The 537,656-nt window shown below is 38.8% G+C and overlaps 2 protein-coding genes across 5 annotated transcripts; one reads left to right on the top strand and one right to left on the bottom strand.

Annotated features, from left to right (window-relative positions):
* Positions 1-45,241: 45,241 nt before the first annotated feature.
* On the bottom strand, positions 45,242-47,351 carry LOC124171228. Its single transcript, XM_046550371.1, has 2 exons — positions 45,437-47,351; positions 45,242-45,321 (listed from the first exon to the last, which is right to left on the bottom strand). The coding sequence occupies exons 1-2, from the start codon at positions 47,349-47,351 to the stop codon at positions 45,242-45,244; spliced, it is 1,995 nt and encodes a 664-aa protein (XP_046406327.1).
* Positions 47,352-81,939: 34,588 nt separating this feature from the next.
* LOC124171922 (cAMP-dependent protein kinase catalytic subunit 1) lies at positions 81,940-431,567 on the top strand. 4 transcript variants are annotated; one of them, XM_046551347.1, is made up of 12 exons: positions 81,940-82,219; positions 258,637-258,897; positions 388,141-388,202; positions 390,799-390,927; positions 392,659-392,757; positions 398,510-398,592; positions 398,731-398,857; positions 400,789-400,884; positions 402,783-402,905; positions 406,500-406,664; positions 426,414-426,559; positions 429,321-431,567. In XM_046551347.1, the coding sequence occupies exons 1-11, from the start codon at positions 82,183-82,185 to the stop codon at positions 426,537-426,539; spliced, it is 1,308 nt and encodes a 435-aa protein (XP_046407303.1). In that variant the 5' UTR covers positions 81,940-82,182; the 3' UTR covers positions 426,540-426,559; positions 429,321-431,567. The 4 variants fall into 4 exon arrangements, with proteins under 4 accessions (XP_046407303.1, XP_046407302.1, XP_046407304.1 ...); XM_046551346.1 differs by lacking the exons at positions 426,414-426,559; positions 429,321-431,567 and adding an exon at positions 413,097-417,741; XM_046551349.1 differs by lacking the exons at positions 81,940-82,219; positions 258,637-258,897 and adding an exon at positions 380,963-381,418.
* Positions 431,568-537,656: the final 106,089 nt, after the last annotated feature.

Below are 537,656 nucleotides of genomic sequence, written 5' to 3'. Positions count from 1 at the left end.
TTCCAGTGAAGTAAATGTGTTGGAATTGAATTTTATGTAAATGAATCAGAAGATTAGGCTTTAGATGATTTTTTTCGGAAGTGGTTACTTGATGATAGACTCATTTCAGTGTGCTCTGGCTCCCTGCTCGTCCTATTTGCAACTGTATTCCTCCTTTCCAGTTGCAATGGAGTAGTAACCTTGGTAACCCTGAATCCTAAGTCTCTGTAAAAGAATTATATTCTCCAGAAATTCTTAATTGCTTACAGCCTGGAGGTTGCAATTTATGTTGGCATACATGTTTATTTCATTTGAAATGATCGTATCGTAATATTTATCATTGGTTACAACAATGTTTTCTTAGCACATTTATTTTGCATGATATCATTTTGAAATGGCACTTGTAATCATCCGAGTCCGTTATAAATTTATGGACACATCATTAAGAATAGGGAGACCAGACATTCGGATTAATGCGGACATGTCCTCCTTTTTAGATGTTTGTCAGCTTTTTTTGGTGTTTCTTTCTGATAATTTTTAAATGAAGGTAGTCAATAACTGTAACCGAATAACTGAACTACTGTATCCAGGTGAGTGTGCCAAAAGCAATATGCGAATGTGTGAGGTGGTTTTCATAGGATATGTGGAAACAAGGATTAAGAGTGTTATTTGAGATACGATGCTTTCTACAACCATGAATGATAATGTTATTAAATGTGAGGCGTAAGCAGCCTATTGTTTTAAATTTCTTTAAAGTAATTACGCAATCATTTTATGTTCCTATGATTCAGCATTGCACATTTTGCTGGTTGATTTTAGGAGTGCAAATGCTCTGGTTGAGAGGCAAAGATATGCTGGATTGGCAAAATTTTTCTTCTGTACCCGTCTCATGTGAAGACAGTAAGAACAAATTGGAGTTTCAATCATTTGTGGGAATAAATGTGAGTTTTTGATGAAGCTGATTCCAATTGCCTCTGATTTTCATTTTTGAATCATCCCAGTTTCTAAAAGGCGAAAAACACTCTGTGCTTGTAACCAAGTACTGCGGGTGGTTTTTTTATTTGAAAACTGGTAGTTATATTTAATCAAATGTGGCAGTATCGATATGACCAAATAGGCTTTGATGCAAACAAAAATGTGGCATAATATTCAGTTGATGCCAGTGGAGTGACTAGGGCATGGCTTTAAAGGGTGTCTGGATCAGATTGAACTGCACACCACTCCTAGGGGTAGAAAAAGGAATTAATTATAAAGGAACCTGTTAAAACCTGTTTATATGGTACATTAACCCATAAGAGTTAATGTCTAAATGTGTGAATGAAAATGCACTGTGTGAAACTTGTGCGAATACATGAATATAAAATAGAACCCGTTCTAATTTGGTTCAAGTATTCGTACATTTTCCATTCCAGTCCAAAAACATGATTCACACAAACAGACATGAACTTGTACGGGTTAATGTACCATGTAAACAGGCCTTTAGAATTCGTTCATTATGTAAATGAACTATTAATGTGAATAAAATAAGTCAAATTAATTTAAAATAATTAATGTGTTTCAAGTAAATAGGATTGCTGTGGGAGCTTTGGGGATGGTTCTGCACCCCCCCCCCCATTGGTTATGTGGTTATGCTGCTGGTCACTGCCTTGTTGGTGTAAATGTGTTTTGGAAGTTTTTTTTTGTTGTTACCAGTAAGCGTATTTTCCAATAGCAAAGTTACGTCCATTTTTTTTTCATCGTTGAAGCATTAAGAGAAGTCAGAATTTATTTTTGTGCAGCTTAGTTTGAGTGGAAGTAATGAATAAAAAGCAAAGAGCTACTTTGTTTGGTACTTGTGACTCTAAAATTAAAAAAAAAAATGGTAGAAGTAGAGGGCTGTTCCTGTGACATTGCAGTCATAAGACTGGTGCAATAACCTACTGAACCATATCAGATTCCTGAGTTGCCCATCATTTATAATATTTATAAGTGCTTATTGAATTGTTAATTAACTTTTCTTAAATACTCTGTCTCAGAATTAGCCCAAAATTTTATTTTTTTATGTGGACTTGTTACCTTCAAAGCTAAAAATAATTTTTTTAATAGATCATAAATGCATATTAAAAAATATTTTTACTCACCTCAATAGTTTTTACATAAGGTCTGACATTCTTTTAGAATTTCTCTTCAATTAACAAAAAATGTCATATACAATAATAACGTTGATACTTATATTTTAAGGGAGACTTTAACAACATATATCGCACTGTATACATATTTACTCAGAAAATTTTATGCTCAATACCAGAAATTTTCGTTATGCACTTGCATTAAGTAAAATAATTTGAATAGGGTAAAAATAACCGAATATTTTTTTGTGCTTGAGTCGAATCCTAATGTTCATACATTGGGTACATAGGGATATGAAACAAGGCTTTTTGGCTGCATCGACATTAGTTTGATACCTAACGAAAGAAAATTAGCGAGCTATCATGAGGTTAAAACAAACCTTAAGTTTTTTTAAGTATACTGGGACTAGCCACGGTGATAACTTTTACAATGCAAAAATTGTGGGAAAAATCCACAGAGAAAAAATCATTCGCCTTGGCCAGGATTCGAACCGAATCCCCCGATATCCAGTCAAGTGCGTTAGCCAGTTAAGCTACCTAGGCATCTCTGTAGGTATTTGTGGACACAACCAACCTGGGTTCGAATCCTGATCAGGGCGAATGATTTTTTTCTCTGTGGATTTTTCGAACCTAAAGTTATCTATCTCAATTTTTTTTTAAATTTGAAACACCATATATGTAGTGGTTACTTTGCTGAAGTTTTATGTCTGCATCACCAGTAGTTTCCTTTCCCCACATTCAGTTGGATGCTCTTCTCTGATAAAACTTAAATGGGGTAAAAACTACACTAAAAATTCATCATCACAAAAATCCTCCCTGTTTAACATATTGGAAATATATAGTGAAAATTTAATGATTACATTACCAATATTTAGCATTTTACTTAGATTACTAGAAAATTCAAATGGGATTAAAACTCCTATTGCATTTCCTAATCTCAAAAATCCTTCCTGAATTTCCTCTTGTTCTTGCTGAACGCCTATTGTGAAACTAAAATGATAGAACCACTCCTTTTTTTAATGAGTGCGTAAATTAAAAGTACACAATAATGGAGTGATAACAAACCTAAATTTGTTAATCTCAAAATTTCTTCCTCTATATGCCTGCTGTTCATACTGGGAAACATTTCGGCAAATTTTATGGTATTATTTTTCTTTTAACGTAAATTTCAAGGAAACTGAAATTTGTTGAAAACCTCCCTAGATATTGTTTATCGCTTAAGTACTTCCAAAAATTAATCGTTCATCATAATGTCATGGACGGCAACCGGGACGTACTGGGTGCGAGACCCAGTCAGTCCGCATTTTTACTCTGTGCTCTTTGGCTTTTTTCCAGCGACCACAGCACCGTTGTCCTCTTCCTTTTTCTGCTAAATGTTCCTATACCTCTTTTTCTATCCAGTGATTATATTTGTTGTCTTCTTTTATATTTATTTTTTCATCTGTATGAAAGAGGATGCATGTTTGTCTGTCCGCTATTATTACATAGGTGCATCTCAAGCTCCAAAAGCCCGTAGTGACGCCTCTAGTCGTGTCCGACGCGTTCTTTGCGTCGTTTTCTCATTACCGCTTGTTACGTCATAAAACTTATGCGGTTGGACATCCTGCCAATTAGGCACTCCTCTTGACACTACGACAGGGAAAACATAACTCAAAGGATTCTACACTTAACTATTAATCCTGTAGGTGCAAACCTTTTCGCTGGATTATGCGTTCACACGACGTTTTTGCTTTATGCACGAACGGACACACATAATAACCAATGTTGTGGAACGGGGTATAAGCTGATCCAATACATCGTATGCGGAAATCGTTTTTTTCATTGTTTGCTGTTACATATGCATACCATCAGTAAGCTGAGGACACTCAAAATGAAAAATAAAAATGCTGCACCTAAAATGAAAAAAAAATGGGCAGCCAAAATAGTAGGGTGGGCCGGAAAAAGTCAAATTCGTCCGATCAAAAACACGTAAATATGTCTTAAAAGTTGTGAATCATCTGTACTTTAAACGACGTAAAATATAAGTTATATCTTCTTTCCGGTGTTCTTTTCTGGAAGAAGAGAAATTTGGGATTTGATTAAGTTATACAATGATTCATTTTTAGTATCTTTAATTTTGCATTCTTCCAGAAGGCCTATAATATCCATATGAATATTTATATTATTTGTGGTGTTATATTCAGACTGCGCAAACACCATAAACTTTTATATTTTTTGAGAAAGTTGAAATATTCAGAATTTTAAAAATATGCATTATTATGTCATGCCAAAAACATGTATCTTAAAAGTTTCTTCATAGGTCCAGTATCAATAATAAAAAATATTAGACTTATGGTTCAACGATTTCAGACTGCGCGATGGGGCTAAAAATAGCGATTTTCTTGATAAATTTCGAAATTTTTTCAACCATTCGATTAGATTTTAAAATGTCAAGAAAGCTTTGGTAACAAAATAAACTATATTTTAGGTGTAATATAATTGTTTACGAGACCGTATGGTTCTTAAAAATCAATCAAGTGTTTCAAATGAGCGAACAAAAGTGCTTTTGCTATAACACGTGTCAGGCACGGTAAATCGGACCGTCCAGCAGCAGCTTTAGCTTCAGGGATATGAACGAATGAACCTTCAACCTTAAATTTTTGTAGGAATAGAAGATATAAAAACTTGTTTATTACGCAGTGGCGAAACCAAGGTTAGTCACAGTAAACTACCATGTGGAAATAGCCAAGTATTTATTTATTCTATTCCTATGATAAAGGATTTCCACAAAGTTACGCCTGCTACTATTAATTATACTCAAAATTTTGAAATTTTTGCAAAAATAAAGTGAAATGAGAAAGCGAAAAAATTGTAAATTGATTGTTAACAATGCTTTTAATGGTGATACCGTTTTTCAAGACCTTATGCGTTGAGAAAAGTGGAGATGGTGAAAAGCACCGACGAGAACCTCAAGAGGACCACAAATCGCGTGTTCAATAACCTGGTTTTAATAAATAGCCCATGTAATTCCTTTATCAGGAAAAGTTGAGATTGAAAATTCCATCATAGATAATATGTCGGAAAAAACGTCAGTTTGCTTTAACTTTTTTGCTTAGGTTGTGATGGTGGCCTAACAAATACAGGCAAGCACAATGTTGTAGTTGGAATCCTGCAAGAGAGAGTTAGAAAGCCACTTCAGCGGGTAATATGCCTTTTACGCAAAATTGGCATCTTTTTGAATTTGTTTATGGTAAAACAACAGGTCCTACAGGATATAGTGGACTCATTGGGAAAGCTCTATCAGCCTATCATAAACTGCCTCCCGTTAAGTTTGAACCAATCGAGACCTTTCTTGAAGTACCATTTCCTGATTTAACAAACGAGCTAGGTACTAAAAAATAGTAGTTTGATTTTTGTTGTGAGGTTTCACCTGGTAAGAGCCCTTCAGGATTTGGAGACAGGAATTCTGACACGCTAAATCATGCTAGGTAATTACTACTGCTAACCTTATTTTACGAATCGATTTTACGATTCAAAAATGTTATTAAAAATTCTTGCAAAATAATGGGTATTTAGCCCACCCAGATAATACCCTAGTTGAGGAAACAGACATCAGGAACAATTTCTACAACTATCGCACCATAAAATAAAATTATACTTTTTTAATTTTCACGAGAATTGCTATTTTTACCCAAATTGCGCAGTATAATTTTTTTTACCACAGGTCTAATATTTATTATTATTTTTACTAGATCTTAAAAGAAGCTTTTAAGATAAACATGTTTTTAGTCTGACATAATTTAAAAAAATGTGAAAATTTCAATTTTTTTGCAAAAATATAAAACTTTATGGCGTTTGCGCAGTCTAAATGTATTATCCGATAGACCGTATATCTTATGTCGTTTATAGTACAGATGATGCACACATTTTGAGACACTTTTTTTGATCGGCCGAATTTGACTTTTTTCGGTCCACCCTACTAAATAGACACTAAAAATTTCAAAATAGGCACTTAAAATAGGCGCTAAAATATTTTTTGCATTTCAGACGATTCCGTCGGTCCTGGAATTGCAAAAGGCCAAGCCTGCAATGAGGTTTTCCAGGGATCAGACAAAGAGAGCTTGGCATACGTCTACGCTTTTGGTGGTGAAATACCCACACAGGTGGGACTCGGATCCATAATCCAAAGATTAGCTGGCGAAGAATTTAACCCCGCCGCCATCGAGGCCGGCTTGATATATAATGCGGTTTATTGCCACAAAGAAGCATCTAAAATTTAAATCTTGGGCTGAAATACACGACTACTTTTCGGTAAAAGTGATGGCGAGGGAACGAGGGGCGGTGTGGGGGGGTGTTGGGGGGGGGTGTGTGGGGGGGTGATTGGGGGCCCTCGGCAGGGGCTGACCCTTTTTACGGCGGAATTCGGGGTTTCTCCCCGGGAAAATTTCAGGAAATTGCATTCCCGGAAATGGATTTTGAAGCTATTCTGGCTCTTGAAAACTAGACAAAAGTTAACAAAAATAGTAATTTCGTACGAAAAAATAATGTTAAAAATGAGGATTTCAAAACTTTAATAATGTGTCATGGTTCTATTATCTATTTGGTGAATTCGTTCCTTGAAACCGCACTTAAATCTAAAATAACTCTAAAATACCGTTTTCGAATAACCCTCTCAAGAGAGTATCATGATCTCTTTTATCTTCTGACCTTTATTTATTTCTTTTACATCATCTTTTTACACTGAGTATGCTGTAAATAAAGCCACGAATGGAAACGTGGAGTTTTATAATAAAAAAACTTTGGTTCAAGTAATCCGAGTCTTATTTTATTGAACCTTTCATATATGCTTCACGGTAGACGCGAGCGTCGAGATCCTTGGTCCTGGAGCAACCCAAGTCTCTGATAAAATATCTGCAATTTTCTGGGCATCTCCCTAACCAGTGTTCCTTTGCACAACTTCTAGTGAAATCCAAAAACAAGGGAAGTCCTTCAAGTGTCACCTCCAGATCTCGTTCGAATGTTGCTAGGTGATAGGAAATGGGTACGCATGAGATGTAGTTTTTGTTTCAGCAGCCAACGCTCGATACTTTTCCAGATATTAGCGACGGAAAGAACAACGAAACCCCCTAAATGTATGCAACCCGCAGTTGACCCTTGTACTCCGTTGATAGGGTGAAGATCACAGGCGGCGTGTTGCTGTGTTGTGGGTAGCATACACCAAGGCGATTTACTGATACTTTCCGTCTCTTAATATATCGAAAAGCTTCGGCGGCTGAAATAAAAGTACATCTCATGGGTATCCATTTCCTGTCACCTAGCAAAATTTGAACGAGATCTGGTGGTGACACTTGAAGGACTTCCCTTGTACGTATGTATTTTATTACCATGCACTAGTGACTGAAAGTCGTGTTGCACCGGTAAATGCGAATGCAGGGTACAAGAATGGGGTGAGGCCCATGAAGAAATTGAAGAGCCTGACCCTTACACCACAACCTCATTAAATTGTTCATTTAGAAGTAAAATAAATTTGCATTTTAAAGTTCTTTTGCGCCCGTCTGAGAGGAAAATGGGCAACAATTCGACGAATTAAAAAAATTTAAAATAACTTTTGTTGACGCAAAAATAGAAAATCTGGGACGGTAAGCGATTCTTGCAATTCAAGGCCTTCACATCGGCAATATAAGCATAAAAAGGCGCTAAGTGATAAAATTGGCATGTAAATTCAGTTACAACTTGATTTTTTCGGTATAAATAGCCCCTAACGGATTTCTAGCTTCGTAAAAATTATTTCCCTAATGAGAAGCATTCATAAGTTTTGGTAATATATGGCCGTAATTACAGTTCTTATGGACTCTTCTTTAGTATTAGAGCCATATTGTTTCCTCATTAATTGTCTTCAAGCTAAACCAATGTGTAACCATGTAGGGTTTCCAAAATCACTTGGTATATCAAAAAGGCCACTCTACACTTTACAGATTTTCTCTGTAGCCGTTGCAAGGAAGTGTTCTCTTGCCTCCAGCGATGATGTAATTGATGGTAATTAACCAAAATTGCGTATGATAAACGTAGGATCTGCGTCGACTTCGAGATTCAACTCTGCGGCTTTGAATTTGAGAATGCAGTTTGGTTCGTCATCATCCAGAAATTCTGCTGCCTATAAAAAACCTACTCATACATCATGATGGCTTAGTTTTTTTAAAGACAGAGTTGAAACGTACTATAAAAGTTGAGTGGAATCGGTTACAATAGGGTACTTTTTAGTTCGAACTGATGTATCGAAGGCGCACATTATTTCTATCACATACCTCACTTATTACAATAATTTTAACTGCAGAGTATAATTCAGCATATAGCCATGCTCCCCATAGTATAAATACTGGCTGTTAAGGCAGAGCAACTTAGGGCAGAATCTCTTTAAACTCAGTAATACTGAGTGGTGAATTAAAAAACAAGTATTTGGCAATTGTAACCATCGCATGTCCGCACCACGTAAGTTTACCATAGTTGTTTTTCTTCTTAATATAATAATTCTTTGGGTCATATTTTTGTGCAAGTTTAATGAAATTATTTCAACGCTGAAATATTAAAAAAAAACTAATACAACAGGCTAGCTTCGCACTACAGAGAATTTCGGTGACGTTGGAAAAATCTTGCTTTTTTAGGCTCTCAATTAGGCGATATCAGCAGAAAAAGGCATAAACAGGTAAATAGGCATTTTTAGGTAGTAAAAAATTGCCTCAATTTCGTTGTAAATAATCCTAAATGAACTTATAACTTCATAAAATGGGTTTCCAGAGTAAAAGAAAAAATAGGCATTTTAGGCAATGTCCTCAGCTTAACCATCAAACTGTGGCGAAAATTTCTGCTAAGGTCTTCACCTCAAACCAAATACACGAAGACTGTTTTGCGAAAAATCTCCGATCAGTGCGCTACTTAATATTTTCGCATTTTTCCAAAAATGTTTCATGTAGGGGAATCCAGGGCGGAACGGGGTGGCGGGGCGGAGCAAGGTTAGCGATTTTTAAGTGCGAAAAAAGCGGCAATAAGTGTAACTGGTCCAGATTGGTGTTGCTTAACTTATAAGCAACTCCAATCTGGACTAGAAATAGTTATTGCCGCTTGCACAGCACCTTTTTTCGCTCTTAAAAAATCGCTTACCTCGTTCCGCCCTGGGCTCCCTTATTTCTCCACAAAATTGTTGTATAGCCATGATTTATGTCTTACTTTAAAGAATTTACCTTAGAGATTTAATGTTTAAAAAATAGATTATTTAAAGATTATTTGCTCTTTCCTATTATTTTCATTTTTTTATATATAAAAAAAATTGCTAATTAACTTTTCTCGAATACTCAGTCTCGGAGTTGGACCAAATATTTATTTCATAATCTAAAAATCGGTTAATTACTGGGATCGGTTAGTGAATATATAGCTGCGTTTTCACTCACTGACTGACTGATTGATACAAATTCACAGCCCAAACGGTGATAGTTGTGGATAGATATTTGACTTAATGGACGTAAAAGTAAAAAAAAAGTTCGGGAGGAAAAATCTGAAAACTTTGAAAAGTCGATTAGTTTTCGAAATATATCGACTTGAATTAACGTGGGAGCCTTATGGGACTAAAACTTTTTTGATTTTATTCGGTATTTATAAAATGTATCAGGAACATGATATTCCCTGGTCGGAAACAAGACTTTTTGGTATGGCTTTCATTGCGACGAATAGATATGAAGTATTTTTTAGTATTTTTGAACGTTTCCAATGCTTTTCTTATGAGAATATTTTAGGAATTTTTTCGACCAACTTGCAATAATCGTACGACAAATTCCTTGAAATATAAGGTAGAGGATTTTTTGGTTGATTTTTTGGCTGTCTTGGAATTTTCATGTCGAAACAATTCCGAGGAATAAACGATTTCGATTTTACATTGTCGAGGAGGGCGAGTTTTCAGACTCGGAATTCGGCTTTGAGACATGTGCCATATGGAAATTTGGAGTATACTGGGACTAGCCACGGTGATCAATTTACGGGAGTCATTCGGAATGCACAAATTGTACGAAAAATCCACGAGGGAAAAAATCATTCGCCTTGACCGAGATTCGAACCCGGAGTGAGGTCTATACCGGAGAAGGTGGTATGGACTGCTGAGCATATGGTGCGAGATGCGGTCCAAGTCGTGCGTACAGCGCCACTGCACACCCCACTGCACACCCGACTGCACACCCGACTGCACACCGGACTGCACACCCCACTGCACTGCCACTGCGCGCCACGAACTTTGAACATGTGAAGGTGTTCGCTCTTGACTATTTAAGTATACCGGGAGTATATAAAAAAGTATACTTACAACAGTAGTGACTCAAATTTTCACAGCCAAGAGTAACTCCTCAGAAGCTTAAATGGTTAAGCATCCGATCGGAAATCGGGAGTTCCGGGTTCGTGTCATGGTCAAGGCGAATGAATTTTTTCTCTGTGGATTTTTTGCACTAAAAATCGGTATTAAACACTAGAAGGACGGCAGGGGTCATTTGACCCATTTTCAAAATTCAAATTTATTTTTCTCTTATTAAAATATTTTTTTAAATTTTGAAACTTTTTGACTTTGTTCATTTTGGTCTATATTTTGATAAATTAGTGAAAATTCAACAATAATGTTTTGTTTTAAACTTTTATGACGTGTTATACCTAGAAGGACGGCTAGGGGTCATTTGACCCACAACTGGTTTTCGCGCTATTTTCTTGCCCGTGGGCTCTTTAGTGCCATGTGTATCATATTATCAGCAAGAGGCTAGTGTGGTAGATGATTTGCTTCATTTTGAATCTGGAACTACCCGGTTCAATGCCAGTTTCGTCCCAAGGGCTCCTATCTGTATTCGAAAACCTAGGCATAGCGACTTGCTGTGCACAATCTTTCGATATTTTTTGGGCAGCAAAGGGAAATAAAACCTTTTCAATCCCTGATTTGCGTAAATTCATGTAATAATGATGTTTTAATTTTCTTTTATTTATTGTTCAAAGATTATTGTATTACCCACACCGGAAAATCGTCACGTATCCCAAGAATTGTTTTCCGTCGTCCAAGATTCAGAGCTCTTAGAGACATTATTTTCAATATCGACTCATCAGGTTTACGAATAACTTTCATTTTTCTGGCCTGACGGCACTGTCACTTGGCCTAGCCCCTTTGCCGTGTGTCCAGCATTAGTGCCGCCTGACCCCGTCGGGGTTGACTGCACACTGCGTCCTGGGGGAAAATCCTGTCTCTTTTTGAGAGAGCGGAGGAATTGGGTGGGCTGTAAAATTCTGCTGTAAATCCTACCCTTGGAATCCGCACGTAGATCGGAGAAAAAGCATTACTGCAAGTTCCTGGAAGATACAAATCAGGATACGGTTGGCGGTTGAGTCCCTGCCTTTCGAACGGCAATTAGCGTTACTTCTGAAAATTTTGTCCTTTTGTATGAATTTCTAATGCTCTCCAGCTCTCTACACCTACAATGCAACTAGAGAAGATTCTACCACAATGCGCTTTCGTTTGTAGATTTTTTGCATGCATATCAGTAGCGAGTTGAGGAAGAAAGTAAGAAGTCGAGAAATATATCAAGAGAAGAGAATCGTCGCCATTCAAATAGCTGTAGGGAATATTGAAGATAAGTCTGGAAGTGAATCGTAAACATCAGTTCAAAGACATTCTGACCAATCCATCAACATGTGCGTGTGATGGAAGCGACGAAGTCCAAGGTAGTGAATTCGATGGCGACTTTGGCGTGATAGCAAATGCACAGCTCTATCCAACAAAGTGCAGCTGTCCTTTTATGAGGCAAATTCCAAATAAACCAGACAAATTTGGAATCGAGTGCTAGATTTTGACAGATGTGAAATGAAAATACAGCCTAAATGAATTTCCATTTTGTGGCAAAGATGATGATTGGCCATCAAATCAAGCGTTGGGGAAATAAACAGTTACTAAAGTGATCGTAACATACAAGAATTCAGGAATAAATGTAACTTGTAACAATTATTTTCTATCCATCCAGCTGGCAGGAAGTCATAAAAAAATGGAAAACTTCTCTAGCATGGACGATCTGAAAAAACAGGCGTGACGCACAAATATCCATGACCCCTAAAATAGCCATGTAATCCATTCAACGCAAGTGTTCAAAAATACCTTAGGCCATACTCTTACGTAGAATCAGGCAAACTAGAACAATAATGTACTTTCACTCAGCAGCATGATCTCAGACGACACTATTTCCGAAACGAATAAAAGAATACCAGAGACCATCCTATTTCATAAGAAAAACAAAGCGGGAGTAGATATGATGGATAGCTTGCATCAATTTATTTACACGTTTCTAAATCCAACAGCCATATCTCCACGGGCACAAAAAAGAAAAAGGTGCCAAATATCACCGAATTGCACCAATTTCCTTTCCATTTTCCAAATTCCTTTTCATGTGCATATGGCTGGTGTCCTAACACCCCCTGCCACACGCTTTTAAGCGGATCGCGCGTTAGTGTGTAGATTTAGATGTAGATGAATAAATCGTCAATTGAACGCATTCAGCGCAAAAAAATTATTTGTGGAAACAGCGCTGAAAAAATACTGTCTGTCTGAGATTTACAACAAAGTAATAAGTTTTAAAACATTTTATGCAAATTTTGTAAACCCACTGCCCCTATTGTTTAAACATGTAACACAACTTTTTTATTGAGTGTGTGTATTTTCATTATTAGATTTGCAATCGACTACTACATACGGTTTATGTTTTATTTACATATGATTTCTTTAAAATAATTTTTATTAACTTTTGACGATGGAAATAATATTTAATAATGTTAAATAGTGTTTTTAATGAACTGATTCAACAATTAATACGATTAAACTGAATATTGGTTGAAAATTAGGCGTTTTATTCCAAAATACATATTAGGGGTCAAATTACCCCTAGCCGTCCTTCTAGGTAGCGCGAAACTCCCGTCCTCCTAGTGTTAAAGTATTATCCCAAAAATAAAATTTGGTGATAACTTATAATGGGATTTTTAAAACATATTTAAACATTAACATTTCTCTCTCACGTGGATTTCCTACTTCCCGTAGTAAATACATATACGGTAAGCTTATAATCCTCGTCTAAGGATGTGATAAATACTCTAAATCTTGGTAATATGACCTAAAGTCCCAATGACAAAGTATAAACGTCCCCAGTTATTGGTATAGCTATTTAATTACTAAATGCTTTGGACGAGCCAGCAAGAGTTTAACTGAACATTTGAATTAGACAGCCATCTTAGTATGAGTTAATTTTCTCATGCCATAATGGTTAAGTAGGGCACAAGTTAATTGGCATGAAAAGAGGATATTTAAACTGTTTATTTAAACATCATGAAAGGGTAATCGTTTTTTTCTATAGTCGATCCTCGTCGTTTTGGTTTGTGGTCATGCGTTTTTCCGACATGATAAATTTGAATCTTACGGCTATAATATGGCAGCTTTCATTTAAGACACTTTATCATCCAATGGATTTAAATACTAAATGTAAGACTCCTTTTTTGAGGCACGCCAGCCACCTCAGGAAATACTAGTTACATGAAACATTTCAATATTTCCAGAGGATTGATTCGAACACGAAGCGTTTCTTTGTTTCAACTGAATTATCAAATGCTTGCTGTGACGACGAAACGCGTCGTGTTCGAATCAATCCTCTGGAAATATTGAAATGTTTCATTAAAATAATACTAAGAATTTCCACCACATCGTGCCACGTATAACACATGTTACACACGTTGAGGAAAGTTTTGAATATCATTTGTTCTGAATCCCATTCCATTCAATCGGTGTACGACTTGTGAAATGTGCCTATTGCGCCTACAGTCAAAATTTGTTATATGGGGGCCGTTTTTTTTAACCTCCGATAGCTCAGCAAAAACACCACACAAGCGACAGGCGGGTACTGCGCGGATAGGGCAACTGCGCGTCCTCCGCACTACACGCTCAAGTCATTTCTGACCGTAAGTTGTTAGTTTAACGCTAGTGGCAATCTCATTAACTACCTTACCTCAATTGTTTCTCCCGCCAAGTGTTCACTACGGAGTGATAGCCAGAAAACCCGCAGAATGGTTTCAGCATTGACTTTTCTTGATTTTCATGCTGTAACGGTTCAAACCGCGAGAGCCGCCCGCTCGCCTCCCGTTCGATATCTCCCCGTACATGTGATTGTTAACTCTCCACTCCCCCAAAATAGAAAATTGCCCCTACGGAGACTTACCGTATCCGGGCTTAAAATCAAGTTCCCCAATTGTTCGTGCCTGCACGCACACTCACTTACAACAGTATTTAAGGAAATCGTGGCAATAGCAAAACAAATAACTTCAATGACGTCCCTTTTACAATTGATTTTTAATAACTGAACTACCATAGGTTCCAAAATATACACTGACACTAAAGTATTCCCCAAACACATACAATAAATCCCCGTTCCAAAATCCATCGGCGTCACCTCCAACATGAAATATGCACCTTCGGCTTCTCCTTCAAAATTACAATAGCACTTTCTCAATGATTATAAAAAAATGATGTTTCCAACAACAAAATATACCCACGCTCTTTGGCGAATGAGCAATGTAAAAAATAGTGACATCAAACTTACACAAAAAAAACTTTCCGTGCAAAGCAAGTATAAATTGGGCGTTAGTCTAGTCACGTGGCCACCCGTCTTGAAGTTGGGCTCAATGATCCGCCAAGTGACACTAACATTCAGATATTATGCTCAAACTTCACCACGTGCCGCACTTAAGTCTTGCAGGGCCGTGACTAAGACTAGCTAACAGTAAATTCACTAGGGCCTTATTGTGGGGAGTACACTTGGGACTTTCAAAGGGGGGAACAATCTGGACACAAAAGGATCTATTCGGGCTTTGGTAATTTCCAAGCTTACTTCCTTTATCCGATGTTCTCGCCACCCCTGAAGAGCTGTCCTCGTATCTGCCTCCTCCACGTGCCGTAGCTTGGCTGCTGCTGCTTGTCACTGAACACCACTATTTGACTTATCTCGTGTCAGACCGTAGGAGAGAGAGAGCACTAGACTTCTCGTCTCTCCCTTTTATAAACTCTGCACTACCCACAATCACCTCTGGTGCACCACGACGCCCTCTTTTTCCCCGGCCGAAAGGCGGGTTTTCAAACGCATTCCGGGAGAGAACCACTGCGTCGCCTCTCCCGGAAATTCACTCTCACACAAATTCACACGACTTCCCGTACATTAAAAAAATATTCTACAATGAAAAAAACAAAATAAACCCTTTACATAAATTCAGGACAGAACTCCGTGAAAAAAATGCTAAAATTGTGAGTGTGCGCGCAGACGTAACCCCCCCAGCCGCGATGTTTTAAAATGATGCGTCGGGCCGGCTCCGGTCCTTACCGCTACAATGCCGATGAAAGAGAATTTGAACGTTAATGCTGCTGCTCAGCTGAAACATTACGTCCATTCCCATTCAAAACAAAAGAAGACACCTACTGAATTCTGGAAGTGTTCTGATCCATGAAAACTCCCGTCTTCTCAGCGCTGATGCAGCCCAACTGCTCCTTGAGCAATAGGGTAGTCTCTTTCACCGAAGAAAACGAAAGGCATTGATTGCGATTCGTTACCCACCATTAGTGTATTCGTAATACACAAATTATTTGGTTTTAGAAGTCCCAGTTCAGACGAATGGCAATGGTCAATTTGAGCCGCATTTAAAAAAAGGCTAGATTGGCGCCCATGCGATGCCACTCAACATGACGTCACAGGGACCTAGTTTCTATACGAGTAGATATGAGTTTTACATCGTCTGAGATTACCAATGTATGCATGAGGCACAGAGCTCAGGGAAACATGTCTTAAAAATCACCTATTAAAACTGCTTATGGTCGGAAAGTTTCCTGCGTTTGATAAGGTATTAATAATCCTTATTTAAGCCAATACCTGCTAGCAGGGTACTCTGCTACCTGATAGCAGCCTGCATCGCAGTGGCGTACATATTCTCGCCCAAAGGTCACCTCACTCGGCGGCAGCGGGGACCAGAATGACGTCACACGGGCTTTTCCCATCATTCATACTTAGCCGTCGTGTTTTCGCGCGCTTGAATATTTTCGCTTTTCGTTTAATCGCGAAAAATAGATGTTGTCATTAAAAATATAAAAGCGTGAATTGCGTACTCCAGGAGTAATAATCTTTCGATTTAGGCAATAAAAATATAATAGGAAACCAGACTATTTTAATGGCACATTTTCTATCACCCGCTGTGAAATAATATATGTACCTAAGTTTGTCCACAGGCACGACTATTTCCTCAATCGTGGAGGCGATAATTTCGAAAGGACACCGCAAGTGTGCTCAATATTTACCTATGAAATAATTTTTAATCAATAATTTCGTCTTCTGTTCATGGCCCATCGGACCTTGAAAAAAAAACGGACCTCGCATATTTCGCTTTTGCGCCGTAAGTATTTCTAATGGTTAAACCGGAACGCCGAGTGGCAGAGACATGTAAATAATCAAATATTTAAAACAACGCATTTATGGGTCACTACTGACTTTTATTTAGAGTGGTGAGGTTGATATGACTAGATTATAAAATAAAAGCTTGGGCCAGCGAACGAAACGAAAATGTAATAAAAAAGGCTAAAAGTAACAAAGGTTTTGCCTTTTCAAACATTTTTTACAGTCCTACGTAGCAAAATTTTGCCCGATTTCGTCATCACATTTGGATTCAGCGCTCTCTGAACCACCAAGGGCGGAAAAAACAATACTATCTAATAATTTACGATGGAAAACCAATATTTAATGGACTACCATGTATATTCATGGCTATTGCCAGCGATATACGTGGTATAATTACCTTGAGTAGTCGTAAACCGTTTAAGCTTATACCCTCGACATTCTGCAAACCTCTATCGTCACCATTTGCTCCTGTATGCTTCTTTCAGTATTCTGTGCCGGCTTTTGGATTTGTCGGCAAGATAATGTGTACCTACGGAGTGTAAATTTATTGTTCCATTTTCCGTATTCAACAAATGTTTTTCAATCGTTAACTAATTTAAGGTGCCACGGTAAAAAATCACCGGTATGTAAATTTGTAGCAGCATCTGCTGTTCTAAAGTTCATTTGGTCTATTCAATCTCTGCTTCATGCTATTCCTTACACGTTTTCTTTGGGGTCCATTTTGGTGCAACATCCAGCAATAGTCATCTTCATGAACGGAACCTATTTTTATGAAAACACTGAGCCTCCTCGAACACGTATGTAACGAACCGCTGCGATATCATAACGTTGGACAAATCCAACTTCAAGGTAGATTTTGACACGATGATTTTTTTCATCTTATTTTACCAAAATTAGCTCTAATGTAACGATTGAAGCCGTGTAAAATTGAAGCATTATATCACAAGTATGAAGCCGTTACTCACATTAAAATCTGCGTTCCATAAAGCCGCGTTTGATTAGTCTTGCTTCTTAAAATTAGTGATGTGGGCAGTTGACATAGACAAAAACATCGTCTATCTATCCATGGGAAGAAATGTCACACAGAAAGCGTAAGGTTTGTGGTTTGACACAGTATTTGCAGTCTATTTCCTTCTAAGACCTCAAGCTACAAAGTAGGTGGTGGGTGAATTTTCTTCTTCAAGCTCGGCGCTGTTCATTGCTTCAGAAAATACAGCATAACACATGCATATATAGGTGTCGTCATCTTTGAAGTAGCATACCACATTTCTTAGGGTTACTGGAATATTAAATCTAGCCATAAAGGATATTAGCGTTCGGCAACGACTGGTATGAAGTCATTTCACTCAGACTTGCATCAATGGGCGCGCTATCCCGGTTTTATAATGGATTATGAATATTAATGGTGAACACCATCAGACGAATACACTGTTTTAAAAACTAGAATTTTGCTGTTGGGATCTATTTGTTTCGTGAAAAATTAATTTTTCCCCGGAATTTCAGTTAATGAATGAGCAATTATGTTGATCGTTCAAGAGAAGGAAGGAGTCATGAAATTTATCATTTTTGGAATTTCCAATTTTTTTCAATATTTATGCGCAAATTTTAATCCACCGCAGTCGAGTCTCATTTCACATTTTCACGTAATGTTGTGAGGTTTCAGTCCGAACGTTGAACATCGATGTCCGACTGTGGTCTCAAATAGAAGAGAGAGAAATGCGAGAGTTGTTAGCTTGAGCGGTGACCATTGGTTCCAATTCCAACGTGATCGGCCGCCGTATGGCTCCCTCGAGATGCAGGCAGTGGAAGAGAGAGGCCACTATGGAGATTGAGGGGCCACTTAATGTGATGCGATTCCGCTGCTTAGGCACGCAAAAGAATGGCATAATGGAATGACCTTTTAAAAATAAAAAAGTGCTGGGGAAGAAGTTATTGCGCCAGCTTGAATTTCCATTCCTACGTTATTGTTTAGCTCTGCCATCAAGAAATTATATCTTAGTTGTTTCAAAGGAGCGGCTTCATCCTTACCGGCAGTTGCTTGGATAAGGTGTACAATTACTACTTTGATGCAGGGGCGGTCTGGGGTGATTGGGGGCCCTCGGTTGGCGCTCATGATGCCCCACCCTCAGCGGAGGATTCACCCGCCTCCCCCTCCGGAAAATTTTAGGATTTTGCAAGCCCGGTAATGGATTTTGACGCTATTCTGGCTCTAAAAATAAGATAAAATTTTGCAAGAAAAAATATAATGAAAATTAGGAACTTCATAGCTTATAAAATTTAATTATGCTTTATGGTTCTATATCTATTTAGTAAATTTGCTCCTTCAAAACGCCCTGAAATAAATGAACCTCTAAAATAACCTTTTCGAATAACGCTTTTAAAGAACAAAACTTAAAATGTAAAATATTACGAAGCACATTTTGGGGCCAGATAAAGACTTTTGGTAGTTATGCGTTAACTATGCCTAATTAATTTTTGTATGGTATATAGATGTAGTCGCAAGTACGTCGCTCTTATCCATACTCGTTGGCTTTTGTTTTAAAGTGTAGATAAAAACCTCTGCAAAAATTGATTTACTAATTTTGTAGAAAAATTTAAGACTGAATTAGCAAACATATATCTAGCTATTTTTTAAAAAGATAATGTTTAACGATTTGTTTCGTCCATTTAATTCATTTGGCCAATTAAAACTGTCGGGTGGAGAAGAAAACAACAGGCAACATATTAGGATACATTTTTAATATGTTAAGTTGTTTTGATTTTGATATTTATTTTAGAAAAGCTGACGCTAAAAAAGTATTTTAGTCAGTAACTGTCAAATATTAATGGACCCGATCAATAATTCAATAATTTTTTGTTCTTTCCTTCTAAGTCATTATGTGTTCAGGGACTCGTAAAAAATACAGACAATATAAATAGTTACAACTGTATTAATACAACCAACTTTTACACACTTAAAGAAATGAATAAAAAATAGCAATTATGGTCAACTCTACACTATTGACATTCTTTAAATATTGCTGATATTTGACTCCAAGCCGAACTTGAAGTCAACAGTCTACCCGAAAACTCCCTTCGAGTGGCAGATGAGCTGCGGTTTGAAATATCAACACGGAGAATATGCATGCGTCAAAGAAACGGAAGCAACGCGCCCGCAGAAAATCCAGAAAAATAGTTCAGGAGATCAATTTCCAAACTTTGTTGGATCATTTTATTTCAGAGATATATTAAAGATCGAGGTTTCCGTGGATAGACAGTAGAGGTTTCCGTGGAGTCCCTCCTCTTGAAGACCTCATTCCCTGCAAACCATAAAGATTCGCGACTCGTTAAAAACTGCTACGGGCGTACAGAAACCGTTACACAGATGTTTAACGAATTTGGTTGGGATATAGAGGGATCTCTATGGGTTGGGAGCCGCTAGAGACTCGGAGGCTGCGCGCTAGGCTCAGATAGCTTGAGTAATTGAGTATGGATATCTTCAAGAGCGACACGGGGAATATATTAAAACCCCACTAAATTTCCAGGTACGAAAAAAACGATAAAATAATGGAGATACTTAGGCGAACGGATAGCTGCGGGAATTCGTCATCTTCCACGCACGACAAAAGACTTATAAATGCTAGGCGTAATTTCGTTAGAACATTTCCTCTACATATGAATACGGCGGGTGTCCTGACATCCCACGCCACACGCCTATTGAGACGTCAGCTTGCGGGGTAGTATGCAGATATAGATGACCACCATAAAACTTATACTAACAAAACGACCGACTACATGTGCACGGTAGTGTTTTTATTTATCAAGGAATTTGCCAAAAACTGCCGTTTAAAATCCCAAATAAGCAGGGGGAGTTCCCCAGACCCCTGGTCCCCCGCCCTTTGGTATCAGGCGTATCACTGTAGGTTGTGAAGTAGTAGATCGCTTCTTTCTTTTGCTTGCGTTTGGCGCAATACGTATATTGAAAATAGATTCTAAGTGCACAAAAAATTAAAATACACGTACAAAACGAACTAATAAACGCAATTATGGAGAGAAGAAAGAACCGCACGGAAAGTTCACTCGAAGCGCGTCAGAAGACGGTATTTTTTAAACTATTAAAATGAAAATACGAATATTTCAATGTACCTGAATATATAGATTTTATTATTGTCAATCAAAGGTTTAAGAATAGTGTTAAAATGGCAAAAACCTACCCAGGAGCAGATGCTGACTCTGACCACAATCTTCTAGTTACTGATATAAGAACACGATTGAAGCTTGTTAAGAAAGGGAGGTTGATAAGGAAATGGGATGTAATAAAGCTGAAAAATGAGAAGAATGAAGCATATAATAAAAATGTTGAGAAAAAATTGGAAGATGTAAGACAAAGTAATGAGGTATCAGAGGAATGGAATAACATTAGGGATGTAATATGGGAAGTCTTAGAAGAGGAAGTTGGTGTTGTACAAAAGGAAAGAAATAGGAAGGAATGGATCACTCAGAGCATGATAGATAAAATGGAGGAAAGGAGAAAGTGGAAAAATGTTCACACTGAAGAAGGAAAAGGGCAATATAGGAAACTTAACAATGAACTACGAAGATTAACTGATAAGGCAAGAGAGGAGTGGATGGAGAGAGAATGCGAAAAGATGGAAGTCCTAGAAGAACAAGGGAGATTGGAAGAAATGTATAAAACAGCTAAAAAGTTCACAAAAAGAGAGCCAAAGAAAATAAGTAAACAAGGAATGTTAAATAAATACGGAAAGATAACAACAGGTGTTGAGGAAAACAAAAACATATGGAAAGAATATGTGAAAGAACTATATGATAGTAAAGATGATCATTCTGAGATGGAGCTGGAAGAGGAATGGGAATGTGAAGAGGTGAATAGAGGACCAAACATACTGAGAAGAGAAGTGGAAAAGGCAATCAAGGATCTCAAGGAAAGGAAAGCAATGGGATGCGATAGAATACCATCAGAAGCATTAAAGAACCTAGGTAACAGTGCAATGAGTCGACTAACAAATTTAATCAATAGGATATATGATACCGGGAGCTGGCCTGATGATCTACTTAAAACTATTCTAATACCAATACCAAAGAAATGTAATGCCAAAGAATGTAAAGACTATAGGACAATTAGTCTTATATGCCCTGTTACCAAAGTAATTACAAGGATTATATTAAAAAGAATCGAAGGAAGAATTAAAGAAAATATGGGAGAAGATCAATTTGGATTTAGAAAGGGTAAAGGGACTCGTGATGCAATAGGATGCTTGAGGATGATAGGAGAAAGAATGATGGAAGTGAATAGAGATTTGTACATTTGCTTTATTGATTGGGAAAAGGCATTTGATAAGGTTAATTGGAATGTGTTATTGAAAATTTTGAAAGACATTGGCATTGATTGGAAAGATAGGAGATTAATAAAGGAGATGTATTGTAGGCAGGTAGTAGTTATAAAAATTGGAGATGATGAAACAGAAGAAATTGGCATAGGAAGAGGAGTGAGGCAAGGGTGCTGCCTTTCTCCAGAGCTCTTCAATGTTTATGCAGAAAAAATGATGGAGAAAGCTTTAGAAAAAGCTAGAGGAGTTGTAATAGGAGGAGAAAGAATAAAAACAATTAAATATGCAGATGATCAGGCAGTGCTGGCAGAAAGTGAAGAAGATTTACAACAAGTGATGGATGATATAATGGATGTGGGGAGGGAATTTGGAATGAACTTAAACATAAATAAAACCAAGGTGATGAGAATCAGCAGAAAAGAAGGTTGTGTTTGTATATCCTTAGAAGGAAATATCATACAGCAAGTACAGACTTTCCAATATTTGGGAAGTCTGGTAAGATGGAATGGAAGTTGTACTGAGGAAATAAGAAGAAGGATATCAATAGGTAAAGGAGCGTATGGAAAGGTAAAAGCATTGTTAACAGCAAAAAGAATTCCAATAGAGATGAGGAAGAGGTTTATGAAATGTTTTGTGTGGAGTGTAGTGTTGTACGGATGTGAATCATGGACTGTTAAAAAGAAGGAGGAGAGATATTTAGAAAGTTTTGAAATGTGGGTATGGAGACGAATGTTGAAAGTGAAGTGGACTGACAGAGTGAAGAATGAGGAAGTTCTAAGAAGAATAGGCGAGGAAAGAAAATTAATACATATGATTCATAAGAGGAAGGCAAGTTGGTTAGGGCATATATTAAGAAGGAATTGTTTGGAACGGAGAATAATAGAAGGGAAGATAGAAGGAAAGAGAGGAAGAGGAAGAAGGAGGATGGGAATGTTGGATGATATAAGAAGAGGAAGAAAATACAAAGACCTAAAGGAGGATGCTCAGGATAGAGAAAGATGGAGAGAAGTCCAGTGGAAACCTGTCTAAGGACAGTAATCACTGATGATGATGATGTATTTAAACTCTCATTGTGTAGTAAATCGATACAGGAACCACTGTTCTTGTTCAGCTAAGCACTGAAGTTTTTTGAGATATTATTAACTTAAAAGAGTTTTTTCTTCTCATTTCTTTTCTGCGCACCGCTTCTGTAAACACGTTTCATATTAACACTTCAAATAGGATGAAAATATCTCACTAAGTAAACCAGCATTCACTGAACTACTGCAACTACAAAGGTGTACAAAGGATTCCGCGATCTAGAGATCGATCGATGAAAAATAGAGAATATTCGTGCTGTGCGCGCGCAACTTTCCTCCCTCCAAAAATGCTTCCTTCCCTACTTCCAGTCCTGGGAGAACTATTTGGCACTGATTCCCACGGTACTCTTTGTCAAGAAAACATACAAGAGAAATGTGAGACTATACTCAGACATTGTAATCTGATATTTTTTCTCGATGAATGAATTGGGGTATCGACTACCCAGAAACACCTACGGGGATATCGGGTTTCGCTACGGAGCTGGAAGCTTTGGGAAGAGCGGAATAGGGAAAATTGGAATGTCACATGATCCGAAGTGATCCCCAAAATATACTGATATATGCACGGTCGCACTTGAGGTACATGGGACAGGAGAGGGAGAAGAGTCGCGATCAGCGCTCCAGCGCATGCCGGCCGATTCATTAGATACGCGAGCATTGTGTGTGTGTGTGTGGGGCCCCTAGAGTCCTCTTGACGGCAGATCTCCACACAACTCCCTCATAGCGTTGTGAGGGTTATGCAGTATGACATTATTGGCGATCCAGAGGACCCTGGGCCCCCCCTGAGCTCGGGGCCCTCGGCGATCGCCGACCAGCCGACCTGGCCAGATCGCCCCTGCTTTGATGATATTACGCTGAAACGAAACAATTGCCGTTGAGTGTGAATTCACTCGTGAACGCAGCTACATTTCTGGTTGACATTCCCTCCAATTTTGACACTGCGAGACACGCACATAAAGGCGGATCGGAAAAATCAATTTTTTTCAAATCCATCTGGCCCAATGAAAAAAAAGTTGCGGGACCGATCAAAAATAAGGCCTGAAAAATTTGAGACCTCTAGGTGAATCCCTGACCCTCGCTCAAGTGCAATTTAGGGTGAGGGTCAAAATTCGAAAAATATAATATATAATGGTCATTCCCTATTGATTTTGCCGAGTTGCTGCCCTTTTAGAGCACACATTTCGTGCGCCTTGACATATCTGCCATCGTTTAGCCACAAAATGCCTAATTTGAGTCCGCGAAGAAAATATTCCAACGCCCACGCAGCGTCGCAGATACAAGAGCGGCAGACCGGTCCCGTCCCCTCCCTGCTCGCTTCTTCCCCTTCCACGCCTCGAATACAGCAAAATTCATCCCGCGTGTGCTGCTAGGAGGACGTTCATCTTTGATAATATAAAACGGAAGATGGTAGATGGTTTAAAGGATGCGTAGTAGGACAACTTGTCCCTTATTTGGCGCCTCGTCGGCGATAAACAAATCGATGTTACCAACTTTTAGAGGAGTGATGAAATATTTTTAGATGCGAGAACGCAGGAAAGGAGGAATACGGGGCTAAGTATTTGTCGTTATATAATAAACCTATCCCTGGAATTCTCAATGCTTGGTATATTCCATGACATGAGGCCATTACATGACATTTGATACTGAAGTTGACTCTTAGCCTCTTAGATTTGGATGAAAATTGGGAGAAATGTTTGCTCTTCGAAGTAAAAGTACCATTTGATGCGTTTTGCGAAAGTCGAAAAAAATACTAAAAATAATAAAATCCTACCTAGACCCATTCACATTGACATTTCAAAAGTATAATGTAGTGGGAACTCATCGACGAGTGGTGAGGTTTCTGAAGTGAGGCCACTCTCATCTTCAGAGTGATGTAATCACCATTGCGAGATTGGTTGTAGCGGTCCAAGAATCGATGTTTGCTAACATTACTATCTAGTGAGAAATTTTTCACCTCTTCATAGATGTTGCCACTATTTATTTGTGAGTAACATAGTTGTCAGCAATGGTTAAATTCTGCTATCTGCTTCTTTCTCCTATAACCCGCAGTCTTAAATAAGAACTCTGTTTTAATCCATTAGAGCGTATTTCAATATTTTCCTGATGCGCCCCCATGGGCGGTCTGGCTGGTCTGCGATTGCCGAGGGCCCCCACAACGCTCGCGTCCATCGTGAAGCATATAAGAAAAGTGAGATAAACAAAGACTCAGATCACTTGAATCAAAGTTCTTTTGCCATTATAAGATTATACGTCTTCATTACTTGCTTTATTTACAGCATATTCAATGTAAGAAGATCACACAAAAAATAAATAAAGGTTTCAGAAGAATAAAGAGAACCATATGATTTTTTGAAAGGATTATTCGAAAAGGTAATATTTGAGTTTTTTTATATTTCTGTGCAGTTTCAAGGAAAAAATTCACTGAAAAGATAATAGAACCATAATGCATTATTAAGTTTTATAAGCCGTGAAATTATCGCTCTTCACAGTATTTTTTCTTACGATGTTGCTATTTTTATTAACTTGCATCTAGTTTTAAGGGCTAGAATAGCGTAAAAATCCATTTCCATGCATCCAATATCCCATAATTTTCCGGGAGAAGGACCCCGAATACTCCAGTGAGGAGGGCCTCATCATGAATGCCGGCCGAGGGCCCCTGTCAATTAACCCTGTGCGCTCCTTTTTGTATATAAAGTGATGCAAATCTCACACGCAAGCTCTTCATTTATTTACACTGGCATTTGGTAATATTTTCAGAGTTCATTCTAGGAAGAGGATCAGGCAGCGGAGGAGTGCTGTAACATGATGATCGGGAGAAGAATGAATGGAAATGCGTTACGGGGGTTAGACAGGATAGACTTGTTGACAAGAAATAAACTGAAGTATACATCTTTGGACTTAAGTATGCCTACTTTTGAAAGAGCTCAGATGGTTTGATTTTTTATTGGTTTTTATCATTGTGCTTCTCTGTTTTATTACTGTGCTGAAATCATTAAATTAATATTTTTTACAAAGTTTTGAAATTCTAAGTCAAAATTATTTTAGTCATAGGAGCATAATATGAGCAAAATGGGCTCTATAAAAACAATTGCAAATCTTGAACGCGTTAGGTATCGATCTCTGCATAACTTGGACAGGTACGAAGCACCTGCTAGTTTGCAAATGTTGGAAATGTTGAGAAAATGATCATTCTAAGAGAGCAGGATTTTTTATTCTGGCAAGTCTTTGTGGAGGAATATGGGAGTTTCACGCCTCCAATATTTGTCTAAACACCCGTTCCTGCTTTCTGCCGATCCTTGACGGACGAATTTCATAGCGGATGGAAAAATAAACCGTTCGTAGTGGAAGTGCTGATCGTTATAATGATGTTTTCATTCCCCTTTCGCTTACCTCTGGGAGGCATATTTGCGGGCCATGTGCTGTATTTTTTTTAGCCATTGTTGACCCTTAAGGCTGTCAACTCACGATAGAGAGAGATGAGACTGGCCGTGATAGGCTGAGAAGTATGTGCAGGAAAATAGGTCGCTGGGAGTTCCTTTTGGCCAAATTTTTATAACACAGCCAGAGCGCCAAGGAGAGTTTTCTAAGCGCAGACGGAGGGGATGTTGCCGATTCTTAGAGAGTACTTAGGAGCTGAGCGATGCTAAAATATCATTGTTGCAATTTCCAATGCGTGCCACTTGTTCGTCGCCAGCCATGTGCTGATATAAAAGCTCTGTGCGAGCCGTGTCTAGGCCAATTATTAGGGCCGGGAATCTATTTGATGAAATGGTCATAGGCAAGGCGAAACCTGTTCTATGCGCCACCGATTGAGTTGCAGAGAGTGGCCGAGAGAAATATAGTATTCCTTAGGGGATCAGGTCCTGCCATTAATTTTATCCCATTGGTAGAATTAACTTCGGTATCGCGACTGTGAATCAGCAGATAGGCCTGAGCGATATTGAAAATTCAATATCGGAGAGCGATATTTTTTTTAATATCAATAATTGGCGGTTAAAATCGGGGCGATAACTGTCGTCATATTGAGACCGATAAAAATACTGTGGCAAGTTATCGTAATATATAGACAAAAAATCGTCCACGTGATAAAATATCACGATATACCTTACGAATTAAACGTCGCGTCGTGATATGGCTTATTCATATTATTTTTATCGGTAGGCGACTTTTTCTGACTGTCTCAATATATTTCATTGAGACATATATCGTGATATTTATGTCGGACGCAATATTTTGATGTTTGTTATCGGCTGATATTTGATGATTTTTACCGGGCAACCATGTAATATCGCCAATATGGAGAACTCATTCCCTTGCCCATCTTAATGCGGTCGAATGAACTCAAAGTGACTCCTTGGCCTCCCTAAAGGTTCCCTCTTCTTCCTTTTTTCATGTCTTGCGTGTGCCATGTTGTCGTTACACACATACTCGGATTGGCTGCTAATGACCTTAGTTGTCGACGCACCCGTAATCCCAAACCTCGGATGAGCTACTAATGTTTACCATGCCTTTGCCTTTGCGTCGGAGATTTTTACGGCGGTGCATCGTTCTCTGATAGGCTCCACAAATAGTTCACTTTTAATACGGACTTCTGGCCGTAAATACTGGAATTAATTTAGCAAAACCTTACCATTTGGGTGATATTGACTTCTGGGATTCTATGGCCGATTCATATCTATTTCTTACTGAGAAATTGCGATCTAAAGTTTGGAGAATGTATTTTTATATGAACTAATAAATTATGAATCAAAGGGTATCTATTTGATACGATTATATTGTGTTTATACAATAATATGGTGTTATACTATTCTGTATACTTAGATGCGAATATACTTGATGATATTATGAATATGTGAGTTCATTTTTATTGAGTCGAGGCTAAAAAATGACAACATCTCCTATATAACTCGAAATATTTCATTTCGCATCTATAATATTTATGATAGATAAACGTTTGCTCTTCTTTCTGCGTATACCATGGCTCCTATGCGTCCTTTACTATCTATCCTGTACAAGCTGTTGATGATCTGAGATCACAATGTACGTTTATTGCCTATTCCTATGGTCATCGGTGTTTTATGACATTTTTTTGCCCAGCGTAGGGTATGCTACAGTTCCCCTTCAGTTAACCCCTTCAAAAACTTTAGAGGTGCTTTGCTGGGATAAGTGTGATTTGTGCAATGACTACAAACCTGATCGGGTGGAGCGATTGAACTTATTTGGGCGGCAGAGACAAACAGGCACAGTGGTAAGGATATCTGGAAGGAGAAAGGAGGCATTTATGACGAGGAAACAGTAGGAAAATAGTATGAAGAGAAAGCAGTGAAGCGTGTGAAGTGGAGCGTTGCGCGATCGGGACGTGGTTGCCGTGAAGAGTGTCGTGTCTTGGGAGATGTGGGCACGAAGGAGGAGGTGAGGGTGAGTGGGAAAGTGCGGGGCGTGGTGGGCCATTTCTGGAGGAGGACAGAGTGTAGGGATGCGAGCACGCTGGAAGCCGTGATCGAGGGAAGAACTTTACGGACATTCTGCGTTGCATGCGGGTTGCCCACACCATACATTTGTTGATCATTCTCACGGATCGCAAAACCATAAAATTCTTTAGATGAACTTGAAATCCGAAAATATAATGGTAAAAGCTGTACTGATAATCTGATATTGCCGAAAGGGGCTTAATTGTAATGATTAATTCTCCATAGGTGTTTTCCTTCAAAGTCAGCCTGAATTTTGATAAATTTTTGGAATTTAAGGGCTCGGGCGGCATTGGTTGATATCAGGATCTGAATTAGGATTTTTGTCAGCGGGGCATCAAGATCAGTTTGCCACGCCCCCCCTCCTCCTACCCCTTTCCCACCACTAAAATGTAATACCTCCTTAAGATATTTTTTGAGATGTGGTAGTTGAAGTTATGTAAGCTATTAAGAAGTTTTATTTATGAAAAACACTTCTTAATAACACTTATGTATATTAATACACTCATATTCAAACATACATCATATTTACATTGAAAAGCACTTATTTTCATACACTGCATTACACTATAAAAATGACTAATATAAATAATTTGTATTGTAACTGAATTGCAGCTACGCAAAAATTTGTTATGTGTTGCACCTGAAAACTGAATTCTCCGAGCTTTCATAAGTGCAAATGTGCTGGTGATGTCGTCAAAGTTGATGACGGATACTCATTTGAGTTCAGTTGATATCATACTTAGGTCAGAGAGTCTCTCCTGTCCCATTGTACTTCTCAAGTAGTTTTGATGATTTTGAGTTTGCTAAAACTTTTTTATCCAGATGACACTGTAACTGGCAGCGTGAGGAACATTCTCAGTACAGTAGTATTGGGTAGCCCTCCTCTAGTCTAATTTTATGAAAAAGACTTAACATTTCTTTTGATTTTTCTTCCTTTATATTTTTGTCACCTGATAAAGCGTGGTTCTTGAAACTTCCAATTTCAAATTTAAATTCTTAAATTTTAAGATTAGCAGTATTTGTTTTCCAATTCCTCTGCTTTCATTTTCTAATCTTTTGCTTGTATTTATTTTATTCGAAATCCATTCAAAAATCCAAACTTGCTGTTTTTGTTGTCCAAGGCCTTAAACCTGTCACAGGGTTCCGTAATAACGTGGGCTACTTACTGGCACACATTCTCATCACTTTTCTGAGCTTCATCGCCACACAGATCGTTAGGCATTTTTTCTTTTTTTCTGAGAACTCAGACGGTAAATCATTCATACTTGCTAGGAATTCACCGTCAGTAATGACCTCAGATAGAGCAAACTCTCTGCAAGACATCAAGAACGTTAAAAGACCTTGAAGGATTCGGGTAGCCAAATCTACTCTTAGATCTTTTCTTCGCAAAAACTCAATTACATGATTGATCTTTTTTTAAAAAGCATGCCAAAGCACGCCAAAAGGATGAATTCAAGTGCCCGAATGTTTTTCAAAAGGGAGCTGGTCTCACTCACAGTTTGAAGTGTTGAGAGACCGTGGTTTTTAAGATCCTCCATAGCCTGCACAACTTTACCGTAGTGTTTATACGCAGCTTCGATCTCATCTAATCTTGCTTTCAGGTTTCAATGTCAGTGGCGCATATTTTCCGAGAACTTCCCAGCGTGAAGCCGCAAAGAAAGAATGCATACCATTCAAAGTTCCGAAAAAGTTCGCTGCGTCAATAATAATACTGGCCGCATTAGCCCCCTTTGTCATGGGATTTGCCTCGACAAATCTCTAAGTCAAGTCCATCTTTGTCTAATTTTTTTTAGGATTTCTTGGCTAAGATCTTCACTTATTTTATCACCAGTAAAGAAAAAATCAATAAAACTTTCTCCCACCTCTGTTGAGTTTGTCCTGACGTAACTAACTAATCGAGTCATTTGCTCACTGTGGCTGATATCCAGAGTAGAGTCAGATATTAAGGAAATATATTTCGCAACCAAATTTGTTGAATTATATTTTGATTCATTTATTGGCATAAATTCAGGGAACTCATCTAGTATTTTATGTGAGAAATGCGAGATTTCCCGTTTCTGATGCCGCTAAATATGTTGCTGTAGAGGGACATTATAGTGCAATATAAGTTCTTCGGCATTCAAGAACTCTCCACCGAATGGGTTGCTGAAATTACAGTCTTCTGTAGTTCCTCGGAATGAACTCCCTTGTATTGCTAGGAATGGAATAGCGTCGATAATGCAGCGGAATACCGCCTTCCAGTCAGACTCTTCTTGATGGACCTGTTCTCAATTGCTCAATTAAATTTGTAGCCTCGCACGCTATCTCAGAGCCTCTAACGGCTACCGGTCTCATTCATGTAATAAGTACGCAACGCGCTCTTTTTAACCCGAGTAATGTCCTGCCGCTCATTTGCTGAGATTTGAGTTCTAGTCCCTGAAGATGATGCGTAGAGTGTAGTCTTGGATAGGATGTGAAAGGGAGTGAAGGGGATGTGGTGCACGGGGGTGGGTGGAGAGGAACGATTGTGCGTTGAAGATGATTGGAGTGGGGAGGGCAGTGATGGTGGAGGTGTCAGCAAAATGGTTGGAGGGCGTGTTGGGAGAGTGAGTGGGGCCTTGAAGAGGACGGAGGAGGAGGAGCCGGGAATGCTGGGTAAGCGCGGAGGAGAGGAGGGATTTTGGGCGGCCCTCTGGGGGGACGTGAGGGGGAGAAATGTTGCCGGGATGAGGGCAACTTATGAGGAGAAAAATGAGAGAATCCTCCGAAGGATAACATTAAAGCACCTACATTAGAAATACATGTGGGTAGCATACGCAGTATACTATCCTCAGTCTTTAACTGGGAGAACGCAGAATGTTAGACTACAGAATAGAGTGCGCATGTGGATCCTGGGGGTAATCATAAATGCGACATAAAATTGATTTCACTTTTTAATTACTTCAGTAAAGATTAAATAATGACGATGAAATTTAATCATATTAATCAGGATATAATTCGTAGTGCGCCCGGTCTAGTTTTAAAGATGTGTCACTTAATTTCATAGTCTACTCGATATGCTCCCTGAAGAGTTCAGTCCTCCATCACCAAGAACTTGAACCCAAAATTGGTTCTTCAATTTAAGGATAAATTAGAGGACACCATTGTATAATGCAAGTATTAAGATGAGATGAAATACCCTTTGTCATGAATTGATAGATAGATATATGTAAATCGACTTAGACAGCTGCGTGTAGTAACATTTGTAAAACATTGAAAGAAATTTGTATGACTCACCCTTATCTCTGCGTATTAAAAGTTCCATTCCTATCTCTTTCCCTGATTTTGTCTACTCACGTCTGAAAATACCGAATTTGAAAATATCTGTCCTGTCTTACAAAACTATCATACAACTTAAACCTTTTCACTTTTGTATTCTTCATTGGATTCATTGGAGGATCTATCCCCATTGTAGACTTACATCATTGTCCCTTTTAATTATTTCTTTAGGTCTCTATCATGCCGCAGCTGTTCGCGAGGGTTGCCTTCTCTCACTTACTATATTCGAATTATCTTCTGCCTTCCTCTACATATCTTTTGTCGGCAATCGCCTCAATGTCGAGTTTCAACCAGGATTAAAGTCAGCATTTTTCCGGAGAGAAATCGTGGAACAGCATGTTAAATGATAAAAAAGAATCGTTCTGCCGACTAATTTTATTTAAAAGCTCACAGCACGTGTTTCCATTGCCTTGCAGTCATCATCAGGAACTAAAAGAAATTAGTGCGCAGTATGATACCTTATCATTTGACTAGGAGGTTGATATGATAGGATAGGTCACCCATGACCTCCTACTGTGCATTGGTGGGAATGTTTTACGCCTACAATATTAGGCCGATAATTTTCGCTGTGCTGCCGACGATTTTCACGAATCTTTGATAGCATAATGCACCGTGAGGGTTTGTGTTGGAGTGGCCCAGCCATGTAGCCAGAATATTGCTTCGGAGGGCTGACATGGCGTCTCTATGATGTAAATCGTTTCCCTTAAAATTTCAGCGCTTATTCTTTACTTTAACAGTTTGGATTCTTATTTATTCTCACTAGTTTAGCTATTTCCATGCCTTTTTTGAAGCTGTTAATTTTCACCGACCCCGAAAGAAGTTCATGGCATGCATATAATCCGTTTGACAAGTATAATAAAATTTTCCATGCTCTGATCATAGCTATTACGTTTCAAAACATTTAGCGCTGAAAATAGATTTGCAGTGCTATAAATATGTATCCCTGCAGGGGGCTCCTGAAACATAGCCAGGGAGGCTGAGCTAAGTGTGCATTAAAACTGGAGACATCTAAGTCCATAACTCAGTGCCTACCCTCTTGTGAATGGTAACTTGCGTAACTTCCTGGCCATGAATAGAAGTAACGGCCTGAATAGAAGTGAGGGAATATGGAAAGCCAGAGAAGGATTTTTCTGTTTCTTTTTTTTTTTTAACTTTTTTGTATTTGCCGGGTGGTTGTATAGGTGGCGCCTAAAATATGTCCTCAGTTATAGAAATTTACTGGTAACTTTAACAGGAATTTTTCTATTTTTGTTATTGGAATATCTCCAGCTTCAGTGAAGCAATTCTGTGTTATGCTGTTGAGAGAGCACCTTCATTCTTCTATGCAACTGATGAATCTGACAGTTCGACATACTATAGGTGCACAAACTGTATTGATGTTAATTATTTGTCTTGTGATCAGTGTTTTTCGATAGAAACAGTAAGCCATATAAAATATCTTGGTATTTACATCGATGAAAACAGCAACTGGAATTCTTCTGTGCAACTGAACACATTGAGAAGGTGGCTCGGACTCAGTGACCCCAAAGCGCTTTTTTCCCCAATATAGGGCACCTATATTCCAATCAATACCTGTAATACTTTGTAATTGTCTAAAATTATGGTTAGAATAAATTTATTATTATTATGAAGATGATGGAGCCATTAAGGCCAATGTTTAGCAATTTTAGATTTCGTTAAAAAATCAAATATGTCCAGTTCCGTGTTCCCAAGAGCGGTGGAACGAAAATTTGGTGCCATTAAATAGCGCCCTAACGAATGTAATGCTACTGGCAATAGCCACAGGCCGCAACTAATTGTAATTCATACCAACACCATTGTGCGACGAAATATTCCAGAGAATTAATACGAATTAATCAAAATAACTGCGGTCAGTGTTTTATATTAATGGAAATCTATAAACAAAAATAAAAATAATTTCAGTATTTCGCAAGGAGAGAACAAGCAGTGTAACTTGCATTCCAAAATATTCTTTGTCACACAAGGCTTGAACTCAAATTTTAGCTTTAGCGCACCACGTAAAAATTTAAATTTCCTATCAGTAAATAATTATTTAATGTGAAAAGTGATCAATTATTTTGCCAAGAAATGCGTTATCATGATTGGGGGACACGGGTATACATGGTGCATTGCTTTGTTCAGAGCCGACTGAGCCGTTTAATGGAAACTTCTCGGTAATGATCATGATATTCAAATTTATGCCTATTGTAATAGAGACCGCATTCGGGCTCTAGGTGCTGACATTAGCTGACGATAACGGAAGTAGCAAAGGTGGTAAAATTTCCCAGAGTGGTGCAATGAATGCGGAGAAATATAACCCAAGTTCTTTTCGAAAGCTAAAGAATCTCCTGTTATGGTGAAGCCCTCACCGTCCACACCACCGTTAACTCTTCCCCCTGACTTTACCAGAGTGTCTTTAGTTAGAAATGGCTGGTCGTGAGAGCTAAGACGACAGTTGATAATCGTGTCGAGACGTTGAAACGCATTGTTTGAGGAGTAAAATTTTTCGATGTGGAATTTTCCGACTGTATTTCATTCACGGTAGTACAGTTCTATCCGTAAATACCTATTTTTTCGGGATTCATTGTTGATAAGGGTCTATTTAGCATGTATTGTCATACTTAGAATTGAAAGTGATTCATGAATAGAGATACTTTTTGGTGGCTGAAGCCACTATTTTTATATCATTATGCCTACTTTCACTCTTGATTCATCTTTCATTTGATGGCCATGTTTCCAGAAATTTTACCCAAATATATTAAGCGGTGTTCAAAACCATCCATCTCCTTCTTAGCTTAAAATTTTCATTGTGCGGACGATGGGCAGTGACCGAGTCTCCTTGACCTCTGTTTTAGGGATTTAGCCGTGGCTTCGTGCTAATGGCACCTGCTGCTTTTCGGTAGAGGTCAGCCGGTGATGGCGGGAGGTGGTAACCACGTGATGAATACGATGCATACGCTGATTTCTTCTGCGTATGTAAAAAATATTTTATAACCTTCCCTAATCTGATGAGTTGATTATCACAGAAATATGCGATTATTTATGGGTAAATATAATACATGAATCGACAGATACCTGTAACAAATGCATGCCGTAGAAAATATTTGCACTTGTTACGCTATTTATTTTAAAATCGTGATATTGCGTACAACAGTTTGAGAGAAATTATTCGAATATTAATATTTTGTTATTGTTATAAGAGCCAGCAATCATGGAAAATTGTAATAAGTATTATAATTGCTATTAGCGATGTAGTTTTGTGGTTTTTAATAATTTTTAATCTTTTGTCCAATGAGGCCTTTCATATTTTTTTAAAATTTCCCTTCAGATGCGTCCTTTGGATTGCACTTGATCACCCTCCCCTCAGCCCTGACCCAGCCATATCCCTCGGCTTGGCTCTAACCAGGAAGCCCTTGCAGTGTTTTGCGAACGATCAACTGGTTGAACAGATTTCGTGCAATTGGTTGGGTACCCGCCCGACGTCATTCTTCGAAAACGGCATGAAAGAACTATCTGTTCGATGATCAAAATACATTACCAAGGAGGGAAAATTTCTTGAAAAATAAATACAAGGTGTGTTTCCTTCATAAGTGTAAAACAAATTACTTTTCTGCAAAAGGCTAGGTTATATTTGCATACCCCTCCTAGAAAGTTGAAAGTATAGGAAGAAGTAAACTAAAATAATCGACCTCGCCCAAGTTATTTCCTTTGTGGAGGATGAGAAGAATTGCAAAACATATTACAATAACACGTTAGCGGCAGAAGGATGAGCTAAGTTAAAAGAAGATAAAACGGGAGGAAACGAAAGTAATTACAAAAGGAAAACAAGTTTTTTTTTAAGAATTGGGATGGAATAGAGCAAATGGAGTAATTTAAGTGCTTAGAAATGGGTAGTCAAAAATTGGATCAGCGCAATGGAATAGAGAAATAATAGCTACTGAATGTTGAGAAAATCACTCTATGAATAGTGGATTACATTTTTGAGAACTCATCACCATGATCTTGTTTGAAATGGTAAATCAAAACCAAAGGACATGCTATACGTTACCTTTTAAGATAAAAATTAAGATGACCGCTGCTAATGTAGTGAAAGTGTATAATACGGAACCAGGATACATTATTCTATTTTCTGCTGGTACATTCATCACCTTGGACGACAAAGTGGAATTAAGCAAACACCTCATTGCAAGGATCGACGGCAAAGAGTCCATGCCGAATTCATGAGCAGAGAGAAAGAGCAAGAGGTGTCAAGTCATCTCACGGGCGTCAACGAAAGAAGCCAGTCACGGGCCACCGGCCATGCTGAAAACAGTTATCGGATTGGTGCGAAGAGCGGAGCAAAGAATGTTTCTTCATCGAGTGGGAAACGGTCACTTGAAGTTATCTCGGTGCTAATGAATGGAATCAGTGCGCTCAGCAACTCGAATAGAATACACACACACACACTCGCAAAGTCACGAGCCATCCCCCACACACCTTGGTATTTTGAACGAAATCTACCATGAGGGTAAATATAATGTTTTTCAAATCTCCGAAAATTTGTAACATCTCATTACCCGTTTCAACTTGTGAGAGAAATCAAGTACTCCCACATGTGAAATCAGAAATTTATATTTTTCCATGCTCAACTTCGAGCATTGATTATAATTCGACTTCATTCGCCAGCGAATAGGAATAGTTGTATAGCGAGATCCGAAAAATTTGTTTCACGAAAGTCGTTTTTAAATCGCAACGTCATTTGATATTTACAAAGTGAACATAATGATCGATTAATAATAGATGCTTCATGATTGATTTACATTCGAGCTTGACTTGAAAAAGAATGTTTTCTGTTTGACTTGATACCCTACGACTATTACGCAACATTTTAGTCAGTTTGATTCGAAATAAAACAGTACAGAGTCTTTCAAAGCTTTCTGGCTTCGCGAATCACAAGAAAATCATCATGAAAACGATCGTGCAATCAGGTATCAAAAAGAGGCATAAAGTGGCAAGTAGATAAATGAGCCAGAAAAAATAAAAAGTATTTGAGTTCATAATTGCTTTGCATATCAGCTAGGATAATATCAAAAATAGTTCTAGCACGGACGCTTACGCCTAGCATGGACAAGATCAGTTGCAATGGGCACCGCAGCTATGAATGTGGCGCCTAATTGTCTCGGATACTTTTTGGTAAGGAGCCCGAAAAATAATTTCATCTTTTTCTCTCGCAGCCCTCCTTCCCCGACGGCGTGGCTGGCTCAAGTCGCCTCTGCTGTTTCTCTTGACCCGCCACCATCTGCCCAAGGAGCCAAGGGAGGCCATGATTCCGAGGAAATAGCCAAGGAAAGCATAAAAATAATCCTCCGCTTGTGTTGTCACCCAACAAAATGAGGTGCAAAGTTTTAGGCAATGACCATTCCTAAAGACCAAAATTTGCGATCAGGTCTCCTGTACTTTTTCCGTTAGCTTCGATAATATTGCAAAAAACCGATTTAAAGTGACCATCTGGCTCGGTCGTCTCAGATATAACTACGAAGAGTTCACTTTTCCAATGGCCGCAGCCGAATCCGTAATTGAGCCAATTATAAAGCAAAGACACCAACCAAAGACACCTTGCAAGGATTAAAAACGGTGAGTGCATAGGTAAAAACTTTAGAAAAACAGACGGCAATAATGAGCACGTTAATAATATTTCTTGTTTTATGAAAGCTATTAATTAACAGATAGGTACATAATCACAGATACGCTAATATTGTATATTCCACTAATTGTTATTAGTATGACACAGGTTTCGACACTGTAAATTGAGAATGACATAGAGTGTGCCAAAGGAGTCGGAGAGGCTATCAATAGCATGGACATTTCTCAAAGGAGAATGACATCTACACTATTTCATCCTCCTTTGAGAAAAACAATTTTCAAGAGCAAGCAATAAACTTAAAGAATACGGGAATAAAATAGGAGGGGAGGTGATTAGACCGAAGCAGGTGCGGATGCATGTAATATCTGGGTCGGAGGTCGGTCCATACGGTCGCAGACGTATCCGTTGTCGTATTTTTCTGAAATCGGACTTTCCGTAACGCACATGCGTTCTATGCCCATTGATAGCCCCTATGACTCCAGCTACTGATTCATTCATTACGATTTGAACACCGTACGGCCGTCCAAGAAATACCACTGAATCCACCACCCTTTTCAGAACTATTTTGCAGGGGGCAAAAATTTAGTAAAGCGTCAGCAGATCTGCTTAGAGACCTGTAATGCGCGTGCATGGCTGCAAAAAGAAGAAGAGTATCGCGTAAGTTGCGTGAAAATGTGTAGCATGCGTTTAAAATCAAAATTTTAAAACGCCAATTAATATAATTCAATATTCCCATAGCATCGACGCCGGGATAGCTAATGGTTTTTCGTTGACCAAAATGCATAATTGAAAAGCGGGCGCCAATCGGAAAATTTTAACCGGCAGAAATCTCAAATGCACTTCTAAAACTTTAATTTCGGGTGTTCTTAGGAAAAGCGTAGCACAAATATGCTGTTCGAAGAGAAAGTCAATGGTAACTGACTTCCAACAGCCTTTGCGGCGCCATCAGCGCCAGAAAACCACATGCTTAAGAGGATTTATTTCAGAAAAGCTGGCTTGATAAATATTAAAGGGCTAACATTCTCATAAGGCACAACCAAGAAAACTGTCTTTGCTTTTTTCGTAGAGTTGAGCACTATTTTAAAGAGCGGTTCGACAAGAAAGACTATTGCGCACCACCTATTTCTGACTCTTAATTAGACAGCTAGCGTTCCGCAGTTTTTTCTTACTCGTTAGTCATTTATTTTCGAAGGATGGATTCATCGGGATCTGCAAAATAAAAAAAACCGTCCACATCCGACTCAGTAGATTTGATTTTTCGAAATAATTACTACTCGGTCAACTGATTCTTCGTTATTTCTAACAATGTTCTCTAGCTGTGGAAAACGTTCCACGTCTAGAGAACATTGTTTTTTTGTTATCCGCACGAAAACTAGGTAGAATTTGCCCATTTAATTGTAGCGAATTAACGCAGCTGTTTTTGTTCTTAAGTGTTCCCGAAAATAGGACTGGCAAATATAATTTGAAAATCATAATTTAAAAAATGTTTTCAATTTTATATAATGAACACTAGACCAAGAATCATTTTCAAGGCGAGATGCTGGACGGCCCTGGCCACGACCACCGAGAGACAGGGCCTGAGCGCTCCATCGTGACGTCACGAGTCGTAGGCGGACGGAGGGAGTAGCGAAGGCTACCATTGATAGCGCCGATTGGTGGGGAATGCGTAAGAAAACCAAACGATATGTGAACAGACATTTCTCCGGCTACAATTTTCCTTGTATAATATCATATGTACTCACATTTAAATGATGTTAGCAATAAATACCTACCTCGGGAAACATAATTGTTTCGAATTGACCAACGCCTTCGCCGAAAAATCTTCTTTGAAGAGAAATAGCTTGCTTCCAAATGCATTCGAAACCTCGAGAATATCATTAAAAGTCTAATATTCAGTAAAACATTTTTTACGCATCAGTGGTACATATAACATAGAAGTCATAGGATTTTTACATCCTTCACGGGGCTTCTATTTGTTCAGTATCGCTGTATTAAACGATGATAAAATAAAAAAGTTATGTTCTTACATATGCGCAAGATTAGGATAAAACTAGATTGTGCTTCTGTTAAATTACATAGGGATTGTTTTGATTAGACCTATCACCAAACTATAATTTCATGGCAATTTATGCACTTAATGGGGCGAATTGTAACCTCTTAAGAAACGGTGAACTAGGATTTGCTGCTTTAAAGTACCTGGGGAAATTGTTTTGAATGGAAAAATACCATATCCTACCCGATAACACAGAAATGTAGCATATAATGCATTCAGTTGGGAAAATAATAATTTTTCTTATTGATCCAGTTATTGCGAATGCATTTAAACATATGGACAGAGTCAAGGCTTTAGAGTAATGGTCAAGAACGATGAGAAGGATTTGGATAAACTATACTCAGCCTTGGTGGATTGGTGAAGAGAGATAATGCCTTCCTGTTCATGGATTTGTTTTCACTTCTTACACAAACCACATCCAGACCAACTTTTTCGAAACCAATGATGACTTTCTTCAGAATATCTTTTAGAACACAGGCTGACAGAGTACTCAATGGCAAAATATGGACAACATCTTCATATGAATATAGTAAGTTCTCTATCGCGAACACATGAGCACTAGAAGCTAAACTGCTGGAGTTATATGCAGGTCCTACTATGCATCTGCCCTTGTAGTCAAGATAGGGTTTCAAATGAACTTCATCCATCATAAGGGTGATATAACGCTCGTGGCTCTGTAATGAGGTACTCGGTGCTTCACGTAAGATAGAAACCCATGCTCATTTTGCTCATTAATTGGACCAACTTTAAAAGAAGAGCAGAGCCGTTTGATAGTAACTGGATGTAGGAAAACCAAATTACCAGCGTTGCGAGCAAATTTATGAACTTCAGGAGATATTAGCAAATTATTGCAGCAAATACAAATATTTCACATATGTACCTTAATTACCTTCTTTTCATGAACCTACTTCCCTTTTTTCTGGAACAAGAGACATTTGTGATTTGATAAAGTTATTCAAAGATTAATTTGCAGTCTTTAATTTTGCATTCTTCCAGTAGAGCTACAAAATCACTATAAATATTTATATTATTTGTGGAGTTTTTAAATTCTGTCCAACACATCATAGGTACTTTTCATACATGAAAGAGGCTTGAAAAAGTGGTGTGAATTTGCCTATTGCTTTTAATTCCCTTTTTCAGTGGTACACTTTGATATTATTATGAATGTATACTATTAATGAGTAAGTAATAAGAGGTGGTGCACACTTCCAAATGCTTTAATATTATAGCACACGGCTTCACGACCACATCCCAAAATGCTGAATGCTTATTCATCTTCACCAGAGAATTTACGTTTCCGAAAGAGTCTAGCTTTTTCTAAGCCTTATATGCTTCCTGAGTTTTCAAACTCTCAGCTAAAGCAGCTTTCACAGTAGCACTTTCAAGACGCTGTTCCCTCATTGATGGCGCATCCCTGGTCTGCTCTGAAGTGGTAAGGTACCCAGGGCAATCACGGAAGATCCTTGGCATGGCACCATCCCTCAGTTTTGGGCTGTTCAATGGTACAGCCAGCATTTTTCCTGACTTCTCATCGAAGTAGGAGCTTTAATGAAGCACATCTTCAACCAGAAAATGCCGGATACACACCTTAAAAATAAAGATAATTTTATTGGTAGACGGAAAATCAACTGTATTTCAAGTGAAGAATACCTTCGTCTGATAAGGGTGTAGTAAACAAGACTTGCTTAATAATTCGCTGTGCACACAATAGTAGTTAGATTAACAATATTTGATCTAAAATGCCAACTTAGACATGGGCCATATTAATCTCGTTTGTAGGTAGCCCATTTATTTATCCCGAGCGTTTCACATGTTTCCATAATTTATTAACTACTGAAGAATCATTCATTTAATACCCTCGAAGACTTTAAGATTTCGCTCTCTACACAATCGTTCTCAGATTAACACGATTAGTTAGTACATATTACCTATGTAAGAACTACTTAATGCAAAAAATCTTCTTTTCTAAAACAGTAATACTACCCTATGCATGCGTAAACATACAAATTATGTAAAATGCCATCGTAGGCATGGGTCATATTTATTACACAAGTAGGTATCCCATTTATACATCCCGAGTGTTTCACATGTTTCCACAATTTACTAATAACAAAAACTATTCATAACACCTTCAACAATCAAGGTCTTCTAAATAACAACACCTTAGAACACGAGGATATGCGCCGTTTCTATTTAGCGGTGATATGCGAGAATTTCAAAGACATTTAAGTACTATGAAATAATTAAAAACATTAATTATTCAAGCAATAACGCAAATAATATTGAAATCGACCTGCAAATACACTCGAGAGTAGAATTGTTTCAAGAAACCAATAACAATTCGTCTACCGGTCAATGCTTATATCAAATATCTTTTTAATTCACTTTTAATGACGATCAAAATTTACATTATACTAACATTTCCCTGAATAATCACGCCGTACAAATAGAAAAAAAAGATAGTAACTCACCTTGGAATATTTCGTCGGCTGGAAGTCTTTCCTTGGAATGGTAAGTATCCATTTCCTCTTCGTCTCTTCGTCCTTAGGAAATTTGAAAACGTACACTTTCGTTTCCTCCGTGTATTTTCCTCTGCACAGAGGCAGACAACACTAGTACACCATTTCTTGAACACTTATATTCAATACTGTTGCCCACAAAACCACCGCAAAAGCTTTAAAACCCCAAATAACTTAGCGTTCAACAACCCAATCACCATTTTCACCGCAATGGCTTATAAATATAAACAACTGCAAGCATTGTCGGAAGGCGTGGTTGATAACCTACGGCTCGTGACGTCAGACAATTAGAAGGCATCAGCGCTCAGGCCTTGTCTCTCGGTGGTCGTGCCCTGGCCCGGTGGACGACTTCTTGAAACAGGTATCCCGGGAAAGTACCAAATCCGAGATTACTCAGCATTATTCTAACTCTTCAGTGGTAATGCTCGATTGTTATTAACGCTTCTGATTCTTAAATCATCTCCACGAAGGCTAAAATTGAAGATGACTCGCTTTCTTCATCTGCAAAAGAAGTTTGGTAGTGGGAAAAGACTGCAAAGAAGGATACATAGAGAAATAGTGGCACTTTTACTGGTGCCCTGGAAAGAGAGGGCATCGACTGTTAACGCCTTCCGCCCTTCCTATCGCCTTCCTTGCGCTGAACTCCACGGCTTAAGCGTTCCTTTCACTTAATAACCCAATCACCTGAGTATTTTCACGAGATGCAAGTGGTAATAGCAATACACACCCATTTCCAATGGAATAAAATTCTCAGAAATTATCCCTCACATCAGCTCTAAATGCAAATAATGATTCAGCTTACAACACTACTTCTGGTTGTGCATATTCACCTCATCATCGACTTAATTAAGTCCTTTAACTATGCTCGTTCATATGTCTTTGGAACATTTTGTTCAGGAGATTTTATCGCCGCAGAATTTTCTCAACAAATATAACAACTTGCATTGAAAGGATTTGCGCCAAGAACCAAGCTTAAAGGTGACTTATTATTGTTTGACAGAATTGGTAACTCTCTCCGCCTATTTGCGCCTAAAAGTAGTTAAAACGCGAATATGCCAGTTCTCATCATATTGTCAGTGCATCTCGTATATCAGCGTCTCATAAGGGCCTCCTCACCTCTCAACAGTGCCTGAGAAAATGTATAATTCGAGAATTCTTTTCCATTTTCCATTACTTTCCAATACTACTGCTATGCCAAGTCCATACTTAACGCGCTACATTTAATGGCAGATGCATCACGCAAGATCTGCATCCTTTACAAGATTGCTGAGAGCGTAGAAATGTTATATTCCTGAATTAAGGAAAGGCTAGATAATATCCGCACACATCGTTTTAAACAAAGCACACGTAAATAAGAGTGTGAGCTGGCAGGTGCGTGGATACATGGCCGGCAGGGGTAAGGAAAATTTCTGAACGCAGGTTTTAGGTAGCCACAGTGGTTAGTGTTACAACTCAAAAGTTTTCACATATAACATAAGCATATCACCATAAAAAGAGATAAAAGTTAAACTAGATGAGCTACACTGACTTTATGCATTAGAACGAGTACACATACCTATTCGCTGGCGGCAAGAATGCAGATTTTTCGGAGGCACCCGATACCCGGAGGTTGCCCGATAAAAGACGAAAATCGGCGGCCCTCGACTATCAAATATTGGCATCGACGATTCCTCAGCTACGAATTCTCTTGCCTCAGCCTACTGCATGTGTTTTTGTTGCCACCAACCACGCATTAAAATGCGTTTATTAATGTCGCCACTCACTTCGCTAACAGGCAAAGCGATCCTAATTTTACAAAAAAATAAGCTTTGATTTGGGATGTTTACCGGTATTAAAATTTTTGATGATGAAAACTTTCATATTGATAGCTATGTAATGCTTCTCCTGACGATTGAAAATGCAATGTAGGGAGAAAAATACTGACAGTGAAAGGATCGATTTGCACTCGTCGCCGCGTTGAGGACATTTTTGGAAACTGATCAAAATGAGAGCGAAAATCTATCATCAACGGACGGACTGGTGCTTCCTCTACGTAATCCTCGAGGCCTCAGCTTTACCCATCTCATAACAGCCAATGGAATTTCATCGATCAAACTCGACCGGCACAATTCTAGCATAGCAAAGATCGAATATGTCCTCCAAAATATTTCGTTTCGCTTTCCCATCGCCCACCTCCCTAGTGACTTCTACAATGACGTCTCCGAATTTGCTCTAACACTCTGTGATTCAACCCGAACGTTGTTTGGAGGGTGGACATCACACCTGAATAATTAGGAACTACAATAGCGTTAATATCACTTGTTCCGGCTAGAATAGGTGTTGAAATAAAGTGAAATCTGTTATTCAGCTGAACTTCTTTAATGGTGGGTACAGAGTGCAGGCCAACTTCACAAGGCACGGTTCGGCGTAAGAGTGAGCGAGAACGCCGGGCGAGACGAACTCCTGGTCGGCCCAGCGCATGCGCACTAGACCTCTCCCTCCCCCTCCATCGCCACCTGGAGGGAATTCAAAAAGCCTAAACATACCGCCCGCCTCGGCAATGTCGAAATAATTACCTTAACATTTATAGCCGCCCGCCGTGACAAAAATATCGGGGTAGCCAACTTACAAAATGAAAGAAAACATACAAAAATGAATATGGCTTACCACCGAAACAAGTAATTTAACAGTAAATATTTAGTTTGGCAATATACATATCTTATTGACAGGGCGCAGAATAAAACCCTTTGAAGTTTTTAGTTTTGCGACTCTAAATAAACCATTTCCAGGACATACTTCCGCTACTCTCGCCATTTGCCACTTAGTTGGGGGTAACAAAGAATCCTTTACGACAACTAATGCCCCAACAGTCAAGTTAGGCGAAGTTTGTCGCCATTTGGGAAGATTTTGAAGTTGATGGAGATATTCCCTTGACCATCTAGTCCAAAAGTTATCCCTCATTTGAATTAAGAGTTTATATTTCTTAGTCAAGTCTCTTCCGTTGGTGAATGTTGGTTGTTCTGGCAAGGCAACCAGAGGTTCCCCAATCAGAAAATGCCCGGGAGTTAACGGCGTTAAATCATCTACCGAATTGCTCAAAGGCGAGAGTGGCCGAGAATTAAGGCATGATTCAATTTGGCAGAGTAGCGTAGTCATCTCCTCAAATGTAAGGATTTGGTCGCCAATTACGCGACGTAAATGAAATTTAGTAGATTTTATCGCTGCCTCCCATAAGCCTCCGAAGTGCGGCGCGTACGGTGGGATAAAGGTCCACTGCGTCCCCGTGTTGCTCATCTGACAGCCGACTTCTTTATAGAAGGATGAGGATTGCTGGAACATTGTCTTCAATTCTTGCGCAGCTCCTCGGAAGGTTGAGGCGTTGTCGCTGTAGAGAAAATAACAAGCACCTCTTCGCGAAACAAATCTGCGAAAAGCAAGGAGAAAAGTGTTAGTGGTAAGATCAGATACACATTCAAGGTGAACGGCCTTCGTTACCATACAGATAAAAAGGCAAATATATCCTTTATATGCTTTGTGACCCCGACCCTTAGTAGCCCTCAGGAGGAATGGACCAGCATAGTCCAGTCCAGTAGATAAGAATGGTCTTTGGGGTTTAACCCTTTCTTCTGGAAGATCACCCATGCGTTGCACCAGGGTCTCTCCACGAAACCGGGCGCAGGTCACACAGGTCCTGATTTCTCGCTTCACCACCACGCGGCTGCGGATGATCCAGTACCGTTGCGCTAGATACGCTGCTGTAGCTTGCAGTCCGCCATGAAGGGTGACTGCGTGTGCGTGGCGCACGAGCAGCACGGTGAAATGGTGATCCTTTGGAATGATGATGGGATGTTTCTCGTCATAGTCCAGCACTGCATTTCTTAGGCGACCACCGACGCGAAGAAGTCCATCCGCATCGTAAAACGGTCGAAGAGGTAGCAGGGGTGAGGACCTTTTCAGGGATTTCCCAGACGTCAAGGCTGCAAGTTCGTCTCGGAATGCTGTGGACTGCATGCTCCTGATTACCGCAGTCAGAGCTTGGGCACGCTCCTCGGGGGAGACAAACCCCGAGCGTTTTTGGCTTTTATCCCTGAAATTGTGTAACCATCTTAGGCATAGAGACATGACGTTTAGCAGGCGCAGGTATGATGAAAATCTTTGTAATACATCACCTGAGTTATGAAGGGAAGTTGCAGAGTGGTTTACGGCCATCCGCATCTCCGAATCCTCAGCACCTGATGATTCGGGTTTCCCACAGCTCCACCCCTCTTCCCGGCCGGCAAGCCATGGTGGTCCACTCCACCAGAGAGAGGAGTCCATCAGTTCGTCAGGGCTGATCCCACGGGTTGCGGCATCAGCTGGGTTGAGCTTGGTGTTGACGTAGCTCCACTGGGCCCCCGGAAGCGACGTCTGGATCTCCGCGACGCGATGAGTCACGAAGGTCTTCCACCTTGAGGGGTGGCCACGGATCCAGGCCAAAGAAACTGCTGAATCTGTCCAGCAGAATACTGGCACAGACACGAACTGAAGGCCCTCCACTATTTTCACCAGGAAGCTAGTTAAAAGTACAGCTGCACACAATTCAAGGCGAGGCACACTAGCAAGCTTTAACGGGGCGATTTTCGTTTTAGCGGCCAACAGGCTAACATAGCCATCCTCCCCCTCCCCAGCAACACGCAAATACACTGCTGCTGCGTATGCCCTCTCAGAGGCATCGCAGTAACCATGGAGAGAAATGAAAGACACATTCGCCTCTTTAGTACCTACCCATCTAGGGATACTGATTTGCTCTAACTTGGATAGTGAAGACCTAAAACTCTGCCAACGTTCAGTAAGTTCCAAAGATAGAACTTCATCCCATCCTACCTTGGACAGCCACAAGTCTTGCAATATAATTTTGGCCACACTTAGTACAGGCGCCATCCAACCTAATGGATCAAATAATCGGGCTATCTCCGAAAGCACAGTTCTCTTAGTCACTACTGCCTCTCGGCCGATCGGATGAGCAACCCTCGCACTAAATGTATCTAAAACTGGTGACCATCTTACTCCCAAGGTAGCAACCACTTCTGAGTCAGAAAATACTTTCGTCGGATTTTCATCATCCGAACAAAGACTGGGTTTGTTAGATGCCCACTTACTTAATGGAAATCCGCCCCTCGCTTGCAAGTCAATTAACTGTCTCTTAACGTCCATAGCATCAATTACATTAGCTGCACCACAAAGAATGTCATCCGAGTAAGAATGCCGTGCCACTGCTTTAGCTCCCAAAGGGAATGAATGACCTTCGTCAAGTACTAATTGCCGGAGTACTCTGATAGCTAGGAAGGGGGCTGGAGCCGTACCGTATGTAACCGTAGTCAGCTTATAATCTGAGATTATTTCGGAAGGATCCTTACGCCAAATAACACGTTGAAAGTCTGAGTCGTCCTCATGCAATCGAATTTGGCGGAACATTTTCACTATGTCCGAAGTAAAAGCCACTCGAAAAAAACGCCAACGCGTTAGAATCAACCACAAATCCGGTTGCTGACGAGGTCCACTCAACAATAAATCATTTAAAGAATTACCAGAGGTACTCTTAAAAGATGCATGAAATACAATTCGAACCTTACGCGTTTCGTCATTTTCTTTCGAAACAGCATGGTGTGGCAAGTAATATAATTGATCGCTCGCACTAGTAAGTTCCATGTGACCTAGATTTAAGTATTCCGTCATAAATGCGGCATACTTCTCCCTCAAAACAGGTTGACTTCTGAGTCGATTCTCGTTTTTCAAAAATAATTTCATAGCTGACTCCCGAGAAGGATACAATTTCAGCGAAGTGTTTGGCCTGAATGGCAAACGTACTACATATCTCCCATCAGAGTCCCTGTGGTGAGTCGTTTTAAAATTATTTTCACAATAAGAATCCTCTTCTGACGGCGGTGTTACCGTGGAAACTTCCTCAAGGGACCAAAATTTCTGAATCTCATCCATCACCCTTTCATATGCTTGCACATGCATAGCGGTAGCACAGTCATTTTGAAATTGCATATCCTTCGCACGCGAAACAGGTCCCATTAACACCCATCCAAAAGGAGTTAAACGAGCAGTAGGACTTCCTACAGGCCCTTCGCGAACTGCACTTAAAAGTATTTCCCCGCAGACATCGGCGCCCAAGATGAGGTCAACTGATGAAGGAATGGCATGAGTTGGATCCGCAAAGGTCAACCCCTCCAGATGAGACCATGGGTGCAATTTTGCATAGTGGGAGGGCGTAAGAACGGTTAGCCTTTTAAGCACCAAGGCTTGAAGATCTAGTTTAAAGTTTCTGTCGAAGGAGGATGTAACTGTCACGTTTACCATGCTCAAAGCAGTACCCACTTCATGACCTTGTATGCCCATGATCGGAACGCTGACCTTAGATCCCCGAAGTCCCAGAGCTTGCGCCAACCATTCCGTAACAAAAGACGTATCAGACCCAGTGTCTATGAGTCCTCTCACTGTGATACATTTTCCCGTAAGTGATTCAACCTGGGCATAAAAAGTCGCTAAGAGAACCACTCAACTTGAAGAGCTTGCGCGACATAACACTGCGCCGGGGGAAGTCGAAAGGGAAATCGTGGGCGACTTTAATGGTATGGCATCAGCCGATTGAGGATTGAGGATATGGCATCCGCGAGTCTCGGAAATGCTTCATGCAGTAGCGTATGGTGCTTGCTGCCACACGCTAGACACCGACCTGATGATCGACACCGACTCGCTTCGTGATTACGAGAAAGGCAATTTAGGCAAAGAGAACGCTTGATGACTTCTTCTCTTCGTTCCTCAGGTTTAAGAGCCTTAAAACCTAAGCAATAGCTCAAAAAATGACTCCTTGAACAGAGGGGACAAGCGGCATTATTTCTTCTCGAAGACTTTGACGACACTGCATTCAACATTTTACTCGACTGACTCGGTGATTTCACTGAGTAATTTCGACCCCTTTTTGACTCTGAATTTGAAGCCGAATTGGAAGAAGCTACTTCTCTTGAAGCGTCCAAGGCACGAATTCGGTTTTCAAGGAAATCAGACAAACTCACAAAGGACGGCACCGCACTCATTTCTGAGTGAGATAATTCCCACTGGAACCGTGTAGAAGAATCGAGTTTACTGACTAAAAGGAATACGAACCATTCGTCCCATGCTTGAACTGGCTTTTGAAGGTTTTCAAATACCCTAATAGTTTGGCGAAATTGATCTAGGACTCGCTTCAGTTCAAAAGAAGTCGCCCTTTGCATATTTGGAAGTTCAAACAAACTCTTCATATGGAAATTTGAAAGAACTCTAGCGCTACCATACCGCTTCTCTAAGTCATTCCACGCCCCTTGGTAATTCGCCCCAGAGATAGGCAAATTCCGTATTACTTCAGCGGCAGGCCCACGTAGGTGGGTTTTAAGATATAAAAGTTTGTGCACATTTGATAAGTCTGGCGCCTTGTCCACTAGCTTTTGGAATTGCTCTTTAAAACTTTCCCATTCTAACAGGTCGCCAGAAAAAACAGGTAATTCTATTTTCGGAAGATTAGAATTAACTGAGGCGCTACATGATACTTCATTTTTACATGAATTCGATCGTTTTAATTGAGACACGTAATCAGATATGTTAGACAAAGCGTCGATATAAAGCTCCTCCACCCGCGAGAAGTGATCATTTTTCACGTACTCTGTCTTAGTGGCTTCGGCTTACTCCAAAACTACGAAGTGGCCCGAAAGAAATGCATTCCAATACGAATCAAGCAAGTCCTTACGTTTCTCGAGTAAGTTAGCGGTTAGTCTGTCCTTGCCCAATTTCATTGTATTTGACCAAAAACGAGAAATAAGTTCACTTTTACTCATTTGAGTTTGCACGAGGCTTTCTAGATCCTTCGACATATTTCAAAGGGAATGCTTGAACACGAAATAAGACGATCGAAGGAATTAAAGTCAAGTCAATCTCACCAAAAACCAGATGAAGTTGAAGCAGGCCGTGTAGAGCAGAAACTTCTTCAAAGTCCTAGGGAAGCACACACCCTGGCAGATGGAGTCTTAGAAAAACCATCACTATTGAAGAAAAATTGTCGAACCACGTGGCTTCTAGAAATTTCCACCTAAAATAAAAGTCCATTAAGTGCCAAAAAAGGAGACAAATTTCACAATACTGAACGTATTAAACGCTGGAATCGTAGTAAAACCGGAATAGATCCGGCCCGAAGGACCAAATTTTATGTTGAAATAAAGTGAAATCTGTTATTCAGCTGAACTTCTTTAATGGTGGGTACAGAGTGCAGGCCAACTTCACAAGGCACGGTTCGGCGTAAGAGTGAGCGAGAACGCCGGGCGAGACGAACTCCTGGTCGGCCCAGCGCATGCGCACTAGACCTCTCCCTCCCCCTCCATCGCCACCTGGAGGGAATTAAAAAGCCTAAACATAAACTAAATTAAAAAGCCCAAACTAAAATGAGAGCGAAAATCTATCATCAACGGACGGACTGGTGCTTCCTCTACGTAATCCTCGAGGCCTCAGCTTTACCCATCTCATAACAGCCAATGGAATTTCATCGATCAAACTCGACCGGCACAATTCTAGCATAGCAAAGATCGAATATGTCTTCCAAAATATTTCGTTTCGCTTTCCCATCGCCCACCTCCCTAGTGACTTCTACAATGACGTCTCCGAATTTGCTCTAACACTCTGTGATTCAACCCGAACGTTGTTTGGAGGGTGGACATCACACCTGAATAATTAGGAACTACAATAGCGTTAATATCACTTGTTCCGGCTAGGATAGGAATTCTTTTTCTCTGTATCACCTCGCACTTAAACTATTTCACCAAAGTCCGCTCAACCCCCTAAGCTAGCACGATCTCCTCAGTGAAATGCCGTGATCATCCTCTTCGTAATACTAGCGGAAAGATACTATTGAAATTCAACTTGAAGTGAAGACTAAGCTATGGCTTTACAGTTATTGAGACAGTGGTTTAGAGTTTACGGAGGTTTCGGGAAAAGAATAACTTTCCCATCACCTATTTTATACCAATTGCATATCTAAATCATGCAATTGCAAAAATAATTTATGGATGAAAATATCCTATCTCTCTTGATCCAACTTATCAATCGTCCTCTTTTCCTCTTTTCTTTATATAACCACTCTCTTTCCATAGACATGGATTTTGTGAATCCCTCACCCTTTATAAGTTATATCAGCAGGTGTGATTCGGTGGAAATCCTTTATCGTAGGAGTCGAAGGAATTAAAATCATCATCATGTGGAAAAAGCAAAGCTTTAATTCCTTCAACTCCTACCCTCACCCTTTTATGTTGCTTCAAGACTTAGCTCCACCAGTTATTTTTAAATCTCTTCCAAAAGTGTTCTTTCCTTGCAAACCATCATGTGTACTTCGTCGTTCACTTTTTTCTCATCCACTACGTTTTCCTCATCCGCTACGTATTCCTCATCTCTCAATTAACCCTAATATTGGTCGCCTGTAGCCTATTCTCATCTTAATCATCAGTTATTTTACTCCAAACTACACAGCAAGCCCTTTCAGGACAGTATTCTGCAAAAAACTGTCGTCTGTAAAGTTCTGCAAAGTCATGCATCCTGTCGATAAGGATTCCACAAATACTTGTGTCATTTGCACTTCATCTTTAAATAACTTTGCTTGCGTTACATCTTCCTGTGGTAGTTCTTAAGGTTCCTTTCCCAATTCATGAGCATAACTTCAATATAATCATAGTGGCCGGTTAATTCCCTTGTAGCTTGTACATACTACTGAAGATTTTATTTGATTCGGACCATGATTTAATTTCATCGTCATCCTTATAAAACTTCGGCACCACTTGCAAGTATCAATTGAATTAGTAAGCATAACCTTAACATTTTCTCTAGGATTTTTAAAATAAGCCATTTCAATTTTAGAGGGTTGATTTTATTTTATGGAATTATTGACGCGTGATCGCGTAATTTATTAAACTAATGGAGGAGGACAAACTGAAGATGAGAGAGGTTGAGTGAACACAATGTTGAGAATGGTCGTTTTACGGCATTAGATTAGTTATTCCCAGTTTATTCAAATTCTTTTTCCCAACTTACTCAAATATCTCGGGGGTGTACACCAAGTAAAATGTATTAAGTCGCATTTAAATTCCCGTAAAAACAACCGTAAAAATATTTCCTCGCTAAATTGCGTACCATTCAGCCCGAGATCTCTTCGCGCTTGCATCCTGTTCTTACATTTTCAGACGCTGGTGACGTGATTATAAGGGCATTGATAGCTAGATATCATTGGCGTTTCTAAGGTTGCCTGGAGGTCACGGAGGATGTCCACTCACTGTCATATTCGCAGAAGTAATGGCAGTGAACCACTTGGGATCGCTGTTAAGGTGATGCGTGCCTGCTGCTCCACCGGTCATGTTGGAAATGATTTCCAAGAGCATAATGAAAAAGGCCCGCATGGAATGTAATGCTATTCTTATGGGAGTGAAAATTTTAACACAAATGGAGAGAAAAAAACCCAAAAGTTTTTTCTCGCGACAATATTTCCTTAGTGCCCCTACACAATGTGTGTAGTACACATGGAACAAGGATATATAGACTGGAAATGTTGTGGCTATACGTTTAGAAGTTTAGGCTGCGAGGGAGTAAATGAGCCAAGACACGTTGATATATATCAGAGGGAATAGTTGAAATAAAAGGAGAAAAACCTGCACTACTTCCATCGCATCAAATCTTCATGATTCTCTCGCAGCTCACGAACCATTACTTCAATATCATATCATTAGTCTATGAAAGTTCTATCATAGGCAAATTATGATGATATAATGCTATCGCCCCTGAATGTCATGCAGTTGTGTCTCATATAACTTCCTTTCTCCTAATATATCCCTACGGCTAGATATCACTCCGCCTTCAAAATATCAAGAGCGAACTAGATCTCATTCGTCTATTTCACTGCCTCCTACACACGTCTAGCGTTCCTCCCTCAAGAATCCATTTACGACCCATAAAACCACGTGCTGCAAGTTCACAATTTCATCATCGCTTCGGTCCGCACGCATTGCTGCTAACTCGTCAAGATAGAAAAAAAGCATAATAGCACAAAAATTTTGTGAAAACACAGTCGTCAACCGCACCTCGTGGACAGACCCCCATCTTCCAGAGCTAATATAAAAATTCCATTATTCTCGAAAGCACCTGCTCCTCGTCTCATCCTGCCGTTTTCCCAATTATTGAAATGCATTTATTCGAAAATAGAGGAATACATCATTCTTTAGGAAATTGTGTGATCGTGTCGATTTCTTCAGGAAAGGAAACGACACAATGTATCATTTTAAGGCCTGGCGTCATGTTACGCTGTATAAAAACGCTGAATGCAGGAGAAATTAGAAAGTATACCCAAGCGTTCGTAATTGTTCGAACTCGCCCCACTCTGCGCCCTCTTCACACTTTTGCCGCTTTTCAAACTCCCCCAGCAATAACGTCCCCCAGCTGACAGCTTCCCACCTCAGCGCCCAGATTATCTGAGTCATCCGAACACAAAATAGCTCATTGTGGTGACAAGATTTTGGAAAATCAAGTTTTCTGACTTTTTCTTTAAAAAATAGGCATTTCATTTATCATTATCCATTACCATTTTTCTTAGATTTTCGCAGGACATCTTTATAAAATCTTGAAAATGTTTCTGGATTCTCTGTCCATTTTTGAAAAATAGCGAAAGTTTCACACACCTATACTGCACGTGTAGAACGAGTTTGCCTTTCGAAACCTGCAGCACCGCTGTGTGAAACTTTTGCTCTTTTATTGAGAAATATTGGCATATTCCAGAAACATTTTAAGAGTTTTCTTTGGTTGGGTGAGATTTTTTCTTCTAGGTCTCACATTTGCAGCATGCTTCATAACGCTAGTGACGATGGCAGCTGTAGAGAAATGATAGGTGTACGCGTTCGAAATGTGGTGTAGCAGAAGCATGGGGAAGATGAAATAAACTTGTGAATAATGTGAATATCTAAAGTAGATTAGTCTTTTAAAAACCTTGCGAAGAAGATGGGTGGCCCTGAATTGCCCAAATCACAAGACACGATGGTAAAATGAAAGCAATGGTTGAAAGTATGAATGAATGAAAGTTTATTAATTCCCTAGTTTTCCCCGTAAGAACAAATACAAACACTGTGCAAACGACAAAATTAAAATAAACCTGGCACAATCCCGTTTGCAACAAAAAGCAAAAATAAAAAAATAAACCCAAGCAAAAATTGCCCCAAGTAAACAACGAGAACATACAGAATCGAACAAGAGGAAGAGAAAAATCTGAATAAAAAACCTCAGATTACTTGTGATTGCACACCATAAAAATAGATATAATTTACTGACGTAAGTTCTCTCTGAGAGGCAATGATTAAGTAGCTTTTATTTGAAAATGGATAGTGAAAAGGAATATTTTATGAATCACGGCAGGGAATTCCAGAGATGACAATTAGATATGAGAAAAGAAGTGAGATAAGTGCTTGTCCGTAGGAGGTCGTAGGAGGGAAGGGTTAGTTCTAGTGGTTCTGGAATCAGAGGCTATTTTTGTTTTAATCATGGAAAAAAGATATGCTGGGAATTTAGCCTTAAAGAGGATGAAGAGGATTGACCCATGTAATATTTCCTAAGAGAAAAGGTTCTGATAGATCGTGGAGATGGTGGGAGATGTGATCATCTTCACGACGGTCAAAGACAAATCTGGGGCAGGAATGTAAGAGCACCGAAGTATTAATGCCAATACAATTTGTCAATGGAAATTCATTATAGACGTATGCGTAGCAATCAAATGGAGGGGGGGGGGGAACAAGCGTTGAAATAAAAATTTTAAGAGTAGTAATATGAAGAAGGGATTTGTGCCTGATATAAGGTTTTATTGACCTTTTTAAAGGTTTCATGCCTGTGATGATTCCACGGGAGATTATGAGTAAGAGTTATACCAAGGTTTCTAACACTGTTACTAAATTCAATATCGGCGTCCCCGACTTTAAGGTGGGAGGAAAGGGAAGAGTTAACTCATCCAACTGTTCTTGATGCATGTACTACAAATAACTGCCTGTGATTTGGAGGAATTAAAAATAAAAATGTCTCCTGGGACCATGCATGGATAGCTGTAACGTCTTCATTGACAAAGGAGATCGCGGATACCATTTCATAAGAATAGGTATGACAATAAATAAATCTGGAGATTATCGACATGCAGCATGTATTTGCGTTACCTAAGGCTCTTCGCAATGTCAAGGATGTCAATACTGAACAATAGAGGGCCCAATACTGGCCCTTGTGGCACCTCGCACGGTACAACAAGACAAGTCGATCAATTGTTGTTTGCTTCTGGTACTGCACGAGGTCGATTTTCAAGATATGAGTGGAGCCAATTTAAAACAAAAGAGGAGATGTTGAGGTTTCTCAACTTGTGCCGAAGGAGTGCATGCTTTGCTGAAATCAATGAGGACCATAATAGTCACCATCCTACGATAAATTGCACTACGGATATCATAGTTAATTTAAAGTAATGCGGATTGAGTACTGAAACTTTTGCGAAAAACAGATGGAAAGAGGCTAAATAACGCCTTGGCAGAAAGGCAATCAGTTATTTGATGATGAGAAATGTTCTCTAAGGTTTGAGATAAGGCAAATGGAATCGAGATTGACTGGAGATCAGCCGGGGTGGAGGGCTTTCGGACTTTGTTGGTGAGTCTCCCGAGTGCGTCTTTCCAATTCCTGGGAAAATCTAAGTTGGATAAAGAATAGTTGATTACTTCAAGCAGTATCGGTGAAAAATTCCGGGAAATTTACGAATGAAGAAATTTGAAATCCCATCATCCCCTTAAATGGTCGTTTACTTAGAATGTGGAAAGTTTTTCTGAGTACTAGGGCGCTGAATTTACTGTCCAAGGAATTGCATTACCCAAGGTCGAATTTGTGTGAATTGAATATTTTAATTTCATTGAACATTGATATAAACCTGTCATGCGTAGTTTTGTTGGTTCCATCGAATCAATTTCATTGATTGACTCTGGAAAATGGTATTTATTATTTTTTAAAGCCCTCGACGGCGCAAAAATGAAGGTTTACGAAGCGCTTTTCGAGGGATGAGGAAATTCTTTAAATGATCGTCGAATTCACTGAACAAACTCTAGGGAATGTCAAGAACCATGTAAAAATATCCATCAAGATGCGCGACTGATTGATTTATTATAACATGAATGTTTATTATACCTATTGCATAAAAGCAAGGCAATTTTTATGACAGGAAAATCTTGATACGCGCAGTAAATTTGTGTTTAAAATCTAAAAAAATTTTTGAATGTTTTTCTTTTCAAAGGTTAAAAGATTTAAATATTTAATCGATCAGTACGTAGGTTATCTGCTCATACTTTTGCGTATGGTCAATCGAAGGAAAAGAAACTTGGCTAGTTTCCGAAACATTTTGAAAGCAACGTTGATACACCTCCCACGCACACTACATGATAAGTTCCTCAGTGCTGATCTTCCATTCCATGAGAGTCGTGAACGAGTCATCTTCGTTGAGCCGATTTCAGAATCAGAAGTATCTTCGGTGCTTTCCCCGTATATCTGCTTCAAGGTGTTTTCTCCGGTCGTCCACCGGGTGAGGACCGTCCATTTTGGCATTCATCTCGCCTTGAAAACGATCCTCGAGTTGAAGACCGAAAAGTCGGCCTAAATGAACGCCCTAACCCGGAGGGCGACCCGAGAAAATTTCTTAAAACTGAGTAATCTGTTTCCGAGATTCAGTCAGTGGTACAGGCATCAGGTGGTGAGGAAGTGTTGGTGGAAAGTTCAGATGCACATTGGGGCCATCACAGAGAAATGAAGTTATTTCGGAAGAGGGGACATTGGAGAACTGAAATACGTGGTGATTTTTTTTCCACTGGCAAGGAAGTAAAAGATAAGAGCAATTCGTTAGAGAACGAGTAATTTTTTTTGGCAGTGGTGGGCGGGAGAGATGATAAGCGCGCGCGGTCAAGGAATGCGTCTGAGATAAAGTTAGTCCATAAATACCTGAGAGCGAGACAAAAGAATTACGAAAGGGCAACGATCAGAGCAGATGTAATAGATAACGCCTCCTTCCAGCTGATGGAGCATCTAGAGAAAAATTAAATGGTCAGGGCCTTAAACTGATTCATATGGTCTACGAGGAAAGCATTGATTTCTTTTTACTTATTTCCTGGAGTACAATGAAGATTAATTACAAAATAGATCGAAAAAATAAGATATTTTGTAGAAATAAGACCAGAACGAAGAAATTAATATTCAATTGTGATTATACATCATACAGGAAATACAGGTAACTGGGCAAAGGGTAGAAATTTTGGTCAGATGACTGAAATTGGATTTCTGAAGATTTTTCGCTCAAACTTATATGAGCTTGAAATCTACGCGGGAAAATATTTTCAACTTTTGTTTGAGCCTTTGGGGCAAAGAATCTTTATTGATGTTGGCCAAATGATCACATAGGTGAAAAAAGATCAGCTACAGCAATCTTATTAATTATGCACCAGAATGACTGTATTTCAGACCAAGGTTTTTAAGTAAGTTCGCACTGAAATGAGTCTGTATACTGCGAGTGTCCTCGTCGGGAAATTCTATTAGCTATTTTAGCTGTAACTATTTATCTGGGGAAACTGTCTCGAATATGTACGACTGAAGCCGAAAAATTTAACTTCAATATGTTTGTAAACCTCTTGAATCGCCTGAAAATTCCGTTTGAGTAACTTTAAAATGTCAAAAAGTATAATTCTGGTCTCTGTAGATGAAATCTGCAATAAATAATGCGTGAAAAGACGAATGAATTGAGGGTGTCATCTTTGTAGGTATTTTATTATTTTATTTCGTAATACAAACTTATAAAAGAATGTTATGAGATGGCAATTCTCTTCCAAAAAATGAAAGGAATAAAGGTCACACCCTTAAATAAAAACTGAATGCCACGGTCATTTTTTCCGTCCTTCAGAGCGATAGCTCCAGCTATAGGTTTTCAGGGACCAAGAGAGTGATCGCTCGACCCATCATTTTCTGAATCACTCGGCCATTCCCACCGTCCCATCGATTATTCTGTCACTTTCCACATTTACAACTGTCTATCAATTAAAAGCGAAGCATTACGTTACAACCCTGTGTGCGCCCGTGCGTTTTGATCGGCTGAAAGACGGCATTAGCGATGATTTCAGCGACGGGATAAGGGAGGCGCCGAGGGATGGGAAAAGGGATGGGATTTCCATCCCTCGAGTCATCGCGGAAAATGATTGCGTGAAACGGTCGATCCCTCGGAAGGGACGGAAGCAATGATGGTGTGATTCAGGCTTGAAATACAGAGAGTGAACGGAATATAGCGAATGAAAAAAGGAACTAGGCCGTCGCTGGAGAGAATACTTGAATGAAACCAAACGAACAACTGTCGCAACGCATCCAACCTTGTTAAACCTCAGATTTCGACAAGAAACGTGTGTTGCATACCTACCAGGGGTTTAGGAGAGTTTAAAATCCGAATGAGAATGCTGTTTTATTTTAAGAGAGTCTCATCTCAATACTCATGCCAAAGGAGTAATTCAAATATATGAAAAGTAGAGTGTTTTACTCTTTTGTCCCATGGATGTCTCTGTCCATAATCATGTAGGTCCCCATCAAAAGTACTTTCCATGCAAATGCAGGGTCACCGTCTTGGATGTTTTTAAGTAGAATATATGTTGTAGATCTGCAAGAGTATTGTGGGAATTTGCCACCCCTAACTTTCTAAGACAGTGTTTCATGAAGCGTCAGCCGTTGGAAGAAATACCAATAATGATTAATTTGTCGAGCGTGGGGAAAATAGCCATTTCTCGAATGCCTATCATTTGGACCATACTAAGGTTAGAACATTGAAAAGGTTTTAATTATGAAATAATTTCCTAATATATGCATCTTAAAGTAAAAATAGTTACTAGTAAATTGAATATGGAGCCGTTAATTAGTGTTACAATCGTTTAAAAATAATCGAATAGTGTCCACCTTAAAAACTTTTTACAGCCATGAAAAGCCATGATAAAATGCCAGCATGAAATTAAGTACTCGCGGGTAGAATAATATTTTCAAAATCTTCCAGTATCGTTGCTCTTCTATGAATTATGCCATTTCAATATGAAAAATGACAGTCTGCTGGAATTTTATTCAAGGCAAATTATGTGAATTTCATCGCCGTGAGAAAGATTTCACATCCGCCCTTTACACGTTTTCAAGATTCCTCCCGTGGAGTATTTTATCGAAGTCTCTCTCACCATTCTCACCTTTTACACTCCATGGATCGCCCAGTGTCATATCACTCCAAAACCCTTGTTCCTCCCGTTTCTTTGGCGCACGAAAAGTCTTTTCCGCTCTCTGAATTTCCTTTCAGATGATATGTCATGCCTCATTTGTTTCTTTCCCAGAACACTCCTGACTTATTTTCCATGCTTCATCAGTCCAACCGGATCGATTCATATCGCATTCGGCGATGATTTCCCTTCTACTACGAGGTACTGTTTAAGCCACCACCACTAAGGGTGTCTTGCACGGGATGATTCCACGCTAGGCATGCAGCACTTATCCCACCGTTATTCAGAAACGCACTCGTTGGCCGGACACAGGCCAAGCAAGCACTCGGGACAACGACACGCGCTCTGAACACAGACTAGGAGAGTGCCAAGGACACGAACATGCTATCCTGCAAATAGAACTACTGATTATTGACAGAAAATGAAAAGCTATCGTAGTAAATGACGCATGCATGAGATAAAACATGCCAAAAATTCATGCAGATATTATTTACAAATATAATGAGTTATTCACTATACATGCAGAGCCTATTTTATCTTTTCCGTGTCAAGCTATCCTAGAGTTATCCTGTCAAATCGCAGCTACTATGGCCCGTCATTGTTCGCGGGAAAAACGACATCTGAAATCTATCGGTTCTACAGCATAATTTCTGTAATCTTATCCATTTGATAGTGGCTATCATAATAATGAGGCTCTCTCATAAAATCACACCAGGCAAAAAATATTCTACTTGAAATTTCCGCAAAGCATTTAATCTAGATTTTTCCCTTCGATCGGTAACTGTAATCCGCAAGTTAGCCAATGAATGCAATAGAAGAATAGTGTAATAGGTATTGTCAAAATATAAAATAGTGCATCTTCCATGCAGCATCTCACTCCTAAATATATCATCAACTTCGGCGTAACGTAGGCCGTACCATTGGGAACCTAGGAGCGTGGTGTTGTCCACCGCGGGCGGAGAAGTGACCAGGCGTACCTGCAAGGACTGTCTTGCAAGTACACGTTAAGTGCGACAATTCCACAGGTTCATTCAACCGTTCTTTATCCCTCATTGCTTTTCTACGTATGGTATTACATCTTGAACCCAGTTCCTTAATAAGAAATTCTATAAGGTACAAGGGTGGATACATTTTGATTGAAAACGAAGTCAAAGTGAAGAGATGGAAGAATACATGAAATGTTATACAGCGGAGACAAACTCATGTAAATGATTATCGAAGATTTAAGTGAAATTTTAAGTAAGAAGATTTAAAGAAATGGATCATATGGGAGCCAGCATCTTAAGATCGCAATTTGATGCGGCAGTAAGGAGCCTTTGAAGGAATAAGGCTCCAGGAATAGATGATATTCCAATAAAGCTCATTCATGAGGCAAGGGAGAAGACTATAACTCAACTCTACAAAACCATCAGCGAAATATTCTCGATAGGAGATATATACACCAAGTGACTTTGAGAAGAACATCATTTCTATTCCCGAAAGAATTGGTATTGAATGAAAATTAAAATTAAATTTTTTTTTTCCGCATAAAATATTTATTAGATCACTACCATAGTTTCAACGCACTGCGTCATCTTCAGGCGAGGAGTACATTGATTGATCATCTTAAATACCTTCACGTATACACCGGAAGGAGTGGGGGGGGGACACTGTAGAGGTAGGGGGAGGTTGGGAGGGTGGAAGGGGAGGGGTTGGGTCTTCCCCTGGTTGTAAAAGCCAAGGGGATGTTTGAGGATGGGGAGGAAGGTAGGGTATCGAAGACTGATGGAGATAAAATGGTTCGATCGAATAGGTAATGAGGAGTGCTAAGAGGAGTGGGTGAAAAGAGAAGTCCTCTAAAACCCCAAAGAGGAAGACGGGATAAATGTCGGTCACATGATGAGACATGATGGCCTTACGTAGACAATTGTCGAAGCACAGCTGGACGGGTCAAAAAGACAAGGCACAGCCCCGAATGAGCTACATGGGACAGCTTATTGAAGATGTGAAAGGGGAGAAATACGTCACAACTTGCTGGCTTGGAGAGAGGGGTGGAGAGTTGCTTCAAACCAAACTTACGATGGCTAACTAATTATGCTTATCTCCTCCCCATGCTCCTTAATTTCCTAAAACACTGCGCAATTTATGCAATCCAATACTTGCATTCGTGAATATTTCCACAGCCTTCCTCGGCTACTCCTTCGCGCCGCTTTTCCTTCGAAAGCTCTTCGGCTCCCCTTTGCCTTTCGTTGCCTCATTTTCACTCACTTCCAAGGAGTTGTACGATTCTTACGACGATGCTGAATCGAGAAATAGCCAGGCGATGAATAAAAATCTGGAAGGTATATCTATTTAGCATACCATGATTGGTTAACATTCATGCAAAGACCATCTTTTATTATCCCCTCAAGGGTGGAATAATACAACTTATGCGTATTATTTCTCATAATTTTCATTCCATTGGAAATTAATTGTTTGATTACAATTCCTACTCTTCGTCGCGAGCACTTTGGAATTTTAAGCCATCGACCATCCTATGTTAATAATATTAAAATCATATTATATAATAATTATGAACAAGTAATACTGTCATTAAAACCCTTTGAAAATGACCTTGATTATGTAAAATGTGATAAAAAGTTTAAAAACATTCATGAAAAAGGCTTATGAGTTGGCCAAAACAACCCGCAAAAGCTGTCATTTTATGAAGATGAACAAATTTTTCCGAAGGGAACAGGGAAAATATGATCAAAACATTCAAAGAAATCTTGTCTGAAGAAGACCTTTGAAGTACCAGTTGAATAAGACGCAATTAGTCAAAATCTTGTTGAGCATTCTTCAGGTGGATGCAAGCAAAAATGCTTTCAAAATTCTATTTTCTTCGGGGCGAATCGGTTGAAAAACATGCAATCGGTCAAAATCCAGCAGAAAAAGAAAAATAAATGATAATGTGTTGAATTATGCGTGATGATTACTGCAACTTGTCCCAAAAGAGGTATATGTTTTGGAAAAAGCTATGGTAAGCCAAAATATTTGTAAATTTATGAAAGTACGTTATTTTTAGCAATTTTGTGGAATATTTGCGGTGAAAACCCTCAAATTCCCCTTTTTAACAAAAATTCATAAGAATTTTCCGTATTTTACCTATCGCATATAATTCCCCACTCTGAATGGCCATTTGCTATTTTGCGTTTTGCATAGTGGTTATCTTCTACACATTCGATTTGGCTTCTTTATTAGGATTAATAATTTCTAAAATGCATGTACCATTGTTACTATATATTTTTTAAAACTTTATTGCGAGGGAAACTCCTCATTAATCAACCTTTGTTTACCGTTGATTTGAGCGCCAAACCTTATCAACTCTGTGTGTGTTACAGTGTTAATGAAGGCGTAGATGCTCAAAAATGCCCATTTTTTTAGTTTTAAGTTGTATTATCCATTAATACGGCGTAGAAGCTTTTTGGAATTAATCACGGTGATTTAGCTTTAGGGTGGTGCTTTAGGCATTTATAGTGGTAGCTATAAGTAAAAGAAAAAAGTACACAGTAATCGATCTATAGAGTTTCTTGCAGAGACTTATTATGCGTCTGGACCTAGATAGTTATTATAATCCTTGATTTTTTTCTTGCAAAATTAAAAATAAAATACTGCATTATTTTTTGAGAATTTCCACGTAAATGAAGACTTTTCCGACAGCTTTTCTATTGGCTAAATGTTTCCACAATTCCTCATAGATTTTCCTGCAGTATTTAGAAATTGCTTTCTTAATGCCAGAAGCGGAGTGACTTTTGCATCATTGGTCCAATGAAAATCACTTTCTCAGAATGTGATCAATTTTGATTCTGCTGTTTTGCTTACCACCTGGCTTTTGTCCTGTCATTCAACCCAAGGAGCGGGACTTGCTTTATTCATCCAACGGCTGCATGTCTATCTTCTCCGAAATTATTAAATTTGCAGCAAAAAGTTATGGTATCATTGTCTGTCCTGCAAAAATCGGCTCCGGAAAAATTGGAACTAATTCATTGTAACACTAAGTATTATGCTATTTATCTATATTTCATGGCACTTTGGAGGAAAATGATCGCCGAATTTTAAGGATATGCTACACAATTGCGTTTGCATACGGATAGAAAGTAGGCTGTAAGGGAGGTGAAAAGCCTATCTACGGCATGTTGTCCAATCCGACGAAGTGTGTGCTATACTCAAGCGGTATACTCAGCGCTATCTATTAATTTTCACATTTTTGGTGGAATAACACCTTGTGCAGATTTGATTTCAATCCGCATCACCGCACTGTCAACTTCAAATTGAGTACAAATTACCAACCACACATCTTCATCTTTCTGCCTAGGAGTTCACGTTCTCAATAATGGCTGCTCGAGATAAAAACAACGATATTGGGTTAAATCCTTCCCTAGATGCCCCTGGGTTTTTCCTTGACACCGCAAATTCCCGACGAGCAGTTTTTTCCTGATGCAAACCGACTCATTTGGCATCGCAATTATATTCCCTGCCTCTTGAGTGCTGCGTCCGTTTTCTTCCCACGCCCCGAGAAGCATTCATCCTCTCCAGTTTTCACAATTATGTCTTCCATCCTGTGCTATAAATCCTCAATACACAATGCTGCGCTGTGGCCGTGCCGTGTTCTTTGCATCAATTTGATTTTAAACCGACCAATTCTTGCAGAATATTCGGCCATCGACTGAGCAACGAATGGTAATCAATGAGCCCAACGAGCTTCGAAATTTGCTGGCCGACTTAGTTTTTTGCTTCTAGGCCTCGTCATTCCCCACCCCAGGGGCTCAGAGACACGTCCTACCCCTGGAAGAGCCAGTCCAGAATCTCTTGGCTCTATGTTGCTGTCATCATACCCTCTAACTGTGGAGACAATTCTCAGATAATTCTCTCTCCGATATCGTGCCTGAAATTTAGTATTTACGATTGCTCCTTATATTCATTCACCGTTAACTTCTGTCGGACAGCGTCTCGAAGTACAAAAGGTCACTAAAAATCTAGACTAAAATGCAACCGTGTCTGTATAGAGGATTCTTATAACCGTAGTGTAATTTGGATTGCTTTTGTCTTCTTAAATCTACAATATCACTCACAATCCGCGCATTTGACTTAACATACAGTATCATGATGCTGAGAACAACTTTTACTTTAATAAAAATCGAACTCTATATTAGAATTTAAAAATATCTATCCCCATTCTTCATATTCTGATATATTTTTTTTAAAGTAAGTAAGGTAAGGTATTCACCGTACTATTTCCGCTAATGAAGATTGAGCGGTGCAAATCTCGCGGACGAGGGAGAACCCATCATATCTGCGGGACAAATGAAAAATTCAATAGTGGATGGATGAGCTTGATAATTTCATATAAATTCATTCATCTGCAACATTCCATCTTTCCTCTAATTTCGTCTCGGATTCTGTTGGTATGCGGATGTGTTCCCTTCTACTGTCTGCATTGTGTCCTTGACTCTCGGGAGCAGAGTGCTCGTCAGATTTCCGAAAGGCTCCATCTATTTTGTGTGTGTGGCTTTCACAATGTCTACCTGCTTAAAGTGAGGCGCAGTCATAAAAATTTCCCGCAAAATGGTGAAGTGTGACACTTGCGACAAAGTATTACATCTCACCTGCTCCTCTCGCAATGAGAAGGATCTGGAAATGTAGCAAGAAACACTCCAAACGTGGACTTGTAGAGAGAGCGTGGCAGGGATCCGCTCCGAGCGTGACAAGGACACGGTAATCAAACCCTCGGGCGTTCTTAGTGTTCCAGAAAAATATGGGGAACCTCATAGTTCCGGACCAGCGTTGAAGGAACTATTGGACTGCGTTAAGGAGATGCAGGACGACCAGCGTGAGTTAAAATACCCGATTAAAAGTGAATTAAGTGAACTGCGCACTGCAGTATTGTCACGAATCCCACAAGATAGCGAGTGCAAAGAAAATCACCTCTATGAATGATAATTTCACCAATGTTCTTAGTAGGTTTGATGAAATCGCTTTCGGAAACAAAAATAAAATTAAGATATTTTATGTTTTTAAACTGCAATTGAACTTTGTATATCGGGTGTCACTTAGGAATGTAGTGGACATTCAAGGCATTCCACACGCGTAGAGTGACAAAAGTCTGTCAAATGGGGTTTGACTGAGTGTCAAACTTGAAAGAACTGATATTGATTTCACGCATAACAATTCAGCCGGCAACAGACCTCATGCTATCAAGTCCGCTTGGCTAAGTTCAGTCTTGTGCGTGACATATTTAAAGCCCGTAAAACGAGAAAGAATTTCTCTTTGAAGGACATAAACTTGAATGAGTCTGATAGATTTCCCATTTACGTCATTGAGTCACTATGTGCTTTAAATGGGAAAATATATGCGGAAGCGAGAGAATAAAGATAAAAGAAATTCTGAAGTATTTGGGTGTTTGAAGCGGGAAGGGAATGAATAAGGTGGGAGTGAAAGACTCCAGTTCGAAACGAAGGGGACCATTCAATGGCTTTGAGGATTACGCATCAAGAGACTAGTGATCTGACTGTTAGACAGACATCAAAGGTGAGCATAGATGAGAGCAAACCGTACTGCCTTCTCATGTTCCACCATTAACCTCTGCTCAGCCCTTGTCTGCGCACATTGGTGAGTTCAGTAACTTCATCACCCATAGTAATTCTCATGTGATAGCTGTAGTTGAAAGTCAGTTCCGTCTGAGTTTGCTTACTTAAGTAATTATGTATTGCTAAGTAATGACAGACCTGGCAGAAAAGGGGGTGGAGATTGTATGCATATTAAGAAATACTTTAACTATAAAATACTTTCATGTTACCGTGAACAACTAAAGCTGAAGTTCATCCGTGCTGAGATATCTTGTACAAGTGGCAAAACATTGCTAGCAGTTGTTAATATCGGCTATTTGAGCGATTGTTTTGAGTCGACTTTAGCTGATCCCCATATTCTACATTCACCGTGTGTAGTGACTTTAATTCTGATTTGTAACAGGAAAAAAAAGCATGACAGTCTCTGTATTGGTAACATGTGCTATCGGTAATTCAGTGGCACAGCGAGGGGTTGGAGGTTAAAACCCCCCCAGAGCTCAGAGAAATTTTTAAGTTTAATCCATTTTACTTAATTGGATTGATATTTCTAAAAGAATAGTGTAAGGATTAATAAAATGTCCCTCAGAAAGCCGTAAAACTCACCATTTTGACCGTTTATCTTAAAATTCCGCAATTTATTAATCTCGCACCTACTGCTTATCCTGGTGGGTATTCCATACCCCCACACACCCCGGTATCAGCTGCACCTCTACCCCCCAGCCCTAATTCCTAGCTGCGCCCCCGATCGGTATAATTTATATCTCTCCCTGCTCATCATCTAGACGAATCCAGCTCTCTGCTAGATCTGTTTATTATCGACGACATATAAAGACAAGAAGAATGGCTAACATCATGTTCCGTTTCTGTCTGACCATGATCTCGTATTTGTGAAACTTAACCTCAAAATTCCAAACTGTGAGCAAAACAGTATTTGCTGTCGTGAGATTTTCGCAAATTCGATCATGAAAGATTTCCGGGAGAGTTTGAAAATCTGCAATGAGCAGCCTCTATGTTCACAATTTCTGTTGACACCATAGTGTATATATTTTTATTTCAAACATTGACCACTCATAATTGATGCTCCCTTTAGGAAGGTTAAGCCGAAGAGAAACCCAATCCCACTATGTATGACTGTTGGAAGAGAACAAATAATTCACAAGAGAGATGAAAAACGTCGAAAATTTGTTAATGTAGATCCCAGCACCTATTTAGGAATATGAAAGGTTAAAGAACGAAATTCAGAAGTTTATGAAAAAACCTAAGGAAAATTACTACAGTAACAGTTTTTCTGACAAATGGGAAACTAAAATCATGGAACTAGGCTCTGCAATTAGATCTTGTTAAGTTGATGTTCGTAAACTTAAGATCTTAAATCCCCGATTAATGAAATAAATACATTATTAGATCATATACTTGCATAAATAATAGCGTAATGCAAGAATCACAAGCATGTTATGAAGTAGAAAATGGAAAAAAATCATTAAATGAAAGTAACTTTAGCAATAATAAATTCCATTTTTCATGTTTTACTCTGAAGTAAATGTAACATTGTTTCCGTAGTTTAAATTAAATGCCGTTAGATTTGATGGAATAAATGGAATGATATTAGCTATAATTATGCCAGTAATATTTCCTGTGATAATAGATATTAATAACTTAAATTCATTTGGTTCTCTGGTCACATGAAAATCAGCAATAATTAAACCCTTGAAGAAAACCTGGAATCCAACTGAGGCTTCTTGTGGTTACCCCTATTTTATCCTGTCGAGATTAGTATGCAACTCAATAACTTACTTCATACCAACAAACAACCGACTAGATGCATTTCAGTCTGGATTCCGGAGGGATCATAGTACCCCAGCTGCTCTAATTAGAGTTGCGGAAGATATACGATACTCAATAGACAATTAGATAGTTGCCATCCTAATCCCTTTTGCATTTACGAAGGAATTTGAACCCGTAAATCATAAACTTTTACTGCGTAAAAAGGAAAAAAATGGAGTTGTCTCTCCCAGTAATTTGATGTTTTAGGTCATATTTGCTCAACAGAGCCTAAGTACTAAAGATGAAGAGGATCAACTGTCCAGTTATTCTCCCATTACATGTGGCTTGTCTCAGGGTTCTATCTTTGGGTCACTACTTTCCTCGATTTTATTCGCGATTTTCCTCTTTCCATCAGTCACACGACATATCAATTCTATGCTGATGATTTTCAAATTTACCTGCCCTGCTATCCTTATGAAATCCACAGGACTCTTGGAAATATTAATGAATATGTAAATGGCACATGAATATGGGCAAATGGAAATCGGTTGAAAGGAAAATGGAAATCTCATCAAATCAAAATGTATTCTAATTGGCACGGCACAACTGGTGAATAAATTAAACTATCATATGCTGCCTGAAGTATCCTCTGTAAAAGATCATGCAAATTCAGTTATAAACAGGGCAGTTCATTTAGATAAAAGATTGACCTGGAAAGAACTTATTCCCTTTGTCTCAAACATAGTTTATTAGATATTGTCACATACTACATAGATTACTAGATATTAACCCATTATTCCCCAGACTGCATACAGGGCTTTAACCTTTGGTTATTTTGTATTTTACAGTTTATTTTGGCCTAATTAAGATTAATTTTCAGAAAAAAATATTATATTCATCATAACATATGATTTGCATAATGTTGCGTTTACGCAACGCTGGGAAAACTCCGGTAAATAAAAACAAAAATAACTTTTCAAAACTTAGGTTGCGTATTTTATTTTTCATCGTCTTTTCTGATGTAATGTTCAATAATATTCAGCGTGGAATTAAACGTAGCACTTTTCACAACATAACTTATCTTTGATTTGCACGCTCGACATCTTTGCCGGGAATTATAAGTATGCTTGCGGATGAAATGCCCAATTCTCCCTTGACGGGCATCTCATGGTAAGTCATTTTTCCTAAGGTGTCCCGCCAGCGGGCACCAATTTGTATGCCAAATGTCATCAGCAATTGTATTGGAAACGATTTCTTGCCTTAGTAAAATTTTACGATCTCAGACCGAAATTCTAGCAAAGGAATCGCTTTGCCCGTGACTATGGCGTAAAATCACGACGGAATCACCTCTGCACTATCAACCCCTTTTTGGAATAGAGGTTTTTTGCCCTTAATCTGGATATGGTAACATGCAACATAATTATCAAGTAAATCTACCCCTCCCATTCCCTGAAATCGTTGATGATATTTCGATTTTCTTCGGGAATCTTCGTGAACACCTTTTCGTCCTTACTATGGGTTCCATATTCCCGTAATTTGAAGAAACAGCGATGACAGAGTTATCATGTCATCGCACTAAGAGAATATGTTTTGACCTGTCAAACTAATAGTAGAAATTCCCGTTTGGTTCTTTTTGTCAGATCACTCGAAGACATGAGTGCGCAGTTTTCCGTTCTATTTTCTCTTACTGTTCCCGTTGCAAAATAACAATTATAACTTAAAAGTTGCTGATAGATTGTAACTGGTGAAGAAATAATCAAAATACTCCGCATGAAATTTTGGAGACTTACAAAAAATTCAACAAATTTAGAACAACCCTTTCTCCTAGTGAACTTAGAAATCATATAAATATCACTTTCAAGTTCCGCCTCTCCATATGGCAAAAATTGATAAAAATAGCCTGTAGATGAGGCCAGACACCACAATGTATAACCTACTCTAAATTGTTCCCCACGAATGAACATTTTAGCTGTGTGCCACCTGAAATATGGAACCATTTGTTGGAAAAATTCCTAACTGAATGGAATTTTCGTTTAGTCTATTGAGAAAAGGTCCGACTTTCAAAAATGTATCACTTTATGTAGTTGAGAATTATCGGATAGCTGTCGATATTTATTTAGGTAATTCATCAAACCGAATTCGCGTTATACATTGCCTCACAATTGCGACAGACATCTCCTCTTAGCTTGTCCAGTACAACTTAGTGCGCGGTAATATATGATACCCCGACAACATTACGATTCCAATAATTTTTTAAAATCTGCCTTACTCTGAGTAAATGTATGGTTATTTATCTCCTCAGCGTCGTTATTTGAGTAGCTCAAAATTAATTCAAGTAAATTTGGACTGAGAAATAAGTGACAGATGTAATTGGTGAATGGCCTCCATACTGAGTAATAAGTGTTTCTATTACTTTTTTCACGCAGAAATTCGGGACTACTACGGAGGTAGATTCTATTTTTTCACGTTTAGATGAACCTGTTTGTTCTCTGCATCTTTTGCCTGGACGTGCGCGTTTACTGGACGATTTTTCTTTAGATACTACTTTCGAGTAAACTGTGATTTGCCTTGAATTGCCTCCTGCAATCATCCATATTTGAAATACTGAGAAGATGTAATCCCCATTGTAGTTCCAAGTTTAGAAAATATTATACATCATCTCTCCTGTTAATTTATATTCTTCAGTTACCCTCTTGACGTGTCTTCTAAAGTATACGTCTGAGGAGTAGAAATAACGGGTAAAATTTTCTTCGCATTTAAATCTGAATGAAACCCCTGGATGAATTATTTTGCAAAACGCCGAGCAAATACTGCTCCGGTATTATTGATATAATTACTGGATGAGAGATAAAGATGCATTTCAGATGAATATCTAACTGATACGAATCCAACTGAAGCTAGATTATTAGCCTTACATCACCTGAGCGATAGAAGAAAAAAATAGGTAACTCAGGATTGCACGGAGAAAATTCCAATGAACTGGGGAAGTGACTAGAGGAACACTCCACCTTCCATCACAATCCTGCTATAACTAATATGTTTCTCACCCTCTCATTCTATCACCTCTGAAACTGAATGCATCTGAAGCTGAATTTAACGTGCACTAAGTAATCCTTTCACTCAACGACATGGGATTGACATTGCCCTGTATCGGTTCCACGTGTGCGCGCAACAGTTTGACTCCATGAAGTACCTGAGTGTTCAATGTAAAATTCGTACCGATGGCCATTTTGGAATTCAAGATGCTGGATCACCCTTTACTTTGTAAACTCACAACCTATGAGTGCCAAAAATGCAGCTTAACTGCCTCCAAAAGACTACGTTGTCGATTAAAAGCCATACTGACGAGTTTCGTTATGCTTTGAGAAAGCCCTCTAGTCTACCAGAGAATTCCCATCGTTGCGTAAAAGCAACATTATTTACAACACAATGTTTTACCAGTAATGACGTAAGTTCGTGACAAAAATAAACATGATGAACAAAGAAACTTAGAACCAAGAGAAAACATTACCTCTAATAAGATTACTCAATAAATCTTTGTAAAAAAACATTTACAATTTGTAGTACTTCAACGCTTCGAAATAGGCAAATTTCGAAGTATAATAAAAATTATTATTTTAATGAAAATTTTTACAAAAACAACTGAATAAGAACGAAAGGTATTTCAGAAATTCAGAAAACCTGAGAAAAAATTATCCTGACGCAAAGGTTTTTTCTAATAATTACGATTCAATAATGTTGCGTTTACGTAACGCTGGGGATTAATGGGTTAAGAAATTACGCATCTTATTCCATTTATGAAGCGTAAAAAACTCATTAATTAATTATTGATTCCTCATATCGAATATTACTCACTTTGCTGTTGCTACTAAGGAATTACTCAAAAAAATTACAAACCTTGTAAAATACATTATAAGATACATTTTACGAGTATTTATGATCAGGTAAGGCCATTTTTCGTCAAGTTAAAGTGGATGAAACTAAATCATTAAAATTTTCCACTGATTCCTTTTCAAATTCAGGATATTGACCTCGAAAAACACCGAATGCATATGATAATATAACTATTAACCTGAGTGATTCTATCAGAGTCATAAGATCAAGAAGACGTTTTAAAATCTGCATTGTTGCATTAATTTATATCACTCATCAACAATAAACACGGCCTTAAGAATGCATAATGATATTCGAGAAAAATATTAAAGTAAAAACCATTGAAATATTCAAACGAAAAATATTTTTTCTCATGCTCCTTGAATAATTAACAAAACTGTATAAAGTACCTTCTTCAGTTACTGAATGTTTATATTTATTGTAATAGATTGAATTTGTTTCTTCATGAGCTACTTTAATATGATATTTTGAATCAAGTACTCTATTGTGCACATTGTCAGTAATTGAGTTTTTTTAATAAGAATATTAATTTGTTGAAATATTGTATTTATTAAATATGTTGAGTTATTTTGTTCCATTATTATCACATGTCAATGTGTTATTAATTTAATTTAAATTTTGTTGCACATATTATGTTACAAAGGAACCATAGGGGAATAAAGCTATTCTATTCTATAAATTGTTGCCATTTTTCCTGGTATTTCATCGATTTAGAATGTGAGATGTGCCAATTGCATAGAAATTACATGCCAGTCTTTATAGTTAAATATTTTGATTGCGTATGCAGTAAAACGGTAATTTGAAAAATATAAGGCATGAAAATGTTACAGATGTTATTAATTCTTACAATTGCATCATTTATCTACACGAGATTTTGTTTACCTGTTCCGTTATTATTACGCAATAGTGGAGCCAATTTTCGTCGAGTCTTTGCTGAATGGGAGGATGTTATTTATTTGATGGTGGCGTCTCTCTCTCTCTCTCTTTGCCGTTGGCTTCCGCTGCCTTGCTCTTGTGCTCACCCCTCACTCCCACCGCACCTCCTACCCAAGTCCAATATTTCCCTGGCCTCCCCACCACCCTCTTCGTTTGTGTTTCGCGAGCGCGCTTACCGTCTCGTCCACACGCACACAGAGTCACGTGCATCCTCCATTATAAGCTATTGAGAGTGTTATGGCGTAGAATAAGAATGCGAATATGATTAGGCATCGTTTTAACGTTTAAAATAAGAGGAACATGAGGAAGGATGCAATATGAAATACTTGTAATGACATAATAACGAGTAATATATATTGGTAAAGGATTCTATGGTATGAATCTTATGAAATAATGTAATTGTAAAGTAGCCTCTTTGTGGCTCTGAACTTGAAAAAAATTGTCAACTTCCATGTTAAAAATGCTGGAAGGGCCGGTTGCGCTTTTGCAGCATTAGCAGGCGCTGTATTAATGAAAAGTACTCGAAGCGGAGGTTACCTTTTTTTCAAGTGCAGTTATGCATTGCTCCCACAGCAACTTACCTCAAACTGCAATAGTATGGCTCATCATATTTTTTCGATTTTTTCCGATGCTTCCAATACTTATTCTGAAAATATAGAATATTATGTTTCGGCTAACCATTCATATCGAAAATTGATCACTTTAGTTTCCTGTTGTTACTAAGTTATTGCACAAAAAATTAAAGACCTCGTACATAAAATTTCGCAGTCAAATACATTTTCAATGCGAGTATTAATGAGTTGATACTTGACCGTATTACGTCAAGTTAAACTGGATGAAATTAAAACACATTAAAATGGTCAACTAATCCATTTTCATATCCAGAATCTTATCCTTGAATTCCTGACATTCGAAAATATTATGTCGAAATTTCAGTTAATTTGATCGATTCTTATGTTGTTGGCTGGGGATCTTATGAAACCCTTGTTGACGAATGTATTCGTGGTTCAATGCAGTAGGTTTTGCGGTTCTCGGGTGACTCCACTTTACGGCGGTCGATTTCAGGACATCGCCGGAGTCGAACTGAGGGTTTTAGGCTAAAAAGCTAAAAAATGTAATGGCATAGAATTAAATAGCAAATATGATAAGGCAGAGTGTTAAGTTAGACCGTATTGAAATAAGAGTACTTACGAGGGAAGAAATTTTCTCTAAAAATCACCGATGAAATCAACAATTGTGAACATTAATATGATTTGGACTTGGTATGGGGATTGAGAAAAAAATGAGTTTTGGTTTCTAGAGACGGAAAAAGTGAAAGAAAATTTAATGCGTTAGATTTCGCGTTGACCGAAATAAAATAGAGCATTCATGACGGCCTCATGGAAAACTTGTAATGATAAAATAACGAGTTATACATTGGAAAAGGATGACTAGGATTTGGCATTTGAATTGAGCAAAATGGATCAGGTGATAATTGAATGATGTGGCTTTGATATCCAGATTTGATTGAAGCATGGACTTGGGTTCGATCACATTCTGCATTCAACCTATTACTGCTTGTTAAAAACGTTTTCTGAGCCTAGTCGGGCTGTATTCTAATTTATGATAGCCGTTATTCGTGAATAAGTTTCCCATGCATTACACGATCGTTACATCCAGGCAGCCAATGAATGTGAGGCAGCAAATATACATTTCGCAGCCACCTGCTCATGAAAACAATCAATGGCAGTACGAATGTCTCCATCTCCCCTTTGTTGCGCCTGCACTTTTCTAACCGTTCCGATTACATTTCGCGTCGTGATGAATACCAGTCTTTTTCTTTCCCCCTTTACGGAACAAGATAGCCACCCGATTGAGGTGGGGGTCTGCATTCCCTGGGATTCATATCCCTGCTTGACCCGCTTGATCGTGAGTGTCGTTGGAATTGCGATAAATGTGGTCTACACTTCCCTTCCTAAACATTGCATTTCCTCAGCACCATCGATCGGGAGTCATGATGTGGTCTCCCTCCTCACTCAACTTGACCACCCTCCTTAGGCCACGAGCTGCTGCTCCCGCTCATACCGCTCCTTATTAAAAAGCTCTTTCACGCAATCCCTCATATCTCGTCAAAGGAGCAGGATAATGTCAAACCTGGTGTTTTAAAGAACGCTAAACTCTATGGTGGAAAAATGATAACCATTACGGAGTCCAGTATTTATTGTCATTACCTCTGGAGTCTATCCTGCAGCCTATCCTGCAGCAGTAGCTTTTTGCCTCTGTGATGACATGAATATGGCTTTGTTTGCATGAATTATGGCAAGATCAAATTCTTGCGTGGACTATGGGAAAATTGATTTGATCTCTCCAAGTAGAATATTCACTATCATCGATGAAAACGGTACCATTAATTCGATTGTCTATTCGAATGGGCTCATCGCCCTTCATTGGTATCTTGGAATTATATAATATAGAGGGTAGTTTAGCTACAGTATAGTCACTATTTTTGTATGTTTTCATATTTTTTGGAGGCAGCATAACTCATTCATTTCACCCCATCAGTGTACCATATTTCGAGATCTCTAACTTAAAATCGCGTGGTTATGATTTTATCTTTTTGAATTATTTTAAAGTTGTCATAATAATGCGTACGAAATATCGATACTATAGGCTTAATTATTCACTAATTTTCCAAAGTTTTAGTTCTAACGATAATAGACGCGTGGGAAACTTCAAATGCACTGTACCTTATCGGCTGTTTTGGTTTCCACTTAAAGGAATTCCTTCAGTGAAAAGTAATCAGCTAGAAGTAAATTTTTTTACATATTCTTGCTTACCTACCCAATTCTCTCTCATCTAGTGAAATTTTGTCCGCACAAAAAGTGGCGTTTTCATTGCTGAAAAAAGCGTCCAGCCATTGTTCCTTACTAAAGGAACTTTTAAATGGTAAAGATTTATGACAGACAGTTTATAACAGATCTCATGTGGATAACTCGTAAAAAAACGCTCCCTAAGAGCACAAGAAATGTTATTCAGGCAAAGGGACTCAAAGGAGGAAAAATTTAAGTGGAGAAAGTTACCTTCCTACGGTGTTTTATCACAAAAAGTGAGCAACCTTTTCCCTAAAAACCTTTACAAGATTGCTTTTTATAACAACAATAACCTGAAAAGATTATTTAATAACACTAAGGAAAGGAGTGACCCATTGGACAATAGTGGCATTTATTTATTGGAATGCAATGAATGCACTGCAGCGTACATCGGACAAACGGGCCGCACTTTCCGAAAGAGAGCGGAGGAACACAAGAGGAGTTTTCGGACTTGTAACCTCTCCCAATCCCACTTTGCTAAGCACTTGTGGGAGGAGAACCACAACAGTGATTTCATGCCAAAAATTCTACACAGGGAGGAAAAAGGCAGAAGAATGAACAAGCTAGAAGAGTTGGAGATTAGAAGACTCATCAAGAAACGTCCCCTTCTTAATGATATCCTTTTTGGGAACCTTTCCCCCCTACTAATAGCCTCCCTGAATCTCACGGAAAAACCAACAACCCATAATCCTTCCCCTTCCCCCACTCCTACGGACACCCCCGTCATTACCTTAGTCACCAACAACCTTCCGTTACTCCCGACCAACGGTCTTCCACACCCCGCCCCTCTCCAACTCTCACCACCCTCCCACAACGCATAAGGATGTTTATTTCTTTGTAGCCTTTGTACCTGATGATGACGCCGCTGCGTCGAAACTAGTAGTACCACAAAAATAAATTGGTGGATTTATACATAGTTTGTTCGCTTTTATTTATTAAGAAATACGTCGCTATGAAAAGGCTAGCGGGTAGGAGAGAGAAATGGAGGGCTGCGTCAAACAAATCTCAGGATTGTTAATAAATGATGGATGATGATTAAGGCTGCAGCCGGGGTATGAGCTCGAGACCTCTCGATTAGTTGTCTACCACTCTACCCACTGGACCACCTCGCTGGAGTATCTGTGAAGGAAATAAATCAAGAGGTTTAGATAGAAATCAAAAGCAGTAAATACATCTTACGTTTCGGGCACCGTGACGAATTGTAGAAAACAGAAGAACGGTAGTAAATGCGATATCTTTCACCAAGAGGAATGGTAATCCGCAATCAATTAAGGGCCATTAAGGCAATCATTCATAATCGATGAAGCAATTAAAACATAAACTGAGGTTATATGTCTGTGGAACAACTCTGCACTCGAGAGAATAGGCCATTGCGCTTCGATGCAAAAAACAGAGTCAAGTGCGCGAGAATAACGTTTCCGACGATTAATTCTTAGAAAAATTTTGAGGACTCTGTTTCGGGATATCAATAGCGATATTCCATCGAATTATCTGTTTTATATAACAAAATACGGAAATAGCAGGTTTTACAATTTCACTCATTATGACTAAGAGGCAAAGGAGGAAGGATGAAAGCTGGTTGTTTTCGGAATCACGTATTGAATGCATGGCAAAAAAAGAGAAGAATGAGTTGGGCAGGGTAGCTCCACTCTACTCATTCAAACGTAATTTAATTTCTCAGAATAGCCTTGTTATACAATCAATTAGAAGATACTGCTGTAGTGGTGTATACTAAAACGGTTTCAGGTTGGTGTCTGGGCATGAAATAGCGAATGCCTTTCGGAAATGAAACTAACTGCACTGGTAATATTACTGTGTCGTCAATTTGTGCAAGGCATTCGATGCAGTTTTTTGCATGGTATATAAAAATGTAGATTGAAAGAGAGTAGGCCTTACAGTGAATTAAAGAAGGTAGTGCTGGAAGGAAAGGGAGGCTCCCAGCTCACTTCTTGAATACTCCATGAAAACCTACCTTAATCGGTAGAATACTAATAATAATAATATAAAAATGTTCTTTTGAATTTTGGATTGGAATGAAGAGATTCATTAAAATCTTTTTCGCTCACTCAGATTACAGTTTTTTACCAGGTTTATTTTTAGCACGTCAGTTGGGCGCAGTAGTCAGATGCAATAAGATATTAGTTCTTCTTTGAAGGAGTGACTTATTAATTAGGCCCCAATTGGCTTGAATATTAGTGCGTATCAAAATCAGAATTCATTCTTTGAGAGCAGAAAGTGAGATTTCATGTCTCGAATGAGGAGAGGCCATTTATACAATATGGAGAACTCAAAGTGTGACTGATACGGCGCTTTAAATCTTGTGTGATGTTCTGAACGGAAGAATGTATCATAGGGAGTGTGTAAGGTAGAGAATTGAGTTGATGACCGAGTTGTTTACTAATGGAAGGAAATCACTGTCGCAAACCTTGTGCAAGGATGCTAAGAAAAGGCTGGTGAATTGTCTGATATGGAGATAGCATTGTACGGTGCCAAATTGCACGATAAGTTATCTACTCATCCGTAAGTTATTCATCTCTGTTATTTTTCTCAGAAGACACACTCTGTGAAACACTTTTGATTATCCGTATTTTCCAGATGATCGATGGTTGTTTCCGTCAAAAACTCACTTGGCTCCAGTCAAATAACTAATTGCAATTTGTATGACTATTCACAATCCGTCTTTGAATAGACAGGGAATAAAAATCTTGCCTTGTAAGTTCCTACTATTGTTAACTATTAAGGAACTATTATCAACAGCCTCGTTTATTCTCCAGTGTCATTACTTGTGTAGTGACGGTAAGAGATGCACCCACACCTCGCACCTTCAGATCGAATGAAGTTTGCAATTACTAAAAATGAAAATGAAAAATACCAGCGTAACCAACGAGTGTCTTTCTTTTAACTGCTACTGAAATGCTGAAAAACTGGATATTTGATTGTTTGAATTTATCTGATTGTTTCTCCAGGTACGTTAAATATCGAACGCCAATTTCCAACGGTGAAACTGATCAGTCGTGATATAAATAGCATAATTTTTTGATCTGGGTAAGGTAGTGGAATCTTCTTTGTTGTAGCATTATGAGAGGGAAAATGGATGGAGGTATCATTGTTGAAGAAATTTGTTGTAGAAACGGGGAGTAAACTACGTCCGTGTAGTTTATAAAATGCTCTTTCCTAAAAAGGGGGAGGGCATACCAATGAATGTAGGATGTGGCAAATAGACATTGCAAGTGGCAGGCAGGAGTAGTGTTAGCGGAACAAGACGCGCAAGTGCCTTGACGATCAAACAAGCGTTTCGTTGTCTAATATTGCCTTGAATTATATCTTAATTGTATTGTACAATGAGTTGGGCATCGGTTGAGAATTTATTCAAATTGCGAAAAATATCACAAAGTTCATTATTACTGCTATGTTAATATTCCTGCGTGTAAACTCGTCGACCATTAAACTTAGGTTTCAGATATTTTGAAGTTTCCCTCTTTATAATATTTATATTTTAAAATATTTCATATTGATTGCGAATAGTGAGTCGAATTTCGTTAGTGAATTGTGTTTACCAACTTGAAGGTTTCATTTATCCCGTGTAAATGGTGTCTCTGCAGCCCTGGATGGTCGAGCGTGGTGACACTTTGTGGAACCTTATGCTCGTGGTCGTAGCAAGTAAAAGAAGTGCAAGTATTCCACAATGTCCACAGAGCCTGACGCTGGAATTCATTTTTTTGCTTTTGAATGCGGAGGGATGTGTCGCTGTCATGCGCGTGAGGCAGTTGCTACTCATTTTTGGACGATTCTTGACATTTCCAACCCACATCTCATAGCGAAACTAAATGGTTTATCCAAGTGGATGCCACAAATGAAAGGTTGGTAAATGGTGGGGGAGGAGTTACGCTTCATATCGACCCTTTTCTTACCTTTCGTCTGCTTTGATCGCGTCTAGCTATGGACTTTACTTTCTTCATTTTACCTAGATTTTCCGAAGTATCTTATTTCCGTTCACGGAAAATTTTAATAAAATATTTCATAGGAAAAATGCACAGTCCCTGTATGCTCGCGGCGGTGGAGCGAGTTTATAAGAATGAATTCCTCCCATTCGTTCAGTTCACGTGAGTAATTATGATTTTAGCGCATACATTTGTTTTGATGTTGGGTTGTTTACGATAAAATGCTGTTAAAATTATTGGCATGCGATTATCATCCCTTTACAGCTCAGGCCACATTCTTATCTGGATACCTCGCTATTCGTTCGGGATGTTGAGCTACAGGAACACATCTGGAAAGTCATCGTAGCGACTGGCGTGGGCATTTTTTGCGCGCCCTATGCAGCAATGTGTGGTTTTTGCTTCGGGAACACCAGGTAGAACTAGCATTTGCGATGAGCTCTAAAATTTTCCATCTATAGTCACGCATTGAAGATGCTTCCGAATGGAGGTTAGCTAGAGAGTGGGGCCTTAGTATCGAACTTTTCCCATTCGTGAAACTCTATTTCTTTAAACCTTGGGACTTTAAATGTTTATTTTAGCATGCTATTTGAAACTGGATTTTTGGGAGCATAATTTTTCATTCATTATACTTCCTGTAACAAATTATGGTTATCAATATATCTGCATTAATGCCATTTGAGTTCGTCCGAAACTGGTATTCCACAATCGCGATCTTCTACGTTTCATAACTAGCTCGTTGCGTTTCGTAGCTGGATCACCTTGATTAATAGTTTACTGCGCCATGATCTTCGGTTATTTGAGGTCACTTTTGGTTTTTAGAATTTTCTTCTATTATGAGGTATTAGCAGTCAGTAATGGTCTTAAAATGGTATAGGATTAAAGGGAGTTCGGGAATTGTGGCAGTGTAGCGGGAGGATCATGGCCAAAGAGTTCATTGGTTCATTGATTTCAATCCCTTTAATTTAAATAAGAATTATATCGGCGTACTTAATTTATATTTGAAAGTCCAAAATTAAGGGAACATTATCCATTTTTTATCGATGAATTTCTTCTCTATGTATTTTGGTGTTCTTTAAGTCTTCATTAAGAACATCAGAATGTTATTAATATGCCATTAGGTCCACTGATCTATCATCAGTGTCTTTATCCTATCCTCAAATTGTTCAAATCACATCATTTTATTTTCAATTACAAAAATAATATTAAAACCAGCTTCTTTCCATAAAATTTTAGTAATTGTTGAAGGCTGATGTTACCAACTAGCGTAAACGCTGGGTGAATTTATTGATTCAAATAATACAGATATGCTATATTCTCTTGAGATATTTGAAAATAACTCTCCAGGGGCGTTAGACCAGCCATTTATGCTGCGCTTTACCACTCTGATTCTAAGAAGCTCAAGGATTGTCTTTTTTGTTCATTAAAATTTTACCTTTAAAATTGGCGCTAATTTAATGATGGCTTAACAAAAATTGCTCATAATAATGCTATATCTCTTCCACGAAAGGCTAGCACAACCTTATTTCGCATGGAGCGAATACACTTTAATGAACCATTGTTTTTCTTTTTTTTCTTATTGGTTCAACGTGAATGATAGATTCCACAAAGTTACGTCAGATACCTTCGTCAGTACCTTATTTGACGTCAGTATCTTATTGGACGAAACTAAGTCAAAAGCATAAAATTCGAAATAATGCAAAGGAAATGTCTGGATTCGTGGAATTTGTGATATCACGTAAGCAAAATTTTAATTGGATTAATCTCATAAATTCGTTACTGAATACGGCCCATTTACCTGAGTCGTGCTCCAGAGCAGTTAATTTGTTTATTAATATTTTCGCAAGTATTTCTATAATACATAGTTATTCCGTTCAGTCTTTTATAATCGTGACTAGTCTGTTCAATAGAATATTGAAGGTGATTTATATCAAAGGGGCTCCCTTCTTTGGAAAGAAGAAGAAGTAGCTGGTGCTTGCGGCGGGAATGCTAATGCGTGTGTATAGCGTGGCAGTTAGGCTGAGCTCTAAAACGCTTCCTTCCTTAATCTCACGTGTTGAAGATTCTTCTAATCACTTTTTGATAAAGATGCAGTAGAGCGTCACCCAGAAGTCCCCTTTTTATTAGTACAGTGGTTCCGTGCGTTAATAACTGCTCTTTGGATTATGCAACCATTAATTCCCTTCGCCAGTCCCTCAAAAGACTCTGCTACTCTCTTTATTAAACTCTATTCATTTAAAATATCACCAATAATGATTTTTTGAAAAATTTCATTTTGTATGCCGGGTTGGACTCCCAGGTGAAGCCTTCGGGGACCCCCCACTAAAGTACACGGTGAGCGAGACGGCTCAGGGCAAGAAACTTGTCCCCCCTACCCTGACTATGAAAGTGATCCCTACCTTCACCTGTTCAAACTACCGGACGAGTTAAATCAGTGAGTGAGTAAGAGCGAAGTATATTTTTCGCCATCACTATGTAAGGGGGGGCTTGATTGACTTCGTGTTGGTCTACATTCCAGCTGACCTATTTGGGTGTCCGTGGGCATGCGATTGTCTTTCCACGGAGACGTGAGTTCCTCTCGCATCCTCGCCGTGCGTCCTCCTCTTCATTCCGCGAGGTTGGACTAATCATTGGGATGCACTCCCCTCCCCTCCGCCCTCTTATCTCGAGCCCCCTCCACCCCCGCCCCTCCCTCCCCGCCCTGCCCTCTCCTCCTCTGCCTCTCCGGCCTGCTCAGTCCGCCTCAGCGCTCTCGCCGCGACGTGACGCGTATGGATTTCTGCTCGCCTGCCGTGTCCTCGACCTCGTGTTCCTCGACGCGCCCGTGCTAATCGCCCGCGGGGATCCCTTCCTTCAGGAGTAGCAGCCGCGCACGCTGGATCCCCTTCCCACCACTCGTGCCCATCATCCAGGCGTCCAACAGCCAGGCGCTTTCGCTCCCATGAGCCTGGCCATCGGAGAGTGTGTCTAAAGTGAACTTTTCGAACATGTTCTCGTGGCGGAAGAAGAAGAACAGGGACGCCGGTGAGTACTGTCGCCCTGTGTGTTTTCTCTGCCTGGTGAGGAGAGCGATAAGGGCTATTCCTTTAGAGAGCCCGCCGATATGTTTGTGACCCGCTTTCCGACCGTCAAATGCCTCACGGGGCGGTCGCGCGCCAAGTCGATCCCATTCGCTCGAGGGAGGGTTTCTCGGCGGCCGCGGCGGCCGACCACTGTGCCCGCGGCGGACCGGAGGCTGTGTGGGGGCACGGGCGGCCGCCGGGGTGCCGCTGCCGCGCCATTTGGTCGCGGGGCGTGTCGCCGTTCCCGCCCCGGCCCGAGACACTCGTTTGGCCGCGGCGTCGCTTTCAGACTCCATAGGCAGTCCTTTCCCCCTTCGCGTCGCGTCTGAGTGCCCTACAAGATTCGGCGACGCTGGCGAGGCCTGAGACGCTGGGGTTGTTGTGGCATCACAAGCCTCTCTCTTTCCCCTCTCTAGTGGAAGTTGCGTGGATGAGGCGGAGGTGCAGTGCTCCCCCCTATGTGGGGCGGTGTTGTCTGCCGAGGGGAGGGGGGAGCGCCATTCATCGATTTGGGGGGAGGGGAGGGAGATAAGAGGCAAGGAGAGAAGTGTGCCGTGAGGGAGAATCGATAGAGGCGGGGGTGGGGGGCAGCGGTGGCGCCTTTGTCGCGTCATGTACTTTGCGCGGGTGACGGCGAGGCCGCATACTACATACACTTATATCACTTCCACTCCGCCGGTGTCATTTATACCTCGCTATTTTAAACTGAAGATAGGTATAAAATCCTCCCTATTTGCTCCAAGGAAATTACTTCCCCTTTAATCACCACCATTTTGCAGGGGCTCTGTATGCCGCTGCGTCGGATTCCCAACATGTTTCTTACATTAAGTGAAACCGAATGGATACATTGTTGGTCATTATTAGTTTATCTCAAATGTCCGCTTCCATCCTTGTGAAATCTGTCAATGAAAGCTGACGACGTTGCTGTTGGTGACTAACGAGACGTCCCACATCACGGTTACCTGTGTAAAATACTCGAGTACATAGGATATGACTTCTATTCTTACTCGCTGCGGACTTTTCTCATGCATTTCGCGGCTAGAGGATAGCTAATGCTGCATAGCTAACGTTTTTGGATGGAGCGGAGTTCATTAATGTCAGTTATATTCTTGGAAAAATTTGAAAAAGGAAGATAAAATATCTAGCTCCTAATGTATTCAATGTAAGCAAGGCTTTGAGAAAATTATGATAAGTGATAATTGTTGAATATTATGGGTACTCTTATTTTGGCAACTGGCTAGGCCATGGGCACTAATCATAAAGGGATACTCATTTTTAAATACCCTACCTTCTGGGTTAATTTCAGGGTTATATCACTAATACTACTATCTCTGGCCATGACATGTGGCATTCATTCTAGCTGCAGTAAAAAAATCGATTTTTAAGTAATTTCACATCCATCATTGCCAGCGTTCACTTGTAGTAATCATTTAAAATGATGTGAGTGATATAGATTTTTCCCATTCATCTCCCTCCTTCTGCATCCTTCAGGCTTACCATGAAAACCCACCAATCCATCACATTATTCGTTCTAATCCAAGATAATCATCTTTTTGGTGAGTTCGTTGGTTATCCAAACACATGACGTTCACTTGGTGTTGGCGTGGAGATAGAATGATGGCCGAGAGCACATGGAATATTTTCACCTCCACCGGGGGTCGAACCACGGACCTTCTGCTTTCCATAGATATAAACAGTGCAAAATTTTTACAACATTTAATTCCTGAAGAGTACCAACCTATTAAATGCATGAGAAATATCAGGCGTACTTTTAGCAAGATTGCCATAATAAAGGAGCAATGACGATGGGCAAGATGCAATGGCTTATTAACTTGATACTGGCACTAGGTGCTGAAATCATTGTACTTTTTTGAGTCTTTTAACTTAAGTAGTGGAACACAAATTTACCCTTTTTATTTGTGACATGGACGAGAACGTCTTCCGCAAAATAAAGCTTAATACGATGTCATGCGTAGTTTTAGCTTTTATTCGTCTGCTGGTCGGGTACTGGCCGCCTGGCAAACGAGGTGGTTTGGGAGCGGAGGGAATTGCTAAGACCGCAGCCGGTGAAGTGACAAAGCGTTTCATTCCGATGAAGGCTCCTTGGTCATTGGTCGTGGATGAGCCTTGACAGTGCAACGCCTTGTACGCCTCGAAGGCAGGCCGGCGGGAGAAACACGCCAAGATGGAATGGAAAAGCTCTCAGAGAACTCAAGTATTGCCGAGTTCCTTGCGATGTGGAACTGATTTGATTCACGTGAAATAAGACAGATTTGAACATTCCACTGTGATTTATTTTTTGCCACATTTCCTTTACATCGAATATTATTTTAGGAAACCATAAGTAACAACTCAGTTATACGTATACCAGGCATGCTCATTGATAAAAGAGAAATAAATTTTTGATTGATCGATGAAAAGAGAAATAAAGGTATGTACTCAACTATCTATCAGTGTAACATATACTGAATTATGATTCGACAGCTGAGTTCAATTATGATACCTAGAATCTATGATGTGAATGAAACTAATAACATGACGTTTATATCCTCCCGAGATTCGAACCTAGCTCTTCAGAGCCCAGCTACGAGGATTGCATCGTGACAATCTTGAGGAATTCTAGGCTTAGTGTTCGTTTAAGAGATAACAGATTTCCACTTGAACAGAGTGTAGTTTACTCACAAAATTTAATCTTCTTACGGCTAAATCTTATTCAAGTGGGGGATGATATCTTTCTCCTCGATCAGTACGGGCTCAACTTGCATCACGCCCGTCTCGATAGTATATCAGTTAATATTTGGAGGATCTGTGATAATGCTCGGCATGACGGTACTCCAACCGTGTTCATTATGCCTTGATGGCAAATGCCTTATGCGGCATTATGTCTGGCATTGACAGAATGGCTCCGTCGGAACGTATTTCTCTCACATGCATTGAAATTACTTTTCTATTTGTAATAGTAACCAGATTGTCTTTATTATCCTTGAAAATTATGTCGAGTATGTTTGATAATCCTACAGTTTTTATGCATTTATTTTGCTTTGTCGAACATTTCAGGTCATAATTCGCAAGGCTTAAATCGCTATGTTTTCCCAAGCAGGGTTATAAATATTTCAGAGGTGAGAAACTTAACGATTTTTTGTGCCCATAAGTAGAAGACAGGACAAAAATGCGATAGCACTCTCGAATTGGAGGCTACAACGTCTCATTTTGAGATTTGTTGGTGGGTTCATGTGAAGCAAAGGGTTGGTCACCAAAGCTGCGGATGCTCGTTTGCCGTTATTCATGACCACCACTCTTCGTTATATTTCGATCAATTATGCTTTGCCCATTATAGCCACGCGCAGCTTAGAAAATCGTCACTTGAACGATCCTCTGCTCCAGAGGGTGATGATGTGCAAGTCGCGAGCGCTCCGCTATCTTATGTATCTAGCTCATGATGCGATACGATGAATCATTTTATGCTTTCCCGTTTCGTTATCTCTCGCTGCTGGCCTATTGTTCGCTCCGCGGTCCCATTCCATGGAAAAAGTCCTCAGTATCTGCGACATTATGAAAGAGGGAATTGCCGAGAAGCTCCCATGCATTTTCCTCTATTCTTGCAATGCCGAACATACATACTTTTCTGGAAAGTTCAAAATTCGGCAATCAAAACATTGCTCCATTTTTCAGAAGAAATGTTCTGCGTCACCTACATTCTCCGAATCAGAAAGTAAACGTGGGTATGAGAGAGTTAAAAATATAGAATTAATTGCAAAAAGATATCTCTATCTATTTTCCCTACCTATCGACGCATGGCACCGACGCGACTTGTCGACGACCAAGTCTGCTCTCGCTGCATCGGGGTAGAATGTTCAACTATTTGAAGGGCCATTCTACTCTCACGACGATGGAAGACGAAACGTTGGTGGCCAGCATCGATAGCGCCCGGTGGGAGACCTGAGGCATCAATGCGTTCGAAACGCTGCAATCAATGCGCCGGGAATCAATCCTTCACGTAGAATTGATTATCCCGCCAACTCTTATAAAGGGGACGAGTCCCTCCCGTTCGAGAAATCTTTTTGGTGACGTATTTGACGTATTGCACATTTAAAACCGATTTTATCATCCTGGAATTCACTGACTATATGAAATACATTCTGGACAACATTTTCCTCTAATTCAAATTTGAAAACTTTGCCTTGCTACTTACTCAAATGTAAATTCTTACGTACGAGATTCAGTCAAATGTTGGCAAAAATCTACTCTCTTTACCCCGATAATTTCAAGAGAAAAACGTATTTTGAAATGAGTAATGAGGTTCCTCAATAGACTAGTCTACAGAGAGAATGTAGCGTTTTCTTGAAAATGTCGACTCCGGTCACAGCTTATTTAAAAAAAATTAATATGAATGGGTAGCAACACGATAATTTTACTTAAAGGCATTCGAAACCGAACTCTTATAAGTTAGTGTGTAATGCAAAATAACTTGAGCGCAATTTTAAATGTTTTTTCTTGAATGAAGAGCGTTATTAGCGGCAAAAATCAATATTTTATGTTATTGCAAATGAAGTTCAGAATCTTCATTGCGTAAGGATTCAATATTTAGGAGCATTTAATGTGTCGTTCGAACGAACGCATCATTTGACGCTCTCCAAAACATTTACTCGCGATGGACAGATGGGAAATGGCTGCCTTTTTCTGAGGCTCACCTCTTTTAATCACCTCGAAGAGATAATTATGGGCGATATGCATCCACATGTAAATTATTCAATGAGGGAGATGTCGCATGGCTGCCTCCACGCCGTCTCATACCTTGGCACGGTCGCAGTCGTCCACAGGCTCCATTGTATGTACTATCGATTCGCTCCACTCATATGTCTTTCTTAAGCTGTCGTCGGATGCCTACAGTCTGGCGGTGTCTCCTCGCGTTACATCTCTCTCAGCGGCACGAGAAAAAAACGTACTGAAAACCGCAAAATAAGGTGAATTCGAGCGATAGCGGCTGTATATACGTGTGGTATTTTATACATCGCGCACTATTTACGTTTTCCGGGAAAACATACGGAAAAATACTATTCTGTCGGTCAAAAGACGTCTAGTTGCTCTTCCTCAATTTCATCGCCGTTGTGTTAACGTTCGTTTTTGTTGTCGGAGAAGTGTCAACCTCCAGCCATCTGTCCGCCATGTATTTCTCTGGATAAATCGTTGGTTTCGACGTCAAGTTGACCCGGAAATTGCCGCGGGATCTCTCGTTGGCGTTAATTGATCGTCGACGCATCCTCGCATACATCTCGGGAGAAGAAGGTAGTCGAGGCAGTCTTTGCCGAGATGGGTTGAGCTGGGTCGGGGCGAAACCTTTTCCAAGCCATCGTGCTTCCGTCGGCTCAAGTTCCGCCGTTCCCCGTCGGAGGTCAGCAGGTGGGGTGCGGCCAATGGTTGTAGATGGCTGCAGTCAGCCCCGCAGGGTCTCCGCGTCTTTGCGGAGCGGCAAAGTGATTGGATTTTCGACGGTACATCACGGTTACGGACGCCATTACACGTCACGCCGGGATAAATTACGGCCGAAGCGACGTGACGCCATCTCATTTAGAAATTTCCGGCCACCCCCGATCAACTCCGCGGGGCCGGTCTATACGCGTGCATTGTGTCCATCCCTTGAGGATGCGCCGTGAAAATGAATGGGATGGGTGTCATTCGCAAGTTTGGGTCACGGAAATTGGTGCTCCCCGTATTCATTTATTTATACGATAGCCAATAAAACGAGAGTAGACCGAACTTTAAATTTTTTAATCTTCGGCTCGTGTCGAGGGTACACATTTCATTCCATGTCTCTGCGTTTCTTTATTTGATATTTTAGCGATGAGTTTAAAAAAAATCAATTTATCAGGTTTACATCAATATGAGGCAATCCTCAGTCTAGAAAATTGGTCAATTAGTGGAAAAATCGACATCATCGTACTAGCCCGCAGGCTAATCTCTCAATCGTATGCCAGGACATTAGCCGTTTACGAAAACAGAAGAAAAAGTGAATGAGATTTGCATACTGAGTCCCTCCTAGCATTTATTAAGTGCTTCATTGCTCGAGGAAAAACTGAAGTCTGATACCCGTCCGTTTGGCAAATTGTCTCTCTTAATTTATCGTTTCTGTCGGATCTTGAAATATTACAGTGAGATTCTAAGACGATATTCTCTTTATTGCACTTCCTTCTTAGTTCATGCGATACAAAGAATTTTGAAAGACATTCTCCATAAGTGTATTACCTTGTTTACAGAGTTAAAGCCGATCATCCTTTCATTGCCACATTGATTTTAAGCAAAAGAATATTTGCTCAAATTACGACATGAGAGTTTTCTTCAGTGACTGTTGGCTGTAAACTTAAGATATGTCTATTAAGTGAAAGGAATAACCTTATATAGCTAATAAACAAGCATATCGGTTAGAGTATCAATGCATTATTGAAATCTATGTCATATGAATTCAAGTTGATCAATTGTAGCCAAGATTAGGTTTATACATGGTCTTATTTACGGTTCAATGCATAATGTCGTTGTACTGCTCCCTCATTCTTAATTTGTCTCCTCATTGCTGTCTGGTGAATGTGGTTCAGCTCCGGACCCTCCCAAATTGCTCCTAGCGCACTACGTAATTAAGCTGCTCTGGCGTTTCTTTAAATTAACTTAATGGAATTTAGGAGGATTCTGAGGAATAAGGTGGACATTGAGTTTGGAACTAGCAAATTCGCTGGCAGCCTTAACTCGTGCGCAATGCGCAACTATCTGCGAGGTTAAATTTCATCTCTGAAATGGTCATTATTATTAAAATCAAACTGAGGAATGGCACATTCTGATTTTAAGGACCTAGATTTTAATTGAAATTGAAAATAAAAAATACCTCCTCTCCGAGTTCATTAAGTTGTGTAAAATATTGAAGAGGTAATGAAGTCAATTTAGTGTAGCGGGTATATTTTTGGTAAAGCAGAGGTAGTCCATCGTTTGATGATTTTTATCGCGTATATTTTCGAAGAATTCTATATTATTTTCTACGTGAAGAGATAGATGAAATGATGCGGCACTTGAAAAAGAGTATTGGAGATTAAAAAAATAATTATAAATTTTAATGGATCATTGATTATCCACTGAAAAGGAAAACAAATAAAATGCATTGGTATAAGTCTGCTGCTAATTCAGTTATATCCGTTGTTTACAATAACGCAGAACGCTTAAAACCATATGATTACTACACTTTGAGCGATATTCGTGGAACTGTAGAGCGGCTTTATTCTTAACCATTATTGTATTGATGGCAATAGACAACCAATGAATTTCTAATCAATGAGTTGAGCTGAATTATTTCGCAAATTGATCAATTCGTGACATATAGAGGGAAAATGAAAATCCCTGTATTATCTTCTAATATTGATTCTCGGGTATGTACTTTTGGTTATAACTTCGGCGGCAGCGGGCGAATGGAACGGCATTCAGGCGGTTGGAGATCGTTCAATGGTTGGATGATGTCAAAGTTAATTTCAAAGTTATTATTTATCACGAGCAAAAATATCGGCGGAGGATAAATGTTATAAATTTAAATGATTTAAGTCTTTGCCTCAATCATTTATTTCTATTGTTTGTCTTCAGAGGAGAGCATGAAATCTGCAAATGAGTCTGAACTGATGTGACAGTTGGAAAGGGTGTTGGGGATTTTTATGAAATATTTATCAAATTTAATCCACTTATAAGGAAAATAACAAAAATGCTATCTTTCAAATTTCTCTCTATTAATGCAGTTATATCCCCGTTCTATCCTACACGCGAACGACACCTTAAAGATTTGCATGATATTTGTCACTCTCACTTATCATTTCCTTCGTCAAGGCATTGGTTTTCTTTTTTAACATTATAACCGGAGTAAATAAATGAATTAAATAATGTGTGAAACTGGCGAAATTTCTTCACATGAAAAATCATTGGATCACAGATTAACTTAGAACAGGTTTCCTCATTGCAATCTTAAGCGGATGACTTAAATATTTTGGATGTGCTATAAACTGCTAATTGTATTAAGCCGGAATGCATTTCGCTATCACTTTAGCTGGTAAAACATCGCGAAAATTGCAACGTCACCTTTAATCAGGTGTAACAGCGTAACCACTTGCGTCTTTTCTTATCAGTGGCAAATCATTAGCGCGCAATTTCTGGTCGCATAAACCCATGCCGTCAATTTATCTCACTGAGGTGATTTTATTTCCCGTCAATTCATCCGCCCTCCGCCTACGCTTGTCATTCGTCGCATGTTTTGCCTTTCTCGCGCCCAATTGCGTACTCGGGAGTGCGCTGGGGTCACATTTTCGTGTGTTTTTTGTTTTTCTTTAAGCGCCTTGTCTCCAGTCAATCTTGATACTAATTCTTTGTAGTCTATTCACCGCGCTGAAACTGTCGAGAGAGGCATTGAAATGGCAGTTTCTTCGGTGCAGAGCAAAGGGGTAATGTGCTAGAGATGATTGAGAATGGTGGGCTTCTGGGGAATGAGGTCGGCCGATAATCAATAGCGTCCTCGCTGGTGCCTTGTGCACGGCCTTATGTAACGCCTGATTTTTACTGGTTATTTCAAGTGCTCCACAATGTATCCCTTACCGGCCCGCTGAGATGAGTTGTAATCTGAATCAAGCTTCGCTAGCCGGGGCAGGGGCCTGACCGGGATTGATAACATGACCCTCGGAAGAAACTGATTTGAGGGTTTACGGGCTTTCGAATCTTTTCTGTCTTTTTCCTTAGAAATCCCAAAGCTACTGTAAGTTTATGCTTTAATCTACTGTCTTAATGCAGGTATTTGCAAAGATTGCGGGTTAACAGCAATCCATGTAGAAAAAAATCAACTCTAATAGTGATGTGTAGAAAGAGTCACGATTTCCACGCACACTGAATGTTGAAGTTCCATCATGAGAAGCAAATGGTTACATTACCCGTGAATGGATGACCGTATGTATTGAATTTCCTTTTTATTAGCTAGGTTTCTGGGTTGTATAATTTCTTGAAAATATTTTCATTTCTCTTGGATGTTGAAGTGAAATGAAATAGGTAGCTGGTACATTTTACCTTGATATCGCTGGATGGCGAATATTAAAGCGGTTGTGAGATAAATTTTTGTAGAAATTTGTGAATCAGATGATGATTGCAGGTGCAAGTTTGAGTTCTTGTCAATATGAGTTAGATATTTTCTTTGAGAAGACATTGAAAATTTATTACGCTAGTGTTATGCTATTATGAAAAAATTTAGAAACGAAGAAAAGTTTTCTTGGGCTTCGCACCGGGTCAGGTCCTCCATATCTCCTTCCAACGTTTCGATGAACTTGCCCATCGTCATCAGGGATTCAGGAATCCAATGATTTGGATAACGATGGGCGAGTTGTTCATCGAAACGTTGCAAGGAGATATGGAGGACCTGATCCGGTGCTTAACCCGAGAAAACTTTACTTCAATTGTTCGCCGGAAAATAACAAAAAATTATATCAATTTATAAATGCGATTAAGCCTGGGAGAGGTGATTTTAACTCTGTAATATTCCACCCAATAGCTATTCCTTCCCTACCCGTTTCAACGCTAATGCAACATACGGTTGTTTCTAAATTCCACAAATTTTAGCTGCCTAATGTTAAAGTCGCGATTTAGTATATTTCCTGAGAACATTTCCGGGAAGTTATTAAGTAATAGCGGGTTCCGTATTGCGAGATTAATTTTTTTGTCATGGAAGTAAAAAGTAGGTGAAGCCTTGAATGGGTGGGTAATACTATTTCTCCGCTGTTGGCGGATGAATTCCGGGTAAGGCCTGACCTCTGGTAAAAATTGAGTGATGTAGCGCATGCCTCTTGCTGGGCTGCAAGTGGGCACAAATCCGATTCGATGGAACGTCGGAATCATTTTGAATCCCTATCTGGCGGATGAGTGGAAAAAAATGATTCGAGTGGCGGTGAAATAGATTTAACGGTTATTTTTTACAGTAGCAATCCGTAATGACATTGAGCCTCAGGCTTATTCGTCCGCTAAAATCCTTTCCATCAAAGTTGAGAGCCAAAGGCGAAAGAAAATTTCCCCGACGTGGAAATTACATCACAGACTTTGTATCAAAGGCACAGTGAGAGTAGAGGCAGAGGAAATTGGGTCAATAATTGTATTAGGAGTGCATCGGAGGTGCATTTAGTGACATGACCTCTTGATATGATAAAAAAATCGAGGGATTTCAAAGGAAGAGTAATCAACGAAATAATCACTTTTCCTTATCACATCTTCCTCTCTGTGTAAATTTACAAACTTTATGAATATTTTAAATGAAAATAAATCTGTTGCATAAGCAAAATTAGGCACCGGGATAAGAGTTTACCTTCTGTGGTCGCTTATTCACATTAAAAATTAATTGACGACCTCGTTTTCTAGGTATGATCAGCCACTGCCTCTCTTTACGCATACAATTTTACTGCTTTCTAGTAGAGTAAATACTAAAACCCAAAGCATGGTTTCGTGACCAGCGATTTCGCCAGTTACGGAATTATACACCTCGGGAGCCGCCGGTCGTTGCCCTTAGAAACAATGTGTTAGTGCCCGAGCATTAAACTTTAGATATTCTGAAAGACGCTTCAAGATTATCGAGAAAGTTTTTTTTCTGAGATTTGGTACATTATTTTTTGACCTGCAAAATCTCACGAAATAACTAAAATATTTTGATCCCATGGGTTCTTATTAATTTGCACCAGCAGGTGAGGAGTATTTGCAGACGCCAATGCCCTTGATAATGACTAAGCTGAGGAAATTTAGGTTGGTGAATTATCAGATATATTGTTATTTAAGTACTAGGACAAGTTGCCATTGGAACGTTCGCGTAGTAAAATGAAAAGGAAAATATCAGCATCGGTTTCTATAGGTTCATTTTATATGAATACATGCACGTAGTACTTAACTGATACAAAGTTCTTTGCGCAGTAATATTTCCATGTTAATGGGGGTGGGTAATGATATAATTTGCTCGCGCACATGAGATCAACAAATGCATGGAATTTTTGACATTTTAAAATATATTTATTTATGTTTATACTTATTAAAACAGTTTATTAGTGAGCTGCTTCTTTGACTGATTGATTTTTACCGAGGCCCATATTCTCTCAGGTTAAGAATTCCTCTTCTACACTGGTGGAATTAAGAGAATCTATGTATTCCGTTTTGTGTGTTGAAATTACTCATACAAGAAGACTGCAGACATGCTTTCTGCTGATAGGTTTATACATTAGTAATAACTTTTGATTTTCCCGTCGCTTATTTATCTGAGATCATTTGAGTGCGCCATAAAATGGTGTAGCATGCACTAATAATTTAGTCCTTAAAAATAAAGTAGGAAACCTAAATGAGCACCAGAAATTTAAAATTAGGCACTTAAAATAGGCGCTTACAAATTTTGCATTATTGGACATTCTGTCAGATCGTACAGGTTTTACAGAGACGGCACAAAAAGAACTTCATGAACATACATATATGTCTCAGGTGATAATATATATAGTGGGAATAGAATCCATAATTACAAGATTAGCAGGCAAAGGATTAACCCAGGCCCCAGTATTGTGGTTGGCTGAAAATACTCTGCTTCTAATTTCCACGAAATACAATTTCCCCATGAAATATCTTCAGCTTCACAAATATTTACCATGATTTCTCTGCTCGATATCTCAAATTCTTGAGCAATAGAATTCCGATATTACTAGATGAATGAAAAAGTTCATCGTATTGGTATGGTATGGTATTTGGAGGAGGCGACCGACAGCTGAGGTCTTTCGCGCCATGAGGGAAGGGTATGTAAGGAAGGGTGGAGAGAAATCCGGCGTCGGCATTAACCTGCTCTTAACGAAAGACGCCAAGGGGACCACGGCTTAACGTCCCATCCGACGGATGGAGTGTTACGCTTGAAATATCCTCCACACAACACTCAAGCAGGGATCGGGCAATCTCTGAAAATACTCTGCAACTGCCGGGATTTGAACAAAAGTTCATCTTCCGAAGTTCCGTTTTTCTCCGGCTTAGTTATCTTATAGAAAGAATTGGTTCGTAGCAAAATGGATGAGGAAAATTGACTATAATAACATGAAATTAAGTAGGTAAAATATGTTGGACTAATTTGTCGCAAGAACATATGATGACTGTCACATGCCTCACGTATTTACGTAATTTTATGCGCGGAGCATATTATTGTTACACATACCCGTATAGCTTGAATATTGTTGGGTGACACAGTAAGATTGCATTTCAAGACCTAAAAAACAACATGGGACCCATTATTTTACATTAATATCTTTTAAAAAAATGCTGAAATCTCCGCTCAGCTTTCATGATTCATCATCAGTCACTATGTACGTATTCATCATATTTTTATTTTTGAACGCATGCATGTTACAAGACAAGGGTTTAAATAACTCTCCAGGTAATGTGTTCCATTCAGTAGTTGTCCTGTTTAGGAATGAGAACTTTTTGACCTTCTTTATTTGCGATCTCCGTTTTACTATGTGAAGGGATGAATTATGGCCATTAAGCTGCCCTTCGGATTCCTCATTGCCCAATGTAAAACTTTGAAAGCTTTGCATGTTACGTGCTCGACGTGTTCCCCATCGCTCGTGAAGTAAACTCCAAAGGTATTTGCATGAGTTTCTGTTTATTCATTTTTGTCCCCGAAAGGGAGCACTGCTTGCGTGTGTGTGTGTGCTTCTTACGTGAAAAGGTAAGATGCCTGCTTTTGCTATTTCCATTTTATTAGTTCTTATCCGCTCAGGAAGATAATCAGTGTGTGGATAGATCTATGATTATAGCTGATGTATCGACCTCCGACAGCGTCGCTAATGCGTTTGCTTAACCCTAAAAGTCGTGTTTCAGAGGCATTGCCTGTTCCATGTTGGTTTTTGAACAACCCTGTTCCACCAATCCCCTTCGCATCCCTCCACTCTTTTTTCCATTCATTCACGTACTATCGACTTGCTTGTAGTTCCTTGCTGCCGCCTTGTCCCCTATTTCAAATATTAAAAAATATATGAGCCATTTCTATCACCGGATCGAGGCTGACTATTTATGGCTGCATGGAATAAGCGCCACAAGTACGATACCATGGCAGAGTCTCCCATTTTAATTATGTCCGTTGAAATGTTCTGTGGCCTCACTGTCATGTTTTTTTCGAAAATTTTCTTTTTTTCGGGTAGGGAGAGCGGAAGTTGCTCACTCCCATTTCAATCTTTTCACTGAATGTTTAAGTTTGTTATTCTTCGGAGGTAGAATGTTATTACCGTTAGATATAAACTAATTAACGTTATCATAGTTGTCCTCGGTCCAAGAGCGTAATTGTATTTGAATTAATAATTGAAATAGCGATGAGCACGTTTCACGCCATCATAATATTTTTTCATCCCTCTAAATTTGCTTTTAACCCCATTCATAGTCATTGGAATAATATTCGCTTAAAGCAATGAGGAAAAGATTCTATTTCAATTCTAATGGGATAACAATACATATTTCGTATTGCCAAACATTGGACATATTGATGAATTGATATTTCAAAATCCATATTGATCCATTATCTCTATGCATTCAAGGTTTAAAACACAGTTTAAACCCTCTACCACATACATGAATACGTCGTAATTCATATAACGAACGTATAATTCAAAATCTATTATTTATCCCTCTCCGATTTCTGAGGTCTATATGCTGCTAGTTTCCTTGTCTTCAAATGTTTCCGCGTCGAATCGCGAGGAAAACAAATACGGACCACAGCACGGCATTGCGAGAGAGATGATATGGAACAAAAAACTGAGCCAATAGCTTATACAGTGGATCATAGATTCGTTCAATATGGCATCCATTTGAATCATTTTGCCGTTCATTGAACGCCTTAATGAGCGATGTCGGACTTATACAAGTACATATGAATCGTGAAATCCTCGAATAGTCTCCATGGGTTGGAATTTTTCCTCATATATCTCTATGAGATAATATTATACTGATATACTGATATCTCTCTTATCTTTCCACGTATTTCTCCTACCAAAAGCATTATCTCTTTAAATGATCGTCAATTTCGTCCGCACTCCCTTCGCAACTGACCCAGTCCGGGAACCCGTCAGTCCCAACAATGGCTGAAACCTTTTTGCATCTCGCCTGCTCTACGCCCGGATCGCCTTCCTCTTCTCGCTGCCCTCCTCCTCCCACGCCCGTCCTCACGCCAGCCGAACGCATACACTTGCAGTGGCTTAGGCAGGAATTTCGTTCGCGGGGGTGGACCAACGCCAGGGGGGACGGGGGAAATATAAAAAAAATCAGCATTCTAAGTAGAGGGTTTTAAACTAATTTTAACACTTCTCATAATTGAAAAAAACTTTATTTTTCAAAGTAATCTTTTGCAAATTCATGATTTTTCAATTTTTGTTTTCTTTTATGATGAAGCAAAGCATTTGTACTTTTAAATTTCGGGGCAGGGGGATCCGGACCCCCTTACTCACGGAAAAACACTTTCAGTTTCGAGGGATCTGAAAAGGAATACATCTAGGGTATTATCCCCTGGCAGGGGCGGATTTACGACATGGGACGAAATTCTGTACACGTTACTGTTACGTTCTTACCGGCAGTTGTCGGTGGGCATTCAGCGGACCTATTCTATTTGATCCATACTGTCCATTCAAAATTTTGTTTTGTCTAGAAAGCATTTAATTTGTTTTGATTTATTGCCTTCATATTACCTGAGTCCGAATCTGGAGTTTGCTCACAAAATTTCGTGTCGTGAAAAAGGCAAAAAATCTTTGACTTATTTCTTTGTTAAATCCATAAAATTTTAAAATCATTTTTTATTGTTAGAAAATTTAATGAAATTAGAATCACTCACGAAATTTATCCCATAAGTTTTTCTTTTGTCGAACCTTTGGGCACCAGTGCCATTTAAAAATTGTCACTTTTTCTCGGTGCTCACGAAAACTAGTTTCTCAAGGATTACGTAAAAAAGCCTAGGATGAATATGTTTCATTCTGATAATAAGAAGAAAATGATTGTAATTTTCGGATTCATTGATGATTTTACTATCAGAAGCAAAAAACAGCTATTGCAGGCGTGTTTACTGAACTCGAGGGAAAGTGGGTTTTTGCGATGACGGACATAGAATTTTGCCAATTTTCTGCTGGAGTTCAAATGGTTGGTCGAGAAAAATACAAAGAACTAAATTTGAAGGCACTGTGTTTGTAGGAAGATAATTTCATTCTTATAATGAGAAAATATATCCTTACTGTTAATTGATACATGGTTCTAAACAAAAAATACAAAAAATTAGGTTTTTGCAATGTGTCACTAAATTATGTGTATGAATCTCAGATGCATCGCCTCAAAACGTGTAAAGAGAGGAAGGAATCAAAACTATCTTGCCAAGACCCTTTTTGAGCTCATATCGACTGGATTAATATTGCAGTATTCACCCATGTTCCAACTATATCAATTCTGGCTGCAGATCCGCTTAGTACCTCTTTAAACTCAAATATACGAAGTGATTAAACATTTTTAAGCATGGAGCCATCTAAACTACACGTAAAATACCCAAGTTAAAAATTGCTTCGCTATAAACAGAATTTTGGCGACACTGAGAAGAAAATTTCCTCTTATGTCCTCAAATAGGCGACATCAGCACATAAAGGCATTTGTAGTTAAAAAAGGCATTTTTGTTTTTGTAAAAATTTCCCTAATTTTGCGACACATAATCGAAAATGATCTTGATGCATCATAAAAATATATCCCGAATAAAATAAAAAATGAGCAATTTAGGTAATGTCCTCAGCATTGTGATGACATTTTGTGACGTTTCAAGTTTCTTTTGAGAGAGTATTTATTTCAGGTGCAGTATATTGAAGTTTTACTTTCGTAACATCACATGAATATTAATATTTTCGACGTATGCCAATTTACACACCCACTTCGCGGATGGAGTAGTTGCAGACTCAATGACTATATAATCGCGGAAAATAGCAAGCATTTACTTCAAAGTAGAAAAATTCTACTCCATCTCGCTTAGATATCAGGATTTTATTTCATTAGTCTTAATGATGACACCGCCAGCGATTACAGGTTGGAACAAAACATTAAATTCATGTATTCGTTAATCTGCTTATTCCTTTCACCAAAAATTGCTCAGCTATATTTTGAAAATGAAAATTAAGTGTGCAATCCCTCATCTCCTTCGCATCGCATTTAGGCGCAGAGAGGTCTGGCGTCTCGAATTATTGGCTTTCCATGGGGAGGGCTTGAGCTCGACCCTCGGCTGCGGAGGAAATATTTGTGCAGGGGAGTTCCGTTTCCGGTGCACTTGACGCCCATCGTCCGGGAGGCACATTTGGCTCTCAAGGACGCCTTCGATTGTTTCTCTCCACTCGCTCCCCAATCAACTCTTCCCCCGGCCGATTTATTCCCGCGGTGTGCGTCATTTAGTCCCTCTGCACGTCGTACTTGTTTAAGCTGGCTACTTTACGTAATTAGGATGCGGCATGAGTGAAACAACCCCGTGTGCCGGTATTGATATATTTTTAATATCTAGTAGATATCATCTAATAGAGCATGTGTCAGAAATAGGGTTAATATCATTTTATTTTCCACTGTTATTGAATGATTATAACTCTTAATTATAGCTTTGAAGGAGCATTATTTTTATTAACATAAGATCTTAATAAAAATTTATCGTATTATATTAGGAGTATCTATTATTGAAATTTGAGGTCATATTTGTGTATTGATTTATTTTTTTAATTTATTAAAATGTTATATGATATTCGTTGTTAAAAGCTGTATCAGTTCTCCGCAGGTAAAAATTTAAAGTAATTATAGTAGTTATAATCATGATAATGTTTAATAGTTTTCGTACAAATGTCAGGAAATGCTTAATCCTAAAATATTTGGTAAAGAAAACCGCATAAAGGAGGTAGTTTCTTTTCCACTGTTGATCTTCCACTGTAATTATATACTTATTACAGGCATTTCTAGCTAGTTTTCCGAAAAAAATAAAATATTTGTCGAAACGACCAATTCTTCATTTTTTAAAATGGATTTCAGTAATTTGGTGCTCGAAATCTTTCATCATTAAAGATTTCATTATTATTAAACTCTATTAATTATGTACGGTTGCGGTCATTAGAGCCATGAAACCGCTCGTGATCAGTTTTTAGTTGCTGACTAATATGCATACAGCGGGATAAATTTCATTCCATCAAACCTATCAGTGGCGTTTATGTGTAGATTATATATTTAGGAGGGGGACAAGAGCAGTTTAAAGCTAGGCTAACTCTTTCTAAATAAAGAAATACAATGATGTTGTATATTTAAATATACGAATTACAATATATGGCGGAGTATCAATAAATGTCGCCACCATTTCCAAGCCCATGGTTCAATAAAGCAATGCTGAATAAAGTGCACACTATTTCTTTACTTTCCTTATTTTGGTGAGGCACCCATCGTATACGACTCTAAATCATTTAATCAAGACATTGTACTCATTTAATTGAGGAAAGATCGAACTCATATCCACACACGCACAAGCTGCAAAAGAAATGCTTTCAGTTACGTTCGTAACTATTAATGGCCCATGTTACGTAAGTCTTAGGTCTTTCAAACGTGTAACAAACAAATAAGTAGTTGATCTCGTGGAGGTAGGGACGATACGTCGTTAATCTGTGCTTCCGTGACGAGGAAGGTGAGGAATGTTATGAGTAAAGAAACTTGGCAGTTTAGAGGAAAGCGAAGTTAGGCTTTCCTGCCAAAAAATATCGAGTTAGTGAACAGGTTCAAGAATAAAAAGAATCGAGTCCTCCGTTCGGCTCAAATCCTGTCTAATTCCTTTCATGGAATTTTCGCGAACCTAGCTCGAACGCGGCGGAAAAAGGCGGTTTTTCAGGGAAATGATTACCTTGGAAGATAATCGGTTAGACTGGGCTTGTGAGTGGCGAATGCAGGGAATTTATTCTCCACCATTTGCGGACGCAACTAAGTTTTTGCTCTACTCTTTCCTGTTATTGCTTTCTTGCTAATTGATGTATCGTGGCTTCAATAGCTCCGCGTTTCTATTTCGATGGCCTCTCTGAAAATATGGGTGTAGTTTTTCTGTGGCACATTGAATCGTGCCTCAGTTCCATCATCACAGGGAATTCAGTAGTATGACTGGCCATCTGATTGAGAGAACGCTTTGCTCCCTCTGGGATAGGGCGCAAAGCTCGAAATGCTCTTCACGCCAGCAGACTTGACTTTCTCCTGCTATCTTCCCGCCATTCTGTTGATGTATTCCGGTAGTTTGATCGAGCTGATACCTACTCATTCTCTTCTTATTTTTTCAATTGTTTTCTGGAACTGTCTTTTAAAGTAATGAGTCACTTGCCATTATCCTTCCTCGGATATTTTTACAGCTCACAGTAATTTAAGACGCCATTAAGATAACTCTCGTTCGTTTTATCGCATCATGTAGTGTGTTAATTAGAAACCAGGTTGTTTGAAACATCTACATACCACTCCGCAAACCGCCTCAATATGCGTGAGGTGTGAGATGTTCGGACCCTAGCCGTTTACAATTGAAACTCTAACGAAATTACGCATAGCATTTATTTGTCTTTTATAAAAGTTGAGGGAAAAAATGAATTCCTATACCAATCCGTTTGACAAAATATCTCTCTTAATTGATCGCTTTGTCAGAAGTGGAAATATTGTGGGGTTTTAATAATATTTTCTTTGTGTCGCTCTTAAATTATTTTTTCACTAGCAAGAGTATAATAAATCGCCCGAAAACGTAAATGCACGTAGGAGCAAAAATAAAAAATCGTTGGTAAGGTCCATCAAGGACGTCTTGAATATAGGACAATTCAGTGGATGGAGAAAATTCAAAAAGGGCTCCACTGTTTTTTGGTGGTTCTCTGAGAATAACGTGATATTTTTCATCACGATTTTTTAAACATTTGGTTGTTTTAAATAGGGAGTGTAAGCGTTGGAGCCTCGTGAAAGCTTTTACTTTAAGAGAGTCATTGCTTGATGATAGGACTTTATTTATTCCTGAATCCACCAGTCATTTCTTCCTCGAGTATTAACCTCACGTGCCGAATGTTTTACACCCTTCCACATCGCATTTCACCCCTCAACACGTGAGAGGAAGTTTCGGTAGCGCTATTTGTGTTCCCTCCAGCCACCGCATGGGAAGGAGCCCCCCTGTCCCGGGATTGTCGCAGATGCCGTAATATTATTGCTTTCAGTTCAAGATAGATGCTACCTGATGGATAAGGAGAACTGTCTTCCATATCAAGCATCCCTATTAAAATATTTTGGGTATGATGTGGTATTTGGAGAGGAGGACCGTCAGAGAAGGTCACTTTCGCAATAGGGAATGTGAGCGACGGAAGGGTGGAGCGAAATCCGGTGTTGGCATGAGCGTGCTCGTAACGAAAGGCGCCTAGAGGACCTCGGCTTTACGTCCCATCCGACGGATAGTGTTTCGTTTTAAGTTTCCTCCATTCAACATTTAAGCAGGGATCGGGAAAACTCTGAATAATATCTACCACCACCGGGATATTAACCCAGGACCTCTGGGTGAGAAGCCAGAACTATTATCACTACACCAGTCTGATCCCCGCAATAAATTTAGAGGAAAATAAAAGTGCACCAATATTTTCAAGCACAACATGTTCATGAACACCATAAAATGCGTCACAAGAGCAAAGAATGAGTCACATATTATAAAAAATCGTCATAATACAAAAATATATGAAGGTATATTTTTAAATGTAAAATAACAGTTAAAGGATTCAGGGTGATATAAATATCCAAAATATCTTTTTTCAGATAGATACTCACTTGTGATGGAGTTTTGATAAACTTGGGAAGAAGTTAAAATGCATATGATCACAGGGTGGTTGTTAGAGCTATGCTTCCTTTGGGCAAGCGAACTCACCCACTTTTTATGACTCAGCCTTTGCTTTAGGTCACATTTTAAGCCTTTCTTGACTGAGTGGCATGGAATAGTTGTCGAATGGGATATGAAAAGTCCCTGGAAGCCAATTTGATGCTGTTGAGCGTATCTTTTAGAATAGCGAATGCGCTCTGTTATAAAAACAAGGGCCGCTAAGGATCTGTGAATCAAAGAACAAACAGGAATATGACTAAGAAAATTAGAGTGGAATTTAAAAATTGAAATTTGAGGATTAAGACTAAAGGAGTGCTAATGAGATAAAATATGAAGTTGAAAAGACGGAAACGCCATTCTGTTCGTAGAAAACTGCATCATATCTGAAATATTTACATAATGCATTATATCTCAAAAATAGAATCATTTAAATATCTTGAGAGCCTCGGAACTGATTTTTGACCCATGTAACGTTAAGAAGGAGATACTGAGTGCATAAACAGAAATGTTTCCGACTACAGATCTGCTGAAATAATAAAGCTTGCCTCCGATGAATGGCCCAGCTACTTGTGAAGGAGGGTAGGCACTTCATACACGTCATCAAAGAGAGGGGGTTAACATCAATTCCAAGCCAGTTCTTTGATAAGGATTCATCTTTCCGCAAATAATTAGAATTAGAGTGGCATATGACAGGAAAAGAAGCTCGTTGGTGGTATAGTTCATCATCTGAGGAATTAAATTGCGATGTCATAAAACAAATGTCAGTCCATCTTGGTCTACTTCTTTCTTGCATAAATTCTCCAAACTATAAGTATACACTGGAAATTAAGAACTATTGCTTGTGATATCGTACAAACTTAACCGGATGAGCGTGAACCTGGCGAAAAGTATAATTACCTAGCGGAATAATGCATGTAAACCTGGAACATAGGCCCCCTACCTTTAGTGGCTCTTAAGATTGTAAATTAATTCTTCATGCAATTGAAAGCACTAATTTATGAGGATTATTTATAAGGAAGCAGAAGTAGTAAAAACTGGTAGGTAACGTAGTATCACCATGGAAATCTCCTAAAATAAGTGGCAGTGACTGCTACTACGATCGAGAATTTGTCTTAACGAAACTTCCCTCGGGATGACGGGCAATGACAAATAAAGAAATTAACTAGTCGTAGCCTATTTTATAATTTTAAAAGTCTCAGTAGTCATGTGACTGGGATTATCAATAGCATATTTCAGCTTTTGATAGAGCTAAAAACTTCGGCAGGGAGAAACTAAGTCACTGCAACATCTACCACACGGAATGACACCATGTAGAAATCCAAAATGTTTTCCTTTGAAAATCAAGCTGCTCAAGAATATAAGACGTCTATTATGGGAGAATAAGTGTACGTAAGTAGTGTAAATAAGTAATATGTTGGAAAAGATTGGAAGATATGAAAAGAATACAAGTATTATATAGGATTAATAATTATTAGCCGGCGATATTTGATATGGAAGATAGTGCTCCTTATTATCAGTTTACATATATACTAAACGTAAAATAAATACAGATTTACCGTCTGCGTCATATCCTGCCTACTCTCCATGGAATAGCTTAAGGGGATAAAACATCAACCTTGGTATATGTTTATGTTTGATGCATAATTGAACAATTACGTACAAAATTTTATAATTATGGCTACAAACTATTGTATTAAAAACTTCTTCACTTCAAGAACATAAATAAGGTAATAAATTGACTGGCAACGACAGACAATCGTATGGAATAAATTTTTGACCTCCTTTCATGAGGGTCTAGGTTCGAATTCCGATTTTTGCGGTCATTTTTCTGTTATTTATTCATCGCTGCTTTGGAGATAACCTGATGTTCAGTATTCTTTCCGTCGTTCAGGCGCTAATCAAATGGTCTATATTCAAGATCACACAAATTTCGTGGCTAGATTTCTATGTAGTCTTAGCAATTCTTACCCTTCCAGCAGATTCATGTTTCCTAAACATTGCACATATGTATTATCACTGACCGTTCATCCGCCCAAAATTTATAACAGCCACGAACTTTTGATGAGCTAGTGAACCTCAAATCTCACAAAACTTTAGAGCGATTTGAAGCACGGGCCATAAACACGACTTTTCCTAAAGAATGTTGTGCGTAATTGTTCTAATTTACATTGACATTGCAGAGGTGGTGGTAGTATTTTATCTTTGAAGATGCCTTAAATTATTTTTATTGCCAAAATCAATGTCATTGTGAAAATTTATTATTGATGTAATATAATACGCTCGCTTGTTTACCTCTTCATTCTAAAATATCACAATTCCTTCTATCGATTGAATGGATTTGAACGCGTTGCGGTGTCGCAATGCTGTCTTCAGACGCAGGTAGACCTTTCTGTCGAGTTCCGTATGGTCTTTTCGTGGTAGCAGAGGTTTCGGGAGGGCGTTCGGGGAGGGCGGGGTAAAGGTCACGTCGTGCAGTGGGAATTCGCCATTCGCGGGAGGAGAGGAGGGGATCGAGTTGGGGACGAATGAGATGTCAATCGACAGGGACGAGTATGGCTGGCAGTGACCCTCCAGTCTTTAAGAATAATACACGATTCAATATTCATGTCGCGGAAGGAGGAATAATGTTGGTGACGACTTTCATAGTCTCCTTTTGTAGGTAGCTCAATGAATTCCATTGCGAGGATAGTTGTCAAATAATGTAAATAATTTTCGTCAATTATTACGTATAAAACTGCCATGATAAGTTACAATTTGAGGGAGAACATTGAGAATGTAAAAGCTAATATTTGGAGCTCAAAAGATGAAAATCACGCCGTGCATAAACGCTAACTCTTCTTTATGTGCACTCAATACACCGTATCTGGGCTCAAGTGCATAAGACGTATTTTCTGTCTTTTTAAAGTAATATCTCAAAAGGGCAGAGACTCAATGAACAATATTTTTAGCTGGAGCTGATTTAAGTTTTTGAAATGGTAAATCATTGCTTCCTAAAACCGGCCACTTGGCAGCAGGAAATACTGTCGAAGTAATAGGCGACCGAAAAAGGCGTTAATTGAAATTTCAGTTCGTATTCGATTCTGGTATTTCGGTCAACTAAGAAAAACAGCAATAGGCAGCAAACTTGCTACGTTACTGAAAAACGAGCTCAATTTAATCCAGGAATCGGGCTCATCGTTGTTTAAATTTTTGCTCATCAACTTTTATGACTCTTAGTACTTCTATAGTATCTTAGTATATTCATTTCCACCGGCTGTGAAATGATAAAGAATGAGGACGTAGTGTGGAACTATTCACTGGAAAAAATGGAGAGGATAACATTAAGCATGGAAATAAACTCGTGTATTTGACGAAGGGAAAATGAGGCTGTTAAAATGAAAAGAGTGCAGGAAAGGAAATAATATGCGATTTTTTCTTTTGCGCGGGACAGATAATTCCATTGTTTGTTTATTAGAGGTATAAAAATGAAGTATATGCCGCTATTATCTTCGTATGGAACCGTATTTAAATGAGCTATAATTCACCACTGTCGAAAATTAACGTGCCTCATAGCTTAAAGTTTATTGACCAAAATATATTTATTTTTCATGTCACGATTACTTGGATATATTCGCGTTCCGAAGAAAGTTTTTCCTCGTTATAATGGAGGCGAATTTTCATGGCGATGGACGTCGAGGTTTATAGGTTTTCGTTGTCTCCTTATTGCTATTGCACCTTGAATCACATCCTCCTTGCTGTCAATCTATTAGATGGTTTGTTGAAGGATCTTTCCAACCCAAATTTTCTGAATTTAGTGGAAGATTATTGTTATTAGAAGCCCATTTTAAGATGTAGAGAATAGGGACAAAGAGAGAATAGAGAATAGGGAGTGTATGCACTTTTTCCCTTTCAGGTAGTCTCTGGCAACTAAAAATGTACCACGATTTTAGCAGTTTAATTTTTGTATTCTATTCAGACGTGTAACATCTTTGTTTCGGTGAAGTAACTTAAACCTGACATCTAAAGACAGAATTGGAGAGCATCAGACCACTTCTAATAGGAAATGATAGCTTTCTCGGTATCTTTTATGCCCATCTATTGGTAAGCATTTGTTATCAATGGCTAGCTCATGAAAGTTGGAGCAGCAGTAGCTAAAGCGGAGAGACTTCAATTTTTCTCTCAGTCTTGATGACATATCCAATTTTGATCGACGGAGATGCACGTAAAAAGGTAAAACAAAATTTTTATCCCGCCTTTTACACAATGTCGTATTAGCTCGAAGTTAACGAAAAACAGCATGATAGGATGGCAACCCGGAATTTCCTATTTGGTCGGTTTGTAATTTAAAACTTGTTATTCATTAGATTGTAAGTGCCATTTTACCTTTTTTTATTTAATGTTCTTCAACTGTTTGTCATCCAGAGCATTATACTAGGGACTTTACTATTACTATCCTTTGCTATCTAGTGAGGGCTCTACGATCAAGCAGATTGCAAATCTGCGTATAAAACTTTTTGACTGCTGATAGGCTTGGCGTGCACATCCTAGTTAAAATACAAACTAAAAAATGGCACGTTTACCATGAGGTTTTACAAGTCTTCAATAATTGATGTATGTGTATGAAATTGCATGCTACTTTCATCATAAATGCCAAATACCAGCGCTAAAATTGCTATTGAAGTGAAAAAATCTATTCTTATATTCATCAATGCATTGCAGTAAATGGCATGATTTTCATTAGGTCTGGAAATTAAATAAAATTGTTACCTTCAATATTCAGTTTCTTCGTTTAAGTTATGTGAGAATATAGAAGGATATAGAAGAAGTTTTTGCGATTGCTGAGCAGTTGTCGTGATTCGCTCACGTGATTCGCCTGACAGTGTCAGATTACGTGCTCACATGTTTGTACTTTCATAAGATGAGTCGTGACCTAGTCGTGGGAGTCTTTCAATCTTCATTCTTTGACCGGAGTTCCTTCACAAATTTGAGTGTAAACTCAGGGAGCAGGCAATTCCTCTCCAAGATCGGGTGTCTTTCTTCCTTGTGGCCATCTTGGAAAAAGTTGTCGACGACAACGTTTTCGGTTTATTCTATGAATGTGAAAGAGGCACACTGGGTCATGAGGTGCTTTTGTTTTCTTGTCACCGATGCATTCGGTAAAAGTAATTTAAAATCTCTTTGTTGTATGTAAATGAATGGATTGTGTTCCCCCGTTATTAAAAAAATATGTGGGACAATGTCCCGGGTATAATTTAATAAAGATATTTGAGGTGATACGCCACAAATTTCTAAAAAGTCGTTGTAAAAAACTAATGGTTGAAAAACTGGATGAAAAGTGATGGGATTATCCGAGAGCGACAATATCCTCAGTTATGTACAGAAAACACCCAAAAATGCCAAAATTTCAAAACTTTTAAGTGCAATGCGGCACGATTTCCCGGTATTCGATTGCAAAAATAATTTTCACGATTTATTTTCTCACCAAATGGAACAAATATGGGGGCGTTCGAAAAGAAATTCGAAAACTTTAAAAAATGAGGACCACCCTAATGACATGGTATAATGACGTGGATTTGCTTCCAATGTTAAATGTCTACATGTACATGCTACCCCGCCTCAATAAGCATGCGGCGGGGAGTGCTAGGTCAGCAGCCGTTCAACAGAAATAAGGAAATGCACGGACGAAGTTCCGTACAGAATTTACTTAAGTGCTTTATGGTTCGCGGGAAAAACGTATTCCCATATCTATCCGTTCGCCAGAATATCTCTCCTAATTTATTATTTCTATCGGACCTGGAGATGAAGTGAGGTTCTCTAATGATTTTCTCGTGTCGCTCTGAAAATATTCAGTTCTTAATTACTTACGCAACCTAAGCCTAGGGCGTAGCCTCTGAGTCTGTATTGGCCCCTAACCTTATTCGTCTAAAATCTGCGTAGCGCTTTCTGTGCGCCCGTAATAGCTTTTGACTAATCGCGCAGCTTTCCTTTGTATTGTAATAAGTTCACGGATAAAGCCTTTCTGAGCCGGATCCCATATGCTCGCTGCATATTCAAAGTGTGAACCGACGAATGCGAAATAGCACCTTTCTTTTACTTTTTCACACGAAAATCTTCCCAATAAGCGCTTTACAAATCTTAGCTTATTTAGGGCTCCGCCACAAACATATCATATATGAGTTTCTCACGATAGGCTCAAAATTAGTGTGAGTTTTGTCTAAAATACAATAGCCATTATGAAGCGAGTCGACACTTAAGTTCTATTTAATTTTGAAAGGTATTTTGAAGGAAACAAATTATTTGGAAATCAGTGTTTCTGTTCTTATTCATGGGATAGCACTGATTTGGAAGCTTTTCACGGCACGTGTGCGTAAGGGGATATTTTCCGAGGTGTTATTTTAGAGGCTCATTTATTTTGAAGTATTTCCTTTTTTCTCAAACCGTAAATTATCTTCACAATTTATTATGCTCTAAGCACACTGATATACTGTTATTTAGCTGTACAATTTACTAAATTTATAATATTTTTTCGCAAAATTTTGAATCATAAGAAAAAAGAAGAAATCACTTCTTATTAAAGGTCTTTTAATCGCTTTCTTGCTAAAGAATTACTTTTCTATTAGATTATCGGCCCATCGACATAGATTTTGATGTAATAGGACAATTTGAGGGTCTTACCCTCGTCTAAGTATTGGTTACCTTGTCATCAGTTAATGCCAGTTCTCATGAAAACAATGGTTCCCTACAAGGGTTTCAAACTTCATCGTACTCATTTTCGCAGGTAAACTTCGATTTCACATCTTAGTAGACCATTCGATAAAAAAATTGCCTCACAGTAAATTCTTGTTGGGAGTTTCAGGTACTACAATTCAAATAGAAAGCTTACCGTGTATGATGCTTTTTACCCGATTTGACGATCACATTGCTTCATTGTTTATGCAGTTTCCATGTGGATATCATCCTGGTTTCAGCATCAAGGCTGTTGGTTAGACATACCGGATTTGTATTTGAATATATATTTTTGGGGAATATTAGATGTAGGTGGCGAGCAGAATCACACTTGCTGATTACGTAAGATTTAAGGTGGCCCGTTGAAAGCGAAGGGTTTACATACCATGGAAGAAAATTTTCAGTCTTTATTGCTCTCGGTACACATCCTGAGTTGTTTATCATTTATGCTGAGGTGTATTTTTGCGATAAGAATAAGTTGATTCCTTATGTTACAGAAATCTTGCGTATATATCAACGGCTAAAACGTCGTAACATTCCACAACAGCTTCAACACTCATTAAATTACCATGCATTGTAATCTTTATATAATGGATCTTATTCAACCTCTAGTGAACTAAACATGATTTACCTACTCATTTTGATATTTTGTCAATTTAACATTTTAGAATGTTTTATCTGGCTACATTTCTCATGATACTTCTGTGCTTTGAATAACCTCCGTAGAATTACAGTTTGAATAAATTATGTTTTAGCTTACAGCGCTTTGTAGGATGTCAATATGCATCTACTTGAAAATTCAGTAAAGGTTGCTGGGCTATAAAAGGTTAAACGCTGAGTACAAGCAATTATTTTATGGCTGTACAAAGCGGAAATCGTGTTTGCATTGTCATTTGTTTGGTAATAATGTCTTGGTTTGAACATTTGGCAATGCGAATGTGATAATTTAACCTTGAAAAAGATGAAACGTCGCATAAATAAAATAAATTTAGCCCGTAAGGATCCGTTTTTTGAGCAATGATAGGCAAAATATTTCAATTTTACATATTTTTTTAGCATTGGTACGTTATGATTAAAATCCCCACGTGAATCTGCTGAGATATTGGGCAGATTAGTCAGCGGAAGTGATGAGAACTATGAACCGGATAGAGCATTCGTTATTACACTTTTTATTTTATCCTTTTATTACAAGTGAAAAACAATCCAGAAGTGCCATAATCAAAAGTGTAATGCAAGTTAAAATCAGAATTTGCCAGTTCAATGTTAGCTATATTCAATGCAAATATGTTTCAAAATCGTAAGAAGTCGTTTTCGGCCGTAGTAAGTAACCGCTATTCTTTTTTTTTAATCATATTTTTGAAGTATTGATGAAATTTTCGAATGATCGCTCTCGATTATGATACTGAGTGTAAATGGCTCGTAGGCTAATTATATTAGTAAAATTCGGTTCCTCATTACTTGCTGAGCTATTTCAGACTGCTTTGATTCAGATGCTGAATTCAAGTTTGGACCAGATTCATCTGATGCTTTTATTGAATTTATTACGTAATGCATTTCTTAATTGATATGTTATATCACTCAGGTACCCCATAAAAGCCATTTTTCCTCCATTTCCTCCTAAGGGTGGTAGTCATCAAAACTTTTTAACAAGCTAGAGATTTATAAATAAATTTCCAGATGAAATGCATGCAATGAGATCTTACTTCCATAATTTTAGATCTCATTAACCCAGCTAAGTGGAATTTATTTTGCTCTTGGAAGTTCCAATGAAATTTGTCATAATTGATCTTTTCGCAATGCATGGCTTCGATGTACTTTACTTTTTAGGATATTACACATAAAACAAACTATAAATGAAAAATTATCCTCCATGAAAAATAGAACCATATTAGAAGAGAGATTGTGGATAAGAGAAACACTATACATAAGCTCTTTTTTTGCATGCGCTGAGCTACATGTCTGCTGCATGATGGGTTTGAAACCCTCCATCGAAATCATGAATAGAATAGTCGCATATAGCCTTGCATCATTTTGGGTTCATCTGTATTAATATTGACTGCAGTGTCCATCGTGTCATCCATTTCAGTTCTGTAACTTGAAATGGGAATAGTATTTTTTCCAAAATGCATGTGTTAAAAATAATCACAATGTGCTGTTATCTTTTAATTTGAAGTGGTAATAATAATGATAATAATAATAATCTGTAATCATCCCATAATACGACTCTAAGAGTGCATTTTTATGGCGTATGCAATGTTTTGACCCAGAAACCGGGGAAAGCTGTTGCCTAGCAACCGGAAACGTATATAATGAAGTTCTTTGTGCGCGTCTTTCGCTCGCAATCTCTCCTTGACGTCGGTGGTGGTCATTGTGCGTACGATCACGCCGCACTCCGAAATTTCCCTTGATACTGACGAGAGACTGAAGAGAAGATTGATTTAGGTAAGACATATCTTGTGAGCGGTTAGGTCACTACCGTTACTCCATCGCTGTTTACAAGAACTGAAAATAGGTTTTTGCAAGAGAAACTGTGGGATTTCTATGGTATGGATGACTCGTCGTGGAGGTAAGAATTTGCAATAATGCGTGAAAATTACTCACGTAGCAATGCCAAATTAGATAACTTTTGGATCGAGTCCTAGTCACAGGAAATTTACAACTTTCGGCCACCGTTCAAGCTCAGCGCTACCGTTGTGTTTGTCGAGTAATTACACATACTTTCCATCCCTTTCTCTTGCTATAAAATGGCGCTTATGCGTTTGTGTTGGTGAAATTATTTGTGAATGTCTGTACTAGTTACATTTCATTTAGCATGAATATTGTCTTTAAGACATCACAAGCATTTTTTAATGCACTATCATCTTGAAATTTTCAGAATAAAAAGAGGCATGAAAGAGAAATTCCAACATTTGCCTGTATTTCAATTTTGAAAATTTAGCATCAGTGTTTTTTTCTGACGAAAAATTGTCAGTTTAATGCACGGATTTGTGTCGACATAGATTTACCTTTGCACACAAAAATGTTATGATAGTATATGAATTTTTTAGCCGGTCATCGGAAATAAATATACTGCAGTTCCACATGAACTAAGGCTTTTGGACGTCCTCACGCAGCACACCTGCTGATGCTGTTGCGGAAATCGAGTCTTGCATTAAAAATTATGTTCGCAGAATTTCAGTGCTTTTATTTCTTTCTCTGTGGTGCCGTAATTTCTCAGAGTGATGCCTGCGACTGTTGCGATGAAAATGCGACCGGCCGAGCGCCGTTGACGTCACCTCTTAAGACTAATAAATAGAATGATTTTGCAATATTTTTTTGCTTCGGGGCAATCTCATCAGAGCCTTTGTCTTGGAATACTAGTTTAATATCAATTTTCTTTACGATTTTCCTCAATTTTTTAGCTTTTAAAATATTGGCATCTGGTAGAGGACATTAATTAAAATGGCCGTTTTTGCGCGGCATTTTAGTGCACCTGTAAGGTGCGTGATGATGTGCAGCATTAATTTCCATATTTATCTTCAACGCCGCGGAAACGGCGCATTTAAATCATCTATTGCGGGGTAATCTAACAACAGCAACTTAAGACAAACGCAACCACCCATTGCCCTGATAGGGGTGACTTATTCCGGCGGGGCTCGAATCGGCGGCCTTTCAGTTTGGCAGGCAAGGACTTTGCCCCGCCGCCACCAAATTTGAGATTATGACTCCGAATTTTTAAAAGTATTTATTCAGGCCGAAAAAATTTCCACGCTTTCGAATTTTATTGGAGCATTGGACTGCAGGAATAACTGCGTTAACCAGTGTGTACACAAAAGACCTCTGGGAGAATTTTCTGGCAGGATCTGCATCGCAGCGGCCATCATTCTAATCGGCTCGCTTTCTTTTCATCGTCCGATGGCCAGTTGCTTATCTACGGCCACATTGGCGCGGCGTTTCCTCGTCAGGTTGCTATAATTTGGCCCGCCTGAGATAAAAATTTGATGAAAATGGCGTCACACCGAATTTGTACATATTTCATGGAAATCTTGGCGTGGTCCTCCGATTGAAATTGCAATGAGAAATCTCGCCACGGCTACCTACACATCCCTTGAGGCTTTCACGCCATCCCTATGCCATCCATTCATCCCCTCATATTTTCACGAGATTTTTCCCGGCACAAACAGATAAGGTTACTCTCGGACGTCCGTGGTCCTATCCAAAAGAGGGGAAATGTTTTCAATTTTACGGCATTTTGGGGAAGTTACTTTACTAACGCGTGAGTATCAATGGCTCATAAATTTCTCAGTTCTTTTGAAAATCAACGAATTCCATATATTAAAATTATCGAACTAAGCAATGTTCAATTTTTTTTACTGTTATTTTAATGAAAAAGTTCATCAATGAACTAAAAGGGAGAGAATCTACTTTGCTGTACACAGTTATCTTAAATAGGACGATGATGATGAAGTGCTATCCTTATGCGGATATGCTAGCGAATCCTTAGGGAGAATTATTTGTGTATTAGTATACAGAGTATTTCCCACTCTGTTTAAGATATCAACACTTTTACCGTATGCATGCTGGCATATTACATACTATGACTAAGCTGGAGGGGGTTTTTCTTTTAGATTCGTAGCAAAAGAAGGCGAGTGATAGAGCATGGCTTATTTATAAGGGAAATCAAATTGTATGGTATCTGAGTATTTTACTTTCACACCGTATTTTTATTGATAAGATTTTTGAGGTAGGAAGATTTCAGTCAGTTCCTGGAATGTAGTTCAGGATTTGATGTTTTCCACGGAGATTCGATGAACATGCGTAGTGTATGGTAATCGTATGACGCAATTAGGTATTCTAAGTTTGCAGGATGCCTTTCAACACTGGGCTGCTTATCGATACTTCCGTCTTACCGGTTATTGAACGGACTCCCAACTATCGCGAGAATTTAAAATAAACATTCACAGTATTATCAGCTACAAGTATAAGTATCAGCGTTAGTAGCTGCCGATGTCTTTACTTTTGAAACTGCTGTATTTATGAATCACTTAATTGAAATTATCAAGTTGGTGCATTCATTCAGCCACTACACAATGTAGACAGCCCTAGGGCTAGTAAAAAAGGCAATAAAGAGGTGTATTCCCTGGAAGAAAAACAATTCCTTTCCCTTGGCTATATTTATAATGCTAGAAACTGCCGGTGCAATCTGTCAGAAGCAGTTGGACTTCCGTCCGCGCTCTTTCAGTATTTTTCCTTTTCCCCTCTTCTTTCCCTCTTTGACAGTGGCTGGCTCCTCATACACATCTGCGTCTCTCCTCTAATGCGGCTGGCAAAGGAGCTTTTAGATATACGTACCGTCAGCTCAAGATATTTCACTATCCCGGTGACCTTGAAAGAGCTTTTTGGAATCTAACGTCGCCTTTTCAGCTGCTTTAAGCGCGCAATTAATTCCATACCTCCTGGAGGCATGACGTTTTTTCCTAGTCCTTCCCGAAGGAAATCGTTGGAGAAAGATGATATGCTTTGGAGGCAGAGAGGTTTTGTAAGAAGAGAGGTTTTGTAAGAAGAGATTCCCTACCTCTGTTTGTGACTTAGCATAGGTCTCATTGCCGTCTTCAAATCGTATTGTTATTCCCTCCAACCATTTTGATTAACGCTTCTCTGTCTTACACACCAGAAGGTGCAGTTGCATGCAGCAGGGGGCTGATGTTTTCCCTGCATTGACATCTGGTTTTTCTAAAACCATGTAATCGAGTTATTGATGCTTCACTATAAAACTAGTAAAAAACGTTTTGCTCATATCTTATTGCGTTTATTCCGAAGATCGTGGTTCAAGAAATTTAATATTTCAGGATTTTATTGTGACGAATTTTATATTTCTTGCAATCGAAAACTCTATAAATAAAAACTAATTGTAAGCAAGAATGTAAAATGATTATCGGAGTGAATTTTAGGCCCTTCAAATTATGTTTTACGAATTAATTAATTAATGAAAACCTTATTTCTATTACAAAATTTAATCTAATAATGTAATTAGTGAAAAAATGTCACCACAGTCTCTCCTTATGGAGTTATATAGTCCCGTGATAGATAGGAATTGATGCGATTTTGGCGTTTTGTTTTAATTTAGTTAATTGTTTAAATATAAAATTACTGCTATGACCGGGGGTGTTATTTTAAAGCAATTACAGTGATCACGTTTTAGTGTGAGTTGTTTGCGTAGCCGTGGAGTCAGTCACTCTCATGATCTTTTTTTTTTTAATTAGATAAGCAAATTCCTGTAATTTGTATGAGCCATCATTTATGCTTTGAATTTCTACTTCATTGATTTAAATGTATATATCCTCGTAATAATCCGTTCTTCCCGGCAAATAAATTTTTGATTCAGACAACTTAACTAATTTAAGTTTTTGGTTTCTCCCTGTCCAACTGTTTTATAATTTACTCAATAAGTTACCGAAAATCCCCATCCAAATCTTAGCTGAACGATATCTCTTGCTTGAATTGGTTGAACGGATAGAGATTCGCTGGATATCGTCTGCGTGAAGTGTAAATAGTCGGCATTTTGGCAAGTTTTACAGCCTCTCGGATCAACCTTGGGAAGTAACTATCTTCTTCGGCGATCACTCTCGACATGACAAAGTCAATCGCATGTCCGGGTGCGGTCCAGCTTATTGCTCAGCAGTTATCGAGAGACGGAAAGTTTTCTTGCTGGTGGCCCTCCGGTGTTCTTCTAGCCGTTGTTTGAAACAGCGAAGTGTTTGGCATGTGTACGAATGGCTGCAACTGCACTTAATTTTCTGCATGCCATAGTGTGTGAGTGTTTTGGATGTCGGTCTTATTCTTCTCACAGATGATCACTTGCTTTGGTCAAACTCCCATATCTCGTGACCGCGTCATACTTTCAGTCTATTCTCGCTATTTTCTCCGATATGCCGGCTGCGTCAGGTATGACGGCATTAGTTTTGAGGCTTGCTTCCTCTTAAGGGGTGGGTTCTGCGGAGGTCCTTTTTAGGGCCTTTTTCCTCTTGGTATCTCCTTTCCGGGCAGCTTTTAAATCAGGTTTCGACTATATCCATTACGCTGGAGGGATTTCTGCAAATGCTGTTTTTTCCCACATTTAGGAATTCGGTATCAGAAGTCTTGTGCTCGGTAGAGAAGGCCGACGTCCGTTCCTTAGAATGTGAAGACTGATAGTGAATGACAACATAATTTACATAAACGCTCGAACATATCGAGCTAGCCTTTGTTCTTCTAGCAGGAAAGCGATTTTGATGCTTATCAAAGCTGCCGTCGAGTCCTCACGTGAACTTCGAGCAATTGAATTTCAGCCCTATCAGATTGACCTGATATCAATAGCTAGAACATTTACAGTGAATTTTATCTGCAAATTAGAATCTACTGTGTTTCATTGCAATGGGCAGTAAAAGTATCATCGCAAATTGTTAGAATTCGTTAAAAACTCTGCCATATGATGATTCTGGCATGGTTGATTTTGATTGATGCTGAGACGTAGGAATGTCGATTTCCGTTTCTATTATTTATAACGTGGCACATGGAAAGTGAATGAGGTAAACTATTAGAGGCTATTTAGCGAACCGCCGTTTGGGTGTACCGTATAGCATTGCGGCTTATGAAATGATATTTTGCATGCGTTTTGATGTTTGGCTGGAGGGTCAAGTCATCGCTGGCCAATGTTTAGGTCGCGATCCCCGCCTGGGTCATTGTTCATCACTCATGGCATTAGTGCTCGCAGCTAGTAGCCAAGAGTCTTAAAAAAAGGGATAAATGCCTAATTGATATTCACTTGCATAATTTTGAATGATTGGGCGTAAGAAAATTGGTTTTCACCAAATTTACTAATTCGCCATGCCATTAAGAAGTAACTAAATCACTTTATTGTAATGACCTATTATAATATCAATTTATCAATGCATTAAAATAATACAGTAGATTTTGTTACAATCCAGTTCCAGTACTATTTTCTTTGAGATCCGAGTGCGAAGTAATAGCATTATTTCCATGGAATCTAATTATTCTCTTCGTTACTATTTTTTAAAATTTGAAACCAAAGTCCACATCTTGTGAGCTTTCCATTTTAATCCAGTCAATGCGGGATGTCCCCTTTAGACTTAATATTAACGCTGCCGCTACTAGTCAACAGAATCCGCGCGACTAGTCCATGAATCTCAAATCAGTGATCCCCACGCGTCGTTCTGTTGATATTCCGTGATTATCAGCCCTAGCCACTCTTTGTTTCACTCCACATAGCGGCAGTGTAGTGATCTAGTGGTACGTAAGCAGTTGAGATTATATTGAGAAGTTCGTCGACACGCGAAAAAAAAATTCCGGCAAGTTTTCGACTTGTCTGCTTCTCGAGTTAAGGGCAGTGATATTCCTATTGTAATCAAATATCATCATAAGGCGTCTCGCGCGGGGTAACGCGCCGTATTCACAATGCGATTGGCTCTTTTCTTTCGTCAAGTGGTGTGCATACGGTGGGGCACAATGTCAATGGAGTGATGGTGGCCTCCTCGTCCGCTTAATCCTAATAGAAATGGGCCACGCAGACCCAGCTAGCTGTGCGGCGTGATGCCGAATCCCAAGATTCACGAGAAACAGTTTCTATTCCAACCATGCGTAATTATTGTTTTACACGAAACAGGGCGTTTCTAATTAAATTCATACAGGAAGTGCGGAGTCATCATCGTGGATGTTTCTACAAAGAAGCATGTTCGAGACTTATTGAAGTAATTTGAAAATCATCCTCTTTTAACTAATTTATAATTTCATATCAATATTTATAAGCACCAAAATGGCCGTTCTGGTGAATGTGGAAAACGATAATTTTCAAATGTTAATAACTTGGACAATAGTGACGTTAGAATGTTAGAAAAATATTTGAAAGTAAGGTATTTTTATTTGCACAATATAGTATGAATAATGTTTTAGTTAAACTGCACGTGTTTTACAACGTTTGCAATTACTCAAATATTTGGTCAATTTTGACAATTGTTTTTACAGCCGTAAAAAGTAGTATAAGAACAGAATTCAGTGTGAGGTGTTGCATGTTAGTGGAAATGCATTTTTTAATACCACCAAGATTGTTTTAATTAATGGAATGTGACTTTGAAGCAATAAAAATAGCATTTTTGCACGAAAAGAGACATAAGTTAAAAAATATATCTTTAAAATTTTCCAAAATTGCTAAAAGGTTAGCAGCAGTGAGGATTACGACCATGAAAATAATTTAGAGAGAAGTTTTATCTTTTGAAAGAATGAAGCGCTATTTTCCTACAAAAAAATTGGACTCGGACTTCGCGGTTGATACTTCATCGCAGGCGGCGGACGCACCCAAAGATGCTACGGCATGTGAAAGTCATCATTGGCAAGATCCTTTCCTTCGACCACCAGCGACTAGCTCTGATTTACCTCTCTTCTTAAACATTAACTGCAGAAATTTTGCTCTTCTCTTTCGGTAAAGACCTGTATTTTCCTACTATTCTCCTAGGCGTAGTGGCTTTTCATCAGCACGGTGAAATGTAATATCCTGGTAGATTATATCGAATTCTAATACTCTCGTGTTCTAACAGCCGAATCTGCTCAAAAAACAATCGTGAATAAGCCGCAATACACTTCGTTCTAGGTTGCACACTTTAATAATGTCTCAATATTGCTTTTATTTACGCTATATTTATCTCTGGCCGCCGGCGACATAGGTCGGAGTAAATATCTGCCGCCAGCTCTCTGAAACTGCTGGAACATTAGCGGGAGTTAGCGGACCAATATGCTGACCATGTTGTGAAATATCAGGATAAATTCTGGTCAAATAATAATCATTATGTTCCTTCAAAAATGTGCTGGTGCAGTTTAGCGCAACCACACGATGGAGAACCCGATAACTCTGCATAATAGTATTAAGATGTATATTCAGATGCTCGTTGTTTCCTCGTTTCTGGATTTCATTTTATATAATATTTTTTATCGTGAAGTTCACGTGATGTTGAATAAACAGCTCTTCTTTTTTAAGTTGCAGGTCCGCGCAAGGAGTTCTCTGTTCTTCCAACACGTCCACACGGTAAATTCTCGCCAAGGCATTTAACTTTCTGCGGCTAAGCAGTTGCACAAATCGTCTTTCATCCACGCTTTTCCTTGGTGTCCAACATACTCTGTGCCGCCAAAGCACCCCACGTGGCTCACACTTGCCGTCCGCTTTTCCTGCTTATTCCCTTTGTATCTAAGTCTTCCTAAGGTATGATCAATGAAATCACATTTGAATGTTTTCCTGCACTTTGATTTGATGCGTGCATTGGGAGGATTGCGTTTCTCCTGCAACTGTGTGTGCCTGCCAGAGGCAATGCGGTTTCAGTGAATTGGATGAATGAATGCTCGCCTTACTTTCCGCGGAAAAAGTAAAAATCCGCCGAAAATTCATGTACTTTGCTTTAGAAGAAGAAAAGATCCCCCCGAAAACAAAATGATTTCTTCTTCTTAGCTTAATCAAATCCGGTAAAATGATTGTCATGGACTGATGGTAGATGATCATCTTTTTATAATTATCTTCAGCCGCCCTGTATATTTACTGAATATATGAAACTAAATTATTTTTGTTCCTTTATCTTAAAATTCTGTTGTATCCCAGACTTGGTAAAAATGGCAAAAAATAATATCTGTTAAACTTAACTCAGTCCATCATAAATTTCATCGAAGGTAGTCGCAGATTTTTAAAAATTTTTACTGTCGCTGAAATAAATTTCTTCATATTGAAAAGGTAATTGTAGAAAGTTAGCCTCTCTTATGTTGAATAAGAATTCGCTCGATCCAGAAATATTTTTGAATGAAATCAGTGATCGACAAAAATTTACTTATAATAATCACTCTACCACTAACTGTGAAAATTTTCAGTAGTATTTATATTACCGCGGTCGGCCCTAGTTCAAAGTTATGCAATGATCTCACTCTTCGATTGTAGATGCCATCTATCTTTCTTTGAAGGCCTACAATTAAATCTTCTCTTATAATCTGAGTGTAGTCTTCCTTTTCTTACTCAGAGTTCTCTGTCGCGTGCATTAGTAAGTGCCCCACGTGGCAGGAAAAACAGCTCCACGCAGTAAAACTAATCACAAAACGAAGAAAAAACTTTCTATGATTCCTTGGTAGTTTCCATTTTCATCTCATTCTATTGTGGATCTTGATAGTGACCTTAATCAAATGCAAGCCGTCTGTGTAAAAAATAATCTATATATCGGGAAGTTTCTCAGCTTGTTCATCCGAAATCTAACCATCAAATCACCAAAGCAAGTTTTGAGGAATTTTGGCTGCTGTAGAATCCTCATATACATCGATCTATTTTTGGATGGCCAATGAAATATTTTCTTTGGGTGGCCAATCATGACGCATTAATTTTTACGATGGGATTACTTTATGGTCATTATAAGGAATTTTTGGTGGTGTTTCTTGTTAAGTAATGATGAAAGTGGTATTATTCTTTAATTTAGGACCATAATGGGCTTTTATTTCATACCTTCAACGGGTATCGCCATGCATGATTACAGCAAATAAGACTTACCTCAAGTAAGAAGGATGGAAGTGTTTTTTTTCTCTTTGAATTCCGGTGTAAAACGGTACATACCCTAGTTCGACTATCAGCGTAGAAGGCAAGCATAATACTCACGTATCACGTCACTAATGTAAAAACATAGACACAAAAAAAAGAAACACTCACAGGAAAAATAAAACTTGGAGCTTTCGAGGTTGTCACCTCTTCCTCAGCTAAAGGGAAAATGATATATATATATCTGTCGTGTGAATGAATAAAGAAATATATATTTCCATTCTCGGTTAGGAACAGGGAAATAAGAAGTGTATGTCTTAAAGCCAATTAAAATAGGAATTAAAGTCTCCGAAACAGGTTTTTCTGTTTGCTAGGCAACTAGCATCGGAGAGGAGAATGTTTCGCAACCTGTCCGAAGAGGGATTGACGTGACTCTAGTTCTTCTACTCCTCAACGGTTGTTGCCGAGGCAACCGAAAAACCGATTACGCAGGCTGCAATTCGAATATTGATTAGCTTCAGGACAAATACTTCTAATTTTAATTTCAGCCAATTATCAGGTCCATTCAAAGTTATTTGGATACTGGGAGAGTGAAATATTTCACTCTCAAGTAAAAATTCGTGTTTATTTTATGGTAAAATAAGAAGACTGGAAATTTCGATCCCCCAATGAGCTGCTTTCCCTATTTCGATGTTAGGTTTCTTTTCATACTCTATTGGCAGGCGTAGCATATTACTTTTTTGTGTCATTTTTAAGCTTTTGAACTTTTTTAACTACTTCGTATTGGTATTATATTTTCCGTCTGACTTCATAATGATGTAGACGTTGAGTAAAATTATCATGAACTTCCGTGATCGTATTAATTTATGAACGTTAGTTTGAAGGCATGTATGAAGTAAGTAAGAAGTGAGGTATCGTCTGGCTCTATAATGCGGTCCTAAGGGTACTTAATTGCTAAACCCATGCATTAAATGTGATTAAATAGTTTTGGAAAACAAGTTACCTATTTTCATGAATTCAATTAGTTTAAGTGTGGACCAAAAATAGTTCCATCGTGGTCGTATTATATCTGCATGCCTGCTTACAATCCCGCGTAAAAACTTCAAGGCCGTTTAAATCCTTGAGTATAAATGCTAGTGGCATAAATATTGTGGCTCTCATTTCGCTGGAAAATTTCTCAAGGTTTGTTCCCAATGGTGCGATGGCCATTTGGATCGATACGAAATTTGTCGCTTCTGTCCCGAAGTGCGAGGAACGAAACAGACGGGTTCGAAAGTATCGTGAATGCATCTGACGCACGTGACCTTCATGTCAGCGTCGCCGTGAAATAGAGTCGCAAACAATTGCCTTAATGATTCTCAACCAGCTGGAACTATCCTTCGGGAATTGAGCCTCGCCGACGAGTCGTCCGTCCCACACTGGACGCTCGCCTGCATCGTGTTTTGTTTTTTTTACTTTGCATGCGCGCTAAGGCCTCTCTTGTTATAGCTTGCCAATTTCTGATCAAGTCCATTTGTCCTTTCTTGGAAGGGTTTTATTTTGATGATGGCAATCCTCATGAAACACTCATAAACGATTATGTAATTACAGCATACATTTATGATCTATTATTTTATTCCTCCAATTCAGGAGCTCTAACATGTGCCTTTTGGTGCATTTATAGCGGCCATATTGCCACTGATATGTTGTCAAAGTTGCAGAGACTTTTTTAAAGCCATATTTTTTGCAAGTAAAGTTTAATAAAATTAATTTAAATTGAAATGTACAATAATGTTACTTGTGTAAATAATCGTAGTTCGCTGTCAAATGAAGGCTAATCGTCAAAAAACGTCAATTTTCTCCAACTTTCTGGTGTAATCGACGTAAAATGACGCAGCTTTATGCAATTTTTTAAATTTAAATCACAAATCACAGTTTTTTTGCCCACTCTCTCTGTCTTTCAGTGGTCATGCTGTAAAATCTCATTCAATAAATCATGGAAGAAAAATCGTTCCCTAGTTGCGCAAGTAAAGTTTCGGTGAAACTTTTACAATTAAGAGACTGGCACTTTTTTGCTGCCAAAATTTCTTTAGATTTCCAAACACCTACTTATCAAGAATGATAATCGTGCATAGTTGGAAGATAAGTTCAGTTTCTTCTGCTATCGTGTTTTTCGTGCGTAAACAACTGTTTTAATCTCATTGGATACCACTAACTATTCATTACCTAGTTTGGCGCTTTAGAGGGCTTTATTTTTCTGACGAGGTGCTACCAGGAATTTAAAATGAACTATTAATGTATAAAAATATTAAAAATGAAAAAATATGTACATTGTATTGACTAAAATACTATTATTGTACAAAAATATTCAATTATTTTGAGACTTTGTGAGCGAATCTGCTGCAGGGCGGATAATTTTTCACGAAAACTTTTTACACTTGGTAAAACCTAATGGACAGTTTCACAAAAAATGGTAATAATGTATTTTCTAAGTAAACTTTTTATTTACAAAAGTAGAGCTTCGCTACCTATTAAGTTATAAGATGCACTGTACATGATGATGCCGTGATTGATGAGACGGGTCGCATCGTTGATTTTTGCGCAGAATGCATGGTTACTTTCTTTGTTTCTCCTTCTTAGTTCTTTGTTTACGGTGCGGTGGTTTCTCTATTCAACGATTTTAATGGTCATGTTTCGGAAGAGCATGATTCGGAGGGGCATTCGAAAGAGAGGGATCATTGGAATATAAATAAGGGTAGCGTAACTATTCGATTGCGATAAAAATTATGGATTGCATGCTGAATTTAAATGGAATAATGTTGAGGATAGGATCAATGCAATGGCTTTTGCATCAGCGATCCTTTATGAATAGCGGAACTATGAAGCCAAGAAAGACAGTACAGGCGGCGGATGCTGCTCTCCTCTCGTGAGCGTAGCATACGGACGGATACAGTCTATCTGTCTGCAGTGCATACGCCGGGTGAGCAGGATGCTTCGTCATACTATCTGCACGCGAGTCTCCTCCCATCGTGGACTCGACAGGATATGGCTTCGTGCGGTTGAGCTTCGCGAAAACTCCAACGAAGATGCTAATTTGAACTGCGACCTCTTCACTTTAATATTTACTTCCCGGCGTCATTTCTTCATAGAAAAAGCCCTTTGATATACTGAACTGAAGTACACGTCTTTCATAATTTCCTTCCCTCAGCATTTCAATTGAAACTGCTTTACCATTACAAGAAATGGAAATTTTTTTCTTTAATACATCCGTCCTCATTCATGATTCGGTTTGGAAAAAAATCAGTAAAATATCCATGTGAACAAATCTCTCTGGGTGCAGCCGGAGTGGTTATCGAAAAGCAGTTAGTTATATTGGGTCCTTGATGTATGCTGTGATTAAATTATAATTGAATTTAAATACTTGATGCATTGCATTTTTATTTAGTTTTATATTTATTTACGAATGTCTTTTATAAGGTGAATTTGTCATGGACTCATTCAAGTATTGAAGTAAACAGAATAAACTAAAAAGGAAAATTATTTCTGTCGTCAAAACGGAAGAGATATCAGCACGATGGCAGTCAGGAATGCCAAAATATTATTCTCGCAACATATTCATAAAATAAATCACGTAACATTCCTCAGCTATTAAATGCCAAGGGAAGTAAACTCAACGGTACTAAATTAGTAGTTTAGTAGAAAATTGTAATTTTATCAGAAGTGTATCCCCATTTGGGCAAAATAGATGCATCAATGTACTGTCTTAGTATTATTAGGAACGTATACTGTGATTTTTCGTTAAATCATCAAGAGAATTGCTACACCAAAACATCCCAGAGTTTTCTTCCGTAGATTAGCAGGAAATGAGCTGCAACATTTTCGGCTTGAAGAAGATTGTTTGCTTTGGAGGCATCTGTTTGCGCTTGCCGTCTCTTCCATGCGCTTCTATGCTCTGCTCATGCCTCAGAAAACTTACTAAGCAAATGTTTATTAATTGTTTTGCAGACAGTAACCGTTTAGCGTCTTTTCCGCACCTAAATGCGCAGGCATTTGTTCTTTTCCCTGAGAGTTTTTTGTCCTTGTCGCTTTTTTATTTTTATACTAAAATATTATTAATATCAGCTTTCGGAATATGTATTTTGGTTGCGAGGCAAACTTCCTGCCCATATTCTTCTCTAAACGCACTTTAAGTTGCGTACTTTGAGATCGATACTTTTGACGCTAGTTCTCGATTTCCAAATGTTTTGCACGTAAGATCTAGAGACTGGATTAGATCTAGAGACTGGATTAGATCTAGAGAATCTGATTAATGGAATAGTAAGCAGTTGAAATATACAATATCTATGGGACTTGATTAGCTTTTATCTGTACACCTGTACTTATATGTTTGAGGAAGAAAATAAAGCGTCTTAATACCAATTCAAATGAGGATCGATCGATTGATTATCATCGTAGTTCATCCGTCATTATTGTGATGTATATAAATATTTTTTCAGTGATATCTGGTCTACCATATATATATGATGACTTATTGGTAATTGGCTAGCATTTGAAGCTAGTTATTGCACATTTTCGTTAAAATTGTGTTTGAGCGCTTGATTTGATTTCTCGTTCTTATTACAATTTTCCACTGTTAGTATAATTAGGATTCCCATAATAATAGAGGGAATATATTTAAATAAAGCAACTGTTATAAAATTTTCACAATATTCATCCTTTTGAGAAATTTTTCTTACAAATAGTGCTTAATATTGTGCTTTAACGGCGCAGCGTGTACTCAAATAATTCCATTATTAGCCTGTGAAGGATGTAGCATCTATTTATGACAACTACCCGAGGGGCACTTCGGTCGAATGAGATGAAATTTTAAGCACAGGAATATGGAGATTGAGATCGCTCCAAACCTGCACGAGAGTGAAGAATGTGGCTGTGGAAATGTGAAGAATGAACACCTGTGCGATCTGGGAATTGATGAAATGAAGTGAAGAGGGAGACTTTTGGAGTGGAAGTAGGTTACACACATAGGATCTTTAAATGGCCATGATGGGGAGGATATAATACTCAGAAAGAGATCTAGAATGCGAGTGAAAGGCTTCCTGAAGTATAATGAAAGGTTTAGCATGGTTAAAATCGAGATCAATCATGAAGAGAGGTGAAAAGTGAAGATTTTTGGAGCATACGTTTCGAAAATGTTCACTAGAATCATCTTCAATAGAACGGAGCGGAAGGCGGAGGAGTTTCTGGGTGAAGACCACTTTGGATTTCAGAAAAGCAAGGGCAGAAGTGAAGCAATATCAACTGCCTATCGGTTGCTCGTGTGGAAGAGAATGAGAAAGAACAAAACCACAGTCAACGTGTGTGTATCTGGAATCCCGGGAAAGCCATAATATTTTTTTCACGGCGAATTTCACCCGTTGGTCTGTGCTTGCATTCGTGCAAGGGCGTACCCAGAATCAAAACTGGGGGGGGGGGAAGCCATGGTTGTTCAAGTTGTAGGTGAATGAAATCCACATTTCCCACATAAAACTTCCAAGGTGAATGTTTTACAAACTATTGGTTTGCGGCAGGAAAGAAGAGTCTGTGACCAAAGTTAAGACTGGGAAATATAAACTTGGAGGTGAAGGGGTTCTTCTACCTGGGCCGCTGATTGACTTGCGAATGACGAATCGAGAAATAAAGAGCTCAATCAGTGGAATAGCTCAAGTGAAGAGGAGTCATCTTTACTGCCGAGAATGTAAGCATTAAGGAAGGTAAGGAAGCAATTCATTAGTACTTACATAAGGAAGTGTACAACAACGGCAGATGAGAAGCCAAGATTAAGCATTCGAAATATTCTGTTGTAGAGGAATAACGAAGATCAAATAGATTGGTCTTGTGAGTATTGAGGAATTTTTAAGAGTGGGTGGAGAGAGAAGTCTTTTGAAAGTCCTAGGAAGAAGACAGGGCAACTTAATTGGAGACATCATGAAACACAATGAAAAAAACCGTCGGAGGACATGTGAGAGAAAAATACAGCAAAGTAAGGCCTAGATTATATTGAGCAGCCGACGAAGGATGTAAAAGAGATGAGTAATGCTCGTGCTACACTTCAAACATTTCACCAGCCGTTTTAATATTTTCGAGATGTCTGGCATCCTCAAATGTTTGTAATTTTCTGGTGAATTTTCCTCCCTCGAAATCGTTTCCATATGCTTACTAATAACAATATTTTCTGGGTATTTCGCACCTCTAAATTTTACATTATTTGCTCTTTCAAACACTTTTCCTAGTGCTTAACCAGCTGATTACTTATTTTCCCGTTGTTACTTGAATTAGTCGAATATTTTCTATTACACGCGATACCAATGCAAATGTTGTCCCTTAGCATTTCTCTTTCCGTTGTCCCTTAATAGGGTGGTTTCCCATTATTTTTTTATTGCCTAAATCGAAATATTATTACTCCTGGAGTACGTATTTCACGCATTTAGATTTTTAAATGACGATATCTATTTTTCGCGATTAAATGAAAAAGGAAAATTTTCAAGTGCTCGAAAACGCGACGGCTAAGTATGAATGCTGGGAAAACACCCACCGTGTGACGTCATTCTGGTTCCCGCTATCGGCGTGTGAGGTGACCTTGGGGCGAGGCTTTGAGCGCTAATACGACGCACGCTGCTAGCAGGTAGCAGAGTACCTTGCTAGCAGGTAGGGCTTGGCTAAAATATGGATTATTAGTACCCTATCAAATGAAGAAAACTTTCCGACCTTAGGCAGTTTTAATAGGTGATTATTAATAGATGCTCCCTGAGCTCGGTGCCTCATGCATATATTGGTAGTCTCAGACGATGTAAAACTCCTATCTACTCGTATAGAAACTAGTTCCCTGTGACGTCACGTGGAGTGGCATCGCATGGGCGCCAATCTGGTCTTTTTCAAATGAGGATAAAAATTGACCATTGCCATTCGTCTAAACCGGTATTTCTAAAACCAAACAATTTGTATACTATGAATACACTAATGGTGGGTAACGAATCGCAATCAATGCCTTTCGTTTTCTTTGATGAAGGAAACTACCCTATTCTCTTAGCATTGGAACATGGATAGTTATGTACTATCTGAATCGCGGATCAATCCGAAGCGAAAATTTAGTTTCCAAGTTTTTAAGATTTTTCCCTAAAACATACATATTTATACAGTATTCAACCCTTAAATTTTATTTTCATCACCGGATATATGATATTTTATTTTCATAGCTTCAACTTATGATAGCATGCACGGTCTTACTTGCCGCAAAATATTATGAAATGACTTTTTTCCGTATTCTCAGGCGGGCTGTGAAAACTAAACATTACTATCGAGAATGAATTTCAAAGTTTTTAACATTTTTCCTTTCCTTCTTCAGTATTTGTACAGAGCTCTGTATCAAAAATGGCATTTCATGTTCTTGTCCAAATTTATAATCTCATCTAAGTCCACGCGGCATTTTTTTTTACAACACACTTGGTATGAATTTTGGGAGCGCGGGTGACTAATGGTGTAGTACGTTGGGCTGCTGATCGAAGGGTCCAGGATTAGGGATCGAATCCTAGATTAAGCCTTCGGACACCCCGAAACCAAAATCCTCCAAATAAGAGGTGGTATAGGGGAAGGACCTGGTGCCTCTAACCTGAAATAGCGAAATAAATATTTTTTAAATAAATAAATATATATAGGTGTATTTTCCGTCTCTTTACTTTGTTCTAAGGTAGGTAGACTTTTAATCCAATTATTCAAATCTCATGCTGCCAACAAGCGTTGCCTACATGTAGAAATATATAATAAATAAATAAGTAAATACGGCTGTGGATTAATCTTGAGTGAGCTCTACCCTCACGCATTCTAAACAGCATTAATAGCCGAGTGAGTATGACTTCTTCCCATCGCTCGGTTCTCGGTGGATACGAGCCATGGTGGGTGGGAATAGAAGTGGTTAAAAGAAGCTGAGAAACATTTGGAGTGAGCACGTCGTGGCTGCATCTTGGGTAGAGGCCGGACTCCCGGCCGGCTCCCCGAGGAGGCCGTGGCTCGGTCCGGGCCACCAAGGCCATCACAATCGATCGGCCTCTCAACGCGAGCAGCGTCAATTTAGGACGGACGGAATTCAGATGAAGCCCTTCTCGCGCCGCCAAATGCCCGCTTCTCCCGTAGCCGAAAGAAACGTTCTCGCAATGTTTACAATCGTCGGTTTGTTTATCAGCGGTGGAAGGAGAAATGTCACCACGGGCTGGCCGAAGGAAGGAACTTTTCATGTTGTGCTGTCGAGGAACACCTTACACACGAGTGGTGACGATATGGTTTCTTCATCTGGCTCATTAGTTTCGAAAATCTAGCCCACAACTATAACACTGGAGAGATCGCGGAAGGTGCCAATTGTCTCGCTCACGATCATTTTGCTAGCAATTTGTTATAAATTATCTTATGATAGTAGACTTATGATAATCGTGACAGAGAACGCTGACCTCGATGAGAATGTGGAAAAATAAAACGTGGTTCGCTTAAGCTTGGGCTAGTCAGAATCACGTTTGACGGCGAGGTAGTAAGTCCTCTGCTCGAATATGAGCGCCTCTATCATACATTTTATCAATTTATTTCCCGCAGAGAACGGTATAAGACTTATGGGTTCGTCAATACCGGATATTCCTAAAGCAGTTTTCGTGAAAATGACAACATCCCTCTCAATTTTTAACAATATCGCGTTATCGAACTTCATTGAAATTCAAACATTGCTGCGCAATCTGTCCCCAGTATTATGTCATTATGATGATATGAAAATTACGTTAGTTATTCCAGGTTGGGAAAGTAGCGCATAGAGGAAAGTCCACTGAATACCCAATAGTATTTACCTCGACCTTTGTCACTGTCCTCAGAGTTCATCAAATAAACACTGTGACATGTTTCTTGGGCACCTAAATTCGTTAATTATTTTCAAAGTGAAATCAGGTCACGTCAGTTGTCATAAGGGTACTAAACTAAAATTAACGGTAAGAAAATTAATTAACACGAATTAATGAAAATATTCTTTTGCATACGAAAGGCGTATACGAATGCAAATTCTTAAATATAAAGTTGCTTTTTGACCTCCAGTTACAAGCACAAATCTTTAATAGTGAGTGAGATTAGTAATAAAATTACTTCAACGTGAGCGTATTATAAATTGCGTGACCGTGTCTAGCTCTAATTAAAAGAATTAATTTTCATTTCGAATTGAGAGACAAGATCCTTCTGAAACAGTAGCCAGACTGTATATCGGTCCCTTACGATTATTTTCCCATGAAATACTGATCAGCCTTGTGGAGCATTGTGGTGTGCAGTGCAGTTAAGAGTATTCGATTCGTTACATTACACGTGCATGCTTTTTTCCTTTAGATGAGCCACGCGTTTGCTTCAACCTCCACTCTTATCCCATCAATCAACAATATTCTTGGCACTCCCATCACTCTTTAGCGTCGAAAATACCAAAATTTGTCTGTCTTTACTATGTAACCGACCAGCTAGCAATTTTTGAGCAATTAGAATTTTAAGAATATTTTGTATCCACTCAGAATCCGGTCAGTCCTGAAAATCATCCACTAAATATCATATTCTAGGTTCATTATATGCAAAATTATTGTATTAAACAGAAAATCTTGTGTGAAGCTATGTCAGAATATTTTTAAGAATGCTGTTGGAATACATAAATTTATGAGTAAATAAAGTTATGCATAAAGCGTAAAAATTCGGTATTTAATTGTTCGACAACAGTGCCCTAAAAAATATGCCGTTTTCCAGGAGAGCTATTTGATCTTCATCACAAGTAAACCAGGAGATTCATGGAGTTGAATATGATGCTCATGAAATGCTATGGAAAAACTAATCTGGTCTTCCAATGAGGAAAGAACGCTGTTATTGCCGACGATTCGGGAAGTAACGTAGACGGCGGTAATAATGTAATTCCTGATACACTTGAAATTAATAATAGCTTTTACTTTAGGAATTCATGTAAAATAAGTACATGGGTAAAACTGAGTGAGTCAAGTCAATTCTTATATGTCATTTAAAAATTAAGTAAACGGAACATTTTTCGCCGAAAGAGTTTCTGCTCTGAAATGAATATATGTTGCTTATTGATACACTCAAATTAAGTGGCGGATTTATCACCTTGGTCGACTGAAAGGATTGAAGGAAATGTATAACGATAAATAATTTTCTGTTTAAAAAGCCTATCAGGTGTAGATTTTTAGATGAAAGTTGCTGACACAAGGAGACATATCTTGATGGAAGTCTCAACGCAAGTCCCAGTTGACAAGCGGTATTCATAGTATGCAAAAGAGTGTGTAGAATGGGACAGAAAATTAAGGCGGTGGGGGGCATGCTTGCCTTCTCGTATTTAAAGAGGAAAAACATGAATAGTGATATCCCGAACACGATCATGCTGAGAAAATGCTTACTGTATCTGTTCAATGGGCTTATACAAGATACAGTTTCGGGTGTAATTCGGTGGAAATATTTGATATTTGACATGATGGAAGAATTTGTCTATTTCCACTCACCATTATTTCTACCGACCCAGGTTTCGCCACATAATGCCATTTTCAAGGCATATCTTTCCAAATTGAATTGAAAGGCAGTTGCACTCCCGCACAGTTATTCAATAATTTAATTTTAATACGAAGATAATATTTCTGTCTCCCAATTGAAAGGGTTATTTCACTGAATCATCAATAAAAAGCACTGAAAGGCCACATAATTATTTTACAGCTTGGCTTGATGATGCAACACTGTGGCCAAACTGGGATCGTGCAGTGAAATACTATATAATTGGCATTGCAGTGTTTTTTATTTACATATACATGTTATTCAAATAAAAATTTATTGTATATATTGTAAATAAACTTGTTTTTTGGTTGTTTTCTGCGGATATTTGCATCGCCTCCCCTGACGTTTCCCCTGCGTCCTCAGAGGGTTCCTCTGATTGATGCGGTTATATGATTGTTGTGGCTACTGGTGATACTTCTATTGGAGTTGAGACGTGGAAAACACCCAAAGAAAAGTTTATTCATAGTTTGGGGAGCGTGAGTGCGTAGAGCGCTTGGCTGCTGATCGAGGAGTCCCGGGTGCGAATCCTGGATGAAGCCGTAGGACACCGCCGAATACAATCCTCTTACAATTAGTGCGACGAGTCCCAGGGAATGGAACTGGCCCCCACAACCCTAATGTGTCAACTTCACACGCTGTGGCTAAGTCCGAGGTGAGCTCTACCCTCACCTATCCAAACCAACCTTCGGCTTGAATCACTGAGTGATAATTAATGGTCCACGAAATATTCAATTAGTTCTGCGATTATTGTTATTCAATTTTCGAAGAAAATCAACTTCCAAAAACATTTTTTTTCCTTTCCTTCCAACTTTCAATGCAATTTCGACTATTTCCGAGAATTTTTATGCCAATTATTCTTGATTTTCGTGCTTGAAACGCAGACTCCAGGGAGGAGATGATATATTCCCGTTTGGATTCTCTCAACGCGTCTCCGCGACGCCCTCGGTCACTTCATGCAGCGCTTCGACTCGTGTCGCCTCGGCGGCGGCGGAGGGGGTTGCGGGAAGTGCCGTAGCCGTCTGCTTGTGCCCCCGCCCCGCCCCAACACGCCCTCGACCCCGCATTTCGGGGCGCAGCTGTTTTCTCTCAATTGTCCGATGCTCCAGCGGGTTGATGCCCTGCCACACATTCCCTAACGCCCCACAATATATGCGCAGCCTCGGTTTATCATTGTCTCTGTCTCGCGATACCCTTCCTGGACCAAATCGTTAGGCCGAGACTGCTTAAAATGAGAATCACGCGGGCTGCATGCTGATGATCGGGCGGCCATTTCAACCATTAGATGCTGGAGGAAACGCAAATCGGAGGATAGCTGACGACCACGCACTGGGCCATTCAACAGCGGACACGAAAATGTGTCATCTAAAAAAATCTCTTTAGCGTTTACGGCTTCAGTAAGTGGAATCACGAAGTAGCAAATCAAATTTCACTTTCTACAGGCAACATGTCATTTGTTCAGGAATTATTATGTAATTATCGAGGTATAAAATCATTATTTTCTGCCTTGATGATAATAGTATTCTTGAAACCACGGTAAATAATAAGTTTTATTGAATATATATGATTTGTGTGAAGTTTGCAAAGTGAATATTCATTCCCTATAAAAAAACGTAAAATGAAGCAACAGGAAACATTAGAAATGCATTCTCAATTCTTAAAAATGTAATTAAAAATTCGCGTTTTAAACAACACACTAATGATTTATTATTCACCGTGGATTAAAAAATACTATGCTTTTATCAAATACATGCGTTGTGTATGTACGTAGGTTAAAAATTCTTTTAATATATTTAATTGTTGGGATGACTGCAGTGAAGCCTTTATCCGTGAACAATTTCAAATGCAAAAGAAAGCTGCGAGATTCGTTAAAAACTGCTCTGGGCGTACACAACGCGTTACACAGATGTTAAACGAATTAGGCTGGGAGCCGCTAGAGGCTCGGAGCCTGTGCGCTAGACCTAGATTGCTTGAAAAATTGAGAATAAATATCCTTCAGAGCGACATAGAGAATATCATATTAGAACCCCTCTTATTTCCAGTTCAAACAGAAACGATAAAATAAGAGTGTTATTTTGCCGAACGGATAGATATGGGAATTCGTTTCTACCCTGAACAACAAAAGAATTTAATAATGGCTAGGGGGAAATTTGAGCAGTTCCTTTTTTTGTGCTAACGGCTAGTGTCCTAACACCCCCGCCCCACGACTTTTATTGAGGCTGCTTGCGGGGAAGTATGCAAATGTAAAATTTTCTCCATACACGACAAGAGGACGTATCCCTATCGGATGGTCGTTTTTTCTTTTCTCGAAGTCCTCGTATGATACATGCGCCATAATCTTGACACTTAAGCGGTATGCAGAGTAGAACGTATCATATAGAAATATTTTCCGTCTGAAAAAAAAAACGGTGAGTCAGAATTTTCAAATCTGATGTAGAAAAGCGTGGACAAAGCTCTTACTCCCTGGGTAAAGGTATACTGTATACACCCTGAAAATGTTCAGGTGCTTTCGTTAAATCTTCTCGGGCTCTGCTCCAGACTATTGTCTTCGTTTCCGCCAGGTTATCTGACACGGTGAGATAAATGGGAAGCAATATGTTTTATTTGTTCTATTTTTTTATCACCAAGAATAGCACTAAAGCCTTTACAATGGATTACACAAAAGAAAATAAATAACAAATCTACATAGGAGGATATCTGTTTGTCTGACCGCTATGTGTTTCCATACGGCTTTATGGATTGCTACCAAAGTTAGTATATAGTTGCATCTCATTGTACCAAACCCCGTAGTTGTACTTTCGATTGCGTCCAATGCGTCCTTCGCATTGTTTTTTCATTACAGTTTTTACGTCACATCGCACAACTCCTGAGGTTGGTATCCTGCTAGGTAGGCACACCTCTTGACCTATATGATCATGAAATCCAAGTTCCAGGTTTCCTAATTCTCTATGTACAGTTCTGCCCGAGCAACCTGGTGGCGCGATAGTTATGTATAAATCATTTAAACAAGTATAAAAATAATCTCGCAAATAACAATGACGTTTTATATATAGTATGATACAAAAAATGCTATGTAACAAAAGAGGTGTGTCAGAATGAAAGGCTTTGCAGATGGTTAATGAAATGGGCGCGGGAGGCAGAGAGAAGAGAAGTATTGTGGAGGGAATTGAAAAGGGGAGATAAATGGTAAACAAAAGGGATCTTTGCGAATTCGAATTTGGGCTGCTGTAAAGTTTCTGTATTGCGGGTTGTGCAGGCTCTGGAATCTAGAGTGAAAAGAATGAGAGGAGATCAAAGACTTATTCATTATGTAGTGATGAAGTCTGATGTGGGACGTCAATCGGAGGTGGGTGGGGGTGTTATAATCCAAGTGAGATTGGTATTTTTTTATGTAACGAGAGTCTGAGGTGAGGTATTCGTTGTCGTACTGGAACATCGGTGGAAATGAAGCCGATAACCTAGTTGAAGATTTCCTATTTCGGGAAAACCTTAAATGCTCAAGGTGATACCGTAAGTTTAAAACCAGTAGTAGCTCTATTTGAATGAAAATTATGTATTTCAAAATTAAGGCATTTATTGATTTATATTTTCGAATTCAGCTTAGGGCAATATGGGTAATTTTAAGACTGTGGAGGTGCTTACGTTTACCAATGTCGTCTGCTTTTGTCGTAAAAATACATATTTTATAATGAAAATTTAGACCAAACTAATAATAAAAATTTGGATAGTTTCGGGCACCCTGTAGCTCTTGAAAGTGCGCAGTATATAATTAGAATGCACAGTGTCTTTTAATTATAGTTTTATTTTCTTCTCTCTAAGGAAAGCGACAACAACAGCAATAATAAACAAACAGTTAACTAATAACAGCTGTTACTAATAGTTACAACTGTAGCAACTTTCAGCAGGGATGAGATGGCCTTAAGGTACCGAAAAAATCAAGAATTCACTATTTAAAATGCCTAATGGAAACTGCTGTAACTCGCATTTATTTGGAAAAATGACGGCGAAATCCATAGCAACCGGCTGCCGTGATGACAGAGTTTACCAATCCATCGCTTTGTTTGGAAAATTATCTCAAATGGTTCACTGCAACAGTTAACTTCAAACAGATTTGAGTAGATAACTAATGTTGCGAGTCGGAAACATGTATGTTCGAATATTTAGATTGTCCCCTACGAGGAATTTTATAGTAATTATTCATAGTTGTGTGGAATCGAATTACTCGTGTTTTTAGGTGAATAGATTTCGAAGCATTCACACAGCCAATTCCCTTCGCAATCTTATTTCCTAATATCCCAGTTACTATCTACCATGACTTTGGGGCGGCATCCTTTAGCCTCAAATTCCAAAGTCTAATCGATAAAATATCTTTTGTGGCGTTAATATTAAGTTAATTTTATCAAACATTTGGGATCTCTGTAGCTTACTCTGCCCAGCATTTCCCGTAAGCCATGGTGGGAATTCGATAACTGTTAAAATTTGCGCAACCCCAAGATAACAGCTCCTTCATTTTTTTGGTCAGTATGATGGAATGATACTTAAAAGTTGACCTTTTTCCGGATGAAATCAGCCCACAGTGTTGCTCATTGCTGCGTCCGTGGTTAAAAGTATTGTTGAAATAAAGTGAAATCTGTTATTCAGCTGAGCTTCTTTAATGGTGGTTACAGAGTGCAGGCCAACTTCACAAGGCACGGTTCGGCGTAAGAGTGAGTGAGAGAGTGAATGCCGTGCGAGACGAAACTCCTGGTCGGCCCAGCGCATGCGCACTAGACCTCTCCCTCCCCCTCCACCTGGAGGGAATTCAAAAAGCCTAAACAGTATATATGATGGCACTATTGCTGTTACATGGCTCTGAGTAAATTTTATGCGATTAAATTTACTCGTGATTGCACTCGTAAGTTAGTTTTGGATCCGTGAGGGCCTAGCTCTACGCGGACTTAGCCTCAAGTATGTGGCATTCACGATTTGAGGGCAGCGAGGTCACTTGATTTCCCTAGAAATTCTCGATTTACGAGGATTTTAGAGTGTGATGCATGAAGAATTATTCAGCGATGCGAACTCGGAACCTTTGGTTCAGCAGCCAAGCATTCTATCTGCTAGCTATGATGCTCCGCAAATCAGTCTAATACAAACCCTAACTAATTTAGAGTGTTTAGCTCTTTCTTCATAGCGTTAAGATAATTTTTAGAATGAAATACGAAGTCAATAGCCTTCATATATAGTTTAAAATAATTTTCGCATGCATATTTTCCTTGTGATCTCCTGGGAATGATAATGTTTTTTTTGGGGTAATTTTTCGGGTGTGAAACGTGAGTTTGAGAAGAAACGTAAATTTCCGCTTACCTCCCAGGCCTTGTGATGGTAAACATTTTGATCGGCTCAAATTCTTCGCAATTATTTTATTTCTTCCCGGAAAAAGGGGGAACCTTTATTATATCTTTCGGGGTAACTTCCGCGTTCGTTCTTTTTTAAGGCCGTCATAAATTTATCTATTTGCGCCAACGAATTTCTTCGAAAAATGAACCAGCTCAGAAGTTAACCCTGTGTTTATCCACAGGGACAGGCCACTTTATGTAAGCTTTATTTTTCGTCTTTTTCTGATTTGGCCCTCAAAAAGTAGTAGATCAACAAATTTTTTGTGTTATCGTTCGCTACCTACCTCATCGAAAGGAAGCTTCTTACAACTGAAAAATTGATCTCGTGTCATAAAATCTACTGAGGCCTATACCTATTTCCTTATACCTATGCACCCGGTGCGCTGTAGGGCGAAATTTTTTTTCGCGTGGGTTGGGGATTTTTTCAGAGTCGAACCGAGGTCCTCAGGGTCAAAAAACGCCCGTATTATGAAGTATACTATAATTCCCTACGACCGTGTAAAATGTCATGCACCTGACTTCCTAATTAAGGAAGTTAGACATGGTTCCTTGTACCTATACACACGGAGCGCTGTAGAACGAATTTTTTTTTCGCTTGATTTGGGCATTTTTAAAAAATCAAATCAAGGTCCTCAGACTAAAAATCTGCCCGTATTATCAAGTATACTATAATTTACTATCACTTTGGAATATTTTATGAATCTAACTTCATAAATAAGGGAATAAAACATGGTTCCTTGTACCTATTCACCCGGAGCGCTAAAGTAAGAAAATGTTTGTCGCGTGGGTTGGAAATTTTTTCAGAGTCGAACCGAGGTCTTTAGGGTAAAATGCTGCCCGCATTATCAAGTATACTATAATTTCCTATCTTTTTGGAAGATTTCATGAATTTAACTTGATAAATAAGGGAATAAAACATGGTTCCTTGTACCTATGCACTCGGAACGCTGAAGTAAGAAAAATTTTGTCGCGTGGGTTGGGAATTTTTCCAGAGTCGAACCGAGGTCTTCAGGGTCAAAAGCCGCCCGTATTATCAAGTATACTATAATTTCCTATGACCATGGAAAATATCATGCACCTGACTTCCTAATTAAGGAAGTGAGACATGGTTCCTTGTACCTATACACACGGAGCGCTGTAGAGCGTATTTTATTTCGCTTGGATTGTAAATTTTTCCAGAGTCAAATCGAGGTCGTCAGACTAAAAAACCGGCCGTATTATTAAGTAAACTATAATTTTCTATAATCTTGGATGATTTCATGAATCTAACTTCATAAATAAAGGAATAAAACATTGTTCCTTGTACCTATGCACCCGGAGCGCTGAAGTAAGACATTTTTGTCGCGTGGGTTGACAATTTTTCCAGAGTCGAACCGAGGTCTTCAGTGTCAAAAACTGACCGTGTTCGCAAGTATATTATAATTTTCTATAACCATAGAAAATTTCATGTACCAGACTTCCTAAATAAGGAAGTAAGACATGGTGCCTTACAACCCATGCATCCAGAGCGCTGCAGTGCGAAATTTATTTTTCCCGTGAGTTGACAATTTTTCCAGAGTCGAACCGTGGACCATAGACTCAAAATACAGACGTATCATAAATTTTCATTTTATTAACTATCTATAACAAAACTTTCACTTCCCTGCATTGATTACGTTGTGAGAAAACCGTGTTTCCTTTTACCTATGTCTCCCGTTTAAATGCACGTAAAATTTGAATTCCCGCCGCGCTAGAGACTCAAGATGGCGGATTACATTGGTCAAGTGCGTGACACGACCTGGCTTTTACCGACCTTGCACTGGCAGTACTGCCAGTGCTGCCAAACCGTTCCGAAATCAACTGGCAGTACGGTGCAGTAACACATGACGTCAGTCGTTTGATGACGATCCCTACCGTGGACTCTACTGCGGCTACTGCAAGCCGAGAGCTGCAGTAGCGGCAGTAAGCAGACGATTGGCGGCAAATTTTTAACTTGGCGGTGTGTTTTCGTGTAGTCATTGCGCGCGCGAGAAGATGCAAGTTATAATAAATGCCTGAGTTATCTCTTCTAATGCCACTAAAGAATAAGTGGAAAGGGTAATAAAATGTTTTTATGCATGTATAATATCTACTTCGAGTGACTGAAAAGGTCGAATATCTGCTTTTAAAAAGTAGGGTTCGTGAAGTGTTTAGCAACCAATAAAGATGATTTTGTGGGGGCTGATGGTAAATCAGGCTGCTTTGCCGTCTTCTCTTTGAATAATTGGTCCAGTCAAAGTTAAAATGTATTCCATAGTTTCTGGATACATTCTATTTACAGTGGAAGGTTAGTGGTAGTTTTCTGGGGCCAAGAAATGGTCAGGTATACTGGACGGAAGGGCGAACCTTTTTCGAACCCTTTCTCGGGGTCTCAGAGATAATCCGGGTGCTCAGAAGACGGGCGTCACAGTATGAGATTACCGCTGCCGATATGACCTGTCGTAGTACATTTTTTACTTTACTAATGTCAATACTTGGAGGTAAAGAAATACACCCATCATACTCATTGTCGTTGGGAGATTAAATGCGTCTTTTGATCGAGGTTCTACGATGAGAAATAAGGATTTTACGAAAAGGCATTAAATTTACGCCCATTGCCTCCGCTGATTTGGCAACGCCGAAATTTTGTCAGTGGAGGGGGGAACGCGAAAAGCTCCTTTTTCTCCCCCCACTCCAACTTTAAGCTTGTCCACGTGTATGAGTGTATCCCGAATTCTTGTGACTAAGTTTCGCAAAGGTGTTTGGCAGGGTGTGAGCTTTCGCTGTCCCTCACTACTTCATTTATTCTTCTATATCTACATAGCTCCATGCGAGCCAAGGGTGCCTGGCAGGGGGTGACAAATCACCAAGATCACCACAAGCGCATGGAAAAATAAAAGCATGTAATCGCCATCTACATAATACCCTTAGAGCCACCTCTAGGGTGTTTGGCAGGGGGTGACAAATCACCAACATGCAGCATGCAACAGGACCGCCACATGCACACCGCACGGTCATAGAAATATTACGCATACTAGCAAAATATGAGTGCTTATTCATTAAAAAAACTTGCTTTGAAAAAGAAAAAGCTTTTATATCGCTCGTAACTTTGAGAATATATAGCTACATCCCTACAGACCACCTAACTCAGATATAACGTCAATGTTGGATTTTCAAAATCAAATAAACAGCGTAGCATCCAAGTATCCTGAAAGAAACTTGATTGTGGGTGGAGATTTCAACGTACCTTCTATAGATTGGGAGACTTATAGCTTCATTCCTGGTGGGAGGGATAAAGTGATCTGCGAGGCTTTATTACACACTTACACATCTAATTCATTGTTTCAAATAGCATCCGCACCAAACAGAGGAGAAAATATTCTTGATTTATTAGCGACAAATATACCACATCAGGTAATAAACGTTGGCAATGTCGAAGGAATAAGTGACCATAGGGTAGTAACTGCAAAGTTTTCTCTAAATACCGCTGTAAACTTTAAAAAAGAGCGTAAAGTTTTCATTTTTAAAAGAGCTAATTTTGATGGGTTTAAGAGTCATATGAAAAATGCTTTCCCCGAGTTTCAAGAATCAGTATTAAAGTTAAATGTAGAGAATACTTGGAAAGCTTTTCTTTCGCTCGTAACTTCGGGAATAAATAGCTACATCCCTAGTAAAATAGTAAAAGAAGGCAGCGAACCGAGATGGTACGACGCGGAAGTGAGAAAGTCATTGAGGCGACAGAGAGCGTGTCATGCTAAAATGAAAAAAGTCAGCACGGATTTATCCGCTAATGAACGCGAGCTAATAATTAAAAAATATAGGATGACTAAAGCCGCCACGAAGGAAGCGTTCAGGAATGCGTTCACGAATTTTAAAAGAAAAACACTAGTAGAGCAGTTACAGGATAACCCAAAAGCATTTTGGTCATATGTTAGGGAAGTTCAAGGTAAACGATCTACCGTATGTTCGCTGAGAAACGACAATGGAGATGTGTTGACAAGCAGTTACGATAAAGCCAATTTATTAAATTCCTACTTTAAGAGCGTGTTCACGGAGCCTTCCGAAAACTCACCCGAGACCGATGACAATCCCTGTATACATAAGATGCCAGCTATTGATATTAGTACGCTCGGAATAGAAAATATATTGAAATCGCTTAGTCCAAATAAATCACCTGGTCCAGACGAAATCCCTTCTCGCGTATATAAAGAACTAGCCTCAGAAATTGCCCATTACTTGCAGTTAATATTCAGTAAATCCATCAAGCAACACGAAGTACCTAATGACTGGAAAATCGCTAATGTAACGCCAATATTTAAAAGTGGAGACAAGGAACAGCCATCTAATTACAGACCGATATCTTTAACGTCCATCTCTTGCAAAGTCCTTGAACACATCGTAGTCAGCTCGGTAATGAAACACCTAGACGCGCAAAACTTATTAATGGGAACTCAACATGGATTCAGGAAAAGCAGATCGTGCGAAACTCAGTTAGCGCTTTTCGCCCACGATATTTTAGTCTCCGGGGAAGACAACATTCCAGTAGACGCGATTTTTCTTGATTTCAAAAAGGCATTTGATAAAGTACCCCACGGAAAGTTAATAATAAAACTGAAATCTTATGGTCTAGACGAAGATGTCATTTCCTGGATTAGAGAATTTTTGAGCGACCGCGTCCAAAGAGTAGTATTAGACGGTGCAGTCTCCAATGAGGTTAGAGTGACTTCTGGCGTTCCTCAGGGTAGTGTCATTGGCCCACTCCTATTCCTTCTTTATATAAACGACATTGGCGAAGTAGTGCAGAGTAAGTTACGATTATTTGCAGACGACGCTGTAGTTTACAGAGAAATCCGTTCCAGCAAAGATATAGATGAACTAACGAATGACCTTGCTGCTATCCAAGCTTGGTGCGATGCTTGGCAGTTAGAATTAAATTTGGAAAAATGCGTCGTTATGAATTTCTGGAAGAAGAATAACTCCCTACAGCGTAACTATATCATTCGGGGCACCCAGTTAAAGGCAGTTGAATCCGTGAAATATCTAGGGGTTAGACTCAATAATGATCTGTCGTGGGATAAACATATTCGAGAAATAACCGGTCAAGCTAATCGTAAAATGGGTTTTGTTAAAAGAATATTAGGAAAGTGCGACGACAAAGTGAGAGAAATTAGCTACTTTTCCCTCGTTAGACCACATTAGGAATACGCTGCCAGTGTTTGGGACCCTCATGAAAAAGGCTTAATAACAGAGTTAGAACGCGTGCAAAGAAGAGCTGCCAGGTATGTGAAAGGTCGTTACGATAGTCTTGGTAGTGTAACTGACCTCTTACATAAACTCGGATGGGAATCTCTGTCGGACCGTAGATTGAAAAATAGACTAAACCTTTTAGATAAATTCAAGAGCAGTGTCTTTTCTGACGAAGTTAACCATATCTTGCGGACGCCAACGTACTACGGAAGATCAGATCATATAAATAAAATAAGAGAGATAGATTGCAGAACAGACAGATTCCGAATGTCATTTTTTCCACGATCAATAAGAGATTATAACGGCAGCAATAGAGCGCGTAAATAGATTGCATGACTTGTAGTGTAGCCTACTAACCTATGTAAAACTTACTGCATGTTTCTGAATTTCTATTCTATATTCTATTTCTTACAGCATATAGTAGTATAGTTTGTTATTATACGGGACGTTTCTTGGACGGTGTGGTGTGCATGTGGGAGTCCAAATGCATGCTGCATGCTGGTGATTGATCACCCCCTGCCAAACACCCTAGAGGTGGCTCGCAGGGTAATTTGTAGATGTAGATGTAAAGCAAGAAAAGAAGATAGCGAACCGAGATGGTATGACGCGGAAAGGAGAAAATCATTGAGGCGACTGAGAGTATGCCATACTAAAATGAAAAGAGTCATCACGGATTTATCCGCTAATGATCGCGAGTTAATAACTAAAAAATGAAGGTTATCTAAAGCCGGCACGAAGGAATGCGTTCACGAATATTAAAAGAAAAACACTAGTAGAGCAGTTACGGGATAACCCAAAAGCATTCTGGTCTTTTGTTAGGGAAGTTTAAGGAAAACGATCTACCGTGTGTTCGCGAGATACGATAATGGAGTTGTGTTGAAAAACAGTTCCAATAAAGCCAATTTATTAAATTCCTACTTCAAGAGCGTGTTCAGAGCCTTCTGAGAACTCACCCGAGACTGTGTACGATCTCTGCATACGAAAGATTTCGCTTATTGACATTTTTGCTCACGGAATAGAACATATATTGAAATTGCTCAGTCCAAATAAATCACCTGGTCCAGATGAAATCCCTTCTCGCCTTTATAAAGAACTGGCCTCCGAAGTTGCCCCCTTCTTGCAGTAAATATTCAGTAAATCCATCAAGCAACACGATGTAACCCCCTGCCAAACACCCTAGAGGTGGCAAATTTATCAATGATCGCTTCGATTCTCTACATTTATGAAATATTGACAGGATGACTTACATTTTCCATCAAAAGTAAGGATTAAATTCAGTTTCGTTCCTTATCATTGTTAACAAATGTCAGCCAGTTTGCATTGAAATAATTATTTTGCGCATTTGTTAGTGTTGCATGTGTAATTTATTGTTTGCGCTAACATGAACTTTAATCTTAACATAGAATATATGGATTAGAACATTTTCTATAAATAATCGCATAAAGAACATTTTTATAAATAAATTTCACATTTATCGTTATAAATTTTATTTCATTTTTTCTACTTTTTCTTTCTTTTTTTATTGTAAGTGGAATTTTTTTCATTTCGTAATTTTTTCTTCTCTTTTTTATTTCAAATACAAATTAAAACTAGAAGAGAGATGAAGGCGTAAAACAGAATCATTGAATGTAACTCGACGAAGCAGTGTGTAGTTGGATCTGTAGGAGCATAGCGCTATCAGTTTCCCCGGTCGTAATATTATTGAATGCTAATATTAAATTGACTGACAGAGGGAAGTTTAAGGGTGGAAAGGTCGCTACAATGCGGATTCATTTTGAAATGTTTAATTAGCATACGGAGGGATTTATTTTGACAGATTTCTAGTTTATTCGGATTAATCTATTGTGGGCAAAGACCTCACAACCGTAAAGAAGATTATTTTATTTGATACCATTTGATTAAATCAGAGCATAATTTTACTTGGGGTATGCGGGAAAGTGAAGAATCGAGGAGAAAAGTGAAGAAATTGCTTGTCTTACTGATAATGCTTAAGAGGTGCAGTATTTCATTTGATTATTGAAAGTTAACTTATTGTCTGAACAGACACCGAGAAATTTGAGAGAGGTTACTCCTGATATTCGCGGTTATTTTAAGGATTGCCGTCGCCTTTTTATATTGGCGTCCCTTGTGGTGCAAATCGTTGGCATGAAAGCGTCTATGTGTACATTTAGCAACATTGATTTGTATTCTGCACTTGCGTGTCCAAGCGTGAATGAGTTTTAAGTGAGTGCTGAGTTTCTTTAGGTTTATGTCTCCACTCCATGGCGTCGCTGCGATTTCAGAGTCGTCGGTTAATACACGTAATGTTGTATTTGGTGCAGATGGCATGTCGTTCACGAAGTGTGTAAACAGTAGCGGACTTCGAATTGATCCTTGCGGAACGCCTGCTTTCATCGGCTGCAAAGACGATTGTGTTTTGGCTACGACGACTCAGAATTGCCACCTGTGCCTTTAGTTCCACTGTTATCACCATTATTTCATTCCAGTCCCTGTATTGGGAAACCAACACCAGCTTTTTATTTTAAATAACTGGTTTTCACATATCCTAGACGCGGTTGATGCGTGATGCGTCATTTTTTACTAACATTATTAAAAAGTGCAGCGTTCCCAGTATGTTACCCGAGATAGGATGGGAATCTTTACAGGAGCGTAGATCGAAGTATAGGCTTAACTTACTTAGGAAATTCGAAGAAGATGTTTTCTAAAACGACGTGAATCATATCATTCGTTTACCATCGTACTATAGTAGACGTAAAATAAAAGAAATAGACTGCAAAACAGAGATATTTAAAATGTCATTCTTCCCTCGTAACTATTAAGGATATCTCCTTTGATCAAAGGTTGTCTCCATTGATAGGATTAATGGCGTCGCTCGCTAGAGTCACTCATAGCGTGTTTTTCTTCATAGTTCTAACCTTGCATGTATTTGCTCTAGGAAATACTAACCATTAGCAAGTTTTTTTAATGAATAAGCACTCATATTTTGCTAGTATGCGTAATATTTCTATGACCGTGCGGTGTGCATGTGGCGGTCCTGTTGCATGCTGCATGTTGGTGATTTGTCACCCCCTGCCAAACACCCTAGAGGTGGCTCTAAGGGTATTATGTAGATGGCGATTACATGCTTTTATTTTTCCATGCGCTTGTGGTGATCTTGGTGATTTGTCACCCCCTGCCAGGCACCCTTGGCTCGCATGGAGCTATGTAGATATAGAAGAATAAATGAAGTAGTGAGGGACAGCGAAAGCTCACACCCTGCCAAACACCTTTGCGAAACTTAGTCACAAGAATTCGGGATACACTCATACACGTGGACAAGCTTAAAGTTGGAGTGGGGGGAGAAAAAGGAGCTTTTCGCGTTCCCCCCTCCACTGACAAAATTTCGGCGTTGCCAAATCAGCGGAGGCAATGGGCGTAAATTTAATGCCTTTTCGTAAAATCCTTATTTCTCATCGTAGAACCTCGATCAAAAGACGCATTTAATCTCCCAACGACAATGAGTATGATGGGTGTATTTCTTTACCTCCAAGTATTGACATTAGTAAAGTAAAAAATGTACTACGACAGGTCATATCGGCAGCGGTAATCTCATACTGTGACGCCCGTCTTCTGAGCACCCGGATTATCTCTGAGACCCCGAGAAAGGGTTCGAAAAAGGTTCGCCCTTCCGTCCAGTATACCTGACCATTTCTTGGCCCCAGAAAACTACCACTAACCCAGTGGAATAGTAGAAATATAACGATGTTGTCTTACTTTTGACGAAGATAATTCATGTCTTTAATTACTCCTAGTAATCTTTAAAGCCTAATGGAATATGATTTTTGTGAAAAAGTGTTAAAACGACGGTAAATCGTGACTCTATTTGGCATCGTACTTGCTGACAATTCCTAAAAAATTGCCCGACAATGAAGGTGCAGTACTCTCGAGAAAAGCCTCTTGCCGTGGGCAGGAGCAGCGCAGCGGCAGTAAACAGACGGAAGCCGATGTTCACCTGATTTTGGAACACAGCAATCGCTTTGTGAAACATATAGTGCGCAAGTAAATGAAATATAATGGACATAATTCAGAATATATTCACATAAAATGAGAAAAATAACTCTAATTTCCACTCATAAATATATATTGGATGTGAAAATGGCCAGTGTTGTGCGTTGTGTGTCTGTATACCTATATCACAGTCTAAACATAGTTATGTTTAGACAGTTCCGATATGAAATATTTAATTTGCTAATTTCGTGTGATTTACCGATAGTGTCTTGAATAATGTCTCGTTAACTCCAGTTGTAGATAAGAAGTAATCCCTGAAAGCTTCAACGTAAGAAACTATAATTAAAATTACGTTTTCCACGCAAGTATGTGTATCATGTGTTGAATAAATGTATGCATAAAATTTCTTGATTTCTATAATCAATGCAATGCATTGATACATAAACTTTCTCGTTCTATGCCATACCGTTTAATGTGTAAGCATAATCTAGGTAGTGGCACACGCAGTTTTATCTGCACGTTGGAAATTCGTCTCCCTTGACATTCTTCTACCTTACAATCGTACTCATGTTATCGTCTGCTTGAGTTTCAGCATACTCGCTTATTTTGCGTCAGTGCATGAAGTACAAAATATAATTTTTAATGAAGCGTATATGGCGTTTAACTTTTCTTCAATCATGAATACTGAGGGACAGCTGATTAAATCCTGCATCGGTGCCTTGTAAATTGTTCTTGGTAATGTTTATGCACTGAAAACCTGACAATGGATGGCATTCTTCAACCTGAGATTGAAGTACTTTTTATTTTAAAGGTCTTAAGTGACTCTCCTCTATTGCAATGGACATTTAAAAATATTTATTTAGGCTGCAATATATCAATTTCGAAGTTTCATGCTTATAACTTATATATTAAATTTACTTTGAAAGTGGCATTTGCACGTTTCCTTCTTTCCCGCCAAATTATCAACGGCAGCTACTGTTGACCGTTCCGAAATCACTGCCTTGCTTACAGTGGCAGTACTGTTTTCCGTTCCGTTTTGCAGCAGCCGTAGCAGTACTGCCAGTGAATTACGGAACGCGACCTTTAAAGTGCCTATTTTTTTCTGGGTCATTGTCTAATCGACACATTTTTGACAAACCTCTCTGCTGGTTTACATAGTGGGCAGCTCAATTTTCAAGGTTCTCATTTCATCCTCCAGTCTTATATTAGAAAGATTCAAATGGAGAATACTTATACTATGGGCTGCTATAGGCATTATTGGCTGCCTTTTAATTCCCTTCTAATTAAACTGAATATTTCACCAGCGAAAAAATGTTTGTTGGAGTGATCGTAAGGGATGTTAAATATTCGGAGTTGGAAATGTCTATATTTTTGATGAGCATTTTCCTGAGTTATGGAGTAACTCATCAAGGGGCCATGGCATTGCATTCACCAATGGGTTGACATTCTTGCTGCAAAAATTAAAGGATGGCATATTAAACGTGCGAAATACACTAAAATCATATGTTCATCATTATGCCTACAATTTTTTGTGAGAATTCATTTCGATCGTGGAGATGGAGTATATTTTATTTATTAAAAAGAAATTTCCGGCATGGTCATAAACCCCTAACACGTGTCTGCAGCATGAGAAGATTAAGCGAGGTTCGTGATTAACTCCTTGAAATCTCATTGCCAGCAACGGCGGAAAATATTTTCCTTCTTCGTGTTATTTTCTTCACTTGTTACTGAAATTTACACCTAAATGCACATTTAATTAGCATTGGAATGGATCATAAGCAGTTACTCGCACGTAATGAATAGTCTCGGATTGGATCGCTGGCGGAGGTGCACGTGATGAGAAGTGTTCCAGAGTGAGCCATATCAGAGTAATTAATGTAAGAAAGAATATGATTTTGTGGGCCGGTAGTGCGGGAGGGTCTGTTGGGTGGCCGGGAGAAGAATTGGATGGAGCCAGACAAATATTCATTGAGGCCATCGATCCATTCAAATTATATTCCGACTATTTTTAGTGGAACGAACAATTAATTACTGGTCGCTCTACAAAGGTGAGGTTATCCACTCTGACTTGACAAGAAATATTTGAAATTATAACCTTTAAGATTCCTGGTAAATATGTCATAACTTCAAAACAAGTTCTGACGACAAGGAATAAATTTATGAGATCGTGCTCTAATTGCATCGTAGATTTTGTTTCACCGTCAAATCGAAACATATTTATAACGGATTCAATTGTAGCATTCAGCTCTATGTAACGTCATGGACAGTATTGGCATTAATCAACATTTCGGATGATCAGCGAGTTTCAAATTTGTTTATGGTTGCACTCTGTGGGGTTTAGTCCAACTATAAATTAAGTGGAAAGTTTATTTGCAGTGCAATTGCTGTTGATTTCCAGCATTACGATCTATTTCTCTTTTTCTTTAATTATTTCCATTATTAGGGTTAAATTTATTCTAGAGCTCAGACATTTTTACCGTGTTCAGTTATAAACTATAAACTGGTTATGGTTGGCAACTCAGCAATGAAAAAGGGAAATGCGCCCGTCTCAAGTGGACAGAAGTTACGTTTGACGACATATGAGGCTGTCGGGTAGTTCATAATTGCTCATTTCAATCATTTTCAGTTAAAAATTATGATATTTTCTTTTAACAAGATTCTTCAATGTCTATTTTTTGACCCTTCGAGTTTCTCATGAGGACTAATTGTTTCAATGAAAATGTATTGCGGTAGAATTGCAGTCTTTATCGTATACAATCGATATTTTCGCCAACTTACGGGTCAACGTATCTCATATGCAGAGGATATAGAGTCTATTTTAATCAATTATGGAATAATTTCAGAGTTTTCTGAAAGAGTATCATTCATTATTCTTGACTGAGAGTGAATGGGAGAATACATTCTTGCTAAAAGTATACCCTTTAGAGTAAATTCATTTCAAATAAACAATGAATTTTATGAAGCACGTTTAGTAGGTTCTTTAGAAGGGCTTATCCCGGTTGGAGATGTCCGGAGAGGTAAAATTTGTATCACGGGAGGGTAAAAAATTATGTTTATTGATTTTAAGCAATACTACGGTGATGATTGATTAAATGGAAGCATATTTAATCTTGTAGGACTTCATCTCAAAGTTTAAACCGAAAATTCAGTTGCGTGTCACTAGAATTGTTGGAGATTTTAGAAGTGCCGCGAATCAGGAACGCTGTCGAATGAAACTAATGTAACATTGTGTGGATGGCGGAAGATTTCACTGTGCACGAATCTCAAACGTTCATGCTGATATCCACTTCCGATTACGTAGGATTTCTCGAAATGAGTTGCGCTTGCAAAGATTGCTGAGTCGCATTTCCATCCGTTGGGGTCAGTTGGGAGGTCATGGGGATTCAGGAAGCTGACGTTGGGAATACATGGACATGAAGGTGTATCGCGGAACTCGAGAATGTATTTTGAAGCTTGGTTGGCTGAGCACCCAACCTTGAGTCCACTCACGCGCGGAACTCCGCTTGGAACAACCCTGACGGCTGTGAAGCGTTTCACCGCGAACGGGACTCGTGTGGGTCCCGCATCATCATTTGGTACGGATTGGAGTCGAAGCAAGGACCCCTATTGTTAACTCTTACCTATTCATAAGTCAGCAAATGCATTGGAAGAATCCTGAATTAATATCCAAGTAAGAAGGTTGCTTAACATTTGTAATTGAATACGAATGCTTTAAATACCTCAGCTGTATTTTTTCGCCATTTCACGCTTTTTGTCACTTTCAATCGTGAAACTACGTGCCTTATATACCAAAGTGAGGTAGTGAAAGAAATATTAATCCTGTTATTAAAGCGTGTAAGCATAAATATATAGTATATGTTAAGTAAGATAAAATTTTGTTCTAAATTAATATTCATTCGTGTACGTTAATAGGGTAGTTTCCTTCATCAAAGAAAGCGAAAGGCATTTATTGGGATTCGTTACCCACCATTGGTGTATTTCTAATATACGAATTATTTGGTTTTAGAAATCCCAGTTTAGACGAATGGCAATGGTCAATTTTTACCGCACTTGAAAACGGCCAGATTGGCGCCCATGCAATACCACTCCACGTGACGTCACAGGGACCTAGTTTCTATACGAGTAGATAGGAGTTTTACATCGTCTGAGATTACCAATGCATGCATGAGGCACAGAGCTCAGGGAAACATCTCTTACTAATCATATATTAAAACTGCATATGGTCGGAAAGTTTCCTTCGTTTGATAAGGTATTAATAATCCTTATTTAAGCCAAGCGCTACCTGCTAACAGGGTACTCTGCTACCTGCTAGCAGCCTGCATCGTATCAGCGCTCAAAGCCTCGCCCCAAGGTCACCTTACTTTGAGGCAGCGGGAACCAGAATGACGTCACAGGGGCTTTTCCCAGCATTCATACTTAGCCGTCTCGTTTTCGCGCGATTGAAATTTTTCACTTTTCATTTAACCGCAAAAAATAGATATCGTCATTTAAAAATCTTAGAGTGTGGAATTCGTACTCCAGGAGTAATAATCTATCGATGAAGGCAATAAAAAATGATAGGAAACCACCCTAATGTAAATATTTTCATGTGAATGTAAAATATGGCGAATTTAAATTCGTCTCAGTACATTTTCAAAAGTAGTACTCGGTATATTACCATACTTAAACCACGGTTGTCAGGATTTTTTTTACTAGGGCTTACATAGCACTTGGTAGGGTTGAGTCATAGTCCTGGCTAAGCAGAACGCTTTGTTCTAAAGAATAGTCGTGAATACCAGGGTCATAATGTTACTCACTTGCCCTCACCATTTTTCAATTCCAACGATTTAATGCTTTATCATTCTATTCTTTTGTCTCGTCTTTGGCTGAAAATAATAGGCATTCACGGAAATACATGTAATTTTAATATACAACAAACATCAGAAGGCTATAATATTACGAAGTCTGCTCTAGGAAGTGACGATCGGGAAATTCATATGCCTGTTCATGGCGTTAGAATGCATCTCGTTTAACGCCATAAACCTGTCTTTGGTAGAGCTTTCGTTCCAATTTTTCAAATGAAACATCTGAGTCAGCCTCTAAAGCCCTGAAGCGGAGGACATATGGCAACTGGTGAGGACGATGATGGTAGCATCAGCGAGGACTACTCCAAGGCGCTGTGCACACCGTTTATTAACGAGTCCGACTTTCAAAGTTGAAAAGCACACAGACGAGACCCCAAAGATGGTTTTGCTATTGCTTCTCGAGCGTCAGGAGCTGGTTGTCGCTAGAAGGTCGTGTGCAGTCGTTGTTGATGTGATGCCGATGTCTTGAAAGCCTTCAATGAATAAGTGTGATTTTTAGAGGCTCATCAAATTTCTTTGGTTAAACGAAGCGGGAAAACCATGCGTCTATTTGCGTTGTACATAGCTCTCTGGCGCCAGTCTTCATTAAATGTATATCGATTGATCGGATGGAAGGATCATGAATAAAAATCGAAAATACAATAGTTCCTTGTTTAAATGCTTTAATTGTTTCAGCTGTATTTATTATATTATATTAATATACTACGCTTATTTCCAGATTACTACGTAAGGCACGCTCCTTATTGCTCAGAGCACCAGTGAAATGTAGTGAGTGCACTGCTTTGGTGAAATCCTCCGGATTTTATTATTCTCATGTCTGCTTCATCGCGACATAACATCTCGCTAGACTTCCTTTGAACATGGAAACGCTCTACTACAGTCCCATAAATATAGTTTGTTTATGATAAAATTTCACTAATAAAGGTTAAAAAAATAAATTTAATAACTGATTTGTTAACCTGTTTAGACGATAGAGCGCGGAACACTGTTACCACAAATAAATATGGAATTTTTTTGCAATGATCAGCGTATTCTCCTCTCGTTCGTATGGTTTTGGGCGAGTAGCATATGTTAAGTAAGATAAAATTTTGTTCTAAATGAATATTCGTATACGTTAATTGTAAATATTTTCATGTGAATTGTAATTTTATTTCAATTCTAATTTCATTGGTAAATCACAAGGATACAGTAGTTTCTGTTGTACTGATTGTCATCTACGTATCTCCTGCTGAGGAGTCCTCGGCATTTCGTATGTAATTGAGACACCCATGTTACATGTCTCTAAGATTGAAGTATATGAGCGTCTGGAAACACCTATAGCCCATTCACCATTGTAATTTTTGTTCCGCAACATGCAGTAAAATGACGCACTGTAAGACAAATGCAGTAGAACAGGATTGATATTATTTCCTATGTTCTCATGCGATCAGGCTGTGGTTATCTCTTCGTATATTTTTGCGAGAAAAATAATGGTTGAAGCGTAATAGAGTACCATATAGTTTGATGAATTCGCCCCGTACAATAATTCATATATTAGATCAAGTTACTGTTCGTAATGTATATGGAATAAAATACGACCTCTCCATCCTCGATTTAAAATAATAATAAAATATATTGCTTACAATACATTTTTATGCCAATTCCTGCTTAGAATTTTAAACATCTCTTTCGAATACGGCGGTTTCAAACATGTTAATAAGCTGAATTGGTCACGATAATTTTTTAATCGATGAGAATGCCTTCCGCAATGAATGGAATTCATTTTTCATTATTATTATTAGAGTATTCTACCGATTAAGGTAGGAGTATTTCCTCTTTTTAGGGAGAGGGAAGTAGAAGCTTCTATATGACGAAATTCCCATTTTTTGTGCATACATTTACGAGAAACACGAGTTTTGTCTTCTTCTCTTAAAATATTTAACGCAGAATACTCTCGCGGTGAAACTAGGAAATTAGTCCACTTAATCATGATTGATTTTCTCTTTCGCCAGGACTATGTATTTCTCATTAATCTAGGCGACAAGTTTGGCGATGTAACAGCATAATTGGACTCCTTCAAAGTTTGCAGTCCAAACATAATTTCTCATAGGTTCAAGCAATTTGTCCTCAGTGCTAATGAAAAGGCAACCAATTTTAGTACGTCTACTATTTATTTTTATAATGCTTTATCATCATTTCTGTGTTGTGCATGGCACTTTTTACCAATAATATTTCAAGAAAAAAAAACATCCTCATGCAAAAGGAAGGATACCTAAGTGGGAATGGGTGGAAAACCCTAAAATATACAGATTGAAATCAGCAATTTAATAAAAAGAATGTTAATATAATTGATATAATGATTGTCTTTTTCAGCTTCGAAGTTTTCAAAAAGCTTTTCGTGTTGAGTGATGGTTTCGTATCTAGGAGTTGAGAGCGTGATAAAGGAAATTTTTTGGGTCTCTTGGCAAGGGAAAAAAAATCGTGAAACGAAATCGCTCGTGAAGAAGTCGCGAGTTCACCACTGAGTTAGAAACGTCATCTTTGGCGCAACGTTTCCATTAATGTGTGTGCGGTCACTTTCAAAAGTTTTAGGGCAAAGTTTGTGACGCCACTTCTGCTTCTAGTTTCCCCTATTCATTTTTTTGTCTTTGGACACACATCGCGAATATTTAGTATGTGCTTAAATACATACGCTCTCAAATGGAGTAGTTATTTTATAATTGCAAATTTATCATTCAGCTTCGGTCTATGGTGGATTTAATGATTATTTCGTGTGCATTTACTGCATACTTACTCGTCCCGGTTTTCGCTCTTGGTTTCTATGTTTTGTATTTTAAGCTTAAAATTGAAAGGGGCTGCTGTGGCCTACTGTAGAACTTATGCTACGGGAATTTCGAAGTCTTGGGATCGGGTCCCTGACGTGGAATCTTTATAATTTTCCTCATCTAGTTCTCTTGTTTGGTTTCTTATCAGAATCATAATCTTTATAATATAATACGATATGATTTAATATATTATACACATCATTGAAAGAGACTCACAAGAGAGTCGTCAATAAAACTTCGTCTCTCCCCAAGGCGAGCACACAAAAAATTAGTTTGATAGAAAAAATATAAAAATAATAAAAAGATGGAGCTTACGGAAATGAATGGCTGTCATAGTTTGCTGTAATTTTCTAGGGAAAGTTGCTGCCCATCTTTCTCTAGAGAGGAGAGGAACAGGATTCCTGTGAACGATGAAAAAATAAAACGAAAATAAAAACGGCAAAGCAAAGGCTATCTTCTTCGTGCATCACTGCTAACACATCTCGAGCTGTTCCCGCTAATTGGAGAAAAATTAAGTGCTACTAAATGGATTCGGTTAAATGGAAACAAATATATCTGTTTGGATATTTGACCGTGTTGGTAGTTGAGGCTTTGTCCGCCCGGAAGTGAGCGCCAATCTGACGATTCCGAGAGCGGCAGTTGTAACATGCTGAAGTGCTTTGGTCAGCCTTCTTTGGAAACAATTTTAAAAACGGAAACGCTGAATATTTACAAATGCTTTTTCACAACGATGCCTGATGGCATTTAATATTCTCCATATTTTCCTCTTCGAGTAGGGAAATGGTTATTAAATTAAATATAGGAACTACCTATTCATGATTTCCATTCATTTCAGAATTTAATTACTTCTTAATCATATTCTTAACTTGTAACACTAATTAAGCCCAGTATTATTAAAGTAATAGCCCTGTATTATTTAAGTAAACATTTTCTCCGCAGAAATGCTAAATTTCATAGATTTTTTTCGTTTTCTGCAATTTATCTGGTAATCATACTCTTTCTGCAATGCTTTCTCTAATTTTGCTTTATCAGAATTTCCAACTTTTTATGGTATGAATAGTTTTTTTTCCATAAATCGACGCCGACCATGCATTACAGAGCTGGGCCTTTCTTTGATGACATGAGTTTGAGTGATCCAGAGGGGGAGTGCATTAATTTTGACGTAGAAAGGTTTAGAAATATTTTTGTCATGATTTTGAAAGATTGTCGCCAAGTTAGTTATGATTTCACGTTATTATGCCTGGATGAAGGTTGGATACGTCTTTGGACGACGGCTTTGGTGCACGATAGATATTAAGAAAAATCTGGCTTCAACTGCGCGGGCTTCGTCGGCGTGTGGAGAACGTGTCGATGCCTTAGAAAGCGACTGCTCGCGCCTGAGTATCTTCCCAGTATCCCACAATGAGGCATAATTTTCTCATTGCCATTTCCGATGGACGGAAGACAATTTTCTGCACCTTGCGAGTTGCGCAAAAATAACCCAAAGACAATGTAAGTGGACGGTCACTGACGAGTTTGTAATTAGTCCTCTGTATGTACATTCAAGGACAATGAGGCATACGAGAAAAGTATAGATTCTTGTTATCCGCGTTAGAAAGCCAATTTACAAATTAAAATACATATGCATCAAAAGTAATCGTTGTTGGCGCGTGAAGAATTTGGACGCGTCAAGTTGGCCCTTCTCTCTGGCTATGATGACCCTCGCAGCAGTTTTGGAAGAAGCGCAGTTTTCTTCTTCTTTTCATCCAAGATATTTTTGTATTACATAATCCAAATTCCAGCCGCAGGAATTTAGATCTAATGTGACGTTCGCTTGGAATGTTTTTAAAAATATGATGGGTCACTGATTTTAATTGCGAATCGTAAATAATCGTTTGTATGGAAGGCGTTCGGGGGAGGAATTCTCACGTCAGGTCATATCTCATTTGCTAGCGATGGATTGCCACCCTGATGGCATTTTACCCCTTTTACTGAATTATGTCCGGAATATAGTCTGTCGAGTACTTAGTCATGAGTGCTGAATGAATTGTTATATTAACTGTTGATGAGGGGCTCTCATGCTAAATGCTCGTGTTCGCCCCCTTCTTAACCTCTTGCCTCTCAGATTTGACACCTTGGGCCGAAAATGCATTACTATCACAATTTTCGGGCCTGCCGAGAATGAGCCTTTTCATTCATGTAGAATTATTTATGGATCCGGATGACTGGATTATATAATATATAAGTTGCAAATATTATGCGTGCCATTGCTAGTATTCCCATATTTTCTCGCTAGATTGGAACATTCGTCTATGAGAAATAAACTTTAATTACCACTGCTCCAGAGATAAGTTCTTAAACGAGTTCTTTGCCTAGTATAGATGAGAGTTTAAGGCCCTGAAGCTGAAGGATCTTACATAATTGGTTGCTCTACATTTATTTCACATCCATAGATAACAGATTAAAAAGTATTTTGTGATGTTGTTTTGATCTAGCTGGAAGCATGTTTTGTACCACCATTATTAAACCTCTATTGCAACTTAGGTTGAAGCAGAACTCGCAATCTTTGTCTGACCCCTTCAATATAGCCACATTTAGTCTCTACCCTCCGCTTTTTTTCATTTTCAAATGGTTTACTAACCAAACACAAGCAGTAAAACTCCTATAATCTGTACCTTACTTATCTATGGTTTGCCTTGGTAGCAATGGTTAAGTTTTAGGCCTCGTTAATTGTAACTTCTTCGATAATTAGAGACTCTGTGCTTGTGAAGTCATCCATATTCAGCCACTTAGCCAGAAAGGATGCTGTAGATGCACCCTCCGAAATTCAACTTTCTCAAAAATATTACGAGAGACCAATTCGACTCAACGATAGCCGATACACGATAACATTTTTCTGTATAAAAGCATGATTCAGCAATTTTGCGAAAAACTCTCAGTTAAGTGGGGTATGTGGAAATGAAAAATTTTCTTTTTCGCAATAGAACGGAATTTGACTTACATAACCCCCTCCATCTCCGCAATAAGCATCTGGCTACGAACCTGCCCGTATTTCTCGTATTTTATCGTGTTTTGATACTTGAATTTTCTTGGTGCGAAGAGAAATAGATATTGCCAACCTCGGGGTATAGTTTTTCGCTTCGCCCGGATAGCAGTAACATAATTTCCTCCGGCTTCATTCTTCGCCATCATTCTTCTATATCAGCCAATGGGGACTGCTCCATCTTTTGCGTGTCTCCGCAGCACAGCATTCATTTGTCTCCTCCCACCCCTACACTGCGCTCGCTGTGTCCACTCCCTCCCCCGCCCCACCTCTCCGCGCACTTGCCTTGCATCTTCATTAGCCCGCTCTCTCATTACCTTCCCCACGTTTTTGTGTTTCCTCAGGGTTAATTAACATCGTTCCGGCCTCCTTCCCACACGTGGTTAACATCGCTATACTCCTTACGACCACCGCTAACCTTCACTTCTTTCGCCTTTCCTGTATTTAGACTTCCTAATCCTTTGGTGCATGTAGCCTACGTGTTCTTTTAAACGCTGTATTGTTTTTCGGCCTACTTTACCCTATCAATTGATAGGAATAGCACTGTCGAAGAAGTAAGTTTTCTCCTTTCACTGATTGGCATCAATTTGTGCATTCTTTGACTACAGCACCCATATTTGAAATGTATTACTCTGATTTTGATGAGATAAGCATGGGAACCTTTCATGGTGCCTATTAAGCCGTGAATTTATAAGCTATGATTATTAATTATTTATCCCCTTGCACTGAAATGACGAGTCAAGCTCGTCATAAAATTCCGATGACAAATCGCGCAATGACGTGTGTGGCTCGTCTTCGGGTTTCCATAATTTTAGCACTATTTAGGGGAACAATATAAATATTTTATAAGTGTAACAATGTTAAAACGTCCTAAATGTACACGAAGAACTGATATTTCATGAAATTCGATGCATTGGAAGTAATGAAATTATTTTATACGAGTAGCGATAGCTGTGTTCTCGATGTATTTAACTAGATACTTTATGTATGATATGATAATAAGTTTTTATTTCACCGTTCTACGCAGAATACAAGCGGCAAAATATAATTTTATTATCTACCATTCCATTTCAAAAGAACCACAGAAAAAATGAATAGAGGATAGGAGCACGATATTCAGAAAATAAATTGACGTGGAAGGGGGTAATTGCCAATTAATATATTGCATTTTCAGATTTTAATATTTCTCCCATACTTTACATATTGGGCCCATTGAATAGTCTGGGAGCTCTTTTCCTTTCTTTTCCAAACTTTCGTAGCTTACCTATCAAATGATGTCTTTTTTACCTGTTAATCATCCAATTTTTCTATTTTTCATGTAAAAAGTTGCCTATTATACCAAAAATTATGTAATTTATCGGTTAACTTAAATCTAAAATTCATTTTACCTTAGAGAATTTCTTTACCATACCCAGTGATAAAAGGTTTGGAAGAAACTTTAATATCTAAAATACCCATCTGTCTACAGCTCCAATAAATCATAAACCCCCAATAATCGCAGAAATAAAAATGCGAAATACAAACGCATATACACAGACAAACATGTGAGTAACAGGCACCGGGAGCATTTAAAAAGTCCTTCAACTTCATCATTTTATGTGGACTTCATTTTCAGAATTATTTTTATCCATCTTTATTCTTTCATTATTTACATTAAAGTATCGTGTGTTTGGATTTATATTCAAGGTAAATGTAGCAATGCACAGCATTAAAAATGTTACATTAAATTTATTGCACTAAAAAATTCAATTTTTAAAAATTCCTAATGATAAAAAAATGAAATAAAAAAGCGTTGGCTATGAACCAATGAGTTTTTAGAAGATACGTATACCCTCCAAATTAAAAGTAGGTAATTCAAATTTAATGCTTATTGACAATGAAGCGTTTTCATGAAACGATTTTGGTCCTCTTCCGCTGATATCTAGGTTTGATACAAGTAACATCATATTGAGCTCTCCTGTTAAATACTCCCTGATTGTTTTCGAGATGGAGCAACAATGATTTTTAAAAATTCGCACTCACAGGGGGCAAAATATTTGTACAATTTACGGGTGGATTTGAATCCAAAATTAAAATTTAAAAAGTTAACTCTCCAGTACTTAATCCATAGTACAGAGAAGTCTGAACTCTCTGTGTGTGATAGGTTCACCTTCGGCACCGAAGATAGCGGATTAACCCGCTGAAACGTCTGCGAGTTTTTGTGTGTCCTTTCTTTATGTTTTTCTGTGTTTTTGAAGTGTCAACTTTTGTCCGTTCTCGTCGATCGGCCATATACATATATTATCGCTTAGTGCACTTTCATCAAGATTTTATATATATATATAGAATTGAACGTTCAAGAAAATCGATGCCCAGGATAGGGGAATCTACCTAGGGGCCGTATTCTGTAACTCCAAACCGATCGGTGCGGCACCGATTCGTCGGGTGCGACGTCACACCGACTTCCGGTAAGAAGTCGTGCGATTCTGTACGAACCCGATCGGTGCAGCACCGACGAGAGGACGGGAGATCGTCGGTAGCCGTACCGACAGCAAAAAGGTGTCAATACGGCCACCGACTAGTGGGTTTCATGAACTCCCCGGTGCGCATTGTACGTTTTATTTTGTTTTTACCTCATCACCGAGTAAATAATGAGGTTTTCTGCAATGTTATATTTTTCTGCCCCTTCGAATACGCCTCTATAATTCACTGTGTCATCATCTATATTAATTGCCTTGACAGAAATATAAGATAATGGTTAATAAACATGAGGTTTGCTAACATATAATGACTTTCTCTCATTTATGTTACCACTTAAGTGAAATTTCACTCGCTTGTAATAGGCTTTATTTCTCTCTATCATCATTTCTTTGCTCCTTTGACATAAAAAAGATATTTTTGACTAAATATGAGTTTTGCTGCAATGTTATCACTTTATATCACTCTGAATAGGCGACTGTTATTTCACTCAAACATCAATTTGGCATTTCTCTCAGCATAGAAATAAGATCTGTTTATTTAAGTATGAAGTTTGCCACAACGGTATCAGTTTCTTTCATTTGTAACAGGCAACTATATTTCATTTCATCGTCAGCCATTGATTCCCTTGACGATAAAAGAAGATATTTGTTAATAAGTATGCCGCAATATTATCATTTTCTCTCACTTGGAATGCGCAACTTATGCATATGTATTTCACCCAATCACAATTTATTTACTTCCTCGTCATTACACTTCTTTTAATTACACCCAGCTCCATATTTTTATAACAATTTCCTAACTTGTTCCTCTAATATGACATTTACATTTGAATCCTACGTTCACGTTCCATGGTATGTTATTTTCGTTTATTTACTTAATGACAACTATATTACCAAATCATGAATAAGTAACATTATACGGAACCAATATTTAAAAAATGAAACTACGATCTTAAGGATAGTTTCAATAATTCATTCCAGCATCAACAATCTCCATCATATACAAACTTTATTGTGATGTTGTAATATTGTTTCCTTCGATTCTGTAGGTACAGCATTACTACCACACATTATATAAGCATTGTTAAAAACTTATCCAATATCGATTATCTTAATCTAGCAATAAGTCGTAATTTCCACAAATAAAAAGATTGAGAATGACGACAACAAACTGTGCCAATGAGTCTTCACTTGTTTTTACCCTTCTTTCATTGGTGGAGACACGTTTAACTTCGGATATATTCGGATTTTCCGTTTGGGAAGGAGAGGGAACCGTACCGACTGGATTGAAACCGACCACCTTACAGAATCGCTGAAAGTGCCGTCGTCGGTACGGAAACCGTTGTCGGTACGGAATGATGCGCTGTCGGTGGGCTGGGAAGGGAAACCGACCGGTGCGGTACCGACGAAATACAGAATACGGCCCCAGGTTGGACTCGAACCCGTGGCCTTCGATTCCGCAGGCTAAGACTACCCAGCAGTCACCGAAGCCGCCATCACCGAGGGGTCCATTACAACACATTTTGATATCTTCGTAAATATTTTTCTCGGGCAAATGCGTCAGAATTTTCCCTATTTTTATTGAAAGCGGAGGAATGGAAATCCCTAGTTTCTCCTTAATGTGGAAGCTTTCAATTAATATAGTTAGTACGGATCATCATATTCCGTCAAGTACCTTGTTTTCAGTAGAGTATTCACTTCGTCATTTCTGGATTGATCGTCTGAAGTTCACTCGAATTAATTTTAATTTGATTCAATAATCATTAAATGATTCAGTGATGAAATGACTAATCTTTCCCCTTCTAACTACGCGCTCAATACACGGAATATTATTCGCTGTCGTCCGTTCACCCACACCACAATCCATCTCGCAGCTTTTACTCACACTCGTTGTGTAAACATCTATGAGCTAATTAATAGCTAATTCGGTACAACTCAGAAACGCTTCGCTGATTTTTTAAAATATGCTTAATTAATTAATCATCGTTTTAATCGCTTTATGTCCAATTCTCAAAAATTTGAAAATTATTTACGCTATCCGAAACTTATTTAGAGGTTACACTTATTTTTATCGGAATTGATGTAGATTTATAAGTACACATCTAATGACTCTGTGTTGTAAATTCTTTTAGTCTCTTTTCACTTTTAATTGTTGTGTCCACAGTGATCTAGATGTTTAATACCTATTTCTCACTGTGTGAAATATTCATTTCCGACGCCAATGGACAAATCCTTCCGGTTGAATCATTAACTTTGTTCAAGAGAAGAAGCTGTGAATCCTCCTTAGATAAATGTAAAAATGTAAACCTTTCCGTACATATAGAGTGATTTTAGTTTTTCTCGCAAAGGTACCTACCTTTATGTCCAAACAAACTTAACTGCTACGTGCGTAATGTTATCCAAATACTTCACACTCTTTTACAGCTCCTCCTCCTGTCTCAAGTTTGGAAGGTGACAGTGGTCAACAATTCCATCAAACGGAGGAGAGAGGGATCGGGTCTGTGAGAATAATCATTCCTTCTGCCGTATTCGCTTTGTGCCGTCCGGAGAAAGAGATGGGATATCACATTCAAAATTTCTTCGAATCATTAATTTAATTTACGAAACCATTACTCTTATTTATCCTGACAATTTTATTTGAATCAAGGGGATTTTATTTTTTGTTTCGTATGCTGGTACAGATTACCACAGCCCACGTTTCCAGTTAACTTGAAAGAATCGTATCAGCTGTAATTTGCAGGATAAAAAAAACCTACCAGAGCAATTTTCGAATACTAATTTTTTTTTTATTTTTTATTTTTTTTTTATTCCCAAACCACCGAATACAGCTCATGTTGGCCATTTTACATCGGGGTATTCAACAAATTTAATAATTAAACGCACACGAACAACCATGCCCTGGGCAGGGGAAACCTACCCAGGCGGGACTCGAACCCGCGACCTCTTGTTTGGCAGGCGAGAACGTTACCCCGCCGCCACCGAGGCCGGCAAATTGTAATAATTTAGCTAGGAAGGATCTAAATAATAATTGATTATTTAGATGCTTCCTAGCTAATTTGTTTAATCACGCATGGAAAGGAAATAACTAGAGCTAAGGTTCCTTGTATTCGCACTAGAGAATGGTTTTACTTTGGTGAAGATGAATTGAAAACGGAAAAACCATTCCTAGTATAAAGAATGACGTTGAAAATCACGAAATTAAACTTCCATTCCGTTTCAATTTAAGACCTATGAAAAATTATGACTATAGTTTCTGCCCTTATTTGTGAACGATGTTGTGTATTTCAACATTTAACGTTGGCAGTGCAAATGGGAACTATGATGAGTGGAAAATAAAGCTTCCATAATTTGCGAAAATGATAATGAAATAAGCAACTTCCGCTATGACTACTTCAATTCACCCAAGTGGTTAGAATGTAATTCTTTGTGGACCTTGTGCTTAACCTTTCATTTCCGATGAACGAAGTATGAACGGCAGAAAAAGACATCCTGTGGAAATATAGAGGAAAATAATGCGATTTCTGACCACCGTCGACGAGGGCTGTTTTTCATTGATCGTGCTCTATGATGTTTGCTTTCAACAAATGATTACTCTAACGAAGTTTGCCTCCCACCCGCAAAGTGATTGGCCATGAGGCAGGACTTGCGTCTCATTACTGTGGACACTGGATAATATTACTTTGTGCAGCAACTCTTCATTACAAAGTGCTAGCTAGGTCACATCATTCGTTGCACTTTTGACCCTTTTCATATCGTATTGATTACAAAATGACGTCGATGCAGGACTTCGCCTAGAAATTACTTGATTCATTTCAGTCGCTCCCTATGCATCGCGAAAGAAGCATCTTTCAAAATGGGTAATGTGTGCATGGTCTGAATTAACCATTACGAGGTGGTGCGAGTTTTGTGACGAGTATTCGTTGCGTCGCGACGCGTCGCCTAGGTTTGCATACTTTAGGTTATTGCATATATGTCTCACATATACATGATATCAGATATCTGTTTATAACTCGATATTGCATTGAATTGGAATGAGGGGGATTTTAATGCCAGTAGTGGTTGGTGACGACGTGAGATACTGCCGCAGCAATAGTAGTAACAACTGCTGACATTGGCCACGGGCGAAGGCATTCCAAGCGTCGAACTACCGAGTACACGACATCTGAAATCTAAATCCTCAAAGAACATGGATATATGAGCTTCTTCCCTGCTCGGTTGTAGTTTGTACAGTTTTTCCAGTGTAGATAGAGTTTTAATCGTATTTTTTAGCATTAATTTTTAGAGATATTTGAATAATATGGTACACAACTTCTGCAGCAAAATCTTTTGTACCTCATTATCCAGCATTACTTTCGAATTCTAGCCCTAACCATTCGTAGTGACGACTATTTTAGGTTGGCGTTTGCCATTCCATCCTTTTAAGTACCTTTGGAACGATTCGGTTCCCAAGCTAACCTTCGAAAATTTAGCCCAATCTTTCTATTTGAATATGTCTTATCATTTTAGATAGTGAATCATTGACCTTGACGCCTATCTTTAAATGTTGCCTTATCATGATATTTTACTGTCTAAGATTGTACCGCTCACTTTTCGTCACGAATTTCGGAGAAAAAGAGTTTCATCTCCCTAGCATCATATTTAGATGCAAGCAATTTATAAATAAAGAGTAAGCCAAGGCTGAATCTGAAGCCATTTGCCTGACCCAATCTCAACAGTGGGTTGTCTTCTTTGTCATGAAATATAAGCGTTTCGAGTGGGCGCTATCATACTTTTCAGGGAAAGAAAGTCGCTAATTTTATGTGCATTTCTTCTTCAAAATCATTAATATTCGACGCCATGCTCTACTTAAATATTTTACGCATCAATGTACTTGACGTTATTGGCATCTGGAAGGGAATCCAGGTGGCAGCACTATGGCCGAATAGAGATGATCGGTTGCGTTAGTACGTTTGTTTGTGTGAAACGATAACAGCCAGCACTATGCCAGTATTTCTCTCATAGCCGAATATCAGCAGCGTTATGTTGGTTAATCATAGAAGGAGAAGTTTATGGGCAGCAAAATGTGCGGCGTTTATAATTGTACCAACCAGTGTGAGACAAATGCTGTCTCTCTACATAGGTTCACCAAAACCCCTAATTTGAGAAAGAGGTGGGAACATGTCTTGAGAAAGTGCAAGAGTTAGATAGCTTACTTAAGAAAAAATTGGAATCTATGACACTGAAATATGTGAAGGGCATGACAACGCCAATGTATTTTTTAATGCCTACTTAAAAGATGTTCCCGTAAGTATGGGAATGCCAGAGGAGGGGATGCAGACAGATGGAAGGTTGATCAAATTTGTAATACCTATCAATGAATTTTCAGCTATCCAATAAGCCAAGAAAGTAAGGGTTGGGGAAATAATTAGAATCGGTAAAACTGAGCATAATGTGAAGCGGCTAGGAGCAAGAAATCACTCGTAGTAGTATTCCCAAACCCAGCACGCATACTATGCTGAAGCATCATGAATGCCATACATCTGTATGTTTAATGTAGACTAAGTAACAGAACTTATATGTGAAGTTTTTAATTTTTGTTCTAACATTAATGACAAGATAGTCTGGCATAGGGAATCAAAAGCAGAATAAGAGAAACAGGACAAAGGGAGGTTGTTAATTATTACGTCAATGAGGGTTTCTGAGTGGGAATTCCCTTAACTTAGGTTGGTTCACTATTCACAACCTTAAAACGAAAGGTATTAGCTTATTGAGGATGTATGGCATATGTGAGGAGATGCCTATCATATTGTTTGATGATTTTAATAATGATGTATTGTAATAGATGGTTAATAAAATCGTCAAACATTATACACGAAAACGGAAAAAGAGGCGCCAATTTCCTACCGAAAAGCGTGTATCGTGTGGCATGTCATTAATAACGCTTGTTTGTATGTAAAAGCCCTTTCAAGAACCAAATACTGCAGTGCTTCAACCACGGCAACTTCCAATACGTGATTACATCGTTCCACTTCATAGCCCTCAACGAAAGGCCTCTTATGTCTCAAAACGAAGTCTCTATTGAACTCCAAAATGTCGGATGTGGAGCAAATTACTTCCTCCATTATTCACAACTGAGATATGCATCAGTATTCGCTTCACAAAATTGCTGAAAACACACCCGTTTCGCTCACCGCCAGGCTGAAGCACTAGTAAACAAACCGACCGATCACCTGTCTTATTTCTGAAATTGGCCACCAGATGTCAGCTACTTTGATTCCTCTTGCCAATAGCGGTTCAACTATTTAGCGAGCCTCTACTAATATTTATGAGCCTATGTTACAATTTGTACTTATCATTACAAAGAATGAATATATATAGAAACGGCTGGACCGATTCCTATGAAATTTGGCGAGCATGTTCAGTAGGACTGTGGATATGTTGTAAACTATTTTTCATTCTTTCCAGGGCCCATGAGTAACTCGGGTTATTTTATCATATAGATGGTCAAGTTTTGATGTGTCGTCCACGCTATCAATAGTGAGATGTTGGCTGTGGCGTGAAAATAAGACTTCATTCACTATTCGTTATTTACTGATTGTGCGATAAAATCACATGGGGTGTGAAAAATATTTCGTCAAAATCATCGCTAAACTCGTTTTAGCACCGATGGCTCGTCCCATCGTATTCCCTTGGCAAAATCATTTCGAAATCATACTCGGTTGACGAATGCTTTTATAAAGTTTCTATAATCATACATTGTAAGTAACTTTATCTGCCATGGGTATGGCATGGTTAAAATGGATTATAGCCATATCTTGTGAAGCGTATGTGACGCACGCAACTTTTACTCATTAATTGTTAAACTTATGGAGAGTTTGTGAGTCCGGCGTTCAAAAAATATCTTCCAGGTCATCGTTGTGTTAAACAAACTTATAACAAATTGGTTTACAGATACGCGCAAGTATGTCGGTAAACCTTGAGGTCTAACGTATTTTACATAACGAATATTCTTAAAGATGACATATGATACAACCGAAAAAATTTATTCGAGATAGGGTAAATCTGATCTTTCATTGTAGACGAGGGAACTCTCTATTCTGAGATACAATCATTATAATTATTTTTTGGGTCAAATATGCTGAAGATTTAGTAATGAGGGTTGATGGGTCATGCTTAGTGATAACATGAATGATAAATTCTCCGGTATAGAATTTTAAGTTTCATTTATGACTTTTATTTTTTGGCCGCTTCTTTGCCATTTTCTACCCTAAAGATGTTTGCTGGGCTTTGAGGTTTTAATTCATATAATACGTAAAATTCGTCACGTAAATTGCTACATTTCTATAAAAACTATTGAATTTGCATATGCTACATACTCTGATAAAAGTATTTCTGCTGAATTCCAGAGCAATCAAAACTATTGGAGCTTAGTATTTCATTGCTTACAAATTATGACTATATGAGCTTGAAGCAGGCGTCAGCCGAGTACGATTTCGAAAAACGATGTCATGAGCGATTTTATTGGTTCTAAAACTGAAGATGATTTTTATGAAATACCTCTCACACCCCACATCCGATTCTCGGACTTAGAAAGCTTCCTTCAGTTGCGGAATACAGTTGGTGGCCAATGCTGGTAGTAAGTTTAAGGCTCCCAAGATAGGAGCGCGAATTAGAGAGACATGCACCACGATACTTTTATATGCTGCCCCGCAAGCCGCCACAAAAGGCGTGTGGCGGGAGGTGATGGAGCACCTGCCGTTAACCTAAATGGCAATTGCCCATAATTAGGTACTATGCTCTGCTTGAAATTTTAAACCCTGGGATCGACCTAGCACTTCTTGAGTTCTTTTCCTGCTTGAGGGAAATACGAATATACCTTGAACGAATGCCTAACCTTTCGGAAAAAGATCTCTATTATTTTATTGTTTCAGTCGGGTCTTGTAATTGGAAATAGGGCAATAAGAAAAAAGTTTGAAAGAGTAATGGAAGCAGCTTTCAAAACTAAAACCGGCATAGATTCATCGTCACTGTCTTGGACGAGTTGGATCCGTTGTCGCTGTCGCTTGGGAGTGCCACGAATCTCAGCCAATTGACCGAGGATTGAATCCGAGAATGCGATTGCTGCGCTTCTCTCCGGAAGTTTTCGGAACTACCGGCAGAGGTTTGCGGTAGTCGATGGCAGGAGGGCCACCGTTGGATCGCTCGATTCATATTACTCACTCGAAGGAGATCGAGATATCGAACTGGCAAGAGTTGGGACAGGAGGTCAAGTAATTGGAGGAAATCGGAGGTTCGGGGTGGGAGACAGCCTCTCCTGACGGCGGCCCGCGAACGTGTCCATGTTCCTTTTAAATGGGACATTGGCAGTAATGAGAGGATGAGAAAAGCACGCCAATCACATTCTATCGGGGTCCAAGCTCAAAGGGAAAAACTAGGGAATCTTCTATTTCGAGCGCAGGTAGACTAAAATGGCACGTTAGAACGAAATTGCCGAAAAACGGCGAAAAAATTCCTTTTTTTGAGCTTGCTTTGATTATGAGTCCTAAAAAAGCGCGGTCGATAGCTATATCCGAGTAGTAATCATACAGAAATTGGGTTGAAACCTTGAGAATGATTTTACTATTTAAGTGACTTTTGACTTTATCACTTTTAACTAAAGCATTAATTACACTGTCTTAGATGATGTAAATATGGCAAAGTAATGTTTACACGAGTACAATGAACGTCTATCTCAAGATTCAAATTTCATGTCAAAATTGGTGAAAATATTAATTAAGTCGTAATACGTACATGGAAAGGACTGTAGAGGAGCTTGGTAGGCCGTTTTACGCGGTTTAAGGTTTTTGTACCCACGAATGAATCTGATAGTGCATGAATACTTGAATGTAATCTAACTAGGTTCTCCATCACATGCTGTTGCACGCTTTACTATTTTTCGTGGTGAAAATTTCCTCGCAGACGGCTTCACGAGAGAGATTGCCTGGACGGATGCGCTTTGTGCAGTGGCCTTTGAATTGAGTCTTCTCGACAAATGAAAGCAACAAATAACTAGATAATATGCCGCAATTAATATTCAGATCATTAAAATGCCGGTCACAAGAAAAGGAAACACCTGCTATCAGAATTACTCCAGGAATGGAAACATTTTCCCTTGACGTGAAAATTGGTGAATACTCGCGTGCAGGAACGCAAGAATCTACTTCCTTTGGAGTTGCACAATTCCTCCCAATTTAGACTTATTGGTTTTAAATACTTACTTATGCCCGTATCTGAAGACTACTTCCATGATTTGTATCTGGAGCGATGAAATTAATCCAATGGTTGACTATTTCCACTATCTCTCTTCCTAATTCTTTATCGTAGGATTTTACTAATTCAATGAGTGGAGGGATATATTTCCAGGAATACATTAAGCCGAAAAATGAAATTATTTAGAGAACGCGTTCACTGAAAATTTTCAGCGGCCTTGGACCCCTTTTGTTAATATGGTGTCAAACTAAACTTACATTTTAGCGTTAGTTCTTTCCTTTACAATATAGTGGAGGCACTGGGAGGACAGGGACACATTTTGGAATATGTACAATTTTTCGTGAAAATATTTTCGGTTGCCTTCTAAATTCCAAAGAAAATTCATCGAGAAATTAGAACAGGTGAGGATTGTGGAACTTAGCATTTTCTGAACATATGATATTTCTCGTGAAGTGGGAGGTACGGGACAATAATGTAAATGTGCAAAAATGGCGACAAAAAATAAATGGTCGATTCAAAATGAATAAATAATAGATATCGTACTTATTTCTGATGATAAATATAGCATTTACGGTAGCAGTAGTAAAAGTAAACAAGGATTTCACTCTTTAAGTGCCTTTAAACAAAATTGGAGGATTTAGTTTCAAAAAATATCTTTTTTTCTATTAAACTAATGTCATCTTATTAAGAGAAGAAAAATTTTAAATTGGTTACCCTTTTTTGCATGATCCTAATTTTACATCGTATCCATCATCATATTGATTACTAAAAACTTTCCCTGTGTAGTACAAAAGAGGAAAACCATTCCACATGTCAGGTATTTTGAAAAATTACACTGTCCCTGTTCTTGGACTAAAAACTAAAATGCCTCATAAAATGAAACTTGTTGAAATGATAGTGCTTGGGCGGAGTAGGAGACTGTCCCATTCCTCCCATATATCTGATGTGCTAGACCTCCCTTAAGGGCCATTTTGTATTTCACATGTATTACGAGGCTTTAGTAAGCAAGTAGATTTTATTAAAATTATCAGTTATACACTCGAAGACCTTTCCCTTGGGCTACAACCTTGTCGCGGTGGAAAGGCTTGCGCGTTCCTATGACCCCTAGAGCTGCACTGGCGGAATTCATTCTAAATTATTCCCGGTAGGGCCACCCATGCCACATAGGTCGAAGGGTAGGAGCTAGACGAAAGGTAGTCCACGTGATGGTGTCACGTGAAAAAATCTGTTGGAATGGAATTGGGAAACCCTACCAACTATCTCTTCCCTGAACACATGGAGTACAACCAAATGAGCCTCGGAATCTCATCGCCCGGGACCCGTCCGCAAAGGGCGGGTGTCGGGCACGGCAGCGAGGTCGGCAAGGTCCTCGGGGTCGTCAACATGCAAAATCCTTGCAGAGACTTATCTTATAGGTAAGCTTACTAATGCATAATAATAATACTAATAATTTCAAATCCATTTTCTGGATTTTACGGTATTCATAAAATCAGTGATGAAAGCTTATCTCCCATTTTGAATTTCAATATATAAGTATATCACAGGCCCTTCTTGGATAAGAAAAGGAATGAATAAAACAGATATCTATTAAAAGATGAACTTGAAACGGTGGACAAGTGAAGTAAAATGACGGATCTCAATGCCCAAGGGTAAATCTCTTAGAAGACCATTTGTAAGCAGTCAAATAAAATATTTTGGGTGGTCACTATGCAATTAATTGCAAAACATTAATCAGGGAGCATATCTTGTATTCAGGAGCACTCTCTCCCCGGCAAGATACTATTTCACTGACGCACGTACGGCGGGCACAACCTTTTCAACTAAATTGAATAACATGAGCCACATTTCCACAAACTTATTCAAAATATAAGCGTTATAGTCAATCACCATGGTAGTTAAAATGTCTAACATTATTCACAGTCCCCTGTAAGAATAAGCTAACATTCTCCTGAAACCTGAAGCTATTGCCGATTCATCCTGGAACACCTTCTATATTAGGAAATCCAAAGAGGGATAGGACCGAAAAAGAAGAAAGATTCGTCTGTTCAATATCCTAGTACCACTTTCGCCGCGTGCGATATTAGGCTAATAGTCCTGTAATCTCCGCATTCCACAGCTTTCTTCTTTTTCGGTAGCGGAATTAAAATCGTCTTCACGAAATCCTCCGGCCAACATCCCTCCTCACAGATCCTGCGTACTAGTTCGAAAAACCTTTTCTTACCTTCCTTCCCTAGATTCTTCAGAAGCTCACACGGGATATTGTCCACGCCTACTGCTTCCCTGACCTTCATATCACGAAATGCTTTCTCTATTTCCGAATCTAATATCCCCGGCCCAAGATTATCTTCCTCCACAAATACCCACAAATAAATTTAAACGGTCCCATTCCTCCCTTGATTCCCCTATATTCATTAACCACTCCTCATAATGAATTATGTTAGAAAGAACTCGTTTATCCTGCTCTTTCTCATTATTTCGCCACATCCCTGTCCGTATCATTGTCACTATGATATTGCTGTTGTCTGCGCAAAACGAATTCTTGGAAACAGCTTTAATTCGAGATAGAGATAGATTTTTTCGAGTAATCCTTTTCATACGTGTAATGGGGTGGGCGATTGAATGAAAATATTTTCTATCAAAATAGAATTGAGAGCAACGAGTATTTGATACATTCTCAGTGAATGAACGGCGAGAGTCTTATAGTCAAAATGTCAACTTCTTAAGTCTTGATGTATTTGAAGATACCCATAATTTAAAAACATTAGATACTTAACCTCAGCTATATTTAATACTCAACAGGTTTAGCATCAGTTGCAAGGCCTTACATGTGATGATAGCGCTGTGACTTAAAACGCTTATATTTTGAATAAGTTTGTGGAAATGTGGCTCATGTTATTCAATTTAGTTGAAAAGGTTGTGCCCGCCGTACGTGCGTCAGTGAAATAGTATCTTGCCGGGGAGAGAGTGCTCCTGAATACAAGATATGCTCCCTGATTAATGTTTTGCAATTAATTGCATAGTGACCACCCAAAATATTTTATTTGACTGCTTACAAATGGTCTTCTAAGAGATTTACCCTTGGGCATTGAGATCCGTCATTTTACTTCACTTGTCCACCGTTTCAAGTTCATCTTTTAATAGATATCTGTTTTATTCATTCCTTTTCTTATCCAAGAAGGGCCTGTGATATACTTATATATTGAAATTCAAAATGGGAGATAAGCTTTCATCACTGATTTTATGAATACCGTAAAATCCAGAAAATGGATTTGAAATTATTAGTATTATTATTATGCATTAGTAAGCTTACCTATAAGATAAGTCTCTGCAAGGATTTTGCATGTTGACGACCCCGAGGACCTTGCCGACCTCGCTGCCGTGCCCGACACCCGCCCTTTGCGGACGGGTCCCGGGCGATGAGATTCCGAGGCTCATTTGGTTGTACTCCATGTGTTCAGGGAAGAGATAGTTGGTAGGGTTTCCCAATTCCATTCCAACAGATTTTTTCACGTGACACCATCACGTGGACTACCTTTCGTCTAGCTCCTACCCTTCGACCTATGTGGCATGGGTGGCCCTACCGGGAATAATTTAGAATGAATTCCGCCAGTGCAGCTCTAGGGGTCATAGGAACGCGCAAGCCTTTCCACCGCGACAAGGTTGTAGCCCAAGGGAAAGGTCTTCGAGTGTATAACTGATAATTTTAATAAAATCTACTTGCTTACTAAAGCCTCGTAATACATGTGAAACACAAAATGGCCCTTAAGGGAGGTCTAGCACATCAGATATATGGGAGGAATGTGACAGTCTCCTACTCCGCCCAAGCACTATTATTATTAATATGCATTAGTAAGCTTACCAGGAGGGGTCTACCTCAGTAGAGTCGGGGGAAATTAAAAATGTCTCTAAAAATTAATTTTCTTTCCTGTATTCGAAATTCGATCCTGGTGATAGCCATTTTGATTGTAACTGATAATTGGTAACGGAACCCTTGAAGTTGAGGGGGCTGAAGGACTTCAATTACCTCTACACGATAATTATCCTGAAACCGTTCAACTGGAGGCGGACGCCCTCCTCCCCTCCCAGAATATCCCTTCGCGGTTAATCAGACGCCATCAAGAACAAAAAATGTGCCAAAAATGTCATTTTCCTCGGGGTCGATGCACTTTACATAATAATAAACACTATTATTTTCAATCGCACACCTCAAATATTCTCCGTCTCTTAATTCCAAGGAAGCGCGGGTAAATTATACAATTCTTTCCTCTGATTAGTGTTGAGTGAAATGAAAATAGTTGATTAAATGGCACAAAAAAAATGTTGGGCCTCGTGTATGCTAAGTGCCTTTCTAATTGGTTTCAGTTTTTCTTCGATATCCATTAATCTGACTAAGTTTGTGGCTATCCATTTCACTTGATTATATATATATATAAATATATTTTTGTTGAAGTTTATTCGGGATTGCCATCGGATAAGGTTCTCCATCTCTGCCGACGTTTCGATGGCCGAGTCGTCCATCGTCATTAAGCTCTGATGACGATGGACGACTCGGCCATCGAAACGTCGGCAGAGATAGAGAACCTTATCCGGTGGCAATCCCGAATAAACTTCAACAACAGCATACGCCGGGAAAACCTCAGATCTTTCTAAATATATTTTATTTATGATTTATGTATTTCCATAGGTACTTCACTGAAATTTCTTGCCATTAGGGATTGGTAGAGCCTCCTTAAAGTTATGATATCTGATAAGTTATGAATGCATATGTGGTCACATGACAGGTTTTTTAGGCAAAGGGACAAAGCAGGTATGATGATGGTATGCATATGCAACAGTAAACAATCGAAACGATTTCCGTGTACTCTACAACAGGGTTCTTCAATTTTCTGGGCCACGAGGGCCACATTCCAAGTTCCGAATCGCCCCGCGGGCCGGATAGAAAATTTGCAGGTGACTGAACTATTCGATACCAACGTCTACTGAAGTATCCGGTGGCGTATTTCTTATTTACGAACAGTTGAAGGCGACTTTGACGTGCAGTACAGCGGTGCAATGCTCCTAGAGGCGTCTCACAGAATTAAACGAGCGAGAATCGCGCGCTACTTGAAACAAGTGCGCGGGCCGGATGAAAGCCCTTCGCGGGCCGGATCCGGCCCGCAGGCCGTATTTGGGAGAGCCCTGCTCTACAGCATTGATGTGGGGCGGGGTGTAAGATTATCAACGAGCGTACACCAAAAACGCCGCGTGAACGCATACCCCAGCCATAATGTTTGCACAGAGAGGATTAATAGTTATGTAAAATTATACGTATTATGTTTTCCCTGTGTGCGTATCAAGAGGTGTGCCTATGCCGCAGGATGTCCAGCCACAGGAGTTGTATGACGTGACGTAAAAAACTGTAATGAGAAAACAACGCAAAGTACGCGTCGGACACAACGAGAAGTAACCCGACAGGCTTTAGAAGCATAAGATGTAACTACATACAAACTTCGGCAGCAACCCGTGCAGACGTATGAAAATGCATAGCCGACAGACAGACATCAAGTGTGTGTTTGTGTGTATATCCTTTGTGCGTCTCATTTTCGAGTCGGGTTGTCTTTACCTGTCAATGTAGCTGTGGTCATTCCCTCCCCACCTCCTCTACATCTCTACAAACCTGATTTAGCCACCCTATTTAATCTTCCTCCCCCACCCCTACAAAAACTTTGGTCTCCACCTAGTCGACAGCCAGAGAGAGAGAGCAATTTCGACGCCCCCAGTCCCAAAGCCATGAGGTTGAGTGTCCAAATGAAACCATCCCAGCGATTAATCTGTCATCTGCCTCCTTAAACAAAAAAGAACTTTCCCTCCTCAGCAAAGGCCTTTCCTTCTCTCCCACCCCTTGCGCCATGCGCCATATCCCCTTAGTCACGGATATTTTGCATTTTTGCAGAAATCTATGGTGGAAAGCCTTTTGGGATACACATAAAGAACTACTTAAACACAGCGTCTACCGCAAGCCGACCAACACGGACCTCTATTTAAATGGGCGAAGTCATCACCACCCCGCCCAACGGAGAGCAGTTTTGTCCACCCTTTTCTATCGAGCCAAAGCCATAGCGGACCAAGAAAGCCTGCCAAAAGAGATAAGACATCTGAAAACCACCTTCAAGCAAAATGGCTACAGTAATGAGGAGATACACTCGGCCCTAAAAAGGAGCATTAAAAATCTAGGCTCTTTAAAGGAGGAAGAAAGACCAAAGCCCATCGCTATTGCCAAAATTCCCTATGTGTCTACGGTGTCCGGGAAAATTTCAAGGATCCTCAAAAAACAAAGTATTGACACCGTTTTCCAACCATGCTCCAAACTAAGAGATCTACTTCTTAAAGCGAAGGATCCTTGTGGTTTTGAAACTCCAGGGGTCTACCAAATTCCTTGTGAGTGTGGGCAGGTTTACGTGGGGGAAACGGGGAGAACTATCAATACAAGGATAAAAGAACATAAGAGACACCTTAGGCTCTGCCAACCGGAAAAATCCGCGGTTGTAGAACACGCCATTGAATCTGATCATAGGGTAAAGTGGGATGACGTGAAAACTCTATGCCGCGAGACTGATTTCTGGAAAAGACTGGTTAAGGAATCCATCGAGATCCGGCTGGCAACTAACACCCTCAATCGTGACACAGGGTATTCACTGAGTAATGCATGGAAACCGGCACTTAAGAAAATAAGATTGGCTGCCTCCGAGCCAATCACATTAGACCTCACAACCAACTGAAAAGTAAACAAGCTGGCAAACTTCATCCACTCACCATTAGCCCTGAGGATGGAACCCGACTCGTGTTCCGAAACGTCGGCAGAATGGAGGGAGACCACCCGGCTGGAAGCCCGAATAGCCTTTTTTGAACATATTCGCCGGGAAAGCATCAGATTTTACTTAACTACTTAAACACTCCAAATCCTCTCTTCAGTGCCCTCTCTAGGTTTCGAGCACCCTCGACCCATGAACCTAAACCTATTCCAACCGGCCACCCAATTGAAATTTTCATAGATCTGCTGCTTTCAAAAGTCTGCAACAATTCATTTCTAAAATCTCTTCAGCCCAAACCCAACCTTTCTCAATAGGAGAACATTGCCTTCCAAAAACTCATCCACAATCCTGAAATAGCCATAACCTCAGCTGTCAAAGGATCCACAGTAGTTCTCCTAAACACCTCTGACTACATTAAGGAAGCTGAAAGATAACTGACAGATACCTCCTCATACACACTCACGCCTAATTACCCTAACCCTACCTTCCAGGAAAATATCAAGTCTTGAGGAACTTGCCCCACTGGAAGGCCTCTCCTCGTCTGACATCTCCATCCTCCCCCCCCTAACCCACGTACTCCACATTTTTGCATTTTGCAAAAAAATACATAAATCCAACCATCCTGGGCATCCTATGGTCTCATCTTGCAACTCACCCACGGAAAGAATATCTGCATTCATTGACTTTTACCTCCAACCGCTAGTTTTGTCTCTACCATCCCATATCAAAGACAACTATAACTTCCTAGATCGTCTCCAATCTACTCCAATTCCTCCTGACACCCAAATTACCATGGCCACCATAGATGTCACTTCTCTCTACGCATCCATCCCTCATTCTGAAGGTCTTTCCTCCCTCCGCCTCTTCTTTTCCCAACGCCTACCTCCTCATACCCCAAGCACCGACTTCCTCTTAGGCCCAGCTAATATCGTCCTAACGCACAATTCGTTCTTATTTAACAATAAGCATTATTTACAAATCAAAGGTTGCTCAATGGGTAGTAGATTCAGTCCCTCCTACGCAAACCTCTACCTAGGCCATTTTGAACAAATTTTCCTTTCCCAATATCCTTTGAAACCCCTCCTTTGGGTCAGATTTATTGATGACATATTCCTCCCATGGCTACATGGTAATGATTCCCTCAACAATTTTATTGCTGCTCTTAATTCCTCATCCTCTCTTTCTTTGACCTCAACCATTTCTAATTCCCAGATAACCTTCCTTGATGACAATATCTCTCTTGTCAACAACAAATTTCTCACCTCTGTCCATGTAAAACCTACGAATAAGCAGCAGTACCTTCACTTTAGCAGTTGTCATTCTTCCCACACTAAACGCTCCCTTCCCTACTCCCTTTCCATTCGAGACCACCGTATTTGTAATAATCCTGATGCCCTGAATAATTTCCTTCACAGCCTACACCGTTCCCTCCTCTAGAGAGGCTACCCACAGTCCCTCCTGAATTAAAAAAATCTTAAACATAGATGCCCCCCATAACCTTGCAATAGAAACAAACCACGTGACCTTTCCCTTTGAACCACATATATTCCTGGAATTTAATCCCTACAATCTATCCTTAGAGACCTCTTCCCCATTCTAAAAATAATAATTCGACAGCCAATTTTTTTTTGCCAAACCCCTTACTATCACCTTCAGATGACCCGCAAACCTTTCAGATTTATTCCGCTCGACAAACCCCTTACAAAAGTCACCCAGTACTCCCAATAGTACACCTTCGCCCCGCGGTCGTCCTAGATGCCCAATTTTCACCCCTCCTGCTACCACAGTCACCTCGTCTCCTGTCTGCCAACCCCCCTGCGGCCTGTTTTACTTCCAAGAATATAGTTTATCTTATTCAGTGTAAACAGTCTCTCCTTTTGTATAGGTAGATCGCCAACTCCCATTAACGTAAGAATCAACAACCACAGGGCATCACGCACTTCCTCTCACTTTGCGTCCCTCCCGGTGGCGAAACATGCGGCCACTCGTCAGCGTCAATTCAATGATTGTTACAATGTTTCAGTTTTGGCCTCCCTTCGCCCCACAGACCACCCACTTAAACTTAATTCCATCGAATTAACCTGCATATGGCTGTTTAAAGCATTTCTTTCTCCCGGCTTAAACATTAACAGATAATCCCTATAATTGCCTCAGCACACTCTCTTTCCCCCCCCCCCCCCCCCCTTTGGACCCTGCCTCCCCACGATTTCCCCTTCCCACAGCTCTCTTTCATCCTTCACCTACTGTTTCCCCTCCCCTCTATTTCCCAGCTCTCTTTCATCCTTCACCTACACTCTTTCTTCTTTGCTCTCTTCAGTTGGGATACGATGTCAAACCAGGTTTTTTTCCCTGGCCATCCCATCCTTTTCCTCGTCCACCCTTACCAATAATTCCTCATTCCTCTTTATATCACATGATCTAATATATCCTGCATTACCCTTGGTCATATCGCGATGTCATCTCCTCATATTTTCTCCTCAATGCTTCCGTTTCCCATTCCTAGAGAATCAAAAATTAACTTTTTGAAATCTTATTTGAGCTGGTGTTCATTTATTCGATTGTTGATGCTTGTTTATTTTTACAGAGTTTTATATTTCTCTGAGCTTCGTTTTGCATATCCTTTTAGGATTTCTTCCTCCAAAACTGCGCCCACTCATTTGTTTTTAAAATTCTTGGGATTGTTTCCCTAAGAATTTAAAACACAATTTTCCTTTATTGTTTTCCGTGTTGATTCCGTGATTCTATTGTCCCATCTTTTCCGGTATTTAATTAAATAATGCTATTTAATTGGGCTAGGTTTCGCTCAGTCCTACTCACGTCATCATCTTCACATTTTATTGTATTCATTTTTTCCCGTCACGAAAATATTCCTCCTCACTTCTTAAATTATCTCAATGCTGCGCATGGTGAAAACATGGTGTTAATGAGTTTTAATTTCATTGGATGTTAAGGCGTTGAGTATCATGCTTAATATGAGATATTACTCCAGATAAATGCCCAATCATATTATCTGTATCGCTAGTTAAAGATTGAGAAATAAGTTTGTATTTTCTAGGCAACTTGTAACGAATAATGAGTGCATTAATTTGAATATCAACAGTAATAATGTCGTCTCTATTACAAGCGAATTTAGAATTTCTCTCACAATTTACTTGGCTGACAATCATATGCATCCATTCACTGGATGGTGATAAATTCACCTAGGCTAGATTCGAACCCGCGACCTCTAGACTGGCAGTCGAGAACAACACCCTGGCCCGCCGAGTCCGACGAATTATTGTAAGAATTCAACAGCAGGGAGTGAAATCGTTTAAATCGCACCGACTTAATTTTTCTATATATTAATGATTATCAATCTGTAGCAACCGAAACTCGCCAAATTACTCGAACATATACTCATGTGGTTAATAGACGAGTTAATTTTATCCATAATTAGCCTCTTCTTTACTTTACACAGGCACCCCATTGTTCATTGTAAGTATACGTTTATGAAATGAAAGCGTAAATTGGCCAAACTTTATTAGGAAGATTCGGCCTACAGTATTTCATGAAATCACTTTAATGCTCCGAGCCGCAGAGCGCCGCCAGTCCTCTTTTAAGGGCGGATATCAAGTTGAATTTTATCCGATGTGCTCCGAAACTGGTGAAGTTGTTTTCTATTTTCGTGAATGCCAAAGTTGAGGAAAATGGCCACTAAAGCGCAGGGCCGCACAGTGGGCTAGAATCGAAAAAAGCTGGCCAAAACCTCAAAATCGATTTTTTTGAGCTAGGAAGTTGCAACTTCGCATACACATTTTCAAATAAATTGTGCATAACTACCCAGATTATTTTGGTCCTGTGTTTTCACTTTAACAATATATGTGAGGTCAAGGTTGAGCAAATTTAGCGAAAAACGACCACCCTCGATTTTTTCTGAAAATTGCCGACTTTATCCTCGTGCAGTGGTTTTATAAATAGTTTTATCGACAAAACTGTTATACCATCTTAATTGACACTTCTTATTCTTTCATTTGAAAGGTTTTTAAAGATTTTGTTTCATCAATAACCATAGATACATAACAAAATGGCGGAGCCTGTTTTAAACCCATTTTTTTACATAAACGTAGAAAAAAAGTAGACATTGTCACCGGCTTACACTAAGTAACTTATATCATGTCGTTCTTTGAAGCTTCTACATTGTGAATCTAAAGTCAAACCTTGCACCAATTAGCAACCCCGAATTTTAAATCGTTTTTTCGAACGCACGGACGACTCCGGTTCTGGCCGGCGGCGGCGGAGAGTACGGCGACGCGGCAAGCGGGTGGATGCAATATGGTCTCATTCACTTTTATGTGTGGATAACAGATATATTAGTGACAGAAAATAATCACCAGAAAGTAAAATTTATAAATATTGCTACGAATGACTCTCATTATGCAATCGCTGGGCACTGCAAGAGGTGCACTGAAAGGTTTCTTTCTTCGGCGACAGCGGGAACCAGAATGACGTCACACGGGGTTTTCCCAGCATTCATACTTAGCCGTCGCGTTTTCGCGCGCTTGAAAATTTTCACTTTTCATTTAATCGCGAAAAATAGATATCGTCATTTAAAAGTCTAAAAGCGTGAAATGCGTACTCCAGGAGTAATAATCTTTCAATTTAGGCAATAAAAAATTATAGGAAACCACCCTATTGTACAGAGTGTCATAAGTGGTGTCGCGAATGAACCTCGTTCTAACGTAAATGCGTGAATTGCGTCATTTCATCGTCATTATAAATGGCAGGGAGGCCAAAAAGTATGCCATTTTTGTAGCCACTGATAGAATTCATATCCATAAAAACGTTGCCTACTAATGTAACATGAATTTATGTATTTTTCACCAAAAAAACTAATACTTTTCGCGAAATAACTTTATTTCTGCAGAAACTTATTTTCTGATAGAAGTTAAGTGTTTTCTCACCATGCAGTGGAATAACACCTGATCTCTGCAGCCTATGCGAAGTGAAGTAAGTAAAAACATGTCACTGCGACACCGCTTTGAATTGGCCGTTGATTGCTTTAACGCATTCATCGTAAGCTCACCGTCTCCGCGACACTTGCTTTCATATCGACAATATTCCTCGTTGAGGTTCGTCCACTTTAGTTTACCATACACCCAGCATCACTTTATCAGGCGTGGCATTGAGATTACCCGAAATCGAAATGTAATTTTTGCTGACATATCCGCGTTTTCCATACATGTACCTACGTACCTGTGCGTCATATTGTATTGTGCACAGCGCCTTGGATTCCGCGTGACGTCACCCGCAGATTGGGCTCCTTTTCGTTCATGGGAATGGATTTCCTGATTTATTGTTACGATGACGATGCTATTCATTGATTCCGACTCGTCCCAATAGGGTAGTTTCCTTCATCAAATAAAAGAAAAGGCATTGATTGCGATTAACTACCCAAGTATTACTGTATTCATATTATACAAATTATTTGTTTCCAGAAATCCCAGTTTAGACGAATCTTGATGGTCAATTTTAACCTCATTTGAAAAAGGCCAGATTGGCGCCCATACGATGCCACTCCACGTGACGTCACAGGGACCTAGTTTCTAAACGAGCGGATAGGAGTTTTACATCGTCTGAGATTACCAATGCATACATGAGGCACAGAGCTCAGGGATACATCTCTTACTAATCATATAATAAAACTGCCTATGGACGGAAAGTTTCCTCCGTTTGATAGGGTATCAATAATCCTTATTTAATCCAAGCGCTTCCTGCTAGCTCGAGACTCTGCTACCTGGTAGCAGCCTGCATCGTATCGGTGCTCAGAGCCTCGCAGCAAGGTGGCCTCACTCGGCGGTAGCTGGAACCAGAATGACGTCACACGGGCTTTTCTCAGCATTCATACCCAGCCGTCGCGTTTTCGCGCGCTTGAAAATTTACACTTTTCATTGAATCGCAAAAAATAGATATCGTCATTTACAAATCTAAACGCGTGAAAATTACTCCAGGAGCAATAATCTTTCGATTTAGGCAATAAAAAATAGGAAACCACCCTTTTGTTGTTTACTTTGCTGCTTTTTTGTTATCTTACCGCTATTATTTATCATTATCGTGGTTCTGAATGAGTCTTCTATCTCTCCAGTCTTTAATAGCAAAATACGTAACTGCCACAATAATTGTGATCGAGTACAAAATTTTTACTATTTTAAAATGAGAGGTCTTGAAATTTTTTTTCTCCCATAAGCAGCTCTGGGTTACACAGGGTTAAGACGAATAATTTCCTAATAATCCAGTCTACGTCCCTGTCCTCATTGTGGACTATTTTTCTATAAATTCGTCTACTACATGAAAATGATATTTTAAAATTATTTTATCATTCAATAGTTAATGGCAGAAGCAAATAGTTTTTAATATCTCATTGACTACGATACTTATTTTTTTCATATGTTTTCTTGTACCTAACAAAAGCCCTCAATTCTTACGAATTGTACGAATTTCTTGTGCATTAGGTTATTAATAGGCTTTTTTACTTTTTCATACTAAACCCTCAATGGATTTCTTCAGTCTTTATTCTTCTTTGCTCTTTCCTCCAATTGGCTAAGCGTTCTGTGCTGTAAAATCTCCTACATATTCTCTCCTATATTTCGCTATCCTTTGTGCAGTCGGGAGAAATTGGTTAATGAACCTGAGCTTTACAATTAAGCAATAATGTTGTCAACTTTTTAGTGATACCCTAATATATTTTCTGATCGAAATGAATATTTTGTGGGACTTATGCGGTTAAGTATTGTTTTTCAATTGTGTTAAAAAACATATGTCAAATACTTGATCAATAATGAATGACGTCTGGGTATTATAAATTTATGGGTAAATTTTTAAATTTGAATTAATCTGCCGCATAAATGTCTGCTACAAGGGGGCCAGAACTCAGGGCCTTGAATTCAATGAACAGATTAGCCACGGGAGGAGTCAGGGGATATCCATTGGTACCCCATCTTTCTCTTCGCAGCAACTTCCCATCGTAGTCCAAGTACGTGGAGTGCAAGACGCGATGGAACATCCGCATTGTCTTGATTTCAAATTAACTCTCTATGAGGCGTAGCGCGTCAGCCAGTGACACCTGCACACATATTAAATACTGTGGGGAACAATAATGTAAAAAAAGTCAACAAACCGTGATTAAAGATGAACTCTGAAACATTAATGGCAAAAACTAGAAAAAATTGTAATAATGTGGGGAAGTCATAATTGAAGAAGATAGGCAATGATAAAATATCATCCATTAATTAGCTAAGTATCCTTTTTAAGTTAATCATATATCATAGGTAGAGATGTAGCTCAGAAATTTTGATCACTCCGCAGAGACGGAATAGAAAATCAGCCGGGAGTCCGGTATTTTCGATTAGGTCGATGGTCGTCCTCGCGATGACATCAGTCGCTCCCATTATTCAGCTTGCTGTTCATATCTCAAAATTTTTCATTCCTGATATAACCCAGGAATCATGCTTTTTTTATGCTTGAGAGGCTAAGAAACTACGTAAAATATGGAAACTTTCGGCCATGAAAGCTGTTTTGATGGTATTAAGCGCCGATTTTTGGGGCGATTAGAAGGAATATAAGTAGCAGTGGACGAGTCATACGTTTCTGGCATTAATTCCGAAATCCAAAAGGAAAAATTCTTGTCAACCAAAACAGCAATGTTGTTGATATTGGGAAACACGCTGGTTTAAACCCGCCACAGATCCAATATGTATCCAATGAGTTATGAGTAAATAACCTCTTTACTAATGTATTATTTACTTTACTTCTTGTACTTACCTTAATTTAATTATGTAGTGCGTGAGAAAAGCAAGATTCATCAATATCTTTGAAGAGTGTAATCAGATCCCTGCGAGTTATATCCGGTGATCAGTTCTTTCAGCTAATATCGGTGAAATGTTTTCCAGGAAAAGCTGAAACTATTTTCTCCATCTACCTAAAGGGATTTAGGGAATAAAATATCCTGTTTGAAGTTCTTCTCCTACGTATACTCTCGGAAAGAATTTTTTACACCTGTCTTCCAAGCGGTATTTACAGTTCAGCTCCGTTATAACCTTTCCCTATGATGTATTTCCTTTCTGAGCATAGTCCCTCAGCCGTAGATGCGCATTTTGTGCCCCATATTTCAATAAAACAGGGATTTGTATTCATACCTTTTCCCGGAGTTCTCTTTTGAAGTTGGTTTTCATTCTATCTCGAAATATCGATAGGCACTCAACATTTGAAAGGGATTCTGACTGATGTACCCGGGCTTAGCCAGCTTATTTATATCCAATTTTATCTCCTCTTTCTACTTAAAATCGCTACCAGCTCTCTTCCATGGTGCATCACGTAAGGATGAGCAATCACATTAGCCTTTCCCAATAACCTGCCCTCATTTCCTATGCATGTTAAATCTCGCAATGTCTGTTTCATCGGCGCGAACAAGGTAATCATAAACATTTCATTAACGCATAATGCTTTAAAAACGAATAAACATTTCGCTAAAGTACACTGAATACTTTGCCTTTTTTAAGGTGTGATCTATTTAAATGAAAACTTTAACTTAACTATCAATGAGTTTTTCCCGAGTTATAATATCAATGAATGATAAAAGGTGCCATTGGTATCGATGCCATGTAAAATATTACATTAAAATATCGTATATTTCAAAATCGGGGTCTAAATTTTCAAACGGCATACTTCTAGTTATTTTTCAGAGTGCAAAGTTACTATATATTGCCAAATAATTACGTGATATGCCTTGCACTGCGCTTCTGTTTTCCCTTGAAATTGCATTACATTACAAAATTTTGTCATGCGAAATTTTAAATACTTCGTTACCAATAAGCACTAACACCATTGTGAAAACGAATGTGGTGTTCCTTTGTATTTGCTGGACCATTCTATGAATGATGTTTATAGTTAATAATAATTATATTAAGAAGAACTTCACTAGTAACCCGGATTTTTATGTACCCTGGTTTGTATTTGGCGGTAGGTATGGAAAAGAACGAAATGACAGTGTATCATTCCAATGGAAAATTTATTAAATAGGCCTCGAGGAGAAACTGAATAGGTTTATGTAAAAAGAGTGCTGAATAGCGTTTCACTCGATAATACGAGACTTGTTCTATGATAAATCCAAAGATTCCTAAGCTACCGAAGAGAGACAAACCATCCATTCCGACTCGCGAGATATTGTTAAGCATAGGTACTACCAAAAAGTATCAAACGTGACGTTCTCTCGTTGCAGAAATCAAGCAGGGAAAGAGATCTCTCGTTTGGATCCATGATTGATGGTGCAGTAAAATGAATTTATTCAGTCGCGTAGAGTGTCGCCATTCGGCGTTCGTCCCTGAAGTGACGGGCGATGATGCGCGGTCCTGATGATGCGATGCGCGGTGGCTGAAGGGGCGATTTGGTTCATTAGAGTCGAATCTCGGAGATATTTTGTGAGGGAGAATCGTTGGTTATTAATGTTTCCCACTAGATTAATTAATAATTTGGCCTGTGTTATCTGTGAAGATAAATAAGTTCAAGCAATGGCGGAGTAATGGAAATCCTCAAAAGAATTACATTTTTATGTATTTAGCGTATTTTAACTGTCATTTGAGTTACTTCTGGTCTATGATATCATTAAAACTGTACTGAAACAATTTTTTGATATTTTCAATTAGGAAATTTTATCAACTTTAATTGGGAACCTAAATAGCAAAAATACCTGTTATATATTACTGACTGGAGGAAATTTTGCTATTTTGCAATTGAATTATGCACTTATCTATACCATGCCGCATGATACCATTATCTTATTTCAGATACTATCTATGAAAATAATAATTAGAAACTATTCTTTTTACTCGGAGACACTGAAAATCAATCACTCATGATAAGATTCTCCATATATCGTATAACTTAAAAATAAACTTTTCTGGCAACTTAAATGTAATCGAAGGGCAACTATTGCTCCATTCTTTCGCCTACCCCATTAATCTAATCACAAATGAAATGAATGCATCGACCTCATTGATCTTATTTTATGCTTACCTTCTAGTCGATCAAAGTATTCTCAGCAGAGAAATTGATTCAAGCTTTTTGAAGGTATTCTCTTTACATCGCTGAACAGGTAGTCCATCTTTAATGGCGCTACTTAAAAAAAGAAATTATTTTGTCACAAATATCATTATAAAATGAAATAAAAAATATCAAACCACTTATGTGACTTTACACATTTCAAACTCAATTCAATTGGTTCATTTCCTCAGGAGATATGATTACAAGATCGATTTCTTAGTTTTCGTCTCACTATGGTGCGCATTAGAAACATTCACCTGAATCGGAAGAACAAATTTAATTGAGTGCAAATTTTCCGTGCGCAAACTTACTCCAGTGGCGTAGCCAGAGGAGGGTCCAGGGGGTCCGGACCCCCCCCGGACGAAATTCCTGGCTACGCCACTGCCTTACTCCCTAATTTTGGTAGCCTTTTACGCATATTGTATGGAATTTGATTAAATTTGTGTCAACATATGATATTTTTTACTTCTATTCACAGTTTTAAATTCCCCGTTGCGCATTGCTAGCAATATCATACACTACTTGTATGTATAGTCCCTATTTTGCCACCAGCTGTCAATATGGTTCGATCTTTTGGCTATTAAAAATTTTAATAATATTATAGTAATGGAGGAACGAAAAAAATCAATATCACCTGGCTTTTTAACCCAAGTGCCACGAATATCGTGTAAGTAGAAAAGAAAGGATTATTTTCGAAATTTTTCTATTATATCGTAAAACTATATTTTTGTGTTTCTCATAATTGTTTTTTACACGGCTGACTCTGGGTCATTTGTAAATTCTGCGGTAACTTCGCGCGAATCCCTTTCGAGACGCTGCAATGTCAATAAGATTCCTGGATGCGAGCTATAAGAAATTAATTCAATGGATTGAGTAATATCCTCAAGTCGCTCCTTGGGAACTGTGATACAAATCCAGATGATCGGAACCGCTGCCGAGTAATTGAGACCTTAAAGCGCTCGATACGTCTTTCTCCGAGGATTATATGGAGTCTTAAAAGGAAGCGAATTCTCTCGCGGGGTGACATGCATGCAACGACACGAAGTACTCGTATTCGTCAACACGGCGCCACAGTCCAGGAGGAGACAGAGCCACTTATTAACACAGGTATGCCGCGGCGGGGTTAACCCGATAGACTGTGGCGCCATTTGCGAACGTGCGAGTACTTCATTAAATGCATGGAATCCTCATATGGAAACATACTTGTGTGATTATTTGAAAGTCCATGCGCGAAGTTAAGGATAAAATACAGCGAAAGGAGGCGATAAATGACCCATCATCGCAGTCCATGGGAGAGAACTTCACGTAGATGGTATTCTCGAAGTCTCGGTAAAAGAATTGCAGATTTTGCAGTCAAGATTACCTCTCGTGATCTTTCATAGGAGGATTCACGGGGGTACGTGCCTCCCCCCCAGACGCTTAAAAAATAGACAACATTTTTTAAACGGTTATCATTTTGCACGTTTTGTTTTGTGTATTAAGGAGCCTCAATCATTTAATCATATTAAAATAAAGAGAATATACCGTAATTGTTGTATCTTGTTTTTTATCTCAAGTATAAGAAGATCTTTTGCCTGTAAGACCCTTGTGCCCCCCAGAGAAAATCCTGGATTCACCCCTGATCTTAATGCCTCAAAATATAACTAACACTCCTTCGACTGGGTCAAGAAATGTTTACGCAAGTAATGTTAACACAGCATTATTGAGATAGATGCATTTGGAACCAAAACATTTTTTCAGTAAAGGCTGCCTAACTATCTGGTCGGTGTATGCTCATATTTTCTTCTCTTTTATATGTCGGTACTATTATTTGAGTTGATAAAAAGAACAACTTTTAATAATTTGGTGCCATATCATATCACAAGTCGATCACTTCGTCTTCTCATTTGTTTGATATGAAAGTTTTTCTATAGTACCTACTCAAATCATCAAAATTTTAGTAATTTCGGATCAATAATTAAATTCGAATATTTGAGATCGTAAAGTAGCGTAATTGTCCATCAGAAAATGTTGGTGGACACATCAATATATACGATGGCGTTTGTTAATGTTTATTAAGAGCGTAATTTCAGTTTGCTTCGCATGCTGACTGTGAACCTAACGCAGACTCTTAAGCATGGAAAAGACTTCTTTACGAGTGCTCTGTGTTTGCATTGGTGTCAGTGTTAATTGGTTGAGCATTGAAATAATTTCGTTGAAACGCAAGATAACTAACTTTCTATCAGAATATGCTGGTTGGTATGGCAGCACAACCGATATCTACCCGTATCCACAGTCGCGTACACGCCTAAGTCTTCGATATGGAAATTCATGAGAAAAGGAATTTAAATTGAACTATTGGCATTGATGTTGAAAGAACTACTTCTTTGTTCCGCATTTCATTATATTCATTACTACTGCGACCTGTGGACGAAAAATTCGTGTACCAAGTAGATAATAGCGTGCACTAGCTCAGTACTTGTGACAATTGTTCAGAAATTCGCGAAGATTACTTTAAAAGATGTAGTTTTTATGAATTATTAAACATTTTCAGAAATTATTACGCTCTCTTTTACTATCTTATTCCTGTTGAAATGCTTTGAGTTCTTCCATGTTTTCAAAATCAAAAAGCTGAGAATCAAATAATGACAGTGTAGACTGGTGCAGACGTTATAACCAGACGAGGGATTGCGCCGGGAACTTACTAATTATACGCGATCCATAAATTATAGTTCGAAAACTTGAACATAGAATGTTTAACCACTATAGTTTCCGACGAAGTAACTTTGAAAATGACGAGCTTTCTTGATTCACTGGACTTACTCATTCATATATACATTTCTTCTGTCCTTCCGTCGAAGCATTCGGATCGAATGGTGCTGATGAATCCAATTCGAACCATTCTCCCAACCTTATGCATGTATTTGCTTACACTATACCAGGAAATGCTTTACCAGGGTTTTAAAATTTAATAGAAAACATTACATTATCAAAAAAGAGATAATTGTTTGAAAGAGGTCTTAAGAACAATTATTTCAGCATCTTTTTAATGGTGGAAAGGGCGTGGCATCAAAATCCTTTTAACGACGAAATGGCGAATTATTCGACGAAAACTTAAGCCTTTATTGGCTGGTCCACTGCACTTGGGCACACATCAGCAAAGAAGGGATCGCAATTCTGCAATGTACCCTCTTCCACTGCCAAAAATTGAACCTCGGGTCTTTGAACAAAACCTCAGCAATACCAGAGCCATGGTAAACCGTCCCTCTTTTTCAAGCCCCGGTTACACGGTAAGTTAACCCGCACGAGTAAATATCTGAACGCCTGAGCGCTGGAATGAATGCGAAAAGTCACCGTGTAACCACACAACATGTAAAAATGCATGAACAGAATATCAAACCTGTTCAAAAATGGTTTACGAATTCGTGCATGTTTTGTTCCGGTCCACCGAAAGTGTTAATGAATTTAGACATGCCGTTCGTTGCAATATATCGTGTAAGCAGGAACTCTTGTATTCTCCGAAAATATTCTCATTTATCTAGGGGGAAAAATCGCTAACTAGCGAGCGTGCACACTCACGTCCGAGTTGATTGAGCAAATATTATTGATATTTGCTCTCGCCAGGGAGATTTTCACAGGAAAATACTTTTCCTTCACTTGCGCTCGAAAAATATACCTTTAGGTCACTTTCGTAGGTCATGGATTGAATAAGATGAAAGATTAACGAAATGGTACAATTGACCAAATATAAGCTCGAAGAAAAACGCTTACAGACAGTCATAATACTTCCATTCTAATTGATAAAACATTTGGTCCTTTCATTTTAAAGTGCTCTTTGAACCTCGCCATATGTTTTTATCCTTCATCGCCAAATATGCTGATATGTTTTCTCTTGATTTGGAATTTATAAAACTATTTCACATATTATCTTTATGTAATACCTCGACATACTCGGCATTTGCGCTTGCGAAGAATAAAGTCCTTAATTTTCATTGACGAGACGAAGACGAGTCAAAAAGTTCTCTTTGAGCATCCTTCGTGAAGATTGGCGGCCGATATTCTGAAGGCATGAGAGCACGAAGTTGGAGACACTGGTCGAAAGAGGAGAGGACGGACTATCGTGGAATTCTGTGGGCAAATGTAAAGCCTCTGACGAGTTCAAGGTCAGAATGAGGCTTGGCTAGTTATTCGGTTTAACCGAAGATAAATTTACCGTTTCCGTGTAGGCTTCCGCGGAGAGTTTTATCGTAGTCATTGATTCTTCGGGGTTTGCTTTCGAATTTATCCATTTTTCTGGACAATATTTCGCCAACGTTCCAGTTGGCTTCCTCAGGTCCACTCTGTGCTCTGAGCCTTAATGACAGGCTCCATATAACTAACACATGGGGCAGTGGGAATGAGGCTTGTGTCAATTACAGAATTACTGTTCATGTGTTAGTTGTCTTGAGCGTTTCAATAGGGATCAGAGTAGAGAGTGAACTTGAGGGAGCCAACTGGAACGTTGGCGAAATATTGTCCATAAAAATCGATAAACGCGGAAGTAAATCCGGAAGAATTACTGTCTAAAGTTCACCGTTGTTAGACCATGAATCACCCCATGGTGAGGATTTATAAAAAAAAATTCAAAGAAAAAGAGGTAATTTTGCAGATAGAATTCTGGTGAAATTCTTTCGGGTATCAGACCGGGCGATGTTTTCCATCCTTCCTTCAAACGTTTCGATCAGCGACACTCATCGCCTACAGGCATCCAAGAATCCAGCCCACATATTCCTTTGAAATTGTTTCAACAGCATTCGTTGCGTTGTTCGATCAGTGAAAGTTGCAATGTTTCATTGAACTTTTGCCAATAACTTACACCACATAATGCCACGTATCATAAAAGGTATGGAATTTTATCATAACAGTCTATAAAGCATATTAATATATGCTAATTCAAATAAACTTATGGAATATCTCTGTAATGCACTGATTTATCGAAAAAATGTAGATCACTCTATTTTCACCTGATGTTTATATATTTTGCTATTTATTTTACCAACAAAAAGGTACAAAGGCTTTTTAATTGACTGACCTCAATAAATATATAACAACTTAGATGTACAGTTTGTGAAAAGTTTCATAGTTTTATAACTACGGGAACTCCTTTTTATTATGGTTTTCATGATTTGATAACGAGACTAAGCCATTTTGAGCGGAAATCGTATTAAAATATTGAAAATCTAGTAAATGTAAGGTGCGATGATTCGTGGAAAAATTACCCAGAAAAAATGCGTGGCTGTTGGAATATGTAAAAATATTAGTGCTCGACTGTTGGTCTCTGCTGATGATGGGTTGTGCCATAGAGTAGGTATATATAGAGGGCTCATCGCACGTACAAAAATCGTATATTTTTGATGTAGTTCTTAATGAATTAATCATATGGAGAGTAAGAAGTTTTGGCAATTTTTTAAAATTTGCTTGTTCCACAAGTCTGAAAATATATTCTGCAGCAGAAAGGGTCGCTGCGTTTACAAGTGATAATAGTTGGGCGATTTTGTTCATAAAATTGGCTATAGAATATATTTAATTGAATTTCGGCAAGTAACTTGACTTTTCCGAGTTTGTATTCCTAATCCAGTTGCCGGCAGACTGTTATTAGTATTCAGTGGAAACTTGCAGGAAACGTTTATTGTACATATATTTCCATACTAGTGACCTGTAATTTGTTCTTAACTCAGTTTCAACGTTGTTATGGTTGTTTATATATCTTTTGGACAAAAAATCTGGAATTTTGCAAGGTACAAAGTAATCACTTGTTAACTTTCGTATCTTACTATACAGGTCCATATATGCTGCGTATGAAATATGGAGAAAACTGAATGAATAGAGTAGTTTCCTTCATCAAAGAAAACGAAAGGAATTAATTGCTATTCATTACCCAACAGTAGTGTATTCATAATATACAAATAATTTGGTTTTAGAAATCCAAGTTTAGACCAATGGCCATGGTCAATTTTAACCGCATTTGAAAAAGGCCAGATTGGCGCCCATACGATGCCACTCCACGTGACGTCACATGGACCTAGTTTCTATACGAGTAGATAGGAGTTTTACATCGTCTGAGATTACCAATGCATGCATGAGGCACAGAGCTCAGGGAAACATTTCTTAATAATCACCTATTAAAATTGCCTATGGTCGTAAAGTTTCCTTCGTTTGATAGGGTGTTAATAATCCCTATTTAAGCCGTCGCGTTATCGCGCGCTTGAAATTTTTCAGTTTTCATTTAATCCCGAAAAATATCGTCACATAATAATCTAAAAGCGTAAAATACGTACTCCAGGAGTAATAAACTTTCGATTAAGGCAATATAAAGAATCCGGGAAACACCCTATTTTGGTGAAAAAAATTTAACTTTATCTTCGATCCGAAAGGAGCGATGAATTTTTTATTTTCTTCTGGTATTTCTAATCCAGTTGCTCCTCACATCCATACTCAATGATTGTGCAAACATACAATTGTTTCGTCACGGAGCATAATTAGGCCTTCATCATCAATCCCTTAACATATGTCTCATATTTCCCTCCTCCAGATTGGGAAAGTAGAGTTTACACTTTATTTGAGCCGAGTGTAGAGTCTAATTCATGTAACTAATGTGACTTGACTTTAATTACAGCATTCATTTGCTAATAAATTGAAATCTGTAAGTTCGCCAATGATGTGGCACAAGGGCGGATCCAGGATATCTTTGTGTGGGGGGGGGGGCACAAACATGGCCGTATCCAGGATTTTGTTCTGGGGGGGGGGGGCACAAGGATACCTCGTAATACAAAACGAACGCAATGATAATGGGACCGCATTAAAAATTTTGCTCATATTTAAGGGCCTGGGGGGGCACGTGCCCCCATGCCCCCCCCCCTAGATCCGCCTATGATGTGGCATGACATTCATTGGGGAAGCCCGAAGTGATGGCGTTAAGGAAGACGGGCCGTGAAGGAAGTGCAGAGGAAGATTGGCGTCGCAGTTTGACATCTGTTCACAACGAGCGGGAGGTAGAACGGTCCTATGATTGGGGTGCTCTCATAAAATTAAAAAGGCAATTTTTTTACAAGTTTAGATAATTAAGTTAAAGTTATTAACGTATGCAAAATATGACTTCATAATTCTCAATATTCTAGTTGATAGAGAGCTTCAAAGTTCGCATTAATTACTAAATTCTTTCGCGCAACAAAAACGCCCTCTAACGTCAGAATGCGAGTAAGCAGACTCGCTCCATGGAAATAACAAAACAGTAACGACGATAACAAACATCTACGACGATACTGATTCATAACGTGAAGGGTTTGTGAAAAACAGATGTGAATAGTTTAAAAGTTTTTACGGTACTAGTATTGCGCAATGGTTGACTCCGACTTCGTAAAGACGCATTCTGGGAACATTCTGCAGGTAGATTAATTCATGGCCGCCTATTTCTTCTCCTGTAGTGAAGATTTCTCTGCGCGGTGTTGAGAAGCCGCGAAATTAAAATGTAACATAAATTAAATCAATAATCTCGTTCGCTAGTAATCTAAACCTTGGTTCGTCTCTCATTTAACTACTTTCATTTGCTCATTGTTTTTAATGTGTACTTGGTGTAATATTGGAATATGTGAAGTTAACGTTTTGAAGAAATACAACGGAATATATTTTACGCCGATTTACTAAGCATTCATAAGGTCTTGAAGAGAGACATACGGTGTTTCAGCAAGTGTTTATCAAGTGTTAATAAATTTGAGCGTTTGCACTGTTGGGGCTAAGGTGACACCAGAACATTAAGTGAGAACAATAATCTCACACTGTGGAAATCGCCGTGGATGAGGAGGATGAAAAAATAATAAAAGCTATTCGTCAAGATTGTGCTGGATCCTCCAGTATGCATACAATCTTTAAACCTGTCAATTATTCAGGATAAATATTTCACATGACTGATGATGGAATTAACATATAAAAAAACTAACTGTATAGAGAGATACATAGGTTTTCTAAAACTGGAACAAATAGTCTACTGGCACCACGTAAACCTATTGTTTACTGGACTCTGACGTCACGCTCAGCCAACGTGGCGACGGGTCGTTTTGAGCGCAAGATTAATATACAACTTTCAAATTGGAATTTTACGGATAATACGCATGTTAGAGAAGAACTGCTTTCACTGTAATTTTCAGCGCGAAGGGTATTTTTTTATCGCATAATCATCCATTTTCAGTGGAATTCCTCGTTGGGGAGGCGACTGCGCTAATCAATACCTTTTGCGTATTTTATAAAAAATTCTTTGCCGTCGTAAGCGATTCATCGAATTTAAAAATTAAACTATGGCATGAAGAATATGACAAATTCAATCATTATAATTTTAATTTCGCCCCCACTCTAGCCATTTGAGATGATTGTTGGATGAGATGGCGCCACTCTTATGTAACTATATGACTTCAATTACAGCATTCATTTGGTAATATATCAAAATGATGGCTGGCGGAAGGCTTCGGTTTTTTTTCCTTAATATTAACGGTGTAACGAAAGTTATATGTTATTTGTCAGATTACTTTTATATCAGCACTTTTCGTATGCTCATACAAGTGTCGCCATGACAGCCCTTATAAATATGCCGATTTAAATTTCCGAAAAATAGTAGGAGAAGCCCTTTTCTGTGCCATCAGCCGAAGTTCAATTATCAGGACATACATTGAATTGTTCATGCAAATGACATGTATATAATTTTTCGCCCAAAATTAGCACTATTTAATCACGACGTCTTTCGATATCACAGCGCATTAGTTACTGGCATTAATTTGGTTGTACATTAACTAATGCATTGCGCTGATGCTACAGGGTATCAAAATGCGTTGTTTGAAGAAATAAGGCGTAGGTATAATTAATATATTTCTACTTTCCTCATGTAAGAGTCTAAATTAGAGATTGTTACGTTTACCTGTGGCACTGCGCCGTTTCTCCTCTTTATGTACCCTCACCATGGGCGCTCAGCCCTCCTGAATAACCTCTGCGTCCCACTGATTGCTGTTTCCACCATCACGCCTTTCATTTGCCGCTGCTACTCGAGCGACGGTACTTCATCTTACCACTTCTTTGGCTTCTCATTGCGTGGCGAGGAAGACGTTTCTGGGCTTCGTAGGAAATGAATGAGATCAGGTGACTGTGTTCGTCCTGATGATAAAGAGGGTGTCTCGTTCATTCCTAGGGGGTTGCTGGCGGCCTCCTTGCTCATTTAGCGGGCTGCCGGAGCCACAAAGAGACGATGATTGATCCAGCTGTGACACAACATCTCTACTCCGCTTAGTAGTTTAATAAGATTCATTGGACTCATTGTCAGCGCTGGAGTTGCATTTCATTTCAGGAGTTCGCTCGATGGAAAGGAAAGATTATTTCGACGAAGAAATTCAGCTATTATCTCATAAGTTAAAATTAAAGCTCAAGTTGCCGCCCATTTTTCTATGGGTTTGTGACGCCTTTAACCCGTTCCCGTTCATTCACTCGCTCCGGCAGCTCATTGAGAAATAAATATTGAGGCTCATTGAGGGGAGCAGTGGCGCAGCGAGGGGCGGTTTTGGGGGATAAACCCCCCCCCCCCCGGAGCTCAGAGAAATTTTATGTTTTATCCATTTCACTTATATTGATTGATATTACCAATAGAATAGTGTAAGGATTAATAAAATATCCCCCAGAAAGCCGTAAAACTCACGATTTTGAATCATTTATCTTTAAATTCCGCAATTTATTAATCTCGCTCCTACAGCTTATCCTGGTGGGTATTCGATACCCCCTCACACCCCGATACTAGCTGCACTTAAACCCCCCCAGCCTTAACTCCTAGCTGCGCCCCTGGAGGGGAGGAATCACCCACCAAGGTGCAAACATCAACGGACCACGCCAGGCCAATGCAAGAGTATGAAGGGTAGCTGAGAGGCGGTGACCCTCTCATCAGAAGTGCGTGACGTCATAAAATTTTCTGCTAAAAGGTTGAGGCTGTCGTTTTTTCGTCACGAAGTGCCGAGAAGTAGGCGACGCGTCGCGACGGATCGAACAATGTCTCTTTATATTTAAAACTCAATCCCAATAGATAGTAAAGGGAAAGGTGAGCGAGTTCCTAGCCGCCAGCACGTGAGTGAAACGACTTCTACTTGTGGTTGAACTTGGGCTTCCCACCGGGTGAAAGTCTCCATTGATTCCACCGTTTCGGAAACCGACTCGGTACAAGACATCATTCGCTGGGAAACGACGACATCATACCTTACTGCCATTAGGTTAACTTCCTCGTTGAGTGACGACCGTAGCGAGCATTGATAGGTCCGTCGTGAGCGACCGACGTGCCCGATCGAGAGCATTTGTGCGATCGATGATTGAACGGAATCACTCCTATGAAAGACAAAATCTTTTTGGCCGTTCACAACCAAAGTCGATCGTCCATCACTCGCGACATTAAGCGATTGACATGGATCGTGATCGACATCGGTCGTGATTGACATAGGTTGTGACCGACGATGGACCATGTTCGATTGAATCATCCAAGCGAATGGTGAACGTGTGACATAGACTCCAACTGTCAACACTCTCACTTCCAGGCCATAATGGAAAGAGCCCACAATTGCATTCGTAAATTGGTTGTAAAATGATGCAATTATAAGGAAATAATAGTGGTAATCGACATCACTTAAAAGGACCGACTCGACCAACCGCTAGTAGTGGGCCCTCGGCAACGCCTTCCGAGATTCCTCGGGTGTTATGACTCGTCCCTCTAGCGGGCGAAACCACACGGGCTCGTCCCAGAGCACGACTGACTTGAGAACGGGTGCATCCTCGTGGCCCACCCCGTTACTCTACCCGGCTAAGTAGCGCATATAGAATATATTTCCCGGGGGAGGGGGCAGTATAAATTAAAGTTGAGGTTAACTGTAAGGGCACCCCGTGATACTTAATATTTAAATGAATGTGGAGTGAATAATTTCGAAAACGCGATAGCACTATGTTTGAAGTCTTTGTGATCATTTTGAATCCCACCAACTTCAATTCGTTATTCTTTTGTTTGCACAGTAAGTTAAATTTTGTGTTGGTTGACTAAGTCAAATTGTGGAACTGCCCCACGTGTTCTGGTGCCGTGGGCCGGCAGTCAGCTCGTAGTCGCCAGATAGAACGGTTGTACTCAAGATTTCTCCTTTTATGTTTTTGGCATAAATTATCCATATGAAACATTGCCTTTTCTATTATCTAAAACCGCCTGGTCCTTCGGAACATTATCTTCATAACTAACGCGTACACACTAGTAGATGAATGGGAAGTACTACGATACTTCCAATCGACGGGCAGTAGACAGTTAATACGGTGGATATTGTCCTCATTTCGAGTGGCCACAAATGCACGTTTTTTGGATTTCTTTTTTCAGCGGAGGATCAGCGAATCATTTTAAAAATTACGCGGGGTGTATGTGGATATATTTAGTGGTGATATTCGGAGTTTTGAAATTTATGTCAAATCACTAACAGGCATCATAGAACAGTGTTTTAGGTGTGGAATGCAACCACAGAATTCACATCGCGCTCCAGAATTACATGAGTTCACCACGTCGGGGTTAGAATTCCGCCGTGATGGGTACCCAATCTTCCAAAAAATTCACGATTAGTAAATTGCTGGCTACCTTCCTTGGCGAATCGGCTCAATTCGCTAATTAATTTCTACAATATTGGTGAATGATAATGATGTTCTTCGCTCTTATATGGCACTGAAAAACTAAAACGCCCACTTACGTGGAAAATTTTTTGTATCTGTCACCATTCAAATATTTCCCTCATAATTTTTATTCTTGTTCCAATCATAGTTTATTAGAACGTATTTCCGTCGAGCATTTAAATATCAATTGAAAACATTGCCACTGATTATAATCCTTTTTAGTGACTATATATTTGGGGAATACGGTGGCAAATACCTTATAAATTGTAACTTTAATCTCAATGTGCTTTATGAACGGGCATGAAAGTACATGTCCGTTCTGTGTGTTATGCTGTTGAGCCCTGTATGATCATAATAGTATCATCATCATTAGTCAACAATCCTAAGATTGGTTTGACGCAGCTCTCCATTTCTCTCTCCTATCCGCTAATCTCTTCAGAGCTACATATTTATTCTCTTTTACATCCTTTATAACCTGTCCTATATAACTCATTCGGGGCCGTCCCTTGCCCTTTTTCCCTTCCACTTTTCCTTCAACGATTGTCTTCATCAGACCATCGTGCCTCAAAATGTGGCCAACTAAGTTGTCCCTTCTTCTGCTTAATGTTTCTAGGAGGCTTCTCTTTTCTCCTAATCTCCTTAGCACTTCATGGTTACTCACACGGTCAATCCATTTTATCTTCATCATTCTTCGGTAGCACCACATTTCGAATGCTTCCACTCTTGGCTTCACTGCTGCTGTCAACGTCCAAGCCTCGCTTCCATAGAGAAACATACTCCATATGTAGCATCTGATGAATTGTTTCCTTACTTCTATGCTGGTATTTTCAGCTGTAAGAAGATTCTTCTTTTTGTAGAAAGCCCTCTTCGCCTGTGCTATTCTACTGTGTACTTCTTTCTTGCTCCGTCCATCGCTGGTAATTCGGCTTCCCAGGTAAGAGAACTCGTTCACCTCTTCAAGCTTATGCTTTCCTAGGTTGATGTTTGTTTTAGCCTCCTCTCTTTTGCTGCAAACTAATATCTTAGTCTTCTTTTTGTTGATTTTCAGCTGATATCTGGCCATTGTCCTTACCATGTTTGTCAACGTCTTCTTCAAATCCTTCTCTGTCTCGGCTATGACTGCTATGTCGTCAGCAAATCGCAGCATACTAATTCTTTCTCCGTGGATATTGACACCCGAAGCTTTCTGCTTGATTTCGTTGATGGCTTTCTCTATGTAAACATTAAAAATTAAGGGGGAAAGCGCACAACCTGGTCTCACCCCTTTTCTTATTCTTGCTTCTGCACCGTTTGGTCCACATTTGATCACAGCTACTTGGTTTTTATACAAACTATGAATCATTCTACGATTCTTGTAGAGTACGCCGATTTCTTTCAAAATTCTTAGTATTGAATTCCTTTCCACGTTATCAAAGGCCTTCTCTAAATCAACAAATGCTATGAAGGTTGGTTTGTTTTTCTCCATTCTCTTCTCTATGACCATCCTAAGAGCAAAAACTGCTTCCCTTGTGCCCCTGCTTTTCCTAAATCCGAATTGGTCCTCATCCAGGAATTCTTCTACTCTTCGTTCAATTCTCCTGTAAATGATTCTTGTCAGAATCTTCGACGCATGTGTCGTCAGGGTTATGGTCCTAAATTCTTCGCACTTCTCAGCTCTCTTCTTTTTGGGTACGGGAATGATGATGTTCTTCTCGAAGTCACTAGGTAAATCTCCTGTTGAGTACATATCGCAGATAGTTTTATACAGTTGAGTTAAGACCTTTTCTCCTGCATTTATTATTAACTCTGCTGGAATGTCATCTATTCCTGGGGCCTTATTCTTTCGCAGGTCTCTTACTGCAGCGTCAAATTCCGATCTTAAGATGCTTGCTCCTTTTCAACTTCACTTTCCTCTTCGAGAACTTTTGAGCTAAGTTTGCTCCCGTTGTATGATTCCTTTAGGTATTCCTTCCATCTCTCGGCTTTGTCTTCGTTTTCAATTAGAATGTTTCCATTCCTGTCCCTTATGCTATTACATTTTGTGTTTCGTTCCTTGAAATGGTTCCTCACTATTCTATAGGCCGCTTCCACTTTCCCTTTTACGAGGTTATTTTGTACGTCCTCACATATGTTCCTCATCCACGCTTCTCTGGCTTTCCTCGCTTGGCGGCAAATCTCGTTCCTTATTCTCTTGTAGCAAGCCTGTCCTTCCTCAGTATTCGTATTCTTATACTTTCTCCTTTCTTCAATGAGGTCTAGGATTTCATCCGTGATCCATGGCTTTTTCTTAACACATTTTCTTATCCCTAGTACTTCTCTAGCGGCCTCCTGAAATCCACTTTTTATGGTAGTCCATTTATTCTCAACTGAGTTTTCAGACTGATCTAGTCCTATCTTGCGCTCCACTACTTCTTGAAAGGCCTGTTGATTTTTTGGCTCCTTAAGTTTCTCTAATTGCCAGGTGTTCTTTGCTGATTTCTTCAATTTCTTGAATTTCAGATGGCATTTCATCATCACTAGATTATGATCACTGTCGATATCTGCCCCCGGGTAGCTTTTACAGTCCTTTATCTGGGTTCTAAACCTCTGCTTCACTAAAATATAGTCTAGTTGAAATCTTCTTTTGTCTCCTGGCATTTTCCATGTGTATTTCTTCGCATGTGATTCTTAAATAGTGTGTTGGCAACCACTAATTTGTGTTCTGTGCAGAACTCTAACAGCCTTTCTCCTCTTTCATTTCTATTTCCTAATCCATATTTTCCGGTTATTCTTCCATCCTAGCCTTCCCCGACGACAGCGTTCCAATCACCTAAAACAAAAAGGTTTTCATCACCCCTTACCTTTTTGATTACTTCCTTTATATCATCGTAGACGTCTTCAACTTCTTCATCCTCGTAGTCTGTCGAGGGCATGTAGACCTGTACCACTACGGTATCTACCGGCTTAGTCTCTATCTTCACCATAACTATCCTTTCATCGTACTGTAGGATGCTTTTCACACGCATTCCGGCGCTCTTTCTGAGCATTATCCTAACCCCAGCATTACCGTTCAGGGATCCTGTGTGTATAATCCTATAGCTTCCACTCCAAAAGTCTCCCTCCTCAGGCCATTTCATTTCGCTGATTACTAGCACGTCGACATTCAGTCTTTCCATTTCCACTTCAAGGTTTTCTAGCTTACCGCAAGTCCTGAGTGATCTCACGTTCCATGTACCTATCCTCATAACTTTATCACAATCGACCGATGTACCCTCTCGGGTAGTCCCCGCCCGGAGATCCGAATGGGGGACTAGTTTACCTCCGGAATTCTTTACCTGAGAGAATTCCATCATTTCAGACAATTTAAAGTGGGAGTAGCTGCGCCTCCTCGGGATAATAATGTGGTGGTTTCCCCTTGCCTTCCACATTGCAGTACTACAGCCGTTAAAGTAAATGTTACCACGCCTGAAGTGCAATGAGTGTCGCTGTACTGACCATCGTGATCTCCACCTTCACTCATATGAAGAAGAGCTGCTGCCCTCTCCTCCGGGTGATGTGAGGCATAACTGTTGGCGGCCTCTCATCGCCAAGTCACGGTATCTTCACAGGTTTAGTGTATCATTTAGATGGCCTATCTCACCCAGAGATAGACCCATACCACCTCGGATTACCGCCGCTTTTTGTCCACGACTGCTTATTCGACAAGTAAACTTGCTTATATCGCAGCTAACCTCTATATCTAGAGGTTGACCCACCATCCGCAACCCGGTGGACGCACTCGGTGGCTTAAAGCTCAGCCGCGAGCATAATAGTATATTTTATATGAATATATAAAATCAGGACCTGAAATGCAATTATTAAAGCAAGTACATAGGCATGTAATTTGTTTAAATATGCCAACAATTTATAAATAATGACATTGCAAAATTCAGCATTATTTTAAAAGGCATAATTCTAAACATATTGTATGGTCATGTCCTGCCAAACTCGCTCCTGATTGGCATACACTACATTTGGCAGCTATTTTAAATTTCCATTGTGGAATTAGCTTTGTCAGCTGTTCTTATGTTATATCTCTGTCAAAAGCTGACGGATATATCCATAAAATGCAGGAGATCCGTATCCGTAAAAAGGCACCATTGAGTCTGTGGAACAATTTTTAATAAATTTTCTGTGAACTTTAATTTTTGAGCTGTTTTATGCTATAATAGGCATGCTGATTCCAAAACTTTAGTTAGCTTTCTTCTACCACGAAAAGTTTTTTCACTACACCTAGTGTGATTGCGACCACTATGAGCTAGATTGAGCGTCTATCACATGAGGCATCTTTGCTATCCAGTTGGATGATGCTAGTCTTATCCGACCGGCGCTGGGTGGCTGACGCCGTAGGAGTCGTGAGAATGGTGCATAGCAGTCTAGTTCTTCAGGAGATACTCGAGCGAGACTTGATTCTTAGGGTTGGGGAGGAGAAAGCTTTTGTGTTGCTCGGATTGCATACCCGGATTTTAATTTTTTTCGATTGCCGCACATCGGTAAACCATACCTTATAAAAGATTACCTATAAATTTCCTGTATGGACAGTATATAAGGTAAGATTTCCCTTTACATTTCTTCATTTGCAAATTTTGTATGTCGCATGAGACAAAAAGAGAGTATGCTGTAGATTAGAAAGTTGACGTGACAAAAAAATGAGGCAATTTTCTTATTTAGAGGCCAAAAGTTAGTTAAAAATAAGTCACAGATCTGAGACAGCAAAATGGCTGCTCCCTAGTGTAATCAAGGAATTAATGGGAAGTAAAAATACTACGATGAAAGAGAAGTGCATGAATGCTTTTTCAAGTGGCTCACACTGCGGACTCGAAGCGATTGATCATGGTGACAATAATTTGGCTCTTAATGACACAATTAGAGCTGAGTTTATGGAGAGATAGTTTCCCCACGTGCTCACGGAATCCCACGCCTCACTCAATCACACGCCACGGACCATCGCATCCCCGAGGAATTTGCGTTATGTCGGTCTTGAGTGGCATGTCGTGCATTCCTACTCAAGAGATCATAACGCTGCGATGCTGCGCACACTGCTTCTCTGCTGTTTTGTGGATTTCGTCCGCAATACAAACGGATACGTTCAAATAGGAATAGCAGCTAATGAGACTGTATGGCCAATCCATAAAGCACATTGAACCTGAAAGTCAGTTTGATTGATTGTCGCTTAACGTGCCAGGAGATAACTTTTGCCAGCTGCAGTGTTTGTGACTTATTTTCGCAGAAATTTTTTATTGTTTCCAGCCGTATCAATTTAAAGGTTTTCTTTTCGGATAAGATATTCTCCGCAGTTTCATATTTTTCACAATATTTAATATATTTTTTATATTCCATTTAATGTCTTCACTGTGTTTAAAAAATATGTTATTCGTGTGTAATTTGGGAGTTAAGTAATTAACTAAGCCTATTTGGCTGCTGCTCGTCATTAAATAGAGAAATTAATGGCCTGATAATCTCTCAAGGGATAAGGACGAATATCAATTTTCGCAAATTGGTGAATAGTCCTTCATTTAACTTATAGGTTGGGAATTCGAATTCATCTCCCATGAAGGCGGTCCGCGTGTCACACGAACAGTTCAATACTCTCAACTCCATTTAATAAATACAATGGTATGGAACTTTCGGTATTATTTTTGCTGTCATTCCAACGCCCCTTTCTATTAATTTTCTCGTGTGTGGTGTGATTGTTTCTCTCAAGAGCCTTACCAATGTGCAAGGACGGATCCAGGATATTTTTATGGAGGTACAAGGGTCTAACAAAATGTAGTCTTCTCATTTTTCAGATTAAAAATAGCGTACAGCAATTACTGTATGAAATATACTTTTTATTTTAATATAAAAGTTATTCATGTGAAAATATTTTTTAAGTTACATATATAACAACGCGAGCCCCTTTCCCGCTAGGGCGATGATTTTTTAATAAGCTCTGCCTAGCGAAAGACCAATGGCCTGTGTCATTGACTTGAGCTCAAGGCTTAAATGATTTAGGTCCCGCAATAAACTAAATAAAAGGAACGTACCGATAACGGGACCGTATTAGAAATCTTGTATACTATTTGTTTGGGGGAGGTGGGTGCGGGGAGGATCCGGGCACCCCCTCAATCCGCCTTTGCCAAATGGTTTCAAAATGTGGAACTTCCAGCTCAACCCTAATATAGATACAGGTGCTTTTACTCGTCAAATATTTTCAATGAGCAGCAGTGTTCTGCCACTGGCGCCTAGAATCACTTTCATTCATTCAGCAATGAATGGCAATGAGTTCATGACAGCAAATCAAGATCGTTTATTTTGAATGAGAGAGAGATGCTTATGCGGTGGTGGCCACATGACCAGTTGAGGGATTCAAAGTAGGGTGGTGATTAGTTGTATGCAATTTTTGTTTTTCTGCATTAATCTTTACTTAGAAAATGAAAAGTGTAAGTATGTGCAGTCGTATCCAAAATCAACTTAGTCGCTCTGGTCAGTCGTTTTATTTAACTAAAGAGGCCCTCAATGCAATTTGACCATATTTGTCGACATACCATTAATTATGTACTACATCGTCTCGTCGGGAATCGAGATTCAGTTAGCGTTCGCATATTAGGTTATTAACCTGTCGATCTGATAATGTGTGGTTACTGGACATTAGCCTGGAAAGGGTAACATCGTCAACAGCAGTTCAAGTTTAGGACTTGAAAAATGTAAATTCTTAGATGTGTATTAAACAGCAATCCGTTTCATAGCATACGTTGCGTCTGAATTTTTCAACAAATGTACTTTTGATCGATTACTCTTGGAGATTTTTTTCCCGCTTGAACAGTAGCATTGCGGTTAGACTAACTTTATCGTAATTGTTAATTGTTAAAATTTGACAACAATTAACACATATAATACTTGCAATCGATTGCTCTTGGGAAAACTAATGCTTTCGTCTTGACAATTATGTTACGGTTAGACTTTTGGGGTAGTCAAGGTTAGGTTAAGTCATTTTAAATAAGGACTTTCCATGATTTATTAATAAATACGAAATTAAAAAAAAAATAAGTGAGAACCAGAGTACTGGTAGATGGATTGGAAGTACTTCGATAACTTTAAGCGGCTGTCGGTGGACAGCCTAAGCGAAAAAAATCCTAATTTCTAGGATATATGGACCCCCTGTGCACCACTTACATGCGCCCCTACCTAAGATAGGTGTGAATAATTGTGACGTGTAATATATCTAAGCATCTAATCTCAGCAGGAACGACCAAAGAGCAGGAAGCATTTTCCGTCCTAACCGCTAAATGGAGTGCGACACGTAAAGGCCTCTCAGACCGAGTAAGGATTTGGCTGACATTTTTTAACTTCGATATCCACTTACAAAATAATAAATTCTCCATTAGTTCAGCTAACAGTCTAGCCTGTAGTTTACTTTAATTCCATTATTTCTGGAAAAAAACCTCATTCAGCATTCTCTCATTTGTATATTTCTACACTTTCCGAGACGATAGATTGTCGTGCGCGGAAGAATTTATCGGAAAAATTAATGCCGTATTTGATCAATTTTTCTGAGTTTGGACGGGGGTTAAACACGAAAGACTTTTGCTATCCACGACGAGGAGAGATAGGGGAGAGTTTGCAGTGCTGCACTGCTCCAATCAGTCAACTGCTTTCAGTTTGGTCTCAGCGGCGCTCATAAATATGACGTGCAGTCCGCTGATACAGTTCCCGAGATGAAACTAGAGGGCTTATGGGTATATTCCTGGGACGCGCAGCCCTCCAGAAACTCGGGGAGGCTGAGTAAGATGATCCAAATATTTACTCGCTAAAAATACGCTCTGACTTCATAGTTCAGCATCTGAGAGGAACATTCATTCATAGGGAAAGGTTCAAGGGTCAACAAAACATTTTTACCCGTAAAAGCGTCGTGAAAGCTTTTTTTCTCCAAAAATTAATTATTACATTAATTGACATCATACTTCTTTTGTCCGTAATGCATTTCAGTGGCAATGCGCTACATTTACATAGAGATGGAGTCGAAATATTGCCCGGTCGATAGACCGAGTTAAGTGAAGAATGATATTTAAATCGTGATTTCATGGCTCCAAAGGCATTGGAAACCAGAGATGAGAAAGTTATGGAGACCCTTTCAAGCAAAAATAAATAGCAGCATAAAAAGGGACGTCGAATAAATTTTTTATCCAGCGTATCTTTCATGAAAATGCAATATTTTTGCATGAAAATGGACAAGTGAAAGTGTCTGCCTTTGCTTGAGAAAGTTTCTTCAACGTAAGTTATCTTCCCTCAGCGCGGGAATAGATGATGACGGGCACTCATGAATCAAAAGTGACCCGCGCCAGAGGCTTTTCTCTGTGAGATGATGTCGTTGGGAAGAAATAGTCGCATCAAGGCTTAGGATTGGGCACACTGCCCATGCTCACTCCATGCGAAGAGTCAAGAGCCTCACATGAGCAACTGCCATTTCCCATTTCATCGCACTTTGCTCGTCCAAAATTCACTGCACTCCACTAACGAAATTAAATATCACTGGAAACCTCTACAATTACCTAATGCTGAAAGACTGGCATTCACACTTAAGAATTCTTAATTTCATTAAATAGGCTAACTCTTATGCAGTGTTTTTAATTGCTATCTTTTATGAAATCATCGATGGAACAAGTGAGAAATTACAAGGAGTTAGAGGAGTGGGAGTATATAGTAGTCTTCGAAACCTCAAAGCAGAAGACGTAATAACTTAAACAGCCACATTGTCAGGCATAATGGCCTGATGGAGACAATCGTCTATGTGGAAATGAAGAACCGCAAAGGAAGCTGGCACCCCAATGAATTTTTTAGGAAGAAACATTGAGAATAAGGGATAATATGTGTTAAAAAGAAAAGGTTAGGTGATTGGAAAATTGAGTGGACAGCTGCGACACCCCAATTATTGGAATCTTGACTCATGATGATTCTATTGTGTAAGTCTCCTCATAGCTTTCTGTCTTAGCTGCAGGTAGGATTTTATTTACCCAATATTTTATTAAAGTTTCCGTGAGTTTCACATGGTTTGAAACCTGTTGACACTTCACCCTTCAGCATTGCCAGGAAACTTTCAATATTTCTGTATAACACCTTATTATACTGTGCAGCACTTGTTGCTTACGTTAGTCGAGACCTAAGTCACCCTGCATACCTTTACTGTGGCGGCATTCCTTTGTGGTTTCACCTCCCGGCACCTCTACTTCACGTTTTTCCCATGTGAACGCTTAATCCTAGGTACGGGATGCAGCCATCTTTGGCAGAATCACTGAAGAGCGTCGAGTCCTTCGAACGTCAACTCCCAACCACGACCTCTGAGGGTCGGCCGCGGCGATGGATTACTGGCTACTGCGGTCCGCACCAGATGTTTATATGAGTGGAGGAACGAGACCCTTCCCCACGGTGTAGGGAAATTAAACAGGGAAATTAAGCGCGGTAGTCAGAATTATTTGAAAGAAACATGACCGAGGGTATGGTCGTGGCATGCAGTGATGCTCCGTCATATGTATAAGCGTTATTCGTACGCGTGTGATGTGGATGAGATCAAATTGAGGCAAGTGAACAAAATTGTCACCTGGTATAGCGCCCTTGAACGTAGAGAACACACGGGAAAGTACTTTCAAAATAAAGCGCTCGTTATCTAGGTTATTTTAAAACATTTATTTTCCGTGTTTCGGTGCATCGTATGCAGTGATAGTTTTTTTATAATTCGTATACTTTCATGTATATGAAACCGTGGGGAATATTTATTTAAAACGAGTTAAGCCAAGTTTATATTGATCTCCCCTTCTGTTATCGATTCATCATCTTAAGTTATTTCTTAGCAGAGATGGAGCGAGAGGGGCCAAACCTGAGTCCCGAAACTAAATATGACGAATAATTCTGAAGTTTCGTGACAGGCGATCGACTCATGTCCCCGAGCTTAAGCTCTGCATTGGGGTCAAGCCGATGTTTAGAGTAGCTAATGGCAGTTTCCTCATGAGAGGGAATGGGCCTGCACGTCCGTCAATGGGTCTCTCGGCACATATTTTTACAAGGAGTTGTTAATGCCAACGCTTTCCCCACGGCTCGATCGATTTCGAGGGTACCTGTTGGCGTAATCACGGTTTCCCCCCCCCCCTCTCACGAGAACAACACTGGAGAGCATTCCAATGGCACCCTCTCCTGAAAACGGGCAATCGGGCTTCCGTTCAATATTTCCGCTCACACCACATTCCCACGTCCACTCCCAGATGGCAGGCTCCTCACTCTCCCCTCCTTCGCGCCCTCCCCTCCCTCCATATGATTCCGCCCCCTCCCTCGCGTATCCCCACCCCTCCAACCTCCCACCCCTGACCCGGCCCCCCCTCCGTGCGCTTCGCACTGGCCGCCTCGCGCCCGCCAAACAGTTCCTCGGCTGTCCTGTGGCGGCGCGGTTTACCCATCCGCCGAGCCATCTTATTCCGCGTAGATCCGCCGTGTGTGCCGAAATTCGTGCCGAGGGCCGACCACCCCGCGCGCCCCTCTGCCTCCGCCCGTGACTCCCCCCCGAAGCGAGGCCTGCCCACGGCCACTCTAGGCCCAAGCCGAGTGCCCTCGTGAGGCGGCGGACCCCCCCTGCCGGGGTGCTGTGCTTGCTTGCTGGTGGTGCCGTGCAGCCGTGTGGGACGCCCTCCAGGTCAGTCGCCGAGAGGATTTGCATGCGTCGGAAGGCCGCTCACCCTTGCTTTTCTCGGGCCGCTCGTTTTCGCTCGCGGTAGAGGAAGATTATCGATTTTGGACCCCCTACCGGGTGAACGCCGCCCTTTACAAGCGGCGTAAATTTTTCCTTTTTTCTTTCGCGGGGTTTTTCCAGTGCGGCCCACCGGCGAGGTGGTGGGCGGGAAAAAAAGCGTCCCGCCGAGCAGCTGAGTGTGTCGTCTTTTGTGGTGGTGCACGCGCACCATTCGCCTCTTTTGTTTTCGTCTTCGCTTCTCTCGCATCCTCTCTACGGGACCGTCCACCCCCCACCCCCCCGGAAATCATCCCCCCAAGTGGCAGCCCCCCTCCACTCCCGACACACGCGGGCCCAACGAGAAGCGAGGTGACGAAAGAGAATATTTTGATCGTCCCTATTCTCGTACGCGGCGCCGCAGCTCCAGCCGCCCATCGATCGAGCCCTTCTGCGTAGGTGGGCCGCAAGAAGCCGGTTCCCTCCCCCTCACGGCCGTGCGGCCCCCCGTCCTTGCTTCGTGTTTGATGACGTACGCCGGGACGAATAAGGCTCGGCGGAGGCTCTGCTTCACAGGTGGACGGCGAGAGGCGTCTGCGAAAAAAAAAAATTGCGCACGCGACTTTTTCGCGGATTTGACGCGTCCGGGTCAGCGTGATGGGAGCGTGCTGGTTTTCTGTCCCGGGGGCCCGAGTTCGAATCGATCGAGATGCTTGAGATATATCTGTCGGATCCTCCGATCGCTACCTGAGTGCCATGTGGGTGGCGCGCTCAAAAAGTGTATTCCGTGGAACATCTGATGGGCGTTAAACCGTGGGCATCTGCGCGCATTTCGTAAACAGAAGGCCAAATGCTTGCGCCAGGCGTATTCGACTCCTAGATGCACATCTCATACTGTCAGTCTGTACCTCACGCGCCTGCTTCTGTCATTAATGGGTGAAAATAATCTCAGCTGTCGGTAAACTCTCGAAAAAAAACGAAGAACTGCAACGTTTTAGGGGCTAGTTTGAGTACTTGTCACCGGTTTGGTTGAGTTTGTTGATGTTTTTAAGGAAGGGGAAATTTACATGATATTATCGAGGTACCACGATGATGTAAACACAAACCGTTTGAAGACTCTCCAGACAAGACAAGACAAGACAGGTGCACCCGACGGTAATAACGACGGCGCTCAAGGGATGGCATGCTGCTCGCAAGTGTCGCCCAATCTCTCCTGCCTCGGCGGATCTCGAGTCCGAAAACTTTGAGCCAGTTGAAAACGGAAAGTAAACGATATCCTCGGCAGCGGTTCTCGGAAATCTGTTGAACGGATTGCAAAAATAGGGCGTCGGAATATGTAGATATTTCGAGTGGATTGGCACGTTGCAGCAGCTCGCCACAGGTGCCCCCGTTTACCATTCCAAGGAAATTAATTGGCAGGGCCGGGGGTGGATGGGAGGGGGGGCTCCTGTAGCCAGGCTCCCAAGTCTTCGCTCCCCGTTATTGTGGCAGCTTGAGCAACTCTTCTCTTGTGCTTTATGCGCTTAGCAGATGAAGATCATTCCGCTGAGAAACGCGTGTACGGCTTGACTGTACATTAAAAGTCTGGTGACTAGCTAGTTTGACCATCGTTTTAACTTCTCCCGTCTCTCAACCCTGTCACTAGAACTCGGAATGTGGCTCTTTATGAACGCGTTGGTCTTTCTATTACTGGCTGAAATGTTTGTTTTAATTTATGTTGGTTGGTGCTTTTGGAAAAGAGCTGGAAAAAAATCCTGGACCTTATCCGATGAGTTGTCTTCCCTGCGTTCCCTCAGTTTATGAGGATATTGCATGTATCTGCACACTACATCGATTTTACACGCAGAGACTTTGCATCTTTCTTTTTGGGGGATTTATTTCTCTTAGATACTACGGAAATAACTTCTTTTATGCAATATTCGAAAAAATACATATTTTTTCAGGGGTAAAGGTTTTTTCTATCATTGTCAACTTCTCTGATGATTGACGAATGAATATCTCTTCAGTTGGTATAAACACCCTCCTGGCTAGCAGTTGCTAATCTCAAAGTCAGTGAGTGAGTGATATCACCGCTTTGGCATGGAAAAGGGAATCTATTTGACAGGAGAAAAAATCGTGTATATTATGGGGAAATTGAGCAAGGTCTCTCTGCAGAAAGCAGATGCCGAGATCTCCATAAGTTTGAACGGCCGTTTGTTTTCCTTATATGCTGCGGCGTACTTTTTGAGCTCCATGGCAACCATAATGCTTTAAAAGTATTTTCGCCAACTTTTCCGAACCCAGTCGTTTAACATGATACGTGGAATCGTGTCTGATAGAAAAAGACATTGAAAAGTTTTCATCTCTCATTGTCGAATTCTTCCGTGAACGCTTCTTCATTCTTCTTCATTTCCATTGAATGACTCTCCATTTGCGGTGAACTCCCCCCGTAACCATCGTCCAGCGAATATATAAGTCGGCAGAAAATAAACCCCTACAAATGCCCTTGGAACTTAATAGAATCCTGCTCTTGGCGACTGAGACGAAGTTCAGAGCAGATATTTTTTCCATTCTTTATTGTGAGTTTACTCTCTGCGCTGCACAAACACACAAGCCAAGGGTGACCCTGAAACTTTACCACTTGCTTATCCAAACGCCTTGGAATTTTCAATCTTCATCGATGAAGTGATCCAGCCCACGACTGCAACTTACTTTCCTCGCGAGTTTTGCTAATTAGTTGCAGGAATGAATCTTTTTATGGGAATGATAAGCTTTCAGCATCATACTCAATTCGTCGCTAGGTATTTATTGCTCGAGTTTCGATTATTCTAATCTTTAAAAAATGGGCTTGATGTGTTTTGAATTAACTTGAATGTTTATTGTAAGAGGCACATTGTTATTTCGATACTGTAAGTCTTGCATTCCAGTTCTTTATTTAACACTAGGATAGTGACCAAAATGCCTATTATTTATGTGCGGTATTAGGATTTTACCAAGCACTTCATGTGTAATTCTACATTGATTCCTTCACGTATTCATGGGTTAAGAGAATTCGATTACTGGACTTGCCTTTTCTCTCTAATGCACCAATTCAAGGAAAATTATCACATCCAAATTAATTTATTTTTTATCAACGTGAATGCAACTTAGGTCACCCAAAACCTGACGATTCTAATGAATCGGCATTTTCTTTAGGACTGCTGCTGGCGAAAGAACTTATTACATCGTATAAGTTATTTCACACAGGGTATTTACAATTTTTTATATTAAGTTTTGCGGTTTTTATAACAGTTTTAACCCAGAAACCTTACCCATCGAGGAAATGTCCGATATCGTCATTGAAATGGCGCGTAAATAGCATCCAGATGTTTTCCGACGTGGCTATAATTTTCACCTAGCATCTCAGCAGTGCGAAGCGCTTTTGTCTACTTTTCAATGTGATATTCTGTTTTTCTTGCGAAGGGGACGCGTGGTGGGAATCATGGGAGGAAATTTGAAGGGAAATGAGCGGATGAGCGGGCCAGGGTTCTTGCGAGCGCCTGGCTCAGCACGCGCGCCGCCGAGCAATCGATTTGGGGATTCTGGAAGCCGGGAGGCAAGTGCATTGGCTCATGGCGCGCAACAAGTGCAGCGTCGTATATATGGGCGACGGGCTGGGTGTTGTGGCCGGCCAGGGTCGGGAACGGAGAAAAAAACACTCGGAGGGAAGGAATTGAGGTTTTTCGCTGACTCTGGAAGTCGTATGCATGGAAAAGTATGTGGTGGAAACCCGATGAGGGCCGGGTTAAGAATTTCTCTTTGAGTTCTAACCAACTCTCCTTTCTGTGGATGGCTGCCTGACTTTTCCCGGGAATTTCTGAGATAAATCTTTCCAATTTTATTAATTTCGGATTTGTGTGTTCTTCGGAAATATTTGCTTGAGACCTAATATCGGCTCGACCTGAAACGAAGAAATTGACCGTAAGCAAGCATAGAAAAAATACTCGGATTAATTAGTTTAGAGCTACAATATCCGAATTAGTATTAACGAACAAGGTGTACAAAAGTATCGACGTCATCAAACTTGCATGAAACCCGATGACGGCCAGGATGAGAATTTCTCTTTGTTTTAATACTAACTTTCGCCCGTGTAGATGGCTGCCAGAGTTATCCCAAAAACAGTTTACTGATGTAGTAGGTATTCACCGAGTCAACCCGAAGAGAATGCAGAGATAATCTGATCAACGCCGCGAAAATCTTCGAACCTACATAACTGATGTAGTATTTTCCATTTTTATTGGTTGCCAATTTTTATATTCTTCGGAAATATTTCCTTTTGCCCTACTAGTAGCTCCACTTAATTCATCAAGGGATTTAGTTGGGTGTAAATATCCGCTGGTACGTGACACAGCATGCTTTTACTACATTTTACCATTTTCTCCACCTCGCTATTCCCTTGCGGCGCTTCCCTGCTATCATATACTATTGTTTATTCTGGAATTGGGTGTCTAATATCAGTAGATTTATTAGGAGAGTAGAATGTCTAGCACCATATATCACACAGATGAACCACAAGAGGGAATGATCGTCTAAAGTTCTTTTTTGGGACAGTTTTGGCGATTTAAAAGTATGATGATGGCCAATTAAGTATCACTTACATGGCTAAATAAAAATATGCCACATTAGGCAACATGATTTTGTGGCTTATTTGTAAATTCGGGAGACCCTGTAAATGTAAACCCTTTCCGTGGTGAGAGATGCGACCGGTTACGAAGAAATGAACGTTAAGGAAGCATACGCACAAAACAAAAGCACGGATACAAGCAGTTTTACAATACAATCTCCACGTTAATGTTAAAGAAAAATATTCACAAAAAATAGAAGCATCATCATCATCAAACTTGATATGAAAAAAACTCTCCTGTCGATTCTCATTTCTGCTTATCTTCTCTTATTTACCGTTTCTTTTTGTTTACCCAAATACAAATTCCGGCCTTCGTGGATTACAGGCGTCGAGACTTGGGGGAATGAAGCCTGAAGAGATAACAGGATGGTTAGACTCACTCTTATTTTTTAGTTTGCATAAAATTAATTTTTTCTAGTGTGCTCTAATCAAGTGCATCTAGTGAGCATAGGTGAATGATGAGTTCGTCCAACTTTGACTATGTTTATGATGTGGATGGTATTAACATAAAGGCAATAGACGAAGTGAAGTACCTGGGAGTAACGTTAACCCCGAACCTCTCGTGGGGAACACATTTAAGGAATATTTGCGGCATTGCCCTGAAGAAATTAGGATTCTTCAAGCGTATTGTGGGAAGATTTTCGGATGAGAAAGTAAAAGAAAGGTGCTATTTCGCACTCGTCCGACCGCACCTTGAATATGCAGCGAGCGTACGGGATCCGGTTCAGAAAGACTTAATCCGCGAACTGAATAAAATACAAAGGAAGGCTGCGCGGTTCGTCAAAAACTGCTATGGGCGTACAGACAGCGTTACCCAGATGGTTAACGAATTAGGCTGGAAGCCGCTGGAGACTCGGAGGCTGCGCGCTAGACTTAGATTGCTTGAACAATTGAGAATGGATATCTTTAAGAGCGACACGGACGACATAATATTAGAGCCGCACTACATTTCCAGGTCCAATAGGAGCGATAAATTAAGAGAGATGTTTTGCCGAACGGATAGATATGGAAATTCGTTTTTCCCCCGAACCATAAAGGACTTGAATAAATGACCTGGCCCTAACTTCGTAGGAGCACTTCATTTTTATGTCTAAACGGCTGGTGTCCTAACATCACCTGCCACACGCCTTTTAGGCGGCTTTCGGGATATTATGTAGATGTAGATGTAGAACACTCAAACGGCATATGATGGAAAATTCTGAGATCTTATGGAGTAGTCAATATTCTCGTTCCGGGTTACACTTTCTTTCAAATGAATAATTAAGATATTGGAATGGAAGCAATGATTGATACTTTATACTCATTAAATGAACTTGTGACTTCAACGGGCTGTTAGTTAATTTGCGGTTAACGGTTATTTACCTATGAATATCTAAAGATATTCATTCACTATATATTAAACATACTTATGTCCAAAAATAATGATACGCGAGTGTCTTTGCCCTCCATCCTTCAGAGTCTCTCTCTAAATTATCCGGATTATCGATTATCTTTTGCATTCCGTTGTTATTTGCCGTATTTTTTCTGCATAAATATTTATTTTTTAGATTGTCTGTAGTTATTCACCTCATTATTTCAGAGTTCCCATATTTATTCTCATTTCCGCGGAAGAAAAATGAATATATTCCCCGGTTAATTGGGGGTAATAATTGGTCCAAATATGGTACCTATTAATCTGGTTCCCTGTCTGAGCTTGAATGGATTATTTTTCTCTGTGCAATTGTCGCACTAGAAGGGCACTTGCGCGTTGATGCGCGAAGGGAGACCCGTTGGCCAGTTAGCGCTTTTCCCAAGAATCAATACAGTGCTTTCATCCAGTGGGGAGCTGTACTCCGACCAACTCTAATCCACCAGAGTGAAATTTAGCACAAGCATGAGTTTCGACTGAATGCGGTGCGGCCTGAGGTGTGTAAAAATAGCCGAGATGGAGTTCGAAATGAGCGGGTCATGGAAGCGTGCGCGCCGTGGAAACACTTGAGTGAGTGTTGGTCGTGTGGAGAAAACGGACGACGAGAGAATGTGAGAGCATTGACTGGTGTGCGTGGGAACAACGGCCCGATGAGCATATTGGGCAAATGGGATAAACGAAATGTTGACCCCCTCGCTCCTGGCGTATTAGCCTATTATTATCCTTCCCGTACGTTTCTTCTAAGTGATATCAAAAATGTATGAATTGTCAGCTCTTTTCAGGAAAGATTTAAACTACGTGTCCTTCTGTAGTGTAAACTTTATTGGCGAAATATGTAGCCGCCACAATTAATGTGAATGAGTTGAAATTTTTCATTTTTTTAAATGAGAACTTCTGATATGTAATTGCTCCCAGAAGAAGCCCTGGGTTGGAAAAGGTTTGAATACAACACATCGACGCTAGGGTGGATCCAGAATTATTTTGTGGGGGGCGGCACAAGGATCTGACCGGCAAACGGTTTTCTCATATTTGGGATTAAGAAAAGTACACAACAATCACTGTACGAAATATACTTTTAATGTAAAAGTTAATAATATAAAATATTAATAAGTTACATTTATTATAACGACAGCTTCTTTTATGTTCCCTACTGAAGATGTCCAGTACTTCATTAATGCCATGCCATGATCGCATTGATATCAGGACCGTATTAAAAATAATGTCCATTTTTCAAGCCTTTGGGGGAGGGGCGCTCGTGCTTCCGTGCCCCCCAAAATCCTCTTATGCATCGAATTAAATATTTTCCCGGATAATTTTTTCCCGCTTGGCTATGTGAAATATCGTTGGTGCAACTAGTTCAGTGATTACTGACCGACGACAGCATCATGCAGAAGCATGATTCACATAAAACGCTAATGTTTGTCAACATATAATTAGCCAGAAAACATTAAATTCAGACCAAAAATAACGGTAGATATGCCCCGGGACTGAGGAGATAAATGGAAATATTATTTTCCGGGGAAAGTAGTGGTATTGTACTTGGAGGAGACGACCGACGGCTGAGGTCATTTGCGCCATGAAAGATAGGCAGGGAATGGAGGGTGGAGAGAAACCTGGCGTCGCCATTGGACTGCGAGTAGCGAAAGGCGCCGAGGGGACAACAGCTCAACGTCCCATCCGACGGACGGAGTGCTGTACTCGGGAAACCCTCCACATAATATTCAAGCAGGGATCGGTGCTGTATACGAAAAATATGTGCCATTGCCAGGATTTGAAACCAGGCCCAAGGGGTGGAAAGCCAACATACTAGCCATTAAACCCCCACTTGGGAAACGAGACCGAGGAGGAGCTCAAAAGGGTTGACCATTTTCAATGTTGAAATATTTTTAAATGTATATTATTTGGGTAAATGGAGTTTGGTGAGACAGCATCCCACTACAAATCCCTCTGCGATGTAGCCTCAGCAAATTCCCTTAGCCCATTTTCATGGCACGCAATCACTCATATTATGCATTTAATTCGAATATTTATTTTCGCCTCTCACCTGCACTCCACGCCATTGATAATTGACCCGACGAAAATTGCTTCAAAATAATAATGAGATTCAGTCATTTACTCGCGATCATTTGCAATAACTTGCCAAAGCGAGGTCAGGGATCTTGCGCGGGATTTCCTTAAACCATTTGATGGAAGTGTTGATTAAATCTTAAAGTCTGCTCAAACTAAATGTGCTTTTAAATTTGATACCGAGTAGAGTTTTTCTCAAAGGGACTGCATAGAGGAGACCCTATCCCATCCCACAGAGGGCTACTTTTGCTGCCACTTCGGTCGCATTTTAATCGGTTTTCAAAAATGTCCGCGGCGCGGTATTAAGTGCAATGCGATCCACTTTTTTCCAATATTTTGCAGTTTAATGTTTGTGAATGCGAGGAATAGCATTGAAAAATTATGAATTTGATAAATCACATAATTATTTGTATAAAATTCGGTTATAATCCTTAATTATGCCTCATTACTCCGCGAAACTCGGATGAATTTGTCCGTCAGCGACACGAGTGGCGACTTTCGTAAACGCATTGAAATGCGCAGTGGGTGGGAACACATTTAGAGGCCGACTTTAGGATCCTCTTTTGCAGTATTCGTGGTTTATTCTAGAAGCCATTTGATCTATTGCAATGCGAGACTCATTCACCCCAGCGTCCTGTGTTTGACAATTTTCAAGAAGAAAGGGAATTATATACATGCTACTTAATTCTGCTCCGCAAACTTTTTTTGGGCCGTCAAATTGGTTTCACCTCATTCCAATATCTTCATATTCGGTATTAATTAAAAGCACTACATTTTAGGTTTGTGGTTGTCTTTTCTACCCAGGTTATGATGTGAAGTTTGTTGAAATCGTAAAATAAAACGTAATTTTCATATAAAATATGAGTAAAGTAAAAAAGGATTACAAATGGATGCTGTGGAGCAAATAGAAATAAGATGGCACTATATAGACCCCTAAAATTTCTCGATAACGAACAACTTGTCCCATATCTCTCCCTACTTCTTTTCGAATTTATGCGTTCAATGAAAATTTAACGCTAAATTTCAATTTCACTTTCCTACCTGCTACTACCCTGGCCTCTCCTTACTAAACAATGTTTTCCATGTCCTTATGTTCGTGCTTTCGTGAGCAAAATTTTATAGATTTTTAGGCAATTTTTTAACTTTTGCCATTTTGTTATCATCATTCTAAACTCTTAACTGAGGAATCAGTGAGCAGATGAAAGCAAGCATATTTATTTGTGCCTAAAATGCTGTTTTTTGGTGGAACTAAATGTATGGTGCAAAGTAGTATACTTCCACGAGGTCACGCCCAATGCGTATGAATATGCGAATACGGAGTGATTGAAGAAAATAGTTATTGTTCAATTTTTATCTTCGACCGTCAAAAGTCTTCATGGGGTGAAAGGGACATGATATTATTATCATGATAATGGGCTTACCTGATATTTATTAAGTTATTGGACGCTTTTTTATTTATTTCTGAATTCCCTATTTCATATCAAGGCCTGAGGTGTCAGGAATTTTAAGAAGAATTTTTCATATAGGAATAACGCGAGTAGAGAGGCCTTTTGGCTTATTCCATGCCGGATGGGAACAGCGCAATGGGTATGCATTGGTGCTTCCATCCCGGCGATTGCATCCATTAGGACCTTGATCGCGACAACGTGGAAGTTTGTGTTAACTTAGACGATGCAAAGACGAAGACAATGAGCTTTTCACGACCTACATAGGCTAAAATAAACAGTTAAATCCCTGGATAGAAATTTGAGATGAAGGAGCAGTTTATGCCTTTAGAGATATTTTGGATGAGAATGTGCTAAGGGCAATTAGGCGGAAGATTGTGTGAGTAGAGCATGCTGATGCAACTTGATGAGAATCAATTTGTGGGAGATGGATCCCATAATGTTCGGAAACGTTAGTTAAAACCATAACTTTTTGCTTAATCTGGAACACAGGAGAAACTTGGTTGTTCCCTTAAAAATATGAAAAAGGTATTCTCTTAGCTTGAAGAAATTGGCTTTGATAATTTTAGGGATAGAAATGGTTTGGGATGGTGAAGTTTTATTGAATTTTTGAGGAGGGAGAGGAGCATGATCGGATGGTGCTAAAATTTTGTTTGGAAGAAGAAGATTAGGAAGATAGGCTTAAGAAGAGTTCATGGGAAGACAGTAGTCACGAAAGCTAATGGCGACTGAGGGGGGCCATCATGGTGGATGAGTCCACGTCCACCATGAAGCAGACCCTTATTGGACCCTTATTAATATTGTTTACGCCAACCAGAATTGGTGTTGAGTTTTAGCTAGTTGTAATTGAATGCCGCAATATCAGGATGTTGAGGCGAGATATTTTGCGAGGAGAAATGAAGATCTCATTACTCTTCATTTCTGAGTGGATGACCCATCGCTTTTAACGCTTGAACGTCATTTTCAAGGACACAAACTCCAAAGTTCTTGCACTGCGATCCTCATTTACGAAGCAAACAACCGTGGAGGAGGTAAAAGAGGAAATTTTAAGTATAATTACGACATTAATTTTAACAGCTAGGGAGCGTGCAAAGACTACGTAATCATAGTTTTGGCCATTATTGACTCCCTCCCACCCTAAATCTCGGCAAAATGTGTTCAAATGCTGCATCCTTCCCCCTAATTTCTTTCATAACATTTTTAATTTTTTTATAATTGCTCTTAATAGAAAACAAATATTTTGAAACATTTTATGAAATTTATGAAAAAAATTGAACATCTTCAGAACTTTTACATGATGGCTATAAAAAAGGATAAGTAGCATTTTAGTAAATTAAAGTTGTATGAGTATTTATTAGCAAAATTATCAGTGCATCAACAGGTGAGCACCGCGTGTTGGCGTAGAAGTTTTTTGGGTGAAGTGACGCGCCAGATCCCCTTTCTTCTTTGGAGTAATTTCGCTTGCAAAGGGCGCGTGTGGAAGGGATGTATATCAACGCATACTATGAAGAATGTTTTATTTGAAATCGATAATTAATCGACCTTAGTGGCCCGTTTCTCCCAGAATGAGGCCAGTTTTCCACAAAGTTGAGCGAGTTACAGTTGAATGATGGCCAATTGAATGTCCACCAGAAAGTAGGATCAGAAAATTAAATTTCTATACTTTTAGTAGAGAAACCTGTTGCTATATTTTTGTGAAAATACTAACTACAAATTAACATTTATAGTTAATATTTTACCATTGATTTAAGATTCCAATCTATAATGGTACCCTTAGTACATTGTCTAACCTATTTTTGCTGACGACGCGAGTAAATTCAGTTACTTTAGAAACAATGTGTTTATATGATGTTTTCAATTTTCGGAATCGTTCGCCCACTATGCGGCCACTACCCCCGCTCCTTCCTCATCAATATGCTTGATTCGTCAGAACAGGCCGTAAAATCTGCCGAAGTTCTGTCTTCTTGTATGTTTTGTTTATATTCAATTACGTTACGAGATGCGATAATTTTAATTCCTTCGGCCTCAGCATCATGGCTTGAAAAAGGGATTCCTCCGCTGTGGATACAAGGAGCCAGCTTTAGTAGTCGACGCGTGAACTTCGCTGTTTTAATCGCCTTGGCAGCCACCGACAGTTTATTTTCCCTCCACGGCGAAATGGAACTTTTTACTGGTTTGGAGTGTTTTCGGTCTCATCACTCCTGGCACTTACTACTTTTTCACTATTTTATGAGACTCGGTGAGAGTGAAAATCTGACTTATTGTCTCGCTTCCTCAGTAATCTCTTGTTCTAAATGAGCTGCTGAGGAAGTGGGGCTGTATTTTATGTGAGGAATAGGCACTGAAGTATCTCGGACTCCCCGAGTAGTACTGCCCGCGGACGTGAGCTCCGCGAATGAAGTGAAGTGAAGCGAAAGTTGTCTTCGGAAGTGTTGTGGGGAGAGCATGGCATTGGCATTTGCGGCCTCCTGCTCCAAGGGATTCATTGGCATTCATCTTTGACCACGGTGAAACGTACCTTCACTACGGTTAAGCATGGTGGCGAGCACTCTTAAATCCGTTGCCTTTCTGAAGGATGAAATGCGCATCCTGAGCAAATGATAAGGCAATGTAACTTTTATTTTGATATTCTTCGTGTGGTGAATTCGCTTCGGCCATTCAAGAAACGGCCAAAAATTCTGACAGTTTAATCGTGGTCCACAAATTCTTTCTATGCAATGGATAGGTACTCCTACTCTGCCTATCTTTATGATAAAACATTACGAGACGAAGTAGTGGAAATAATTCGTGGCTATGGGAATTATTATTTCCATTGGAATATTTACGAGACCGTTGTAATAAATCGGCTGGGTGTATTACGGCGTCTTCCAATTCACTCGTTCTCCGTTTAAGTGCGGCAAACTTTTAATCCTTGGCATTTTGGCCCTCTTTTGAAGAAGTCAATTTTTTCCTCACATGAATAACGGACATCACAGCATGTGAGTTGAGAGTAAATTTAGTTTGGAAGGCGTATTTCATCGTTGAGAGTGCTACGTGGTACTCGTCATGATCGCTTACTGTATTGACGTGATGTTTCACGATCGCTCATGGCCCATGGCTAGGTGCTTCATCGTTAAATTTTAAAAATCGTACCTACATTGTATGAATACTTTTTAAATTGCTTTTGGGCAATTTTGGCGAATTTCCTAATAGTTCACTTGTTATTTTCAATCAACATGTATGCGACATACACGTATGCACATAACACAGCAGTGTTTTTCCAGCCACGATTCAGTTCCTATTAATTAGAGCCTGTTTCAAGTTCGAGGGGTTTCCTTCAAAATTTATTCTCGCTTTAAGTAAAAAATAAATGATCGAATGAAATTGATACAAAATTTGTGTCACACTTTTGGCGAAGCATTTCTTGAAATGCAAGCGTTTTTCTCCATTATGACCGTTATTGTCCTGTAGAACGGCTACACTGCATCATTAATAATAAATACTTCAGCATTAATTGTATGATCCTTAAATAACTTTTTGTTCGTTTTTTGCTGCCGTTGTTTTGTGAATGAAATGATTCATCGACGATAAAATGCTATTTGATATGAACTTGGGTGATACATTGTCTCTCCATTGGTTTGAGAGAACATACTAGAGACAAATTGTCGTAGACAAACACTCGTAGAGTGTTCTCATTATCGTCCAACATACGATTTTGAGGTTTACTGGAGTGAGCGGCTCCCCCAACCTTGCGTAACATATAGCGTCACAGCGTGAGCCATGTTCTTTTCAATGAAAGAAGCAACAGGTGCTGGATTTTAAATCGTCCGGCTAACAAACTGCGGTGATAAAAGGGCGTCCTGCTCATATTACCCAATTTTTGTGTGTTATAGAACTGATTAAGCATGGAGTGGATGCAAGATAATCTCTGTGAGTAGTTGGTGAATTATGTTTTCCTGGCAAAAGGACGTGAGGATCAGCCTGAAACGTATGCAGTCGCCTTCGGTTGAATTTGGAAGTCAATTACCTCGAAAATATTAAGGCAAGTCAATTTTCTCGACATGGTTATTCAGTTATTTACTGTATTCTCTTATCGTTACCATATACTACTAGACAATATGCTGTTCTGCAGCAGCTCTACATTTAATTTTCCTTAAATTAACCTTTGTAGTCAACCATTAGGTAGAGATTATGAGAAAATTTTCAAGCAAGAGAATAAGTAAATGTCTCTAGCATGCTAATTGTAAGGATAGATTCTCGGCTGCTATGGTAATGGAAAAAAATGCAAAAATTTCTCAAGAGATTTTTTGTCTTCTTAACAAAGAATTGGCTCCGACCTCACTTTCTCTACTTGCGATTAGAATTTCGCTCCACGAAAATGTATTCAAAAGCTCATTGAGCTAAATTGAGGTTTTTGCTGCTTAAATCATTTCTATACCTTCTATTAGAAATATATATTATGTGTTCGTGTACTTCCATTCAGCACCTGTCTTGAGTGGGCTTCTTCAGTTATCTCATATTGAGCCCCATTTATGCATCACAAGACTCTTTCATCTGAAGTGACTCCCTTGGTTTCACCTGTTTAGAAGGAAGAATGTGCTCTCCTCGAAAGTAAAGGGACCCAAGGGACTGTTACATTTTGAACTTCAGTCACTGCAACTTGAATATACATCATGTGAATGTTTACACGTTAAAGACTGATGGAGGGAGGGAAATTCGAGAAATGATTGCAGAGAAACCAACATCAGCAATAGAACAGTCCTTTGTTGGGAATGCTTCAGTTGGTTCTTCGACCAGAGTCCGATATGGGATATGCGCCGCTGAGAATGGGATAGTCCAGCTGATAATTCCGTTTCTGCGAGTACCATAAGGTGATCCAACCCTCTTCTATTCAGCATAGTGGGTGGTCAGTTTAGTTTAATTGTTAACCATGCGGAGTACCTTCTAAATAAGAAGGAATTTCAAATATGAAATTTCAAAAAGAACGAAAATATAGTATGCTTTCGGTATATCTTGTGGATTCTTCATATGTTTTGAAATAAATATATATTTTTATTATTAAATATAATCGTTTCAGACTTAATTGCCAATTTCATGTAATATTTTCTTCCCACAAACATCAAACACGCGACGCAAATGCGAACGAATGCAATAACTCCAAAAAACAATGTCCATTGTAACTCAGGTACAGCCTGCATCGCGTGCGCGGTCTCATTGCGCGGTCTCTGTGAGCTAAAATTGGAATGCGCTGGCTGTCTAACTGTTATGTAAAGAGAAATCAATAAAATGTGTCTGGTATGTTATCATGGGTTCTTCCTAATGGGAAAATACTTTCATTTTCCATGATGGAAAGGTTTCAGAGAGTAAATCCTAATATTATTATTAATATTCGCAAAAACGTTGTCGAATAAGCGAGGATTTAATAAAATTGGAGAGGTGAAGGAGTTGTGATACTTGGGAAGTCGAGTGATCAACGGTGAGCGAAGCAAGAAGGAAATAGTCCGTGGAATAGCCCAAGCGAAAAGGGAAATCGTCAAAAAGAGGAGTTTTTTAGCAGTCAGAAATATTAGGGTTGAAGTAAGGAAGCAATTCATGTGGACATGTGGACCATACTGCTTGATGTTTGTGTGGCGTGGACAATGACAGCAGCGGAGAAATCAAGGTTGAAAGCTACCGAATTGCGGTGTTATGGTAAAGTGATGAAGATCAAATGGTGAGATCGTGTGAGTGATGTGGAAATTCTTATAAGAGTCCGAGAGAAGAGAAGCATTTTGGAAACCTTCGGAAGAAGACGGGACATGGTGAGACACGATGGGCTAATGAAAATTGTCGTTGAGGGACAGGTGGAAGGGAAGATGAAGACCTCAGATGAGACCCATAGCACAGAGTAAGGATATATCTACTATGTATCTACTCTGTGCCCATAGAGATAGTGATAAGGAAGTAAAGCAGAGAACTTCTGTCAGTGAAGAAAGATTTAGTACTTTACCGGCGAATAGACTGCGTGAAGAGTTCTCAGGATCACTTCTGGGTCAGGAGCTGCATTTCTGCCGACGTTTCGATGTCCTACTCTTGTCCTTAGGATGATGGCCGAATCGGATATCGAAACTTCGGCAGTTCCAATGCAGTTCCTGGCTCGGTGGCAATCCCGAGAACGCACTTATGCAAGCGTTAAAAGATTCGATGACAGGGGCAATGAATGGATAGCTATGTCAAACTAATCTCCGAATTGCTAACTGATGATATGCCGTATTTACTTTCCCATGTACATGTATATTGAGATGATGAATGTGATCAAATTTGACCGAATGACTTATGGAATTACCTTCGATATTCTCGCTAAATTACCAATATTAAGCCCTTGCTCTACTTTTGATAGATAAAATTATGGGGAAAACCTTGATAGCATTTTAATGCATTATTATATCTATATCAAATTATGGTTTTCATGAATTGTATTTTGAAATAAGCGATTGTGTAAAGAAAGAAGTGGACTCTATTTAAGGTAAAATTTTCACTCATACCGAATGCGCTACGTTTGTATGTATGCACTACCGAAGCTTTCGTGAGATTATTTACCGTGAATTATGCAATGCTATTATGTCGGTACGTAATTTTTCTCCAATTTCCCGGGTTGGATGTGAGTTGAATCGACTTACTTTTTTTTTTTGTAAGCGTAAGATTTGGGTTGAAGTTTGAAATTTCTCCGGAAGAGGGGGAGCGTGAGGTAGAAATGACGCGCGGGGAGGGGGGGAGGGTGGTGCGCGCGTGGAGTTCTTTGTTGACTGTTGAGGCTTTGGAGTGTGGAGAAAGATGGCCGCTGAGCTGCTTGGAGAGGAAAACAAATGAGGTGTTAGATGTGTGTGGAGTGGGATGAATACTGCTGAGAGAATTCACAAGGAGACAGCAGGAGTGAATGAGGAGTTGCTGTTGAGTGAGAACTACTCAATGTTCATTTCTGGCGTGGGAGTTGAAAGAAGAGAAGTACATTATCAGTCGCGTAAGATAATTCTATTGGCGGGAATATTAATGGTGATATCTTGCAATATGCGTAAATAACCTGTCTAACTCGGTTATTTTACCCTTAAGTGCCATAGGCCTATATTTGGGCATTTCCGAGCGTTCCTTGGGGTGAGACAGCCAATTTTCGCGAAGAGCGATAACGTATTGTAAATTAAACGAATTTCGTTTACATAATTCTAGTGAAGACTGTGTAAAATAATATCCACAGTCACTAGCCATATTTGAACTCAATTATGGATGTGATCTTTAACTTCAATTGACAATTGGATTTCCTGTTCCCGGAAGCATTCTGTATCTCTAGCTAGAAATATCTTTTGCTTATATGAAGGAAAGGGTTTAAATTATGAAAAGGAAATAAGGAAATGAAGAGTGAGTCTGATAGCTTAGTGGGTAGAGCGTTTGTCACTGAAACTCCTCTGGGCATACGGAAAGCGTTTCACAGATATTGAACGAATAGGACTGGGAGCCGCTTGAGATTCGGAGGCTGTGCGCTAAGCTTAGACTGCTTGACCGATTAAGAATGGATATCTTTCAGAGCGACACGGAGAACATCACATTAGAACTCCACTATATTTCCAGCGTTCTAAAGATATGACAAATTAAGGGAGATCTTTTGTCGAACGGATAGATATGGGAAATCTTATTTCCTTCCAACAATAACGGACGAGTAAATAAATGCGGAACTGAAAGCATTTCCTTTTTATTTTTGAACGGTTGGTGTCCCCCCCCCCCCCGTCATACACTGAGGCGCCTTGCTAGGCAGTGTGCAGATGTAAGTTAATCTATCCCGGATTCTAATCCCGATTTTTGGAAACCCTTAGTGAGAATGGGTGAGGAAATTGAAGAGGAGAAGTATCGCGAGGCAGATGGCGTATGGCTACCAAGGGAACGATTATGAAGTAACTTTTTCTTTCTCTATTTGCGTTCGGCCAGTTAATGGTGAACAAGTTGGGGTTTTGCTAGGGGGCTGAGCTATTGAGCCAAGTTATCCGACTGAGAAAGTCCAAATTGATGAACTAAATTGCTCTCGTAGATACTTTCTGATCGTTGGAACTGTCGCGACGGGACGACACTGCTACCTACAGGTAGGTCTTCTGCCTGGGTAAGGTCCCGAAGGGAGAGCGAATCAAATGCTCATTGGGAGTAATTAACACAGCTTTTATTGTTCGTTCTTATTCAGTTCTTGCACTTGCACCGGGGGGGATTTGAGGCTGGCGCGCACGGAGGTGGAATGCTTGGGCAGAGAACTTACGTGGCGGCGAGTAGGGAGAGGCGGTGCCGATGTACGTGGATCTTGTTGTACCCGGCTCGATTCCCACTCGAGTCGTCGTTCGAGATCTACCGCAGCTCCCGCGTCTAGGTCCCGAAGAGTCCCCCGAGGAGAGTCGTAGCAGTCCCCGAACGACGAACTCGCTCTGCCCAAGCACTCCGCACTTGCTGTACTCCCACGAAAAACTGTCACCCACGGGCCACAATTTCTGCCCTATATAGCTATTTTCTTGGGGTGCGGGTGGAGGGAAAGGGGTCGCAGCGGGAAAGGGTAGAGTACCCTCGGGCGTGGTCCGAATTCTAAGAAATGCTACTTGGACCCACGCACCCTAGGGCGGGAAAAGTAGCGTCCCGCCTCCTTTCCCGCCACGCAGAGTATCTTCCGATTACCACATCACCTCCTTGGCAAATAAATCTACGGGGGGGTGATTTGAAAAGGAGAGGGGTAGGTTTCATTGCGCTCCAGCCTCAAGTCAACATAAATATTTCATATAAGAACTCATACGAAAAAAAAAAAACAATTCGCAACACAATTGACAAAAATAGACAATTACAACATACAAAAAACATTGAAAGAAACCACATGAAAAAATTCACAAAATTTTCAACGAGGGGAAAAAACAATTTAACAATGCAAATATCAAGAATAGACACTTAAACATAAAAAATAACTTGAAAAAAAACACGAACATATTTTAAAAAATCACTGAATGTTGCACTTAATGTGTCCAAAATAACTGTTTAGTCCTAAAATAAAATATAAAAAGCTCTACAACTTACGCTACCAAAGGATAACTGTGTCCATCGTCACTATAAACTCATAGAATAAAATATTTAAAGAAAACACTGCACTGCATTTAATAAAAAGAATCTCTAAAATCACTGCACAAAAAATATAACACTTGTGTGTCCAAAGTCACACTGAGGAAAAAACAAATAAGCATAACATATAGAGCATAAAACCGAGTCTCCTGTCCTTTCACACACAAAAAGAATTGACGGCTCGGAGCACTGGGGGGGGGGGGGGGGGGAAATTGTCCGGGTGTCCTCGGGCGTCCGACGTGTCAAATCGGTGGATCCTTCTCCTCCAACGCGTACCTCCGAACGTTCCCACCAAAAGTGTGGTGAGTCGGAGTGCAGGGCGTCTCCGAGGGTGCGGCATGGTGAAGGGAGTAATTTCTAAGGGTGGATTCCACGACCTGGTAAGGGTCGAAGATTATAAGGATGACTTCGGGGGGTCGGGGGAGTGGGCAGCGACGCACTTTCTTCTTCGAGAGGTCTCGGAGAGGGCGTCCGGCGAGGCTCACAAGGGGGGGAGGGGGATGAGAGATCACTGCAGTCGGCACGGAAAGTGGGTTGCGTTGGCACAGGATCAGGTGGTAGGGGTAAAAGGTTACGGCGGTGGGCAATCAGGGTTCTACCGTGCTGAGTGCTTTGAATATCATAGGTGACTGGACTTCTCACCTTAATTACTTCATATGGCCCAATCCACCGAGAAGCGAGCTTTTTACTCGCGCCACCTGGAAGCTTCATATTTCTCAGTAGGACCATTTGTCCGACCATCAGCGGGGGAAGAGATATCCCTTGATTATTCCTCTCCCTGTCGCTCTCTAAGTTCTCTTTACTGAATTCTGCGGCTTGCGAATGCGCTATTTGCAGCCTTCTTTTTATTACCAATTCGTAGGGGGGTTCCTCGGCGTAAGAAACGCTTGAGGGTTCTAATACGGCATCCCACGGCATTTTAAGTTCTCTTCCGTACATTAAATAGGCAGGGGAATACCCGGTGATCCTATTTTTGCTATTCCGGTATACAAAAAGAGCAAAATTTAAATGGTCATCCCAGTCTGTGTGGTCCTGCGAGACATAGTGGGAAATTACATTCGCGAACGATTGATGCGCTCGTTCTAGGCGACCGTTGGCAGCGGGGTTGTAAGGGGAGGTAAATATCGACTTAATTTGCAAAAGTTTACAGACATTTTTCATTAGGTTGGAGGTGAAATTCGCACCACGGTCTGTCAAAAGGTATTTCGGTACTCCGTGACGACAGATAACATTTTCCACAAAAGCTCGCGCGATTGTTTCCGCGGATTGGTTGGGAATGGCCACGGCCTCGGGATACCGGGTGAAGTGGTCCTGGCAGGTTAAGATGTACTGATTTCCGCGGGAAGATTTCGGAAGAGGCCCCACGATATCCAATGCTAATTTTTCGAGGGGGTAGGAGGTTTCTTCTGTGGGCTGAGTCGGTATCCTTTGGGTTCTTGCCTTTCTCTTCTTGCACATTAGACAGCCGTTAACATAGTTAGTCGTATCGACCGAGGATCCATCCCAAAAGAAGTGCCTGCGAACAAGTTCCAAAGTCTTCGTCACGCCTAGGTGTCCAGCTAATGGATTGTCATGACATCGCTCCATGATGTATCGACGCATAGCTTTTGGTGCACATAGGGAAAATTTAGGATCGGGTGTGCCGGGGATAACTTTATAAAGGAGTCCATCTTCATCGTAGAAAAAGGATGGGTCATGAATTCGGGCCAAGTCATGGAGGGATTTTAAATGGGGACAGTTTTGTTGCTCATGCAGTATTTTCTCCTTATCCCACGTTGGCTCGTGAGTGACCATCTCCACCTCGAGGGCGTTAATCCCGGGAATTATTCTGGATAGCGCGTCTACGTGGGGCAGTTGTTTGCCAGGTCGGTGCTGGATGTCGAACGTAAATTCAGTGATCTCCATGATCCAGCGCGCCAATCGCGGTTTCGGCTCTTTCTGCGTTAGCAGCCATTTTAGCGGCTTATGATCTGTATAGAGGGTGAAGGTTCGTCCGAGCAAGTATACGCGAAATTTTTTAATCATTTCCACCACTGCTAAGCACTCTAGTTCTGTTGCAGAATATGACTTCTCAGCTTTACGCAACTGCCGGCTGGCACAGGCCACAGGGTGCTCACCATCTTCAAAATTTTGCGCCAATATTCCTCCCAACGCTTGAGTAGAGGCGTCCGTGTAAAGAAGAAATGGCTTCGAAAAATCAGGAAATTTTAGAACGGGTTGAGTGCAGAGAGCCAATCTTAATTTCTCGAACGCCTGTTGCTGTTCCTCTTCCCAAACAAATTCGTTGCCTTTTTTAATCAGCCGTGTGAGATGGCAAGAAACGTCCGCGAAATCCGGTATGAAACGTCTATAGTATCCGACGAGACCGAGGAAGGATTGTATTGCCTGAACATTCTTAGGTATAGGGAAGTTTTTTATGGCTTCAACTTTCTCTTTGTCCGGCCGTATTCCATCGACCGACACCACATGGCCCAAAAATCCTACTTGCTCCTTGAAGAAGTTGCATTTTTGCGGCTTAAGTCGTAGGTTTGCACTACGTAATCGGCTAAAAACTTCTCGGAGCCCATTGATGTGGTCGTCGGGGGTAGAATCATAGCGTATTATGTCGTCCAGGTAGCAGGCGCATCCATGGTTGATCATCCCACGAAGTACCTTCATCATTAAGCGCATGAACGTGGAGGGTGCATTCGCGAGTCCGAAGCTCATGCGGTTGCACTCGTAATGCCCGTCTGGTGTACTGAAGGCCGTGTATTGTTTACTTGCTTCATCCATCTCCACCTGCCAATACCCACTGCAGAGGTCCATCGTAGAAAAATATTTTGCCCCTCCTAATTGATCAAACGTCTCCTCGATATTTGGCAGAGGGAAAACTTCCTTAACGGTGACATTGTTAAGCGCCCGGTAGTCTACGCAAGGACGGTACTGCCGGATACCATTATTTGATGATGACTTCTTTTTCACCAGAATGAGAGGCGCAGCCCAAGGACTCGTAGAAGGTGATATGACACCTTGAGCGAGCATCTCATTAATTTCTTTCTCTAGAATAGGTCGAAGGCCATGGGGGACGCGATAAGGTTGTTTTTTAATCGGTCGGGCGTCACCAACGTTAATAACGTGCTTCACTTGATTTGTACATCCGAGAGGAATGGATCCGTGGGTGAATATATCGGAATATTCGCTGATTAAAATTTTCAGGGAGTCTCTCGCGCCTTCTGGTACGCTATCGAATTTAAATAGTGATAATAAATCACCATCTTTCGCCTCTTCTGGCCAAATTGGTGGTTCTTCCTTTCCCTCCTGAATGGATAAGAACACAATTTCCTCATTTTCTTCTTCCACACAAATCCCTGTTCCAGCTTTCAGGACTTGTTCGGAACTAGTAAGATTTCCTAGAAGAACATTCACGGCTCCAGCGTCGGAAACTTTAGAGACAGAGGGGATTACAAGTGTCTCATTGTCCGCTGCCTCCACTGACACGACTTTTCCAGCTAACTCTTCATTCCAGGCGGCGATTAATACTGCAGAATAGGGGGGAATTTTTTCTCGTTTCTTTAAATATGCATACGTTCGAAACTTTTCTTGTCGGAGATCAGCGTTTTTATCATACATGTCGCATATCTCTCCCTTGGTCACAAGGTCATCTTGTAATTGCCTCTCGGCGGGAAAGATTGCGGTGCACGCCATTTCATCGTCAGTACTCCAAAATTTTCCTGGTAGAGTCCCTGACGGCCCAAAATAATTCTTTAGAGGATCAGTGATGCTTTGCTCATACCCATCGCATATCTCTCCCTTGGTCACAAGGTCATCTCGCGATTGCCTCTCGGCGGAAGAGACTGCGGTACATACCCTTTCATCGTCAGTACTCCAAAATTTCCCTGGTAGAGTCCCTGACGGCCCATAATACTCTTCAATCTCTCCCATTTCTCCAAGATGATCCTGTTCTTGCCTTTCGGCCGGGATGATTTCGATAACCTCACATTCATCCTCTCCATTTGACTCGTCCACTGGCGTTCTCTCGTATTCCTCTCCACTTTCACTAATTCTCCTTAAAGGTCCTGAAAATTCCTCAAGCATTATATCATTTGTCTCCCGAAAATTACTCAATCTATTTTGCGTTTCTGTTTCAACCGACCAGGATGTGTCAATGTCGATCAAATTTCCTACTGCGATGGAGGCCTGTTGGGGTAATATCGGTTCCGGTAAGTCCTTAAGTTTTTCTTCTTCCATAAAGAAAAGCAAATCCGTATCGTTAATTGGAATATAGTTTGATTTATTTTCCTTGCTACCACTAGTCTCTTCGAAAGAAATTAATTTTATCTCTTCCAAAGGGGCATCTCTCGAGAGCAACTCCACGGTGTGATCCGGTGTAATTTTGAAGGTGCCGCTAGCGAGGCATATTTGACTTCCATACTGCGTCATAAAATCTAATCCTAGTATACCATCATACTCCGTCTCTCCCAAGTCAACAATAAGAGCATCATGGGGGTATGGTATTCCACCTATTAAGCATGGAAGGTAGCTTTGGCCAGAAGTTTTTAAACAATGACCCGAGGCGCTCTTAATTGGTCGATTGTAGGGCAAAACCTGGAGAGTATGAAATGGAAATTTTTTCTCATTTATAATGGTAACTGCTGCTCCGGTGTCCACTAAAAAACGGTAAGGCTTTCCCAATATTTGAACTCTTACTGCCATACCCGATACTGGTGATACTGCCAAAATTACTTCGTCCCCGACCTCGCGGCCGGGGTTATCCCATTTCCCGGTTTCTCGGAGGTCTTCTTGATGGGGCAATGGAGCGGGCGATGGCCGATTTCTTTACAAATTCCACAACACTGAAGTGGACATTCCTTGGAGAAGTGTGAATTTTCCCCACAATTATAGCAGCGCTGGGCTTGCGAGCGACAGTACTTAGAAATATGACCTGTCTTTCCGCAAGAATAGCAGCTTCGGTTGTCATTTGTTGGGCGATCTTGAACGACAGGTTTATGGGCAGGAGAGGGTCTAGGAGAAGGGTGTGGGCGAAGGCCTTGTCTGTCAGGGATGTGGTTCACTTGAGGAAAGCTGGACGAAGAAAGGGAGAGTGAGGGTATTCTCCCGGCTTGGGGTGAAGGGATGTGGAAGGCAGGGTCATAGGGAAAGCTATCCAACATATGCACATACTGCGCGTCTATTTTTTTGGCGGCGTAACTCTTCACAGTCGCTTCCTCCTGCAGAGCATACTCTTCGGCCTCTAACATACTCTTTGGGTGTCTGACTTGCACAAAGCGACCTATTTCTTCTCTTAATCCCGACAAAAATTGCAAAAGAAGCCTGTTTCCTATCATCGCCGTGGCCACTTCCGAGGAGGGATCCGCGAGCGTTTCCAGCAATTGCCTTGCAATTTTCCGAAGCCTTGTTGCGTAGCCTGCTACTGTTTCCAAAGGCTGCTGAGTGCAGCTGGAAAATAAGCGCTCGAGAGACAGAGGTGAAATGCGGGCAGAAAATCTCTGTTTTAAATACCTAAGGAAATCACTGAAGCTTTTGACTACGTGTGGATTAGCCGACACATATTCAGCAGCGGAACCTGCCAAGCGTAAGCGCGCGACACATAACGTTTGAGGTTCGGTCCAAGCGCTTAAATTGCGAATTAAATCTAATTTTTCTAAAAAAGTGTCTACCGATACGTCATCATCCCCACTGAATAGCGGAATAAAATATACTTGTCCCCCAAGAGTGTGAGGGATGGCGGAGTTAGGTGAAGTGGATGGCGGATTAGGTAAATTCTCAGAATGATTTGGGGTTATAGTATTAACTGATGGACGAAAATCAATTAAATCCGCGCTATGCTCGTGCCGAAATAATGGATTCGTGTTTTGTTTGAAAATAAAATTTTCCTGCGGCCAGGCCATAGTGAAGTAATACCAAAATTCAACACAAACAAAAATAAAATAAAGCACGAAAATAACAAAAAATCGGAATAAATGTCCTTTAGATTATTCACTGTAAAACTAGCTCCCGAAAATTACAATTAATTTTCCACCTGACACCAAAATGTCGCGACGGGACGACACTGCTACCTACAGGTAGGTCTTCTGCCTGGGTAAGGTCCCGAAGGGAGAGCGAATCAAATGCTCATTGGGAGTAATTAACACAGCTTTTATTGTTCGTTCTTATTCAGTTCTTGCACTTGCACCGGGGGGGATTTGAGGCTGGCGCGCACGGAGGTGGAATGCTTGGGCAGAGAACTTACGTGGCGGCGAGTAGGGAGAGGCGGTGCCGATGTACGTGGATCTTGTTGTACCCGGCTCGATTCCCACTCGAGTCGTCGTTCGAGATCTACCGCAGCTCCCGCGTCTAGGTCCCGAAGAGTCCCCCGAGGAGAGTCGTAGCAGTCCCCGAACGACGAACTCGCTCTGCCCAAGCACTCCGCACTTGCTGTACTCCCACGAAAAACTGTCACCCACGGGCCACAATTTCTGCCCTATATAGCTATTTTCTTGGGGTGCGGGTGGAGGGAAAGGGGTCGCAGCGGGAAAGGGTAGAGTACCCTCGGGCGTGGTCCGAATTCTAAGAAATGCTACTTGGACCCACGCACCCTAGGGCGGGAAAAGTAGCGTCCCGCCTCCTTTCCCGCCACGCAGAGTATCTTCCGATTACCACAGAACGACACAAGAAATCGGATGTGAACCAGGGAAAGGAAACATCTCCCGTCCCTTGGATGCGCGAGGTTTCCCCAGTGATGATTTATTAACTTATCAGTTGTGATCTTACCTATGAAACTAACATTCTGATATATGCTGTAAATGGGATAACAGATAACACTTATTTTGAGTTGCACTTTGTGGTGTAGTTCAATCACTGAATCCATCGGAAGTTTCAAAGTAAGTGCTCACGGTGGTGGTCTTCATTGATAACTAACACGAAAACACTGCTGGGGACAACGTGAACTTACAAATACAAAGAAAAGCGGTGAGAGTTGATGACTGGTACGAGCGAGCAAAGGAGTATTTCCAACTTTTACACGAATTAGTCGGGGAGCCGCTAAAGGTAGACTTACAATTAGATTGCCCGAGCGGATAGCTTTAGCGGAGCGATAGAAAACGAATATCTTTAAGACCGAATCGAAGAACTTCATCTAAAAACCGTGCTGTATTTTCGGGACCAGCGAAGCGATGTATCAGAGAGATATTTTGCTGAACGAAAATAGTTATAGGAACCGTTGTTCCTTCGAACAACCAAAGAATTTCAATAAATGCTTGGTCGGAATTTGGTCGTCAAATCTCTCAGTACGCACACGTGAGTGTTTTGTGTTCTGGAGCAAGTGAACTGATCGTATTCTAACACCTACCACCGCAGGCGACTGGCGGGGTAACACGTAGGTAAGCGTAGTTAAAGATTGGGTCTAATATCGAGTCTTCTTCGACGCATCGAAGGATGACTTTTCACCCCGTCGCCGTGAGGACGATGAGCGATTCCGCTTTCGATGCGTGAGTGATGGTGGGAGATTCGATTCGGTTTGGAAAAAGTGGAGGCATTCGAGGCGAAAGAGTCAATCTTTGATATGCATTGAAATGCGCGAGCGTGGAGCGGTGGTGCGGGGCGTGGGCGTTTGCGAACGTGGGCTGCATTGCGTGCTGAAAATACGGCCCGTTGGTTATTAGTGGAGGCGACCGGCGACTTGTGGTCGACGCGACATGAGGCATAGGGCGGGGTGGCGGCCGCCCCAAACACCTGATTCCTGCCGAGTCACCTTAATTAGGCATCGCTGGGCTAGGCTTGAGCAGTGGGTAGGGTCGCTTTCATCAAAGGGGAAGCTAATAGTTAAGGTCATTTGATGTAGTCTACCGCTTGGATGACACAAAGTGAAAAATGGACATATTTTATGACGTGAAATTTGTATTTTTCACTCAATTCACAAAACTTCTAAGTGGTTTTGGACCTCTGGAATGGTTAACCAATGGTTAATGGTTAAATGGTTTGGGAGAAGCGAAAAATCACTTACGCTTAACATAAGATATCCAACAAAGATAACCTATGCTCTCTTGTCACGATCAGGTATACATTAACTATAATATGAAAACCCCTATATTTGAGCCAAAATTAGTCACCTTCAGAGACTATAAATCATTTAATCAGGAAAATTTTTTTGAAGAACTGTCTAACATTAACTGGTGTATTATTGAGGAACTTGAAACAATCGACGAAAAAGTTGAGGCGCTTAACTCACTACTTCTAACTGCTTTCAATGCATATGTTCCTCTGAGGACAGTTCGTGTCACCCACCCTCCTACACCATGGTTTACTCTCGACATAAAGGCTAAAATAAAGAAAAGGAATGAATTAAGGGCTTTATACAGACGTTCCAAGAGTCCAACTATTTTTGCTGAATATAAAGAAATTCGAAATAGAGTCAAGGACATGGTTCGTAAAGCCAAAAGGGACTACTGTGAAAACGCCATAAGAAAACGTGCAGATTCAAGAACAATGTGGAAAACTGTTCGCAATCTCGGTGTGATATCATCAAAAAATAGAGCTCCTATAAATATAAACTTAGACATCCTCAACAATTATTACTCATCGGGAGACATTCGTCACGAAAACGTTACTTATGTTACTCCACCCATAGAGAATAACGCCCCGAATGGCCCTAAGAGAAACCAGTTCTATTTCTCTCACGTATCTATCTCCTCAGTTATGAAAGCATGTACAGCTATCTCAACTAATGCTAAAGGCTACGATGAACTAAATATTGTAATAATAAAGAATGCCCTCCCGGCTATTCTTCCTGCTCTTTTAAACATCTTTGATTTATCCCTCCAAACCGCACAATATCCCTGCATTTGGAAGCATTCTCTAATTCATCCAATCCCGAAGTGCTCTGAACCCTCTAATCCATCTGATTATAGACCAATAGGTATCCTATGTACTTTTGCCAAGATATGTGAGCGTGTGGTCTACGAACAACTGAATAAATATATTATTGAAAATGATATACTAATTAATTACCAATCTGGCTTTCGAACTGGATTCAGCACTCTAACTGCCTTGTTAAATATCACCGAGGATATCAGAGGAGCAATGGACAGGCGCGAGGTCACAATACTGGTACTATTTGACCTATCTAAAGCCTTCGACATGGTAAACCACGAAATACTACTCTGTAAGCTTATTAAGTACAATCTCTCTTTTGAGTACTGTAAAATGGTTTCGGTCTTACTTAAGCAACCGTACTCAATCAGTCATCGGAACAAACAACACCAGATCCAACTGGACGTATAACCGCAGAGGGATAATCCAAGGTTCAGTCTTAAGCCCCCTGCTATTTTCCTTGTTTATAAATGACCTTCCTGAGGTTCTAATGCATTGTAAATACCATCTCTACGCGGATGACTTCCAGATTTATTGTCATACGGCAGTATCAGATCTATCTTCCACCATAACATTAATCAATAATGATATCCAAAGAATAGCTTCCTGGATGAGGAAAAACCAACTGCAACTCAACGAAAAAAAACTAAAGCTATTATATTTGGTCCTAGACATCTTATTACTCAAATTGATGAATCCGCTCTTGGAAAAATTCAATTAGAAAATCGTGTAATACCGTACGAAGAAACGGTTAAAAACCTTGGTATAATATTTGATAAGGAACTCAAGTGGAAAAAAAACAAGTCCATGTCACAAAACAGAAATTTCTGAGCATACTACATCAATTGTATAGAACCAAGAACATAGTTCCGCCCAAAATTCGAACCACCTTGGTTCAGTCACTAATTTTTCCTCACCTTGACTTCTGCTCCTCTCTGTTTACTAATCTCTGCGAAGAAAGTAACAACAAATTGCAAGTAACAATGAACTCTTCAATACGCTACATTTATGACCTAAAAAAATGGGATAGGATATCTGATACTTACGTTCGATTACGTTGGCTGAAACTAAAACAGCGTCGTTTATACCATGTGATCCTGCTTGCCTATAAAAGTTTATCCACTCGTAATCCCGTTTACCTAGCTGCTAGATTTACCTGGAAAAAAGATCTATATGCAGTACCCACTAGGAATCACTCCGTAGATCTTCACATCCCTCAACATAGCACACTTCACGTAACTAAATCCTTCACAATAATCGCCTCTAGAGTATGGAACTCCCTACCATCCAAAATTAGAAATACTAAATCCATACATGCCTTCAAAACCCAGGTGTACGATATCTTAATAAATAACCCTAAAATGCTGTCTGTCTAAAACTGATTGAAGTAAAATTAAAACGGTGTTAAATCGAATGGCTCTAACATATGGTTGCAGAAAATTGAGTGTAAAATTATGTTAAATTTGAGTGTCATACTAAGTTGTTATTTACTTTTTTAGTTTTTTTTAATACTGTTTGTCTGACACTATTGTTATATTAAATTATCGCCTTGATTTCTTGCGATGGTTGGTCAGTTACTCCGCAGTATGATGTTTTCCCTTGTGTTGCTGTTGTTTTGCCGTATTTTCTGTGTGCTGACGGCGGTTTACAACGATTAAATGTTTTGTATTTCTTTTCATTTTTTGTTTTTCCTTATGAATATGATGTCACCAAGGAGGGGAAACTAAAGTATCTCCATTTTGGAAACTGTTTCTCCTTTCGTTGGTATTGTTTTTGCCTAATTGTCTGTAAGTTGGCGACTGTCCGCAACAAGTGTATCTTATGTGTTTCTTTTTATTTTTTTTTCTTTTCTTTTGTGAATGTAATATCATGCTTAACATGTGAAAGTTGTGCAATGGTTTTCTCATGGGCCACAGGCCCACGAAATAAACGAATTTATTATTATTATATTATTATTATTATTATATAGATGTTTGAATTAAAAAATTCTAATTCGCGTATGCATTTATATGTTTTCCTATAAAAAGTTCACTGCGAACCCGGTTTTCTTCACTAATTCTTTTGCAGTAACTAGTTAATGGTATGTCCCTTCATAGATTGGAAATTAGAGGCAATTATTGGACTGGAGTAGTAGTAGCATTTTCACTCTCATACAATTGGATATATTCTATTACATTAGACAAGCTTGAAATGAGATGACAATTTAAATGTGCCCCGATAAAATTAACTCTTAGAGTGCGGGAACATTTTTAAACATTTTGCACGCTGACTGAGGTATTTACCCAAAATTTTTATTGCTACCTTGATATCTAGCACTTTCCCTCACCATAAGGATCGCTAAGGAGCTTAACTATACCAGACCAACCCTCGTGGCAGTGTGTGCCTCCTGCAATGAGGGTCTCTCCTGCACTCTCTGGCGGCTAAAATCGTGAACTCCCGCAGCCATTATTTGGGAAAGCGGAAGATATCCCTACTGAATGCCAATACCTTTTTGCTCCTCGTAAAACGTGTGGCTCTCTCAGCCGATGGGCTACCGTGGTCAAGATTCTGCAAATGCCTTTTGATGTTAATTTGGTCCATTTCCTCCAATAATGATACGCATTTATTAATTTAGGTGGTCGGTTCGTTAAGAGCCTATTTCATGAGAATCTGGTAGTGAATAATATGCTGTATATGAAGAAAGGGTAAGATTAATTCAAGAAAAAAGCTTTAATTCAAAATTTGCATTCAGCGTTTAATCTTGAATCGTAAAAATGTCGGCTTATTTTTAACCGTGGTAAAAAGCAGTGAAAATTTTTAATCCCTTGGAGGAGGTGTTTTCTGGACCGATGGTCATTTCGCCCTGAGGATCCCGGAAAAATTGTCACAAGTGAAGTAAGTATTGCCTTTCTGGCGAGTCGCGATGTGGTGTTTACCTCTGCACCATTACATGGTGAGGTACACAGAATACGAATTGGATGTAAAAGTGAGGGAAGTTATCCTCCAGAGTAATGCGTTCTGTGAACCTTACCCCGCTTAAAAGTTACACGACCCCAGAACGACTGAGGGGAATTTCTGCTAGCAGTATGAAACGGCTATTTGGAACCGCATCTCGGAAGTTGGTCGGTTAGTAATGATCTCTCGTGCGAAACAGACTGATCCATGGAATCGCGACAGCTCCAAAGTTCTATCATTAAATACAGTGAACCTCTCGATGAAGTCCACCTTTTAAACACCGGATTGACTGGACCCCTTCATCCCTAACAACTAACCTAGCGGATTTACTGTGAGTGATGAAATCATCAAGTCCGTTTCCAGCCATACGTAATCATTTTTGATTAGGAATCAGTCTGCATCACAAACTTGAAATTTCCTTGAGGAAGTTTTCGGAACAGAAGCGTGAGCAAATCGATTTAGAATAAATTTCAGCTTCTTTTAGTGTTCTCGCTAATTTTTTGTCCAATACGTATGCAATGGCATGTACTTTTCAATACTCCACACGGGACATAATCTCATTTTACTGAGTACGTCGGGCATTCTCCGAGTCGTTTTCATCTGGATGGTAATGTGCTCTGTTGACGGCTGAAGGAAACAGTCATGCCATGTACGTATCCAAGATGAAGGCAAAACACACTTTCTTGCTTTTGGTGACTGGGTGATCTGATTTTGGGGGCGACAAATTTTTCGGGTTTTACTTTTTACCTTGATTTTATGTGTAAGAATGCATTGACGTAGGAAAAATGGTAGCTTGTTACGAAGGGGTATTTATCCGTTAGTCGAGTGTAAATTCACTTTAACCAACGGGGATCTTAGGAGTGCGGTCTCGAGGGCTGCTATCTTCCTCGAGTTTTAATGAGGCTTCCTGCTTAAAACCAACCTAAGCTGGGAATCCCGTGTAGTACAAACTCTGCCGCACCGAACGAAACAAGCTACTACAACTTTCTGTTGCCGCCTTGGGAATGATAATGAACACTACATCGCAAGTAGTAGTTGATTACTTTCCCAACTCGAAAAAACGTCAGCATAAGCAACTTTTTGAAGCCTTGTTCTCCATAGCGTATTGCATCCGAAATAAATATGACTTCTCACACATCCAAGGCCATGAATGAATATCTCAAGTGCACACATACATGTGAAACCATGGAATTTTCTCCGTATGAGCTGATATATTGACCTAAAAATGAAATAATTCAGCCCATGATGAAGAAAAACTAATGTGCATTCTTCCTTGAGTTTTCCTTGGCATCTATCCGGTGCTCTCACACCTATCCACCGCACTTTTCTTCTCGCACTTGACTTCAAGTGAATTCATTCTTTCTATTATTTGCAGTTAAAGTCGGTCCCAGTAGAAATGTATTCTTTATAATAGAATGGGATTCCTGAAAAGGTAACTCACGTAGCATCAGTGTACGTTTCCTTATGAAATTCATATCACAGCGCTATTCATGGTTTATCAAATTCATAACATGACGCGGTGAAACTATTTTTTACTACTAACAATGTTATTAGAGTTTTTCCTGTTCTCCTTTCTCGGGAGTACTGAGAAATATTTGATTTCCTTAGACCGATGTCCGCCACTCTCATATGCAACACCAATCCACTCTCAGGAACGCCAACATTTCTTAGCACTTCCTGGAAGAGTTGCCTCGGATATCGAGGCAATTCCAGTCGAAACCAATCTTGACCTAATTGATTTAAAGGTTTGACGAAATGGAACACTTTCAACGCTTGAAAGGTTCTTTTTTATGAGAACAGTTTACAGTGCAGTCTTTTTGTAGAGAAAACTCTCCCATGAAAGCAGTAGTCCTTCAACAGTGGCAGGATGCACAGTTTCAAGACTTCATGACTTGTCTTCATGGCCTTTGACTAAAGGGTAGTGCAATTTTAACCTTGAGGTAATTTTATGAATTTTTAGAATGAATTGGACAGAATCAGGTGAGATATCATGGATGTTATTCACTTTATAAAATAAAAAGTATACTTTACCGCAGAAAAGTCTATGGAACTCAATGCTTTTCGGAAAAGTGAATTTGTTTATTATAGAATTTTATAACTTCTCTAACTTTAAAAAATCATCCCTTAGCTCCATAAACTTTTATGTTGTGAATAAAACCAATCATGAATGACGCGGTGGCACTATGTTCATAAACAAACATTAATTAATTTTTTTAATGCCAGTTTGGTTCATTGAATCCATCGTCCTGTTCAGGAAACCTATCTTTACTAAAAGGAAATAGAGGAGAAACTAATGGAAGAAATGAATGACTTCAAAGGAGTTTAATATGGTTAGACGTAAAGTCTGCTATCCTAGTGGAAGGATACTTTGGCGGATCTATCTAAAAGAGTTAGTGGGTCAAATGCGGCGAAATGCCTGGAAATGAGGGACAAATTGGATTCCATGAGGAGAGAAACGCGACCAAATGCGTGGAAATAAGCGACAAATTGGATTCCAGGTGGAGGGAAATGCGGTCGCCCAAAAGCTGACGCACTGCTTGAGTTTCGAATCTAGCACCACCGCATCATTCAATTTCCTTCATTTTACGCCTCGTACAGAGATCTTTCTGCCGAAGGCGCTGGTGGCAAGTTAACCTGGTGGATGGCCATTGGCGCTTCCGTAAGGTCGTATATTTTTTGAGACCATGGCTGAGCTCTAGCGTTCTCTATCCTCACAAGATTTTGCCGAGTATTTGTACTTACGAAGCATAAAATACTGTTGGCGAACGAAAGGCATATTTTGAAGACCGTACGTGTACTCACTACAGTACACAATGAATCATACAGTTACTATTTAAAATGGAGAATCTTTCTCTCCCATCAAGCGGCTAGAATAATGAAGATTGAAATATCTTATTGATACGATAACTTTGAATGGAGAGTTTGATGAAAATCGTAGAAAAATAAATTATCCCATTTCTTGTAGGAGTCTGCATGCATAGAGTTTCTTCTGAATCGGACGGTACTTTCAAGAGAACAAGATGCCTTACGGGTTAAAGTCTATCTTTAGTTATTCCCGCAAATATCCAAAACTTGCAAAAATGAAACTCCTTCAGACTTTGCACTTCTAATAAACGGAATTTGTTACTCAACGATGTGAATTGGTCATTAGCTGTCTCATGCTAAGAATCACTTTTCGTTGGGGTGCGTAAATTTAGGACCTATTTTTCCATACTGCTGCTGCTTGCTAAGTATGGTAATGATAGCAGTTTACTTAAATAGCCTCTATTTGTTTGAAAAATATAGGTAACTGAAAAGATGGTCAACAGCAAATTAAATTAATTTACAAATCTTTATCAAGTTCGCCTATTTTAATTGTAAGGTTTTAAATACCTGCAAAAATTATATTTTGCGTTACATTTATCATGCCTGTAGTTAGCACTGTAAGTGAGACTTGCATTTTCAGTTTAGTACTTATTATATTCTATTTAAGTCTTATTCGTAAATATTAACTCTCACGCACATTCTTAAGGGGACGCATCACTCCCGTTCGACTTATATTTTTCCTTGTCTTATCACTAGTTTAATACGTATGATATCGATTTAAAATTTTTAAGGAGTGTACAATGGATAGATGTATCTGCAGCTCATATGTGAAAATTTTATCTCGCTATTTTTCCGGCGTAGTATTTTTATGATTGAGACTCAGTAAATTATTGACTAGGGTGTACATACTCTGTACGCCCTGAAAATTTTAATATGAAATTGAGAATTCCGTTAATATTACACCTGTGATGCGTGATGTCTTATGACTAAATTCAGGACGGTGTAATGGAAGCGTCCTCTCAGTCAGTGCGGTGACTTTTCTCTCGTTTTGTCTTTAGAATGACTGCAGAATGCAACGCTCTTATACGCTTTTGTTATGCCTACGACAACGTCAAGAGGTAGAGGTCACCTATCGTCGTTAGTTGGGATTCACATCCCTCGAGCCTCCCAGCCTTGTTTACGACTGACCCCACGTCGCGGGAGCCACCCAGAGGAACTTGACCTGTTGCGCACTATATTTGAAGGTAATTGTAATCCACGGAGACCTCATTTTAAACAAAGTTTTCGGCACGATGGAAAATACGAGGACCGCGTTTTGCTGAAGTAAGAATGTTTTGGCGGTTGGAATTCATATATTTGGCAATAATGGTCATTTTGGTGATATATTTTTGCGTACCTATTTTGCCTAAAATAAAGCGGGCGTGATACGACCGACAAATATTTTTTACTTCAATTTTTCCTTTGTAATACAAATGCGAAAAGATCGAAAACACAACAGGGGTGTAACACATCAAAATCATAGAATTTCGTGATTATTTTCTAAACATATTATATTCGGTACTGTATGAAACATTAATTTTTTACATTGTTCTGCCCGTTGCCAAGCTCCCATTTTTGGCATTCTATTTTCAATTTCGTTTTTGAACAATAGATATTGCTACAGCTATCGATTGGGCGTTCACTTCATGCTGAGAAGGAAATCTATTGTTTCCTATTGAAATAGTTAATAGAATGAAAAAATATTTATTTTTATGAAACAATGCTACGTGGATAAAAATTATTGTACTAACAAAACATATCACCAGAATATCATTTTATCGTTTACACCCTTGGTTAACCTTTGGAACAAGGCACGCAAAGCCGCTCGGAGGCATAATTTGCTCAGCCGACTTTACTTTGTAGTATTGTTTGCTTGAAAGGGAAAGGGTACAGCATGCTCCGCGGTGCTAAGCGTTCATATATATGTAGGTAGCGGTTGTCCCGATCGGCGGCCATTTGCCTTTACGGCATGGCGACCGCGTGGCTTGGCGGGCGCGCGGTTTGCGACCCGTCTCCCCGGGGCCAGGGTTTCCTTCGGCTAAATCGTCACGTGTACCCACATAACCTCATCATCATCCTTCCCCAGACATGTTGTTCCTCCTCGTGGAGAGCGGCCGTGGGTTTGTTTCTCGTCTCTCCGCTGCCAGCCTTGCAGCCGTTTGGGGGGCTATCGACGTTTTGGAGGGGGTTGGGGCGAAGGGCGGGGAGGCCGAGTGTTTTGACATCCGCGGCGGTCGATCGAGCCGTTGCTCTGGCGTCCCAGTCATGAAACATCCGGCGAGCAGAAAAGCTTGTGGGACGCCACCTTTGTCACCGGAGTGCACGATCGCGTGCTTAGAGGCGGATCGCTCCACCTGCACTCATCCATCCTCACATGTCACTTGTCTCAAACATCTTCCAGCATCGTTTTGAAATTTTTTAGGATTTATCTTCGTCAAAATTTGCCCGAATCTTTTCTCTCGCTCTCTTTTTCTTTGCATGTACCTGGTTTAAAACTTGCCTATTATCTTGATTGTTTCTAAGTGCATAGGGTTTTCTTTTTTTTCATTTGGCTATCTCCAATTTGAATATTTTCACTCAGTATTTTATAAAATATAATTTTTATAAGCTTGAAACACATGCAATTCCTTCTTTATTTTATTCGATAATTTCAAGATGATAAATTAGTTTTCAAACATCATCACCAGCAGTGTCATACGTCCCCAATAATGGCGAAATACATCCTCTTATATATATGAACATTTTACCGCAGTATTTTCTCAGTTGAATAATTTTTATTTTTGAGAAGCAGGTGACTTTTAAAAGAAATGTGCTGTGTACTCTGTCAGTATGAAGATATTATCATAAGCTTTAAATACGTTGTACGTCCGGAAAAAAGAGGGACTGTGATCGGTCGTGAGGGGGTGATGGCTGCTCTTAAGCCGCCGTCGCGCGTGACTTTCCCTGGGGCGTGCTCGTGGCACTTCATTGAAACTTACAATATATTCCGCGCCTCCTCGAACATTAATGCAGGTGGGAAAGTGCTCGCTGCTGTGGATAGAATATTCACTTGTCATCTCGAAGGGCTGCTCAACTATTTGCACGGTGAGTGCTCGCTTATCCCCGCGAGTGAATAGGGAAAAGAAATATGGGATAAAGAGGCCAAGGACCTGTTCATCAAAATACACGATGTTTGACATGTTCTCTAAATTAACCTTTGGTTGACACAGTGCCGTCCGGCTTTCAAATATGTAGTTGAAGTTTTTTCTGAGGATGTCAATCGAAGATGAATTATTCCATTATATGACAGAAATTTAGCTTCCCAGATTTCTTTGTTGCTGCGTTTGAGCGCATTTTTCAACCGTTCCTAGCAGGAGTGTAGCATTTAGCAGTTTTATCGAGTTACTATGAACGCAAGTAATTATAAAATCGACCCATTATTGAGGAATTTATCTAGAAGCGTGTCATTTCGTACTAGGGGTTGTGGTCACTTCCTCAAAAATTCACATGTGAGTGGTTTCTAGAGTTTATCAATTGATGCTTGATTAATTATATCATTTGGCAGTGTCGTCATGACGGGTGAAAGCCGTTCATGTCTCTGAAGTTTCGTGAATTCCGTCTTCTTCTCTCTTCATTTGTCATCGTTCCCAGTGTTTTGCCTGGGATGAATTATTTATCTTTCTCTTTGATGATATTGTTTGCAAGTTTGTTTTGTGTTTTCCATGTGATCTATCCTTTTTTCATATTCCACGCTATTAATAAAAGTTGACAACTCATATCTTCTCTATTTTCTTGCAATATTTAAAAACCTAGGATTCAGAAAGAGGTATAAGCAGTGTATTCACTGGAAAACCTTCCAACATTTTCTGTAACTGTTTTTCGAATGCACTGGAACTTGTGTTCTGGAGAGAAATTCTGCGTATCAGTGTTGAGAGGCAAATTCGTTCTCAAATCCTTGGTCATTGATAATGGCTTAATGTATTATAAAGTCAGCGTATAATCTCTGTCATGGAGAGTAAATATTAGCGCAAAAGTGAGATATGTACCAAAAAGTCAGCGGAGATTGAATTTCTGTCGTCATTAGTGAAGGGAAGAAAATTATTTCTGGAATAAATTTTGAACTTCAATCTGTATATAGTTTTCATAACTTTTAAAGTAGCTGAGATGGATTTTATTAGCATCGATTGAGATGAAAATTGCCATTTTAGGAGATAATTTGCGTTGGCATAGTCCTGCAAAGGTGAAAAGGTTTCCATCTACGTCCCATCCTGTATGTAATTTCAAGCAAAATGACCAGAGCCTGAAATTGCGATCTATTCGGACGCCATACACTTTCACCGGAGGTCTAACTGCTGAAAAAATAGTAGCTAATATTGTGTCCCTAATCGCGTTTCGTGGAAAGGCGGGTGGTGACCCTACCAGGTGTAAAATTTAGTTCAGATTTAGATTTAACCTACCGAAGTCAATTAAACACTAGGTATCACACGGCTAAGAGCCAAGTGTCATTTAAAAACGCCATAAAAAGATGAGGAAGGTATCGGTAAACAAATCACAAACGAAATTTCTAACTTGTCTTAATGTTATATGATTCCTCTATTTTATCAACAGCTTTTGAACTCTTTTATTTGAAATAATATTTTTAGCCGAGTACAAGAGCGATATCCTTCTTTGTCTCGAAAGTGTCGTCACAAAATCCGGTTTTCTTTGGATTCAAAGAGTAAGCAACGTGACTGATTTTTTTTACCGTTGGAGAGAATGAATCCGAGGAGCGGAGACTGTATGCGGGACATCGATTTTTCGATCGCCGCGGCATAATTGTGCTGCGCCCGCGGGGAGCACACGCTCTCCCGCGCTCCAGCGATTTAGGCCCGTAAACATTCTCACGAGGGATCCTGAAGCGATCTCAATTGAAGAGGGGCTCCATACAAACTGCAGGCCGACAAAGCCAGGCGTCGCGTCGGCGCTTGCCAGCCACATGAGAGCCATGCAAAAAGTACGTGCTACGCACGGGAAATCATTCAAAACAACCCAAAATATAGAATCGTTCAAGACTCAAAAGCGATCGGTGACATGTGATTTTTTACGTCTTTTCATCAATTTTTATACTTTTCATTATATTTTCCTCGTCAATTACTGCATACAGCATAGAACCAAGTTCGGAGTCACGCTCAAAAGTGGAGATTCTTTTTCACCAAGGATAAAATTCGCTATGGAGAGAAGCATTCGTGTTAACCGGGATACGAACTCGGATTCCCTATTTCTGTGATTGCCGGTTTACGCCGAGTATGCTACCAGGGTCACCGTAATACCACCACGAATCGTGCTGAAGCGATATTTTTATGAAAATTTTCATCCTTTGCGTGAACATGTTTTATTATACTGAAAATTTAGTTTCTGACCTTTTTTTAAATATCATTCATGAAATTTCGTCTTTTTTCGGTAGTTATTTGTGAAGGAGAGTTTTTTTTTATGTTTTACAAGCTTTTCTTTTGCAAAATTGAGTTCAATTGAAGGTCTAGATGTAAGATTTCTGTCGTACGTGAGGACTGCCGAGGTCATTTTTTAAAGTGTAACTCTGCAGTTATCACTTTAAATTTATAAAATTATGAATTCAAGTGTCGGGCAAAGTGGCATGGTCGATTATTTAGAACACATAAAACTTGTGCTGGTACGGAGATTAACGGAGAAAGTTTTTTGTTTGTAATAAAACCATTAAATATTTGTCCATCGGTTTCATATGCTCTGAATGATAGGGAAGCTACAAACTTTCAACTAAATCTCTCTATATCCATTTTACAACGAATTTCATTGCTAATGGATGGATTATTCCTGTTTTACATAACAAAAACATTCAAGTAGCGTTAAGATTTAGATGTATTGGAAGTATTCCTCAGAATAATGTGTATATGCTGCGTAGTTCATGTAAACAGATCATTTACGGAAGGACAGTGGGTGGGTGTCGCCTGATAAAGAGTCCTTTGCCTCGCTTGGGGCGGATATCATGATTATAAAAGCGGACGCACTGAATCCTTTGTGCATTGAGCTGCCATTTTTTACGTGCTTGTATGCGTCTTGATACTTCCGTAACAAGCTCACTCTTCCTCGAAGCCTCTAGTTAGGCGGCATGAAGTGTCTCCTTTCCTGTGAAATACTTCGCGCAATCGCTCGTTTTATGTCAAGGAAGGGTCTCGGTTTTATGTCACCGAGGGGGATAATTGGCGATCTATGGGGGTTATTTTAGGGAGCATCTTTCCTTCTCCCCGAAGAGACACGTGGGCCGTCAGATCCCTTCCTTCTATAAGCAGCGTCTTCTCTCCCAACCATTGTGCTTTTTTTTATCGCGTTTGGTGTCGTTCGTGTATTTGTCCTCGGCCACATAGGTTTCATCTGCTTTCTCTCCATGAGGTGATCTTGGATTGATGGAGATTTTTATGTTGCCTTTACCTACGTCGTTGGTGTTTTTTAATGAAATAAAATCTCTAAATGAAGTTTATTTCCAATATTATGATTTATTTTCTCCTGTGTCAAAGTTACGACGGATTGGATGAAGGATGGCTGAACCTCAGGTGTAGATGTTATAAATATTATAGAAAGTTAGACGTATTCTTAACTTTTATTTGTAGCATTGATAACCGAAAATCTTCACACACTTAATCGCCTCAAGAGGTTAAGCCATAGCGATTAGACTTAGGTTATAAATGTTTTGGCATGTTATATTCCTCCAGAAAGAACTCTAAAAAGGAAAGGACTTTACGATGGTATGTTCACAATTTAAAGCATCTAGGATAATTTCCGTGATTACTGTTTCAATTACAACTGTTAACATTTCATCTTGTAAAACTTTCATTTCAATGAAATGATTCGTTTTGAGACAAAGAATTTTCCAGAGTCTCTGTTTATAATGTCAATTCATTTCTGGAATCAGCCAGAACAAAACTAACATTGTGTTTCGCCATTACGATAAACTTTTTACCACTATTTCCACGAACGCAGTGTGTTTACGGCTTCTTCAATCATTGCTCACGCGACATTCATGAGGTTAACACGTCACGCGGCGTCAGCCTATAGTAATACGTTTCGCGTCGAGGGCGTGGCTGAAGCTCCTATCGGACTTTTAAAGCTACTTATATGGGGTAAAAATCGGATTTGAGCTCTGAAAATATGCCTGTGTGTTTTTCATTCATGTCTTTTTGGTTTTAATTATCGAAAACCAATTATTAATTTTGACTGTTCCCTCCTATTATAAGCACTTTTAGAAGTTTAAATTAGATCCATTAAAAGAAAAAGTCTAAAACTTAAAACTTATGTTAAGTAATCCTGGTGCATAAAAGTTTTACTATTAAACTGAATCTTAAGTAAATATATTTTGCTTTATCTAAAATAATTGAAAAAAGGTTCCGTGGTACAACACTCTCCCCTACGTGATTCATTTGTTGGATGTGTCACAGGGATATGGTAGCTATACCGACGGGATTGGAATTCATATCAGAACGCAGTAAATTACCCTTTTAGGGTTTGAGGTGGTCTTTTGAACCGTGAGAGTCGATAGCGTCGAATCCAGGAGGTCATTGATTTTAGCCCATCAAAAATATGGACTGATTGACTGCAATTTGAGCCATTCCTGAGATTTATAATACGGTGGGTTATAATAAAGCATAAATTTATTTGTTCCCTGGGCAAAACACCCCTAAGATTAAACAACAATACAAGCGTGATGTAAAAACACATAGCTAAATACACCAAATTTTATATAAGAATAAAATTAAAATGTAATTACACACATATGCCGAGGAAATTAATCGTCAGGGAGTCTTGAAAACAGATAAATTAATTTCCGGCAGGAAAATTGGAGAACTCTTTCATGTGATCGGAGAAAATGTTCGATGTATAAAGCATGTTTTAAAATTCTGAAAAACGTTAATGAGTCTCCCATGTGAGGTTTTGTCTGCGCTTTTGTTGGCCTTTGAGTTGGTGCTGTGAATCACGGCACATGCTGCCTACATTCCCTAAGCTCATTCGCCTCCTCTCCTCAACTATCGAGGACGACGTCCGACTATTCGTCGTTTCGTAATGATACCACCCCAAAGGCTGACTTCCTCGGACCTTGGAGATTAAGTTACGGCCGGATCGCAGCTGATCGTGGTCAGGTCCGAAAGGAATATACAATTGATGCAAGTATACAGGTCTTATTGGTGACTATGCTGGATGAAACCTTCTCGGGCTTCCTTCCTTAGACCTTGCAAATCCGTGCTGACGCGTCGCGACGTTTCGTCAGCTGTCTGTGCTGTCATTGTCAGGGGATGAGTGTCCGGCCAAATTTATGTCGACCTTATATAGCTCCTTTTGGGGAAGGTGATGCCTCTTAATTTGTTGATTTTTTCCCGCGTTAAAGCGCGGCTAAGACAGCGAAACAGTGAAAGAAGTCCAATGACAGCTAGCTCGGTGGAGGGAGGGTGGTTGGGCATCGTGGCCAGGTATCTTGTCAAATCCAGCAAAGCGTACGGCCAGTAACTCATTAAGGCCCAGTTTCACCAACACGGATAATATTCTCTATAATCTCAGTTTTCAAAAACTCGGTTAAAATTATTATCTCAGAAATGTGAGGACCGTGTTTCACCAACGACGTTTTATCTTAGTTTTCAAAAACCGAGATAATCAGAATAATCGATTTGGCTCGTACGTTTTTCATAACTCTGACGTGGGAAAAACAAATGACGGTAAGCAACCGTATGACATGGAATCAGCTTTAATAAGCCGGTAAGTGTACAATTTAGTACAGAGTGATAAAATGAACAGCAACAGTATTAATATAGGCGATGAGAGTTCGAAAAGCTCAACTATTAATACATAATATTAATTTTTTCGTGTAAGGATTTATTAATTTGCCTTACCGAATACCACGCACGGGTAGTAAAAAATAAATAAAAAACAAATAGGGGAACCGCGTTTAGCAAGAGCAAGGAATGCGAGAATATTGCGGTAAAAAAACTGGTAAGCACCTTTGTTTAATGCATCGTTATTTAAAAATGAAAATTTTTAATTTACCGAGACTCCCAGATTTAAACAAACACAGTTCTTGGTTATTTTGTGCTACAATAATTAATTACGTCTCACATTGGTCAAATTGCGATTTTGAAGATAACGATGCTGTTACATAGGTATTAATTCAGGAATAGGACAGAGATAAAAGGTTTTTGTACATATATATGTAAGAAAATTCAAAGAAAGGCTTGTGACATTTATGAATACGAACATATTTTGGCAAGAGTTGTCGGAATTATTGGCTCAAGAGGAGCATAGGCATGGGAAAGCTCAAGTTTAAGAGAAAGAAACGTGAAATTTCTTTGACAAGGGGAGATCACGTACCCCATTATGATGATAAAAAATTTTCCTCATGTCTATGCTTGCTACACTTAAAATTATTCATATACTTGTCGCCGTATGATCAAAACGAAGACGAAAAAAAAGCTATGCAAAAGTTGCAACTGCGAAGGGTCGAACCCTGATCCCCTGGGTGAGAGTCGACGACGGTAACACTGCACCAACTACTCAAGATGGAAAATGTCGCGCTATTTTAGTATTATACATCATTATTGAATAAGGCTTGTTAAAAGTACCGCATGAAAATTAATTAATTACAGCCAAACTAAGGCTCATTCATTAGAACCACTACCAGTTTATAGATGTGTTCGCCATTCCGAATGCTATAAAATATACGGCATTGGAAACCTCCGCTTCCCCTTGTTAGTAAAATTCGTCTTCTTCGATGAGAGCGAGAACTGCCTTTGCAGTTTCATATGCCATTTTGGGATGAGTAAATAAATGTACTTCATCATATATATTAAAATAATCTGCACGCTCGTTTATCCATAATGAACGTGGTCTCCGAATAGAATGTCGATATTCTTCATCGCTGTCATTCGTATTTTCCGAGAGCTGATGAAGCTGCATGCGCGCCATGCCATCTGCCCTCAGATTAACTCGGATAATAAGCTTTGGACTGCGGAATATCGTCAGTAAAAGTATAAACCGAGATAACAGCCCAAAACCGAGTTAATGCATCTGGTGAAACACGATTGTTGTAATATCTCGGTTTTTGAGAATATTATCCGAGTTAATTCAATTATCCTCGTTGGTGAAACTGGCCCTAAGAGACGAAAAAGAGAGTATGTGGTCGTATGCGACAACGTCCCCGGGGTCGGCAGGGGGGTTAGGTGGTGAGTGGGCTCAGCTATTGGCCATTGGACTCACTAGGTCCCATCCCACCCTTCTCTATTGAAACTGTCGAGTGCATCTTTCGCCGTGACGTTGAAGAAGTCATTGTCATCAGATCGAAGAAGGAGAGAATGAACCGTGACATGGTTTTCAACTCAGCGGTATGTGGACACTAATCGTACAACGCATGCAAAGGACGCAGGAAAAAATCAACCCGTCAAGAGGCACCTCGGCTGTCAACCTGAGCTTCATAAGTCCGACCAAAATTTGTTAAAGCACCCCTTCTCTTAGGACGGTAGCGTAGCCAGCTACTGAAACGTCAGCGTGGAGCCAATTGTAACTCGGTTGGAAGCCCGAGTGTGTTTCACCCGAATGTGTTAAATCCAGCTTTCACCGGGCATCCTATCAATCTGCATTCTGTCGGCAACACGCGCTGCTTGCAGCAGCCAAGCAATAGATGGTGGGCAATTGCATGCAATAGAGGGCGCAGTGGGACGAGGCAAGACGCTGCCAAGTGTGACACGAAGAAGTAATTGCGTGCTAGATAGGGAACTGGGTTCTTGGTGTCTCCGAGGCATGAGGTGATACGACGATAACCTTGGCGGCATAGCATTCTAAACGATCCCATCTAATATTGCCGCCGTAATTCGAAGCACTCTATTCCTTTACCTGTGCATCTTCTCTGTTTATCGTTCCAATATACGTTGATATTTATACAAACAAAATGACGTAAAAAGAGTTGAGTATTTCTCTTAGGTCGTGACGCCTGAGTTGAGCCTTCACCAAACAAATCTTTTACTATGAAAATGGGAGACGATACTGGATTACAGTTCCCATGTAAACGCGACAAGAATATATATTCTTCATTTTTCACGAATGAAGAACGTCTCTAGCCAGTTTGAGCATATTATTTTGAGCCAACTCTTTCCGAGTTCCATTTTATTTTATTCAAGTTGGCTTTACTATTTTCAATTTCCTTCATATATATCGGTTATATCGATGTGGTTCGTGTTTGCATTTTCTTAAAACCTTCAATCTCAATTATATAATAAGACTGCTCTTTGGGTAGTTTTCATGGAGTGTGTCATAATGTAATCATGTAATCACGAAGTTACATCTGTAGAATTTCCAAAAAATAGGTTTATCTTTTGCCTCATTCTTTTGTAATCAAAATCATGCTTAAAAACTCCGATTTTTTGAAGAGAAGGAAACTGTTCATCCACCGCAATATTTCTTGGAAAAGATTTTACTGAATTGATAGACGTTTGATATTGGAACTGGTACATCTTGCTTGATATCCCGTAGATAATTTTGATTTGGAAATTTTCATGCAGTTTTTGTAGTTCTTCGTAGTATACTTATGCCTCTTTACTGCTTCCACTATGAATGGTTTACTGTTCACATCTGAACCCACGCGTTACACAGAGAATGATTTGAAAGTTCACTAAATTCTTTCAAATGAATCACCCCGTGCCACTCCTTTCCTAACCTGGTGATGGCTTGCTCGGTACCTCGAAGGTACAAATGTTTATCCTGATGAAGCCTCTATGCACATTGCACTACCCTGCACGTTTTTTTTTTAAGTTGCACTATTTTATGAACAGGTTTTAACTGATCGTATTAAGATGTATTTCGTTCATGCTCTTTTGTCATCCAAATGCAATAAATCAAAACTAAAGAGTTCCCATATGTACTGCTCCCTTCCCTTTTCTTTCACAGCCGTAATATACTTTTATCTTGAGAATATGAATTGATTGAAATGAAGGGTAGTTGCACTTTTCCCCAATTGTATTGTAATATATTACATTATGTAATATTTTATTGTATATAACTGTGGAAAAGTGCAACTATCTTTCATTTCAATACGTGGAACTTCCACTATATAACGCCTGAATCCGTTTGACTTAAAATGAATTAATTCATAATGCCATTGAATTTATTCGTTCCTACTTGCATGATCTTGCTTTCTGTTGTTCATTTGCACAAAAATTACCTTTATTATCAGTATTCCCTGTGTTTAACGTCTGTCTGTCAAAAGAAAGAGCCGTTGGCATTATGATCGTTGTTTTGGCTACGTCGAAAGCACTCTCTCAATTGTTTGATTTCAAACGCTTCCGTCTGCAGCTTATTTGCTTATGCAGTGGAAACAAGCCTTTTTAAGAATCAGAAGTGTAGGTACAGCGGGATCTTAGTAGCAAAATGGATGATTATTTTCTTCTGGCCCTCAGCTTTTGAAAATTTGCCAGCCAAGATTACAAGCGGGCTTCTTTCCTAGAGGAAACAATATAAGGTATTGTGCTCGAAGGAAAGGCACGTGTTTATACTTCTTGTATGCTAAATGACCATTATAACTCATGAAATAGTTTTGTCGTAGGTATATTGAATTGAGGATAACTTTGACTTCCGAGACTCCCGAATTCGTTCATGTGCCGCGGCTTAGAGAGGCATGAGCCTAGAAGGCCCGGAGGATTCCTATCGTAGTTCTAATAATTGAGAAACTATTTTGAAGACCATCAAGGAGAAAAGAATTATTTTTAGACTCCTGAGGGTTTTTGAGGATAATAATATGACTTGTTGTTGTAGTCCAGTAAGGACCGGAATTTCTGGGAGTTCTACTTAGGATGCCGAAAATATGTGCCTGCTTTCAAATAAATGTGTGTAAACTACGGCTCACACAACCTTACGCAAGGGCAGAAGGCATCATCTCGAACTCAGCTAACCTCTATACAAGAAGTTAAATATAGCCTCTTTTTGTATCAAGTCGCGCTGCCAAGTTGCATTAGTTTACTTTTACCTTTTCTCTTCAAAATCCTCCTTTTTTCCCCTCACTTTCTAGCTGTTTTTTCTTTTCCGTCTGGGATCTCTTCCAGAATTTTCTTCGCTCGGTGATTTTTCGTCCTTCGCCTGGCTATCTGCCCCATACAGCATCTCACGAAATGCGTGCTCTGTGACTCAGGGTCATCAAGTGTTGCCTTGCCTATGATACCCGCCTCGAAAATAACTCCTGTGATCATCGATTAGTTGATGAGTGGGTTCTTCATTATATTTATCATGAGTCGCAAAATTCGCATAAAAGTTAACCCAGTGTTTAGTTTACTTTTTGCGCGGACTTTACTTTTGATTTGTACAACACCTGCCTTATTTCACTTTTATTAATCTTCGAAAATTAATTTTGCTAAAAGTAGGGTATTATTTTACAAGAGGTACAATCCGGATTTCGCCTTCAAACCTTCACTTTCCTGTAGTATTTTTGCCTCCTGATTAACGTGGTGACATTCATTCCTGGCGGAAATTAATAGTTTTCGAGATATTTTAACTTTTATGGATAGCGATTTTCGGGTTCTGCGCATGCGCCGCCATTTACGATCTTCACTTACTCACCCTTTACTTTACGCACTTCACCTTCTGCGCATGCGCAAACATTACCATCATAATAAAAGAAGAGTCATGGGAAAGTGATTTACCCACTTTACCAACTGGACCAGCTCGAAGGATATTTTTTTCTAGTTGACCAACTCGTACATGTGCCCGGAAAGTGATTTACCCACTTTACCAACTGGACCAGCTCGAAGGATATTTTTTTCTAGTTGACCAGCCCGTACATGTGCCCAGAAAGTGATTTATCCACTTCTACCTCCCACTTTGTTATGTATTGGACCATCACTAGGGATATTTTTCTCTTGTTTACAATTTCAAACATGTTCCGTGAAACTCATTTACCGCCATTCCAATATGGCCGCGCATGCGCAGAACCCGAAAATCGCTATCTATAAAAGTTAAAATATCTCGAAAACTATTAATTTCCGCCAGGAATGAATGTCACCACGTTAATCAGGAGGCAAAAATACTACAGGAAAGTGAAGGTTTGAAGGCGAAATCCGGATTGTACCTCTTGTAAAAATTTACCAAAAGTAGTAGATCTTATGTCCCCTACATTGAGGTGGATTTAGTGCCTAAAAATAGTAATTAAAATGTAAGGTATTGTTTGCACCCCTTAAAAATAGAGGCTAATGATAGTCATGAGATTTTATCATATATTTTATCACATATTTTATCATATGATATTTTATCGCGTATACTCAAGCGAAGGTCTATTGGATTTTCCTTGTAACGTCCACCAAAAATACTCTGGGCAAAGATTGATTCTATTGATTTATTGGCTAGATCACTCGGCACGAATTCTGCATATTCTAGTTTAAGTCTCCTTCAAGACGAATGTTTTTTTTTCTCAACCGAATTCTCGTATGCTGTTCACGTTTACATTTGTGTTGGTGTCACATTCACTCTATTTTGCGACCCTAAGGCTGATTTGATTGGTTAGAGTAGAGCTCGCCCTGGGCTAATCCAAAGGTATTTTCTTTCCCAAAATGAGCGGAGGAGATAACTGAGGGGAGCAAATGTTTTTTTTCGTACTCCTGCGGTTTGCCTCAATTGGAATAGTTTTCGGCTAGGATTTTCAGTAGGAAGGGATGTCTGGGAGCTCTACTCGTATTTGAATCCTGTACTTTCTGGTGGCAACTCACTGCTATGCTCAGCAAGCTGTCTGGCCGCATTATTGATCTCATTAACGTAAATATAAGGCTTTAACTGCCATATCTAGCATTTAGGGATAGTATTGTTATTTATTCCAATACTATGTGGCGTATATTTTCCAGTTTTGGAGCAAGTATCGGAATAAAGTGATCGCCGAAACCCGTGTTCTACGAGGAAATTGTTATCCACAATTTTACGAAGTTTCTTGAATGAATTTTTCTCTTATATTTTACATGCATGTAATAAGAGTCCACTCCATTTTTCCTCAGTAAAAAAAATTTAAATGATGCAACGTATTATCATGAATTGGTTAACTTAAACTTGAATGGGCTCGTGATATGTTTTAATTGATCTTTATTGACCTGAATTATGAAGGAAATTGTGGCTATTGAGTATTTTAAGACTGCGAGTAAATTCTATCAGGAATGCCACCGGGCTGATAGAGAATTTGCCAACGCTAACGTGACAAGCACCGGCCATGGAAAAAATAGGGACTCCTTAGAACAGCAAATAGTTGAGATTCGTGAGTGGAATTGAGGCAACTCCAACTTTGGGAAAATAGGATGGGAGACCTGACATTTTTTAGCGTATTGATGGGCCGTAATAAAATGAGAAAAACTATTGTCGACCGTATCTTGGTTCATCACTTATCTTCGGGCTATGCACGGCGAATCATGGAGGCTGTAAGCCATTTGTGGGAGAGGTGTGGTGAGTGATACTGACGGTTGAGGTGGCTAGAGTGTTGGCTTCCCACTCGGTGGACTGGGGATCAAATCCCTGCGGCAGCAGATAATTTTCCGAGACTGCCCGATCCCTGTTGGAATGAGGGCATTTCAGGCGCAACACTCCGTCCTTCGGATGGGACATTAAGCCGTGGTCCCCTTGGCGCCTTTCTTTAATAGCAGGCTAATGCCAACGCCGGGTTTCTCTCCACTCTTCCTTACCTGCCCTTCCTTCATGGCGCAAATGACCTAGGCTGTCGGTCGCCTCCTCTAAATACCAATACCGATACTAAAGGCAGTTTCTACCCCCTATCACCGAAGTCGGTTACGTATCTTTCCTTTTGCCTTACTTTCCACTGAACTTTTGGACACTATGGCGGAGCCATGGTAGCATCATTATTTTTTCCAGTGGGCTGCCAGTTACGTGGATGCTGTCATTAATTATACTGCTGGGGAACAAATTAAGAGCATTCGCTTTCGGTGCCTTCGGAAGTGACCCCAGTTGGAACCAGTGAGGTGATGTTACACATTGAATGCAAGCAGTACTTAATACAGCGGTCGCCTTTGGTGTTTCCTATTTTATTAACTACGGTCAGTAGATTCACGAAAAAATTCTATCGGATGTACTCTTCCCAAAGATCAAAAGTCTAGGCCTTGGGGAATGGTAATCTAAGTAAGCTTGGTAGAAAATGGAAGTAGTCCTGTAGATGGGGAAGAATGGCGAAAGGGCTGGATGTGTGGGGCAATGAGTTCTGAATATTGAAGGACGTACATTATAGTATTATGTACAAGGGGTATTGACGGGAAATGCGGTGACAAACGTAACGAAGAACGATGTTAAGTTGATGCAGAAGCGGTGAAGGAGGAAAGAGAGGATTCAAATCGGTGGACGGATATTTATTGATTGCATTCCTTTCGAGTTGAATGAAGACATGGGCATTTATTTCGATAATTATGCATCATAAATAAAGGTATATTCCTTTCTGGTCAGACGATAATTTGCTTAGTTGGCAAGGTGAACGCGGTTGAGAAATATTCCTACTAAATTAATTTATGGCTCGAATTGGTTTTGAAATACCAGGGAAAAAGTATTTATGTCCTGAGGGAATACAATTACTTTGTTTAGGTGATATGGAATGAAGTAAATGCCTGGGGTGAAAGTTCTGATCTTAGGTAATAAATAACGTTGATTGTGTATTTGTGTGTTGGAGATGGAAATTCATTTTTCCTTATTGCATTAGTTTTTTACGGATAGCTTATATTTTTTCAGCGACTATATCGTGAAGAGCTTCCAAGAGCTGTCACATTAAAAGGTTGCTGTCAAAGCATCCACTCGGGGACGACTACCCACCGGAGGTAGTCGAAGTATCTGTATTTGTCATGCTATTCCTCTGAATTGCTAGTATTTATTGCATTTCTTTATGAATGATTACTCTTATCCAAATTTCGCAACGTCATTGACAAAATGTGACTTATAAAGTAAGTTTGTATGCATTCACGAGTAGTAGTCGTAAGTCGCACGGGACGTAATTAAAATTTGTAATCATGTGGTGAGACAGCATTTTATGGAAAAGATTAACATATTGTTCTAACTGCAAGTACAACCGGCGGTGTTTCACGTTTTTTCTCGTCGTGGCACCCTAAAATCATCATCACTTTTCGGATGTATTCAGTTTCCCTGGTGGCAACGCGTTACACGCTAAGAAAACATTTGGGTAGTACGAGGACATTGTAACAGTTTTATTCTTTTTGAATTCAGGGATTATGTTTGGTTGTGCTCATCTCTGTGGTTTTGTTGTTAAGGTCTTCACATCGTACCAACAAAAACATCGTCCCCCGGATAAATCCGTTCAAAGTTCTCGAACACTCACATGCCAAATTCTCGCGGTGGATTGATTGGCACCCGCACCCTCACAAGTCTGTAAGCATCTTGATTGAGCTCTACCCTCGCCTTTACGAAACAGAATTGAATGATTGAGATCTCTTGAAACTTAAATGGCGATTTCTTTTCAAATGCATGCCGTCCCCAAATCCATTTATGTGGGGTCATCCTTAATGAAATATCTCTAATAAATGTGGTAGACCTGTTAGAATGGTTTACAAATCGGCTACTATTGACTATAATAGGTATTAGTGGTTAATTTGTAATTGAAGAGCAATAATACTGTAGGTTTAAAAAATTCTCTACCGATAATATGTGCAAGTGTTGAATATTTTGCTCATTTTTTGGGTAACCTAACTGCTGTCTCTTAAGGTCTCGGATTATCCATGGAGCTCGAGAAAGAGTTCGGAAAAGGGTCGCGCTTCAGCGAGAGCTCTTCCATATGACCCCTAGCTAGGGTCTCGTATAACTGGGGCTTTCGGGGACCACACAAAATCATCATGAGCAAAACTTATTTCTACTGATTCTTGAAAGTTATAATTAATCACTTAAAAATTGAGAAATTTTCAGAATTCTCGACCAATTATTGTCCAAATTTGGATATTTATGTGTGTCTGTTTTCCTTTAGCTCACCATAATGGCAATTGCTTTTAAAAGGTTTTAAATTCATGAAATATTAACTTATAAAGTTAGGAGTGGACGTTTTTCAATCATGCAAATAAGTCTAACACTCATATTTTCTTTATAAGCATCCACCATGATGGTGATCCATGATGAATTTGAATTAGAAATGCTCGGATATTGTGCTCGAAATCAGTGGCGGAAGCAGACCATGTCTAATTTTTCCCTTTCTTCCTCCCACAGCAGTGATCTCAAAGTCGTACACCCCGACTGTGAATGATGAATTGGTGACAGTCCCGCCCGGACAGCCGCCTCTCAACCGGCCGCCCGACGAAGGCACGAGCGAGCGCGTCGCGCAGCCCAACTCGGCCACTTCCTCGTCTCAGCAGCCGGAGTCGAACCCGCCCGTGTCGGCACCCGCGGCGGACACCAGCACAGGGATCACCATGCCCTTAGGTGGCTCCAGTTCCAGCACCAGCAAGCCCTTCTCCAGCTCCGATTCGTGTGAGTGATCCCCGACATTTTTCGGTGTCGCGAAAAAAGCGCGCAGCGAAAAAACCGCACTGGCAAGAAAGCGCACAGTTTGGAGTAACAAAAGGAATCCAACCCCTATCTTCTTAGAAATAGGAAGTGTTACGCACACAGAAAATAAAAGGTGCAATGTTGTTTGTCGTACGCCTTTGGATATTTCCCCAACTATTAGTTGAATAAATTAGTTTCCGATTCCCATCACACTTTATCCGGGCTTTGGACTGATTGCTAAATTATTGCTAACTAAATACATCGTCCTGTTGTGCCATTGGAATCTTTCCGAATTCAAGTAGATAGTTTCTATGTTATCATCAGCCTTTGACTACGGCACATGCAAATCAAGCTCTATTTCTTATGCTAAGATGTTAAATTAGATTGTCTTGTCAGTGGAACCATTGTATTGCGTGAAGACTCAGCTCCAAGCAGCTCCAAGTATTCATTTCCTGGTAACGCAATCCCAACCCTACACAGTCACATTGGCCCTTGTGCGCTTTCTTCGCAAAAATCTGTATTTGCGCTTTATTTTCTGTGCGTTTTTTTCGCATAATCTATTTTTCACTCTTCCTTACCGACGGTGGGTGAGTTGTCTCCATGAGCGCTCGCGATTCACCCCGAAAGAAAGGAATATTGTCGATAATGTGTCAAACAGATGAGGGTGATACCAACATCTTGACCACGCCGTGGCGACCCGCCCACTCTACTGAATAAAAGATACTACTTATATCCTAGAATCAGTGCTGGAACAAGGACTGAGAAAAAGTGACTGGGCTCAATTACTGTTACTTCGTTCAAAAGGTAATCAAATACGGGTACACATTACTGATTTTAAAAAGTAATCAGTAAAATGACAGATGAAATTGCACTTACTTTTTGTAAGATTGTCCACTCCAGAGACTGCCGAATATTGCAGTGAAAATGTGTAATAATTGAATCCTTCAAATTGCTAATTGTAATTTAACTTGCTATACATATAATTACAAATGGTGTGACTGCAGGAGGGGTATCGTATTTTGCACCCATCATAATTAGGCTATAACAAAAGATTGGCTGGCCCTAAACAAGCAAATTATGATACTCCGGGACTCGAAGTAGGCCAAGGTAAATCAGTGAAATCAGCAAAGTTGTCGTCGCTTACGAGCGAGTAAAGATTAAAACGATAGTAATGATTCCTCTTTCACCGTAAGCTGTAAATTAAAAATAAAAATTCCATTTCGTTAAAAGTAATCCGATTACTTTTACTCAATTACTTACCAAAACTACCTTGAATATAGGTAGATAGAAAAATATTTATTTTTCAGGGAAATTCCATAAGAAAAATATAATAATGCCGTTTGATGGCACATCAATAATTACAGTTAAAGTTTTCATTTTTTGGAATTTCTTACGTGCAATGCCTTCTCATTTCATAGCAAAAAATTGTATATACCTACTTAAAAAAGGCATATATACTATCTACTAAAGAACATACTCAACATTTGATCCAAGTTTTACACTTCTTAATCCTAGGAATTCAATTTTTCATTGTTAGCGACGAATTCGCGGCGTAGAGATTATCGGCTTGGACGCCGGCGCACGCCGCTAGATAAGCGCCATAGAATTTTTTTCTGTCGGCACCTTTTTCTAGTGCCAGATTAAATTTTTTGTATCGCTAATAGTACTATTTTCGCCTTTTCTGATACGTTGAGGATTTTTCAAACTGTGCGGTTTTTGAGTAAACGCATCAAAAATTTTTGCCGTTTTTGTTGCTGTATATATCGCGTCTCCTTGAGCCTGAAGAATTGAGGGAATTATCAGTGTTTTTTTCTGATGGCTCCTTGTCATTGCCATTTTTATAAATTATTCTATTTTAAAATTTTAACGCTTTGTGAAGCTGATAGAATTAATGCGTTTAGCTCTTCAAGTAGTATTTTTCATTACGTTAAGGAAGAAAACCTGTCAATGAAAATGTGTTCATTGCAGAGTGTTAAATTTTTCTCTGTATTCACTACGTGTATTACATAATTATCAGGCGCGTAAGACATAAGGTTTACTCGTAAAAGCAAGTGAAGTGGAGTGAAGGGAACAAACATAAGTTCTCTTTAACGTAGCAATATTTGGCCACCATTTATGGACGATAGGCAAAAAAATTGACAAAATATGGCTTTCAAGTGATCGATTTGTTAGTTAAAGAATTATTCCGTTCCAAGAAAATTTATTTGATATTCTCTGCCGGATTCGACGAATATGGACTTAACGGAGAAGCAGATAGTTACGCGCTGATGAAATTCTGTTTTATTTAATCTCAGATGACTTTTGAGTTAAATAGTTGTGCGCTGATGCTAATCTATGTCGGTACTGGGCATATCTTGTTGATTTTCAGCTCAATTGGCCACAAATATGCTCATCTGAAAATAAGTGAGCCGCTATGGCACCGAGTAGGGTCAAATATGTTCTCATTGACGTTATTACATCTCGAATGAACATGGCGTGCATTCCAATGAAAGGATAATTGACGTGGAAATAGTAATGAAAATTGAAATCCCTATGATATCATGTTAATTCACAATTTTTTAAACAATGGCATATTATACCATAGTCCTGTTTCCCCACATATTTGCCTATTTGATATGCTCTATTCTTTTATTTTCAATGCAGAGCTTAATTATATTTCTCACGGTCAGATAATAATCACAAAAGCAATTGAAATGTAGTGAATTGGAGCAAGTGTAATTCTACGCGCTCGTTTATGGAAGAGAATGTCTCATTCCACATACTTATCGGCATTGGCACATTCAATTTTAAATTCATGGCGTGAATATTAGTCTCGATTTAAAATTTATTCAGGAGTGGTTTTGAGCGAATGATAAAATGCTTCGTTGAAATTCCGCCGACACGTTTCGGCCAGGTTCTGTGGTTTCCGGCATAGTGTCCTCTATCGCTTTTACACTCATAGTATTGTAATATTTGAAAAACATTTCCGGATTGCGGAAAGACCACTGGGTTCTACCATATCCACGTGGATTTATCTGACGCCAAGTCAATATGCCAAAAGTTGGAGCTAAAGCTTACCCGTAACTCGTAATGGCAGCGCTAGGACTGATAAATTAGGAATATTTGGACTGAATAATGTAGAATTGGAACTCTTGTTGATTTGTATAAAATATTTTTGGCTTAGATAGGATAGGGTATTCCCTTTTTGACCTCATTTTACTGTAATGTTATTTGAAAATATGTATTCATTTGATTTATTTTTTGCCCTTTGATTCTCCCGCTTCATATACGTACGTCATTCCGTGAATCGAATCTTCCCTCAAAGCTTGCATAATAATAGTCGATTTTATGGGATACATCTGAATTTTCCATTAAAGTGGTGAATGTATTTCATAATTCTGCAACTTATTCTAGCCTTCATATGCCAGTAGATTGTCGTATAAGTCGACGCTTTTACCTATAGTTTGGACTGCTGCCTTTAATGAAATAAATTGATGGAAGAATCTATCAAGGGAAGTGTGGGAGTCTCGTGGGTAGAGCTTGGATTCCGATCGAAGGATCTCGGGTTGAAATCTTGGGTGATGCCTTTGGGTACCCCTAAATATAATCCTTGAAGTGCGAGGTGTCCCAGGGAAAGGAACTGCCCCCCTACCCTGAATGTGCCAAGTTCACTCACCTGTGGCTTAGTCTGGGTTGAGCTCTATCCTCGACTATCTAAACCAATCTTTGGGTCGAATTAACGGGTGTGAGTGCGCTATCTTGAAATATCCTGTAGTACAGCGGGTGTTTTTTCACGTAATATCTCTGCATTCTCCAGTATTGGCTGGTAATGAAGTTCTACAATCTTCATTAATTAAATCTCATTCTAGAACTGTCAATGCTTATGCTTCGCATGAATGGGTCTTTCATTCAACATCATCCAGCTCTTCAGATGCATGAACTGCTTCGGGTGTGGTGGAGTTTAATTGTTCATTTATTTCATGTTTTCAAATGCCGAATTTCCATAATCTACCCTCTAGAAATGGCTACAGGACATCCTTACCTCGAGAATGACTCACTTTCAAATAGCCATTGAGAGCCCCTGTGCGCGGAGGAATACGTTAAGGCCGAAAGTGCGCTGAAACGAATATACAACCTATTTTTAGGTTGCGCTTTTTGGCCAGTTTGAGATAGCTCGAGTGCCTGCTATTTGTCGATTACGAAAAATATCATAATCAACGTATCTTCTCATAAGCCTGAGTAAGAGGGGTTGATTTTTAAGTAAAACACTATTTTTTTATGCATTATTTAACTTTCTCTCGGCGAATGGCTGACATAATCAGTTCTCGGGTTTCAATCTGGGTTGGATCCTCCATCTCCACCGTTACGTGGCAAGGATGGAGATGAAAGAGTATCATAAGATCATCATAAGGTCATAGGAGGATCGTCTGTGTATGAAAAGTGTTGCGAAGTGACTTTTTTCACGAATATTTACCCGAAATTATCCAAAATGTTTAATAACTTCCCAAATTTCTGCTCATTATTTTTTTCCTTCAAAATAGAAGGACAGTGTTTTGTAGTGATAGTCTAGATCCGTTTTTTCTGCTCTCTGAATGAGCGAGAGGTTTCCACTGATGTATGTTTCTACCCTCGACTATCTCATTCAATCTTTGGGTCCAATTGGCGTGTGTGAGTGTGCTATCTTGAAATATCCTGTAGTATCGCGGGTGTTTTTTTACGTAACATCTCTGCATTCTCTAGTAGTGGCTGGTTGTGAAGTTCTACAATCTTCATTAATTAAATCTCATTCTGGCTCTGTCGCTGCTGGTGTTTCGCATGAATGCCTCTTTCGTTCAACATCATCCAGCTCTTCAGATGCATGAACTTTATGAGTACTTCCGTTGGAGATGGTACCATGAATACTTTTTCCATTTCCACCGCTTTATTCCTCCCATGGCCTGGACCAAATATTTTTTTCGTGTTCACATTCGCCGGTTACGTTCTGAATGAAGCCGCAGAATGCAGGAGTTTTCAGTTTCATTGCTCTTCATCCCGGAAGTCTCTCATTACACGTCGCGTGCATTCTCCTCCGTTTGGCCCATCTCCAGATGAGCGCCATGTCGTGTGTGGGTGGTGTTAATGCGAACGAATTTTCTTCCGCTGTGCCATTCGAACGAGAGCTCCCCCCTCAACAACCGCCTTCTTTTCCTCTCGCCCTCGACCATGCTTCGAACATGTTTTTTTTCAATAATACGGAAACGCGAGGTTCAAATTTAAATAGAGAAGCCATTGTCACATAGTCTTTCTATTGCCTTTCTATGATGCTGGTGGATGCGTGAATGAATGGGGTACGCGTTTTGCTCCCCAATGCATGCAAAGATCCTCCAACATTGATTGGTGGCATTCTGGCTGATCGCTTCATGTCTTTCCTATGTTGAATAGCCGTTTTCTCTCATCGCTTTCTTCGCGAGTTTGTTAGTTAGAGCTTAACGTACTCCCGTTAATACGGTTTAGCTGGTCGCATCTACTGATGAAAATGTTTTAAAGTATTTCATTCAATTGCATAGATTTCTTCTCTTGCACTGAACTTGTATTTAGTTCATTACAGATATTTTTATTGAAATTTTAGCCTAAGTAAAAGTTTTATTGAAATAAGAATTTGTTTTTCGCCGTATTCTAATTTTCTCTTCTTTTAGCCGTATGAAATAGGAGTAAACTAAAAATACCGAGGCGTGTTTTAGAAATTGGTGATAGTTTACCATTTTAACTGCGCAATTAAAACTTTCATAGACGTAGCGATCTAACGATAATCAATAGACAACTTGCATTTCTTGCTCTCTGATATTTGCTGAATGTTGACCTTTCAAAGATGTGCAACTTACCCTTAGCGTTATTGAAAATAGAGGCTTATGTGTAACTAGAAAATAGTTACTGCATACGTATATAATTCATCGTGGGCATCCATACCTTCATGTATACTCCTCAGTGAAAATATCCTCTGTTTAATGTCTGCAGGTAAGATAATGGGATAATTTGAGGTGATATTAATGAAGTGATGTCAATTATGTAGTAATGTTTAGGGTTACACAAATTTAGCCAACGGAGCGTATTTATGAAGGCAAAATTACTGCAAGATATGGGAATATGAGACGTTTATTTGTACAGCTCTGGAGGGCGCGGCGCTTCCCATGCAAATCTCATTACAGTTTTTCTTTTCTTACTGGTTTTAAAATGTCATTTTTAACAAGCTGAATGCGACTAATTTTTTAATGATACTCATGCAAAGATTTGGAATTAGTTATGTTTTAGGGTTTACATTTTAGAGAATTGTTGTATTTTGGCTCCTTTACTAAATTTCATATCAATTCCTTGCTTTTTTGTTATTATTAAATATCTTAATTTTTACTGGGCGTATTTCCTCGACCAATAGATCCCAATCCGCAAATATTATGGCGAATCCCATCCCTACCATACTTAATCCTACCTTGTAACTCGCAGTGCTTCGCTGAACAAAAAAAACTTCTTCCCAAAAAAATCTCCCTCTTTGTATTTCCCTTTCTTTGAGCCTCTTTCGGACTCCAGAGAATGTTTCTGAAAAGATCCCTTTGTTAAGCGCTCTATCCGAATGTGGAGGATCTTGATTCGTGTTCCACTTGATTCAAGTGATTTCGCCAGCGGCGATCACCCCAGGAAATGCGCGGCCTGCGTTGTTCGCATCGCCCTCTGCCAGAGGTGAATGTGGTCAGCCATGTGCTCTGGATTGAATCGCTCTCTTGCGAAGGAACACAAACCGCGGAGGCGCGCTACACTCAGATGGGAAAGTGAGGCTGGCTCAGTGGCATCTTTCTCACTCACTCACTCTCATTGGCTTGGTCTTTCGGCCTGGAACTTCTTCCCACGGCTTCGGTGCGAGAATACCCACCTCTTTAGTACTATGCGATGTGCCTAAAGCTCGAAAAAATGGAATAGGCACGCAACAAATGTGTGAGGGATCTGTGTAAAGGCGTGGTTACATGGTACTTGAACACGCACAAGTTGAAGTGTGAATGCATAAAACGATTTTGGTTGACCGGAATGGAGCGTATGCGAATTCATTAAACTAATTAGAACGGATTCTATTTTCTGTTCATGCGTTCGCACAAGTTGGGTGGGTACACGGTGCATTTTCGTGTTCATTCACGCGTTCGTAGATTTAGCCATTTACTCGTACTTGTTGATGTATCGTTTAACCAGGCCTTAATGGAAGGAAAAATTGAGGTAAAGGCTGCCAGTGAGCGGGTGCATTGCTCGCAAAAGTAAAGAAGACTAATACTAGCATACTGAATAACAGATTACCCCAAATCATCAATTCAATCTAATGCTAACTTACAGCTAATCGACAAAACATCGCCGTTAGACTGGCGTCCTCCGCGCGCTCGGGCCAAAAGCCCTTTTGTTCGAGGGGTTGGGGGTGCAGGGAAGGGTGGGAGGGGAAGAGAGAGTAGGGAGGGGGCAGGGGTGATGCGTGGAATAAACAAGAGCGCAGAGGAAGGCGCACGCTCTTTCAATGTTGCCACCACAAATATAGAAACTGGATTTTCGATGGGAGCGCAGATGTGGGCCAGGGGTTGCTGCCAAAATCTCCCGCACTACCTTCACCGAGTAATCCTCATGCCGATCATAACGCCGTCAAGGTGATACTGTTAACGGAAGGCACCGACTCAAAAGGAGGTACAACTGCTCGGAATGCGCTGTTTAGGTATTGCCAGCGTGGTTCCTCGTGGCTTACTGGGTCAATGCCCCGGCAGTTGCGGTACTGTAACGCTTACATTTACTATCATTTCAAGAAAATGCATCTGAAGCATTAACTTCACCATTTTTTTTCCCGGTTCTTACCATTTTAAGGCTCATTTTGAGGCGGTTTTATAATCTATGGTCAGTTCTAATCATGAGATGATGTAGTCTTCCACTTTATTTGAAGGTGGCTGAATGTTCTGGCTAGCTTCAAGTCTGATCTTATGTAGAAGATAACCATAACTTTCATTCACATCTAGGTAAAGTTAAAGACTGTATCATCTTATGATTAGCGTTAACTAGACATTATGAAATGAGCCCTTAGTGTAGGTATCTTAAACTTTGCCCAATTTTTGAGCGCTCAAACTTATATCTTTTCTCTTGTTTCTTTGTTTTTTCTTCTTTTTTTTGCATCATGTGCATCATGGACTTACGGATAGAGTGCCTTGAAGAATTTTGCGAGCAACATCGCCCGCCCCACTTCCAACTCAAATTTGCCACTTCAATTCACACTTATGCCGAATAACATTCAACCCTTTCCCTCTATCCTAATCCCTATTTTCTCTTCCTCACCCTCCATGAATGAACTTCTACCTCCCTTTTCCTCTCCATCTATTTCACCTCCGTCATTCATCTCGAATGCCTCCATTCTTTTCTTGTCCTCTTTCCTCAGCGTCTTCATTTCCGCACAGTAAAGCGCTATTCTCCAGGTCAGCGTATTTACTAATGATCTAATGTACCTCCTATTTCTCTTCAGTAGGCCAGGTAAAGTAAGTTTTTCAATGAAAATCATGCATATCAAAGTTGCAGCCACAGAACCTCGTGGATATTGATAGAGAAATTATTTTTCTTACAAGAAACACCGAGAGTAGTTGACGCCACGAGTATTTCCCAGAAATGAAGGACATCACTTCCTTCATAACTTATATTTTTTTCCTTCTTTTTTGATGGGGTTGGTATTTTACGCTTTGCTCTTTTTGTAATCCATACATGGTAGTGAGTTCGCATTTTAGGTTAACATGCCTTTCTTCATTCAGAGGTGGCTTGTCAAAGGTGTTCTCACTTCAATGAACCCCTCCTTCCATTATTTCCTCTCTCCAAACTCAAAATTTGTCAAAAAAATATGCGTAGTTGCGTGAGCAACGCTCACTCTAAGCTGTAGTACCAGCAGAGAGGGAAAAAATTATCTGAAGTTGATGGTATTTCTTTTCCTAGAAATTATTGATATTTTTGCTGTCACTTCCATCACGTATATAAGAAAGTTACGAGGTTTTCTGAAAAAATCATATTTACTAAAATGTGTTGGAACACAAATACTCCAAAATAAGTTTAGGCGAAACGTTTTAAATTAAAATGCGAAAATTTCTTTGCTATCGTTTTTCATAGTATTGTTTGAACTGAAAGCTCGTATCTTATGCTAAATCTTCTATAATGAATACGGCTCACTGTGTTTTTTTAAATCGATCGATTTATTCAGCAGTTAGCGTTAAATGCATTGAAAACTGCGACCGTCGGAGTAACAATGCTCATTACGAATGACCATCGATTATGCCTTCTAAAACCCGTTTTAGCCATGCCCAAGCATATTAATTGTTTTGGGAAACATCTTAAAATTTATCAACGAAACAGGAAAGCTGAGAATCATTGTGGTATAAAAACCTATCGTTGTCCTTACTGTCCATCAATATCTCGCTAATACCTTCAGTGAAAATGTATGTTTACCTTGAAATCAGTTCTTATCCAATTATTCATCTGAAAAATGTTATCTTATATAATCTTCCCTTAACAAAATTGCCTTACCGATAGCTTTTGCCAGTTAAAAATCAAATTTTTCTGTCTTCGGAATTCATCACGATAAGCATCTTAAGCTTAGTGGGTAGAGCATTAGGCTATTGAGCTAAGGGTCCCAGGTTGAAATCTTACGTGAGCTTTCGTAATTGTGAAAGAAAAACCCTTTATTCTCCGCAGTGACATTGTCAGCGAGAGTGTTGAATTGAAACTATAATTGGAATTGAATAACTTCCAATCCTTTGATTGTTTTACTCACATTGAAGCAAGCAGGGTGGATCATGCACGAATGCTGTCTGCACTCCTTCCCCGACGACGATAGTCAAAAAAGGCGTGTTTCAGATGTCGCGAATAATATGCCGTCAGAAATTAAACGAGTATTCTAATAGGCCGATAGTGCCGCACTAACTTTATCGGAATACCCGTACTACCTGTCTAACTCAGGTGTCTCCAAAATACGGCCCGCTGGCCGGATCCGGCAAAATCCTCGTGAAAATCCTCGCCTTCGTGCCGGCACGATGCGCAGTCTCTTGGGGCAGTATTCTTAGTAATTTGCGTAGCTTAATCAGTATTTTGAAGAAACTAAGAAATCAAACCTGATCCCAGGCTCAGGCAAAAAGCCTCACCTGGCTTACCTCTTGCTGGACGTCCTGAATACTTCACCATTTTGGGTCGTCTTTGCGGGTCCATTTTCAGGTCCAACAGAAACGACAAATTAAGAGATATAATTTGTCGTACGGATAAGTATAGGAATTGGCTTTTCCACCGAACAATAAATGACTTAATGCGGAACTTGTCAGTGCATTTCCTTTTTATTTGTAAACGGCTACTGTCCCAACATCCCCTGCCACACTCCAATTGAGTCGGCTTGCAGGATTTTAAACGGATGTAAACGGACGGACACAAGTTTTGAATCTCAGCGTAAGTGCTTACGTGAGTTCTTGTCATGGCAGTAAAAGTCTTTAGGCTAACCCACCGCGTCAATGATAGGATGATCCCAACGTTTCCCGATCGGTGCTGGTCGCCTTGCCTTTTGGGGAATGGCTGGGAAATGTTTGTTCATTAACTTCTATATCTGTGGCCGGAAGATGAGAGGGGCTAGGGAAAGGGCTTGGTAAAAGCCTTATGGTTTGTTTAAAAGAGCGGTGATCATTCCAACTTTCCCCAGCGACCAGCATCGGTCGCGAAACGTTGGCATCAACCTTGACGTTTAACGAGGCGACGAAGCCCAACTGTTTCATTTGCCATCATATTTTGTATCCTTACGTGTATGGGTGCCATTATTGTATCTTCATCATTTGTAGATGGAAGTCAAGTAAGACATTGCAACTTCCAGCGGTTATTTATGTAAAAAAACTCCACAGTTAACCGGGTGGAGAAAAATTGGGTCACGAAATGTTAATCCTGGATGACTAATGCCGGTGGGAACCAAAGTTTCTGATGACGTTTGGGCCGAAAACGCACCACTTTTAAACTACAGAAACATCGAGCCAAGCTCCGATTTACCGCGAGTTTGCCATGTTGCCGGATACTTTGGACGACCCATGACTTCGAATACTTTGCCTGCATTTGCCAGCCTCTGTGGTGGTGGGGTTAAGTCCTCGCCTGCTAAACCCAGGGATGTAGGTTCGAGTCCCGTCTGGGGAGGTGATCCCTACGCAGGGCATGGATGCTCGTGTTGTGCTTTGTTAATGTTGGAACTCCGTTGTAAAGGCCGTTATGTACTTTTTAAGGGGGAGTTGAAAGTAAATAAATTTGCTTTTGCCTTTGTGCAGATCATTCGGCCAAAGGGCAAACCCGCGGCCTGTCGGTGCGCTGGCCTCAAGTTTCTATTGTTTAAAAATGGTGGTCTTTTGACCTAAGCGTCAGTAATTTTGATTCCTACTGCCATTAGCTATCCAAGGTGAGAATTTCGTGACGCACTTTTCCTCCACCCTGTGTACTCCAGCAGCCGGCCGAGCGGAATGTATTTGCAGCATCCTCGGTAAGAACGTGTAGTTTCTCAAACCGTGGCTTCAAAGAAACAGAGTTGATCAGCTTAAAAATTGAAAGGTTTTCCTGGCCTCCTTGTATCTCACGTAGAGCGCGTGTGCTCGTGTTGCTGCACGGAAAGATCTGAAGCGAGGCATGAATAAAATAGGTGGGGTCTTTTCGTACAAAATCTACGGCTGAGCGTGACTGGTGGCGGCGCGGGCGGTGGTGGCTTGTAGCACGCGATTAGAGCTCATTTGAAAAATTCACGCCACGCGAGTTTCACGGTGACTGAGGATATTGTTTCGACCATTTGCTACGCCCGTGCAACCACCAGAAGCGAAATATTAAGGGAGATATACTGCACGAAAGTAAGGAATGAACTCACCTTTACAATGTTCCATTATTGGCTAAAAACACGGTGGGAACGTAAAAAGCTGCCTAGCTCTTCCCTCTCTCAATCTCTTTCGAGTCCGTCTCTCGTGGCAACTACGTTTTTCGTTCTTGCTCCCTCTAAATGACTTGATGATCCTGACATCATCCATCAAACGCTTATTCAGCTGTAATGAATTTCGAATTTGGTTGTAAAATGGGAAGTAATGAGAGGAATAAAGTATTCTTTGATATGAGAGCAGGGATTGGCGCATCTAGCAAGTCTTTTTGGACTTGAGTATTCAAATGCTCGTAAAACCCAATTTTGTGTTTACTTTACATTGAATTTAGCGTTTGAAATACCTAGTCCACTGCTTCACGTGGTGGAAATTTGCCCTGTGATTAAAGTATTTCATCTACATCCGCATACATCCCCGAAAGCCGGCTCAAGGGGTGTGTGGTGGGGATGTTAGGACACGACAATAAATAAAAAAAGGTACACGTTGGAGATGTGTGACGTCACGAGTCCCACCTAGGAATAATTATTGAAGTACTTTATTTTTTTGGGGAAAAATTCTAATAACTGTCATTAACACAAAATATTCCGCTTATTATTTTCATTTTTGTAGGACCTGGTGAGGTTATGAGGTAATGGTAATCGTGTCGCTCTGAATCCACTCGAACGAATGCAAGAAAAATTGTCTTGTGTGTTGGCCTCGTGTAATAGTCTTGAAATTTGATGGAAAATCTGATGTGAGAGAAAAATGAGATATGTAATGGACCGCGAAAGAAATTATATAGATAAGAGAAAATTATTTGGGAATATTAGATTTTTTTAAGTACGGGGGCTGAAATGAGGGGTGGGTAGGAGAGGAGTGGCTGTGGAGGCATCTAGTGGGAGGTGTGAAGACTGGGAGTTTGAAATATTCTCTCCAACCAAATATGCGCCAACTCGCGAGTTCTCTCTTCGATGCTGGTGGAAAGTGCTGGGAGTGCTTCAAGGGTGGATCAAGAGAGAAGCCTGTGTGGAAGGATTGGTTGTGGGTGGTCGTATGTTCGGCCACGGGTTCGAGGAAGGGTGGGATTTTTGCTGAATTCCGGTGGTTGTTCAGACCCCTCCTTAGAAAGACATTTCTACTACCCACCGCCATATACGTGCCCCGCGGCAAACATAATCTTTTTGACAGTCTTAACTTTACCGCCTTTTTTCCCGGTGCAAGTGCTCTAACAAATGGCATGGGGGTGATGCTTTGCCGAATCTTTACTTGCTTTTTTCTCTCAAACCTTGGCCTATAGGAAAGAAATTCGTGATATTTTTCTTTTCTTTCTCTCGGTTGCGGATCTAAAGAGGGGCCTTGGATGCCCAATTTACGCATAATTTGATTGATATGATGATAATTTTGTTTGGGCCACCGCTACTGCTTGGAGGTTACCCCCCCCCCCCAGTTTCTTCACCTACCCCCCTTGTCCCTATCCTCGATCTGGCGCTGCTTCCTCTGTACTGACGGAAACGACTTCTTTATTTGATTCCCGAACATCGCTTTAGGGAAGTCTTCTTGCTAAGGATTAATGTTTGTTTGAAACAATTTTTTCGTCGTTTTTAACCTATGAATGTTAACTCATTGACTCTCATTAGAAAAGCGTTGGATTCGGTGCGGACACATTTTCTTTTTTATAACGTTTCGTACTTCCACCCAAGTTATTGGGAGATAATTTGTATCACAGTGTGGAAAAAGGATTGATGCATTTAATTATTTTCTTTGAATTTTCAATACGCTTCGTTTTCCTCTGATTTATAAATTCAGATTTACTCGTTTTTCTTCCGTTTCAGCAACAAAAATTCACCGTAGTGACCAGACGTAAAGATGCAATAGAAACATGTACAAAGGTGAAACTGCTTTTACCGATACCTACTTTAAACAACTAATCAATACCTCTGTAACTGTAAAGGTATATTTAAGTTCTCACCACCCTTTGTATATTAATGGGCTCTAATTGATGCGCCATATTTTCTCATTGAATTTGTACGATCTATTCTGTTGGGAGAGGAGGAAGTGAGGTGGACCCTTTGGGCTCGCTTGAGAATGGCCGGGATCGTGATGGCGGATGGATGCGAGGGAAAAGACTCTCTAAGGCCAGCCGTGCTAGTCTTAGGCGTCACCCTTTGAAGGCTGCATTCACAACTGCACTCCTTATCTGCGGATGGGACGTCGCCCAGAATAATAAACTCAGCAGCGTTTGGAAATGTTTATAAGTCTTGATGCCGTGGCTGGAGCAATCCTTTGACGCAGTCCGTGCCTTCGCGCTGGAGAAATCTCGGCCACGCCTTCGCTCAGTGGAAAAATATTGATGCTGGCACACCGTTAAAGATTTTGACCTATGCGTGATTATTAGTGGGCATGGCTTTGGAGGAGCGTGAGGAGTTGAGAAAAATGTGCCATGTATTTAAAATAGTAATAAACAGCTAACAGTATATTAGGTGAACTATTGCTTTCGCCGAACGCTGACGATATCATCTGGTATAAAAAGCTCAAAATGTACTATGGGTATTACTTCTCTGTATTATTTGCATTTCGCAACATGAATTTATCTCTTCTTAATGGTGATACCTTAGTGATGACTGGCATTCAAAAAATGAATTGGGAAATATACTTATGAAGGTATTTGCTTTTGCTTGTATAATATGCACATTTTTATTGAGGTATAGCTCTGAACCTTGATATCATTTAAATAAACTCTATTTTATCCATCGCGGAAGACAGAATGACGTGATTAAATTACTCAATTTCTCTGGGAGACCTGATTTATTTATTTCCAGTGTTTTGCAGTATTCGGCATTGCTATTTAAAATGAAAAACTACGTTTTGGCTTGAGTGCCATTCTTAATATCCGTTACCGTGCACGATCAGCAGCTTCATAGATGTTAAGTTAAAGGTCTCTTTGTTGTGGAAAATAGCAGTTGTTTTATGATGGATGAGGATAAAAAGAATAGTTAGATCCTGTTAAATAGTCTCGATTATTTCCTAGGTAAAGCGCCTTGCCATTATAAGAATTGCCATCTTAAAATTTTTTCCATTTCCACTTTAAACCGATTTTTGTGGATAAAATATTTTTGCCTGGCCTATGTCGCGCGTCCCGTGCTGTACATCAAGTAGGTGCTTTGACTACTTTGCCATTGCTACGTCAAGTCATAGGTACAGTTATCGGTACCGCGATATAAATTGATTTGAAATGGCATGATAAGGTTATTACCATCTACGAGAAATTACTGATAGTCGATGCTTGTGTTGGGCGTCTCCATATTAATTTTTTGCCTTTGATCATTTGATAATCGATTGTCTGTCAGAGTTCGACAGTGTGCGGATCCTCGGAAGAGCCTATAGCAATTTCCGAGGATCCGACGATTTGCTGATGATTGCTTAGTTGACTCTCGACGATCGACCACCATTTTGTATCAGGCAATGGTTATTCATTGATAATCAATAATAATCGTCGACTATGATCAGGACCGACCATAGTATTTAAGGAATTGATCATTGTTGTGAATCCCTAGGTCATTTTTCCTGAAAACTTCAGTTTTTCACTAATTCCATCTAAATACGCGTTCAGATATGTACTAATCCTTATTACCTCTGCATAAGTTGAATATCATGACTTTCTTGGACAGACGTAACTTCCTCCATGACTGTCAGTACGGATTCCGAAAAGGTAGATCATGCGAAACTCAGCTCGCGCTCTTTCTTCGCGACGTTTTAAAATCTGGTGAATCGAAAAGACAAGCTGACGCACTATTTATAGATTTTAAGAAAGCTTTCGACACTGTACCTCACAACAAACTTTTATACAAATTACAGTCATGCGGATTAAACGAGACAGTTGTAAACTGGATACTTACACGACTTTCTCAGAGATCGTAAACAAAAAGTAGTTCTTGACGGAATTAGCTCTGATGTTGTAAAAGTTACATCAGGTGTTCCACAAGGAAGCGTAATCTGCCCCCTGTTGTTCATTATATACATTAATGATCTCTGCCCCCGCATTAGCAGTAAAATACGCTTATTTGATGACGAAGCTGTCATCTATCGCGAAATTAGTGATCACTCTGACTAGGAAATTCTAACATCTGACCTAAACAACGTTCAATTGTGGAGCCAAGAGTGGGGACTCGAACTTATTCTAGGCAAATGCATGGCGATACATTTCTTGCGGAATTCGTCCAATTCTAACCATGTTTATGCAGTGGATGGTATTAACATAAAGGCAACAGACGAAGTGAAATACCTGGGAGTTACGATAACCTCGAACCTCACGTGGGGAACACATATAAAGAATATTTGCGGCATAGCCCTGAAGAAATTAGGATTCGTCAAGCGTATTGTGGGAAGATTTTCGGATGAGAAAGTGAAAGAAAGGTGCTATTTCGCTCTCGTCGGACCGCACCTTGAGTATGCAGCGAACGTATGGGATCCGGTGCAGAAAGACTTAATCCGCGAACTGAATAAAATACAAAGGAAGGCTGCGCGTTTCGTCAAAAACTGCTACGGGCGTACAGACAGCGTTACCCAGATGTTAAGCGAATTAGGCTGGGAGCCGTTGGAGACACGGAGGCTGCGCGCTAGGCTTAGATTGCTTGAACAATTGAGAATGGATATCATTAAGAGCGACACGGAGAACATAATATTAGAGCCACACTATATTTCCAGGCCCGATAGAAGCGATAAATTAAGAGAGATGTTTTGCCGAACGGATAGATATGGGAATTCGTTTTTCCCCCGAAACATAAAGGACTTTAATTAACGCTAGTACCAACCTCGTTAGAGTACTTCATTTTTTTTTTTTTTAGCTGTAAACGGCTGGTGTCCTAACACCCCCTGCCACACGCCTTTTAGGCGGCTTGCGGGGCTTTATATAGATGTAGATGTAGAATGGTAGATTTTATTTTTACCAGTAATGATGGTTGTATTGGTTTGTGACGAATGTGGCGCGCCATTCAGGCTTCGAGCTCAAGTTTCCAAGTCTATGTTCGAATGCGGACGAGTCCTGAGGATCGGAAGTAAGGCATTCCTTCTCTGGGTCTGACGGTTTCTGACCTTGAAGTGACCTCTGAGCGGAAAACCCTCGCAAGTAGCAGTCACTTTTGACCTTTGGTTCTGCTCGCGTCATTACTAGTGTTTGCGTAGACACGTCTCCCGCCTCTTTTATGAATGTAATGGTAATTTCAGATAGTACTCTTTACATTTATGTGACGTGGGTAAAGCGTGTTTTTGTGAGGAAGAGATTTACTCGATATATTTATTCACACAAAAATAACAAGTCTAAGCGAGTAACTGGGAAAAGCGTGGGTATCTTTCATGATAAATGGACGGTGTATGATGTAAATGGACTCTGGAATCGCGCAAACTGCATAAAACACCGGAACAGATGAAAAAGTGAAGTTGGGGAATAGATTTTAGATTTTAGGATTTCAAACCATATGAATTAACGTAAATGTTATCAAAAATGTATTTTTAACCACGAGATATTTAGTAGGGCTGTAAAAGAAAGCAAATAGCTGATAAATGAAGCTACTTTCGAAGAGATAAAAATATTATATCCCTCATCCTGAAAATTGATGAACAATATATATTGTGACTGCATTCCGATTCATGTTTTCAACACGCTTAGCTACAAAAGAATTGGTTAACGTTCTAAGGTTCATTTGGTATATTCCATTTTTTGTGCAACCCAGTGCCGTAAAAACGAGATGAGGCTTTTTTCAAATGGTAGGGATACTAATTAATTTATTGCTACTAGGCAAGCCTTTTATTAAGGGTTTTAATGCCACCTATACTGGTCTTTTTTGCATTATTAATGCATACATTACACAGGAAGTAAATTTACGCCCACGTAAATTCCGTGTTTATTCACTTTAAAATACACTTTCCTGACTCGTAAAATTCCTAATTCCTTTGGTTTAACGGAAACTATTCGAACAACATTGGTTTCCAAGGCTTTGAATATCTATAAATTATAAAATGAATATTAGAAAAGCAAAATGTAGAAGTAGAGGAAAATTAATTTTTAAATATTGTTGGGAGTTAGTATTTGTCATCCTGGAGGGTATTTATACATGTATGATCCACCGCATGTGATAAAAATTGCTTAATACTGAATGATGTATCAGTTTCATCAGAAAATATACTGAGATTATCTTGAAGACTGAGATAAATTTTTGATTACTCGACAAAATAATTAAAAATCCAGAAACCAATGGGTTTCCTTTACGTAGGAAAAACTGCATCACTCCACTAAAATCGTATTTTTTGTGACTTTAGCCTCGGGTGGGCGTGATGATTATGAGCTGGCACTTAGTCAATTTCATTTTCGACTGATTTTTGTACTTTTAGTGGCGTCGCCTGGAAGGTACTGTGAAAACAAATCTTTTCCGGTACACCTTGTGATAACCAATTTAATAGCTTTTGTCGTACTACGGAAGCTCCGAGGCGGTAATTGGTCGGAAGGATGTACAGCATTGATGTGTGTGGCGCTTGATTGAAGTTTCTCAGGAAGTGGGAAGAGCGTGAGTCGTGGGGCGGCTGGAGTGGTGGACGGGGCAACAGGTAGATCGCGGAAACTTCGGCGCCAAGCAAAATCTGGAGCTCCCCTCAAGTGACCCTTATCACTTACCGCCACTTGCACAATGGTTTCCCCAAATCCTCTTGGAAGCTTAGTCTCTTGGAATACACGGAATTCCGTCTTGATGCAAACCCTTAAGAAGTAATTCTACATAGAATTCCCTCAGATTGGATGAATTCGCAGACGTTTACGTGGAGCAAACTTCGTATTTATGGGTATGGGCTGAGTTTAAAACAACCGCGATTTACATGAATTACCAAGTGAAAAAATTCTCTTTGCCTTTTCGTGCTAGTGTGCCGTCCCGCACTCTATCCAGGTATCGCGTGAATTGCCGTGGACATTTTAAAGAAGCTTTAACCCAGGAAAGGGCGCTTGGCGAATTGTAGCATTAGAAGGCGCGGGGGGTGTCATCGACACCCCAAAGGAAATGTTTTTTTTTCCTCTTTCCTCGGAATGATATAGTTATGCTGTGCTCTTTTTTTAAATAGGTCCACCGAATTAAATTGATACTAATAATTATTCTTGTTTTACAAAGAAGAACCATGGCGTGATACACACCCCGCGGGCCCTTTCCCGGGTTAACTTCGCAGTGGTCTGTGTATTATCCCGTGAAGACCTATAGTCCTCGGTTCGATTTGTGGTCCAGGGAATTTATCTCCATGACAATTGTGAATTCTATCGCCGTTCACGCGGCAGGTTAGCTATGTATTACTACAGCTTCGATGATCCTCCACTAGCCCGACAGAGTTAAATTCATTCATATGTGCAGGTATGTACGGCACTTTTGTCATCTTATTTTTTTATTTTGTCATCTTATTTTTTGTCATCTTATCTTTGGTCATTTTGTTATTTGTCATCATTAACAGCTTGCACTTCCTTATACGTTTTATTGGGTACCATCTTCCTTTAGCACTCGTATTTGCAAAACATAGATAATTGGGGAGCGTGGAGCATAGCGTTATTCTGCAGTTCCAAGCCCCCTTGATTCTGGTATCAGACCCTGATGAAGCCTTTGCACATTCCAAAACATAAATTATCGCTAGGCGCGGGTGCACACGGAAAGGACTTTGTCTGCCTACCATAATAAGCGTGACACGAAAGTTGGGAGCTGTGTAATCTAGACACTCGTGGTTATATCTCTCTAAGAAGTGTGCATTGTAATCATAGCTTCTCGGAGTAAACTATGAGTGAAAAAACGGTCAAGCTGTGAAATCCTATGAATGAGTAATTGTAGACGAGTGAGTGCTATTTATGGCAATAAATCCTAGCAAGACGCCCTTTAACTTTACTATAAATGTAATATTATGAATGTGTGCTATATTTCCTGGAAACTTTTGAGGATAAACTTTACCAATACGCTACGTTGAAGCAGTAAGAGTGCTCAAATTCTAGAGATTTATTTGATTATTAATTCTTTGCCAATTGCCATCCGTTCCTTCACAGGCCTTGGGCAGTTTGCTAGTGTCGTGGGCAGCAAGCCTTTGGCTGCCACATTGAAGGTTGCAGGTTCCATATTCCAAGGGGAAACGAATCCTGGTGGACATTTTTGCGTTTTCATTCTAAAAGAATTAGATTAAAAGAAATATAGTTAGATAAATGGATGGAAAGAGATGGGCGTAGGCGTGGCCCACCAGGGAGAGAAATTCTTGGATTGCTTTTCTTGACTATTTATTTACTTAATGGCGCTGTGCAAATAGGCCAATGGCCAGGTGGCAAGTAAATAGTAGCCAAAATATTGCTTTCGAATAAAAACTTTGTTATTAAATTTATTGTATTGTTTTTCTTTTCTGTTTAAATAAGAAAGCTGATTTTAAAAATGTAGATCTATCGTAATATCATTTTCCAAATTTTATTTTACAAAAGTAAGGCTACCAGACTATGATTACATTATTCGGCAAACAAAATGAAAAAATATGAAAAATACACCTGGCGAGAAGCGCAAATAATAAAAAACAGGAAAGAATCGCAATAGAAATGGAAAGTCTCACAGCAAAATAAAACAATCTCTGTAAGGAGAGGTTATCCTTACTTTAAATTTGCGACAGCATTAAGTCTTTTGAGCTCCTCATTAAATCTATTTGTTGTTTTTGGGTAATGATTTAAGAAATTCCTTTGGCAGTGGGATCTATTCCCAAAAGCCCCTATTAATAAATGGTAATTATTAGTTGATATATTTTACTCTCGTAGTTTTATTTTGTGGCAGTGATCGTTTTTGCTCATAAAGTAGGCGCTTTCCCTTCTCTCCCACTATTCTTCCGACGCGCAGTGCTTTGTGTAGACCTTATTCATATCGCATAGCCTATTGACTCACGTTCGCCTCTATAGTGCCATGGATATTTAAGGAGAGTTAAACTTGAAGCATCTAGAGCAGCCAAGCTTTTCCATACCTGAATTGTATTGAAGGCAAGGGAGTGTAAATATTAAAATAAATGTAAAAATAAAAAAACACGTTTTCATTGGAACTGAAAGGAAGAAAATATACCACCCTGCCTTGGCCCAAAGTCCCATGTATAAATTTTATAGATAAATGTGTTAAATTCAAAATCAAGAACGTGATGCGCATTCGATTTCTATTTGAGAGTAGAGTGATACGAATACATCGTGATATATTTGAGATTTAAGGAGTGGCATTGTAATGAACGGCTACATAGAAAGAATTTACGGTGTTGAAATTTATGCACACCAAGCTTTTGTTTTTGAACATTTAGCTGCAAAATTTTAACTTGGGACCTTCAGCCAAGGCTGGGTGGTTTATTTTCTTCCGTTAAGTTCGAAAATAAGCGTGGTTTTTTAATTTATTGTATTTTTTTCCTTTCCAGTTAAAATAAAAGATCTAATTTTTCAATTGCAATATATATTGTGATATATTTTTCCCGATTTAATTTCATAAAAGTGAGGCCACCAAAACCTTCTAATTAAAGAAGTGCGAAATTATTAAGCCGTAAAATATGGAAGACGCGCAGAGCCAACTAATTAAAAATAAGAAAAAATTATACTCCACCCGGATCCGAACCTTGAATTTTGGGATCGGACGCGTCAGCCTGTGCGCCACAGTTATCGGCTGTGAAAAATAAATTGATGATATTTATATTAAAGCTGGAAGATTAATACAAATGTCGAAAATGGCGGCTGATTCTTCCTTTGAAGAGCTTCAACAGGCATAAGAATGAATTGTTACAATGTTTCTGATGAGAGCTGAAAATATTAGGTCGATAGTTTGTCGGGAAGTGGATAGAATTTAAGCTGTAAGATTTTATCCGGAAGGGCAGACAAACAGACAAGATTGTGACTTATAATAAAAGTGGTAAAATGACGTGCACTTTGTGTATCTGAGACCAAATATTATACTTATCATATAATTTATTTTTGTTTACATCAAAATATTATTAGATCATTCAGATGGCTTAGTTAGCTAAACACTTGTTGCATTATTCTTTATTTTATGAGCGAAAACTGTCAGAAAGTGTTGTGTTCCCACCACAGTGTTTTTATTATCCTGTCAAGTTTTAATTGATTCGTATCGTGAGTTCATAGACGGTAGAAATATCAATACTTTAAGTTTTAGTTCGTACGAACTATAGTTGATGGTATGAACTGTCGTCATAAGATTGTTTTATGACCACAAGGAACCTCCATTCTGTGAATGTATTACGTGGCCTTTACGTCCATTTTGTGATATAACTCTAATCGATGGCTGTAATAATTCTATGGAATGTATTCCGAATATTTGTTTTGGTTACATAGAAAGATATAGAAATATTTTATTCCTTTTTCTCTCTGCCCTAAGTGTGATAAAAATCAAAATTACCGAAATTGCTGCATTTTAGGAAGAGGCAGAGAGTTTTATCTTAATATAAACAATGCCTTTTCTTGTAACGACAGTTTTCCGCCTCTTCACGGGTCATAAATTTTACAAATAGAAAAGGGATGCTATGTTACTCCTGTAAGTTTCATGGAATTGCGAGAAAATTGAATCTTAGTTAATTATCTTCTATGGAAATGGTCTTCATCCTCATGCCGTAAAATTGGTTAGAGCTCATATTTCATCCACTTTTCAGGCTGAATGATATTTTACTGTAGTATTATCCTAATGATTTTATGTGAATTCATTCATTTTTCATTATGAATTGGCATTTATAGCGTATAATTAGTTGAATAAGAATTAATTTATTAGGGATTAAGTTTATTGGTGCGTATTCATTTACATGCATGGGGAACATTCGAAGAGACCTTCGTTTGTTTTAATTTTTTTATTTATCTCCTCTTCCCTTGATACTAAAAATCGAACCTAGTGTGATAATTCCTCTATAAACAATCCATTACTGATAACAAAACACTTGTATCGTACTTTACTCTCTACGGCCTACTAGCACATCTAAAGTTTGGTTTCTGTGGTTTAAGGTATTCATTTTAGTTCTGAAAGCCTACATGTCAAGCACGAATAAATCATTTACTTATTACGCGAAGTTTCTTTCATTCTCTAGCTTTTTCGTATCTATTGCATGAAAGTGATGGTGGAATTGTGTGATTTTCTTTTCTGTGTCGCGAGGGGATTTTCCGGCGTGATTTTGTGATCGGCGTAAAGCTAAGGACGAATTCCAAAAATACTTTAAGGCTTCTAGGATTGCAAATTTCCATTTATTACCGTTTATCACCCTATCTTGGGCGTGGAAACCGTAATTATCATCGGATTTGGATGGGTCACGTTTTAAAACGTTCAGAAAAATAATACAAATATTTATTTAGAGTTTCAGTTCGAGGGAATTAATAGTTTCAAAAATATCCTACGATTTGTGCATGCCACACTCCCAAGAATTACTTTTCAAATTCAACATTAGGGCGTGGAAACCGTAATTATCATCGGATTTTGATCAGACACGTTTTAAAACGTTCAAAAACATAATACAAATATATATGTAGAGTTTCAGTTCGAGGGCATTAATGGTTTCAAAAATAGCCTACGATTTGTGCATGACTTTTCAAATTCAATATTTGGGCGTGGAAACCGTAATTATCATCGGATTTTGATGATGATGCGAATGAAAAACAATTCGGATATACTATAGTTATAAAAATGTGACTCTTATGGTAGATGCAGTGATTCACACCATTGTATATTACCATTACCTGCCAGAGCTTATGCATTAAAAATGTATCATTTTATGAAGTTCAGCAACTTTTAGAAGGTACCAACAAATATTTAAGAAACAAAAGAGTGAAGAAATTACCAATGAATGACCGTATGAAAGGATAAGAATGAGCTGCTAATCGATTAAATGTCCTAAAAAATACCTGGCTACCCCTGAGACGAATATCATCCGTTGTTTTTTGCTAAAAAAGGGAAAGGTCTATTAGTTGACATTAAAGTGCACTCAGGGATGTAGGCACCATCTGGCTAGATAGCCTGAAACCATTGCTCTTAATGCCCTGCTATCTGAAGAGCATCATTAACGAAGAAAGGAAGAAAATGGCGGTCAGACAGCCATCGTGGGTGGAACTGAGAGCACTTCCCGTCCAATCTGAGGTGCACACGGTACCTTTGGGCGGGAGGCTGTTTCCACTAAGTATACCGCCAGTGATATCTGTTTGACCGAAGGCCGGTGGTCATCTGTGGGGAAACATGCAATGAATAAAATTTGTTGTATCAGTTTGTATCATGAAACCTCGAGGGAAAGCCAGCAGTTCACAGCAGGGTAATTACAGCCACGAATATATTCATGCCACGAATTCCAGAAAGTCTCCTAGGAAGCCATTTTGGGATAAACAGCTTTCATGTTTATATTTATTTTAGACCTTTTTCTTTCATGTTTTCATTTTGTAGCATTTTGGGAGCGTGGTAACCTAGTGGGTAGAGCGTTTGACTGCTAATCTAAGGGTCCCGGGTGAAGCCATCGGATATGCCCACGTTGAATTCCTCAACGTGATAGGTGACACTGGGAAAGGAACTAGCCCCTCTCTCCTGAAAATGTGAATTTCTGACGCCAGTGGCTAACTTCGGAGTGAGCTATAAACAAACCAACCCTTGGATGAATAACTGAGTGACAGTCACATTCAATTTCATCTAGTTAAGAAGTAATTTCATCTTCGTTTTCATCAGTAGTATACGTGGCACATGTTAATATCAATCGCATATATAAACGATCTATTCGCGACCAAAGGTCATCGTGATCAACCTGATCCTTTCAACCTTTCTAATAGCCCGAATACCCCTAACAGCCAGTTTTCAAGAGGAATTAAAATAATTTTCCACATATATTTGTCCCCATGGGTTTTTTATAATTTGGATATGGAATTTGCTGGTCGGGGAATTTTAAACTATTGAAATTTTAAGGAAAGATTTTGCATGAAGGTGAGCAACTATATTAATTTTTTTCTTTGCTTTTTGTATGTAATATTTTATTTTCGCCGCGGTTTTTTTCCTCCCAACCTCTGCAAGTTATGGCTTAAGTATATGGGAGACACATCTCTTTTTAAATTATTTTTCTAAGGACTGTTGGTCTTGATTGGTAATGTTATGCGTTCTATGTTACATAACGTTTTATTCTGCTTCTTTGCATTACCTAAAATCGCTCCTTTTTCATCTTGGATATCGAATCTTCCACAATAGCGGGCTTGAATTTCACATTAAAAAGAAATATAGAATAAAAAAATACCATTGGAATGATGCATTGGTTTCCCGCATCACTGCACAAGACACTGCGCTTTAAAGGGTCCTTGATTTTTATCCGTAATGGTGATTTAGGCTCTGGTTTTACGTAGTAATTTGCTTACTGACTGGGAAAGTTAAAGGTTTGTGGTTGAACTCAGGGTTCAGGTGGACTTTCCGGCTCTGCAATCAATATCAATGCATACTCGAGTAGCCATCACCATAAATTCCACGTTAAAATTATTTTGTTCCCCTTTTGAACATCTACTCAGTATTTTATCCCCTATAGTTTTAACGGTGCAAAATATTTTCCCTCATAAATTTCGCAGTTGCTTAAAAATCGCAATATTGTATCAACTTAGTATATTACGGCCATGAACTGTGTTGTAAGAGTAATAATTAGCTTGGTATTTGGCACTAACTCATCTTCAAAACTAACTACTAACTCTACTGCTCCACCAATAACTAAACCCTACAAACCCATCTCTAGAATTTAGGGAAATTGGCTTCAATATAAAAGCAAAAGTAAAAATGAAGACTATGTAATATTTTTATGTATTTTATATTTTATGAATTTTTAAAAGTTTACATGTACTACGCTTTAGCCAAGCTTGCGCGGAATGATTATTGACAGGGCTAGTTGGGATCATTCGTCAGATGTTGAGTCTTAACGCTGATGTAATCTAATGGAGAGCCTTGTCTCACTCCTCGGCCAAAGCTTGCCCACTCTGATGGTGTATTAGCTACTCTTTTATACAGTTTTACACACGGGTCCAGGTTCAGCCTAGCCAGCCATTGAAACTGGGTTAGCTAGTAATACGTTTGAGTTAGGTGTGGTCTAACGATGTTGAAAGATTGGTGTACATACAGTTAATAAAAGATTTTTTCAGCTAATTTTAGAAGTGATGGTTATTCTCATACAAGTAAGCTAGTGTATTAGGCTATTTTTCGGTTCAATTTATTTCATTCCACACACACGTGCATGTAACATTGGCGAATATAGCCTAACATAAATGGTCAATTTTTCCGTTACTCCCTAGCAAAATTTCGGTCAGCCTTGTGTCCTCTTTCCCCTCATCACCACGCTTTGGTCGACATTTCCGACCCGTCCCTCCCTCACTCCCGCCATACCTCCAATACTCTGCTGCGATTTACAGATCAACATCTCCCTCCACCCGCATTGGTTCTCATTCGCTTGCTGAAGCCACTATCGACGTCTGCTTTTCGACTGACGATGCCATGTTGTAGCAAAACGTGTTCATTAAAAATATCCCTCTGCAATCGAATGATGGTAAGCATTTATCACTCCTTTTCATAGCCTGCATTTCCTCGAAATATCAGCCCTCAACCATTAGCTTCACTCTCCCTGAAAAAGCCTCTCGTTTACTATTTCTAATATTCTGATTCCTTAAAGTCACAAAGGAGGCTCCCTTGGGAGGCTGACGCGGCCTCTGAAAAGACAGCTGAAGTGTAGAATTTTTATCAAACTCCCGAGGGTTTACATCTACATAATGCCTAGCAAGCCACATGTAGAGTGTTTTGCAGAGGGTGATCAATCACCAGCATGTAATGGGTGAGCCAGCTCCCTCCAAGCATGAATTGGTCTATACAGCAAGACTTTATGATAAACACGTTCACCTAGGAAACATGCCAACGGTTAGTTATTAGATCAAATTAATATATGTAAAGCTAGAATCTAACAAGGGGCTGATAGTGCTTATGGTGGCTATTCTACATACACGCGGATTAAAATGGTCTGCACATACGCGTTCCATCGGCAAATTTTATGAAGCCGCTCTTGGGTTGAACTCCATAATTGCTGTTGAACTCCATAACTGCTGTCAGTTTCTGTTTATGCGTATGCAAACACAGAGGGTTCCTCTTCTAACCTTCAGATTCTCCACCAAAGTATTCAAATTTACCACGGCTACATTTATACATATTCTCATGGGAAGAAATTACATCTAAATTTTATGCAAAAAAGTCAACTATCTGCAAAAATGCATGAAATCCTCTTCCTAAAATAAATTAAGCCCTCAAACCATGAGTTTATCGTGCCTGAATGATATGAATACGTCGTATAAAATTATATTTATGGGGTTGCATGAAACTATGTTGAGCATAAATTCAGGGTACAGTATTCTGTCTAACGTTACACGATGACAGCTTGTACAGATGTGTGCCGCTGAGTACGATGTTTTCACAAAAATGCATTAGAAAATTTGGATTTATCTGAGGAGCATCCATCTTCCTCAATATACTCTCCTCCTCTATGTTTGATCTCTCAGGCTTGTTCCCGCTTTTATTCAGACCCACCATGTATATTCTTTCCACCTAGCCTACCCTGAACCTCTTCTTCCTCGGTTAGCATGATTTCACTCTTTGCCTTAATTTTTGGCGTGTCTTGCCCTTTTTTGCAAGCTGATGGGGACGTTATCTAGGCGTACAACTCGCCCACCTTTCTGAAAAATTTCCAATCCATCTCATTGTTTTTCCTGCAAATTCTCCCTTGACTTCTTGGATTCCCGCCGTATTCGGTCATCCATTTCCATCCTTTCTCTGTGCCCACGATCTGCCACTCCTCTCTCTCCTCATTTCCTTTATCATATCCTCCCTTATCCACGGTTTCTCAATGTTTCCACATCAAAGTAACCAATTGTCTTCTCGACCACTTTGAGTATTCCAGTTTTAATCTTTGCCCACCGTATACTTCCTGATATTCCCTTCTTTAAGCAGCATCAGGCCGCATGCGTTCCATTGCCTAGTCTTTCTCATATTCCTCAATCTTTTCAATGTTACATTGCACCTCATCAGCACACGGTTGTGGTCGGAATCCGCCGCAGGGAATCTACATGAGTTTTTCACGCCATTCTCAAATCTGTCTTTCCGTCATGTAGTCATTCTGATACGTCCTCGTATCCCTTGGGCTATTCATGTGTATCCACCCCTTATGCTTTGTGAACACTGCACTTGTGATGAATAACTTCCCTCCCCCCTGCAAAATTCTATTGCTCTTTCTCCGCATTCGTTTTCCAGTCCCAATCCAAATACTATCCTATTTCATCCCCATCCCACCCTTTCCCAGTCCCCCATCGCAACCAAATTTTTCTTTCCTTGGATTTCCTTAGTCATTTCCTTTTGCTGTTGACGAGCGATTCAATGAAGGATCTAAACAAACACGTAAAATAGTTATCCTAGAGCGTCACTAATACATGTTTAATTCATGGAATTATGAGTTAAAAATGAATTGATTGTAAGTAATTTACAATAATATTCCACTACAAATAAAAATTACGTCTAATAACAAAAATTACTGGAGGGTCGGCTAGTGCCATCGCTAAACTAATATGATCAATGAAAACGGAAAACGAAGCCTGGTTAGTTTAATATTTATTATAAACAATTATTTATAAACTAAATTCAATTTATGACTACATGCAGTCCGTCACCGCTAAATAAGAATTAAAGACTCATCATCGGAAAAAATTGCACTGACCCTGTTAACCCTGTGATAACTTGGCTAACGCAATATTTTAAAAGTTCATAAAAACCAAAGCATTAAAACTATTGCCCACTCCGATTGCATGGCCTTTATTTTGGCTGTTGCTGTTATATTCTAGGTAATTTTGGCAAAGTTTTGAAGATTAATAGTGGCAAACGTCCCACATCCACACTTCCTCCCTTTGGTAAAGCCATTGAAACGTATTTCGTGGAACAACTTGCAAATTTCCGAATCGAATTCAATGTTATTACACCGCATCAATATGGACACCAAAATAGCAAAAGCACTAACATTTTGCTTGATAATTTCGGTGAATTCGTAGCAAAAGGCCAAAATAGAAAGCATTGCACTCTTGCTTTATTTATCGATATCAGTATTCTTTTGGAAAAAGCTGTGGAGTCCGTGGAACACTAATGAATTGGTTAGCTCCCTATCTCACCGGTAAGCTGTTATTTGTAAAGTTATGTAATCAGAGTAGCGCCATTAAAGCAACTGCTTCCGATCAAGGGCGTACCCAGGATCATTACTAGGGGGGCAAGCCGTGGTCTAGGGGGGGCAAGCCATGGTCTAGGGGGGGCAAGCCATGGTCTAGGGGGGAGCAAGCCAAGCTGTGACATTTTAACATGGAAAAGGCGGATAAAACCAACATTTTAAGAAAATTATAACAGCGCTTTATTAGTTTATGAGATTATTTCATTGAAGAAATAGTTTTATCTTAGTTATATACCTTGTACTAATGCATATAATTTTCCGTGGGTTTGAAGAAAATTTGTTGAATACTTTCGTTTCAATTCATGACTTATTTTGTTAAAGACTTTTGCGTTTTTTGCTTCTAGGGGAGGCAGCTGCCCCCCCTGCCCCCCGCTAGGTACGCCCATATTTCCGATGAGTCACAGGTTCCATTTTTGGGACTAATCCTTTTTCTAATGGAAATGGAAATAATGGAAACTAAAGTGACAGATTTTTAGCATATTATTATTTTAAATGCTTTCTATGCTCAACAGAGATCTGATATTTATAGTAAGTAGTATTTCCTCTAAAATTACAAACTCTTACATATCTTAAAGAGCTCTCAAATTGGGGCAAGGATAATTATTTTTTCTAATCGTGCTAAGTTGGGGATATTATTTCAATTCTTTTTCTATCATTTCTCACGGTTATTCTCTTATAAAGGGGTAACGTTAATGTTATGTCACTTCATCAAATTCCTAATGTCCATTTCCTGATCTGTTTGTTATTATAAATTATGCACCCTGAATTAACTATAGAAGTGAGTAGGTATATTTTCACTTTAGGTGGAAGATTACCTTGATTTTAATCTAAAAACGTGATCGTTTCGTTTCGCCGTCATTCAGAAGGCTACTGAGGTCTTCGCAAAGCTCAGCTTATGTTGCGTCGGCTGCTTTGGATTCTACGACGCAATTTATCCATTTCTGAGAAATTCAGCTTTAATGTAAAAAATATATTCCAATATAATGGAACTAGAAGGTGATGGAAAGCAAGTAATCGTGAAATTAAATGCAGTCGCCTTGTGTTTGTTTTGATTGAAGATTGGTTCATTTCGTTTTTCTACATGGAGCCCCGTTTAAGATGGGATAAAACAGAAGCAACTGGATTATTAGCTCGATGGTCCATGGGAGAAGGTCAGGAAATATTTAAGACGGTGTTATTGAATTCAATAATATACACCGAATAAAGCGGCTTACCTATGCGGCCGGGTGAAAATGTTGAGATATGACGATCATTTCGTTCACCAAGTATCCCATTGCTCTTAGCCGTCCATTAGAGCTATATAGTTTAAATCAAAAAGTAACTTTTGTAGCTGTATTTTTTCAAGAAAACCATTTACACTTTATCAAAAAGAAAACAATTTTTAATTCATACAGGACATTGTAATATTCTATTTTTGAATATGTAAGTTTTTTATTTGTTTTAACTTTTACCTCTTGTCCTTACTTTGATTTTTGACATATTTATCGAAAATTGTGATTTAAATAAGTTTTTTAGTGTGTAGAAATGTTTGAATATCGTTCATATGTTGAGATATGAAGGTTTAATTTATATACGATGATTTAATTTCACGGAAAATACGTTTTATTAAAGCTTTAACTTCGCAATGCACCACCTGACGAGTAAATAGACTCAGGTAGACTCTTTACCCTGGTGTTTTGAGGCAACTGCTCTGTATGACTTCGCTTTTTTCTTGGAGTTCTTGGATGTAAGTTGTATCCAATTGTGTGCGTTTTCAAGGTTTTGTATTCCCTGCTCTCGAAATATAAATTATTAGATTATTAGAAAATTGGCTGTTTTCCCCCTGCACGCCGGAATGGTCATCTTTACGAAAATTCGGTGTCTCTAATGATCGCTTTTTCGGCGTATCTACCCGAGTTTCTGAATGCCACATGCAAGCCGGCCTTCAGTGTCGTAGAAGCTTGAGCAACATAAATGTTGACGCAATTGGTGGGAAACAGCAACTCTGTCGGGGAAAAACCGTTGGTGATACTGCTCCAGTTTCGTCAATGATTTATTTTCATGGTGCTGAATCCCTTTACAATAAATTAGCGGTTAGCACATACTAAGTATGAAAAGCTTACTTGAGCTAGCTCTAATCAATACTTGGAATTTGAAGATTAGATTATGGATTCTTCATAATCTGTAGCCTATATCAAGAGAAATCTGGTGAAATTATTTCAATATTTTATCCGAGGCACTTTCCTCCCGGTTCTTACGTGAGGATCCAAATCTTATTGCAGTTGTAGAATTAAAGACAAAGTATTGATCCATGTTGATTGAGTTTTGATCTCTTTCGATTGGTATTACGAAATATTTTCATTTTTAGTGTGAAAGTTATTTTTACTCAATAGAGAATGCCACCCACGTGCCTGATTGTCTCGTTGTCAAAAGAAATAAATTTCGCTGGCAAATATGGATTAATTTGTCCTTATTGGAAAGGCGTTAAGTTATAGATTAATTCTCCAATTGCTGAGGTAGGAATAAAAAATATGAAGTCTATTACCCAGTGACCGAGAGTTACGTAAAGTTGAAGTATGCCTGCTTTTATGTTAAATCATCGCTGCTTGTGAGGCAGCAGAAACATAGTGCTACTGTGTGTAGATAGCTGAATTCGCAAAATTTATACATACAAGATACGTATCATGTGCCACAGTGTGATTGGAATAAGGTATCTCGACTTGGAGACGTCAATAAATATATCGAGCATTTCCGGGGACACCGGGACTAAGGGGAACAAAATTACTTTTTATTTGTTATATATGACTTTCCATGATATTTTTGTAGATGACTATGATATTAAGCGATTTCTTTATTCACATGAACTTTAAATTAGTTGTTGAATAATATTTAGATCTCAATATGATATTAGAATATGTTCGTCTGAGTATTTGTGCTCTAAGCAGTTTACTTCAAAATTTCGTTCCGAATCACGATGATTCCAAAAATACGGGGCTGCTGCCTTTCTGTTGATAAAATGAAAACGTGTTGCTATGGTGACACACTCGTTATATCCTGCATGTTCTGTGCTTTTGTTTGCCTTTACTTGAATTGAGGCAGCCTTTCGGTTCAATGAGCACCACTTTTCATTGTCTCTAGCTTTATATGTGAGCTCTTTCAGTTATTTCGTCTCGCTCGGCCTCCGGGAAGCTCTCCGAAATGTGACCGTGGGCATCGAAGATAAAGTCCTGGGAATGAATGTGGGCAATATGCTGTCTCCTTGAAAATTGATCTTTCACTTCCTCCGAGGGCTGCCATTCCCCCGCCCCCTTGCACCCTGCCTCCCTCCTCCAGCAAAAATAGATGCACGGTAATCGATACGTGTCGTGTCTTCCGTCGTTAGGGCGGCCCTTGAGCCTTCTCATTAACGGCACCTATTTATTCCGTCCCATAATGTCATTGGCGACGCTCTCATCTGAGTGAACATTGTTTGCTCAAGTAAATTCTCGAGCCACTTGCTTTTCATGCCCCAGAAAGCAGTGCACGGCAAGGTGCTGTCTATGATCGTCCTTATTCACGAGGAGCTGTTTTCCACTCAGGTACTTTAATATCACGACTCTTTCCGATGGCAGCGTATCATATTTAGGTTGTTCTTTAGTCTCGCGAGTGGTACATTAGTTTCATAATTATTGGTCATCCCCGTACTTGATACTATCTCATTACGTCAGTTGATTTTATCGTCCTTATCTCTCACTCAGTTACTTTGATATGATTGCTATTTATAAGTTAGCTTATCATTTTAAGATATTCTATGACTTCTGAAATGGTACATTGGTTGAATCATCATTTGGTGGTCATCATCTTCTTTGTAAGCATGTCATTATATCCGTAGATATGATCACCCCCATGCCTTCTATTGGCTGTTTTTCTGCCCCACTAATGGGGTGGAAAGGGCTCGGCTAGTGGCTAGGCTACGTGCTTCTCATTCTAAGTTACATGGCTTCGAATGCTGGCAGTGGTCATGGTATCCTGTTGAAGGCAGATTGGGCTACGTGAGGAGACTTAGTTTGAATTATTTTTCCCTAGGATGGAATGTTCGACTGAGGTTCCTTTTGTGTCTATTGTTAACTGCGGAGTAAATAAGGTTGAAAATTTTCCTGTTATAATTGATTGAGGTGTTAAAGTTCTGACGTATTTGAATCTTTTTATTGCCATATAGCATTCGTGGTGGCTAGTGGGCGACTCGCGATTAAATATTACGGGCTGTTGGATAGTCATGACCTTCTGTCATCCGCAGTTATAAAATCAACAGTGTGTATCGTTCCCTGTACATATTTGATTCGGACTCATAGTTTGACTTGGACCAATAAAAAATTGAATTAAAAAATGTATATAATTAGTTGTAAGTAACCGGAGCTCCTTTGAACGAGTTTTTTTCGGAGACGTTTTCGGAGATAATATTCGTTAAGTAATATTTTAAAAGACTAGGAAAAATCTTTGTCAAGCTGCAGGGACGTGTGTATGTTTATTAGTTATTCTAGATTTTGCTGGGCCTCTGGGGGGGGGGGGGGCAAAACGTGCCTGATGTGAAGTGCTCCTTGACCTTGAATTCTCGTTAGTGGGCGGAGGCAGGCTAGGCGGGCGATGTGAATTGCATATAGAGACTAGTCAGAATCACCGAGTGTAAATACCCGTGGGCAGATTTGATTTGATGTGCCAGGGTAAAGCATTTACGCCATGCGAAGCCATTGATGAGTGAATTTGCCGGCCTGCGGTTAATCACGGTCAGAAGATTACACCCACAGCGTTCTCATAGACGTCAGGATATCATTCCCGTTCGACCGCTCTCCTATTGTGACGTATGCCTTGTTTAATACTTATGCTATCATCGTGATATTTGTTGGGCCCTTAAAATAGACCCGTATAAGCATTTCACTGTGTTTCATATGTGAAGATTTTGTATTTTTTCGGATGTAAAATATCTGAATTTGAAGTACAATAGATAACAAAATTTAACACCTGAGAAAATAATGAGGTGGAATTTTCAAAATTGAGCCCTAGGCAAAGAATAACTAAGGTCTACACCATATGCTCTTAAAATTTCAAGATGATAGCGTGACTTTTTACTAATTTTGTTTATGGGATTATTTAAAAGCTAAAACTGAAAAGGAAATTATATCTGTATCGATTTTATTTTCTTTGTTGTACAAGTATGTAATTTTCTCCGAATGATTGATTTCATGATGATGAATGAATAAATGATTTAATGCGACGCTGAAAAAACCTTCTGCCAATTCGATTGAGGAGTGACGCCACCGGGAAGTATCGCTGTCTTCGTCGCCCATGTCGGAGGCGTTGAGAGAGTCGTGCTAACCATCAATCTGACTACATTTATGCGATCGGAGAGGCGACGAAAATATTAGCTATGCAGGAAAAAGCAAGGTGTGGGCCTTATTTTTTCCCTTATTGCCTTTAACTTCGGTATAAACGTCCGAAATAGCCTTAATATTTTGCGAATGAAGTTGTATTCTTTAGAGCGAGACGATCTGAAGCCGATGCATGGGACCATGCCATAAAAATCGTCTATATGTTTTTGATGAGGCGATTTTGTTATAATTCTGGCTCTCCCAGTTTATAATATTTTAATTCATGATTTATATTTACCGAACTCTGGGGTTGGTGCTACGACCTCCTTATGAAATTACATAGTTGTGTTTTGACTAAAATCGTAAACTCCGTTTTACGCACGTATGTTAACGCTTAAACAGAGGATTTAAGTGCCATTAAACAATGGGTTGATATTTTTAGACTAAAAGAATGTCCCAACGTCAGAGAAATTACAGTGCTGCAAACTCTAGCTTAAGCTAGTTATGAAGTTAAGGTCACGAGGAGGGAAGAATTCATGGAGTCACGGCGGAAGGATTTCTGTGAGTGAGGCGACGAACAATATTACTTCAACACTATTGATTCTGGAGCCATTAAACTAGAGACTCATAAAAGGACGGCACGATGGAATGCCAGAGACAAAGAAACGCTCTACATAGAGGGCTCCGTATCATGAAACGTTTTTTGGAAGAGGCGTTAAAATTTACTGAGAGAGAGATCTGATCTTGTCGATTTCACAAGAAACGAATTCTGGATGCTACAAATTATAAAATAGGCCACGTCATGGATCTGAATCCAAGATCAACGTCCTTGCAAGTCACGAGGCTAACTATAACGCCACCGCTTACCATTCAAGGGAAGAAAAATTCTAGAGAATACCTAATGTCATTTGGTGAGTGCACTCGAGTGTTTTCGTAGTATTAGTATTTTCATTTTAAATTCAATTTCACTGTTATGGAGTGTTTTTTTACATTTCAACTTATTTAACACGTTCTTTCATTTTCAGAGCTAATATTTTTGTTGAGTGCCACGCGAGAGTCTGTTAAGTGCGATGAATTAGAAAAATACGTTCTCGGCTCCAACTGGTAAAAAATTTCGTCCATTAAAGTTTTAGCTGACGCTCCAATACATATTATCGATTCTCTGCAAATCTTTAACTTTTACCCTCATGTTTTCATATCATAGCAATATTTTCTGATGTTGTAAAGTAGGAAGTGATAGGTGTAAAGTGTTGGTGTCTGTAACGATTTTCGATATGTCTGGCATACTCGTCAAATACATTTATTATTATCACAAATTCTGCGTTTTTAATACAGTTAAGGAAGATATATGATTACGCTTGAGTTTATATATTTCATTTCAAGATGGCGGTTACCCGAGGTAAAAATTTCGGAAGTTCCTGAAGAAGTGTACATGGAGCCATTGCATTTCTATAGCTTCATCCTCAGTTCACTGAACTGCAAAATTGTTAGTTTTTTTCGAGGTTATTTTTCGATAAATATCGTAGAATTTTCAACCGATTAGCCCAGTTATAAAATAGAATTATTTATCACGGTTCTTTCTAGCGCTGTTAATGCCATCCAAAGGAATATGCCCATTACCTAACCATAGGCTGAAGTGAGGGTCCAGAGGCTACTAAATATTGATACCATCAGCTTGGATCACGGCGAATTTTCGACGTGGCCACCTGTTTTCGTGGCATTTAAATTGTGGCATTTTTTCCTGCACACTTAAAGCCTGTGATAAGCTCCCTAGGCTTATAATTTGGAATTATGGAGAACTTAGATGCGCAGTTCTAATTGACAAACATTTCAACAATGGCAGATAACCCTATTGTTTGTGAAAAAAATAAAATGCGAGTGGTCGAAATGGAGCGATGCTTCCTCTTAAAGTAAGAATAAGATAAGACTATTGGAATTCTTCCGACTTGCATTCTACTCATGTTCTATGGAAATATTTATGGGATGAATTTTTAAAACATAGTTTTTGGTCTTAGATATAGAAGATATTTTTGTTATTCAATAATATACACAGTATTCCCACGTAATGCAGACCTACGGAATTCCGTAAATTCAGAAACTCGATTAGTTGGTGTACGCATTATGGGTATAACGCGTTTGTATTCCCCTTTCAGGTACTTAAAATGATAGATGCTCGGTGTTTTCATCAGTTCTCTCAGCCGGGCTCGGACATACCAGCTTAAAGTTATGTAATGCCCAAACCAAATGTTTGTTCAAACGAAACTTTCTTTGTTTGCTTTTTATTGTTTTGTTTGTTTGTTTTCCAAAAACAAACTAATAGATTAACAACATGAATGCCTTCTTAAAGAATGTGAAAATGTAGCTATTTACCAATAACAATATTATAGAGGATATCCTATAAAAGTATTTTCAAACCATATTCTTTTTTTAATTTTGTCAATTTAATTTTAATTCCATTGATTTTATTTGCTGCATATAACTTATATATCATAACTTCATCGTGAAGCTTTTACTGTTATTCAATAATATACACAGTATTCCCACATCATGGAGACCTGCGGAATTCCGTGCATTGGGAAAATGATGGGTGGAGCGATCACTCATTTGGTCGCTGAAAACCTATCGCTGGAGCTATCAGTCGGAGGGATAGAGAAAATGATCGTGTGAATCAGCCTTATTGAGAAATGAATGGTTTCTTGTTAGAATGGTAAATTTGAATTAGAGTTTTGAAAGAATTGCGGAACCCTAGCGTGAATATTTATCTCCGAATTCGATCAGTCTCCAAGCCATGTTAACACTTCATGTCGCATACGCAGTATTGTAGCTCCATTGCTTTCCACACTACCCCAGGTAGATACATACATCTAATCAATACCATGATTACCACATTAAGAAAGTTTTTACCCTGTACAAATCTAAAAATGAGCACTGAAATCTATGCGTGGATGAATTCTAGTTGTGTGAGACCGGTTTGAGTCAGCACCATGCTATTCTCGACCTTTCTATGAAAATATATGCACTACGCAGCGTAAATCCAGTCAAAATGTTGTTTTTTTTTCTGGAATTTTTTTATTTATTTTACCCTCTCTCAATGGTTTTTGGGCCGAAGAGTCATATTCCGAGGTTTTTCAATAAAATATCGTGACGCTGCGTTTGTTTGCCGTCGACCCATTACTCAATGCAACTCAAATATGTAGTAATTATGACCTGGACTGAGGCTCCTTTTTTAAGTTAATTGTCTAAAAATCACTATAGTACTGCTCAAATGCGTCTTCACTTGTGTTCATTGTCCTCCGAACGCCTTTGCTCCTTGGATTTATCCGGGTATCCCTCGTGGAGATGCATTTTCACCTGGGCCTAGAGTCACTGTATGCCAAAATGGGCATGGTAAATCTCGAGTGCAACCGCTCGAGTGCACGCATCTGATAACCCGTTCAAACGACGTTGATCGTACGTGGTAATCTCCTTACGCGCGTCCACACGACATCTGTATCACCATCGTAGAACTGTGATGCCATCAACGGGACGTACTCGTATCGGAGTAAACAAGTGACGATCAAATTCCGGCGAGCGAATTCTGGCTAATACGGCGTGATAATATGCATCTCATAAATTTTGCATTAATATTGTGATTTGCTGTCGTCATTTGCAACTGTATTTCCATCTTTCACCCGAATCCGAATGAATATGAATAATTTAACAGACTCTCTCAGACTATGAAAGACAGAATTTTGTTGCAGAGCTAGTAGCTAAATTAATTGTTGGTGACGCTGAATATGGGACAAATCTGCGTAACTTGTAACTACGGGCCTTCAATATCTATGCAAAAAGAGTCTAGCTATTTAAAAATTAATTATAAAACAAATTACGGAAATCTGGAATGCAGAAATTTAAACTCGGATTAATGACGATGTAATCTATTAAATTATATGATAATTTAATCTGTTATATCCTTACGTGCGTCCACACGACAACTGTATTACCATCGTGGAAATTCGCTGCCATCAACTGTAAATATTATTACACGCCGGCTATTGCGGTGTGATAGTATGCATCTCATACATTTTCTGCCGTCATTTTTAGTTCAATTTAAATAATTCAGGAATTTTAGTCATATTTATCACCCGAGTAAATACTTTCTGTTGTTGCTTATCGATGGATGATAAAAATCAGGAATAGTAGAGCTATAACTACTCTTTTCTATCCTAATATACATTCGGGAGGAAACTTCGATGCAGTTGTGAATCCGGGTATAAATCTGGAGTAGGGTATCAATAAAAGACACGGTTTCAGGCGTTATTTTGTGGAATTGCTTCATTATTGAATGAAATAAAATAACTTTGTTTTATTCCACACTTTAGTTTTTTATTTTTTCTTGCAAAGTGTGGAATAAAAACAAAGTTATTTTATTTCATTCAATAGGGTATCAACCTCCGCGACAGTACAGTTGCTCAATTCTCCCCTGCTTGAACTTGATGCACACGAAATTGCCGCCGAAATGGTTGTCGACAGTCATTTTTCGTTTCTATTTCCCACTTTTGACCAAGGTCCGTAAAGGTTTACCAACCTTGGTTTGGACTACGATGACTGCGCTTTCCTTCGTAAAGCGGCTAGGTTAGGAAGAACGATTTCCGTGCGTAAGAATGTTGGTTCACACGACGTTTTTGGCGTACGCACGTACGGACACACGTTTCGATCAATGTAGCGTGAACGGGGCCGTGAACGGACAAAAAAAGCCCATCGAAATTCGGCGGAGTGAAACATGTTTGCTTTCTGTGTCTCATCCCCGTGTTTCTTTGTTTATGGGTATCGCACGGCTCCTTCACAGCACCCTCTATGAATTGAACTCTGGGGCATGATTCTGCTTCTTTCTGGCTATAGGCAACGCGATTTGTCGAAAATATTGGCGAACGCTTTATGCATTCGTAATCTTATTTTCATTTGCTAGCTATTTCGCCAGAAATGCTTCGCTTTTTGCCTGTGACGACGAAAAAGTTATTCTCGTTCTGACTGGAGAGCATATAGCGACTTAAACATTCGCCAAGTGCGAATTTCGCTGGCGACGACATTGATCGCTCTAGCGGCGTAGCGAAAGAATTGACGACAGACAGAGTCGTAGTTTTACAACCGCTTTACGTCATTATTATGTTGTATTTTTGATTCCAATGAGTTTAATTGTTATAAAGATGCTTGGCATACAACCTGTGTGTTGTTTTATTCGTCTTGTCGTTCTACGTAATTAAATAAATGGGATTAAAAGTGGGTTTGCCTTTGAATGAACCGCGAAGCTTTTCTTTGATAAGCGTATGGTGTCACTTGAAGCTAACAAAATATTTTTATATACAGGGAAACCTCTCATCAGTTGTTCAGTTCTTATAAAGACTCACTGAATTTCACTATTAGGCTTTACATTCATGCCCGGCAGAGCTCCGAGCAGCATAGAATGTGCAGTACGCTGTTATGCCGCCTTTGGTGTTCATCCAACATCACCAAATTATGTTAATGTGAGAACATTTGAATGCACTCCTTGCCTATTCTTCACTAAAATCTTATTCTTGCCTTACATAAGTTCCATAGCGTACGATAAGCTGCTCATCATTTTCTTCCTTAATAAAACCATAAAAAACAGATGACTGCCATTTGGGTTAGGTTAAAATTGAAAATATTAACCCATCAGTTTCATCGGAGTGACTTTTGGAGTCATCGTTTACATACACGAAAAAGATGAAAAACAAAGAGAACCGTATTATGTTCAACTACGGAAAACGACTAATGAATTAGCAATATTGTACAGCAATACTTAATTTACCAATTCAATAGTCTCACGCAACAAACAAAACATGGAATAATATATTTTAGAAATATGATTTGAACTTACCAACATGCTTCACTCTCTTCAATTGTTTCGGACTGCGGAGGCAGTCATAGATCTTTTGTATTAGAAATTATACTGTATGAAAGATCTATGGAGGCAGTGTGTTGATCGCTGAAATTATCTTGTGCCCATTGACTTCTGGGTAAATCTTCATTGCTTACGTCACAGTTTTTCGCCAAGAGAACGAAGTTACCCGAACTGAAGCGATAAGCGGGTCGAAAAGAACGAGATAATCGCGGAGAAAATTTTCGCTTCGCTTCGAGTCGCCGTAGCGAAGCGAAGACCCGGCGAAGTGAGATCTAGAATCACCAAATCATTGTCAGACAAAATGTTGACAATCTGTCGGAAAGTAAAGTGAAACACTTAGGGTTGCAATGCCATGTAATGGCATTCCGTGACTCTCTTTCATGGAATCGCATGCGTGGAGAACTGTGCCGTTAAACTCGTACCTGAGTGAGGAATGCATTCAAACAATTGCCAAAGGCTCGTGAAGCGATTTGCAGCTTGTGTCGCCTGTTGTTTACTGAAAGTTTGTTAACATAAATTACTGGAAAAATGCTGGGATTCCCCTGTCTGAATGGTCAGTAAGGAAATTTATTTTTAAAATGTGTTATTATTTTAACAGAAATCCCCTATGTCGGTGGCGTAGCCAGGGGGCGGGGTGTGGAACCCTCTCCCCGAAATATGAAAAAACAATTATTTTCCTTCATAAAAGAAAGCAAAAGATTGAAAAATCATGAATATACAAAAATATATCTTTAAAAAATGAAGTATTTTCGATTATGAAAAGTGTTAAAATTAGTTAAAAACCACTTCCACTTAGTAATGAACCACCCTGTTTTTTTATTTTTCCCCCTGTTATTGGACCCCTTCCCCCCGAACGAAATTCCTGGCTTCGCCACTGCCCATTGCTGGAGAACGTGCATCGCGAACAGGACTTCCTTGTTATTTGAAAAAGACAAACTTCTACGCATTCAAATGGTACTATATTTTGTGTTAAAAAGCATTTTACAATCGTGATTTTATGTATTTTGAATTTAGGTTTGTGTTTCACCTTTTTTATCTCGTTTTTACCTATAAAGATGGGTATTCTTAAGGTATAGATAATCATACAGTTGGTTATTATAAGCTTTAACTTAAACGAGTTTAGAAAAAGTCTTCGTTTTAAGAATCCAAAGGCCTGCATTATACATAACCCTCAAAACCAAGTGTCATCAGTGTGGAAGAATTAGGTGAAGTTGAATGTGGACAAAATGGAAAAAGTTTCGAGTCTTTTCTTTAGTCTTGAGCATTTTCAGCGGATATATAAATAGTACCTTCCTTTAGCAGGGCGGTCACTATTTTTGAAACTTATTTCGTGGGCTTTTATTACGTCAGGAAAGTCTTAGTATGTCTGGAAATATTCATTTTTTCTGTGAAATTCAGTCGGTGATTTTTCATTACCCCCTCACGGAGAGGTGTTCTTCGATGTTTGAACATTACTTTCCTTACATATCATTCAAACGCATTTTATTATCATAATTTTATTCATTTTCAATTAAATTTAATATTTCTACATTTTTTATCACTTATTATTTAAAGATGGATACTCCTAAGGTATAGATAATCATATATTACGGAAACTTGTAAATAAAATCTGAAATGCATGGAAAACTCAGGGAGTTTACTTTTGGCGTTTATGTGGCCACCCTGATATCGCGCCGAATTAAATGAAACTTAACCATTGAATTTGAATGTAACTCCGAGGTATCCAGCTCTTCTATGCATACTAAACTTCAACGCTTAACTGCCATAAGTCTTTGAGCTGAGAACTAGACTTCAGGAATTAATTTCTAGATAACTACCATCGTAGTTTGGAGGACGTGTAAGCTAATTAAAAGCCATTCATTTTGTTGTAATCAGAGCTCTAGTTTCCTCCAAAATTACTTCTGGAAGAGTTGCATATCGCATCTCTGGCCATTATTGTCAAAACTTTTTGTATTTTTGTACCTTTCTCCTTCAGGAAGCCTTTATTTTCGTCGTTACATTTAACTGAGGCAACCGTTTGGCCTAGAGGGACTTGTGTTGATGTTTATGCTTTGTTCATATCAATTTTTCCTCGCTAAAGGCTGCTATATTAAGCCTGAAAAAGTCATTTGTGGTACTATGCATTTTATTAAGTTACAAATTTAGTGTGAAATGATTGTGATACAATTTTTTTGGCGGGTATCTTTACCAAATTCGATGAAATTAATTTTCTTAGTCATACGAATGAGCTACTTTTGCCATGGAATGTCTATGAGTTTTACCACTATTTGTACCTCTTTGATAGTCACTCGTTGCTGCCATAATTCCAGCGGAAATTTATTCAACTTCCTCAGTTAGCAGTAATTCTTCAAATTATTTTTCAGTGATGTATGCCTCAGAGATCTACTTAGAATCATATCTGAACACGAGCTTGACGGGGTTTATGAGGTTATGTATTGCATTAGTGTTTCCGGGTAGAAAAAGTTTGACAAAAATTATTTGCTCCTTTATTCAACTGCATTGTAATAATTAATATTAGTAATTTGCTCCCTCTTTCATATGAAATCACTTGATAATAGAAATGTTTTAAAATAAACAGAATTTTATTGCGGCAGTATAATATTATGTTTGGAATGTTTTATTAATTGAAATTCGTGTTGGTTGAATTACATAGTAATAAGAAAATGTGTCTCAAAGTATTATATTGGGAAAAATGTTACGTGAGGAAGACTTCTGAAACGTGATCATGAATGGTCAATCAGAGCCGTCCATGTGTTTTGAAGTACGGTAATGTATGCGGTTTTCCTCCTCGTTTCTCATTTGTTTCACTGCATCAGTGTTGAGGAGGCCACCCCTTCATCACGAGACGCCTTTTTCTCCCTCTCTCTCTCTCTCTCTCCACCCCCGGGGCTCCAGCGTTGAAATGATTGCCATTTGCCCGTCGTCTACTCGTCGTGCAATTTCGCTGTCGCCCAAGGGTGATTCTAACGGGAGCAATTACCATTACTTCGACCGGCCCCTGCTAGTGGTAGTGGCAGCCGAGTGTGCGACACTCAGATACGTCGGCCACTCCGTTCCCAATGTCACTCTGGCGGCACCCTTACGGAGCCATTACTCCGCCTTGCTTGAGACTTTCAGAGATAATTGACTCAAGGGATGCTAATCTAAGAAAAGTAGTGAGTGTTCCCATTTCACCTACGTAATTAGAGATTGGAATCGCTGACGAAACGCTTTTGCTCAGCAGATTGGTTGCTGGAATAGTCGCTTGGCTGGGAGGAAAACATAAGCAGTAGTTTGATATCCTTGGTTTGTCCTCCTATTATAACTGTTATAAAGCGACAATTTCTCGTGAAGCAGGAAAAACTCGCTGTGGCCGCCGTAGTCACAATAGTTTTTTCTTGGGAATATCTATGTCCTACTGTACGTGAATATCTATGTTCCCTAAATTCTAGAAGTACCCCGGAAAAATATCAGGAAAACAGAATGCACAAGATGATGTATGATTGAATCGGGGAGCCAGAATGTAAGGAGTCGATGGTCCACGTTGTTGATTTCAGGTGATATAGATGTTTTAAATTCAGCGTCGCATATTTGGCCTTAAAAAAGTCATTCAAGTGTCATACTTACCAAGATTATTTCTATCAGCTATAAAATGCTCTTGCAGGTCACCTCTACTCGCCTAATTGCGCTATTTCCCCAGATAGGTCTCATAGTGGGGCATGTTTCTGATGGATAATTGCATACATAGGTCCACTTTTTCCTTAAATCTCAGCGTTAGCAATTACCTTAAGAGCATTTGATAGTTGTTGTTAGGGTCAGTAGTTCAGAATAAAGTTTAGGATTAATAGCGACCTCGTGTAGAAGAGTTCGTTATCTACAGCTTTTTTGCTTGCTGAAAATCTTAAGTAGTCTTTTTGAACCTATTCCTAGGCAAGATTTGCCGTAAGTTTGCGTAAGTACTTGGCTTAAAAGTATTATAAATTTTTACGTTTCAAGAATACCTGGATAACAAGTTCAGAGGGGCTGATTGATGACTACAGAACTGCTTACCGTAGAAAACACCAAGAAGAACGTCGCCACATCAATTTCCACCCCACGGAAGTAAAGCAGGATCTGTAGACCAGGGTTCCCACTCAACCGTGAAAACCTTAAAACCGTGAATAAGCCGTGAATTTAGTCTACCGTGAAAAAGAAACCTGGAAATAGCCGTGAATTTCGTCACAAAACCTTAGAAATCTCTCAAACTTGATTTTAGATTTACGATAGACAGATTAAAAGAAAAATCGATGTTTCGATCATGCTTCAAGGCCGAGTCACGTGCAGATACTGTCCACTCACACGTGTATTCGAAGCACAATTATTAATTGATCAGTGTGCCATGACTGCTCATTGACCTTAAGCCTGCGATCGGAAGACGTTATCCCTCTGGCAAAAAAATCAGGCACTTCTTCACTTCCCTACCACCCTGCTCTCTCCATTTTCCCACTCACACCCTTTAGCCGGACCTGAATTTTGCTAACTTTAGGTGACGTCATAAGAGATAGCGCTTTCATTGCTGCGTTTGCATTCAAGGCATATGTTGCGTTTGATACATTTTTAGTCAACATGCGGCTGATGATAGTTGTGTGATCAATATTTCTGCTTAAAATACCTTATCTACAAACCGTGAATTTGATGACATTTATACCGTGAAAACCTGGAAAAAACCGTGAATTTTATAATGTAGTTAGAGTGGGAACCCTGGTAGACGTCTTCTCAAATGTTTCCAGTGGTTTTCGCTCACCTTGAAATTTTCTACCACTGATGGGAGAAAAGCTTGCGTCCTAATGAGGCAGTTCAGCGTTAAAGATTTCGAAATGAAGGTGCCTGGTAGGAATTCATCCTGATATATTTATCAGCTCGTAGCCCAGCCCGGGATCCTTTGGCTTGAATTATTTCCATCTAAGGCATACTGGTTCGAAACTTGCCACAAAATGGGGTGTTCTTTCAGATCATTTCGTGGCAGTGACAAATTGGCTCTTTCTTTAATGATGGCATGGTATGGTATTTGGAGAGCAAGCGACCGATGGCTGAGGTCATTCGTGCCATATAGCAGGATCGGGAAGGAAGGGAGGAGAGAAACCCGGCGTCGGCAGAACCCTACTCTAAACGAAAGGCACCGAAAGAACGCCTCTGACGGACTGATTGCTGTACTTAATGTGCCCTCCACAAAACACTCAAGCAGGTATTTGGCAGACGGAGAAAAATCTCTGCCCCAGCTAAGGTTTGATCGTGGGTCCACAGGGAGGAAAGTTAATCATGTAGCCTCTGCACCAATCCAGTCCCTTCTCACCTCCCGATTCAGTAATTTCTTCTTTAGATAGGAAATTTCAAGATAATTTTCGTAATGGCACTTTATAAATGTGATCAGCCCTTTGTCCGATTGGAATTCAGATTGTACTTATAAGGGTCACGTAAACCAATTTTTGTTCACCGGTTTTAAAAGGAAGCAGATTGTGTCATGTGATACCGTATGGATATTATCACCCGTTTCATGGTAAATACGAATATCTGTCTTGGAGAAATATGTTTTAGGAGCGTTCAAGTACCACGCAAGCGTATTTTTTGGCCATTTTTGATTCGTCCCCCAATATAAGCAATTATAAGGCTTTGCAGAACTTCAGAAGTAAGCAAACTCGTTACTTCCCCCCCAAGGAGTGCTAACGTAGTGCCGCTACCGCCCTCGTACCTTGAAGTTTATTCGGTATCATGAGAAATGAGTGGTGGATCGGGAACCTAAAATACAGTGAGGTTGCTTCTCAGTGTTACGGCGGCTAGTGCGTTTTCTTGAGAATGTACAGATTGGTGTGGAAATTACACACCTGCTCATTTCGAGGTATCCTAAGATTAAAGCGATAAAAACTATGCTTCATCGAATTAGTTTCATAGGAATTCAGCATGCAATCAAAATTACATGAATTCTTAAGGAATACAGGATAAATTACCTTATAAATCAGTAATGAACGCATTTATTTTGCGAAAGATTAATAATAATATGTAAGATATGGTTATAATTTTCAGCAAAATCAAGGAACCTTACCAATTGAATGTATTGAACGAACATTTTAAAAAATTGTGACGTCAAGTGTGTAGTAGTTGGAGGAACATATTGTATTCAAAACCTGATGTGGGAATGGTGGTGGGACGTAGGGAATGAGGGGAAGGGATTTTTAGAAGGCGTGAATTTCAGCGGTAAAGGGGGGAAGGAACACCAGGAGCAATGACCTCAGTGTCATCTTAGCGATGGGCACATTCATCAACGCTGCGTTAAGACTATAGAGAGGCACGATAATTTGAAAAATTCTGGGCAGTGACGCGGATCGTTTGGTAATACCATAATATTAAAGCTAAAGTAATCACTACCACAATTAAATATGTATACTACTATACATTGTTTAAGTATTAAATGTAGTGCGATTTATATTTTTAAGATGAAAGTGGTAAAGAACTTAACAGTTACCCTGATGACGATGGACAACTCGTTCGTCGAAAGGTCGGCCGAGATGGAGTCGGAGAACCTGACCCGGTGGAATTCCCGAGTAACCTTCCAGGGGACTAAACATTTATGGGCAAAAAATGCCATTACCATGTAGGAGCGGTGAAAATTACCTATTTGTCGAAGAACTCAATTACTAGGGCTAGCCTTGGTAATTGAAGGACGTTATTAGATATTTTAATAGTTAACATAAACAACCAATGAATAGGGAAGTGCACTAATTTTTTTTTATTGCTGAATTTGAAAGTTTAGCCTAAAAAAGAAACATTAGTATAGTCACTTTTATTTTCTGCATCTGGGGTATGCACTTTAAAACGTTTTGAAAGTCGGAAAATTTCATGCTGCGCTGAAACACAGTGCCTCCATCTTGATATAGATGTGACGTCACAAGGCAGTAGTCACCAGTGGAGTATCGCTGAATTCCGTCGCTTTCTTTAGCGCGGCGAGAGTTTCCGGGAATCGGTGGAGTTTGCTTCCTAAAAATGTCGTGTAGTACCGAAAACATGAATTCAAAATAGAATTATAAATGATATTTTGTTCCAAATTTCATCTCGACGCCGAAACAAAAGCCTGGAGAAGATATTCATTCCCGTGCCTTAAGCACAAGCTATACGGAATAAATGGTTCAAGGCTGCTCCTGACTCTTACCTATCGATGATATTCTGTTTTGAAGATCATTTGAAGGTATTGTAAGATCAAATTGATATGTATATTATAATAATTTACTTAATAGGTACCTCAGTCACATCAGAAAGTGTGTTGAGTCAAAATATAGCATCTTCCGCGTAGACCTACGTAATTTATAAACTGAAAGTAGTTTGGTTAAAGAATTATGGCGCGACTGTTTTTTTACACGACTGGGCAAAATGCGTACTTTGCCCATGATATGTGCATATATGATAACAAACGATTTTTGTTAAATTTAATCTTTATTTGTTGAAATTAGTACATTTGTAGGTGATACAGATATAAAGGTACACGGCAGGTCGCGCGGCGTAATTTGTACTCCACTGGTGACGGGTTCATCTTGCTGATCCAAAAAATTAGCTACAATACCTCGAACTTTGAGAACTCGCAATATAGGCAGTGAAAGTACATTGTAAGAATACACGAGACTGAATGTACGTACAATGTCGAAATCCTTGGTTTTCAAAGATTGACGTATTTTATACGCCAGCGCGCCCGGTCTAGGGTTATCAACTTTTATTTCATCCTATTTGTTAGTTGAAATTATATTTCAGAATGGTTCTTTTAGCACTGCTACTGAGTTAAACTGGTAGGTACTGAGGTATGTACTGAGTAAGTAAACTCCCTTTGGAGTAATGTGAATTACAAGTGTTCGAGATATATGGCATTTTATATTCGCTTTGTGTTCTTATTAATTATGCCTGTACGCATATTGTTGCTTGCCGCGAGCCTTTAATGGTATGTGCTCTTGCAAGAGTGGTTTTCATTTTTAATGTGGAAGTTGGTCAGTATAAGCAAAGAAAAAATTAACATTTTAGCGCACACCAACCCTTGTAGTCATCGTATCTCTGCGTTTGTAATGACACTGCTAAAATACCTAAACGCCATAACGATGATAAAAAAATTGTCTCATGTCAATGATTGCTGCAATTATAATTAATGATAAACTTGATGCCGTATGATCACAATGAAGACAACATAAAATAATGCCATGACGCAGTCTTGAACCACGGTCCTTCGGGTGAAATCTATCCATTGAATCGTGCACGCTACCACTACCCCAACCGACCCATTAAGAAGTCGTGGTTTCAAGTTCAAAAATCGTTTATTCCACGAGAAAAACAATAATAACAAATACATAAACTGTAACAACAAAAACAACATCTCGTGGAGCTGGTTTAGGCTTGCGCCTCTTCAGCATTACTGGGTATTTGTCACTGGTACGGGAGTGGTGTTGGCCCGGCATTCGCCCTAAGGAGGTGGGAAACCCATAAAACCACCGTCAGACCACCACGGTTCACAATAAAATATATAATAATAAATTCAACAAGATTGTCACCCACGATCCAAGTAGATTACGTTGGTGACATAACAATAAATATACTCTGAATAAATAAAATAAATAAATGGACAACACACAATAAATAAATAAATTAACATATATATCACTGGATTGGGTCTGATACCCTTCACTGGAGATCACTGGCACTTAAACTGGAGTCTGTGCTGTCTTTTAGTTCTATTCTCTATCTGCCGCCCTTAAGGGACGCACTTGGGGACACATGGGGGGGTCACTGGCATCTTCGGTGATTGTTGGCGTCCTCTTCCTTTTCCTTGTCTTCCTCTTCCGCACGAGTGGGAGTCCAGGGGTGATGGTCAGAGTCTCTGGAGCTGGCATGGCCGGTCGATTCGTCGGGGTGTGCGGTATTACGACGTCGCGGTGGTAGAGGTGCATGTGGTCGTTGATGAACCTGGGGGCAGAGTAGAGCTTCTTCCTTTTCCTTTTGATGATGACCCCCTTAGATGTAAGCATGATGTCCTCGAAGAGCCTTGGGTTGTGTACGGAGATCCGCTGGGCCGCGTTGGTCCTTAGTCTGCATAGTCTGTGGAGGAGAGGTCGTGGACATTTTGGATTTATATATATAACTTGTAAAAAGTAACGCATGAAAATTAATTAATTACAGCCTAACTAACGCCCTAATTGAAAAAGATGCAGCAAGGTACGCGGTCTCCCCTTGTTAGCCTTAACGTGTCGCATTTCTATGGAGCGTTGAACCTGTCCTCCTTATTCAGTAACCATAAATACATCGAAGTTTGGTATACCATTTATAAATCGTTGGAATTTTCCTTCTCCCAACCAAGATTATATTTTCTTGAACCCATCCTGGACAGCGAACCATTGCAACAACCAGCCAGCTCGGAAATAAAGCTAACATCCCATGATTCTAGTTGCGAAGGGTGAACGTTCCGGCCGGCGTGAATACATACGCAACGAATAAGTCTTGCAGCAAACGTCTGAAATAGGTTTATTAGTTTGACTCGGTTCTTACAAAAAAAGTTTTGGCATGATAAACGGCATTGTGTCAAAATATACCCAGCGAAAAATAAATGCCATGATGCATTTATTAAAGATTCAATGTGCTATTCGTACTACTCTTTCCAAACTTGAAGTTGACACGTAAATGAATATTAATATATTACGCAATGATGAAGTCGTTTACTCAAAAGAGAAGCAGCCACATATATATTCTGAAGATATTTTATGACAGCAAAAAACGGATACCCTCAAATTCTGAAAATTTTCTATGCAATAATAGTGGTAGAACTAAGCGGTGTAGAAGCTGCCCTCTGCTACTGCCTTGTGACGTCACGGCCAATATTCAACATGGACACCCGTTTTCGCGGCCTTTGAATTTTTCCATATTTCAGACGGTCATCTCGAATAAAGTATTCACTATTAGGATTTAAACTGTGGTTTTACGACATTATGTTATTCTGAACTCTAATTTAAAAAATGTGTTTGGTGCATTTGAAACACTAGTGCACTTCCCTATTACCGAAAATCGGTTGAACACAGAGGGAAAGAAGTCGATATTCTTCATCGATTTCGGAGTATTAGAAAATAAGACGAATAATAGTCCATTAAAATTCGTTTTAAAGGAAATTTTTAGGTTTGGTGGTGAAAGATTAAGTGGGAATGGAAGATGCAAATGCATACTCCTACTAGGAATTTCCTCTGAAATAGGGGGTGTAATAGAAAGTGTGACGTGCATTTTTATGATTTCGATGATTATTTTATATTTACGATTTTAAATCTATGATCTCCGTTTTTTTACCGTGGAGCAAGTCTTGTGTATCATTGTCTATACTTTTGCTTCCTCCACGTAACCCTCTCCTCCTCTCTCTCGTTATTCACTCTACCCGCAGCGCTAATCTGCTTGATGGACATTTGATTTTGCTTTTAACGGCCAGATTCTGGAATGAATCATAAGAAGAAATGCTCACGCTGAAATACTCACCACAAAATGCAATAAAACAAAAAATTGATAATACTATGTAAGTAACTTTTAGTAATTGAATGGGCATTAGGATATTCAAAGTAATCAATTTCATGACTGGGAATTTAACTTAACTAAAACCTGTCTTTCTCCATTGTTTAAAAAATGAAGTACTCGTAAGGACCTTGGAGTTGCACTCGGGAAAAACGGTTACTTTTAACTGCTACAAAATTATCATTTGTGGGTGTATTTTAATTTTATAAAGTGATCTTAAATTCCAATTGTAGTCTAAATATTCTAAAGTATTTAAACGAATGTGATGTTATTAAAATTGACGTTAGCATAAATATTTGAGGTAAAAATTTAATTGAAATTGGGCATTCCTTCAACTTCCAGAAGACTATTAATTCCACGGTGTGACACTATGAAATCACTGTTTATTGTAATTTTGGATATTATATAATAAATACATAAGTAAAAAGTGGCTAGCTTTGTGCGCCTTCCCGATTTTTGTGTCAATTTTTGTTATTGAACGCGCACGCGAAATTTGGCAACGCGTCTTAGCACGATGCGCACAAGACATATGTATTACATCCTCAAATCCATCGGCTAAAGGTAATGGCTAATGCCGAGAACTGGCTAGCCCGATATGCCATCGGCAATATTCCATCAACATTTAGGGTTCTCATGATATTTAAAACCACTTAGCGAAATTAGAGTCGGGCCACACATTTTATACTTGTTGAAAGTAGCTAATGGTTTTCCGGAATTTCGTGCCAGTTTATCGCGCACGGTTCTTCTATGTAATGGTGCAGAAAGATACATTATAGCAAATTTCCACCTTCGTTTATGGAATACATGATTTTGAGAATCCTGAAGTCTAATAACATTCTCACAATTGAAACCGTGTTTTTTATCTTAGCGTTTTTTTTTTTTGATTTGTGCGCCGGTTTCGTTCAACGGTGACTCCCAACGTTCGGCTGCCCCCCTTGCCCTTTCGATTTGAGACCTTAACATAGGTATCGCATAGCCCCGACTTCATTTAATTCACCTTGATTGTCTAGCCTAACCGGCTAAATACAAATTTAAAATATATACTTTCCCTATTTGTAACCACTAATAGTGAACCGTATAACTTTTACAGTATAATTTTAATATACTTATGTACCAATTTTTCAAAGTAAATGCATATTTTTACATTTTGGAATCAACATGAAGTATATTTGCTTAATTATGACAGTAATTACTCATCTTTACACATCAATTATTTATATCTTAATCGACCATTTCGACTTGAAATTGATTTCATATCAGGTAATCATCTCAAATAATGTTTTAACTCTCGCATAAAATTCCCTTCAAGAAATTTTTAGCAATATAAATGAAACTGGCCGTACATATACACAGTTTTTTATAGCGATTCTGTGTTCGAGTTCTAATCAGTCCGCATTTTTGACCCTCAGACTTCTGGCTTTTTCTATCCAGCACAGCACGATTGTCTTGGGCTCAGGGTGCCCCAAAACGCATGTTCCTGTCTCTTTTCGACTATCGTGTGAGAATGTAATTCTTTTCTCTTCTTCTTAAGCATTGAATGCATACTACTATACTAGAAATTCCCCACTTTCTATATCTGCCTATCCCCCATCCCTCTGCATCCGAATGAATGATCTTGTAGCAGTGTATCCTCCCTATCTGCTTCTCTTCCCGTCGCTATCTCGCCTCGCCTCCTCCCAATACTCTTTCTGTGATGTAACATGCAGGGGCCCTCCCTCCGCTTCTGCCACCCCCTGAGTCAGAATTTCACCTCCACCGAGAATCGAACCACGGATCTTCCGCTGCAGATCTGTATGATTGTGAAATCGATGCACGATGTGTACAGAATAACCGTTACCGAAGTTTCTTCAATCACAACTTTTCAAAGGGGTTTATGCAACCAATTTGACTAGGATGTAGCCAGGTATGTATTGACAAGGTAACTTCGGAACCTCGGTCGTCTGAGCACCTATTTGGAAAGCAGATGGTCTGTGGTTCGATTAGTGGTCTAAGTGAAATTTGTATGTTTTTTCGGCCATCATTTCATCTCCGCGCCACCGCTGCAGCGCTGAGTCAATGCCATGTGTATGTGTTTCTATGTCTTTGTTTCACCCTCCGAAACTTTTTCCAGCTATAATGCGATTTTCATGTAACCAATTCAATTCGACTTCGATCAAAACATTAATTTTCAAACACTTCAAATAATAGTCTGATGACTAGCCTAAGTTTCACTTTTCAAGTGATTCTCAAGGTATATCAAGTAATTTATAACGACTATTAGACTAGCATCGTCTTAAGAACTTCTATGAGAATGCGAATTTCAAATGCGATTTCCACTGAGCGTAGCGCGGGAAGCCATGCCGTCAGTCGATGAGGTTCAAAGGGAAGACTATATTTAGAAATTTTCATGGACTCGTGCTTCCTTACGTAGACTATACTAGCTTATCCCAACATATGCCTAGTGTGAGAAACATAACTCTTGAAAGGAATCACGTGTATCTTTTTATTTAGTAAGAGCTTTCAGCGACCAATATTTAGAGGTTAGGAAACATGCACGAATGTATGAACCAAAGAAGAACATGTTCTATTTTTTGTTCTTGCATTCGCACAAATTGGGTGGTCACACGGTGCATGTTTCCGTTCATCCTTCTCAGAATTTGGACATTAACTTGCCCGTGTGAGTGTACCGTGTAAACAGGCCTTAATAAGAAGTCGTTCCCTCACCCCGCTAGCCTCCTCCGCCGATGGCTTTCTTTGAGGTGCGCGGAATAAATGTCGTTGGCTTGCCCCGCGAACTAGAGGTAAGAATTCTTCTCGGGTTTTCCGTTGCTGACGTTTTGATGGTAGACTCTTGCATCGCCACCAGGGCAGAGGAGTGACCATAGCATTTTCACTTGACCTGATGGCGATGCACGAGCCTCGAAACGTCGGCAATGGAAATGCTGATCCGGGGGAGAACCCGAGGAGCATTCGTGCAGTGCGATTGGTGCGTTTGCGATTTCTCTAATTCACCTTTGGGCGCGTTTGCCCTCCTCGTTGGCAGAGCCCATCTCGCGAATGGCACGTCCATTCCGCAGGAGACGCCGCGCCCTTTCCGGAAATGCGGTCGTTGGTGGGCGTACCTCGTGACTCCCATGCGGCACAGAGCAAGTGCCCGCGGCGGCTGCGCCACACAAATGGACCACTTGCGGTCGGAGGAAGCGACGACAACTGTCGTGAAGTGAGGTAGTGCCATGGATGCCTGTTCACTGCAACACTCCTGTTTTCACTGATGAAGTTAGTGAGGGTTTAGGTTGAATATTTACGAATGGAAAGGCACAGCACCCCTCATCGTCACCGTCGCTCAACATACTAAGATTGGTTTGACGCAGCTTTCCTCCCCGCTCTCATATCTTCAGGATTTTTAGTAGTGACAGATTATTTTTCTTTCTCATCCTTAATCACCTGTCCTGTCGTACTCATTCAAGGCCATCCCTTGTCCTTCTTCCTTTCCGCCAGTCCTTCGAAGATGGTGTTCATCAGGCCATCGTGTCTCATGACGTGGAAAAGTTGTCCTGTCTTTTTTTTAGGGTTTTTGGAATATTAATCTTTTCTCCCTCTCTTCTTAGAACTTCCTTATAACTTACTCGTTCGGTCCATTGTATCTTTATCATTCTCAGTGGTAGCACATCTAGTCTAAATAAAAATTGTAGTCATATGCTTTGAATGCCATTCAGTGCTACTGACTGACAATTAGTGGAAGGGGCCGTGATACTAAGCTTCAAGGAAGTGGAGCTCAGAAATACTTGATTGAGCTACTCATTTTCACTGGCATTTTAAATGACTCTTTGGTTTTATAAATGGAAATAAGGAGCCCAAATGGGCAATAGATTAAAACAATTTTATTGTGATATTACTTTCGCATGTGAGACTGTGGGTCGTGCATGTACGAATTCAGGCAAAGTGGATTGCGTACAAATAGGCATCTAGCTCAGCAGTTAGTGAAGGGAGTAATGTTAATATATTCCAGCTATATTTTTGCGAACAAAGTGAGGGAATGCAATCATAATTTATCCTTTGCCTCAAAACCGTTTCATTCCCATATTCTTTCAAAATGCATTCATTTTTGCCATGAATCGATGTCATTTTTCTTATCGTAGCTCCTCCCTCCTATACCCAATACTTTGCGCTTAGTTCTTAATGGCTTGCAGACTTCATTTCGTTCCAACTTTAATTTCCACTCAACCGATTGCTCATATGAATAATGGGATTTTTCGTTTACTGAGGTTAGAAGAAAGGAATGTATTTAGATATTACCCAATGAAGAAATAAATATTTTCATCGTCATCCAGGGTTTCGTAGCGAGGACCCCCAAGTATTGGAGACAGCGCGAATCCAGGATTCTCAAAGTTCTTGACGGGATTACGGCCATTGAATGCATCCATTTTTCTTTCTCGTTGAGCCTTCAGCAATCGCTTTTGAAAATCATAAGTGGCACGGCATGATATGTTATTTTTATTCGAGGGCTGGTGATCTTGTAGTTTAATTACGAGCCAATTATTAACTTCTTTAGCTTTTTACAGTATGTGTAATTTTATTTAATTCCTCTTGTCCATCAATTGAGCGAGTGAATTCTACTGCGAGTGCCCACAATCTTTTTCCGACATAGTGCTAAATCTCAAGATGTGCTTCACTCACGGAAGAATGTCTTGTTTCAAAATATTGCGGTTTTTCGAAAAATACGAAATGTTGCCTTTGATGCTGGCCACAAATCTTGCGACATAATGATATCATCAATCATATATTTTCTCCTTCGATGGAAAACTATGCAATAGGTATTTAAAATAATTTGGCTTTGAGTTTTTTTAATTGAACCGAATCGAGAAGCGAGTGCGGTTTGCATTTAATGAGCAGTACTTTAAATTCAATTGCACCTAACTTGATGCTGTAAGCAAAGATATCTTGGCACTTGATAAGAAAATTGTGTAATGCAGTAGCTTCATTAGTTCTCTTGGCACGCTTACATGAATGTTGGACTCATCGATTTAGCGTAGATGGTATTTTATCCATCGCCACTCGCGCCATGTGGATGATGCCGAGGACCCGAGATGATGCATGCTATCTTGTTTGAACAAATTTAGAAACGGTGACTCTTAATCGTTATTAATTAATTTAAAACTTATAAATAATGTGCGTTGGTCGTGCAAGTAACTTTATCTCGAGTAATTGTGAACGAAATAGCTGTAAGACATTGTTTTTATATATTGCACTCTCTAATACTTACTAAATAATAATATCCTATATTTATTGTAAGTTGTGAGTGTTTTTATATATTGCACTCTCTAATACTTACTAAATAATAATATCCTATATTTATTGTAAGTTGTGAGCATCACTTCTCTTTTTTTTCTTGATCTGTCTGATCTATCGGTGCACTTCGAGCCGCCAGTTTCTTTAGGAATCCTGTCTATTTAATTCTTAGACATTTCCTTTAATAATTGAATAGTTTAATGGGCAATTTTCTTATGATTTCCCTCGGCTTGCTGTTATTTATAAATTTATCGAATTCTATTTTTTCTGTTTGTGAATTTATGGTGATATTCATCCATTTTTTGCTGATTAAGGAATTTTTAATCTGAATAATAGACGTAGTTTGGTTGAAATATTCAGACCAATTAAAATTTTGCACGCATTATTACCTTAATTGGATGGTACCTGGAACTGCTATTAACAATCTTAAATGCTTCCATATAAGGGAAAATCCGAAATAGTCTCACAAAAATACACATTATTTATTAATGGCTGATTACAAATGACTTCGTGTTATTTTTTAAAGTCTAAACTAGAGCATTAGATAATGCTTTCGTCTAGACTTTTTATAATGAAATTCATTTGTTAATAGGCAAAGAGGAAGTATGATATTGAAAGTATTTAATTTTCCCACACATGCAATAGGCAAAACATCACAAGTACTTGCGATGTAATATACACTAATTGATGAAAAAATTAAAGAGCAGCCAAATTAATCGTAAAGGCGACGCATGCAATATTTCCAGCTCTTCATATATTCATTCTAAATCTGTAGTAGGCCTGTTTCAAATATTAAATGTACATAAGGAATGAATAGATAAATACCTGAATGTTCCCTTTTCTACCAAATAATGAAAAATAATTTTAGACAAGTTAAATATTTATTAAAAACGTATACTAATTTAAATTCATTGTTACGTGCATCATAATAATTTTACTTATTTTTTATACCTTGGTATAATATGCACCAGTAGCTGCTATGGCACCGGGAAAAATATTGCGTTGTTACGTAATGAAAATTAAGAAGTATACGTAATTGATACAGCACAAAAATGCATGGATTATGATATACGCATTCCTGTTAGTCAAGTAGCGATTGAATATGCCGCTTAAATACCCACTTGAGGGCATTCAGGGCTATTCTTAGCTATTCTATTTCGAAATTAATGACTCATATTTCGAAAGCCGTATCCGATAAGGTATCCAATTCGTTTTCTCCGCTCTGTAGTTTTTTAGGGTAATATCCGTTCGATCTGTTCGATCCCTTTTTGAGCTCCCTTTTCTTCCTCCGCAACAATTTCTTTCGCATTCGGATTCGGATTCGGCGAGCCTTCAAGTGGCGATTGTGATTGGGGTGGGCGGAGGTGGCTTTTCTCACGGACCCCCCCATCCCCCTGACCCCCCCCCCGCCCCCCCTCCGCTCAAGACGCCGAATACCCCTCCCTTCTGATCCCTTTGAGCCGCCCACGCGCATCTCCCGCTGCGCATCATGGCCCTCAGGCGTAAGAGCAATTCTCTGAATACTCCTAAGCTCGGGCCCACTTCATATTATTAAAGTTTTCTTCCGATTAAGGCTGGTTTTCATGGACTGTTTAACGTCCTTAGTTCCGGAAAATGTGCCGTTATTTCAGGTCTGAATTTCACCTTTTCTGGTTAATTAGATGTTAACAAACAGCATTAGCTATTTGCGTGCTTCTATATGATGTGCCATCTGCCAGGGAGCACTGAACAAGTTGCAGTAACGGCATTTCACTTAGCCAAGCGGTAAAAAATTCAAACGTCCATGTATTGTACACAATAGGCCACGAGCGAGGAGGTTAAGAGGTATTCTGGCAGTCTCCCCTCCTTTCGTGGACTTCACACTTCAATTCACAGTAAGACCTACTCCCTTTCATTAATTCTAAAGAAAAATCCTATTCTCTTCCTTCCCCTCCCTCGTTTACCCAACATTCTACCCACAACTATTATTTTCAACATCCCCTCCCCGATCAGTACTCACTCCATCCATTCCTTCTGTCTCTTCCGTATCTCATCTAAAAGCTACCTCTCCTCGCCCACCATGTCCAGCACTTCGTCGTTCCTCCTCTCTGCCCACTTTAGTTTCGCCATTCTTCCCCAGCACACTTCTTAGACGGCAGATAAAATTCCCATACCGAATCTTCGATGGACAATCAACTACGCTCTCATGAGTCAGGGTCGTTTCACACATGTAGGCTTCTGATTGTGCTCGGTACGTTTTCCATTCGAATTAACTTCTTCAATTGCACTCGGTTTATTTAAGGTATGCATTTGCCATGATCGGTGGAATAATTTATTTTTCAATTTTATTTGTGTCTTTATTGTTATTTCTTTAGTTACATGACAACGATATGTTTGTAATTAATTGTAATCTATGTTATGAATATTATAATGTATTTATTTTCTACCAATTTATTTTGGAAGTGTTACCCTTTGACGGGCATTGAGTCCCAGGAAAACATTTCAATGAGTCTCCTATTGTTCATTCAGATATTTATGAAGTGTTTTCAGTGATGAATCCAGTAGAAAATCTCTTTAACCATAACATATGTATGCCTCAGATAGCAAACGAAACTGAGCCGCGCATGTGTGAATAATTGAACGCGACGCTTGCATTGTGTCTCCTGGACACGAATTCGCGCCTTTTGGAAATCGTTTGAACGGAGTCGTGTGGTGGGGGTGTTCGGTGATATACGGTGTTACTGAACATGTACCCTATTACTGTTTCATACGTGTCGGACGCCACCGAATAAGAAACGAATGCATGCCGTGCCGAATGGAACTGTATGTGCGACGAAAGGGAAACTGTATGTGTGTGAAACGAGCTACAGGGAAATATTTGGATGACTTGCGCCTCGGAAAATATTTATCGGAGGCACTTCACGAGCTAGGTATCCCTAATAATTACTTGCTTGCACTGCACGGAACCATTGCCAAAGCATATACTGGGCGTCTGTGTATCGTACTGAGCATTTATAGGTACGGTGCTTATTTCATTAAGAACATAAATGCTAAGTAAGGGCGATACAATCTAGATTTTAGGTGGCATTACTTGATAAAAGTGAAACAATTTCACTTCAAAATATGTTTACGGAAGTACCACATAAAACTCCTCACTGAAATGGCGGCTCATATCCTGCCTGAGTAACCATGAGTTACGGAAATATTGAAATGAAATGCCCGAGGAGAAATATACGGATATCGTACAGAGTTACTACCGCAGTTAGATTACATTCTTTACTGATGGATTACATTTTTTGTAGCATTGGTTATCCGTCCCGTAGCTTATACTGTCTCTCATTTCCAGTGCCTCTAAGTCATCATATATTTGCAACTTATTCCAGTGATGTCATATCTGAATCATGTGTGCGATAGAATCATCCACTACGTAAGCTGATTTACTATGTAAAGAGGTTTGATTAAATAGACTTCTAAAAATATTAACGGAAATACTTGTTAAACTAAGTTTTAGAACATGGTAGTCTTTCACCGCCGCAGCTGAGCATAGCTTGTTGTATGGATTCTTTGATTTTTGTTACAGTCTGGTCTACGTATGAATTTCTTTATATTTATAACCGACTTGGCAATTTATGGTCTTCCAGGCAGTCTCGAGGAAAGGGAATTACTGAGGATTCTTGGCTAGAAAAAAGTTTACGGAAGCCCTCCCGAAGCTATGCAAAAATCCAAGGGCTAAGCTGAATGAAATTATTTATTTGTGGTTTACTTGAAACTCTTTGTTTACTTGAAATTATCTCTGTATTCAATGAACAAATTTTTTATATTTATCTAGTTTCCCTTATTGCTCAGGTATGTTTCATGGAGTGATGCTAAAATATACAACTGAACCTGAGCTTCTTGTGAAGCAGAGAAGTATAGCAGTAAAGTGAAATGGAAGATTTTATATCCCATGTTGGAATAATCCGTAGCCCTATCGCACCGAAGTTTTCTATGCTTATGAGGTTTTCCATACGCTTTAAGTTATTTAAGGTTATATTTTTCTACATCTGGTGCAAACAGTCAAATCTGCAGTGCCTCAAAACCCACTCCAGTGAAATAATATCTCATTTCCTCGAGGCTTTCAAATATGTTGGTTTTTGGCTGTTTTGCTGAAAGTCTCCCATTCCTACTACAGGCTACTTATTTCGATTTCGATTGTTTAGAAATTTTTCTTGCATCACTATGGGTTTATCACAATACCAAATCGATAGGCAAGTCACTTCGAGTCAGCGGTATATATATAATCCTTTTGTTAAATCATAACGAAGTAGTAGGTGTAATGTGGTTCATTTGAATTTTTTTACAAAGCATCATCTTCATCTATAATTTATATGCAAAAGTTATGATTTATTAGTATCCATTTCAGTATACCATAGCTAGTTTCACGGATTATTTTTATATGCAGCTTCCTGTGTACTCTTATGATAAAATCCCGAACGCTGAGCCCAGTCTGCTGACAGTCAGAAAATATGAGCTCGAAAAGATTAATTGACAAAATCTTTCTATGGGCCTATTTAACGGAATAAATAATACCAAAGCTAACATTTTATCTTAGTTGGCCGAAATGTGCCATTAATCTGTATACACTCTACTTTGTTTCTCTTGTCAAAAATCTATGCAGAAGTAGCTGGCACAATCATTACTATGCAAGTACAGTTGATAAGTCGCTGAGACGATTGGTTCTTCGTGGAGAAATGTTAGCTAAGGAAAAATGTATGAATTTTGAGAATTTGTTATAAACTGCTGGTTGCTGAAACTGATTTTAAGAATATGCCTGTTTTTTTGGTAGATATTGCTTCTGATGGAATGCCGTCTTTCTTTTAGAAATATTTTACAGATTCATCACGATTACGCGTGAAAAAATTATCGGCGAATTGATTAGAAAAAATTCTTAGGTTAATAAAGTAATACTTTAAAAAAATTATAAGTAAATCTCCTTTGAACATTTTTTAACGATTAAAAATTTAAATAAATGTCCCTTATAGCATATTAAATATCAGGTGGTGCTTCATTACTTCTACCGTTTTTTGTCTTTTTATGTAAATTTTATTTTAATTCAGATTGGTAGGCCGTTTAAATAATTGAAAATGAGAGAATGGCCATAATATTAGCTATATAGTAATTTAGCAATTAAATAATAACGCAGCCATAATCAGCTATATAATATCCATTAGATAATTGCTATTCAGGGAAATGGTGATTCAAAATTACTTAAGAAGTTATTGATGGAAAATCCGGAGCCACGTAAAAAGATTTTTCGGCCTATTCTGTAACATATAAACTACAGAATCGCTATTTCCTGAATAAATTTTCTTAGAAATTAAAACTTTCGAAACAGATTTATAAAAAGCTAAACTTTTTCACAGCCTATAATATGCTCCAAACCAATCAATATTTTTATATGCGTTTCGAGAGTTTTCAAGAATCTAGTTGAATTTGTGCAGGGAAAAATAAAATGCAATGTTGAACAAATATTTTCTGTGGATGATTGGAGTTGTTATTTCAAAATATTTCTCTTGAATTAGCTCCTCAGTGGTGAAGATATTTTTATCACACTTGCATGTATATGTACTCGTTTAAGTTTCGATAACACCCAGTAAGGTTTAATACATTATTGGCCTATTTCCACTGTGGTACCCTTCAGGCAAATTTTACATGGAGGTAGGAGACAGGAGGTAGGGTAATACAATTCATACCGGCTGAAAGTATTTTTGTTTGGTTTCATTTTGAAGTACCAAAGTTATCAAGGGAAATGTAAGCCGAAGGCGTCCAAAAATGGATCAATGGAATCTTGGGAAATAATCATTAACTTTTCCTCGCTGTAGGATTCTCAAGACCTATTGTTTTATTTTCAAAACTTGGCCTCGGGAAATCGCACTAATCCTCACGCCGCGGCGTAAAGCGCTTAAAATATAGTGCTTAGAAAGAGATTATATCCATATCGAGATTTCTCCCATATCTAAATCGAATTTTCTTCCTCCACAATCACGTCTGTGACATCCTGCTCAATTCACAACTTTCCATTTGTATATCTTCGTAACTGCCCTCAAAAATTTCATTTAGTACCTGATCTGCGCTATATCCTCTGCTTAGCCGATGAAACTCTGATGATATTTACTACAACGTTTTGAAGGTAAAATTTTTTACTGGCCCCACAAAATCGCTTGCGAGGTGGACTATGTACCTACAGAGCTCAATCTCCTTCCTGTCTCGGCATAGCTGGTCTTCGCGTTCATAATGACTGTTTTTTTATCGAGCCATATAAGAGTATGACTAGCCGAAGATGGCGTTGATTATCTACGATTACGAGAAAGTTCATCAATGATGTCTTTAATTTATCACAAAACTGAAAATAATCATATATTCCACCTTTGTTTTCATAATACTGAACGGGGGTTCCCTTTGAGTGGTTATTATTCTGTTACTGAAACTGTTAGGCTGCTTATGGTGCATAGTCAAAAATCTGGGTCTGGTTCGGTTCCGGGGTTCAAAGTTAATGCTCACTGTTCAAGGACAAAAAAACGGAGTGCAAAACGTTAAATTAATATTCCTTTCCTGATACCTCACTGTTGTTAAAGATTTCACTTCTTACTTTACTTTAATTCCCGGACTGCCGTGTGTGAGATCATCGCGACAGTTACGGTAGTGAGGGGCAAGAGTACGCATGGGGCAAGATTCCTTTTCCGAAATATTTCTCTAAATGCCGGCATGATGCCACTTGTAGTCGATCATTTTCATTTACGTGACCGAATGTAGCGCAGATGTGCGTTCAGTGGAAGACAAGGAACGACTGAGTGCGAGTTTTTCTTCTTTTTCATTTTTAAGCAACGTTTATCTAAATTGTAGGGCCGCGTAATTTTTATCTGTGCTTTTGACGTTTATTTAACTGCTATTTTGTTTATTGTTCCTTCGTACGCATGGTTTGCCTCAAGAGTTCGTGCAGTTAGCTGGGTTGCAGCTCACCATGTAGTTGAATTATGGTGTGGTAGGTGTAGCAAATGCCGTTGGGGCAAGAGTCCTGTGGCAAGAGTCCGCATGAGGATTCTTGCTCCACGGGCGCTGACTCTTACCCCACTTTATATCGTTGCTTTTTCTATGACCTCATAGTTTCTGTTATTGATATAAAGTGTAATTCGTTAATTATTATTTATAGAAAATTGGGAATTGTAAGTAAAAAGCGGTTCGGAAAGCATTTGGTAGTAAATTTTGGAGGTAGCTACTCTGAGGAGGAGCAATGGACAATCCATACGTTCAATTGCAGCTGGTCCAGAAATTGATGAATTGTCTCTACGTGATCGTCTTAAGGCGATAAGTGCAATAGAAAATATATAATGTAATAATCGAAAATTCGTAAAATATTACTTAATACCAGAGTTTTACGTGCGTTTTATTCGTAGATACGCATAATGCTGCCTGTTGTCTCCCAAACTACCTGTACACGAATGAGTGTACATTCCCCAAGCCTTTATTTTTCCTAAAAAGCGTTTGACAAATAAGCTTGCAGATGGAGGAGCTCCAGGAACTGTGGAGGCTATAGAAAATTGTACTCAAATCCACTAATTGTTGATTGGGTAATGTGTTATGAACGTAAAACGTTGAGGAAAGAACCTTACACCAAATATTCTGGAAAGGGAAAGTTTAAATTAGAAAACTGTGATTAGGACACTTGCCACACGTGAAGGGCAAGATTCCCAATTGTTTTTCACTTACATTTTGACGAATAACGGCAGTAATTTATTTTTTATGCAGAAATGGAAGGTGAGAATTGTAGAGCATGCAACACTGTTACTACATTGTAACAGTGAAGAAATTGCGTAAAAATTAAAATTATTGTTTTAACCTGAATGAAACTTTTATAGCCGTTTATTAGATGCGTACTCTTTCCCCTAATTCCCCCATGGGTTTCACGGAACCTATGGTTCAATTTTTTTCGAATAGGTGGACCTGCGCGAAAAACCAATGGAAAGTTTGTTATTTATGAGCCCTTAAAAGGTGCAAATATTTTTTCCAGTTGTAGTCATCACCCAATGGCAAAATAATTTTGTCAAGCTTAGTATGAAAATTTCTTTCTTATATCAAACACAGGAAAAAATTGGTGTGTAAAAATATCATTTTCTTGGAACCCCCTTTTTATGCCATGTTGGAGTATTGGCGCTACCAGTCCAAAAGACTAGTAGCAATGCGAATCGGCTCTTAGTTTTGCTGGCGTGGATATTACCCCGGTGACCCCGAGTCCGAAAACTAAATATGTGAAAAATTCGGGTTGAGGGAAAATTGAGCGCAAAAATTAGGGCCATATCCAGGCCAGGGTGACAGTGCAATTCTAGAAATCACTTCATAAGAAATTTACCAAGAAAAAGTTCTCTCGGCGTTTTCCGAGCAGTATTTATCATTCAAACAAACCACATTCCCAGGGTTGAAATACCAAGTGATTTGAATTTATAGGCGTAGTTTAAAAAGTAGGATAGACATTCTGTTGATTAACTGATTGATATGATACCCCTGATTGTCTGTAATTCTGCGATTCCAATGATTTGTTTGGACCATTCCTTCCAGAGACCCTGGCGGTAATTTATATGTTCACTGTCTATTTTATATTTGCGATGGTGCCCACTTCCATTAAAATGGAAGTGATCTAAGTACTGGCGATGGTTTTTTGGGTGGTAGAATGTAATTATATATTTAGATGAAGCTAAATGAACTTAATTTAAATTACAAGTCAGTGACAGAATTGTTAAATGCTCCATGTAGAGCATTCTTTTCCCAAGCAAATCATTCTGAATTAACGCTTGTGTCAAAATCTTTAACCAGTCTGCGTCTTGAGTCTTGTATCATACCTGTATATTAATCAGTGAGCACAGTCTTTCGTGTAGCTGAACTCAATTAAAAAAATAAATACGAAAGTTATGTAATTTACTTATAGCATCGAGGTAAGGAGAATTTTCCTTGACATAATTGATCATTTTAGCAAGGAAAAAACACAAGTTTGCTCAGAGGTTACGGATAAATGTGTGCAATATTACACAGGCGTGAATATTTCCTTAGGCCTTATATTTAGGTGGTTAGGGGGCAAGTCAAACGTGTTGAAGGATGACCGCCATATTGAATTTAGGGAAGGGAATGGTGGGCGTGGCGGTTGGCCGTAATGAGGACGCTTATAAAAAGAATTTGAACTATGTCCAGGATACCAGACTCGGGCGTCTCTCTCTCTCTCTCTCTCTCTTTGCGGAAGCTTCTAGCGATAAAAATTCATTTGGGAGCGAGGAAGGGTATCTGTCGTTACTGGGCCATTGGAAACTTGTCGTAAATATTATTCTAAGTACTGATTTCAGATGTGACACCCTTTAATATAAAAAACTAAGAAGACTATACAGATTTTATGATGAGTTTAATTCCTTGCAGAGTCTGAAATAATTACATTTTAATTGGAATTAAACATTTTCGAGCTCTTTGAGCAGAATACAGTACCACTCGACTGGTGTTATTAGACTAGCAATATTGTATTAATAAGCTATTAACTGCGAAAGCTCCAGTGGTTACCTTTTAATGTCTTTTATGATTTTCATGCTCCGACACGCGAGGCATTATATTTTGTTGAAAAACTTTGTATACTCCACATCCTGATTTAATTATGTAGGAATTCACCGCATACGCCTGATTTATTTCACCAGCTTTTAATAAAGTGCAATTGGGGATGTATGTTTGGCAGATCAAAGTAAATTTTACTTTTTCTAACTCCGGAACTTTCTTGCACGCGTTATTCTTCCAATTCCGCTGATGTTCACGTGGCCACATTTGGAAGGCTTATTTTACATTTTCACTTCGGAGAGTTTAAATAGCACTCACTTATCAGTATACTGGAAAGGCCAGGAAAGCGCTCGAGGGGTGATTTCCCTAAAATTTATTAGCAGCAATAAAATACTCTTTGGGAAGTACTAATGTTCCTTCATTGTAAAATTAATAAACAGTAATATTATTGTATGATCTATAGAATTCCAAGGTATCGAATCATAAAGATAATAATCAAAATTAGGGATGGACGGATCCAGGATTTTTTCCGGATCCTTGATTTTCGGAGCCGGATCTTTTGGACCGGATATTTTCGGATCCAAATGCGTTTTCAAATTCCTGCTACTAAACGAAGTAATGATTCAAGTTTATTGGCAATATCCGCGGATATTTGGATCCGAGGTATCCGATCTGACCATCCCTAATCAAAATAAAACATGGATCTTCCTAAGAGAGGGTACTAAAATTTTAATTGTATTTTTTAATAACACCCTCGTTTTGTTGTGTCCAAATGACCGAATTTGGACATGGAGTGAGGATTTTGACTTCCAAACCCTCGCACTGCTCGCTACATGTTTGAGTAACCTATGTGATTTTTTTTGCTTGCGTTACCTTAACAAATAGGTATGAATAGTCTATCAGGTAAATAATATCAACGCTACCCATGAACTGATTTTATAAACAACCGCAAAGAAGTTGCCGGTGATCCACTATGAAGATATTCGAAAGCGCGCTTCATGTACGGAAATGTCGCACTAGAATAAAAATTCATTATTTACCTGACTCGATTCTGAATCTACTTAAGGTCCCGGGTTAAATCCACGGTGAAACCTTCGGACACCCTCAAACGAAAATCCTCGAAGTGCGAAGAGGCCCAGGTAAAGGAACTGACCCCTGTCCTGAATGCTTGAAGCCTGTGGCCTAGTCTGGGGTGAGCTCTACCCTTACCTTACCCAACCAACTTTCCTGTTGAGTCACTGATTGACTTCCAGGTAACCGTGCGACTCAATTTAATGCGTTTGTTCGCACTGCACTCTGCAGTCCCTAGTGTGGACGATGTGTGACCACCGAAGTTGTTCGCTCTTTCACTGATTTTACAATGGCCTTTGAAAGTAAGCCTATTAACTTCCATGAACATGCGGTTACTGTGTTAAAACCATTTTCAGCACTTACAATTAGCTCGAAAAAATCGAAGTGGTTCACTTAAGATTTATTATCAGGACCACCGTTGAAATAAAGATTACGTGTCGATCGAAGAATTCATGTGCACGGCTTTTTGGTCTCTGGGGAACAATTTAGCGCCACTTCTAAACGATCGTCAATTGCGGTCTGAGCATCAAAATTGCGTCATGGACCAAAGAAATAAAATTATCCCATTCCGTGTCTGGTTTGTCAAGGAAACGAGATGGCACTTCTCTACAAGATTATTTTCGTACCACGCGTTTCGACCGCTTGATTATGTTTGGTGAAAAAATGAATTTGACTAATTAATTTTATTTTATATTCACTTGAATGTACTTTATTATGAGCCAATGGTAGAAACGTGTCTAACGGAGTTGACTTTTATGGAAGAGTTCCCTCTTTTTCATTTTTTTATTTCCCACTTCCCTGTAAACAGCACATAATGGCCTTTACTACGGAAGTGTCAACGTTGACAATACACAACACAAACATCCATGATCTAGATAGGGATCACCTACCCAGGTGGTACTCGAACCCACGACCTTGGGTTTGGCAGGCGAGGACTTAACCCCCTGCCAAACCGAAGGCCAAAAGGAAGGTTCGAGTCACACACTGATAGGTGGTCCCTATCCAGGGCATGGACCTTATGTGCTGCTCGCGGGGAGTTGGAAATAAAAAGGGTACATGCACTAGACACGTTTCTCCCGTCGCGTCGTCTCATTATCAAGTGCAATTATTGATATTTTTATGTCTTTCTATTGCGTCTCACCAGTCGCAGTCACACATGAGAATTTTCTTCTGGTTTGCCATTATGTTACTCACTCTATTTTTCTAACGTTTCTAGTTCGATACCAATTCCCTTGTTTTCAATGGACGATGCGCGCATCAGCACTGTGAAAATAGTGCAGTAATTCCACTTGGATTCATGTACGGTGTAGAAATACTCTTCATGCTATGCAAGAAATGTAGTATGTGTCTCGGTGGCAATTCGTAGTTCAATGACCTGAACAATAATCGCTTCGGGCCATTTTTTATGGTCCGAAGCAATATGGCCATTTGGCTCGTGAGCCAAAACACTTGAAATTTGTACGGTTTTAGTTTCAAGTGTCATTTTTTCTACCTAATTGAAATTTTATAAAGCCATGAATGTCATTTGTGACATGAACTGATCAAAGCATTCTTGCGTGATTAAATTCAGTATAACTCTCATCCATCCATTTCGCGTTGGTGCAATCTCCTTATCCAGTCAGGAGGTAGACAGTCTACTAAGTGCCTCGACATTGCCCATTCCTCAGCTTCCATTGCAGTCTGCGTTGTGGCTCCAGCAACTCCCCCTTCATCTCAATCCATATCTATTTTAGCCGTCTGCGAAGGAAGCGACTAATTTATCCTTTCCTGATACTATCTTGGCGTGCTTTCGCGGGAATTCAAACTTTTTCTTCTGGCCAATGCGCATGTTGAGCCAAATTGTCCGCATGTCTTGAAAGAAGTGGAAGGTGGGTTACGAAGCGTCACTCGGAAGAGAAAGAATCGAACGTTTTGGTCTACCCACGTGGTTTTTGTGGAAGAAAGCTGACGCAGCGATAGTTTTCGTCGCGGTGAAAGCATTAATAGTTAGATACAACAATATTCAGAAACGGCTATGACGCTTCTTTGATAAAAAAATTAAGCAGTAATGATTATGGAGCGATAAATTTTCTATGTTAATAATTTCTGTCATGAGCTTCAATGCGGTACAAAAAAATTCAGAAAATATTTTAGACGGATTTCTTGATCTGTGTATTGGAAACCATTTCCCCGAATTTTCTCCGTAACTTCTAAATCTAATCTATGGAAAGGAATTGAAAACTACAGCTTTGTTAGCCGCAAAAATACGCATGAGTACCATTCACTCCGAATTCTTGCCAAGTAGACTAGTCCCGTTTTTTGAAAGCATGGAATCAATTATGAGTCCTTGTTTTCTCACCATTTTTTGCTGTTAGGATAATTATGTAAGAGATCAATAGATACAAACTGTATCTTTATGACATCTACTCGGAGAAGGTGTTTTGGGTCCCACAGGAAATTCAATAATAGCTAGAAAAAATTGTAATTATGTCAAAAACTGTTCTCAAGCCGTTGTAGTGTCCTTTACTGCGGTCCACGAGTTTGATTTTCCATTATAGATTTCAGTGAGTGATTATTATTTTCTGCTACCAGTGGTTTAACTACTATCCAAATTAGTAGTTTATGGCAATTCACTTCTTTTTCGTGCTGGGTTTGCATGACCGTGTGGTGGGCGAGACAGCTTTTTTAATACTGGGATCAGCCCGTCTCTGCCAAGCCACTGACTTCAAAAGAAAAACTTACGTACCTTACCGCCAGATGATAGTGTTACCACACAACTCTTTAATTCAAATCTTAATGACATGCCCGCAATTCGATGGGCATGACCGCATAAATATCCCAACTCCTTCCCTCGGGAATTCTCATGAACCAATTAAATCCGAAGCTAAAATTACAACTTTGATTTCTGAGTGCGAATCTTTGAAATTTTTGAGTTTTCATTTTTAATCTTTATCAATCTCGGACAATCAGTCACTTTGGGTCACTCAAGGCAGACGTTCAATTTAATATTTAATGTCTCAGTTCCCTCTCAGACATTTATCCCTTCTGTAATACTAATTGCTCCATTACTGTCATGACAAGCCCTCTTCGTATATAATGCAACACCATTTTTTCGTCTTCCTTCTGCTGCGGATGGTACCCTGCTATGTGAACGCTCTTTTGTCGGGATTCGCCATGCTTCTCCTTCGCGTCGCAGCCGCTGAAAGTGACATCATGGTTCTCATCTCCATAATCACAAGTACTGATTTTACTCGAGATGTCCATTCATTGCATGTATCCGAATATATTTTGGAATACTATTCAAGAAAAGTCCATAAAGCCTCCATGCTTGTGTCAAAAAGTTATATTTTAGCCTAAAAAATTAAACTTTTGTGTTTTTTTGTATGGTCTTATTTTTTCTCTTATTGAACTTAAATTTTCCTCACATCATATTTTTTTGCCATGTATAATATTTAATAACATATTTATAATGTATAAATATATTGTTAAATTACGTGTGAATCACATTAATATTTTATGTTACTCGCGTTGCATTTAAATTTAAGGCTGGTAGCTTCCACACTGGTGTGAAACACTGAAGCCACCTAAAGCTATTTCATTATTTGTGAAAAAATTTGTGCATCTTAGACATTTTGGAGTAATAAATTCATTTGTTGTTATCTCTTACTTCACCTTGGGTGCGCCCGCCGACGACACGAAAACAATTAGGTACCCAAATTTATGACGCTTCTCCACGGAGTGTGAGCCTTAAATCTGTCGGTAATGGTTCAGTTACTATCCAAATTAGAAATTATTCACGGTAATTCACTTCTTTTTCGTGTAGGGTTTGAGGAAGTGTACACAACGGTGTGGTGCGTAACAGCTTTGCTGGTGTTCAGTTCAGCAAACACACAGACGGGCGAAAAATACACGCACCTTACCAGCAGGCGGCAGTGTAACCAAACAACTCTTTCATTGAATCATCCATAAAATGCCCGTCATTTATGCTTGCATGCTTGCGTGATGTATTCCAACATTTTCAAATAGTTCCTCAGCTATTACTTGCTGTGAGAAATTTAAGTGAAATTTTTTGGATAATTTTAATTTGGATTTTAATGATTTCTCGGATCATTTGGCGAGTGAAATTATCTCGGGTCTTTCATTTTCATTGTCAGTGACACGATAAGACGTTTCAAAAACCGGCTCGATGACTTCTTTAGGAAGCTGAATGGAAGTCTTAAGGCATGTGCCTCATAAGTCGGTGTGTAAATCGCTGGTGGTAATGAGCATCAGTGACAGGCGGAAGGCTTGAGGTGATTTTGCTTGCCAATTTTTCCAAATGATCATTAAAAATTTCTTCAGCTTGAAGTTATTCTTGCAGTTTTATCCAGATTACCAATTTTTCATTTCTCAGGCGTTTATTTACTTGTTACAGTAGTCGTCTTTGAGCTCAACTCCAATTACTAGGGGAGTAATTAGAGGGAATGGCTTAAAAATCATCCTAGTGTGCTCCTGATGATGTTAAGGATATTTATAGCGATCCGAATCTCTCCTATTACGGCAGTTACTTGAAATGAACGGAATATGAGGGACCGGCGTCGTAGTATGTTTTCTGACTTGTGGAATTTGCGCATTTTTGCGACTTCCTCGTGGGCTTCTCAGTCTACTCTTCTCGCCGATGAACTTAGCGCTGATGGTGAAAAGCAGTCCGTAGAATTGAATACGCACCGTGCTCAGCAAAGGGCCATAAAATTTGATGGAAATGCATTCCCCGGCTGATATGCTGATATCAATACCGGAGCCCTCGTAATTGGAGCCTAACGCTCCAGCTGCTACGTCAATCATATTATCTCACCAATCAATTACCAATTGATGTCGCATTAAGTGATCTTCAGCCGACTTTATCGAATGCCCAGTGAAGCAGTGCTGATGAATTATGAGCTACGCTTGAAGGTAGATCTCACGCCATAGGTCGATGTGTTTGACGTCTACTCAAAACTTCTCTTTTGAGTTCCTTTTAGCAGTAGATTCTCCCCTATACCTGGTGGCTTTGCCTGTATCCTTAAGGTGATATTGCGGATCTTCCAAACGTATATTAGTCTCATCAAAATTTCCGTGGGTGCCCTATTTTTGGCTTTATAGGAAATAGCTCTGCCTCCATGAATGAGATATTGAGTGTATCAATATGCTTGTAATATTTTCTGCTTGGATTGGAAATAAGATATTTCTTTCTTAGCAAACATTCCCTATAAAATGTGTGATTAGTTACACCAACAATGACTGGTGATATATTCTAACTACAAAATGTATTATCCGTAACAAATTTACCGGCCAGTTTTTACCAGAGTATCTTGCATATTTCAACAGACAAACAGAGAGCATGTAACCAGAAAGCCATGCTATTTCCACCAGCTACTGTAGTAATGCCAAGCAACTGAGAAGTTCTCTTAACGATACAATCTAGTTGCTTTTTCAAGAGAGTTTTAAGTTTACCTGCGTGTGTATTATATTTTTTTGGACACAATTATTTATGCTACCTGAAAAGTCCTCACTACTCGTGGTTATTTTACCAGGGTTCATATTGATTGATATATTACTACGTAAATATTACCAGAATCCGTTGTATTCCAAATACAATTCTTTTCCTGTAGATGGCAGTAAATAAGCGACGAAATAGCACGCTAAAATGCCATGGGGTTCGTGGTTAATTAATCCGATTGAACTCCTTTTCTTCCTTGAGTGAATGGAATCCTGGTAGATACTGGGATGTTCGCTCCCGTTTACTTGGGTTCGTGATGCGTTGTACGGAAAAAGAGCTCTGGCGTAGCTCATTATTAGCGGATTATCTGAGCATCTCTCTCTGATTCCGGAATCTTAAACATGGCAACCCAAGCATTCAGCTTTGTAACGAATCGGTTGAAGGAAAAATACCCTCACCAAAATTTAGCCTTAAACCTACGCTTACAAAACAATGTATGAATATGTGTGTCAAAGTTTAAGTTTGCGCTATAAGTAGAAACAGAAGGACAAAATATCGAAAAAATTTAAGCTGCGCTAAGAAAATCTACTTCTTATAGTTTTTGCAGTTATTTTTTAGTGTTATTTGAGTTAAATATCAAGTAAAGATAAATTGAAGGCTTTTCAATGGATATATGAATGATTTTGAAAATATGTTATATGCAAATGTGGCCAATTCCAGTGAGATGAAGTATGACTAGGTATTAAAGAATGCGGAGGATTATGCGGAACAGGAATGTCATGACGCTGCCTGCGGATTATAAAATAAATGGTACAAAGGGGTCGTTCTCTCAGATCCAAAATCGCAGTTGGCTAAAAGATTTCTGTGGATGGAAGGGAAGGATTAGTTACGGTGAAGGAAAAATAAACCCAATTGGAGCATGCGGTCGCAAGTTTGGAATAAGTTAGAAATACGAAATATTATGAATAGCATGAAAGTTACCGCCCAATTTTCGTGAGGGGCGTGGTTCATTTATGGGTTCAGGGAGAGGCAGCCATTCATTAAGGGAGGGAGGGTCTAAACATTAAACCACAAAAACGAGGACCTGCGCAAGGCCGATGAGCAACGGACAATCGGCGACCCGCTCCATAAGAGTTCGTGACGTACGTCAACTTATCTGTGACCGTAAGACCGTCCATTAGGGGCGGTCATCAAACAAATTTTTTCGAAAGTCAAAGTTCGACATATTAAAAAATGTAGCCCGACGTACTAAATGAACAGAGAAAAAAATTTTTTCATGTAGGTTGACATCCTACGGTTGCACCAGGGCCGTTTATGTTGATCTTAGGCAACCCGCAACACATTCCCTCTTTTTACGCTATTTCGGCGATAAATGTCGTGATTTTAATGATTTTTTCAGCCGATTCTGCACCAGTCAAGTATGAAATAGTCGAGGTAAGCAACATAGGTCGAATAATAACGTTTATTATACAATCACCGGTATTAAAATGCAAAGAAACGTAAAAAACTTAGAAATTTTATTAATTAATGGTATATATATTTTAATTTGGTGTACTCGTATGGGCATGGTCGCACTAATATGACCCTACCGTTTATATACTACAACATTTTTCCCCTCTCTCATCCTAGAGTATGGATCTCCTCATCTCCCTACGGCCCGCCTATGAACTGATATAAATACACTGGTCAGGGATGTGAAAAGCCCTGATGCCTTCATCTGGCGAATAGGTCTTTCTTGCCTGCAATATCCTTTGGAAGGCTACTCTTCGCGCTTCGACCCTTTCATCATTCACCAATGAGGTTGTTTTCTGGATGAGCGAAGAACGCTTTGCTCTGGATGAATTTCTCAAGAACTCTACTTTTTACGGAATTGTCTTATTCTCTTAAGCATTTCCCAGATGTGTTCTGCTTCTGTAATCTTCCATTTTTTCTTTATTGTGAACCCCATAGGAATATAGAGTTTCATCATAGTCTCGGTTATTGAATTCAAAGCCACTGTTGGTCGTCTTGTTTCTATGTAAATGCGGATCACTCTGTTGGCCGTCATTCCCCATCTGCTGTTCTTCATTTCCCCATTATCGCGATCAGCCAGCTCTTGTGGGATGTATCCCCTGGAAATACCACGAGCCATGTCCAGCGAATAATTTTGGTATTTGCTGATGAAAGATGAATTTAGTTCAGGATCAGGTAGACCAAGATCAATCGTCTGAAATTTCATTAGAGGTAGCTGCGCACAGGTCTTTAGTTGGCGACCAATTGACCCAATGTAGATATTTGGTCCCGTCGTTGGCCGATCAAATTTCTCCAATTTAAGTCGAAGAGGGAGTTCATCTGAATGCAGAAGGCACTTAAATCTATAAGGCACGCCCGAGACGCACGTCGATAAAACATATAGCGTCTCCTTTCCAGCCGGTCGCGGTGTTCGAATGTGATCCATCACAACCGATGCACCGTATGGAAGACGTGTCAATTATAGCAGCTTCAACTAATTCGAGGATAGAGTTTCCGAGCCATTCTGTTTCTCCTGTTTCAGTTTATGCATGTCCCAAATGAACTCCGCCGGGTTCTGCAAGGAAGACTACATGCTCTTCGGTTATGTCGTGATGCGCACTTCATTGTTGCTGCACAATTCCCTGATTTTCGTCTTCTCTTTTCTTCGCTCGAAGAACAATGCTATCCTCGGTTGATCTCTAAGCTTTTCCATATCCTCTGAAGTCGCAAGCTCTCTGTATTTCTTTCTTTGTCGCGCAATTTTCTTCCGGTCGACAATCATCGATGCATGTTCAGGTGTGACCTGGCCGACGTCTTCAAACGCTCCAGTCACGAGGGTTGCTGCAAACCGCTGGCTACGTTGTGCCTTTTCACCGATTGGCAGGTCACAGGCAGCTTCAGGATGTTGCGCGCCGAGCTATTATAGGATGGGCGGGAGGATGGTTGCCATTCGTCGCCGAGCACAGGCGGCGAGTCATTTTGAACTTTAGAGCACTAAGACTTGAATTTAGAACCAATTTTCTGGGCAAATGATGTCCTACTTTCAAATGATTCCTCCGTTTTTATCATTTTTTTCTTTGGTAGCCTTCCTCCAATGTTTTTTTGTGGTTTTCGAATCAATGGTCCCAATCACTAGTTCTCCGGTTGATCTTTGGTCTAAAAGGAATGATATTTCTTCATTTTTAATTTACGTCTTCGGCTTACAAATACACTAGGCCAATTTTGGAAGACACATTGAGGAAAATAAAACAAAATTTTAACATCTTCCTTAAATTAATAGTCTCGATGGGCAACAGAGGAATTTTTCTTCTTTGTGCTCTTCATAATTTTTTTTACATTTCGTGTTGTATCTCTAAACTGCCATGAGGATGCCGCGGTTCGACATTAAAGGTCCAGACGCGTCGTTCTACACTTGGTCCACTCTGTCGGCGACAACATGGGCAATCTCCTGGACCGATTGATCAAAGTCTCATCTTTCTTGCATCTTTTCCATCTTCACCCATTAGTAATACTTCATAATATCTTCATATGTGGGAAGATATCTCTCAAACATCTGTCGAGGAGCGCCAAAGAGATGACTCTCAACTGAAGAGCGTGTCAATACATTCATTGTTTATTTTAGTTGCTTCTCCATTAAAAAAATCACTTCGGCACGAAATCCTTGCCTCACAAAACCTTGCGAAAGGCCATCCACATGTACAAGACAATTCATCAATAGCGTACAGGGAATATGTATATAGTAAAGGAGAATAGAGGGGAAATGGAGAAAAAGGAGAGGATACCGGCAAATGTTACTTTGTTTTAATTTGTATTTACATAGCCTTCAGCAGCTCACTTCATTCCAATCTGTTTAATTACCATTTATCTCCACCAATTTTGGATACAAAAAAGATTGCATCTTAACTGGTACGTCATAAGACTTGAAGGGTGGGTAGTAATGGGAGAAGCTGGAGTTGGAGCGCCCTCCACGTGGCGAGTTCTGGGTCTCCCTGAGAGCCAGAGTGGCACCTGTTCTCATGGTGGGTGAAGAACTGCAAAATTTGGAACACGGAGTCATTTTCGTAGACTATGTAGCCTAAGCAGTGCGTTGACATTAGTTCATAGGTGGGAGACGAGGAGATCCTTACTCAAGGATGGGAGAGGGGAAAAAAGTTGTTGTATATAAACGGTAGGGTCATATTAGTGCGGTCATGCCCATACGAGTACACCAAATTAAAATATATGCCATTAATTAAGAAAATTTCAAAGTTTTTTACGTTTCTTTGCATTTTAATACCGGTGATTGTATAATAAACGTTATGATTCGACCTATGTTGCTTACCTCGACTATTTCATACTTGACTGGTGCAGAATCGGCTGAAAAAATCATTAAAATCACGACATTTATCGCCGAAATAGCGTAAAAAGAGGGAATGTGTTGCGGGTTGCCTAAGCTTAACATAAACGGCCCTGGTGCAACCGTAGGATGTCAACCTACATGAACAAAATTTTTTCTCTGTTCATTTGGTACGTCGGGCTACATTTTGTAATATGTCGAACTTTGACTTTCGAAAAAAGTTGTTTGATGACCGCCCCTACCGTCCATTCTTCGTCGCGAATAGTTTGAGAAGTGAGCGGCATTGAAAAACGGAAAAATACGTGTCTTTTTAACTTTTCAGCTTTATCACAGCGTGGAGTCAAATAAAATTGATGAACACGCTCCCATCTCGACGTATTCAAGAAAACTGCTGAAGACCAAATGAGGAGAAAGAATTACCACTTTCGTAGATTTGTGATGAGGAACACGCAGTTTTACATTTAATCATTGACGTCAGAGTATAATGTACGCATTTTTAGATAGGATAATTTGGTAACAGGAGTATTTATAAGTTGTCATTGCTGTACTAATTGAGGGTTTTATATTTCGAGGCGAATTTACTTGAAAAAGCTTCCTATCGAATAAAATCATGCTGAAATTAAATCTTTTTCCAGTAAAATTCATGTCTAAACTAGATAATATTGCTTTTTCAGGGTTAGAGCAATGGAAATTTTCTCAGAGGCTGAAGTTTCACTCATCGAAAGGACGTTTCTCGTTTAGACCGTCGCTGGACTAATTGGCTTAGCATTAGGGATGGCGATCTCGTGATGTAGCGACTTAAATAAATGCCTGGCGATTGAAGCTAAGAGAACGGCGCACATAACTGATATCTTTTTTGCTGACAACATTTCCTTGACAAACTTTTCGCGTTTGAAGCTATTTGTGGAATACTTTTCCGTTAAACTTATTTTTTTTTCTAAGTCTCGGGGGGAATATTTCCTCAGGAAGCTTCTTATTGCTGAGCTAGTAGGGATTGGCGATATAATGACCATTTGTCTTTCTTGTGTATTTGGATTGGAGGCTTGGTGGTGCTATCAGGTTCACTTTGGTCTCGGCCACCGGTGGGTCAATTCACACGGAATTTTCTTGTAATTTGTCTCCCGTGGGTTCATTCTGTTGCCGATTTTATCTTTAATTTTCTCCATTTTTTGTATGCCTTAATGCCAATAAGTTCTTTTAGGAAATAGTGATATTAAAAGAGATATTTTTTAACCAACTTTAATTTTTCAATTTGGAGGCGAGGGTGACTTTGTGGGTGGTGTTTCCCTACAAATTGAAATGCAAAAATAGTAAACATATGTTCAAATGCTTGCATCCATAGAAATTATGTTTTGCTTACAATTAGCGTATCTCAAGATTTAAATGTTAGTGCATGCAATCACAGAAAAATGACAAATAAAAGGTAAAATACGAGAAATGTTTGAATTGACGAGGTTGCTACGCATCGCTTCCTCTCGACCGGTCGTGTTAAGTGTTTTTGCGTGACGACTTGCTCGCTTCAAATGATCTTCTCGAAATGTTTAGGGTTTATTGTGAGAACTTTGTCGGCATATTCCTTTATCTCAGATATAAAAAGTATTTATCGGAAAAATACTGAGGTGAAATTTTAAATTGTGAAATACTGACAAATTTTAACATAGTATTCGCTATATCCTGAAAATTCCAAGTTATTTTTCGCGAAAAAATGCCCGCTGAGCGGGGGTGAAGCGGTCTCTTAAGAATGGGAAATTAATATTAATTATAATATTATTTAAAAAATTCTCCTTCTCTTTTTTGGACTTCCTCATTTCTCACTAAGTCGATCCATTTGATTTCTATAATTATTCTGTTGCGCCTTTCTGAATGCCTCCACACTCCATTTCTCCGCTGCTCTCATAGTCCATGCCTCACTTTTGTTTGACGCATATTCCATATGCATGCTGTGATAAAGTGTTTCCTTACTTCTATGTTTAAATTTCTGGCTGTAATTTGGTCTTCCTTTTGGTGGAATACTCTCTTTGCCTAGGCTATCTTACTGGTGGTTTCTTTCTTGCTTCTTCCATCGCTCGTTATTCTGCTTTCTTATTTATAGAATCCATACCTCTCTCCCCATTTTACCCTATTTTAATGGGATTTTTGCCGTCTGTTTTCATTTCATTTGTGGTACTATAGTTTGCGTTTTTTAGTTTTTATTTTCCTTATTTTCAGCTATTATCTGACTATTATCGTTCATATGCTTTTATGACCCTGCTATGTCAGCGCCAAATTTTAGCATGCTAATTTTTTCTCCATGGATCTTCACTCTTCAGGCCTTTTCTTAAATGGGTCTCTCGATATGGACGTTGAATTTCAGGATTCCAAGCGTTAAATCCCAATCCACGATATCAAAGGCCATCTCTCAGTCCAGACGCGCAATGAGCGTGGGCTTGATCTCGTCCATTCTCTTCCCTTTGAGCTGCTCAATGAGCAATGTTGCTTCCCTTGAGTCTTTGTTTTTTTCTGAATCCAAAGTGGTCCTCTTCCAGGTACTCTATATCCAAATATTTTTTCCACCTCTTCACTTTGTCTTCGTTTCATCATTATTCTTCTTTATTTGTCTCTCCCTTGTGGTATAACATACAACCATATATTCCTCGATTGCCTTCCTCATTACCCCGCTGGCAGCTTACACTTTTCCGTGTATGTATTATTATTATTTTTTGTGCTTAATATTACTCTACGCGCATTCACAATATACTTCATTCACGATTCTCTTGCCTTCAATAGCGCTTTACGACGCTCGTTTCTTATTCTCTCGTAACTATTCTGTCCCGTATCGGTTTTCACATTCTGTGCTTTCTTATTTATTCAATGAGATCTTTGACATCCTGCGTGACCCGTGGATTTTCAATTACGGATTTTCTTCTGCGAGAACTTCTTCAGCTGCTGCCTGCAGTCCACTTCTCACGCTTTTCCAACACTCTTCCGCTATGCTCTCTCCTATTTGTTCCCCAGTCTTCTCTCCATCTTTAAATTCCAATTGGCATGGAGCCTCCTCCAATTTTTCAACTTGCCAAATGTTGTTCTCTGCTTTCTCAAGTTTTTTTTTTTCAATTTGAGGTGGAATTTCATCATAACTAACTTATGGTCACTATCAATATCTGCCCTGGGGTAGCTTTTGCTGTCCTTTACCTGGTTCTTGAATATGTTTTCACTAGAATATTGTCAATTTAGAATCTTCTTAGGTCTCCTCTAGCCTGTATCCTGCGCGGAATTCAAGGAGTCTTTCTCCTCTTTCATTTTGGCTTCGTAATCCAAATTATCTGGTTATTCTTCCGTTTTGACCTTCGCCGACGTCGGTATTAGAATAATCTATAGTAATAAGGCTTTCTTCGCCCCTTATCTGCTTGATTACTGCCGTATTCTCTTGGTAGACGCCATCTGCTTCTTCATCTGCATAATATGTTGTAAGCATGTATACCTGTATCTCTACAGTAGCTACAGGTTTGCGTGAAGAGTTCTCAGGATCGCTGCCAGGTTAGGAACTGCATTACTGCTGCCGACGTTTCGATGTCCGAGGTCGAAATCGAAACGTCGGGAAGACACCGAATCTTTCTTCAGCTAAAGGTTTGATTTCTAACTTCACAATTTTTCATTAAACAGGAAATAGCTTTTCATAGCATTCGGTGGCTCTTCCTAAGCATTATCCCCACCACTGACTTACCATTTAGCGATCTTTTATGTATCATTATATACCTTCTACTTCAAAAGACTTCTTTAGGCCAATTCATTATGCTGCTTCATTATACGCCGTGGTCCAATATTCTCATTTCCGCCTTCAAGTTATTCAGCCTTCCGCAGTTACGGGGAATGACTAAATCACCTGCGGAATATTTGACTCGAGAAAAATCCATAATTTCATAAAATAAAAATTAGTTGAGTAATTGGAAGTTCGATTGGATTTTTTCCCGAGGCAACTATTGTGAATCCCAGCTCATTTTACGGGGGAGATTGGAAATAAAACACACATCCAATCACGGCTTATGCGTTTGTATGGGGTTCGCCTTTCGTAGTGGATTCTTGGGAGCCTATATTCCCACGCGTCACACTCCTTTATGGAATGCAAGGGCCTAATATCTAGCTCTATGAGCCTAAGTAATTTTCTAAGTGAATTTAGGAATCTGGATTGTGTAGAAGTCTGTGCAGTGGCCTGGAAAGGCAAAGGCCCGTGATTCGGTTATATATTTTATCAAAAGACGGCTATAAAACCATAGCCACTTGCAGGAATCAGGAGCCTATATTTGATGTGCCTTGGCTTTTTGAGTCCCTTTGCTTGTACCTATCCATAGGGATTGGTATATTTGGGCAATTAGTTGCCTTTCGATTACATAATGTGGGAGGCATAATTTTGAAATCGCCCTTTTTAAATTCTTTCCTCCTTTTTTTAGAAATGATGAATAATATTTCCAAATACGGTCTCTGGTTTGCACGATTAAACGTGTATCGAGTAACTATTCACCAAAAATATATAGAAGGATTCAGCGGGAATTAATATACCGAATTATTGCAGGGAAGAAATAGATGCGCTATTTAAAATTCATATCTATCTATTGCTCCGCTTTCATTAGCAGGAAATATACATGTAAAATTTCACATTTGTGGAGCATTCAAAACCCTTGATGTAACGCTCTGTTTCGGAGTTGTTGCTGTTTAAATTCCCAAACAATTGTAGAGCCACAGCATAAAATCAATCGCTGCGGCTGTCACTGCAGCGTGCGAATATTAAATATAAGTAAATATTTGTGAGTGTTCTCTCAGTCACTCAACTGGAAACAAAATAAGCCAGGGACAATGATGTGGGGGTAAAAGGAATGTCACAGTAATAGATTTCAAACGTACGTGTCTCCTATGTTAGTGGGGCAGGCAATAAAGCTAATCAAAGCAACCCGAAGTTTCATATTTACTCGAGCACCCTCAAAAATACGTACTTTTTCCGTTACAATTGTGTTGAAGACTTTTAAAAAGCGTATCTCAAGTTTGTGTTTAGCCTCAAATGACACAGAGTTAAAGGAAAAATTAAGGTAGTGGAACTATCATTGTTCTTTGTCTTTATTCAGTTATCATTTATGGAGACGTGAGTACACACAATTTCTGTGCCGATGGCAGTAATCATCATTGCTAAATATACTCTCAGTTATTACTGCTTATTTATTTTTTCTTTTTGTCATATATTATTTCATAATGCTTATAAATATCGTTCTTCATTAATAGCATTGTTAATTATCTTTTATGTCCTCTGGTTTTCAGGTCCCCAATTGTTTTCTTGATCCGAACTGCTCAATTTCCATTTTTGTTCATCTCATTTTTCCTCTGTTATTGTCAGTTCCCTAATGCGTTTGAAAATATGCAGCACTTTTTAAGTGTGAACCTGATGAATTTTTCTGGACTCACAACCACTCAACCATAATTGGATCCTATGTTCTTATCCCTTCTAATTTTATATCAAACGCAAATAAAAGGAGGACATCGGTATTGGCGTTTGATCTTTTGTGCTGGTGCTTCACTAATCATTCATCAAAGGTGGACTTATTTCGTTGGCAGAATATGGATGAGATTTAAATAGTCTTGTTTCCAATTTTGATAGAAACGTATTTTCATTTGCTATTTAATTACGGACAAGCTGCTTTTAATTAAAATATAAATGTAAAAAGTAGATGCTAGTTAAAAGTAGACATTTATTAGACTTCTCACGGTGAATGCATTTTAATTAAACTTTTTTGTTATAAGTAAGTTTTTGTGCTACAGCGGAGGGATGAATTGAGGGATGCATATTATTCTATACGATGAATATATGAGTTACTATTCTTTGGGCGGTTGAACCGTTATTCTGTAATCATATCGTATTCCGGTGAATTTTGCAGTTTGATGAACGTAATTAATTTGACGTGGGATACCCGTGGCAATTTTCCTCCAAACGTAAATATAGGTTATTTGAGCCATAGGTCCATCGAGCTTTTTTCTCGGTATCAAATTTGAGGGCTAATACAACTCCGTTAAATGACAGTTGCAAAAAGTGTCACGGAATAATTACCAGAAAAGAGAAGCCTCTCCCTAATGAGCAATGCTTTTTAATGATGGGACACGTCAATGTTTGCCCGTCAAGGTCACGCACCGAGTGAATAAAAAGGTATCCCCGTGCAATAGGTGTTGGGATAGAAGCGTTCTCGGTATTTGGTGGTGGGAACTGCTAGGGGATTGTGGTCTCGCGGAGCAGGCACGTTGCGGGGGGGGGGGAGGAAAGGCAGGGAGGGGAGGGAGAGCGCTGGAGGGGAAGTGGAGAGGTGGAGGGGGAAATGCAGAGTGGGGAGGGGGTAGTTTGGTGCTGGCGACGAAAGAGGTCGCGCGCATTGATCATTCATGCCTGTCATTAGGGTGATGCATTTGTGGGCAATGCGCTCTTAATCCGACGTATTACATGCACTGTTGAGGCAATGCATGTCCCTGCGAAGCAAAAGTATCGATGATATCCATATAAACGTCGTTTTGAAAAAATGAATGTAAACATATTAGAAAAAGGGTTATTGTCCCAGGAATATTTGCTCAAATGCGGCAAGATTTTTATCTTGTAAGTAAATAAAAGTCTGGGAACAAGCAGTGTTGAGTAAAATTCAATGGCATAAATGAGGGCCACAGTTATCCAAAAATTTGGTATTTATTGAAAGGGCTAATAAAGTAGAAAGATCAGGACAACTGAATATTACTACATATAACTTGAATAAAATAAAATATTTGCGTTTCCATAAACATCGGAGTATTTTGAAATTTTCTGATTTTATTATTTTAGTTTCATTGTGTAAGTACTTGCTAATAAGAGCTTTCGAAAATGTATACAGAAACAGTAAGGATAAATTAAAAGGTACAGGAATCATTCAATTTCAAGTATCATTGCGACGAGTTCAAACTAACAAAATTAGTACATTAGGGGTATATTAAAATTATAAATTGATCTAAGATTTTTATATGCCTTAATCACTATTATTACATAATTTTTAGTTAGTTTAAAGCGTCAAATTTTCCTTCTTGTAAAAAAAGGTATCCCCGTGCAATAGATGTTTAAGAACGAGAGAAGGGTTGGATTCAGTATTTAGTTGCACATTATACAATTTTATTTTCTAATCTAATATAACTCTGGCTTTTTTTAACTTTCATCGATATTAGATTTTTACATTATCTGGAAATATACTCGGAAATATTATGTACGGTGCGCTATGAATCTAAAGAAGTGACGAAAATAAATTGGTTCTTCTGGTTACTCTAATCTTAAATTAAGTAATTAATAATGTAATTTAAATTTCAATTCGTTTGCTGGCTAAAATTTTAGGAAGGCTCAAAAAAGCAAACATATTATAGGACATAAAATATTTATTTATTCATTGAGTGAACAATATGCTGTATGCTACGCTTTTTACTTTGTAGCTGTTAAAGTTGTCGCTCACTTTGCGTCATATCAATTCCATGCCCATTGATAAAATTAGTTATTTGTAGAACTTACTTCATAAATAAGAAATCAGCGTTTATTTTGAGTGATGAAGTGGTGGTGAGGCCATAACGCTCTGTATTTAGTGCAGGAATTATAGTCCTCGGTAGGGCTTGGAAACGCTGATTTTTAACATGTGAGCCTTTCTTAAAAAATCTGTTTGGTTCATGTTCCTTACTTAAAGATTTGAAATACTCCATCAATATGAACCGGAGGAAATTTATGAAATATTGTGACTTTTGTCTAAATCAGGTGATCCCACATTAATTGCATGTTTTCATCGATTTATAGAGAGAACGAGGAGATGTAGTCAATTTTTAGTTGCTACATGTATTAAATTGTTCAGGGAAAATACTTTGTTACCTTCTGCCGCCTCTTTATTACTACGGATGAATTGTTTCATAAACAAAATGTGCATAAGATGTGTGTGAGACCACCCAAAACAACAACATCAGGAATTGAATTTCCTCTCAAACTACCTTTAATTTCTCGAAATTAATATACTTATTACTTGCTTTATTTTCGACGATTGACTATGGTCATTGGTGCTGCATAAATTTTATTGATACGCATTTCATTTTGAATGCATATTGTTATAAGTACACTCGGACCAATCACAGATCATTAAAAGAATTTTGTTGAGGGAAGGGAAAGATATGCTACGGTGAAAAAAGCACATCAGCCTATTTCAGCCACTCTCGTGTAATTTTAAAATGAGTAATGTGAAAGTTGCCTCTGAATTCTTTTCATGAGTGTGTGACGTCATTTGAAGCTCAGATAGTTAACTATTTAGGTTTGAAGCGCTCATTGGAAGAAGGAATGGCTCACAAGAGTGAAAACGACTAGGAAACGAGCTGATTTGACGAGCGAAGCCGAGGAGTACCTCGTGGGAGTTGCTCTACGCTATAACTCCGGGAGCCAGCGCTTTCCATTTAATTTAATAATTTCCATTTTCCAATCGCACGTTTAATTGCCCAAGTAGTCTAATATAATAATCAAAGTGTGGCAGGTTTTCGGATTATTCTTCGAAGTAAAGAGGGAAAGAGGAATCATATCCATTTACGGATGACATAAGTATGTGATGAGTGTGATCGGATTTGTGCGTCTAGAGTTGGCTCGAAAGCGCAAATATGTCTTGCAGCTACCTTTTAAACCTGGTATTTATGTAATTACTCGCGAGATTGATGAATATAAATTTTATACCAAATAAAATTCATGACCTTAGTAATAAATTCATACCCTTGATGTATGCGTTTCCACTAAACTGGTTGCGACTCCATTGTGTTAAAGGGCGGTTTTTGTCAGGTTTTATGTAATTGTAATTATCTGATGAATGGCTTGTTAGCAAAACCATATGTTTACCATTGAGTTGCCTTAAAAAATTCCCATAAATGACTTTACCCTGAATTATGTTTTCGAAGGAATTTTTTGAAGTATACTGCGCCATAGTAGTCATTCCAATTCGTGGTATAGTCCTCGCTATTATATCATTTAATCTACTGATTCTTCACCTTAAAGGACGCTCTGAATTGCATTTTTGCGGTGAAAAATTAACCCTCCCCTTGATCATTGTAGTTGTCGGGGTTGGGCTGCTATGGCTCGAGACTCTCTTGTACAACCCTCGTGCATTGGAGGAGAAGATGGTCTCTTAAAACGATGAGCCTCTGATTGGTGAGACCGAAAGTACCGAGCAAGTGATGTTGGTTGACGTGGAATTGTTCCTTCCATTCAACATCGCTGTTGTATCGAATTCAAAATACTGCTAAGATAACGAACTGTTTGATACTAGTCATTAAAGGCATAGAGGTAGAATAAACGAGTAGTTGAAGGAATCAACGTGAGACTGACTGTGTCGATTTTCTATGATGAATGATCACATATCTTCAGAGAACTCTTGCATTTCTGAGCAATAGTGTAATATAAGAATAATTTTGAATGTTAATTATTCACTCGTACTCATAAGTAACATACGTATGCGTAAGAAAATATACGAGTTAATTTTTTGGACTCTGTGCTATGGAGAGTAGTTGTCTGGCGTGACTTGTTGGAATTTGCTAATCTTTGTTGATGAAAAGCAAAGACTTTAATCCATCTCTTACCTACTTTTCAACATTAATGAAGTTGAGTCGTTAAAAAAGATTTTCAGCACACGAGCAAATAAAAGACGTATTCCTACGGGATTATGAAACGGTGCGGTGTTCGCAATTCCGGGCAATCCTCAAAGAAATATTAAAAATTATAAAGGCTAATTAAAAATTTCCCAACTTATGCTCCGAGAAACTTCCGTTATCTCAATTGGGTGACTCCGAATCGGGCGAAATGTATGTTTGGTTTTGGTGAAAGATTCAGAAGACAAAAAGACGCACGTAAAACAGATATCAAGAGACGTGCCAAGAAGCCTCAACTCAGGTACCAATTTACATTTCATCTGACAATCAATCGAATGATTGGCAGTCTTTTCTAATTCGCTGGCTGAAATAAGGATGATTCACTGACGCGATGGTTATGAGCACGAGAAAGGGTTGAATGAAATTCCTTAGATGCCATGATGCAATGATGGCGTACATTGATGGGCGTGGTGGGAAGTCGCAACCTCCTGTACCTGTGCCCCTCTCTTCAACATCATTTCTATTTATAGTACATCAGTACCCACTTAAAAATACAATTTTCACTATTTTTCAGCAGAAAATTAATTTTTGTCGTCAAATATTGGGACTGTGACACAACAAGAGCGAGGCTCCGCGAATTATGAATGAAAATTTATTTATTTATTCCCGAACCACCGTAAGCAGCTCCATTGGCCTTTTACATTGCGGTTTTTTACTTAACAATGAAACGTACACGAACATCCCTGCTCAGGATCGGGACAACGAACCTAGGTGGGACTCGAACTTATTTAATCGACCATTGTTTGGACGAGGAAAGTCATTGTTACATTAAACCTCATTAATTTCCTGCGAGAGGTAGAACTTTTGGGCGACCCACGTATTAATTTCACGAACACAATGTAGATGTTTCCATGACGAATTTAAACAAGGTATTCTTAATGATCGCAAAAATGTCTATAATTAAGAATTATTTTCTATGGGAAAGTATTTTGATCTGAATCATGTTATCGTCTGAACCTCATTTCAGATGTATTCATCTCCCTAAATTAGGAATATAAGATATGAAAAACACAGGTATGCACTATACACCCATAGGTACGTATTTGTGCATATTCATGTGTTAGTTACCATTTGTTACCGTGAATCTTACGAAACACATGATTTTAATTGTTTAGATGAAGTTTGATCGAGGGTAGTTACATTCTTGCTTTGAATATATACATATTTGACTTTTTGCAGCCTATAAAATATTGAGTTTGATCACGATATCACGATAATCACGATGAATTGAAAATTAAATTATTGATGAGGTATTTTAACGAATCACGGTATACTTAGACCATGCCCTGAATTATTAGCAATGAAAGGGTAGAATAATCTAGGGGAAGTCTAGAAAATTATTAAAAATTTATAAGAATGAGAAATATGTAGAAATATCTTCCAGCGAGGGGTTGAGCTTTTTGGCGACCCACGCCTTAATTTCACGAGCCGAATGTGGGGTTTTCCATGAAGAATTTATCCAAAGGTATTTAATAATCGAAAAAATGTCATTAATTAAGATTAGGTATCTCACTATGAGAAAATATTTTAATTTATATTCATCGTCTCAACCTCATTCTTGGTGCATTCCTTCCTCCAAACATAATGCTTGGCGATCTCACGTAGTCCTGAAATTGGAGTTCGACCTATAAATTTGGAATTTGTTACGAATGATCTCCTCAGCAGCTTATAATTTTATTTATCAACACGATTTTAATTAATGGCGCCTTCTCTTAAGTTGTGGTCGCTTTCTAAAGTCTCAGTTTGGGACTTAGCAACGTTGCTATGCAGTTTCGGCTACCCTGTGAAAATCCAGAAAATAATAAGTCAAGTTGATATCAGATTTTTTTGTTTTTTACTTAAAATTAAAGAATCTTGTTCTTGATTTGTATCTGTTAAAAAATCAGCAAAACAGAATTATAGGTTTATACACGATTTTTAGTGTTTTTTGACCATCTTAAACATCCCACTCATTAAAATTGGGTTGAAGTTTTGTGATTGTATGCTAAATTATCCTTTGAGTCTCATTATTAAACTCTCTCTTGTCGCTAGACGATATTTCTGGCTGAAATGATTGATTGAGCTCTTACTACATTATTGATGCAATTAATTACCAGCAGTTACCTCCAAGAGAGTGATTGGTTACAAATGATTTCATTTGGCTGTTTGTTATTAATCTCAGGAATGATTCACCTGGGTAGCTCTATTTTGCATTTTCTTGCTACATTATCTCTCTTAATTTAGTAATTAATGCCAGAATATCGATGATACTCGGTTTATGACGGTTAATTCCGGTATGTTCTTAAACTGATTTAATTTCAGGTGGTAACTGAATCTGTAATGGATAGGGAAGTATAGGTAGCTGTATACGCTGAAAGATTGCTAGGGCGATAATTAAATTATTTAGTATCAAAATGGTTTCGTAATTTGCAAAGTTCTGTACAATAGATTTCATGGCACGATCGAGTACTTAAATTCGTCAAACTGATTTTTGAAACCTTTTTAATAATGTTCATAAACTTATTTTGGGCAATAATTTGGATTTAATTGTTTCAAGTATTTCAACTCATAATTATCGCCAATTTTAGGGGCTGTATTTTCCAAGCAATTAATTTTAATGAACTAGTGCTGAGATAAAAAATGGATAAGAATATTTGCCACCGTCTAGGTACCGGCATGCCCGTCTTTTTTCCAATAACCCATTAATGATGACGCCAAATTAATGAATACTATTAAAATAGCACAACTTTGCGATGGAAATTTTTTTGAGCTTGGATTTACAAGTTCGAAGGGAAAGTTAGGAACGGGAGGTTAGGACATAGCTTATGCGAAGGTGAGGACCTCTACTTTTTCTGCGTCGAAGGAGAGGGCCACCGCTTCTTCTGCATGGGGACGCACTTGTTGCTGATATTCTCCTCTGGAGAAAAGGAACTTCGGGATGATAAGCGAACTAACTCCATTTTTGAATGGTATTGATTTTAAATTTTTTGAGCTCTTATTTCGATGACATTTTTTTATGTCACAAAGATATTACCATCGCAAACAAATATCCATCAATGCTTGTCTGATTTATGATGGGGATATCGTTTTCCAATCATGAAATTTATGTATAATGACGGTTTTTTCATCAGGACCAGTTTTTGCAAAGACTTTTCTTCTTGGGCCTTAATACGAGGAAGATATCGAAGAATTATCTCAAACAGGACTTCATTTGACTTTGAAAATCTGACGTAGGTTACGAATATATATATGATCGATTCGCTGCGTCCGCTATTTTATGGCCTGAATGTAAATCCGGCAAACTTAATGAGAACTTTCAAATGGTGTGCTAATCTTTATTTATTAAATATCCGAGAAACTATTTCTTTTCTATTTATTTTCTGGAGTTCCATTTTCTGCTGTTAGCACATGGTGTTTTGGTATCATATGCTAGGGTCAATTAATTTTAAATAAGAAACACTGAAGTATATCAAATTAATGACAAGTATTTTAATGGTAGAAATCACCCTGGGATCTTTTTACATCGCTTTATTAAGGACGTGTTCCGACGCTGCATTGTCGTTACCATTGACCTACTGCGTCATCGCATCGGGCCCAATAAATCTTAGTGGGTAGAGCAATGCTTGTTTCCAATTCCATCTATGCTGCTACACCATATCTCAGCTTGTTGTTAGTAGTTTATAGCTATTTGTTTTTTAAGAGCTGAAAAGACCTTTTCCAATTGCGCCAATGTTGGGATCTTTGCGATATAATTGCGATCCTTTCACAGGCAGATGAAATTACATCTCAAGCACGCATAATAGTCTGCCTTAATGAAATATGTGCATAGATTTGTTCCCGAAGAGGAATTGGGTTATAAGAGAGCAAGCTGGCGTGATTTTCTTCGTGTAAGTACCAAAGCAGTCATGCGTCGTCATCATTGCTTCGTTAGTATTGCTTTCAGCAGCGGTGCACGTCATTAAAGTCAGTTTTTTGCTGCCGTAATGTTTTCATGAGTCAATAATTATATGCATGTAATAATAAATTAATAATTCTACGCCACTCATCAATGATAATGGCTGCCGTCAGAGAGAAATAGCAATGTCTTCCTTTTTAACAGCGGAACTGGAATAAATGGACTTCAAAAGGGGAAATAGTGAATCTTTATTTGTAGCTACCTGGTGAAGAAACCGGATATTTCTGACGATTTTCCGTGGTTGTGAAAGAAAAACACCCAGAGTGCATGAATTTTTAGCTATCACACCGTAAATAAACCTAGACATTGAATAGGATTATTTCAATAAAGTTACTTATTCCTGCTACCCAAAATATGTTGTGCGGTACCTCGTTTTGTTGCTGGTGAAAAATAATGAATGAAAATGCTGTAGAAGGGCGAGATATTGTTTTTTTGCTATTGGTAATACATTGACTTTGTTTTGATAATGGGCAATTTAGAGCAGCGTGAGTCAATATGTGAGTGTATGGTTGGTTCCTTAAACAGTGAACTGTAAACAGTTTATTTTGTAGCTCAGCCAGTGCTAATCGTGTTGTCTTGTTGTGTAGCGAAACATCCTCCCGTGTATTTAAGAATTTTTACGTGTGGGAAAGAGTCGGTGAGCCCAACACGAAGTTGCTTCTAAGAGACACCTATATTCCGCTATGCATGCTGTATTGTATGGTGGATGTAATGTGTGTAGAATAAACTTATTATTATTATTTCCTTTTGATATGAACCTATTATTTGACGGTAACTGTGAGGTTTATGTTTATAGATTAGCTAAGACCGGCTCTAGCTTACAATGGAATTTATTCAGAATGTTTTCGAGGGAAAGACTGAAACTCCAGTATTTGCTTTGAGATCAATGAAATTCTTTGTGATGTTCACTCGTCCTCGTGCTGACTTGAAAAAGAACTCGGCAAGAAATGGTGCGGGACCATTGGGCGAACATTAGTGGATGGCCGTCAGCGATCAAATTATGGCGTGTAGTAGATTTTTATTCATTTATTTTTATTTTTTTCCTTCTCTTTGTGCTAAATTCTGTTCTAACATGAGCATGATGAAATCTGTTTGTGTTTCAAGAAAATATGGAAAGGCAGAATTTAGATACATGTTTCCTCGTGAAAAAATGTAAATCCCCTGAAATGTCTCGAGCTGTTTAATATTGATGGAACTTTTGAGATCGATGATGAGTTTTATTTATTTGATTTTTTTCTATTCTTTCATTGGCGATATTCGGTTGCAATTTTCCATGTCACCGTAAATAGAAGTCCGTGACACAGACTTCTTGTTCTGCGATGAGGATGTTATTAAAGATTATTCTTTTACAATACACACCTTCTAAAAAGCCACTTTTTTCTTATCATGGTATTATTTTCGTCGTGACCACGTCATTTGATTAATGGATGTGAAGAAGTGGTATTGAAAATTATCCAGAAGGTTACATAAAACTTCATTGGCTTTGCATATCTTATATTCATCGTTTATTCACAAATTAAGAAATGTTGCCGCTTGATGAACCTTATTGGTCAAACCAACTAGACAAAATTTTGTAGAATTACTTACATTACCTCTAAATCAATTGTTTTAGTTCCTATTTAACACCGTATTTACGTAGTAACTAAGGAATTCCATCTGTGGATGGTAACTTAAGGTATTGAAATTATGCTTTTATCTGCATGTGCTATTATCTCCATCTGTATTTAGCTGCATCACAATGATAAACTTTGCAATTCCATGTCTGATAGTGATGTGTTACTTTCTGCATTTATCGAACATGCGGATCTCATGCCTAAGAAAAATGAACTTCAGCCTTTTGATCAAGTCTTACGATGAAACCTCTCTAACTAACTTCTGAACAAGGAACTATCTTGTTGATTCTGACATGTTCCGTGCGTTGAAATTTATTGGAACTTCCAGTGTCCAGTAAATTAGTCGAGTGAATTTTTTCTGGTGGTTTTGGTACCTACATTGAAAATTATTATGATGGAAATATGCGGGGAAATGGAATACCTCCTTGGGTACTTTTACAGCTCTGTCTCTGTTGTTTCAACGAAACATAAGCTTGAATCTAGTTTTTTCCAACTTTTAAAATGCTCGTATACTAAAAATGTAGTTTAAATTGTGGAAAATGTTCAAATCATCAATGAACGAGAGAGGTGTATGAATGAACGAGTTAAAAGATGTCCCCTCATCTAGAATTGAATGAACCGCCATTAAGCTCTGCTGACTGAACTTAGTGTTTATTCTCGACCAATTTACTCTGTCGACCGATGACCTTCTTGTGACCTCCATCACATCGATCTCAAAATTATGCTACGTAGTAATCATACAGGCCAAATGGAATGTTGCTTGGAATGAAACAAGTGATTAGTGATTTATTCCGTGTAGACAAACTTTCTTTTTCAACACGAACGTTATAAATACTGATAATAGAGCAAGAAAAATATGAAAAGGCAGGATAAATGCAAGGAAATAAACGTGGACTTGCCCGCGGCGTGTCTATGTGTGAAAAAGAAGCAAGACACCACCGAGTCAGGGGTTCTATTAAACTATTGTTCAAATGAAGCAACCAATTACAAAGCAACAAATAGCGTAAGTGGTAAGTAGTAGTAAGCTTTATTACAACGTCGGATCATGTACTTCAAAAAATCCTCTACCTAGATGTATTTCTTGTAATTAATTTTTTTCCCAAAAAGTACCTATATTTTACGTTTAAAATCATATCTCCCGAATTTGAGCGATTGGTATTCCCAAACTTTTTGTTTCAATCTTTACTATGTCCCATGAATTACTTTATTTGATTGTTTAAAAACGGTTTTATCGAAAAAGAAATAGTCCTTATTAACGTATTGGGAAAAAGATACATGTATTTTCTAAACCATCATTTGTTTCCCCGGTGTCCAACGTGCTGAATATTTTCTTGTATAATTTGATAAACTATGGCGAAGGTAAATTTTATGAAGTGTTTGGTGGTTATTTGATTTATTTGATAGCCGTTTCCACTTTCAGAAATGCATTTGAGCAAATATTAACGAAATAAAAATAATATTCATGTATTCTCGTGAAATACGAGTTCGGAGTAAGGCACGATTTCCAAACATTAATGCATACTTTCCTTCATTTAAAAAAATAAAAATGCTGCAGAATTTAGTCCCAGCCTAACATGTTGCCGTAGGATAATGATATCGATCTTTTATCGATGGAATTTAGTCTTATGGAAGAGGATTCTTCGAGTAGAGTTGAGGAGTGTCCCTAACGATGAGGTTGCTATCACGCGATTACGGAGCGTGCATTCATTTCGCATTGCCGTGACATTCTCAGACGCGTGATGACGTGGTCATCATCTGGGCAGTCTATCATTTGAAAATAAAATACCTAGTTTTACGAGATAAAATGAGATTTGGAAGAGGCTTGGGTGGGTTCAATGAGAACTTTGACTGAGCTATTGCTATTATCAACTGAGTCCAAATCCAATTGATATTGTTTCATATGACTTCTCATTTTCCAACTTTGTATTATTTAATTTTATTCCTTTTTGGGAAAGACTAGCGGATTTAATTAACGTTCTCCAAGGTTTTTAAAGGCTATTATTCAGATTTAGATCTTTTGATGATGTATGGTATCCCCCAAAACATATTTCTATAAAAAATTAAGGCTGCCACGAACATATCAGAAGCTACTTGTCTTGCACCCTGTCTGCTGTAGTGATGGTCTTGTTTTCTATAATCACCTGAAAGATATTAAGAGGAGTTAACCACTCGGAAACGCCCATGAAATGAACCTGTTAAGAAATGAAGTATTGAAGTAATGATGTAGCGCCGTTAGTGATGAAATGTAGAGAGTGGTACCACTGTGTCAGTAAACTAACTAAGGCAAACATTTTGAGTGCTAGTTTTTGAATGCAAATACAAGCTCTTACTCGACCAAGAATATTATCTTAGGGGAGAGTTCCCTATATTGTACCACTTTCTTCATTTTATTTTATGTAGTTCTAATAATAATTTACACAGTGGTTGATTAATTTTTTTCTTGTTCAGTGTTATTTAAGAATGCGATAGTAAAATGTTCAAAATCACTTCGTGACAAGCAAAATATTTCTGATTATATAAATATCTGCAAGTGGTACAAATTAGGAAACTGGTCTCCTAATTTGTACCACTGGTTTCCTGAATTGGACCACACATTAACTCTTTATCAGTTATGTGGCTGAAACTAAATAAATCCATTGCGGTTCAGATCAATATTATTATAAGCATTTTACTGTACCTTGCTAGTCAATACATATATTTACAGACATTATAGAGAAACTTTTTCACTTCTTTTCCACCCACACGCGTTTAGCATGAGTCCATATTTGATATTCCATACACCTTGTCATTTCTTCCATTTAATCTTCCTAGCACATTCACAATACCATTCTACCGCAGCTCCATCCCTTGGTTACTCTGTTGGTTTCACTGCAGTGTCACAAAAGAAATTCCTTTTGGTAATGGTAATTTTGCAGGTTTGGTTTTCCGCTCCTTCGGTAATCTGAGTTTTTCCTTATATGGACCACTCGTCAACTCACAGGCACCCTGTCCAGGTCATGGAACTTTAGTGGAAGCTACTCTTGCTTTTACCTTGGGAATTGCAGATATCCCCATTTAAATATGCTGCTACGGCAAAATGTAGTTCATCTATGCTCCACTTTCCATATTTTGCTTAGAGACACATACTGTAATGTGAATTAGCTACGATAAATAGCAAATTATCAACGAATAACATTAACAATGTCACATAAGCTATTAATATCTTTATGTGTAAAAAACAGCTAAATTATCATTGAATAGCACGACGGTGTTCTAGATTGTACCAGTACAATATAGGAAACTCATAATGGTAAATTATAGGCAACTCCGCCATTTTTTCTTCGTTACTTCCTCCCAAACTAACCATAAGATTCAAAGAATCATATTTTCGTGAAAACTGAGGTTTATATAAGCATTTTCAGCTAATAAGTAATACTGTTTGCTTCCACTTAGCTTATTATTGTTATTCCCTTAGCCTCTTAGAGAAAAAATTGTATTAAAATTGCAAAACATTTTACTCTCTAACACATAGACCGTTCCCAAACGCACTAAGCTGGCGACTGGTATTCTGTCGTCTTGTGAGACCTAGTTGAAGCTGCACACGACAAAAGTCTCAATATTCTACGTCCTTCCATGTTTACCGAGGTGGAACGAGTTAAGAGTCGGTACAATATAGGCAAACCTCCCCTATAACTGTAGTTATAACAATTATCTCGTCTCTCGCAGAAGGAACAGGGAAGTGGGTGACACAGACAGTCGGCAAATTACTTCATTCCGTGTTTATCGCAAGGAGCATTATAGTGGGTAGTGCCTTCTTTATGTGTGATTTGTTTTTCTCTGCTAGAATCTTTGATACCCCGAAAAGCTTGATGAAATAAAATAAATGAACTACTTTGGTTTCATTTCGTAGAAAGAAATTAATAGGAAGCGAAATATCGTAATAGCCGCACCCATTACTCACGAGTAACTTTCACCGCTAAGTTTTAATTATTTATTTGTCATTTTTCGTTTATTATTTGGGAGTATGGTAGAGTGTTTGGGTAAGGGTCCCTAATTATAAGGGTCCCAGGTTCAAATATCGGGTAAATCCTTCGGACACCCTAAATCCTCTTCAGGCATCAACATAAAAATCATCCAAGTGAGAGGTGGCCATGGGAAACCCGCTTGTACAATGAATATGAGAAATTCATACCCTGTGCTTGGTGTATGAAGCCTTACCCTCACCTACCTAAAATAGCATTTGGGTTTAAGCACTGAGTTCTGGAATCTCTTAGGATTTTTATGGAAACCGAGAGCGCTAATCTCGCGTACAAAACAAGCTCCAAATTTAACTTAGTTTTCATTCCCGAAGCCCTTCTGAGATCGACCAACGCATGCATACATTTCACTCTTTTTGACCGTTGGTGTAATCTGGGAGGCTTGTAAGTAATGAAATCACCGCAAGAATCGTGGGATCACTATTATACGAAGACACTAATACTTCACGTTTTTGTTTCTGTAACGCATGAATTCTTTCATTAGCCGTTCCTTTGTGATCAAAATCATTCGTCCAGCTTAGAGAGTGACAAAAATAGAATAATCGCCTTTAATAAATTTTAATGTAACTAAAAGTCTAAGAAAAATTTCCCAACTTAAGTTGGTTTACAGGGAATTTGTAATTTTTCTCAAATCTCACTGTATCTTCGTGATCAAGGTAGGGGATTGAAGCAAACACTGTTCATAATTGGATCATGTTGTTTGTGTCTGGCGATACAAACAAGTTAAAGTGTATAATTGACAATTATTTTGATAATACAAAATATTTGAATCTTATTTACGATTTCACTACAGAGGACTACAATGTGGCGCACTATCTACAACACAGAAGATTGAAATTTTATCAGATTACATTCTTCTTAAGCGTATTCGCATTCCGTCGCATAGAAGTCTTAAAGGCAGCCAGCCTCTGAGCCCTCCACTTATTTAAAGGGCTCCTTGGAAATTTAGGAAAAATATCGTTTATCCTCGCTCTCTCTCTCTGAAACATGAATCGATTAAGCATAGATACATGATAAATTTAAACGATAATAATTTTTTGTGCCCAGTCTCACAGATTATCCTAAAGCGTCGCCGGTGATTATTTCGGGTTATTCCTCTGCCAATTACTGAGTGCAATGTGAGATTGAGAAAAACGTGACGAAAAGCCATTTTTGTCCAATTTGCTACTTGTGGATTTTCAACTGTGGATATCATATATTATTTACCGCTTGAATCGTAAAATAAAAATATTAATAGCATACAAATGTGCTCTTTATTTTTTTAATGATTGCAACCTTTGTAACTATAAAGCCTCGAACATGTACTCTAAATGCCTATTATGAAGTATTATAAGGGCGTCGATGTATAATAAACAGAAAAAGCAATCTAGCGCACATTGAAAAAGGAAATTATCTCCATTGAAGCGGACTCACGAGAGACGATTATAGTTTTCCCGCAATATACATAGTAACAATAAGGAATCTTATGATCGCTCGTTGCATGGCAGACTTCAATATCTCATGTACGCTAACGAAAATTGGGAACGCACGTTTACTAGCCATTTTCTTACCACTTCCTTGCTGGGTCCTTTTATTTGTCGTACAGGTGAATGGTTTTAGTTTGACTGAAGTTCGGATGGGAGGAAAGAGGGGAGGGGACTCCAAGTCATGGCAATCAGGGGTCTAAACATCTGCCTCGGGACTCTTTTTGAAGGAAACCCTCAATCGACGTCTGGAGCGTCTTCGGCGTCAATAGGGTGGTTTCCTATTCTTTTTTTATGGCTTAAATCGAAAGATTATTACTCCTGGAGTACATATTTCACGCTTTTAGATTTTTTAATGACGATATCTATTTTTCGCGATTAAATGAAAAGTGAAAATTTTCAAGCGCGCGAAAACGCGACGGCTAAGTATGAATGCTGGGAAAACCCCGTGTGACATCATTCTGATTCCCGCTTCCGCCTTGTGAGGTGACCTTGGGGCGAGGCTTTGAGCGCTGCTACGATGCAGGCTGCTAGCAGGTAGCAGAGTACCCTGCTAGCTGGTAGCGCTTGGCTTAAATAAGGATTATTAATACCTTATCAAACGGAGAAAACTTTCCGACCTTAGGCAGTTTTAATAGATGATTATTAAGACATGTTTCCCTGAGCTCTGTGCCTCATGCATGCATTGGTAATCTCAGACGATGTAAAACTCCTATCTACTCGTATAGAAACTAGGTCCCTGTGACGTCACGTGGAGTGGCATCGCATGGGCGCCAATCTGGCCTTTTTCAAATGCGGTTAAAATTGACCATTGCCATTCGTCTAAGCTGGGATTTCTAAAACCAAATAATTTGTATATTATGAATACACTAATGGTGGGTAACGAATCGCAATGAATGCCTTTCGTTTTCCTTGATGAAGGAGACTAAAAAAGTTTCGGCTCGAGGGTGGTCCGATTTTTCTGTCCGAGACTATACATTTAGGTGAGGTGGTACTGCGCATTCACTGGAATACTCTTGGAGCCTCTAGTTATGAGCACGCTTTATCTGGAGCCGGGTTTCTCTCCATCCATCCATCCATCCTTACCGCTTTCTCGTGGGGTGATTGACTTGTGTAGGTATTTTCGCCATGGCACAACTCAAAAAAAAGCACTCTTTGCATATATTTATGAAATGTTTCGCCGTCATAGATGACAACCATCAAGGTTGAAAAGTAAAATATGGGTCCAGAGAATGCGGATAATTCAGTCCCTATAATTTTAAATTTACAAGTGTTTCAGGTATTTGAGCCCACTTCAGCGCCACTTTCATATAAATAACGTGATTTGTCTTCAATTACATCAATAATGTGCCAAGAACTCAAAACCTAGTCCTGTTACGTGCTTAAGTTCTGCTTTTATCGTGATCATTATGGAATAACGAGCATACATTCTCGCATTAATCAACATATTCCTATGCGTAGACAATTGTCGCCATAAGAAGCTCTGTAAAAATATTAATTTTCAAATGCAAGTTCCAGAAATCAATAGAAAGAAAAGTCTGTTTTTGTGGTCTTTTAGCCGATGTAGTAAAATTAGATGAGCTTATTTTAATGGCCATAGAATGGACGAATACTTCGTTAAGATATTTGAGAAGACAAATAAATAGGCGAATTTGGGAATCAGCTTGGGCTTACCGGAATTACTAAGGCATGCATTCGGAAGTGTTGACCTGAGGTAGTAGGATGCAAACGGTCTTCATCCATCTGATACGTGGGTGCACGGAGGGGAAGTGAAATGAGTAGGTTTAATGTGGTTCGGTAGGAAACGCTTCGAAGAACATCGATAACAAACTAACATAATCTTAATATGATGAGAATGAGGGTGAAACCTAACATTTTCAGCTAGTACTTTCGATAGGCTTTACGCATGATATAAACTTACCGTGCAGCCAAACTGACATTGCAAGAAAAATGGCTGCAATGGCCAGTTACACTGATGGAACATTTCCGAAGAAAGGGATAATCCGAATGAAAATTAAACTTAGAAGTAAAAGTTTCGAGACCTGTATTTTCCCTGCTTTGGGCAGCCATCCAAGGGTAAGGGAATCAGTCGCCCGTGAACCAGGCCAAAAGACTCCACCTAAACTCTCGTAGGAATTACGATCAGCTGTTCTTAGTCCCTTGTTAACTTCTAGCGCGGATGTGGACTCTAATCTCTTTGAAGACTGCCGTTGCATTGAAATTTTCAATAGATTTTTTTACTTTTTAGGGTAGTGACTTGTAGAAAATCATCTTCCTTGTTTCCACCCTGCTCATATTAAGAGGATTGGCGCTGACATGCGTTGCATTTTGCTGTCAAAACGGTAGTCATCTTAAAGGCCGTTTTACACGGTACACGGAATTGCGCAGGTTAGAGCTGCATTAATTTCTAAAATGGCGTGGAATTGCGCGAATGCATGAACGAAATTGGAACAGGGGCTATTTTGCCGTCTCGCATCCACGCATTCTCGCATGTGTTCTAGCAATTCACCGCTTTACACGACGCAATTTTGATCGCGCCTTCACACGTACGTCAGACTGCGCAATTCCGTGTACCGTGTAAAACGGCCTTAAGAATGTGCCCTGTGCACTAATTAACCTTTTTGTAGTTTTTTATATGCTTTGAAAATTAAGAGACCCATGTTTTTTTTCATTTTTTAATCTGTTGCTTACTTCTAGAGCTATTTGTGGTGAAACGTTGACAGCCTCAAACCTTTCGCTGATAAGTTGATGACGTCATTGACTCTTATCGAACTGTAATCCGCCTCTTCTATACTCTTCGGCTACATACTCATGTGGTTTGGCCTGGGGTTTGGGTGACTCATTCCCGTCCCCTTGCATACCCGCCCAAGGCAGTGAAAAGACCGCTCTCGGAAATATATTTTGTCTTCCAAATTTTATTTCCTTCGGATTATTCCTTTCTTCGGAAATATTCCGTGAGTACTGTGCCCTCCAAACGATTCCTACCCAACCACATTCATCCAAATCCTTTCATTTTTCTCTCCATTTACGCACGTATCGTATGGATGAAGTCCTTTTGTTGTTGTTTACTCCCTTGTAAGTTGATTCCTCCCCGAAATTTCTAGTTGTCTCTCTGAACGAATGAATGCGCCAAAACTCCAATGGCACCACTAACTCCCTCATCGTATTATTTGAAAATAATGAGAGAATGGCGGAATGAGGACGATTTGTTTTCCATTGCAGGTAACTTGTCATTCCCTTTATTCCACCGAATTCATTTTGTGGATCGCGAGGTCTGGGTGAACGCCTCCATTCTAATGCACGTTGGATGAGCCAGAATCGCCGGCAGTGCGGGTAAAAATCTCCGACCGATACGCTGGTCGTACACTTGAAGCGATGGACGCATGGCCTCCGATACCTCTTTCCATTAATCCAAGAACGCTCATTCGACGCTGATGGCCATTGCAGCCATTTTTCTCGCATTGTCGGTTTCCTAAAATTGTATCCAAATATCTGTCCGTAATTGAAACATCTCTACTCATAATGATGGCTGCGAGGCAGTTGAAACACGTATTATTGTGTTTTGAAATTAGTATAAGTGTACGGTCCGACATGTTTGTGTATCTTTTCATCGTGGTGTTCTACGATATCTCTCGCGAAAAGTGGACTTCATTCTATGAGATGTAGGAGTTGTACCCTGGTATGATTCTTTCTGTGTAGCCCTGAGGAAAGAAATCATTAAATTACGAAACGTTGGCAAGGACTGATTTATTAAACACCACAACTGCCGACTTGCACTCGATTATTTAAATTGATATGTAAATGAAGTGGTCGAGAAGGAAGTTCTGATCGCGAGTTAAATTTTTATCATTCATAAAGCCTGGCGAAAGTACTTGCTGAAAATGTACGGTTTTAAAATCATTCTTTTCATATAAAGATTATCTTTTTATCGATGTTCTACCATTAATGTTACCCATTCATCGAGTTTTAGTGAAATGTGACCGCGGACGATTTTTCCTTGCAATCGAACTGTTGGGTTTAAACGTCTAACTATTGCTTTTTCTTGTAAAAGAGAGTGCCGATTCTTCTCTTTATCCCATTAATTATTTTCTTTCGGTCCTATCGGCCGCTCTTTACCACCGGATTTCACCAAAATTACTCCCAATCAAGGAGCCGTGTTAGTTTCCGAATAGAAGTGGTTTGCCAAATCTATTTCTGACTGTAAAATAGACTCGTTATCTGCTTTATTATTCAGAGTATTCCTTTCGGTATGTTAGTTTGAAGTAAATTATATGCGCGGCACACTTAAAAGCTTGTATCACATCAATTAAACTTAGGATATGATGACATGCAGTGTTTTCGTGGTCATGAAATTCAATTTCTCGTGTAAATGGTACTTCCTTCCATAAAACCAGCACCTTAAGCCACCCTGATATTCAAAAGTCTTTTCGTTTTTAAACAATGGCAGGGTAGGCACAAAAGTCACTGCAATGTTTGTGAAAAGAAAATGATTGAATTTTCCCGTCAGGAATACAGCAGACAGTGGTTAAAAGTAATTACTATGAAACGAATTTTAGGTAAAAGGCGACAAATGCGAGTGTGAACGAAATGGACTCAAGGCATCCAGACTCAATCGAGCCTTTGCTTTGAGTGAACAACGCATGGGTTTAAATCATAGCCAATTATGGCCAAGCTTTCAAAGACACGTAATATGTTATATATTTATTTACCAGGCTTCGCGGAGGCAGCGTTCTATGCTCAGGACACTTAAAAGTTTATATCACATCGATTTAACTTGTCAATTGAACGGATATGATGTCATGTAAGGTTTCCGAGATCATGAAGTTCAATTTAGTTCAAGTAAGAGAACGACATTATTTGGATTTGAAAACCCTTGACGACGCGGACGCACACGGCTTGAGGAATTTTCAACTCAAAATAATGTTGTTCCACCGGTCGAAGTAAAGTTTCCTCTGCCAGATATTATCAATAGGTGATTACTAACACCTATGAGGCTTCGGAAACGCTATAATTAGTTTCGGTGATAGAAACTCCGCATCCTGAAAAAAAATCCGCAGCGTTAATAAGTGTATAAAATGGAGAGCAATCGCCAAAACATGGCTTCACTTGTGTCATTCTCTTCCTGCCTTCCTCATTCACACATTTCATCCCACGCCCAGTTATTGCTTCTAGGAAAGAGACTCTATCCCGTACGCGAGGCTATATTTCCATATCGGGACTAGAGAGAAAGTTTTATAACTAATCGATGTATGATCTATGATATATTAGTTAATGAATATATGATAGAGTAATGAATTTTAGCTTGTTATAAGCAGATATTTCTCCTACATATCCACTCACTTACTGTCGTGGTTTACTTAGGTATTGGGGACCGGATTGAGGATTATCTGTTCCCTCTCAGAATATTGCGCGATTTTTCAATAAGAAATGAATATTGAATGGTTTCTTTTGAAGTCGAGAGGATGAGTTGTCTACCCTACCTATTATTCGGCTTTATCATTGTGTGTAAATTGAGAAACAGTTGATTAAAATATTCCTTATGTTTTTAATCACGCATTAATTTTGAAAAATTATTTTTTGTACCAGTATTCCAGGAGGACTTATTCCGCCTGTACTGAGTTCATGCGTGGCTGTGTGGTATTGCTGTTGGTAAAATGGTCCAGGTTTTGGATTGCTTCTTACTTCGGCATTTTCAATTTATTTCTTAGTTTACGGGACCAAATTGCACTCCATTAAATTACAGTGATGGTAGCTTGAAGTTGGAACGAAGAAATAGAAAATTTTTCCAATCCAACTAAAAGATATGCCTGCCGACCCATTTCCACCAATAAATGCCATTCTCAAGGTAAAACCATTATTTTAGTGCAAAATCCGGAAATGTACGCGTGCGAAGGTTTGAAATCATGGTTTGGGCTCAGCGTTGGAGTCGTTGAACATACTGGATCTAATAAAATCAACAAAAAATATAAGGTTGTGGAATAGTACTGTGTTTTTATTTAACCATGAATACTGGATCTAGTAGTAATTTAATTTGTCATCTAATAAAATGCTAAAAAATTACAATTGGCTGCAAAAAACTCAGCCCGGCTTGATTGGTTTATCTTTTTTGGTATTATTATTTCAATGATTTTTGACCGTATAATTCCTACTAGCTGTACTTCATATGCTGTCAGTCTATGAAGGATTTTTAAAATTTCGATTGCGTAAAATTTGAAGTACTCTCTCGAATACAATCCAATTTAAGTCTCAAGTGATATAAAGCATGTGCTCTTGCATATTCTGCTGTCTTAAACTTGCTGCCTTGGTATTAATTGCGCATACTGGTAGTTGCATCGACTGTGAATTTCTGAAATGTCAATTGTTGAGGTCAAACCTTTGATCATGCAGCATTGTTTATAGATGTTTCAAATTTCCGCTGATGACTGAGCGCAGTTGCGCTGAAAGCCCATTCGAATTTAAGGACATGTAGAGTGGTAATATAATAAGGTGAGAGTCAAGATTTCATTTCCTCAAAGAAAATGCAATTTAAATGACAAGCATGGTGAATTATGTATTCCAAATTACTTTTAGACCTGGCCTCTTAGGTGTGGCCGTTCAATGTTGAAAAACCTCGATTCCTATGCATGTCTCCCACTACAAATAACACCCATTATCCAATGAGGAGAACTATATATGCATTCAGTGGTGAAGGATGAATAATATTGCGTGCATATCACAGGCACAGGCTTGTTATGAACAGGGAAAGTGTGAAGGAATTAGATTGTGATAGTTTGATTTGGTTTGTTATTTTTTTATTTGCGATAGGCCATTTCAGTGATTCCTTAATTCTTTGATTCTAGTTTAAGAGTCAGAATCGAGTTCTTCAAAAAGTAAAACCAAACTTCTGAATAACTATGCTTCAATAGCTGAACTTATATTCAGTCACAGTTTCTAACAAAGCAATTTTTTTCATTTCTTGCTGCATGCTTAAACATTAAAAAATTGTAACATATCGACTTGGATCATTTTTTGATGGGATAGCGCTGTATTTTATTAACATTTCCGCATAGCAATGAGTAGATTTTATTTATGAAGAGTCTAAATTTTAGTTTTTGTTCCGAAGTTGATCAACTATTCTTAATTGGCATAGGTGCAGTATGCATAGGACTAAGAGAATGTTATTATTTTACAGAATAGTACTACTCTAAAGTGACATTCCTTCGATGATATAGCGATAGTGCAGCGGTATCGATGAGAAAGAATTTCGATCGAGAGAAAGGGTACAGATAAAATTTTATAATCTTTCTATTTCCAGTTAAATCCTTGGAAGGAAGCGTAGGTTTGATGTTACGCGATCGCATTCTCAGAAAGTGAGTTTGATAAGCACACAGCGGATAACGATGGCAAAAGTGACCTAGATGAGAAAGAAAAAAATTGAAGAAAGTGTTTTCTTAAGGTGACACATGAAGTATCTTGGAAGAAACTTTTATTCGAAAGTTTGTTTCTGTGGGTTGTATTGATTAGTAGATGGGAAGGAGATTTGCTTAGCTGTCTGGGACGGAGAAGGGGATTATTGAGAATCCTGAGTGGTATTAAGGGCATAAACAGATACTTCGTGTTGAAAAGGGGATTTAAGAATGGAAATGAGATTGAAACTTTTGGAAGAGTCTCTCAAGGCAGGGTAAATAAAAGTTGAGACATTTCTTCGAATTTTATTTAACTCCAAGAAATATTATTTACGCGGAAGAGAGCTCATGACAATCACTCAGTGGCGAAACAGATCGGAGATTTTTGTCGAAAGACGTGTCTCCCATTTATTTTTGTCCGTTTATTTGAAGAATCTTTGGAGGATTCAAAAAAGTGTCTTACTTTTGGCTGCCTGCAAATATGACAGGAAATCCTTTCACTATTTTCCTTCATAACATCTGAGACCACAAAATAAGGTGCATTCACCGTGTTCCAATGGCTCTAATTTTAGTTTTTTGTCTTCCTCGTAGTATTTTTCGCAATATTACTACACTCCTAATATCGATTTGAATATTTTATTCTGAAGCCATTGCTTTGTGAATAGAGCCGGATGGAATCTTCATATGAACATTTATTATTGAAGCGAAGATATTTTTATGCAAATCGATTGAAATCCTAATCAGAACAAAATATAGCAGCATCTTCTTTCCCCTTTAGTCATCAGATAACATATTTTTTAATATTTCATATCTAGTTCATAGTTTCCTCAATTAAAATAGGGCTAAAATCAAGCCATTCCATCTATTTGAATGTAATTGCTTGGCAAATACATAGTAAAAAGTTATCTGCGATGTCAAAGCAGCAGCTACAATATTTTACCGTTTTTATGCGCTACCCGTTTTTATGCGCCCATTAAAATGAAGATTCCATGTTGAGTAGTGAATGTTGTAGCAATATTTCAGGTGATTTATTCTTCTGGGAAATCGTGGACGGCATTGTTTCAGCTTCCAAGTTTGAGGCATTTTGAGAGTTATAATTGTTTTTATTTTGACTGGGACCTAATTCTAAACGTTTCATATTTCATATTTAGTTCATAGTTTCTCTATTTAAGATGGGGCTAAAATCAAGATGGGGCTTTCCTTTACAAGAAGTGAAATAATAATTCCCATTTTAAATCTTGCATTTGGCTGTCCGTGATGAATAATTTGTGCATTGTAATCTGACTAAAATGTAATCTATCGGAAACAATAAGAGTCGTAAAAAAATAAATGCTTCATATTTGCCATTTGTAATGTAACATTTTTGTGCTTCATATGATGATTGATTGTCCCTTAATTATGCGGGAAGGATTTTTGAAAAGTAATTTTCATCTAAAAATATTTGGTATCAATGGAAAATATTTGTATTCTTTTTTTTACCTCGATTTTACATGAAAATTATATTTAGTTGATTTCCTGCGTAGTAAGGACAATAATTGGAGAAATGGTACGAGTCGAAGAGTTGGATCCCGTATTTGCTCAAGGCTATGGATCGTATAACATCGAATCCCTTAGAATATACGGTTTAGGTGGAAATAATTTGAAATTTTATTCGGAGACAGGATTTAAAGTAAGATCTTTGTTAATCTTAATCGACTTTTTATCTCGACGCGTTTCTTAATGGATTAATTACCTTCAGGTTATCAGACTTACCAATTTCATAATTTAGGTATGCCTTGATAGAATGCTGCTACACATATATTGACGTTGAAATGCTCCGAGAGGAAGTCAAATGAGTGAAAAAGCTATAGGCTCTTCCTTCTACTTCAGTGCCCTAGAAACTCATCCGTGCTGGTAACCCCGCTCTCGTATATCGCTTCCACGCGAACTTAGGTTATCAATTCAGGAGAAAGGTAGGTACCCCAGGGAATCTTATAATATTTCTATTTCGGTTCAAAAGATGCCGAGTAATTGGCGATACAGAGTCACGAAAATGATATCGACGCAGCTGTAACGACATGCTCATTCTCGTGAGCACGCACACAATCAGGAGTTGGTTGCTACCCCTGGTAGTTTCCCTTGTAGTTGCCTGGGAAAGGGCCGGCAATATTCGGCCCGCAAAGTTATTAGCAATTATTTTTATCCGTTTGATAGGTATCTAAAGTATATTTACAGTCAATTGTATTGATTAAATGCCTTTACCTTTATACCAAAATACTTATTACCTTCATGTGTTACTGTGTCTCGAAAAAATTCAAGTGTACTCGTCCGACTTCGCCGTTCTAACATGATAATGTGAAAAGTTTGCCACCTGGGACTAGGGGAAAGTGGAAAATACCAAATGCTTTAGCGGCAATTAAAACTCATACTCAATAGAAAAACTTAAGTCTGTGGCACGAGGGGCAATATCGTACAATTTTTGCGGAAGGAAACATTTCGGGACGATAATTTAATGTTGGAAATACAACGAGCATATCAAATTATTTTGTGATTTTTTCTAATGATCTAACTAAATAATCATACAATAATCAAGCTTTCATAAAAAATAGCTGAGACATACGGGATGCATAAGTACCTGAGGGGTTAGAGCTCAGCGGAGACTAATTCACAGCACGCAACTGGATTTGAACTAAACCTTTGGGTAATACACACAGTATTTGACTTGATGTTGCACTAATGACCCACCGAACGTCTATCTTACGCTGTTCTTTCGCTGTTGCCTCCTCCTATGACAATGTATTTTAGAAATTGTTGTGCCGTGGCAGATTTCATTGCTAAAATTTTGAGATTTATTTAATTACAAGATATCATTCCCGGCTTATCCACACGGCAAGCAATCGCCCATTTTTAATGTTTCTTTTCTCAAAACGGAAATAACGAAAGCTTTTTCGGATCAATTAGCGCACATTTCTCTCTCTCGTCCCTAAATAAACAATTTCTTATGATTCCTGTAATTGCAGAATCTTTGACTTTTACTCATAAATATCCCTTATTCGTGAGCTTATTTGTGTGTGTAGAGATTGGTTTGTCATTGTGATCAGCGCCCTTTTTTTCGTTGCACATAAGTAACTAGCCAACAGATTTATCTTAAAACTACCTTTCTTCCACAAAATTTGTCACCTGCTCAGAAGCTGTCGGTACTTTTAGTGCATTAGGCATTACTAAATTTGGATTAAATATCATTGAATTATATTTTAAAACCTCCCAGTTACCTCACTGTGTAATTGATAGTCTTTTTATCAAGGTTATTTTTTCAAGGTAATGAAGGCATTTCACTCTATCATCGTGGACTTTAATATAGTTGAAACTTGTCACTATTCGCTTTTCATTTTAACATGTATAGGTATACTCTTCATAATGAGAAGACATTAGACGTTAAACTCTTGTGCGGATTTGTGAGGCTTAAAATATCAGTGGAAACTACGCGTCTCATTCTCTCAACGCGTCCCTCACAGCCCCGAGGACGATAACCGAGTCGGACATCGAAACGTCGCGTCGCGTCGGCACTTATGGAGTTCCTGACCCGGTGGCGATTCCGAGAACTCTTCACTAAATACGCGTCTCATCTTCAGATTATCGTAGATTTAATACAATTAATAATAGGGCTGTATTACCACTGAGCAAGATAAGTGTGGGTATTTCAAATATATGCTCAATAAATTAAACTACCATTCATTATAGCTCTAATTAGTTCATTTTATTTGATTTATATGGATCACACTTACTTTATTATTTCTATGTTTGGGATTGCATGTGTATAGGGTATCGAATATTTACGTGATGAAAACCCCTTAAGGGATTTCTTCTTATCCAACCACTCCTGACTGGAAAAGCGATAATTCCCGAGTAATACATGATCATAATTTATTTTATGATTAGCTACTTGCTTATATCGGTATGCATCTCGTCATTTGGTAATACAGCCCTTGTACATAAGTGGCAATTTACCAATTATCCTCATATATAGATTGTGCGTGATATTGAGACAACTACATAGCAAACATGGACAGCTAAAGTTTGAAACGATACTTAAGGATTTATTTTGTATGGCCTACAAACCTTTTGAACATCGATTTCCTTTGTGGATGGGATGACTAAATTCGAAAGGATGGTTCTATTAAGGTTATTCTATTTCTATTAGGGTTCTATTAGTACGAAAGGATGTTATTATGATGATTAAATATTCATGAAATATTTATACTTCATCGGTGTTAAGAGATCGCGCTAATATGGTAAAAAAGTTCCTATTTTAATAAATTATAATATTTGTATAATAACTGGGTAGTGATATTTTTTATTTCCTTGACTATTCATCCTCAATCATCCTCACTCATGGTGATAAATGTCTTTTTGTGGTGTCGTCCGTCGGAGGAATCGATACTTTCACGCTTAGGCACATGATATATAGGACGGAATCGTTAGAGGCGCGGATATTGCTCAATTCTCCAGTGGGACACTAAATGTGCTCTCACTCACCGCGCATATAAATGGGTTTTGAAAAGTCGCCACTCGCGACGCTGACGGTAGAGTGATCCGAATTGCACGGGGAAATACAATGAGTAGAACTGCTAGCCGAAATGTAGTACAGTAGATTCCGTTTAATGGGTCCACCGGTTACTTGGGGCAGCCGCTTAATGGGGAACTTGCATGAATTTTTTTTATTTCACAGGCGGACAGAAAATTATTTTCTGAATACAACAAAGAAAACCGCATGTTTATCTGAGTTTTCCTTCGCGAGATATTTAATGATAAATATTACGAATTTTAAAGCGCGGGAAAAACTACCTCACCCCCCAAGCCACTGCCGACGAAGCCTCGATGACGTCAAAGGTGCCTAAACATCACGCGAAGCTATTGTTGTGATTGTTTGTAATAGTTGCCAGCAGTTGTGAGAGCTTCGTTTGTTAGACGTGTTGATTATTTTATATTTAAAGATAAATATCCGACGATAGAGGCTTGGAAGCCCTCATATTTTGCATTATTTATAATATTAATATCTGAGTACGGGCATAAAATATAAAACTGGAGCAGTTAAACCAAAAATTATATAATACCTAAATAACATCGTTGTAGGAGTCTGAGCCACGGCCATTGGAAGGGGGATACGTTAATTGTAAGTTGATGTTATCGACGGAATATCATTCATTTAAGTATGCAATTAGAACGATTTTGATGTTTACTGATGTCCGCTTAGCTTTTATATACAATAACTTCATCCGTTTATTCGTAGGTACCGGAGAATTCGTCGTTTAGGACTGTCTGTGCTTGTATTATGGGGTGAATTCCAGTCAATGCAACTTTTGCTCGCTGATTGGAGACATCTAGGAACATTTTTGTGCCAAAATAGTGTTACTTTCAACGTGACGTCACCCGTTAAGCTACTGCTAATAATCACAGTGACAGTGGTTGTAATGCACAAAGTTTGACAAGGTTGAAAATATCGGCCAAGAGTTATCAGTGTTCCATCGTGATTGAATTGTAAAAAGTGCTATTACGCTATCGATAAATGTCTAACAGTAGTGTAAAACTTGTCAGTGGCGTGCTAATCTCCGTTGTTCACCGTAGATATGACATTTCACGATCACGCTATTGAAATAAAAACTGTGTGAAGTTTGTTATTCCATTATTTCAACGAGTAGTAGTGAGAAATGTCACCTGTGTCACTTGTGTGGGCTAATTTAAGGGTTTAAATCAGTGAATAAATAGTTGTATTCATCATAACGAGTTCTGTTATTGTAAGTTGTACGTGATGAATATAAGAATGTGACAGTGACATCCAGTTTTTGATAAGAGTATTTGCCTATTTCCCGCTATATTTTTATGGTATATGCTAGTATATTGTATATGGATTTACCTATATTATTGAAATAGGTTGTAGCTTGTGTGTGTGTTGGCAGCGGAACCGATCGCGATCTCACATGTGGATTGTGTGCAGACTGTTTTGCTATGAATTCGTACCCATGGCCATGTTCGTACCGTAGGACGGGTAGGACTACCTTCTCCGCTAATCCGGCGTTGCCAAATTCAACAGCACAGCTTACTCTAATGTCAACAGCACAGCTTACGATCGTTATCCTCCAGTATTACAAGTTTCTTTTACAACTCGATTTGCCGCCAACGTATAGCAATAATTTGTCTTAACAAATTCCATGAGGGTCATGGCATCAATTTTTGGTGTCCTAAAAAAAAGGCTGGTGTCCTAACATCCCATGCCACACGCCTTATAGGCGGCTTGCGGGGTATTATGTAGACGTAGATGAATTTCAGGTGTACTAGTCGAACGAGTGGCAACGTTATCATCCATTTTTCTGATAACTAAAACACACGAAGTGAAACGCTTGTACTTCATAATCCCGATGCCGCATTATTAATATCCCAAGTAATAATCTAGGCACAATAGCAATAGGAAAACTTGCCCAAGAATAACAGAACAAAATAAAGTGACGATGAGCGGCTAAATACTCCCTCAAAACAAATTTTACACCAAGCGCTCAGCGTATTTCCCTACTCCCCACGGTTGTTTAGGCACCTATGACGTCACGCCAGGCCTCGGCAACGCTCGGGTGTCTTCGCGCAGTGGTCGGCTCAGAGAAATTTTTCTCGATTTTAAATGCAATTTTTTTATTTCTTTTGATGTTGAATGGAGAAACTGAAGGTATTTTTGCGAGCTAATGTATCCATTTGACTTATTCAAAATTGTTTTTAGAGCAATCTACGACCCATGCAAGTTCCTCATTGGGGGAGATCTTGAAGAACAGAACCCAATAGAGGAATATCCCAGAGTATTTTCCGCTTAATTGGGACAGCATGCCGCTTTATTGGGCCATGAGTCGGCGACATAGACTCTATACTCGCGACGAAATTAAAATTTTTTGTTTTCAGAATACTATTGCTTTATATTTTCCTCCTTTGATTTACTCTTATTTTTCACAATTGTTCCTATTTTTGCCCTATTTTGAAAGCTCTTGTTGTTATACTATCCGCAAGAGGATTGGACTTTTCTTTAATAGGACTAAGTAAAAGATATTCATTCAGCGTCGCCCGAGGCTGTGAAAAATATTTCTAGCAAAAATGTTATAATTCTTAAAAATGATAATAAAATAACTAAACTCGACGATTTATTAGTCAAATTAATATTTTAATAAACTTATGTTGCATTACAAACATGCTTTAGTCTTCTTTCTATCATTTCAACGTTTGTTTATGCACATATACAGGATAGTTCGCCTAATTGGGGCAGCCGCTTAATTCTACATCTACATCTCCAACTACATAATACCCCGCAAGCCGCCTAAAAGGCGTGTGGCAGGGGGTGTTAGGACACCAGCCGTTTACAGCCCAAAAAAAATGAAGTGCTCTAACGAGGTTGGGACAAGCGTTTATTAAAGTCCTTTATGGTTCGGGGGAAAAACGAATTCCCATATCTATCCGTTCGGCAAAACATCTCTCTTAATTTATCGCTTCTATCGGACCTGGAAATATAGTGTGGCTCTAATATTACGTGTCGCTCTTAAAGATATCCATTCTCAATTGTTCAAACAATCTAAGCCTAGCGCGCAGCCTCCGAGTCTCCAATGGCTCCCAGCCTAATTCGCTTATCATCTGGGTAACACTGTCTGTACGCCCGTAGCCGTTTTTGACGAAACGCGCAGCCTTCCTTTGTATTTTATTCAGTTCGCGGATTAAGTCTTTCTGCGCCGGATCCCATACGCTCGCTGCATATTCAAGGTGCGGTCGGACTAGTACGAAATAGCACCTTTCTTTTACTTTCTCATCCGAAAATCTTCCCACAATACGCTTGAAGAATCCTAATTTCTTCAGGGCAATGCCGCAAATATTCCTTAAATGTGTTCCCCACGAGAGGTTCGGGGTTAACGTTACTCCCAGGTACTTCACTTCGTCTATTGCCTTTATGTTAATACCATCCACATCATAAACATAGTCAAAGTTGGACGAACTCCGCAAGAAATATACCGACATTCTTGGATCCACAAATGAACGCCGTTTAAATCCGATGAGAGAATTTCATAGTCAGAAGGATCACTAATTTCGCGATAGATGACAGCGTCGTCAGCAAATCAGCAGTATTTTACTGCTTATTCGGGAGCAGAAGTCATTAATGCATATAATGAACAACAGGGGGCCGATTACGCTTCCTTGTGGAACACCTGATGTAACTTTTTCAACATCAGAGCTAATTCCGTCAAAAACTACTTTTTGTTTACGATCTCTGATAAAGTCGCGTATCCAGTTTACAACTGTTTCGTTTAGTCCGCATGACTTTAATTTGTATAAAAGTTTGTTGTGAGGTACAGTGTCGAAAGCTTTCTTAAAATCTAGAAATAGTGCGTCAACTTGTCTTTTCGATTCACCAGATTTTATAACGTCGTGAAGAAAGAGGGCGAGCTGTGTTTCGCATGATCTATTTTTTCGGAATCCGTGCTGACAATCATGGAGGAAGTTACGTCTGTCTAAGAAAGTCATGATATTGCTAAAATCGATGTTAAAAAATCGGACGGTAGTTGCCTGGGTCATGTCTGTTTCCCTTTTTGAATATGGATGTAACGCTTGCAATTTTCCAGTCTAGCGGTAACTTCCCGTCGGAGAGTGACTTCTTGAATATGATCTCTAAGAAAGGTGCGATCTGTGGAGCTAACTCCTTGAGGACACGCGCGGGTATTCCCTCCGGACCCGGAGATTTACTGGCAAAGTGCACAAGTCCTGATATGTCCCAATTAACCGGAATCCACTGTAGTATACTATAACTGCAGTGTTTGGATGTCTATGAACCAGTTTAAACATACCTACCCAGGGCCAATTCAAATTCGAAGAATTCCGCCAGGAATGATAAGGCCAACAAAAGCGGTCATCATAGTTTCAGCTGTATTTTTATTTGGCAACTGTGCTCAGGGACAAATTATAAATAGGCTTGTAGTATAAAATTAAGTCTTATATATAATGCCACAAAAAAGACAAAATTGCGCTTCTGCCAAATGCTAACTTAAGGTGAGCAAAAAATCAAACTATGCAATCCATCACATAATGAAAAAACTAAATATTTCCACAAATAATTTTAGAGTTCATCAGTAACTCAGTGTAATTGACGAATTTACGGATTGGACATTTGACTGTAATGTACAGATAAAGAAAAAGTCCGCTAAGGTTTATATTATCTATATGCGTATCCAAGCGTCATGTCATCTTTTGTCTACAAAACTATAAAAAATAACTCTGTGTCAAAATTGGATATAATCGCTATTGGGAAAATGGAGTGATTAAAAAAGTATCACTCATTTAAGTAAACGTAACTGGCCAAACTTTGGTCAAATAAATTTTTTTCATAGCAGCGTGCCTAGGCAGCTTTGAGAAATTGATGACAAAATGATGTATTATTTTTGGCATTTAAGTGGTACCTAAACTTTTATCTAAATTAAGTATCACTTAGTGATACCTATTATAGATCTAAATGATATCATTGGCAAAATAAAACTTCTTTGATAATTTTTTTCTCATTTTAGACGCATAAAAGATATCACCATGATATCACCAGTGATACCAATGCCAAAATGTATCACAAGTGATATCTTTTCGGTAGTAAATTATATTAAAAAGATTTCACTATGCTGCTTAGGTACACGAAATTCGTCATCCTTCTAATATTCTAGCTGTTAGCTTTCATACACGTCTCAAGTAAATGAGTTCCTGTGGAATTCATTCAGAAGAAGAAACAAATTAGAATGACTTTATTGAATATTTATATTTAAATATTTAGTTACACCCTCTAGGACTTTTAAACGCCCGTATTTTGGCTTCTTATTAATAACTTGGAAAAAATTAAGGCATTGAATTCATGTTACTGGCATGTATTGGATCAACATTTTGAATTTGCATTATTGATATTGAATGAAATCACGTGCAATGGACACGATCAGTGGCATTGGTCTTATTTAAAACTCCATGTGCTTCAATTACCCGAAACACAATGGCTTCAGAAAATTTTTTTTGTCAAGTCTCTTAACTATGGAGTACATTTTATTCTAGACGGCTATATATATCTTGAATATCCATCTATAAATATCCAAGAGTAGCTGATAAAATTGTCCTGCCCCAAAAAAGGCCTCACTGCGGCAGGAGAATGATATTTAATAATGCATTGCATTACATCAAGGGTAGGTAATCCAGGTCTCATTGATTGTTGGCCATGATCTGGACAACACCGTTCGAATGCCAGCAACAGTGACTGGTATTACTGGCGCTCAGCCTGTATGGACAACAGTGGCGCCTGGGGCCTTAGGTGGCCCGACCCGACTCAAAAATTCGTTATGGGGGGGAAGAAATGATGTGCCAGGCTTTTCGATTTTCCCCGGAGTGTCGTGTTATCGAGAGTCGAGTTTTCAGGGTTGTTATGTTGATCATATGACTCTTCTAAAATGCTTAAAATAACTTTAAAACTCACTATTTATAAAATTTCCCGGGACAAGACCCCAGTATGGGGTCTACAAAACCACCCCAATATTTTTTATAAGTCCGCAGCTCTGATGGATAAAGGATTCTATATTGACCTTAGCATGGACTATTAAATCGTGTCGTCTTTTATCGCTTGTCATGTATTTATTTTTTCCAAATCAGCCTTATCTCAGAGAATTGAGCCTAAGTCAAGTAATTTTTCCATTCCCTCTAGCAAATTTCCTAGTATTATAATTAGCTTAAATGGTGACATTAGGCATGAAATTGATTATTTCTCTTCTCATTTCGATAATATAATAATATTGATCCTGAAACTGAACTGATATTAAAAGTTCTAAAATCACTCCATTAATCTAATCATAGATTTACGGGATTACATTAGACAAATTTAAGCTCTTGCCTTCGAGAAACGGGCTAACTTAAAAGCGATCGAAATACCTTTCCCACCTCGCTTTCAGTTTTCCGGCAAAACATAGGGTGCATATAAGTGGTGTCCTTAGTCTATGCTGTTTGGAAATTTCGTAGACGCGTTATTACTCTAAGAAAGACAATAGTTTTAGACTATTTCAAAAGCATCTGAAAGGTACCAAGAAGTATCCCCGAGATCGGTTTTAGATTGAGTCTGTAAGAACTAATCCTGAGATGAAGGTCGGGTCTGGAACTTTTTTCTGGGGTGGCACAATGGCCTCACCGGCAAATGGTCTTCTTATATTTGAGAATGAAAACAACATGCAACGATTACTATGCGAAATATTCTCTTTATTTTAATATGAAAGTTATCAATTTTAAATTAAATGGTTAAGGCTCCGCAATGGGCAACAAAACGAATGTGATGATGACCGCATTAAAAATCTTGTCTATTTTTCGTGCCCCACCCACCAAATCCGCCTTTGGCTGAGATTCGAATAAAGCCTGAGGAAACGGGAAATATTCGATCGAGTTTATCATCTGTCCATCAAAACATTTTCATATAAGCTGGGCTTTATTGTCAGCAATTATTGTGAACACAAAACCAAGTAGCATTCAATGCTTAGCGGATATCTATGCCAGGCTGCAAATATCCATAGGCGGTAAAACTCCAAAAAATATATTTTATAGATCTTGTGTCACGAATATCCATTCTTGGCCATTGTATGGATATCAATTTATGGTTGGCAGTGGATATTTGCATGTATTGCTTCCATATCCACATCTAACCTAGAATTAAGAGTTCATTGAAATCAAGCAGAAATTAAAAATATCTGTATTTGAATTGTGTGAGATATCTTGTGTTTGGAAAGGAGTCCTTTTTTGAAGAATGCAAAATTCGAAGAAGGGCCTTATTAATACCTCCTTCAGATATATCTGTAGTTAAAATACGTATTTTTTAATTATTGAGAAGATTCATCAGTTTATCTATTTATTCGAGCATATCTATTCCTGTGTTAATTTTACTATGGTATCGGTATGGCATGAAATATACAAATTTGCATAGCGCTCCTGAGCATGACTTCTTCTAGTAAATTTGAATTCTATTAGGATCGTGCGGTTTCAACGCTTATCAACACTCAATGTTTGCTGTTGTTTATAGGTGTGGAAATTTTGCGGAAAAAGTTGGCAAGTGGTTTATGTTGTGTGTAAGTACATTTTATTTGTGTACAAGTCGTGAGAATTCCTTTGAATTCGATTTATTTGGGAAGTTAAGAAACTTCAGAGTGTCACTAAGATGATTTCGCTCAGGTATTTTTCTCTTCGTGTAAGTACTTAAAAAAATATTTATCTTTAACTAGTGCTTTAAAGTTTTCAAAACATTGGTTACGATTACAGAATTATAGATTTTTCATAACCTTATCACAAGAAAATTATGGCAAAGAACTTCTGCATGGTGCTTTAAAGAATTCTGTGTGACTCAGCATAAACTGCTACAGGATTCCCTAGATTATTTAAGGAAATTCCTTAAAGCTATGTTGGAATTCCTTAAAAAAGTGTTTCAAAACTTCAAGGAGCTTGTGTACTAAAGTCTTCGGAATTCTATAGAAAAAGTTTCAAGAAATATCCACTGACTTTTCGGGCAGGGCAGGTAACTGAAAGGTTGATGTGACGAATAGTTCATTAGTTTCGCGCCCCTTTCTATCAATTGTTTTAGCTCTTTTCACGCCATAGTCGGATATGGGAAGTTGTGAAATTTTTATTTTGACATGTCTCTATTTGGCGTAATTGCATATGATTATTCCGTTACCAATTACGATAAAACATTGGGCTAGTCTATTCTGCGCGGAGTCAACGCAGACCGGCTAATCAGGTAGAAGCTAATATGTGGGAGAAGAAAAGCAAGTCAATTTGTATCATTTTAACCAAGATCAGAGTCATACGTAGTACATAGGTTTCCTGTGTTCTGACTCTTAAGTCTTGCAAATATTTGCATTTGACGTTGAAACCATAATAATTAAATATTATTTAGTTATAGGTATTATGAAATAACTGTAAAGTAAAAAAAAATATATATTAAAAAAGTTATCAACTTTACACAATTTTCTCTACTTCAACGTGAACAAATGTTTATAAGTTACGCTATCATATTACTTGTACGGAAATGTACATGGGAATGACAGAGGATTATACTCTTCGTTTCAGCAGTATTGCTGTGTGTATCATTTATTCTCTGCGGAAGAAGCATACTCTCATGATTAGCCCTTATCCAAATCGCACCTCAAATTTCTAACGTAACCGGGCAGGCAGGTCCCATTGGACCCTCCTGGCCCATTTTTTTCTTTTCGTTCACGTTGTTTAATCTGTCTGTGTAAATATCATTCGGTTTTGTCAAATAATGCCAAATTATACAAAATCAATGCTTTAAAATACATTAATGGTCATCAATTAAATATTTACATGTCAATTAGTAACAAAAATTTGTTGTCTGAAATAATAATGATTCACTCTTCATAAAAATGACTTCTGGTGGAAATAATTAAAATTCAGAATCAATTAACATAAGAGATACAATTTATTAATATTTACTTGTGATACAAGTCAATGTAACTACATCAAAACTTATTGTTAGGGGTAAAAATTCATCAAAAAGCCTAGGCTGGGATAACCCTCAAAGCTCGTTGCACTTATTACACACGCGTTTCCCGTCACTATTTTCATTGCACACCGATCGCTCACAATTGTTACACATTTATTTTTGCTTATGATCTTTTGAATATGGCATATAGAATATCTCTTTTTTGTTACATAATAATTTGATAAATGTGTTGGCTCAAAAATGCCATCATCAAAAATGTCCTTTGCCATAATTATGTTGCAAGACAAACCCACGTTTTATCATCTTTCAATGTGGACCTGAACCAGATTCTTGGATACACATTGAATAAATATAAGTCTCCTTGAATAGCGGTTACCAGCATTTCAATTTGAATCAGTATAATCATCCACACCGCATACCGACCAACGTTTCATCTTGGATAAAGATGACACTTACAGGGGCGAATCCAGGATTTCTTTCTGGGGGGGGGGCACAAGCAAGGCCGTATCCAGGATTTTGTTCTGGGGGGGCACAAGGATACCTCTTAATACAAAACGAACGCAATGATAAGGGGACTGCATTAAAAATCTTGCATATTTTTATGGGTCCGGGGGGGGGGGGGGGACGTGCCCCCGTGCCCCCCCCCCCCTGGATCCGCCTATGGATACTAACGCACCATTTTCGGTGAAACCAAACAATGAAGAAATAAATGCAGGATTTTTATTGGCTTTTCATTCTTACAGTTCCAGTAAGAATAAGACCATTGTTCAGAAGGCTGTATGCAAACTCCATATCAGTGAAATAATGGGCACACTTCATATTTCTGATCGTCTTTTGGAATGGCTCAGTTAGGTGCTTGCCAACTATTCGACCCAAACCAAGCAATGCTCTTCATGTCAATGTCATATTTATTGGAAATCTCCTCTTCCATTGGCTCGTTATCCAAGTCATCGTCACTCGTTTCTCCGATGTTCAGTATGTCATTTTGAGACAAAAGGTTTTGTCCAGGCATGATGTAAGAACTAAAAAAATACTTTAGTTCGTAGAAATTCTCTAAAAATACAAATTACTTCCTACCTGATCGAGCTTATCTGTGCCATTAACCATTCTACTTCACGAAGGTGAAGTAGAATGGTTAATATTTGCCGTCACTTCGATAGCTGTGCTACTTTTACGCAAAGGGAATAACACATTGAGGCGGAAGTTCCGTATAGAAGCCAATATTATCGGAATCAGTTATGTGCAACAGTTTATATGCCTTCAAGTGCGTTGCTCAGCAACACTCAATTCTTTTTGTTATGTATGCCATAGTTTATATGGGAACGGAGCAGGGACGCCGACTTACAAAAAATATTGGGGGGGCCAAACGGCGGACCTTGCCCCGGAAAATTTTATAAGTAGTGAGTTTTAAGTTTTTTAAGCATTTTAGAAGTCATATTATCAACTTTAGAACCTTGATAACTCGAATCTCGATATCTGAACACTCCGGGGAAGATCGACAAGCATGACACATTTTTTCCTCACCCCTATAACGAATTTTTGAGGGGGCTCGGGCCCCCCCAAGCCTCATGGAGTCGGCGCCACTGGAAAGGAGGATGGAGGGGAGGGATGCAGAGGTGAAAGGTGGTGGTGAGATTGGCAGGGGGTGCAGAAGAAGAAGAAAACAGGGAAGGATGGACAGTATCAGGGTGTTAGGTTTGTGAAATACTGGTGGAGGATTTTTAGACGAGTGATTATGAAGCGGAATGTTCAAATTCGAATCGTCATTTTATGCATGCTTTCTGGATGGCAGGAGATATGCCTTCTTTGATCCCTAATGTCCTAGAATGGACGCTGCAAAGAAATTCTGAGGATCAATGAGTTTTTAGGAAACACCTGGCTCGTTTTCAGTGACCATTCTCTAGGGGTTACCTGGTGACTCGACCCTAATGAGGGAAAATTTCTCCTTGCATATGCCCTTCTGCGGCCGCCCAAGGACGATAAAAATAAGGGAAAGAATGAAAATACCGTTCCCATCCTTCGTTTATTGGTGCAGCTAATGATGTTTGTTCGTATTGTTCATTCATCACCCACCTAGTCCCCTACACCAATTGAATTTTTCAACCTTAATAGCTAAAATAAACCCCGTGATTGAAACTCACTCTAACTGGATAAATGTGCGCGTAAGCATCCAACTGCAGAGTGTTGCATAACTGGTGAACGCTCACCTCTTGCCACACGCAATCACGTTAGCTCGCAAGGGGTCATGTAAATGTGTATCAGAAAATTCCAAACTAATACTTGTAAAATGACAACATTTTACGATTTATATTAACCCTCAAATGAAGTGCAATTGATGGCGTGCGTGAAGGGTCCATCGGACCCAGCTTGCCCGGTTACGGAGGAAATTTTTTAATCTACCATAAACATTAAAGCAATATTTTTAAAAACATTTTTCTTATGAAATTTTTTTGTATGAACGAATTCATTGAATTTCACCGCAGAGTAATATTTTGTTCACATGTTATAACTTGAAATAAAGGCTCTAGGGCCCGTTGGACCCTCTTTGGCCGGATAAGGGTTAAAATTAAATTACGTGCCACCTTATGCTAATTGCAAGGTAAAAATGCTGACGGTTGAAGGCCATATCCTAAAATATAATAAATTCCTTTTGAACTGTATCTGTATTTAGACATTATATCTGATGGAGAAAAACTTTTCTGTTACTTTTTCATAAAAATTTGGTTATAATTAATGTGGGCTCTATTGGAAGCTACTTAGATAAGGCCGACATAGGCCCAATGTAGTTTTGCTGCTTACAAGGAAATTAGTCCCTATGTGGGAAAAGAGCATTGAGAGGCCTTCCTTGAAACTACGTATTTTGGAAAATGAATTGAAGGATCATTAAAGCTGTACCTTTTATGGTGAATGGGAACTTTAAGGAAGCATCCTCAAGGGTTGGGGGTGCGAATGGTGGGAGGGCACCAAGAGCGCCAACGCCTCGACCTCCTTCACACCTTCAATGGAAAATACAGCATTGGCAAAGCGGTTGCAATGGGAGGACATTCCCATACTGTAAATTTTATTTTTTTAGTGTAGAGAAACATAACGAATTTTTTTGTTACCATTCTTGGTAGGATACCGTTGGTTCGTATTGATTTTCCTAATTCTTTAAGAAAGAATTGTAGAGGGACATTTTTGCTCAGTTTTCTATATTATATTGAAGTGAGTCCATATTTTTAATTTAGGCGCGTGTAATGTGTTTGTAAACAAAACAGCGACTGGTTTTATAAAAAAAGCGCGTGGGCGTAGCCATTGGGGGGCAGAGGGGGCCAACTGCCCCCCTAGAAGCGAAAATAAATTTAGTTCAAAACAAAAGTTATGATCAAAATTTTCCTTTTGAAGAAAAATTATATTGGTATAAGACATGTAACTAAAATAAAAATCATTATTTTTTTCAAGAAAAATATTATAAAAACTAAAAATTTGATGTCATAATTTCCTTTAAAATTTGGTTTCATTAACCTTTTCTGTGCAAAAAAGTTACAACTTGAACGACCAAGGCTAGTTTTGCCCCCCCCCTCTAGTTTTAGTCTGGGTACGCCCATGAAAAAGCGAACAATGACTACGGTCAGTCGTGGGCTGCAGTCACGAATATAAGTACATCAGTCCCTTTGGCTGCAGTAGCCGCAGTAGCTCCAACGGAAGAAAACGTCATCAATTAAGTGACGTCATTGTTTACTGCGCGGTACTGCCAGCAGATTTTGGAACGCTTTGGCAGTACTGCGAGTGCTGCCAGTGAATTTCGGTGCGCCCCCCAGAACTACCCTTCGGTTGATAGACATAGGTTTCCATCTAGCGGAGATACGTGAAACCGCTTCACCGGGTGTATGTGTGTGTATATATACATATATATATATATTGGCTTCACCCCGGCTGGCTTCACTTGAGTTCCCCACAGACATCGCTGTTCTCAGAGATCCGAGTGAGAGCTGGGTTACGCGTTGTGGTAGCCATTTTGGCACATCGTTCATCGCGGAATTTATATAGAAGCAGTGATATTGTGATCTATTTTGTTAAGAAACAGTAGAGGATTTGTATGTTCGCGTACGTATGGAATGCGGACTAAGCATAGGAAGGACGGGACATGTTATCAACATATTTATACTGAAGTTCGATGTGGTAGGTGGAAGTATAGTCATTCACCGCTTCTTCACTCCTAACTACAACAAATAATTGAAGTGGTGCGCCTTCATGTAGTGAAATAAGAGTAAATTTATTTCTGCACCTCTGTCTCCTGTGCCTCATTGTGATCGCGGAAAGTTAATTTGTTACTTGTGTAACCATGGGAAATACCACCACTACCAACAAGAAGGCTGATTCTGCTGAGAGTGGTAAGATAATTGTTTATTAAAGTCAGTCCTACAACCTAATAATGTGAAGAACTAGGAACTAATCTCTAATTTTGCCCTTCTATTTATTTTTGTGGTACAAAATAATGAATCCGTCAGTGAGTCAGCTGTTAAGACGATTGTTTGTATAGTAATCTTACCTGATAACGATTTTGTTGACTGTCCTGTCCTTGCTCAGATGTTTGTCATGTTAGGCGTTATGTCAGTACTACTCCGAGTGCCTTACATGAAAAATATCAGTTTAATGAAATACTGTACATAACTTATTTGAGCAATTTAGGTTGGAAAAGCAACTTAGCGACCGCAGCGACATCATTCGTTTGTTATGTAAAACTGAAAACGTTTTGTTTTCAGATAAACATGGAATTTAATGTAGTTATTGTATATTATTACTTTCATTTCCACTTTTGCAGCGTCAGTACTTGCACTTTTCATTCTTTTACGTGTTAATTATAGGGAATCTAACCGTGCCACAATGGCACCCCTGTGTATTACAGCACCATTTCGCTAACATTAAGGGGGGTGGAGTTGGGATCGTAGTGGACGTAAATTTTGTCCCTATTACTTACTCCACCGATTCTTCTAAAATTTTCCAAATATGGCGTCCTCAACAGTCTCAAATCTTTAGGATTTAGCGATTTTTCCAAAGCTCGTTCATTCAGTAAGACCCTTCACCGGGTGAATTTCTCTCGTAGTCAATATACGCATTTCTTTTACTATCATGTGTTGTTATAGCCATTTACACAATTATCTCAAGTTTCTAAAATTTATGTCATCATTTAGACGTTATTTTATTTTGCTGTATCTATATTTTATGCCGAATTATTAATATCAAGTTGGGCTATTATTAGACGGAAATAGTGCCCTAACTTGGTCGTCTTTTTGGACTATTTATTGCTTATGTTGTGTAATCCTCCAATCATGATGTAAACATTGACTGCTTGTCCCAAATGAGATACTATTATTGCTAGGCTCTTGGTGTCAAATCCAATACCTTTAAGGATTGTACCAGATAATGACGCGAGTGCGGTTATATTATCACCAACGTTATGGTTACGGGTTGGATTTAATGGCTTTGATATCAGGATATCGTGTTAGGACGTTGCTAAAGATGTTATTGTATAGGCTGAAGAGATACGAGGGAATGCATCTTTTATTGAATTTGAGCTACAGAATGGCTTTCGTGCGTACGCTACCTAATTTTATAATGATTTGAGGGTTTAACTTAAATAACGACATTCGTCATTGTGGTGGGAAGGTAGCATATTTTTTAAATCTTACTATATATAAGGAACTGTAGTTGCCATTATTGCGCCATTAATTGGGCTACACATCTAGTTCTCTCTTGTAAGAAAAATTAATTTAGTTTAGTAGGAAATTTCACGAGTCAAGCATAAGGGATTATTTATAAATTTTTGTTATAGGTCGTAATTGTGCTAGTGAAGTTCAATTTACTGTTGCGATGATCTAAAGAGAATTTCTGGGTCGTTTCGGCAAAATATACCTTAAGACCTAATTATTCGGTCTTCTGGGGGTTATTAATGTAGTTCACTTACCCTAAGTTTATCAGCTTCTCTGACGGATGAATTTTAGAAGGAATATGTGTACGTTTTGTCGGAGTATATAATTGGAAGAATATAGGGGAACGACATAGTTGTTCATTTGCTCTACTTGGAAGTCCAATTTTTTTTTCATTTTTATGAGAGGCAGGTCTTTATTCTCAATTTATCGTTTTCATGGCCCTAATTCCTTCTAAATCTATTTTCATGACATTTCTTCTTGCTTTTCATGACATTGATTAGAAATATTCAATGATTAATCACTCATCTTTCCTGATATTACATCTCTAAGGAATCTAATTTTGATGAGTGACACAAATTATTATCATTGACATGTAGGGTTTCCTTTGTTGAGCGAGGCTTTTGGGGACAGCACAACATTTCTGGGGACTGTCCTCAGCTTGTGAAATACCACGTCATTGATAAATTTATCACCTGTGATATTTGTCATTGATCTCTTTCAGTTTCACAGTGTACCCTTATCATGTGGAAGCACTTACAGTATGAGAATATGAGTGGAGTAATTTTAGTGTGCTTGCTGTTCTTAAAGAAGCAAGTTACTTTGAAATGAGAGTGCATCTTATTTGCAGTCTGGGGATTTATTAATGGGTTCTTGTAATACATTTTTGCCAAAATTATGCTTGAATTTAGATTTCCAAGTGCGCGATAAATGAGCATAACAAGAGACTCGGGGAGGGAGGGTCTCTTCTGTGACCTCTTCATGCTGCTGCCTTTACATTTCTCACCTCTCAGTTGTAGGATTGTTTTGCTTGTTCACTCGGCTCTGCTCATTAATTTTGAATTGCATGCCCATTTTATTTTTTTGCATCTGTCATGATTCTGGTATAGTGTATGTTTTTGCTGTGATCCCTGTTAATGCCAGTGTGCCAGCAGAGTTGTATTACCTTTTAATTATCATATATCGAGGAGGGCACAATTTATGCATGATATGTTGTTTTTTTTTACGAAATTTAGAAGTACAGTTCAACTTCTCAAATTGCAACATTCGAGAGAATGACCTTGATGATACATTTACCTTGGTAACTCCTTACATGAATTACACTTTGTAAAACCAATAGGATTTTTATGAATCTGTTATGATTTTTTGTGTAGAAATTAAAACTTGGTATTTATACTTGGACCTTCAACTAAGAGAAGGTGAAGTATTGGAACCTATGTCAATTCCATCCATGTGGGGCATACTAAATGCTAAGTTTCTTTAATCTTTTTTGAAGAAAATATCTCAATGTAGATTACCAGATGTAATGGTAAAAGGTGTACCCATCTACTATTTGCACGTAAATGCTTTTTTGAAGCAAATTGAAAGTTCTAATTGGCTATGGAGTATTTCCACATTTTCCTCCAAACCTTAGTTTTCTTAAATTATTCTATTTAAAATTTTGATGAGGGCATGAAATGAAATTTGATACATAGAATTTTATAGGTATTACTTATTGTAGTGGATCGTTTATTGGCTATTTAAAAAATATTCTCTTCTCTTAGTACTTCCTCTTATTTGAGAATGGCATCTATGGTATTAGATCTTTCTTTAAGCTTAATCTAGTCATCTTATATTTTACTGTGTAATGGTTTTTCAAACTCAAAAGCTAGTGGTTCTATCAGGCTCCTAACTGAAGTAGCATTGAGGTCTGTGCATATTCAAATTCTCCTCTATTTTTTGTTGAGTAGGATTGCCTTAATTCAGAATAGCAGCAACTTTTTTTGTGTTGAAATTTATTTTTTTCCCTATACTTTTGACCTTATCTGACCTCCAAATTCTATTTATGAATTAGCTGGCCTTAGGAAACTATCTTTATGAAGGACAAACCTCTTCATTACCTGATGGCCTCTATGCAAATGACATGTCCACTTGGGGAAATTTACCCTCTGTACTCTGAATTGTTTGAGAAATTTTGTACAGCAGTTTAGGGAGATGTACAATGCTGTAAAAGCTGTATTTTTGGGAATACAACTTCAAAGTTCAACCCTGCTGTCATTTTATGACCAACTTATTAGAATTAATTGTTCAAAAGTGGTGAAGTTATTAATTTGAATCTACAGGTGTAGAAATGAAATCAATATGCCTGGTCGCTCTTTGTATGATCAAGATTAAATGATTTTTGTGTAGAACAATTGCTGGAATGAGTGTGAGTAAAATTTTGATCTTGTGAATTACTTTCATTTAAATGGATTGAGACTTACAGAGATATATTTTGATTTATATAATTAGGTTTTTCATTGAGGATGAGGAATATAGCCTGAGAAATCATTTGTCACCATACTAACTGTACAACTGTGATGTTCTCTCTGGTGGCATAGGCGGATCTAGGGGGGCATGAGGGCATGTGCCTCCCCCCCCCCCCCCAGACACATAAAAATATGTAAGATTTTTTATGCGGTCCCATTATCATTGCGTTCGTTTTGTATTACGGGGTATCCTTGTGCCCCCCCCCCCCCCAGAATGAAATCCTGGATCCGCCCCTGTCTGATGGCACACTTGATACATTTAGTACTCCTGGTGGGTAACGTTATTTGGGAAATAATTTGAAGTGAAGAATTTTTGAGTGCTGGGAAATAGAATGCATAACAAACTTAAGTCTATTCTCACAAAATACATGTTAACCTAGGATCAATCAATATTTTTCTATTCATATAATAGTAAAAATGACAATTGCACTTTTTTACAGTTATTTGATTTTTCCGTATGCATTTTGGCTCAAAAATCCATCATTTGTTGCTAGGCTACATAATACAGGAGAGCATCACATTTTTGCTGGAGAGGTGTAAAGGGGACAAGGAAAAAACGGGGGTAGGAGGAGGAAAGCAGTCATAGCTGTAAAAGAATGAAATGAGGTAAAGTAGGGAAATGGGTCGGCTAAGGGGCATGTATAAGAAGGAGTGAGGAGAAAGAGAAGCAGGCATATCATTAGAAAGTGGGAGGAAGGAGGTGGTGGGGCGAAAAGTGTCTGAAAGGGTGGTGGGGATGGAGAGGGCAGGGGTTGGGGAGGGAGGTAATGGTCTGCACATGGCTAGGGGTGGAGGAAGTGTGTGTTTGGGCAGGGAAAAACTAACCCATAGAGGATGGAGTTGGCTAGAGAGAGATTGGGGTAGGAATTTGACCATTTGTTTTCGGGAAGGGGATCTTGAGCAGAGGAGAGTGTGTTGCTAAATTTTTTCATTCATGAGCATATCCAGGTATATTTTCACAATTTCAAATTGTTCAATAATGTCTGGCCTTGTGCCATTATTTTCAAGGTGGACAATGTCTCGATGGAATTTGCGATTATGTGAAGTGACAAGTGTTCGGCTAGAAGTAATGTTTCATCAAAATTTTTCCAATTCCTTTTGTGTTCTCCAACTTTGGTACTGAAGCTTCTACAGTTCTGGCTTATGCTACTCATGTTATAAGAATCATATTTTGGTTTATATGTACCAGATTGACGGAGGAGTTGATTTTATCTTCGTTACGGCGCAGAATTTTTCCAATAGTACCAGGGTGGTAAAGTGGAGCGTTGAGTTTATCTTTGCTGAACTAATGAGCTAGCTTATTGGAAAAATGTCTCTCAAACAATTATCGGTATTATTTTTATATATTTTTTTTAATAGGGATAAGGGAACATAGCTGTAAAATAGGTTTTGTTTCTAGTTTTCTCAGTAGGATTTCGTTCCAGAGTTTAAGCTATAGCTGTTGAAACTGCAAGGAACCTATTGGTGGAAAGTTCACCTTTGAAATTGGTTACATTTAATGGTAAATTAACAAGCCTATATGATATTGAAAGTTAGACAGATAGTTTTAAGGAGGTCGGGTGGCATTAGTAACAAGGAATAATTGTTTCAGTATGGCGGGGTTTTCTGTGCATGCCAAATTTGTGTTTTTCACCAGCAGAGATGTTTTCAAGGCAAAGTAACTTGGTTATCGGTAACGATTACATTTTGGGTATTTTTTACCTGTTACCGTTGCAGTTTTAAAAATGTTACTACTTTATGCCAATGCTAAGAACTTTTTTTAAAAGGTTTTACAACTAGTGACTGTAACGGAGCCCATTATCTTTTTTTGGTACCCTACAGAAGTGTGGTCACTTGCCATAGATATGGAAAGATCGAGGAAGTTTGAGTAACAATTTATTGGGTTCCATTTCTAGTGTTAATGTAATTTTGGGATGTTAAGCATTTAAAAGAATAATAGAGTATTCTTCATTGTCTGACACTTCCGGTCCAGTAGCAGATGATGTTGTCAGCGTTCTAATGTCAGTAGAATATGTTTGGTTGGATGGAGTATTCAAAATCTAATAATTGGCTTGCTAAACTGTCCATAAGTATTTGTTAATCCTGTGGAAAGGCAATCTATATGGTTTTTTCTGCTTTTAGGAGATTTCTGTCACTTAGAAAAAAAAATTAGTTTAATGAGCAAATATGAGGGGTCAAAGGTGCAACATGTGTGAGAAGTGGTGAAAGTATTTGTGCAGCGAAGGAATGAGCTTCTATAAACTATTGATTCTTGGGCATTCTTTCAGTTGTAGGCCATATTTATTGCAACTGCCATTGGATTTCAACTAATTATAGCTAAGCCACAGCATGGTGGTCATTAATGGCGGCACAATCTTGAATTATTCTTTCTCATGCGGATCGTAGAAAGTGGACTCATCCCTTTCTTGCAATGCATACTTAAGTGTTTATACTATACGCTGGTATTCATTTTGGTAATAATAAACCTTGGGTTACAAATCGTGTACACGTCTTTCTTGCATGAGGCAGTAGACCATAAGTAACATGATGAGTTATGTAATTAAGTAAATAAATAAATTTGTTCTCTTAACTACAATATTGGATTTGAGAATTAATTCTGTATTCAGCATCATGAAGTGTTCCCTTTAATGATTAATGATACTATTTATCCCATATAAGTGTGCAACTGTCAGCAGCTAATTCTGTTTTTGCTTGCTCTTTAATTTTGCTATAAATGGTGAAATCATTTTTACAATGCAATTGATGGATCTTTACAATCAATTAATAATGGTAAAAGTACAAAATAATGAAATTTTGGGAGCGAAATTCACACCATGCTTCATGATGGCTAAGTTTATGCTGTTTATGTTAAAGGCTATTATACATGTGTGTAATTTAGTTTTTTTTTTTATTTTGCAGTTAAGGAATTCCTTGAGAAAGCGAAGGAGGAATTTGAAGAAAAATGGAAAAAGAATCCTACAGTGAGTATCCCTCAGCTCTGTACCTGCCGACTTTATGAATAATGTGCATCATTTGGTTGAGAGCTTTGTCTTAATTACTTCCTGAAGTAGTAGTTACTTTTTTATACAGTAATTTAATTTTAATTGTATTCGCTCCACCGAATGATGTGCATCTGGCTAACTCAATTTTTGAAAATGTTGAATGTTTTAATTAAAGCTTAATGGAAGTAAATGGCAGCTCTATTCATTTCATTATAAACTTAATACTTAGTATCGGTACTTAAAGTCATCAACAATGGCTCATAGGTGGTAGCTCTTTTACTTTTGGCTTGCATGCCTTTGCATTTGTTGTTCACATAATGTACGGGATTTTCTTAGTGATGTTGTATGATGTCGAAAGAAGCTCTTGGTGCAGTCAAGTTGCAGGGGTGATGATTTCTTGCCTTTTTGTTCTTTCTGCTGTCATACTCTGGCGAGTGACCTTCATATGCCCTTTCAGGCGAGAGCAGCCCAAGAGTGAAATATTTATTTGTTCAGTGATTTTGAGGTTAGTTCAGGGTTCAGGAATAGCCAAGAATTCAAAAGCAGTTCTGACTACTGGTATTTTGGGGAACTAAATTTTTATGCGGTGACAAGTTTTATCTTTGAAATGCCAGTGCCAGAGACAGGACAAATATTTGAATATCTCGAATACTGGGCCACTAATTATTTGTCACTTAAGTATTGTTCTAATGATTCTTCTTTTCTTAATTATTTTCTGGAAGCAGAAACAGACAGGAAAAATGGTCATTTCTCAAATTCAAGTATACCATGCCTTGTATTTTCAAGTAAGTTACTTATAACCCATTAGCTGCTAGCCAGCCAATTGAGGTGCTGTTGCTGAGGTTCATAGTAGTCAAACTGGACGAGATACTGGTTTTTTACTGAATGTGAAACTGAAGCGTTTTAACTCTCTGAGTGGTACATAAGCGTTGCCACCCGAATCAGTGGAACCATGTGAAAGTCAAGGATTGGCATCTGGACTGGAAACAGGACTAGGGAGAGAGATTGCGGATTCAGATTCATCAAAATCTTCAACCTACAATTCTACTTCTTGCTTTGGCTGCAAACATAGATAAGAATCACTTTTCTCAGGTTTTTAAAGATTTGAATTCTTTTTTGCCATCATTATTCTAGAATTCAAATATTGAACACTCTTCATTTTTCCTATTCTTTTGAGGTGTTGCTGTTAGTATTTGCCCAACTTTAATCTCAACTTTTATTTTGGTGTTTCCTTCTTCAAGTTCTCATTAGCCAATGAGCTATCTAAAGTTTAGAGGGCACACATTTTGTGGAAAAACTCAATTTTACTAAAATTCTGTGATTAGCGGTGAATTGGTGTAATTTTTAAACTTTGGAAACAGTTTTAATTCAATATCTATGCCATAAATTTTATGTGCTGGCTTATGTCACTGTGGTAAGTTTTGTTTAATAACGTTGATTAATAGATGTAGGATCTTTCATGTTTGCATTTATTGGATGCCTTATTCTTAAGTACACATTGGTATGCATTAATAATGTATACGCATGCACTATTTATAATGAAGCTTAGTTTGGATCAGGGGTTGTAAGAACACCAACTACCGTATTTCTCCGAATATAGTCCCCCTCTGAATATAGTCCCCCTCTTAATTTTGAGGCTTCAGTTTTGGGAAAAGTTAAAAAAAAAATGCGTTTGAATATTGTCCCCCCCTTTACTTTTACCTTGGGCATTTTTGAAAAAAAGGGAGGACTATATTCAGACATATAGGGTATTATATATCCTACTACTATGTCGTTAAAAGTGTGTTAAGTTTAGATGTACAGTTGCATAGGTAATAGTTGATACACTGTGCGATATATGCTGACCATATTCTTAGAACCTATGTTGAGGAAAACATTCATGTGTGTTATGCATTTCCGATATGGAATAGGATTAGAACTATGTGTTTCATTTTTATGGGCTTATTTTTTTTTCCATAGTATAACTCAACCCTTTCACTATCCGTGACGGCAATATCCATTTTTTCACTATTTGAAAACTTAAGCTTGATTTTGGAAATTTTCAATTTTGAGGAAAAGTATATTTTGCAAAGCCATTTCACAAAATAAAATCCTGATTATTAGATTTATTCTTAGGGCCATACTGCTGTTTAAATAAAAATTTTTAAATTAAAATAATCATATATTTTTTACATTTACAACAAGGGTTATCCATTGAATTACACCTGGATCTGATGTATCGGCATGTAGAGATTTAAGGGTTGTGCAGTAAAATTCCAATAATCCCATCACTTCATTCATTTGAAGGGTAAAGCCATACTGGGTAATGATAGAGACTACATCAACCTTTCACCTATCAGTGTGACCCTGGTTTGAATGTCATGCTTTCTCTGCATCTTTGGTGCTCATTCGATGCAAATAGTCCCTGTAACTGTGGTGTGTGGAAAAATGGGATAGAGGGAATAGAGGCAGGCACTAGCAACGTTACTAGATAGAGAAGTGATCTTTGGATTATAAAAAAATAGTTTATCTAACAATGGGTTATTGAGGTTTTGTTGTTTTATGTCGTTAATGAAATGTGGTCTTTTTGTTACAGAATACTGCCAGTCTTGATGACTTCGAAAGGATCAAGACTCTGGGTACGGGTTCATTTGGAAGGGTTATGCTGGTGCAACATAAGCAAACCAAAGAATATTATGCTATGAAAATATTAGATAAACAGAAAGTAAGTGAATATTCTGCAAATTAGATATGCTTGTAAATGAGTAATGGCTAGAAGCACAAGATTTAGTTCTTATTTTTCTTTTAAAATTATTATATTTAAAGATTAATGGTAAGCTTATACATAGTACTTTTAAAATACAGTTACCATTCATCAAATGACCAAATATACAATCTTACAATATTTGACTTCTCATTTAATTGAATTAATTAAATATTAGAGGATATTTAATTTGCGATATAATATTTCAGCAGTGCAAAAAAAGTTTTTGTTGTAAAATTCCAAGTTGTGTTATTTTTTTCTTCTTGTTATGACATTATCTTTGAGATAATATTTTTACTCAATTCTTTACGTGGAGTAAAATATGTGTTAACTGCATTGAATTGAATTTTTATTCGAGACATTTCGAGACATTCGAGAGGGCAGTAGGTATTCTTTCATTCTTGGCATGCTCGTGGCATGCAGCACTTGGAATTCCATCTGAAGTGCACTAATTTTCATTCTTTTTCCTCCTCATTTGTATGATATAAGTTCAGGCTTTAACCAGTGAAAAATAATCTGACATACTTTGCCACTGGGAAAACTGAACCGTTCCACCAACAGTGCTTATGAAAGGATCAGGACATGTTGACCTAAATTTCATATTTCGCAGCTATGAAATTATTGCTGAAAATGAGAGATGTATAATATGTTACATAATTAGGATGTGAACTTCACCGTATGTTTAAAGAAATGAAGTAGTTATGGTACATCATTTTGTGAAATTAATTGTTAACTTCATGGTTTAGTCTTAAAATTGCTGTAATTTTGAAATGCCATTGTTTTAGCTACCAAAATTATATTGTGAATTTATAGGCGAAGCCATTTATAATCACCATGTATCAGTTACCTTTTTTATGTTTTAAATATTCTGTGTTCATTCTCGAGGGCAGTATTCTTTCATTCTTGGCATGCTCGTGGCATGCAGCACTTGGAATTCCATCTGTAGTTGATATTTTCCTTATTTTAGAACAGGCTGTCTGACAAAAAATATTGCGTAAATATGACAGCCCTTCAAATTGGGTATAGAGGTTGGAAAAGTAACGGAATGTAGTGTTGACATTTTAGTGGCCTCCTTGCTAATGGACTGAAATATTTCATAATTTGGGCTGGTACATTTATCATCTAAGCCTACTTCACTTGCATTTCTCTATCTTACCAATTTGTTCTCCTGTACCAAAGTTAAATTTTCAGTCATAATATGCCTATTTATTTAAATAATTGTTATTTTTGTTAGATTTTTTCAGCCTCTAAAAATTCTGAAGTATTCAGATGGCAGGAATGTAATTTTTTATATGTTAATTCTCTTTACTGGTAGCTTTTTCCCTAATAAATTATTTTGAAGGCCCCACCTGTCGGCCACAAATATAAGGCTGAAAGGTAAGGTTGAACAGGTTCCAGTTTTTTGTTTGTTGTGGTCCTAGCATTCGTTTCGATCCCATTTCTTGTTATTAATCAAGTTTTTCATTTGAAAAGTGGTCTTCACGTGGTGATGCCTTTCTGAGTTCCATTGTGTACTTGAACGGCCTTCAAATCAGGCATGCTACCTTAATAATTTATTTCATTGTCATACTGAAGTTATTCTCATTACTATTATAGATGCTTGATGAGACTAAATTATTTTTTCTAAATTTTTAAGGACTTGGTGATATAATGATGTCTATACTCACCCAATCTATTGCTCTCAATATCCAGGTGGTGAAATTAAAACAGGTGGAACACACATTAAATGAAAAAAGAATTCTTCAAGCAATCAGCTTTCCATTTCTAGTTAGCTTGAAGTTTCACTTTAAGGTAAGCAATAATTCTAACATAAAATGCTTCTCATGTAATTTTTAGTTTGTGAGAGCATGCCTACACTAAGTTCATTATCTATCAGTATTAGAACTAGAAAAGGTTCTTTTCTCCTTCCCAGTAAATGTCGAGGGCTTTAAAATACGTAATGTGTTCACAATCTGCATTTTCCCTATTCCTTATTTATGTGTGATATATCATGCAAAATCACCTCTTTCATTTCATGGTATATGTATGTATATGTAAATTAATTATTTATTTATTAATTAATTATTAATGTAAACTAATTATTCTAATGTAGACATTCTTAGATCTTAAATTACTTTTACAAAGTATTATTGTGATGAACATCAATATAACTGTCAGAGTTACATAATCATTCTGTTTTTTAATAATGTTTGTTACAAAGTGCTGATTTTTTTGTCTGGTCGGCTTTGTAATAACATTTATAAGCTCAAGAAGCCTGTTTTCATTAAAAGTTATCCCTTTTTTTTGCTAATGTGAAGTCCATTGTAATCTATTTCCAGAAATTTTTGTTACTACTGTGCCATTCTTTATTAATTGTTTCAAATTTAGTAAATTTTTTTAGTTCTGGTATACCCTAACTTTTCTTTATTTACCCTTTCATGCTTGTGTCAGTTACTACTGATGCAGATTTTCCTTACAATAAATGTTTACTATAGTGGACAAGATTTTTTCAAAGCTAAATTATGAATGTTGGTAAACAAGTGTGTGTACGTTGTGTGGTAGTGACAATGTTTTTACGACAAAATACTTAACACATAAACGAGCTGTGGCATCTAAATTTGATATGCTGGACAGGGCCACTCAGGGGATGCTGAGGGATAGATGTCTCTGATCATCCCAAAGGGCTCCCAAAAATGTTTTCAGTTAATTGAAAAGATTAATTTCCCTCGCACTCCCAAATATCTCTGGGTGGTCCTGGGGTGTAATGCGAAAACAGTGCAAGTACCCGCAAAATAGTTCTTTGCGGAATATTATTATATGATTCCCACCTTATGATTCCCACCTTATGATTCTTTACTCACAGAAATATTGAAAATATTGAAATATTCCATTAAAACTCTGGAATATGGCACATAATTCATAAGTTATTTTAATACATACGTTTAGGGAATTCAATATTTTCTTCACCCATGACTCGTTGACTTAAATGTGGACTCATATAAATTTCTCATTGGCCAATTCAATGCTTCTTCAATCAACTGTAATTTCAATTATTTATTAATCAGTCAACATATGCAAGTAGATATTAATTACACTGGTTTACAAAAAAACAAAAATTTTCTGGCGCAAGAGGTTTATTAACCAATCTTTATAGGGTTTTTCACGCTGATTTCAAATATGTAAATAGTTTTTCTCCATCACCCTCAGTTTTCGTGTGATTCACCGAAACGTCCCGAAAATCCCGAAAAATTTGGTTTCATGCACCAATATACACTTAAAAGGACATAACTTCCACCCTAGTTATCGTAGAGCAATGAAACAAAAACTAGTGGACTTGTCATACTATACGCGTGAATTGAGACTGCATTTCGTTCCATTATACATCGTCAGGGGTGGTACCCGGGGACCACAATGTCAAAAAATGCAATTTTGGTAAACACGATTTTTGGAACAAGAGGTTCATTTGCTGATCCTAATAGGGTTCTCCGCCCTGATTTCAAATATGTAATTAGTTTTTCTCCATCACCCTCAGTTTTAGAAAAGCTTGCATATTTATTGAAATATGCAAGCATGTAAGAAAGTATCATCTTACCTTAAAATGTTGTGGAGATGGATTTCCTTCTGTATTTCGCATCTTTCTCATCTCTCTTCAGTGTCCAACAGTAATCAGCAACCATTCTTGCATTCCACTTTCCCTGATACCTCTTCTCCATAACACTTATATCTTGGTGTAACCGCTCACCGTGCTCGTCACTGGCGGCACCACGGTTGTCAGGAAAAAAGTCCAGATGCGAGTCCAAAAAATGAATTTTCAGCGACATGTTGCACCCTATGTCTTTGTACGATTGCAACATTTCTTCCATAATGTATCGGAAGTTCTCTGCTTTATTATTCCCCAGAAAATTCCGTATCACACTTTTTAGTGCCCCCCAAGCTGTTATTTCCACTGGGTGTAACCCATCCTCGAACATTTTGTCACCCATCAAAATTCTCATCTGGAGTCCCACGAAAATTCCCTCTTTGATTTTGGCGTCACTTACTCGAGGAAATAGTGCCTTCAAATGGCGAACTGCATCTGAATTTCTGTCCATAGCCCTCACAAAGTTCTTCACCAGCCCTAACTTTATGTGCAGAGAAGGAAGAATAATTGCATCTGAGGAGACTAATGGAGGATGCGCAATATTTTTCTGTCCAGGAATTGGTGATTGCCGCTGTGGCCATTCCTTTCTGAGGTAATGTTGTGTCTTTTCTCTGCTATACCATTCACATAGGAAGCAGCAAAATTTGGTGTTGCCTCCCTGGAGACCAGTTAACAAGGCAACAACCTTTGACTCGCAACACACCATCCATTTGTATATATCATATTGAATTGTGTCCAAAAGAAATTTCATGTTTTCATACGTTTCTTTCACGTGAGTAGCATAAGCTACAGGCACAGAGGGAAATTTGTACCCGTTGTGCAACAGCACTCAGCCTTCAAACTCGTTTTTGACGAGTCGATGAATAGTCTCCATTCACTCGTTTTATGTTCATGGCCAAGTTCATCCATCACATTCTCAATGTTGTTGCAGTAAATCAGACCATTTGCTTCAGAATAGAAATTTTGGAACTCTCTTTGACGATTGCGATAGATACACACCTTTGTGTCATGATGCAATAAGTTCCAGCCACTTAGTCTTGAACCTAACAGTTCGGACTGTTGTATCGACAAGGAAAAATCACGAATAAGATCGTTTAAATCACCCTGAGTTAGGAAATGAGGTTCACTGGAAGATAAACTTGCCGTAAACGTAGGATCATGCAGATGTACCTCTTCAACATGGGTGCCTTCCTCATGTTCAAAGTGCACTGGTGGTTGTGGTGGATGAGCTGGCACGGGTAAGTCCTCGCTGTGAGCAACTGGCCTCATTGCAGACGGCAAATCTGGGTACTTCACTGTATGCTTGGATTTTGCAGTAATTCCACTTATCTTTGTTACACAGAAGTAACAGTCTGATGAGTGGTTTCGTGGTTCACGCGGAACCATGGGTACAGCAAAGTTCATGTGACGCTGCGATCCCTTTTCCCACTCTGCGAGACGCTTCGCGCATGTCGAACAACATATATGTGGTGCCTAGTCCTTGTCTTGCTCCCCCACTTTACAACCGAAGAATAATTCATAGCAATGTTTCACCAAAGGGGTCAAAGAACGACGTTGCGACTTGAATGTCAACTCCCCACAAATTTAACAGGAGTTGTTGGGGTGGTTAACGCACTTCCTGGGCATCTTGTCTCACACGTAAAACACAGGCACAGCACCGCACACTGAAGAAGGAGAAAACAACTTCACTTCGTACCGGTTATTCAAGTCCTCTGTCACCTTACCCTTGCTACTGAAATGTCGGTGATTCTGACGAGCGAGTGTGGTCAACAATGACTGACAACGCTACTACAGTAGGAATGTGTGCGATTATAAAGCACGCGCTCCGATCCACTACTCACGACACAACCCTGATTAATAATATATGAGCGATAAAATTGACAATACTAAAAAAATAAATATATATATCACTGGGCGTCCAGAAAGTTCGCTTTTTCAGGAACAAAATTGCATTTTTTGACGTTGTGGTCCCCGGGTACCAACCCTGACGATGTATAATGGAACGAAATGCAGTCTCAATTCACGCGTATAGTATGACAAGTGCACTGGTCTTTGTTTCATTGCTCTACGATAACTAGGGTGGAAGTAATGTCCTTTTAAGTGTATATTGGTGCATAAAACCAAATTTTTCGGGATTTTCGGGACGTTTCGGCGAATCACACGAAAACTGAGGGTGATGGAGAAAAACTATTTACATATTTGAAATCAGCGCAAAAAACCCTATTAGAATCGGTTAATGAACCTTTTGCGCCAAAAATCGTGTTTACCAGTGTTATTGGTAGGAAATATACAAAAAGATATTAACTTGATATTATTTCATGAAAAAAATGCAGATATTATGCTGATGTCTCTTAAGTAAAGCAAAAGCAAGCTGCTGGAAACTGACTAATTTAACACCCATGGATAATATGCAACAATGATATGAAAAAGCATACGCATCTGATGGACCCTAAAGCCAACAAAACTTACTGGTATAACTTAATTGATTTATTATTTTCAATAATGACTGCAAAACATAAAAAAGAGTGCAGTACTTTCCAAATGAAATAAACAAAAAGCATAGCATTTGCTTTTCACAATGTCATCGCTAACAGCGGATTACCTGTCTTTAGAAGCATCATTGCAAGAAACACCCCATGCTGCAAGGGTTTTTTCGGAGTTGGTTGTAAAAGTGTTCCGTTTCGTGTGCGTTATTACACGTAGGGAATACTTCTTAAGATATTCCGCCAGGATAGGAGTCCTTTCTTCCACCAGAGTTCCCACTCAACCGTGAAAACCTTAAAACCGTGAAAAAGCAGTGAATTTCGTCTACCGTGAAAAAACTTGGAAAAAGCCGTGAATTTCGCCATGAAACCTTACAAATATCTCAATCTTGATAATAATACTACGATTGACTGATCAAATTCGATATGTTAATCATGTTTCATGGTCAGGCAGGCGTCGTATAATTTTCCCGCATCCATCGTTTGACGGAAATGAGACGAAGTGTTTACAATGTGTTGTTAGTGGCTAATAACGACAGACACCCCCAGGAGATTGAATTACTATAGGGAGAAGCTGAGTACCGTGGGATAGTTACATTAGCGCATTTCCCAAGATCCGCTATCCCCCTCCACTCAGAACTCGCCTTGCCCCCTCTGAAGCTTTCCTCTTCTCCGAAATAAAAAAGTGCTAAATCTACCTCACCAACCTTATGCATTTTCGGGTGAAACACAAGTTGGTATGCGATGAGAAAGTGACAAAATTCGGGTGAAACGTGCATGAGGAAAATTTGAATGAAGTCGATGGCAGTGGGGTAGCCAGGAATTTCGTTAGGGGGGGCCTAAAACCAGGGGGGAAAATAACAGGGTACAAAGTAGAGGGTTTAAAACTAATTTTAACATCCTTCATAATCGAAAAATCTTCATTTTTCGAAGAAATCTATTGTAAATTCATGATTTTTCAATATTTTGTTTTTTCTTTGAAGGAAGGTAATTGTGTTTTTATATTTTGAGGGGTCTGGACCCCCCAGACTTTCCCCTCTTGCTATGCCACTGGTCAGTGGTTTATCCGAAGATTTTTCCTATTTTCATTTCCAAACCCAAGCGTAACAGTTTAGGTCCTCAGCATTTAAAGATGATTTTCAAAACAACTTGAAAACCTATAAAGATGATTTTTAATTTATAAAAATATTAAAATGTGTATGAAAATCTAAAAAGCATTTCTTTGATAGTATGTACCCTGAATAAACTTGAATAATTACTTCGTTTAATAGAAGGGATTTGAATATGCACATGGATCCGAAAATATCCGATCCGAAAGATCCGGCTCCAAAAATTAAGGATCCGATCCGAATCCGAAAAAAATCCTAGTTCCATCCATCCCTAATCTTATGCTGTTCTGTGTATCCTAATAAATGCTAATTTAAAAATGTCCTTATTTCAGGACAATTCTAACCTGTATATGGTGCTAGAGTATGTTCCAGGTGGTGAGATGTTTTCACATCTTAGAAAAGTTGGCAGGTTCAGGTAAATTATGCATTTGCATTTTAACCTTAAAGTAAATTAAAAATCCATCATGAATCATTCAATGTTTCCGCCACTGTTTCCGAGGGGGGGGGGGGGTGCCTTTTCTCTTGATTCTAAATTTTATGTTTTTCATTTCAGTGAACCACACTCCAGGTTTTATGCAGCACAAATTGTACTTGCCTTTGAGTACCTTCACTTTCTAGATCTCATATATAGAGACCTCAAACCTGAAAATTTATTGATAGATAGCCAAGGCTATTTGAAGGTGAGTGCACTTCTTTGATTTGTAATTTGGATCACTGTAGCGAGTAATGTGTCAAAAGTCTACCTCGGGCATATTGATGGCGATAAATGAGTTAGCATTTGATAACTTTGCTATAGTCCTGATTTGACTGCATACTGACAATGGTGTTAAATTATTCCCCCACATCATGTATCCTTAGTTATTCCTGTTAATCCTTAGGAATCAGAACCCTTCCTTTATGCTAGTGACTCAGGAAAAGGCCTATTTTTGGGATATTTGGACTTAACATAGAACTGCAGGGGGTCGTAATAAGAAAGTGCTTCTGATTCTATTCAGATTCTGGGCTCTAGTGCCTCTCCTCATCTCCCGGAGAAAATCAAAAGATGCTAATGGTTCAGAAAGGCCATTACCATTTGTTTGCCAAGTTTATTAGTCCATTACAGTAAACTCTAATTATTACGCAGTTCACAGGACCGAAAAACCAGAGGGTCATAATAACGAATTTAGTAAGAGCATTTCTTTTAGGAATCATAGCGAAAAAACACACCTTGCCAAAATTCTTTGTCTCTTCAATCTCTGGTACTTATAGTTGCACTGCGGTATAGCTTCAGAGTCATGGGTATGATGCATAAGTGATTACATTATGCACAAATACAGTAAGTCCTCGACATACAAACAAGATGTCTTCCGAGACCTTGTTCGTAAGTTTATAAGCTTATGCAATGCAATCGAAAAGTATTGTTATCCTTCAGAATGCAACACTGCATTACAATTTTTCATTCACTCGCGATTGTGACGAACTGATCTCGCTGTAAGTGCGACACGGCTGGAGCAGAGAAAAATTCGCTGGCCACACGAAGGAAGAATGGGTGAAATGCCGAACAGCTCCTCACTTCTCAATGGATTCAATGATACTTTGTTCAGACTGTGCCCAAAGTGTGAGTTCCTCCACACCACACCGCGTCGCATCGGCCAACTCCATTGGCACCAAATTTGAAATTTCAGGTGCACTTGGAAGTTTTCGAATATTCATATCTCTGAAAGGCGAGTGTTAGTCAGAAGGAGACTTATCGTACAGCCAATTTACGGTTGGTAATGAGTGGGTCACCATGATTCCACAGGAATGAAGATTATAATATGATGTTGCGTATGAAAGATTGGAAGTATCCCCTATTGAAGAAAGAACCATAATTGATGCTCTTGGGCACAGTGCACGAGGAGAACTTAAATGTAGTGCAGTGATTATGAGGTAGAGTAGTGTTTATCCACCTAAATGCTGTTGCTTATCCATGGAACTTTGTAATAATGTTCGTTTTGTAACTACTCGGATTGAGTTTCGTCATATCAAAAATCTGGTAATGATATTTCTTTAACAATAGATTGGATTAGCATTTTTGTCAGGACCATCGCTTTGCGTCATAAAAATGAGAACTTCGTAATAAAGTTGTTCATGTTAACAAGAGTCTACTGTATGAATAGATGATGCAGAAGTTGGTAAATATTCTTTAAGTTGTTAAGGAAACACACCTTACATATTACTGACCATTTTAACATGTAATGTATTGAAAAGTGTCCATATATCTTCTTGGATTTCTAAAGGACCGTGAAAGAATACAGTGGGATTAATTTGCATTTTTTAAAAGAATGCTTGAACTGTCCACCCAGCTTCTGTGGAATTCCTTCATAATAAAGGCCATCATTATGCTTCGAGAGTCTATTGATTTCTGGTGCTGGGACATGGGGTTACAGTGTAGTCTTTTGGACATAATCTCTGAATTAGAATTATATTTGTGCAAAATTATTTCAACCAAACGTAAGCCTAATTTTAGCATTGTGTATAGGTCTCTTTTTTAGTGCGTAAGTGGAATGCTCGTATTCTTTGCACTAATGTATGCCAATTTTTCTTTATGAATAATATTGATCTTTACTGTTTTGATTCATGTATGCAACAGGTTACAGATTTTGGTTTTGCGAAGAGAGTAAAGGGGAGGACATGGACCCTATGTGGAACACCTGAGTACCTTGCCCCTGAAATTATCCTAAGCAAGGTACAGTATGTGTTTAGAAATTAGCCAAGAGATGTGATGTGGGTAATAGTGTATCAAGTCAAAATTTAGTTTATATCTTGACATTCAGCATTGGCAGGGACGGATCTAGGATTTCTTTCTGGGGGGGCACAAGCAAGGCCATATCCAGAATTTTTTTCTAGATAAACTCAAGGATACCTCGTAAACACAAGGGGGGCACAAGGATACCTCGTAATACAAAACGAGCGCATTGATAATAATTAAAAATCTTGCATATTGTTTAAGGGTCTGGGGGGGGCACGTACTCCCCTGCCCCCCTCCCCTAGATCCGCCTATGAGCATTGGCTGTGGTTTTGAATCTAGCTGTAAGTTTGACTGGCTTTGCTCGGTTTCTGATCATAAAATCTACCACCCCTATTATTAATGTGGAACAAACTAATTTGGAGATGATTATTGCTGTAATTTTCTGTGCATTAATGTTGTGTGGTGCCTGCCTAAAATTTTAAAATACCATTACTATTTTGAGGCTTATGCTGTTTGTGCTTGATGTGTCATTAAAAAGGGGGTATCCATGTATAAATACTTCTTTATTAAACAAATATTTATATAATTTTTCACAAGATTTCTATTGTCACCTTCAAAGTACTCTTCATCAGATACCGTTAGTCAAGTTTTTTACACTCTTGTTTGATGCACCTCTGGAACTCTTAAAATTTCATATCTTCCGGTGCCTTTTGCAAAGCTGTTTTTACCACCTCCAAATCGTCAAAATGTTCTTATTTTAGAGTGGTCTTCATCCTCCTGAACAGGAAAAAGTTACATGAGGCTAGGTCTGGCAAATACTGAGGCTCATGAATAACAGACTGATGCCGAGAAGGCAAATAGCAGTTAACTTGTAAGGCTGTGTGTGCAGAGGCATTGCCGTGATGAAGGAGCCAAAATTCCTCCTCCAAAAATGTTCTTGCAAATGTGTGAACACATCAATATAATGGTGCTGACAGTCTGGACATGAGGCACTATTTCTCAGTGCATAATTCTTTGAGCATGCTGTATGCTTGGTTTCGAGATTATACCCATGGCACCAACTCTCGTCTCCAGTAATGACTGTTCTTGAAAATGTTGCATCACTTTTAATCTCTTTTTCAAGTCCTGCATCTTTTTCAATCAAATGTTCTTCTAATCCTATCTGAGAAGGCAAGGAACATATTTTGTGGTCTCTCATCTCATTTGCAAATCCTCAGTCAAATTCTACTGGCTTGATCTCACACCAGTCTATTTGGAAATTTTGTCCATCATGAAAACACAATTCTCGTTAATTTTTGGTGAATTTCACAATGCATTCTTCATTTTGCATTATCAAGGGTGCTCAGAACACAGATGGTCTTCAATACTCATCTTGCTTTGTCTAAAGCTCCCAAACCTCTCAACAACTTGTATGCAACTCATAAAACCGTCCTTAAAACTTATTTTAACATTTGGTGAGCTTCTGATCCTAATTTTTCAAGCTGGAAACAACATTTCAAATATACCCTTTGCTCTTTTAAACCTGCTATGACAAATGTTGGTGAAACATGAAATAATAAGAGAAGCACAACAATACATAATAATGTTGATTAACTAAGTGACACTGTTGGGGCAGTTAGTATTTTACATGTGAATTATTACATTTTTTATCCCCTGGAATAAGATGGGGCACTTAATTTCATTTATCTGTCTCCTCAAAGCATGATTTGTCTCCTAGTATTTGTGCTACTACGTGTACCTAAATTCATAAAACCCAGAGGTGTAAAATCCTTCCTGAATTCCTATTCATTCTCTTATCAATTTAGGGGTGATTTTATGTACATGTAATTCATTTAAAAAATTTTGCATTTACTTCTGCTTGCAATTAATTTTATGATTCTTTTCTGTTTTTTCAGGGTTACAATAAAGCAGTTGATTGGTGGGCACTTGGTGTCTTGGTGTATGAAATGGCTGCCGGTTACCCTCCATTTTTTGCAGATCAGCCTATACAAATTTATGAAAAAATAGTTTCAGGAAGGGTAATTGAAAATTTTTTTGATGACTTTTAGAATACATACGGCCGTATTCATAGATTTCCGCTAAAACACGCTAGTAGGGCGACTAACTTAGTCGGCTACTAAGACCTTTTAGTCGCCTACTAAGATATGGTATTCATGGATTGTATTACGTGAGCTAATAAGAGCTACTAACTTAGTATGCTACTAGCCAGCTCGGCAGCCGATACTCGGTAGCGATTTGGGTTCAACCCGCTAGGCTACGCTTGACAACACTGCATCTGACTCCTCCGCGGCGCGGAAAATTCGTAACATTATCAAACAAAAGAAATTGATTCAGCAAAATGCATTGCAATTTTTACTTCATAATGGATAATTCGATGTGATATCGCATCTCAGACATATTTTTTGATTGCTGTACACAAAAATTATGCAATACCTTTGGGAAAGGGTAGATTTATGAGTAATATCGAAGCATTTATATGTTTGAGATGCAGTTATTGCTTTACAAACGGCCGTATATTTATTGATCATATACATTGCGTATTGTTTGCACTTCTGATATTTGTTTCTATTAGTGTATGCGTGATTAGTATGGAAAAACATAACTAGCAACGTCAGTACTATACATATATGTATTCGGAAAGCAGAAATACACCTCAATGTCGGAGTTGAAACGAAAACTTTTGCAATGCAGAAATGAATCGTTAAGAAAACAACGTTGAGATAAATGTGTGAATGATACACATTTATTACGTTACAAACACCTACGTGCGAGCAATTAGTAACATATGTTTGCAACTCCTAAAATGTTAGTCAAGGAAACAACAATCTGCTTCGCTACATTTAAATATTTCAAATATTGACAGCGTGCGGAAATATACGGCACATAGTTTACTAGAGGTGGTTAATGTAAAAAACAAAGCATAATTAACGTAACTTGTTTTACTTATTTATTGCTGATCATATCACAAATAGCACTACAACACACACAACATTTCACATCACATTTCACGAGCTGTCTTTATGACACTTATAATCCGTACATTCTGAATCAACTGGTTCAATGAAAAGCTTGACTCACACTTAATTTAAAACACTATAACGTAACTCTAGTAAACAATGATAATCAGTTTTCCAATCACTCTGCACATACCAAAAGAATTTGCACTCGTTGACGTTCAAAAGAATTCTTCACATCTCACTTCCCACTCATCACTAATGATTTAGAATCAGTTGATGTTATTTAAAATTACCATTACGTAGACAATGAAATAAATAGGCTGAAACAAATTTTTAAACCAGAAATTGTAATATCAACAAACTTCCAATCTCACTCTCCACTATCACTCGTACCGTAACCAAAACAAAAACAACAGCGCAACGAAATACGCGAAATGTAAACACTGCCGAAAGCTCACGATAAAGTGACTAGAATAAGTAATATTATCAAACACAAATTATAAGCGTACAAACGAATGAAAATTTATAAGCGTTTGCTGTATCCCTAAAGAACAACTGCTTCAAATATGAAACATATCCCCTTCGCAACAGCTAGTAGATACCTTTGATCGAAATGGTTAAACCAGTATGAAATAAATAAATAATTTTGTCGAAGCTCATACACTCACAAATCACTTCACTTGTCGCTTCACTCTTTACTTCATCGTCTATATGCAATCAATTCACTTAGGGGCGCATTGAATGTACAAATTGTGTTCACTTACACTAGAGGTACAAGCTCACTGCAAGTCGTAGCTTCCTCGCAGCTACGAAAAACTTTCAATTCCTGCCAACAATTACACTATATACGTTGCCTGCCTTACTTGAAGAATGGATTCTCGTATTCCATTTTGGCACAAATGCATAAAAACTCTATAACAGTATACAAATAAAACCGGAGTTCGATCATCCACAACGGTCCGCCATATTTAGTAGCTCCCTTAAACAAGGCCGGAGGGCGACTAAGAACCGGCTACTAAGATAGTAGCATACTAAGCTTAGTAGCCCTTACTAACGATCTATGAATACCATTTTGCTAGTATGCTACTACTTAGAACGCTACTTGGGCGTTAGTAGCTTACTAAGGAAACTATGAATACGGCCGATAGATTTTATATTTTGGAAATAAATACTATGAAATATTTCATGTAATGTTAGAATCCTGAGGTACTGAGAAACCTGTATTTGAGCTTTTCTATTGGTAGTCTAGATCCTACATGCATGTATGATGTACAAAAATGATTATATTCTTGGGTTCAGTGTCATTATTGTCCTAGTACCTTTCAATTTGTCAGTAATCATGTTTACTGTGGGGGTTCATCACCATGGGTTTTAGGTTCATTCAGCAATTTCATTGTCAATTGTGATAAAGTGAATACAATGAACTAATCCATATTTTTCATTAATTTTTGATCTATCTCTTACTGCTTAAGCTATTTTCTGTAAAACGTTGATAACCTCAAACCTTGCACTAATAAGTTGATTAAGTCGTTGATTCTTGTTGAGCTGTTCTCCACCTCTCAAGTACTCCTTGGCCTCATGCCGTCTGTTGTTGGCCATATGTAGTTCTCTCAGAACAAGTGAATGAGCCAAAACTAATGATGTCATCAACTCTTGAAAAGTGGGTGTCAACTTTCACATAGTTTTATTGTGAAATAATGAGATAATGGCACAGTGAGGAAGATTTTTTTCATTGTAACATATCTTTCCCTTCCATCTATTAATGAACTTCAAGTCTGAGTGAGTGACACCATTCTGTTTATGGTATTTTATGTAAAGGTATACCTTTGCACTGATTGAGAAATGTTTCTTAATTAATGCTCTACTTTGAAATGTACAGAAATGAAGGAAAAAAATGTTTATCGCTTGTGCATGTTCATAGTTGGGTTAATCACTCTAGCAAGTTGCTGTTCTAAATTGTGACAGTCCTGCGGAGAAAATTACAGTCTCTAAGGTCTGCCTCATGGAAATAGGTTTTGATACAATGAAAGTTTCAGTCAAATTATTATTATGATTTGTTTTTATTGCTGGTTTTCCCAGAACACAGCTTAAATGAAAGCATTTCAGGCTCCCAGCTAGGTTTTGGGATCCATGTATTCTAAGGGAGATGTGGGCCCTTAGACCAATTGTGAGCCTGAAAACAAAAGAAGTTCTAAGTTGAGCAAGTGTTTCCATCTTAAGATTTTTACTTTCACACTTTATTGCGTGTACTGACATATCTCTCAATCATGATGTCAGATGATTGAGTCTGAAAAATCTGATGAAAAATTTCATCTTCTAATGAACTACATGATAGTGTTTGAATTCTTAAAAGGCGGCATACTATCAAATGATCTGCTTCGAATTACATGTATCATTAATGCCATAAGGCATTGCCTTCCTGTTCCTACAAAGCAAAGAACTAGAAATGTTGCAAATAAAGGTCCAGTTAATGGTGCCTCATTGACCTACATATAAATTAATTAGGTTTTGTTAGTTTTGTTTGTCATGCTATCGAATTTTGGTCTTGCTAATGTGTACACATACAAGATGAACTGCTTAGATATATTTTGGAATTTATTTGTCAGTGTAAATTATGATACTAGTGTGGACTAATACTGTTTTGTTGCTGTGCAGGTTCGCTTTCCATCCCACTTCAGCTCAGACCTCAAAGATTTACTGCGAAATCTTTTGCAAGTTGATCTTACTAAACGCTATGGAAATCTGAGGAATGCTGTCAATGATATCAAGACACACAAGTGGTTTCAGACAACTGATTGGATATCTGTTTTTGAAAAGAAGGTATGTCTTTTATTCTTGCCTTACATAAAAAATACTTATTGCTTTCATTGTAGCCTCCGTAATAATAAAATATTTGTTTTGCACCTTTTGTTGGATGACTTAATCATAGTTTTATGGAATGGTTAACATCTTAGTAGATATTAAATAGAATTGCTTGAAAGTGTGTAATTGCTTTTTAAATTTTCTTTTTATAATTTTTTAAAAGTATTATGATAGTATGATTGCCATCACTGATATTTGGTTTAGATCTTGGGAAATTCTTGTACACATAGAAGTCACGTGTGGTAGCCAAGAGAGAGAAATTCAATTTACAGTAGAGGGCCGATTATCTGACATTTGACTGACCAAACTTTTAAGAATCCTTCTATCAGGTCTCAAAAAGTACCCTTCTGTTCTTCTTAGTTATCACCCCAGGTACACAAGTATTTGCTTAGTGTCAACAGCTGATGCATGCCAAACTGAGACGTGGTTTGGAGATTGAGACTCACCTCTCAAAATTCCACCTGCAATTGGTTTTATATTCATTGTACTTTATAGACAGGTATTATTATCATTTATATTACTAGGGAATATATAAAAAAATAAGTGGGTCAGAAACAAAATCAAATGAAAGAATGATCATTTCAATGCACGAATCACCAAAGTTGCAAATATAGCTGGTGAAAAAGCCAAAACTACTGGGAAAGCGATCAGAAAAGAATTATTAATGTTGTTGATAATCTGTTGTGGCTTCCCCCTTACTATCGCAGGTAATCGGCACTCTACTCTATAAATTGTTGGTTTGGAAATTTTGCATTTGAGCGGGCATGAAGTAAAATGTACTTCAAGGTATTCAAATTGGCTTTAATAGCTTAGTAGTAGTATCAGGAGTGGAAGGTAATAATTTTCAAAGAGATGTAGTAGTTAAGAGCTTTTTTTAGCTAACATGAAATCAAGTGACCTCCATCTGAGAAATATTAAAAAGTAATTTCCCTGTGTGGATCACACATACACACTTTTTTTTAATCATGGATGAGTATTGTGAAGGCTTGCCAAAATTTCACTTTATTGTTGACCTAGGTAGGCTGACCTATGCCATCAGCACCATGTATATGGGGAAGGAGAAACAGGGGAAGGTATCTGGGTATCAAGTTAATTACTAGTATTCAGTATTATTACGTTATTGTCTGATAGATAGCATAGATAGAGCAAGCTTTTCAAATGGTGAAATTGGTCACATAGTTACGTCATGTGAAGAGTAGCATTTACTCGATTCTTTTTAGGGAGAGGTACTCTAAATCCAGACATGAGAACTAATATACTTAGATTTTATCAGCTACGCAGTGAAACCTGGCATTTGATCAAATTTCATTGTATTTGTGAAGGTTATTCTAAAAAGATTCTGTGAAAATATTCTCCTGACAGACAGAGACGGAACATCCTAATTGTCCCATGCATATGTCACATTGATTGCTATTTTTTTAATGTTTTGAAATTGACAAAATTGAGCCTTAAAAAATTTGATAGTTCCTCCCATGCCTCATTATAATCAAGATCATCATCATCATCATCAGTCATCGATCCTAAGGTTGCTTTGATGCATATCTCCTCTCGATTCTCCTATTGGCTAGTCTTTTAACACCTTCGTAATTCTTTTGCTTTGCATTCTTCATCACCATCTCCTCCTTAATGAAGACAATGCAGTAGTAATGGTCTCATGAGCAAAGGAGTGGATAGGCATTCCATGAAAGGGAATGTAATAAATTCTCCTCTTGAGAGCAGTCTTTCTTTGTGCACACCATCTTGTAACACCTCAACATTTGATCAAACTCTTGCTTCCTGATGTGGGGTGCCTGGGGACTAACACACCAAGCTCTGTGGTCTGATGAAGCAGTACAGCTCCTCCCGGGCTGTCCTCAAGCTTTGCAAAGTTGGCTCATTAATTTTGAATTAATTCTTTTGACATAGGCTTTTTTGTGAGAATGAAATGGTGTAGAAAATATTATAAAGGCTAGTAAACCAGAATGAAAAAATCTGTTAAAGAAAAAAAAGGAACTATGTGGAAACTTCTGACTCACGTGAAGGTTCACATTTAGTTACACTAATGGTGTTCAAGTTCTTCAAATCGAATATGAAAGGAGCATTTGTTTGTTTTAACTCTTAGAAGATATATTTTTTACAATATGTTTGCAAATTTATTTGATTGCCCCCGAGTTTTTGTGCTAATCTTGCCACATGTATATCAAACTTGCAATGGACTTTATACTTTAAATTGCCGGTACAATCATTCTTTCTTAGTTGAGTATCATGTTTTAGTCAGATTGCTGTAGTTGCTGACAGAGTTTACAAATTGCTGGTGACATCCTTCAGTAGTAAATTAATATGAACTTCTTTGTTGTAATTATATTGTTACATCATAGATTTCATTCTAAAGATAATGGATCCAAGAGTATTTTTACAAAATAATATGTGGAAATGCAGGATAGCAATAGTTGTGGGGATGTTTTTATTACAATTACAGTGGAACTTGGTTAGTACGTTCCTCCTTAGTACGTTTTCCTCCTTAGTACGCCGATTTCTCTCGGTCCTGGTACCATCCAAACAAAATACAGGTAGAAGTATTTGGCTAGTACGTTTGAAAAAGTTGTGCTTTCCTGGTTAGTACGCTCAATTGCTTGCCATGATGCAACCCGCACTTTGTTCTCTACTATCGTCTTAAGGGTTGTAAAACTCCAAATTCATGATTTAATTTATTATTATTAGCCATTGACATTCTTGCATTCATTCCACATCTCTTTCTTCGACCATAATTTATCCAAACGCATTTCTCAATTCTTATGACGCGACGAACAATAAAATGCGGCCATTTATCAGGAATGTCTGACTTACTAAACTGCAGCCAATGAGAAGCCCCGATTTTCCCCACCCCGAGCTGCTCACCTTCTATCATCTATTGCCTGTGTAGTGCCCACTGCGCACAAATTTCGCGAGTTGGCAATTGTTGCTATTGCACGAGTTATCATGAAGAAGAAATAAGTCTTATCCAATTCCCACTTTATCTAAAGCAGTACTGCACGTATTCCATTAGCTCGACGTCAAGGCTATGGAGTATGTGCGTATTTACTTGACTACTGCTGCGGGAGCAGACGATGCTCTGGATCTTAACGCAAAGCTTAGCTTAAAAATACTTGATCTCGGCACGAAAGCAGACGACATTAGACAAATTTTTTAAAGTAAATTTCAACTGTATAATATAAAATCTTTTTGTAATTACAGTAGACTCCCGATTATCCGGCTGTGGTTTATCCGGGTTGCGGATTATCCGTGCTTGATTTTCACTCTCGCTCAATTTTTTCCGCGATCTTTGTTTTTTAAAAATCCTACGCAAAATCACCAAAATTACTGCATCAATGCTAGGACATACGGGGCTTATCACTTCCGTTAGAATCCCCTTCGTGAAACGGAAGAGATCGCGCTCTAGTTGCATTCACGGGAGCACCGTGTTTCTGTTTTCCAAGCCTTGCAGTGCGCGACCGCGCTCCTTGATCACGGATACAAGTCCCGTAGCAGTTTCAACCCGGGCAACTTGTGCGAGACGCGAGTACGTGGCGTAGTGCCTGACAGTGTAGTTTGCGACGTGAAGCAGTGGTTTTGAAGCATTCGTGCAAACCTTTTTCCTGTATCCGTTATCACACAGCCACGGATGTGTGGTTTTCGAAACCAGGCCATACACAAAGCATTAATAATACGAGTACATCCACGCTATCGTCGCTAAAAAAAGATCGCGAACTGGCGAAGAAAGCTCTCAAGGAGTCCTGGAAGCACTCTAAAGCAACACAATAACTGCATAAATAATAATATATTGTTTGTTTTAAGTAAATTATGAACATTAAAAGACATTTAACTGAAAGTTTGGATTATCCGTGTTTTCCGATTATTCGTGCCATCTCTCCCCATCATTACCCCGGATAATCGGGAGTGTACTGTACGTCGTAATCTAATAATCTTGCGTGTTATTAATCGATACATCGATCAATATAACAATCTATATGGTGTCATTCCAGAAGCGAATGTGTACGGCTGTTGCCTTAAATTTTAGGTTAATGTAATTTTGTCCAATTTTTATGATATTTAAAAACAACCAGTTGTCATACTCAGGGTTGTTGCTATATTCTCCGAGTACGCTTTGAGAAAGAAGAAATGACTTAGCTTTACTTGTCCTCTTTCTATCAATATATATAGGATAAATCACGGGAGATAGACGCCGTTTTCATGTAATTGTCTTCGGGAAATGTATGAAACATTGTGATTTTTATTCACATGGTATTGTTTTTCAATGTAGCGCTCATTTTCTTGATTTTATAGGTGAAAAGAGTTCAGGAAGGCGATCCTACGAGAACTACCATTGGTAATTGTAATTATGATGACTTTTCCGCGGATTACAATTATTCCGACTGCCATTATTTTCTTTCCTCGTTAGCACGTTTTCCTGGATAGTACGTTCATTTTTTGTGGTCCCTTCAGAAACGTACTAAACAAGTTCTACTGTAAATGAGTTAATAAAGGGTAAAGTATGGAATTCACAGACTGATGCGTAGCTTATGTATGGCTGTCTTTATGAAATGACCCTGGGATGATGGAATTCATGCCACATTAAATTGATTTGTTGCCTACGGCAGGGGGTCAGTGGCTGGGGTGATGCTAACATGGTGGGGTGGTAATACTTACGACTAATATTTCCATATAATGTGGCGGGCATTTGTCATGAATGAAATTTTGGAATGAAAGTTAGGCTAACTGGCATACCCCTTTGAGTATGATGCAGCATCACCAACACAGCAGAAAGTCACGTATGGAAGACAAGTCTCAGCCGACAGATATTTTCAATTTTCAGAATTTCTGGTTGAAAAATTGTCTATTTTTCATTGAAGATACTGCTGATCTTAAAATGTATCCCTGTAGACCATAATGCTATAAACTAAGCATATTAAACTGCAGTGAAGTCCATTGCATATAACTGTTGATAAATACCTCCTGTTTCATAAAATCACTGCTGTTTCAGAACTTAAACTGCAGTAGCCATTTTTTATTAACAGTATTTCCAGGACTATTTTTACCACTCCTTAAGTTCCGTAAACATAGTACTTCAATCACATCTTGTAAATTGCCGTCTAATTGCCTTTCCTACTCTAGTTACATTGCTACAAAAGTATTTTACCACATGAATAAATTGAATTGTAACAACCAATCCAAACTTTTAGAAAAGAAGGCAAAAATCTTTGTTTTGATGCTGGTGACAAAATCAGTTGATCACGTCCTCTTTGCTGTTATTTATATCTTGACAGTGATGTTCAGGTAGCCTCGTTAGTCAGGTCACTTGCCCTTGTATGTGAGACCCCCATTACTCTTTCCCTGAAAATTTTGACAAAAAAGGGAGGACTAATGTGAAGTCAATAAGTACCTTGTATTCATTTTATTTATTGCTCTGAAGCTGAAAACTAAACATTGGACTCAATGATATTCAGAAGAATAATGACATGAGATAAGAGAGTTTACTCCTTATGGACTGAAAGCCAGAACTGCTTGAATAGTGAATGGTGATTTAAGGCTTAATGTCTTTTCGAGGCTTTTGAAGGCTTTATATCCACAGTGATAAGTGTGGAATAAATATGAAAGCTTTGACAGTTAACAGACAGTTGGAGCTTGAGCCCACTGCCTCATCATCAATCTTTTCCCATCTGGAATATTTTTCTCTAGATCAGGGTTTTCAGGCTGTATTGGAAGTCTGGTTTTTAAGATTTTGAGTGGAAAATGCTTTAAAGCTTGTCCAACGATGTTGTAATTTTGTTGCTAAGGACAACATTTGCCTTACACAATTAGTCAATGCCAATCATACAAATATGGCTTCTATCATCTTTTTGAATTATTAAGCTGTGTTAGTCATCGTGTTAAAAGTAAGCGATAGATGGAGGGTGAGTATTCGATAATTCCATTTGTTATTGTGGATAATGTCTTTCATTTTGTGTGGAACAGTCTTGTATGTAGTGGCATTACAGCAGTGGGTTATGGCATCATCTTTTGACATATGTTTTTGAAGTGCTAATTTGAATAACTTTCAAGTACATTTTATTGCTTTACGTGCTAACCTGTAGTGTCAGTGATGGCCTTTCACCAGCAGTTTGCCATCTTGAGAGCTAAATTTTGCTGTTTCTTGCAGTAGCCTTTAGAAACATCTCTGATAGTTAATTTTGCTCTTTGTCTTGTATTTTCAGTTGCAATTTCATCCAAAGTGCATTGTAAATCATTATTTTTGCCTCCAACCAACCATTAAATCTAACCAACGTGATTACTTGAATGCTCTTAATTCTATTTTTTGTGGACAGAAGCATTATAACATTGGGAATGGATTAGTTTCCTTCATTCTTCTATGCACTCACATTTCTTCTTGCATAGGTGGAGGCTCCATATCGCCCACAACTTCTTCATGATGGTGATACCACGCATTTTCTCCGATACAAAGAGAATAATAACATCTTTAATATCTCATCAACTGAATTGTTTGATAATGAATTTTCAGACTTCTGACATGTGCATGTTTACCCATCCCTGATAGTGCATATACTATTCAGTAATAACCCTGGCTGTTCAGTATGTAGCTTTAAAAGCTTGCTTATTAGTCATTTCTTCTCCTGTACAGGTAAGTATGATCAATGCTTGTGTGATATTTTTCATTATATTTTCTGGTGTATTTATTATTTTGCTGCACCTGAAAGACTTGTGTGTGTGTGCTGCCGTTACCCAATGGCTGTGTGAGATGCTGTAGTGAAAATCTGATCAGTGTTTGTTATTTAAATTTGATTGCAGTCAGCAGGGAACATTATTAGAGGGTGTGGACATTATTTTAAACAATGGATGGCAATACTCCTGAGAATTTCCATAATGTTTTAGTTCCTTTCACTGTCAAGAATTTGTGTGTTATTTTAGTAACTTAGCCTCTAAGACGTTCTGACTGTTCGATCACCACACAAATGAATTTTTAGATCTTTGTTGGAATGGCTCCATGGCCTAACTCTGTCAGTACAATCAAAACTCTTTATTATTCATGAAAGGTAACTACTTAAAAGATGAAGTAGTTACCTTTGGTGAATGCAGCACTAAAATATGTAGTGTGCTTGCCGTGAGATTTTAAAAATATATGTATCAGTCTCTGCAGTGACTTGCAGTTTCTAGCCCAAGGTATGAAATTTTAAAAATTCCTTGTAACAGAAAAGAGGTTCAGTCCATGGAGGATGAAAGTTAACGATTCTAATGGGGGGATAATTGGAACTTAATTTTTTTCCTTGCCGGGAGATCATATGAAGTATAGAGGTTTGACTGTATTTACTCTCTTAGAAATTATCATCTAACTCGCTAATGTTGGAATCAACATATATTTTATCATTAATTCATATCAGAGGTTGTAATTGTGAGTAGTTGATTCCTGCAGCTAACATGACACATAGCTGCCAATGTGGTACATATACGGCATTTGTTATCGGCAGAGCTCTTTGCAGCAATTTGAGATCTTATTTGGGTCCAAGCATTTATAGAAGAATGGCACTATTTGAAACTATTTATGCAGTTTTATCTGATAAATTTATTTTTCTACTTGTGATCACTTGACTTGTTTGTTTTGACATTCACCTGGCTCTAGCAATTCCAAGCTTTATGAATACCATTTTATTAGATTGTATTATTTTATAAATGGAACTCACTCCTATTATTCTCACATTTATGTGTAAATTTGCTTAGGAAAAATTTATTTTGATTATCTGGAAGTTGAATTATATCTTTTAAATGTTTATGAGGTAGTAAGATTTCCTGGAGTTGTAAGGAAATGAACTGAATAAACTTCATGAAGAATGTTGACGAAAGAGAATAAAGAAGAACTATGTTTTTCTGTTAAACCACGAGTAAAAATGGCTGTTCCAATGAATTCAATGTCTTCTAATTCCATTGTGAGTTATTACTGATAATTCTTGTATCTTAGATCCATAATGCAGATGTACCATATTTACTCGTAGAAGCCACTCACCTTTTTTCTGGAAATGCCGGTGAAAAAGGGGGTTGCGTGGCTTACACAAATCATCCAAATTTTAATGCAATCTGCGCACCATTTTCCCTCAAATTCCTATCATTTATTTCTCCACAGTTAGCATTGGTGAACATAGCTATGGGAATTGGTAAGAATAGCATATTAGTCAGCTTGTAAAGCATTTTAAGTAATTTGAAAGAAAAAAAATTGTCTTTCATCTTCTTTCATCATCAAAAGTCTTGGCTTCCAATGGTACTTGAAGAGAGGAGACATCATGCTACGAAGCACTTACTGTGTACGTATCATACTAAACATGACACATTGTAGGATTGATGTGTGTTCAAATTTTTTCTACATTGTATCTTGTTAGCTGCCTTAAAGGAAAATGGCATCTTGATTCTTTTCAATGTCGTAATCAGAGTTTGCTTTGGCATCTGTGGCAACATGTCTCACGGAATACGTAGCCATTTCAGCGTAAACATTAAAGCTGCATTGAAAACACAACAATATATCGTTACTTATTACTACACGCCCTTTTCTTTCCACGCTATTTGCTCCATGCACGAGGGGAGGTAATGAGTTGGAATCGCAGGCTAAACACGGCAGACATGTAATGTGAAATTTCGTCAAAAAAAAGTGTTACCATTAGGAGGGCCATAGAACAGTAACTACATTGCACGTTTCTGAAAATCCGAGTTATCCGGGTTTTCCATCTGCGTTTGTCAGTAGCGAGAACCTGGATTACTGCACTCACGTGAACATCGTCATGGAAACCTTCGCAAGAATTACATTTCTGACATTATTTAGCTTTAATAATCATAACTTAAATTTATCGATTCCCCAATGATACTGAATCACAAGTTCCTATGTTAGACCGCTCCCAAAAAGCACCAAGAAGTTTTTTTCCTCGCGAGCCAGCCCAAAAATGGGGCTGTGTAGGATAGACGAGGATGTGGCTTGCACGAGTCAATACGGTATTGAACTTCGAAATGGATTGAATCAGGTATTCTTGAATCCATATCTTGAGTTAGAATCTTAGTTGAATCTCGAATCACATTTTGAATTCTAATGATATAACGTGCCCCTCAATCTGAGATATTGTCCTAAATGTATTATTACCTTTTTCAGGATATATCAGGTATAATTTCAAACCCAAATATTTATTTTCTTTTTACACCAATGTGTGAAATTGGCTATGTGAAAAATCATTTGGCTCAGGTGTTATACAAGCCTGGATGTCGCAGTGGCTGCTCAGGTATGATACTAGCTACACCACCAAGCCTTGGCGAATACTCGGGGACCTAGGTTCAAACCTTGGCTAGGCCAAATGATATTTCAATGGTTAATTTCATCCATATTGTAAATATCGTTCCTCTTATACATGTGACTGCATACATTGTTACTTGTCACATACTTCACTTTTATTTACTTCTCCCTATTTTCCAAACATTGGCTGCTTCAAAAATATTCTCTGCTTTTTTGAAAATGTGGTTGATTGTCGTATTTGTTTCATAATATATTTATTGATAGAAGTTAGTTTACCTCACCTCTGAATGAAGAGCCTAAGCCTGAATTTTTATAATTCTACACCTGACAGAGGCTGATTGACCAGGCGCTCTACCTCAGGAATTAATCTTGTGGTTTCTTTGCTTAATTGATCACCAGGATTTATTTTTCCGTTTTTATCCTTGAACGTCTCCTATATTGTGGTGGCACAGTGTTTTTTTGTCTTTGGTATAGAATCACTTGGGCTAACTTTCCTTTCATGGTTGCCAATAAAGAAAGAGAATAGACATATTTATTATTTAATAAAACGCTTGAATTGCCTATGATTAGGATACTATGCCTAAAGATTAGGAGTATAAATGATTCACAGTAAAGTGGTATACTAACATTCGCGAACACATTTGTTGAACAAGATTATTTGATATTCCATGTATTGAATGCCAATACAAAGCAACCAAGTTACAAGTTTGTGGAGGTGGGGGTGAAGATTTAATAATTAGGACTGGGGCTTGTAAAAGTGCATAGGACTCACTTCAAAGAAGAAAGCAGACATTATTTTTGAGTAATCTTTCTTGTCCTCGGCTAGTGTATGGCGGTATTTGTTAGATATCTTTTTTCAGCTGTTCACTCAAGTGATACGTGATTCTCCACTTTGCATTAATGACTTATATAAACTTTTATATTGTCAATTAGATTTTTTCTGGAGAATTTATTCAATTTCACTAGATTTATTCTGAATTTTCATTGCTCTGCTAAATGTTAATGCAACAAGGTATTCGGTAATGCTTCAGGAATATTGAAGTTTCTTGCTCCAGGAAGTCAACAAATGCATCCGTACTTACAGTGGAAGTGTGACTCTATCACTCCTGAAAGATGAATACAGCTGATGCTTTCAGCTGTGATAAATGTTTCAGGGAGGCTGAACTATGGAGTTCAAGGATTTTCATTTACTGATGAGGGAGTGAGTAGCTAAGATTTTAATGGGTTCAAATTTGAGGTGAAACTCAATAGATTTGAGGATTCAAGTATTTGACTATCCCATCCCTAGCTGTTTTGTAAGCGAAGGCCAATAATTATGCTACTTGATGTGAATTATCTAATGCAGTGGTCAATATTTTTCTGTGAATTCAGTGATTGGAATTGCCATCTTACTCTGTGCCTTGTTTTGGCTTTATTTGGGCATTTGATTCTTTGTGAATGACTTGGTGTTTATGTTAAGATTGCATATGTATTATATGAATTCAGTTACCTTTCAATGTTTATATTTGCTGTCTCTGATGTTATAGTTAAGGAGAATAATTTTTCTGGAGCCATACACTTAGGCTTCACCTCATGGCTTGGCACATCACAGTATATTTTTTTGTATATTGTAATATTATTTATTTATTATCTGTAATAAGGGCTATAATACTTATTTAAGTGCCTGAGGGAAGCCAGTGCATGCTTTACAGAAATTGATCATGGAGGAATTGGAGTTATGAAAATAAAGAATGAAAGCAATGTGTCAACTTTTAATAATTGATTGGCTCACCAATTATTCATTAATTTAATACTTCCTTGTGTTTTTTATTAGGCTTGTAATTATTACTCATGGAGTGAAAATTACTGAATTTTATTATTCTATTATTGGAACCAATAATTTTTATGTTAGAAATATTTATCCACTCGCAGTTGAAAGGCAGTTGGTCTACAAAAGGTTTATGAAACTCAAAGTAAGAAATATGCTTACCATGTGAGTAATGAGCTTTATTCTAAAAATTTATTTAGGCCTCATAAGTAAATACAGACTTATCCAAGTTCAGGTGTATTAGATGGTGGCAGTATACATCATGTTAGTTTGCAAAATTTGAAATCCTCTCCCTGAATCATTCTTAACAAAATGTAAATCCCTCATTAAAATATACTCTCTGTTAAAATCTATGGACTCTATATGTCATTCTTCCCTCAATTCCAATAGAATAAAATAACCTTTCAAATAATGTCTTTGGCTCCCATTGGGAAATAATTCCTGCTTTTTTCCATATAATTGCAGAATCCTTTCCTGTCTCAATAATTTGGTGTTAATATTATGTCAGTGAAACGATGGTGATTCAAACATGCTGGTTACTCTATTATCTCAAGCTTTTTGGGGAATAGGTATTGCCCATTTACAAATGCTCAAGTTTTCTGGCAAAACTAAAGAAATCTGAGTACGAATTTTAACATTGTGTTCTTGCATTAAGAATTTTTTTGTTTGACTTTCTATGGGATAAGATATGGTTTTTGCCACTTCGAAAATATTAGCTCCTCTTAGAATGGAAATTTTTCAAGAACTCTTCAGTGAATGGTTATAATAGTCTATGTGAGTGAGAAAAGATTCCTAAAAATGCATATCCATTAATACACCTCTGTAATAATGGTAGTTGGATTATGAATTGTTGTTAAAGAATGCAATTTTTGTTATTGGAAGGGGCTAAATTTGAAAGTGCTGCTGGCATAGCTCATTTTTGACAAGTTATGGTATTATTTTTACCCTTGTTTTCAAGGTTCACTGTGTGTCAGAGAAACAAAAGGAAGGGATGAGATAAGGGGGGGGGGGGAACAGGAATCTGTGAGCATGGTCGTGATCAAAATTATATGAGAAAACCTGGGTAGTGAATTCCGTACCCAAGCAGCAGATGATATCCATTGGATGTCTAAATAATAGGGATGTTCAGATCAGATACCTTGGATCCAAATATCCACTGATTTTGCCCTTCATCGGATACTTCAGATCCAAATTTGCTGAAGAAATTTTAAATTAATGCTTCAGGAAAGAATTCTGATCCTCTCTTCCCATGCGTCATCGCACTACGATGCTTGTCCTACTTCTGAACCATTTTGTTTAAATCTCTCATAGAGGTTATGCAACAGAATTTCAGCCGTGGAAAATTTTTAAAGAAAAATACGATGGGCACATCTTGTCAGTGGTGCAGCAAGGGGGGGTTTTGGGGGATAAGACCCCCCCAAAACTCAGAGAAATTTAAAAATATAATCCCCTTTACTTAATTGGATAAATGTTACTTATAGAATTGTGTAAAGATTAATAAAATATCCCTCAGAAAGCTGTAAAACTCACCATTTTGAACCACTAGTCTTAAAAATTTTCTGGGGGAGGCCACCCGCACCTCCCGTATTCCATACCCCCTGGCCTTAATTCCTAGCTGGGCACCTGCATCGTGTGACTCTTCCCTAGAGATTGAACAGTCATCAGGGGAATCTCAGCATTGTAGGAAAATAACCATGTCATAAGTGACTACGTCATAGATTTCAGAAAACCAACCTTGGCCATCCATCAGCCTTCGACATTTTTTTTCATTTCCGAGAACTTACAGACCAAAAATCATTTGTCTTTGAAGGAAAATATCAAGTTACAAGAGAGCAATAGGAGCATGTTTCATCCCTACCCCGACTCACAAACTGTCCTTTTCCGACCTACCTGCTTCAATTCTCCATTTATGGAATATTAATGCTAGGTGAGTGACTTTCTGTGCACGAAGATGTCTCGATAGCTTCGGCAATTGGATGACATACACGAGATTGAAAAAGATATGAGACCAACACGATGCATTTCTGACAATATTATAGTTTTTTTCAAATCTTATTGATTGCCACTAAGTTTTCTAGTTACAACTAGACTTTACTAATATTCAACATTATTGAAACAGCACAAAGAAACAAGCGTAACATTAGTGCCCTCAAACATGTGGGGACGGACTGGAAACGCCAACTGCATATCAGTTGCAGTACGTCGCCTGGCTTCGCTGTGAAGGCAATAACAAAACAGCAAGATCTGGCATGTTTGTCCTTGACTCCCTCATTCGTAGTCTCTTAGCTTGAAAGGCAGAAGCATCGCGCTCCCTCCCCTCCACCTCACCTTTACGCACTTCTGCTACCCATCCCTTCATGTCTAGATAGGCGAGCGATCGTCTTGTACCATCCCCGCACCTCATTGCAAGTGAAGTCAATTTTGTTCTAAGCATTGTCAATTATGTTGCAGATTGTGCAGTTGCAATTTAATTTAATGATATATTGATAAAAATGTGTTTCATTATGGGGAAAAATTTTTATTTGGATAAGGAGAGCTCAACTTATGCCATGTGCGTGCACTGTGGCTTGAAACTATCACGAGGAAATGGAAAATTCACCTCACCACAACTGAGGCACTTGCAGGTGAAACACTAGTCAGCATGCGATGAGATGGTGACAAAATTTGGGGGAAACGTGCGTGGAAAATTTTAATAATGTCAAATAACTTGAAAGCTTTTAAAAATGATTTGTAATGAGTTTGAATGTGTCTGAAAATCCAAATAGCATTCCTTTGATTGCATGTAACCAGAAGAAATATGAATAATTACTTCGTGTTATAGCCGGCAATTAAAAATGCATTTTAATCCGAAAATATCCGAAGATGCAACACCTAAAATCAAGTAACCGATCCGGATCCAAAAAAAATCCTGGATCCGTCCATCCCTGCTAAATAAGGTGGATAAATCCAAAACAAGTTATTGCACGATGGATATTTGGACAAAACAACATAGATATCCTATTTGCAAGATCCATGGCAAGTTATAATAATAACGTTACATAGATATCCAAGTTGTAATGTCCGTGTTATAAAAAAATTGTTATGCCAAACAGTATCCGTAGGCAGGAAATGTTCTATATAGAATTTAAGAGCACAAATGCTTTGTTTGTATGTCTAGGGATTACCAAAAACCATAATGATCACACCCTTTAACTAACTACTCATTAGATGTTGTGAAGATATCTAAGAGATGTTGTAATATTGACCTCCATGTCCATTGTCGGACATTGCGCAACTTTTTTGGTGGGTCCTCTGGATATTAGACTGATATCCATACAACATAAATTGGATTAACATGGATATTGCATGGATGTCATATTTTAATGCTGAAAATTTTGTCTGGATGTTGTTGCGATATTGATTGCCGCTTGGAATTGTCAACATGTTTACCTGCTATGTTGTTAGAAGTTGTCCTTCATGTATTCAATGTTTCTGCCTCCATATGCGAGACACCCTTGCTCTATAATAAATGTAACAACCGGCACTAGGCATAAGGAAATTCATTCACATGGGGTTTTAAAGCTGCTTTGTGTGGATAATTTATATAAGTCGATCCAGTGCCACTGGTACCATAGTTTGCTGGAAGAAAGACCTCTTTTTATCGTTTAAGATTGGTCGTTGGACGAAATTGCAATTATGCTTTGCAGATGAGCATTCATAGTTCTTTAACATATTTCTACCAGCCAGTGACTTGTCCCACATTGTTAAAATGAACTGCTCTGGTTACTTTTGATAAGTTTTTGATTACTTGGAGTAGACACAGATGCCATTCTGCGAAATATGCATGGACTTTTCTGCTTCCACACGAAGTATGTACCAGCCCTTACTTGGACTGTCGGCAGAGCAATATGGGATGATAGGCGTGCACATGTTAAAAACTAATAAAAATTTCCTACTACGATTCATTAGTACAAAATTTCCCAATTTTGCGGAGAAAATAATTAATGTTTAGTTTTTTATCTATTAATGAGAGAAATGGACCAAATTTTTTTGAGCTGAACATGGCTAAAATGTAATGAATTCTAAATTGGTCTTCCAAATACCTTAACCATTAGTTAATCAATGCCAAATTTTGGGCATGTTTGGTTATATTATACTAGTACATAGGAAATCATGGTATGCTGTGAAATGCTAGGAAATGTGTATTGTTTTAATATTTGTGTGAGTATTTGCCCTCCGCCTACATTCTTTGAGATCCTATTGTAAGTGTTGTGTCTCCAATTGGCCCAGAAGCTCATTTACAGATTCATGTTATCTTCGTCCACATTTTGCCAATCTAAATTTTTCTGCTGGTCGAAATTAATTTCAAAAAAGTTTTTAAGGTACATAGCAGGTATTTTGCAATTGCCTCTGTGGATATAATACTTTGATGTTGGAGGGTGCCAGCAGCTGCTGAAGGGTCTTGGAAGTCTGAAGTTTGAGTTAACCAGCATCTGAAGAAGCTCTGGAGATAGATACTCTGAAAAGAAAGTAGACTCAGAGCATGTTCTCAGGATTGAAGATATCTGTTGATTTTACCAAGGTAATTGTATATGGCACTATGAGGAACATTTGAGATGATTAAAGCTAAAATGTATCATTTTATTGTTAAATAAGGTCATAAAATGTAATCCAGGGTGGTTTTAATGCCCAAACAGCTATTTACTTAAGTTTTTATGATGTATCCTGCTGTCTTGGCCTAGTATTAGCTGTTGTTTCATCATGAATTAGGGAATTTTCAAGTTTTAGAGGTAATAGTTAAAATTTTGGTGTAGGTGGAATTAAAGTTTTTCTTCACTTTGGAGTTGAGCTGTTCAACAAGTATGAAGCATGTCAGGATTTATCTCAGTGCAATTGTTCTATTCTCATGCTCTCCTCATTCTGATGCTCAAGTGTGTGTTAATTGTTGCTTAATTTTGTTTGAAACAATGAACCAAACTATGTATGCGATAGGATTAATCTGATATTAGTAGAATTCTTTTTATATCGTCAAGCCATCTTTTCAGCTCTGAGTGAAAATTTTCGTGTTAAAGAATGTGTATAATACATGTATTTTGAATTACCATTTTGCATCTGGCCTTTCTGAATTCAGATAATACTCTTTTGAACTTCAATTTTTCACAGGAATGAAGTTCATACATTTCTGCTGCATTGATTCATGTTCGAAATTCATTATTTAGATCTTTCATGAGCAAAAATATTTGTTTATGTCAATGAATCTCCAATTTTATTTGGACATTTTCATATCAATGAAATAAAATAATGATCCATAACCTGTACACTTTATATTTTAGGCTTCTAGTTTTGAAGTCTATGACTTTTGATAGATAGAGTGACTCAGGCACTTGAAAGATGTACATTTTCAATAATCGCACCAGTCAATCGCAACTAGCCTTGGTAGTTTTTTATGGTCATTCTGGGAGATGTGTATGAGTTATCTCAACTACATGAAGTCAATTCAAAATTCATATTATTATTTTAATCTGTGTTTTGGTAACAAAATATGCTGCAAATAATCATAGTAGATTTATATTATATAATGACTGCATTGAGTTGCCCACTTGTGAAATGTATACCACCCCGTTTCCATCCTAGTAATGATGAAAACTGGGAAATTTTTGTGATATAAGTAAATTCGCTATTTTATGTAGCAGGACAGTATGAGGTTTCTATAATACTAAGTGAAATTGGCAATACCTTTGAAAAATCTGTGCATAGCATATTTGAAAATACTAATTTTCATGTGTACAAAGTTTCAAAAGTACTCTTTGGAAATTGCAAATGTTGCCCTCAGTCTTCAGGAAGGAGAAATATTCCTTTTTGCGTACTAAGGGGAAAAACTACTATGAAACTTTTAATAGAGGCACATATAAGATGGAAGTTGGTTTTATTCATGTATTTTTGAACCATATCTTGCATTTGATGGAAAGACTGGAAGTGGTAAAGGAACCATGGTATATTGGCATCAACTTGAGCTTCTAACTTGAATAGGGTACATGGGTTCATATGGACCTGTTTATGATTGCATGAAAGCATGAACTACGAACTTTTACTGTCAACTTTAAATTTCAGCCATGAAGCCCTTATTTTAGTTCTGCAAAGAGATGGTTGAGTAAGCTGAGAGCTTTCTGTTTTGGATTAATTGGCTGAACTGGGAATCTTCCGTATAACTTCGGACGGGGCAAATTATACACAGCAAGGTCTATAGCAGATACTAAAACTGTGCAGTAACCATATTTTGCTGTTCCTTTGGTGATAAACTATGTGAAAACTTAAATAGCTTAAAAACTCAAATCAAGTTCAAGATGGCCTCCATTCTCTTGGTAAATATTTCGCCCAAGGCACACGGTGAGATGTTTACTGTCAACCATTCGTAGAGTAGCATTCCCATTAATGGAAATAATAAGTAGCCCGATGGAATTTGAACTTAAAAAACTGCAAACTGATGAATTCCCAGCTCAAACTGGGCTTTTAAGGCACATATTTTACTGTTGGTAATTTACAACTTTTAATCTACTTTTATTTTAAGCATTTGTTGAAGAATACTCTCACTGATGGCATCCCGTAACGTTTAAAACAATCCATGAAGACTAAGAATGGTAGAATAACCAAAATAAACATTTTTGTGAGACTTATTAAAAATATTTCGAATGAAGACTTTGATTTCACCAAATGCTAAATTCTTGGATCGGATAGATTAAGCAGGAGGTCACTGCAATGTCATGAAAGGAGCCGTCAATAAATTTTACTGGGGTTTTTGTTAATAGTGTCTCTTTGAAATGGAAAAAAAAGAAAAGTGAGCCAAATGAATAGATTCTCAAGTTGCTAGTCGCACAAAAGATAGGTAGCAACAGTGATGTGTTGCAAATTTCTCTAGAAGAGCATTAACGTTGTTATGTCGTTTTTATAAAGTCTTAATTAGTTAAAATTTTCAATTTTAGTTTTAGCTGCTACTTGATGTTTATAGCGAATTTCAAATTTTTTAAACTTATATATGATATTGGGGCCCCTTCAGATTTCACTCTGTCCTGATTACAAGTGGTGTCTTTGTGTAACATTAACTTAACTGGGGCTCACATTTGAGTTGAGACACTTGAGAAGTACCTGGCGGCTCATATTAGTGTGCAAGTTGATGCAATGGATAAAACATGTGATTGATCCCTTTAATTCAAATTTTCTTGTTAGGAATCCTATGTTATCTTTAGCAGCTGTGATTTATGGAAAATGCTTGGATTGTATTACCATTTACAACCCTTAGGAATTATTGAAAGAGTATGTAGCTATTTGACATACAAACTAGTCTCTAGTTTGTATTTGTTGACGATAACGGGATAGTTTAAATCTGTGAAGGAAATGGTGAATTTCCCTATTGGCTGCAAATGGTCTTTCCTTTCCCTTGCTTGTGCTTCTTCCTTGGAAATAAAAGTTTGTCGCAAGTCATGCATAAATGTTTATCTAAAGTTTAAAATTTTTACCAAACAGCCTTCCTTCAAAAAATATTCTAACAGTTAGGTTCATTTAATTTCAAATATTATTTTTTCCTCTTCAATATACCTTAGGTCATTGAAGCTTCTTGTGGATTTATTTTTCTCATCTCTTGCTCATATTTATTGCCACTTTGATGTTTCCTTGGCGTGTGTAATTCGTCCTCAAGGCCCTTGGCCAATTCAATTATGCTGCATACACTCTTTTTGGATTGGCTGATTTCTTACTTTGGTGTGGTGCATCTGGCTCTTAGCAGTGAGGAGAGGGCTGTAACAATCATCTTAAGCAATCTAGAGCTTAGTTACTTTTTTCTCCAAGTCTCTGTGCCATAGGTTTGTTTTTCCTTTCATTTTCAGTGTCACTTCATAACTGCCTTTGATGGTTCTCTTTGAAATTCTATGAAGCTTACTGAATAAACAAATGCCCTTCTGTTGCTCTTTTATTTGACATTTATTGTACCATTTGTGAGAAAATATATTTGAAATGGTGTTAAGGTAGATGGTTGGGGTGAGGCAATTTGGTGTTGTGTATCAGCTCTTTTTTTCGTACTAGATGTTCACTAATCGGTAGTTAACCCCAGTGGTAATGCAAATTAGTGTTGTTGAGTAGTGGTAGCATTAATGAATTGCATGGAGAAAACCTGACTTCTGTAGAAAGTAGTATCAGATTGGCCATCCAATTATATCTTCATATATTCTTTGGTCCTGGGTTTGAGCCCCTTGAATGGGATTTCAATAATGCTTATCTTGCCTTCCATTTTTCTGTGTTTTCCATTGGTGTATTGCTCTGGGAACTGAGAAAGTTCATGTATCCAACACGTATTGGTGTACGTGCTATGCCCACCATTTTGCACTAGAAAGGAAGAATTAAGTCCTAATCTGGAAGAGCCAGAATTTGATGATAACTGATTGAGTTGAATTGATGCCTTTGGTTATAATGCTGCAAATTTACATTTGTGTTATTATTCTTATGAAGATCTTGTGATTAGTAGGACAGGTAAGAAAAGATTTTGCTGAGTAGTCGGTTCGTGTAGTATAGGTAATATATACTTGGTTATCAGCACATGTGGTATTATCTTCTGGTATTGTTTTTTTTCTAAATCTTGTTTGATATTTTATAGGTTGAAGCACCATTTATACCAAGATGCAAGGGCCCTGGAGATACAAGTAATTTTGATGATTATGAAGAGGAAGCACTGCGAATTTCTTCTACAGAAAAGTGTGCTAAGGAGTTTGCGGACTTCTAAATTTTCTTGCATCAGTATATGTAAGTTATCAGTATATGTTTGTCCTTAACATTTCCCCAGTAGATACATACCTGGTGCCCAGTACTAATGTATTTGAGTACATTTATGTGTTAGAAGAGCAATGAAACTTTTTTTTGCAATCATGGGGGGGTTCTCCAAAACAATTTTTGTGTGTACTTTTTTCTTCATTCTGGAAATTTAGTGCAGAAATGTGGCAATAAAGGATAAGAGTTATGATTTGGTGGTAAATTCTTTTTTTATTGGACTTAATTTGAAGTGAATACAATGAGTTAATGAATAGTTGGTATGGCATGTGAAAAAATATGTTTTGGACTTATTTAGGTAGACCCGTTAATGTGCCTCAAAATGCAGACCTGGAAGTAATCAGGATGTTTTTGATTTCTCCTTTCTAATGGCTTTTGGAGATTTGGAATCAAAATCTGAGATTTTTTATCATTTTCTTGCAAATATGTTGCGAAAAAAAAAGTTAAAAATCAATTAATTTTAGTGCTTTAGCTTTTTTGCTCAAAGTGGATGAAAACAAATTTTCTTCAAATTTTAAATCTGAAGGTTATTCTGGTTAGATTCCAATTATTCAGATTCTGGTGTCATTTAAAAATTGGTGTTTTTTGTTTTTCAAAATGATCACCCCTGTATATTTCAGTGCTCAGTTCGAAAATGGCTGTCATTTTGCTATTTATTTAGAATTTAAAAAATTTTTATGCTTAAAAATTATTTCCTAAGCATGCGAATTTAAAAAAATTAAAAAATAATTTGTTATAATAAATTCTTAAATTTTTGTAAGTGTCGAGTCTTTGCAGTCCCGTCTTCTGGAGATGTGGGCAATACCCGAAAGGTCATTTGTATAGGTATTTGTTTTGAGTTTAAGTCTTCCATTTTGTTTGCTTGTCTACTCTAATATTAAGAGTTATTGTTAGGGATGGTCAGATCGGATACATCGGATCCAAAGTCGTGGAAGACATCAAATTTGTATCTGAAATTTATAATTAAGCTTCAGTGAATTCAATGCCCCATAAAGTGGAAAGAGTTCCGACTCTCTCTTGGCATGCACCAATTCTCCGCGATACTTTTCCTACTCATAAACCATTTTGTTTAAAAGCTGCTACATTGGTTATGTAACAATTTCAGCTGTAGAAAATTTTAATGCAAAATATGACAGGTGCATAGTGTGAATCTTCCCTAGAGATTGAACAACCATAGGGGGAGGCTCAGCACCATAGGATAATGACCATGTTGAAAGAAACTACACAGCAGATTTCACAAAACCACTAACCTCCTCTCTCATCCCTCCATCAGCCCTCGGCCCAGTCCTCTGATTTTTTTTCTCCCCGAGACTGAACAGACCACAAATCATTAGCGTTGAAGGAAAATACCAAGTTACATGAGCACAATGACACTTTGCTTGCTCCTCCACCATCTCACCGTCTGACCCTTTTCAGCTTACCTGCCTCCAATTCATCCCGTTTCCAGAGGAAACTGGTGAGTGAGTCACCTATTGGACCCAAAGGTGTCTTGCGATAGCTTTCGGCGTATGGATGACGTGCACGAGATTCAATAATGAATGAGAGCAAGCAAGACGCATTTCTGAGAGTATTTATGTTTTTAAGCTCTATCAATACTCAACACTGTCCAAACAGCACAATTCTCAAAGAAAGAAGCATTGCATGAAAACACTCGCGCAAGTTGAGAGAGACTAGAAACGCAAACTGTGTACATTATGTAGCTTGCCCAGCTTCTCCTTGAAGCTTACGGTGTCACAGCGTTGCAAGATTGGAGGTGTTGGTCCCCTCATTCGTAGCGTTGTTGCTTTAAAGATGGAGGGAGCGCAATCCTTCCCCTTTACGTGCTTCTACTGCCCAACTCATCGCTGGGCAGTCGTCTCCTTCTGTTAAAGTTTGCTGCAGTTGACGTCTATAGCACTCTTAATTATATTGAAGCTTTTGCAATTTCAATTTAATTAATGATAAACTATACTTATAAAAATGTCTTCCAAAGTGTGGAAACATTTCTATTTGGACGGGGAGAACTTATAAGGGGTATATGCTGTGTGCGTGCACTGTGGAGGAAGTGCAACATCCTCCTCATGACCGCTGAAGCATCTGCAATTGAAACACAAGTGACCACATTTGTGAGGAAAATTGGAAATTATGACTGTGTGTATTAAAATGCATATGACTATTAGAATTGCTTCCTTTTGATACATGTACACTTAAGAAACTTGAATCATTACTTCATTTTATAGCAGATAATAAAAAAAGTATTTGGGTCTGAAAATATCCAAATATCCAACACCTTAAATCAAGGATCCGATATGGATGAAAAAATTCTGGATCCGTCCATTCCTAGTTATTATGTCTACGTTTTCTTTATTTAATCGCTCTTGTGGTTTACAATTGATGTCTCCTTTACCTCTAAGATCCTATATTATGAATTTAGGTGCTTGTCTCTTGTATGATTATCTAAATCCTCAAGCATTTCTGTACCTTAAGCTTGAGATTGGTATTGTTTCCATTTGGGGTATTATTGCTGAAAATTGATGTCTTGCAGAAAGTGTGAAACTGTTTGTTTTTATACATAATTAATAATTGCGTATTTCATCTATATGAAGTTCATTGCTCTCTGAAATATCCGTAAGTGTACCTACCATAGTGTTTGTTCTACTGTGTAAATGATTAATGGGGATGTATTAAATAATCATGGTTTCTCACAATCATCGCTACTGTGACTTATGTCTAAAAATATGTTTTCTTTCATTTTCAGCATTGCCACACAGTGAAGGCCAATGATGAGAACAAGTGAGCATCTTTGTGGCTCCATGGTTGGGTGTGGCATCTCACTTGCGGTCTCACTAGTTGTGGGTTTTACTAATTGAGGGTCTGACTAGTTGAAGGCTGAGTGAGCCAAAAAAATTTCACTGAACCACATTCACAGTAAATATTTCAAATTTTTAGCTAGGCCTTCAGTATGTACAACTTCAATTATGAATTTTTTGTCATTCCCTGGCCAATATCCGGTTGTTAAAGGTAGTTATGTAATAACCCCTTATAATGTGTTCTGATTTTCAATGCCTTTACAACACTAATTAAAGAATTGGGGATACATTTCGCTGATGACTCCTAATGTGCAGTGTTTATTCATCATTATGTGTGTTTGAATTACCTGAACAAATGTTGAAACTGTGCATTTCAGTTGAGAGTTGGTTTTGATTTGGCTCATTAAGTGTTACCTAATTCATCCCATAGGTAGGAATTTAATGTATAGTTCACTTATATTTTAAAATAAAAAAAAATTGGCTGAAAAGGTTTATTTTGAAAGGGGGCTGTTGGGCAATGTGGGTCTTTGGCATGAAATTCATATCTTGAGATTTAATATTGTTGGTTGATAGCTGCTGAACATTAACTTGCTTTTTTTGCTTTTATTTATTTTGCTTTGTATACATAACCTAATCTTACTGAGGTGTTATAGGAAAAGGACTCTGTAAGTGGTGAAGCTATACAGAAAGTGTTAAACATCTTGTTCTTCGTGTTCACCGCCTTTAGATTTTTCCATGTTGCTGTATCATTCTTTTGTTTGTTTTGAAATAATGGTATATTGATTTTTATCTTTATACATTTGTTTAGTTTTACGATATAAATGCCAGGGTGGCCACTTCTTTTCTCTTATGAAATATCCTTGAACACTGTGAAAACTCGTAATTGCTGCCTCTGTGAAATATCTGGGAATATTCCTTGATTGTGACATCATCTGGAAATTTCTACATCATGTAGCCATGTTTTTTCACTTACTGGTTAGTCTTCTCTAGTTATTGTGGTATTCATTGTTCAATGTAAATTTTTAATCCTTTTCTTGTCAGTGTTGTATCTAGTAGACCATGTACATTTATTCACAATGAAAATTTGAATTGGGCTTTTTAATGTTACTTGAATCAGTTCATCTCAAGTATTCCTCTGATAGAAATTTCAACCGCCATTTTGCCAAATATGGTCCTTGAAAATTAATATAAAATATAATTGGTGAATCAGTGATTTTGTGATAAATGGCTTCTAATACTTTTGAATCTAGAAGTTTTGGACCTCTTGTTTAAGTGCCTCCCAGCCTACTGCGGAACTAAAAAAGAACACCATGTCAGAGATGTCTCATTGAGGCAGTACAGCTAATGAGTAAATCATGTTGATTTGTGAAAAATAAATCAACTCATAATATGTTGCAATCAGTTAGGAAGGGTCAATTTCTTCCTGGAAAACCTTGAATACTCCTTGTGTTGGAAAATAAAGTGTTGTGGCCACCTTGAATCCTTTACATAATCATTGTACATATATGCTTTCAGAGATGGTGTTCAAAATATGTTATCCTTGAATGCCTTGAAAATACATAAAAATGTTGGGAATATCAAAGATGGAATTGAAATCTGTGGTAACTCATACAATGGATCGTTTACCTCAAGTGATTAATGTTGAAGATCACACCAATGATAAAAGAAGTTAATTTCTAATTTACCAAGAGTCTTGAATCCCAGTGCTCCTCTCTCCAAACAAAAAATTTAATGGTATATCAGAAATCTTTGATGTTCATTTCATATGGGCATGTAATGTTATCAATTTTTTGTAATCGTTTGTAGGTGCACATGATGATATGACGAAGATACCATGATGATATCATGATGATATGTTTTGAGTATAATGTTAATAAATATAAGGTGACTTAAGATAAATTGTTAACTGCTATGGTTAACAATGCAGATTATCTTTGTGTACATAGTGCAGAAATCTAATAATTATGAGTCGTTTTTATGATATGTGCTCTATCCATCTTATTTTTCTACCCATTCATATCTTACTCTTTCTGTGATTGCCTGAGATAAAGATAAAAAATACCAACCCAAAATCCATTCAAAATTTGTTCCTAGAAATTGATAGTATTTTGACTGTATACCCTCTGTTAACCCCACTCCTTGTGTCATATTAAATCTACTACATTGTTGATTACAAAATGTGTGAATGAATTCTATTTAGCTTTCTTTAATTTGCTCAAAGTTCCTTTATTATTTCATTCATTTAAATATGTATGATTTCAATGGTGGCTCTTATTATTATAAAGCAATGATTAGGTGATATTAGTGCTCTTGCCTGTTACCGTGTTGAGAAAGTTATGTCTTCTTAGTCGGATGTACTTCACTGTTAGATACTCCAATCAAGTCCACAAGCACCAAGAAAGCGTTTGTACTCAGGCAAAATTTTAATTATCATGGAAAAAGCATCTCTTTTAAATTTGATCCATAAATGACAATAATTGTGTAAAATAAAAATATTACACTGTAAAGTGACTGGTGATTGATGGCGCTGCTCATGAGGTGCGAATTGTTTCAGACGTTTCTTTTAATGTTGCATTGCTAGGTTTTAATGACATGCCCGTGTTGCACGAGTACAGTTACAATATGTACTTTTGATGGAACCTATGGGTGCATTCCGTTCTCCCTTGGTAATGAATTGGTAATGGTGGCTTACACAGTATCTCCTCAAACAACTTTCCTTTAGCTGGAAATGTACTGTCTAATAACATTTCTGCCTAGCGACCAGAATATGGTATGATAAGTGAATTACTTACTGACTCTGCATGATGAGCTGAATGGTATAATAATCCCTGTCTTTTCAAATCCTCAAAAAAATAATTCTCCCTCTAATATGTTAATGCTCTGACACACAGACCCTGCGTAATTGTTCTGGGGTGGTCCTGACTTCTTTCAGTCCTAAAATTATTCTGAGAAGCCATAGGTTCATTGCTTTCCCAGTGCTATTAATGCTACCTTTCTCTCTCACTTTCAATTGATATTTGACATTGATAGTGGCTTATTTTATACAATGATATATTTGCTTTTTGTGGTTTGTGCATTGGGGAATATAGGTGAAATATGAGGCCTGGAAATAATAGCCAGACAAGTGCAGTGCACTGAAAGGAATGCGCTTCCATGCTACTAGGGTTCTATGATCTGTTCATAGACCATGGTGATATGAAAATCTTGAAAAATTCCTAATGGAAGCAATAAAATGCAGTGGTGATAATTTTTAGGAGAAGATGCCAAGAAATTTTTCATAAAAAGTGGATATTTGGTGTCAAATATCTCTTCTGTGTGTTTTGGAGAAAAAAGATGGGAAATTCCATCATTCAGCACTTGTAGTTACCAAAAAGACTCATTGAACTCCAGCATTGTAAATATTTTTTATATGCTCTTGCAAAAATATCATAGTAAATTTTAAAATATTATGTTCCTATTAACTATAAGGTTATTAGAGGGATTGTGTACTCTGATGGAGTATTGTCATTAATGCCTGTAAGTTTTACATAAAAGAGATTGAATGTTGAATGGATACATATTTCCCCTAGTTATTGATCCAGAAACCAGCAATTTATTTCAAGCTTAATTCTTAGGTAGTGCCACAGTGCACTTCATGCATGAGCATACGTGACATAGTGCAATGCAGTACACCGGTTATCCCTGACTCTAGGAATAGCCAATGCTGTAACTAAAATTGTGATTTTGATATCATTGTAAGAGTAACATTTTGCCATGTCCTTGTTACTTAAAATACCCAGATGATAGTGAGATACAGTAAAATTGGTACAAAGTTGTTTGGATGTTATACGTGTGAGTGTAATGTTTAAGTCTCTATCCCTCCATAGCTCACTGGTTTTTTTTTTCTAGGAACACTTACTCTTTGTAATTTGTGTTCATCAGCCGTTAAATTTTGATCCCCATCAATGATTATAATGATGTGCTTCTTGTAAAATTTTTGCATCTCATCTCTTCAGCTGTTAGGTCAAAATTTTATATAATTTAATGCCTTCAATTAATTTTTCTGTGGGATATTGATATGAATTTATTGGTATTCTAGGTTCATTTGTGTGAGATTTATTTAATTTTTCTTGATAATTTTTTAAATATGATATGTTATGAAAAGATGAGGCTGCTGACTGTTCTGTAGTCTTTCAAACAAAAGTCTACATGTAATTTGTTACACAGCCAGGAGGGCTTGGAAATCTCAAATACCCATTAGTTCATTCTTTATTTTCAGTTTTAGAAGAATCTTGGGGAGTGTTATTTTCTAGTGCTAATGTTGTTATTGGCCATGGTATTTTGTTAAACTTCATTATATCAATCTATTATTTGATCGTACTGAAGAAACTATGATTCCATGAATCTGCCCTCATTTTATCAATCCCCACTTTTTTCCCGTGGCATTCCTGAAAGCTGTCTTTCTCTCTGCCCATAATTGGGATGCAACAGCCGTTGGGGTGCTTTATTGCTAAAAATTATTGGATGAATCTACCTCAGTTGTTGCAAAATATCAAAGCATATTGTAAATTTTTAACTTTTAATATTATGCAACTATTTTTTTCAGCCACCTGTTTCAACTCATTATTGAAGTACCCATCTCACAATCTCTATATACAATATCTATAGGTACCATTATTGAGGGAACTGGAGTCCTTTTGGTAAATAGTGCCTGTGGATACTACCTGGGCTAATACTAATAGTTGTGTAACATCACTAAGTGTTAAATTTACAGTCATGCCAATCCAAAATGTATCAGCCGAATCAGTATATTCAATCAGTGTATGTCAATATTTGCATGCCCCACTGATTCCAGCAATGTGAGTCCACTCGTGCATCTATTTTGGCGACTAGCCAATTCATTTTCATTGAACTTCATCCTCCATTAGTTAAAGAAAGAGTATAATCATGGGATTTTTTGGTTTAGTTTGATTATTTTCTATAAATTGTAATGAACAGCAGAGAGTAATGACGTGGAATCATGTATGTGAACTTAAATTGGGTGCTAAAATATAGCGGCTGGTGCTTGTGAGCTGAAGAGCTGCGGCTAATTACATATTTGAGAATAAAACTCAGGATCTTCTCTGAAAACAATTGGAGGTATTTTTCTGTGCTAATCCGCAGCACATGTATCAAATCTTTAAAATCCCCCACCAGTTATGAGTAATAAGCTGCATATTGTGGCAGGTACTGGCGAGTTCATAGCCCGCAAGGTTACCGACATTCTTGTCATCTGGTAGAAAACATGTCTTTGGTTGGTCTCGGTTTGTGCATGCTTCATAAACTATGCTGTGAATTGGGCAGTGATAGCCGTACATAAAGTCCTTGTGGAGACAATGTGTTGATTTTCCCAACAAGGTGACAGTACTTTTACCCCTGAGATTTGGTAACCCTAAGTTTTTTGAGTGGCTCATTACATGTACTGTGGATCAGTCTGGTGTCTTGTAATCATGACTGCAGCCTGGTGTGAGTGTTTTGTGTTTTTTTTAATGGTGGGTTAACTTTAATACGTATAAAGCTTATTCTATGTACATATATAGTTCCAGTTTGGCATGGATAATTCGAGTGAAAAACTGAAGAGTGGTCCATTTTCTACCAGGAATTTGGAAGGAAAACAATAAGAGCAATGGACTTCATTTGTTGCCAATAGGTAAATTTTACGTACATTTGATTGTGGGGTAGGGGTAAAAGGGAGGGCAGCACATAGCTTATCGCTTGCACCAGCTGCCTCCACTGGTTGTAAGCAATATCAATTTCTTTTGTCAACCCCTCATATCAGAAGTTTGGTAGAGAATGTAAGGGAAATAGTGTCACAATTTTCAAGTTAACTAGTGTCATGTTAATATTCCTCCATCGAAATTCATTTTAGCAACATTCAACTTTTGTCATTATCTGGCCGCTATCAATTTGAATCCACCTTTCTGGCAGTTTGAGGCCTGATTTGCTGCACATCGGAGCATTTTTGATAGCATGGTGTGCTAAATATGGTTCCTCCTCTTGAAAGTTCTTGCACTTTTTGTCTCGATGCAGATTTTTAAATACAGTGGAACCTCGTTAAAGCGAGTACGGGCTATAGCGACACCCCCGCTATTACGAGAGATAGCCGATGCACCGTCAATTGACCCTTTAATAAGCGCGTTAAAAAATCTTTTTACGAGACCCTTTCGGTGTTGGCTCTCGCCATAGCGAGGGTTTCACCGCCGGAAGACTTCCATCAAGACTCCTTAACCTCTGTAATTGCTAGCAATCTGTTAGAAATGAAGTTAATGGAGTGCTCAGTCTCAAATTTATGTGGTAAACTGTCGTTCGATAAATATAATGATTGACGAAACAATGCTTTGCGTAATTTTTATTCAGTGCGGCGCTTATAAATTGTTTGAATAGTTAGTCGTTATTTGAGTTAGGAAATTTAGTGATTCAAAAAAACATCGCCTTTCGTCTGGATTTATGCTTACGTTTATCGGATAGATGTTTATCTGTCGCCGCACCACTCCTGTTCCTGTATATCTGTTCGCAACAGGTATATTGGCTATTATTTGCTCCACCTCCGGTAAAGCGACAATTCGTTATAGCGAGTGTTTATTAGTGCACCGTGGGGTGTCGTTTTATCGAGGTTGCACTGTAGATATGTTTTTATTGAGATGAGAGTTTCCTTGCTTGTTAGCAGTTTGTCATGAAATAATTTCTCTCTGTGCTATCTCTAGCAGTCTCAATACTAGTGCAAAACTTATTGAATCTAAATCATATGTGTCTCCCAATGCAGAGAAGTGATGTCCAAAATTTTTATTCTTATTCAATTCCCAACTTCTTGTTTGGCAAATTTGGCATTAATATCTAGTATATTTACGTTTGTTTATGAAACAGTCCTATTGGCCAGTACAATCTTTCAAACTTTTCCATTGAGTGTGTCACTTTTAACTAGATATCGTCAATATTTTTCTTTGAAATAATCTTAGTCATTGCCATTTTTTGCTGTTTAAAGTGGTACAGTGCTAACTAGATATGAAAGCTAAACAATGAATAAAAATTGTTATCACATATTTTCTTGAAACTTTGAAAATGAAATATATTTGGTGAAACTTAGATTTTTAGCATGTAACAAACTATTTAATGTGCTGGAAGAATCCTTTTTCCCCGTTACTGAAGTGCAGTGTTTCCACATGCAAGCAATTTAACAAAACAATGCATTTAGTAAAAGGAGTGAATCAAGAAATATTTTATCTCCATCAAACTTCATGATGGGGGGGGGGGGGGGGATACAATACATTATTTGGGAAGTATTGCTACTCGTGGTTATTCTGTAAAGTGTTAACTACTGATTCATGGAAGAAAATGAAACAGTGAAGGGCTGACCATCTTAATATCCATTAGAATCTTTCATTGGGAGACAAGAGCTGAAGTCCAAATAGATGGCATTGTATTGCTCTGTATTTTAATGCTACAGAGTGAATTTGCCTGTTGCAGTATTATGTACCCAATTCATTTATTCTCATTTTTTTGCCTCATGGTACTGCTGGTGGTTTATATATGTTATAATTCAATGCAGGCTTTTCTATCATCTTCAACCGAGACCATACTCAACAAACTTTTCATACCACCTTTGTTAAAGGATAGCATTCCAGGAGTATTTGTGTTACTGGTGGACAGTTATTCATAAAATTAGCTTACCTACTAACTATTGCCAGAAAGTGCTTTCTCTACAAATCCCACCTTTCATTTTGACTCATAGTTATCGTCATACAGTATCTTTAAATCTCCTACTTCATAAATGTATCTTAGGCCTTTATTATACTTTATTCTTACTGAATCTTGAGTGCAAGGAACTAGTCATAAATGGTTTCTGTAAAAAATGTTATGAATGAATGAGTACTTGATGAAATTGTTTGCCGTAAAGGATTAAGCACAGCATCTATACAGGTCGATCAAATTAGGATAACTGGGTGTGAGGCCCTAAAATATTCGTAGCCCAATTTTGTATAGATTGAAAGAGGGTACAATGATAAATTATTATTCAATTTTTTATAGACCTCTTACTGGCAATTCCAGTGAGAAGCTTGGTGTTAGGTGACCATAACAAAATATCTACTTTATCCGTTGACATCAATACAATCCAACTCATGTGTACTCATCTGCTAAATAAATGTAGAGGATTCCTTTGTGGGTTGCTATTCAGTGTCCTCCCTGTGTTGGAGTTTTATAAAGCTTGGATAATGCCTAGCCTTTTATAAATCTGCCATGTAAATGTTGAGCACTTATGCACTGCCATTTTTCTCTTATGGGTGTGAAGGCATGCCAGTTTGGAAATTTCATGATTTGTTTAAATTTAAATTTCCAAGTTCAAGCAGCCTCTGTGTTCTCTGGATCAAATGCTTTGACAACATTATGTATTTGCGTTTATATTAAAGACCATACATGGTGTGTCATTGTTATGGTCTTTTAAATATGCTTTTGTTATATCGAGAGCCATTTTACACTCTTAAGTTTGAGGCTTGCTGTAGCAACTAGGCGCTGTTGCATGGTAAGAATATTGAATTTGTTCTATGGTAGACACCATCGTTTGTTGGACTTGAATATTCGCAGGTTATGTTGATGGTGTTAATTATTTTTCTTGGTCTCTGGGGTGTTACTTGAATGCTTTTTCTCATTTCTTTGTGTATTTGTAATGGACTTATAGCTAGGGGTGTTATAGTGTCTAAGAGTAATTAATGTATTCAAGGATGCTAATTAGCATATTCATGCCTCACAGTGGGAGTGAAACAGTGCCAAATGGCATCGTCATGTAGTTACAATTGCTGCTTAGAGGGTGCTACCATACAGTTTTAGCAGCTGCTAATCTGTCAATGATTGTTTTCATTGACTGCATGGAATAGTGACCGGCAGCAGGTAGGGAGCAGGTGTTTGCCCTTCAACCCTTTTACTGCTTCCGGGCCGATATATCGCCTCTTGCTGGCTGTGCAAAAGCTGCAAATGGGCCAATTTATCGGCCCGACGTATTTGCCTTTTTTTATTTTGTGATTGCGGCCTTTTCAACGGCTGCCGTCTCATTTATACACGTCTACTTTATCTCTGCTGCTTACCAAGGTGCTTTCACCATAAATAATAAAATTAAATAGCTGAAATAATTTAAAATCTGAAATGTTGCAAATTCCAGGAAATAGCCTTGGCAGTCTTTGCACATCCCCCTGAAATGGTCTAGCAGTAAAAGGGTTAATCCAGCAGTATTGAGTTTTGTGTCTTTGATTTAGATCATGTGCGTAAACAGATTCAGTTCATCACACACCATTTGGTCCCAACATCAACCCCGACCACTGGCATCACGATTTTTATTTCCCCCCAAGAGCCCGTTCTTGACATGGTTTTTCAACTAGCTGTTTATGTGCAGCTAAACTCAGTGTGTGATGGTAGTCATCCAGGAAAAGCTCCTCATATAAAAGTTTTGATTTTAGGACCAATATTTTTTCCTAGTAACAAATTAACTATCTAAAGGATCAAAGACTTACAGTGTATAATGTCATAGCATGATAAGGAACCAGTTACTTGAGCCATGTGTGCCTAGTGCTCACAAAAATAATGCCTGCTGTATAGCTAGGAAATGGCTTTCATTAATCATTGTATTAATATTTTAATTTTTTAATCGATTTAATTAGTTACTCAGCTGGGAGTATGCTCTTTCTATATACCAAGAGCTAACATAGTTAAATAGTGCATAGTACTCTGTAGAGTTGGGAGTGTTAACTGCCAAGTTGTTTAAGTGTGAAAGGCATTGAATTTACATAATTTTGGAGATTTGTAATCCTTAAATCAAAATCAATATTTTTTTAAATCTCCCTATAATGCTGAATAACTGGTAATTATTTTCCTGAAAGTATTAATGTACAGTATAATTCTTGTAAAATGTAATTTGTATTGTATGCATGGTAATTGTTTGTAAATGTTGCGGAAAAACTTTTTAGAGGGTGAATATTTGACATGTGGACCCAAGTTCCATTTGCTTTATCAAGGCAGAAAATGGAGGAGATGAATTCACTGGGACCTTCATCAGCACAATCCACTGGGAAAGCCTGAAACAGATCAAAGCAGGAATTTTTTTAGAGGGAGTATATTTTGTCATGGGGAGTTTCATATGCAGGGTGGTTAAACCCTTAAGATTTGTAAAGCCTTGTAATCCATAAATATTTACCCCCCTCTAGAGAACAGAACAAAAGTTCCTAGCTCAGGGTAATGGGATGTGGTCCTGATAGAGCAAGGGATGGGATGTGTGGTTGAGATCTGATCTCGGGAGAAGAAGAGCTTGGCTTTAAATGTAAGGAGGGGTTAGCTGGGAAGAGGGAAGGGTCAAATGTTAAGAGCACGTTTTTCCCTCACTTGATTGCACACGAGCACATGTACATTTCCGGCAGCTGAAGGGTTTACAAGCAGAATAATTTGCTAGAGTCATTTTGCTGTTGGCCTCAAACATACATTTTAGCGGAATACTTGCTTTAATGTAGTCCTGGTGTTTAGTTCAGGGAGATAGAAATTTATTGGGTAAATAGGTACTTCATTGAAGCAAATATTATGAGGATGTGTACTTCTTACATCCAAAATTTAATCAATGGCTATTGATTTTTACTCTATGCTGTAACAACTTCTATATTTAATTTCATCATGTCATTAGAAGGAAAATTTCTGTCGAGTAAATTAGAGAAGGCATATTTCAAGAGCTTTCATGCGCTCCTTTCAATAATTTTTGGAAATCTGAATCATACCTTTGTAATATTTCTGTCCTGAGAAGGCATCATGCATGGTTGGGAAGTGGTATTAACCCTTTCGCGCCGGACCTTCGTTGAAGGAAATTCTTCCTCAATACGAGTCTCTTGAAAGTTTTCTTTACTCCTGTGTATGAAGCCTTTCCGCGTCGACTAAAGGCAGTGGGTCCCTCCCGAAACATTTTTGGACCCAACTCGGTGGGGAGTCGATCCTTTTCCTCGGCCTCTGTCCCAGGCCCTTGTGGGATTAAAAGCCCCTTCCTAGCACGAGTCCGCGGTCAACTAGCTAAAATATTAACGCAGAATATATGCAAATACTTGTTGTTCGTATCGATTTTTTAAAATTCAAAATGAATTTCGTGTTTTTTTTTGAGCGTGCAGAAATTTTAAACGAAGTTCTAACGTTTATATAGACGGATTTAGTATATTTACTAGTTGTTCTATAACTCTGTTGATATTAACGTTAGAATTTCGTTTGAAATTTCCATGTGGTCAGCAAAAAAAGATGAATTCATTTCTAGCATTGGATTTCAAAAGTAAGCAACAAATATTTTTGTGGAAAACACACTGCAAATAACAGTAGTTGACCGCGTGGAGAGGATAGGAAAGGGTCGACCTGAGCGGCCGAAGAAGGGGCTGGGCTCGCGCTAAGGTGGATCGTGAGGGGCGACCGCGTCCGTGGGTCTATTGTGTCCATCACGGTCACTTTTTTCGACCTGTGCCGCACAGGCGCGGCATTCGTTGGTTAGGGTAAGAACATTCAGGACACACTGGTGTGGCATTCGTAGTTGAGGAAAAAAAATCCTCGCCGCACAGGTGCGGAATTCGGCGCGAAAGGGTTAAGGATGAAATGCTATCATAAAAAGCTATACTAACTCCTCTTTTTCAGAATGTGCTAATATATCTGGCTCTAGATTGCGCGGAGGAATATTTTAATGAGAGTCTCGGGATAGGTTGTCATATTCTTTTACCTAGAAAACTTTTCATGACTAAATGCAAATGATATGCCTTTTTGAAATATGGAAATATTCATGCTAAGTCAGCTAATTGAATTTCCAAAAATTGTTTAATTGATTAAGGTTTGAATACTTTCCCTCATTGTTGTTTACACTTATTATATAATTGAGACTATGCATTAATTATATGATTGAGATTTTGATTACACCTACTTCTTTTGCTTTGTTGGACTCTCTCAAGTAATTATGCAACAAATTGCACCATTGTGGTCTAAGACGTTTATTTGACACCATGTAGCTGAATTTTCAACCGAATTACATTTTTGTAAAAACGACGAGGGGTGAAAATATTTTAGATTAAAATCTACTTGCCCATCCCGCCACCTAATGCTGACTTGAAATTAGCTTTTCAAGTACTTGTCACAAGCTGGAGTAGAAGGGTATAAATATTGCACAAATGAATTGCTGCCATGGCAGTACATTGATTTTTATCAAATTACCTTCCATTGTGCTAGCATTATTGATGCTGCAAGAGTTTAGTAAATCCATGCTGTAACCGTAATTTTTGAACCTAACGTTCTCTTGTCAGTAATCATCATTTATGGCATGGATTTGAACATGTTGCAACTTTATGTGGAGGGAATGCTTAATTTATTCCATCAGCATATAGGTCACATGTTGAATTCATGGAAATAAAAGGTTTTATTCCAAGTGCTGGTGTTAGTTCCCAATCATTGATGAGCAGTGCATAGAACATGTAAAATTTTATTCAAAAGCAATACCAAAGAAGTTGTTTGAGGAGCTACCTGCAGTAGCCACTATCAATGTTTCTTAATGCATTTGTAAACTAGCCATTGAAACAACAAGTATATGTTGTATGATAGCATTTGAATTATGTAATTCAATTTTTTTGTGAAATAATACACCAGAAAGATATGAAATGTTTTGTGGATTAGTTTAATGGAATTGGATTATATTTGTTGAAGGAGCATCGCTTTTTGTTAATTGTATCTCTCATGTGGTAATATGGTGATTGTCCTTTGGCAATTTCATTCAAACAATCGCAAGCAAGAATAAATAGGGGAAGTTATTCATTTTTGTCCCTCATGAAATTTTTTTTTATTCCCTTAAAGCAATGAAATGACTCATCTAGCTATGGATAATGAAATTTTTTCTATGTAGATGGTCTGTTTATTTTGGCCTGGTCATTTTTCTATTCAGAATCAAATCCCTATAGTCTTATCTGCCTTGCTCATTTGCGCTGTGTTAAATCCATGCCTGGGGAAGATTTTTTCTGGTTGTGTCACAAAGTTTTTGGCCTGCTTTAGTTTATTCAAAACCTTTTGAAGTCGTTCTAGTATTATAGATGATTTGTAAGAATAATAGTCTTTAAAATTTGTGAGCCACTTCAGGTGAGTTATGTACATCCTATTCTTCCAGTTCCAATACCATCTCTTTTACTGTAAATATGTCATTAATATCAATCTATTTTCTGTTAGTAAGACAGATTGGGGAAGTAACAGTGTTCTAGTGAAAATTATTGATAAATGCCTGCCCATTTTGCTTGTGACATTGCTCTCTTGTACTGTTCATCAGAATATGGCATGGAAAGGAGCAAAGCCTGGTACAAAATTCTAATTTGTTAAAAACTTTTTGGGTAGCGTAACGTGCATTGAAGAGCCCAAAATATTCCATGCAGCCATTAAAGATCCCTCATGAGTCTTGGATCTGAACTTGTTTCAACAAGAGTTTTATATATTAAATATTGTGAATTTTTTAAAATTTGATTAATGAGTCTGCTTAGTAAAAATAAATATTAATGCCATATTAGCTGTTTGAAGTATGTTCTGATGATTTTGCGGTATACTGCATCATTAAAAGTATTTAGAGTTTCCCACCGCCTAAGTTCTCTCGTAAATGCCAACATTTGGAGTAGAGATTAGGTAGCCCCGAGGATGGATCTCCATTCGAGACCCAAAACATGAGTCATGAGAGAAACCCGAGTGGTGGGAAACCTGAGTAGCTTTTAATGTCATACTAGCTGTTGTTAAAGTTTTCAGTTTGAAGCCCTTTTTGTTTGATTCCTTCATGAGATTAATTTAGTCTATTCTGTGTGTTCTTTCAATTCTTCTTCGTGATAGGGCTGGCTCTTGACATTGGTTCTTGAGCCATCCAGAATTAATGAGCAATATACATATTTGTTGTATCCAGAATCATTCAAGTTCTTAGCGGGTGAATAATTTTTTTGGTGTAAGTTATGTTTGAAAATATTTTTGCGCATTGAAATAAATGTGGTTAGTAATGAAGCTATATCATGGGATAACCATGAAGTGCTTCACTCATGTGTGATAAAATTCTTCTAATATCATTAAATATGTTTTTATGCAGTCAAATGTATGTAAATTATTTATCTAATCTTGGATAAGTGCGCATTTTTAGAAATTTATGGCAAATTTGCTATGTTTTGGTGAATTACCCTTGTGTAATGCTAATGTTTAAAAATTTAATTTATTAAGGCTGAAAAATATCGGAAATACTATTTTCAATGGAAAAATGTTCTATGAAGGAGTAAACATCTTAATTTTGAATTCTTTTTTAATTTTTTACGGGAAAAAAGATCAATAACATGAATGATATATGGAATCCATATGGAATTCTCATATTTTTGTTTTTGTCATGAGTATGAGGTATTCAATATTTATAAAGAATTCTTTTTCAAATCTATTCTGAGGGTTTTTTAATGAAATTTATTTATACTTGTAGATAAAAGTCCTCCTCATTATTGTGAATATATATTTTAACACCATACATTTTTCCACAAAATGATTCATAGGAAAATTTCACATTATTTCAGTGCAGTTGTATCTTCAATTGCTATTGCTATCAGTTCACTGTGATTATTGGCATTTTTTACTGAAATATTTATCTTTTTCTTCATAGATATGCCTACAAATATGTATGTACATAACTTCTGGTTACCATTAAGTGTCTCTCACTTAATTTATTCATTAAATTTTCTTGATATGCTAGTGTGTCCTGAAATCTGACGTTGCGATGACTTTTTAAAATTTTCATGAGTGGACTGAAAAGTATGGACTTTAATTCATGAGTCATCCCATTTATGCTAACAGTTAATACTTTAACCAATGGGTGGTTAATTCTCAAGTCTTCCTAGAAAATGTGTCATTCCTCTGGATGTAAATCATCGTCAATGAGTAGGCGCATTCACTGTGAGCTGTAAATTGATGATTTTCTCTGAGAGACACTGTGGAGCACAGCTTTAGGGATTTGATCCTTAGAATTTTAGTGTAGATGTGAAAACCTGGGGAGCCAATCACCTTAAAGCAAATGTAATGGTTTAGTCATTTAGCTGTTGTATGCACATAGAAAATCTTTCACAGTGTGACTGTAGCCAGATATTTATTTTTTGGGGGAGGAGTGGAGTTACGTCAGATGCCCAATCGAATATATCCCTATCCCTAAATAAGAAGAAAGTATTAGAATGGAAAAACTGAGAATTTGCAACAGAACTGCAAGAGAGTAAGGAATGAAATAATTCACAAAGCGAGGAAAGCTGGATAGATATGGATGAAGAACATTTACGAACATGCACAGAGCAACCTCTTATGTGGAAAGATGGTAGCTGCTTATGGGCAGGCCTGGCCTGGCCCAGTGGTACCTGTCCTGGGGCACCCAACCCCGGCAGGAAATATTTTCAAAAACTAAAATTGATGAATGCATTTTACTCTTAATGTGTTTATGACTACTATAAAAACTCTTCTTCGCCTTAGTTACAGGAAAATATTGTTATGTCTGCAATTGTAGTGTAGCACAAAGGCACCTGCCAGATATATTTCTGCAGGTGATGTTGATGAACAATTAGCAAATCTAAGTCCATTGGAAAGCTGACCACCCACATGCGGTCAACAAGTATCCTAGGCTAGATGAAGATGGGCTGACATAATTGATGAAGGCCAGTTAATAAGTGATGACCTGGTGGTTAGGGTTATTAAATCTCACAGTTAGGACTTTGTAGCCATTGATGTAGGATTTTGTAGCCATAAATAAGCATGAAATATGTAATTGATTTTTTCAGTAATTTCAATTTATTTACTTTCAATTAGATGTGATATTAAGAATGAATATTTGCATAAAACTATGCATATAATTGTCTGTATTTAATATATTTTGGGTTAAAAAGCCTTAAAACTCACGAATTTACCCTGATTTATCTACAAATTTCATGAACTCCTCGCAGGTTTCACTGCTGATTGGGGTAATTCCTTACCCCAAACCTCCCTGGCACCCATTTCTGTTCAACTTGTCCACTACTTCCAACAGTTACCCAGGCTGGGCCTGCCTGTAGTGATGGTGAGGAACTACTACAAGGAGGGGAGTACTAGATGCAATGCTGAAAAGAGCAAGGACGGAGATATTCTCATTGAAAATAAACAAAAATTGAAGGGATGGAAGGAGTATATGGAAGAGTTAACAGTGGAAATAATCTTTCACTGAAAATTATTGAAGAAAAACAGGAAAATGTGGGAGCTTCCATTTTAAGGTCCAAATTTGACGCTACAATAAAGGACCTAAGGGCAAATAGAACATCTATCTGGAATGGACAATGTCCTGCAGAGCTAATTAAAAATGTGGGGAAATAGACTAACTCAGCTCTACAAAACCATGCATGTGCAACATGCTTTCAAAGGAAACGTACAAAGAGACTTCAAGAAGAACATCATAATGGATTTCCATTTCTAGAAAGAAAAGAGTGAAGAAATCTAAGTATTTAGAAACATAAGTTTTATGACACATGCATCAAAGATATTAAGCATTTACAGAAGAATAGAACATGAAGAGAAGAAGCTTGATGAAGACAAATTCATGTTTAGGAAAAACAAGGGCTCATGGGAAGCAATATTGGCCCTTAGGCTACTGGTAGAGAAAAGTGTAGAAAAACAAGCCAACATTTATTGTGTTTGTGAACATAGAAAAGGCTTTTGATGATGTGGTCTGCAATGCTATACATCCTGAAAAAAGTGGGGTGATTTGTGGCAACTGGGGAATTAACCACAGTTTATTTTTAAACTAAGTAGCTTCTATTAAATCTGTACCCTGCTGGGAAGATGAAAAAATAAAGAAAGGAGTGAGACTAGCTTATGCTGTGCCATTTGTAATCTATATTTTCATAGAGGAAAACATCAGTGAATTTGAAGAGGTATTGTGAAGAGTGAAGAGCTATCATGGAAAATGAAGAAAATTCTAGTGGATATGGAAAAGTCAATAGCTTTGTATGAACTGAATATTAATGATAAAGAAGCTAAGGTATTGTTCTGCTGGAGAAGAGAAGAGGTGAAGACCAACCTGAAACTAGGAAGCCATAAACTTGAGGGTGTGAAGGAGTTCTGCTGCTTGGGTAGCCAAGTGACCTGTACTGGAGGAAGAAAAAATGAAATAGGTAATCTGTAGAAAATCTCATTTGAAGAGTTCATACCTCAAAAAGAGGAGTTTCTTAACAGATGGGAGTATAAGCATCGAGGTGAAGAAACAATTTGTAGGACTTAAATTTGAAACATATGCTTCTTTATGATATTGTGGCTGGAACGATGACAGCAGCAGAGAAATCAAGGTTTGAAGCTTTCAAAATATGCTGTTACAGTGGAACGATGAAGTTAAAGTGGGTGGATCTTGTTGGTAACGTAGGAGTTCTAAGAAGATAAGGAGGGTAGAGAAGTCCTCTTAAAACCATGGTTAGAAGAAGGGGCGACTAAAGTGGCCATGTCATGAGATATTATGTTCTTTTGAAAATTATAGTTGGAGGACACGTGGAAGGGAAAAATACGTGGAGCAAATGATGAAGGATTTAAGATAAGAATTATATGAAGTATTAAAGGAGAATTGAGTTGAGAGCTTTGTCGAACCAACCTTTGTATTGATGACCATTGATGATTGGTGGTGTAAAATTGTAGAAATATGCTTTTCTAATCAAAATTTATAAGTTTATACACAAATTGTAGTAGATTGTTCACAGTGTTTTTGGGAAAGCTGAAAAATTTGTGGAAGATGCTTAAGTTACCATAGCACTCTCCCATGCTACGTACCGGCTGAATAGAAAATATTTGACTGGAGCCTCTGCATCTTTGCCATGGGAAGAGGCTATAAGCTGGTGAAAGACCCCCTTTGTGTTATTCTCAATTCCCTGCTGGGAGGACAGTCTCGGTGTCTTGGTCAAGGGTTTTTGGATATAAAATTTTTTATCTTGGATAACATTTTCAGTTGGTGCAACTCTTTACATAAAACATCACAATGCCACGCACTAAGGTAACTTGTTGCCAGCTTTTTAGTGTGCATGGGCTGGATTGAATGGCACTGAAGACTGTCAGGTCACCTCGGCCCAAGTGGAACATTGGTTAATGGAAGAGAATGTAGCCGCGGCAGATCCAGGAAGGCTAATGCCCTCACTCCCTAGGTTATCCAATTTACACTAGATGTAATAGTAGTTTTGTTCAGTTGTAGAATTTATGCAGGGGAGGAGAGCTCCCTTACTTCCTTTCTTTGTCCTTCCTTTGTCCATATGCTGGATCCAGAACTGGAATATAGCATATTACTGGAATATTACATATGACAAATGAGATATTTTATCATGGAACCTGTTCGCAAATTGCTTGGGACTTAGTAGTGTCAAGTAATGAAAAATATACGGGAGAAATTAGCAAATTTCTCATATGAAAATATTTGTATAATAATTTGCTTACTGCAATTCCATTATAATGCTAAAAAGCTGAAATCTTTGCAAAGCAATCTTTGCTTAAACATATGGATGCTATCATCATGGCTGTCAGATAATGAAATATGTACAATTGAGTAGGTCCTTCTATCAAAGGGAACTGTGAAAAAAAGCAGTTATATCTCATCTTTGAATTTCTACTACCTGTTATTTTGTAAAACTTTCTCTTTAAATTTTGTATATTTTAAATTTAATTTTTCTTCCTTAGGAATCACAGGGAACCATTTACTCACAGGTTTACTTTGAAGCAAAACCCCAAATGTTATGAACTCGTGTATGGCTTCTATACCCTATGAATACCTAGTAGGGAACAATCTTCGATGAGATGTTGCCCTTATGTTGGGAGCAAAAACGTGAAATGAGGGGAAACACAAGGTAAATTCTAGGTACATACGTACAAGGTAAATTATATTATTGTTTCTTCTCATACAATATCCCCTTTTCTTAGGAGGTCCACTTACATTCTATATTTATTGTTTAGCAAGCTCAATAATTAATGAGTGGATGTTTTCATTTGAAAAAATACAATTATTGTTTCAATGTCAGGAAAAAAACTGGTACTGAGGTTTCTTTGCAGATTTTTCTGCTATAAGAAAATTGCTTTTGATGGTGCATTAACCCTTAGAGTGCAGGAATGCTTTTATACATTTTGCACACTGACTGTGGCATTTACCCAAAATTTTTATTGCTACCTTGATATCTTGCACTTTCCCTCACCATAAGGATTGCTAATGGGCTTAATTCTACCACACCATCCCTCATGGCACGGGGTGCCTCCTGCACAGAGGGTCTCTACTGCACTGGCTGGCAGCTAAGAATCATGAGCTCCCACCGCTTAAGGGTTAAGTGAACCATCGGGGCTGCCCCTGTGACGTAGTTGGGATCATTTTTATCCAGATTTTTCTGATAAAATAATCACTACAATATTTTGTAGGTGTGAATCAAGTTTCATGCATCTGTGACCTAAGTACACAAAAATATTTTGACATTATTCATTTGTTAAATTGCACAATGCTGTTTTCCTTATTGTAATACATAGTCTAAGGAAATTTTAATGTGGTATGAAGACAGTTTGAAGTCCCTACTTGCTTGACTATCATGACATATAAGGTGACACATCATAAGTTTGGAAGGATGCCAAGAGCATTGTTAATGTCTTCAGTCGGCTATCATCAAGTTATTGACCTCCAATTGTCAAAAACTGGGTCAAAGGTCTCCAAACTATTAGCTAGATTATCACGACACATTATGTCCTAAATAATTGGTTTGGAAGAGTCCAAAAGTCGATGAAGTCTTTATTGTATTGCTGTATATACTATTTGTCCTCTATTTGTCAATTGGGGGTAAAAGGTCTCCACTTTATGATGGATATTATTTTTAATATTTAAGCTCATCAAAACTTAAATGAATAGAAGTTTGTGGTAGATAGATGTCAAATAAAGTTGATTTCTTTGGAAGGTAAGCACTAAGCTGAGCATTGAAAAATCTATTTGAGTTGACCAATGGAGGCTAAATTGTGGACCATATATTGCAATCTGAAGACCACGCTCTTGACACCTTACAAGACCTAAGATTTGACCGCTTATATGTCATGATACTCTAGCTACTGGTCTGAGGACCTTTGGCGCTGCATGGCCATTGGCCGTCTATAATGGCAGGTAATAGCAATCTGCAGACTTTATGGTTTGACTATTGCTGGAATTTAGATTCATCATTCTTTATTAACAAGATTACCTTACTTACTGTGATTTTTTCTCCATGGATGTCCCAATAGGGTGGTTTCCTATTATTTTTTTATTGCCTAAGTCGAAAGATTATTACTCCTGGAGTACGTATTCCACGCTTTTAGATTTTAAATGACGATATCTATTTTTCGTGATTGAATGAAAAGTGAAAATTTTCAAGCACGCCAAAACGCGATGGCTAAGTATGAATGCTGGGAAAAGCCCATGTGACTTCATTCTCGTTCCAGCTGCCGCCTTGTGAGGCCACCTTGGTGCGAGACTATAAGCGCCGATACGATGCAGGCTGCTCGCAGGTAGCGCTTGGCCTCAGTGGTGCAGCGAGGGGGGGGTTTTGGGGGATAAAACCCCCCAGAAATAAGAGAAATTTTTAAGTTTAATCCATTTTACTTAATTGGATCAGTATTACTAATAGAATAGTGTTAGGATTAATTAAATATTCCTCAGAAAGCCGTAAAACTCGCCATTTTGAACCATTATTCTTAAAAATTTTCTGGAGGAGGGCCCCGCAACTCCTGCTTACCCTGACGGGTATGCAATACCCCCACACCCCTAGGTATTAGTTGCGCCTAAAAACCCCCCCCCCCCATAGCCTTCACTCTTAGCTGCGCCCCTGCTTGGCTCAAGTAAGGATTATTAATACCCTATCAAACGAAGGAAACATTCTCACCATAGGCAATTTTAATATATCAGGGAAACTCAGAGCTCAGGGAAACATGTCTTAATAATCACTTATTAAAACTGGCTAAGGTCGGAAAGTTTTCCTCGTTTGATAAGGTATTAATAATCCTTATTTAAGCCAAGCGCTACCAGCCAGCAGGGTACTCAGCTACCCGCTAGCAGCCTGCGTCGTATCAGCGCTAAGCCTCGCTTCAAGGTCACCTCACAGGAAGGCAGCGGGAGCCAGACGGAGAGATTTCCCGGCATTCATACTTACGCGTCGCGTTTTCGCGCGCTTTAAATTTTTCACTTTTCATTTAATCGCGGAAAATAGATATCCTCATTTAAAAATCTAAAAGTTTGAAATACGTACTCCAGGAGTACTAATCTTTCGATTTAGGCAATTAAAAAATAATAGGAAACCACCCTATAGGGAAGTGCACTAATTTTTTTTATTGTTGAATTTGAAAGTTTAGCCTAAAAAAGAAACATCAGTATAGTCACTTTTATTTCCTGCATCTGGGGTATGCACTTTAAAACGTTTTGAAAGTCAGAAAATTTCATGTTGCGCTGAAACACAGTGCTTCCATCTTGATTGAGATGTGACGTCACAAGGCAGTAGTCACCAGTGGAGTATAGCTGTATTCCGTCGCCTTCTTTAGCGCGGCGAGAGTTTTCGGGAATCGGTGGAGTTTGCTTCCTAAAAATGTCGTCTAGTACCGAAAACATGATTTCAAAATAGAATTATAAATGATTTTTTGTTCCAAATTTCATCTCGACGTCGAAACAAAAGCCTGGAGAAGATATTCATTCCCGTGCCATAAGCACAAGCTATACGGAATAAGTGGTTCAAGGCTGCTCCTGACTCTTACCTATCGATGATATTTTGTTTTGAAGTTCATTTGAAGGTATTGTAAGATCAAATTGATATTTATATTATAATAATTTACTTAATAGGTACCTCAGTCACATCAGAAAGTGTGTTGAGTCATATATAGCATCCTCCGCGTAGACCCACGTAATTTATAAACTGAAAGTAGTTTGGTTAAAGAATTATGGCGCGACTGTTATTTTACACGACCGGGCAAAATGCGTACTTTGCCCATGATATGTGCATATATGATAACAAACGATTTTTGTTAAAGTTAATCTTTATTTGTTTAAATCAGTATATTTATAGGTGATACAGATATAAAGGTACACGGCAGGTCGCGCGGCGTAATTTGTACTCCACTGGTGACGGGTTCATCTTGCTGATTTAAAAAATTAGCTACAATACCTCGAACTTTGAAAACTCGCAATGTAGGCAGTCAAAGTACATTGTAGGGATACACAAAGTACATTGCAGGAGACCATTCTAGTCCAGGATGTACGTACAATGTTGAAATCCTTGGTTTTCAAAGATTAACGTATTTTATACGCCAGCGCGCCCGGTCCAGGGTTATCAACTTTTATTTCATCCTATTTGTTAATTGAAATTATATTTCGGAATGGTTCTTTTAGCACTGCTACTGAGGTAAACTGGTAGGTACTGAGTACAAGGTACTGAGGTAGGTACTGAGTAAGTAAACTCCCTTTGGAGTAATGTGAATTACAAGTGTTCGAGATATATGGCATTTTATATTCGCTTTGTGTTCTTATTAATTATGTCTGTACGCATATTGTTGCTTGCCGCGAGCCTTAAATGGTATGTGCTCTTGCAAGAGTGGTTTTCATTTTTAATGTGGAAGTTGGTCAGTATAAGCAAAGAAAAAATTAACATTTTAGCGTACACCAACCCTTGTAGTCACCGTATCTAAAATTAATTAATTACAGCCTAACTAAGGCCCTAATTGAAAAAGATGGAGCAAGGTACGTGGTCTCCCCTTGTTAGCCTTAACGTCTCGCATTTATATGGAACGTTGAACCTGTCCTCCTTTTTCAAAAATTCAGTGACCATAAATACATCAAAGTTTGGTATACCATTTATAAATCGTTGGAATTTTCCTTCTCCCAACCAAGATTATCTTTTCTTGAACCCATCCTGGACAGCGAACCATTGCAGCAACCAGCCAGCACGGAAATAAGGCTAACATCCTATGATTCTAGTTGCGAAGGGCGAACGTTCCGGCCGGCGTGAATACATACGCAATGAATAAGTCTTGCAGGAAACGTCTGAAATAGGTTTATTAGTTTGACTCGGTTCTTACAAAAAAGTTTTGGCATGATAAACGGCATTGTGCCAAAATATACCCAGCGAAAAATAAATACCTTCATCTATTTATTAAGGATTCAATGTGCTATTCGTACCACTCTTTCCAAACTTGAATTTGACACGTAAATGAATATTAATATATTACGCAATGATGAAGTCATTTACTCAAAAGAGAAGCAGCCACATATATATTCTGAAGATATTTTATGACAGCAAAAAACGGATACCCTCAAATTCTGTAATTTTTCTATGCAATAATAGTGGTAGAACTAAACGGCGTAAAAGCTGCCTTCTGCTACGGCCTTGTGACGTCACGGCCAATATTCAACATGGACACCCGTTTTAGCGGCCTTTGAATTTTTCCATATTTCGGACGGTCATCTCGAATCAAGTATTCACTATTAGGATTTAAACTGTGGTTTTACGACATTATGTTATTCTGAACTCTAATTTAAAAAATGTGTTTGGTGCATTTGAAACACTAGTGTACTTTCCTATTGTATTCGATGTTGAGCGACCGTTTTCCGACTGTCGAAAACGGTATCTTATTTTTATAGAGCTGAATGAGAAAAATGCCAATTTCAGGATGAGTGCCAGTTGATATTGAAGAAAGTTATGAATTAATTCTCGTTAATTTCCACTTTATTTTATGTTAAACGATCGAGTTATTATCGAAAAACAACTCTTCAAACTCGGGCATCTCGACTTTTTGCAAGGTCAGCAATAGGGCTAAGTGTATTTTTTTGTAATATTCGTGGTATATTCTAGACGCCATTTGATCTATTGCAATGCGAGACTCAACCCCATCGTCCTCTGTAAACGTTCGACAATAGGGTGGTTTCCTACTATATTTTTATTGCCAAAATTGAAAGATTATTACTCCTGGAGTACGCATTTCACGCTTTTATATTTTTAAATGACGAGATCTATTTTTCGCGACTAAATGAAAAGTGAAAAATTTCATGCGCGCGAAAACGCGACGGCTGGGAAAACCCCGTGTGACGTCATTCTGGTTCCCGCTGTCGCCATGTGAGGTGACCTTGGGGCGAGGGTATGTACTTCGCTGCTATGCAGGCTGCTAGCAGGTAGCAGAGTGCCGTGCTAGCTGGTAGCGCTTGGCTTAAATAAGGATTATTAATACCTTATCAAACGAAGGAAACTTCCCGACCATTGGCAGTTTTAATAGGTGATTATTAAGACCCAAGTTCCTCTATTTTAGGAGGATAACTTGAGATGATCTTCATTCTCTCCATAGCCTCTGAAGACAGACATCCTTACTTTTGCGGGGGTCTAATTGCTTCGGTGGGCAAATCAGAAGCGCTAATTTTTAAACGTATTTGGACACCTTTCGCAGTAACTCCTCGCTTGTGTGTTAAAATTAATTAAGATAATATACAAAATATCTAATAGCTTCAGGATTCACTTCTTAGAAGTAGCTAATATTCATTTTAGGGCATGATTTGCAGTCTTCGATAGTATTTTTATCAATTTACCTTCGCTCTTCACCGCCTTACGGTATCAAATGAGGCTTGAATATTTTTATCATCGACAGCAGATTGTTGATTCATTATGACTTTTATGCTAAGGCGCAATTAAAAAAAATAATATTTATACTCAGATCAGACATCATATCAATATTCATACTCTTAAATTGGATGGATGAGGCAGATACTTTACGGAGATCCATTATGAGATATGAAGTGAAACACTTTGCACTTTCCACATTAAAAAAATATGTGGAAAGCGCAAAGTGTTTTACTTCGAATTTCATTCATACTCTTGTATAGCATAATTTTTGAACACGTTGATAAAGATTGCTGTAACTGCCTGGATGTAAGTTCGAAATATTAATGTTTTCAGAAGTAAAACTTGTAAAGTCAATCAAATCAACTAATTTTGGCGTTACTTGGTGGAACTTAGTAATATTATGATATATGAAAAAACACCTTACTGTTCGAAAAAATATTTAATGCTATCGACTAGATAAACTGCTTGTCTCAATAATGACGCTATAGCCGGTGAAACTAGTCGACGGCATTAAACATTTTGTAGAACAGTACTTTGCGTTTACTTTCTGCCATATGTAAAGTTAAGTTTTTTACGTCAGCCCGTTCTATGCAATTAATAGGGCTTGTTTTGGAACTTTCAATTGAGGGATATTCATTTCGCGTCACGGTAGAATCTCGTCTTCCCGAGGTCTCCAATCTCCATCAGAAAAGTACACTGAGAAAATGTGTGGTTCAGAGTATGGCTGCCGAGTGAGCTTTCTCTTTCTCGTCGCCAAAGGTTGTTGAGGTGTCCGCAGTTCATTGACGTACAGTATGCGCATGTGACATCAATCGGGAGGCAATCAGACCATAATTGGATGTCACCTTGCCAACCACCATATCTTACTCTCGCGTACTTGTATGCAAACGTAAGGCTTGCCTCTTTGTATATGGTTTCTTTCCTTGCTTTATCGGAAACTTTAGCCCATTGAAAATTGTAAACGAAACTTGAGTACCCGCTATAAGAAGTGGAATCCTGGCTGTGGCAGTTTATGGCAATCCTTTCATCTAACAGGTAGCAATAGATTAGAATGATATACTTTTGCTTCATTCTGGTTTACATCAATCTTAATTTTCGTGTTTCAATGAGCAAAAGAGGGCACGAAAAAGAACAGTGGATTAATGTAAATTTAACTTCTTGGGTTGATCATTTATGACGCTAGTTTGAACCAGTCAAAAGAGAATCCAGAGTCGTTGCTATAGAACTTCAAAAGTATTAACCTTTTGTAATTTGTTTCAATAACTGAACGCAAAAATTCATCTTAGCTGCAGTTTTAATTTTCCATATAGCTAAAGGCTTCATAATTATTCGCACTAATCTTCATTTTATTACGTTCGCAAGTAATTTCAAACTTTTGGATTCACTGCCTCCCTCGATGTGTTTTCGCGAATAATTAAGTGGTTTAGCTCCAGAACAATTTTAGCATCAGTCAGATGTAGTTTTTGAGAATTCGTGAATTTAGTACACTACGCAAATGTCATTGCGCAAAAGTTCAGTATTAGATGCTCTAATGTTGTGCCTTTTCGTTGAAAACATCAGCAAAAAATCTGGAAATTATTTAAGTTTCAGGAATAAGGTATGAAGGCGCAACTACGCCGAAGGTGCCTTTTTCTTTCAATTTTAAATACAAGTACCTCACTGATCATCGCAAAGTCTATAACGTTGGAAACGCTTGTTTCTTAAGTTCGTATGTTCATCCAACCGTTCTTGTTTCCTCGTTGCATCACGCGAGATTTTGGAAATGTGCGATTGGATCATTGTGTTCTGAAAGTGAACGCCTTTCTTCTATTTATTTTCTAAAATTTATGAAAAACTGACAATTGAAACTGGTACATTAGTCTTACCGATCAACAAAATATCGTTGGGGTTCTGAAAGTGATAGGAATCCATCTGAGAGAACGTTGAAGTGTAGCAAGAGCTTGAGTTTAAAGTACTTAAAACATTGCGAGCTTATCTCCATAGAAAAAATTCTCCTGGACCGGAATGGTCTTTGAACAGAGCTTACTAAGATAGATGAGCCTACCGCTGACCACCACAAAATATTCTAAGAGGAAGGTGCTTATAAGAAAGAGTTCATGTTAATATGCTTGGTGTTTTCCTGGCGAACAATAAAAGTTCCTTAGATTTAACACCGGGTCAGGTTCTCCATGGCAATTATTTCAATGAATCGACGGGCCGATTGCCGTCAGGAATTCCTCCTGGAGGATTTTGTCACTGAGAGCAGACCAACGCTTATATCATATTAAATTCAGTCTTCCCTTGCATTCCCCCAGCGAATATCGTCGACGAAAAAATACAAATATATAGCGAATGTTGTAAATTGAATTTCCGAGCGCGTTGAATCCTGTATCCTTGATAACAGTGGACGTGTAGCTTGTGAAAACGTTGGAGGAATCTAACTTGGTGTAAAACTATAGATATTCACCTACATGTTTCACGGTTCGGGAGTAGATTTTTCCCACACAACTTCTTCATAAAATGAGAATTTACCTTCGCCAGTGATCGTTCAGAAGTTCCTGCTTCCAGTTGAGATCTTTTATCTTTTATTAGTGGCTGGTGAGATGCCCTGATTTCTGGGCTGAACATCAGGGTGGTGGAACTCAAGGCTAATGAAGCTCTGTTGAACATAGGCTGCCTTTTTCCCAGTAGATCGCGATAATATCGTGCAAGAGGCTCCCAACTGTCGATGGCTGAGCCTTTAGAAAAAAGTCCATGGGAACAATGGGTACTACGTCATCTCCACGCGAGAGCACTCCGAAGTGCACTTGAAGTTCAGTGCCTCATTCAGTGCCGGGTGTCGTGAACTGTGTGCCTCTTGGAGGCTTTTGTCACTGAAAGCATGCCAATGCTTACATCGCGTTCTATTTAACCTTTTGTTTTTTCTCCCTTTTTCGAATCTCGTTCCGAAATCCTACGAATGGCACTGTTGTAAGTTGAGTGAATTATATTATGAATGAAAAGGCTGAGTTCAAATTATTATAATGATTAATGCTAAATTTGAGTATTTTCGAATAATTAGGCTGGGTTTCATTTTGACTGTTTTTTTTTCTTTTTATTTTGTCGCGAGAGTCATGTTGTATGTTAAAGAGGGTTTGTTTTTTCTATAAAAACGACTCTTATATAAAATGAAATATCTTTGCATCATTTGGGAAATGCTCGTAAAAACCTGTTGGTACCATAAAAACAGGCCTTTTGCCTACTGGGGCACCTAATTTCCAACTGTTTTTGTATAAATTGTATGAGTATATTTAAAGTTGATGGTTTCCAGTGATACTTTATGGAATTTGCTCATTTTGAATGGAATATTAAACTTTATTTTTCCACAGAATATTTTTGATAGTAGACTACGAGGCCAGAGGATGACGCGGAGCATTGAAACCATGTTAGTGTACTAGTAAAAATATTCTGTGGAAAAACGAAGTTTAATTTTTCATTTAAAATGAATACACTTGTTTTTTGGAAGAATAAATTATTATTGTTATTACAAAAATTGTGGGATTGTCGTTCTTGGTTCAAGTAAGATATGTTTTTGCTTTGGGTTGAATTTGGACGAGTTGTATTTTAGCAGGGTAACTTTTCTATTCCTTGAGTATATTTTCATCATCCGTGACGTCCTGCGGACTCTAGAGGTAATTGCTCAAAATTACCTGTAGCCCTCAATAATGGAACGAACTAAGTATCCCCCTGCTCCACCGCCGAGTCTCTTAGCTGGCCCAGGACGTCTAACATTCATGTTAGACGTCCATGAGACAATTGGTGTTACATATTTTTATTCATTTTAATAAAAAACGTGTCGTGTATGAGCCATGACCTGCATTCCAGTAATTTTCATTTGCCGGCGACTGTTGTCAAGGGATGAAACCCAGCCACGGTATTCGCTTGCACAAAAATATAACATTAATCTTATAATCTTCTATTTGCTAATATTTAATATTGAAATGAAAAGAAAGTTTTTATGTTAAAAAATAATTTTCAGACAATAAAATAAATATTATTTACATGAGGGCCTGTGGGAGAACTAAGTGGCAAAACTACTTCGTAACCTCAGTAGTTTTGCGTCATTATTAGCTGTTACATATCCCATTAAATTCAGAGCGCGAGAAATAAATATTGTTAAAAAATGATTGGCGGTATTGAAAAGGTGACACCGCATATTTACGCCGACTAGTTGGAGACTAGTTACTCAGGTGCATCGACGTTTATTTAACAACCTTGATCACCGATGTATATTCGAAATGAGCATAGATTTATTAGCTGAGCGGAGCTTCAATTCATGGCGAACTAAATGACTCCAAGTTTGACGAAAGTTTTGGTTTATTTGGTATCAATCCAGCAGTAGTAGCTCATGAAACCATCATAGAATATAAATATTGTCTTGTGAGTGCTCTGTTGTTTCAAACGATCGTGTCTACTCTTCTTGCTGCTGTAACAGTTTACAGGGCATCAGTAAGAAAGTGGTAGTGGAAATATTCAATCTTTTTGTGAAGTAATGGTATGTATGTGAAAACCAAGCTAGTGAGAAAGGCACATAGTTGAAAAAATTGGGCAAACTAGGGCGGAGTGACTGTATCTTCTCCAAGGATTGCGGTAATCAAATCTCAGAATTTTTTTAGTGGACAACTTTTAATGCCTGAGTGAATATTTGATTTAACTTTTATTTTGAAATGCTTTATTAGGACTGAGGTTCATAGCTAAATGTTTACTTTCGTAAAATCTGATTCCAGAGGTCGAGTGAAGTGATTGCTAAGAATGACTATTGTAATGAGGGAAATTCCATGAGGATAGGCTCTTGGATTTTTTCCTGCTCGTGTGCCATCACCAAAGAAATTCTCTCTCTAATAAGTCTTTAACAGGCCACCCGGCGTTGCTGGGGAAGGATAGTACCCCGAGAAGTGGAAAAGTTGGAACTTGAAGCGCAAGCGATCAGTTTATACCCGTCTCAACAACATTGATCGTTCAGTGTGTCCGCAAGTGCGTCGACCAAAAACGTCGGATGAATGCATATCCCAAACAAAAGGCTTGTATCGAGAATTATATAATGATATAATATGGTATAGTTAAGTGCAGTAATCGTATTAGTTGTATTTTCACTTTGAACGTGTTAAGAGGTGTGCCTACCCATCAGGATTTAGACCATAGAAATTGTAAGACCGGACGTAAATAACGGTATTGAGAATATGGCGAAAAAGATGCGTAGGACGCAAGGAGAAAGAAATCTATACGGGGTCCGGTAGGTTATGGATATGCTGTCCTGATTTCCAGTTTTTTTGTTTTATAATTTGACTCATTATTATACTTGTTATATGCTGATGACCTAAAAATTTATTACCAAGTCAATGAACGTAAGGACATCTCTGTACTTACAGACTCCCTCAATAACCTGGTGAAATGGTGCAGCAGTAATCACATGGAATTGAACTTGAATAAGTGTTATACAATGACCATAAGTAAAAGTAATTCAAAAGTTGAATTCAATTATAGTATATCTGACTATACATTAGATAGAGTCGATTGTTTTCAAGATCTTGGTGTTATTTTTTATAGCAGATTATAATTTGCCCCACACATAGAGAACATTACACTAAAAGCTTACAGAATGTTGGGTTTCGTTGGCCGAACCTGCAAGGACTTCAATGACATTAACTGTTTTAGATTGCTGTCCATAGCATTAGTGAGACCTATTCTTGAGTATTGCTCCATTATCTGGAGTCCCTTTTATGTTAAATATGTACAAGTCATTGAGAAAGTGCAATATAAGTTCCCAAGAACTATTGCCTAAATTTCACCTAAATGGGATTATTGGTGACCGCAATGACCTAATGGAATTTATTAATTTAGCCTCCCTTCATCTGCGGAGAAAACAATTCGCCATTATTTTTCTATATTGTATATTAAATAATCATGTTAAATGTTCAACATTGCTTTCTCTTGTACCCCTCAGAGTTCCAATAATTTCATCTCGAAGCACTTCACTGTTCACAATTCCTTTTTTAAGAAATAACTATTCTTTTTTCTTACCTCTTTTCCGTGCAATGAGAGATAGCAATGCTAACAGTAACCTGGACTTTTTTGCTACTCCATTAAACACTTTTAAAAACATTGTTAAGTCTACAGTTAGGTAAATGTGTGATACTTTAATAATTATTGCTTTCTCCCAAATTGAGTTTTGATTGCATCCTTTTATAAAGTAATGTATATCTTTTCTTTTTTATATTATTGTATTGGTTTATATTTTTTTATGTTTTGTAATTTTGTAAAAGGTTTCTATGCCCGTTAATAAAGCATATTATTATTATTATTGCTAAATATTGTTATGATAAATTTTGTAATATAGTAAATTTTACTTCTGGTGGTTAACAGTCCTACTTCTTTCAAGAATTACTTCCGATGACATACTTCTCAAACATTCACTGTTGCCATTAATGTAATTTTATGACTCTATTCTGGCAAGCGATGTACATACGATTTATGTTTGAGAAATGTATATTTTTAAATATCTCAGAACTTTATGCACTATTGTATTTTATAATTTCATATTGTTCATATCTAGTTCCAAATCCACATTTTATGTCGAATGCTCTGCTCAATCTCTTTTATTCCCTCATATGTTAGGCTTTGAATCGCTATATGAAGCACATGCCGAAGGTTGTTTTATTGTAAGCGGGAGATAAGCCTGAATCGTACGGTCATTATTTTTCTCACTTTCGTGCTATAGCTCCAGCGTTGGCGGAAAACTGACCGTTTCACTCGATCATTTTACTTGATGGCTTCAAGGATGGGAATCCCATCCCTTTTCTATCACTCAGCATATCCCTTTTTCCGTCGCTGAAACCATCGCCGGCACCGCCTTTCATCCTATAAAAGCCTGGTTACACGATTCATTAACACGTACGGGGTAATGTCTAAATGGATGAACGCGGGAATGAACGCCAAAATGCACCGTGTAACCACCCAACTTGTGCGAATGCATGCAAAGAAAACAGAGCCTGTTCTAATTTGGTTCATGCATTCGTACGTGTTCCGTTCCGGTCCATCAAAATCATTCACGCAAACGTACATTAACTTGTACGTGTTAATGTACCGTGTAACCAGGCATTTAGAAAGCACGGCCACTGACAGCGATTATGTCTCCATGTTTGGCTTTTTACGAAATGACAGTTGCCAATACGGAAAGCGATGGAAAAAGGGATGTAGGATGTGTGATTCAGAAAATGATGTGTCGAATGATCACTTTTTTGGTCCCTGAAAAGGTTTCGCTCTGATGGACGGAAAAAATTATGGTGTGAATCAGGCTTTAATTGCATTGGATTTGTACCCAAAAAGTTGCCCGAAGTGGAATTCAATCGAAATATAACTTACACTAAAGCGTGACAGTTACCTTCAGCTCCTGGGACTCGTGGGTACGTGTTGCAAGCCTCCATAAATTCTTTCCAGCTGAGTGATGGAAGGGGATCGCCTGAAAACCTGCAGCATCTAACGGGAAACTGGTTTTTTCTTTTTAGATTCAGTCGGTTGATGTTGGCCTGGAAATATATTGAGGTTCTAAGGTGATGCTCTCCTTGTCGCTCTGAAAGTAATCGGTTCTAAATAGCTTAAGCCTGAATCACCTGATCATTTTATCCGTCCCTCGGACTGATAGCTCCAGCGATAGGTTTTCAGGGACTAAAAGAGTGATCGCTCGACCCATCATTTTCTGAATAACACGGTCATTCCCACCGTCCCTTTTTCCATTGATTTTTCCGTCATTTTCCGTAATTAAAATTGCCATTCAATTAATAGCCAAGCGTGGCGTTACAATCGCTTTAAGCTGCCGCGCGTTCTGATTGGCTGAAGGACGGTGCCAGCGATGGTTTCAGCGACGGAAAAAGGGACGTGCCGAGTATTGGAGAGAGATATGGGATTTCAATTCCCTCGAGTCATCGCGAAAAATGATAGCGTGAAACGGTCATTTTTTCCTCCACCATTGGAGCGATCGCTAGAGCTTTCCCTCGGAAGGAATAGAAAAAATGATCGTGTGAGTCAGGATTTAAGCAATCTAATCTTAGCTCGTATAATCCTGGTCGCTATCGACTCCCAGTCCAACTCTTGTAGAATCTTTGTGACGAATCGAACAGCTTTCCTTTGTATTTTGTCAAGGTACCTAACTAACCAAAGTAAAGCAAACAGCACTGCGGGCGTGAAAGCCTCATCATCGTCCTTGCTACAGGCGGGCGTGTGACCATCTCTTGCGTCAACCCCCACTTCAATTCCATATACATTCAATGTCACACTACTATGTTACCTGGCTACGTGCAGTCAATTTGCTTGCCCTTACTCCTCTCACAGGATAAAAAAAATTACCTGCTGACTCCAATTTTTTTGACGCAAATTGGGGAAAATTTTTAAATGACCAACAGCCTACCAGTGAGAGAGGAGATGAGGTGTTCTTGCGCTCCAAAATCCTTTGCAAATACATTCTAAAACGTGCCATCTCCAACTGGCGTCCCCCGAAACATTGTCTTACTGCGAATACGGAGTTTATTCGCGTGCAACAATTTTCATTAGTACTCGTTTTATTTTTAGATTCAGTCAGTTAATGTCGGGCCTGGAAATATAATGAGGTTCTCAGTGTCACTCTGAAAGAGATCTGATCTAAATAGCTCAAGTAATCTGAGCGTAGCGCATATCCCACCTATCCAGCCTAACTCTGGTCAAAGCTGTGTTCGCTCGTAACGACTTTCAACGAATCACGAATCGCCGCTTTCCCTTATCTTTTTATTAAATTCACGAATTAAATCTTTCGGAGCTGGAACCAATATGCACGCCGCGTATTCGAGGTGGGGCCAAAAGAGATGGTAGTTTGGTAGTCACCATGTTATGAGCACGAGTAATTCTGCGTCATAGCTTTTACCGTACTGATCTTAGTACCCCAGTGCTGGCCATTTAAAATACTTTTGTGTTATTTATTTATAACCAGCATTTGATGCGAGAAATAGGTGTTTGGTATGTTTTTAAAGAATGAATTTTGCTTGTTTTTGTTGCTGAGTGTTGTTTTTTCATTTATTTATTTAAAGGTTGGTATATTTTTGTTGTAAACAACGATTTAAAAAAAAGACGGATGGCGTACTATTGCGTCCATAGCAAAAATCGAAGGATTTCATGTGCCGTAATATTACGCTCATAGAACGCAAAGAGTTAAAATTGGTGATGATAGTCCAAATCTATGTTGCTCAGGGTGAAAACGTCTGTACCGTACAAAGCGAAGTCTTTTATTTTCCAATCGTGACCTCTCTCCTTAACTTGAGCTGGAATAGCCTCTCACCTATCTGCGCCTCTTCCGAACGGCGTCTTACACCCCCATCCCACCGAACAGCCCATCCCCCCCCCCGCCCCCCTTTCGTCTTCTTCCACTCCCTCCCCTCCTCCCCCGCCCCTCGCGTGATCTCATATCGACCCGCCTCCCGCGTGCCCCCTCCTCCCGCCCCCCCCCCCCCGCGCCCCCCTCTCAATGCCAATGAGCACCAGTCGATGGTGCTGGGCATCGCCAGAGGGCAGGGGCTTCACTGGACCGGCTGGTTGGCTCCCCGCGAGAGGAATCAAGATCCGATCCGAACCGCTTTGTCGAGGATGGTGTGGACGCGGTGGCATTTGTGGGAGGATGGAGGAGAGATAGGTGGTCCATATGAGACGCATCGTAAGGCACGATAAATGGAACGTGCCCCTTGGCAGAATAATAATGCTGTCTTTATGGCAAGCGAATTTAGGACTATATATGTATGTATTCCTGTCTTGCAATTTACCTGTTTGCAATCACATTCATCCATGCCCTAGATAGTGGTAAATCACCCAGGTGGGACGCGAACCCGCGGCCTCTAGGTTGGCAGATGGGGACGTTACCACGACGCCGCTGAGGCCAGCAACAACGGCAAGCGAGGGGGTCTAGGAGGACACATCATTTTGGACGAATTGTTTCGATTTTGAGGGAAAAGAACGCTAAAATGTTAGGAATTAGAGAGAATGCTATGGAGGCACCAGCTCTGAGGTTTTAATTGTTATTGTGATTTAATTATGGCCAAGTGTACGCACTGATGGAGTGTTGATGACATTACGGATGTGGTAATGAGCTTTTAAGCAGTGGAAGTAGCGTGAGGAAACATTTTGTGGTGAAAATGTATATTAATTTTGGATGATGAAAATGAATTCATAATGGAATTGCATAAATATAACTTGGTTGCCCGTGTGAAAATTCCTCACTTCAACGCTATCAGGGAATAAGTTTGTCAAGGAAACGGTGCTATTGGGTTTTGAATAGAGAAAAAAGTTTATCATAAAGCTATTTCGTTATACTCGTTTTCTTGCAAAAATATACAAAACATATGAATATTATACCGGCAAGAGAGTTTGGTATCAGTAGGAACAATCATGACGTCTGTTACGGAAAAATGGCACGAAATTAGCAAAACTTATTTAAAGACAATAATAGAAGTAACACTGTTGTAGTATGCAACTTTTTGGTTATGAGTTTCTTTAATACAAACATAAATATCATGGAAAGTGAACTCTAGAAAATGCTACGTACAACTGTTCATGCGAAAAAAATGGGTTTTGGCAAGTAAAAATTTTTTCTTGTCAATTGCCGTTTTTAATAATTATAGTTTACTTTCAACACGATATTTTTATTTATTTGTAATACACGTTATCTTTTAAGTTCCTTACACACGATATCTTTTTTAGAGAATGTTAAACATTCGTCATACCTCTTAAATATCATTTTTAATATTTTTGCCTGCTTATGCTACGTTTCTTTGGTTTGGTTTCTTTGGATTGAACGGGTTTTAATTTTTTTCTTGAAGTTTAGAGTAAAAAATGTGTGGAGTTTGTATTTGTGCAAACAGCGATATATCTCTAGCGAGTAATCCACATTTAAAATTCGAAACTTTTAAGACAAATTAATGGGTAAATAATATAATTTGGGATTGAGATGGTATTTTTCGTGAGAAGCTAGTGATTCATCGTTTAAAATGATACCTCATTTATCACTACAGGTACAGTATTAACGGAGCATGGACGGCATGACAGAAAAAGACCTTTCTGTAATAATATATATATATATTTTTATTTATTTCCATTACCCCATAAATAGCACATTTACGGCCTTTACAATGGGGAATTAACAATTAACAATGAAGAACATTCACACACGCACATGCCCTGGATAAGGGTAATTTACCCACTAGGATGTCGGTGTCACACGTTAAAAGTTGGGCAACTTATTCCTTATCCTGACCTTCCCTCACGGCGCGGTGTGAAGAATACATTATGGCGGAGTCCGCATTCTACCCAGCTCAAAAATCCTGTAAGTTCGAGGTAGCCCAGGGTACAGATCTGGTCCACCATCCTGCATGAATTCCTCAAGCCTGTGGCTTAGTCTGGGGTGAACTCTACCCTCATTCAGGTAGCCTAACGCCTGGTTGAATCAAGGAGTGGGTCCGGACTTCACCCGGATTTGTGTCCTAGACCCTTAGTTTAGTAGGCGAAAGATCTACCCGCTAGGGTTTTCATAGTGGCTGGCACGTCATTGACACACGTTTTCAGCATCCTCTAGGCTTAGATGCCAGTAACTGGCATCTAAGCCTTATCTCTCATCATTATCTGATCTCTTCTTCAAATCCACAATTAGCCTCTGTGCAACATACCGTGAACATCCTTGACGCATTTTACTTTAGGAAAGAATTGTCTTGCTTTTGCCACCACAAATGCTCTGTGGGAACAGCGGATCACTTTCTGAATGCATCTTACCCCTCCTCCTTACTTAAAATGAGGGAAATTCAAACATGAATGGCATCTTTCTTTTTCTTCAATTAAATGCAGTGGTAGAAAATTGGTTGCTCGCCATAATCTCTCGTGATTTTTTTGTAAGTTATCTCTGTGGAAGAGCATTAAAGTCTTGAAATAATGCTGAATTGAAACTTTCCGTTAGAATCTGAAGTATAACTCTCTCCGGATTATTTCGATTTCCACTCTTTTCTGCATTTCTGTCTCACACCAAGGAAAAGCTCTCACTTTCTGTCGGAATAGCCTCTAATTTCTGGTGTCTCCTATGATATCGTACTATTACTTTAGACTTAATCGTTCCGTCTTTTTCTTAGGGATTTTAGAAGACTTCTCTCTTCTCCCACTCTTATTAGCACATCCTTATATCTTAATCGGTGGATCATTTTAACTTGACCGTTCTACTATAACGGCCGCCTCCCTCTCTTAGAAAATTCTTAGAAAAAATGAAGACTTTGCAGAATTTGAGAGACTCTTCAGAGAAAGTTTTTATTTTGCCTGCTTAAAAAATAATTGAAGTGATAATTGATGAATGTATAGAACCGTTACGTTGGGGTTGTCTGGGGTGATTTCGGGGCCCTGGTCAGGGGCTCATAATGGTGTCGTCCCTCGGAAAAGTATAGGAAATTTCATGTCCAGAAACGGATTTTGACGCTATTCTGGCTCTAAAACACTAGATTAAAATCAATTAATAATAATATCAATAATTTCGCTGGAAAAAATACTATGAAAAGTGAGAATTCTGCATCTTATAAAATTTGATAGTGAATTGTGTTTATATTATCTGTTTAGTGAATGTGTTGCTTGACACTGCACAGAAATCTAAAATAACTTCTTCTGATAGCTCGTTTAAAAAAGAATCAGGCTTATTTTATCTTCTGGAACCTTAATTTTATTTATTTACTATGTAATCTTTTTACACTGAGTGTGTTGAAAATAAAACAATTAATGAAAACGTAGAGCTTTATAATTGTAAAAATACTTTGGCTCAAGTATTCCAAGTCTTTTTTATTACACATTTCATATATGCTTCACGATAGACGTGCGCGCTGTGCGGGATGCCTAAACTAGAGGCCCTGAGCTATTGCCGACCAGCCTGCCCTTAGCCATATCAGACCGCAGACGCCTAATCGCTTAGAGTTATGGCGTTCCACCTAGGCGTCGCGGAAATTGACGAATATTTCTGCTTCCAAAACAATGACCATTAATCCTCCTTTGGTCTGGCCATCGTACCGTCGTAGGATGAAAAGTGAATCAGTTTTCCTGTAACGTAACATATTTATTAGTCTGCAAAATAAAGAAGATTGAATGTATTTTTAAAAATTTTGGCTAGGGATTGATTTAGTAAGCTAGTTAAGAATTCATAAAATATTTTGTTTTTATGATTTATATTTTTGTTATTGTGTACTGATTTTGATATATTTGTGGCAATAAACACTTTTTTGTGGATAAATTTGCCTATATGATTAAATATTTTTGTTTTTCTGTGCTGCCATGCATATCGGATGGCAACTTCATCAGAAGAGTGGTCTTTTGGGCTGCCTAATTTCATACTATTATCGCTTATGCTACGCATTGTGTGCTATGAATTATGCAAATGAATAAAATGTGTCATATATACCTATTATCATTATTATTTTGAAATCAATACACTTGAGTTTGAGGAGGCCTATCGTCCGAACGAAGCTACCGATTTCAATGCGACAAAAATCATAAGAGAGACCGTATATTTCTACATTCGATAATATTCTTTAGTTGTTTTTTCGTAGTATTTCTTGTACTTAGTTTTTTCTCAAAAAGTACCCATTTTTTGCACCTTAAATCACAATGCCTAACTTTGAGAGCTTGGTATCCCCGAAATTTTTGTTTCCATTACTTGGAGTTTTTATTCATGGAAGCGAGATCTAGTCATAACCATTTGCAGAAAACTAATTGGTCACACCACTGAAATAAGAGACATTTTCATAAACAACGCAAACCTCCGCTAATTTCGACACCAATAACTCATTTGAAAGTTGATTGGTAGTGTCGTGTACTGTAGATTGTAAGCATCGCAGCTATTTTGAAAATATTGATTAAATGCTAAAATGATGGTTAATATAGTTAGTTATTTGTGTGCATGTTTTACTAAGTTAGAAGGGATTATTCCTAACTCCTTCCGGGAAGGAGATACAAAGGTTCCACAAAAGAGAAGTTGCCTGGTTATCCTGCGGGCGCACAACTAGGGATTTTGGAGGGGGTGAGGGCGTGAGGGGGCCACTATGGGCTCTGGGGGGGGGGGCAAATATCCCCTCCAATCCTTCAAAATCGCATCCTACTGCACCTGCAACTCTTTCCCAAACACAGCGTCACTCAGTCACGCATACAACATCCCAATACGCAAGCCAGTACGTAACGTGTCGAGACCATGAGCCGTGGTCGAAGGGGAAGGAAAAAAGTGGAGAGGGGGCACAGGCCAGTAACGGAACATAACAGCTTATATATTGATATTAATAGAGCATTGAGGTCGTTCAAGCGATTGCATTTTCACGGGTTCGTCATCGGATGATTGGTCCTCTGGTAGGAGAATATCATTTCTTCGCTTTTTATAAGCGCTGGGGTTGAAGAGATGGGATTCGCTAGGAAACTTTCGTAACCGCCGAGAACATTCTTCAGAGCGCATCTTTGGCTCCCACGCTCATCGACGAAGCCGTCTCTGATTCGAAAGCGTCCGCTCCGATATCACAGCGTCACGTGTCCAGTGGTGCCTATATGATCAGGAGTAATTCAGAATTCATTGTGGGAAGATGGGCGAGTTGAAGGAATGGCAGCTGTTGGACATGTCCCCTCTACTCGATCACAGTCTTTCTAATGACATTGCAAAGCGTGAAAGATCTCAGGGACACATCCTTACTTTCGCGAAAGGAAACATGCTGATTTGTGATTTGTGCATGAAATTTAATTATATGCCGTCAACTGGGTAAACTTTGGCAATTCCAAAGCAATTTTGGCCCAGAGACGTAAATAGATTCCTAAATCTATATTGTACCATTTGAGTTCAGTTATCGACTTGGTTCTTGCATCAGCCTACAGGTTCTTAGCTCTTGCATCACTGGATTCACTCCAGAGTTAAGGTCCGTAAGGGAACCCGAATAATATTAATTTACAGGTTAAAATCAAGGAACACTTTGAAAACAGTATATTAAGAGTTATTTCGTGTGGGGTATCTTTGCTCCAACTCGAGGTCACTGTGGCCCAAATAAAAAATCGTGGTTATTTAAATAGATAGAGGCTCAGAAACAGTCTTAAATTGAAGGCATATCGTCTGTTAATTATTTAAACCACTTTATATACATTGTTTATTAATTTTTAAGTTAAATAAATTAGTTTGTTTCCAAGAAATTATGAAAAGTTGAGCCAAAGTCACCCCAGATGACGGTAATGATACTATAATGCAATTTTATTAATTTTGAACTATATATTCCGGAAATTAAATTTCAATTTTTCAGTCGAGTTTTTATGAAATGTAGGCTGCGACTAAAAGTTTAATATAGATGATGGATGCATGAGTCAACGAGGAGTTAGAGCTTACCCGAAGTTCAACATCTCAGCATGCCACCCCTAAAATTTCAACCTAAAATCTAAAAGTAAAATTTCAACTTCCTACGAGGGTGTTTGCTGAGAAAATCTTATTCTTCATTCGCTTGTTTAATACCGAACTCTTCCCTCATCTCCCGTCATCTTAAGCCGTCATGACTCACATCAAAGCGTAACATCGTGAAATATTTATTTATTTAATAATTTTTAAGTTCACCAAACATGAAAACACAACAATAGAGTAAAATATTTTCACAATTAATCACAACTACAATCATAATACAAAAAGAACTTGATAACTAAAGGTAAAATGCATTACCAAAACAGACAAGGCCGGCTGAGTGTCACATTAAAAATTCTGTTCAAATTTATAATGCCGCTAACATGGGCGATATCGGTGCGCGAAACATTTCATTAAATAAGATCATATATAATTCACATGTAAGTCCATTGAAGGAGATACATATCCTATTAAATGGTGGATTCATGCAATAATTTTTATTCACACTTCTTGTACAGAATAACCTTTTTAGCCTTGCTTTCATATATTTTAATATATTTCGCTCATCTTTGCCAAAAGCGAGAAGTGTCACTCAGGCCCTTCGGTTTACCAGGAAGTCATCTATTGTAATGACCGGAACGAGAGCTTTTCTTGCTCATGAAATAGCTCCATGACTTTAGGTAAGTCGTAAAAAATGCCAGTTATATTACTTATGAAGCGCGACTGGTTGTTTTCAGATGTTACTATTATTTCAACCTAAATTCTTGTCCTACGATACTTCCGCGGAATTACCTGCCCCATGCCTCTAGACAGCTAAAAAGGCCGGTAAAAAGCAGAATATCTGTCTGGGAATGAATTATCTTCTTTCCATGCCAGGCATTAATTGAAGGTACTCACACGATATGTGATGGTGGATAAGTTTTGTGAACGATGAAATTTCCGTTTCCATTGATGGCATTTTTTGAGCCACTAGCATTTTATTGCAATGCGTTAGTACTAGTCAGCTAAATTTTTGTGAAAATGCACGACAGATTGTGTGAGCTGAAAAAGCCCCCCACCTCTATCTTACATCCATTTTAGTCATCTCGTCTTCAGAATGTATTTGCCAATATGTTCTCATTGGACTTAAATTTTATAGAGACTAAAATATCTTTTATCGCAGATGCTTATTATTTATTGTTCATTTTATTAGCCTAAACTACCAATCATGTTACAAAAGCATTTTTCTGCTTTAACTCATCCACAGTTCTCACAATTGCGCGTTTATGTGAAATCAGGCCGAATTAAAACGTTTATCTTAAAAAACTATCATCGGACAGATTCTTCTTTATTTTGCTAACGGTACCATGGTAACATGAGCTAAGATAAAGCAATCGGACCAGGGAAAATGATGCATAGACTTTTACTTCAAATATTCAAGGGAAAGAATTATAGGGTGCCACTTCCGAGTTCATTAACGGGAGCTATTTTCAGCATTTTCTCTTACTAAGCCTATTGGAGGTACAGAACGTTATTGGTATTTTTTGTTGTACGTGGTCAATTAGGGAAGGCTTCGAAGTTTAAAGCAATGGTAACATTTTAAATTATGTGTCATAGTGTGTAATTATTTGCTGAGTTGGTATAAAAAATATAATTTATAGCTGCATCATTCGTTGAGATGGTAGACACTGTCAGGAGATATCATTTGTCTGGCATAGTGTTTGAGAACTGGCATAGTGCTCTTTCAAAAATTTCCTGAACCTAATCTTATGTTCTTTCAGACTCTTATTTTCCGTCTTGTCAAAATTATTTTCACAGTAAAGTGAAAGTAAAAATAAAAAAGGCCTTGTATTTAATGTTAAAGATTCCTTTTTCAGCGTCTGCGATCTTCTGCGTGAGGTGCGACGCAGGGTTTAACGGTTGATTGAAAATCAATGCTAAGAGCTCTTATTTCGGAAATAGAATTACTTCCGATGAAGCGATGGACTTCTAAGATACAGCGATTCTTTTTTATGAAAACCACAGACTATAAATAGCTCATTCAAAAAGAGCTGCAATAGGGTAGTTTCCTTCATCAAAGAAAACGAAATTCAATGATTGTAATTCCATACCCACCATTAGTGTATTCATAATATACAAATTATTTGGTTTTAGAAAATAAAGAAGAAAGTAGAAATCCCACTTTAGACGATTGGCAGCGGTCAATTTTAACCTCATTTGGAAAAGGCCAGATTGGCGCCCATGCGATTCCACTCCACGTGACGTCACAGGGACCTAGTTTATATACGAGTAGATAGGAGTATTACATCGTCTGAGATTACTAATGCATGCATGAGGCACAGAGCTCAGTGAAACATCTCTTAATAGTCACACATTAAAAATACCTAAGTTCGGAAAGTTTCCTTCGTTTGATAGGGGAATAATAATCCTTATTTAAGCCAAGCCCTACCAGCTAGCAGGGTACTCAGCTACCTGCTAGCAGCCTGCGTCGTATCAGCGCTCAAGCCTCACCCCAAGGTCACCTCACATGGCGACAGCGGGAACCAGAATGACATCACGCGTGGTTTTCCCAGCATTAATACTTACGGCGGCCTTCGTACTCCAGGAGTAATAATCTTTCGATTTAGGCAATATAAAAATAATAGGAAACCACCCTATTGCAAAAAGAATATAGCCATAGCTTAAGGACTTAAAGCATCAAAAACCTGGTGAAAAAGGTTTGTTTTGTTATTGTGTATTTATTATAGTTCAAGATCACCTAATTACTTAATTTAAAGTCTCGGCACGTTGTCATGAGTCTAGAGAAACTTGATTTTCTATATCCAAAACATTAGAAGTTGTAGTGGTTCATTGCCATGTATATGTTTAAAAGTTTTCAATATTCGTAATGGTTACATACTCATATGCCATTCTCTACAGTACTTTGAACTTTAATTATTAGGTTAAAAGTTTTGCTTCCATTTAATGCCAGGTGGCATGCATTTTAATTTTCGAAATTTTTTTTGTATTATTTCCTTGGAAGCTGCCATACCTGGGGCATTCCAAGGTAGGTTAACTAGCTTTCCACTGGACCAGTTTTTCGGCCTATTAATCCTAAATGCAGCAATGCACCAGACACACAGAAATATGTGTTTATTGTGCTCACCTTATTGGTACTGGAGAAAAGAGATGCATTGCATTTATAAAGCTATTCTCTTGCTAGAATTTATAGACTGAAATTTCAATTGAGACTGGTAGTTTGGCGAAATGAAAATGTGGAAAATAAACATAGGAGTGCATTTGCAAGGTGTATAGAGAAATGGAGGACTGCAGTTAACTAGGATTGTAACGGTAATGGCGTTGACGGAAGATACATACGCTCTGGTTACCGTACCTATCCTTTCTCGACGTTTTTCTTTTTCTATTATGTTTGCACACGTCAAGCATCGCCGGGAAGAGTTCGTCAACAGTAGCGACTATATTTGGCCTGTGCTTGCGAAATCTCTCCGTTGGAAAGTTCATTTGCGCATTCATAATTATTCACGATAGATTATTGGGCTTCCGAGCCGGACGAATCTATCAACGATTCAGAGGTTTAAAAATAAATCTCGAGGAAGGGAGGCGATCAGCAGCTGTGGATGGCGAGCTTGCCTCGGAGCCCGTCTTGGCGCTGCTGCACACTAGCTGGCTAGCCTAGTGCTTCCCGTCCTCCTCGTCGCCGCTATCCGACCGACTCGTCGAGGTGAAGAGGTCGCCAGACAATGGGAGGCCATCTTGAGTCGATAGACGAGGTGATGGAGAAATTTGAGAGAGAAGAAGAGAAGAGTCAGTTTGACTCGGCGAGAAAAAATATTGGAGGTGAGGGGCAAAAAATGATGTGGAGGGCTAGCAACACTCAGCCACTTGAGAGGAAAGACGGACGAGGATCTCTCAAAACAAGAGAACTATCGACTGAGAAGCTTGCATGTGTAGTGGCCGGAGGCTGTTGAGGCAGATCCCATTGAGGGACGAAGAGGCAGACCACTTGCTTTCCTCCCATTACAATATCAATATGGAAAAGCCGGAATCCTATCCAATTGGAGTGCGCTATAGATAAATTTCCTCAGTTTCCCGAAATTGCGCCTTTTTTTTCGACTTTTGGCGAACTTCACGACCAAAATTTGCTTTTGCGGATTTTACAGCTGAAAGAAGGACTTTCTCAAGCCTTATTATAGAACTATTGGATATGGACCAAACGTATGTCCACATTATTTGTTATTGAAATGTTTTTTAATCAGCCTAATCTGAAATTTTAGCTTAAAATGGCATTTCAATTTAAGTTCCTTATCCAAAGGATCCGAATAGAAGACTTATCACCATATTTTTTATTCGTATATAAGTGATTGAAGGACGCATTCGTATGTTTACATGGTGAGCGCATTAACTTCCAAAATTTTCGATCAGAGATTTTATGTTTTGGTTGGAATTCATGCTTTTTTGTTGATGCATTTATTTATGTTCTCGCCCAGCTGATTGTTTAAGATAGTTTCAAAGCTAAAGCGGGGATAGTTTTTGAAAAGCATTTTAATGAATTAATAATGTATGCAACGCAACTAATACAAAAACTCTTCGTTGACACATTTTATCTTCCATGCCAATGCCGTAGATGCAGTGGTTATCAAAGAGCGCCGAAATCTTTTAACACAGTCAGTTATGTACAGACCATTATTTTCATCCATAGATTTAATGCATATACTTCAACACTACGCATCGCTTACCGATATGCTTTCGTTTAAAGATCATTGACAGCCGCATTAGTGTACGGGCACATTGGTCTTACCTAGGTAGTTTGCAGTTACAAGGAGTAAACCCCAAGGGAAAAATTTTAAAATGGGAAAAAATCACGTGGTGGGGACTCATATGTGGTACCCGAACGAAAAAGAAAGTTATAATGTTAAGATAAAGTATGGATAGATATTTTCTCATGGCATATTTGAATAGCGATTGGGAGATGTGGGATTTAGTCCTGGTACTGTCAAGACATGTATGTATTGTCAAGACATGTCAGTACCTGGTAATTATTGTCTCGTGGGGTAATATTTCTTTTGGTTAGTAGTGGAGGAAAAACAACGGTAAGATTTTTGGCGTCAGAATAAACCGGAACCACTTGTTGAAGTCGTCTTTTCAAAAATTTCCCAAATAAGTTCTCATACTTCCGGAAATTTTCGAGCTAAATACCCTTCAGGGGCAAATACAAGGGAGGCAAAGAGGCCCCCTGAAATATAGAAAATGAAGGAAGCATTAAACCCCTTTGTTGGGAATAATTTAATGACAACGGACCGCGACTGTGTCATTTATTTTATTTTCGTATATATTTTAATCTTAAATGTGATTGGGTGTCCTTATTTAAAATGAGTTAACCAAACTTTGCATTGATCCTGGCCTCACCTATTATTACTGATCCATCACCTTAAATTTCTTCTGAGCACTTTTAGCTCAATTACGCACGGAAGACAATCTAGGTTATTGTTTGTAACCTTTGACCTATGTGTGACCAATTGCGGTCAAATCGTTGACTTTAGCGTCTTTAAAAAGCTGATAATGACTTTTGCACCCTCCTAAAACCGTGATTTGACTACTTGTTCGTCACGATGATACACCTGATAGTTCGCTGACCTTCGACCTCTGCATGACCTTCTTCTTCTTCTTGGCTCTAGAGCCCAGTGTGGACGCTCGCCTGCTGCACTCCTGTTCCCCATCTTGCCCTATTGGCAGTTTTCTCCCGCCAACCTGTCACTCCCATCTTGCCCAGATCACACTGCACTTGGTCCATCCCTCTGCTTTTGGGTCTTCCCTGGCTTCTTCCTTTAATAGCCTCCCTTTAGCAATCCATTTTGGTATCCCATCACCTGAAATTCTCTCAGCATGTCCCATCCATCGTATCCTTTGCTCCTTGATGAACTTTGCTATGTTCTCTCCTTCGATCAGCTGTTCTATTTCCTCATTATATCTTATCACCAAGTCGTATACTGGGCCATATATTCTACGAAGGATATGTCTTGCGAAGGTTCTGAGTCTTTCTTCATCCGATGCTGTCATTGTCCAGTTCTCTGAGTCGCCACTGGCCGTACTAAAGTCATGTTAAGTTTCATTTTCAGAGATCTACTTAGTAATGTATTCCAAAATAATTTATATTGGCATAGAAAGCCCTATTTCCGGCTTCAATTCGTTCCCGTATGCACCTCCGGAGGTTATTGTCACTAGTTATTAATGTTCCAAAGTAGGTAAAGCTGCTTACACCCTGAAAGGCGTCACTATCAATTTTTAAGTCATGGGTCTCTCTTCGGTTCTGTACTGTTGACATCACCATGTACTTAGTTTTATTTATATTAATTTTAAGGCCTATTCTGTTGCATTCCCTTTTCAAAATCACATAGTTTTGCTTCAAGTCTACTAGTCTTCTTGCTGCAATTGTTATATCATCCGCGTATGCGCAAATCTGACTTGACTTCTCTAACATCGTTCCTTTCGAATCTATGGCTTCTCCTACCTTGTGGAGAGCCAGGTAAAGAGTACAGCTGACAGCCCATCTCCCTGTTCAAATCCAATATTGAACTTAAACTCTGTACTGATCCTATTCTGAACTTTAACTCTTGTTCTTGTTTCTCTCAATGTGGTTCCAACCAGCCTGACTAGTTTGGGTGGGATTTGGAGCTAGATCAGTGTTTTCATGAGCTCCTTGCGGTTTACGCTACCGAATTTCTGTTGGAAGTCGATGAATAAAAAGTGTATGTCCAATTCGTGCTCATTAAATTTTTCCATCATTTTTATTAATGTAAAAACTTGGTCTGTTGTACTCTAATTAGGCCGGAATCCACATTGGTATCTCCCTAGCATCCTTTTCACAAATACAACCAATATCTTGCTTATCACTCCCTACAGGATCGCGTATACTACATTCAGCAGCGTGATACCTCTATTGTTTCCACACAAGAGCTTGTCTCTTTTTTATGGGGCATGGGGCATATCATACTTGTCTTCCATTTCTGTGGCATTACTTCATTCCGCCATATATTACTGATTATATCATGAATTTTGATTAAAAGTTTTTCACACGCCACATTTTAGCAGTTCAGCCACGATGCTGTCTTCTCCAGGGGAGCGGTTATTCGTCATTTTCCTGAGGGTTTCCTCCACCTCCTCTCTAGAGGGTTCATGGCTCATTTCCTCGTTATCCTCATTTAGTGCTTCTTGCCCGTCTAAATCATCACTCTCATTCTCATTCCAATCATCCTGGATGAGGAGTTCCTGGAAATGGTCAGCCCATATCTTAATCATTTTCTTTTCTTCGTTTATAACATTTCCAGCCGTATCTTTACATCCTTCCAGTCTGGGAATGTATCCAGTTTTCATTTTATTTACCGCTATAGCGCATTGCCTCACTTCATTTTTTCATGCAGTTCCTCAATTTTTTCAATATTTTTTTTTAACATTCGTCTCTTTTTCTTTTTCACAATCTTGTCGGCCTTCCTTCTTAGCTCCTTGCAATCACTGCAGGTTTATCTAGTTCTCCTTTGATTCATCCTTTTCCTAGCAGGAATTTTCTCTTCCAAAGCCATCTTACGTTCCTCATCGAACCAATCTTTGTTCCGTATCTTCGTTTCCTCTCCTAGCATCTTATCTGCAGTTTCTTTAATAGCTTGCTCGATTTCATTCCACTCATCCTCCATGTCTACACACTCTGTGACCTTGGCCAAGTTTCTCTTCATTTCATTTTGAAACTGGGTAACTCCTTTGTCTTTCAATGAATATAGCCTCCACTTTTTCTTTTTTGGCGTTTCTGTCCTTTTTTCAGCGACTACCCATTTCCTCGCTGTGGCTTTAACTAGAAAGTGATTAGAGTCACAATTTGGCCCTCTGCAGTTGCGTACATCTGTGATTGATGATGATGAATGTCTGCCTTTGGTCAGAACAGTTCTGTCTGTGTTACAATTCCTGAACCCGGGGTTGTCCATGTGCCCAGATGAATTCTTTTGTGTGGGAAACAGGTACTCTTGGTTACCAAGTTATTTCTTGAGGCAAATTGTTAAAGGAGAACACCATTTTTATTGCCAGTCTGATGTAGTGAGTAGCGTACCGCGTTTTTGGAGCTGTCAGAATCCTGCCCTAATTGTGAATTTAAGTCCCCAGCTATTGTAATCAGATCATGATTTTGTGTCCTTAACAGGAGTCTCTCTAATCCGTCATAGATTTGGTCTTTCTCAAGTTCATCTTTATCTTTCGCTGGGGCATGGGCTGATATTAGGGTAATATTTATTTTTCTACCTTTAAATCTTGCTTTGCAAAGTCTTTCATTGACGGGTTCAAAGTTTAACAGGCTTCTCCTCATTTTGGCATTATTCCAGTTCCAAACCGCCCCGTCCTTCTCTCAGTATCGCTGTACAGGAGGTTGAAATCAGGCTTGTCTACACGCCCTTGTCCTTGCCACCTTATTTCCTGAGGTGTTACCTCATCAATTCTAAATTTATTTAATTCCTGGGCACTTTATTTCATCTTCCCAGGCTTTAGCATTGTCCTATCACTCCAAGTGCAAATGTGATATCCTTCTTCGTGTTCCGTTTCGATTTCCATTGTCGTAATCCATTATTCCTATCCATCCGAGGCTTTTGTGCAGTTTCAGTAACTTTGTTTTTTTTCCAAGGCGAGGTTGATGGCCTCACGCTCAAAACCCGCTACATTGGAGGACCTTGGATTTTATGTCAGGATTTAATCCCTTAGCCAAGTTGATCCGGTTTTAAGGCGCCGGAAATTCGCCTTTCGCCATTCCACGATCAGCGTTACCCAGGGGGTGCGACGAGGACGCTGTGGTTTGATTCGCTGGCAGAGCCTATCAGAGACGGGCGGCATCTCTCAGCATTTAATAAGACCTTGAGCTTGGCAGCCTCAACCTCACCGAGACCGCATTACCAGCATTACCCTCCCCCCCTCTGCATGACTATTCGAGGTCAAATTGTTGACAATAGCGATTTGATGGCATTTTTATTGATTTTGGACCCATAGTAACTTATGATTCGACACCCATATCGTTGTCGTATAGGGGGTCGGGAATAATTTTCGGGGTCAAAAATACAGCGCCCCGTATTTTAGTCCGACCTAATGTGAAACACCGATGTGCTTCAGCGAAGGGAAACGTAATTCGAATTAAGTTTCGCTATATCCGGACTTCATTATCGTTTAGACCCCAATTTAGTTTCAATATTGGGTGCACTTCCCCGAGTTTATTCCCTTTTATTTTCTACATTTCGCTCCCAGGAACGAAACTATTGAAAAGTTTATGAATTTTAATTTAGCTTCATTTCGAATGCCATCCTTACTAGAATTGTACAAATATTCTTAAAGAGCCCTCACGGACTGGATCACCTCTCCTCACCGACGCTATTCTCTGTTTTAGGACGAAATCAATGTTTAGATTTGATGAAATCTTCTCAGGTTTTCCACCGAGTGAGCTGCTTGTAGGACGACGTCCTCAGACCGTGACAATCCGAAAGTGCTGCCTCCTTATATAGCGCCCTGTTTCGCACCAAAGGCGGTCCGGTTCCTTCTGATTGGCTCGCGCTAAGAATTATAGATAATAATCTGCTTTTCTTCCTTGATTTTCCATATTGCTGGGTCCAAGGTGGCGCTTATGCGTAACCTGAGTCACGGTTGAAGTCTTTTTCCATTCGAATCTCGATCACCTCCTTCGCTATCTGGTTGCAGTCGACGTTGGATGGACCAAGTAATTTGGTGTTGTCAAAAAGTAATTGGTAGCTCTTGTCGATCCTATGTTCTGCCACGGCATTATTCTCTGGTTGCCCTTGTCGGATGCTCCTCTTATACTCCTTCATTCCGTAAAAATTGAGAAGATTTCACCAGATTAATACCCGGGAAAGAACAAAATCATAACTGTAAGCTTTGGGACAGTTTTTTAACATTGTTTTTCTAGATTAATGAAAAATCTTAGCATACTAAACAAACAAATGTAAATGATTTAAAAAGATCTAACCTTTCTTTTCCTAAATATAATGCGCATTTATTTCTATGACAGTTCCTTGCCGAGTGATCCCCCCTGACTTTTTTCCAATTTTACTCCATTGGTTGGGGTAACTCTGGGAAAAATCATTCTTCAGACTAAAACCAATGGATAAATTAATTTTCCCAATGTTTGATTGGCAACACTTCATTTAGACCAGTATTGCCTCCACTACAGTTATGTAATTGTGTATAGTAACATTAAAATTATGGAAAAGTTAAAAGATTAAGCACATTAAAGAAATTGACAAACCCACGAGTAACCTCAATAAAGGCTTCATATGTGAATCATTAAAATCATGAAAGTCATCATCAATAAAGAACCAACTAATAATATTCAGTCCTGTGCATACTGTATCAATTCCATAACAAAAAAACACCTCGACGACCGAAGAGCTCGGGTGGGCTGATTATTTGGACGACATCCTCTGAAGGATATTCGAAAAGATCTTCCCCCTGGGGCCACCTCCACTTGTTTACAAAATTTTCCGTGGAGGAGATCATGAATCCCTCGATTGTTGTTTTTTTGATCCGTTCCGGAAACAGTCTATCCTCCTAGGACTTCCGGCACGTTAGCGTTATACTCGGATGCTGCTCTCATAACGCAAACCGTTTTTCTGGCTACTAAATCTTTGAAATACAAAGCAAAAGTCCAGAAGACGGAATAATGTCATTAAAATATCAAGCTCTTTCTTACTTTCAGAAATTCAACTCCTACCTTGAATACCCATTCGGGAAGTCGACCAAACAGTGAACTTGAATTCGGTTGAATGAATTTTTTTGCGTTGTCCACCCTGATTCAATGCCCTTAGCCGTTTGATAAATGTGCGCTGTGCAACCAACCACCTATGATGTCTTCCTTTCACTTTTCAAGGCCAACCTCCTCGATTTTTCGGCAGAGCTGAGTGAAAGCAGAGTATCGAGCCAACTAAATCGTGGGTGATTGAGGCTCTCAGCCTTCGCTTTCTTGGCCGTTGGTGCGTAATCGGCTTACCGAATGATTAGGTAAATAAAAAAAGTGATTTTGAATGCCTGGTGAATGTTACCACGCAAATAGAAAATATGTAAGCACGTTAAAGTATACGTGTCTCGGGTAATGGATAGCAAATATAATGTAGGTAACGAATTGGAAAATAGAGCGGATGCCAGTGCGAGGAGGTAGCAGGAGAATTAGGAGCGGTGAGGAGAACTCACCTTTGCAAAACCGGAGGACTGCATCGGGTATGAAAAATAACGTTGGCTCCATAGATTGAACGTAATATAGGAAACATTGTACTTAATTGAGAGGAGAGTCATGTAGGATGCGAGCCATTATGCAATAGTAAGTGGAAAGTGCGTCAGTCCATGAGATGTATCAAATTCTAGGAGAACAAGTTAAAGTTTAGGTTAATGAAAAAAAAATAAAAATAAAATGTATCCTTTCCTATTAACTCAATCATAAAGTCAACAAGTTGCTAATGCCATGCCATTATTTTCCGCTTTATTGAGCAATTGTAGTCACTGAGGTTATCAAATATATCTGGCTGCATAATAACCTCTGGACTTCCACTGTGCAATGCAATAGAGGATCGAAATTCAAGGATAAGAATGAAATTTAAATTGGCTTAACAGTTGACGGTAGATTTCAGTGATTAGGGTGACGTGTAAATGAACAGCGTTGCTGTAAGATAGAATTCAGTCTAGAAATAAATTCGGCGAAGTGAATAGAATTTTCAAATAGCCGTTTAGCCCTTACTTTAGTATCTTATAAAAAAATCAGTATTTTGCAACATGAGCCGGTAGGTAATTTGTTTTAAATCTGGGGATAGTCGTGAACTTATCAATCAGCCTAACGCTAGCTTGTTCAGTATAAAGAAAATAAGGGATTGACGTTGAGATTAATAAGGGTGTTGGTAAGAGGTTAGTTGAGCTACGAACCGCTAAGGAGACGGATAGCGTGATGGTGTCGTTTCCCGCCGAGTGAAATTATAATTCCCAATATCTCAAGGCATAACGTGTGTGAGTGCAAAATAAACTCTCCTGTCAGCAGAGTTCAGGATTACTGTGAGTTACGTGAAGTTAGCAAAGTTCCTTGGAAATCGCCGGATAAGTGTATGAATTCAGTGTTTCAAAGTGAGTAATAATACATGTGTGAATGTGTGATTTAATGCTAAGGTGATATCTCGTTGGTATCAACAGAGTTGCAGAAGAAGAATGAACAGAGGAGCCTTCCAGAATTCCAAATATTCTGCTCTACTCAAGCTAAATACTTTTTATTTGTCGCACATCATAGGTGAGTATTCAAACTAAATGATAAAACAATGATCACTAAAATAATAAATAGTTATTGTTCAAATAATCGTCTGTGGAATCGCCTTAATCTATCATACAACTACAATGAACAAAAATATGCTTTTTTGGTGAATGCCGCTGAATAACCGCTTGCATTTTTACTAGGTGCTGCTTTTAACACCAGCGAGTTAAGCTGACTTTAATTTTTGATTGCAGAGGAGAGGCTAGTTCCAACTAATTCATCTAGAATATGGAGGTAATGTTAACGCGAATGGCCATTGTAGATGGTTTTACGCGAGAATTTATGTAAATAAAGAGATATTTTCACTTTCTTAAACAAGCTTTTGCTGTCGGATTTGTAAAGAATCTCATAGCAAAACGCTAAATTTCATCCTTTGTTTCAGTCCGTGCTCACTGCATTGATGCCACTTCCCTCAACCTGGCAACCAACAGAAACCTCCATGCTCCCACGTGGGCACACACAGACCCTCCTCAAAAAGATAATTCCACCGCCAAATGCACACCACCCGCCCCGAACAATTTCACCGACCGACCAAACCTTACCACTACCTTTTTTCCCGGTCCTCAAAAAATTAAACAAATCCCACGCGACATGTACCCAATCCTGCAGAGCAACCCTTCCACCCCCAAATATCTTCTTCCCTCCCACCCAACTACCACTTGCGCGAACGCCGCCAACTTGCTTTGACATCTTCTGGTCTACCCGACCCTCTCTTCAGCCCACATCTCTCCTTCCCATCGCTATACTATCGTCCCAAATGCAAATATTGCCTCTCCTCCAGTCCGCAACAAATCCTCTTCGATTCTATCTGGCATTTCTGCCGAGGTAGTCTATCGCCTTCCCTGAAATCTCTGTCCCGCTCTCTACATTGGTGAGTACACCACACCCCATGCCGTGCGTATGAAAAGCCACGGACACTCCACAAAGATTCCACCCTTCCTTGGACCTGTGCCCAAACATACTGTCTCCCAAAGCCAATCCTTCGACTCATGATTTTCTCTGTCCACCCTAGAAGTACTCCCAGCACTTTCCACTAGTATCGAAGAAGGAACTCGCGACTTGGCTCATGTGTGGTCGAAGGGGATATTTCAAACTCCCAGTCTACACATTTCCCACTAGATGCCTCCACAGGCACCCCTCTCCTGCCCATCCATAACTCTCCTCCATGCCCATTGCTCTCCGTTTTCCCCCCTTCTTCTTCATTGAATGAAGAAGAGGTACACGCAGTCTTGTCTCTTCGACTGATGATGGCGGTTGGTTAAAGCCATCGAAACGTACGAAAATAACTTTAGGCTGTCTCTTAGGGCGTCTCTGCATTTCCTTAATATTTTCCTACGCAATGTTTGAAGTATGTTCTATATAATTTGAGTTCATTCTCTCTTATTGAGAATAGTGAGAGAACACTGAAACGTCTGGAAAAATCTTTTTGTCAGTTAAGTCGTTGTCTGGGTCTCACATGCGATAGGGAGAATGATAGCTTGTGATTATTGATGAAAATCTGAGCGACTTTATCCCACCAATGAAAGTAAAAACGAAACAAATAAAAATGTTGACGTTGCCAAAGAAAAAACTTCACAAGATGAATACGGTTTGAATGAAATAGGTGACAAAAAATTGATCCTGAAAAACTTTCCTGTTGTGGATGAATAAATGAAGATAACGTCACTTAATAGCTGTAAGATTCACATTTATTATGCCAAATGGACATTTAATTCTAAACACAGCGGCATGACCAATTTACAAATAAAACCGTGAACTTAGGGATCACTTTTGACGATGCATAAATAATTTGTTCAAATAATATTTCATCTTTGCTGAGAAATAAATAATATCTTACTCAAGCAATAAGGCTTGAAAAAAACTTGAGAATGAAGTCTTATCCAAGTCTTCAGCACAGATCTCGCATATAGTTAATGATAGCGATAACGTACTTTGGTGGCGTTGATAGTTTATATCTGAGGCTGAAGGTGATATTAGAATGGCCTGGAGCCGTTATCACGTCCATATACTTACGATATAAGCTATAAGGATGTATTTATAAGGGAGGAGCCGGAGCACCGTGCGGGAGGGAAATTTAATTGCTTAAATATTTTATAAAAATTCTTTTAATGGCTGCCGCAAAATTTTATTTTTGTAACAGTAAGGTAGATGTGTCTAAATTATAAAGTTAACTTTGTGCTTTTTCTTACGTGGGTTATTTGAAACAATTTAATGCACAATTTTTCAAGGATTTAAATTGAAATATAGGAATGGAATTTTTTGAATTTGTACACATTCCTTATCTCACGCAAACTCTATATATTAGAATAAGCCATGAATCATGGCTTTACGACAATTTAGTGGTGAAATATAAGGGATTTTATCATTCCAGATACGTTTTTTGGAAAAATGGAAAAACTTTAAAATGAGCGAAGCACCCTATTTTTTTCGAAAAACGGTCTCGGAGTGGTTGGTTTGAGGTTGATATGAACACATACAGAAATTTTAATCAAAATCCGAGACTCTAAGGGACAAACGTTTGTTGAGTTGAGGTGACATGAGCTCCATTCTTTTTTGTCCCCAAGTCCTCTCTTTCCCTTTTCCCTATTGCTGGTCATAGATTCAGCTTTAAAGTAAATATTTTTCTACTAATTAGGTACTTCCCAAAGTACTAATGACCTCTGAATGTTATTAAATTAATTTGAATGTGTTCTCTGACTCAAGAGTGAATGCGGATTATGTATTTTCATGCGGATCCATATTTTTTGTCGGCAACATTTCCGTGGACGCTTCATAACTGGGCTACGAATTATCCTGGGAAAATCTCGACATTTTCACGGATTCTGTGAAAACTATGTGAAAAAAAATAAGCTCTCTCACAGGAGTGCGCGAAATATTGTCTTTGATGATGACACCTATTAGGAAACACATGTGCATGCACCCTTTGAAATGACAACTATTTTCATCGTTAATATTGTCTACCGCTCGCCGCTTGGAGCTGTCGTGGAACATCTTGTCAATCTACTTGCATGCGTGGTCTTCCTTTTTTATTTTATTTTAAATTTCGTATTTATTTTTAATATCTTAGGATATCTTTATTTAAAAATTACCCGAGCTAACCTTGGAGCGATTTTGTCCACCCTTGAAGATGTAAGCTATATGCTCCGGCTTCCACCCTTTCGCCTTTATTGGGGTAATCTTTCCCTATACTATGCTAGCCACTTGTCCTCAAGCTCTAGAATCACTGCTGTCGCTCAAAATCAAAATCAAAGTGATTTAAAATGAAAGGGAAGTGACGCTTGAGCCACATGCATCCGATCCCGCTTTAATCCCGTGGACATGACATGTGCGGTGGGAACGGCGAACATGGGCTCGCTTCCGCATTTAACGAATGCATTCAACTATGGATTCCATGAGTGGCGCGGCCCCTGTGAATCTCTCTCCGGGATGCGGGCGGGGAGCAGAATGGAAAGCGGTCCCCTGCACCCGCCGCCCTCTCCGCTCCCGCCGCACTCCGGGATTCTGCAGCATCGCCGCGGCTTCCCCTCCCCGCCGACGGTGTCGCCACGGGCGTGCGCACACCCGCGTCGAATGGGGCCCACCCCACGCGTGGCGGGAACTTCTCTGTGCCGCCCCACTAGCGTTGGCGGAGCCGCACCGCGGGGGGCGCAGGGGTTTTGGCGGGGCGGGCGGGCCGCACCCGGGTGGAGGGGCGAGTGACGTCTGCAATGACGTCATTTGTCTCGTCACCGCAGGAGAGGAAAGCACTATGGATCCGACCTCACCGCGGACGCGCCCCCCTCCCCCACCCCTTCCTCCCTTTGCCGGAACACCCGAACTCACCTGGAAATACTCCTCGGGCATTGCATCATTTGAAGGTAAACATCCACCGTTTTAAACAACTCCCGCTCGCCACCTCTCGCTCTATTGCGAATCGATGCAGTTTTCCGGTCGAGTCCAGCCGCACGAACGCCCGAAATAGTACCCAAAAATTGTCACCTTTAAATATTGGAACTCCGTCTATCCTATTACGTACCCCTTCAGTTTGTCCTTATATCGTCATACAGTACTTTCCAGTTAGTGGATAACACGTGGTAGCCACGTTCTACTACTTGCTATTGTTTAGCCTCGCTAAACATTGCTAGTTAGCTAATTATCCACGACTTCATCTTTGAAAGAGGTAGTATAATTATAAGCTGCTGTTTTTATTTTCACCGAAGGTCGCGTATTATAATCCCGTCTCAGTGTGTTATACTATGGATACTTTCCGTACAAAAATACTGTACAAGGTCGAAAGTTTATATGGATTGTAATTCTATATTTTTTGTACATAATGTCTCGTCTTGGCATTATTGTGTTTAAATGGCTTTAACTACCCTTTTATCTCTTCAAGAAAGCAACTGTGTCCTCATACTTTATTGGTATCATGTGTTTGCGATTTCCTCGTGTCTGCCTCCCTGGAGATGGCGATTTCGTCTGACTTATCATCTGCTGCTTCATTTTGTACTTGAATTAATATCTACAGGCCTGTACTTCCCAGCCATGTGCTGCCTTGATAGTTACTTATTCCGACGGCATTTTTCCTTTCTTATATCTTCTCGTCCTGCAGAGAGAGAAAAATCCTTTTAAAACTATTATCATTCGCTCATTTAAGAAGGAATCACTATCTTCATTCTTACCTTGTTGCTTTATACGAGGTATTCACTTTCCAATATGTCACATCCATTTTTGTTTTTGCGAATGAATAGCATATTCTCATTGCGTATCTCACATGAGTGTGGTTTATTAGCTTTGCGTGGTTATTCGAAGAGAATTGCAATAAAAGTTGGAATATTTTAATGCACCACAGTACGAACTTATGAGAGCTTTTTTTATTCCAACCATTTTTTTCCAACCATTGTAACCATTTTTTAGCAATGAGTATGACAAGCTCTCGGTAAAATTCAGTTTCGCGCAAAAAACAATGAAAAAAAAAATTAAGTTGACTATTGCAATTTCTAATACTATATCTCGGAAAATTTTTATTTTAATAGTACAATAGAGCATAAACTCACGTAAAAAATATTTGATATGAGCTTTTATAACTAAATATCCTTTGAAAATGTTAATAACATCTCTCTTTCCAATCAAAATTATGTCTTCGATGTACATTACAACGATAAGTTCAGGAATTTTGTAAATGAATTTATCGCTGACGCAGGTACTGGTGTAAACAATATTTTAACAAAAAGTCATACCTAGGGTATTAATGATAGCAATTCTTTCCCGATTGCTTAAGGCCATAAATACTTTTGTTTAGCGTACTCAAATGCTTCTTCCTATCACAATCTAATTATTATAATTTCGTCTTTATTATTCAAGTGAATTTAGGACAAAATTGTCCTCTCTTACAATGAACTTGATTGACAATCACAAACATCCATGCCCAGGATGGTGATCAATCCACCCAGGCGGGATTCGAACCCGCGACCTCTAGGATAGCAGTCGGGGACTTTACCCCGGCGACACCGAGCGTCATCCTAATATGATGGTATTTCCATAAAAGCACCTAACTTAATCTTAGCATTAAAATAAGCACCATATATATAGCACTGCACAAACTGTTATCTGTTTATTATCATTGATTTACTTATTTTTTCAATATATAAAATAGGATGTCTGTTTGTCTGTCCGTCATGCGTTCCCATACTGCTGCGCTTATTGCGACTTAAGTTTGTACGTAGGTGCATCTCATGCGCCCGAACCCCGTAGAGCTACTTGTAGTTGCATCCAACGCGTCCTTTGCGTCGTTTCCCCATCACCAGTTGTTACGCCACTTTATACAACGTCTGCTATTGGTCATCCTGCCGGGTAGGCACCCCTATTGACACTGATCTGAAAAGGGAAACCATAACTCAAAGGATAATAAACTCGCCTATTTGTCATCACGTTGCAAACCTTTCTGCTGGGTTATGCGTTCACGTCTGGTCTACGGACGCACGGAAACCCATAACGATCAATGCTGAGTTTCTGATACTTCAATTTTCAGTCAACCTTGGGATACGTAGTAGGGAAGGGTTTCCCACTCCTCTGCGTACTATCCTTCCCGAGCAACGCCGGGAGGCCTGCTAGTTTCCTCATAATTATTTTCAGTCACAGCCAATAGTAATTTCACCCTTTGTTGAACCACTGGAATTAGCATGGTAGTGATTATCTACTTCATAAATTTATCTATAACCTTCGGCAATAAGCCTTGCCTTGTGCTTCGGAATTTTACCAGCTTCATGTCTTTAAATGACAAAAACTCCATCGTACAATATTCAGCCCTTCAGATCTTACCACTAACTCTCAATTATGCTGAATACACATATTTTCGACTTCCTCTCTTATGGCTTCATGCTACTGAACTCCCTAAGCACCATTCAGCGCCTCCTTGACAGTGACTGACTTACCCTCAAGCAGGGCATGGGCTTCAAGTCACCACCTACACACATTGGGTTTTGTTATCGGCTCAGACCTCCTCTGGATTGAACCTGGCCCTTGGACTCCTCCACAAATCCTTGGATTTGGCTTGTACGAACTTGAAACACACTCGTCGCAATTAATGACCAATGGATTGACCACCTCTGATTGACCCGGATCAGCGATGCCTTTAGAGCGACTACCCGGAGTTGGTCTGAGTTATGAACAGCGACCTATGGAACAGTCATCATCGGAGTTTCTCCGCCTGGAGTAGGTCCTCTGTCGACCTTTGGACGGAGTTGGGCATCAGGCCCTGAACACTTAGGATAGGCTGAGCCTGTATAATCAACGTCTAGATTATTTTAGTCATCACCTTGTCATTAGGATCGATTTATTCCACTGCATTCAACGCTCGGAACGGGAAATAAGTTGTCTCTCCTGAAACTTCACATCTCGACTGATGTAAATGTTTCCTTCTCTCTTCCACAGGCAATATCCTTTCTCACCTGGTTCATATCACATCATGATTGTTTCTTCTCCTCTTGGGTATAGTCTTCCTTCTGTGATTGGCCCGCAAAACTATGCTCTACACAAAAAGACACGAAGATTCTTGAAATCAATTCCTTGAAGATCTTTTCCCTTCCAAAATTTCTATGAGAGTTTACTTCGGATGAAGGACATAAGTTTCTCAAATCACCGGCAGTCATCAAATCTTCTCCCCTTAGCCTATGCGGTGCGACTGATATGTTCATTAAAAATGTCATTACATTGAGCATTTTCTGATTATATATTTCTGCCAACCCATTTTGTTTTGGGGCGTGGATTATCTATGAAGTATATCATTTTTTTCCAAAAACTGCTTCAATTCTCCACTTCATCGTCGCTCTCGCTTTCATTGTCGCTCTGCGACTTCTTCACTCTGCTTTCATTGAAGCATTGAATAGGATTCTTGAAAATCGCAAGCTTTTCAAGTGCTTCTCTCTTGCTCTTGAGCATGACAAGTGTGGCATATCTTGAAAATTTGTCAATGGAAAAATTCATCTTGATTTTTTCTTATTAGATAACGTGAGATTGGTCTGACCACATCAGAACGTATCTTTTCTATCAATTTTGCAATATTCTCATTCTCTTTCGATGGAAATACTGACATCTTCATTTTCTCTTTGCAGCAGGTTTCAAGTACCTACTATTTTCTCTCAATGTCGATCACTCTGATTTTCCACAGATGATCTCCATTTGAATGACCAAAACTGATCTGCCAAAATGAAGATCCCACGCATTTTCATGTTGAATTTCTCCAATGCTAGAAATACTAGTTCATCCTTCAGTGGTTATGCAGTAAAAGGTTCCGACCTTCACTGCATTCAGAAAAATATTTCCTTCAGTAACTTGCACTTTCGTTGAAAGTGGCTCAAGTCCAAAAGCCATCCATCAACCTTAATCCTCTTAAACCTCTTGTAATCACTGTAGCTTGGGAATACTTCTTATCAGAATATTTCTTCTGTGGTCATGCAAATGACATACGGCCTTCTGTTCCTGACTCGTTGCAAATAAACTGTCAATTTCCACTAGATTTACCCAGTTTGCTTGGGGCTCTTGATTTAAATTTTCCTTTCGATACCTTATAAACTTGGTGATTGGAATTGTATACTTCTTTGAATCCCTTGTTGTTTTCAGATTTCCGTTCAGAGGAAGTATCGGTTTTCATGCATTTAAATTTCAGGTCCTCGATTGGCATATCACCTAGAATTTCAACTGCTGTTAGCATTTCACCTCTCTTATAACCCTGATTTAAGAGTCTCCGCTCTAAGAGAAGGCCGCTGAGATAGTTGGCCATTTTTCAACAGAAATATGCATGCAAAACTTCTTGATAAATCCTATGACAGCCATATATTGTGGACATGCACCGATGAATACCCATCTCGCCAGTAGTTTTCTCACATTCCACATATCTTGATTGAATAGGGTGGTTTCCTACTGTTTTTTATTGCATCAATCAAAAGATCATTACTCCTGGATTACATATTTCACGCTTTTAGATTTTTAAATGACGATATATATTTTTCGCGATTAATTGAAAAGTGAAACTCATCAAGTGCGCGAAAACGCGACGGCTAAGTATGAATGCTGGGAAAAGCCCGTGTGACATCTGGCTGCTGCTGTGTGAGGCCACCTTGGTGCGAGGCTATGAGCTTAGCAGGTAGCGCTTGACTTAATTATGGATTATTTATACCTTATCAAACGAAGGAAACTTTCCGACCATAGCCAGTTTTAATAGGTGATTAGCCTTTTTCTTTTCCATTCTCTTCTCTATGAGCAGTCTAAGGGCCAATATCGCTTCCCTTGTGTCTTTGCTTTTTCTGAATCCAAATCGGTCCTCATCCAAATACTCTTCTGCTCTTTGTTCTATTCTTGTGTTGATGATCCTTGTCAGTATATTCGACGATAGTGTAGTCAGGCTTATGGTCCTAAAATCTTTGCAGTTCTCCGCTCTTTTCCTAAGAGGATTGCGATTATAATGTTCCTCTCGATGTCCTTTGGTATCTCACCTGTTGAATATATTTCAAAAATGATTTCAAATGATACGATTTTGTACAGTTGGATCAACGTCTTTTCTCCTGCATTGTCAATTAGCTCCGCTAATTAGAATACCATCCATCCCAATGCTTTATTTATCCGAAGGTCTCTTACAGCCGCATCAAATTCTGATCTTGAAATTGGGGTTTCCATGTCATCCTCTTGCACTTCCTTCTCGTTTTCGACAGCATCCGTTCTTAGGCTGCTTCCTTTGTACAAATCTTCCAGACATTCCTTCCATCTCTTTTCTTTGTCTTATTTTTCAATCATTAGTTCTCGGTTTTTGCCCCTAAGGGTATAACATCTCACGCCCCCTTCCTTATAGCTGCTCCTCCTTATCCTATAGGCGGCCTCTACTTTTCTATACACAAGATTTTTTTGCACGCCTTCACAAATATTTTTCAACCACGCGTCTCTAGCCTTCATCGCTTTACGACATATTTCGTTTCTTAATCTCTTGTAACTATTCTGCCATTCCTATGTTTTCGCACTCTTGTATTTTCCTATTTATTTAATGGTTTTTCATAACAACTTAATAATATCAATTTTTTTATAACGACTTTTCTTTTCCCATAAAATTTCCTCAGCTGCTGCCTGCAAACCACTTTTAATGTTTTTCTATTTCTCTTCCACTGATTTATTCGTTGTATCTTCCCCTATTCTCTTTTCTACAGCTTCTTTAAAAGCCAGTTGATGCTGAACCTACTTCAATTTTTAACCTGCCATATGTTTTTCACGGCTTTCTCCAATGTTTTGAATTTTGGGTGGCATTTCATCATAACTTTTTTTATAGTTAAGCTTTGGTTACTGTCGATATTTGCCTCTGGATAGCTTTTGCAGTCCTCCACTGGTTCCTGAATCTTTGTTTCACTGGAATGTAGTCGATTTGGAATCTTCTAAGGTCTCCTGGCATCTTCCACGTGTATCATCTTCGCAGGGGAGTTTTGGATTATGTGCTGCAACCACTAGCCTGTGTTGAGTGCAGAATTGAAGTAGCATTTCTCCTCCTTAATTTAAATTTCCTAATCCATATTTCCGAGTTATCATCCCGTCTTTCAATGTGAATTTCGATTCAATGTGAAATTTTGACACCATGGATCCTCTTCTTCATGTATTTAGTGCATTGGGAGATAGGATTGAAAGTGCTTCAGACAAAATTTAGATTATTTTAACCATTCTTGTTGATCCATCGTGCAATGGCCGCCAGTGCACGGCCCATAGCTACTTGCACACACCAGCCTCTTCCGAAAAATAATAATAATTCCATTTATTATTATCATCATTTTATCATTTAAAGGTCATTCGCAGAGCAGATTTTCTCATTTAATTGTGCACCTAAGTGAACGAAATGCCTACCATCCGTAGACGCTTTAATAGATGCGTTGATAGACGCTTAACGCCGGGTAAACGGGAGAGAATACTTCAGTTATAATAGAACTATTCGAAACGCAGGCGACGTAGGAGATGGAGCGCTTGAATTATATTCTCCTAAATTTGAACAATGCCTTTGGGCGAGTAAATCCTGTCGTGCTCTTGCCGGAATTGATCGCTTCCAAACATTCCTGAGTCGTTTTAAACTGAAAAGGTAACTTATTCTCGTGGCAGCATGCTGAGTGCAGCTTTTAGTCAGTTTCGGTTTTCGTGCTGCTCTTATCTTTATTTAAGTATGGTCTTCCCGGCCAGTCGAATAAAATATAAGCTAATGCATAAATTGAGTTGTTCTAATTTTTCTAAGGTCTAATTTTTCGATATTTTGTTAGGACCAGTGCCCGCATTCAAATACCAGATTGTTTTGCTTCGAAAGACGTGTATGAGCCCAGGGAAAAAGTCTGCGCATCTTGAAACGAGTGTTTTTATCTCCCCTATTATCTAGCGGATTTAGGAGGGGGAACAGGGGCGCGTGCCCCCCCCAGACGCTTAAAAAACACACAAAATTTTAAATACACAATCATTTGATATAATATAAATAACGTTATTATTAAACTAAAGTTGATATTTCGTCCATCACTTGTTGTATCTTGTTTATAATCTCAATTATGAGAAGATCGTTTGCCTGTCAGACTCTTGTGCCCCCCAGGAAAAAATCCTGGATCCACCCCTGATCTCCCCAGCTACATGTTATTTGGGGCAATTAGATATAGTGAGGAATAAATTTCTCACGAAGAGATAGTTAAAAGCTAATGTTAATCAACCTACCTATCCGGTGTTTACATTTCTGGAATTGATATCTAGCGATTTGATCGATGGATTATTCTTCCCCATGGGATAATCCTCTAAAATCGCTGGAACATTAATGGCTTTCTCTGGTTTCGCTATTTAGTTGGGCCCTTTTCGCTTCTACAGCGTTAAGGTGTTTTCCCTGTCCCTTCCTTCCCTATCCTACCTCAGAGGCGTCGTCGCACAGTGGTTCAAAATCGGAAAAAGCTGGTCGAAAGTCATTTTTTCAACTTTTTTGGAGGAATTTTTGAAGGTACTATTCGTATTCTACACTATCTGATCTATGATACTGGCTAGTATTACGACTATTTTGTGGCTCATTGTAGTTTGTATAAATGGTCAAACATGAGTCATCCGGGATAAAAACGCCTGACGCGTAAAATCACTCATTTTTAGAGAAGTTCACCTTCATATAAAGAAGGTTTCAGACAATTTATGAACTTAAAAAAAATACAGAGCATAAATTGGTACCTTCGAGTACAACTACTGGTGATTTCTTATATTTCCATAGTTTTATAGTTGGAAATAAAAATGTTTAAACTTTATGCTATTTTTACTTGAATTTTTAAATATAAATAGCAAAATCGTTTTGGGCACCTCCGAGCCCCCCGGAAATTTTGACGCCAATTGAAAGTATATAGTCTATAGATTCTATATCAAAAGAAAAATCTTGCTACTATTTGCTACTTTGGCCTCTAGATGGTTTTATGTTGAACGGTGCAATGCGCTGCGGCGACAGCCGCCAGGCCGACCGGGCGGCGCGCCGCCCGGTGGCGGTATTGCTAGCACGAGAAGTTTTCCGAGGAAAGGTGCCAGGTTTATTTCATGTTATAGTGCTACTTGGTTTGCAATACGGGATCTATTTATAATAGATTTTTCATTCCTTTAGTGCGGTTAGGGCTTTCCAGTAGCCCCAGCGTATGATATTTAGTGAGGCTCGACATTCATCAGAAATAATCTTTAGAACAGCAATAGTGACGAATATAATCGAACTTATGGCCTGAGCAACATATGTTTTAAGAATTTATGGATTTTTAACTTTCACAATATCCAGAATACCCTTTCGTCGTCACCCGTTGGGAAAGGGGACTCTTCAAATGTATTTCATAGCACGCTAATTCACTGGAAGCCGCCGCACGGTCGATAATGCTATTATTATACGATAATGCTATTATTATACGATAATAATATTATTGCCAAAAAAAAAGGGTAGCGCCCGGCCGCAGTTTTCTTGCTCTTCAACGAGGTTTACCTGATCTCATCTTTGTCCTTTAAGTTTGCTAAAGTGGAAGCTACAATGTTTAAAGTGTGCTAGGAATATTTTTCTCTCTGACTACCCTCAATGTCGCCGCATACCATCTACCAATATGGAATGGTCAACTAAGGAGGAATTCAGATACGGAAGGGACCCAAGGCCGAAAAAAATAAAACCACCAAAGGAACGTAGGCGTGAAAAAATCCTAACCCTAAGAGTCAAACCTCGTAATTAAGATATAAGATCCTGGCAGGTCTTCGAGGTTCCGAGAACCAATGAGTGGCAATGCCTGGACGGTCCATGCCTTCTCTATCATTGCCACGATGAAAGAGAAAGGAAACGATGAGCCAGAAAAGCAGATGATAATGATGCACAGAGAAAAGCATTCAGCGCCCCCCACACAGAACGCACAATCGCTAAGAAAGTACATAAATCGGGGCGTGAGTGGAAGAATATCTTCCATGAGCGTCCGTCAGACGCTGCTCAGAGCAAGCATCCTGGCATCAGCTGGAAAAATATTCGAAAAATACGAGCATACAAACAAAGGCAATTAAGAAGCACAGAAAGAAAGCAGGCCGATATGTCTCGCCCGCGCACGCTCGAGGCATGGCATTCAGAGGACTCAGACGGTGCATCGCATTCGCTGAGAGAAGGACCACGGGCATTTAAAGTCACGCCTATGGCGTTAACAACGCATTTGCTATAGTCACAAATTCATGAGTGAGGACAAAGTTTGAGTGTGTGCGAGTTATTTAGAGATATCCTTCGTGAATTTTTCGCTTTGAGTAATATTGAGTTCAGTCGGAAATTAGTCGAACTACGTGATCGATGGAAGGGATAAAAGGGACGAACATAAATATCCTTATTTATGTGATATCCCATAGCCTTAGTCACAATATTCAGTAATTTAATTAAACTGGAAAAAAATATTAAGAGAAAAAGTTAGAATGCCTAAATATTTGCTTTCAATCCTTGTACTTACCTCACCAAACAACTTGAAGGTCACTGATGCGACTTTCATCTACGCCTTAAGGGCATTGACCATATTGTATTTATTTTGAATTGTTAAGCAAATTCATTAAAAAAATTAAAGTATCGTAGATTATGCATAAAAAATTTAACTTAGGCTGAACAGATAAAAATTGTATACGAACACAAATTACCGTTGCTTTAAAAACTGTCAACTTTAATTGTTTATATAATTTATAAATAATATTAAATTTAACAAATAACAGTCACAGATATGAAAAAATACCTCGATTTATTTGATACGTATCAATCTTCACCTTGAATGAATAATTGAATACAATATCTATTTTTAATATTTAATTGTTTAAATAATAGGCCATTTAAAAACAATAATATCAAAGATACAACAAAAATACCTTCAAATTCGTATTCAGCGGACAAAATTCATCTAAATAGCTTCTTCATAATACAACAGTGACTACGAATAAGAGCGGTAATAATTTCGACCACCTTTTTTCGATTTTGAACCACTGTGCGTCGGGCTCCTATCGCGGTGGCGCCCCTTTCCTTTTTCCCTCCTCTCCTCCCCCTCCCCGGGTGATCGGGCGTACAAGTCTCTGACTTGGTACCCGGCCCCGGTGAGGGGAGCCCTTCGAGGATACAACACACCGAAGTGTTAGAAGTGATGCTGCGGCTATAAATACTTGCTGGAATGTGTGCTCCGAGGGCGGACTTAGATAAAATTCTGATTCGCTCCATTATGAACTGGATTTCATCGAAGCGAGCGAAGAGCTTCACACTTCACGCCTCCATAAAAGAAAGAGGACCCACGCCTCCCTCATAAAAGAAAGAGGAAATGAAAGTTATATATTTCTACAAGGCAAAAGATGTTTAGCTGAGGCTACGTACCGTTTTTTGTATGCAATCCGATTACGGCAACTCCTAATGAGAAAAACTAATGTTTTTATGATTGTTCGATCGGTTGGATGAGCGACCTCTCTAGAAATGGAGGAGGTATGAGGAACTACAAATGTTTTTTTTCACGAAAATAATATTTAAAAAGGTCACATCCTAGTTTTAGTGCAAAAAATGAATAACTTATTCATTTTTTTGCATAAATATTTTGATGCAATTTTCTTAGTGAAGACAAAATGTTGAAAAAGACAATTTTACAGTTTTTCTAGATTTCGATCGAGATAGGCGTTCCGCCCCCATTATGCATGATATGATCAGGATTCAACATTTTGTATTTGTCGTTGGGTGACATGTAGCAAAATTTTCGATTTCGAATGCGATTCGATTCGGACACTTCCATGTTTCTTAGCGCACCCTACTTTACATAAAAGTACCACTTACGCGGTTCAGTGATTTTAAAAATCGTCTGCCATTAGCAAAATCAGGAAATCATAATAAAAACTCGTGTGACATGGTGGTGCACCCTGGTAGGGATGACCCACTGCTCCCCACTAATCACGATCACCGGGATCCATAATGATCCCTTCGTCATTCGATAACTTGGATCTGATTGGTGATTTTAACATTGTCAGCAACCGCTACACCTCTAGAAAATTCACTCGAGACAAATGATACCAGCTACAGGATTATGCGTCTCATTACGACCTTCCATATAGGCTTCTCTCACAGCTCCGTGGGACATTTAATCGTGCCCTTCCACGGTCTCATTTTGAATAACGGTTAAGAGCATGACGCGGGTTTCTCCCGGCAAGTCCAAATTTTCTGCGCTATCCCCTTACATTCTGCCCCAAGCTCACTTCAAGAGTCTACCGTAGCGATGATTTTGTGAACCATCTTAACAATCCAATACACACCAATCTAAATAACATGACGGAGGACCGGGGCCCTCGCTCAAATGCGGTACAGGTTGAAAATATGATTCGCAAGGCGTTTTGACGCCCAAAAACCCCTCAAGTGAACCCGGAAAAATCCAGCCCCGTGAATTTGCACGGATATCCGAGCGCTCAGGAAGGAAAGCAACATACAACGATACGATACGAATACGTATACGATAGGCCCAGTGCACGCGGAGCGACTATTTTGTAACCACAGTTGGGAATCAGTTGCGTCTGCAACCAGCTGTAAGGAGTTGAGTACCTCCAAAACTTCCGAGTTATGGGAAAGTTATCGCACAAGGGGCAACATTGCAAAGCAACGCCCGACAAACGCTAAAACGAGCTACTTCGGACAGTAGATCCAGGAAGGAGGAGAAATTTCTCTTTGGCAGATATCAAAGAAGCCGGGAGAATGCGAAAGGGAAAAGTTTGTTGCGGAGCTTCATGTTCCAGCGGAGGAGCTGCTTGATGCCTTCGCTGCCACTTGATCCGTGACCACTACCCATGCAAAGAATTTTGTCGATGTACCCCATAATGTACTCTGGCCTATCTTTAACTCAAAGCGAAAGAAGTGGAATGAGCGATAAAGGAGATACACTCCCGGAAAAGCAGGTCAGATGGGATCTCACCACATATGATCTAATTACTCCTCCCTCATTTGACTCGACCGCAAGCAGCCATGTTTAAGGCATCCTTTCGCCAGAATACCTATTCCAATAGGTGGCCTCACTCCCTTTTCTCCCAAAGATCCCAATGCATCCACTACTAAACTTATTGTCATAGGTTATGTCTTAGGGATGATATTCGATCACATAGCCCGAATCCAACCGACCAACCACGTGCAAGGGCATGGGCTGCTGAGTGATTTTCAATCGAGATTCAGGCCCTATTATAGCACGCAGCCGTGGTGGGGGTTCTCGATAAAGCACGGTCCGCCGTCGACAGGAGAAGTCTCTCAATTATGGCTACCATGGACATCCCACATTCGTTTGGGGGTGACGGGGCTGCTCTACGCGTCTTCCTTCCGTCACCTCGGCATAACCATTATTGACGACCTCTCCCGGGACGTGCTGATCTCTGGAGTGGGTCTGAAACGGGTTAAGGGCATGCAACTGAGGCCGCCACCCTCCGATACATTGCTGCTGGTCTAGATAATGCTGCAGCCGATCCTTGACTACGGGTCCATGCCCTGATGCGCTCTATCCAGGAAGGATATGAAGAGGCTACAGGTAGCGCAAAACGCCCGCGTCCGTTTTTCTTGTAAGGCAGGCATTTGGGACCAATCTATAAGAAGGGAGGGCACTTAAAAATGAAATAAAACGTTCGTTTCATTGAATCCTGATGTATCTGGCGATTTGATCGTTGGATTATTCTTCCTCATAGAATAATCCTCTAAAATCGCTGGCACAGAACCCGCCCGCCTTTGTGACGGCGCCGGATTCCTCATCCCACCCCTTTCTTCCCTATCCCGTCCCAGGAGGCGTCGTCGGGCTCCTATCGCGGCGGCGCCTCCTTCCTTTTTCCTTCCTCTCCTCCCCCTTCTGTGGTGCAGAGGTGATAAGCTTATGGCTTCAGACTTCGGCCCAGGAGAGTAACCCCGCGAGCCCGCCCTAGGGTTTCGAATCCACTGCATCCAGATGTGCCTCTCCGTGTGACAATACAAAATTCCCACGTTCATATCGTATAAACTCAGAACGATGTATTAGGCTCACGAGAGAAGCAGAGGGAGGCAGAGGGTGATTACAAATCGTCACCCGCCATAGCGGACGCAGAGAATGGGAGGATTTTTACATGCAAGAGCGAATAATGCTCTCCCCCGGTTCTAAAGACCACATGCACGCGAAACATCCTGAAAAGCTCTCTGGAAAATGGGTGCGATTTGCATGTTCCCTACGCCGTGGGATATAACAACATCCACTGAAGTAAGTTTTTCGTAAACTTTATATTCTTAATACGGAACCCATTAAATTCAGTAACATTTTGCTCACTATGCATGAGATTTTCAGTTATATTTTCGTGCAATTTATGCAACTGGATAAGAACTTTCTTTTATTCGTATTCTAGTAATTTTTAACCGTGGTCGGTATTATTTCAGCCTTCAATCGTCTGGTCAATCATTATTGGTATTTTGGTCAATTGGTCAATTGATGGTGTTTTAATGTTTCTCTGATTCAAAAGTAACGAAGTAGGGGGCAGATATTTTGAATCCTTATTTAATTACCGCTTTTGTCTCAACTATAAATGTACCTAATATTATTGCTTTGTAAAGTGTGATATTGTGAATGAATAAAATTTGTATGTGAGAGCATTTGGCCAGGAGATTCTCGATAAAATCAAGAAAAGTCTCCGATAAGGCCAAATACCTTCGGCGAGACGATTCACCCGATTGCGACCTCTCCGTTGGCAATGATTCAAGGCGAGCGGTTTCACCGACGAAGGGGCATTCGGCGACGGCACCCCATGTGAAATCAACTGCACCCAGACGCGGTGCGGAAGATGCCCCTGGCTGCAGTAGCGGCCTTTCGAGGGAAAATGATATGCAGGCAAAATGTCACAGCTATGCATTAGAATGACTGGGTCGCATTTTCCGTCATCTGAACTCACATTAACCCCGAGTGTGACCGATCCGACGCCTGAGTTCCGGCGCATCCGAAGATGCCATTACCTTCGAAGTTTGATTTGTAGCGGTCTGACTTCCCTATTCTAGATTATATTGGATTGGGGAGGGAACAAGATCAATATGAGGCTAGGTTGAGTAATTTTAAATGACATTTTATTTTTAAAACAAACGTAAAAATAAAAAATAGTAATAATATGGTTCTAACAGACGAAAAGGATACACTGAGAAATCTCTTGGCGGTGGGCGGTAGACAGTAGAGATGCTAAAGTTTTCCTCCTGTTTTCTTCAATTTTTTGTATCTTTTCTCTCGCGTCTGATTTATCCTTTGATAAACAAAAAAATCTTTTTTTATGCCAAAAACTAAGTATTTTCCTGGGTCGAGGAGGATATAAATGCTTCTGAGAAATTTCATCGATATCCGAACCCATTACTCCCGGTAATGAGGGAACGAGAGAGCCTGGGAAAAGATTCCCTGCGAGAAAAATATCCACGCGTAAGCTCTCCCGCGAGTAATAGGTTTTAATGCTTGGAAATGAAAATCCATTTCCTTTGTCCCTGCTCATCTAAATGGATAGTCATTAAGACTTATCCAACTCATTGCTCATATCCAGCAGCCGGATGCTCGTATACGTTTCACTCATATTCTCGTTTTTTCAGTTTTTTCATGCCTTATTCTTCAATTCTTAAATTTGGTCATGCCATTATGATGAATTCCTCAATAAGATTCATGTATAATTTTCATAAATATGGGAATATATTTCCTTACATTAACAAGCTCTCCTGGATGGACATTGAAACAATAAGAAAATTTAAATTAGTCTGTTTCCTGTATTCCTTACTTAAAAACAATCAACTACGGTACATGATTGACTTCTATCCCAAGAGAAAAACATTGTCTAATATTGCTACTAGAGCCGAACCCAATTATCTCCATGTATCCTATTATCGGTTCACAACTTTTCAAAAATCATTTGCCAATATCCCCTTACAAACATGGAACCTTCCTAAACCACTCAAAGACTCTGCATCACTGCAAAAATTGAGAAGAAAATTATACTTTATCCTAAGTAGCTCAACCTAATTGACTATTGCAAAGCTATATATGGATGTATGTTCTGCATTGTTGGTGTAGGTATATTCCTTTGTCTATATTTCCATTTGTTTTTGATTTGAAATAATAATTATTCTAAGACACTAAACTGATTGCTGATCTTTAAACTGCTTGAACACAAGGATCCAATAGGATATAAAAATCTGAGAAAAATAAATTATATTATTATTATTTGAGTTTTCTGACTTCATCTTAAGTCTTCTCAGCGATTCCTCCGACACCTAAGAATTTTTGTAAACAATTTTCCACTCGGTACTCATTAGATTTAGTAGGAATATGAATTGAGTGTTATAGTTTACGGTGCTCGTATGTAATACGTATGGATACAGCAATATGTTTAACTCCTCATATCATTAGTGAACTGCGCGAAAATTCCACGGAGGAAATAATTATTAGCTTTGACGGGGATACGTTTGCTTCTGTGGAATTTATGCGTTATATGTGTACTTGCGGGTGACTCACTTCCAGTAACCCATTATTATACTGTTAATACTTTATAGATCAAACTTGCTATAGAATTCCGTCTTCTTATTCTTATACGAATTGACTATGAAATCCAAATTAAAATTTAGACAGTCGGGACTTCTCCCAAACCGAAGTTCAGTATTGTTTGATTCAGTGCGCAAGCTGCTTAATAAAGAAGTACCTATTAGCATACCCTCAATCCAGGATTAGCCTTGAATTAACTTCGCAGGATCGTGCGCCTCACCATATTTCAGGTTCAATAAAGACACCTTGCGGCTCCATAGTTATCTGGCATGTAAGGGATATTTGACTCGTGTTCAGTCATCCTATACTCCGTAAATCAACGATTATTTCAAAATGGGTTTATTTATTCGGAAAATGGTGCATGCCACATCGAGATTTGAAGTGAAATGCTCGTCAGCCATTGGCGAGCTATATTCTGGAAAGTCCTCAATTTTTTTTATTTTAGCTTTATTCTCCCATCCAAGATGGTAGCGTTGCATTTGATTTCCTCTATTTTTATTGCCATGAGTTAATCCTCCTGTTGGCTACAAATATATCATAATTTGTAAGGAATGAATTCTTAACTTTGTTTTAAAATAAATGAAGGGTTTTATTACCCAAATGGATTCACCAGTAAAATATCTTGCTTGGAGAATCCTTTCGTACCTTTTTACTATTTATGAGTATACCGCGTAGATCTAATTTTCTAATTTAGAAAGCAGTTGTATATTTGCGTATAAACACAGATACAAAACATTCTTAGATATAATAGCATAACTTACAGTTCCAATAAACTTATCCTTTTTCACACTGATATTAAATAACACGATATATCACCATGCACACTTTCTCTCATGCATTTCCAATATTCAGCAGATTGCAGGACCTATGACCGGCTAATTTTTTTTATAAATATTTGTGAAAATCGTTACACAAATACATCAAACTTAGAAAGTGCATAGTCCACCAATAACTGTTTATTATTATTGGCCATAATAACAACGAGGAAACAGCTCCTGGTGGCCAGCCAATCAATTATACTTAAGGAAATTCATATAGCAAAAATGAGTAAGACAGTGAACGCATTTTTATTAAACAAGGAATTTATAATATACCGTATTTCTTCGCTAAAATGGAATGATAATTACATGCTTTAATTATGTAGTGTGAAGTTAGTAATGATTCGTCACGGTTGTAGGTATTCACTTAAAAATTTCGTGAAGTATCTGTATATTCTCTTTTATGACTTTGGCCTATAATTGTGACATGTATCAGCGATTTCCTTCATGTCATTTATACTAATCGTAATATTATATGTTATAAGGAATACTTTTGTCTCATGGAGCAAAACTGGTCCTGCTGTTATTTTAAATATTTCTGGCTCTGGAAAAATAGGAGGGAATTTTGTGTAGGGCTCAATATCTGGTTCGGCACTTGAAAGCATCTGTCTCTCTTCTTTTTTCAATTCCCTCCATCTAAACCTCGTTCCACCAACGGACGGCATCTCACGCGCCTGTCACTGGCCACCTTTCTTGTCATTCCCATTTCCTGAGGCGCTCGCTCTCTTCAAATGTCTTCCACTTCCTTTTAACGTCGAATTCTGCCTATCCCTCACTACAGGTGCTCCAGAAATTCTGTCAGTCGCCGTTGGCATTAGGCTTGGATGAAGAGAAGCTCACGAACATCCAAAGAAAGTCCTAACTCTGACGTATGGCAGGTAACTTATATACAGGACCGGAAAGATATCGTCTGTCGAAGAAAAAAATATAAAACAACGCTTGAAATTCTTCTGTAAAAATTTGGGTGCATGATTATGATTATATGATTCACTAAATGATGACTCATGACTAGGGACATGCAAAAGGTGGGGTTATTTTATAGCCAAAAGTGGTGTTATTTTTCTACAAAAGCGATGTTATTTTGCCCTGAAATCGGTGTTATTTTAACGGCAAAATAATTTATGTTGATTGAGAGCCATCCATCCAGTGGCCCACCCATTGCCCTAAATTTAGGATATTATTGATCGGGAATAATTAAAGCAATAATATACATGGAGTATTGACTGAATTAACCTATTTTACATATTTTATCCTTCGCGTAACCATATCTCTAGCTTACATAGAGAGAAATTACTTTTAAATGTCTGTAATTTCAAATGAAATATTGCTATTGTGATCAAGTTGTCATCTTTTACTTTTGTTCTCATATCTGTTAACACAGTGCTATAGCAGGAAAGAAATCTTTCTCAGTCCATGTTTGCAGAAGGGATCCAAATTGCTTAAAGGCACTTAGATGCAAACGATGTCTCAGACATTTGAGCTCCTGGATTGCTTTAATTACATCCATTGAACCCCGGGAATTTTACTTTTGTAGTAATTTCTGTAATTCTCCCAACTCCAACTTCTCTGTCTCCATTGATTCCAGGCCATGAATTTTTTGTTTTTAAGTCAGGGTTCATGTCTGTAGACGGAACTTCTTGGGGATCAAAAACTGAGATCTTTTCAAATACCTATTTTTCTGCTTAGGTCTTCTACCATAAGAGAACTAAGTTTGGTTGACGCTATTTCAGCCATCTGCATAGGTATTGACTTTACAGCAGCTGCTTTAGAGGTTTTCATGTTTTGCAGATGTAATAAGTGGTTTTATCTAAAAAAAAAAAGTACTCTTATGAACTTTCTGGAGGCTCATTTTTAACTTCCTTAACTCTTTCAAAATGGTGGAGTTCTCTCCTTAAGATGAATGCGGTACTGCGCTCCATGAGACTCTTCGGTCCCCTCTGTATGGAGCATTTATGTTGGACATCTGTTAAAGGTCTTGCAGATAATCAAACACTCTCAACACCAACCTTTTCTGATCCTTCCTAGTGGGCATTTTGCATTATCTTGGACTCTGAGGGTAGTTGGTCTCCCTCCTTTCGTGGTTTACAACCCTACCAGCAGCATTGGTTTGCTGTCAACTCATGCTTTGTTCATGTGAATTAGCTATATGGATGATTGTTGCTTGCATGTAAATTGCAGACTTTCAATTGAATTCCTCGATTTATTCTGAGAATATTAAAATTTTGAATGAAGCTCTACCATCTGCATTAACGAATTTAATGCATTAACAATTTCCATGTTGATTTTATACTGAAATCGAGATATAAGTTAATATTTGTGGTAGAATTTCGTTTAAAAATTGTAAACGCTGCCAAAAGACTAAGAATTCAATTCTTCGTTTATATTTTTTGAGAAAGAACCATATATTTATTTCGCATACTAACTGAATGAACAAGTGTATGACTGCGGTCCCTTGCCACAAAGAGAGGTAATAAGAGACGAGGGTCTAGGTTCATGCTTCCGGATTTCGGAAGTTACAGATTTTGCCAGTCCATGGTGTTGGCCTGTGTTGGGTCCCGAAACTTAGACTTTGCGAACCCACAAATATCATAAAAGGAGGAGAGCAAGGAAACGTATTTTCGGCATTAGGCCTGCGTAGGAAAATCTCAGACAAAAATTTTCGCCTTTCGTCTCCCGGGTCAAGAAACGTCCTGCCGCATATTTTCGTCATTAGTAGCGAAAGGGTTAACTCTTTATAGAATGTGAGTATTTGATAGTTTGAACCCTCCAGTAATTGTATTAAGTCAGCCATCAGATTCCCAGATTCCAATGGCATTTTGGCTACTTTGTAGACATCGTGAATGCGGTTTAGACATCCTCCGGACAAACAAGTCGCCTTATTTCCTCGAGGGTGTTTCTTTGTGGAAACCATGAATTTTCTCCAATTCATGGGCGATTTTCACCAACTCAGACGCGAATTTCATCATTTTTTTCCTTCTGCTCTGCATGGAATTGTTTTTCGATGCGTAAATTTAAGCCGTAATTTTTTCACGGCATTGGCCGCTCACCGACGCGACTAATTTCCGCGGGCCACCGTTCCCGCCACAGCGCCGTGAAATCCAGAGAGTCATCTTGTCGGGAAGTGGCCTGAATTTTACGGCGCTGTGCCGGGAACGGCGGCCGGCGATAAGTCGTTTTGGCACAAAGCTGCCACAATGTAGCTCCGTGTGTATTTCACGGAATAGACGGCGCACAGCCACTTTTTGCCGCTTTCAGACTTTTGCTTTGCTCCGCCCGTCGTCAACGGCACGGCACTGTGCTTTTAAATAACCATTGGTCACAATGCATGTCTGCAAGCGAGTCGACTCGCGCAGTTGACGGCACGGCGTTGTTGACGGTCAGCAAGGCAAGGTTCAATCCGGCCCGGCGGTGCGCCGTTTATGGCGTGAAATACACATCGTGCTACCTTGAGGCTACTTTCAAACGCAACGACTTTTCGCCGGCCGCCGTTCACGGCACGGTTCCGTGAAATTCAGGCCACTTTCTAACGAGACATCTCACGGCGCTGTGCCGTGAACGGCGGCCCATGGAAATTCGCCGCGTCGCAAAGCGGCCAATGCAGTGAAAAAATTACGCCTTAAATCTACGTCTCGAAAAATAATTTCGTGGGAGGAGCATGAGCTGAAGAAAAAAATTGTGAAAATTGCGTCTGAGTTAGTGAAAATCGCCCATGAATTGGAGAAAATCGCAATTAACACGAAATTCGCGTATTCGCGGGAAAACCCCGGAAATCGCGTATTTCGCGGGAAAATCCCGGAATTCGCGTTAAAATTCGCGTTATCGCATTTGCGACTTTTGCATGTCCCTACTCATGACCATCGTTGGCATTCAAATCAAATTTTCGATGCGTACCCATATCTTTTCTTTCACGGCTTTCCCCTGAATTTGAGAAATTATTCAACGATTTCCATCTCAAGGGACGGGTAGTTAACCAAAGACAAGGTGAAGCTCTTCGTATATGAAAGCTCTTGGCGTGAGCTAGACCTCTCGTGAGTAAATCGATTAATTCCGAGTCGACGTCATGCTAAATACTTCGACCCAATGGAGGATAAGAAAGTGGGTCACCTATTTCATTTGAAAAACTCAAAAAAGAGTCTGTGTAATGCCCTCGTTACACTTCCTCTTTGTTGCGAGGCCTTCTCAACTGCCCCGATGGGCGACGACGGCCACGTTGTAAATTGAAAGGAGGCAAAAAACGCCTCCTTGTTTTCTATCATTTCGATTTTTTCATCAATTTTCGTCTGTCATTTTTCTGAGTAAACTCTCTGTGGTTAAGGATAGAGAGTTCGTCCAATTCAAAACCCGGGTGAAGACACCCCCAGTGAAAAATTCTCGCGAGGAGTCCCAAGGAAAGGTACCAGCCTTCTCACACTGGATGTGTACACTCGCCTATTCATAGCAACCTACAGATTGAATCGCTCAACAATATTGCTACTCATCTCTGTTTCGTGAATATCCCATGCGCTACTAAATTTCTATTTTTAGGAAAAATTCGCGCACTAGCTAAGCGGGGACGCTTTACTTAAACTCGGTGAAAGTATGAAAATTTCTCAAGGACAAAAAATCAGAAAGAAATCCCCGGTGAAATAAGATGCTTTGATAGCGTTGTGGTCTGAGCACCTGGCACGAGTTTGAAGGATCCAGGATATAAATCCGATCAAGGCTATCGGTGTTTCATACGTGGAATTCCTTCATCCATTCGATAGCTGGATGGAAATGATGGGCTTCTAAGCCAATGGGGGTTTCAAATCTGAGTGCAACTGTTGAAAATTCCGGCCCATTTTTTTCTGCTCTTTGTATTTGGCTTTTTTTATTCCGTCAGAAATGTCTGGGATTTCGCAGTTGTTATGAATGAGGATCCCTCAAAGTGCAGGAAATGTTAGAAACTTCGTGGTTTCATGATTAGTTCCTTATTATATTGTCGTATTCTGAATCTAATTTCATTTAATAGCCACTGATCCCAGAATTCATGCAACTACCGTGAATGAAAGTGGCTTTAAGTGCTAGAGCTAGTATTCCCTGGCCATCCTAGGATATACATTACTCGAAGTAATAAGCTAATTTTAAATATGGCTGTTGGGGTGGACATACGGTTGAAGGCAACTGATTTTACCTTAGCCATTTGATCATGCTTCTTTAGTAATTAAACCTTATCTTTGTTGTGTTGGAGAGTCCCTTGTTGGTTTAATCCCTTATCCAACGTCTTTCTCCTATACTCTTGACATATTGATTTGATTAAACATTCCATTAAGCTTTCTAATCACTCCTCCGCTACGCAACCATTTACTTATTTTGGTAATTCATTTGAATACACCCTTTTAGTACAGCCCCTGCCGATAGAGGAAAAGTTAGCATTACGATGGATATGAAAACAGTTGCATTTGCTTAACAGAGAGTTGCATGATATTAGTATATTTTTTGCCTTATGCTCTGTAATTGTTTCTCTTTAGCGTAAGTACTGGCGGCATATATTATGTGATGCGGTTTAACTTATTTTCCCCTTTTGCCACTTTTAAGACAACCCGCCACTTGTTTTGGATTCATACGATTTAAATTATAGTAGATTCTAGCTATAGTTGCTTTTTGTATATACCCGCATTGAGTCATCTGCCTATATCCTAATTACCTAAATTATTTTGGACTCGACTACAGGTTATGATACTTAAATCATTTGAAAAAGGTTAAAATTTTAAATTAAGAAAGATAAAAACGTTTCCAATATTGGCTGAAATTTCTGTATTGTGAATGTGTGAATTAATAAAGATATTTTATAATTTAACAATTCTGGGTTAAAAAAAGTGATGAAAAAGCTTTGATCACTTTTTTAAGAATTAAATTATCCTATTCTATAAGTACCCACGTTTATTCATTAAATACACCACGTGCAAAAGTCCACAGAATACCTATTGCAGCGGAAATCGAGCCACTGACCCATTAAACAGGCCAATTGCTCAGATAACACATAGCTCTCCCAGGACAGGCTTCTGAAATGTTCAATGTTTTTTCGCTATTTGCTAGAAGTGCATTTATGCATGGGGATGCTTTATTTCTATCTGCGACGTCATCATTTGAGGACCTGCTACCAACCGAATATTATTCTACGCTTGAATTCCAAATCTATCGAGAAATTAAAATAAAGTTAAAGTGAATAGAAGAAAATCCAGCTCATAAGCGAATGTAATCATGTAAACAAGAAGTGCACGTTACACAATTAGAATTCCGTCGTCAAAAAAATGAAAGAAATCCCCACGTCGTTTGCACAGATAAACATTTTTCCACGTAGAAAAATCTTGTTATGAGCAAATGCGCAGGAGCGTTTAGTAGGATTCCGCCAGAGACATGGTGCGTGTAAACAGAGATAATCTCCGCGCGATGAACGAACCCTACTTCTTTGCTCGATAAATTATACTCCAGTCAATGAACGTCGAAAATAGCCCATTAGAGGAAAATAATCTTAGTCGCAATTTTTTTACACGGTGATATGAGCCTCATGAAAAACCCCTCATTACTGGGGATAGGGAGCGGGATGTTTAAAGTTGGGCTTTGGTCTTGAAACTGTGATGCCGATTGTACGCAAACACGCTGCCTTGTAGTCTAAGCTATGTCTGGTTGCATATACATTCACCTATATAGGTCATTATAAATCCACGGGGAAAAAATAGTGGAGATAATAGTATTTATTCTTTACAGGCATATAGGTGATGCTAGTTTTATGGTATTTTCCGGCGGCGCACTTATTGTTGCTTTAAGTCTTGCCGTAAGAAAATGTATTGCGTTCTATGTATAATTGGGGTAGCAGAGGTATTAAAGCCATGGTCCATCAACGTAGGCCATTTCTCTCAAATTATGGTTTTCCGCTTTTATGTTAAGGACAACCCTATCAGATGCTACAAACTATGCAACCTTACTGTCTTATTTCCGAAAGACATAGAGATTTCTATAGTCCTGCTAAGGATTTAAATCATCTCGGTATTTAACCTACGCCCAATGGGTTGCGCCGGTTCATGTGACCCTTCGCTCGAGGTAAAGTGAGATGGGTAGCTCCAAAGAGATTTAGACTTTTAAGATATTGTTTTTCATATTTCGAAAGTCTGTGCTCTAATGAAATAGTGGAAAGTTTTATGGAATAAATTTAATCTGAGCAATGGAAAAGAAATTCATTTCTGCATCGTAATGAAAACAAATGACGCACGATTATCGACGATATCGACGAAGTCGACCGGAATTTACATGCTCAGCCGCAGGTGAAAAATGTAAGGAACCTTGTTATTTGATGACTTTTCTGAATTCTACACTCGAAATTACATTCTCAGTGAAATAGTGGAGATCCCGCGAAGTATTTCTCAAATTCATCTAAGTACCTCACGGGTTTATCGTCCTTCACTTTCATCGTCACCCAGATTGGAAACCTAAAATTGCCATCAGACATCGTTTAGTAAGGCCTGGTTACACGGTACATTAGCACGTACAAGTTAATGTACGTTTGCGTGAATGATTTTGGTGGACCGGAACGGAAAATGTACGAATACATAAACCAAATTAGAACAGGTTCTATTTTCTGTTCATGCATTCGCACGAGTTGGGTGGTTACACGGTGCATTTTGGCGTTCATTCTCGCATTCATACATTTAGGCATTAACCCGTAGGAGTTAATGTATCGTGTAACCAGGCCTGTAGAATTTACGTATAAGTATCAAGGCAGTAATGACTTCACGCTCTTTTAATATGTAATTTAAAGCATGACATTGATTACCATCTTAGCAAAAGCTGAAGCCCTGTCTTGTACTCCCCATACCATTCGGCCCTGTTGTTGTCAAGGGACAAAATGTTACTGCGAAATGAAGTACAACCAACACGATAAATTATGCTCTTTCCAACATAGTTACAATCTTAGAGTGCTAAATGTTTAGACGGGAAGTACGAAGTTATCATCTTCAAATAACGGCTATCATCCGAGGCTGACGTATCCGTCGAAAATTGTAGATTCTGAGGATTGGTTATTTCCCGGAGATGGTATTCTTACTCATTCCCTGTAAAATTACCGAGAATTAAAAATTCTCTGAAATATTTATAAGATGACGAACCATGGAGCGTATGCTTAACACAAACGTTGGTCATCTCAACCAAGCACTATTTCCGTTTTCTTCTAATGCATTTCGAATGGTTTGTAGCGCTGGTTGTATAATGACGCTAAGTAGGTAAAAAAAGTAAGGCTTTCGTACATTCCAAGTTGTACTATGCCGACAAAAAATATGAAATACATAATATTAATCCGCGGGAGCACTTATGATGATACCCATTCCATCGGGAGTGATTTCATCAATACTTCCGACATATAAAGAAGAAAATCCGCGAGTGAGGGATATGTATGCAAAACACGCAAAACCTATGAATATCAATTTTTATAAAAGAGCAACCACAGTAGATGAAGAGGAAATGGTATATTATATAATCGTAAAGGCGAATAGAAATCCCATTCGAAAGGCCAGTGTCTGCAGAATATGTTACATTGTAAAAGCAGTCGTGTACAGGTAGCAGACGTATGCAAAGCTGAGATCCTTTGCACTTTAATGAATTTATTGATAATATTTTGAAATATATTCTCGCCTTCTCACTAAATCAATGAAAATTTATCGATGTTGACCCATTAACCTAATATAAACATAATCCGCAACACATTTTGTACAAAGGGTCCCTCTCGTGCTTCACCCCTACGTTTTCCGATGGAATTCTTGAGACTCCGCCGATTCGCTGACTTTTTACCGGCCAAATGGATTATTTAATGCATTGCTGTGAATATAGTGGCGACTATCTTTTTCCTCCACGCCTTATCAGAGGAGCATGGCCGGAATTCGAATATAACTACTAGGAATTCGTAACCATAGAAGAAAAGCTTGGTCTTGGATATGGCGTTAATATGGGATTAATCATGGTTATCTTGGATGTTTGGAAGTTCAGGATAAGAGAGAAGTGAACGGAGAGGGTATCGGAAAGGATTATTTTTCATCGATCAGTTTTTTCATCGGTAACTACGAAGGGAGTACTTTTGCCTATTTTCTTTCTTGCACCACTGAGTCTTTTTGAACCACAATGAACGGTACATATACGCGTTGCACACGCTAGGGTGTCTACAGTACAAAACGGATGACCTTCAGGGTAGCGTTTCTCGGTGATGGCATGAGAGGGGAATTGTAGCACGGATGTTGATTGTCATCCGCACTCAGTGAATAGCTCTCGATAGACAGCATAAATGTTAGGGCAGGGCAGTGGCAGGCGTTTAATAGATTTTTTTATCGAATGGAACTAACGAACAATGGGTGCTATGTAGATAAGAGCTTAATGATATTAAGTATAAAGTATAAATTTTTCGTTGATATTCGATTCGATTACTTTAAAATCAAATGATATAAGGAGCGATGAAGAAGGTGGAGGTCGAAGGAATCTTACAGAAAGATCTTTGAATAGTGTGATGATTAATGAAGGCTAAAAGTAGGAAAATAATGCGGAAAAATGAAATGTGACTTTTTATGGGGTCACCCGCAAGAGTACGGAATCGAGCCCGGGTTCCCCGAATCATTGCCAAGCGCTCTAATAACCAGCGGGTGATAACTTCTTTCAATTTTTATAGCCTTTTTATGTTATTTTTGGGTGGATTTAACCTAGAACGTTGATTTAATACCATTGAGATAAAATTTTAAATACTGCCCCAGTATCTCATAAATAAAATATTCTACAGAATAAAATGATAAGGAACTTTTTTGTAGCAAACTTGATTTAGCTAAATTTTGTGATTGTTTATGGGTTCGCTAAAGGTGACGGTTTTCGAGTTATTGGTGAAAAACGTAGTCACATTGAAAAAGTCACATTGAAGAGGTGAAGAGTTCCTGACTCCCGTTCACCCTCATGATGATTATCTGTACTAATTTTCCGTGCAATTGCACGATTTTTAGGCCCAGTGCACGCGGAGCGACTATTTTGTGACAACAGTTGGGAATCAGTTGCGTCTGCAACCAGTTTGCAGTTGAAACAAAACTTCTGTCCGCACACGGGTGTAATGACAAAGGGCTGGTTGTAAATCAGTTTCATCTATTGTGCAATCATTGGAGTGTTTATTTGGTGCGGTACGTGTTGTTTTTTAGCCCTTGCCTCGGCCGTCAGCGCTCACTATCACTGAGTCAGGCGAAGAAGACACTGTGAACTATTATCAATACCAAAGACGTTAGATAGTTTGTATTTGGTCAGGACTACATGCTTCTCCACTTCTCCAACGAACTTCATGCTGACTTCTTGATCATTCATTTTGAGATAGACACTATACGGCCGTCAAAATACCACCAAAACACCACGTGGTCTCGTGCAACTGAATTTTGCAACGCAACTGCAACCGCGGGCCCACGGTTGTATGCGACTGGTTTCAGACTGGTTTGAGATCGTCAAAAACCAGTCGCGTTGTGTGCGCCTCCCCACTCAAATACATTGTCAAGGTCACAAAACAGTTGCGCGCGCAACTGGTTTGCAACGGTAGTTGTAAAACAGTCACACCGTGTGCGCTGGGCCTTACCCGTAAATAAATTTACCCGAACTTCTAGACCCCTGCTCACTTCGCCACTATTTCAAACTCTAACGGCATTGTCTGGCGTGTGTTTGAAAATTATGAACCTTCAATATTGAGAATAGTCTAGTTCAATTCCAATGAAACTTAAAAAAAAAATCTTTTACAGGAAAAAATCCATCTTGTATGATTTTCAGAAGAACTGTTCGTATTAACCATTTCAAAGATTTTCGGAATTAAGCACTTGGTTGAGAGGAAATGTTTTGGGGAATTTCATTTTCTAAGTGGTCGTTTCAATTTCAATTTGAGATTCTTCCAGACTGTTTGTGTGATGAAATCAATTTCAGCATTAATAATTTTGTCTTTGTAAACGACCACTGTTTTTTAAAAATTCTTTGTGTATCTTTGTGATTCATTGGTGACTTTTACAGAAAGTTTTTATATGATTTTTTATGAAACCCTTAACTAACTCTCAAACTTATTCTTAGGATGTCACTTGATGGAAAATTTGCAAAATATTTGCTTTCATTTAAAACCAAGGTCGTTAGCCAAAACGATACTGTGCTTGCAAGAACTATATATAAGAAGAGCATTATGCACTAAGCTATTCCCCTGAGAATTCTTTCTCAAAGGAATTGCATAGTGTTCATTGTGGAAACCTAGGTCAGACGACTAAAAAATTGTGGAACATACAATATTAGTGTGTCTATGTTTCTGACCAGAAGGAGGTTAATTATGGGAGTGCTTAGTAATGACTCACAGCTACTTGGTTGTTCCAAGGCCAATAGTTTGCGACAATAGCAAGCACATGGGTTAAAAAGCTGTTTCAACTTGGTGGACCTTTTTCCGCGAAGAAGAAATCATTTTCAATAAATAACATTAATAACCAAAGCATTAGAAAATTTTTGGACCTTAGCCAATAAAACGTTTTTCTTTGTTGGACGGAGGTTTAAGTTCAATGAAGTAAACAATGGTTATCCTCTTATGCAGGAGTTGTTTAAACTAGCGTTGTAGTACTTAATTAATCTGGGTGTTAAGAGGTTTTAGATTTCGGGGAGGAGAGTTTTTTTATATTTTAAAAAGATTCCATTGAACTTAACCTGTTCTATATCTCCGTATCAGAAAGAAAAATGTTCAATTTGCGAAGATAAAAAATTTACATAATGCTTTTTATTTGTTTTCGCATGATCTTAATGATTTCTTTCCACCTCCATGTTGCATTATGACCCACCAACAGTACCCTCTATCTACCTTGGCATTCAATGAATATTCTTATTTCCCAGCACCAAATCACCTTGCCTCGCCTGATTATCATTATAGGAGGCCATTCTTTTGCACTCATTCCACAATATTTCAATACCCCCCTAGTGTACTTGTATGTGGCACTTATTCCCCTAAAATTTGGAATTGTACCCTTGGCAATGGCACTGTCATTGTCGAAACCAGTTGGGTGAATAATTATTGTGTTGGAAGTTATGAAATCGTTATTACTCCCATAGTCATCGCAGATATGTGTATTCAATTGAACCACAGCCATATTCAATGTCCCAAGCCAAGAGTTTGAATTATGGTCAAGGCGAGCATTTTTCTTTGGAATTCTCTTATATTTTTAACCTTTTGAGTTTCTGATGGCCGATGGCCACTTACTTCAACTGTGGAATTGATCCCGGTATTTCATACGTCATGTTTAGTACCTCACCAATGTTTTAGCTGTGGTGACGTGTTGCCAAAAAGGGGTATTTATCCCACGAACAACCTGTGTACATTCCTCCCTTTTCCCATTTAAGTACCCACAGTCTATTTTAGCTCAATTCGAATTAATCATGGCTTATGCATGGAACTAGTGAGAGGGCGCTCTTCATCGTCACATCTTTGTTTCCGCAGCAAGGCGAAGATCTGTTTTATATTTCAAAACTTATGGGTCAAGTCTTCCCGATTGTTCTTTTCTTCAGTAAGTTTCCGTTTCCTTTTGATATCTTTATAGTCAATGGAGTCAAACCCCATCTGCAGCTCAGGCAGATTCTGCTTAAAGCGATGGTGGGAACGACCCTCATCAAACATTAAAACGCGATTCTCCGGAACGGAAACAATGAGGCCTGATCATTTCGGCCAGGTCGGAAATTTGAGGAGTATTTATGAGCATTTGCAATACACCCTATAAATTCACCGTATAATGAGCCTCTATTTATGACTAAAAATAGCATAAATAAAAAGTTGCCGCAATGGTTATGTTCACCCCATCTGATCCCTCAGAGGAGTGATCGCTGCTCATTGAAAACCTGGAAGCCATCATTACTTTGACCCCCTTTATGCATTAAATTCAGTGTAAGAACTTGTTATATGAGCTTGATTTTTGCTTCTAGGCAAATGTATTTATTTGGTACAATTAGGAAAGCGAATAAATACTGGTTTCAATGAATGAATGACGTTTATTTTATACAATACGAAGATTCAAGCGAGATGGAGTGGAATCTTTCCATATTAAAATAAATACCACTAGTTTTCCACGATTATAAAATGTATTACGACTACTTGAAGATAATGCAGTAACATTGACACCTAGGTCGTAATGAATTTTATAACCGTGAAAAATTGGAAGTATTTATTTCAATACGATCTAAGTCGTAAACATATGTAATACGTAACGTTTACCTCTTTTTTATTCCATGAAGTATCCATATCAGGATGAAAACTATTAGGGAACAGTATTTCAACGAAAGGCTTTCGTGTAAAGCTCAGAACGACTGTAATTAGATTGATAAAGTCCGCATGATAGTTCCAATCGCCAAAATTTCTGACTGCTGATTATTTTTTTATTTTGGATGTTCAGGGCTAATAATGTAAGGGATGCTTCATACGAATCATGCTGTCAGTCGGTCTTTAAAGGAAGTCTAATTGGCCAATATCGTTAAAAGTCTCACTCTGTCAATGTAGATAATGAATAGGTATGGATTTATCTTCGGATAATGACGAATTGGAGATGAATATGCTTCTGAGTAATCGCATCAGAACTTGATGCGATGCGAGCAATGCGCACGCCAATGAGTTTACTGTGTGCTGGCTGGTCGGGGTGAGTCATTGGAAGAACAGGCGCCACCACTTATACATCCTTGCTCCAGAACTCCTCTTCTGGACCAAGTAAATAGGAAGATTTTTCTGTAAAATTCACCCCTTAGTATCGACCGGGTGCCTATTTTTATCCGTGCACCCACTCCACGGCTTGCCTCATTGAGCCTGTCTTCCCTTCACTGCCCCTCCCAAACGAGCTGAACCTGAGGAAAAACACGGCGATGCATTTCTTGTGTAGGTCGTCCAACTATCCCCACGTGTATATCACGGATAGTGTTAAAATAAAGGATACTGATGCGGTGGAATTTACGAGAACTTCGAACCTTCCGCGGGAAACGCGCAAGAAATATTTTTGGTAGACCACTAAAGAAGCTCTGATTTGGTGTGGGAAGATTTTCCGGTGAAAAAGTAAAAGATAGGATCAATTTTGCACTCATCCGGCCACACTTTGCATGTGCAGCGAGCATGTGGGACCCGGTGTAAAAAGACTTCATCCGTAAACTTAATAAAACACAAAGGAAAGTTACGCGATTCGTCAAAAACTGCTAAGGGCGTACATATGGAAAGCTTCACAAGGATTTTAAATGCATTAGGCTGGGGGCCGATGGAGACGCGGTGACTACGAGATAGCCTTAGGTTGCTTAAGCAGTTAAGAATGGCATTTCATAGCGACACGGATTACTTCGTTTTAGAACCCAACTACAATTTTTGGTCCGACAGAGACGAAAAATTAAGAGTGATATTTTTCCGAACGGAATTCGTTTTTACCCCGGACAATAAATGAATTTAATAAGTGTACGGCGCTACTCCCTACGCGCATTTCCTTTGCTCTGTTTAACCCCTTAACGTCCAAGGGACATATATGTCCCAAATTTTTGAAATTCTCTCAAATCCAATTGATACGGTCTATTATTGTATGGATTGGAATTATTGAAGAATAGGATCTTGGCTTCAAGTTTTATATTATTTTTTTGAGATCCTTTAGATATTGCACTTTTCACATTGTTATAAACTTTCACTTGAAATGCTGTTTACGAAACGGAAATTTGATATTTTATAAAAAATTAATGATGAGATGAATTGGAAAAGGACTTTCGGTTTATCCTTTATATGTATCTGGTCTGTGGAACTATAGCCAAAAACTTCGCATTTGTGCTTTAGTTTTGACAAAATTAGTGTTTTTATGCAATGGGACATATATGTCCCTATGGACCATAAGGGAGCCCCTATGGATTATAAGGGAGCGAGACTTGGTATTCTTTCATGAAAACTAGTATATAGTAACTGAATGGCTAACGACGTTAGCACCCCCTGAACGGTAACTGAGGTTGAACACAATGCTCCACATATGGAGAAGGGTTTTAATTTTTGATTTTTTACTGTTCTGGATATGGAAACTTGTTTGCTGTGTCCCAAATAAGAAGTATTGTTTTCAAGTATTTCGACTGTCGCTGGTATGTATTATTATAAACTCCTCTCGGCATCATATTCGCTGGCAGAAGGGAAATGCCTTGTATTATATATATATATATATTTCCATGTTTTATTTCATGGCGTAGATAGTATTACTATTAATAAAAGTCTAGACGTTGCCCCTTAGAAAAATAGATGTATGCTATACTGACTTGCCAGCGCTGACCCCAACTATCCTCCGTGGTGCAGAACTTCTGCGCCATTCCAACGGGGGTAAAGACCCTCGAGGTTGTGGATGTGTTCGCCTTCTAGAAGGCATACAGTGAATCTCGTGTTTTTCTTACTTTGTAAGCGCTATGACGTAGTTTGGGAAAGACACATTCGACCAAATAACACATTAGGCCTGGTATAAGGAGCGAGAAATAGAGGGAGGGTAAAAAAAGTACATTGTAACAGGGGCTTGGGGTTCCTCTGAAGAAAAGGTACACCATACCGCTTTGCTAGTGCCGAATCCCCCCTTTCTTCTGTGTCAATAGTTCTCCTCCCACTCTAGTGGGACGGTCAAGGTTCTCGACTTTTAGTCTGCCCCCTGCTGTGTTTTGATGCAGTTCTGTGCATAGAATACCTTCCTGCGACGCAACAGCATCTGCTGGTTGAGTGATTCTCTTCATGTTGCTGTGGCCTGATACTGAGAGTAACAAGGTGAGTAAATATACTTTAAGTATTTATCCCCTTTTGCGAATGTAGTTCATACATTTTACAATAATTGCGGTGCTAATATGCTTGTGGACTGCTTCGTTGCAGTGGTTAGCCAACTGAATAGAATGCCGATAATTGATCGCTTATTCGCCGTATCTGACAATGCTATCGAGCATATTCTGCTTGCTGATGAGAGCGATGATGAAGACAATCTTCCGCTTGACGAAGAAGATTTAGGCTTCCTTGGTGAAGATTCTGATAACGTGGGCGTTGAAATAATCATCGAACGCCCAATTCCAGAATTATCACTTGCTGGTCCCTCTTCTACGCCGCAACCATTGTCATCTGTGAAATCAAAATTGATACCGACTTCTGTCCCACCTGCTATCATTTCAACTTTGCCATCACCTGACGACCCACCTGAAGCAAAACGAAGCAAACGCCATTCAAAAATAATCCCAAGCAAAGACATTAAATTCACCTGGAAGCCCCGTAAATCACATTTCCAAATGAAAAAAATTGATTATGAATATGGAGCGGTAAACCTAGATGTAGACTTGAGTTTAGAACCCAGTGCTTATGATGTATTTAGGAAAGCTTGCGATTTTGACGAACTGGTTGCTCTGATCGTTCAACAAAGTGAACTTTATATGAAACAAAAGGGGGTATCTTTTCATACCACTGCCGAAGAGATTAGCGCGTTTTTGGGGATGAATTTCGTGATGGGGTATCATGTGGTTCCGAGTTTTAGGGACTACTGGTCCTCTGATCCTGACATGCAAGTGCCGTACATTGCCAATATAATGTCCAGGAGGCGTTTTGGAGTCACTAGGAATGCATTGCATTTAGCAAATAATGAGGATATGCTTCCCAGAAATCACCCCAATTATGATCGAGCTTTCAAAGTTCGGCCTCTGATTAAACATTTCAATCAATGCTTCCAGAACGCGCGGAAACCATCTAAACAGCAGTCTATAGATGAGCATATGATACGCTTCAAAGGTCACAACATCATGAAGCAGTATATTAAAAGTAAACCTATAAAGTGGGGTTTTAAGATGTGGTGCAGATGTGATTCAAATTCTGGCTATTTGTATCAATTTGACTTGTATACAGGAAAAAAAACTGACCCAGAGTATGGTCTTGGAGAGGGAGTTGTAACGTTGCTGAGTAAATCCCTTGAGTACTTGTGCTGCGAAATATACATTGACAATTTCTTCAACTCACCATTGCTTCAGTTGAGATTACTAGAAAAAAATATATACCTATGTGGCACGGCTCGAAGTGACAGAAAACATATGCCAATAAACCTCAAGCCAGATAAAGAATTAAAACGTGGAGAAAGCCACATGCTATCAGCAAATGGTGTCACTTGCGTGAAATGGATGGACAACAGATCAGTAATAATGTTGTCAAATTTCATTAATTCAAATAAGTCGAGCACTGTCTCCAGGAGACAACAAAAAATTGCAGAAAAGATACAAATTCCTTTTCCGGAGATAATAATAGCATATAACAAGTTCATGGGTGGGGTCGATCTAATGGATCAAAAAAAAATTACGCATGAAATTGACAGGAAAGCAAAAATTAAGTTCTACTTGAGAATATTTTTCGATCTATTGGACATTGCAGTGAATAACGCACATTGTTTATACACGCAACTTCATGAGGGCGCAATTCCTGATCATAAGGCAATTTCGCCTCTTCAATACAGACAAATCATTGCGAGGTTCCTCATAGGAAACTATTCTAATAGAAAGAGAGGTGTCCCGGCTGGCCCTGTCCGTAGTAGTAGGAACAGTATGCCTGCACCACAGCCTGAACATAAATTGGTGAAAATGCCAAGCCGGAAAAGGTGCGCAGAGTGCGCAAAAAATAAAATTGAAAATCGAACAGCAAATATGTGTGGAATATGCCATGTTTATTTGTGTTATACAACAGATAGAAATTGTTTTATCAGTTACCACTGTGTGTAGGGGGGGACAGTCGCAAAAATGATGCATTACGTTTTTTTGTATTTTTGACATGTTTATCTATCAACAAAAATATGTATAAAACAATTTTCTTAATCTCATTAATAAGAACTATATAATGGAAATTTTAATATGTTGGATGTTGATCGATGCCCTGTAAAGCTTCTGAATTCTCATTTATTCTGTTTTTCTTTTTGTTTATTTGTTATTTTTAATAATTTTTGGACGAAATTTATGTTGCAATAAGTATAAAATGTTAAGATTTAGAATAAGACTTTATTTAAAATACAGGATAACATAATTTACTCGCCAAAATTATGAAAATAAACCATTTCCTAATCAACACACATGATTTTTTCATTTTGAACGAATTTTACCCTTACCGTCCATAGGGACATATATGTCCCAGACGATATCACATAAACTATTAGAGATATCACTTTGAAATTGATATTTTTGGAATCTACGCACCACTATTAGCCTAAAAACGCACTTTTTGCTTTAATATTATGGCTACATTTCTTATGGACCTTAAAGGGTTAAGGCTGGTGTCCTAGCACCCTCTACCATGAGCTTATTGAGGCGGTTTGCGGGGTAGTATGTAAATGTACATGAACTCCTTCGGAAAATCTAAACTTCTCATCTTCTCTCTCTTCTACTTATACGAAATATGGTTCACTTAAACACAAATTTGTTGTTTCCCTGTTATTTTCCCCTTAACACATTTCCCTCCTCAGCAGTTACTAGAATTTAAAATAAAATATATAATAAATAATTTCCACTATCCCTCATATTTATGCTCATATAACCGCTTAGAACTTTCGGCAAAGCTTCCCGTTAAACAGTAATTATTTTTTTATGTTTGCTTCAAATTTTTCTTCACCGTTCACTTCGGTTAATGAACTCTTTGGCTCCAGTTGTCTCAGGTTGTCGAATGCGTTAGCATGCGTCCTATTTCACCTTTTGTGCCCCCGCTAGATAGAATTCATTCCCACTTTTGTCGTCCCACATTCCCACGTTGCCCGCACTAGTTCTTCAGGAACCCGCTGTCAGTATTTAGAGAAACATAATTTAATTCCCTTTCTAATGATTTTAATTGCACTTCATGTCTATGTTGTTCTCAGTCCAAAATATTTGAGCTTGGTTATATGCCCTCAAGATGGCGAACAGGCTTGATTGCATCATTCTCCAGGCAAATATTTGAATGCCCACAAAAACCAGTGAAGACTCTAAAAATGTGTCAATTTTAATGATATTTTATTCCACAGCATGTACTGCTTATTAAATAAGTATTTTACCACTAAATCCGCATTTATCTCATTAATATTGCAAATGAATATTAAGTAACACAGAATACTAAACATCACAAAAATCTTACATTTTGGCGTCAACGGAAAAATTTAACTTTCGCTGTATATTTATTTAGGAAACGACTCATAGATTAACGAAGTTAACCTTTTAAATTGTGCGCGGCCCCGGTTAACAGCCAAAATGTGATAGACGAATCATTAAAATTGACACATCTTTTGAGTCTTCACTGGTTTTTGCGGGCATTCAAATATTTTCCTGGAGAGTGATGCAATCAAGCCCGTTCAGGGCATATAACCATGCTCAAATATTTTAGACTGAGAACACTATAGACTTGTATTTTCCACGCCCACTGCTTTCCTAGCCTTCATATCACGAAGGGCTCTCTAGATATCCGAATCTAAGATCCCCGGACCAAGATTATCCTCCTCTAAAGTTAATCCCTCCGGATTGTTCCTTCCATCATACAGATCCTCCACGTATGCCATCCACCTACTCTACACCTAATCGAATATTTATTTGCCTATGCATCCTTTTGCCCTGCTATGTGTCCTCGTTCTTCCACTTCCTAATTTTCTCCATTTCTTCTACCATTTTCTTCGTAGTCCACGGCTTCTTTACCTTTCTGCTGTCAACGTAGCCAGTAGACTTCTCCGCCGCTTTTATTATTCCCGTTTTAATATTATCCCACCCTTCCTCTACAGTGTGTGTATTTTCAATCTCCCGGATACTGTTTTCCACTAGTTACTGATATTCCCTCCGCATAGTTCCTTTCAGAGCTTCTATATTCCACATCCTCTCCTTCCTAACTATAATAAGTCTTTTGAATCTTACGTTGCATTTCATTAGCACATGGTCTGAATTCGCATCCGCTTCAGGGAAGCTGCGCGAGTTTTTCACACTATTCCTAAACCTCTGTCTTACCATGATGTAGTCTATCTGATATCTCCCAAAATCCCCTAGATTTTTCCATGTGTACCTTCGCCCTTTATGATGATTAAACCACGTGCTTCTGATTAATAATTTGTTTCTCCTGCAAAAAACTTCTGCTTTCTCTCCTCTGTCGTTCCGCATTCCTAGTCCAAAATCTCCTTTTTCGTGTCCATCCCCCTTTCCGTATGAGGCGTTCCAGCTTCCATTGCTACAAGCTTTTTCTTACTCGGGGTTTCTCTAATTATTACATCGAGCTGTTCATACACCTCATCTACTTCTTCCTCCCTATGATTGCTAGCGGGCATGTAAACTTGAACCAACTCAAAGTTGGTGGGTCGCGCCTCACTTTCTACCATTAGAATCCTATCGCTTACCTGGCCTATACCTACCACACGCTTAACCATCTTCACAGTGGACGCACCTCCCGGGCGAACTGTTGACAGCGTGCGCCAGCAGGGGATTGGTGGGTGTACGTGAAATTACGAAACCATAGTGTTAGTTCAGGCGCACACTGTACGCCTGAACTAACACGATGGTTTCGTAAGATGGTTTTGCTTTATAAAAGTTATTACTAAGAAAATTATTTTATAACTTTTATAATGTCATTCAGAAAGTATCTTTGATAATAAACCGGAAATATGTGTGCTTCCCTAGTCTCACCCGTTGACCAATCGGCCAATGAGATTTCGTCTCCTCATTTCAACATTTTTTATCGTTATGAAAACATCTCGTAAAAGTGTACCGGTAGGGGCGTATGCTTTCGCGATGCTGGTTTTTAGGCGTTGTTTAAAGATAGTTGCTGATTCTATTTTAGTTTTATTCTATCCACATCAAGTTTTTAAGCCTGCATATGGTGTTTGAAGTGGTGACACCGTTATATTTTCGAAAAAATGATCATTCAAAGTAGTCATGTATATTCAGGTTATCAATGCTTACATGATGATTTTGATTTTGCTAACGAATTAGAGTGTTTCAACAATCAATTATATCGGATTCAGAGCAGTGAAGTGGCCACTGGCAAAAGAACTTACTTTGTGATGTCCCTATTCCGCAATTGGTGATGACAATGAAGAATTATAGTTCGCTGTGTGTGGAGGAGGACCTACCGTCGACAAGAGAGGCATGGAGACATGCAAGTCAGGCTTTCGCCATCCTTTCATAAGATAAGTATTTTGCACCCTTCATACTTTTGAGGTAGGTCTGTAGTGGGGCAGGCAAGGGAGTGTTTTCGTCCATTAGTAACTTGTCACTAGGATTCCATATGCTCATTCCAAGTCGCTTGGGTTGCATATGCTCATTCTGAATGTATTCAGTTTAGAAATTGCCTCGGCCAGAGAGACACCGTTCAGCGCTTCGAATTTCGACATAGATTTGGGAAATGGGAAACTAAAATGTATTGTTCGTGGGTGTAAAGATACTACAAGTCGTAGAATGACGTATTTTCCAAATTTTTTGTTGAAATTTGCAACAAATTTTTATTTTGTATCTTTCTTGGGGAGAATATCTTTGTGTCGGTATTTTTTTCTTGGTATATCAGTGGTTTTCATGTTAATCTCAAAGTGTAATTTAGTGGTGCATCTGCGACAGAAAATGCTCCAATTTATTGATGGTATTAATACTATTCCTGTTACGTATATCGTACGTTACAGATTCAATATATGAATGAATATATATTCCTCCGAGCCATCCTACAGAAATTGCACATCACATGCACGACACCATTAAATATAGAAAAAAAGCCATTACTGGTAAAAGCTTGGATGTGCTGCTTCCTTAATCAGAATTGAGGCTAAACACGACAGGCACATAGTGTGAATCTTCGCCAAGAGATGGAACTGCCATCGGGGGAACCTCAGCGCCGTAGAATAAGTCCTCATTACACTATTCTTGAAGTTTCACTTCCCCTCCGTATCCCCCAACAAGCTTCTGGTACCCCAAATCATTGCTCGTTCAGGTTTCATGTTACGAAGACCATTAACCCTTCGAAATAAAATATCAAGTTACGTGAGAACAATGGAAACGTGTGTTACTTTATCTCGCAAACTGATCTTTTTCAGCCAGCCTTCTTCAAAACTCTCAGTTCCTCAAGGACAAAAAAATGAGTCGCCTATTGGGTGCAAAAGTGTCTAACCATGACTTTCGGCAAATGATGAGGTATCGTGATTTGATTGAAATATTCGTATTGTGCACAAATTTCAAAAGAAAATGACACCAAGCGCGGTATATTTTTGTCATTTTTTAAGCATGACATTTTTTAGTTTCCCTGTTAAAAATTAAACATGGAAGTGGAATGGGGAGTAGGAATGGATAGAGCCCGGAGTTCTATAGCTGGAAAAAATTTCACTGAAGTGGAGTAAAAGTTTCAAGTTACCTGAGAACAATGGGAAGTGGTTTCGTTCGAATAGCTTCTCCCCTTCTCCATCTTGCCAGTTCCCCTCTTTTCACGTGACCTGCCTTCCCGGTCCCCAATTTTTGAAACACCCTGGTAGCATTAGTCACTGTATAGTAGCATATGTATCTCGCTCTTCTGTGACAACCAATAACTTTCCGTAATTAGTGTGTTACCTACGTATGATTTCAAGAATAGGAATGCGCACCAGATATAAAAATGAATGAGCCGAGATACGACGCATTTCTGATATAATATAACTTTCTGATTTGTGAATGAAAAACTTTGCTGTTTCTACAATTTGGAACTTTATTTTCCTGACTAGAATAGTTTCCTGACTAGTTTAGTTTCCTGAATAGTCAAGAAGAAAGAGCCCATCACTAATGACCACCTTTTCCCATTCCACTACCCCCTCCTGGACATCCCAATTTTGCACCCGAAAAATCCCCATGACGCTAACCCACGCCGCCTTCCCTAAGTACGCTTACTTTCCCTTTCCTCTCCCCCCCCTTCCTAGGGCTTTCCATATTCCCTCACTTCCACTACTCCACCCCTTACCCCTCCCCACCCCTTCCACTCTTCCCCTTTTTGGTATATAATCCACAACGACGCTACTTGTACTGCTAGTCCTATGAATATGATACAGTGTATCGGAACTAGTCAGGAAAATAAAGTTCCAAATTGTAGAAACAGCAAAGTTTTTCATTCACAAATCAGTAAGATGGATTTCTATAACGTGAAGGCCTCTACTATTCAGTGCATAATATAACTTTGTTAATCGTGGTTCCGTCTATAATTTCCACTAATATATATCCAATGATGCAGTGGCGCAGCGAGTGGGGGTTTTGGGGGTTAAACCTCCCCCCCCCCCAGGGCTCAGAGAAATATTTAAATTTAATCCATTTTACTTAATGGGATTGATATTACTAACAGAATAGTGTAAGGATTAATAAAACATCCCTCAGAAAGCCGTAAAACTCAACATTTTCAACCGTTTATTTTAAAATTCCGCAATTTATTAATCTCGCACCTACCGCTTATCCTGGTGGGTATTCCATACCCCCACACACCCCGGTATTAGTTGCACCTAAACCTAAACCCCTCCCCCAGCCTTAATTCCTGGCTGCGCCCCTGCAATGATGAAAGTATTAAGGATTGCACGCAATAATTAGAAAAGTAGTTATGTGCATATTACGTAGTATTTTACACTTTAGTACATATAAAATTGCGTGTCTTATATTTTCGATTATCTTCTATATATGACAGTTTAGAAATTGACAGATGGCGAATTTAAAAAAAGGTTTTAACTCAATCTAGTAAAAATAAGATATTTTTCGGATTCAGCTCACAAATGCTTCACAAATTACAACCTATACACAGCCCCGTTTGCTCAGGAAAACAGTCTTTACCACCACACATCACTCCATATGCAAATTTCATGAACAAATACAAATAAGCCATAATCTCAATTCTGAATTACTTGTCAGCATCAGCTCATAAATTGGGTGTAGTCCTCAGAAACTTTTTAACTACTTTTCTGAGCATGTCACGAATGCCTGTGATGATCATATTTCCACATATGGGTCAAGATTTTGTTCCATTGTGGCAAGAAATGCTATCACTTATTGGTGCATCAGTGTCAATAGATATCCGAGGTTATAAATAGTAGTACGAAAAATGGATACTTAACAAGGCATTTCACGTTTCATCCTGGCACTTTTGAGATGCACTCAATTGAATTATGGCTAGGACTCCCAGAGTTTACCCATTTATAATTTATATTCATTAAGATATTTTTGTATTTTTTAATTTTCTAATCAAAATAACAATATCCATGCAATTCAATGACAGTGTACGCTTCTTTGCTAATTAAATCTATTTTATGTAAAGGAATTTTCTAAATTTCGGTTTGGCATGTATTAAGTATTGTTTTATGCATTTCCCCATGTTTTTCGTGAGTTTATTTAAAAATTTGATTCAAATCGAATCAAAAATATTTATAAATTAACATTCTTATCTACTTTTTTACTCATTAATACTTTTAATTTATATTCATGTTAAACACGTGGGTTGTGGGGCGCGCGACCAGGATGGCAACTCGTGATGAACGGCAGCGGTCCCAAACGCGATTGCGCAGCCGTGATACGAGTGACCTCACTTAGCCCATTGAAATTTTTTTAATGCAGAGTTAATTTTCAATAGTATCATTGACAATGTAAAATACGTTTCTTAAAGTCTAGGGAGGGATGGGATGATGTTTGGATGTCATGACCCTAAACTGAAGTAAAAAATGAGGGATGAGATGACATGCGGGAATGATACACTGATAAGAAAACAATAAATCATTGAGTGGCATGATAATGCGTCGAAATGGCACTGGAAAACGACGTCCAATAACAGAAGTCAAATAGGTATGATTAAATTAGACTATGAGGTAAATACAAGCTCCCCGTTCTTTTTATTATATGGAGTCCGACGGCAATCCAGAGTGGGTGACGAGAACGGGAGGATATTTATACAGAGAAAATGTGCAGGCTTTCTTGAACTGGTCAGAGTTTTGATGAGACTAATTGTCAGACTACTCGAATAAAAGGGGGACCTACACGCACTATGGTATTTCTTCTTGCATCGGGTAAAAATAGTGGGGAATCATTTTTATCCCGGGAGAGAGTTAAAAGTAATTAAGTATCTGGACGCGGCGCCAAATCCGGGTCGTCGCTTCACGGGCTGTCCCCCTCGGGTGGTTCCAACCCGGGGTTTTTGGGACCAGTGGCGCAGCGAAGGGGGGGTTTTTGGGGGATAAAAACCCCCCCAGAACTCAAAGAAATTTTTAAGTTTAATCCATTTTACTTAATTGGATCAGTATTTCTTATAGCATAGAGTAATAATTAATCAAATATCCCTCAGAAAGCCGTAAAACTCGCCCTTTTGAAGCATAATTCCTTAAAATTTTCTGAAGGACGGCCCCGCAATTCCTGCTTACCCTGGCGGGAATGAAATACCCCCACACTCCTAAGTATTACTTGAGCTTAAAGCCCCCCTAGCCTTAATTCTTAGCTGCGCCCCTGTTCGGGACGATGCCGTGAAAGCCTGGACACTGAAAGCTCTTTCTGGCTTTCGCTCGTTCTCCGCTGATTCTCTCCGTCACCGTTGTGCCCGATAGCCTGCGTTCGGGGATGGCTCTTCTTTCGCTCCGGCTGCCTCTGCTGCCTTGTCTCCAGCCTCTTCCTCGCTTCCCGTGTGTGGTCGCCTTGGCCAAGATTTGACCGCGGTCTGCTCACTTGCGATGATCACACAATAATGCCCCCCCAGGCCTCAAATCACCTGGCCTGTACATACCCAAATCGCTAAAAAAACAACTTACAAACAAAAAATTCGACTACCCCGAAAAAAGAAAGGGGTCGCTTCTCATCGCTGTGCTTCGCGGGGCGGCAATTATGAATGGGATGTGAACACGTGACTAAGGAAGGCCGTGAACAGGAAGGCCGTGATGAGGCCAGATCATCACAGTATATAATTTAATAAATGTTTATTTCTCGGGCTTTATCCCTGTTCTCGGTTGACAAAATCATAGTACAAAAACTGTACAGTTCAGTAACTACAACGAACTGTATTTAGTATTTATTTACTAATGCATTTAAAGCAAGAATGGAGGTGGAATGGGGACTGCAGGAGAGGGGAAACGGTGGGGGAAGGTTATGCAAGGTTACGGCAACCAACCACTGCATGCGCTGCAGTCGCCCCGGCCGTGTCGTCCGCTACGCGAAGTACGCTCTTTAATATTGAGAGTCGTCATATCTATGATCATCTTACCATTTATACTAAAGCTACCCCTCGCTGACTTTCCTCCCCACCACTGTAAATAAACCAGTACCCATCACTCCAATAGTCCCCACCATCCATCCACCTCCCTTTGCATAATCCGATGATATCTATCCTCCCTTTATCCATTTCCCTTTTGATATTTTCTAACTTCCCCGCCCTCATCATTGTCCTCACATTCCACGTGCCTGCGCTTATTGATGACTTCTTCTTCTCCATCTTCTTAGTCTTCTTTTCTTCTTTCCTCATTGCGGCTGCTACTGCTGGTGATAATGATAATGATTTATCGATGACCCTGAGGACCTTGCCGATCTGGCCTTTGGCGGACCGGTCCCGTTCTATGAGTTTATGAGGCTCATTTGGTTGTACTCTATGTTTTCAGGGAAGAGATAGTTGGTAGGGTTTCCCACTTCCATTCCAACAGTGCTTTTTACGTGACACCATCACGTGGACTACCTTTCGTCTGGCTCCTACCCTTCGACCTATCTGGCATGGGCGGCCCTAACGGGAATAATTTAGAATGAATTCCGCCAGTGCAGCTCTAGGGGTCATAGGAACGCGCTAGCCTTTCCACCGCGGCAACGTTGTTGCCCAAGGGAAAGGGTTTCTATCATTTTTACGAAAATTTCTGGAATAGAAGAAAAGAATTTTTAATACTGAATAATAATAATGAATAAAGAAAATTTCTGCCATATACTAAGAGCCCACTGTTCTTTTTCTACTTCATTTTAAATTGCTTTGGTTTTAGATTCCATTGTTCAATTTCCAGAGGTGAATTAGGGTCGTTGCTTTATTTTTGGTGGGGGGGAATGGTTGAATATATATCCATGCGGCATGCAATTCTTCGCAGCGACAATTCGTCTCTGGTTAGCTATGCGTAGAAGAGTAGCTTTTAGATAATCATCCATTATTTTGAAACATATTTTGTTAAGCTGGCGAAAGAAAAACGTAAGAAGGGGAACCACTATTCAAATTCCACTGTACATCAATTTCTGGTATTTCGTGCGGCAACAATGGTCAGCTTTTGGCCGCTGTGTTGTGCAACGTGACAAGACGGAAAAGCGGAGACGGCATGCTTCCTTAACCCGACCGACAATCCATTGCCGTGATCGAACACGTGGTATGATTGAAATAAGGATCACATAGCCTTGCAGCGAGTGGCAGGCGGAACCTGTCTCTGCTGCATGACTGGTACCGTGTCCTCGGATCACAACGAGTCTAATAGCTCTCTAGCTTTCATGACTCACAAATCTTTATGAATTTTTTGGCTTAAGGGGTAATTTTCGTCAGGAACTGTCTCCTACAAATCACTCCCTTGCCAGGCAGTCTTGCTCACCGGACGCGTGAGCGTGATGGTTGTTCTTCATTGGAAGTCATGGAGCATTCATTGAAGGCTCAGCTGTGTCAGTGTCTTACGGAAAAAATAGCACAATGTATTTGATGCCAAAGCAATCACCGTCCTGCAGTGGCGGCTCGTGCTATAGGTTCACTGGTTCAGTGAACCCCCAAAATAAATTGCTGCTTTGACATTTACCTAAACGGAAACGGAATTGTAAGATTTATCTTGGAAATTTTCATTAAATACGTTTTAAAATTGTTGAAACAGGGCTGAAGTTACCGCGCGTGAGCTCTACAATTGTCGACTGCTGTGCTGAGTTCAGTAGGGCACCTCCTGACTTAGGCGCGGGGTTGGCGGAGGGAGGGGGGCTTGCGGCGGAATAATGCCCCGTTTACACAACGATCGCACAGTGGTCCCAATCGCTAATCTAGCGGGACAAAAGTCAGTTTTGCAACTTTTAAAAATAAAGTCGCCGTAGGTGTAGCGATATCCGCAATTAAATGCTTTATCATGATTGGTAACTTTTACAACGTTTATATAATTTATAACAATGTTATGCAGCTGCAAAGTCACGCGTTGAAATTGCCTACCATCCGCCTACACCCAGACGGTGGCTGACTCGCTAGCATTAACACGTACCTGCTAGATAGCAATAACGCAAGGAACGACAATTTCTAACGGGATCTTATAGCCATCGGTATATAGCATTATTTAGAGTGATTTTTCTTCAAATATAATTGCGTTAACATACTAGATTTCAAATGGTTATCTCTCAGTCTTTAAAACCTCGTTTTTTTATCGACTTCAATTGTTTAAATTGACTTATAAAAAATATATGTCGAGGTAGGATTGCGAAACCTTCAGAGACATGTGGAAACCTCCTTATAGTTGAAGATATTTTTATCACATTTTGCGCCTACTTGCGCTTTTTGACAATAATGCCCTTTTTGTTCTATGAAGTTAACAAACGAGAGCCGTTGAGACGCGGGCCTGGGGGCATTTCCTCGGACGACGCCTGGAATATCGGGATAAATGACGCTAGAGAAGAAATATTTCTAATTTTAACTATAGTAGTTTTGTACGGTATACATTTTTATTAATATTTATGGTATAGTTAGTATATGGCTTACAATTTTTTACATTTTTATATAGATAGGGAAAATCATGTCGCATTCAGAGCGATTAAAGGTACCGGCGGTAAATCGCATGGAATTGTTATAATTGCTGAGGAAGAAAAGACTATACTTAGATGATTTATTACATGTGTAGAACATAAATTAGGATTTGAAAGTTGTAATGAAGATACCTCAAAGGACATGGGGAATATTGTGATGCTATTTTAAAGTAATTTTGATAAAAAGTAAAAACAGTGCTCCAGAAAAAACGACAGATTTTGTTAGATGTGTTCAGTCTCTTTTGAAGGATATATCGACAGTAGAACCTTGTTTTGCAAGCCAGATTTCATTGCCAAGCTCTGGGAAAAAAGATGCGGCTGCAATTATAAAAGACATAACTGAAAACATACCAAAGAGAGCTACCAACTATAAGAAGGCTTAATTGTCTTCACCTTTGATTGCAATACCATATTCATCATCAGAAGCTTTATCCTTTTCCATGGAAAAAACCTACTGAGCAAAAGTGCGTAAACATCAGAAGAGAAGCCAACTAGAGACGGTGCGATATTTATCCTCATACAAGATAAATTTGAACTCAAAGTTGTCTTGCTATCCCCCATTAAAAGAACTGACCATTACTGATACTTCGGCCGGGGTCAAATTTCTGGCTCTAGTGAATAACACTATTTTGGCTCAGAGAGATGCTGTCGCCGCTTTCCTTCGGTCTGGTAATGAATTCAAACTAACGATGATATTTAAGTGGGGTTAAAATGGGAGTAGTGGGTACAAGCAATATAAGCAAAGATTTGTATTTCGGAAGGAATCAGGTCCAGTGGACGATTCCTATATGTTTTCCATTTCTATGATGCCTCTTCAGCTAAAATCAAATGATAAAAACAACATCTTATGGCAGAATACCAGGACATCTTCGATCAGGTACCCATTAAGTTATTTCTGGAAGATGAAAGTTAGGAGATAACTGTGAAAGAAGTGCAAAAGATGGAGGCGCAGATCTCTCCACTAATGCCCTTGGTCATCGAAATAAACGGGAAGAAATTGTTCATAGTATCAGAATTTTGACGTTAAAAGAATCCTGACATTTCATCAGGCATTACTGGAGTAGAGGTGGAATTATTTCAATGGTTTGGAGCAATTCTTAGCGCACTTTCCTGTGGTTTCTCCATAAGTTCAAGTGTATTTGAGAAGTATGCTCAAAAAAAAGAAAAAATATACATGCGTCATACTCATGGTATTATATGCCTTTCAAGGTATATGAAATCTAATTCATGAGACAAAAGTGATTGATTGCCCCCATTGCATTGCATTAGTTCCCATTGGAATGCTTTCCGAAGAGGCCCAAGAAGCAAGCATATTTATAAATTCAAAGAAAATCACGCGCTAAAATACTCAAGAAAGGACACAATGAGAAATCTTTTTAACCTACTATTAGTCATATCTGATCCTTATGTTTCCAGTATTAGTTCGTTGCACCCAAGGCATTGTTATTCCCTCTCGATGGATGTCAGACAGCTTCTCAGGGAACCAATATTACCTGAACCTAATGAAATGAGTAATGTTAAAGAGATGGAGGATGTGGAGTCGGTAAATTTCAGAGATGGGGGGAGTTGGGAGAGTAATAATGATGAAGGTGACTAATATTCCGCAGTTCACATTCGGTGAAAAACGATTTTATGTGTATCTCCAGTGTTTAGGAGTATATTTTTAACGTAATTAGTTCATTAAATTAAGAAAAGCGCATTACTATAGATTTTTAAAATGATTTTCTGCATGTTTTTCTGAGTGTTGAGATACACGAAAATTTTTTTAAATAAAATTTTTATTTTTTTTCATATAAACCACCTTGAAAAGACCTATGATAGTGTTATTTTGTGTTTTTATCTATAATTTGGCAATTCTGAATGTTTTCACGACAAAAACTCTAAGTTTTTTGGGAAAAATAATTTTGTCCCGCTAGATTCGCAATTGGGACCACTGTGGATCGTCGCGACGTTGATCCGTACGATCGTAACCTCAAAACGTCGTGTAAACGCGCAGAGTTACCATCGTAGGCCTTAGTACCTAACACTGCCGAACTTACGATGGTTAGCGCTAGTGTGCCAAGAAAAAAGAGTTAGGAAATGAAGATCGATGTATATACGATTCTTTCGCGCCGTTGCAATATTGATACAATAATTGATATTTCATAAATAACTCTAATATTTCTAAGATATATGGCAACGATTGAAGACATTATTGAGAGGGAATGGAAGGACGTTAGGGGAAAGTTATTTCTGCTGTTCTCTTTAGCAAATGATATCGGATATTCTATACTATACCAGTTTTATGTATTTCTTTATTTACAGGTTAACCCATAACCATGTCTCCTTACATTATACTTCACAGACGATGGAAAATAACAAACATGCACAAAATTTTAACCAATTAAATCATTGTATACAGGATTTCACAATAAAATTCGCCAGAAATAACCATAACATTTAGATAAGGACATGGAGATATCAATACTTGTGCCGAATCAAGCCGAAATCTAAGCCTTTTCTAGTTAAATTATAACAGCAATATGTACTGTCTTTAATGCGTGAATATTCTTGAATGTTTTGACATATTCTCTCGAAGAATCTAGTTTCTTAAAGACTTCACGGACTGTTATGACTAGTTTTAGTTTTATCTCATCATAGCTGGGAGTTGAAGACATAATTTGCTCTATGGTAATTAAAAACAAGCAGGTGAGGATTTATATAGCTATGACGGGATCCATTAAAAGTTACTAATAAAGGAGATAGGAACAATCTAAATATTAATTGATAATTTTGTAGAGGAATATGCCTTTGTTGGAGGATCCTTGGTCGTGCAAGAGTTTTCAAATTAACTAGGGAAAGAATAAATGAAGTGTTGTAATCAGACAAAGAGATTAATAAATCGTAATTATTTAATTTGAAAAATTTATTTTGGACACGTTCAATCCGGATTGAGTCGATATTATAATAAAGTGACCAGTTAGCAAAATGTTCCAATTTGGAACGTAGCAAGGAGACACATCTACTGTCTTTACCGCATGAATATTGCTAAACTTTGGACAGATTCCCATAAAGAAACCTACATTTTTTAACGTTTTACCAACAGTTCGGTCTAGCTTCAGTTTGAGCACATGAAAACATTAATATTCTTTTGCTTCTTAATTTCCAGGATTTCAATTTTCCCACGCAGTGTCGTCGTCAGTTGTTATTCCACAACGAGGGCAGCACTGAGTTACGATGGTAACTTTTAGACGTGTAAACGTGCAGTAGTCGCGATCAACGTCGGTACGATCGTGGTGTAAACGGGGCATAACATGGTCTCGGAGCTGCAAAGACAGTGCAGCGACAACCGACTTCTCCCGAGAGTAACCGAACGTGTCCGAATGGCGGGTCCCCGAGAATAGCCGATCGTTCCCGAGGTTCACGAGTCTGCCAATTCCCGTAAACTGCACAACAAGAGGTTTCTCATGTCCGCCGCTATAGTTGTTTTCGCTCCGCGTGCATTAAAATCAGCTTCAAAAATCGCCACTCGAGGCGCTGACAAGCAACGGTATTCGGTCCTCTGAATGGCTGTTCTCGACGCTACTCTTTCTCTATGGGTGCTTTCCATTCATTGACACACGTCGACACAAGTCAACTTGCGTCGCGGTTTTCGTGTTCCATTCTGTGTGTGTCGCCGACTGTTGTGACACAAGTCAACAAACGGCAACGCACAGGAATAGGAGAGTTATAAACAGTTACCGCGAGTCGACACAAGTCGACGCGTGAGTCGCATGCATAGAGCATCTATGAAGATAGAAGCTCTATGGTCGCATGAATGGAAAGCACCCTATATTACTCTTCGTCAGAGTCCTCTATATTGGATTCTCAGCACCACTCCCTCACTTCATAAGTAGAAGACTCTGGATACCGTTGCTCGTTAGCGTCGCAAGTGGCGATATTTGAAGCTGATTTTAATGCGCGCGGATAAGTATGCACTGCGCTGTCAACAGCTGGCGCACGATATCGCTGCAACTCATTTGTTTACTACAATTTTTAAGTTACGTCTCTGTCAGTCAGTATTGGTCAGTATCACGAATAGTGTTTCACCCTACTGAATGTGTCATCGTGGATTGTAAATTATTTCAGTTGATTGTGAGCGACTGTATAGAGTGGGCTTAGTGCTTCGAAACGTGTCAAGGATGAACAGTGTTGCATCATTACTTAGTAGTAACTTTTGTGCCCTAACTCTTGAACAAAAATGTGCAATCAAAGCACTAGGCAGACCGACGCCGCCTTTGGACATTCGTCTACAGCAAAGTTCTCCAGGCAAAAACTACACTCGTATATTCAAGTCCCATCTGTATGATAGAAATTCGTGGATTTGTGGATGTGAAGTAACCAATAGATTCTTTTGCTTCCCGTGTCTTCTATTTTATAAAGGAAAGGACACAACATGGACAACTACTGGAGTTTCAGACTTGAGTCATCTTACCCAGAAAATAAAAAAAACATGAAACATCTTTGTATCATAAGAATGCCTGCTTGGATTTATCCATCTTAGGTCGTACTGAAATAAGTCAACAACTCAGTGAAGCTTTTAGGTTTAATGTTGAGAAAAATAACGACTAAGTCAGTCAGGAAAAATCGGTATGTCCTTTCAAAAATAATTGATTGTATTCGATTTTGTGGAGAGTTTGAACTAGCTTTGCGTGGACATAATGAAAGAGATGACTCCAATAACCCCGGTATTTTCAAAGGATTAGTGAATTTCTCAGCTACATTAGACACTATTTTGAAATCACACCTGGAAGTTGCCACTGTTTTTAAAGGTACGTCCAAGGAAATTCAAAATGACCTGTTAGATTGTATGCTGCACGTCTGCAAACTACATATTCTTGAAGAAATTCGCTCAGCAGATTTTGTGTCTGTGATAGCTGATGAAACTACAGATGTGTCTGCTAAAGCTCAGATGGTGGTAGTGTTTTGCTCTGTTCTCAAAAGTGGGTTGCCTATCGAGAGATTTTGGACATTTCTAAACCCTAAACATCATGATGCTGAAACATTATTCGCCTGCATAAAACATGTTTTTATGGAAGTGCTAGGAGATGCCAAAAACAAACACATCTCACAAAGCTATGATGGTACAAATGTAATGAGTGGCCAATTCAATGGTGTTCAGACACGTGTCAAGGCGGAATATCCAAATGCACACTTTGTACATTGCTACGCGCACCAGCTCAACTTGGTCATGGTTCAAGCAACAAGTCAAAACAAAGAAGTGAGGGTATTTTTTGCAAATCTTCAAGAGGTGTGTACCTTTTTTAGCCAGTCCTCACAGAGAACTGATATTTTGGATGAAATAGTTGGAAAACGACTTCCTTCTGGCTCTTCAACAAGATGGAACTACAATTTAAGATCCGTATTAGTAGTTCACCAAAATATTCAAGAATTAATAGAATGCTTTGAAAAAATTGAAGAAACAAGCAAAATGACTTCTACTTTGAATAAAGCTCAAGGACTTAAACTGAAACTGCAGCAACCAGAGTTTAAATACTGGCTCGAATTCTTTTCAAAGGTTATGCCTCATGTAGATATTTTGTATTGCTCACTGCAAAAGAAAAATATAAACCCTGTTTGGGCAAAGGAAGCAATTCCCTCTTTCAAAAGAGAAATACAGAAAGTAAGTGAGAGTGTGGAAAGCCTGGCCACAGCAGATGAATCAGCAGAGCCTAGACCAAAGAGAAATAAGGTCGAAAACTGGCAAACATTGCGAAATGCAGCTGCCAAGGAAGTTTTTGACGCTATAGCAGCAGAGGCAGAATGCAGATTCGAATTCACTGGTCATCTAGTTGCAGCAAACTTGTTTGACAACGAAAATATGTCCGGCTATAGAAAAAGGTTTCCTGATGATATCCTAAACACGACAATAGAATCATTTGGTTTTCTTGACAAAAATAAACTAAGATGCGAGCTTCCGCTTATTTACAGCAGGGAAGATTTTAAAGAAGCTGAGAAGGCCACTCATTTGTTGTCATTCCTTCTTGAAAATAATTTAGAAGAATGTTTCAGTGAAACGGTGAAACTGCTAAAAACACTGATCACAATACCAATGACAACGGCAGAAGCAGAACGTTGTTTTTCATGTCTGAAAAGAATTAAAACCTTCCTCAGAAGCACAATGGTCGAAGACCGGCTTACAGCACTTACCATGATGTCAATTGAAAAAGAGATGGCCCGCAAAATAGTGGACTTTAATGAGAAGGTGATTGGCCATTTTGCCGCAAAAAAGGAGAGAAGAATGGACTTCATGTTTAAACATACAACAACTGCAGGAGTCGCTTAAAGGTTCTTATTAAAATTAGTGTGGTTTAAGTCTCATTTTAACAATGAATGTAACTTAACTGTTTAGAATATCTGTAGCTGTACGATTTTATTAGTTAAAATATACAATTGTAAAAAAATTGCCGAAGTGAATTGCAACTTGATATTCTGATTACAGCAAGAATCTCAACTCTCGGCTCAGCTTTCGAGAGTGAGGATGGGAAAGTGTCATTTTGAGAGGTTGGTGATTCGAGTTTAAAAAATATCAAATTTCATGCAACTTCTTTATTTCATGATGTCCCTGCGAGGAAAAATCTCGGGGGGGGAGACGCCATTGAGCCTGCCTCATATAGGTGTTTGTGAATTTGCAATTGCCTAAATCGTGTGTACATCAAATTAAATATGCTGGGGTTCTATTACCATTAAAAACTAAGCATAAAATATTTCAATATGCAAGCATTTGTAGGCTGCTAGTGAATTCACAAAAACTTAAATAAAATAATATCATTCCTTATTTTTCCTTTTCCATAGTACAACTTTTATAAAACGACAATCCATAGTAAACTAAATAAATTGCATAAAAATATAATTGTAGATACTTATTTTCAAATAACTAAATATTTT

The sequence above is a fragment of the Ischnura elegans genome, chromosome X (assembly GCF_921293095.1).
Source record: "Ischnura elegans chromosome X, ioIscEleg1.1, whole genome shotgun sequence".
NCBI classification, from domain to species: Eukaryota; Metazoa; Arthropoda; class Insecta; order Odonata; family Coenagrionidae; genus Ischnura; species Ischnura elegans.
The sequence above is the reverse complement of the archived record's forward strand: the minus strand, read 5'-3'. Positions and strand labels throughout refer to the sequence as shown.

Coding starts and splice junctions, on each gene's coding strand:
- LOC124171922 (XM_046551346.1), top strand. CDS start 82,183: ATGTTCTCGTGGCGGAAGAAGAAGAACAGGGACGCCG. Junction 390,928..392,658: donor AAATATTAGATAAACAGAAA/GTAAGTGAATAT, acceptor CTCAATATCCAG/GTGGTGAAATTAAAACAGGT. Junction 400,885..402,782: donor CTGAAATTATCCTAAGCAAG/GTACAGTATGTG, acceptor CTGTTTTTTCAG/GGTTACAATAAAGCAGTTGA.
- LOC124171228 (XM_046550371.1), bottom strand. CDS start 47,351: ATGTTCCGCCAAATTCGATTGCATGAGGACGACTCAGACTTTCAACGT. Junction 45,322..45,436: donor GAGGGCTACTAAGGGTCGGG/GTCACAAAGCAT, acceptor TGCTTTTCGCAG/ATTTGTTTCGCGAAGAGGTG.